The sequence below is a fragment of the Salmo salar genome, chromosome ssa16 (genome assembly GCF_905237065.1).
Source record: "Salmo salar chromosome ssa16, Ssal_v3.1, whole genome shotgun sequence".
NCBI lineage: Eukaryota > Metazoa > Chordata > Actinopteri > Salmoniformes > Salmonidae > Salmo > Salmo salar.
Window position 1 is genome coordinate 64,976,892 of NC_059457.1, and position 576,716 is coordinate 65,553,607.

General features: G+C 43.1%; 11 protein-coding genes and 1 pseudogene across 11 annotated transcripts in view; 7 read left to right on the forward strand and 5 right to left on the reverse strand.

Moving 5' to 3' along the window:
- The first annotated feature begins 59,334 nt into the window (after positions 1-59,334).
- On the forward strand, positions 59,335-189,841 carry LOC106574298 (low-density lipoprotein receptor-related protein 1B). The gene is made up of 85 exons (XM_045696700.1): positions 59,335-59,368; positions 59,495-59,657; positions 61,172-61,394; positions 62,762-62,948; positions 63,141-63,284; positions 63,749-63,985; positions 64,741-64,921; positions 66,014-66,233; positions 66,425-66,614; positions 67,609-67,731; positions 68,026-68,160; positions 68,598-68,723; positions 69,678-69,794; positions 71,555-71,635; positions 72,253-72,417; positions 72,729-72,914; positions 82,683-82,883; positions 83,650-83,895; positions 84,637-84,834; positions 85,052-85,256; positions 85,540-85,704; positions 85,907-86,151; positions 88,273-88,404; positions 88,810-89,037; positions 89,298-89,472; positions 89,644-89,738; positions 89,956-90,105; positions 94,040-94,180; positions 95,037-95,162; positions 95,370-95,501; positions 95,675-95,809; positions 104,805-104,934; positions 110,883-111,009; positions 111,814-111,974; positions 112,373-112,500; positions 113,077-113,181; positions 113,407-113,676; positions 118,397-118,586; positions 119,603-119,807; positions 120,304-120,496; positions 121,261-121,386; positions 121,633-121,761; positions 122,005-122,124; positions 122,402-122,515; positions 122,828-122,977; positions 123,146-123,271; positions 124,671-124,790; positions 125,833-125,961; positions 127,273-127,395; positions 127,519-127,659; positions 133,038-133,225; positions 134,017-134,200; positions 134,900-134,985; positions 135,217-135,345; positions 138,391-138,572; positions 139,062-139,261; positions 146,662-146,850; positions 147,122-147,270; positions 147,983-148,076; positions 148,707-148,823; positions 149,041-149,160; positions 151,316-151,435; positions 153,502-153,618; positions 154,056-154,298; positions 157,339-157,448; positions 158,231-158,363; positions 159,905-160,150; positions 160,590-160,730; positions 161,683-161,808; positions 162,226-162,345; positions 162,589-162,830; positions 173,467-173,690; positions 173,941-174,047; positions 174,295-174,411; positions 175,927-176,100; positions 176,736-176,861; positions 177,949-178,113; positions 179,713-179,874; positions 180,199-180,373; positions 180,836-180,940; positions 185,537-185,613; positions 186,299-186,389; positions 188,031-188,181; positions 188,420-188,515; positions 189,193-189,841. The coding sequence occupies exons 1-85, from the start codon at positions 59,335-59,337 to the stop codon at positions 189,334-189,336; spliced, it is 13,023 nt and encodes a 4,340-aa protein (XP_045552656.1). The 3' UTR covers positions 189,337-189,841.
- Positions 189,842-201,561: 11,720 nt separating this feature from the next.
- Positions 201,562-247,182, forward strand: si:ch211-246m6.5 (von Willebrand factor D and EGF domain-containing protein). Its single transcript, XM_014150096.2, has 35 exons — positions 201,562-201,955; positions 208,686-208,870; positions 209,477-209,705; positions 209,898-209,963; positions 210,086-210,321; positions 212,529-212,618; positions 212,875-213,016; positions 213,386-213,615; positions 214,248-214,321; positions 215,152-215,299; positions 217,192-217,332; positions 217,929-218,131; positions 218,405-218,864; positions 218,992-219,270; positions 219,524-219,779; positions 220,861-220,997; positions 222,172-222,336; positions 223,110-223,214; positions 224,306-224,420; positions 226,012-226,277; positions 227,045-227,264; positions 229,715-229,852; positions 231,764-232,045; positions 233,874-234,050; positions 237,106-238,080; positions 238,744-238,839; positions 239,269-239,364; positions 240,009-240,104; positions 242,273-242,368; positions 242,622-242,717; positions 243,355-243,450; positions 244,072-244,167; positions 244,587-244,682; positions 246,444-246,541; positions 246,759-247,182. The coding sequence occupies exons 1-35, from the start codon at positions 201,856-201,858 to the stop codon at positions 246,777-246,779; spliced, it is 6,306 nt and encodes a 2,101-aa protein (XP_014005571.2). The 5' UTR covers positions 201,562-201,855; the 3' UTR covers positions 246,780-247,182.
- A 5,208-nt stretch (positions 247,183-252,390) lies between these two features.
- LOC106574296 (basic helix-loop-helix transcription factor scleraxis) lies at positions 252,391-255,046 on the forward strand. Its single transcript, XM_014150095.2, has 2 exons — positions 252,391-253,191; positions 253,418-255,046. Exons 1-2 carry the CDS (start codon positions 252,691-252,693, stop codon positions 253,448-253,450), a joined length of 534 nt encoding a protein of 177 aa, XP_014005570.1. The 5' UTR covers positions 252,391-252,690; the 3' UTR covers positions 253,451-255,046.
- A 1,691-nt stretch (positions 255,047-256,737) lies between these two features.
- LOC106574295 (basic leucine zipper and W2 domain-containing protein 1-A) lies at positions 256,738-267,880 on the reverse strand. The gene is made up of 12 exons (XM_014150094.2): positions 267,689-267,880; positions 266,848-266,921; positions 266,565-266,741; positions 266,232-266,326; positions 266,017-266,082; positions 265,728-265,863; positions 265,316-265,425; positions 259,981-260,151; positions 258,677-258,823; positions 257,963-258,101; positions 257,630-257,752; positions 256,738-257,514 (listed from the first exon to the last, which is right to left on the reverse strand). Exons 2-12 carry the CDS (start codon positions 266,909-266,911, stop codon positions 257,483-257,485), a joined length of 1,260 nt encoding a protein of 419 aa, XP_014005569.1. The 5' UTR covers positions 266,912-266,921; positions 267,689-267,880; the 3' UTR covers positions 256,738-257,482.
- Positions 267,881-267,927: 47 nt separating this feature from the next.
- On the forward strand, positions 267,928-294,016 carry aox5 (aldehyde oxidase 5). Its single transcript, XM_045697585.1, has 33 exons — positions 267,928-268,102; positions 269,705-269,762; positions 271,738-271,834; positions 272,041-272,149; positions 272,273-272,399; positions 272,566-272,627; positions 272,764-272,865; positions 273,717-273,797; positions 273,898-274,042; positions 274,219-274,311; positions 274,401-274,552; positions 275,114-275,207; positions 275,355-275,467; positions 275,790-275,974; positions 287,211-287,373; positions 287,562-287,651; positions 287,745-287,914; positions 288,494-288,620; positions 288,859-289,078; positions 289,174-289,298; positions 289,539-289,672; positions 289,902-289,989; positions 290,088-290,174; positions 290,373-290,564; positions 290,682-290,912; positions 291,426-291,650; positions 291,864-291,938; positions 292,043-292,095; positions 292,265-292,379; positions 292,553-292,618; positions 292,754-292,942; positions 293,146-293,313; positions 293,531-294,016. The coding sequence occupies exons 1-33, from the start codon at positions 268,049-268,051 to the stop codon at positions 293,579-293,581; spliced, it is 4,041 nt and encodes a 1,346-aa protein (XP_045553541.1). The 5' UTR covers positions 267,928-268,048; the 3' UTR covers positions 293,582-294,016.
- Positions 294,017-294,348: 332 nt separating this feature from the next.
- On the reverse strand, positions 294,349-303,511 carry LOC106574360 (aldehyde oxidase 1-like; annotated as a pseudogene).
- Positions 303,512-318,253: 14,742 nt separating this feature from the next.
- LOC123727861 (uncharacterized) lies at positions 318,254-321,859 on the reverse strand. The gene has a single exon (XM_045697586.1). The coding sequence runs from the start codon at positions 321,669-321,671 to the stop codon at positions 318,288-318,290; it is 3,384 nt and encodes a 1,127-aa protein (XP_045553542.1). The 5' UTR covers positions 321,672-321,859; the 3' UTR covers positions 318,254-318,287.
- Positions 321,860-359,850: 37,991 nt separating this feature from the next.
- On the reverse strand, positions 359,851-361,510 carry LOC106574375 (ADP-ribosylation factor-like protein 4C). Its single transcript, XM_014150230.2, has one exon. The coding sequence runs from the start codon at positions 361,001-361,003 to the stop codon at positions 360,425-360,427; it is 579 nt and encodes a 192-aa protein (XP_014005705.1). The 5' UTR covers positions 361,004-361,510; the 3' UTR covers positions 359,851-360,424.
- An 8,796-nt stretch (positions 361,511-370,306) lies between these two features.
- Positions 370,307-404,135, reverse strand: LOC106574293 (SH3 domain-binding protein 4-A). Its single transcript, XM_014150090.2, has 5 exons — positions 403,993-404,135; positions 381,630-381,848; positions 379,090-381,497; positions 372,612-372,800; positions 370,307-372,310 (listed from the first exon to the last, which is right to left on the reverse strand). Exons 2-5 carry the CDS (start codon positions 381,751-381,753, stop codon positions 372,086-372,088), a joined length of 2,946 nt encoding a protein of 981 aa, XP_014005565.1. The 5' UTR covers positions 381,754-381,848; positions 403,993-404,135; the 3' UTR covers positions 370,307-372,085.
- Positions 404,136-427,150: 23,015 nt separating this feature from the next.
- On the forward strand, positions 427,151-429,045 carry s100b (S100 calcium binding protein, beta (neural)). The gene is made up of 3 exons (XM_014150089.2): positions 427,151-427,278; positions 427,871-428,026; positions 428,307-429,045. Exons 2-3 carry the CDS (start codon positions 427,889-427,891, stop codon positions 428,454-428,456), a joined length of 288 nt encoding a protein of 95 aa, XP_014005564.1. The 5' UTR covers positions 427,151-427,278; positions 427,871-427,888; the 3' UTR covers positions 428,457-429,045.
- Positions 429,046-462,301: 33,256 nt separating this feature from the next.
- Positions 462,302-500,225, forward strand: LOC106574290 (contactin-associated protein-like 5). Its single transcript, XM_014150087.2, has 23 exons — positions 462,302-462,751; positions 463,384-463,494; positions 464,041-464,234; positions 465,293-465,443; positions 470,441-470,644; positions 470,839-471,023; positions 471,219-471,362; positions 488,114-488,387; positions 488,548-488,691; positions 488,874-489,039; positions 489,951-490,057; positions 491,776-491,895; positions 492,277-492,477; positions 493,052-493,208; positions 493,382-493,509; positions 493,744-493,914; positions 494,200-494,418; positions 494,573-494,812; positions 495,497-495,757; positions 495,867-496,000; positions 496,126-496,429; positions 498,279-498,341; positions 498,566-500,225. Exons 1-23 carry the CDS (start codon positions 462,652-462,654, stop codon positions 498,820-498,822), a joined length of 4,035 nt encoding a protein of 1,344 aa, XP_014005562.2. The 5' UTR covers positions 462,302-462,651; the 3' UTR covers positions 498,823-500,225.
- A 58,117-nt stretch (positions 500,226-558,342) lies between these two features.
- ahr2d (aryl hydrocarbon receptor 2 delta) overlaps positions 558,343-576,716 on the forward strand; it is a 76,122-nt gene continuing 57,748 nt past the window's right edge. The window contains 2 exon segments of the mRNA NM_001123543.1: positions 558,343-558,755; positions 565,019-565,206. Of these exon segments, the coding sequence (NP_001117015.1) occupies positions 558,697-558,755; positions 565,019-565,206 (247 nt within the window). The 5' untranslated portion in view covers positions 558,343-558,696.

Below are 576,716 nucleotides of genomic sequence, written 5' to 3' on the forward strand. Positions count from 1 at the left end.
GTGAGTGGTAGAGGGTGGGAGAGAAGGAGTGAGAAGGATAAAAAGAGAGGGAGAGTCAGAGAGCTAGAGAGAGAGAGAGAGCGAGAGAGAGAGAGAGAGAAAGACAGCCTGCCTGGGGTACAGAGACAGAATGTGAAATTGAATGGCACCGGGCGGGCTAGCTGAACAGAACAGGATCACGGTGACTAGCCAAATGTGTCATCAGGAAGGGAAGATTGATCTCTCAAAGTGTAACTGCTAAATGAGCCGCAATTGGCTGCAAACTATTGGTAATAGATTCATTTACGTTCTTGACATTGGATGGAGGGCTCGAGGAATGAGGGGAGAAGAAGATCAATGTGACAAGTGATGAAACAGATGAATAGGGAAAGGATCGAAGGACAGTAAACATACCCTCTCTTCGCTAATGATAATTTTAAACAATAGAAATGATGAGGACATATGCATTGTAACCACTGTCTCTAGATTAATTCTCCTATGAATCCAATTACTCTGCTCAAGGTTTCTCTGCTCAAGACTGTTTTAGACAGTGGAGTTTTTGAATTTCTTTTTGAGGAAAGTCAATTTGTATGGAGATGAAAATGAAAATCCAGCTTAAAAGACTGTCATTACAGCTACTTGTTCCTGCGTTTGGGAAACCAGTCAAAGGTATAATTTACATACTAATGACACCACCATTGTAATTGTTTTTGTTGCTGAACTGGGCTGAGGAACGTTGCGCAGCATGATAAAACAGTTTTTGCAGTACATATTGTGCTCGTTTATCGCGCGTGCAATGACATGCTCATTGTTTGCAGTCACTTCTTTGTTGTTGTAATATCGCATACGGACGTAGCAGTTTCAGCATTAAGGATTCCAGCTTTAAGTGTTGCACCAATATCTGTATTCATGCTCCATTAAATTAATTAGCAGTTTTAACTTTTTAATCATGCAATCATTTCTCCTTATAGTATAATTGATCCAGCCAATGCGACGGCTGCCAAGCAACAAACAAGTTGCTTTCAAAATACTCTATATTACGCAATAATTTAAAGTGACTTCCTGTTTAGAGGATATTGAATTTAAAGTAACTTCATGATTACATTATGGTTTTTTGTATATAACGCTATATATCCATTTTCAAAAATGTTTTTAAATGAGCTTTTATTTTAATTAACTTTAAAGAACATATGAAAGAGATTGGTGTGTTTTTTCAATCATGGCACCAGCTAATTTAAATGTAAAATGTAAATGTTTTACATACTGATCTCGTATTACAAAAAAGGTGCTATCTAGAACCTTAACAGGTTCTTCAGCTGTCCCCATAGGAGAACCCTTTGAAGAACCCTTTTTTGTTTAATGTCAAACTTTTTGGGGTTCCATGTAGACCCCTTTCCACAGAGAGTTCTACATTGAACCCAAAATGGTTCTACCTGGAACCAAAAAAAGATTTTCCTATGAAAAAAGTTATGTGTCAATTGTGAAATGGAATGTTTGTACACTGTGTATTTGACTGTGATAAGGGGGTTGTCTCACCTAGCTATCTTAAGATGAATGCATTATTTATTTATTTTATTTTTAGTTAACCTTTATTTAACTAGGCAAGTCATTTAAGAACAAATTATTATTTACAATGACGGCCTACCCCGACCAAACCCAGAAGACGCTGTGCCAATTGTACGCCGCCCTATGGGACTCCCAATTACGGCCGGATGTGATGCAGCCTGGATTCAAAACAGGTACTGCAGTGATGCCTCTTGCACTGAGATGCAATGCCTTAGACCACTGTGCCACATTAACTGTAAGTCTCTCTGGATAAAATGTGAAATGTAAATGTTTTACATACATTTCTCAAAATACACTCTTAGAGAAAAGGTGCTATCTGGAACCTTAAAGGGTTTGTCGTGGAAATTCTACACAGGGACAAGTTAATCTTAAATGAATCATTGTTTACTATCAGCGCACTAGAGAGGTACCAACCAACTCGATGCACCAAGTACACATGTCGATCAGGAGCTCTACCCGGGGTAGTCCTGTTAGTTCTCTTATAATTTGTAAGCCGCTCTGGATAAGAGCGTCTGCTAAATGACGTAAATGTAAATATACAGACAAATTATATTTGCATGATTTAGCTTATTCATCATTCATAATTAATTCATCATTAAAGTTTGCTTCCTTCATGTGACCGACCAATACTGGGTCATGCATGTGACAGACCGATACCTCACAAGGCTTCTTCTCTAAGCTGAGACCTTGACACTAAGATATCCCTTTCTCAAAACAAGGTTCTGGGCATACTGCCAAATTGCAGATACTGATAGTGAGGATTCGTTCAATCAGTTACTTGCATGAACACAGAAATCGGTTATTAGAAAAGCACATGAATAGAACACAGAAATTGGTTATTAGAAAAGCACAAACTTAAACATTTCCATCACAGGTTCTTTAGCTGTCCCCATAGGAGGACCCTTTGAAGAACCCTTGATTCCAGGTAGAACTTTTTGGGGTTCCATGTAGAACCCTTTTGACAGAGGGTTCTACATTAAACCCAAAAGGGTTCTCCTATGCAAAATGCTGTATATTGTATCCATCCAGCTAACTTGACACTCATTTGAGAGGCATTGAAATCAACATGGGCTAGCATCCCTGTAGAACGCTTTCGGCACCTTGTAGTCCATGCCCCGACGAAATGTCTACAATGTTCTACATGGAACCCCAAAAAACATTTACATTTGACATTTTAGTTGTTTAGCAGATGCTCTTATCCAGAGTGGCTTACAGTTAATGCATTCATCTTAAGATAGCTAGTTGAGAAGCATCGCAGTGCTAGAGGCTGTGTCACAACCGGCCGTGATCGGGAGTCCCATAGGGCAACACACAATTGGCCCAGCGTCGTCAGGGTTATCGCACTCTAGCGACTCCTTGTGGCGGGCCGGACACCTGCAGGCTGACCTTGGTCATCAGTTGAACTGTGTTTCCTCCGACACATTGGTTCCGACACATTGGTGCGGCTGGCTTCCGGTTGTTAAGAAGCGCGGTTTGGCGGGTCATGTTTCGGAGGACGCATGACTCGACCTTCGCCTCTCCCGACACCGTTGGGGAGTTGCAGCGATAAGACAAGATCTAAATTGGGGAGAAAAAGGGGGTTAAATAAATAATAGATAGCTAGTTGAGACAACCTCATTATCACAGTCAAATATACAGTGTATGAACATTCTATTCCAGCTAAACAATTGATATAGATTTGAATACACACCTAAAATAAATGAATAAAAAATCTGAGAACAGCTATATTTTACACACACATGAAGGTACCAGCAAGCAATCATTTCTGGGGAAAAAACAGAAATGTGAAAAATGGGTGGTGTCACGTTGGTATAAAGGGATCGGGAGACAGGTGCAGGAATGCGTAATAGGGGTTTTTATTGACCCAAATTACAGCGTGCCATGTAAAGTCACGGGGACGAAGAACAAGCAAACACGTATACAAAACACAGGGTTGAAACCCCAAAAAAAGAGCAAGGAGTACCTTGAATAAATACAGGCGAGACCCGTAATATACACGCATACAATAATTCCACACGGGACGAAACCCATAATCATTTGCACAATACAAGTGGCACGAAAGCAAAAACAACACAGCACAGGTACTCACACGACCAACGGACATTGTAACAATAATCCAACAGGACAATGGTGAACAAAGGGCACACTTATACAATTACTAGGGGTGGGTCAGTGATTGTGTGTTTGTAGGGGGTCAGTGTGTGTGTGGTCTGGCTGAAGAAAAATGTGATTAATGTTTACGCTTTTAAAGGATTAAACATCCTATGACTCCCAGGGTTACGAATGATGATTCTAAACCTTCGGTCACACTTTGCCCATTGGTGTTTATCATTCCTTAGAAAACCACTGCATATACAAAAGTATAGTTTTGTGTTTAAGCGACTCTGGAAAAAGTATTTGTCCACTTTCTGATTTTCTCAATCCCAATTGAGATGTCCTGGCAAGACTTGGAATGAGCAGTTCATGCTTTAAAACAATTCAGCTTGGACCAAAATTCCTCCACATCAACATGAGAGACTGATCAAGCGTTTGGTTGGAGTCATTGAAGCAAAAGTTGGCACAACAAGTTATTGAGTGTGAGGGGGAAATTACTTTTTCACACATGGGCATTGGGTGTTGCAGAACTTTGTTTATGAAATGAATGAAATAAGTATGTAATTGTTGTGTTTTTTGTGCACTCAGGTTCCCTTTATCTAATATTAGGTTTTGGTTGAAGATATGAAAACATTCAGTATAAAAAATATGCAAAAGTAGAGAAAATTAGAAAGGGGCAAATATGTTTTCACAGCACTGTACTTCTCTACCTAGTAATTACATAGGCAGTATAACTTCAATAACAAACAGTACCTGTCAAAAGTTTGGACACACCTACACATTCAAGGGTTTTTCTTTATTTTTTATAGTTTTCTACATTGTAGAATAATAGTGAAGACATCAAAACTATGAAATAACGCATAGGGAGTCATGTAGTAACCTGTAACGGCAGTCGTTAGAGAAAGACCAAGGTGCAGCAGAGGATGTGTTCATCTTGAATGAATTTTAATACAAAAAGAGAACACTTGACAAAATAAACAAAATGACAGCCGACAGTTCTGTCAGGTACTAACAACGAAACAGAAAGCACTAAACAGAAACAATCACCCACAAAAACCCAAAGGAAAAACAGGCTACTTATGTGTGACTCCCAATCAGCAACAACAAACTACAGCTGTGCCTGATTGGAAGCCACACGGCCAAAATCTACGAAACAAACCAACCTACAAAAAAGAACTTAGAACGCCCACCCAATGTAACACCCTGGCCTAACCAAAATAAAGAACAAAAACCCCTCTCTATGGCCAGGGCGTTACAGTACCCCCCCAAAGGTGCGGATTCCGACCGCAAAACCTGACTCTGAAGGGGAGGGTCCGGGTGGGCCTTCTTACAGCGGCGGCTCAGGTGCGGGACGTGGCCTCCGCTCCACCCTCGGCGTCGCCCACTTAGGTGGCGCCCCTGGCCGCGCTGGAGGACTGGTGGGCAACCCTGACTGCGCCCGGCTGGTGGGCGATTCTGGTTGTGCCCGGCTGGCGGGCGACCCTGGCTGCGCCCGGCTGGCAGGCGAACCTGGCTGCGCCCGGCTGGCGGGCGATTCTGGTTGCGCCCGGTTGGCGGGCGACCCTGGCTGCGCCCGGCTGGCGGGCGTCCCTGGCTGCACCCGGCTGGCGGGCGACCCTGGCGGCTCCGGCGGCTCCGGGCTGGCGGGCGGCTCCGGCGGCACTGACCCAGGATTCACCAGGCTGGGGAGACATGAAGGAGGCCTGGCCCTGGGCGCAGGCACAGGACACACCGGGCTGGCGGGCGGCTCTGGCGGCTCCGGACAGGCGGGCGGCTCTGGCAGCTCCGGACAGGCGGGCGGCTCTGGCGGCTCCGGACAGGCGGGCGACTCTGGCGGCTACGGACAGGCGGGCGGCTCTGGCGGCTACGGACAGGCCTGGTCCGTGGAGGAGGCACAGGACTGACCAGGATGGGGAGACCCACTGGAGGCCTGGTCCGAGGAGGAGGCACAGGATAAACCGGGCTGTGGGGGAGCACTGGAGTTCATGTACGTAGGCTCTTTACCCACACTCCAGGCTGAATGCTCACTTTAGCCCGGAAGGGCGGAGCGCAGGCATTGGGCAAACTGGACCCTCCCAGCGCCCTGGAGACACAGTGCGCAGAGCCGGTGCAGGATAACCTGGACCGAAAAGGCGCACTGGAGACCAGACGCGCCAAGTTGGCACAATCCGTCCTGGCTCGATGCCTGCACTCGCATGGCACTTGCGGGGGGCTGGCCTATAGCGCACCGGGCTATGAACGCGCACTGGAGACACCGTGCGCTTAACCTCTCTAGGGTAGGTGGGACGAAATCATCCCACCTACGCAACAGCCAGTGTAATCCCGTGGCGCGATATTCAAATACCTTAGAAATGCTATTACTTCAATTTCTCAAACATATGACTATTTTACACCATTTTAAAGACAAGACTCTCGTTAATCTAACCACACTGTCCGATTTCAAAAAGGCTTTACAACGAAAGCAAAACATTAGATTATGTCAGCAGAGTACCCAGCCAGAAATAATCAGACACCCATTTTTCAAGCTAGCATATAATGTCACATAAACCCAAACCACAGCTAAATGCAGCTCTAACCTTTGATGATCTTCATCAGATGACAATCCTAGGACATTATGTTATACAATACATGCATGTTTTGTTCAATCAAGTTCATATTTATATCAAAAACCAGCTTTTTACATTAGCATGTGACGTTCAGTACTAGCATACCCCCCGCAAACTTCCGGTGAATTTACTAAATTACTCACGATAAACGTTCACAAAAAACATAACAATTATTTTAAGAATTATAGATACAGAACTCCTGTATGCACTCGCTATGTCCGATTTTAAAATAGCTTTTCGGTGAAAGCACATTTTGCAATATTCTGAGTAGATAGCCCGGCATCACAGGGCTAGCTATTTAGACACCCACCAAGTTTAGCCCTCACCAAAGTCAGATTTACTATAAGAAAAATGTTATTACCTTTGCTGTTCTTCGTCAGAATGCACTCCCAGGACTTCTACTTCAATAACAAATGTTGGTTTGGTTCAAAATAATCCATAGTTATGTTCAAATATCCTCTGTTTTGTTCGTGCGTTCAAGACACTATCCGAAAGGGTAAAGAAGGGTGACGCGCCCGACGTGTTTCGTGACAAAAAAATTCTAAATATTCCATTACCGTACTTCGAAGCATGTCAACCGCTGTTTAAAATCAATTTTTATGCCATTTTTCTCGTAAAAAAGCGATAATATTCCGACCGGGAAACCGTGTTTTAGTTCAAAGAGAGAGAAAATAAAAACATGGGGTCGCCTCGTGCACGCGCCTCAGTCTCATTGTCCTCTGATAGACCACTTACCAAAGGCGCTAATGTTTTTCAGCCAGGGGCTGCAAAGACATCATTCAGCTTTTTCCCGGGTTCTGAGAGCCTATGGGAGCCGTAGGAAGTGTCACGTTACAGCAAAGATCCTAAATTTTCAATAAAGAGAGTCAAGAAGCCCAAGGAATGGTCAGAGAGGGCACTTCCTGTACAGAATCTTCACAGGTTTTTGCCTGCCATATGAGTTCTGTTATACTCACAGACACCATTCAAACAGTTTTAGAAACTTTAGGGTGTTTTCTATCCAAAGCCAATAATTATATGCATATTCTAGTTTCTGGGCAGTAGTAATAACCAGATTAAATCGGGTACGTTTTTTATCCGGCCGTGTAAATACTGCCCCCTAGCCCTAACAGGTTAACCGCATAACACGGTGCCTGACCAGTACTGCGCTGCCTCCAGTAAGCACGGGGAGTTGGCTCAGGTCTACCGCCTGACTCCGCCAATCTCCCCGTGTGCCCCCCCCAAAAAAAAAATGGTGGGCTGCCTCCCGTGTCCATCGCTCTCCCTCGGCAGGTTGTTGCAGTGGTCAAATAATAGATCCCATGTCCAGTCAATCCTTGACTCCAACACCTCCAGCGACCAGGATGCCATGACCTCCCGAGCACGCTGCTTCATCCCCTCCTTGTGCTGCTCCTTCCTTCGCTGCTTGGTCCGTTTTTGGTGGGTGATTCTGTAACGGCCGTCGTTAGAGAAAGACCAAGGTGCAGCGGAGGATGTGTTCATCTTGAATGAATTTTAATACAAAAAGAGAACACTTGACAAAATAAACAAAATGACAGCCGACAGTTCTGTCAGGTACTAACAACGAAACAGAAAGCACTAAACAGAAACAATCACCCACAAAAACCCAAAGGAAAAACAGGCTACTTATGTGTGAATCCCAATCAGCAACAACAAACTACAGCTGTGCCTGATTGGAAGCCACACGGCCAAAATCTACGAAACAAACCAACCTACAAAAAAGAACATAGAACGCCCACCCAATGTAACACCCTGGCCTAACCAAAATAAAGAACAAAAACCCCTCTCTATGGCCAGGGCGTTACATAACAAAAAAAGTGTTAAACAAATCACAAAATATTTTATATTTGAGATTCTTTCAAAGTATCCACCCTTTGCCTTGATGACAGCTTTGCACACTCTTGGCATTCTCTCAACCATCTTCACCTGGAATGCTTTTCCAACAGTCTTGAAGGAGTTCCCACATATGCTGAGCACTTGTTGGCTGCTTTTCCTTCACTCTGCGGTCCAACTCATCCCAAACCATCTCAATTGGGTTGAGGTCAGTGCGCATGCATGTCCCACGCCAGTTTCCCTTTATAAACCACAATCAACTTGAAATTTGCCACATGTGAGCGAGCGTCTTGTCCCACCTTTTTAACGCCCATAAATAGTCAGTGAAACGCCCCTAATTAATATTCATCCACACTGACTGCATGACGACAATGATGGCAAATCCCGACAGAAAGGCTAAAAATAAGACATTTCACCCAGTGTAAAATGGAGGTTCTTGTAGGGGAGGTTGAAACAAGAAAAAATATATTGTTTGGTGGACACAGTGTGGGCATTACAAATGCCAAAAAGGCATTAGAGTGGCAACATGTGGCGGACGCTGTGAATGCTGCTCGCTCAAAAGGTCGGAACCTCTCAGAAATAAAAAAGACGTGGTCTGACATAAAAGCGGAGGCCAAAAGGCGCATAGCCTTACATAGACTAAGTGTTTGTGCCACTGGCGGGGGAAATGGAACACCGGAGCTCAACCCGCTTGATGAGCGACTTGCTAGTATTATAGGGGAATCTCTCCTGAGTGAAGTAGTGACGGAGGTGGAGGGGGACACAGACATGCAAGACGCACCGGATGATCCAGGTATGTAATAAGTATTTCCTTGTTTGAAAAGAGTTTAAATCAAATGCATTCAAGTTGTGTTTAAACATTTATTTACACAAACAATTGTGACATTTTCTATTGTTTTTAGTAGCTGTGTGTTCCAGCGGGGTCGGTGGTGCTGCACCTGAGCAGGAGCTGAGTGCACCCAGCCCCGGAGTCTCCACTGCACCTCGTGCATCACAAACCCTCCATGGCCGTGTCCTCACAGATGCAGTCCTGCAAACGCAGAGACACCATCAACGCTATTAAAGAGGTTGCCAAGGAGTTGAAGTGGGACAAGCACTGCTTGTTTGCTGCAGGTGCTTCTCTGTAAAGCTGGGCCCACTACAGCACAGAGATCCAAGAGAACAGCTCTTGGTAATTGAAACCAGCTCATAAGCCACTCATCATCATTGGCCAGTAAATCTTGCTGGTTTCTGAAAATTCGCTCTTTCCGAATTCTTCCATTCGCCAAATCTTCCAACAGTGCCAAAGCAGCCATTGTAATTGCATGCCTTTTTATACCCACCCATTTGATTGTCAAAGCTACCCAATTGCGTAACACCTTCAGGTGTGGTAATTACCCTGATTGTAACTGACAATGACAGGGCCATTATCACATTGACAGTTCTGCGCAACGAACATGTGATAACAATATATGAAACTGTGCACTCTTATCTGCCCGACTGAGGCATCGAAAACGGAATCAGTTTAAACGTAATTTGTCTTACTGTTCACCTTATTATTTATGAGTATACATTTCATAACATGCAAGTATCGTTTAATACTTACAGATCCAATTAAATATGATTCCCGATTAAACTGTACAACATATTTGAGGGATTCTATTGCAAAAACAGATATCTCCGTTTGTATTTGTTATCCTAAATCATGTTTTTTGTGTGTTTTTTTGTGTGCACTCCATGGAACTCTTTGATTTATTTTACACATTGGTATCAATTTCAAAGCGTTTCTCGAGTTTCATCCTTCTGCCATTGGAGTCGCAGTTTCTCATTTCTCCTGGTTATGTGCTGTGGCGTACAGCAGGTCAGCCACCAGGGGGAGACTCGTCGAGGCCTGGTGACAGACGGAGTATACATCACGAGGCGATGGCTCCATCTGCTGGACCTGCCAGGTCTCGACGGGCTCACCACCCAGGACTAATTGGGGCTGATTGGGGAGTTGGTGAGTAATCAAGGGCTGATTGCTCACCAGCTGTACAAGCCCCATAAAGCTGCCAGAAGGGCAGCACACAGGAGAGGACTGGGGGCAGTGAAGTGACTTCCATGTAGTTGGAGACGGTTACACGATCTACGACGAGTGAGTTGAGTTTGTGTGCCCGACAGGATACAGCAAGACCCGGAGCCCAGAAGACGGTATCCCGGAGAGGGTCTCATGGGGGAGACCTATCCTTTTCTTTTTGATTTATTATTTAATAAACACCCTTGATACCGAGCTAATCATACTCTGTCCATGTCTGATCTGTGTAAGCGTCTTGACCAAACCCCCTGGTCTGCCACAGTGCATACATATGGGTCAAAGTGTCCGTGGAGGGCCGCACATTCTCCCGTCAAGTTTGTTTTTATAAATCCCAATGTTTGCATAGAAAGTGGCGAAGGCCTTCTTTTGTGCCTACGCAATGTTTATAAATGAGACATCATCTGATGCAGCACTCCATCACTCTCCTAGGTCAAATAGCCCTTACACAGTCCGGAGGTGTGTTTTGGGTCATTGTCCTGTTGAAAAACAAATGATAGTCCCACTAAGGGCAAACCAGATGTGTCATGGTTCCACCTGTCATCAGAGGGCGGCAGAGACCGTCCTAGAGACATTAACGACACTCAGTTGTGTCCAATTTACTCATTATGATTTCCCTGTTAAAAGAGGTGTTTTCTGTTGTCCTTTGCAGAAGCTTGAATTATTTACCCTGTGCGTTCGTTTCCTGAGTGAGTTTGAGACTTAGTGTTTGTTGTTTTTTCAAGTGTGCTGTGATCCTGCGGCTACCGTTTCTCTGTAAAGTATTATGTTTATCCTTAACCACTGATTCCTCGTCTGGTCTCTTCTCTGCACCTGGGTCCAACATTACCACGTCACAAGATGAGATGGCTTATCGCTGCAGAATGCTGTGGTAGTCTTGCTGGTTACGTGTGCCTTGAATTCAAAATAAATCACAGACAGTGTCACCAAGAAAACACACCCACACCATCACACCTCCTCCTCCATACTTCACGTTGGGAACCACACTTGCAGAGATCATCCGTTCACCTACTCTGCATCTCACAAAACACGGTGGTTGGAACCAAAAATCTCAAATTTGGACTCACACCAAAGGACAGATTTCCACTGGTCTACTGTCCATTGCTTGGTTTCTTGGACCAAGCAAGACTCTTCTTATTGGTATCCTTTAGTAGTGGTTTCTTTGCAGCAATTCGACCATGAAGGCCTGATTCACACAGTCTCCTCTGAACAGTTGATGTTGAGATGTGTTTCTGTTACTTGAACTCTGTGAAGCATTTATTCAGCCTTCAATCTGAGGTGCAGTTAAAACTCTAAGGAACTTATCCTCTGCAGCAGAAGTAACTCTGGGTATTTCTTTCCTGATAAGAGCAAGTTTCATCATAGCACTTGATGGTTTTTGCGACTGCACTTGAAGAAACTTTCAAAGTTCTTGAAATCTTCCATATTGACTGACCTTTATGTCTTAAAGTAATGATGGACTGTCGTTTCTCTTTGCTTATTTGAGCTGTTCTTGCCATAATATGGACTTGGTCTTTTACCAAATAGGGCTGTTATCTGTATACCACCCTTACCTTGTGAGAACACAACTGATTAGCTCAAAAGCATTAAGAAGGAAAGAAATTCAACAAATGACCTTTTATAAGGCACACCTGCTAATTGAAATGCATTCCAGGTGACTACCTCGTGAAGCTGGTTGAGAGTGTCAAGAGTGTGCAAAGCTGTCATCAAGGCAAAGGTTGGCTACTTTGAAGAATCCGAAATATAAAATATGTTTTTATTTGTTGAACACTTTTTTTGTTACTACATGATTCCGAATGTGTTATTTCATAGTTTTGATGTCTTCACTATTATTCTACAATGTAGAAAATAGTAAAAATAAAGAAAAACCCTTGAATGAGTAGGTGTTCAAACTTTTGACTGGTACTGTAGGTGTTTTTATTTGGAAAAGTTCTCTCAAATAAACCTCAATGATTGATAACAACACCCTAGGATGTCACTGTGTTTGTTTTCCCTTGGATTAGTGCCTTACACGGTTTAAGGTTAATAAAGGTCTGGACATGATCACTGGCTGAAAGTAATACAAGCCATCCCAAGGTCAACAACAACAACAACCATTGTATTTGTCAAATGTGATGTCGGCAGAGAACCAAAGAGAATTGGATCAATCCAGTCTAAGAGTCCAGGTATATGTTAAATCAATTCTGCTCTGACTGCTGTTGTGCAGGGCAGTCATTGATACTTTGTCATACAAACAAACAGCAACCTTTTACCTACACAAAATTAGGCTGGAGAACAAGACAAGGGTTAGGAGGCTGTCAAAGATCATGTGGTCAGAGAGAGAGAGAGAGAGAGAGAGATTTGTTTAGATCAGTTTGTGATCCCATACTGAATAGCAACAATTAAGGTATCTATCTGAAACGCTGAACATCCCACAGCCAAAAACAAAACTCATAACCAACTCACTGGCACTCAGCACTCCTGTTTTAAAGGTGTTTCAGACCATGCAAGGTAAACAATATTAAGTGGCATGACTGTGAAATCCACTCAGAATTTTTTTAATGAGCCCAATAATTTATTCATGTGTTCTTAGTGGAGGAATTATTCGGAGGATCATGACTCTGACTGACTGTGTGTGTGAGTGTTTTTGCATGTTGGTAAATGCTTGATAGACTGCTGTTGTGGAGGTAAAAAAGACCTGACCTTCTACAGAATGGAAGGTTGCACTCCTAATGAAGGTTTTGTTCATTTAAAGTTTACATTGATTTGTCTCCTGTTAAGTTAGCCTACAGTGCTTTGCATCCTAAAATATTGAAATATTAAGGATTTATTGGAGTTCCTAATACTCAATGATATGAGTCATTTATCCAATAGCTACAGCGATGTACAATATGAAAATGACCTGAGAAAGTACTGGGAAAGTCAGAAAGCATTTTGTTCTCTAGACTATTATTTGTAGTGTTTCTATATTGGCTATGCTTTTTGAAACCAGGAGCCAAATGTTCCAAGACAGATGACTCAATACTTTTAAACCAGTTTATGCTAATGAGAATGGGTCTCTAAGCTATCAAACAACAACACTATTCAACATCTGACTTAGAGGTTGCAGGATGAGTTTTTACAAAGAAACGGTTTCACCCTGGGATGGTAAGACACAGCGAAGTGATGCAGCTCCTTTTGAACCACTTCTGCTGAGGTAGTCTCTCTTCTCTTGTTTTTTCCTACACAAATAATTCATTTGTTGTGAAAGCAGATGAATGTATAGTGACTTTTGCTTTTATGAGACGAGGTGTCCTGCCCACTATCTCAGCGGGGGGCAAGGAATGAAGCTCCTAATAAAACAATTATGAAGGTTCCAACAGAATATATCCTGCTGTTATGGTAATATGCTTTCCTCTGGTTCACCCTCAAATGTAGGTGATGCAATGCATCTTCATTTCTTGGAAAGTGAGATGTGAACTACAGTAGTAAAGTATGTAAGGAATAGATCTTTGGCTCAGTAGTAGCCTCTTATCAATATTAACTTGCACTCAGGTTCTCAGGGGCGGCAGGTAGCTTAGTGGTTAGCCAGCATTGAAACCCTGAGCTGTCAAGGTAAAAATCTGTAGTTCTTCCCCTGAATAAGGCAGTTAACCCATGGTTCCCCAGTAGGCTGTCATTGTAAATAAGAATTTGTTCTTAACTGACTTGCTTAGTTAAATTAAAACACTTCTCATGGTCTTGTTTCTATGTTTGTTAGTATAGCCAACATCAAGTGGATAGGCATGAAGTTATAGCTAACTCTGTGAAGACCCACAGCCATTCTTTTGAATGGAACTCCCAGTGCTTAATGTTGCCCTGAAGTCATAAGGGCTGAGCTCCTCTTGAAAATTGCACTCAATTGGGCCAAAGTGGGAAATGTACTTTCAGAGAGTAGAGGATTTTCTATTCCAAACACCAAACATACACCCCCCCCCACCCTCCTCCCTTGGGGGACAGCTGCAGCTTAATATAGTTTAATTCTGCCTGACTAATTTTTCATCACTAAATATTTATTAATCTCCCATGTGGACAGACTGTCATTTGGAGCTTTTAAACTGTGTGACACTGCTTGAGTCTTTGTTCTGTTATTTTTCTGATATTTACCAGTAGATATTATTGATGATAAAAAAGCAGGGTGTGTAATTTGAGAAAAAACATGAGATTATAAGAGGCCACTTTCATGGCAGAACAATGATCCCTGTGAAGTACTGTACTGTAATTGAGAATCCCGTAATACATTAGAATGAGCCACCTCCATTCAGTATAAACTGTAGTATACTATAAATATGTGATGCAGAAAATGCAGACAGAATCACGGAATCCAGACATTTTGAACAATACGTACAAAAAATGTTTAACTTAGTAGAAAATGTATTAATTGAGCTTATTAGAAAAGTAGTTATTAATTGCACTAGTTTATCATAATGAATGAAAATAATGCATCAGGGATTTGTATTTCCTGCAACTTTCTGAAGAAGTAAGAGCATGATGGAAATGCGCCTGTTTATGTTGTAGCCAGTTAGCTACAACACAAAGGCTTTCACAAAAACCGTCCCATTTAAATGTTTATTGCAAAGTAGGCCTACCTGGCAAAATGATATCATGATGATTTTTATCAATAGAGTGGGCAAACTCTGCCATCACATGTGCAATAGCCTACAAAACACTGCTAGGCAAACACAAAAGTCTCTGCACACTTTAATTAAAGTGGAAACCCTTTAGACCCTCCAAAAAAGTGGACTCCTGATGTGGTTTAACTATTGTTGTCGACTTAGAACATCAAGTTTTGTTTTGCTTAAAAAAAAAATATATATATATATATATATATATATACGAGAAAATGAAATGTGACAAAAAAAAATAAATGGAATTTGGCAAAAAATAAAACTGATTTTATACGGCCCTAACCATGAATTTAATTACATTTCTAAAGTGTTGTTCACCAAACCATAAAACATTCCCTTTCAGCTTGTTCTAATGTAAAAACTTGGCTTGCCCTTGCTCTAAGTTATTGTGAAGGTCTGAAATCTTTAGCGAAGCACGCCACTTCTCCTAGTGATCACAGACTGTGAGTCTGACAGGCAGAAGGAGGTGGTGAACTTGTCAACGTTCTCAGCAAAGCTTCATTTTTAGGAGCAGGGTGTAGAAGACTTAAACATGCCTGTAGGGTCTGTTTGTATGAGCCCATGCAGTTATTTCTAGCAAATCTATTTCAGAAACTAACCAAAGTAATATGTTTGTTCAACTCTGACAAATGATCATTATAATATCACAGACATAATTTGTTTGATTGTAGGAAAGACATTTCAACCACATAGTTTATTTACATATTTAATTATTTACAGTATAGTCTATTTACATAGTTTGATGATACTCAAGTTGAGGAGTAGGCTGTTACGTAAAATGTTTGATTACCAATGTAATTGTCAATGTACAATTCTGATGTGTATTGTTGTAGTGTTATACTGTGTTTGGGTATAGTTCAGGTGTTCTAAATTGTTGATCTCCAATGGGGGACAAGTACATTAGAGTGTCTAGTTTGAGAAACAGACGCCTCAGAAGTCCTCAACTGGCAGCTTCATTAAATAATACCAGCAAAACACTAGTCTCAACATCAACAGTGATGAGGCGACTCCGGGATGTGGGCCTTCTAGGCAGAGTTCCTCTGTCCAGTGTCTATGTTCTTTTGCCCATCTTAATCTTTTCTTTTTATTGGCCAGTCTGAGATATGGCTTTTTCTGCCTAGAAGGCCAGCATCCCGGAGTCGTCTCTTCACTGTTGACGTTGAGACTGGTGTTTTGCGGGTAGTATTTAATGAAGCTGCCAGTTGAGGACTTGTGAGGCATCTGTTTGTCAAACTAGACACTCTAATGTACTTGTCCTCTTGCTCAGTCATGCACAGTTGTCCTTCCTCTCCTCTTCCTATTCTGGTTAGCGCCAGCTTGCACTGTTCTGTGAAGGGAGTAGTACACATCGTTGTATGAGATCTTCAGTTTTCTGGCATTTTCTTGCATGGAATAGTCTTCATTTCTCAGAGCAAGAATAGACTGACGAGTTTCAGAAGAAAGTCTTTGTTTCTTGTTATTTTGAGCCTGGAATCGAACCCACAAATGCTGATGCTCCAGATACTCAACTAGTCTAAAGAAGGCCAGAGTTATTGCTTCTTTAATCACGACAACAGTTTTCAGCTGTGCTAACATAATTGCAAAAGGGTTTTTTAATGTATTTTTTATTTCACCTTTATCTGACCAGTTAGGCCAGTTGAGAACAAGTTCTCATTTACAACTGCGACCTGGCCAAGATAAAGCAGTGCGACACAAACAACAACACAGAGTTGCACACGGAATAAACAAACGTACAGTCAATAACACAATAGGAAAGAATCTATATACAGTGTGTGCAAATGAGGTAAGATTAGGGAGGTAAGGCAATAAATAGGCCGTAGTGGTGAAGTAATTACAGTTTATCAATTAAACACGGGAGTGATAGATGTGCAGAAGATTAATGTGCAAGTAGAGATACTGGGGTGCAAAGGAGCAAAACATTTTAATAAATAACAATATGGGGATGAGGTAGATGGACGGGCTATTTACAGATGGCCTATGTACAGGTGCAGTGATCTGTGAGCTGCTCTGACAGCTGATGCTTAAAGTTAGTGAGGGAGATATGAGTCTCCAGCTTTAGTGATATTTGCAATTCGTTCCAGAGTTTACTAATGATCAATTAGCCTTTTAAAATGATAAACTTGGATTTGCTAACACAACGTGCCATTGGAACACAGGAGTGATGGTTGCTGATAATGGGCCTCTGTATGCCTATGTAGATATTCCATAAAAAAATATGCTGTTTCCAGCTACAATAGTCATTTACAACATTTACAATGTCTACACTGTATTTCTGATAAATTTGATGTTATTTTAATGGACAAAAAATGTGCTTTTCTTTCAAAACAAGGACATTTCTAAGTGACCTCAAACTTTTGAACAGTAGTGTATGTACAAAATGTACAGAGCTCTCTGTTTAGGCTGCCTTCCGGTGTCATTATTATAATTAGATTCTAAAAGATAATATCAGATTTCACCCAAAACAACATGAATTCAATATTGACAATATAAATTGATCAAGTCATTAAAAAAACAAAATATCAAATTCTGAAAATACACACATTTTGAAGCTGCGCCAAAGCCCTTTGAGGGACTGTCAGTTTAGAAGCGGCTGTCACACCGAGGTATATTTATTTTTGGAGAGAAAAGGATCGAAGACGAAACAAAGTCTTAAACACATACACAAACAGCTTCTCTGGAGGCTTAGCTGAGCAGCAGAAAAGATGCTGTCAGAGGTTTAAGTGCCTGACAGCCAAGAAACGTCTTCAAAACAAGAATAGGCTGACGAGTTTCAGAAGAAAGTTATTTGTTTCTGGCCATTTTGAGCCTGTAATCGATCCCACAAATGCTGATGCTTCAGATACTCAACTAGTCTAAAGAAGGCCAGTTTTATTGCTTCTTTAATCAGAACAACAGTTTAAAGCTGTGTTAACATAATTGCAAAAGTGTTTTCTAATGATCAATTAGCTTTTTTAAATTATAAACTTGGATTAGCTAACACAATGTGCCATTGGAACACAGGAGTGATGGTTGCTGATAATGGGCCTCTGTACACTTATGTAGATATTCTATTAAAAATCAGCCGTTTCCAGCTACAATAGTCATTTACAACATTAACCATGTCTACACTGTATTTCTGATAAATTTGATGTTATTTTAATGGACAAAGTGACCCCAAACTTTTGAACAGTAGTGTATATATATTTTTTATTATTTGTCATTGTTGATTGGATATACAGTATCTGGTTGTTTTTACCCATGGAGTTGCAGGACTGATGTTAGGTTGACTTGTCTGGTTTGGCTAGCTAGCTGGCTTTAAAGAATCCACCTCAGCACCGGCTGCTTTTTTGATCAATGAGACCAGACTTCCTGATGGAAATCATCTGGCATTACCATCATCTGGCATTACCATCATCTGGCATTACCATCATCTGGCATCACCATCCTCAACCATGATCTAACTCAGTTTAGGAGCCTGAGATCGCTGATCTACTAAGGGAGTCCTGCTTTAGCTTACGACAATGCAGTCCAGTCCTTTGTTTTGTTATGTGTTATACAGTGCATTTGGATGGTATTCAGACCCCTTGACTTATTCCACATTTTGTTACGTTACAGCCTTATTCTAAAATTGATTAAATCGTTTTTTTCCCCCTCATCAATCTACACACAATACGCCATAATGACAAAACAAAACAGGTTTTTCAATTTTTTTTCTAAAAAATGTATTAATAAATAACTGAAATATAACATTTACATAAGTATTCAGATCGTTTACTGAGTACTTTGTTGAAGCACCTGTAGCAGCGATTATAGCCTCAGGTTTTATTGGGTATGACACCTGTATTTGGGGAGTTTCTCCCATTCTTCTCTGCAGATCCTCTCAAGCTCTGTCAGGTTGGATGGGGAGCGTCGCTGCACAGCTATTTTCAGGTCTCTCCAGAGGTGTTCGATCAGGTTCTGGCTGGGCCACTCAAGGACACTCAAGGACATTCAGAGACTTGCCCCGAAGCCACTCCTGCATTGTCTTGTCCTGTTAGAAGGTGAACCTTTGCCGCAGTCTGAGGTCCTGAGCGCTCTGGTTTTCATCAAGGATCTCTCTGTACTTTGCTCTGTTCATCTTTCCCCCGATCCTGACTAGTCTCCCAGTCGCTGAAAAACATCCCCACAGCATGATGCAGTTACCAGCATATTTCACCGTAGGGATGGTGCCAGGTTTCCTCCAGACGTGACGCTTCGTATTTAGGCCAAAGAGTTCAATCTTGGTTTCATCAGACCAAAGAATCTTGTTTCTCCTGGTCTGAGAGTCTTTAGGTGGCTTTTGGCAAACTCCAAGCGGGCTGTCATGTGCTTTTTACTGAGGAGTGGCTTCCGTCTGGCCATTCTACCATAAAGGCCTGATTGGTGGAGTGCTGCAGAGGGAATAGCTACACTGTTTGTATTCGGTCATGTTTCCGGTCACCTTGCCTTGATTAAAAGCAGTGGTTCACGATTTCAGTTTTGCGTGAATGCTGCCATCAATCCACGGTTTCTGGTTTGGGAATGTTTTAATAGACGCTGTGGGTACATCGCCAATGCACTTGCTAATAAACCCGCTCATCGAATCAGCGTATTCATCAATGTTGTTGTTCGCTTCAATGCGGAACATATCCCAGTCCACGTGATCGAAGCAATCTTGAAGCGTGGAATCCGATTGGTCGGACCAGCTTGCTTAACCCGTTCGCACGTGTTGGAGCTAAAAAAAAATGAGGACACATGCACCGTTGTGGTTACTCACTACTCATAGATATTCCCTCAGTGAAGTATGGCAGTTCCTTGCAGATTTCCTTACAAGATCCACAGCAAGCACAGCTATCAATGCAGACAGTACTCTTTAGCAGTAACCGATATCCAATGGGAACATGAACTCGTTAATCTTTCACAAGCAGTTCTCTCTCAGTTTCACACGATGCTAGGCTAACCTCAAGGCTGTCCAATACCTCCACGATGAGATGGTAGCTTCAGTCTTTACTAAGTCTTTCTTAACAAAATTATAACAACTCTCTTATAACATAAAATCGGTATTTCCCTTCAAAACTAGGTAGGTATGGGTTTTGTTCTATTTTTATCATCTTCTTTTATAATTTTTCTTCACCAATGGTCATAATGTAATGTCCATCCTTTTTTCAACGTCTCTCTCCCTCTCTTTTTTTCCCAGGACTCCAGTTAACCAGGTCAACTCCCATTGGCCACAGGTTAACAAGTGACCTTATTGGTCAAAACTTAAACTTAAAAGTAAACCAACCTAATCACTTATACATTAACAAAATATTTCTTCAAAAGAAATGCATTAACAACATTACAATTCGGGAGCAATTCAATCACCTTTTAAATATAATACCAATTAATTATAACAAATTAACCTCTTACATCTAGATGTTCTGCTAGCGGAACACCGCTCCAATATCCAATGATAGGGCGTTGCGCGAATTACAAACACCTCAGAAATCGAAAAGCGTCCATTTTTCAAACATATGACTATTGTACACCATTTTAAAGACAAGACTCTCCTTTATCTAACCACATTGTCCGATTTCAAAAAGGCTTTACAACGAAAGCAAAACATTAGATTATGTCAGGAGAGTGCCCAGCCAGAAATAATCACACACCCATTTTTCAAGCTAACATATAATGTCACAAAAACCAAAACCACAGCTAAATGCAGCACTAACCTTTGATGATCTTCATCAGATGACACTCCTAGGACATTATGTTATACAATACATGCATGTTTTGTTCAATCAAGTTCATATTTATATCAAAAACCAGCTTTTTACATTAGCATGTGACGTTCAGAACTAGCATACCCACCGAAAACTTCCGGTGAATTTACTAAATTACTCACGATAAACGTTCACAAAAAACATAACAATTATTTTAAGAATTATAGATACAGAACTCCTTTATGCAATCGCGGTGTCAGATTTTAAAATAGCTTTTCGGTGAAAGCACATTTTGCAATAATCTGAGTAGATAGCCCGGCCATCATGGCTAGCTATTTTGACACCCACCAAGTTTGGCACTCACCAAACTCAGATTTACTATAAGAAAAATTGGATTACCTTTGCTGTTCTTCGTCAGAATGCACTCCCAGGACTTCTAGTTTACACCCAATGTTGTTTTGATTCCAAATAATCCATAGTTATATCCAAATAGCGGCGTTTTGTTCTTGATTAAATCGGGTACGTTTTTTTATCCGGCCGTGAAAATACTGCCCCCTATCCTAAACAGGTTAACTCAATACTTGGTTCTAACAAGAATAAACTCAATACTTGGTTCTAACAAGGGTATTACATTAGAACAATGTGGACTGCAGGTTAAATAGGTTAAATATTTAGCAAAGATGGGATAGGTCTACATTTTGTAATTTTTTTTCTGTAAGCTGTTTAACAAACTATAATGGACTAACATTGGAATCGGAGTTGATTCCAAAGCAATACATAAGACCGTAAACACATAACTTGAAACAACAGCATATTTAGCCATGGAGCACGTCCTGATTGGCCAGTGAGGGGCCAAGCTTCAACACATTTACATTTACATTTAAGTCATTTAGCAGACGCTCTTATCCAGAGCGACTTACAAATTGGTGCATTCACCTTATAATATCCAGTGGAACAACCACTTTACAATAGTGCATCTAAATCTTTTAAGGGGGGGGTTAGAAGGATTACTTTATCCTATCCCAGGTATTCCTTGAAGAGGTGGGGTTTCAGGTGTCTCCGGAAGGTGGTGATTGACACCCATAACTTGTTAATTCATCAAAACCCAGCCCTTTCGCTCCACTGCCAGCAACTGTGCTGATAACTGTGCTTTTGAAAAGAGCAAAAATATTTCTGACACACCTGCTCAGCGCTTAGATTGACCATTGCATTAGGTTTGTTAAAATAGAGCCCTCATAATGGGCTTCCTGAGTGGCGCAGTGGTCTACGGCACTGCATCGCAGTGCTAGCTGTGCCACTAGAGATTCTGGGTTTGAGTCCAGGCTCTGTCACAGTCGGCTGCGACTGGGAGACCCATGGGGCAGAGCACATTTGGCCAAGCGTTGGTCAGGTTAGGGGAAGGTTTGGCCGGCAGGGATGTCTGTGTCCATTTGTACAATAGTGACTCCTGTGGCGTGCCAGGTGCAGTGCATGCTGACACGGTCACCAGCTGCATGGTGTTTCCTCTGACACATTGGTGTGGCTGGCTTCCGGGTTCAGTGGGCATTGTGTCAAGAAGCAGTGCGGCTTGGTTTGGGTTGTGGACGCATGGCACTCGACTTTTGCCTCTCCCGAGTCTGTACAGGAGTTGCAGTGATGAGACAAGTATGTAACTACCAATTGGATACCATGAAAATGTGGTAAAAAATAAAATAGAACCCTCATTGTACATCATGCCTGTTTTAAGTCTGGTTTTGGGGTGGGGCTCTGTTAGAGCATAGGTGGGTGGGGGGGGGGTTGATTTGGTAGGGCATCCGTGTGTGTTCCGTCTGTTATTTGTATAATCATAAAAAAATGCCACATTTATATAATGGTGGAATAGCTCTGTGGTAATGTAGCTCTGTGAAATATACAATTTAGATACATTTTTTGCGTCGCAATAAGAAAATAATTGTTCGCTGAGGCATTGGTTTAGGTTCAAAACCAATTCATAAGTATTGCTTTAGTGAACATAATAGATGTTTTGTAGCCTTGTTGGGCTATAATAAATGAACCCATTCTGATTCTAGATTTCTTTTAAAAAAGTTATGAAAAATACTTTGTACTGATATAAATATACAGTTGAAGTCATTAAAACTCGTTTTTCAACCACTCCACAAATTTCTTGTTAACAAACTATAGTTTTGGCAAGTCGGTTAGGAAATCTACTTTATGCATGACACAAGTAATTTTTCAAACAATTGTTTACAGACAGATTATTTCACTTATAATTCAATGTATCACAATTCCAGTGGGTCAGAAGTTTACATACACTAAGTTGACTGTGCCTTTAAACAGCTTGGAAAATCCCAGAAAATTATGTCATGGCTTTAGAAGCTTCTGCTAGGCTAATTGACATCATTTCAGTCAATTGGAGGTGCACTTGTGGATGTGCTTGACTCTTTGCTTGACATGGGAAAATCTAAAGAAATCAGCCAAATATTGTAGACCTCCACAAGTCTGGTTCATCCTTGGGAGCAATTTCCAAATGCCTGAAGGTACCACGTTCATCTGTAGAAACAATAGTACGCAAGTGTAAACACCATGGGACCACGCAGCCGTCATGCCGCTCAGGAAGGAGACGCATTCTGTCTCCTAGAGATTAACGTACTTTGGTGCAAAAAGTGCAAATCAATCCCAGAACAACAGCAAAGGACCTTGTGAAGATGCTGGAGGAAACAGGTACAAAAGTATCTATATCTACAGTAGAACAAGTCCTATATCGACATAACCTGAAAGGCCACTCAGCAAGGAAGAAGCCACTGCTCCAAAACCGCCATAAAAAAAAGCCAGACTATGGTTTGCAACTGCACATGGGGACAAAGATCGTACTTTTTGGAGAAATGTCCTCTGGTATGATGAAACAAAAATAGAACTGTTTGGCCATAATGACCATCGTTATGTTTGGAGGAAAAATGGGAAGGCTTGCAAGCCAAAGAACACCATCCCAACCATGAAGCACGGTGGTGGCAGCATCATGTTGTGGGGGTGCTTTGCTGCAGGAGGGACTGGTGCACTTCACAAAATAGATGGCATCATGAGGAAGGACAATTATGCGGATATATTGAAGCAACCTCAAGACAGTCAGGAAGTTAAAGCTTGGTCGCAAATGGGTCTTCCAAATGGACAATGACCCCAAGCATACTTCCAAAGTTGTAGCAAAATGGCTTAAGGACAAAGTCAAGGTATTGGAGTGGCCATCACAAAGCCCTGACCTCAATCCTATAGAACATTTGTAGGCAGAACTGAAAAAGAGTGTGCAAGCAAGGAGGCTTACAAACCTGACTCAGTTACATCAGCTCTGTCAGGAGGAATGGGCCAAAATTCACCCAACTTATTTTGGGAAGCTTGTGGAAGACTACCCCGAAACATTTGTCCCAAGTTAAACAATTTAAAGGCAATGCTACCAAATACTTATTGAGTGTATGTAAAATTCTGACCCACTAGGAAAGTGATGAAAGAAATAAAAGCTGAAATAAATCATTCTCTACTATTATTCTGAGTGGTGATCCTAACTGACCTAAGACAGGGTATTTTTACTAGGATTAAATGTCACGAATTGTGAAAAACTGAGCTTCTGTTAGGCGGAGCGCCAGGGGAACCCAAGAGCAGACTCAGATGAAGAAACAGGGATGAATGAACCAAAATATTTCTTGTTACACAGGGAGATATGGATTGCAGATCCGGGGAAGCTTGGATGAGTTGCAGAAAAAACTCATGTGGAGACGGAGGTTGGAGTTAGCTAGGGTAGAACAGGGTAAAGAGGTCCTGAGGGGAATCCAAGGCAGTAGTGGTGAGTAATCCAGAGCTAGGTAGTTGGGTGATGTGGAACGGGAGACAGGAGCCAGGGACAGAGCAGTAAACTGCATTGAGGATAAGCGGTGTCAGGCAGGGAAACAGGCACAGCAGAGTAACAGGATCTTGAATAATCATAAAAGGCTAGAATCATGAACTGACTGAGCAGAGATTCCGATCTGGCAGAGGGGAAGTGGCAGGACTGAGTATTTGTAGAGGTCTTGATTATGGAACGAGATGCAGCTGGTATGGATCTGCTCTGACTCCAGCACACCTGTCTCCAACCACACAGAGGGAGAGAGTGTACAGGGGGAGTGACTGCAGGTCAAGAAGACACCGGATTAACACCAGAGGGCGTAGCAGGAGCAGATGTGAAAATGCACCCCCCCCCTACGGACGCCACCTGGTGCACGACCCGGCTTGTCTGGGTGTGAGGTATGAAAATCCTGTAAGAGGGAGGGATCCAGAATGTGACGACGGGGCACACCAGCCTGCCGAGAGTTCAGACGTTTGGCGGTCTGGATGTAGGCTAGATTTTTGTGATCCATCCACACAATGAAGGGAAGGACCGAACCCCCTAACCAGTGACGCCACTCCTCAAGAGCCTGCTTAACAGCCAGGAGTTCCCTGTTAGCCTATGTCAAAATTTCTCTGCAGGTGAGAGCTTGCGGGACAAGAAGGCACAAGGATGGAGCTTCTGATCCGAGGGAGAACGTTGAGACAGGACTGCACCTACCCCGGTGTAGGAAGCATCCTTCTCGAGGACGAACTGGAGTTCTGGGTCTGGCTGGGTAAGGATTGGAGCAGAAGTGAAGTGGTGCTTGAGTTCCCGGAACACTGCCTCTGCCTCAGGGGACCAGTGGAATGGAGTGGAGGTGGTGGTGAGAGGAGCTGCCAAATGACTTGTCACGGATGAAGCGTCTATAAAAATTGGCAACCCCCAGGAAATGCTGTAACTGCTTCAGATTCGCGGGCACAGGCCCCTTTGACTGCCCTAACCTTGGCAGGGTCCATTCGTAGCTGTCCTTGAGCAATAATGTAACCCAAGAAGGACACAGAGGAAACATGAAACTCACATTTATCAGCCTTAACAAACAGCTTATTCTCCAACAGCCTTTGGAGAACGTGTTGCTTGTGAGCCTCCAGGACCTTCGAAAAAATAAGAGTCATCCACATAGACAAAAACAAAAACGCCCAATGACATCCCTCAGGACATCATTAACCAGGCTCTTAAAAACAGCAGGGGCGTTAGTGAGACCAAAAGGCATGACCAAATACTCGAAATGTCCAAGTGGTGTGTTGAACGCCGTTTTCCACTCGTCCCCTTCTCTGATGTGAACAAGGTGGTAGGCATTCCGGAGGTCAAGTTTAGTAAACACTGTAGCAGCATGGAGGGGGGCAAAAGCAGCACTGATGAGTGGCAAGGGATACTTGTTCCTGACAGTGATACTATTCAACCCACGGAAGTCTATGCATGGCCTCAGTGACCCATCCTTCTTCTTGACAAAGAAAAACCCAGCTCCCACCAGAGAGGAAGAAGGCCTGATATGTCCGACAGCCAGGGAGTCCTGGATGTATCCTTCCACTTCTTCGATAGCACAGTCATATGGCCGATGAGGCGGCAGAGATGGGGTGTGGTGCTTACTGAATACAGGAGCTAGACCGTGATATTCTGGAGGAACAGAAGACAGGTCTGGGGATTCTGGAATGGACTGGGGTGCAGACAAGGCAGGAGGAAGTGCAGAATGTAGACAATTGGAATAACAAAATGTACTCCAAGTAGTTACCCTTCCAGTGGACCAGTCAATCTGTGGGTTGTGTCGCTTTAACCATAGATGACCCAGAACTAGAGGTGAGTGAGAACAGTCGATTATGTGGAAGCTGATCTTTTCCTGGTGATTTCCAGAGAGACGCAGGATTACAGGAACAGTTCTCTCCAAAACACGGAAGAGTAGCTTTCCGTTGAGAGCGTTGGCATCCAGAGGTGAATCGAGTGAAACAGTGTCCAGACCCAACTGATTAACGACCCCTCGGTCCAGAAAGCTCTCGTCGGCGCCTGATTCAATGAGAGCAGGAAGAGGAAAAGCCTGGCTCTGCCACACAAGGTTGGCCTCAAGCAGGGGTCTGGGAGATGATGGGCAGGCGATTTGGCGCAACAGTATATCCCCCACTACTGCTGAGCCCCCTCTTTTGCTGGACACATGGGACAACTGGAGACCAGGTGACCAACCTGGCCACAATATAGACAGATCCTAGTACTGATATGCTGCTGCCTCTCCTGGAGATAGACGGGTCCGGCCGAGTTGCATGGGTTCAGGATTAGAACATGCCTGGAGATGTGCTGCAGTCGGAGAAGGAGAGCAAGGCACTGAAGCAGCCCTCCATCTCTTTCCTTCTTGGTCAAATAGACCTTACACATCCTGGAGGTGTGTTGGGTCATTGTCCTAAGGGCAAACCAGATGGGATGGCATATCGCTGCAGAATTCTGTGGTAGCCATGCTGGTTAAGTGTGCTTGAATTCTAAATAAATCACTGACAGTGTCCCCAGCAAAGCACCCCCACATCATCACACCTCCTCCTCCATGCTTCACGGTGGGAACCAAATATACAGAGATCATCCGTTCACCTACTCTACATGATTCCATAGGGTTGGCAGGTAGCCTAGTGGTTAGAGCATTGGGCCAGTAACCGAAAGGTTGCTGGATCGAATCCCTGAACTGACAAGGTAAAAATCTGTCGTTCTGCCCCTGAACAAGGCAGTTGTTCCACGGTAGGCTGTCATTGTAAATATGAATTTGTTCTTAACTGACTTGCCTAGTTAAATAAAGGTTACACACTAGAGGTTGTGATATACCGATTATTGGAGGGCCAACAAACCTGCCGATTTTTATATATATATTTGTAATAATGACAATTACAACAATGCTGAATGAACAATGAACACTTTTATTTTAACTTAATATAATACATCAATAAAATCTATTTAGTCTCATATAAATAATGAAACGTTCAATTTGGTTTAAATAATGCAAAAACAAAGTGTTGGAGAAGAAAGTAAAAGTGCAATATGTGCCATGTAAAAAAGCTAACTTTTAAGTTCCTTGCTCAAAACATGAGAACATATGAAAGCTTGTGGTTCCTTTTAACATGAGTTTTCAATATTCCCAGGTAAGAAGTTTTAGATTGTAGTTATTATAGGACTATTTCTCTCTATAATGTTTGTATTTCATATACCTTTGACTATTGGATGTTCTAATAGGTACTTTAATACTGCTCTATTAAATCATAGACTTAATTATAATATAATAACACACAGAAATACGAGCCTTAGGTCATTAATATGGTCAAATCCGGAAACTATCATTTCGAAAACAAAATGTTGATTCTTTCAGTGAAATACGGAACCGTTCCATATTTTATCTAATGGGTGGCATCCATAAGTATAAATATTGCTGTTACATTGCGCAACCTTCAATGTTATGTCATAATTACATACAATTCTGGCAAATTAGTTCGCAACGAGCCAGGCGGCCCAAACTGTGCCATATACCCTGACTCTGTGTGCAATGAACGCAAGAGAAGTGACACATTTTCCCTAGTTTAATATTGCCTGCTAACATGAATTTCTTTTAACTAAATATGCAGGTTTAAAAAAATATACTTCTGTGTATAGATTTTAAGAAAGGCATTGATGTTTATGGATAGGTACATTCGTCAAACGATTGTGCCTTTTTCGCAAATGCACTTTTGTTAAATCATTACCCGTTTGGCAAAGTTGGCTGTCTTTGTTAGGAAGAAATGGTCTTCACACAGTTCGCAACAAGCCAGGTGGCCCAAACTGCTGCATATACCCTGACTCTGTTGCACAGAACGCAAGAGAAGTGACACAATTTTCCTAGTTAAAAGAAATTCATGTTAGCAGGCAATATTAACTAAATATGCAGGTTTAAAAATATATACTTGTGTATTGATTTTAAGAAAGGTGTTGATGTTTATGGTTAGGTACACATTGGCGCAACGACAGTGCTTTTTTCGCGAATGCGCGTGTTAAATCACCCGTTTGGCCAAGTAGGCTGTGATTCAATAATAAATTAACAGGCACCGCATTGATTATATGCAACGCAGGACAAGCTAGATAAACTAGTAATATCATCAACCATGTGTAGTTAACTAGTGATTATGTTAAGATTTATTGTTTTTTATAAGATACGTTTAATGCTACCAATACACCTTTGTGTTTTTTGTCATGGGGAAGATTGCTTAACTTTACTGGTTCTCATAAGCCTACAGTGTCTTCCTGTTGATGACCAAATCAAGAATATTATTTTGAACCCATAATTTTTTCTTCTCATTTATAGGTACGAAAGCTGAGTTGGTGAGATGTCCGCCGAATCACATGCAGTGCATTGGCTCCAAAAGGTGCATCCACTTTAATAAACTTTGCGATGGAGCGAGAGATTGTGAGGACGGATATGATGAAGGAGTACACTGTCGAGGTGAGTGTGTAGTCGAATGAAACTATGGTGAATATAATAATTAACTACATTCGTCAGTCTGACTCCATTATTAGGTGAATAAATGCAACAGGCCCTGTACATCTCTGGAGGATCTAGCCTTACATAACCTCTCAGTATGACTATAATGAACATGTGTCTATTTTGCACAGATATGCAATTATTAAGAGACTTGAAACAAATAGCACATCCTGGTGACCAATGTTCTAGCATTCATTTATTGTGTCAAGTAGGGATGTCAAGGTGGAACCTAAGCATATACTATGTGTAGTGTAAGTTATATTTACCAATATACCTACTAATTACACTTGAAAACGAGGAATGTATTTACTCAATTCAACTAATGGGATGTATTAGTCACAAAATAATTAGCGCGCAAACAATTCCAGTGTACAAGAAATACATGATACATTACAAGTAGATGACTATCAGCTAAATAAGACTTAACGTGGTTACTTATCTATTCAGTTCAAAATAATCTCTAAGAGAAAATAGTATGTTTGACACACAAATGAGCTTATTAAGAAGTTCTCAAAGTATGAACGAATTCACTGACTTAAAAAAAATTAAAATCAAGCAGAAACTCACGCCCAACCTGAATTAACATTTCTTTGCACTTTGCTAGTTAAAACAATGTGCAGGAAAATACACCAAGATTCTTATCGAATCAACTAAATAAAATGATAAGAGCACCCCCGTGTCACTCCTCTTTTAACTATCTGCCGTCAGCATAACACAGTGTCCCTGTAACAATACATCCAGAGCAGTTACAGTACAATAGAAGATATCAAAATTCGTAGCTCTTTATGAACTCTTGAAACAATTCAAACATGACAATTTATACTGAACAAAACTATAAATGCAACATGTAAAGTGTCGGTCCCATGTTTCATGAGCTGAAATAAAAGATCCCAGAAATCTTATTTCTCTAAAATGTTATTTCTCTAATTTGTTTACATCCCTGTTAGTGAGCATTTCTCCTTTTCCAAGATAATCCATCCACCTGACAGGTGTGGCATATCAAGAAGCTGCTTAAACAGCATGATCATTACACAGGTGCACCTTGTGCTGGGGATAATAAAAGGCCACTCTAAAATGTGGAGTTTTGTCACGCAACACATTGCCACAGATGTCTCAAATTTTGAGGGAGCGCAGGAATATCCACCAGAGCGGTTTCCAGAGAATTTAATGTTAGTTTCGCCTCCAACGTCATTTTATAGAATTTACGTCCAACTGGCCTGACAACTGGAGACCATGTGTAACCATGCCAGCCCAGGACCTCCACATCCGTCTTCTTCACCTGCGGGATCATCTGAGACTGGACAGCTGATGAAACTGTGGGTTTGCACAACCAAAGAATTTCTGAACAAACTGTCAGAAACGGACTCAGGGAAGCTCATCTGCGTGCTCGTCATCTTCACCAGGGTCTTGACCTGACTAGTTCAGCATCGTAACCAACTTCGGTGGGCAAATCCTCACCTTCGATGGCCACTGGCATGCTGAAGAAGTGTGCACTTCACGGATGAATCCCGCTTTTAACTGTACCGTGTATGGCATTGTGTGATGTCAACGTTGTGAACAGAGTGTCCCATGGTGGCGGTAGGGTTATGGTATGGGAAGGCTACGGACAACGAACACAATTGCATTTCATCTATGGCAATTTGAATGCACAGAGATCCCGTGACGAGATCCTGAGGCCCATTGTCATGCCATTCACCCGCCGCCATCACCTCATGTTTTAGCATGATAATGCACAGCCCAATGTCGCAAGGATCTGTATACAATTCCTGGAAACCTGAAATTGTCCCAGTTCTTCTGGCCTGCATACTCACCAGACATGTTTGGGATGCTTTGGATCAATGTGTATGACAGCGTGTTCCAGTTCCCGCCAATATCCAGCAACTTCACACAGCCCTTGAAGAGGAGGGGGACAACATTCCACAGGCCTCAATCAACAGATCATCGACACCTTAATTTGCGAGGACGTGCTCATAGAAATGGCTGGAACCCATGGTTTCCATGTGTATGATACCATTCCATTTACTCCATTTCAGCCATTATTATGAGCCATCTTCCTCTCAGCAGCCTACTGTGGAGTCATCGTGCTGGGCCTCAGCGCCTGCAAGTCACTAGTCACGAGTATCACCTTCTCAAATGATTCCATACTCTGCATTGTAGAAAACAATCAGAGGAACCAGAGAAATATGTGGAGAGACTAGACCTTAAAAAATAACAGCATTGAGTCCATGTAAAGGTTACCACCCAAAGGCTTGTCAGGACATGATGGAGACTCTCAACAAGATGGTCGCCATCTGCTGGGCCTGCATGAACTTCTTGTCCATGGTCGTTAGAGACTTGGTGCTCTCCTCATAGAAGGTATCCTCCCACCAGGGTGCAACGTCAGTCTCCAGGAGTGCCCTGCCTAGAATGGTCAGCTATCCCATTGTGGAATCCTCCATCACCTCCATCAGAAAGTGTGTGACTTAGCTGGACAGGTCAGGCCCCGTCATCGAAGTTCGTTTCACAGTTGATGACACACCACTATTTGTGGAGACTTGGAAAGCATTCCAAATAGCAATACGTGCTGCTGTGCGTTTTGTTGCCGATCTTACTTTGCTACCTGACTACTTCATGGTTTTTACTTTTTCATTACCGTATATTTTTTGTTTTTCCCTCACTCAACTTTTTTCATTCAACTTTTTCACCCCGGAGATTTTTATCTGGACATGGTTCGTCAGGACTTCAAACAGCCGAAGCTAAGTAACATTAACATGATGCCTTCTAATTGCAGTCGTTGTACTTATAATATACAGGAGAACGATCGCCTTACGGCGAGGATAGCTATAATGCAAGCCCAGCTTCAGACGCAATTGTTAAGCAAGGGCAATTTCAGTGTAGGAAAGGATGAAACAGCGTCTGTGGCACCAGTAAGTACAGATAGTAACGTTAGTATAAACCCCCTCGCACGGTCCCCGCAGCCGGACAACTTTCTCATGGCTTCTGGAGGGAAACGCTGTAGGAATGCTCAACCGGTGTCGCTTATTCAGCCGACAGAAACTTTCAACCGGTACTCCCCATTAAGCGAGTCGGAGTCGGAGGCCGAAACTTCTCTGGTCTCTGCTCCTCCCGTTGTGGGGTCTGAGACGCCGAAGCCTCACACCATTAGCTCTGACAAATTGAAAACCCTAGTCATTGGCGACTCCATTACCCGCAGTATTAGACTAAAAACGAATCATCCAGCGATCATACACTGTTTACCAGGGGGCAGGGCTACCGTCGTTAAGGCTAATCTAAAGACGGTGCTGGCTAAAGCTAAAACTGGCGAGTGTAGAGAGTATAGAGATATTGTTATCCATGTCGGCACCAACGATGTTAGGATGAAACAGTCAGAGGTCACCAAGCGCAACATAGCTTCAGCGTGTAAATCAGCTAGAAAGATGTGTCGGCATCGATTCATTGTCTCTGGCCCCCTCCCAGTTAGGGGGAGTGATGAGCTCTACAGCAGTCTCAGAACTCAATCGCTGGTTGAAAACTGTTTTCTGCCCCTCCCAAAAGATAGAATTTGTAGATAATTGGCCCTCTTTCTGGGACTCACCCACAAACAGGACCAAGCCTGGCCTGTTGAGGAGTGACGGACTCCATCCTAGCTGGAGGGGTGCTCTCATCTTATCTACAAACATAGACAGAGCTCTAACTCCCCTAGCTCCACAATGAAATAGGGTGCAGGCCAGGCAGCAGGCTGTTAGCCAGCCTGCCAGCTTAGTGGAGTCTGCCACTATCACAGTCAGTGTAGTCAGCTCAGCTATCCCCATTGAGACCGTGTCTGTGCCTCGATCTAGGTTGGGCAAAATTAAAGATGGCGATGTTCGCTTTAGCAATCTCACTAGTATAAAGACCTCCTCCATCCCTGCCATTATTGAAAGAGATTGTGATACCTCACATCTCAAAATAGGGCTACTTAATATTAGATCCCTCACTTCAAAGGCAGTTATAGTCAATGAACTAATCACTGATCATAATCTTGATGTGATTGGCCTGACTGAAACATGGCTTAAGCCTGATGAATTTACTGTGTTAAATGAGGCCTCACCCCCTGGTTACACTAGTGACCATATCCCCCGCGCATCCCGCAAAGGCGGAGGTGTTGCTAACATTTATGATAAGAAATTTAAATTTACCCCCAAAAAAACAACAACGTTTTCGTCTTTTGAGCTTCTAGTCATGAAATCTATGCAGCCTACTCAATCACTTTTTATAGCTACTGTTTACAGGCCTCCTGGGCCGTATGCAGTGTTCCTCACTGAGTTCCCTGAATTCCTATCGGACCTTGTAGTCATCGCAGATAATATTCTAATTTTTGGTGACTTTAATATTCACATGGAAAAGTCCACAGACCCACTCCAAAAGGCTTTCGGAGCCATCATCAACTCAGTGGGTTTTGTCCAACATGTCTCTGGACCTACTCACTGCCACAGTCATACTCTGGACCTAGTTTTCCTCCTCCAGAAAACTTTACAGTTGGCACTGTGGATTCGGGCAGGTAGTGTTCTCCTGGTATCCGCCAAACCCAGATTTGTCCGTCTGACTGCCAGATGGTGAAGCATGATTCATCACTCTAGAGCAGTGGTTCCCAAGCTTTTTATAGTCCCATACCCCTTCAAACATTCAACCTCCAGCTGCATACCCCCTCTACCACCAGGGTCAGCACACTCTGTTTTTTGCTATCATTGTAAGCCTGCCACACACACACTATACGATAAATGTATTAAACATAAGAATGAGTGTGAGTTTTTGTCATGACCCAGCTCATGGGAAGTGACAAAGAGCTCTTATAGGACCACGGCACAAATAAAAATATAATAATAGTCAATAACTTGCTCTTTATTTAGCCATCTTACATAAAACTTTATTTGTTCATTTAAAATTGTGAATAACTCACCACAGGTTAATGAGAAGGGTGTGATTGAAAGGATGCACATAACTCTGCAATGTTGGGCTGTATTGGAGAGAGTCTCAGTCTTAAATAATTTCCCACACACAGTATGTGCCTGTATTTAGTTTTCATGCTAGGGGGCCAAGAATCCACTCTCACATCGGTACATGGTTGCAAAGGGCATCAGTGTCTTAACAGCACGATTTGCTACGGGAGTATACTCTGAGCGCAGCCCTATCCAGAAATCTGGCAGTGGCTTCTGATTGAATTACATTTTCACAGAACCACTTGTTGCAATTTCGATGAGGCTGTCTTGTTCAGATATCGGTAAGTGGACTGGAGGCAGGGCATGAAAGGGATAACGAATCCAGTTGTTTGTGTCATCCGTTTCGTGAAAGTATCTGCGTAATTGCGCACCCAACTCACTCAGGTGCTTCGCTATATCACATTTGACATCGTCCCTAAACTTGAGTTCATTTGCACACAAAAAATCATACAATGATGGAAAGACCTGTGTGTTGTCCAGAGAAGAGCTCCAACTTCTTAATCATAGCCTCAGTTTTGTCCCACACATTGAATATAGTTGCGGAGAGTCCCTGTAATCCTAGATTCCGATCATTCAGGTGGGAAAAAACATCACCCAGATAGGATGGTCTTGTGAGAAACCTCGTCATCGTGCAAGCGGTCAGACAAGTGAAAATTATGGTCAGTAAAGAAAACTTTAAGCTCATCTCTCAATAAAAATAAATGTGTCAATACTTTGCATTTTGATAACCAGTGCACTTCTGTATGTTGTAAAGGCATTACATGGTTGCTGCCCATATCATTGCATAGTGCAGAAAATACACAAGAGTTAAGGGGCCTTGCTTTCAGGCATTCCTTTGGCAGCAAGAGCCTCTCGATGGATGATGCAGTGTACCCAAGTGGCGTCGGGAGCAACTGCTTGCACGCGCGTTACCAATCCACTATGTCTCCCTGTCATGGCATTTGCGCCATCAGTACAGATACCAACACATCTTGACCACCAAAGTCCATTTAATGTCACAAAGCTGTCCAGTAATTAAAAAAATCCTCTCCTGTTGTCCTGGTTTCCAGTGGTTTGCAGAAGAGGATGTCTTCCTTAATTGACACCCCATAAACTTAATGGACATATACCAGGAGCTGTGCCACGTCTGTTGACTCCTCCAGCTGTCACTGGCTTGTATGCGAAGCAATAATTGTTTCAAAACATCTCCTGCCATGTCACTGATGCGTCGTGAAACAGTGTTTTTTGATGAAGGAATTGTCTGTATATTTTTTTTTTGCCTTTTCCCCCAGCATTGTCCCAGCTATATCCACAGCAGCAGGAAGAATTAAGTACTCCACAATAGTATGGGGCTTGCCTGTCCTAGCCACTCGGTAGCTCACCATATAAGACGCTTCGAGCCCCTTCTTATTGATGGTATCTGTTGCTTTTATACATGTCTTACTACTCAAAAGTCGTCTTAATCCTCGCTCAAAAAACTCCCGTGCCTTAATTTTTGTAATTGGCATGTTTTGTTTCTAAATGTCTGCGCAAGAGTGAAGGTTTCATCGAGTTGTGAGATAGTACTTTTGCACATATAACACACTGTGGCTAAGGAAAGGCACTACTTGCGTCTTATTTGTTCCTCTTCGATGGTCCAATGTCCCTGTCTGTTGTTCGGTGCTTTCCCGGGTAAGGGGGCAGTAGCTCTACGGCTGCATCAGATTCACAACTTTCAGTGTCCATGCTAGCTGGGCTAAAAACAAATGTAGAATTACTGATGCTTGCATTGGATGTGCTCGTGGAAGCAGAACAACTTGTGTCATCGACAGGTGCAGGTGCAGTACTGCTGATAGTAGCAGTACTACCAGTAGAGCTGGTATGTGTCTTTATGGACGCGGGCCTTACGTTATTTTAACCATTTATCTATTTTAGAGCAAATGGAATGAGCAGCAGCTACGTTTGGCTACATATGAACTGTTAGTGGAATTCCTGCAAGAGCGTAGCGGTTAATGTGATTAGATGTGAATTATTTGGCTTGGTGTAACGGCTGTCTTCAGGAAAGGACCAAAATGCAGCAGAGTTAGTATTCATCCTTCAATTTAATTGGAAAGAACACTATACAAAAACAAAAACAAGGAAACTGACAGCCAACAGTCCTGTCAGGTGCAACCACACTAAACAAGAAACAATTACCCACAAAACCCAAAGGAAAAACATGCTCCTTATGTGTGACTCCCAATCAACCACAACCCTCTACAGCTGTGCTTGATTGGAAGTCACACGGCCAAAATCAATGAAACAATAAAAAACACACACTCCCTTCTGCCACGTCCTGACCCAACTACACCCTCTACTGGTCAGGACGTGACACTTGGCTACCTGTATTGGACATTGTGTTGTTATTTCGCTATATGGTTTAATTTAATTATTGGCAATGAAACAAGGCTACTCAGGCAAGAAAAAAACCTCACCCAAATGTTGGAAAATATAAATGGACTGTTTGAAAATGTGATATTTTTTGGGGATGGGAATTACATTTTTATTTGGTGTACCCCTGACGGCATTGCATGTACCCCTGGGGGGAATATCTGTCCTAGAGGAACCACTCCTTTAGAGATCCAGAATTCCCTTTCATGTTGTATTTAATTGGCTGTGGTGTCTTACTTTAGACTGTAACCCAATAGCTGCAGTCCTGGAGGAATAAGCATTTAGGACACTAATGTTATGGTTGTACATAGTTTTTAATATATTTATTGTGATTGCTATGCCAAATGACAAGCATTGTGTTTTTCAATTGGCATGCATGATTATGGAGGAAAGCATGTTATTACATTGCTATTTCAATCTAGAAACGTAATAACCCATTGTAAACAACAGCTTCACAACCCAAATGTATATATGAAATTTGAAGATACTGTTTGTGCAAGACATTGCATTACCACCACAATAATAGTGGATATCACTGACTGTAGTCTTGTGGTATAATGGCAAACAAAACAATATCTCTTTGGTTTGCAAAAAAACACATAATAGTGTCGACTAAGTCAGGTTACGAAAGCTATAGTACCTCTCTTTGCAACCTGCTGTAACGGGTTGGTAGTCGTGGTGAAGGAATGAGGCACAGGAAGCAGCGAGCACAGGGTAGTGGCGTATTTAATTTACACTCACACATAAAACAAATACTCCCAAACACAGGGGAGAAAATACACACGGCGTAAAATAGCGCTGACACGAACATGAGCCGTCAGTATCGAAATAATCCCGCACAACACGGAAGCGGACCAGCTAACATAAATAGCCCCGCTAATTAACCAAACTAACACAGGTGCACAAAACCAAAAAGAAGGGAAAACCAAAAAAGGGAATCAGTGGTAGCTAATAGGCCGGTGACGACGACCGCCGAGCGCCACCCGAGCAGGAGGGGGCGCCACCATCGGTGGGAATCGTGACAGTACCCCCCTCCTGACGTGCGGCTCCCGCAGCGTGCCGACACCGGCCTCGAGGACGACCCGGAGGGCAAGGCGTAGGGCGATCCGGACGGAGGCGATGGAAATCCTTCAACATGGATGGGTCCAAGACGTCCTCCGCCGGCACCCAGCACCTCTCCTCCGGGCCGTACCCCTCCCAGTCCACGAGGTACTGCAGGCCCCTCACCCGGCGTCTCGAGTCCAGAATGGCGGTGGAGGGACCTCCGGCACCTCACCTTCCTGCAGGGGACCAGCTACCACCGGCCTGAGGAGAGACACATGAAACGAGGGGTTAATACGGTAATAGGAAGGGAGTTGTAACCGATAACACACCTCGTTTATCCTCCTCAGGACTTTAAAGGGCCCCACACCCTGCGGCCCCAGCTTCCGGCAGGGCAGGCGGAGGGGCAGGTTCCGGGTCAAGAGCCAGACCCTGTCTCCCGGTACGAACACGGGTGCCTCACTGCGGTGGCTGTCAGCACTCCTCTTCTGCCGTCCACTGGCCTCCTTCAGGGAGTCCTGGACGGCTCTCCAGGTCTCCTTGGAGTGCTGTACCCAGTCCTCCACCACAGGAGCCTCAGTCTGGCTCTGGTGCCATGGTGCCAGGACCGGCTGGTAACCCAAAACACACTGAAAGGGTGACATGTTAGTAGAGGAGTGGCGAAGTGAGTTCTGGGCTAACTCAGCCCAGGGAATGTACCTCGCCCACTCCCCTGGCCGGTCCTGGCAATACGACCTCAGAAACCTGCCCACCTCCTGGTTCACCCTCTCCGCCTGCCCATTGCTCTCGGGGTGATAACCGGAGGTCAAACTGACCGAGACCCCCAGCCGCTCCATAAACGCCTTCCAGACCCTGGATGTGAACTGGGAACCTCGATCAGAGACAATGTCCTCCGGCACCCCGTAGTGCCGGAAGACGTGGGTAAATAGGGCCTCCACAGTCTGCGGGGCGTAGGGAGACCGGGCAACGGGAAGAGACAGCAGGACTTAGAGAGCCGATCCACAACCACCAGAATCGCAGTGTTCCCCTGAGAGGGGGGAAGATCTGTCAAGAAATCTATAGACAGGTGCGACCATGGCCGTTGTGGAACGGGGAGGGGCTGTAACTTCCCTCTCGGTAAATGCCTAGGAGCCTTACTCTGAGCGCACTCCGAACAGGAAGAGACATAGGACCTCACGTCCTTAGCCAAGGTGGGCCACCAGTACTTCCCCCTGAGACTCCACACTGTCCTCGCCACACCAGGATGACCCGCAGTAGGTAGCGTGTGCGCCCATCGAATCAATCGTTCACGAACACCGAGCGGAACATACATGCGACCCAAGGGAACCTGCGCAGGCGCAGGTTCCAACACTAATGCCCGCTCGATGTCCGCGTCCACCTCCCATACCACCGGTGCCACCAGCCTAGACGCTGGAATGATGAGAGTTGGATCGATGGGCCGGTCCTCCGTGTCATAGAGACGGGACAGCGCGTCGGCTCTAGTGTTCAGGGAACCCGGTCTATTGGAGATAGTGAACCTAAACCGGGCGAAGAACATGGCCCACCTTGCCTGACGTGGATTCAGTCTCCTCGCTGCCCGGATGTACTCCAGGTTTCGGTGGTCGGTCCAGATGAGAAAGGGGTGTTTAGCCCCCTCAAGCCAGTGCCGCCACACCCTCAAAGCCTTTACCACCGCTAGCAACTCCCTGTCCCCCACATCATAGTTACGCTCCGCCGAACTGAGCTTCTTCGAAAAGAAAGCGCAGGGGCGGAGTTTCGATGGCGTACCCGAGCGCTGTGATAGCACGGCACCCACCCCAGCCTCGGATGCGTCTACCTCCACTATGAATGCTAGAGACGGGTCCGGGTGCACCAACACGGGTGCGTCGGTGAACAGCGTCTTCAACTTCTTGAAGGCTCCGTCCGCCTCCGTCGACCATCGCAAACGCACCGGCCCCCCCTTCAGCAGTGAGGCAATGGGAGCCGCTACCTGGCCAAAACCCTGGATAAACCTCCGGTAGTAATTGGCAAAGCTTAAGAACCGCTGCACTTCCTTCACCGTGGTAGGAGTCGGCCAATTACGCACGGCCTTAACGCGGTCACACTCCATCACCACCCCCGTGGTGGAAATGCGATAACCCAGAAAGGAAACGGCTCGTTTGGAAAACACACATTTCTCAGCCTTAACCTCTCTGGGCTAGGTGGGACGCTTGCGTCCCACCTACTCAACAGCCAGTGTAATCCCGTGGTGCGATATTCAAATACCTCAAAAATGCAAAAACTTCAATTTTTCAAACATATGACTATTTTACACCATTTTAAAGACAAGACTCTCGTTAATCTAACCTTTGATGATCTTCATCAGATGACAACCCTAGGACATTATGTTATACAATACATGCATGTTTTGTTCAATCAAGTTCATATTTATATCAAAAACCAGCTTTTTACATTAGCATGTGACTAGCATGTGACTAGCATTCCCACCGAACACTGCCGGTGAATTTACTAAATTACTCACGATAAACGTTCACAAAAAACATAACAATTATTTTAAGAATTATAGATACAGAACTCCTCTATGCACTCGCTATGTCCGATTTTAAAATAGCTTTTCGGTGAAAGCACATTTTGCAATATTCTCAGTAGATAGCCCGGCATCACAGGGCTAGCTATTTAGACACCCAGCAAGTTTAGCACTCACCAAAGTCAGATTTACTATAAGAAAAATGTTATTACCTTTGCTGTTCTTCATCAGAATGCACTCCCAGGACTTCTACTTCAATAACAAATGTTGGTTTGGTCCCAAATAATCCATTGTTATATCCAAATAGCGGCGTTTTGTTCGTGCGTTCAAGACACTATCCGAATGGTAAAGAAGGGTGACGAGCACGGTGCATTTCGTGACAAAAAAATTCTAAATATTCCATTACCGTACTTCGAAGCATGTCAACCGCTGTTTAAAATCAATTTTTATGCGAATTTTCTCGTAAAAAAGCGATAATATTCCGACCGGGAGTGGTGGTTTTCGTTCAAAGAGAGGCAAAATAAAAACATCTCGTGCCCTCGTGCACGAGCCCCAGTCTAATGGTCCTCTGATCGGCCACTATCCAAACGTGCTAATGTGTTTCAGCCTGGGGCTGCCTCGATATCATTCAGCTTTTTCCCGGGTTCTGAGAGCCTATGGGAGCCGTAGGAAGTGTCACGTTACAGCAAAGATCCTCAGTCTTCAATAAAAAGAGCCAAGATGAACAACAACTTGTCAGACAGGCCACTTCCTGTTCAGAATCTTCTCAAGTTTTTGCCTGCCATATGAGTTCTGTTATACTCACAGCCACCATTCAAACAGTTTTAGAAACTTTAGGGTGTTTTCTATCCAAAGCCAATAATTATATGCATATTCTAGTTACTGGGCAGGAGTAGTAACCAGATTAAATCGGGTACGTTTTTTATCCGGCCGTGTAAATACTGCCCCCTATCCCCAACAGGTTAACGTATAAGTCATGCTCCAGCAGTCTACCAAGCACCTTGCGCACCAGGGACACATGCGCGGAGCGGGTGGCGGAATATATCAGAATGTCATCGATATAGACAATCACGCCCTGCCCGTGCAGGTCCCTGAGAATCTCGTCAACAAAGGATTGAAAGACGGCTGGAGCATTTTTCAACCCATACGGCATGACGAGGTACTCATAATGGCCCGATGTGGTACTAAAGGCGGTTTTCCACTCGTCTCCCTTCTTGTTACGCACCAGGTTATACGCGCTCCTGAGATCCAGTTTTGTGAAGAACTTTGCTCCGTGAAATGATTCCACCGCCGTAGCGATGAGAGGTAGTGGGTAACTAAACCCCACCGTGATAGCGTTTAGACCTCTGTAATCAATGCACGGACGCAGACCTCCCTCCCTTTTCTTCACAAAAAAGAAACTCGAGGAGGTGGGTGAGATGGAGGGCCGAATGTACCCCTGTCCCAGGGATTCCGTGACATATGTCTCCATAGCCGCCGTCTCCTCCTGTGACAAGGGGTACACGTGACTCTTGGGAAGCGCAGCATTAACCTGGAGATCTATTGCACAATCCCCCTGTCGATGGGGTGGTAATTTAGTCGCCCTCTTTTTACAGAAGGCTATCACCAAATCGGTGTATTCAGGGGGAATGCGCACGGTGGACACCTGGTCTGGACTCTCCACCGACGTGGCACCTATGGAAACTCCTAGACACCTCCCTGAACACTCCTCTGACCACCCCTGGAGAACCCCCTGTTTCCACGAAATACGGGGATTGTGACCAGCCAGCCAGGGGACCCCCCAGCACCACCGGAAACGCAGGCGAATCAATAAGGAAAAAACGAATGCGTTCCTTATGATTCCCCTGCGTTACCATGTCCAGTGGCACCGTAGACTCCCTGTCTAGCCCTGACCCTAATGGTCGGCTATCTAGGGAGTGCACGGGGAAGGGGGAATCTATCGGCACCCGCGGAATGCCCAGCTTAATAGCAAGTCCACGATCCATAAAGTTCCCAGCTGCGCCTGAATCGACTAGCGCCCTATGCTGGGAAGAGGGAAAAAATGTAGAAAACAAAACAGGTAAGAACACGTGACCAACAGGGGGTTCTGGTTGAATCTGGTGCTGACTCACCTGGGGTGACCGAGAAGTGTTCTGCCTGCCCTCTCGACTCCCAGACTGGCTCCTCCAGCACCGGTCGGCCGTGTGTCCTCTCCGACCACAGCTGGTGCAGGAGGAGCCAGCTCCTCCGGTGCCCCTTGGCACGGCCCCCCCTACCTCCATAGGGGTAGGGGCGGGGGTGCACAGAGGTGGAACGGGCAGGACCCTCTCCGAACGCCCGCGGGCAGCCAGCAGATTGTCCAGACGAATGGACATGTCGATGAGCTCGTCCAGGGATAGAGCGGCGTCTCGACAGGCCAGCTCCCTGCGGACGTCAGCCCGGAGACTGCATCTGTAGTGGTCTATGAGGGCCCTGTCGTTCCACCCCGCCCCAGCAGCCAAGGACCTGAACTCCAACGCTCCTCGTCTCCTGCCTGAGGTGGAACAGTCGTTCACCCGCCGCTCTTCCTTCCGGAGGGTGGTCGAACACGGCCCGAAAGCGGCGGGTGGACTCTGGATAATGGTCCCTCGCCGAGTCTGGGCCATTCCAGACCGCATTAGCCCACTCCAGAGCTCGGCCCGTCAGGCAGGAAACGAGGGCACTCACGCTCTCCTCTCCAGAGGTCTGACGGTGGCCAGGTACAGCTCGAGCTGGAGCAGAAATCCCTGGCACCCAGCCGCCGCCCATCATACTCCCTCTGGGAGCACCAAACAAAGCGCGCCTGAGCCAGACGTAGTGGGAGGAGGAGGTGGCTGCATCGGAGGAGCCGGAGGTGGAGAGAGGAGACCACTTCTCTCCCATCGGTCCATCCTCTCCATCATCTGGTCCATCGCGGATCCTATGCGGTGGAGGACCGTAGTGTGGTGGAGGACGCGTTCCTCCATCGAGGGAAGAGGGGTGGCCGCTGCTCCTGCTGATTCCATGCCTTTTCGTGGTGCGGGATTCTGTAACGGGTTGGTAGTTGTGGTGAAGGAATGAGGCACAGGAAGCAGCGAGCACAGGGTAGTGGCATATTTAATTTACACTCACACATAAAACAAATACTCCCAAACACAGGGGAGAAAATACACACGGCGTAAAATAGCGCCGACACGAACATGAGCCATCAGTATCGAAATAATCCCGCACAACACGGAAGCGGACCAGCTAACATAAATAGCCCCGCTAATTAACCAAACTAACACAAAACCAAAAAGAAGGGAAAACCAAAAAAGGGAATCAGTGGTAGCTAATAGGCCGGTGACGACGACCGCCGAGCGCCACCCGAGCAGGAGGGGGCGCCACCGTCGGTGGGAATCGTGACACCTGCAGTGTACGAAAATGTCCGGTTCTTTTTACGGTAACTTACTGGCAGCCCGTTTGGGAATACCTGCTCTAGAGCATGCATTTCCACTGCTCCAAAGTCCAATGGTGGCAAGATTTACACTATCTCAGCCGACGCTTGGCATTGCACATGAGGATCTTAGGCTTGTGTGTGGCTGCTCATTCATGTCCATTTCATGAAGCTCCCGACTAACAGTTATTGTGCTGACATTGCTTCTAGAGGTAGTCTGGAACTCGGTAGTGAGTGTTGCAACCAAGGACAGACGATTTTTACAGTCTACCCGCACTCAGCAGTCCCGTTGTGTGAGCTTGTGTGGCCTACCACTTTGCGGCTGAGCCGTTATTGCTCCGAGGCGTTTCCACAATAACAGCACTTACAGGTGTCCGGGACAGCTCTAGGAGGGCAGAAATTTGATGAACTGACTTATTGGAAAACAGGCATCCATGTTGAAAGTCCCTGAGCTCTTCAGTAAGGCCATTCTGCTGCCAATGTTTGTCTATGGAGATTGCATGGCTGTGTGCTCGATTGTATACACCTGTCAGCAATGGGTGTGGCTGAAATAGCCAAATCCACTAATATGAAGGGGTGTCCACATACTTTTGTATACAGAGCATTTGGAAAGTATTCAGACGCCTTGACTTTTTCCACATTTTGTTATGTTGCAGGCTAATTCTAAAATTGATTGTATACATTTTTTGCCTCATCAATACTCCCTGAAGACAAAGCGAAAACATTTTTTTTTACCTTTTTGCACATTTATTCAAAATAAAAAACAGAAGTACCTTATTTACGTAAGTATTCAGACCCTTTGCTATGAGACTCGAAATTGAACTCAGGTGGATCCTGTTTCCATTGATCATCCTTGATGTTTTTACAACTTGATTGGAGAAAACCTGTGATAAATTCAATTTATTGCACATGATTTGGAAAGGCACCCACCTGTCTATATAATGTCCCACAGTTGACAGTGCATGTCAGAGCAGAAACCAAGCCATGAGGTCGAAGGAATTGTCCGTAGAGCTCTAAGACAGGATTATGTCGAAGCACAGATCTGGGGAAAGGTACCAAAAAATTTCTGCAGCATTGAAGGTCCCCAAGAACACAGTGGCCTCCATCATACTTAAATGACGGATGCCACTCATCAGTAAAAGGCACATGACAGCCCGCTTGGAGTTTGCCAAAAGGCACCTAAAGGACTGTCAGACCATGACAAACAAGATTCTCTGGTCTGATGAAACCAAGATTGAACTCTTTGTCCTGAATTCTAAGCGTTACGTCTGGAGGAAAACTGGCACCATACCCACGGAGAAGCTTGGTAAAGGCAGCATCGTGCTGTGGGGATGTTTTTCAACGGCAGGGATAGGGAGACTAGTCAGGATCGAGGGGACGAAGAATGGAGTAAAGTACAGAGAGATCCTTGAGGAAAAAGTGCTCAGGACCTCAGACTGGGGCGAAGGTTCACCTTCCAACAGGACAACGACCCTACGAACACAGCCAAGACAAAGCAGAAGTGGCTCGGGACAAGTCTCTGAATGTCCTTAAGTGGCCGATCGAACATCTTGAACCCGATCGAACATCTTTGGAGAGACCTGAAAATAGCTGTGCAGTGACGCTCCCCGTCAAACCTGACAGAGCTTAAGAGGATCTGCAGAGAAGAATGGGAGAAACTCCCCAAATACAGGTGTGCCAAGCTTGTAGCTTCATACCCAAGAATACTCGAGGCTGTAATCACTGCCAAAGGGGCTTCAACAAAGTACTGAGTAAAGGGTCTGAATACCTATGTAAATGTTATATTTAAGTTAACAAAAACAAAAAATGTACCTGTTTTTGCTTGGTTATTAATTTGAGATATTGTGTGTAGATTGATGAGGGGGAAAAAAACAATTTAATCTATTTTAGAATAAAGGTGTAACTTAACAAAATGTGGAAAAGTCAAGGGGTCTGAATACTTTGAATGCACTGTATATACAGTGCCTTGCAAAAGTATTCATCCCCCTTGGCATTTTTCCTATTTTGTTGCATTACAACCTGTAAATTAAATTGATTTTTATTTGCATTTCATGTAATGGACATACACAAAATAGTCCAAATTGATGAAGTGAAATGAAAAAAATGACTTGTTTGTAGCTTTTTGTCCATCAAGGAAAACGCTGTGTCTGGCGCAAACCCAACACCTCTCATCACCCAGAGAACATCATCCCCACAGTGAAGCATGGTGGTGGCAGCATCATGCTGTGGGGATGTTTCTAATCAGCAGGGACTGGGAAACTGGTCAGAATTGAAGGAATGATGGATGGCGCTAAATACAGGGAAATTATTGAGGGAAACCTGTTTCAGTCTTCCAGAGATTTGAGACTGGGACAGAGATTCCCCTTCCAGCAGGTCAATGACCCTAATTATACTGCTAAAGCAGCTCTTGAGTGATTTAAGGTAAACATTTAAATGTCTTGGAATAGCCTAGTCAAAGCCCCGACCTCAATCCAACTGAAAATCTGTCGTATGACTTAAAGATTACTGTACACCAGCATAACCCAACCAACTTGAAGGAGCTGGAGCAGTTTTGCCTTGAAGAATGGGCAAAAATCCCAGTGACTAGATGTGCCAAGCTTATAGAAACATACCCCAAGAGACTTTCAGCTGAAATTGCTTCAAAATGTGGCACTACGAAGTATTGACTTTGGGAGGGGGAATAGTTTTCTGTTTTTATTGTGTTATTTCTTGTTTGTTTCACAATAAAAATTATTTTGCATCTTCAAAGTGGTAGGCATGTTGTGTACATCAAATGATACAAACCCCCCAAAAATCTATTTTAATTCCAGGTTGTAAGGCAACAAAATAGGAAAAATGCCAAGGGGGGTGAAAACTTTCTCAAGCCACTGTAGTGTATTTTAAAATAATTCTGACTATTTTGAGGAAGTGTTTCTGGTTATGTTGTTGCTACGGTGGCTCAAGAGGGACAAAGAACATTTTTTATTTTGTCCACATTATTTTTTTATTCTTTATTTTGTATAGTTCATGTATGTTGACAATAAGTCTACATTATGAATCAATCATACTGTTTAAATATCTATATATAGCAGAAAAAAAATCTGAATTGAAGTCCGTCGTTACAATAAAGCCTTGTTCATACTGGCAGTTTAAGTGATTCAAATCCAATCCTGCAGTCTGAACTGCCAAAAGCACATGTAATTGGATATTTCAAGACATATTTCAAACCATCTTCATAGGTGGTTTGAAATCAGATACAAATCTGATTCCTATTCATGTAACTTGTCTGAACGGTCAAATCTGATTTATTTGCCCTCAAGTGGTTTTTATACTGTTATTTGGCATATCTTGTTGCTTTCAAGCTACTCTGTTGACAGTTTGTGGTAGCTAAATAGCTAGTTTATTGTTCACAAACACATTTATGAATGTGCTAGAAAGCTAAACAGCTACCTAGCTAGCTAGTTGACTGCTGTGGCTAGCCATAAAGGACTTGTTTTGAAAGTTGTATAATTGTATCCTTTAAGGCTTTACATGTGTTCTTACACTATGATGTTGAACATTCAAAGTAACTGGGAAACGTCCATGGCAGCCATTGTTGTCACCTTAGCTTGCTACATAACTTCTGAGTGATAGGAAGCACAAGCACCCCCACCAATCAGCCTACACCACTGTGCACACACCCATAGTAACTATGACAACTAGTGTAGTCAAGTCAGCAAATGACTGCTGTCTGAACACACACAAATCTGATGTGGTCACTTGTAACTTGCTGTTTGGACAGTCAGTATTCCAAAACTGATTTGAAAAACAAAATGGATTTGAGCGTTAAGGCCTGCGGTGTGAACAAGGCTAAAGAGTCCTCAATCAACCTTAGTGTAAAAGACTGTTCTACAAACCTGAACGGCGTCTTTGATCGTTTGAATGATTCATCATGTGCTATGACACTGCAATCACATTACCATATTCATGATACTGAGGACTATTTTTAGGACTAGGCTACTTCTTTCAAGGAAACGTCTTTAGCAAGATCTCACTCTGACTTTGTTAAGCAGAATGATGCAATAATTGCAGGAAGCTATGATAAATGTTTCATAAACAGCTATGGCTATTGTACAATGCCTACAAAGTATACAATGTTTTACAACTTCACCTTGAAGGCTGCCATATGTCTTACTTGTTCTGTGAAACACTTAAAACACAACAAAAAAACATTGCAGGTGTTGCAGAAAAGACATTTATAAAAAGCCTCACTGTGAACTCTTTCATCTCCCAGAGGAAATAATCAACTACAGTATTCTGATCTGCCCACTTCTCCCTGTTTTCTCACCCGATATCTCCTCTGATGAATACAAAGCAGTTGAATAAATACTGCATTCACAGAATAGATTTAAGAATTGGAACGTACAAAGACAGAATAAACTGCCATTTTATTAAAAGACCTAGAATAAACTGCCAATTTAAAGAGTCAGTGAGGCTACAGACAGAGCACTTAATGGATCATGTCGTGTAGAGAAGTGAGCCGAAGGAAAATAAGCACATCTATTTTGTTAAGGCGTGACAAATAGAAGAAAGATGACAAGTAGAGAAGTTTGTTTATTGCTTTATGCTGTATCGTTAGAGCATAAGACTTTATAGCAAATACATCCAGAGTGACCAATTATCTGCTATGATGTGAATAATGGTCCAATAAGCCAAATTGTAACTTCTGTAAAGGGATGGGGATGCATTGTCTTTAAGTTACTCCTTAAGTCTATGGGCCCTAAACAGTCTCTTAAAATAGTATACTGTACAAACACTGTGATTGGATACAAAAGTGCATTAGCTCCACTCAGCTCCCCATCTTGGGTTGTTTCTGTTGGCATGAGTGGCTTATTTATAGTCTGAGGATGACAATAGCAGATGGGACATTAGCAACTAATCGTAAGAGATCAGTGAGTGAGTTAACCCTCCTGTTGTGTTCGTTTCATGTTAATTAATTCTGTGTTCCCGGTCCAAAATGACCGCCTCATAAATCCATATATTATCACCTAATGTTGTGTTAGATCTTTTTATCAACTTAACTTCTTGTGAACATTACACATTTTGAACTTCTATTTTCTATTTATGGCCTGTAGGCCTCTTTGACCTGAGCTCATACAATTGGTTTTAGAGTAAAACATTTTTTGGAGTATAACAAATACTCAGATGAAACATATTGTGCTATTTATCACAGACTACTTTGTGTCAAAGTTTAACAAGGACATTTGTTTTGAAACCATTTCAAATTTTTAAATAGTGTGTTCCCGGTCAAAACTGACCGGTATGATTTAATTACTAAAGAAAGGACATAGGCCCAAAACTACACATGAAAACGTTACCATATTACAGAATTAATATCTGAACACCTTAAAGAACAGTAACAACAACAGTATTACTAACAATAACAAAAACATTAAAAAATTTCACAATCTGTCAATCAATGGTGGTTACATTTTGTGTGTTCTCATGCACATGTTGGACACCACGAGGTGGTTGTTGCATGTGCCTTACGTATATATGCACTGCATTTATCTCTTGGTGCACACAGATTGCACGGCTTCCTTTTGTCTCTTCTGTCTCTGGTGGTCGATGATCTTGCTTCTGGCCCTTGTATATCTCTCACCAATCCAGCAGAGGATGCTGTTCGAAGGAAGGTGTTGGCACCTTTGAATGAGGGGTGCCACCATGGCTTTCCTCAACTCTTCTAGGAATAGTCTCCTCTTGAAGAATTTCCCACGCTTCCAGCCTGGATCCACCTCCATCCACACCACGAACGCGTTGTAGGCCGATACGTCTAGGATGTTGAAGAACACCACCATGGGCCAACGTACGGTCATCCTGTGCCAGTAACCTGCAAAAGTGCAACAATCAGTAAATAAAATAATGAGTACATACAAGTGACACTTCATGTCTTGCATAGTAACGTGAAAAATTGCATCAAAAGCGTTGTTTTAATTTATCACATCTAAAACATATTTACATATTCAAATTGAAAGATTAGTGGAATCTGTGTGGGTAGCTGGACAGGTAGGATGACTGACAGTGAAGTTGAACAGGTGGTCACGGGTCAGGTGACAGAGGAATGGATGAGACTGAGGCAGGAATTCCTTTAACCATAAAGTAGTATATTTACTGGGTAGTCTGTGCTGCATAACAAAGGAAACAGAATAACAGGTATCCGATCAAATTCATAACATGTATCCAATCAAATTCATAATCACAAAGATCAAATCATAACAATCATTCATTATTAACATAATTAGGGAATTCAGCAATCCAGTTCATTAAGAAGTCAATAGGAATCATTGAGTCATTTAGGCTTGTATCTATTTATAATAATCGTGAGAAGAATAATACGAACAGTGATCGGTTATTCAATCTACAATCCCCATTTGTTTCATATCAGAATCGATCAGTTCAGCAAACAATGACATTTCATATTTCACCCTTTCAAGTGTCTTCATGTGTACATGTAATTTCATTACATATGAACCATATATCGATGGCATAATTGGCCTGTGATGATCCGTAGGGCCGTGATCATTGTCCATTCACATTACACAATAGGTCTGAAGCGTGCGCTCCAAGCCGCGCTCCGAGGTAATAACTATAAACAATAACTGATGGCCCGCTCTCCCGATTGCAACAGATAGTTCAGATGAAAGGTTCAGATGAAAGGTAACAGATTCGGTGGATTTACGTGGATTCATGGACGCACAGAACATCTGGATTAGACAGAGTTAAGGAAGAGAAAGCAGCAAGATTGAGCGATGGCGATTTCCTCCTTTTATGGAGTTGAGATCTGTCGGACATTTCCACCTGACCTAATTAAAGCGCCCCTGGCCCAGCTGAGCAAGTGGCCATGAAATAAGGGATTCTTCCACCAACTCCATGGGCTTTTCCTGTTGTAATCCAGGACAGCGTTGGGCTTCTTGTCCTCTTGTACTCACAGCGGCATCCCTGTGCAGAGTTATCATCAGGAGCACATTCTTCTTTTTCTCCGGGCAGAAGGACACAAGAGGGTGTGTATCGGTGAAGGCAAATTTAGAGGAAAAACGATCCCTGTCCTTGGTAGTGAGTAAGGCAGGAGGCAACTCAGGCTTGTTCCTTCTGACCGTCCCCACCATGGTCATTTTTTTGGGAGCAGCTCCTGACCAAGAGCATATGAGGTGGAGAAATTGTCACATGTTATGTTGTGCCCCTGGAGACCTGCAGTCATTTCCAGGACCACCCGCTTCCCCTGGTTCCTTTCGGGAACACCGTCAGCAGGTTTCCTAGTGTAAACCTGCATTTTCCAGGCATAACTTGTCCTGGCATCACATGCTGCCCATATCTTTATTCCATATTTAGACAGTTTGCTTGGCGTGTACTGTTTGAATGGGCAGCGTCCCCTAAAAGCGACCAGACACTCATCCACTGTGATGTCTGGACTTGGGTTATAGATAATTGGCAGGCACTCCACCCACTTGTGCCAAACCTCTCTGATCGCTGCCAGCTTGTCTTGTTGACGGCGGCCTGGTCTTGTATCACGGTTGTCGTAGCGAATCACCTGTGACAACACGTGAAATGTCTGGAGTGACATAGTGGCACGAAAAATTTGCCCAACCAGACTATGCATCCCATAAACTGGTGATAGATTAGTTTCTGGATCTGTACACAACAGCCAAAATCAAGAGGCCCACGTATGCTTGGACGTCTGTCCGGTCCACCTCCTTCCAGTTGTCTTTGTAAATGCGTCTCCCCTCCAAGATGGTCATGTTTATCACTTTCGATTGACTCAGTTCGAAGCAGGATTTTATGTCATCAACCCTGGATATGGTGTATCTCGTTGGCCCTGGGGTCGTCCTGATAACATTTTCAGCCGACAGCCGACCTCTCCTCTCAGGTGGGGATGAAGACCAGGACAAATTCCCATTCTTTGACCGGAATATAACAACAATCCCAAACATGGCCCTCTTCCTCATCACTGGATTGTTCTACATCGGTTGTCTCTTGGTCTGGATCATATTCTGTGTTGTCAACTTCTGACACTTCCTCCTCTAATGCATCTTCATTGTCAGTTTTCTGGCCTCTCTCCTCCTCACCAGTGTCATGATCAAAGATATGATCAAGAGCCTCACATGCAGTATATCGTTTGATCATTGTGCTGCCACAGAATGAACTGTGAGCAAGGCCTCAAAAAAGCTTTACATACCAGAGCTGCGAGAAAAGTTCTATATATTATTGAAACAATGTTGTGATTGTTTGTGAGAATGCCAACAGGTGTGGTTCCCGTGGGGGAAAGATTCTATTGGGGAAAGGTTCCCGTGGGGGTTGCCATAGAAACCAAGAAGGGGAGTGAGGTGTGTGTGTGTGTGTGTGTGTGTGTGTGTGTGTGTGTGTGTGTGTGTGTGTGTGTGTGTGTGTGTGTGTGTGTGTGTGTGTGTGTGTGTGTGTGTGTGTGTGTGTGTGTGTGTGTGTGTGTGCTCAAACACACATGCATGTGGGGGTCTGGGAGAGGAAGTGTCTCCATCTGATGAATGGGCATGTGCCTGAACTCAATTTTATACAATAATTGTAGTCTCACCCATTAATTTCTAATCGAATCGAGGTGATAGATCATGCTCACCCCACACCCTCCCTCAATTTGGTCCTAGAAAACAAAAATTCTACAGAGATATCACAACAAATAAACAAGCATAGATACAGGGGGAAAAAATATACAAACAACTCAATACAGATTCAAAATACAAAAACATAAATAAATAAATGATCAGTAAACAAACTTGCTTGGACTGGATAGCATTATATTGATGACTGTACCTATTATGTAATGACTACTGGTAACACCTACTGGGAAACCAGGAAGAGAAGCAGAAATACAAGAATGTGCCTCTAGGTGGCACAATGGGGTATCTGGATCATGTAAACAGAATGGCAATTTCTGAAAGTTGGCTGCCCAGTAATAGTATAAAAAGTTGAGTAGTGCCAGCCCTCCACTAAACATCACTGAAATAAAGATCTACTGACTCTGGGTACCTTTCCTCCCCAGATAAATGTGGTAACAGCCTGATTGGTTGACTTTAAAAAAACACTTTGGTCAAATCAATGGGATAGATTGAAATTGATAAAAGAATTTGAGTAAACTGTTCATTTTTACAGCATTAATCCTTCCTATAAGTGATAGTGGTAAGCTACCCCATCTCTTAAAAATGTGTTTTCATTTGTGCAAGAAGGGGAGCAAAGTTTGCAGAAAAAAGAGCATGTAATGAACGAGTTACATTTACTCCAAGGTATTTGAAACCAGAGTGGCTAAGCTGAAAGGGCAAGTCTGTCTGCTGGAGCTATAGTGCTTCTGGATTGATTGGGAAGCACTCACTTTTCTGGAGATTTAGTTTGTAACCGGAGAAGGAGCCAACGTTCTCCAGAATAGAAAGGATAGAAGGTAAACATGTTACAGGGTTATTTACATAGAGTAACAAATCATCTGCATATAATGATAACCTACGTTCAACTCCTTCCCGTGTTACACCTTGGAAAAAGGAGGATGCCCGTAAATCTACTGAAAGGGGCTCAGTGGCGATGGCAAATAATAAAGGGGACAGTGGGCAGCCTTGGCGTGTCCCACATTCCAGGGCAAAATAATCAGAACAGGTGTCATTGGTACAGACACTGGCCTGGGGATATGTATACAAGAGACAAATCCGTGAGCTAAATTTGTCTCCAAATCCCAATTTTTTAAGAACAGCAAATAGGTTCTCCCATTCAATTCTGTCGAATGCCTTCTCTGCGCCAAGGGAGATAACCACCTCAGGGGAGTTGGAGAATTGTTCAGAATAAATAATGTTAAACAGCGTCCAAATGTAAAAAAATTAATAACTGTCCATTATAAAGCCGGTTTGTTCCTGTGATATAAGTCCTGGTAAGACTACTTCCAGATGCCTCACTATCACCTTCACCAGCACTTTTACATCCACATTAAGGAGGCTTAGGGGCCTAAATGAAGGACAGGAACTGGGGTCTTTCTAAGGAGAAGCGCTATTGAAGCCTTTCTTAGGGTAGGTGGCAACGAGCCACGTTCAAGTGACTCATTATACATAGATAAAAATAAAGGGGCTAACTTGGTATTGAATTTTTTGAAGAACTCAGTTGGAAACCCATCAAGCCCCAGAGCCTTGCTGCTCTGCATTGACTTGATAGACTGAATAACTTCTTCAAGGCTGAGAGAGGAATCAAGGTCATTTGCAGTTTCAGCCTCAACTGTGGGAGTCTCCAGTTCACCCAAAAATGTAGTCTTATTAGCAGTATCTGATGGAAATTCAGATGTATACAGGGAGGAATAGAAAGACTTGAAGGTGTCATTGATCCCCGTAGGGTCAGAAATCAAGCTATGAGAGGAATCTTTAATTTGGGGAATCAGACGAGTAGCAGCTCTGCGTTTTAATTGGTGTGCGAGCAGACGACTTGCCCTGTCGCCATGTTCATTGTAGGTACCACGTGAATGCAATAGTAACCGTTCCGCGTCTGTAGTGGACAAGAGATTGAATTCAGATTGTAAGTTCAAGCGTTGCTTATATAGCTCTGGGGATGGCGTCAGGGCATATTGATGGTCTAGGTCAAGGATGACGTTAGAGTTCTTCTAGTTTAGCTTTCCGAGTTTTGTTTAAATGAGAAGAGTAATAAATAGTACTCCTCTAAGATAGGCCTTAAGTGATTCCCATAAGAGAGAATGAGAGGTTGAGCTTGTCTGATTTGAAAAAAGAAAATTATCAATAGAAGTGGAGATAACGTTACAGAAGTCTGCGTCAGACAGGAGAAGAGAATTGAATCTCCAACAGAGAAGAGTACGAGTTTGTCCTGATAGGATTATGTCGAGGACTTATTTCCCTCATTAAAATGAAAATCAATTTAAAATATTTTTGACATGCGTTTTTCTGGATTTTTTTGTTGTTATTCTGTCTCTCACTGTTCAAATAAACCTACCATTAAAATGATAGACTGATCATTTCTTTGTCAGTGGGCAAACATACAAAATCAGCAGGGGATCAAATACTTTTTTCCCTCACTGTACCACCAGTAGTGAAATACATTTGAAAAGGCATTCACAAAACGGTAAAGTAGATCAACAGATCAACCAAAACAAAGACCCCATAACAGTGAAACGATACTGTCCTGACTCAGGGAGTCTTCAATCAGTGCAACACGTACAATGTGTCCCACAGTATGCTACCCTGTTACAAAAAAGAAAAGGGGCCAAGTGTCTGTACGTCTACGAATGATCAATAGGGCGTAATAAAGTGGTGAAAAGTCATTCAAAATTCCTTCAGCCTAGACGAAGGAAAGCTCTGCTGAGTGGCAATGGTAGCTGTAATTTCCGAGACCAGAATCGTACGGAGGTTCTAAAGATCTGTGGGAAGTGTGACCGCATGAGGCTCTGTAACAGTTGGACTGGAGTTGGCGCCATTACCATTCACGTTTGTCACCGCGGTTGAAACGCTAGTTACAGGTCTTCTGCTCCTCAGATCGTGTGACATTTGAATCAAAAAGGTAACTTACAAACTCACCAGTCAAATATGATATGTTAAAAAGTGGAATGCAAAGTACAAATTTGGCAAAATGAACTAATCCATAGGAGCCACATCCATGAGCTTCTTCTCCATTCAAATGCTAAACCAGAGAGCCATAGTTGTGGTGTGTTGGCGTTCTATCCAATATATACAAAAATCTGGACTAGTTTAAATTTACAGATTATGTTCTGGAAAAAGTTAAGTTTAAGTGAAAATATAGTGAAAGGTCAAGTAACGCTAGGCATTATTTGCCTCTCTTATTCCTGATAATGTTGTTTGACTGTGAAACAGGCCATGAAACAAGACACCTGACAGTGTGTGAACCTCCCCTGCGCTCCGCTGCCATGGCACTGTGGTAAATTTACAGCCACATAACTCACACAGTGAATCCTCAAGGTGATTCCGCCACCGTCGTGCTCCACTAACCAGAGACCAGACACAGGACCAGACACAGGTGTTTGCTATGGGAATCAGTAAACAAGATATAGAGCTGTCGGGTCTGCCTGGGGTTGATGGGGCTGCTGAGGTCTGGGATGCTGGCCCGCTGAGGTGATCCATCTCACCACCAGGAGGGGGTCACTATGATCTACTGTACCTTTACAACAACACTGAGCAAAAGCTCCCCAGTCTCCACAAGCACCCATACAATTCCTCACAGCAGTGGAGCCCTTACCCACATCCATGTCCATCTATGTGGGGGACCATCACCATCTCTGTGGGGAGTACAGACGATGGGAATTGGGGGACAGCCATATTACTCAAATACCACCAGAACAGCAATATTGCTTTTCACAGAAGGAAAAGTTGTTATGAGTTCTGGTCGACTCCCTAGTGGTCCTGGTGAGGCATCATGGGAGAATGAAGAGGCTGTTTGTAATCAGTGGGAGATGGGATAGAGCTGACCTCGAAATGTTTCAGTACAGAAAGGAGTGTGTTTAAAAGCTAGACTTGCATCAAAGTGAATGCATGTAAGTTGAAGTGAAGTTCACTGACTAATTGATTTATTAATGCTGTGTGTGATGGCTCTAGCGATCTAGCCTGCTTGACATAAATAGATATAACTCTGCTTCACACTCACAAGGTTAGCCGCTGACAGGTTTATGAGGAAATAAACGCTTTTGAATGATATTTTGGCTATTGAAGTCATTGCAATTTGTGGCAGTGGCGCATGTTTTGCAAGAATATAAATCACTGACATTTTTCCACCAATCAATAAATACAAAATAGGTGTAGAGAGATGCTGACAGAACAGCAGGAAGCCTGTGTGTCCCAAATGGCACCCTATTCCCTATATAGTGCACTACTTTTGACCAGGGCTCTGGTCAAAATTAGTGTAGTACAGTATATAGGGAATAGGGTACAGGCCATTTGGGATGTAGCCTTGGACAGCTCTCTGACTGATGAATGTGATTAAGAGCTGTTATTGCTGTTGGAGGAAGTGATGAATTTCATACAATGGACCTTACATTTCTACTTAACTGTTTTCCTGTTGACAGTAACCTTGAGGTAGCGTCTAATTCGGAGAAATGTATCAACATAAGCAGCTTTTAAACAGCAATTAACTTTCTGAAATCGCTGTGAAATAAATCATCCACACCAAATGATAAACAGCTAATTTATTTTAAAAGGGTTTCTATGCCCACTTTTCACACCTCTTCCCCTTCTGCTGGCAGTAAGAAAGGAAATGTCATTTCAACTTAGAAACTTCAAGTCTGAAGCCCAGAGACATTAGTGATGTATTAACATGACATAACACCTGTCATTGCCATTTCCACAGCAATGTCAACCACCTATACACAACAAAAGGGTATATTTCCATGGGTTTTTTACTTTGTCTTCCAGAACTCCAGCCAAAGTGCCAAGAGTTGTTGTGTCAGTACGGCTGTGTCAAAATGAGAAACGTGACGTTCTGCTTCTGTGCTGATGGCTTCGAGGTGGAACAGGATGGTCGAGCCTGCAGAGGTAAGGACCGACAGCCAACAAGGCTATTCATCTAAATCAAAAGGAGGGGTGGTGGATATTGACAAACGGATGACAAAAAAAGAATGGTAGCTCTTTTAAGTTTGACCATACAGTAAGTCAAATTTGGATCATTCTGGAATAGCTGCTAAATGGACACACATATATTGTACACTTTATGTGTGAAGGTGACTCTTTTGAGGTGTCTTTTTGGGGGCGCATTAAACCAGGTTTATGTACCAGAAAGTATTCAGACTCCTTCCCTTTTTCCACATTTTGTTACGTTACAGCCTTATTATATCATCAATCTACACACAATACCACATAATGACAAAGCGAAAACAGGTTTTAGAAATTAAAAAAACGAAAATACCTTATTTACAAAAGTATTTAGACCCTTTGCTATGAGACTCGAAATTGAGCTCAGGTGCATCCTGTTCCATTGATCATCCTTGAGATGTTTCTACAACTAGATTTGAGTCCACCTGTGGTAAATTAAATTGATTGGACATGATTTGGAAAGGCACACACCTGTCAACACTGTCAACTGCACTGTCAACTGCAGTTGACAGTGCATGTCAGAGCAAAAACCAAGCCATGAGGTCAAAGGAATTGTCAGTAGAGCTCAGAGACAGGATTGTGTCGAGGCACAGATCTGGGGAAGGGTACAAAAACACTTCTACAGCATTGAAGGTCCCCAAGAACACAGTGGCATTCTTAAATGGAAAAGGTTTGGAACCACCAAGACTCTTCCTCTTCTATTTCTAAAATCCTGTTTTTGCTTTGTCATTATGGGGTATCGTGTGTAGATTGATGAGGGAAAAACAATGTAATCCCTTTTAGAATAAGGCTGTAAAGTAGCAAAATGTGGAAAAGGTCAAGGGGTCTGAATACTTTCCGAATGCACTGTATTTAGGTCCTTTTTTAACTGCACTTAGTTTCTAACAACTTCTTGTCCTCACTGTAGATCACGACGACTGCGCAGTATATGATACATGTAGCCAGACCTGTATGAACACCTTTGGATCATATAGATGTAGCTGTACAGATGGATACATCCTACAACCCAACAGAAGGTCCTGTAAAGCCAAGACCGGTAAGATGAATGATGTATCATGGATTTAGTATGCAGCATGTCTTTGATGGAGAGGTTTTTCCTCTAGAATGTGTTGTTTCATGAAGTAAACCAAGGGTTTCCATCTAATCAATATGAATTGAACTTTATATTGAAGACTCATCTGGTGAACATTTATAGCCGACCTGTAACACAACCTGAGCTATTTAATGTCTACATGTCTTTGCTGTTCTGTGTTACTTTGCCCCTTAGGGCAAACATAATGTGATGATTCAATCAGGTAACTTTACAATTGTTGCAGATAGTACAAGAGGGATGTTAAAGAGACACTTAAGGATTTTGGCAATGAAGCCATTTATCTTCTTCCCCAGAGTCAGATGAACTCGTGGATACCATTTTTATAGAGGTGTGCCAATGCTAACTGACTAGCATTACTTCCATTTCTCAAGTACTGTGTGAGCTAAACTTTCCTTAGAGTGGTAAATCACACTCTTCATGGATGAATAGAAGTCCAGGCCACGCACGCACCCCCCCCACACACACACACACACACACACACACACACACACACACACACACACACACACACACACACACACACACACACACACACACCTCCTTACATTTCACATACTTTCAGCACCCATATGTCTCCCAGGTCAGTAACAGTTGTAAAACACCCGGTGACAATCCTTTGTTTTCTTTCCTGCTGGATATACAGTAGTGGGCTACCCCTTAGAAAGAGATCTACAGTAGTGGGCTATCCCTTAGAAAGATATCAACAGTAGTGGGCTATCCCTCAGAAAGAGATCTACAGTAGTGGGCTATCCCTTAGAAAGAGATTGACAGTAGTTGTTTTTCCCTTTTGAAGTAGTCCGTAAATAATGGAACCTAAACAGTGACTGGACATTAGCAGCAATTGTGAAAGTGGCAGTAAATTCAAAATCCCAAACTAGCTGAATAGTGGACTACTAACATTTTAACATGCTGCTTGCACTGTAATGGTCAAAGCTATATAGACACCTGTAAAAGCTTGTCTATATCAATTTGTTATAGAGAATTAATCAGAGATTTGTGGAAACAAATGAATGTTTACCTGATGGGTCATTAGCAGCAAGCAACCTCATTCAGATGCTCTGTTTGAACGTTACTACTGTTGGATTGTGTCCTGTAAGTATCCTTTAAGAATTTATGGATGGATACTAATTTCAGTCTCTCTCTCTCTCTCTCTCTCTCTCTCTCTCTCTCTCTCTCTCTCTCTCTCTCTCTCTCTCTCTCTCGCTCTCTCTCCTCTCTCTTCTCTCTCCTCTATCTCGCTCTCTCTCTTCTCTCTCTCTTCTCTCTCTCTCCTCTCTCTCTCTCTCTCCTCTCTCTCTCTCTCTCTCTCTCTCTCTCTCTCTCTCTCTCTCTCTCTCCTCTCTCCTCTCTCTCTTCCCTCTCTCTCAGATCCTGGGGACAGACCACCTGTGTTGCTGATTGCGAGTACAGAACATATCACAGTCACACACCTCAATGGGTCTTCTATACCCAACCTAAAGCCATTGGATACTAATCAGACGATTCACACATTGGATTTCTATTACAAGGAGGAATCATTATGTTGGATCTCCTCTACGAACTCCAACGGTCAGCTTTGGTGTGCCACAATGACAAAGTTAAAAGGCTTTTCACAGATGCGAAGCGTAAGGATAGGAGAGAATCTAGAGAGTAAGTTTCGTTCCAAATGATGTAGAAATACTGATCATAAGGGTTTGGATGTTGCTGCCCTAACAAAAAAGTTTGCTCTTGTCACAATGTCTTTGTTATTATGGACTTTTTTTCATTTGGTTGTAGATGTGGAACATTTTGCCATAGACTGGCTCACAAGAAACATTTACTTTGTGGATAGAGTAAGTGAAAGAATATATGTCTGCAATGAACAAGACGACACATGTGTCACAGTAGTCGATCTCGATCTACAGAACCCTGGTGGAATTGCTCTAGACTCATTGATGGGGTAAGTTGAGAAATTGAGAAATGTATCTTGTGCAAGGTTTTTCAGTCTTTAAATATGCCTCAGCTTGTCATCAGCTGCTGTACTGGTACCAACACATATTTTTCGGTTTGATTTAAGGTTCATTGTAGTGGAACCATATGATATATTTTCATTTTCTAAAAGCAGCAACAGACACCACTATATTTAATTTCAAATTCTACAGATGTTTTACATATATATCTTTTTTTACTTTAAATCAAACTGACTCAGCTCACAACATTTGACAACTCAATTTTAGCAGACCTGTATTTGTATGTGACGCAGAGCTGTATCAGCTGTCAAAACTGAGTGCCACTGTCAGCTGAAAAAGAAACTATGAGTGTGTCCTAAATGGCACTCTGTTCTCTATATAGTGCACTACTTTTGACCAGAGCCCTATGGGCCTCAGTAAAAAAAATGTGCGCTGTATAGGGAATATGATGCTGTTTGAGACAGTCTATGTTAAGGCTTAGACTTCCAAACCTGTGGTATTCCTGACTTGGATTTAAGTGGCTCCTGCACCTTAGCAGTCAGTTGCTGTCAGGAGAATGTGTTATCTTCCCGTGCCACTCACATGCAACAGAGTTGCTTTGACATCATCAAAGTGACCGGGGTTAATATCCCAGGACCGATGTGTTCAATTATAGATGCGATATTGCTTCAGGGGAAAATGACTCCCTTCTACTCCCATGATATCTGTCAGATGACAAAGGGAATGTAGACAGGTACTATCTAAGGATTCCATGTATTTCCAATGGATTCCACTTGAGTTAACTTAAAATGTTATAGTGTTGTGCTAAAATGGATTTGGATTGTAGAAATGAATGAAAGGCGTGTAGCGATATTGTCTCAGTCTGATGTGATCTGATACATTTGTTTTGCATAGACCAATTACATTTTTCAAATTAGTAATTTTAGGGTTGATACATTTTTAATAGATTAATCATACTGGGTCTCATCAAAAACAAGTGAAGGGTGAAGGTAAACTCTACATGCAGTCATATTTCTGTTCTGAAGCTCAGTGTTGAAAAGAGCCTTGATGCTGAAATAAGTAATTGGCATGGTGCATTTGGTTGACTGCATTTAGAATAGCTTTCTGATTGGTGGCATTGATTTATTTAATTACAAAACACTACTTAACTGTTCGAATGAGCTTTCAAATATGGTTGAAGGAAAACCATCAATTTGTAGCACAACATTGCATGTGACAAATTTTGCATGTGACTGGCGTGTGAAATAGGAATCACAAGGAGGGACCGTTTCTATTGTGATTCCACAGTTGATTTCTCCACAACACCTTTTCCCTTCTGTTTATGGGACAGTGCACATTATTCAATGTTTCAGGTTCAACATGATAAGGTTAAAGTATCGGAGTTAGCAACAAAGCTAATTTCCATCCAATAGTCCAAACTGTAGGGCTACTGTACATTGATTCTCAATTGTGGTATGATTCTATAAAAACAGTTTAATACCCTGGGATTCAACTTGCTTTTCAGGAAAATGTTCTTTACGGATTTGGGGAGTACAGCCAAGTTGGAACAGTGCAATATGGACGGCACTAACAGGACCAGGATAGTGGAGAGCAGAATAGAGAAGCCCACAGCTGTTACTCTAGACCTGGTTAGAAAGCTGGTCTACTGGGCAGATGCTGCCCTGGACAATATCGAAGTGGTGGATTACAATGGGAACAACCGGCACACTGTTATCCATGAAAGCTCTGTAAGTACAGCGTGTGACAGTTGTTATCCTATGATCTTCCCATTTCCAATGTTCAATAATTCTTTGTTTCAGAGAGACCATATAATATTTTATCAAAGGGCATACCAGTTGGTCTCACTTTAGTGGTGCTTCGTGAGGATTCAATAAGATAGTCCAAATGAGCTAAGCTTTTGTTAAGTAGTGGAGTGGATATATCCCCTAGCCACAGCCTTTTCCAATGGATTAGAATGGAGTGGAAGAGCAGGCCCAGCTAGCACATTTGGTTCCCATTGGTTCTGGGAACGAAGCCATAAGTGAAAATGTTTCTTCTTCTGGGGACACACATTTTTAGGTTGCAGGAAGGTTCTGAGAATGTTTTCAAACTTATAGGTTATTTGAAGGTAATTAGGTTAACTGTTTTGAACTCGAAGCACAGATAGGACATGCAAACACATTTATTTTTTATTGTGGCACGGCATCGGTGACATTCAAACCGTTGATCTTCTGTGTTTCAATCCATGGAATTATTCCACTGTGCAACCAGGATCTAGCTACTGTAGCACACCATGCTTTTTTTTTAGCTCAATATTAGCTGTTGATTTTAGTCTATTCAAACAGACCCCATTTCTAAGAAAACAAGCACTCATTAAGATCAGGTGTGGCCAATTACACAGCTGAACACACTTAACAAGATAGAGGGCAGAGAGTTTTGTTGACGCTGAGAACGGAATGTATATGTTGAATAACATGCTCAGAACGTTCTTTGAACATTACTAATGTTTTCTTGGGGTTTTCATGGAAAGTTTTCTTAATGTTCTGAGAACATGACTTTAAATAGAACCATGAGGAAACCTGTAGAAAACATTATGCTGAAGTACTGAAATTCCCACAGAAAAGCATTGTTTCTTCACATTCTCTGAACAATTTGAGAACATTACTTGAAATAGAACCATGAGGAAACGTTATGCTGATGTACAGAAATTCCTACCTAAGAAACATATGTTCTCAGAATGTTATGTGCTAGCTGGGTATCCTGCACCATTCCAAGAATGTTGTTGGAATCAGTGGAGGCTGCTGAGGGGAGGACAGCTCATAATAATGTCAGGAATGGAATTCCACCTATTCCGCTCCAGCCATTACCACAAGCCTGTCCTCCTCAGTTAACGTGCCACCAACCTCCTGTTGTTGGAATATTGTATGTAAATCAACCATAGGACAACCACGCTCTCACCAAGCTCTAAGGAACATAGGATTCTCAGAACGTTATGTGCTAGCTGGGGGCAAAGGTGTTTACCTGAGATGAATGAGACATATACATGTAGGCTAGCGTTGCTCTATAGCACTGTGCTCCTCCTTCCTCTTGTCACACTGCTCTCTTTGTCTTCCAGTTGCTGCACCTCCATGGATTATCACTCTTTGAAGATTATTTGTTTGCAACTCGCACCGAGCCCTCTAAAGGAACAAAAGTGGACATTTTACAGATAAATCGGTTTAACGTAGCAGATGTTCAAACTATAACCACCGTGGAGAATTCCGTGGGAATACGTGTTTACCAAAAACTCACCCAACCATCAGGTAAAAAGCAAATATAGTGTTTCTTGCATGTGTAGAAGATAGCTGTGTGTGTGTTTGTGTGTGTGTGTGTGTGTGTGTGTGTGTGTGTGTGTGTGTGTGTGTGTGTGTGTGTGTGTGTGTGTGTGCGCATGCGTGAAGTGTGTGTGTGTGTCGTGTGTCTGGTATCTACCCTCGTCTCCTAACTCTCTGCAGTCAGGACTCATGCGTGTGATCCCGATCCCTCTGGAAGAAAAGGAGGATGCTCTCACATGTGTCTGCTCAGTGGAAGTTACAAATCCCGATCCTGTCGCTGTGGAACAGGCTTTGTACTGGGAAGTGACAGAAAATCCTGCAAGAGTAAGTTCATATTAGGACATATTATGTCATATGTTGACGGTCATAGTGTCAGTCAGGGGCAAAGTAACTTCTATAATTAGTGACAGCGCCCACGCGAACAAAATGCCTGCAACTTTGCTCTAGTGCGTTCCTCTGTCAGGTCTACTGAACATCACATTTAGTCAACCCAATGCTTACCGTTAACTTTGTCTCAAGCGTTGCTTTGGCACAGACTTTGGAGAAAGGGATTGATTGATTTGATAAGGTTTAATCAGCAGAACTAATTCTTGCTTTAATTTAGGTCATTGCAATTAGCTTATTATTCTTGTCTTAGGATACATTTTTTCAAATAGTTTAATTTCCTGTGTTGGTTGGAAGAAAAGCGAATAATGTCAATGAATTATACACTGGCAGTGATCAGGGTAATCTTCATAACACTTCCTATAAGCACCCTCTTCATAATGCATTATAACCTCCCTCTGCAGAGCCTATGAATGAGGTATTCCTGTTCTACGGACGAGGGAGGCCCGGTGTCATCCGAGGCCTGGACCTGAATAGCAAGTCGGAGGCTGAGCACATGGTACAGATTGACAATCTTGTAAACCCTCGGGCGATCGGCTTCCATGCAGAGACCAGCCACATATACTTTGCCGACACAACCAGCTTTCTGATTGGCCGACAAAGACTGGATGGGACCAATCGAAAAACGATCCTTAAAGATGGTCAGTGCATTCAGATGGTTCTGTTTGTTAGGTAACAACTTCAAGTAACCTTTAGATGAGATATTCCAGTCACTACAGTCCCTGGTTCGAATCCAGGCTGTATCACATCCGGCTGTGATTGGGAGTCCCATATGGCGGCGCACAATTGGCCCAGCATCGTCTGTGTTTGGCCTGGATAGGCCGTCATTGTAAATAAGAATTTGTTCTTATCTGACTTGCCTAGTTAAATTTAAAAAATAGATATATAATTTGGCCCATGCTTTGGTTGAGAGTTTCCATTTAGAAGGGGTGTAAACTTATCTAGTCTCGTTAGCATATTTTCTCATACAACTTCTCCAGAACATAATCGAGCATCTGATGCAATTACGCAAGATTTTAGTTCTGGGATTATGTGAGTATAGAAGTCCTACGTCTTCTTTACATCCCGACTGTAGCATGTACCTTTACACCTCTGTACACAAATTAATCATAGGTTATTCATACTTTAAAAGGTCTTAAAGTTGTGTCCCCAAATTAGGTCAGTCTCTAATACCCAAAAGCTTTCTGTGTAAGCAGCATTATTTTGGATGGCTATTGTGTTGTGTATGATTAATATATCTGCTACAGTAGATTCTAGAACAATGCTTTGGGGTTTCGATTCCATTAACGAGGATCTGGAGACAGTGATAGATTACGCTCCTGCAGGGATGATCAAGCAGAGGATAACAACAGCATACTCTATGCATTACATTTTTTTTACTCACATCCTGTCCTAGACCTTGATAACGTGGAGGGGATCTCAGTGGACTGGATAGGAAACAACTTGTACTGGACAAATGACGGATACAGGAAAACAATCAACATTGCCAGATTGGAGAAGGCTGCACAAACAAGGAGAACTCTGTTAGAAGGAGATATGTCTCACCCCAGAGCAATCGTGGTGGACCCTCTGCACAGGTGAGTGTGTCTTTTGCAGTTGACACCCTGATAAGGTCACCTTATGTAGTGACGTTTCAATAGATACTGGTTTGTACATAAGATGCTAGGACCCAATTTTTGGTACTGTTTTGAGTAAATCGACTCTCGATTCAATCCGTGATAGACCTGTGTTATAGCACGCTTGACATTTAAAGGTCATTTTCACTTGAGACGACATATGCAGCGTTTACCTGAATGCGGTCTCGGCAAATGCTGAAACGTTGACAAAGTGCGATTGGTTGAATTGCGGCCTAAATCTCCATCTGAGGAAAGGAGCTGAGTTTGGACACAGTTTCCGGTCAGTTAATTATAAGAATGAGCTTAAAGGTGAGATGGAGACTGAAATGCTGTGAATTGCTTCTCTGGGAAAAAATGTAAGTAGTGTGTTGCTTTCTGGTATGAGAGGCTTAACAGTCTCAGAGCAGACTAGCCTGCTGCTGCTTTTCGGGAACTTTAGAGTGATTTGATATTCACACATTTGGTGTCATGTCTTAAAAAATATATATATTCCCTGAGTATACCAAACATTAGGAACACCTTTTGCCCTTAGAACAGCCTCAATTCGTCGGGGCATGGACTATACAAGGTATTGTAAGTGTTCCGCAGGGATGCTGGCCCATGTTGACTCCAATGCTTCCCACAGTTGTGTCAAGTTAGCTGGATGTCCAGCTAACTTGGGTGGTTGACGATTCTTGATACACACGGGAAACTATTGAGCATGAAAAATCCAGCAGCATTGCAGTTCTTGACACAAGCCGGTACGCCTGACACCTTCTACCATACCCCGTTCAAAGGCACTTCAATCTTTTGTCTTGCCCATTCACCCAATAAATGGCACACATACACAATCCATGTTTCAACTGTCTCCCCTCCATCTACACTTATTGAAGCAGATCTAACAAGTGACATAGATAAGGGATCATAGCTTTCTCCTGGATTCACCAATTCAGTCTATGTCTTCGAAAGAGCAGGTGTTCTTAATGTTTTGTATACTCAGTATTATTTGGGCTAAATGATCTATCTCTCGATGCTAAACCATCATATTGATAATTCATTTTGTCTGGTTTTCAGCTGGATGTACTGGACAGACTGGGAGGAGGACGAGGTGAACGATAGTGTTGGCAAGATAGAGAAAGCCTGGATGGATGGATCCCACCGGCAGGACTTTGTCACTTCTGACATCCTGTGGCCTAACGGACTCACTTTAGACCATGGCTCCAGTAACATGTACTGGTGCGACGCTTATTATGACCACATAGAGAAAATCTCCCTCGACGGTACCCACAGAACGGTTAGTAAATGAGTGAGTGTTCTTTTCTACTGATTAAGACTATACAATCAACAAATATGCATAGTAACATTTTGAATATGTACATTTATTTTCAATATTTGTATGGTTGCAAATACATGACTTCATCAGAAAAAAGTCGCTTTTAACTGTGAATTATTGTCTAACATGTTCTTTGTTTCTTTTATCCAAAGGTGGTGTATAACGGAAAAGAATTAAACCATCCCTTTGGCATTTCCCTGCACCAGAATTCCATTTTCTGGACAGATTACATGAACGCCTCTATTTTCCAACTGGACTTGCAGTCAGGGCAGGTTGCTCTTATGAGAAGTGAGAAACCCCCTCTTTTTGGGCTATCTGTGTACGATGCTCAAAGGCAGCAAGGTAAATACACAATCACACTATCATTGTCAAGCACCAAAACGATTTAAATACAAGACTGGCTCACTTTTTGTAATATAAACATATAAGAGACTAGGGGATATAATCATTATGTACAGTACAGGATCACTGTTTCTCTCAACCCTCTGAAACCAGTTTTTTCTCCAGCCAGGGGTTTTGATATGCATAACAGTTAATAAATCAGGAGATTTTTCTCTTTTAGCATATTTTATATGCCACAACTCAGGCTCCCAACAGTAGGGGGTCAGGCATATTTTAGTATATCTGGTGCTACCCCTCTCTAACAACCAAACCTCTCATAGCCATGGAGGACGAGTCATGTACAAAGAGAGACCAATGATTGATTAAATGAGAATTGAAGCTGAGGCTGTCCTCAAATGTACACCAACTCTAATCCTTTAAGAGCTACGTATAGTAACCCCAGGCCATGTTTTCAGACTCAGCTGCACATTGAAGCACCTGTCTGTACTGTCTCTCACTAGCCCGAAAGGAACGCTGAACTCAGCTGGGTGCCACCCACCTCAGCCTTTACAGCGTCTTCATATGCCTTCTTTGACCTCAGCCTTCATCCCTTCTTTTTACCACCCTTCATATCCCCCTCTCCAAATACAGTTTCATCGACTTCAAGGGGGATGTCAAAGGATCTGTCAGACACATTGTTCCGTTTTCATCTGATGTCGTCGCTCAGACTTTTTATAGCAGCGGTGTATGGATGATTCTGTCTTTGGCTGAGCCATGTAAACAGTCACTCTGCCTGGCATGCGGATAGGAATATAGACATATGGCCGTTTTAATCTATGAACGTTTTTGAATAGAGTATTTGGTACAATAGCGTCATTGCAACTAGGATCATATATCTGTTAGTATTACAGGTTTGAGTTATGTTATTGTCTTCCTAATAGGTTGCATTGTAAAGGCTACAGCTGCCAAAAATGATCAAATTTAGCCTACTGTGGTTTATCTAATTGATCTTTAGGTGACAATGCGTGTGGGGTTAATAATGGTGGCTGCGGTAGCCTGTGTCTGGCCATTCCCGGTAGCAGAGTGTGTGCCTGCGCTGATAACCAGTACCTGGACAAGAATAACCTCACCTGCTCCTGTAAGCCCTGTCAAATACACTCTTATCTCAAACATACGAGGCCTGGTCAGCCTGACACTCCACATCAATGACCAAGGCAATCAATAGGAATAATGACAGCAGATATGATATGGTCATGTAGAACTCAATATCCCAGTATTGATTTTCAATGCCAGCATATAACATAAAATAAATGTTTCCACAGTTGTGGCTCTTTTGAGGAATATGTTCTGCAGAGTGTGAAGGTGGGCCAGCAAGTGGATGTATGTATGTGTGTGTGTGTGTGTGTGCTTGCAGCCACATTGGGAGATTCAGGGGACCATGGGGAGCCACAGAGATGTGGGAATGAAGAGTTCCAGTGTAGGAACCAGCGTTGTGTCCAGGCCTCCTGGAAATGTGATGGGGACCATGACTGTTTGGATGGAAGTGATGAGGAACCGTACATCTGCTGTAGGGGTCTTATTCTGCATGTTAGAACAATTAGATATCATTTTGCATTCATGGAGAATAGGACATGTCCCAGAGACATATTAACATTTAAAAAAATATATATATTAATTAAGTTGAAATTCACAAATTAACAACATACATCATCTATGCAAGACTGAAATTGCTAGGCTGACTTTTTTTTGTCATGCTTTCTAGCTATCTATCCAATGTCTATGATCAAATCAAATACATTTTTATTTGTCACATGCGCTAAATACAACAGGTGTAGACCTTACAGTGAAATGCTTACTTACAAGCCCTTAACCAACAATGCAGTTTTAAGAAAAATACCTAAAGAAAAATAAGAAATAAAAGTAACAAATAATGAACATTAATATGAATGCATGACAGCTTACATCAAAGACTAAATATCAAAGCAGTTTTGCCCATCATTACAGATAATCGTAGTTGCCCTGCGGATCAGTTCAAGTGTCTGAACAACCGCTGCATCCCCAAGAGGTGGCTCTGTGACGGGACCAACGACTGTGGGAACAACGAGGACGAGTCCAACTTCACCTGCTCTGGTATGCTGCTGTCTGCTCTACTTAGAGGCCCATCTAGCTCATATGGACCGGCTGCCAGATTCCATGTTGTAGAACAAACTTGGGTGATCTCCAAGTTTCTCTAACAAGATAGTCATTTGGGAGAGGTTCTGTCAGAGCAGAGGCCATTAGAGAATACACTGAGAGGAGAAGACAACTCTTACAAGACTTATACATACACTACTGCAAGATTTCCCGTGTTGGTGGGGGACGCGTATGTCATAGATTCCCAATGGCCTCTGTGCTACTGCACATCATGAATGTATCTATATACTGGGATAATTCATCATTTTCTCTATCCAGAAGACTTGATTAGGATATGCACACCTCCTCTGGGGGACATAGGGTGGTTTTGTTAGGGGATGTAGATGAGAAATGTTTTTGTTTCACTTCATCCTTATAAATGAGTTTCAGTTGCCAGATGTTGACACAATGCCAGATCCTGGACACGGATAGGATGATTCCATAAGAAAGAAAATGGTGATTTTATATGGACGATATCCTGGTTTCACGTTTTTACGTTCACTTTTTGATCTCTGTGAATAAATGGATTTTCTGTGAATAGATAGCGAGCCAATTCTCTAGGACGACCAGTCACGGAGAAACCAAATACAGATGCTTTAGCGCTAAAGAAAATATATCTAACACACATGGTCTGTTGGCTATCTATGTAGAATCAAATGTTCCAAAACACATAACATGAACAGTAAATGCAAAATATTAGACATTACTTTAAAAAGTCACATACTATAATGATATATATTCACTCACTGAAATAGCCTAGGCCTAGTCGATTCACTTTATTTAAGTACTTATTGAGACCATACTGGTAATGAAAAGCGCTAATGTAAATGATGCATAATAGAAAAACTGAACTTTTCTAACGAAGTTCAGTGTAATACAATTCTGTTTTATTATTACTATTAATGTTTTCAGCGGGATCATGCCGAGCGGACCAGTTCTCCTGTGAGAACGGGAGATGCATCCCAGAGTCCTGGCGCTGTGACAGGGATGACGACTGTGGGGACCACTCTGATGAGACCGCCTCTTGTGGTGAGCTTCTGGACAAGTTTCCAATTGGCTCATTCATCCCCCCCCTCCTCTCCCCTGTAACTATTCCCCAGGTCGTTGCTGTAAATGAGCATGTGTTCTCAGTCAACCTACCTGGTAAAATAAAGGGTCAAATAAAATAAAGTCACAGCTATGTCAAGATATTCGTACTGGTATACTACTTAGAACGAAGCAGTCCACTGGACAAGGAATTCTTAGTGATATGTTAGCATGATATGTTAGCATTTTCTTATGATATCAATATTAGCCTAACATTTCAGAAATCATTCACCATGTTTTTGAGACTTTTTCTGTCTTCGCATTATATCATTCCACTGTAAGCCTTGTCTTTTACCTACCCATCAAATTTAGCATCTAGGCTACCCTCTGGGCATGGTCTGACATACTCTGGAGCAGATAACTCAACACGGAGATGGAGACAAAGGCTTTTAATATTTCATGTGAAATAGCTGGGACTCTCCCTGTCATAATTATGTCTTCCTTCTCTGAAACAATGGCATGCTTGGGCTTTCAAAGATGTGTATCTGGGATTGGCAACTGGCTCAATTCCCCCCCCACCCCCCTTCCTGTTGGGAGTACACAAGATGCAATTTGTGCATCAGCAGTTTTCTCTTGTTATGTCAGTCACTGACAGTCACACAATTTTGCCATGTCAGCTAACATTTTTATATTGGTAAATTAGTCTAGCTTCAAATTACCGACCGGAGGGCCCCTCATGGATTTTGTTAGTCACTCTCACTCAGATTTCATATTCAAAACAGAAACAATTTTCTCTATCCTATGGCACAATGTGTAGATGTGCAGGAAATTAGCTGTAAAACTGCACATTTTTCTCTGGGATGATGGTGTTGATGAAGGCCGTGACCAGCCTTTCAAAGCGTTTCATGGCTACAAATGTGAGTGCTGCTGGGCGGTAGTCATTTAGGCAGGTTATCATGGCGTTCTTGGGCACAGGGGCTATGGTGGTCTGCTTGAAACATGTAGGTATTACAGACTGGGTCAGGGAGAGGTTGAAAATGTCAGTGAAGACACAAATGCAAATTCAAACAGGTTCAAAGACAGCCACTACACAAGCGCATAAACCCCAAATGACCTTTTCCCAGGTCAAGTATCCCACAGTGTAAATAGACCCTCTTCTGGCGAGGATACATATAACAGTACTGTATATCACTATCACCACAGTTGTTAAAGCCAAAGTAAAGTAATTATCTGATATCACCTTCTACACGTTTGTGATAATAGGGAAAAGTAGCAGGCAGTAGAACCGTCTGCAAAAACAATCAGCAAGAACAATTTGAACCTTAGCTGTGAAAGATACATTTCTGTTACCTCTGGTGCTACTTATAAACTGCTTCACTTCACAAGTACAAGCAGAGACAGACAGTGTTCACAGTAATTACAGTTTCTGCTTGGCTTCCTTAAATCTAATTCAAGCCTGCGCTGAAAAACACTTCGCTCACTCTCATTTTTGTAACTTCAGAATTCAAATGCAATGCCAACTCACATAACTGTGTCAATGTCTCCTGCATCCAATGTGTAAAAGTAAAATATGTTTACCCACACTGTTTCTGAGGTTTTCAGTTCATGCAGTGTGTAAATTACTGGCCTATGTGATTCTGGACAGTCGTAATTGATCAATTCCTGTCATCAGAAGTGCTTTGTTAGAAAAAAATCCCAAATTGAAGTCCAAACCTCTTGTATTACAACAATAACACTGTTTTTTCTTCTTTCTTTCTTGACAGATTTCCCCACATGTGAGCCCCTCACACAGTTCAGCTGTTCCAATGGAAGGTGCATTAGTGTGAAATGGCACTGTGACTCAGGTGAGTGCCATTTTTCTGTGAGCACTCTCTTTTTACAGTTCAATTTTCTATCTCAGTGTGAAAAACGGGCCGATTTGAAATGGCCTCATTACAACAACCAGAATTGATTGTAATCTGGTTGTAACAGCATCATTTCAACCAGTTTTCCCTACTGGGAAAATGCCATGGGACGGAACTGCACTCTCAGGAAGCAGCTTGCTGGATGAACACATTTCACTTTCTCTGAACCACGCTGTGACTCTCACACTCTTTCTCTTCCATCTGTTCCGTCCGTTCCCCTTCTGTTCCGTCTGTTCCCCCTCTGTTCCTTCCGTTCCCCCTCTCTTCTGTCTGTTCCTCCCCTCTCTTCTGTCTGTTCCTCCTCTCTTCTGTCTGTTCCTCCTCTCTTCCGTCTGTTCCTCCCCTCTCTTCCGTCTGTTCCTCCCCTCTCTTCCGTCTGTTCCTCCCCTCTCTTCCGTCTGTTCCTCCCCTCTTTTCCGTCTGTTCCTCCCCTCTCTTCCGTCCGTTCCCTCTCTCTTCCGTCCTTTCGCCCTCTCTTCTATCCTTCCTTTCCCCCTGTCTTCCATCCTTTTCCCATCTCCCCATCCTTTCCCCCTCTCCCTTTCCACCTCACCCAGATGATGACTGTGGTGATGGTAGTGACGAGGTGGGTTGTGTCCATGCCTGTTCCAGTGCCCAATTCCAGTGTGCCAGTGGGAAGTGTATCCCTGACCACTGGGCCTGTGACGGGGACGATGACTGTGGGGACAACAGTGATGAGGACACCACCTGCTCTGGGACAGGTGAGAGGAAAAACACACTAACTTCTCACTCTTCTATCTGCCTCACGGGACACACACCCTTTTGGATTGAAGTCTTAGATCTGTGAAGGTGTAATGGACTTGGGGAATATGCTCAATATAGTCTTTGAAACAGGGATGCTATTCATCACACTTCAGGGGATGCAGTTGGGTTTGAGATGTACAATAACTGTCTTTGTAAAAATAGACCTTACCCAAGAAAGAAGTACTTTATTTGCTGAAGTGCGGAGCCCTACCTGAACTCTGTATTTGTAAATGTATGTTTATCTCTGTGACCTCTGTCTCTCCTATAGCCTCTGTATCAGCTGATGACTGCAGCGGAGATGAGTTCCATTGCCGGGACGACGGTGGCACCTGTATCCCCGAGCGCTGGAGGTGTGACGGGGACAAGGACTGCGAGGACGGGAGTGACGAGGCAGACTGTGAAGGCACCAGCAGAATGTGCGACCCGCACGCAAAGTTCACCTGTCAAACCTCAGGTGCAGTACTGAGGCTACTGTGAAAACACTTTCGAAAAGCTGCACACTCTGTGGCTCTAATGCAGCGCATACTGTATAATTGAATAACCATGTTTAGCTGTAGAAAGCTACACTGCTTTCATCAAGGTTTCATCTGGACTATAGCTACTGTTACCTACACACCAAGCTCACCTGTACAATCTCAGGTACTCTAGCTACCGCTCCAGATGTTTTGTGTACTGTGTGTACTCTGCATACGGGACTGTACACTATGCCCCACAAAATGAACCAGAGCGGCCATGTTTTTAATGTCGACCTCTAAGTTATTACCATAGACATACATTTATTTGATTTATCTCTGGTTATTACCCTCAAATTGTCTTCATTTGTGTCCTTGGTGTACAGGCACACATTGGGAAGCTGATATAAGCCTATAGGGTTAGCATTCACACACAATGGTGAGAAAACGCCAGAGCGCCTTTCATGTCTTTTATGATACCTGCAGGGCATCTTGTAGACTTCTCCTATGCTTTATGATGTAGGCATGACAGTAAAATGGGAACACTTGGGGTATTTTATGTGACTCCTAAAACAGTTCCACATGGTTGTGGTAAATCAAGTTGGCCTAGGAGTTGCAGATTTAGCAAAGTAAGTTGAATGAGGTGTGTGTGTATATATATAAGGTAATATTATTGGGCCAATAGTTCAGTGGAGTTGATATGAATCATCTGCATTATATATCATTGGTCTTAAAGTGGAGAATTCACATGAGAAAAGCCTCTGGCTTAGTTCACTGATCTCACGGTGTTAAAAGGCTTAATACACATCATTCACTTACCATCATTCACTTACCATGCAAAATTCAATAAAATGTCATAAGGAGATCCACAAAAAGCAGGTCTTAAAGATAACACAGTTGATAAAGGCAAGGCTTTTGCGAGAGGTAGCACAGCCTATCCAGCCATGAAGCACAGTGCCAATGGAAGAGACGTGCCTTTTCCGCCGGTGAGTCTGGTATTTAGAAACATAAAAAGCGATTGGTTTCCCCCCCATTTTGTTTAATTTGATTAAAAACCAAGCATAGCCTACCCTCCCCGTAATCAAAGCTGGTTTAACAACATCTCATAGGTGCATATTTTTTTTATCCTGGCCATTAGCCAAGTAGCCTAGGAATAAAGTTGTTAAATGGTCTACTGAGAGTGCTTGGAAATATTTTGGAGGTTTTTGCCCTCATGCTTTTTCATTGTTCACAAATCACATACCTGTATACTTCATTTCGCGTTATCAGCGGACTATCTTTCACCATTTTCATAGAGCCCACCTCGTCCGATTACCAAAGACGCGCGTTCCTTCCAACTATTCAATCCTCCTATAATGCCATATCAACTGCAATTTCTTGGGGAGAATTTTCTTCGCATATAAGCGATGATACAATTGTCAGGAGCCTAGTATTTTGTATAGACGTGTGAATGTTATGCTCAAAGACATTTAGGCTTAAGTGTGCACACAGGGCCATGGAATGAGAGAAGCGATTTATGATATCGTGACCCAATCCAATTTAGAAATATTGTTGTCTTTTTTGTTTAATTTGATTAAAAACAAAACTATTTTCAAAGATTCACCGTCCATGGGTTTATGGTGAGAATGTACATGACTGAATACAATGCAATTTCTGGAGAAGTGCAAATATGATCTGTAAGATGGTCCCATATAAAACCTTACATTTGCGAGCAGTATAGCAGTGAGTGGACATCCCCCCTTTCTCTTTATATTGGATCTTTATCCAGCTCCTGTGAAAAGTTTGGATGTGCGTAAAACCGTCTAAATTGCCTGTATTATATGCCGACAATGTGTCTATAACTGTATTTAGACATAGCCTATTTAAAACAAGTTGTTTTGATTTTGATTAGAATTTGATAAGAATTATACGCAGTCTTTTCAGGCCTTAAGTAGCCTAGTGAATTTAATCTGGCGTATTGACTGTTTGGCATGTCCATGTCCAGACTACAATTTACAGTAGGGTGTCACGGCTGTTCGAAAGAGCGGACCAAAATGCAGCGTGTTCGTAGAAACTGAATGCAATACATTAATAACTTGAAAACACAAAAACAACAAACCGTGACGCAGAGGAAAACACACTACTCAAAAGATAATAACCCACAAACAGGAAGAGAAAAATCCCTACTTAAATATGATCTCTAATCAGAGGCAATGAGGATCAGCTGCCTCCAATTAGAGATCAACCCCAAACAATCCCAACATAGAAATAGAAAAACTAGAACAAACATAGAAATAGAAAACATAGAACAACCCAAAACACCCCCTGTCACGCCCTGGCCTACTCTACTATAGAAAATGACATCTTACTAGGGTCAGGACGTGACAGTACCCCCCCCCGCCCCCAAAAGTGCAGACTCCGAATGCAAAAAAAAAAAAAAAAAAACAACTACAAAACACAAAGGGAAGGTAGGGTGGGTGACTAATGTCTATGGTGGCGGCTCTGGTTCCGGGTGTAGTACCCCCAATGCCCGCTGATCCCCCCCCCGCTTCTGTATGTCCGGAGCAACCAGACCATGGATCATCGCCGGAGGCTTCGGACCGCCAACCGCCGCTGAAGGCTCTTGGCTGCAGACCACCGCTGAAGGCTCTTGGCTGCAGACCGCCGCTGAAGGCTCCGGGCTGCAGACCGCCACTGAAGGCTCCGGGCTGAGGAGCGTCGCTGGAGGCACCGGCTGAGGAGCGTCGCTGGAGGCTCCGGGCTGAGGAGCGTCGCTGGAGGCTCCTTACGAGGAGCAGGAATCGGTCTCACCGGACTGGGGAGATGCACTAAAGGCCGAGTGCTCACAGCAGGCACTGGCTGTACCGGGTTATGAATGCGCACTGGAGGGAGAGCGCGAGGAGCAGGAACAGGACACCCCGGATTGGGCAGGCGCATTGGAGGCCTGATGCGTGGGACTGGCATAGGAGGTGCCAGACTAGTAACACGCACCTCTGGGCGAGTGCGGGGAGCAGGAACAGGACACCCCTGACTGGGCAGGCGCACTGGAGGCCTGATGCGTGGGGTTGGCATAGGAGGCGCCAGACTGGTAATACGCACCTCAGGGCAAGTGCGAGGAGCAGGCACAGGACATACTGGGACATGGAGGCGCACTAGAGATCTCGAGCGTAGAGCTGGCACCACCCGTTCTGGCTGGATGCTCAACCTAGCTCGACCAATGCAGGGCACGGGCACAGATCGCACTGGCCTGTGAATGCTCACTGGCGATACAGTGCGCATCACTGCATAGCTCCGTGCTTGCCTCGTCACCCGCTCCCCACGGTAAGCACGGGGAGTTGGCTCAGGTCTCCAACCTGACTCTGCCAATCTCCCCGTGTGCCCCCCCCCAAAAAATGTTTTGGGGCTGCCTCTCGCACTTGCCTCGTGGCTTGTACAGCGCCTTATAGTAACGCCGCTCTGCCTTCGCTGCCTCAAGTTCCTCCTTCGATCGGCGATACTCCCCAGCCTGACTCCAGGGTCCTTCCCCATCCAAAATTTCCTCCCAAGTCCATCTCTCCTGCTGCTCCTTTCCATGCTGCTTGGTCCTTTGGTGGTGGGTTATTCTGTCACGGCTGTTTGAAGGAGCGGACCAAAATGCAGCGTGTTCGTAGTTCCACATATATATTACACGTGAAACTGAATGCAATACATAAATAACTTGAAAACACAAAAACAACAAACCGTGAAGCAGAGAGGAAAACACACTACTCAAAAGATAATGCCTCCAAACAATCCCAACATAGAAATAGAAAAACTAGAACATAAACATAGAAATAGAAAACATAGAACAACCCAATCCACCCCCTGTCACGCCCTGCCCTACTCTACTATAGAAAATGACATCTTACTAGGGTCAGGACGTGACATAGGGATAGCCCCTATATCTGAGTGAATGCTGTAGAAAATGTTTAACAATGCATTTCCATATTCAAGCAATGCAAATAGTACAGTGTGAAATGCAAAAATAGTCAACATATTTAGCAAATATGGAGCAGGCTATTTACCGAACTAGGCTATAACGTATTACCGCCAGCGCTAAGATTCACCATTGCGTTAGGTTTGTTAAAATAGATCCCTCAGCGTGGATTCTGAAACAGCTTCATTAGGATGCTAGCTTGGAATCGCAGTATTTTGTAAAACACTCCAAATCACTCCCAAATTAAAGCGAACAGAAAGAACATACCTCCAACAATAGATCAACATACTGTTGTTTGAATTGAAATAATTGGCAGCCTCAGCTCTGATCTGTATTCACTGTCTGTCCAGACTAAGCTGACTGACTGCCTTATGCTGAGGCTGACAAAGTATAGCCTTTGAAAATATATAGGAGACATCCCAAATGACACCTTATTCCCTATACAGTGCACTACTTTTAACCATATGGCAAAGGTCACAACTAGTGCACTTGTCAGGCGGTGGGTGTAGCTGGTGCATGAAGTCAGCCGCAGGAGAGCAGAGATGAGTGAACAACGCACTTTACTTAAGAAAATAGCACAAAGTAACAAAACCAATGCGCGATCAATAACGGTTGCCACAAAACATGGGTGAAAACAGCACCCGGAATAAAACAGCCGGTAACTGACCGACCCTAACAATAAACAGTCACACACAAAGACATGGGGGAAACAGAGGGTTAAATACATGACCAGTAATTGGGAAATGAAAAGCAGGTGTGTGGGAAACAAAGACAAAACCAATGGAAAATGAAAAGTGGATCGGCGATGGCTAGAAGACCGGTGACGTCGACCGCCGAGCGCCACCCGAACAAGGAGAGGAACCGATTTCGGCGGAAGTCGTGATAGTACCTCCCCTTGACGCGCGGCTCCAGCAGCGTGCCGACGCCGGCCCCGGGGACGACCCAGAGGGCGAGGCGCAGGGCGATCCGGACGGAGACGGTGGAACTCCCGCAGCATTGAAGGGTCCAACACGTCCTCCACTGGAACCCAGCATCTCTCCTCCGGACCGTACCCCTCCCACTCCACGAGGTACTGAAGGCCCCTTGCCCGACGCCTCAAGTCCAGTATAGATCGAACTGAATACGCCGGGGCCCCCTCGATGTCCAGAGGGGGCGGAGAAACCTCCCGCACCTCAGACTCCTGCAGTGGACCAACCACCACCGGCCTGAGGAGAGACACATGGAACGAGGGTTTAATACGGTAATCGGGGGAAGCTGTAACCTGTAACATACCTCGTTCAGTCTCCTCAGGTCTTTAAATGGCCCCACAAACCGCGGATCCAGCTTCCGGCAGGGCAGGCGGAGGGGCAGGTTTCGGGTCAAGAGCCCGACCTGGTCGAGAGCCAGGCCTCACTGCGCTGACGGTCTGCGCTGGATTTCTGGCACAGCACGGCCCGCTGAAGGTGAACATGAGCGGCGTCCCATGTCTCCTCCGCGCGCCTGAACCAGTCGTCCACCGCAGGAGCCTCGATCTGGCTCTGATGCCAAGGCGCCAGAACCGGCTGGTACCCCAGTACGCACTGGAAGGGGGAGTGGTTAGTGGAGAAGTGGCGGAGCGAGTTCTGGGCCATCTCTGCCCAGGGCACGAACGCCGCCCACTCCCCCGGGCCGGTCCTGGCAATAAGACCTCTGAAACCTACGCACATCCTGGTTCACTCTCTCCACCTGCCGTTACTCTCGGGGTGAAAACCCGAGGTAAGGCTGACCGAGACCCCCAGACATTCCATGAACGCCCTCCAGACCCTCGACGTGAACTGGGGACCCCGATCAGACACTATATCCTCAGGCACCCCGTAGTGCCGGAAGACGTGTGTAAACAAGGCCTCCACAGTCTGTAGAGCCGTAGGGAGACCGGGCAAAGGGAGGAGACGACAGGACTTAGAAAAACGATCCACAACGACCAGGATTGTGGTGTTATCCTGTGAGGGAGGAAGATCGGTCAGGAAATCTACCGACAGGTGCGACCACGGCCGTTGTGGAACGGGTAAGGGTTGTAACTTACCTCTGGGCAGGTGCCTAGGAGCCTTGCACTGGGCGCACACTGTGCAGGAGGAAACATAAACCCTCACGTCCTTAGCTAAAGTGGGCCACCAGTACTTCCCACTAAGACAGCGCACCGTCCGACCGATAACAGGATGACCAGAGGAGGGTGACGTGTGGGCCCAATAGATCAGCCGGTCGCGGACAGCAGACGGAACGTACAGACGCCCAGCTGGACACTGGAGGGGAGTGGGCTCTGTACGTAACGCCTGCTCAATGTCCGCGTCCAGCTCCCACACGACCGGCGCTACCAGGCAGGAGGCCGGGAGTATGGGAGTATGATCCATGAGCCGCTCCTCTGTGTCATACAGCCGGAAGAGTGTGTCTGCCTTCACATTTTGGGAACCTGGTCTGTAGGACAGGGTAAACACAAAACGGGTAAAAAACATGGCCCACCATGCCTGACGAGGATTCAGTCTCCTCGCTGCCCGGATGTACTCCAGGTTACGGTGGTCAGTCCAGATGAGAAAAGGGTGTTTAGCCCCCTCAAGCCAATGTCTCCACCCCTTCAAGGCTTTCACCACAGCCAACAACTCCCGGTCCCCCACATCATAGTTCCACTCCGCCAGGCTGAGCCTCTTTGAGAAGAAAGCACAGGGGCGGAGCTTCGGGAGCCACCACCTGGCCAAAACCCCGGATAAACCTCCAGTAGTAATTAGCAAACCCTAAAAACCGCTGCACCTCCTTTACCGTGGTGGGAGTCGGCCAATTACGCACGGCTGAAATGTGGTCACTCTCCATCTCCATCCCTGAGGTGGAAATGCGGTACCCTAGGAAGGAGACGGCCTGCTGGAAGAACAGGCATTTCTCAGCCTTGACGTACAGGTCATGCTCCAACAATCGTCCAAGCACCCTGCGCACCCGGGACACATGCTCGGCGCATGCAGCGGAGTATGTCAGAATGTCATCAATATACACCACTACACCCTTCCCATGCAGATCCCTGAAAATCTCGTCTACAAAGGCTTGGAAAACTGATGGAGCATTCATCAACCCGTACGACATGACGAGGTACTCATAATGCCCTGAGGTGGTGCTGAACGCCATCTTCCACTCGTCTCCCTCCCGGATACGCACCAGGTTGTACGCACTCCTGAGATCTAGTTTCGTGAAGAAGCACGCCCCGTGCATTGACTCAATCGCCATGGCGATGAGAGGTAGCGGGTAACTGTACCTCACCGTGATTTGATTTAGACCTCGATAGTCAATACACGGGCGCAGACCTCCCTCCTTCTTCTTCACAAAAAAGAAACTCGAGGAGGCGGGTGAAGTGGAGGACCGAATGTACCCCTGACGCAGGGATTCGGAGACATATGTCTCCATAGCCGCCGTCTCCACTTGTGACAGGGGATACACGTGACTCCTGGGAAGTGCGGCATCTACCAGGAGATTTATCGCACAATCCCCCTGTCGATGGGGTGTTAATTGAGTCGCCTTCTTCTTACAGAAGGCGAGAGCCAAATCGGCATATTCAGGGGGGATGCGCACGGTGGAGACCTGGTCTGGACTTTCCACCGTAGTAGCACCATGACAGACTAATCAGGGTAGGCCTAGCACCACGGGAAACGCAGGAGAATCAATAAGGAAGAGAGTGATTCTCTCCTTATGACCCTCCTGCATCACCATACCCAGGGGCGCGGTGACCTCCCTAATCAACCCGGACCCTAATGGTCGACTGTCTAGTGCGTGAACTGGGAAGGGCATATCCACTGGAACAATGGGGATCCCTAATCTATGGGAAAATTATCTGTCAATGAAATTCCCAGCTGCGCCTGAATCGACGAGCGCCTTATGCTGGGAATGCGGGGAAAACTCAGGAAAAGTAACGTTCAAAACATGTGGGCAACAGAGAGCTCTGGGTGAGCATGGTGCCTGTTCACCTGGGGTGACGCGAGAGTGCCCTGCCTGATGCCTCGACTCCCAGAGGAACTTCCCCAGCACCGACCGGCAGTGGGCCCTCTGCGGCCACAGATGGTGCATGAAACGGAACCTCCTCCGGTCTCCCTAAGCGCAGCACCTCCCAGCTCCATGGGCGTCGGAGCGGTGGTGCTGGGGGATGGAACCAACAGACCCTGATCTCGACGTCCACGGGTAGTCAGCAGGTTATCCAACCGAATGGACAGATCCACCAGCTGATCGAAAGTGAGGGTGGTGTCCCTGCAGGCCAACTCCCGACGGACGTCCTTGCGCAAACTGCAACGATAGTGGTCGATCAGGGCCCTGTCGTTCCATCCCACGCCAGCGGCAAGGGTCCGGAAGTCCAGAGCGAACTCCTGGGCGCTCCTCGTCCCCTAGCCTCAGATGTACGAGACGTTCACCCGCCGCTCTACCCTCAGGCGGATGGTCGAAGACTGCCCGGAAGCGGCGTGAGAAATCTTCGAAGTGGTCCAGCGCCGCATCTCCTTCTTCCCACACAGCGTTGGCCCACTCCAGGGCTCTCCCTGAGAGGCATGAGATGAGGGCGGACACCCTCTCTCGGTCCGAAGGCGCCGGGTGGACGGTTGCTAGGTAGAGCTCCAGTTGTAATAGGAAACCCTGACATTGTGCAGCCGTCCCATCATACTCCCTAGGGAGGGCCAGACGAATCCCAATGGGACCGGGTGAAAGAGAGGCGAGTAGTGTAGACCTTTGTTGCGCTGGCGGAGGCGATGGAGGACCTCCCTTTCTCTCCCAGCGATCCATAGTCTGTAGGACGCGATCCATGGTGGCCCCGAGATGATGGAGCATCGCCGCTTGCTCCTGGATGCGCTCCTCGACCCAAATAACAGGGGTACCTGCTCCTGCTGACTCCATGACGACTGGTGTGTGATTCTGTCAGGCGGTGGGTGTAGCTGGTGCATAAAGTTAGGCGCAGGGATAAGTGAACAACGCACTTTACTTAAGAAAATAGCACAAAGTAACAATACCAATGTGCGAACAGTAACGGTTGCCACAAAACACGGGTGGAAACAGCACCCGGAAAAAAACAGCCGGTAACGTACCGACCTTAACCATAAACAATCACACACAAAGACATGGGGGAAACAGAGGGTTAAATACATGACCAGTAATTGGGAAATGAAAACCAGGTGTGTGGGAAACAAAGACAAAACCAATGGAAAATGAAAAGTGGATCGGCGATGGTTAGAAGACTGGCGACGCCGAGCGCCGCCCGAACAAGGAGAGGAACCGATTTCGGCGGAAGTTGTGACAGCACTATATAGGGAATAGGGTGCCATTTGGGACAGATAGATAGCCTTTCATTAGGCCTCATTGCAAACCACCGGTTTATTCCAGGGTTTCCTCATCAATAACACAGATTAAAGCTGAGGTGGGCTACCTCTCACTCTATACACTACTTTCTTTTGATGCCTATAGGGCTTGTATTCCTCCGCTTTTCAGGATTCCTCTGAGACTGTGCTTTTTACCTCGCTGCTTCCAATAATTGCTTCCTGTTTCCTGCAATTGTTTCTAAAAGCTTCTATTTCCAGTCACTTTAGAAGCATTTCACCAACTACCTAGACTCAGCAGAATTGCTTCATTCGATGGCATTGACAGTTTAGGCTTAGGTATCACTATGGCCATTTTCTCACCAGTTTTTCTCTGATAATTTCCGTTCTCTACAAGAAAATGGACAATCAATTCTTATTTTTGTACTTACGGGTGAAATGTGGGTTTTGTAATCATTCACAATATCTCTTACAAGGACAAAATTATTCAATTTTAGCAATTTTGTCCCTTGCCTCATCACCATCTCTCTCCATTTCTCCCCTCACAGGCAAGTGTATCAGTAAGAGCTGGGTGTGTGACGGGGACCATGACTGTGAGGATCTGTCTGATGAGGAAGGCTGTGAGATGTCGCCCTGTAAGCCTCCCAGATACCCCTGTGCCAACGACACCTCCGTCTGCCTGCCTCCTGAGAGCATCTGCAACGGGAGATACGACTGCTCTGACCACTCTGACGAGGGACACTTCTGTGGTATGACCTTTGTTCAAATCACTTCTAACCAATTCTCCTGGTCCTATTTCTCTCACTTGAGTCAATTCTCTCGGTCCCCACTTCAATTAATTATTAAATATCGTTCCATTTTTTTCACTTAATTCTATATTTTCTCCGCTAGTCCGACCAGAAAATGTATGTTGACAGACAGTGTTGAGCTGTTGTAAATCAGCAGCAGTGCTTACTTTGGCATCGTCCATCTGTCCTCTTATTCCCCACTGAACTCAGGGAGAACCTTGGGGAAAACAAGCTGTTGAGACTGAAGAGCATATAACTCTTGCGGACCAAGATCCTTCGTTTTCTCTGGAAACACTCCAAAGATGGCAGGGAAGAGACAGAGGAGACATATTAATAGTGAAGGGGATTATGGTTTATGACAGAGACAAGCCTTTTGTTTGGACAACATGGGCTAGACGATCGTAGCAGTTGGGTCAGGCTTAGGCAATGTTGATGGGGGATAAGCCAGATGAATGCCTTATGTTCACATGATTGACCTGCCCAGGGATTACCACACGACACTTTGTCCATAGAAAAAAAGATGCGAAGACAGATATGTCAGGAAAGATGTGTTCACCTTCTTGTGGTGTATTGAGCCCCTGTGCCACTAGTCGACGAGGACGTGCAGTACATCGGTCTCCATTCAACACTACTCTCTGACTTTCCTTCCATACATCTGTCTGTGTTCTCTGAATCAATCTGCTCTCCTCTCATCTCCTTTCTTCGTCTGCTTCTTTCACCATCTCAGACGATTGCATTTTGGGTAACGGCGGCTGTAGCCACCAGTGTGCAGTGGCTCCTGGGAGGGGCGTGGCGTGCTCCTGCCCGCCGGGGCTCAGTCTTAGCCCAGACAACAGGTCGTGCCAGACCCTGGACTATTGCTCCAGGCACCTCAAGTGCAGCCAAGTGTGTGAGCAGTACAAAGCAACCGTCAAGTGTTCCTGCTACCCAGGCTGGAGGCTGGAACTAGATGGGGACAGCTGCCAGAGTACAGGTAACTGGTGTTAAGCTCTGTGTGACATGGCTGATAAGTCTTTCTGACACATACCTGCGCTCTGTGGAACTGCCCAAGGACAACCCATAGAAATGAGAATTCCGATTCTATTTCTGTGTTCCTGTGTGTCTCAGTCAGTAGAGCATGGCGCTTGCAACGCCAAGGGTCGTGGATTTGACCTGCTGGGAGCAACCATAAGTAAAATGTATGCACGCATGACTGTAAGTCACCTCGGATAAAACGTGTCTGCTAAATGACATATATTATTATATTCTATGGGACAGCCATCTCTTACCCTTGTGCCTTGAATCCAACAGATAAAAAGCAATGTGATAAATTGGTTATATTCCTAATTGTACATTCTATTCTAAAGCAGTTATTTGTGACGTTCCGTTTATATAGTAGTTAAATACCTTTGGAAGCAGTACCCAATGAATATTGGCCATTTATACGCCAGTAGCTTTTAGGCCTTTTTTCTCTTCATCAATTTCTCCCAGTTATTTAATGTAACATCTGGTAATTGTATTGAATAAGCTAGTTTTTTCCATCTAAAATGTTACACTTTCGATTGGAGATGAATCCTCCAAAGGTTTCTGTACTCATTTTATGACAAAACATGAATTGCTATTCTAGAAAACAAACATGACAGTTCTTTGTGTATGTGTGTGAGAGTCTGAATTAGTATGCAATATTTATTATAAAAAATGTATTTTTTGACTTATTTCTTGTTTCCTTCCTCAGATCCCTTTGAAGCATTCATCATCTTCTCCATCCGCCATGAGATCAGGAGGATAGATCTCCACAGACGAGACTACAGCCTTCTAGTTCCTGGTTTGAGGAACACGATCGCCTTAGACTTCCACTTCAATCAGAGTCGACTCTACTGGACCGATGTGGTTGAGGATAAGATATACAGAGGGAAGCTGCTAGAATCTGCTGGTAGGAACACATAGAATTTGGTTGGAAATGTGTTTTGGTTAAGCTGAGTTGTTGATGTTTAATTGAGGTTGTGGGGAAAGAGTTGTATTCGCTATATTTATTTCTCCTTTTTAGCTCCGCTGAAGACTTCCTAAACCAAAGCCTATTTTACCTGTGTTTCAGCACATTCTCTTGCCCTCTTATGTGTTGGTCCTTTACTGTCATTGGTTCCTTACAGGTGTGACAGGGATTGAAGTGGTGGTCCAACATGGATTGGCTACTCCGGAGGGTTTGGCTGTTGATTGGATAGCAGGGAACCTGTATTGGATCGACAGCAACTTAGATCAGATAGAGGTGGCCAAACTAAACGGGGAGCTCCGGACCACACTGATCGCCGGAGGGATGGAGCACCCACGAGCCATCGCTCTGGATCCTGAGCAAGGGTTAGTTATCTCTGAGTGAGTGAGTGAGTGAGTGAGTGAGTGAGTGAGTGAGTGAGTGAGTGAGTGAGTGAGTGAGTGAAGTGAGTGAGTGAGTGAGTGAGTGAGTGAGTGAGTGAGTGAGTGAGTGAGTGAGTGAGTGAGTGAGTGATATGCAAGTATATGCATTTCTTACATAATCTTGGTTTGATATAAATGACTGTAGGGTGAGGTTGACTTGATTCTGATTCATCCTTAATCCATTTCACATGGATGATCATTCTTATTTGATTATTTTGTGGTTTAGAATTATTTTCTGGACAGACTGGGATGCCACCTTCCCTCGGATCGAGGCTGCTTCTATGAGCGGTGGAGGACGCCATGTTGTCTTCAGAGACATGGAGATAGGAGCCTGGCCTAATGGTCTTACTCTGGACCTTATGGAGAAGAGGGTCGTGTGGACCGATGCCAGGTGGGTTACATGCCTGCACCTGTCTATATGGGGTCAATTCCCCAACAATTCTATTTCAATTCAGGAAGTTAACTGAAATTCCAATTTTGATGAGAATTTCAGTTGACTTCCTGAATTGCCTACATTGAGTTCGAATTCAACCCATCCCTGCTGGTGGAATCAAATTATTCTAATAGACAAACATCTATCTTCATCTCAACAGGTCTGATGCCATATTCTCTGCTCTGTACGATGGGACTGGTATGATAGAGATTCTGAAGGGACATGAGTACCTGTCACATCCCTTCGCTGTCTGTCTCTACGGGGGTAGTGTCTACTGGACTGACTGGAGGACCAACACTCTGGCCAGGGCTAACAAATGGACAGGGGCCAATGTGACAGTCATCCAGAAAACCAGCGCCCAGCCATTTGACCTTCAGATATACCACCCCAGCAGACAACCACAAGGTAGGCTACCGCACTGTCTCAAACGTTAAGATCACAAGGTTGAAAAGAGAGTGGCGTGTCTTGAATTAAAGACAACCTTCTCAGTCTTGAGCCGCAGTCCATCTGGAAAGGTTGAAGAGTTTTGTTTAGTTAGATCATAACGAATCATTTATTGTATGGTTGCATTTAAAGGTGCTACATCTGTGTCTCACAAAATACTTTTCGCTTTCTATATCCAAAGTTGTCTGAGAGATAAGAAATCTGCTCTAGCTTGTCAAAAGAAATGACATTGTCTGTCTTAATGCTGGAAACAAAACATCATAACAACTGTCACAGGTTGTACCTCCATCACATGGTTGCGTCATGCCACTGTTATGAACGTTCTTAAGCCACCCTCTAACGGCGGCACAATAGTGTTGCCCTAAAGTGGTGATAAGCCCAGTCATTCTGGACAGGGGCTGACTACTGTTTAGTCTAAATTACGCTATAGTGCCTGGAAATATGATGACGTTGCTAAAGTAGTCAAATATTTAGTAGGAAACAACTTTGCCAGCGTTATCATGTCGTCAAATTTACTTTAGACCGATGGCAATGTTGTCATTAGCTTGCAAAGTTTGTCAAAAATAGCTAGCAATGCTAATGTTAGCTAGCTAAAATCTGTTCGCCTCCCCTCAATCTTAGGTAGCTAGCTAACATTATACTGCATCTAAAGTCAACCTGGCTACTTCAAAATGATAACAACAGGTTTCCTACTAATTATGTGTCTCCTTTTGAATGTCATTATATTTCCAAGCCACTGTAATGCACTTTGGATGAAATCTTCATCAGCGCTCATTGACAATGCATTGAGTAGAATGCTCAGTCGGGCATCAGCCCAAAAATGAACGTTCAAAACAATACTGTGACGAAACATGCAACCCATGAATTGGTTCATCTGGCTTCATTTTCTCTGTCTGGACTTTTGGCAGTAGGGTTCACTTACAGGACTCTGCCTTTCACAAATCAAATATGTTTCCTTCCAGGAGTATCAGAATCTTGTATTAACCCTCCTGTTGTGTTCCGGTCAATTTGGACCGATTTACAGGTTTTTTCTCTGAAAATGTAGTTCATTTAATCTGATTGTCATTAGGTTTCATGACTTTGTCCACACAGGGCATCTGAATACACACAATACATTTTGATGATTTTCATAACATTTTGGGTGTTTTATTTAACTTTTGTACACCTGTGGTGTTCCCGGTCAAAAATGACCGGTCATTAGAAATGAATGGGTGAGACTACAATTAGTGTATAAAATTGAGTTCAGGCACATGCCCATTCATCAGATGGACACACTTCCTCTCCCAGACCCCCAAATGCATGTGTGTTTGAGCAAACACACACACACACACACACACACACACACACACACACACACACACACACACACACACACACACACACACACACACACACACACACACACACACACACACGTCACTCCCCTTCTTGGCTTCCATGGCAACCCCCACAGGAACCTTTCCCCAATAGAATCTTTCCCCCACGGGAAGCACACCTGTTGGCATTCTCACAAACAATCGCAACATTGTTTCAATAATATATAGAACTTTTCTCGCAGCTCTGGTATATAAAGCTTTTTTGAGGCCTTGCTCACAATTCATTTTGTGGCAGCACAATGACCAAACGATATACTGCATGTGAGGCTCTTGATCATATCTTTGATCATGACACTGGTGAGGAGGAGAGAGGCCAGGAAACGGACAGTGAAGATGCATTAGAGGAGAAAGTAGTCTGTGATAAATAGCACAATATGTTTCATCTGAGTATTTGTTACAGTCAAAATAATCCATTCATTATGTTTTCTTTACTCAAAAGCGAGTTGTATGAGCTTAGGTCAATGAGGCCTATAGGCCATAAATGGCAAATACAAGTTCAAAATGTGTAATGTTCACAAGAACCAAACACAACATTAGGTGATAATATATGTGTTATTATGGATTTATAATCAGCTATAATGGGGCGGTCATTGTGGTCCGGGAACACAGAATGAATTAACGTGAAACGAACACAACAGGAGGGTTAAAATAAACCAGACTAATTGATTATTGAACAACTTCCCCTCTCTCCCTCTCTCGGCAACAGCCTCAAATCCCTGCGAGGCGAATGGCGGTCGTGGACCCTGCTCCCATCTGTGCCTTATCAACTATAACCGCACCGCGTCCTGTGCCTGCCCTCGCCTCATGAAGATATCTGCAGACAACTTTTCCTGCTTCGGTGAGTGAACCTCACCCCTTCAGCCGCTTGTCAGTTGGTCTGTCCTTACAGCAGTCTCTCCGTCCATCCATCGCTCCATCTATCCAGCCATTCATTCATACATACAATCCTCCACATTCATCCATTATAGTGCATGTCCATCAAAAGTGAGTCATTTCAAAACACGGCAGGTTTCTACTGTTTTGAGAAGGTGAAAAAGGCATCTGACACAGACTCTGATTATGTTCACACTACAATGACATTGAAAGAACATTCAATTTCAAACCCGTAACCCTGAAAGAGACATCCTCAGGTGGTTTGAGTGTTGAATAGCGAGGCCACCAGTAACAGCCGCCTGATTCTGATCTTTGAAAGCAGGCTATACAAAGCAATGTCAATGTCCAGTTTTCTCTTGTCCTTCAACAGCACTGAAGAGATTCCTTCTGTATGTGAGGCGAACAGAGATCCGTGGCGTGGACATTGACAACCCTTACCTGAATCTCATCACAGCCCTGACGGTCCCAGATATAGATGATGTCACGGCAGTGGACTACGATGCATCAGAGGAACGGATCTACTGGACTGACGTCAAAACACAAACCATCAAACGGTCCTCCATCAACGGAACCGCAATAGAGACAATAATATCGGGAGGTAGAGAAAGATGTTCACCTCTGTGTTTTTGAAATGTATCGGTTTTCCGACACTTATGCAACGAAACAAAATGTTTGTTGTAAATGTATTATCAGACGGTTACACTGTCACGCATCCATTTGATGTCCTTTTCATAGCCACCCATTCTAATTTTCACCTGTCAGGTTGTTCAAGCGATAAACTCAGTACATTATTTCATTGAAGAGATTAACCTGACCATATTGATGTTGTCTTCTGCATATGATTTTTTGTTGTTGCAGGTATTGTTAATGTAAGAGGGCTGGCCCTGGACTGGCTCTCCAGGAACCTGTATTGGATTAGTTCAGAAAGCGACGAGACACAGATAAACGTGGCGAGGCTAGACGGGTCCCTGAAAACCTCTGTGGTTCATGGGATTGAGAAGCCTAAGTGTCTCACTGTACATCCGTCTAAAGGGTAAGATTCAATTTTTGGATGTACTTTTATACAGTTCAATAGCAGATATTGATTAGGTATAACAAGATATAGGCAAGTGAATGCTAGTTACATGATATGATAAATGGTGCACGTTTGTGTTGGTGTTCTGTATGGAAAATATTGTTTTCCTATTGAGTTTTTACCTCCCAGGAAAATGTATTGGACAGATGGCAACACAATCAACGTGGCCAACATGGATGGAAGCAATAGCAAGATCATTCACCAGAACCAGAGAGAGCCAGTTGGTAAATGTCACATGTACAATTCTGAGTATTTGTTCTACGTTCAAAACATCCACATTTAGTGGCCAGTACCAGTTATCTTCTGCAATTTTATGTTGCATGACAACAGTAGTACTACTACCTGGTAACAAACGATATTGCAATACTGAGTGAGATGATTGGTAGAACAGCAACCCCATAATATGTCAATCATAACTCTAATCAATGATGTCTCTTCTAGGCCTGTCGATAGACTACACATCAGATAAGCTGTATTGGCTCAGTGCAGGCAACGCCACCATCAACAGGTGTAGTCTGGACGGTAGTGGTCTGGAAGTGCTGGAGACCATGAAGAAAGAGCTGGTTAAAGCCACGGCTCTAGCTGTTATGGGTGAGTGGCGAGAGTTTAGAGCATGGGCCTACTACCCTGAGACTATTTGTGCATATTCTTTGTCTTAGAAAGTCCCTAATATAAATATGTTGTGCTCTTCCAGCTCATAAAAGCATTTGCTGCCCAAATTGTATTTTGTTTTAAATACTAGTCCATTGATTTGGAGTTGTTTTTGATCTGGAGTACATGAGTAAAAGGGGTTCTGACAGTGATGAACCTTTGCTGTCTTCTTGCATTATATTATTTGTTCTTTCCCCATTTCTGTTTATGTCTGTCCCTGAAACTATTCCAATTCATGTTTGAAATTCCATCCCATCTGATAAAATGCTTCATCCAGACAGAATACATTAGGGAAGTTTCTCTGGCTTCAGTGGGACTTGTTTAGCCTCTACAGTGATGGGCGACAGAGCTGCCTCACGTTACAGGAACAGAAAACAGTAACCAGGCTTTCTGACTCAGTGATGGACAACCTGGGCTTTCGATAAGTCCTGTTCACTGACTGTCTGTTCCAGGTTTACTTATACAGTGGGGGGGGAAAGTATTTGATCCCCTGCTGATTTTGTACGTTTGCCCACTTACAAAGAAATGATCAGTCTATAATTTTAATAGTAGGTTTATTTGAACAGTGAGAGACAGAATAACAACAACAAAAATCCAGAAAAACGCATGTCAAAAATGTTATAAAATGATTTGCATTTTAATGAGGGAAATAAGTATTTGACCCCTCTGCAAAACATGACTTAGTACTTGGTGGCAAAACCCTTGTTGGCAATCACAGAGGTCAGACGTTTCTTGTAGTTGGCCACCAGGTTGGCACACATCTCAGGAGGGATTTTGTCCCATTCCTCTTTGCAGATCTTCTCCAAGTCATTAAGGTTTCAAGGCTGACATTTGGCAACTCGAACCTTCAGCTCCCTCCACAGATTTTCTATGGGATTAAGGCCTCGAGACTGGCTAGGCCACTCCAGGACCTTAATGTGCTTCTTCTTGAGCCACTCCTTTGTTGCCTTGGCCGTGTGTTTTGGGTCATTGTCATGCTGGAATATCCATCCACGACCCATTTTCAATGCCCTGGCTGAGGGAAGGAGGTTCTCACCCAAGATTTGACGGTACATGGCCCCGTCCATCGTCCCTTTGATGCAGTGAAGTTGTCCTGTCCCCTTAGCAGAAAAACACCCCCAAAGCATAATGTTTCCACCTCCATGTTTGACGGTGGAGATGGTATTCTTGGGGTCATAGGCAGCATTCCTCCTCCTCCAAACACGGCGAGTTGAGTTGACGCCAAAGAGCTCCATTTTGGTCTCATCTGACCACAACACTTTCACCAGTTGTCCTCTGAGTCATTCAGATGTTCATTGGCAAACTTCAGACAGGCATGTATATGTATTCTTGAGCAGGGGGACCTTGTGGGCGCTGCAGGATTTCAGTCCTTCACGGCGTAGTGTGTTACCAATTGTTTTCTTGGTGACTATGGTCCCAGCTGCCTTGAGATCATTGACAAAATCCTCCCGTGTAGTTCTGGGCTGATTCCTCACCGTTCTCATGATCATTGCAACTCCACGAGGTGAGATCTTGCATGGAGCCCCAGGCTGAGGGATATTGACAGTTCTTTTGTGATTCTTCCATTTGCGAATAATCGCACCAACTGTTGTCACCTTCTCACCAAGCTGCTTGGCGATGGTCTTGTAGCCCATTCCAGCCTTGTTTAGGTCTACAATCTTGTCCCTGACATCCTTGGAGAGCTCTTTGGTCTTGGCCATGGTGGAGAGTTTGGAATCTGATTGATTGATTGCTTCTGTGGACAGGTGTCTTATTTACAGGTAACAAGCTGCGGTTAGGAGCACTCCCTTTAAGAATGTGCTCCTAATCTCAGCTCATTACCTGTATAAAAGACACCTGGGAGCCAGAAATCTTTCTGATTGAGAGGGGGTCAAATACTTATTTCCTTCATTAAAATGCAAATCAATTTATAAAATTTTTGACATGTGTTTTTCTGGATTTTTTTGTTGTTATTCTGTCTCTCACTGTTCAAATAAACCTACCATTAAAATTATAGACTGACCCTTTCTTTGTCAGTGGGCAAACGTACAAAATCAGCAGGGGATCAAATACTTTTTTCCCCCACTGTAGCTATAATGGTGATTGCATTAATACTGTACATCTATGTTTGTAACGGCTGTCGTAGGAGAGAGAGGACCAAGGTGCAGAGGAGGATGTGTTCATCATTAGAATTTTAGTAGACTGAACGAACACAATACAAAAACGAAACAAAAATCACCAGAAACAGTTCTGTCAGGAAAACACACTAACAGAATACAATCACCCACAAAACCCAAAGGAAAAACAGGCTACTTATGTGTGACTCCCAATCAGCAACAACGAACTACAGCTGTGCCTGATTGGGAGCCACACACGGCCAAACCAAAGAAACCAGCCAACATAGAAAAATGAACATAGAGCGCCCACCCAATGTAACACCCTGGCCTAACCAAAATAAAGAACAAAAAACCCCTCTCTATGGCCAGGGCGTTACAATGTTTTAATAGTACAGATCATTGAGAGGGAGTTTCTCTCCACGCTCTACAAGAAAGTTGATCATGATACTATTAACAGGATGGAATAATTATTTTTCATGTTGATTAGATGGTTGTGTTAATTTGTTTAATATCAGATCTGCATTAACCTACTTTTAGTGCTTATTCCCCATGAGTAACCCTACAGGGTTAGGGGAGACAGGGGAGATACCTCATTATTGATGGGCTTCTCGCTCTGGTTTTGCTATGATTCCTTAGTTTATAGTACCTCTCTTATCTGCTTGGGATATTGTAATAGCCTCTGGGATATTAAAGTCCTATCTACCTATCTACAGTATGGTCTGCCGTAATTCTGTTGGGAATACTGTTTGATTCTGATGTAATTCAGCTGCAGAGGGACTGTTTCTATAAATCCTATCTGTGTTTTAACCATAGAAAGACATGTTTTTTTTCTCTGTGGTTTTAACACGGCGTCTTTTTGTATGCTCTCCAATCCTCCCGTCATTCGAGGAGATTATGTCCTTTGTTGATAGCTGTCGTCCAGCAGGCCAAAAGCCAAGAATGGTATGACTTAAACCCACTGTACTGAACCCCATTCAAGTATACAGACAGGTTAGAAAAAGAAGAGAAAGTTAAGTTCCCTGTCTACAGGCACAGGATTGGTCTTGCTTCAGAGGTTTTCTGACTGCTGAGCCGCTGTCCTTTGTGCTGGGCTGACTGTACCTCAGCGTTACCTGTTTGGTGGAACTGGACTCATACCCATTTTTTTTTTCTTCAGTCAAGGGTGCAAGTACAGTACATGGGCTCATATTATAAGAAAAAAAATATGTCACATGGCCCAGTTCCTCTGTTTCCTCCCTGGACCTGTGCCCCTAAGATTTATGCGTAGGGGAATGAACTTAAGATCCTGTCTCTCCGTCTCGTATCACCCGATTCTCAGAGGACAAAACCTGAAAGTCCCCCTTTACACAGCTCCCTCCTTGTACCTTATTTTTCAAGCATCCCAGGAGTGAGCTCCGGCCTACTGTATTTATCAGCAAGGGAATACTGTACAGTGAGAGCCATACATACCTTACGGATAATACAGTATTAGACAGGTCCTATAATGTATTCGATTCAGTTACAATTGTTTGTTACAGTTCCTAGGAAAGCAATCATGCAATGTGTTATTTGGGTCCAGTGATATTTTTAGTGCTCTGTGAACATGCTTTATAGCCTACTATTCATGAGCAAATGGGCCGTTATCTTTTTATTCAAGGGTTACTCGCAGATACGGCAAATAACCACTATTGCTACTGTACAGTATTCAGTATTTTGAATATACAGTCTTTTGAATAGCTCTGATTTATCAATATACTTGTCAATTTAGTCATGAACAATCATTGATTTTCTGTCTTCAGGTGCCAAGTTGTGGTGGGCTGATGACAACTTGGCCCAGTTGGGGACCGTCAGTAAGAGAGGTGGGCTGGACATGGTGGTTTTACGCAACAAGACCACAGGGATTGTTCATATGAAGATGTATGACGAAGACAGTCAGACAGGTAATGTAATAAGTATGACTGCTACTCAATGCTTTTACTCCGATGATGTCCTACCTCCTTTTAAAGCTTTGTTGTAGCCTTTTGACTAGAAATTGCTATGTGTTTTGATCCTCTATTGAGAATGCACCAACATTGCTTTTTATTGGTTTATGTATGTTTCAGAAGAAATTGTCCTTTTTTAATCCAACTGGCCAAAAATAATGGTTCTTCACTGAGACACAGCTTTATTGAAATAAGGATTCCGTGTAGCAGTTTTGTGAGTCATTGGCAGTATCATCCATTTTATTGACAGGTCCAATAGAAGGATTGCTCTCGATCGCCGTCAGTATTAAAAATGGCAATTAAGGTGTCTTAAATGTAAATCTTTCAACTTCCTCCTCAAGCTTCCTCTAACCGATTAGCTACTTCATTTCTCTTTTTGACACAGACCACATGGGAGTATGGTCATGTCTCATTAGTCTTCTCTCTCTCCCCTTCTCCTCCCTCCCTCGCTCTCTCTCTTTCTATCTCTCTCACGTTCATCCTCCCTCCCTTTCTCTCTCACTCACTCACTCACTCACTCACTCTCACACACTGGAAGTGCTAATGCTGCCTTGGAAGTACTGTAATTTCATGAAAATAATTGGAATATAGTGCAATGCAGATGTACTCTGTCTAACTCTGCTTTTTCCCACCGTAATGCTCAGTTAAATAATACGCATGTTGTCCTACTGTGTCATTACTGTGTTGCTTCCTGAATGAATACACAAGCCATGACCATGCTTACGTGTTAAATTTACAGTGTAATGTCTAATGTATACTGTTTGTTTACAGTGTAACGTACAATGTAACCTAACCATGTTCCATTGCTGTGCAGGGAGGAATCTCTGTCAGGACAACAATGGTGGCTGCTCTCAGCTCTGCTTCCCAACATCAGAGAGCACACGGAGCTGTTCCTGTGCCATGGGCTACAACCTCCACTCTGATCGCATGTCATGTGAAGGTACTATACCGGCTTCTCATAGGAGTACATTGAACAGGGAACACAGCATATGAAAACCCTGATGTGAATCTGATTTGACATGTACTGCAGATCCTATAGTGGCATTGAAATATGGCGTTGTCTATGATATGAAGGTTCGGATTACATTTTACATGTACAGTAGATGCCATATAGTTGATTGGTTTGGCTTTGTGTTTGAACTTGAAGGCATAGGGTCTTTCCTGATGTACTCAGTTCATGAGGGCATCAGGGGGATATCCCTGGATCCAAGTGATAACAGTGAAGTCTTGATGCCGGTGACCGGCTCAATGATGGCTGTGGGTATTGACTTCCATGCTGGTGAGTGTATTGGCATTGTTTTTTTGTGATTATTTGGACTATTCTTCCTGATTCAGATTGCAAATTAATCATTCTCATTTCAATTTTTTTATTGTTATTTTTAATTATAGTTTGAGAAAAACAAATGAAGGGAAGGACATTAATCCTTTTCAATTAATTGATTTCCCTAATAGGAAATGACACGTTATATTGGACAGACATGGGCTTGAACAGAATATCCAGAGTCAAGCGAGATCAGACGTGGAGAGAGGACATTGTCACTAGTGGTATCGGCCGTGTGGAGGGGATTGCAGTGGACTGGATTGGAGGTAAGTAGCCGAGCTCTCAAAGTTAACCTTTACTTAAGGGAATACAATGTCAAGTGCAAAGTAGGACATACAAGTACAGTTGTGGTCAAAAACAGTGCCTTCGGAAAGTATTCAGACCCCTTGACTTTTTCCACATTTTTGTTAATTTACAGCCTTATTCTAAAATTGATTAAATTGTTTTTTTTCCACATCAATCTACACACAATACCCCATAATGACAAAGCCAAAACAGGTTTTAGACATTTTTGCTAATTTATTAAAAATAAACATCTGAAATATCACATCTACATAAGTATTTAGACCCTTTACTAGGTACTTTGTTGAACCATATTTGGCAGCGATTACAGCTTGGAGTCTTCGGTATGACGCTACAGGCTTGGCACACCTGTATTTGTGGAGTTTCTCACATTATTCTCTGCATATCTTCTCAAGCTCTGTCAGGTTGGATGGGGAGCATTAGAGCACAGCTATTTTCAGGTCTCTCCGGAGACGTTCGATCAGGTTCAAGTCCGTGCTCTGGCTGGGCCACTCAAGGACATTCAGAGACTTGTCCTGAAGCCATTCCTGTGTTGTCTTGGCTGTGTGCTTAGGGTCGTTTTCCTGTTGTAAGGTGAACCTTCGCCCCAGTCTAAGGTCGTGAATGCTATGGAGCAGGTTTTCATCAAGGATCTCTCTGTACTTTGCTCTGTTCGTCTTTGCCTCGATCCTGATGAGTGTCCCAGTCCCTGCCGCTGAAAAACATCCCCACATGATGCTGCCACCACCATGCTTCACCGTAGGGATGGTGCCAGGTTTTCTCCAGACGTGACGCTTGGCATTCATGCCAAAGAGTTCAATCATGGTTTCATCAGACCAGATAATCTTGTTTCTCATGGTCTAAGAGTCTTTAGGTGCCTGTTGGCAAACTCGAAGTGGGCTGTCATGTGCCTTTAACTGAGGACTGGCTTCCATCTGGTCACTCTACCATAAAGACCTGAGTGGTGTAGTGCTGCAGAGATGGTTGTCCTTCTGGAAGGTTCTCTCATCTCCACAGAGGAACTCTAGAGCTCTGTCAGAGTAACCAACGGGTTCTTGGTCACCTCCCTGACCAAGGTCCTTCTCCACCGATTGCTCAGTTTGGCAGCGTGGCCAGCTCTAGGAAGAGTCTTGGGGGTTCCAAACTTCTTCCATTTAAGAATGATGGAGGCCATCTGTGCTTCGACACAATCCTGTCTCGGTGTTCTACGGAAAATTCCTTCGACCTCATGGCTTGGTTTTTGCTCCAACATGCACTGTCAACTGTGGGACCTTATATAGACAGGTGTGTGCCTTTCCAAATCATGTCCAATCAATTTAATTTACCACAGTTGGACTCCAGTCAAGTTGTTGAAGCATCTCAAGGATGAACAATGGGAACAGGATGCACCTGAGTGTCACAGAAATCTTCGTCGTCAGACGATATAGCGAAATCATCGTCGGAGAACTTTTATTTATTTATTTTATTTCACCTTTATTTAACCAGGTAGGCAAGTTGAGAACAAGTTCTCATTTACAATTGCGACCTGGCCAAGATAAAGCAAAGCAGTTCGACAACATACAAAAACACAGAGTTACACATGGAGTAAAACAACATACAATCAATGATGCAATAAAAAAAATAAAAAATAAGACTATATACAATGTGAGCAAATGATGTGAGATAAGGGAGGTAAAGGCAAAAAAATGCCATGGTGGCAAAGTAAATAAAGTATAGCAAGAAAAACACTGGAATGGTAGATTTGTAGTTTGAAGAAAGTTCAGAGATAAAATATAAATAATATGGTGCAAAGGAGCAAAATAAATAAAATAAATAAATACAGTAGGGGAAGAGGTAGTAGTTTGGGCTAAATTATAGATGGGCTATGTACAGGTGCAGTGATCTGTGAGCTGCTCTGACAGCTGGTGCTTAAAGCTAGTGAGGGAGATAAGTGTTTCCAGTTTCAGAGATTTTTGTAGTTCGTTCCAGTCATTGGCAGCAGAGAACTGGAAGGAGAGACGACCAAAGGAGGAGTTGGCTTTAGGGGTGACCAGGGAGATATACCTGCTGGAGCGCGTGCTACAGGTGGGTGCTGCTATGGTGACCAGTGAGCGGAGATAAGGGGGGACTTTACCTAGCAGGGTCTTGTAGATGACCTGGAGCCAATGTGTTTGGCGACGATTATGAAGCGAAGGCCAGCCAACGAGAGCGTACAGGTCGCAGTGGTGGGTAGTATATGGGGCTTTGGTGACAAAACGGATGGCACTGTGATAGACTGCATCCAGCTTGTTGAGTAGGGTATTGGAAGCTATTTTGTAAATGACATCGCCGAAGTCGAGGATCGGTAGGATGGTCAGTTTTACGAGGGTATGTTTGGCAGCATGAGTGAAGGATGCTTTGTTGCGAAATAGGAAGCCAATTCGAGATTTCACTTTGGATTGGAGATGATTGATGTGAGTCTGGAAGGAGAGTTTACAGTCTAACCAGACACCTAGGTATTTGTAGTTGTCCACAAATTCTAAGTTAGAAACGTCCAGAGAAGTGATGCTGGACAGGCGGGCAGGTGCAGGCAGCGATCGGTTGAAGAGCATGCATTTAGTTTTACTTGTGTTTAGGAGCAGTTGGAGACCACGGAAGGAGAGTTGAATGGCATTGAAGCTCGTCTGGAGGGTTGTTAACACAGTGTCCAAAGAAGGGCCAGAAGTGTACAGAATGGTGTCGTCTGCGTGAGAGGTGGATCAGAGATTCACCAGCAGCAAGAGCGACGTCATTTATGTATACAGAGAAAAGAGTTGGCCCAAGAATTGAACCCTGTGGTACCCCCATAGAGACTGCCAGAGGTCCAGACAGTAGGCCCTCCGATTTGACACACTGAACTCTGTCAGAGAAGTAGTTGGTGAACCAGGCGACGCAATCGTTTGAGAAACCAAGGCTACTGAGTCTGCCGATGAGGATGTGGTGATTAACAGAGTCAAAAGCTTTGGCCAGGTCAATGAATACGGCAGCACAGTATTGTTTCTTATCGATGGCGGTTACGATGTCGTTTAGGACCTTGAGCGTGGCTGAGGTGCACCCATGACCAGCTCTGAAACCAGATTGCATAGCGGAGAGGGTGCGGTGGGATTCGAAATGGTCGGTAATCTGTTTGTTGACTTGGCTTTCGAAGACCTTAGAAAGGCAGGGTAGGATGGATATAGGTCTGTAGCAATTTGGGTCAAGAGTGTCACCTCCTTTGAAGAGGGGGGATGACAGCAGCTGCTTTCCAATCTATGGGAATCTCAGACGACACGAAAGAGAGGTTGAACAGGCTAGTAATAGGGGTTGCAATAATTTCGGCAGATAATTTTAGAAAGAAAGGGTCCAGATTGTCAAGCCCAGCTGATTTGTAGGGGTCTAGATTTTGCAGCTCTTTCAGAACATCAGCTGAATGGATTTGGGAGAAGGAGAAATGGGGGAGGCTTGGGCGAGTAGCTGTGGGGGGTGCAGTGCTGTTGAATGCAGTAGGGGTAGTTAGGTGGAAAGCATGGCCAGCCGTAGAAAAATGCTTATTGAAATTCTCAATTATAGTGGGCTTATCGGTGGTGACAGAGTTTCCTATCCTCAGTGCAGTGGGCAGTTGGGAGGAGGTGTTCTTATTCTCCATGGACTTTACAATGTCCCAGAACTTTTTAGAGTTGGAGTTGCACGAAGCAAATTTCTGTTTGAAAAAGCTAGCCTTAGTGTTTCTAACTGCCTGTGTGTATTGGTTTCTAACTTCCCTAAAAAGTTGCATATCGCGGGGGCAGTTCGATGCTAATGCAGAACGCCACAGGATATTTTTGTGTTGGTTAAGGGCAGTCAGGTCTGGGGAGAACCAAGGGCTATATCTGTTCCTGGTTCTAAATTTCTTGAAAGGGGCATGCTTATTTAAGATGGAGAGGAAGGCATTTAAAAAAAATAACCAGGCATCCTCTACTGACGGGATGAGGTCAATATCCTTCCAGGATACCAGGGCCAGGTCGAATAGAAAGGCTTGCTCGTTGAAATGTTTCAGGGAGCGTTTGACAGTGATGAGTGGAGGTTGTTTGACCGCTGACCCATTACGGGTGCAGGCAATGAGGCAGTGATCGCTGAGATCTTGGTTGAAAACAGCAGAGGTGTATTTAGAGGGCACGTTGGTTAGGATGATATCTATGAGGGTGCCAGTGTTTGCGGCTTTGGGGTTGTACCTGGTGGGTTCATTAATAATTTGTGTGAGCTTGAGGGCATCAAGCTTGGATTGTAGGATGGCTGGAGTGTTAAGCATGTCCCAGTTTAGGTCACCTAGTAGCACGAGCTCTGAAGATAGATGGGGGGCAATCAGTTCACATATGGTGTCCAGAGCACAACTAGGGGCCGAGGGGGGTCTATAGCAGGCGGCAACGGTGAGAGACTTGTTTTTGGAGAGGTGGATTTTTAAAAGTAGAAGTTCAAATTGTTTGGGTACAGACCTGGATAGCAGGACAGAACTCTGCAGGCTATCTCTGCAGTAGATTGCAACACCGCCCCCTTTGGTCGTTCTATCTTGTCTGAAAACGTTGTAGTTAGGGATGAAGATTTCAGAGTTTTTGGTGGACTTCCTAAGCCAAGATTCAGACACAGCTAGGACATCCGGGTTGGCAGAGTGTGCTAAAGCAGTGAATAAAACAAACTTAGGGAGGAGGCTTCTAATGTTAACATGCATGAAACCAAGGTTATTACGGTTACAGAAGTCATCAAAAGAGAGCGCCTGGGGAGTAGGAGTGGAGCCAGGCACTGCAGGGCCTGGATTCACCTCTACATCCCCAGAGGAGCAGAGAAGAATAAGTATGAGGGTACGGCTAAAAGCTATAAGAATTGGTCGTCTGTGACGTCCAGAATAGAGAGAAAAAGGAGCAGGTTTCTGGGGGCGATAAAATAGCTTCAAGGTATAATGTACAGACAAAGGTATGGTGGGATGTGAGTACAGAGGAGGTAAACCTAGGCATTTAGTGATTATGAGAGAGATATTGTCTCTAGAAACATCATTGAAACCAGAAGATGTCATAGCATGTGTGGGTGGAGGAACTGAGAGGTTGGATAAGGTATAATGAGCAGGGCTAGAGGCTCTACAGTGAAATAAGCCAATAAACACTAACCAGAACAGCAATGGAGAAGGCATATTGACATTAAGGAGAGGCATGCTTAGCCGAGTGATCAAAGGGTCCAGTGAGATTCAGACAGCTAGCCGGGCCATAGGTAGCAAGCTGGTGGAAGATGGGAGGGAGGTCTGTTTTTAGCCACCTCGTGCGTTTCCGTCTGTGGGTTAGTGGGGTTCCGTGTGGAAGGGGGGACCAGTCCAAGTTGGCAAAATAGTTAGTTATAGTGGCCCAAGAAAAGTGTCCGATAGACCTATTCAGATCGCAGCCGAAAAGACAGCTAACGATTAGCGGGCCGCAGATGGGCGATCAGGTTACGTCGCGACGGAGGGGCCAGTTGGATAACTCCCTCGGGCAGATAACGTCGGTGGTCCAGTCGTGAAGACCCAATGGGGCTCCGCATCGGCAGTAAAACGGGTCAGGATAGGTGAGTTGTAGCCCAGGAGACACTTCAGCTGGCTAGCTCAGGAATAGCCCAGGAGTGGCTGACGGAACACTTCAGCTGGCTAGCTGGCTAGCTCCGTAATAATGTGTGTTAATTCCGTGATCGACGTTGCCAATAGTCACTCAGGTAGCAGCTAGTTAGCTGCAAGATCCAGGTGTAAATGTCCAGAGCCTGCGGTAGAAATCGGGGAAAGGAGAGAGAATAGGTCCGGTATGCTCTGGTCTGAGTCGCGCTGTACAAAAACTGGCGATAGCTTTTCGAGCTAATGGATAGCTGAGGACAGCTAACCGTGGCTAGCTGAACTTCAACGTTAGCCAGTGAAAATGGCTAAACACTTGCTAGCTTCTGTTGTGGAATTCAGATGAGGTAAATAATACTTTCTTTTTTAAATTGGTGAGGCGGGTTGCAGGAGAGTGCTTTGAGGTTGAGTATTTATAATTTAAAAAAAAATATATATATATAAAGATAAGTGAAGAAAAAAAAAATGTAAATATATATATACACGGGACACGACAAGAGGAGGGTAGAGGACGTCTGAACTGCTACGCCATCTTGGAAAAAAAAAAGGAACGTGGACCAATACGCAGAGGAGTTAGTGCTCATCATCTTAATTTATTAAATGAATGTGAACACGGAGAAAAAACAAGAAAACGAATAAAGACTAGTGACAGTTTTACCGGCAGAATAAACGCAGTGCAAAATACAACTACCCACAACCTACCAAACAAACACACACCTACTTATAGGACTCCCAATCAGAGGCAACTAGAAACACCTGCCTCCAATTGAGAGTCCAGCACCCAAAACTACACATAGAAAAACAAACCTAGAACCTATACCAAAACTAACACACCCCACTACACCACACACAAAACCCCACAATACAAAACAAATATACCTCTGCCACGTCCTGACCAAATATAATACCTAAATATTGGTCAGGACGTGACGTTACCCCCCCCAAAGGTGCATACACCGAATGCACCAACATAAAGAAAACCCAATACAAAAATAAACCCCCTAAACTAAAGGGAGGGAAGGGAGGGTGGCTGCCGTCAACGACGGCCCTGTGCTACACCCCCCCTCCCCAACCCACCTATATTGGAGGTGGCTTCGGTTCTGGCCTACTGCCCTCCAGACCGTAGACAGACTTGTTTGGCTTTGGACAGTAGGCAGACTCCTTCGGTTCCAGGTCGTAGGCCGACTCCTTCGGTCCCGGGCTGTAGGCAGACTCATTACATTCACAGTTAATTAATTATATTTTGGGAACGTAGCCAGACTCACCCGGTTCTGGGTCACAGGCAGATTCCCTCAGTCCCGGGTCGCAGGCCGACCCCCTTGGTCCCGGGTCGCAGGCAGACCCCTTCGGTTCTGGGTCACAAATAGACCCCTTCGGTCCTGGGTCACAAACAGACCCCTTCGCTTCCGGGTCACAGGCAGACTCCGGACAGGCGGGCCACTGTGGCAGCTCCGGGCAGGCGGGCCACTCTGGGAGCTCCGGGCAGGCGGGCCACTCTGGCAGCTCCGGGCAGGCGGGCCACTCTGGCAGCTCCGGGCAGGTGGGCCACTCTGGCAGCTCCGGGCAGGCGGGCCACTCTGGCAGCACCGGGCAGACGGGCCGCTCTGGCAGCTCCGGGCAGACGGGCCACTCTGGCCGCTCCGGGCAGACGGGCCACTCTGGCAGCTCCGGGCAGACGGGCCACTCTGGCAGCTCCGGCTAGACGGGCCACTCTGGCAGCTCCTGACTGGCGGGCGGCTCTGGCGACTCCTGACTGGCGGGCGGCTCTGGCGACTCCAGACTGGCGGGCGGCTCTGGCGACTCCAGACTGGCGGGCGGCTCTGGCGACTCCAGACTGGCGGGCGGCTCTGGCGACTCCTGACTGGCGGGCGGCTCTGGCGACTCCAGACTGGCGGGCGGCTCTGGCGACTCCAGACTGGCGGGCGGCTCTGGCGGTACCAGACTGGCGAGGCTGGGCTGACGCACTAGATGCCTGATGCGTGGGGCTGGTACAGGATCTGCCAGTTTGGGCACACGCACCTTAGGGCTAGTGCGGGGAGCAGGAACAGGCCGAACAGGACTAGGCTGACTATTGGGAAGCTTGGTCCGGGTTGCTGGTACTGGTCGTGCTAGACTGGGAGTACTCACTTCCGGGATACTCCGAGAGGCAGGAACCGGAAAGACTGGGCCATGGAGGCGCATAGGTGGCCGTGATCGCACCGCCTGCACAACCCGTCCTGGCTGGATGGAACTAGTAGCCCTGCACAAGCGGGGTGCTGGTACAGGGCGGACTGGGCTGTGCGTGCGTATGAGCGAGATAGTGCGAAACACGGTGCTCTCCACCTTCTTCGCCCCTTCCTGCACTCACGGGTAGCTGGCTTATGGCTCTTCCTACGCCCAGCCAAACTACCCGTGTGCCCCCCCCAAAAAAATTATTGGGGGTGCCTCTTCGGCTTCCTAGCCAGACGTGTCCCAACGTAGCATTCCTGTTCCACCCCAGCCTTCTTCCACGGGCCATCTCCGACCAGTATCTCCGACCAGTATCTCTTCCCAAGTCCAAATATAATACCTAAATATTGGTCAGGACGTGACATTACCCCCCCCAAAGGTGCATACACCGAATGCACCAACATAAAGAAAACCCAATACAAAAATAAACCCCCTAAACTAAAGGGAGGGAAGGGAGGGTGGCTGCCGTCAACGACGGCCCTGTGCTACACCCCCCCTCCCCAGGACGTGACACTGGGCTCAATTTTGAGTCTCATAGCAAAGGGTCTGAATACTTACGTAAATAAGTTATTATTATATATTTTTTTGAATTAGCCAAAAATGTCTAAAAACCTGTTTTCACTTTGTCACTATAGTGGATTGTTTGTAGATTACTCTGGATTTTTTATTTATTTAGTCCATTTTAGAATAAAGCTGTAACGTAACAAAATGTGGAAAAAGTCATGGGATCTGAATACTTTCCGAAGGCACTGTTTATTGGCACCCTTGCACGAGTCACTATTTCTTTTAAAATAAGCTTAACATTTATTTATTTTTTACATTGTTCACACGTATTTGTTTGATTTACAACCGCACAGGACCAAGAAAGAAATGTGTAAATTATTCAGAATTCAAATTAATTTGGTTGGAGGCAGGTGATTCTCGTTTACAGTGTAACATCTTACCTGTGGTAAGTTGCAGGTGGATACACAGTAAAAATAGCAGTTCAACCATAAAAAAAGACAACAGAGCATTCTGCTCCATTGTAAAGTGCAAGGGTGCCAATATATTTGACTGCAACTGTAGGACATACAGAGAGACAAGAGCCATAGGACATACTTCTCAAGTAAGACATACATAAAATGTAATGAATTGACTGACTTGTAATGCAATGGTTGAACACTGTACAAAGTCATGTTTGTGTTGTTTACTAGGTAATATCTATTGGACGGACCATGGCTTCAACATCATAGAGGTTGCTCGACTCAGTGGCTTGTACCGAGCCGTGGTGATAGCTGAAGGACTTGACCAGCCCAAAGCCATTGCTGTGCACCCGGTGAAAGGGTGTGTACAGTCTTTCATTTCAGTCAACACTTTAAAGTCCACCCGCTTGGTATGTAATGAACACGTCCTAGCTACATAATGTATTCCCTAGAAGTGATCACCAAATAACCAATGTTTTAATTGATTTTGATAGCCAGTAATAATGAACGTCATAAAACGATCTTTGCAAGATTATATAGTATAATTATATAATTACAATGCCTTTAGAAAGTATTTACACCCCTTGATTTTTTTCCACATTGTGTCAGCATCCAAGGGACTGCCGTGGCTCTCTCGGGGGTAAACTGTTTTGTCCTCTGGCATACTGGCCTTTTCAATGAAGTTTTTTGTTGTTGGTTATTTTAATTACATTTTTAAATGCGATAGAATTTATATGCATTCACAATTGAAGACTGCACGATCAATTTGGGGTTTTATGTGTCTGTCTAAAGTATTTATATCTCAACTTTGTGCAAAGTGTTTTCTCTTGGATATATTTACATCTCAAGCTGACTCATGGATAGTCTTAAACTCTTAACATGTTTAGAGTGCTTACAATGTAAACATATTGGCTTCGCCTTCCTACAGCAGAGCCATTTGAAAGCCACTGATATCAATAGATTTTAGAACACATTTTATAAGATAATAGCCTACTCTTGTGCCCCAAACAAAACCGAGGGTGCTATGATTGTATTTAAGAGGAATCTTAATATGAAGGTGGGGGTCTCTGGGGGAGACAATGATAGACAGAATTGTTATACCTCTGTTACTATTAGTGGCACTACATTATGTTTGTCCTCCATTTACGCACCAAATGCTTTTGATAAATCCTTTTTTGAAGACCTGAAGCTTACAGTCTCAGTGACCATCCTTGGGGGAGATTTTAACTTGACTCTAGATCCTACTATTAATACCACCAGTGCTGATGTCTTGGAACTCTGGGCACCTTCAAATTATATTAAGACCTTTTTAGATGCCTGGCCCCTAAGAAATCCTTGTGCTGAGATGATCTTATTTTCTCCCCATCATCAGTCTTTCTCACCAATTGATTATGTCTTCACCTCATCTGTTTTTCTGAAATGTACATCCCATGCAGAGGTTTTAACTATGCTGTTATCTGACCATTCTCCATTATCGATTTATTTAGAGATTTCTCCAGTATTCACAGGTTTTAAGAGATGGCGTTTCAATGTTTTTCTTTTGCAGGATAGGAAATTCTTAAAGTACATTTTTAAATTGATTTAATTGTAATTTTTGGTCAACAATCTACACAAAATACTCTAATGTCAAAGTGGATTTTTTTTTTTTTTTACGTTTATAACAATCAGGAATAATAAAACACTAATATACAGTTGTGGCCAAAAGTTTTGAGAATGACACAAATATTATTTTCTACAAGGTTTGCTGCTTCAGTGTCTTTAGATATTTTTCTCAAATGTTACTATAGAATACTGAAGTATAATTACAAGCATTTCATAACTGTCAAAGGCTTTTATTGACAATTACATGAAGTTGATGCAAAGAGTCAATATTTGCAGTGTTGACCCATCTTTTTCAAGACCTCTGCAATCCGCCCTGACATGCTGTCAATTAACTTCTGGGCCACATCCTGACTGATGGCAGCCCATTCTTGCATAATCAATGCTTGGAGTTTGTCAGAATTTGTGGGTTTTTGTTTGTCCACCCGCCTCTTGAGGATTGACCACAAGTTCTCAATGGGATTAAGGTCTGGTGAGTTTCCTATCGATGTTTTGTTCCCTGAGCCACTTAGTTATCACTTTTGCCTTATGGCATGGTGCTCCATCATGCTGGAAAAGGCGTTGTTCGTCACCAAACTGTTCCTGGATGGTTGGGAGAAGTTGCTCTCGGAGGATGTGTTGGTACCATTCTTTATTCATGGTTGTGTTCTTAGGCAAAATTGTGAGTGAGCCCACTCCCTTGGCTGAGAAGCTACCCCACACATGAATGGTCTCAGGATGCTTTACTGTTGGCATAACACAGGACTGATGGTAGCGCTCACCTTGTCTTCTCCGGACAAGCTTTTTTCCGGTTGCCCCAAACAATCGGAAAGGGGATTCATCAGAGAAAATGACTTTACCCCAGTCCTCAGCAGTCCAATCCCTGTACCTTTTGCAGAATATCAGTCTGTCCCTGATGTTTTTCCTGGAGAGAAGTGGCTTCTTTGCTGCCCTTCTTGACACCAGGCCATCCTCCAAAAGTCTTCCCATCACTGTGTGTGCAGATGCACTCACACCTGGCTGCTGCCATTCCTGAGCAAGCTCTGTACTGGTGGTGCCCCGATCCCACAGCTGAATCAACTTTAGGAGACGGTCCTGGCGCTTGATGGACTTTCTTGGGCGCCCTGAAGCCTTCTTCACAACAATTGAACCGCTCTCCTTGAAGTTCTTGATGATCCGATAAATGGTTGATTTAGGTGCGATCTTACTGGCAGCAATATCCTTGCCTGTGAAGCCGTTTTTGTGCAAAGCAATGATGACGGCACGTGTTTCCTTGCAGGTAACCATGGTTGACAGAGGAAGAACAATGATTCCAAGCACCACCCTCCTTTTGAAGCTTCCAGTCTGTTATTCGAACTCAATCAGCATGACAGAGTGATCTCCAGCCTTGTCCTCATCAACACTCACACCTGTGTTAATGCGAGAATCACTGACATGATGCCAACTGGTCCTTTTGTGGCAGGGCTGAAATTCAGTGGAAATGTTTTTGGGGGATTCATTTAATTTGCATGGCAAAGAGGGACTTTGCAATTAATTGCAATTCATCTGATCACTCTTCATAACATTCTGGAGTATATTGTGAAAATAAATATGTCTGTCATTCTCAAAACTTTTGGCCATGACTGTACCATGCTGTTGATCTGTCCTCAGTTGTCTCATATCACAAACTCTGTAACTGTTTGAAAATCGGCATTGGCCTTTTGGTGAAATCGCTGAGCAGTTTCTTTCCTCTCCGGCAACTGTGTTAGGAAGGACACCTGTATCTTTGTAGTGACTGTATTGATGTCACGTCCTGACCATAGATAACTCTTATTTTCTATGGTAGAGTAGGTCAGGGCGTGACTGGGGGGTTTTCTAGTTATTATTTTCTATGTGGTTTCTAGTTTAGTTTTTCTATGTTTGGGTGGCTATCGTTGTCTCTAATTGGGGATCATACTTAAGTAGCATTTTTTCCACCTGTGGGTTATGGGATATTGTTTTGAGTTAGTGCACGTAGCATCTCTGTAGTCACGGTTCGTTTATTAATTTATTGTTTGTTTTGTATTTTGCTAAGTTTCACTTTATAATAAAGATGTGGAACACTACTCACGCTGCGCCTTGGTCCGTCTATACACACGAACGTGACAGAATATCCCAACAACAAAGGACCAAGCAGCGTGTTCACCAGGTGAAGGAGTCCTGGACTTGGGAGGAGATCTTGGACGGTAAGGGATCCTGGACGTGAGAGGAGATTCGGGCCGGAAAGGATCGCCTTCCATGGGAGCAGATGGAGGCAGCGAGGGAGGAACAATGACGACACCAGGGTTCGCGACCACAAGGGAAGCCCGAGAGGCAGCCCCCCCCCCAAAAAATGGGCACACGGGGTGGTTGGCGGAGCCTGGGTTTGAACCAGAGCCAACTCCCCGTACTCACCGTGGGGAGCGTGTGACCGGTCAGGCACCATGTTTTGCGATGATGCACACGGTGTCTCCAGTGCGCATCCACAGCCCGGTGCGTTCTGTGCCAGCTCCCCGCACTTGCCGTGCGAAAGTGGGCATCTGTCCAGAACGGGTGGTGCCAGCTCAGCGCGCCTGGTCTCTAGTGCACCACCTCGGTCCAGTACATCCTGCACCGGCTCTGCGCTGTATCTCCAGTGCGCCTCCACAGCCCAGTGCATCCTGTGCCAGCCCCCCGCACTTGCCGTGCGAAGGTTGTTATCTGTCCAGGACACATTGTGCCAGCTCTACGCTCCAGACCTCCAGTGCGTCTCCACAGCCCGGTACACCCTGTGCCAGCATTTATTCCACCTGTGGGTTAGGGGATATTGTTTTGAGTTAGTGCACGTAGCATCTCTGCAGTCACGGTTCGTTTATTCATTTATTGTTTGTTTTGTATTTTGCTAAGTTTCACTTTATAATAAAGATGTGGAACGCTACTCACTCTGCGCCTTGGTCCGTCTATACACACGAGCGTGACAATTGATACACCATCCAAAGCCTAATTAATAACTCACTTCAGCGTATCCTCTTTATATTTTTACACATCTCGGTGCAGCAGGTAGGCTATTGGTTAGAGTGTTGGCCAGTAACCAAAAGGTTGCTGTATTGAATCCCCAAGTTGACAAGGTAAACATCTGTCGTTCTGACCCTGAACAAGGCAGTTAACCCACTGTTCCCCGGTAGGCCGCCATTGTAAATAAAAATGTATCCTTAACTGACTTTCCTAGTTAAATAAAGGTTAAATAAAAATTAATTCAACAAATTCCCTTCTTTGCGAGGCATTGAAATTCCTCCCTGGTCTTTGTGGTTGAAACTTGTGCTTGAAATTCACTGCTCAATTGAGGGACCTTACAGCTAATTGTACGTGTGAGGTACAGAGATGGGGTAGTCATTAAAAAATCATGTTAACCACTATTATTGAACACAGAATCACTTCATGCAACTTATTATGTGATTTGTTAAGAACCTTTTTCCCTCGTGGACTTATTTAGGCTTGCCATAACAAAGGGGTTGAATTCTTATTGACTCAAGATATTTCAGCTTTACATTTTTCAATAATGTCAACAACAAAATATTCTACTTTGACATTATGGGGTATGGTTGTGTAGATCACCGACACAAAATATACATTTTATCCATTTTAAATTCAGGCTGTAACACAACAAAATGTACATACGACATCAAGCAATTACTAGCCAATAAAATCTAAACTCTCCACCCTTCATCCAAAGCAAACTATAAAGTATAAATACAGTATTTCCCCACTCTCTGCATTCATAACTGATTACACTGTCTCACATGTTCAGCTTCTCAATCATTAATAGCAGGAAAAGAAAGGACGGGTCCATTTTCCCACATCAGCTTAGACTGCAGGGCACTTTCCTATTGATTCCTCCCCTGATGAGAGATGCTAATGAACCAGGATAAGCAGCTGAGGAGAATAGAGATGAGTCTACTGACACTGTGTGTGTCTACTGTCACAGCTTGTGCCTCACCTGCGCCGGGCTAATTAATGTTGTCTCCCTCTAACCCCTATTATTCATAACATTGTATGCATGCATTACCCTGAGGTCTCATGTAGAGAGAGAGAACTTTATGTGGCAATCACGCTGATTGCTTAAATTAAAGCCAATATAGAAATATGTCAACAACTGGCCCCCTATGGATATTAGATTTTGTGTGAGGGGATTTGAACCAGAGCATACTGTCATGTTATTTTTAATTATTTATAATTGGTGCGTTCACAGTTAGTAAGTCATAACCATTGGAACGTTGATCAGCTGCTTGCCTCAATATTAGTATTCTGAAAGGGAGTTGAAAATGTCTACTCCACTGTCCATCCATACCAGCATGGAGTTCAGCCTCCTTGAATTATGCATTGATACTGTTATGGACCTGTGATTTATTGCAAGCTCTGATGCTTGTCGTACTGCACTCTGTTTTTCTGGCTTGTGCTGTGTACATGTTTGCTACTGACGTGCTGCTTATTGTATTGATGTAATTTTTGTCATGTGCCTGTTTGTCTAATACTGGTGTGTTGATGCTGCTGACTTGGTCCAGTTCTATCTTGAAAAAGAGATCTTTATATCGCATCTAAATAAAAAAGAAATGGTCTACCGATTATGAACAATACTCATTAGATCAACCCAAAGCATTTCCTGTCGATGTATGAGGTGACTGTAAAGTATGAACATTGTTTGGGGGTGGTGGTGGCTGTGGACTCTTCTTACCCTTCTGTTGTCCTCTTGGCCAGGTTTCTGTTCTGGACAGAATGGGGCCAAAGCCCCTGCATCTGTCGGGCCCGGCTGGACGGATCAGACCAAGTAATTCTGGTCAACTCTGGAATAGCATGGCCCAATGGGATCTCCATAGACTATGAGGTATATTTAAGCAATAAGGCCTGAGGAGGTGTTGTATATGGCCAATAAACCATGGCTAAGGGCTGTTCTTATGCACGACACAATGCAGAGTACCTGGATACAGCTCTTAGTCGTGGTACTGTATATTGGCCATATATCTTACAAGCCCCCAATGTGCCTTATTACTATTATAAACTGCCTACCAGCGTAAATAGAACAGTAAACAGTATTGTTTTTGTCATCCCTGTGGTATACGGTCTGATATACCTGTCAGCCAATCAGCATTCAGGGCTCGAACCACCCAGTTTATATAATTGATTAATTAATGCCGACGCTTTTATCCCAAACAACTTATATACGGTCATCTCCAAAGTTATTGGCACCCTTGTTAAAGATGAGCAAGAAAGACTGTAGAAAATAAATAATACAAATGCCGAGCTATATTATATGCAAAAAAAATATTATTATATTATTTCAAAGTAATACAATTGCTCAGAGAAAGAGATTTTGTTGAACAACTAAAAAAATCGAAAAAAGATTGCCGTCAAAGTTATTGACAATCAGTGGGTGCAGGCATTGTAGTATTTGTGAGCCGAGCGGGAATCGAATCCATGACGTTGATGTTGCTGGCTCCACACTCTTACCCACTGAGTCAAACAGGAGGACCAGGTGTTTTTGGCCCCCAGAGTGCACACACAGCACTTTAGCCTCCCTCTGATCCTCCTGGCTGAAGTGGCATTACACTCTGCTTTGTGTTATCTTTTTATAATGATACTCTCCCACCATCATATACCTGAAGTTTATTTTCTCAACATTGTATTCTAGGAAAATAAATTATATTGGTGCGACGCCCGCGCCGACAAGATAGAGCGGATCAGCCTTGAGAGCGGAGAGGACCGGGAGATAGTACTGTCATCCTCAGCCAGCAACGCAGCGGATCTGTTTTCAATGGCTGTCTATGGGCCTTACATATACTGGGCTGACAGGTAATTTATTATTCTGTAAATGTTACAGTATAGTACAGTCTCTCCAAACAGGCTCCAAAGAAGCCTTCGCCAGCTGCTCTACCCATGTTGAGTTAACCACCTGCACCACAAGGTCACTTGAAATACCAATCTAATTGACAGATAAAAAGGCCAAAAAATTAGAAAAGACACTTTCTCTCTATTTAAATTGTGCGTACCTACTTCAATGTCATCCACAAGGGTAGCTAGGTCCCGTCACCTTCTGTCAGACCAGCTGTCTAGCATATTTTAGCTTCTGTCTAGTGTATTTTAATGAGTTCTTCTGTTTTAATTAGTCAAGGGCCATTGATTATCCCCGTGTCAAACTTCCTGTTACCTGGTGTCAAACTCCCTCCTCTTCCTGTTGTGTGTGTGTATAGGGCTCATGACAATGGCTCCATTCGCCGAGGCGTCAAGAGTTATGCAATGGAGGGAGCCATGACTCTGAGGAGCGGCCTGGGGGTCAACCTGAACAATGTCAAAGTCTTTAACCGAGGACGGGAGAAAGGTTGAGGTTTCAACTTCGTTATCACATCTGTATTATTTAATGTTCTTACCAGGCTGTCAGTGCCTGCGGTTGTTAAGTGTTCTAGAATCGACCTGAGATGAAATGGCCAATCAGCGGTTGAAACAATAACAACGTCCTTCCCACCACTGTTTCAGTAAAAAGCGGGGGAATGTAATCACTTTCAAATTCATAAACAGAGCTACGTATGCAAGGATATCCATGATATCAAAATTAGAGTTTAACCATGTTTTGTTTACATTTATTTTGTTTACAAACATTTGAGTAAAAAAAGCTTGTATTTGGGGTTCTGTTAAACTAAGCTCATGAGGTATTTATTTTTAAGTTATATTTTTCAAGAATCAAGGTACAAATAATTAAATAATAATTCCAAAAATGGATGCAGCAACTGCTGATTGCCCCTTTAATGTGAAGGTGTTGCAACCTCTTGTAATACAGAAACCTAATATCTGAATATTGACTAACATTGATACTGCAATATCACTGCAACTTCATAATGGAATCTTATTCCTTATGACCTTGTGTTGACCTTTGACCCTGCTGTTGACTTCCCTACAGGAACCAACCCGTGTGGCCAGAACAACGGAGGCTGCCATCAGCTGTGTTTCCACCAGGGCAGTGGGAGGAGGACGTGTTCCTGTGCTCACGGCTACCTAGCTAAAGGTAATCAGTGATCCTTTGTGTTTTTATGTTCATTTATTCATCTCTTTTATAGCCTCTTGCTTGCTTTTTATTCTTTAATTTATATTTGTTTTACTGTTAAGTGTGTAGCGATTTTAAATGCACTTTAAATTTTGATCTTATTTTTGTATTTTTTCACATCAAATGTTTATATCAATTAATCACAGTTTCAAGGGTTCAATTACATAATCATTGTCATTTGATTAGACGGTCTCAGCTGTCACCAGTACGATGGCTACCTTCTCTACTCTGAGAGGTCGATCCTGAGGAGCATCCACCTATCAGATGACAGCGACCTCAACTCTCCCATCAGGCCCTATGAGAACCCTGCCTACTTCAAGAATGTGATAGCGCTGGCCTTTCATCACCGACAACAGAACTCTGGAGGCACCAACCGGATTTTCTATAGTGACGTTCACTTTGGGAATATACAGGTTGTCAATGACGACTGGACTGGACGGAGAGTGATCGTTGAGAGTAAGTGTGGTAATTGTTTGTCTGCTCATTTATCCATTACTAAATGAATTACTAACAGTTTGAAAAGCTGAAAACATTTGGTTAATCTACAGATGTAGGATCTTAATATGAGCCAGTTTAGAACAGGAGGAAAATTATCCCGTAACAACAAGAAATGTGAATAATAATGTGGATTATAATTAATGGACATTTTTGTAGGGGTTGATATCCATTTTTTGTTAGGGCAAATCAAGTCTGACATTTCAAAGTGGAAATGACAAACTGTAGAAGCCTTTTTAAACCTCAAATACACTGCTGTGCAGGAAAATTCTGAGCAACAAAAGAGTGATTATGATCCTACATCTGTAGAAAAGAGTAACGGGGAAGTGGAAATCCCTGTAGAATGTACTTGCATTCTTTTCTCACCTCCTTTCACATTGAATGCGTTCATTATTTTATTTCTGCCCCATAGCTTCCTCCTTGCCTTTAGGAAGATGAGACAGAAGACTGATGAGCAAGTAAAGCTGCTGTTTCAAGTAGTGAACATTTCTTTCCCCCAATTTCAAAGGTCTTCAACTCTCCATTGACAAGAGCTCAAACTGTTACTTGGAGTGTGAAACCAGAGGGATCCCACATAATCTGAATGCCTTTCATGTACCACTGATGTCAACATTTAGAGACCGACTCAAGCCTCGTTTGTACATCTGACAGAAACTCAGATCTTTTGCCATTTCTATTGCTTTCATTTTGTTGCAGAAAGAAGTGGCAAAACTATCAAAGACGGCATTGTACAGCAAGATGAGATGTCAGTTGCAATGACTTTAGAAGTGATACATTAAATGTTATCTAGTTCTATGGGAGTTGTATATGATGAAAGGAATGCTATATAGAGAAGCTGTAGGTGTATTAATATTGTATAAGCCATTTAGCAGACACTTTTATCCAAAGACTTACATTCATACATGCATACATTTCACGTACGGGTAATCCCGGGAATTTAATCCACTATCCTGGTGTTGCAAGGGCCGTGCTCTACCAACTGTGCTAGAGAGGACCAGCATTTGGTGTAGGTGTATAAAAGGGTTGGCCTGAGACTTGCTGTGAGCAGGTGAGGAGTGGGGTTGATAGTTGATATTGGCATTTCCTCTCTCATACAGGGGGGGCTAATCCATCTTCGTTTGCAGCCAACTATAATAGGTGATGGATGGCAAACAGGAAGTGATGTGATGACCCCTTCTGTCCCCACTGTAAATCACTCCGCAAAAACGTCAAACACTACAGACACGTTAAATCAGTTCCACCATAACATATTACCTGGTCTATTCACACTGTCAGGGACAGCTGACTACTACTGGAATTTCCTCTCACTTTCTTTCGGCCTTCTAATTCAAATTCTTTCTAACAATCATCAAAATATATGTATTTAATTTCTGTTTCTTTCTGATGTACAAACATAAAAAATAGAGGAAAATAGCATATTAATAGACAGCAACTAAAACCACAGGAAAATGGTCTTATTATTCTATAACATTTTTGAGCCCAGACCGATAAATACTGTGATTAATTACACTACATGACCAAAAGTATGATGACACCTGCTCGTCGAACATCTCATTCCAAAATCATGAGCATTAATATGGAGTTGGTCCCCCCTTTTTGCTATAACAGCCTCAACTCTTCTGGGAAGGCTTTCCACTAGATGTTGGAACATTGATGCCGGGACTTGCTTACATTTAGCCACAAGAGCATTAGAAAGGTCAGGCACTGATGTTGGGCGATTAGTGCTGGCTCGCAGTCGGCGTTCCAATTCATCCCAAAGGTTTTCGAAGTTGAGGTCAGGGCTCTTCCCCAAACTGTTGCCACAAAGTTGGAAGCACAGAATCATTTAAAATGTAATTGCATGCTGTAGCATTACGATTTTCCTTCACTAGAACTAAGGGGCATAGCCCAAATCATGAAAAACAGCCCCGGACCATTATTCATCCTCCACCAAACTTTACAGTTGGCATTCGGGCAGGTAGCGTTCTCCTAAAATAATATTTTTGTCATCCGTATAGACCTATCCCATGTGCAAACAAGTGTGTGATTTTACGCTATTTGCAGAATTTATTCTGAATACATTTGGGCAGATGAAGAGAATAGGATTTTTCTGTTTGTTTAAAGATTTCATAGTGGTGTTGCCTGTTTGTATACTGGCTGTATTCTCAATTCTTTGTATTACTTTTCCTTTTTTTACTGGTCGTGAATGTGGATTTTTATGTCCTAGTTTGTGCTATTGTTCCGTCTGAATGTGAAACAGTGAGCAGCTGTGACACGGCACCACAGTCTTCTATTGTTAATCTCTTAGCACAGTGGGACATTTTTACACCTGCCTAGGCTCATTAGGTTCCATTCAAATGAGTTTGGCATTGATTTATCTTTTAGGAAGAAACTCTACAGTTCGGGACAGCAAAATATGAAATAATGGGATATATTCACAGGGATATCTAGGTGTATCCCGATTAAGGTTATCCACATTCAGACCCAACCAGTTTGAAATCAAAGTATTCAGAGTGTTGATCACTACCCAGTACAGCAGACCACTGGATTCTTTCACGCCTAAATGCGTTATGTGGAAACCTTCATGACACCACCACATAAGACAACATTTACAAGGTGTGCAAGATATCTCAATATATACACACTACCATTCAAAAGTTTGGAGTCACTTAAAAATGTCCTTGTTTTCCATGAAAACATACAGTTGAAGTCGGAAGTTTACATACACCTTAGCCAAATACATTTAAACTCAGTTTCACAATTACTGACATTTAATCCTCGTAAAAATTCCCTGTCTTAGGTCAGTTAGGATCACCACTTTATTTTCAGAATGTGAAATGTCAGAATAATAGTAGAGAGAATTATTTATTTCAGCTTTTATTTCTTTCATCACATTCCCAGTGGGTCAGAAGTTTACATACACTCAAATAGTATGTTGTAGCACTGCCTTTAAATGGTTTAACTTGGGTAAAACGTTTCAGGTAGCCTTCCACAAGCTTCCCACAATAAGTTGGGTGAATTTTGGCCCATTCCTCCTGGCAGAGCTGGTGTAACTGAGTCAGGTTTGTAGGCCTCCTTGATCTCACACGCTTTTTCAGTTCTGCCCACACATTTTCTATGGGATTGAGGTCAGGGCTTTCCGATGGCCACTCCAAAACCTTGACTTTGTTGTCCTTAAGTCCTTGGGAAAGTCCCGTGTGGCTCGCTTGGTAGAGCATGGCACTTGCAATGCCAGGGTTGTGGGTTCAATTCCCCTGGGGGACCAGTATGAATAATGTATGCTCGCATTACTGTAAGTCGCTCTGGCTAAGAGCGTCTGTAAAATGTGAAATGTGAAGCCATTTTGCCACAATTTTGGAAGTATGCTTGAGGTCTTTGTCCATTTGGAAGACCCATTTGCAACCGAGCTTTAACTTCCTGACTGATGTCTTGAGATGTTGCTTCAATATATCCACATAATTGTCCTTCCTCATGATGCCATCTATTTTGTGAAGTGCACCAGTCCCTCCTGCAGCAAAGCACCCCCACAACATGATGCTGCTACCCCCGGCCTCACGGTTGGGATGGTGTTCTTCGGCTTGCAAGCCTCCCCCTTTTTCCTCCAAACATAACGATGGTCATTATGGCCAAACAGTTCTATTTTTGTTTCATCAGACCAGAGGACATTTTTCCAAAAAGTACAATCTTTGTTCCCATGTGCAGTTGCAAACTGTAGTCTGGCTTTTTTATGGCGGTTTTGGAGCGGTGGCTTCTTCCTTGCTGAGCGGCCTTTCAGGTTATGTCGATATAGGACTCGTTTTACTGTAGATATAGATACTTTTGTACCTGTTTCCTCCAGCATCTTCACAAGGTCCTTTGCTGTTGTTATGGGATTGATTTGCACTTTTCGCACTACAGTACGTTCATCTCTAGGACACAGAACTCGACTCCTTCCTGAGCAGTATGACGGCTGCTTGGTCCCAAGGTGTTTATACTTGCGTACTATTGTTTGTACAGATGAATGTGGTACCTTCAGGCATTTTTAAATTGCTCTGACCCACTGGAATTGTGATACAGTGAATTACAAGTGAAATAATCTGTCCGTAAACAATTCTTGGTTAAAATTACTTGTGTCATGCACAAAGTAGATGTCCTAACTAACTTGCCAAAACTATAGTTAGTTAACAAGAAATTTGTGGAGTGGTTGAAAAACGAGTTTTAATGACTCCAACCTAAGTGTATGTAAACTTCCGACTTCAACTGTATATATTTTTTTTCTTTTTCTTTTTTTCTTTACCATGAAAGAAAAGACAAATCCGCACGCTGTGTTTGACAGTACCACGTCTGTTTGTTGAGCTCTTCTAACTCAACCGAAGGTCAGATTAGGGTTATTCAGTGTTTGTCAATGTTATATTCAGTGTTATAAACTGGGTGGTTTGAGCCCTGAATGCTGATTGGCTGAACGCTGTGGTATATCAGACCGTACACCACGGGTATGACATAAAATAACTTTGAACTGTTTAATTATGTTGGTAATCAGTGTATAATAGCAATAAGGCACCTCGGGGGATTTTGCTATGTGGCCAATATATCACGGCTAACCACGGCTTACTCCGTGTTGCATCGTGCCTAAGAACAGCACTAAGCCATGATATATTGGCAATATATCACACCCCACCGTGCCGTATTGCTTAATTATATCAGTGTTATTGTTGCTGTGTAGATGTGGGGTCAGTAGAGGGCCTGGCGTACCATGGAGCCTGGGATTCGCTTTATTGGACCAGCTCCACCACAGCCACCGTCAGCAGGCACAGCCTGGACCAGAGCCTCCCCGGGGCCTTCACCAGAGAGGCTGTGGTCACACTGGCAGAGGAAGACCACCCACATAACCTGGCTCTGGAGGAGTGTCAGAAGTAGGTGTTAAACCTTCACTGCTCCTAATGTCTTACACAGGCCCTTAGTGGCCAACAGTAGATGCTCACTTGGGTATATGGGTTGTGTTATGTACTCAGTTAGCAAATCTATTGAAAACTTCTGCTATCAGGGGAATGAGGTTTAAAACTGCTCTGGGGGACTGTCAGAAGTGGTCTATCATCATTCGTTACTGGTCCTAATGTCTTACAGTGGATGGTTCTTTTATGTTTTCTTTGCCTCCCTTTTGTCCCCTATTTTCCTTCACAAGAACATGAGGCAGTCTTAAAAATGTCACTAAATTATTTTGCTTTAGAATGTGAGGATAGAAACATGTTCATATCTTTAGAAAATAGAGAGAGAAAAAGTAGATTTGCATTTCCCTGGAAAATGGAAATAATCATTCAGTGTAGATGTTGATGGATGTTTACAATACAATATATTTGTAATGAACACGAGGGGAGACAGAGCTGGTTTCAATTGCAGGGCAAGCAGATGTTTATTGCAATGGACCACAGGAGGAGGCAGGTAGCTGGGTCCAGGGGCAGGCAGAAGGTCATACACAGAGGGTCCAAAAGGGCAACAGTACAGGCAGGGAGAAGGCTAGTAACGTAGTCAGGCAATAGGTAGATAACAGGAAATCCGATAGGCTAAAGTACAGGCAGGGAATAGGCGAAAGGGATTGTTAGTGAGGCAGGCAAAAACTATCATACACGGGAGGAGTAAATCACGGGGAAACCCAGCGCTCTGAAAGACGTGTGTCACAAAACAAACAATACCTCACAGTGATGGGGTGCAAAGAACTGAACTAAATCGTGTGTGGTAATGACATACAGGTGTGTGAACAGATGATTAGAATTCAGGTGATTGGGATCTGGAGAGTGAGCTGCGTTCAGGGGATCTACATGTTTGAGGGTGTGAGTTGGAAGCCGACGTTACAATATTGAATGGAGGTGCATCCCATTCGTTTGCTTCTGTGAAAGTCTCAATAGTGTTTTTGTTTTCACTGCTGATGCAGCCTGATGTTCTGGACTAACTGGAATGAACTGCATCCCAGCATTATGAGATCCACCCTGTCAGGAAACAATATCCAGAGTGTCATCACCACAGACATCCTCACACCTAATGGACTCACCATCGACCACACCGCTGAGAAACTCTTCTTCTCCGATGGCAGTCTGGGAAAGATTGAACGATGTGAATATGATGGCTCACACAGATATGTAAGGAGAAATATATATATATATATATATATATATATATATATACTGTATGTTATTCTGAATAGAATGATTAAATCACATCTTGTACACTCTTAGAAAAAAAGGTGCCATCTTGAACCTAAAAGGCTTCTTCAGCTGTCCCAATAGGAAAACCCCTTGAAGATCCCTTTACAGTTGCTTGTAGAACCCTTTTTGTTCCAGGTAGAACCCTTTTGGGTTCCATGAATAACCATTTGTACTGACAGTTCTACCTGGAACCAAAAAGGGTTCTCCTATGGGGACAGCTGAAGAACCCTTTTGGAAACCTTTTTTCTAAGAGTGTACCATCAGATTTTGAAATTATTCCAGCTGTCTCATACCTCTTCTCATGCTTGAGTATGTGACATCCAAGGTTCTGTTGATGTATTTCAGCCTAAATTAATATGACTAAACGAATGACTAAAACATGAGCATAAAACCAATTTAACACCATTTTCTTCATACGTTCATTCTGTAGGTGATTATGAAGTCAGGTCCAGGAACCTTCTTTGGCCTGGCTATCTATGGGAACTTCCTGTTCTGGTCTGATTGGGTACGGAGGGCGGTGGTACGCTCCAATAAGTACACAGGTGGCGACATTAAGGTCCTCAGAGCCGACATCCCCCACCAGCCAATGGGAATTGTTGCAGTTTCCAACAATACCAACAATTGTAAGTGTATTCTATACAGTACATCAAAGCAAAACTCACTTGTCAACATGGAGTCTTCTATACATTGTCTAAAATATACACACAAAATGTGGTATTTTGTGAGTAGACTATTTTGCAATTGTGTGTGATAAAATGTAACTGTAGCCTGTGATGGTTTGCATGTGGTTACAACCCTGTGTAGCTGAGTTAGACCATTTGGCATGAACATTATGCAATACTTCCTATAGACCCAGCTACCCTCCCTGATTAATTACCACTCAATGTAAATCTGTTGTTGAATAAACAACTCCAAAAATCCCAACCTCCAGTCCCACAGGTTACCCCATGTTGCCTGGCCTGTGCTTCAGTGGAGCCCAAGCTTGGCACAGTGCTTCAGCTGAATCTGTACCATTCGAGCAGAGAAATATTCTCTCACTCTCTCTCTCTCGAATGAGCAGACGTGTGGGTACTAAGGGGGCAGCATGATGGCATGGTTTATAGCTTACCGCTCCATTCCACTGTCCAAGCCAAACAGAGTTCAAAGATTGTCCCCAACAGAGAAGTCTACCTTTCTACCACATCACTGCCCTTGAAATGTTTTCAGTGCTTGATTTCGAAAAATGTGGAAGCTGAAACTCTTAATGGGAGGCACTGCAAGTAGGAAGTAAAGCATGCCATTTGGATTATAAAAACGGAACAATATATTGTCCTGTTTTATTTGGAGGTTGATGTGTGTTTTCTGTAAGATGATGTACTACAGTACCCATAATGATCTGTTTTCCCAGGTGAACTGTCCCCTTGCACAGTGCTGAACGGTGGATGTCATGACCTTTGTCTTCTGACCCCTCACGGCACAGTCAATTGTAGCTGCAGAGGAGAGAGACTAATACTGGAAGATAACAGATGTGTATGTAAGTCTAACACCTTGTCTTTTTTCCCTCTAATTCATTGGTAAACAGCATCCGGCTCGAAGGACCATGTGAATGTCTTGCTAATAGACAATAGGCATCTGATAGTGTTACTGTCAGATGAAGCAATGTGTGGGGCATTGAAGAAGTATGTTTGTTGGAGACTGTCTGGGAGGGATATAGCAGAAAGCAGACCCTTCTGTTTGGACGAAGAATCCCATAAAAATGGATTTTCTCTTCTTTTTACAGCTGAGAACTCCTCCTGCAACATCCACACTGAGTTTGAGTGTGGGAACGGGGAGTGTATTGACTATCAGCTGACATGTGACGGAATAGCACACTGCAAAGACAAGTCTGATGAGAAAATGAAATACTGTGGTAAGTACGCACCCAATATGCGTTACTGTACTAGTTCACCAGTCCTCAGATGAAAATCCCTACCAAGCCCCCGCGGGGCTCTTGTCCAGTAGAATGAGTTCAGACTTGCTGACTTCCTGAAATCAATGAAGGAGAAGAGAAACAGTATTCAAGTGAATGTCATGTAATTCCTTTGGTCGAATCTCTTCCTGAAGTGTCTTTGTATCTCTTTCGTTTTTCTTTACCCCTCTTCCTCTCTTACAGATAACAGAAACTGTAGACGGGGCTTCAAGAGCTGCTATAACCAGCGCTGTGTGGACAATAGGCGGGTTTGTGATGGGGTGAACGACTGTGGAGATGATTCCGACGAGGTTTATTGTAACAGTGAGTAATAAGAATCTGATGAATTTACATGCCCAGTCCGACAGACAACATAATCTGTACTATATTATTACTGTATAAACAAATAAATAGTTTTAGGGTGAACTCCTGTCTCTCCTATTAGATTTCAGAGAGGAATATTTCTCCAAGCAAGGATAATATGATCTATTCTTATCTATCTCTTCACCTGACAACAAACCAAAGAGAGATTTCAAATACAACATATTTCTACCCCTCGTTTCTTAATCTTTTTCTTTTCGGACCTGTATTTTGTCTCCAGATTCCACATGCTCTCCCTCAGACTGGCCTTGTCTGAACGGGTTTTGTATTCCGGCCTCGGCCCGCTGCAATCAGATCATCGACTGTCCCGACGCCTCAGATGAGAAGAACTGCAGTAAGATAAGCCTCTGTTAAAGCGCCATACCGTACCTTTGTTAAGGTGCCACTATGTATCTTTCTAAGGTGCTACGACATTGCCTTTCCCATGTAGCTTTTCCACGTAGCTGGTCTGTAGGCTAGCCTGGTCATGTGTGTTTTTAATGTTAGATAAAAGAGAAGAAGGAAGGTCCGCACCTCGGAATTTGAAGTTATTTTTCATTGTTATATCAGGACACAGCACTATTGTAGTTAAAACAATGTATAGCCAGGAATATCAATCCCTAACCTTAGCCTTTGGATATGCCGGTCGAATGCCCACTTTCTCTAGGCAACACAGGCTGCTTGGATTACTACATGCTGGGGGTGAAGGAGACAGTGTTCGTCAGCTGCAACTCTACCTCCCTCTGTGTCCACCCATCCTGGATATGTGATGGAGCCAACGACTGTGGGGATTATGCAGATGAAACCAACTGCCGGAGTATGTTTTTTTCCTTGCTTTTTTCTCTTCCGTGACACTAGTACTGTCGGCTATTGTTGATGTGGCCGTGTACCAGACAGACACCAGGCCTATTGGAATGCGTTTTTAAGATATTTTGAAAATGTGTTTTATGTTCTGAATGTATCTTGGCTTCTGGTTTCTCCCCAGCTCCTTCCCTCAGAAAGAGATGTGAGGACGGCCATTTTGCTTGCCCCAGTGGAAACTGCATCCACACTGTCTGGCTGTGTGACGGAGTGAAAGACTGTGAAGACGGAGCAGATGAATTCCAGTGTGGTATGATATCAGACACATTTATTTATCTAATAAATATTTACATGACATTTATTTCGGCAAGCACATTGCACTGATTTTGTGGCCACTGTCACTGATTTGAGAGAGAGTCTAAATTATTCAAATAACTCTGTTCAAAGTAACGGTTGGATCATTATGTTGTCGGGTACATCCTGCATGAAACGCTGACAAAGCTCAAGGTGGCCAAATATAATGGAGAATTTCTAGGTTGAACGATTTCTCCTTTTGCCCTGTATCCCCTGTTGTGTCTGGTCAATACATTCAGTCAATACGGCCAGATAAGAAGATAAGATAACCCAGTGTTTGGTGGTTTGTTCATGTGGGTCATTGAAGGAAGCAATGAAGGGCTGTCTCCTGCTGAGCCCAATGCTTCCATCCCTGATTTGATCCCTATGTGGAAATCTCCCACAATCACTGTTCAAAGCCTCTCCTGAGGAATAATGACGGGAGGAGATGTTTCACTCCTGCTGTTGGTTCTTCAGGGCAGAGCAGTAGACTATGCTGTTGTAACCCAAACAGAATAGCAATAGCAAATATCCTATTTATATTTGTTGTGGATTTGCTCATCGTCTGTGTATTTGAACGAGTCCCAGCCAGTAGTGGTTGGATGCACACACCGTGTTGTTTGTGCCCACTGTTTGTGTGGCTAGTTCACACTGACCTTGTTCATGTAGCCACACACAGTTATTGTTAATGGTTGCTCTCTGGCTGCCCAAGGAAGCAGCTCCACAGTGTCATCATAAAATTGATGTGAAATGCTAACAAATAAACAGACAATTCTTTCTCTCTTTCTTTATGTCTCTCCCTCTCTCATCTCATCTCTCTCCCTCTTTCATCTCCCTCCCTCCCTCCTCTCTCTCTCTCTCTTTCTCGCTCTCGCTCTCTCTCTCTCTCTCTCTCTCTCTCTCTGCTTGCTAAGGCTGAATAATTTTTACCTCACTTGGCACTCCTTCACTCCTTTGTACATGGTTTGAATGTAAGACAAGCATTACTTTGAAAGTGCTTACGACTGAGGGAATGTTTTTTTTGTATCTAATTTCACAGATGACATTGATATAGCGATATAATTTCCCACCTGCGTTAGAAAAGAGACTCCCTTCAAAATTGTTTACCTTCACCTCGTATGTCATATTATTTTCTTCACCTTTTCTGTACAAAGACCTACCTACCTTTATTGTATGTGACTTGACTGCAATCTCGTATTCCTCTGTAACAGTTGAAACCTGGGCCCATTTGGACTTTGCACACATACCGACTTTGTCCACTACCGTACTAAATCATTCATTTATCACTGCTCTCTGCATGGTTAATTGTGAAGATGTTTACATGCTTCCTGTCCCAATGAAATACCATATAATGTGTTATATTTCATTTTGTCTAGACTTGTCCTGCCTGTGGAACCAGTTTGCCTGCTCTAAGAACAAGTGCATAGCCAAGCAGTGGCTTTGTGACGGAGAGGACGACTGTGGGGATGGACTGGATGAGAGCGCAGAGATCTGTGGTATAAAAACACGCCTGAATTTATTTACACTATGTTGACTCAAATATGTGTAGAAAATGTAGAGAACAGCCATAAATCAACATCAAAGGGACAGGGAAAGGGGCCTCCCGAGTGGCACAGCGGTCTAAGGTACCGCATCACAGTGCTTGAGGCATCACTACAGATCTGGGTTCGATCCCGGGCTGTGTCGCTGCTTGCTGCACCTGGGAGACCCATAAGGCGGTGCACATTTGGCCCAGCATCGTCCGGGTTAGGGGAGGGTTTGGCCGGCTGGGATGTCCTTCTTCCATCACGCTCTAGCGACTCCTTGTGGCTTTACAGTGTTTCCTCCGACACATTGGTGCGGCTGGCTTCCGGGTTAAGCGAGCAGTGTGTCAAGAAGCAGTGTGGCTTGGCAAGGTCATGTTTCGGTGGACACATGTCTCTCGACCTTCGCCTCTACCGAGTCCGTACGGGAGTTGCAGCGATGGGACAAGACTGTAACTACCAATTGGATATCATGAAATTGGGGAGAAAAAGGGGTAAAAAGTACAACAAGGGACAGGGAAAGGGACAGGGAAAGATTCATTAAATATATTTGACATTTTACGAGATACATCCTTGGTGGAGATAAATGGATGAGCAATTTGCTTCAGAGATGTGGATTTCATGTTTTTCAGTAATATTTGCACAGAAGTCTTGTAAATATCTGTATTTCTATTACTGTAATTGTGCAGATTCTGTAGCCTGATTGCCAGTCAAATCAAATCAAATGTATTTATATAGCCCTTCTTACATCAGCTGATATCTCAAAGTGCTGTACAGAAACCCAGCCTAAAACCCCTAACAGCATGCAATGCAGGTGTAGAAGCACGGTGGCTAGGAAAAACTCCCTAGAAAGTCTGTTTCTGCTGTCTTGAAATCATTATCATAGCAAACATGTTTGGCATGACAATTCCTTAAGCAGTTGGCAAGAGAGCTGAAACAGACTGGCACTCAGGCTAAAGATTCTTCAGTTCGGTAAAATAACGTTTTGACCACGAATCCTATTGTACATATCCAGGTACGGCTACCTGTGGCCCAGGGTTGTTTAGTTGCCCAGAGTCGTACGGCTGCATCCCCAAACCCTGGCTTTGTGATGGGGAGAGGGACTGTCCAGATGGGAGTGATGAGCTCTCTGCTGCTGGCTGTGGTAATAATATTGTTCTGAAGTTCTCCAACAAAATCACAGTCATAGTGTAGTCACTCCCTTTTCTAAAGCACATATTATAATGATGATAATAATAAGGACATGTGTCTAACAGTGTAGTCCAAGTCCCTTTTGTAAAACACAAATGTCTCAGTACATGTTTGTCATAGTGTATTGTCCTCTGAAGGCATCCAAACTGAAAACACACTGTCCTCTGAAGGCCTCTGGACAAAAAGTACACAGTCATAGTGTAGTCACTCAGTCAATTTTTTAAAGCACAAATATCTCTGTGTCTGACAGTGTATTCCGAGACCCTTTTTCTAAAGCTCAAATGTCTCGATACATATTTGTCATAGTGTATTGTCCTCTGAAGGCTTCCGAACCAAAAGCACACAGTGATATTTTAGTCACTCAGAATCCCTTTTGTAATGAACAAATGTCTCAATACATGTCTGTCATAGGGTATTGCCTTCTGAAGGCCTCCAGACAGAAACCAAACAGCAGACAATCATAGCGTAGTCAGACTCAGTCTCAAAAATGTCTCATTACATTTCTGTCATTGTGTATTCAGAATCCCTATTGCAAAGCAAAAATGACTCAATAGTTTCTGTTATAACAAAAAAATTGAAAAATAATCGGCACTCCATCTTCTACAGTGCTGTAAAACCATATTTCATCTTGACACACACTCTACATTACCAAAAGTATGTGGACACCTGCTCGTCGAACATCTCATTCCAAAATTATGGGAATTAATATGGAGTTGGTCCCCCCTTTGCTGCTATAACAGCCTCCACTCTTCTGGGAAGGCTTTCCACTAGATGTTGGAACATTGCTGCCGGGACTTGCTTCCATTCAGCCACAAGAGCATTATTGAGGACGGCACTGATGTTGGGCGATTAGGACGCAGTCGGCGTTCCAATTCATCCTAAAGCACTTACAGTTGACCGGGGCAGCACTAGCAGGTCAGAAATTTGAGGAACTGACTTGTTTGAAAGGTGGCATCCTATGACAGTGCCACATTGAAAGTCACTGAGCTCTTCAGTAAAGCCATTCTTCTGCGAATGTTTGTCTATGGAGAGTGCATGGCGGTGTGCTCGATTTTTATAAAACATGTCAGCAACGGGTGTGGGTGAAACAGCCAAATCCACTCATTTGAAGGGGTGTCCACCTACTTTTGTATATATAGTGTACCTTGTTAATAATGTCCACATTCCTATAGAAGTTCAGATCCTTTTTGAGAGAGGTGTATGATATGAAAAGATCTCAGGTATTTCTTTAACAAATTGTCCCTCCACATATTTCTTATCACAGCCCCCAACAACACGTGCATGGAGGGAATGTTCCAGTGTCGTAATCAGATCTGCATCCCACAGCGGTTTGCTTGTGACCGTGATGATGACTGTGGAGACGGCTCCGATGAGACCCTGGAGTGTGGTAAGAACCCCTCTCTCTCTCTCTCTCTCTCTCTCTCTCTCTCTCTCTCTCTCTCTGTGTCTTGTATTTCCTCTTGTTGTGTTCTGACTGCACATCTCGCCTCTTGCCTCCTGTGTCCTACAGAGTATGGGTCCTGCAGTCTGGGGGAGTTCCGCTGCACAGATGGCCGCTGTTTACCCAGAGTACAGTGGGAGTGTGACGGCCATCCCGACTGTCTCGACCAATCAGACGAGCTGCCACACAACCCCAAGTGTTCCGCTGCAGGCAAGCCTTTCATCTGATACAACACAAGTGTGTATGTGTGAGTGAGAACAGACGAGGTACAGACCGCCTCAGTCTCACCATGTCCCGGCTGGTTTTAACCTATTACAAACACATTTTGTGCTCATAGACCTGCTGGGAACAGGGCTGATACAAATTGAGTTGCTAGCAGGGCCGTGCTCAGACCTTTCAGGGGATCAGGTGCTCAAAATGAACCCACCGGCTCCCGGTTTACTGATTGTGATTTATCTTCAATGCTCTTTACAATATAATATTCATAATCTTCTGACTCATGATATATGGGCTGGCTGGCTAGTAGCTTGTGTGGATATTTTTAGTACATGGTGGTTAGATCAGGCAGGTCGCCTGTGATACAAGTCATTATTCGACGTCCATCCATGTCTGAGGACTTCCGGAGATGCCGTGGAAACCGGCCACTAGGGGCAACAGTGAGCGCTGTTACCTTCAAGTAGGCATAGTGGACGTGGATGGCAGATGGGCGTAAGCATCCGCCTCTGGTTCCAAAGAGCCCAAAGGATGCATGTTCAAATCCACCGATATGTTGTTTTTTATATTTTTGTTTTACGAATTCGGAGTTGATGCCTAAACTTAACCTTGGAATGATACGGAGACGTAATCAAACTCTTCGAAATGTGTTGTTTGGAACAACTTAGAAATTTGACGTTTGAGAAACATGGATGAACGTCTTGACTACCTCTGTTGCTGCTGCCATGACACTCGTGGGCAACTCCTGACTGAAGAAGGGATGGAGTTGGGTCGGAGGGGCGTAGATGCAGCCGTTCCTCTCTGTCTTTCTGCCTCTCTCTGCTGCACGTAGGCTAACAGCCAACCAGGCCGAATATTGATGATGATGTAAATCAAGTGTTATCAAGTGTTAATCAAATGTTATGCTGCTGTAGTAGTACTGTTGATATTTAAACTAGGTACTATAGCTTGCGCCTTGTGGTGGAATTATTGTAATCAAAAGGAGAGACTTTTAGATTTCTTCAAAACAATCAAACTTTATTATTTAATTACTAAAGTAATGGAGTTGGTCGGTAATCACCCCTGGAGGTGATTACTGAGAACTCAACCAGCGGGTTTGAGCCACGGCATTTTATAGCAAAGTCCATTCTCCTTCAGTCTCCATGACAAACAACAGATGTATGGAATGGGTCACAAGGTTAAGATTTGTATGAAAGATACGTATAATTCACAGCAGACAGTATCTGCTGTAAAATCTGTCCTTATCGTGTAGAGACCAGGGTCTGGCCCCCCAACTCCATACTGGAGCCATCTCCCCCTGGTACCCCAGTACAGAAACATTAACCTCTTACATCTAGATGTGCCGCTAGCGGAACGCCTTGCCAATATCCAATGATAGAGCGTGGCGCGAATTACAAACACCTCAGAAATCCAAAAACTTCAATTTTTCAAACATATGACTATTTTACACCATTTTAAAGACAAGACTCCTTTATCTAACCACATTGTCCGATTTCAAAAAGGCTTTACAACGAAAGCAAAACATTAGATTATGTCAGGAGAATACCCAGCCAGAAATAATCACACACCCATTTTTCAAGCTAGCATATAATGTCACAAAAACCAAAACCACAGCTAAATGCAGCACTAACCTTTGATGATCTTCATCAGATGACACTCCTAGGACATTATGTTATACAATACATACATGTTTTGTTCAATCAAGTTCATATTTATATCAAAACCAGCTTTTTACATTAGCATGTGACGTTCAGAACTAGCATACCCACCGAAAACTTCCGGTGAATTTACTAAATTACTCACGATAAACGTTCACAAAAAACATAACAATTATTTTAAGAATTATAGATACAGAACTCCTTTATGCAATCGCGGTGTCCGATTTTAAAATATATTTTCGGTGAAAGCACATTTTGCAATATTCTGAGTAGATAGCCTGGCCATCATGGCTAGCTATTTTGACTCCCACCAAGTTTGGCCCTCACCAAACTCAGATTTACTATAAGAAAAATTGGATTACCTTTGCTGTTCTTCGTCAGAATGCACTCCCAGGACTTCTACTTCAACACCCAATGTTGTTTTGGTTCCAAATAATCCATAGTTATATCCAAATAGCTGCGTTTTGTTCTTGCGTTCAAGACACTATCCGACGGGTGATGCGCCGGCACGTATCGTGACAAAAAAATTCAAAATATTCCATTACCGTACTTCGAAGCATGTCAAACGCTGTTTAAAATCAATTTTTATGCGATTTTTCTCGTAAAATAGCGATAATATTCCGACCGGGAGACGTTGTTTTCGTTCAAACACTGAAAATAGAAAATGGAGTCTTCACATGCACGCGCGCACCTGTGTCATTGTTCTCAGAACGACCACTTTCCAAAAGCCCTACTGTTTTTCGCCCAGGGACTGCAGAGTCATCATTCCCCGTTCTGGCGCCTTCTGAGAGCCTATGGGAGCCTTAGAAAACGTCACGTTACAGCAGAGATCCTCTATTTTCGATAAAGAGGTTATAGAAGGCCAAGAAATGGTCAGAGAGGGCACTTCCTGTATGGAATCTTCTCAGGTTTTGGCCTGCCATATGAGTTCTGTTATACTCACAGACACCATTCAAACAGTTTTAGAAACTTTAGGGTGTTTTCTATCCAAATCAAATAATTATATGCATATTCTAGTTTCTGGGCAGGAGTAATAACCAGATTAAATCGGGTACGTTTTTTATCCGGCCGTGAAAATACTGCCCCCTATCCTAAACAGGTTAACTCATGCTCTGGAATGCGGTATCACCCAAAGACATCATAAATCTTCCAGAGGCCCATACTCAGTAGAACACACACAGATGAGCGTTCTCACAACCCCTTATTCTGTTGCAAAAAACAACCATTTGATGCAATAACAATATTATAACATAATCTTGTAATTTCTCCACCAAGGCCTCCCGAGTGGCGCAGCAGTCTAAGGCGTCACTACAGGCCCAGGTTCGATCCCAGCCTGTGTCACAGCTGGCCGTGCCTGGGAGACCCATGAGGCGGCGCACAATTGGCCCAGCGTCGTCTGGGTTAGGGGAGGGTTTGACCTGCCTGGATGCCCTTGTCCCATCGCGGGCAAGCAAATCCTTGGGGCGCCTGCAAGCTGACTTCGGTCACCAATTGTATTGTGTTTCCTCCGACACATTGGTGTGGCTGGCTTGGCAGGGTCGTATATCGGAGGACACATGGCTCTCAACCTTCACCTATCCCGAGTTCATACGGGAGTTGGGACAAGACTGTAACTACCAATTGGACACCACAAAATTAGGGAGAAAAAGGGGTAAAAGTATACAATAATAATAATAATAATTGGTAGCTTGCTACACACAGTCGACCGGTGACTGCTTCTCAAGCCATTGTTGTGTCTTTGGCATCATTAAAGTGAAGACTGTTATTTTATAAAATCAATTCTCTGTAATTATTATTACGTGATTAAACTAATCATGTACATTTAATTAACTAGGAAGTCTGGGAACCAAGGAAAACCTTCAGAATACAAAGTTATAATTTTCCTCATAACTCTTCAGATAATTTAATATCTGATCAATTAGTCTTCTAATTTATTAGTTATTTTTTACCTCATGTTAGTCTCATTACAAATGTCGTAAATTGTTAGTTATCTGCACGAACCCAGCCTTTACTATGAATCATCCATACGTCAATTGTCTTAATCATTTATTTGCTAACTAACTAAATAATCACAGAAATGCATAAACAAACATCACAGTAGACATGGTTACAAGGAAATGATAGGGGAGGTTCCCTAGTGGGCTTGGCGGACAAAGGGAAGTGGGTGTGGACTGAGAAGGGCGGGAAAGACAAAAAGAGTCACTACACAGTTGATAATTATATTAATTGAAATGCTAATCCTTTGCACATGAATGCTCACTCATTTTCGGAATGATTGCAATCAATATGTTGTGTCGTCGTGATCTCTTTTGGAATCGTCCGTCTTTCTGTTGGAAAGTTCATCCGAGCGTCTCTCTGCTTCCCTGATGTCTTTCATGGTTAGAATCGATACTTCAGAGTACCATTCAGAAATGCTCTTGTAGAATAGATGTTTCGGCGGTTGTAGGTCTTCGCATCCCAGGTTGACATAATTTCTAGCTGGAGACTAGTAATTAGTATCTAAGATTTGCTCTTATTCTGTCGGGATTGATAGTCTCAGAGTTTAACCATTTCCACCCATGTAGCCAATGCTCCACGTGGTATGGTTAGGAATTCAACAACCATTTTTGTGGTCTCTACTCAAACCTTTGCCCCCTCAGCTGACCGAGGTATGCATGGTCTCAAGAGGATTTCTTCAGGAGGGGTTTTTATTTGTAACAGTAGAAAAGGGCTGTTCCATGACACCAGATCATGTCTGTGCTCATGGGGGCGGGCCAATTATTTAGTTAATCTTTAAAGGGAATACAATTCTCTTTCATTAAAGGTTTAACACCACCTTACATCATTTCACAAATAGTTTCATCTTTACTCATTCATGTTATACAATAATTAGATGCAAACCTCAACGGAGGCACCTGTATAAACAGAGTTATGGTAATGTTCCTGTATTGTCTTTCATGAGGTCACAAACATGAAACAAAACGGACCGGGTCGTAGCTGGCTTCTCCACCGACCGTTTACACATTCTCCAAAACATGGATATTGTTCAGTTCTCAAGTTCTGTGATGAAGAAGTTCCTTGATTCTACTATGGAACTCTCTATCTATACTGCATGGCCAGGAGGAGAGAGTCTCCTCCAGGAATTTACGACCTGAGATAACAGAACCTGGGTGTAGGAGAGAGAGAGAGAGGGGGATGCCACGATCTATACCCAGAAAGGGCCACATCATGACGCCATACGTGTTTGGATACTGGGCGCGAACTCCGTACAGGGCCGACAAACAGGCGCGACTGACAAACAGGCACGGCCGACAAACAGGCGCGGCCGACAAACAGGCGCAACCAACCAACTGACGGGGTGGGGGTGGCGAATTTGATGACATCACAACAAATTTCACGCAGTTCAGAACAACAATGTCAAAAACTGTGTACAAAAATATATACAAATACCACCACACAAAAGGGCAGTTGTTGAGAGGGAGGGCAATGGGGCAGGTGCTCTGACACAGGTAGACCCCTATGTGTATATGTTCCTGGTTGATAGAAATATGTTTATTTGACTGTTTAATTATGTTGGCCGGTTCCCCAGACCCAGCTTAAGCCTAGAACTGGACAACAAAATATATATTTTTTTTTTTATCTAGGACTAGGCTTAATCTGGTTCTGGGAATCCAGGAGTCTTGCATTCCTGGCTTTCACAGAAAGTTAAAATCTAACACTTGCCACTTTGTTCTGTAGAAAGCTTGTGCAACGGCTCTTTCTTCATGTGTGTCAACGGCCGCTGTGTCTCGCTAGCCAGCCTGTGTAACAGGAGGGACGACTGTGGGGACGCGTCAGACGAGAGGAACTGTCACGTCAACGAGTGTCTGAACCGCCGAGTCAGTGGATGCACACAGGACTGTGAAGACCTGCCTGTAGGGTACAAGGTAGGAAGGTACCCCTGCTTGCTTTCTTAGAATTACACACACACACACACACACACACACACACACACACACACACACACACACACACACACACACACACACACACACACACACACACACACACACACACACACACACACACACACACACACACACACGGTATAGCCCTAAGTATGGTAAGCCCACAAAGCTCTTACAACATAAAACTAACACTCAGCCGCTAACTGTTTATTGATGTTTTGCAAATGTCTCTATAGTGATAGGATTTCTGTGTGATAGCACCAGGGTTATTACACTCCATATATTATCATGTTTAACAATAAAACAAACCGAACCTAAATCAACGTACTATGTGGACTTGATATTTCTCCGAATGGAAAAGGTTCTGTTTTCCAGAACATTTTGCTCCCGGCTTACAATATGTGTTTGTTTGTACTATTCATACTTAATAACCATGACCCTGGTACATACAGTACAGTATGTATGTTGGGATCTGCCTGGTTGCTGTAAGCCATAGGTTGTCAGAGAAAAATGTATTTAAATCCATATTCTCTGTAAGATGTTCATATCATCAAAGAGTGGTTCGCCAACAAAACAAACCATGGATTTTGCGCTCAGAACCTATTAAATCCCTTTGTGTCATAGTATCCCTGTATAGTCCATAGTCACTAAAACCCAATGGCGACAGTACCCCATTACTTTTCTATTGATTGATTCAGTGCCTCAGTGCCCACACATGGATTCTGTCAGAAAAATAATGTCTCTCAATTTCTCCCTTACGTCTGATCCAGTGCAAGTGTTGGCCGGGATTTCGCTTGAAGAACGATGGCCAAACGTGTGTTGACATTGACGAATGTTCATCCAACTTCCCCTGTAGCCAGCTCTGCATCAACACATACGGATCTTACAAGTGTCTGTGTGCAGACGGTTACGAGGCGCCAGCTAAGAACTCACATAGCTGCAGGTCTCTCTCAGGTATACCTCTTTCTCTACCTCCATCATTTTCTCTTCTGTTATTTTTCCTGTTCTCTCTCTCTCTCTCTCTCTTCTTAGTCATCTGTCCTTGTATCTGTGCCTCTGCTGCTTGAGGTACCCCTTTCTCCATTTTATCTTTTTTCGTCCTTTCCTTCTCTCTCTTCCTTCTTACCCATCTGCCCATGTGTCTGCTCCTCTGTCAGCCATCTTCCTCTTGATTTTTTTTTAAATCAGGGACTTCCGGAAATCACAGGGGAATTACCTTGAATCGGAACGAGGGTTCTGATTAGTTAAAAGAGAACACCAGAAAATGTCTAAAGTAGAACTACTTGTTCTATCTCCATGGGAATGTACCTGTAGTGAGCCCAGTCAAATAATAGCCTGTGACAGTGATATATACTAGGGCTTGGAGCTAGGGAGGAACTCAGTGGTTGTATTAGACAGACACCTCCAGAGCCTCTGACTGTAACGTCACTGCCCCCGCGGTGGGATAATGAGACGACGCATTAAAAGTAATGACTTACGAGTAATGATGAGCTATCTCTGAGAGCATACTGCTACAGTCACCTCTGCATAATCATTTGTGACTCTTTAGGACCATCACTATCAAATGATTTTTTCAGACTTTATTGTTAGTCATTGTAGCCACTGTGTATTATAATTGCTGTATTTTCTTTTATCTTCTTATATTTTCTTCAGCTGAAGAGCCCTTCCTGATTCTGGCCGACCATCATGACATCAGGAAAATAAGCACTGATGGATCCAATTATACTCCTCTAAAGCAGGTAAGACACACAAAGAGAAGTGTTCCTTTTTTTGAACCAGCTCAATATTTAAGGATGGAGAAAGTTTCTTATGCACAGAATCATTTCATTGATCATCTCACTTGAGTACATTGAGTATATCCTTATACGGCCTGTGTGTCTCTCCCCAACCAACTATGCAAAGCAATTGCTCAATATGTTGTTTTTTTTGTAACAACAATACAACATGTCCCTGATGATTTTGTCCCACAGGGCCTCAGTAACATTATAGCAGTGGACTTTGACTACAGGAAGGAGTTTATTTACTGGATTGACTCGAGCTCTCCTGCTCTAACCCAACGGAGGATAAACAGAATGCGACTGAATGGGAGTGACCTGAAGGTACGGTAGAGCAGCAGCTTATACAGCAGGGCTGAGGTAAATTCCAATTGAAGTTAGTCAATTCAGGAAGTGAACAGAGATTCCAATTCAGTCATTGAAAAGGGGCATCTATTTCCAATGACTTCTCAAAAAACGGAAGAGGAAAAGCTGTTTATTTCAAAAGTTGTTGCGTTTTGTAATTTATTCGAATCACTTCCTGAATTGACCCCAACCGTGTTCTACATTGGCCTGAGGAAGGTGTGTAGCGAGAGAGTGTTCTAGTGGTGTTAGTGGTTAATGTATGGGCCCTGATGGAAGGATGCACTTTATCCATTTTCTCTCTCTCTCTCTCTCACGCACTCTCGCTCTTTCTCTCTCTCTCTCTCTCTCTCTCTCTCTCTTTTTTTTTTTTTTCTCCCCCCCACCGGGCAAGATTATACTGCTGGAGATGAGATGTTGAGGAGGTTTATATAAATCTATAATTGAACACCATGACTGTAGCGGTTTAAATGTGACTAAAGGTGACAGTCTTCCCTGGCTGAAGGTTGAGCCGAGACACATAAAACAATGGCATTTATTCTATATGAGGGTTTATGGCCACGTAGTGCCTAATGCATTCCATTATGTCATAAAATGTACAATATAGAATGTGAGTGTGTGGATAATTCCTTAGACACACAGCTTCTCCGTAAATCTTTGTTTTCATTATACCTTGGAAATACTTCATTGTTTTGGACCTAAACCACCTGCTAATAATGCACAGCGTTGTGTAGTTGATGGCTTACATGAGTATTAGATTATGGTGTTTGGCACAGAACAATGGCTGTTGGTTTAGGTTCAGCTGTATTTTATGAAATGTTTTGTTTTTGTCGTACAGTTCAAATAAAGTGTTACTGAACCCTGTTATGATCATGTTATGCACCATAGATACAGTACAGTACTGAATGTGCTTCCTTTTTTCTTTGGGGGGGTGGGGGGTCAATTTTCCACTCCTAAAATCAGTGACATTGGCACACAGAGGAAGATGACTCAGTATGTCAAGGATACAGTGTCATTGTGCTTGTATATGCTTGTGTTTTCTTCCTTGAACATGGCTGGTCTCCTATCATGGCTCCCCATTTAGCTTTCCAAAGGCCAGAGTCAGAGTCTGGGTGAAGTTAGAGTGCCAACAGAACCTGAGTACCTAAGGGGGCTCCCCTTGGCTCGTTGTCATTAATACACGGATAATGACTCATTATAGCTTTACTGTACCCACGATCCCTCCCGTCTGATTCGTACTTTAGCTCACTGCTGCCAAAACACTTCGGAGTAGAGACCGTTTCTGTAGTTATTAGACCAATGTAATCACTATAAAGGGCGATATTAGAACTGTTGCAGTGCAGACCCATAGAAGGCTGTTCTGAATCGTAAGGGCTTTTTCACAATGTATCTTCTTAATTTGGGGTTAAAAATCACACCAGGGCTCGCTTACCCGCCATTCACACAATCAATTGTTAACCCTGGGCTAGCTGAACCCAACCGTCTGGAGTAGAATGCAAGGGCTCCACAAAACCGATTACGGTGATATTCTGATTCATCTGGAGTTGCTTTAAAGGCCCTGTGCAGTCGCAAACATGATTTTCCTGTGTCGATAGCCATGAAGTTCTCTGAAAGGCTGGTCATGGCTCACATCAACAGCGTCCACCCGGATACCCTAGACCCACTCCAATTCGCATACTGCCCCAACAGATCCACAGATGACGCAATCTTAAATCGCACTCCACACTGCCCTTTCCCACCTGGACAAAAGGAACACCTATGTGAGAGTGCTGTTCATTGACTACAGCTCAGTGTTCAACACCATTGTGTCCACAATGCTTATCACTAAGCTAAGGACTCTGGGACTAAACACCTCCCTCTGCTAGATCCTGGACTTCCTGACGGGCCACCCCCAGGTGGTAAGGTTAGGCAACAACACATCTGCTATGCTGAACATTAACACTGGGGCCCCTCAGGGGTGTGTGCTTAGTCTCCTCCTGTACTCCCTGTTCATCCACGACTGCGTGGCCAAATGCAACTCCAACACCATCATTGTTTGCTGACAACACAACAGTAGTAGGCCTGATCACCGACAACGATGAGACAGCCTATAGGGAGGAGGTCAGAGACCTGGCAGTGTGGTGCCAGGACAACAAACTCAATGTGAGCAAGACAAAGGAGCTGATCGTGGACTACAGGAAAAGGCGGGCCGAACAGGCCCCCATTAACATCGACGGGGCTGTAGTGGAGCGGGTCAAGAGTTTCAAGTTCCTTGGTGTCCACATCACCAACAAACTATAATAGTCCAAACGCACCATGACAGTTGTGAAGAGGGCACGACAATGCCTATCCCCCCTCAGGAGACTGAAAAGATTCGGCATGGGTCCCCAGATCCTCAAAATGTTCTACAGCTGCACCAACAAGAGCATCCTGACCGGTTGCATCACCGCCTGGTATGGTAACTGCTCGGCATCTGACCGTAAGGTGCTACAGAGGGTAGTGCGTACGGCCCAGTACATCAGTCGGGCCAAGCTTCCTGCCATCCAGGACCTATATACTAGGCAGTGTCAGAGGAAGGCCCAAAGAGAATTGTCAAAGACTCCAGTAACCCAAGTCAAAGACTGTTTTCTCTGCTACCCCACAGCAAGCGGTACCGGAGCGCCAAGTCTAGGATCAAAAGGCTCCTTAACAGCTTCTACTCCTGTCAGAGCTGTTTAAAAAGACTGCCAGACATTTCAGTCTGTTTTGGTTGGATGAAGATTTGGCCTGCCCGGTGACATCACCAGGCAGTAAATTGGTTAATAGACCAATAAATATATTTCCTAACTATCTGCCAATAACAGCTACTTTTCAATTTTCCCCTCCCCACTCAGACAGCTCCCAGACGGCCCTAGCGAAATTATTGCTTGAGAAATTGCTCTTTGCTAAGTTTTGTTTTTGACAAATTTTATTGAAAACAATCGCATTAAGGTACTTAATTGTTACCCAGAAATGATTTGACATTGAGATAAAAATGTCCCTACCTGCTTCCTCTCCTCTGACCCACAGGTAATCCACAGGATGTCTGCCCCCAGTGCTCTAGCCGTGGACTGGATAGGAAAGAACCTATACTGGTGTGACATAGTGAAGAAGAGTCTGGAGGTGTCCAAGGCTAACGGCCTCTATCCTGTGGTATTGGTCAGCACTGGTCTGGACAACCCTACTGACCTGGCTCTGGATGCAGACACTGGGCATGTACAACACTCCATCTTCTCCATCTGTCTCTACATCATGCTAGATTCTATATCTGTCACAGTTATAATGAATGAATCCAGAATGAGATTTAGCAATGTCTGTTGAGAGAAACCACTCACAGTACCACAGACTGTCAAAATAAATACTAGCTAATCAGTATGTTACTGTGTAAGTGTAAAACTATGCTATTTTGTTTCTGAGGCAGCCAACTTTCTGCTCAGGCTTTGAAGTCTAGTACTCATTTTGATGTTGAATTTGATATCTCACATAAGCTACTCCATAATGGAAAGTAAACACAGTTACATTTACATGATTTTTGTCATTTGGCAGACACTCTTATCCAGAGCAACTTACAGTTAGTGCATTAACCTTAAGATAGCAAAGTGAGACAGCCACAATTCACAGTTCCCATAGCCCAATTGACCAACAGAGTGGAGAAGTGTAGCCTAAGGTATCTAGCTGAAAACGGTGTCATTCCTCTGTAGTTATGTGTTCTGGATCGACAGTGGAGAGTATCCCCATATTGGGAGGATAGGTTTGGACGGCAGCAGCCGGACGGTGATCAGCGATACAGACATTTTCAGCCCTGCAGCTCTCACCATCGACTACACAGCAAAAAGACTTTACTGGGCTGACTCGCATCATATTCTCTTCTCAAACATGGACGGTTCAGAAAGGCGCAAAGGTAAGTGACAGTGAATTGAGGATTGCCCTTGGTCTCTCTCGCTCTCTTGCTCTCTTGCTCTCTTGCTCTCTGTCTGTCTGTCTGTCTGTCTGTCTGTCTGTCTGTCTGTCTGTCTGTCTGTCTGTCTGTCTGTCTGTATTTATTTTATTTTTTATTTAACCTTTATTTTACTAGGCAAGTCAGTTAAGAACAAATTCTTATTTACAATGACGGCCTACCAAAAGGCAAAAGGCCTCCTGCGGGGACAGGGACTGGGATTTTTTAAAATAAAAAAAATAAAGAAAATATATAAATATAGGGCAAACACACATCATGGCAAGAGAGACAACACACTACATAAAGAGAGACATAAGACAACAACATAGCAAGGCAGCAACACATGACAACACAGCATGGTACCAACACAACATGACAACAACATGGTAGCAACACAACATGGTAGCAGCACAATACATGGTACAAACATTATTGGGCACAGACAACAGCACAAAGGGCAAGAAGGCAGAGACAACAATACATCACGCAAAGCAGCCACAACTATCAGTAAGAGTGTCCATGATTGAGTCTTTGAATGAAGAGATTGAGATAAAACTGTCCAGTTTGAGTGTTTGTTGCAGCTTGTTCCAGTCGCTAGCTGCAGCAAACTGAAAAAACGAGTGACCCAGGGATGTGTGTGCTTTCGGGACCTTTAACAGAATGTGACTGGCAGAACAGGTGTTGTATGTGGAGGATGAGGGCTGCAGTAGATATCTCAGATAGGGGGGAGTGAGGCCTAGGAGGGTTTTACAAATTAGCATCAACCAGTGGGTCTTGCGACAGGTATACAAAGATGACCAGTTTACAGAGTAGTATAGAGTGCAGTGATGTGTCCTATAAGTTGCATTGGTGGCAAATCTGATGGCCGAATGGTAAAGAACATCTAGCCGCTCGAGAGCACCCTTACCTGCCGATCTATAAATGATGTCTCCGTAATCTAGCATGGGAAGGATGGTCATCTGAATCAGGGTTAGTTTGGCAGCTGGGGTGAAAGGAGCTATTTCGATAGAGGAAACCAAGACTAGATTTAACTTTAGCCTGCAGCTTTGATATGTGCTGAGAGAAGGACAGTGTACCATCAAGACATACTCCCAAGTACTTGTATGAGGTGACTACCTCAAGCTCTAAACCCTCAGAGGTAATAATCACACCTGTGGGGAGAGGGGCATTCTTCTTACGAAACCACATGACCTTTGTTTTGGAGGTGTTCAGAACAGGGTTAAGGGTAGAGAAAGCTTTTTGGACACTAAGAAAGCTTTGTTGTAGAGCATTTAAAACAAAATCCGGGGAGGGGCCAGCTGAGTATAAGACTGTATCATCTGCTTATAAATGGATGAGAGAGCTTCCTACTGCCTGAGCTATGTTGTTGATGTATATTGAAGAGCGTGGGGCCTAGGATTGAGCCTTGGTGACAGGCAGTGGCTGAGACAACAGATTTTCTGACTTTATAAACTGCACTCTTTGAGAGAGGTAGTTGGCAAACCAGGCCAAAGACCCCTCAGAGACATCAATACTCCTTAGCCAGCACACAAGAATGGAATGGTCTACCGTATTGGCTCGGCTGCGCATGCCTCTCCCTAATGTCAATATGCCTTGTCCATTGCTGTTTTAGTTAGTGATTATTGTCTTATTGTCTTATTTCCTCTCCCATTCCCCAGGCGCTCTCATTTGTTGACTTCTGTAACCATAAAAGCCTTGGTTTCATGCATGTTAACATTAGAAGCCTCCTCCCTAAGTGTGTTTTATTCACTGCTTTAGCACACTCTGCCAACCCAGATGTCCTAGTCGTGTCTGAATCCTGGATTAGGAAGGCCACCAAAAACCCTGAAATTTCCATCCTTAACTAAAACATTTTCCGACAAGATAGAACTCCCGAAGGGGCGGAGTTGCAATCTACTGCAGAGATAGCCTGCAGAGTTCTGTCTTACTATCCAGGTCTGTTCCCAAACAATTTGAGCTTCTACTTTTAAAAATCCACCTTTCCAGAAACAAGTCTCTCACCGTTGCCACTTGATATAAACCACCTTCTGCCCCCAGCTGTGCCCTGGATACCATATGTGAATTGATTGCCCCCCATCTATCTTCAGAGCTTGTGCTGTTAGGTGACCTAAACTGGAACATGCTTAACACCCGGCCATCCTACAATCTAAGCTTGATGCCCTCAGTCTTACACAAATTATCAATGAACCTACCAGGTACAACCCCAAATCCATAAACACAGGCACTCTCATAGATATCATCCTAACCAACCTGCCCTCCAAATACACCTCTGCTGTCTTCAACCAGGATCTCAGCGATCACGGCCTCATTGCTTGCGTTTGTAATGGGTCTGCGGTCAAACGACCACCTCTCATCACTGTCAGAATAAGAATAAGAGCACCTCCTCCCAGCTGCCCACTCTACTGAGGCTAGGAAACACTGTCACCACCGATAAATCCATGATAATTGAGAATTTCAATAAGCATTTTTCTACGGCTGGCCATGCTTTCCACCTGGCCACCCCTACCCTGGTCAACAGCCCTGCACCCCCCACAGCAACTTGCCCAAGCCTTCCCCATTTCTCCTTCACCCAATTCCAGATAGCTGATGTTCTGAAAGAGCTGCAAAATCTGGACCCCTACAAATCAGCAGGACTAGACAATCTGTACCCTCTCTTTCTAAAATGATCAGCCAGAATTGTTGCAACCCCTATTACTAGCCTGCTCAACCTCTCTTTTGTATCTTCTGAGATCCCCAAAGATTGGAAAGCTGCCGTGGTCATCCCCCTTTTCGAAGACCCAAACTGCTACAGACCTATATCTATCCTACCCTGCCTTTCTAAGGTCTTTCGAAAGCCAAGTTAACAAACAGATCACCGACCATTTAGAATCCCACTGTACCTTCTCCGCTATGCAATCTGGTTTCCGAGCTGGTCGTGGGTGCACCTCAGCCACGCTCAAGGTCCTAAACGATATCATAACCTCCATTGATAAGAGACAATACTGTGCAGCTGTATTTATAGACCTGGCCAAGGCTTTCAGCTCTGTCAATCACCACATTCTTATCGGCAGACTCGACAGCCTTGGTTTCTCAAATGACTGCCTCAACTGGTTCACCAACTACTTCTCAGACAGAGTTTAGTGTGTCAAATCATAGGGCCTGTTGTCCGAACCTCTGGCAGTCTCTATGGGGGCGCCACAGGGTTCAATTCTCGGGCCGACTCTCTTCTCTGTATACATCAAGGATGTCGCTCTTGCTGCTGGTGATTCTCTGATCCACCTCTATGCAGACGATACCATTCTGTATACTTCTGGCCCTTCTTTGGACACTGTGTTAACTAATCTCCAGACGAGCTTCAATGCAATACAACTCTCTTTCCGTGGCCTCCAACTGCTCTTAAATGCAAGTAAAACTAAATGCATGCTCTTCAAACGATTGCTACCAGCACCTGCCCGCCCGTCCAGCATCACTACTCTGGATGGTTCTGAATTAGAATATGTGGACATCTACAAATACCTAGGTGTCTGGTTAGACTGTAAACTCTCTGTCCAGACTCACATTAAGCATCTCAAATCCAAAATGAAATCTAGAATCGGCTTCCTATTTCGCAACAAAGCATCCTTCACTCATGCTGCCAAACATACCCTAGTAAAACTGACTATCCTACCGATCCTTGACTTCTGCGATGTAATTTACAAAATAGCCTCCAACACTCTACTCAGCAAATTGGATGCAGTCTATCACAGTGCTATCTTTTTTGTCACCAAAGCCCCATATACTACCCACCACTGCAACCTGTATGCTCTCGTTGGCTGGCCCAAACACACTGGCTCCAGGTCATCTATAAGTCTTTGCTAGGTAAAGCCCCGCCTTATCTCAGCTCACTGGTCACCATAGCAGCACCCACCCGTAGCAAGCGCTCCAGCAGGTATACTTCACTGGTCACCCCCAAAGCCAATTACTCCTTTGGCTGCCTTTGCTTCCAGTTCTCTGCTGCCAATGACTGGAACGGATTGCAAAAATCACTGAAGCTGGAGACTCATATCTCCCTCACTAGCTTTAAGCACCAGCTGTCAGAGCAGCTCACAGATCACTGCACCTGTACATAGCCCATCTGTAAATATCCCATCCAACTATCTCATCCCCATACAGTTATTTATTTTATTTTTGCTCCTTTGATCCCCAGTATCTCTACTTGCACATTCATCTTCTGCACATCTATCACTCCGGTGTTTAATTGCTAAATTGTAATTATTTCGCCACTATGGCCTATTTATTCCCTTACCTCCCTTATCTTACCTCATTTGCACACACTGTATATATACTTTTTTCTATTGTGTTATTGACTGTATGTTTTGTTTATTCCATCTGTAACTCTGTGTTGTTGTTTGTGTTGCACTGCTTTGCTTTATCTTGGCCAGGTCGCATTTGTAAATGAGAACTTGTTCTCAACTAGCCTACCTGGTTAAATAAAGGTGAAATAAAAATGTAAAAATGTAAAAATGAAAAGCTTTAGCCAAGTCAATAAAAATAGCAGCACAACATTGCGTAGAATCAAGGGCAATGGTGACTTCATTGAGGACCTTTAAGGTAGCAGTGACACATCCATAACCTGAGCAGAAACCAGATTGCATACCAGAGAGAATACTATAGACATCAAGAAAGCCAGTCAGTTGATTATTGACAAGTTTTTCCAACACTTTTGATAAACAGGGAAAATAGAAATAGGCCTGTAACAGTTAGGATCAGCTTGATCTCCCCCTTTAAATGAAGGACGAACCGTGACTGCCTTCCAAGCAATGGGAACCTCCCCAGAAAGGATGATATGGGCAGCAACCTTAAAGAAGAAAGGGTCTAAACCATCTGACCCAGATGTTTTTTGGGGGTCAAGTTTTAGGAGCTCCATTAGCACCTCGGACTCAGTGACCGCCTGCAGGGAGAAACTTTGTTGCGGGGCAGGGGACAAAGAGGGAGAAGCATCGGTTAGTCGCATTAGAAGAGGTGGGAGATGAGGAAATGTCGGACGAGCAAGGAGGCATGGCTGAGTCAAATAAAAATCCTGACTTAATGAAGTGGTGGTTAATAAAGAGCTCAGCCATGTGCTTTTTGTCAGTAACAACCACATCATCAACTTTAACCTGTTAGGGACAGATGTTCCGCTAGCGTCACAAAAACCAAAACCACAGCTAAATGCAGCACTAACCTTTGATGATCTTCATCAGATGACACTCCTAGGACATTATGTTATACAATACATGCATGTGTTGTTCAATCAAGTTCATATTTATATCAAAAACCAGCTTTTTACATTAGCATGTGATGCTCAGAACTAGCATACCCACCGCAAACGTCCGGTGAATTTACTAAATTACTCACGATAACGTTCACAAAATACATAACCATTATTTTAAGAATTATAGATACAGAACTCCTTTATGCAATCGCGGTGTCCGATTTTAAAATAGCTTTTCGGTGAAAGCACATTTTGCAATATTCTGAGTACATAGCCCGGCCATCACGGCTAGCTATTTTGACACCCACCAAGTTTGGCCCTCACCAAACTCAGATTTACTATAAGAAAAATTGGATTACCTTTGCTGTTCTTCGTCAGAATGCACTCCCAGGACTTCTACTTCAACAACAAATGTTGTTTTGGTTCGAAATAATCCATAGATATATTGAAATAGCTTCGTTTTGTTCATGCGTTCAGGTAACTATCCGAAGGGTGACGTGCCGGCGCATTTCGTGACAAACATTTTCAAAATATTCCATTACCGTACTTCGAAGCATGTCAAACGCTCTTTAAAATACATTTATATGCGATTTTTCTCGTAAAATAGCGATAATATTCCAACCGGGCGACGTTGTATTCGTTCAAACACTGAAAGTAAAACATGGAGTCGTCTCGTGCACGCGCCCTCCAGTGTCATTGTTCCCAGAAGGACCACTCACAAAAACCCCTGCTGTTTTTCGCCCAGAGACTGGAGAGCTCTCATTCCACTTTCTGGCGCCTTCTGAGAGCCATTGAAAGCCTTAGAAAATGTCACGTTACAGCAGAGACGCTGTATTTTTGATAGAGATGCCCTAGAAGGAGAACAAATTGTCAGACAGGGCACTTCCTGTATAGAATCTTCTCAGGTTTTGGCCTGCCATATGAGTTCTGTTAAACTCACAGACACCATTCAAACAGTTTTAGAAACTTTAGAGTGTTTTCTATCCAAATCTACTAATCTATATGCATATTCTAGTTTCTGGGCAGGAGTAGTAACCAGATTAAATCGGGTACGTTTTTTATCCGGCCGTGAAAATACTGCCCCCTATCCCTAACAGACATGGGCAGCTGTGAGGAGGAGGGTTTATTCTCCAGTTCTTTAACCGTTTTCCAGAACTTCTTGGGGTTAGACCCACAGAGAGAGAACTGCTCCTTAAAGTAACTAACTTTGGCCTTCCGGATAGCCTGAGTGCACTTATTTCTCATTTGCCTGAACGAGAGCCAGTCAGCCTGAGTATGCGTGTGCCGAGCATTTCGCCAAATGCAGTTCTTGAGGTGGAGTAACTCTTCAAGACCACGGTCGAACCAGGGGCTGAACTTGATTTTAATTCCAGTTTTCTTTATGGGGGCGTGTTTGTTAACAATACCACTGAAAATATCAAAAAAGGTCCAAGCTGATTCTATACCATTTTACATTGTATCTATCTCTCTCTCTCAACTCTCAACATGTGATGGCTCAATTGGCTTTGTAAATAATGGTTTGTGCAGATTTCAGGTCAGTTTGTCATTGATTGTACTTTTTCAGACTTTAGATAAAAGCCTTGACTTTACTGTGAAAACATTTGTTTGTGATTGATTCAACGCCAAAGAAGCTGAGTGTGAGCCAAGGCATTATTATGCCTGTTCCATGCACTTCAAAACAAGGTGTTAATTGAAATGAGTCTCTGTCCATCTCTGGCATTCAACCTGTGAGAAATTAGAAAATGTTTTTCTCACCTTTTTTATTCATTTGGTCTAACACAATTTTCCCCCAAGTACTATTTGGTTCACAAACAAAACATTATGTTATTAAACGAGGCTTGAAGTGAAGTCATACATTCTCAACGTATTTTTATTGTTAATTTAATTTCAGTTTTTTGTCTTAAACAGCCAGTTTGTGATTAGCTGTAATACTTATTATCTACTAAGCCATTCTGGCAGACAGACAGTCCATTTAGTCATGTCTTTACTCCCATTTACCTGCAATAAAACACCCCCGAGCCTGGCAGCTTGTCACAGCAATTACTCAGGACGAGCTGTGTACACGCCTGCATGTGTGTGCGTTCACGCCTACGTGTGTGTGAGATCTGGCTGTGTTCCAGACTCTGATTAATCAGTGTGTATTCCATTCCAGTGCCTAGTCAAGACATCCGGGAGGTGACAGGGCTGACTCTGTTTGAGGATGTCATCTATTGGACGGATGAGAAGTCCAAGTCACTGAACCGGGCCCACAAGACCTCCGGGGCTCAGGGAACAGAGCTGCTCAGATACTGGAGAGCCATCCACAACATCAAGGTGTACCACCCTCTCCGCCAACCCGACGGTAATTATCTATGACTCTGTGTGTGTGTGTGTGTGTGTGTGTGTGTGTGTGTGTGTGTGTGTGTGTGTGTGTGTGTGTGTGTGTGTGTGTGTGTGTGTGTGTGTGTGTCTGCATGACTTCGAGAGAGAAAGAGAGAGAGAGAGAGGTGTTTCTTTTTAATTGTAATGAGGAAATGTGCCCTCAGACTAATGATGCTGACAGCAGAGTGGAGGGGAAAGGGCTCTAGCTGAGGATGTTGGTTTTAGCCTCCATCTTCCTCTCTCCGCCGCAGTGCCCAAACACCAGTGTCAGGTGACCAACGGAGGCTGCAGCCACCTGTGTCTGCTCTCCCCCGGGGGAGGTTACAGGTGTGCCTGCCCCACCCACTTTTACCTGGCTGCAGACAACAAGACCTGCATGTCCAACTGCACAGCCAGCCAGGTCAGTGGCACTTTTCTCCTACTGCTTACAAAAATATTTGACATAGTCATTTAGCAGACGCTGTTATCCAGAGTGACTTACAGTTAGTGAATTCATGTTAAGGTAGCTAGGTGGGACAACTACATTTCACATTCATAGTAAGTAAATCTTTCCTTAGTAATAATTGGAGGAGTGCTCATATTTGACCTGCTACACACTTGCTTATCCCAACTCCCCCTGAGACACCCATAGGGAGTGGGGTCACGGCCAGGGTCACCATTATCCACCGCCCCTGGATCAATTGGGTTAAGTGCCTTGCTCAAGGGCACAGCGGCAGACTTTTCACCTTGTTGGCTTCGGAATTCAAACCAACGACCTTTTGTTTACTTGCCCATTGCTCTAACCTCGAAGGCTACTGTATCTGCCACCCAATAAAGCAGCTAGCAGCTAAGTCCATGCTAGTTGGAGGGGAGTGGGGGGGGTGCTGTGGGATAATTCAACATACATTTTTAAGAGGTACTTTTTAATATATTTTTGGAAGATGGGCAGGGACGAGCAGGAGCTCTGATATTAGTATTTGTAGTTTCAAGTAAGGTACTTCAGTGTCCCAAAATCTTCCTGAATGACGATGATGACGATGACAATGATGACGACGATGATGATGATGATGATGACGATGTTGAAGATGATGGTGATGATATCTGAAGCTTTCTGCTGTTGTTGTGTCCTACAGTTCCGCTGTGGGACAGATGAGTGCATCCCCTTCTGGTGGAAGTGTGACACGGTGGATGACTGTGGGGACGGGTCGGACGAGCCTCCAGACTGCCGTGAGTCACCATCAACACACACACACATACACTTGACAAGGTCCCATTAGGGCTTGTAACATTTTCTGTACACACCAATTCACAATTACTCAATCAATTCACAGCCCCCTAGTGGAGCAGGACTCTAACTGCACAGTACAGAACAGAAAATGTTACAAAGATTCTTTATCCATAAAATGAAGTGGGCAGAGAACAAACCCCTTTTCACATTATTTAAGATAGAATTTAAATATTCTTTTGAAATTATCAGTAAATGTAAAAACAAAAAGCAATATGCACCATAAAAGTATTTAACAAATAGAAAATTAATCTTGATATGTAATACCCCTGTCTGTTAGCTTTATGTACTCTTGTTTGTATATTTATGTTTTTTGTATTTGTTGTGTTTATAATAAAAAAATTATAATAAAAATAAAATGATAGTATTTTTTTATAAATAAATAAGAAAATGTTACAACCCTTTTTCCTGGTCTTGTTTACTAGCTGTGTTTCTATAAAGTCGCTGCAATGTGTGTGTGTGTGTGTGTGTGTGTGTGTGTGTGTGTGTGTGTGTGTGTGTGTGTGTGTGTGTGTGTGTGTGTGTGTGTGTGTGTGTGTGTGTGTGTGTGTGTTTCTGTTCTTTCCTCACAGCTGAGTTTAAATGCCAGCCAGGGAGGTTCCAGTGTGGGACTGGCCTCTGTGCTCTGCCTCCGTTTATCTGTGATGGGGAGAACGACTGTGGGGACAATTCTGATGAAGCCAACTGTGGTAAAGACCTTTTATCATATTATACACATTTCTTCACATTTCTGGTCATTATTGTAAAAGACAATGCATACTCATTAATTACCTGGTTAAATAAAGGAAATAAATATGACACTATCCATCCTATTCTGAATCCGCCCAAATGTTTCCCACAAGTAACAAAAACTACATTGTAGACTACCTTGGCTAAGGCTAACACCTTTGTTCATACTATCTACAGAATCCTACATCTGTCTATCTGGACAGTTCAAATGCAGGAAGCGTCAGAAGTGCATCCCACTGAACCTGCGCTGTAACGGACAGGACGACTGTGGAGACGGAGAGGACGAGACAGACTGCCGTAAGAGTCAAATAATCTGTAGATGGATCTCTATAGATACGGTCTTAAAGAACAGGCTGACTATGTGATGAAAGTTTGCCAGCTCTGTACTTTTTATCGGGGGATTTCAATTTCACTTGGCCATGAAAAATGAGCTTGCGCAAGACATAGATAATGAAGTATTGAAAAGACTTTAGTTGTTAGCACTCTGTTCATTTCTTTTGCGGGAGAGACAACCCTTTTGATGAATGACAAAAGAAAAGAAAGGAACAGTCGAGAGATACTCAGACCCTGAACAGACAGACGCTGTGACTTCCCCTCTGATTTTTAAGTCTTGGTCAATGATTCACCCTGTTAACAATTCTTTTTGGATTATAGAAAGCCCCCAGCCTTCTATGCTCATACTACCATACCTGGTTAATTCTGCTCAGAGACACAAGGTCCATTATTAATAAAAGCCACATATCCTTGTTATAACAAGAAAAGTATGTTTCTTTTTAGTTGACCTAGTTTGACTTCGCTGTGGAGTTTGATTGGAGTTTCATCCCCTGCTTGTTATCCCTCTAGCTTGACATTTTAAAGTTCTGAACTTCTGGATGCTTCTTTCGCTTGTCTGAAATGTACAGTACCAGGTAAAGGTTGAGACAATTCATTGTGTGTGAGAGAGACAGAAAGAGGGTCTTAATAAGTACCTGTAATCACACCTGTCTGCTTGTCATCATGAATCAAAGTGACAGCTCTAGATACACTGGAGCAAGGTCTTAAGACACACACGCATACACACCATCCATGAACACCTTATTATATCACAGTGGTGGGTTAACGACTCATCTCACAGCTCCAGCCCTAGAAGCAGTCTAATCTCCCTCCCTGCACCCCCTGAGCCCCTGTCTCTGGCTGCAGTCACATCCAGCCCCAGCCTGGCTCAGTGGTTGAGCTGTGTTGCCCTGAGGCCACTGGGAACAGAGTGGGAACAGAGAGGAAGACACTGGTAATTGCACCAGCAGGGGGTTGAGCCATGCTGGCAGGCTGGAGGGAGGGAGGGGAAGGATGGGGAGGCTGGAGGAATGTACAGCACCAGGTAAAGTGTGTCTCTGTAGGCTCTATTTTAACAAACCTAACACAAGTGTAAATCTAAGCGCTGGCGGTAGAGCTGTAGGTTGGGTGGTGTGTCAGAAATATTTGTTGCTATTTTCACAACCAGATTTATGGGCGCAGTAGCTGGCGGTGGCGCGGAAGGGCTGGGTTTTGATTAATAAACAAGTTGAAGGTGTATCGAGGCTTGACCTCTCACTGGCCAATCAGAACATGCTCCATGGCTAAATATGTGGTTGCTTCAAGTTGTCAAGAGCTTGGGATTATAAGGTTCTATCTGCAAAAATATGATTCTGCAATGATTGGCATTAGAATTCCGAACCCGGCGTAAGTTCTTAAGGACACACCTAAAATATTTCCACCCCTCCCACCTTAGCGCAAACCAGCTGACATTAGACAGGTAAACAGACAAACCTGGCGTTAGGGCAGGAAAATGCCAGTGCGGCAGTTTTTATATGACGAAATTATGTTAACTAACGTGCGTTTGACACTTGCGCCTCCTTACCGCCAGCCGAAAATAGAGCACCGTGTGTGTTTGCGTGCGCGCGTATGAGCGGCCGAGAGATACAGAGAGGGTATTCCAGGAGCTGAGTCTCACCCAGGGTGCAGATTAGGGCAGACAGAAGGTGGTTTAGCCTGCGTCTGAGGGGATGTCTTTCTGAGACAGAGGGAGGTTTAACCAGGGCTAATCATGCTGGGAGGGCTGAGGGTTTAGAAATGCAGCTGGAGCTCTAACCACCTCCATCCCCCTCCTGCTGGGAAAGAGGAAGCTGTGCTCTGGGTGTCAAGGTACTGTGGCATAAGGAGGGTGTAGAGGAAAAATGAATTTTACTTTCTCTATTGCTCCACACCCTAGTTTTGTATGCCATATATAAAATGATTTGTGTGAATTTGATGTAACTACAGTAAATGTGTATTGCTATTGTTTTGGTAATGTCTTCATCATTTTGGTACCTTCAGTTGCATTAGCCGACAAGTTTGGCAATTTTATAACTGGCCATCATTGTATAGCACTTGACGACGTCTCTTTTCGTCTTTATCCTCCCTGTTTATCTCCTGTGCCCTCGGTCGCCATCCCCAGCTGAGAGTACCTGTTCTGCCAACCAGTTCCAGTGTAAGACCTCCATGCACTGTATCTCAGCCCTGTGGGTGTGTGACGAGGACCCGGACTGCACCGATGGATCGGACGAGGCCAACTGTGGCGAGTTCTACTATTCTATTCCGATTCTATGCTATTGTACCTTCAGAAAGTATTCACACACCAACTTTGACTTTTTCCACGTTTTGTTGCGTTACAGCCTGAATTTAAAATGGTTTAAATTCAGATTTTGTGTAAATGGCCTACACACAATACCCCATAATGTCAAAGTGGAATTATGAAAAGCTTTAGTCATTAAGTATTTAACCCCTTTGTTATGGCAAGTCTAAATAAGTTCAGGAGTAAAGATTTGCTTAACATGCCACATAAGGTGCATGGACTCACTCTCTGTGCAATAATAGTGTTTAACATGATTTTTGAATAACTACCTCATCTCTGTACCCCACGAACACAATTATCTGTAAGGTTCCACAGTGAATTTCAAACACAGATTCAACCACAAAGACCAGGGAGGTTTTCCAATAGCTCACAAAGAAGGACACCTATGGGCAAAATAAATAAAACAAGCGGACATTGAATATAGTTATTAATTACACTTTGGATGTATCAATACAACCAGTCATTACATAGATATAGGCATCCTTCCTAACTCAGTTGATGGAGAGGAATGAAAGGACTCAGGGATTTCACCATGATGCCAATGGTAACTTTAAAACAGTTACAGAATGTAATGGCTGTGATAGGAGCAAACTGAGGATGGATTAACAGCATTAATCTAAATGACGGAGTGAAAAGACGGAAAATATTCCAAAACATTCATCCTCTTTGCAATAAGGCAGTTAAGTTATACTGCATAAAATGTGGCAAATAAATTAACTTCCTGTGCTGAATACAAAGCGTTGTGTTTTGGGCAAATGTCACGGCTGGCTACGACAGAACCTGGGCTTGAACCCAGAATCTCTGGGCTCAAACCCAGAATCTCAATGCAGTGCCTTAGACCACTGCGCCACCCGGAAGGCCTACTGTAGCAGTTTCTGATCTCTATGGAATGGCCGACTCTAAAAGGACATTTGTATCTCGACTTTGTGTCTCATTGTACTATATGCAAGCTTTGAGCAGCTAAACGCAAATGTGTCGACTTAAATTGAATGTGATAGATCACGTTATGCAGACATCAGCTGACATTTTTTACTGGTGACCACCTCATTAATGCTGACTGGTCTTTGATATGCTCATAAAGCACTTGTTAATATGGCCAGCTCCAGAGATTAGCTGGAGGAGGTTAAGTCATTTTACTGGCTCTTCCTCTCATCAAATGGACTGCTAGGGCTTGACCTTGGCATTTCCACTGCTGCCTGTGCATTTAATGGTGACATTTCGGGGGATCGAGGGGATGACAGTTAGGTCTCTCTATGATTTGAGTCGTTCTCTCTGGTTTTCAGTCAGTGTTTAAAACAAATTATTTTCTCTATGGGTCATATTTAAAGGTTTCTTCTCTTACCGATGATAACCTGACAGATATTAAGCATGAGAGGAGACGTACACACTTACAGAACATATTGTATACACCCACTGGCTTTGACTTACCTTAATCGACGAGAAGCAACAACATAGAGTTCTGGAATTCCCAGCATCATATTTTTCTTTCTTAATTCTAGAATGTGATAGAAATCTTTCAGGCATGGAAGGAATGGATTTAGTATTCAACTGCCGCAGTGTGCTCAGGTCAAGTTTGAATTCTGTTAATGTCATACTAAGTCTGGGAATTAGCTCTCAAACATGGTACTGTGTAATTGTCAATTAAAAATGTATTATGTATTTATCTATTCTCCCCATAGTTGGATTAAAAATCTGACAGGGAGATGAGAGGAAATCACATTGCTGATTTTAGTGTTGGGACAGGTTGTTATTTTAGAACGAAGATGGGAAAGTTACTGTTCTTCTAGTCTTTCTTCTTGACAGTAGCAGGCGTTTTATATACAGTATGTAAAGTATTATCTTACTCTTTATTGGTCATTGTCTTGTCTTCCTTAGAGAAAACTCAAGGGACTGACGATCACCATCACACACACCTGGCAATATGCAAAACATCAACCAGGATACCGTTTCAGACACTTTGCTTGTTTTACACCTTTGTGGACTAACTGTCTTGTTGTTTCTGTGGCTAGATGAGAAGACATGCGGTCCTCATGAGTTCCGGTGCCAGAACAACAACTGTGTCCCGGAACACTGGAGGTGTGATGGACAGAGTGACTGTGGAGACAACACAGATGAACAGAACTGCAGTAAGTCCCTCGTTTTCGGTCTCTTGATTACGCTGGAAGGAATGAACTTGGAATGAACTTTTGTGTAATACTATATGACTTGCGTACTCCCTGACACTGTAACTAGAGCATTGTGTTTTGCGCAATCATGTGACGTAGCAAAGTGCTATCCTGTATTTGAAGCCTTCTCCAGAAATGACAATTGCACCAAAATTGAAAGTGATTGTCTGAGTATGATGCTGGATCATCTGACACAAAAAGAAAAGGGGAACGTTCAATGAAAACGCTTTAAAGGTTAAAATCCAGGTCATGTTACATGATTGCGCAAAATACGGCGACCTAATATAACTACCAACAAGTACTTCTGCTTGGTATGATGAGGAATGCCCTGGGGAAACATGCCTCACTGTCATGCGCCTAAAATCACTGTCATTCCTTATTCTCTTACACCTCAACAGAGCCAGCCACCTGCCCCTCCAGGGACTTTGTGTGTGCCAGCGGAGAGTGCATCTCTGCTCGTTTCCATTGTGACGGTGACAGGGACTGTGCTGATAACTCTGATGAAAAGGGCTGTGAGACGCGCTCGTGCCCTGCGGACCAGTACCAGTGTCTCAATCACCTCTGCATCTCCAACAAGTGGCTCTGTGACGGCCAGGAGGACTGTAAGATGGGGGAGGACGAGAGGAACTGCCAAGGACCTGGTATGAGCTCACAGACACGCTTGCACGGACGGACACACACTCACACACGTACGCACGCACACACACACTTGATTAATTACTGGATAGCTGTTGGATAGCTGTTGGATAGCTGTTGGATATCTGTTGGATAGCTGTTGGATATCTGTTGGATAGCTGTTGGATATATGTTGGATAGCTGTTGGATATATGTTGGATAGCTGTTGGATATATGTTGGATAGCTGTTGGATATATGTTGGATAGCTGTTGGATATATGTTGGATAGCTGTTGGATATCTGTTGGATATCTGTTGGATATCTGTTGGATAGCTGTTGGATATCTGTTGGATAGCTGTTGCTGGCTGCGGCTGTAGGTGGGGACTTGCTTTCACTGTCTTACCCAAAGCCTACAACCATGTTAATACTGCCCTCCGTTGGAAAGCATGCTTGGGTGTGTCACACACCTTGTGATAGAGGGACTGTGTGTTCATTTGTGTTCGGCAACAGTTGCCATTTTATGATGTCACCAGTAAGCATAGATACAGTTGGCTTACTGTCTTGCATTGACAGCTAGAAAATAACCCTTAATACCTTCAGAAACAAACAGAGGTATTCCCACACGTGGACGAATTCTCTGTTGACAGCAATTACAGATTTCACTCCACTGTAGTATATCCTGACATTCACATTTATTCTGAGATTCGTAATCCCTTTGTGCTTCATTGCATGAATTGAGTGTATGCCAAACTTTAAGTCTTGTGGAGAAATAAATGCAAAGCCAGAGTAGCTTCAAGGCACTTCAAATCTCGAGCAGATGGTTCGACATCAGCAAGCTGGTCTTCTCTCCTGCCTGCTAACCGAAGGTGTGAAATTAAAATGAGCTTTGTCTCTCTCACTGAGATGCCTCTGCATCTGTCTGTCTGTCTGTCTGTCTGTCTGTCTGTCTGTCTGTCTGTCAAGTCTGTCTGTCTGTCTGTCTGTCAATTCAATTTATTGGCATGACGTAACAATATACTATACATATTGCCAAAGCTTACTTTGGAGATTTACAATGTTAACATCATTTAAATAATAATAATCGATATTGTCAACGGAATAACAGTAACAACAATATTCAAGGGTCAAAATAAGCATACATTGAACAATAACAATAAGCATACAGGACATGTGCAGGTTGGCTGGTCTGTCAGACACTGTCCCTCATCTTATGGCAGGCAGCAATGTAGTGTGCTGCCAACCCATAGCTCTCTGCGTCCTCCCCCAACAGGACGGGTAGCCTATCCTCATCACAGAGGTCTTTGAAACCTTGAATAAGGATTTCAAATTTGGGAAACTGACTCTCTAAATTGTTTATATTTTTTACATTTTGTCAGGAAATGCAGCTCTGTCTCAGGTTCTGCTGTGGTGCAGTGGTTGCACAGCCTTTCCCCTACAGGGAGCCAGGTTTTCCTGTGTCTACTCTTCTCAATGCCAAGACTGTGCTCACTGAGCCTGTACTTTGTCAAGGTTTTTCTAAGGTTTTGATCAGTAACCATGGTCAAATAGTTTGTCACGGTATACTGTCGATTTATGGCCAGATAGCACTGCATTTTGCTTTGTGCTTGTGTTTCCCTATAAGAAATGTAGTTTTGTTTTGATTATGTTGTAATTTGGTTTATTCTGATTGATTTGGATGTTGTGGTCCTGAGGCTTCAGTGTATTAGTAGAACAGGTTTGTGAACTCAGCCCCAGGACCAGCTCGATGAGGGGACTTTCTCAGCTCTGGTATTGCATGGCTTGGTAATGATATGAGAGGGGGTCGCTGTATTTTAGATGTTTTCAAAACATTATTATTAGTTGATATTGGCCTAATTCTGCCCTACATTATTATTTTGTAGTTTTGGAGGAGAATCTTACAGAACTCTCCATGCAGGGTTTCAATTGGGTTTTTGTCCCATTGGGTGAAATCTTGTTTTGCAAATGGGCACCACACCTCACTGCCATAAAGTGCAATTGGTTCAATGACACATTCAATTCGTTTTAGCCTAATTTTAATAGGTATTTTAATTTGTTTTTTAATGGCGTGGAATGCCCTGCATGCTTTCTCTCTCAGTTCATTCACTGCCTGATTAAGGTATCCAGTTGAGCTTATTTTTAAACCTAAGTAATTGTTGTGTGTGCAGTACTCTATATACTTTGGTCTACTGGAATTCCCTGAGATCTGGGAATTGGTCTGTCTCTCTCTGACACCTCCCTCCCTCCCTCCCTCCCTGTCTGTCTGTCTGTCAATTCAATTGCTTTATTGGCATGATTTAACAATGTACACATTGCCAAAGCGTACTTTGGAAATGGAATGATTCATTAACAACATCATCATAAATCATCAAGATTGTCACAAAGAGGAAAATCACTAAGAACTATAATCAAGGGTGTGGTGGATGGGGTTGTATTAGAAATATAAATCACTAAGAAAATAACACGAAGGCAGGTGCAGGTTTGTTGGTCTGTCTCTCTCTCTCTCTCTCTCTCTCTCTCTCTCTCTCTCTCTCTCTCTCTCATAATAACTTCTTTTTCTATATTTTAGCTGAGTACTTTCTTTATATATTTATATGGAAAGTACCTGTGGACAGCTGTGGCTGCACTTGCACTGCAAATTCCTCCAATTGGAAGGGCCACACTGTGACATGCATGAAAAAGCTTTTCCCCCTCTCTCCCAGTGAGTCCAGATGGGAGTGAGACTGAATTGCTTTGATTGGTCCAAAGTGCTCCAAAACACGCTAGGAATAGCACTCAGAATGGACCCTCTGAAGCAGCTCTGTTTCTCTATCTGCAGCCATTGTTTTGCACTTGTATACCAGGTGGTGTCGTGGCCAGTTGAGAAGTATTTTCAGCACCGGTTTAATGGGGATTGTCTATGTCAGCTTCTTTTGTCTAGTGTGGTCCTGCGTGGTTCAGTTGGTAAGAGCGTGGCGCTAGCAACATCAAGATTGTGGGATCAATAACTACACATAATACGAATGTATGCACTGTACTGTAATGTACTGTAAGTCATTTTGAATAAAAGTGCTATGTTATCTGTTTCAGCGGTCCTTCCGTCCTGCGCCCTGAGTGAGTATGAGTGTGTCGGGGGAGGCTGTGTGTCGGCCCGCCTGAGGTGTGATGGCCAGAGAGACTGCTCAGATGGATCTGATGAGGTGAGTGCTCTCTGATGAAGCCCTGATTGTAGTCGCTGAGCCTCATCATCTGTGCGATAATGCAGGATACCTTTCATGTCTGTTTGCCTTTTAATGTATGCCATTTGTTCTTAAGGTCATCAACATCGGAAAATGTGTCCTAATTATCTTGCACCATATTTTCATGGAAAATCCCCCCCGAAATGGTGTTGAATGATTGCTACCACTACTCATCTTTGTGTAAAATGTAAAGCCTGCTTTTGTCAATCAACATCCTTATCTCTCAAATACCTGGATACAGGTAGTTTGGCCGTGTTTGCCTGTTTCCTCCAAACATCAGGGTCCCTTTAGGATCTCAGTGTAATTAAAACCATGCTCTTGGTTCAGAGTCAGTAGTTCACGTCCATGCAGTGGCAGCCTACCTCTTTTAATAAGCTCTTTCTCCGCAGCCAACAGAGTCCCCTGGAGAGAGCAACGTCATCCTAGACTCATGCATTATATATTAAAGCAATTTCACCAAAGGCCAAGTTGCATGTTGATTAATTCAACCTATAACTCACAGTTTGTAACACATCATTCTGTCATGTTGTGTAAAAATAAAATGCGCATTTGATCTGAAAATGACAATGGTCATTGTCATTCTTCGTCTTCGCCTTCTTCTTGTAAGCATACATCATAATGTAATGTTAAGGCTTGGACAAGCCTTTTTGAGACCTGGCAGTGGAATGGCTTGGTGGCGGACAGGGGTGTATTTGTATGTTGTTTTTGAGGTGTGTGTGTGTGTGTGTGCGTTGTGCCGACAGGTAGACTGTGTGAGGGAGTGCAGGGAGGATGAGTTCCTGTGCCTGAACCGAGCTCACTGCATCCCCAGCCGCTGGCACTGTGATGCCCTGCCTGACTGTGTGGATCACAGTGATGAGCATAACTGTGTCCAGGGTAAGCCTAGAACACACACCCACGCATACACCACACACACACACACACACACACAATGTTCTTTACAACATGTGTGATGTATTATTCACTCAGTCAGTATTATGTTAATACTGTGTGTCCATTGAGGTCTCCCATCAGTCAGAGTGCTCTCTGTAATTGTGAGGAAAGGTTGATGGGTACAGTGTTGGAAAAATTACCCAATTGTCATACTTGAGTAAAAGTAGATACCTTAATAGAAAATGACTCAAGTTAAAGTGAGTCACCCAGTAAAATATTAATTAAGTAAAAGTCTAAAAGTATTTGCTTTTAAATATACTTAACTATCAAAATGAATGTAATTGCTAAAATATACTTAAGTATCAAAAGTAAAAGTATAATTCATTTCAAATACTTTATATTAAGCAAACGAGAGAGTGCTGATTTCTTGCTTTTTTTTAATTTACGGATAGCCAGGGGCACACTCCAACACTCAGACATTTACAAGCAAAGCACATGTGTTTAGTGAATCTGCCAGTTCAGAGGCAGTAGGAAGAGATGCACTTATCTCTTGATAAGTGCATGAACTTTCCATTTTCCTGTTCTGCTAAGCATTCAAAATGAGTAATTTGGGGTGTCAAAGACAATGTATGGAGTAAAAAGTACATTACTTTCTTTAAGAATGTAGTGAAGTAAATGTACATGTTATCTAAAATATAAAAAGTAAAGTAGAGATACCCCCAAAACTACTTAAGTAGTACTTTTAAGTATTTTTACTTAAGTACTTTACACCACTGGATGGGTGAGGCAAGTAGAAAGTGGGTTGCAGTATTAATCAATATAATGAGAAACAGCTGTTACCTCATCTTCTCAGAAAAGCATTCAAGCTCAACATATTGCAGAGGTGTGGACTCAAGTCACATAACTCTGACTCAAGTCTGACTCCAGTCACAAAATTTCATGACTTGAGACTCGACTTGATAGAAAAGAAAATAACTTGAGACTTGACTTTGACTTGGAGCCTCAAGATTCGGGACTCTGACTAGAGACTGATGACTTTTAAATTATCTGGCCAGGTTTGTCAGTCATTTTGAGTCACAGAGTCTCAGTGGATTACTTTCCACGCAGCCAGACACAGTAGTCGCAGCATCGCACTTGCAAAATAAACAGATTGGCTAGTGGAACACACACACTGTCCAGTGATTGGACCAGCAAACGGTCAATCAACACAGGTTGGATGAGCTAGTGAAAAGATTGCTAATTTGCTGTACAGCAATAGGATCGGGTGCAGCGCAATGTGAAATTGTAGGGGGAGAAGATTGCCATAAATAAATATGCAACTCCAAAAAATTGTTTGATAATAGAGAATATTAACTGTTTATTTGGCAAGCACACCATCAATGGGGCATCAAGCAACAATTACAAGAATAGGCCTACTGGTCTTTTGGTATGACAATCATATTTATGGGACACATCTTTAATTTTGGTGAAAAACAACATTTTGGTGAAAAATCATATTTAGGTGAAAAAACATTTTGTTTCCTACTATATTGTTTCTCTTGCAGCAGCCCACTCTTGCCGTGCGGATGAATTTATCTGTACCAACACACTGTGTAAGCTTTACATCTGGGTGTGTGATGGAGAGGATGACTGTGGCGATAACTCTGATGAAGACTCTGACATGTGTGCTAAACTGCCGTGTCCACCGAGCAGACCCTACCGCTGCAGGAACGACAGGGTGTGTCTGCGCTTGGAGCAGGTATGCAACGGAGTCGACGACTGTGGGGACATCTCCGATGAAGAGGACTGTGGTGAGTCCAATCACGTCTGTTAACTTTTGAACTGAATCATTCAGATGATCACAAAGAACCCAGAATCACAGAGCTCCTCTGTTTTGTCTACATGTTTTATTTCACCTTTATTTTAGCAGGGAGTCCCATTAAGACCAACATCTATTATACAAGGGAGTCCTGTACATACACAATTTACAAATATAACATCTTACAAACATACAAGATTCCAAATCTGCTCAAGAGGCACCATTACATCTAGTTATACGTATAGCTGACGAATAGCTATTGTGTGTGCACGCACGGGCGCACGCACACGTCCATCATTGTTGGTGTAAAAAAATTCAAGCTGGAGATAGCAATAGCCTAGCTATGGTGTTGAAACATGTCTGTTCTGTCTTTGGCCTCATGGCTGTTACCTTCTCCTTCTCCCCCTGGCTTGTCCTGTATCCTGGATCAGAAGACGTGATGCAGACCCCAAGGCCCTGTGGTAAGGCGGAGTTCACCTGCAGTAACCATCGCTGCATCCCGCAGCAGCTGCAGTGTGACCTGTTCGATGACTGTGGAGACGGGGGCTCGGATGAACAGGACTGTAAAGGTGGTACGTGGCTTCTAAAGTCTCCCGCTCTTCCTTTGTCTCTCTATCTCTCTTTCTTTCAAAAATATCCCTCCCTCGATATCGATCTCGCTCTCTGTATCTGTCTCCGTCTCTCCACCTCTCTGTATATAGATGTCTCTCTCTCTCTATGCCTGTCTGTCTCTGCTCATTTCAGTTCAGGTTCAGTTAATTGCAGTACTCCCAAGAAAGATTGTATAAGGAAGGAACAGAGGAAGGAAGGCAGGATAAGTCTTACAAAATCTTCCAAATAAATGCTCTCTCCTGTATCGAACATTCTGAAATAAAAACACAGCTGAAATAAAACATAAAGTAATGCGTTCTAGCCCCTGATTTTGGGCACTGTCAGCATTTGGGGCGGCAGGCAGTCTAGTGGTTAGCGCGTTGGGCCAGTAACCGAAAGGTTGCTGGAACGATATCCCAGAGCTGACAAGGTAAAAAAATATGTTGTTCTGAACAAGGCTGTTCCCCTGTAGGCTGTCATTGTAAATAAGAATTTGTTCTTAACTAACTTGCCTGGTTAAATAAAAAAATGATCTGTTCACTCAGGGTATGTTTATTCCCAGCACGTGGAGTACTCTACTTACAAAAGCTGAATGAGAGAGAAAAGGACTGTGCTAATGGGTGTTTTTAATATTCAAATCACCATGTTACACTTTCAGTTTATTAATCAATGCACACTCTTAGAGAAAAATATATGACAGGGTTCTTCGGCTGTCCCCATAGTAGAACCCTTTGAAGAACCTTATTGGTTCCAGGCCGAACCCTTTTGGGTTCCATGTAGAAACCAAAAACGGTTTTACCTGGAACCAATAAGGGTTCTTCTACGGGGATAGCCGAAGAGAGCTTTTTGGGACCCTTTTTTCTAAGAGTGCACAAACAGCATCCAACCTACACCATATATGATGTGTTATTGTGATGTCCGTGTTTTATACAGCGGTTTCCAAGGAAGGAGTATGTGGAGAGAGAGTGGGTCTATGTGGAGATGACGCATTCTGCAATAATACACTCTGTCAGTGTAAGGCTGGCTTTCAGAGGAGCCAGATGACGAGGCAATGTGAAGGTACAGTACAGTGATGATGTCGCCTTTGATCTTCTCTGTCTCGGGGTTTTCTTTTGCATTCACTTGCTGCTAAGAGTTTGAAATGTTAAGTTGCCTTTCAAATAGAGAGCAGACAGCAAGAAGGCCACACTTTACAGTACGTTCAAGTCTGTCCTTATCACTGCAGAAAAGCTCTGATAGCTCCTGTTCACTGGACAATGGCAATGCGTAGCGTAGCTACTCTGCCTTTGCTTTCTTTTTGATAAATGTGTTGGACAAGTTGTAGATATGAACTATCAAAGATAACCTCTTAGGAGTAGTACAAATGCTATCTCTGTATATTGAAGGACAGAGCTCAGACAGAATTGTGGCGAAACCTCTTTTAATTATTTGTGGCTTGATGGGAATTATAGCCTTCCTTCTTTATCTTTTTCTCAGAGATCAATGAATGCCTTCAGTTTGGCATGTGCTCTCACTACTGTACCAATACTAAAGGATCCTTCAAATGCACATGTGACCGTAACTTTAAAGAAATCGATGGTGAATGTATAACCAAAGGTAAGAGCTTACCATTACTATTTGGATGACATATACAGTACATAATCAGATGCATGACAATTTGATATTCACACGTTACATCAAAATTCTACTTAACTATGCTTGATCAATTATGCATCACAATTATTCTGATTGCTACGATCTGTTTTGATTAAAATATGCTAATTGTGTAGTCTGGAATGTACACTATTTATATTATTTCCTTTGTGTTTTTTCTTCTACCTTAATGAACTCAACGGGCAGGACCAGAGGATCAAGTGCTCTACGTTGCTAATGACACTGAAATCCGAAGTTTTGTCTATCCATTTAAGCAGAGCCACGGACAGAAACTGCATCCTCGCATCGAGGACAATGCTAAAATCATTGGGATGGACGCTCTTTTTCACCGACACAAGTTTGTCTGGGCCACACAGTTTAACCCTGGTGGAATGTTTTACAAAGACATCGTAGACAGAAGTCTCACTAAATCAAATAGCGGAATCATAGTAAGTAAAGGGTTTGAGTGGGCTGGAGGTGGAGGGTTATTACTTATTATAAACTAGGTAGTTCAAGCCTTGAATGCTGATTGGCTGAAAGCCGTGGTATATTAGACCATATACATTCTAAATATGCTCCCAACAATTCAAATAGCGGAATCATAGTAAGTAAAGGATTTGAGTGGGCTAGAGGTGGAGGGTTATTACTTAATGTAATCATTGTTATTACTGTATCTGAATGTTTTTGTATTTGTATCTGTTAATTCACACTCTAAATATGCTCCCAACAATTAAGTTGTACCTGTTAAATTGTTGGGAGCATAATTTAGTATGTGACTTTATTTTTTTATACAGTTTACCCTCAGTCAGCACCTCTATAAACATTTTTGGGTTTGCATTAACATAATCATCTATTACATATTAACAGTGTTGGGATTAGTTACTTGGAAAATGTAATATATTACTTTGTGGAAAGTAATGCATTATATTACTCGTTATAGTACTTTGTGATACTTTCATGAAAAAAATCCTTAACTCGCAGTTTGTTTGACAGTCGAAGGGAGCAAGGCGAGCCGTTCACGTTCTATCAAAGATAGGCTACTTACTAACTCAGATTTGATCACTAATTTCTCATTTTGCATGCATGTCCTAGACAATTACAGTTTCAAGATACAATACATACTAATATGTATATACCAATACGTACAGGGGGAAAAGAAACAAACAAGATATAAAATTACATTTTTTTTAAAACATACAAATAAAAAAGAACCAAACGGATTAAAGACATGTATCAGTGTTTAGAAATTCAGTCAGTCTATTCAAATGTTATTCTCAAAGGCTCCCAACCCAGAGCCACATAGGAAAACAGATTGTTTAAAAAGACAGAAAAGGACAGTGCTTGTTTAAAAAGACAGAGAAGGACAGTGCTATCTCCCATCCGCAAGACCAAACATTGTTGTTAAATTAGCTCTTGCAAGTGGGACATAGCATGTGACCAATTGACCAGAGTTTCGGGCTTGGCCCTGCACAGTCTGGCAGTGGCTCTTTCCAGCTGTGCAATGTCCAAGTACATAAGCAACCAAAATCTGCAAAAGGCAATACCCAGTTCAAACCAATTCCTTAGAATAGTTTTTTTGCCTGCTGTTATTGCAGCCATAACAATCCGCCTCACTTGATAAGATAACGAAATGCTAGGGCTACAAACAAGCAAGAGGAGGGATGGGCCTTGCAGGTATGTTCCTGCCTTGAATAACATTTCTAATATTAACAACATGAACCCAAAGAGTCTTCACTGGTACACAGCTCCAAAACATATGCATATAATTGCCCTCCTCAGATTGGGTACATTTATTACATCAATTATTTCAATAAAGAGTGGTAGCCTGGTTTATGGTCCTGTAGGTTTTCAACACTGTACGGAGTCTGAGATAATAATAATAAAAAAAGATATGAAATAAATAGGAAGAACCAGGGAGAGAATATTACTTTTTCAGATCTTGAACAAAACCCTTGCAGGTTGAAGATATCCTTCAAAACATGATTACCTTGCTTAGACCAAGGAGGGAAGTTAACGGGCATAGAGCCTGATAAAATAAAATTGTTATTGCAAGTAGGAGATAACTCGTGAAAATTACAAGGTTCCCAGATTACTGTTAGTTTGGTACCAAACAGTCAATGTATTTTTTTGCAATCGATACCATAAAAGATGAGGCGGTATTTTGCTTTATCCCAGAATAAGGATCCCAGAATATTAATGACCATGATTTTGGAATTAGACATTCGACGAGCAGCTGTCCACATACTTTTGGTCAAGTAGTGTATTCCTATGTCCTTAAAGAATGAATGAATTAATACTGGGGTGTATATTCATTTGAATAACCAAAACTCTCACATAAAGAGTAACACGAAATGGAGACCATCTACTTTGAGCTTTATTTTCTCTAATGTGGCACTAAAATTCTCATTAACCATGACTTTCAAATTGGATCGAATTGAAATGCCCAGTTATGTAAATCCCTAAAGTGATAGGTAAAGAGGGTAATGTGACTTGTTTGGCTGTGGGGTTTAGAGGCATATAGCTAGAGAAGGAGCCAAATTCTTTAAAGAGGTCAAGTACGGGTGATATACTGTGCATTCAGAAAGAATTCAGACCCCTTGATTTTTTCCACATTTTGTTACGTAACAGCATTCTTCTAAAATTGATTAAATCGTTTTTATTCCTCATCAATCTACACACAATACCCCATAATGACAAATCAAAAACAGGTTTTTATAAATTTTTGCAAATATATAAAATAATCTAAACTGAAATATCACATATACATAAGTATTCAGGCCCTTTACTCAGTACTTTGTTGAAGCACCTTTGGCAGCGATTACAGTATCAAGTCTTCTTGGGTATGACACTACAAGCATAGCACATCTGTATTTTGGCAGTTTCTCCCATTCTTCTCTCCAGATCCTCTCAAGCTCTGTCAGCTATTTTCATGTCTCTCCAGAGATGTTCGATCGGGCTCTGGCTGGGCCACTCAAGAACATTCAGAGACTTTCCCGAAGCCACTCCTGTGTATTCTTGGCTGTGTGCTTAGGGTTGTTGTCCTGTTGGAAGGTGAACCTTTGCCCAAGTCTGAGGTCCTGAGCACTCTGGAGCAGGTTTTCATCAAGGATCTCTCTGTACTTTGCTCCGTTCATCTTTTGCTCGATCCTGACTAGTCTCTCAGTGCTTGATGCTGAAAAACATCCCCACAGCATCATGCTGCCACCACCATGCTTCACCGTAGGGATGGTGCCAGGTTTCCTCCAGATGTGACACTTGGCATTCAGGCCAAAGAGTTCAATCTTGGTTTATCTTGTTTATCATGTTTATCATGGTCTGGGAGTCTTAAGGTGCCTTTTGGTAAACTCCAAGCGGGCTGTCATGTGCCTTTTACTGAGGATTGGCTTCCATCTAGCTACTCTACCATAAAGGCCTGATTGGTTGAGTGCTGCAGAGATGGTTGTTATTCTGGAAGATTCTCCCATCACAGCAGAGGAACTCCGGAGCTCTATCAGAGTGACCATCGCGTTCTTGGTCACCTCCCTGACCACGGCCCTTCTACCCCGATTACTCAGTTTGGCCTGGAGGCCAGCTCTAGGAAGAGTCTTGGTGGTTCCAAACTTCTTCCATTTAAGAATGATGGAGGCCACTGTGTTCTTGGGGACCTTTTATTTTTGTACCCTTCACCAGATCTGTGACTCGAAACAATCCTGTCTGGGAGCTCTACAGACAGTTCCTTTGACCTCGTGGCTTGGTTTTTGCTCTGACATGCACTGTCAACTGTGGGACCTAATACAGTTGAAGTCGGAAGTTTACATACACTTAGGTTGGAGTCATTAAAACTCGTTTTTCAACCACTCCACAAATTTCTTGTTAACAAACTATTGTTTTGGCAAGTCGGTTAGAACATCTACTTTGTGCATGACACAAGTAATTTTTACAACAATTGTTTACAGACAGATTATTTCACTTATAATTCACTATTATCACAATTCCAGTGGGTCAGAAGTTTACATACACGAAGTTGACTGTGCCTTTAAACAGCTTGGAAAAGTCCCGAAAATGATGTCATGGCTTTCGAAGCTTCTGATAGGCTAATTGACATCATTTGAGTCAATTGGAGGTGTACCTGTGGATGTATTTCAAGGCCCACCTTCAAACTCGGTGCCTCTTTGCTTGACATTATGGAAAAATCTAAAGAAATCAGCCAAGACCTCAGAAAAAAAAATGGTAAACCTCCACAAGTCTGGTTCATTCTTGGGAGCAATTTCCAAATGCCTGAAGGTACCACGTTCATCTGTACAAACAATAGTACGCAAGTAAAAACGCTGTGGGACCACACAGCCGTCATACCGCTCAGGAAGGAGACACGTTCTGTCTCCTAGAAATGAACGTACTTTGGTGCGAAAAGTGCAAATCAATCCCAGAACCACAGCAAAGGACCTTGTGAAGATGCTGGAGGAAACAGGTACAAAAGTATCTATATCCACAGTAAAACGAGTCCTATATCGACATAACCTGAAAGGCCTCTCAGCAAGGAAGAAGCCGCTGCTCCAAAACCACCATAAAAGCCAGACTACGGTTTGCAACTGAACATGGGGACAAAGATCGTACTTTTTGAAGAAATGTCCTCTGGTCTGATGAAACAAAAATAGAACTGTTTGGCCATCGTTATGACCATCATTATGTTTGGAGGAAAAAGGGGGAGGCTTGCAAGTCGAAGAACACCATCCCAAATGTGAAGCACGAGGGTGGCAGCATCATGTTGTGGGTGTGCTTGGTGCAGGAGGGACTGGTGCTCTTCACAAAATAGATGGCATCATGAGGTAGGAACATTATGTGGATATATTGAAGCAACATCTCAAGACAGTCAGGAAGTTAAGGCTTGGTCGAAAATGGGTCTTCCAAATGGACAATGACCCAAAGCATACTTCCAAAGTTATGGCAAAATGGCTTAAGGACAACAAAGTCAAGGTATTAGAGTGGCCATCACAAAGCCCTGACCTCAATCCTATAGGAAATGTGTGGGCAGAACTGAAAAAGCGTGTGCGCGCAAGGAGGCCTTCAAACCTGACTCAGTTACACCAGCTCTGTCAGGAGGAATAGGCCAAAATTCACCCAACTTATTGTGGGATGCTTGTGGAAGGCTACCCAAAATGTTTGACCCAAGTTAAACAATTTAAAGGCAATGCTACCAAATACTTATTGAGTGTATGGAAACCTCTGACCCACTGGCAACGTGGAGAAAGAAATAAAAACTGAAATAAATCATTCTCTCTTTTATTCTGACATTTCACATTCTGAAAATAAAGTGGTGATCCTAACTGACCTAAGACAGGGAATTTTTATTAGGATTAAATGTCAGGAATTGTGACATTTTTAAACAGATTTGGCTAAGGTGTATGTAAACTTCCGACTTCAACTGTATATACGGGTGTGTGCCTTTCCAAATTATGCCCAATCAATAGAATTTACCACAGGTTAACTCCAAGTTGTAGAAACATCTCAAGGATGATCAATGCAAACAGGATGCACCTGAGCTGTTAGGGTCTGTGTGTAGCTTGTGTAGAGGAGTCAGGAGCAGGACAGCAGATATGAGTAAGTAAACGTAATTTACTCAAAAATAGGCAAATACAATACAAATAAGCAAGCCCACATAACGGACCGAATAACATACAAACAATCACTCACAAAAAACCATGGGGGAACAGAGGGTTAAATCATGAGCAAGTAATTGGGGAAGTGAAACCAGGTGTGTAAAACAAAGACAAAACAAATGGAAAATGACAAGTGGATCAGCGATGGCTAGAAGGCCGGTGACGTCGACCGCCGAACGCCGCCCGAACAAGGAGAGGGACCGACTTCGGCGGAAGTCGTGACATGAGCTAAATTTCGAGTCTCATACCAAAGAGTCTGAATACTTATGTAAATAAGGTATTTCTGTTTTTTATTTTTCATAAATTTGTACACATTTCTAAAAACCTGTTCACTTTTTCATTATGGGTTATTGTGTGTAGATTGATAAGAAAAAAATGTTGTAATACATTTTAGAATAAGGCTGTAACGTAACAAAATGTGGAAAAAGTTAAGGGGTCTGAATACTTTCTGAATGCACTGTAGAATTAAAGACATCGGACAAATAGAATAAGATGTCATCAGCATGCAGGGAGATATGGTAGACTGTTTCTTTGATCGTAATAGGCTAAATGTTCATGTTTGCATAATGGGCTAGCAGTTCTAATTAAAGCGGAAATAGGCCAGGACTCAGAGGACAACCCTGTCATGTCTTTGTAGGACAATCTCTGGGGCAGCGGAATGGCCAGTCTGGACACGGGCAGTGGGGCCTGTATATAGGGTGCTGACAAACGCAACAATTTTTCTGTTCATATAAGAAATCAATCAAGTGAACTAAATCCATTAGGCACTAATCTATGGACTTCACATGACTGGGCAGGGGCACAGCCATGGGTGGGGCTGGGAGGGCATAGGCCCACCCACTGGGGAGCCAGGCCCAGCCAATCAGAATTCATTTTTCCCCACAAAAGGGCTTAATTACAGACAGAATTACTCCGCAGTTTCATCAGCTGTCCGAGTGGCTGTTCTCAGACGATCCAGTATGTGAAGCAAAGGAGAAATGCTCACTAACAGGGATGTAAACAGATTTGTGAACAAAATTTGAGAGAAATATGCTTTTTGTGCATCTGGAAAATGTATGGGTTCTTTCATGTCAACTCATGAAACATGGCACTAACATTTTACATGTTGTGTTTATATTTTTGTTCAATATAATTAATGATGACCCGAAGCCAAAATGTTCCAACACAGCCCATTCCACATGGTCAAACACCTTCTCTGCATCTAATGAGAGGACAGCGTAAGCCTGTGGTTGAGAGGTGGAGTCTATAATATGGAATAGGTAGGATACGTTGTCTGAGGCCAACCGACCCTTTATGAATCGTGATTGGTCTGAATGAACCAATGATGATGTGCAAGTCTCTAGTCTTTTTGACAAGACCTTCGCAAGGAGTTTAAAATCGCATTTCAAAAAGGGCCTGTAGCTTCAACAATCAAGTGGGTTTTTAATAGCAAGGAAATAATAGCTGGGTTTTTTTTTGTCCCTATGGAATGTCCCAATCTCCAGCGAGTGGTTGATTGCGTCTAGCAATACAGATCTGACTAAATCGCACACAGCCAACAATAATTCAGGAGCGATACCATCCAACCCTGGAGACGTGGATTTTGACATTGAATCTAAGGCTGTTTTCAGTTCTGCCAAGGAGATGTGGGCATCTACTGACATCTACTAAACTGACTTGATTAAGAATTCCCTACCACCATTTCTTAAAACTTGTGAATCCTGGAGACATCTCAAAATAAATCGATAATGGAGAATGGTCAGATAACAGCATAGTTAAAACCTCTGCATGGGATGTACATTTCAGAAAAACAGGGGAGGTGAAGACATAATCAATTGGTGAGAAAGACTGATGATGGGGAGAAAATAAGATCATCTCAGCACAAGGATTTCTTAGGGGCCAGGCATCTAAAAAGGTCTTAATATAATTTGAAGGTGCCCAGAGTTCCAAGACATCAGCACTGGTGGTATTAATAGTAGGATCTAGAGTCAAGTTAAAATCTCCCCCAAGGATGGTCACTGAGACTGTAAGCTTCAGGTCTTCAAAAAAGGATTTATCAAAAGCATTTGGTGCATAAATGGCGGACTAACATAATGTAGTGCCATTAATAGTAACAGAGGTATAACAATACTGTTATGTCTCCCCCAGAGAACCCCACCTTCATATTAAGATTCCTCTTAATTACAATCGTAGCACCTTCGGGTTATGTTTGGGGCACAAGAGTAGGCTATTATCTTATCAATAGACTTCAGAACATATTGTATATCAGTGGCTTTCAAATGGCTCTACTGTAGGTAGCCGAAATCAATATTTTTTACATTGTAAGTACTCTAAACAAGTTAAGACGAATCAAATCAAAATGTATTTGTCACATGCGCCGAATACAACAGGTGTAAACCTTACAGGGAAATGCTTACTTACAAGCCCTTATCCAACAATGCAGTTTAAAGAAAAATAAGTGTTGAGTAAAAAAAATCTAAATAAGAAATAGTTAAAGAGCAGCAGTAAAATAACAGTAGCAAGGCTATATACAGGGGGTACCGGTACAGAGTCAATGTGCGGGGGGGAAAGGTTAGTCTATCCATGAGTTAGCTTGAGATGTAAATATATCCAAGAGCCTGTGATTTGAAAACACTTTGCACAAAGTTGAGATAGAAATACTGTTTGGACAGACATAAAATAAAAACATGAAATAAAACCCCAAATTGATCGTGCAGACTACAATTGTGAATGCATACAATTCTATAGTATTAAACCTTAATTCAATTAACCAACAGAAAAAAATGTATAGAAAAGGCAAGTATGCCAGGGGACAAAAGGGTTTACCCCCGATAGAGCGACGGACCGTAGACCTGAGTTGGCAATCCCTTGGATGCTGACACAATATGTGGACGCCATGCAAACCTTCCCTGTGCTAGTCTACAAGTGTTGCGCTATTATACAGGCTGCTTAATTATCCATATATACTTTAAGCCAAACATCTGTAAAGATTTCCTATCTTTTTATTCAAAATCTTTCTCGAGCCACCAGTTCTGGTTATAGACCACACATAGGCTACACGGACCCATAGAGATGCATTATTGGTGAACGTGCAATCATTGGAAAACAAACTGGACGATCTACGATTAAGACTGTCCTAACAACGGGACATTAACTGTAATATCTTGTATTTCACTGAGACGTGGCTGAACAACGACATGGATAATATAGAGCTGGCTAGCTTCTCCGTACATTGGCATGAAAATAGCAGCTACGTCTGGTAAGACAAGGGGCGGGTGTGTGTGTCTATTTGTCAATAACTGCTGGTGCGCGATGTCAAATATTAAAGAAGTCACGAGGTATTGCTCGACTGTGGTAAAATGCCTAATGTTAAGTTGTGTACCACATTATCTACCAAGAGAGTTCTCATCTATATTATTCGTAGCCTTCTATTTACTAACACAAACCGATGATGGCACTAAGACCGCACTCATTGAGCTGTATAAGGCCATAAGCAAACAAGAAAATGATCCTTCATAAGCTGCGATCCTAGTGGCCGGGGACTTTCATGCAGGCAAAGTTAAATATATTGTCATAGATTCCAGTCACCCAAGTCATAGACTGTTCTCCCTGCTACCACACTGCAATTGGTACCGGAGCGCAAAGTCTAGGACCAAAAAGCTCCTTAACAGTTTCTACCACCAAGCCAAGACTGCTGAACAATTAATCAAATGGCCACCCAGACTATTTATATTGACACCCACCCCCCACACACCCACCTTTGTTTTTACACTGCTGCTACTCTGTGTTTATTATCTATGCATAGTCACTTTACCCCTACCTACATGTACAAATTACCTCGACTAACCTGTACCCCCGCACATTGACAACCTTGAATATATTACATTCGTTTTGATGGTATCAATTCCAAGTTCCACACTGTAATACGACAGCCATGAGTGTAGCAAAGCGAGACGATTTCCTCAGTGGGTCTCTATACTCCTTAACTTCTCTGCCTGTGAGACCAGAACAGAACAGGATCTAACAGCCACTCAATATCTCTGACATTAATTGGTTTGATTTGAGCCCTGGGAAAGGGAGTGAAGGGGACAGAAAGCCCCCAAAGACCACACTGTGTGACTTCAAAGAGCACTGTAGCACTGATTTGACACTTGAACTGAAATTACACTATATATACAAAAGTATGTGGACACCCCTTCAAATGAGTGGATTTTGCTATTTCAGCCACACCCATTGCTGACCGGTGCATAAAATCGAGCACACAGCCATGCAATCGCCATAGACAAATATTGGCAGTAGAATGGCCTTACTGAAGAGCTCAGTGACTTTCAACGTGGCACGGTCATAGGATGCCGTCTTTCTAACAAGTCAGTTCATCAAATTTCTTCCCTCCGAGAGCTGCCCCAGTCAACTGTAAATGCTGTTATTGTGAAGTGGAAACATCTAGGGGCAACAACGGCTCAGTCGCAAAGTCGTAGGCCACACAAGCTCACAGAATGGGACCGGCGACTGCTGAAGCACGTAGTGGGTAAAAATGATCTGTCCTTGGTTGCAACACTCACTACCGAGTTCCAAACTGCCTCTGGAACCAACGTCAGCACAATAACTGTTCGCCTCACCATGCGCAATGCCAAGCGTCAGCTGGAGTGGTGTAAAGATCGCCTCCTTTGGACTCTGGAGCAGTGGAAACGTATTCTCTGTGGTGATGAATCACGCTTCACCATCTGGCAGTCCGACAGATGAATCTGGGTTTGGCGGACGCCAGGAGGATGCTACCTGCCCAAATGCACAGTGCCAACTGTAAAGTATGGTGAAGGAGGAATAATGGTCTGGGACTGTTTTTCATGGTTCAGGCTAGGACCCTTAGTTCCAGTGAAGGGAAATCTTAACGCTACAGCATACATTCCAGACGATTCCGTACTTCCAACTTTGCGGCAACAGAATGGGGAAGGCCTTTTCCTGTTTCAGCATGACAATGCCCTCGTGCACAAAGCAAGGTCCATAAATAAATGTTTTGTTGAGATCGGTGTAGAAGAACTTGACTAGCCTGCACAGAGCCCTGACCTCAACCCCATCAAACACCTTTGGGATGAATTGGAACGCTGGCTGTGAGCCAGGCCTAATTGTACAACATCAGTGCCCCACCTCACTAATGCTCTTGTGGCTGAAAGGTACGCAAGTCCCCGCAACAATGTTCCAACATCTAGTGGAAAGCCTTTCACAGAAGAGTGGAGGCTGTTATAGCAGCAAAGAGGGGACCAACTCTATATTAATGCCCATGATTTTAGAATGAGATGTTTGACAAGCACATGGCCACATACTTTTGGTTATGTAGTGTATTTTGACAGAGAGAGAGAGAGAGAAAGGGAGAGAGAATGTGTGTGCCTACATGCTCTAAGTTTGTAAATCAATTTCCAGGTAAGGATGAAAGTCATGTCAGTAAATGTGTAAACACATTCTTCTTCTCCAGTGCCCTGACTTCAGAAGGCCCAGGGATATATCTGCAGATTGGGTGACTGGCAACATTTACTGGACAGACCACTCCAGGATGCATTGGTTCAGCTACTACAACGCCCACTGGAGGAGGCTCAGATATTCCATCAACGTGGGCCAGCTGGGAGGGCCAAACTGCTCTCGTCTCATCACAGACATCGCCGGGGAGCCTTACTCTATCACTGTTAACCCAGCTCAAGGGTAAGATTAATCCTTACATTAATTACATTTTAGTCATTTAGCAGATGTTCCTAGCAATTGACAATTAGTTCAATCAACTAAAGTTGCTAGGTAAAACAACCACATATCAGATTGCCAATTTTTTGACTATATTTTCTCTTTGGGCAGATACACAACAAATTATGCCTGGCCAAATTATGCCTCTGCCCTGCCCTTATTACCTGCTATAATTATCTATTCTTCCTTTACTTACTTCCTGTACTTCCTATAGGATGATGTACTGGACAGTGGTAGGAGACCACTCCCACATCGAGGAGGCTGCCATGGATGGGTCTATGAGGAGAATCTTAGTGGAGAAGAACCTTAGGAGACCCAGTGGTAGGTGCTCTCGAACTTCTGGTCATGTGACATAACAATACCTTCAGGAAGCACCCATAAGCAGGAAGTATGGAGCTGTGTACTTGTATGTTTATTTTCTACATATCATATCTATTCTAATCAATATCCTGTTTCTTTTAGTGTAGAGGGATACATTTTGATAGAATGCAGCACTTGTCAGAAGGAAAGTTTGCTGCACTTTACAACAGCTCATATAGAGCGACTAGTATGTTTTAAATCTTCACAGGACTTGCCATTGATTATTTCAACCAGCGTTTGTACTGGGCTGATACAGAGTTGTCTGTGATTGGGAGCGTTCGATTTGATGGATCGGACTCTGTGGTGGTGGTGAGCAGTACACATGGTGAGCAAAGCACAGACTAACACAGAAGACATGCATGTCCTTAACCCTTTACACTCGTTGAAATTGGCCTATGTGGATAGGGCTAAATGTAAATGTTTCCTACAGAAGAAATATGGAAATCATATGCATAACCATGGTAACAATTAAAAGGGAACAGTTTGGAGATTATGGGAAAATGATTAGACTAAAAGTGATGACACAACAGTTCACCTAACACAAGACTGAATCCAAACATTACACTTTTGAATTTATGTGCATTTTACATTTTTGTTGATAACTAAATCTGAAAATGCTCTGGATATATTCAGTAACATGATAAGAATATTCTTGGGGTAGGTGCAACATGAGACAAAAAAGGACGGGTTTGAGTGAGAGGTCTTACTGGTGTTTCCAAGTGGTCACACACCTCTCCAAAGTGTGCACAGATCCTAAGTAATTTCAATGAAGTCAAATAACATCTTCAACTATAAGGTGCTTTTTTTTTTAGCTCTGCTAGCTGTGCCGTTGAGGAATTAGAGCAAGCACACTTGTAGTTGTTTTGTTTGGAACACAGCCCTGCATCCCCGCCTTTACACAATTACTGTTGTTGTTTACGCAATCCAAAAATGGTCCATTTTATAAATCGTAATCTGGCTCAGGTGGGCGTGGCTGGTTGAAAGCTTGTTCTATTGCCAACATGACTAGCTAAATGATAAAATGCGATCTTAGAGTGTTAGGCTTTCTCCAAGGCAATTCAGAGAAGCAGGTCATAATTTTGGTGCGCATAGAATGGAGTCATGAGTGCATTGAGATGCGTGTGCCGCTGCAAATTCACTTCACATTACAACAAACATAGGCTCATTCTATTCAGGACAACCCGGGAATAAAGCCATGTCATCTTGTAACTCTACATCAAACATAGTGATCCTAAATGTTGACACTGTATATTACATGAGTTTCATGATGTGTGAAGTGCTCATTTGGACTCGCGGGTGTTTGGCATCAAAGCAGTATATATTTTTTTGAATCCTCAACATCTCGTCTTTCAAAATACATTGAGTCATCTTAATTTACTGCGTTTCCCTCGCTCAGACAGCCAAGAATGTGCTAAAGTTAGCGGGAGGGATGGGGGTGAAATATCGCGTGTGGTGCTCAAGTTCAGAGTGGCTGTCAGTCAACCCCCATACAGAGCTCTGACGCCATGTACTGTATAGCATGTTACTGTTACTGTACAGCCACTTCTTTCCAATGTAGGTGCTTATCAGCGTCCAAATCTGCCATTTTCAACCCTTATACAGGTACGAGAGGAAAGGCCTACGTTGCAGGTTGAATCTTCTTTAATTGTCCATTCCCTCAAGTTGTTGTCATTCTTATCAAATGCGCTCGACTCATCGCTTCAAGGGTGGAGGGTAGAGCGATAGAACATTTTGCTAAATATTATTTTATATTATTTGGAATTCAGATGAATTATTGATGGGCCCATTTTCTCACTTACTAGTCTAGTGTTACAGTTGTTACCACTTGTTCTGTCCCAAGGTCTTTCCCAGCCTGTAAGGATTGATATCTTTGAGGACTATATCTATGGGATCGGGATGAGGAATGATGTCTTCCGGGTCCATAAGTATGGAAAACAGCCAATGGAACGGCTCCATCTGGGAGTAGAGAGACCCTCCATTATCTTGGTCCTCCATCGATTCAAACAGCAAGACGGTAGACTTTATCAATCGCTTTCTCTTTCCCTATTTTCTCTCTTTCTGTCTCTCTCACTGTCTGTCTGTCTGTCTGTCTGTCTGTCTGTCTGTCTGTCTGTCTCTTTGTCTCTCAATATCTCTGGCTCCCTCTCCCTTTCCTCTCCTATTCCCTCTCTCCAATGACTGCTGGCAGTTGTTTGTTTACTGTCGTCTGGTCCTGTGGGTGTTCTGTGAGAGTTGAATGACAATGTGGTCATCTGTTTGGTGGGACTGTACTGCATGCCTCTGTATGCCACTTCTAAAGGCCAGTTGAAGCCCTCCCTCATGCATCATTATCCCTAGCTCCAGCCCAGAGGATCACACTGTTATTCTCTCTCAGTTAAACACAATAAAAAGGATCTCATGTTTGACTTTGAAAAGTTTGAGCCTTTCATATGACAGAATATGAATTTGTCTTAGTGTGTGTCATCTATATATTCATTATTTGTGTCTGTGTTACATAGTGTAAAAGGCACATACAGCACAGAATATGCTAACTGCAACCAACCAGGTCCACTCAAACAACACAGTGGTACAGTGCACAGTCGTCTACGTACTACACTTTACAAACTTGCATATCCTGCTTTCTAACCTTTATCCCATTGGCCGTGTCAGTGTCCAATCCGTGCCTAAGGATGGACTGTGATTTCCTGTGTCTGCTCAACCCTGCCGGAGCCAGCTGTTTCTGTCCTGAGGGGACCACGCTAATAAACAGGACTTGCAGGGACACCAACACATCAGGTACAGTAAGACACCAATGTGCTCGGTATAGTACGTCTACCTGTCAACCAGCTAGCTATTCAATGAGAAGGGACACTAACATCTCAGTACCATAGGCTGCAGGGACACTAACATCCCAGTACAGTAGGCTGCAGGGACACTAACCTCTCAATACAGTAGGCTGCAGGGACACTAACCTCTCAATACAGTAGGCTGCAGGGACACTAACCTCTCAATACAGTAGGCTGCAGGGACACTAACCTCTCAATACAGTAGGCTGCAGGGACACTAACATCTCAATACAGTACGCTGCAGGGACACTAACATCTCAATACAGTACGCTGCAGGGACACTAACATCCCAATACAGTAGGCTGCAGGGACACTAACCTCTCAATACAGTAGGCTGCAGGGACACTAACATCTCAATACAGTACGCTGCAGGGACACTAACATCCCAGTACAGTAGACTGCAGGGACACTAACCTCTCAGTACAGTAGGCTGCAGGGACACTAACCTCTCAGTACAGTAGGCTGCAGGGACACTAACCTCTCAGTACAGTAGGCTGCAGGGACACTAACCTCTCAGTACAGTAGGCTGCAGGGACACTAACCTCTCAATGCAGTAGGCTGCAGGGACACTAACCTCTCAGTACAGTAAGCTGCAGGGACACTAACCTCTCAATACAGTAGGCTGCAGGGACACTAACATCTCAATACAGTAGGCTGCAGGGACACTAACCTCTCAGTACAGTAGACTGCAGGGACACTAACCTCTCAGTACAGTAGACTGCAGGGACACTAACATCTCAATACAGTAGGCTGCAGGGACACTAACATCTCAGTGCAGTAGACCTGGTCACCCTGCAATACTTTAATTTGATCCAACTGAGACTGGATCTTTCATATATATCTTTCCTATGCTGAGTAAATTGGAGGGAAAGTGAAGGTACCATGCAAGCAGTCCTGCATAGAACAGTCAGTACAGCCCATTTGAGTTCCAGCCTTTTAGAAAGGTGGATTAATCTACTCGTTAGATATTAATGGGAGCAGGTCAAGGTTGCCATGGTTTTAATCTTAACACATGGGCCTACATCATTTGCTTTCAGGAGAAATGTGTCGCCCCGTCTGCGAGAACGGAGGGCGATGCATCACCAACGAGAAGGGGGAGCTGCGATGTTACTGCTGGCCAAATTTCTCCGGGGAGCGCTGTGAAGTCGACCACTGTAAAGACTACTGTCAGAACGGGGGCACATGCTCAGGCTCTTCCATAGGTAAGCCTCTTCTGCTGTGTGTGTGTGTGTGCGTGTGCTGTGTGTGTGTGTGTGTGTGTGTGTGTGTGTGTGTGTGTGTGTGTGTGTGTGTGTGTGTGTGTGCATGCTCCCTGCTCTTCCACTGGGACCTCCAGGACAGGAGAGGGCGCTCATCCATCCGTGACTATGGGAAATGAGTGTTGGGACCTGGTTGGGACCAAGGCCCCTGTCCTGTCAGCCAATGAGATCCTTCCCACAGATGCCAGTTTTGCTGTGACAACTTCTGGCTTCATGATTGATAATCTGCTTCTAAATAACTATCGTTCTGCGTCACGTGTCAAACGTATTCCATGGAGGGCAGAGTGTCTGCAGGTTCACTCCTCTGCTGTACTAGATGGATCAATTAAGGTCACTGATTAGTTAGGAACTCCCCACACCTGGTTGTCTAGATCTTAATTGGACACCAATCTAATGGAAATAACTCAAACCAGCAGACACCCCATGGAATGAGTTTGAATCTCCTGCTTTATGTAGTTGTTGATTGGACATTAGTGAGCATTTATGCGAGTGCCTCCCAGTGTCAGGGAGCCATAGGAAAGTGCAGTTAAAATCCCTTAGTTTGACTACCCCTGAGAGATGTAAGCTATAGATGTATCTGAAAATGCAGTATGTATGGCCCCACTTTGGTATTGCATTAGCGAAGACGTCAGTACCACCATGAATATGCATGGCGCGCTTCATGTGTGGCATTGCTATCTATTTTTTAACAGTTGTTAAAACACATTAAAGTCCCCAAAGTCCAGGTTCCCTTACAGTAAATGCAGAGCAAGGTTTATTTTATTTATTTCAGAATAAATAATTGAGAGTGGAGATATAAATAAATGGCATGGATCGAGCTTCTCTCTTTTCTTTCTCTTCCGAGGAAGATACATTTTTGGGAGGAGTTTGAAGCGAGGAAATGAGGTGGTCAAATATGAATGCTTGAAATAACAGTTAAATGTTAGTGTTGGCATGGCGACATCAATAACAACTTACCTCTTAGCTGACAGATGGAGCATCAGGAGAAAGAACTTCAGACACACACAGTAAGTTTCTATTCATCCCAGTCAGGAGCGGGCAGTCGATGTTGTATTTCAGATGTAAGCTCTCCAAGCGGTCATAGGACCAATGTGAAACCAGTTGAAATCCTTCCAGTGCAAATAGACATGGCTGTTTAGAAAACATTGGACCTTGGGGGTCTCTTTGTGGACGTCACCTTGGATGGGAATTGGTTTTGAATCTCTAATATGAAATGTGAGAGAAATCACATCTGCCTTGTGTTTGCTTGCTTTTCCATTATGACGTTGGACATTGGACGTGCTTGTTATTATATTTATATGAGCTACACAATTTGGAGCCAATTTCAATAGAATGTCAAATAAATCAAACTACACCCCCCCCCTCTCTCTCTCTTCCTCCCTCCTCCCCATTCTCTCTCTTTCCCTCTCTCTCCCCTCTCTTGTTTCCCTCTCCCTCCCTCCCGTTTCTCTCTCCCTCCCTCTCTCTTTCTCTCCCTGCCTCCATCCATCTATGTCTCTCTCTCTCTCTCTCTCTCTCTCTCTCTCTCTCGATATCTTTCAGGGAGGCCAACATGTCGTTGTGCTGTGGGGTTCACAGGGCCGGTCTGTGAGAGGAAGGTGTGTGATAACTACTGTCTGAATGGGGGCACCTGTGATGTCAGCAGGGGGAACCAGCCAGTGTGTCGCTGTATGGCCGAGTACACTGGGGAGCGTTGTCTCTACCGTGAGTCAGATACACACACACGCGCACACTAAGATTGGCAATCAATCAATATTTCGTGTTGCATTCGGTCTCCGCAATGAGAAGAGAGGGGTTTGTGGTTTCCACATTTACCACAACACTAAAAATGAGTTGGAATATTTTGTTAATCTCCTCATATCTGGCGGTTTAAAATAAGTTTGATAGGAAAATCACTTCAAAAGCTGCTTGCTTGCAACGGCTCAGTATCAAGGGCTGAACAAATAGATTCTGCAATGACTGACAGCGGAAGACCAGGAATGTAACACATTAAATAAATAAGCTTGTTTTTCTCCACCTTGGTTCCAGATATCTGCCATCACTACTGTACCAATTCGAAGGCTTGTACTCTGTCAAGCAAGAGCCACGTGGAGTGTGTGTGTTCAACCAGATATGAGGGAGTGAAGTGTGAAGTGGACAGATGTCTCCAGTGTCGAGGGGCACAGTGTATTGTCAACCCGGAGACAGACAACGTGTCCTGCAAGTAAGTATCATCTGAGTAGAATAGGTCACACTTGATTTGGATAGTCCAGATAGTCATACAATCTGTCGATAAGCAACTGCTTGCTAAGGTTAGGGTTAGAGCAGGGGTTAGGGAAAGGGTTAGTTTAGGGTTAGAACAGGGGTTAGAGTAAGACTTAGTTTAGGGTTTGATAGTTAGTTGAAATGTTACTGATAGTCTAGCGATATCTAAATAAAGTGATACCGGATATAGAATTACTAGAATGGAACCTTTGACTGATACCCATCACAGAACATACCCTTGAAAGGAATATCCGTTCTAGTAATTATATTTCTGTGGATGCTACCACATGTCAGCATTCTCCTGTCTCCATGGTTCAGGGCTTGCGTCATTAGAAAAATTCACAAGGTTTTATAAATGCATTATACATGTGCTTGTAATGCTTTATGAAGTCATTGCCATATTCCTTTCCTGTCCTTACAGCTGCAGTAACGGCAGAGTGGCAGCCACCTGTCAACTGTGTGATGGATACTGTTACAACGGAGGAACCTGTCACCACGACCCTGAGACCAGCCTGCCATTCTGTCAGTAAGTCAGCACAATTGTTTGTATTTCTATTGATTATATTTCTTTCAATTGAGTAGGTTGTCATCGTCAGTTGTCATCATCAACTAGTGGCAAAAGATCAGAATTGGGCTGCCTGTGTAAACGCAGCCATTGTGTTTGTCTTCATTCTGCTTTCAGTTGTATCACACACACAGCACTGATACAGTACAATTAGTGGTATTGGAAGTGGTTTTGCTGTGAGAGACAGAGCAGGTACTGTAGTAGAGACTGGATTAGACCCAGGATACTAAAATGGGAACACGCTGAGATGGCTTAATTACACGTTTTTCCAAGAGAAATGGGTTTCAGTTTTCCTTTCTCTCTTGCAAATTATATGATATTTTAACGGCCGTTGTATGAAAGGGACAAAGGCGCAGCGGGTTGAGTGCTCATTTTAACTTTACAACACAAAACGCACAGTAATGCAGGCTACACACAGCAATGCACAAACAACTTCCCACAAAGGGACAGGTGAATCAGGGCTACCTAAGTATAACTCTCAATCAGCAACAACGATGTACAGCTGTTCCTGATTGAGAGCCATACCAGGCCAACACCAAGAAATACACAACATAGAAAACCATAGAAATGCAAAACAAGAACATTACCCAAGAACCCCGGAACACATAAATCAAACACCCCTCTTACATAAATACATATACCATTAAACCCCGAACCACATAAAACAAATACCCCCTGCCACGTCCTGACCAAACTACAATAAACAATAACCTTTATACTGGTCAGGACATGACAGATATCCTATGTTAAAGTATACAGAGGCTTTTGGTTGTTTTTGTTTCCATCACTCACAAGAGGCTTTTCAAAGTTGATCAATCCTTAGTTGCATCATCAATTTTTTGGACTTTTGGAATTAATCATATTGTCATGTCCTGACCATAGAGAGCTCTTATTTTCTGTGGTAGAGTAGGTCAGGGCGTGACTGGGGGGTTCTAGTTTCTTTTTTCTATGTTGGGGTTTTTGTATGATTCCCAATTAGAGGCAGCTGGTCATCGTTGTCTCTAATTGGGGATCATATTTAAGTAGTTGTTTTTCCCACCTGTGTTTGTGGGATCTTATTTTGAGTTAGTGCATGTTGCACCACTGTCGTCACGGTTTGTTGTTTGGTCTACAGTTTATTGTATGTTTTGCATATTAATAAAGCTGTGGAACGATACTCACGCTGCGCCTTGGTCCTTCTCTACAAACGAACGTGACACATTCAGTATTATCCAGTCTGTATAGCCAAATTAATAATATATACCCATTGATTCTTGAATAATATAATGTATAAATGCCTCATGAGCTTAGTTCAACTGTCCTACCCCATCAGAACCCAAAATATAATCTTATTTTACTCCAGTGTTTGTAAACAATGTAAATGTAAACAAACACTGTATATCCTTAAAACATTGTTAAACTATAATTGTGATATCATGGACGGTCAGCCCTTCCATCCATAGCTCTGTTTATCAATTTGAGAGTGGTTACATTTCTCCAGGCCCATCCCTCAGCCTATTACCAAAACAGAGGTGGGTTGCGTGCTTTGTTATTGTTTCAGTTAAGGATTCTAGCTTTAAACAGTATGCCTACATACTGTTAGATACCACTGCCTCCAATACTACAGCTTTGAATGAGCGGTTTCCCTTTTGGGAAAATGTGTTTTTGTGTTTTTGTTAGTTTTTTTACCTTGTTTAGTTAGTTTTTTTGCTTTTATCTTTGTCATCCAATTTCTTGTTGTATTGGGTTGGTGGTGGAGAAAGACACTACCGGTCAAAAGTTTTAGAACACCTACTCATTCAAGGGTTTTTCTTTATTTGGACTATTTTCTACATTGTAGAATAATAGTGAAGACATCAAAACTCTGAAATAAAATATATGGAATCATGTAGTAACCAAAAAAAGTGTTTGAGGTTCTTCAAATAGCCACCCTTTGCATTGATGACAGCTTTGCACACTCTTGGCATTCTCTCAACCAGCTTCATGAGGACTGCTTTTCCAACAATCTTGAAGGAGTTCCCATATATGCTGAGCACTGCTTTTCCTTCACTCTGCGGTCCGACTCATACCAAACCATTTCAATTGGGTTGAGGTTGGGTGATTGTGGAGGCCAGGTCACTCCATCACTGTCCTTCGTGGTAAAATAGCCCTTACACAGCCTGAGGTCTGTTGGCTCATTGTCCTGTTGAAAAACAAATTATATTCCCATTAAGCCCTTCAAGATGGGATGGTGAATCGCTGCAGAATGCTGTGGTAGCCATGCTGGTTAAGTGTGCCTTGAATTCTAAATAAATCATAGACAGTGTCACCAGCAAAGCATCCCCACACCATCACACCTCCTCATCCATTCTTTACGGTGGGAAATGCACATGCGGAGATCATCTGTTTACCTACACCGCGTCTCACAAAGACATGGCTGTTGGAACCAAAAATGTCAAATTTGGACTCCAGACAAAAGGACAAATTTCCACCTGTGTAATGTCGATTGCTCGTGTTTCTTGGCCCAAGAAAGTCTCTTCTTCTTATTGGTGTCCTTTAGTAGTGGTTTCTTTGCAGCAATTAGACCATGAAAGCCTGGTTCACTGAACAGTTGATGTTGAGATGTTTCTGTTACTTGAACTCTGTGAAGCATTTATTTGGGCTGCAATTTCTGAGACTGGTAATTCTATTGAACTTATCCTCTGCAGCAGAGGTAACTCTGGGTCTTCCTTTCCTGTGGTGGTCCTCAAAAGAGCCAGTTTCATCATAGCACATTAAGAAGGAAAGAAATTCCACAAATATATATATATACACATATTTTGATTTGTTTTGATTTGTTTAACACTTTTTTGGGTACTACATGATTCCATATGTGTTATTTGATAGTTTTGATGTATTCACTATTATTCTACAATGTAGAAATGAGTAAAAATAAGGAAAAACCCTTGAATGAGTCGGTGTTCCAAAACGTTTGACCGGTAGGGTCTGTGTCATTCTATAGATCTCAAACAACAATCTGTGGGCTATTCCTGCAGTTGAACTTATTTTGCTCCCACTTGGCGTAACATTGGATGGATTGCTTGCCATAATGCTTAGCTTTCTCACCTGAACACGCACACATCCTATGGAAACACTAAGATGGAATAGGGCCTAGCTCCATCTGTTCGATTTCATACTCCGTATCCTCCAATGGCCCGAGCTGGTGGACTGTGAGAATGTATTGTGCTCTATCTTCTTTTATCTATGCGTCCAAAATGGCACCCTATTCCATATGTGGGCCCTGGTCAAAAGGAGTGCATTATATAAAGAATAGGGTGCCATTTCAGACGCAGACTTTGTCTCTGTGTTCCTCAATATATGATTCGTTCATGTGGCGATCATTTCTCTATGCTGCAGCTGCACGCCTGGGTTCTTGAACCAGCGCTGTGACCAGCGGGCCAATCCGTGTGATAACTACTGTCAGAATAAAGGGATTTGCACGTTAACTGCCTTAAACAAACCCCAGTGCAAGTAGGTCTGACTTTTACCCCTCCTCTCTTCCCTGACTCCCTTCCTCCTCTCCTCATCTCCTTCCCTCCTCCTCTCCTGCCATTTCCGAGACCAGCCCTCACTGTCTCACTTTCCAGCAGCATCCACTCTGTACATCACTCCCCAACTCAGACTCTCACCAGTACCTCTGTCTCTGTCTGTCTAACATTATTGTACAATAGAACCCTTTACAACACATGTTCCTCGTCCCCTCATTCACAGCACAAACGCACCTTACGTTTCTCTCTTTGACCTAGCCTCTCAATACATGTAGTGAAAACAGGATAATAACCCAGTCTCTAAGTGATCGAGAACAACTTTCTGCAGCTAAGCATATTCCCAAGCAACAAATGGTGTGATTTATATAGGTCAGCTACAAGCTGTCATTCCCTTCAGGACTATGATTCATGTGGTACCTGCAGTGAGCCACAGTCCCTCTAATGAAAGTTTGATTAAATGCTGCTTACAGTCTATTTAATATTAGCTAATATCATTTCATCATCATGCAGTCCCCCTTGTCAGATTACATATAGCGTAATTGCATGTCTTCCTATCCTCTGGGCAAGGGAGGGGAAAGAGAAAAGTAGTAATGGATCACTGTCTCTGGATTACATCCAAACCTTGATGGGTCCCATATGGCACCCTATTCCCTACATAGTGCACCACTTTTGACCAGATTCCTATGGTCCCTGGTCAAAGTAGTGCAAAATAAAGGAAAAAGAGTCCCGTTTGGGATGAAGACTTCGTGTGAGATTATGCTTATTTTCTTTAACTCGATGAGGGAATGAATTATGCATGCATATTCCCTGAGACTTTACCAAATGAGGAGATTAAATTAAGAGAGGTGTGTGTGTGTGTGTCACAGGAGACTGCCGAGGGGAGGACGGCTCATAATAAGGGCCGGAACGGCGCACCTGGAAACCATGTGTTTGATGTATTTGGTACAGTCATTACCACGAGCCCGTCCTCCCTAATTAAGACGGGTATAGTGTGTGTACACTATAGCCTTCTTGTTAAAGAGACTTGGTTTGACCAACAGACAGCTATTCATACTCATTGTGACTTTTCTAGGTGTCCAGCTGATTGGTCAGGTACACAGTGTGAGAGACCTGCCCCCAAGAACAGTCTGTCTGGCAACATCAGCGGGGGTGAGTAGTAAGTTGTAAAGAGACGCTCTCGCTCGCTCGCTCTCTCACAAACACACAGAAACATACAGATGTAAGATATTAATTTGATCACTATTCTGTTGCTTAGAATGTGTAAACTTGTAGTGTATTTGAGTTTAAAAAGGCTTCTAAAGTTTGATGTCCATTACGAAAAATGCATCAACCCCTACAAAAATGTCCATTAATTATAATCCAGGTGACAATTCATATTTCCTGTTGCTGCAGGATTATTTAAACTAAGATCCTACATCTGTACAGACACGCACACATTCACACACACAAACATAGACACACAATCCTACAAGAAAAATACTGCCTATTTTCAGTTCTAAAAGTGCTATTGTCTGGATTTGGAGACCTTTTCAGACTCTTTGAACCACCCTACCCTCCCAGAGATTGGTATTTGATCTTGGTCTGCAGTCTGAAGTTTCAGTGTCTCTTAAGGCTTAACTGTGCAGACTGAGCCTTTACCTCCATAGACTGACTTTAACTTTAGCAGAGTCATAGAAATGCAGTCCCCATATGTAGAACCTTGTTGGAAAGTTATTTTTCCAACCCCTGAAGCTTTTTGGATGTTAGCATATTGTATTGTTTCACTACAGAGAGGAGGGAAGAATGTCACGTATTGAACATGTTTAAGTCTAATAGTTTGATCTGTGTGTTACAGGAAGCATGGCCATCATTGTCCCACTGGTTCTACTGGTGATTCTCATCACTACCATGGCCTTGGGGGTTTTCATATGCAAGAGGAAGCAAAGGTATGTCTTTACTTCTAAGTAGACAGATTCCAAAAGATACTCAGTCACTTCATACTACATACAGTGCCTTCGGAAAGTATTCAGACCCCTTGACTTTTTCCACGTTTTGTTAGGTTACAGCCTTAAATTGATGAAGTCGTTTTTTTCCCCTCATCAATCTACACACAATACCCCATAATGATGAAGTAAAAACAGGTTTTTAAAAGTGTTTGCAAATTCATAAAAAAAAAATATAAAAAAATATCACATTTACTTAAGTATTCAGACCCTTTACTCAGTACTTTGTTGAAGCACCTTTGGCAGCGATTACAGCCTCGAGTCTTCTTGGGTATGACGCTACAAGCTTGGAACACTTGTATTTTTGGGAGTGTTGCTGCACAGCTATTTTCAGGTCTCTCCAGAGTTGTTCGATCACGTTATAGTCCGGACTCTGGCTAGGCCACACAAGGACATTCAGAGACTTGTCCCGAAGCCTCTCCTGTGTTGTCTTGGCTGTGTGCTTAGGGTCGTTGTCCTGTTGGAAGGTGAACCTTCACCCCAGTCTGAGGTCCTGAGCACTCTGGAGCAGGTTTTCATCAAGGATCTCTCTGTACTTTGCTCCGTTCATCTTTGCCTCGATCCTGACTAGTCTCCCAGTCCCTGCCGCTGGGATGGTGCCAGGTTTCCTCCAGATGTGACACTTGTCATTCAGGCCAAAGAGTTCAATCTTGGTTTCATCAGACCAGAGAATCTTGTTTCTCATGGTCTGAGAGTCTTTAGGTGCCTTTTGACAAACTCCAAGTGGGCTGTCATGTGCCTTTTTACTGAGGAGTGGCTCCCGTCTGGCCACTCTACCATAAAGGCCTGATTGGTGGAGTGCTGCAGAGATGGTTGACCTTCTGAAGGTTCTCCTATCTCCACAGAGGAACTCTAGAGCTCTGTCAGAGTGACCATCGGATTCTTGGCCACCTCCCAGACCAAGGCCCTTCTCCCCCTATTGCTCAGTTTGGCCGGGCGGCCAGCTCTAGGAAGAGTCTTGGTGGTTCCAAACTTCTTCCATTTAAGAATGATGGAGGCCACTGTGTTCTTGGAGACCTTCAATGCTGCAGAAATGATTTGTTACCCTTCCCCAGATCTGTGCCTCGACACAATCCTGTCTCTGAGCTCTACGGACAATTCCTTGGATCTCACGACTTGGTTTTTGCTCTGACATGCACTGTCAACTGTGGGACCTTATATAGATGGGTGTGTGCCTTTCCAAATCATGTCCAATCAATTTAATTCACCACAGGTGGACTCCAATCAAGTTGTTGAAACATCTCAAGGATGATCAATGGAAACAGGATGCACCTGCCCTCAATCTCGTGTCTCATAGCAAAGGGTCAGAATACTTAGGTAAATAAGGTATTTCTGTTTTTTTACCAACTTGTTTTCGCTTTGTCATTATGGGGTATTGTGTGTAGATTGCTGAGGAATTGTATTTATTTAATCCATTGTAGAATAAGACTAACGTAACAAAATGTAGAAAAAGTCAAGGGGTCTGAATACTTTCCGAAAGCACTGTACATGTTCTGTTGTGTGATTATTGGTCATGCGTATCGTCGTAAGCAGTCATGAAGGTTTATAATGCTCTCCTAACCTCATCAATGTTATCATTTACAGGGGGAAAATAGTCCAGCGGCAGCCCATGGTGAATGGTGGGATAAACGTAGAGATCGGTAACCCCTCGTACAACATGTATGAGGTGGACCACGACAGTCACTCTGATGCTGGGAATCACCTTCAGCCAAGCTTCACCCTGGACCCACACAAGGTTTGGAAACGCTTACTCCTGTATCCTCCCTTTTCACTGAGTTACTAACAAGGGCTACGCAATACCCACACTAGCGTACTACATAGAACGCATGCATTGATTCAGTGTTATGCCAGTGTGGATACTGGCATGTAGCCAATAGACAAAGATGTATTTTATTCTATTCTGGAAGATAAAACTGTAATGGTTGTGTTGTTGGGTTGGTGTGTGATGTTAATGTGGTCATTATGTGTTGTAGGGTTGGTGTGTTGGTGTGAGGTCTAGTCACCTGCACACTCTGTCAGTTCACCCTGACAGAGTACATCATCTCCCTAAGGAGATCCTTCCTGGACAGGTAAACTCCTTGTGAATTTACTGTCCTCTCTGGGAGAGATGCTGTATAAAAGCCTACTGTATATTGATACAAAGCCAAGGCCATTGGGTTCCAATCCAAGATCTCATGTTGTATTCATGAAAGCTACGGTAAAGGCTTCCTCCAGAATGTGTGTAATATGTGTTATAATTAAGCAATATGGCCCGATGGGGTGTGGTACTGTATGTAGACCGAATACCACAAACCCCTGAGATGCCTTATTGCTGTTATAAACTGATTACCTGTTATACATGTTTTGTCATACCCATGGTATATGGTCTGATATACCACTGCTGTCAGCCAATCAGCATTCAGGGCTCCAACCACCCAGTTTTATAATTGAAAGAAACCATCTGCTGGTGTTCCACATGGCTAGAGCTTGTCTACAGTCACCTGGTGGGATGTCAGCGACAGTGTCCTTGTCTTGCTTGTTAAGCAACAATAGGCTCTGGACGTGCTGCAAAATACTTTAATCACATTAACACTGTCAATTGTTGTTTATACCCAAATAGGCTGGGCATCTGAAAGATACGAGATACTTTAATAACTAATGAATCTAATTTATATCATGCTGGCTTATGAAATGGTTATTAGTTCATCCTGGCCATGTTTAGTGTAAAAGTAATACTCTCCTTGGGTTTTTTTGCTTTTTCTTCCAGGCCATGAACTACCCCAACCCAGTATATGCTAAGTTATACCTTGATCAGGGACAGAACTGTCGGAAGCCCGTCATCAATATTGAAGAGAGAAGAGAGCCACTCCCAAAGAAACTGGAGGCAACTATACGAGAGACAGTTGCATAGCCTTTTACAGTACGCTATTGGTATAATATTTTATATGAGCTGTATAAATGTACAAAATGAAAAGAAAGGATTTTTATATGTCCATATCACACTAGAATGTTCTGTTTTCATGTTATGTCTGAGGCATCATCAGGCAACACTGCGATGTGTATCTTTTGCATTGCACTGAAAAACAGCACCTGAAAACGACCTTCTCTTCAACACTTTCCTTCAACTAAAGTAGAACCCTGCTATGATGCTTTGAGCTCGCAACTGTTACCAGCTGATCACTAATCAATCGCTAATCAATGTGTTGCAAGGATAGGACAAAAAAAAAGTGTACTATGGTGTCACAGCCTACATTCATGTATACAGTATTTACTTTCTCAAATGACGATAAAAGATGTAACAGAAGTTTTATAATTTTATATATGATTTATATATGTCCAGTTTGGCTTGTATTTTCTGACAAGATATTGCGTGTAGTACTTTTATACAAAACTGTACAGTGCATCGCTATGTAATAAATGGGGGGTTTCTTGACCTTTCAAGTACACTACTGCTCATATATATATATATTGTGTTTCTGTTTTTTATATAAAAATGTATTGTTGTATGCCTCTGGTTCCCCAATTTGATTGCAAACAGGACCTTTTGCTCAGACTTAAAAACATTGCAACTGAGTAAACATGTCTGGGCCCAGTTTCCCGAAAGCATCTTAAGGCTAAGTTCATCATTAGAACAATAGCATCCGGGCCCAGGACTGTTCCCTTACCTGTTGATTGTCTTTGGGGGTGGTAATTGTTGGGTCAGTAGGGGGCACTATATATCCCCTAAGTTGTTTTGCGTCACTGCATTCTTGCAAATGTCCTATCTTTCTCTGTTAAGCCACAGCACCAAAACCAGGGATCTGTTGTGCATTATCACATTTTGGGATATGTTTCCATGACCAGATATCTTCAAAAGCAACGGAGAAAAGTACATGACTTAAACGATATGATCACAGATGAGATTGTGTGGCACTACTATATTCAATGTACTGTATCCTTGCGATCAGAAGGATTTTCAGGCTCTACATGCACATTGATTGTGTTTTCCTTTGGGGATTGAGTCTCACAGCTCCTCTGTCTTCTACTAGGCACAGTTTAATTCCTCTAGCTGCTCCTTATCTGAAAGCACACCTGCCCGCACACACTGCAGAGGGTTGGTTGTGTTGTCAGCCTCCCTGTGATTTTCCCCACCCTCTCTAACCAAGGGCCACGCAGAGTATCCAGATTGAAAATGTGAGAGAAACTCATGGCTAGCAGACACCTTATTATATAATGTACATTGAAAGTAGCTTATTTGCTGGGAGCCCTGTATTGCTGTATGGAATGCTACTCTTGAATGATCTTTTCATTGGTTGGTGACTCTCACGGGAGTCAACACTACTTGAAAACTTTCAATCATAGATAGAAAGGAAGGGACGAGCCTATCTAACTAAGAAGAAATCCATCAACATGGATTAATCTCTCAATCCACCCATGCCACTTTGTAAATCACTCAAAACAACAACACATGCACAATTGGCATCCAATGTGTTGAAAAATGCTGTTATTGACATTCCATTCTTCAGTCCCATGTTTTCTCACAGTAAAAAGCTGTGTGACATCTGGTATTGTTCAAGGTCTAACGTTAGGCCTGGGAACTCCTATGTCGTTCTCAGGGAGCGAGAGGACATCAATTGGCTTCTAGATAATGCCTTCTCCCCTGCAAAGTTAGCTTTAACTACCATGAGTAGGCTACTACTTTAAGTACCACAGTCGAGAGGAACAAAGTTTTCAAAGTCACAGAGAGGGAAGTTAAGTATGATGATACATGACTTCTCATTGACCGGGTCTATCCCCAATTAGGCTTGTTAACAGTATTTTCTTCTTCTTTAGGCAGCTATGTTTAGGTGCAACCAAAAAGGATTTGGACAATGCGATGAAACATGGTATTACTAGTGCTTGACAACAATAATGTATGGCTTCAAAAGATATCAGCATTGAAGGACACATTGATTTTGCCTTCTGATGAGAGATAGAGAGAAGGGTGAGGGAGAGACAGAGGTATTGTTCGAAGACAGGAAAATGATTGCCATTAAATGGTAAATTACATTTCAACGTTTCTTATAAAGTATCTCTTTAATGAAAAACCTTACCTTCCTACTTTTAGTCAGTCTGAAATTAATAAGCTATTATCACACAAACATGGACCTAAAAGTTTGAATTAAAAGGCTAGGAACACCTGGGTTTTGTCATGGGCCCTATATTTAGACTAAAGACATCTCTTTTCTAAACCACCCACAACACACCTTATACTTAGTGCTATTCTCCTCAGCCAAGCAGGAAGCCTACAATCACTATTTTCCCGTTAAGTGATAATACTTGTTTTGAGAATACGTCTCTCCAGTCTATAACTTCATTTTGATCACAAATGTGGATTAAAAAAGACAGAGCCAGAACCTCCTCTGGAATATATTCTCGGGAACCCAGAACCTGGCCAGCTAAAATTAAAGTTGCAGTCTTTCAAAGATTATCTTGATAATAACCTTAATAACACCAAAAAAAGAAGGGAAAAAAAGATCTCCGATATCTGCCTTAGTCGAACATCCTATTCACCTCAGATCATATGGGGTGGATATGCTGCTCTGCTTTCCGATCCTGTTTCAGAAGACCGTCTCCAGGAATGTGCTCTAGTGTATTATGGAAACATCCGCCCTTGCTGTGTTAATTGGCTGCTGGTATGCAGACTGTAAAATCTTAACCCAGAAGTAAAATCTTGTGCAATTTGGTCAGCTGCGCAGAATCTGGCCACTGGAGATTATGCACATGGTGAGTAAAATACAGTTACAGTACGTCATGTTTTTTACAATAATATTTTAGTTCCCTGTGATAATGTAGTAATTGGAGTGTAAATTGACAAGGCTTGTAAATATTGTATAGGTTACAGTTAGTGAAGATACACTATTAGACAGTACCAAGTTGTAGAAAGCCCAAACGTGTTACAACTTCCCCAGTCTCCCCTACTTAGGCTACGTAACAGGAAAGGTAACTGTCTAAACAAACACTCAAGAACGGACCTCACAAGTGAACTAATGAGGAGGGTACGTTCATTTCTTTGAACAGAACAGGAGCTGACACTTTGAAAGGAAGTAGGCACAGGGTGGGCACTGTGTAAAACCTGCCACAACCTTCTTGTTCTGTTGCTCATTCTAGTGAGAAGTAGCTTTGGCATGAGGTAGGAAGACCCACACAGTAGGCTACAGGAGGAAATCTGCAGGACATCAGACACCTTCTTTGCTATGAACAATTTATGAAGTTTCTTCTCATGGAAATCCAAAGCAATATATTCGGAGATGTATGGATTTCCGACAGACAAGGGTCAAATTTCACTTTAGCTAGAATCCGTGGTTAAGCACTAGAGCAGGGTTCCCCAATAGGCAGCCGATTGGTGATATTATTTTGCCCCAGAACTGTTCTAAGCAAAATATACAGTTGAAGTCAGAAGTTTACATACACCTTAGCCAAATACATTTAAACTCAGTTTTTCACAATTCCTGACATTTAATCCTAGTACAAATTCCCTGTCCTAGGTCAGTTAGGATCACCACTTTATTTTAAGAATGTGAAATGTCAGAATAATAGTAGGGAGAATGATTTATTTCAGCTTTTATTTATTTCATCACATTCCCAGTGGTCAGAAGTTTACATACACTCAATTAGTATTTGGTAGCATTGCCTTTAAATTGTTTAACTTGGGTCAAACGTTTCGTGTAGCCTTCCACAAGCTTCCCACAATAAGTTGGGTGAATTTTGGCCCGTTCCTCCTGACAGAGCTGGTGTAACTGAGTCAGGTTTGTAGGCCTCCTTGCTCGCACACGCTTTTTCAGTTCTGCCCACAAAGGTTCTATAGGATTGAGGTCAGGGCTTTGTGATGGCCACTCCAATACCTTGACTTTGTTGTCCTTAAGCCGTTTTGCCACAACTTTGGAAGTATGCTTGGGGTCATTGTCCATTTGGAATACCCATTTGCGACCAAGTTTTAACTTCCTGACTGATGTCTTGAGATGTTGCTTCAATATATCCACATAATTTTCATTCTTCATGATGCCATCTATTTTGTGAAGTGCACCAGACCCTCCTGCAGAAAAGCACTGCCACAACATGATGCTGCCACCCCCGTGCTTCACGGTTGGGATGGTGTTCTTAGGCTTGCAAGCCTCCCCCTTTTTCCTCCAAACATAACAATGGTCATCATGGCCAAACAGTTCTATATTTGTTTCATCAGACCAGAGGACATTTCTCCAAAAAGTACGATATTTGTCCCCATGTGCAGTTGCAAACTGTAGTCTGTCTTTTTTATGGTGGTTTTGGAGCAGTGGCTTCTTCCTTGCTGAGCGGCCTTTCAAGTTGTGTCGATATAGGACTCGTTTTACTGTGGATATAGATACTTTTGTACCGGTTTCCTCCAGCATCTTCACAAGGTCCTTTGCTGTTGTTCTTGGATTGATTTGCACTTTTCGCACCAAAGTACATTTATCTCTAGGAGACAGAACTCGTCTCCTTCCTGAGCAGTATGATGGCTGCGTGGTCCCATGGTGTTTTTACTTGCGTACTATTTTTTGTACAGATGAACGTGGTACCTTCAGGCATTTGGAAATTGCCCCCAAGGATGAACCAGACTTGTGGAAGTTGCCAATATCTTTTCTGAGGTCTTGGCTGATTTCTTTTGATTTTCCCATGATGTCAAGCAAAGAGGCACTGAGTTTGAAGGTAGGCCTTGAAATACATCCACAGGTACACCTCCAATTGACTCAAATGATGTCAATTAGCCTATCAGAAGCTTCGAAAGCCATGACATCATTTTCTGGAATTGTCCAAGCTGTTTAAAGGCACAGTCAACTTAGTGTATGTAAACTTCTGACCCACTGGAATTGTGATACAGTGAATTATAAATGAAATAATCTGTCTGTAAACAATTGTTGGAAAAATTACTTGTGTCATGCACGAAGTAGATGTCCTAAACAACTTGCCAGAATTATAGTTTGTTAACAAGAAATTTGTGGAGTGGTTGAGAAACGAGTGTTTAATGACTCCAACCTAAGTGTATGTAAACTTCTGACTTCAACTGTATACTACATATATATATATATATTTTGTTGTTGTTGTAATATACAGTACCAGTCAAAAGTTTGGACACACCTACTCATTCAAGGGTTTTTAATCATTTAACTTTTTTCAACATTGTAGTTTCATATAGTTTCGTTGTTGGACATAAACGACTGTAAAATCACCAGGAAATCAGTTTAGAGTGATTTTTATTCGGGAAATCTGTTCCCAAGTATTCCTACGCATAATTAGAGATGCATGGGTAATCGTATCCCAATGTTATCAAGGTTAGAAATTATTATATTTTTCTGAAAAACTGCTGTACAATGAGTGTACCAAACATTAGGAGCAGGGCATGGACTCTACAAGGTGTCGAAAGCGTTCTACCGGGATGCTGGCCCATGTTGACTCCAATGCTTCCCACAGTTGTGTCAAGTTGGCTGGATGTCCTTTGGGTGGTAGACTATTCTTGATACACACGGGAAACTGTTGAGCAAGAAAACCCAGCAGACACAAACCAGTGGGCATATACTACCATATCCCGTTCAAAGGTACTTAAATCTTTTGTCTTGCCCATTCACCTTCTGAATGGCATACATACAACATCGATGTTTTAATTATCTCAAGACTTAAAAATCCTTCTTTAACCTGTCTCTTCCCCTTCATGTACACAGAATGAAGTGGATTTAACAAGTGATATCCATAAGGGATCATAGCTTTCACCTGAATCGGAATCCACGCTTCAAGATTGTTTTGATCACACGGACTGGGATATGTTCCGAGTAGCCTCTGAGAATAACATTGACGAATATACTGATACGGTGTGTATAGGAGATATAGTATCCAGTGTGACTATTAAAACTTACCCTAACCAGATACTGTGGATAGATGGCAGCATTCACGCAAAACTAAAAGCACGAACCATCACATTTAACCATGGCAAGGTGACTGAGAATATGACCAAATACAAACAGTGTTGTTGTCCCCTCCATAAGGCAATCAAACAGGCAAAAGTGGGCACATAGAGACAAAGTGGAGTCGCAATTCAACAGCTCAGACACGAGACGTATGTGGCAGGCTCTACAGACAATCACGGACTACAAAGGGAAAACCAGCCACGTGGATAGATGGCAGCAAAAACGTTGTCTGGAAGCAACGACGTCTTACTTCCGGACAAGTTAAACACCTTATTCGCCCACTTTGAGGATAACACAGTGCCACCGACGTGGCCCACTACCAAGGATTGTGGGCTCTCCTTCTCCGTGGCCGACGTGAGAAAGACACTGTACCTCGCAAGGCTGCCGACCCAGACGGCATCCCTAGCCGCATCCTCAGAGCATGCACAGACCAGCTGGCTGGTCAATTTCTCCCTATCCCAGTCTGCTGTCTCCACATGCTTCAAGATGTCCATCATTGTTCCTGTACCCAAGAAGCAAAGGTAACTGAACTAAATGACTATCACCCCGTAGCACTCACTTCTGTCATCATGTGCTTTGAGAGACTAGTCAAGGATCATATCATCTCTACCTTACCTGACACTCTAGACCCACTTCAATTTGCTTACTGCCCCATTTGATCCACAGATGATGCAATCACCATTGCACTGCACACTGCCCTATCCCATCTGGACAAGAGGAATACCTATGTAAGAATGCTGTTCATTGACTATAGCTCAGCATTCAACACCATAGTATCCCTCCAAGCTCATCAATAACTCGAGGCCCTGGGTCTGTACCCCGCCCTGTTCAATTGGGTCCTGGACTTCCTGACGGGCCACCCCCAGGTGGTGAAGGTAGGAAACAACACCTCCACGTTGCTGATCCTCAACACTGGGGCAACCCACAAGGATGCGTGCTCAGCCCCCTCCTGTACTCCGGGTTCACCCATGACTACGTGGCCACACACGCCTCCAACTCAATCATCAAGTTTGCAGACAACACAACAGTAGTAGACCTGATTACCAACAATGACAAGACAGCCTACAGGGAGGAGGTGAGGGCCCTGAAGAAGGTGGAAAGCTTCAAGTTCTGAAATGGTCCACCCACACAGACAGTGTGGTGAAGAAGGCGCGACAGCACCTCTTTAACCTCAGGCGGCTGAAGAAATTTGGCTTGGCACCTAAAACCCTCACAAACTTTTACAGATGCACAATTGACAGCATCCTGTCGGGCTGTATCACCGCCTGATATGGGAACTGCACCGCTCGCAACCGTAGGGCTCTCCAGAGGGTGGTGCGGTCTACCCAACTACCTGGACAGGACAGCCTACAGCACACGATGTCACAGGAAGGTCAAAAAGATCATCAAGGACAACAACTAACCGAACAACTGCCTGTTCACCCCTATATCATTCAGAAGGCAAGGTCAGTACAGGTGCATCAACGCTGGGACCGAGAGACTGAAAAACAGCTTATATCTCAAGGCCATCAGACTGGTAAATAACCATCACTAGCACATTAGAGGCTGCTGCCCTATACACATAGACTTGAAATCACTGGCCACTTTAATAATAGAACACTAGTCACTTTTAATAATGTTTACATATTTTGCATTACTCATCTCATATGTATATACAGTCGTTGCCAAAAGTTTTGAGAATGACATAAATATACATTTTCACGAAGTTTGTTGCTTCAGTGTCTTTAGATATTTTTGTCAGATGTTACTATGGAATGCTGAAGTATAATTACAAGCATTTCATAAGTGTCAAAGGCTTTCAATGACAATTACATGAAGTTGATGCAAAGAGTCAATATTTGCAGTGTTGACCCTTCTTTTTCAAGACTTCTGCAATCCGCTCTGGCATGCTGTCAATTAACTTCTGGGTCACATCCTGACTGATGGCAGCCCAATCTTGCATAATCAATGCTTGGAGTTTGTCAGAATTTGTGGGTTTTTGTTTGTTCACCCGCCTCTTGAGGTTTGACCACAAGTTCTCAATGGGATTAAGGTCTGGGGAGTTTCCTGAACATGGACCCAAAATATTGATGTTTTGCTCCCCGAGCCACTTACTTATCACTTTTGCATAATGGCTAGGTGCTCCATCATGCTGAAAAAGGCATTGTTTGTCACCAAACTGTTCCTGCATGGTTGGGAGAAGTTGCTTTCGGAGGATGTGTTGCTACCATTCTTTATTCGTGGCTGTGTTCTTAGGCAAAATTGTGAGTGAGCCCACTCCCTTGGCTGAGAAGCAACCTCACACATGAATGGTCTCAGGATGCTTTACTGTTGGCATGACACAGGACTGATGGTAGCGCTCACCTTGTCTTCTCTGGACAAGCTTTTTTCCGGATGCCCAAAACAATCAGAAAGGGGATTCATCAGAGAAAATGACTTTACCCCAGTCCTCAGCAGTCCAATCCCTGTACCTTTTGCAGAATATCAGTCTGTCCCTGATGTTTTTCCTGGAGAGAAGTGGCTTCTTTGCTTCCCTTCTTGACACCAGGCCATCCTCCAAAAGTCTTCACCTCACTGTGCGTGCAGATGCACTCACACCTGCCTGCTGCCATTCCTGAGAATGTTCTGCACTGGTGGTGCCCCGATCCCGCAGCTGAATCAACTTTAGGAGACGGTCCTGGCGCTTGCTGGACTTTCTTGGGCGCCCTGAAGCCTTCTTCACAACAATTGATCCGCTCTCCTTGAAGTTCTTGATGATCTGATAAATGGTTGATTTAGGTGCAATCTTACTGGCAGCAATATCCTTGCCTGTGAAGCCCTTTTTGTGTAAAGCAATGATGACGGCACGTGTTTCCTTGCAGGTAACCATGGTTGAAGGGGGAAGAACAATGATTCCAATGCACCACCCTCCTTTTGAAGCTTCCAGTCTGTTATTCGAACTCAATCAGCATGACAGAGTGATCTCCAGTCTTGTCCTCGTCAACACTCACACCTGTGTTAACGAGAGAATCACTGACATGATGTCAGCTGGTCCTTTTGTGGCAGGGCTGAAATGCAGTGGAAATGTTTTTGGGGGATTCAGTTAATTTGCATGGCAAAGAGGGACTTTGCAATTAATTGCAATTCATCTGATCACTCTTCATAACATTCTGGAGTATATGCAAATTGCCATCATACAAACTGAGGCAGCAGACTTTGTGAAAATTTATATTTGTGTCATTCTCAAAACTTTAGGCCAAGACTGTACTGTATTCTATGATATCAAATCAAATCAAATTTGATTTGTCGCATACTCATGGTTAGCAGATATTAATGTGAGTGTAGCGAAATGCTTGTGTTCTACTATATCTTAGACTATGCTGCTCTGACACTGCTCACCCAAATATTGATATATTCTTAATTCCATTCCTTTACTTTAGAGTTGTATGTATTGTGTGTTGTGTTGTGAAATTTTTTGATATTACTTGTTATATATTACTCCACTGTTGGAGCTAGAAACACAAGCATTTTGCTACACCCACAATAACATCTGCTAAACACGTGTATGTGACAAATACACTTTATTGTATTTTATTTGAATTCACCTGATCAGTCTATGTCATGGAAAGAACAGTATTTACTACTATATATACTACTAGTATAAGACTCTATACTCTATGCTCTAGACTCTATACTCTATACTAGTCTATATAAGACTCTATACTAGTATAAGACCAGTGGTGTAAAGTGCTTAAGTAAAAATACTTTAAAGTACTACTTAAGTCGTTTTTTGGGGGTATCTGTACTTTACTTTACTATTAATATGTTTGACTACCTTTACTTTTACTCCACTACATTCCGAAAGAAAATAATGTACTTTTTACTCCATACATTTTCCCTGACACCCAAAAGTACTTGTTACATTTCGAATGCTTAGCAAGACAGGAAAATGGTCCAATTCACACACTTATCAAGAGACCATCCCTGGTTATCCCTACTACCTCTTATCTGGCGGACTCCCTAAACACAAATGCTTAGTTTGTAAATTATGAGTGTTGGAGTATGCCCCTGGCTATCCGTAAATAAAAAAAAACAAGAAAATCGGCCCGTCTGGTTTGCTTAATATAAGTGAAATGATTTATACTTTTACTTTTGATACTTATATTTTCGCAATTATATTTACTTTTGATACTTAAGTATATTTAAGACCAAATACTTTTAGACTTTTACTCAAGTAGTATTTTACTGGTTGATTTTCTATTAAAGGTATCTTAACTTTTACTCAAGTATGACAATTGGGTACTTTTTCCACCACTGTATAAGACCATGTTGAACACTGCTTCAATTAACCCATTATTCAGAACATAAGTTTGTAATCCATTTATTCCATCCTCACTGGCTGACTCAAGTCCACATCAGCAGCAGTGAGTATTACAGTATTACCAGACTTGTGAAGTCCACATACAGCAAAAGTAGTAAAGATTAGCAGCAATCCCAGTAAAGCCTGCTCCAGGACAGTAAACTTTCTATTAGGCTTCATCTCGTCTTTGACCCAATGACCTGCTCACATCAGCGTCAAATACACAACGTCTGACTCAAGGCTTGTGTCTCAAATGGCCTCTTATTTCCTATATAGTGCACTACTTTTGACCAGAGCCCTATGTGCCCTGGTCAAAAGTAGTGCACTATGTAGGGAATAGGGTGCCAGAGCTGTCAAATCCAGGCCTGGGTGAGGCAGACAGGAGGATGGCTCCTGGGTCGCATTTCTTAACAAACAAACAAAAAAATCCACAATTTCGTGATATCCAATTGGTATTTACAATCTTGTCCCATCGTTGCAACTCCCATATGGACTCAGGAGAGGCGAAGCTCGAGAGCCATTCGTCCTCCGAAACACGACCCCGCCAAGCTGCACTGCTTCTTGACACACTGCTCGCTTAGCCTGTATGCCACACAAACACCGTACAGCTGGCGACCAAAGTCACAAGGAGTCGCTCAAGCGCGATGGGACAAGGACATCCTGGCCGGCAAAAAACTGTGCGCCGCGGACGGATGCGACACAGCCTGGGATCGAACCGGGTATGTAGTGACACCTCTAGCACTGCAATACAATGCCTTAAACAGCTGCGCCAACAAACCAATTTTCAACAAAAAAAGAAATTCTTATTCAGGTAGTCCAACCATAATTTCGCCCTGTTTCCATCCAGGCCTGGGTCATCCAGAGGCAGGAGGGGAAGTTGGCACCTGCCTTCCAGCATGTCACCCTTAAGACAGGGCATGTAGCATCTGGCTAAGGGAGACCGCCTGGACACAATTTCAGACTCATGGTAGTCTGTCTGTGGAATCGGATTTGAGGCAGACGGAAGAAGAGGGAGGCACCTGCCCTTCAGTATGTCTCCAACCCCTTTCCCTCCACACTGTATTTGTTCTACGTTTATTGGACAGAGACCGTGTGGGACAGCTGAACCCATCCTGGCACCGGCATACATGTGTGCTTCGTTGGCTGCCCAGTGACTGCTAGACCACCCCAGGCCACTGTCTCCAACCATTAATCCAGGGCATCTGTCTGGGGGAGGCTGGGAGAATCCAGAGCCACTGCAGGGCCGTAGCAGGGCCATGCCATTCAGCAGAGCCCCAGCTCTACTTCCAGAGCAGGCTAGAATGAGGGCAAGCCAAGTCTAATAGATGGCATCTGGACAAAGCAATGACTATAAATTGGGACAGAGCCACATTCTGTGGCTCAGCATTGACAGTGCGATGACCCTATCTCTCTCTCCAGGCGGCAAAAGGCTTATTCTGCTCACATACATTTAGGGGATTACAGTGTTATTGGCTGGTCAGTCAGGGTGAGAATAAACAACATAGCTGTAGCATTCTAAATCAGATGGAAAAAGGAGCATGTGGGAATAGTTCCCAAAACTCATGTTAGTTCCCAGAACGAATGTCTAAGCTTTAGCTCAGTGGGCTAAATCAGTTTTGAGATCACACCAACAAGCTGGATTCAATTTACATTATTTGAATGATCATTGAGCTAATATCATAAATTGGTAAATTATCATTTTGTATATTATAGTATAACCGTAATAACTTTTCTAATCACAAAAAAAGTGTAGATATCCCACAAAAATATTTGAGGCTTTTGTCCCAGTTGGTCAAGGAGGAGTTGAATTTTCCAAAGACTATTGTTACAGTATGGATTTTTCAAGAGGATCCACCTACACCCCAAGGGTTAGTATGGGGACTTGAAGGCGGGATGTGCTGTCCTCCCTCCTCCTTGTAAGACTGAGCAACTTGTTGTGTCTTGATTGGAAAAGTTGGTTGAAAAGAAAAGAACGCTCTAAAACTACCCACGGATTCAACCTTTAATACAATCTGAGGAACCACGGTTCTGAACCGATGCTCTGAAACAACTAAACGATAACTATTTCGTCACTCAAGAACATTTGGAAAACTTTCGAGGATTCTCAAATGGGATCTAACATCTGTGAAAATTTGTGGCATATTTTCCTTCAGTGAAATTGTGAACCGCTACTATGGATTGCGCAGTTTGCAGCATCTCACATGCGTCAGTCCCGGGATATCTGCGCATTGTGTTTCTCTGTTTGATGCAGTTGAGAGCGCTTGCCCAGTTAGGTAAGTCGAATAAATCATAACGTTTTAAAAAAAAGTACAGTAAGACGTGAAATGCCTCGACTATTGCCCTTGATAAAAATGGAAGATTACACAATTTAGTTTAGCGCACAATTGTTGACTGATGAGAGCTTTGCAGTTTGATTATTTATTATGATCCAGGGAATAATACAAAGTGTATTTTCAGTGTTCTTTCACTTCTCCATATACTTTTTCATAACAAAAATTCATAGATAAGACTTGAGAGGATCAGAACATTTTCTCAAACTTCTCCATTGTCAGACAGCTGCATCAGATTTAAGGCAGTGTGGTATGGCGGCATGGACCATATGGTAAGAAAGCAGCAGTTTATTGGACACATCCTCAGACAATATAGCAGGGCTGAAAATCATTATAGCCTTACATACAGTTACAGTCTGGGTTGCTTTTGGGGGAGGTGGAACAAATGTCTCCCTTGGTACCTAAACCAGCCTTTTGTTGTTCAACTTCTAAATTAAATACTGTTAAGCAATCATAGTATAGTATGGTATAGCTCTGTATAGGTCTATGGCTATTGTTATGCTTTGACACCTTACATAATAATGCACTGGACTCTCTATTATTCTAAGTGTTCTAGAAATACAACCAGCTGGAGAAATTGGCACTGTGTTGCTAAGGTCTTTTTCTCAACACCTTACATTAGGCATATAATGTAAGTTGTATATAATGCATAATACTGTAGGCCTAAGTGTTTTAGAAATGCAAGTTGCTGGAGAACTTGGCACTGTAGCCAGTTGCTGAGTAGGACACAATTAGAGGTTGTGTGGTTGTGTCATTTGGTGTCTAGTTCTAAAGCCTTGCATACCTGTCACTCACCACCAGCCAACAAGTAGATAAGTAGATATGCATAAGGAGTTTTGTCGGGGTCAGCTTTACAGGATTGTAACTATGTTACCAGTAATACAACATTAAAACAATGTCAATACAGTATTATAAATATAGCCTATGTGGGACAGTACAGAACAGACAGTACATACATGTATGCCACTGTTAGATTGTGAATCAAGTAATGAATGGCATTTTAAACTTAGACAATTGTAGACTCGGAGTTGGACGTTTTCTCCCCAACAATGTAAGCCCCAAGGCATTTTTTACTCAAAAACTTCTAGTAAATTGAACCCAAAGTAAATGAAAAATCATTATTGTTTAAATTGTTTGTGTGGTACTGATATTTTTTTAAGTTATGACAACAAATGTACTTTTTTTCCTAGCATGCGCTATTGCAGGTAGATTTTTGTTAATTATATTTCATATCTGTGTTTTTGCATGTACATTAAGTGCTTGATGAAATAATCTTATGCTACACATGCTATTTAGTTCGATTTTTATTTGCACCCGTTACTAAAATGGTTGTTTCAGTTTAAATGGCTTATAGGTAGTCTCCTCACACTGTTCCTAACCCTGTCAGTCATTATGAATGCAGTTTGTGGGTGAATAAATATTTTTAACTGTTGGATATCTTAACTCTGGCTGGATTCCAGTAGGAATTACACATCACTTTGCAAGCCAGCATAATGTGACTTGCAGGTAGAGTTGGAAAACCCTGGTAAATTTCAGAGGTTTTCCAGAACTTTCGGTTGGGAGATTCCTGGAAATCCTTCATCCAGGATTATTTGAAAATCTGGGAATTTTGGAAAAGTTGCTGGAATGTTGCAACCTACTTGCAGGCCTGATGTGGCCAATAAACCATGAGTTTCAGGCCACTGTATTAGGGTAAAAAATAAGGCCAAATGAGATTTATACTGAATAGAGTTTCATTATAATGATAACATTTGCCTAGGAACTCACTTGGTGAAGGCCACAGGACTGAAAATGAATGAATTCAGCAACTATGTCTCTGTCACTAATAAATACAGTCATGGGTGGTAACTCTACAATTCACTCAAAAAGGCAAGGCACACTGGGAAATTATATTAGAGAAGTGGCTTTGTGGGGGCAATACTCAAAATGTTCAAGCTGATACAACTCAAAGGGCACCCTACAGGGTCACAGTGACTATCTGTTTTCAATGGCATGTATTCATAGATACCAAGGGAAGCCAGGTTTCCCAAAATATTTGACAAATAAAACATATTTATATTTAGTCTCTGTGTTTTCATAATTTTCTATCAATTCGCATGTGGCTGAATCTCACCAGAGAAATCATCAGAGTGAGGGAAATAGCGCCCCTAAGTCTCAGTATGTGTTACCCATGTATCTGATGCTTTCTGGAACAAAAGAGTATGACATGTTGCCACCATAGCATTTGATTGATTGATCCCATTTGAGAATCCTCCCTTGATAAAATATAAAATAATAATTGGCCAATCAGCGTTGAGCTGACCTCAACTGTGGTTTGTCCTGCTGCAGCAAAATGCCCCCAAGGGAGGCCAGTTTGGATTTGGTTTCACACTAATTTGGACTTGTGGTTTTGACTTAATTCTCTGTACAGGCCAATTATTATGACGGAATTCTGATCTAACCATAAATTCATATATTGTGCCACTGGCCTGAGACAACTGAAGTTCAATATATAGCCTAGATGTAGCCTAGTAGTCTCACGTTAACTAGCTAGCTAACTTAGCTGGTTCATTGTTGCCCATGCGAGGTAGTTAGGGTAGCAAGCATTTTAGCTAGGTAGCCTCTGAAAACAAAAACTAAAAGCATACAGAGCCATAGACCGTTTTCCCAACATGAAAGAGAGGAGGATGGCATTAGCTTTCAACTAGTCTACAAGTAGGGTAAGTCCCAAAAATGTGTTTTACTTGCACACACACACACACAGAGAACCATGGACAGCATTGATTGGACTAAATCATTTTTCGTATCTTTAAGTTTATTTTCAGTGTATTAAACTAAGCATATATAGCCTTGTTGATTTGATGATGTTTAAATTGAAGTGGTGCTGGAATAGCTGAGGCAGTGTCTTTGTTGTCTTTGAGCTGATTTGCGGTAACTCTGTGGTTCTAAATCAGTAGTTGTTCAGTAAACTTTCGAAAACATGAACTTGCTTGACCATGCTGTAGGTCACGTAACTGTTTGTTACATGCAATATTTGCTTTGTGGACTTCACCGGACAGATTGTTGCTCTCCGGTTTTGTATGTTTAGTTAAACTTATTCCGCCACTGACTGACTGTTGTCTTTTTGTTGTCATGTCTTTATTGTATATCACAGTGGCGTATGAACTAATAGGTTATAGAGCAAACAACGCAAATATCACAACATAGGTTGTAAAATTGATTTTTTTGCTGGCTTGGCTTCCCCAGTGGTTTTACCCACGCACCACTACTGTCAATTTGAGTAATGACTACAACATCACTTTAGGTGACCGTACTCATATATATTAAAGGGATACTTCGGGATTTTGGCAATAAGGCCCTTTATATACTTCCTCAGAGTTAGATGAACTTGTGAATACCATTAAATTGTCTCTGTGTCAAGTATGAAGGAAATTAGATGTAGTTTCGCAAGCCAAAGCTAACTAGCGTGAGTGCAATGGCTGGAAGTCTATGTGCATAGACTTCCAGTAATTATGCTAACACTAGTTAGCGATTGCACTACCGCTAGTCAGCAACTTCCTTCAAACTGCCTGTACGCAGAGACATAAAAAAAATGTTATCCACGAGTTCATCTGACTCTGGGGAAGTAAATATAGGGCTTTGCCAAAATTCTGAAGTATAGTTTTAAGTGCAACAGGTTTCCTCAAAGGTTTTGAGTAATGACAGCACATTGGGTTATACAGTGCAGGGGACTAGTAGTTATGCCATTAGGGAAAGTAAGCACTAGTTCCTTGGTGTTTCTCCTCTCCCACATCCAATTTGCTCCTTCAGCAGAGTTGTCACAACAAATAAATCAAAGAATGGGCCCTGACCCTTCAGTTCACCACAGCACGGCGTGTGTGTTGGTGAGTGCGCACATGTGTGCGTGTGCCTTTATGTGTGTGTGCATTTGTGCATGTGTGTGTGTAGCTAGAGAGTCTCAGTTAAACCACTAAACAACTGCCCTGAGAATGGACTCTGATGGCCATCTCCTCATGAGACAACAAAGCATTCTTTCACTAGCAGCACCATGGTTGGGGTCATAGGTCAGATCATGATGGGGAGCCTGTTGTTGTGTCACCTACTCTGTGTCTAAAATGGCACCCTATTCTCTATATAATGCACGTGTCTGTAGGGCTCTGGTCAAAAGTATTGCACTATGTAGGGAAAAGCGTACCATTTTGGATGAAGTCTTAGCTTATGTGTTATGGCTTTTCAACCTCTGCCATATCGTAGATTCAGAGCTATTTATCTAATAGAACTCAAAGGGTTTTCTTTAATGGAAGCTTCTCTATTGTCAAACATGTAAAGTGTGGTGTACCGCAGGGCAGCTCTCTAGGCCCTCTACTCTTTTCTATTTTTGCCAATGACCTGCCACTGGTATTAAACAAAGCATGTGTGTCCATGTATGATGATGATTCAACCATATATGCATCAGCAACCACAGCTAATGAAGTCACTGAAACCCTTAACAAAGAGATGCAGTCTGTTTTGGAATGGGTGGCCAGTAATAAACTGGTCCTGAACATCTCTAAAACTATGAGCATTGTATTTGGTACAAATCATTCCTTAAGTTCTAGACCTCAGCTTAATCTGGTAATGAATATTGTGGCTGTTGAACGAGTTGAGGAGACTAAATTCGTTGGCATTATCTTAGATTGTAAAGTGTCATGGTCAAAACATATAGATTTAATGGTTGTAAAGATGGGGAGAGGTCTGTCCGTAATAAATAGATGCTCTGCTTTTTTGACACCACACTCCAAAAAGCAAGTTCTGCAGGCACTAGTTTTGTCTAATCTTGATTATTGTCCAGTCATGTGGTCCAGTGCTTCAAGGAAAGACCTAGTTAAGCTGCAACTGGCACAGAAGAGAGCGGCACGTTTTCCTCTTCATTGTAATCAGAGGGCTGATATAAATACTATGCATGCCAGTCTCTCTTAGCTAAGAGTTGAGGAGAGACTGACTGCAACACTTCTTTTTATAAGAAACATTAATGTGTTGGAAATCCCAAATTGTTTGCATAGTCAACTTACACACATCTCTGACACACACACTTACCCTACCAGACATGCCACCAGGGGTCTTTTCACAGTCCCCAAATCCAGAACAAATTCAAGAAAGCGTACAGTATTATATAGAGCCCTTATTGCATGGAACTTCCTTCCATCTCATATTGCTAAAATAAACAGCAAACCTGGTTTAAAAAAAACCCAGATAAAGCAACACCTCACGGCACAACGCCTCTCCCCTATTTGACCTAGATAGTTTGTGTGTATGCATTGATATGTAGGCTACAGTACATGTGCCTTTTTAAAAATGTTTGATGTTCTGTACTATGTCATGTTTCATGTTTTGTGTGGACCCCAGGAAGAGTAGCTGCTGCTTTTGCAATATCTAATGGGGTCCTAATAAGATACCAAATACCAAATTCCATCCAACCAAGTAACTCCATACAGCAGGGGTGTCTAACTCATTTTGCCCCAGCAGCCACATTCAGTCTTCAACAAGGTCCGGAGGGCCGCACTGAAAATGTGTATTATATTTCCTTGCCGTCCAAATGTGTTGTATTTGCAAATCCTCTATCTCTCTGCATACACACACCTTGTCTGGAAGCTTTGCACCTTGTCTATGTCTGGGAACTAATTCTCTCCAAGCACTAAGGTCAAAGGTTTTCCAAACAGCCATGTTTTCCAGAGGAGAGGAAAGGAGAGGCTGTTGCTGTTGGGTAAACCAAGTCAAATTGGCCTTTAACAGAGTTTACAGCGCGGTAGGGAGGTAACCTCATAAATATTCTCTAGGGAACTCTCACCCCAGGACAAACCTTCATCATTAGCCCAGGGGGGCAGACTGTTGCTGCATCCAAATGATGCGAAATATGTAACGTCATTTGGGGGTACTGTAAGAAATGTACTACATGCCATGTTTTGTAATTGATAATTCAACATAGATTTCATAATATAGTCACCAGGGTAGGATTTCCAAAGTATGCTCTTCATTAGGTAGAAATGCAGTAAGGCCTTCCTATTCCTCTGTCATAGCTCTGACTGATATCCTGCAGTCCCAGTCGTTTTGACCCATTTTCAATTTACAGACAGGGAAGTGTGATATTGGTGCAGGTTCTTTGACACTTGAATAGACATGGGATGTGAGAGGTCTGACTTTAAAGTCATTTTCTCTCCATTTTTAGCCTTCAGCTGCGAGCTATGTTCAGACCCTGTCATGGATCGCTGGCTTTATTGTCTAACCCTCCAGGGGTGAGTTTAGAAAGGAGGGGAATTAGGTAAATGAATGTGTGTTATTTTTACCTGTTTGAATATACCCTCCTCATCTCTCCCTCTGAACGTTACAGTAAATTAACTCTAGTTCCACCCTTTAAGGAACGGACTGAAGTTATAGAGCCACTGGAATGACATATTTTGCTACCTTTTTTTGGTACCATGCCCTGCTCACTGCTCCCTCCCTCCCTCCAACCCTCCCTCCCTTCCTCACTCCCTCCCTCCAACCCTCCCTCCCTTCCTCCATCCCTCCCTCCCTTCCTCCCTCCACAGTCCAGGTTGACATCACAGTAACTACCCAGAAAGACTCCTATATTCCAAATACGTTCATCTTAAAAATACAATGTATCCTGTGAATGTAACGTGTTTTCTTACTAACTTTGTCCTTCTGCCTCCCCCAGCTCCAGAGTGCTACCCAGGAGGTTACCGCATGTTGAGAAACCCGTATCGCAGCGTGGACTTTGACTCCAGTGACCTGCAGAACACTGCTATACAGGACCTGATCTGTGATCACTCCCTCTCCCCAGGATGGTACCGCTTCAGCATTAACAACAAGCCTGCAGAGATGCCCACCAGCTGTGTGGAAGTAAGCTAAAGCTGTTAAACCATGCCGTCTTCCCCCTAGTGTGTAAAGCTGTTCCACAAGGCTCCATTTTAGGGCCTGTTTTATTTACCATTTACATAAATGATACAGGCAAAACTATGATTAACTCTTCACAGTGCAAGGGATTTTTATTAATTACATTGTCCACTATAGGAGATACTGTACTTAATCAAGTGGTTTTCATGATCGAACATGTTGTGCATCCAATATTTAAAGTGTGGTGTGTTATGAGAATTATAAGGATTATTCTTTATAAACATCCAAACTGTAGTTACCAATGCAAGGCATGAATTACATGGTTCATTTCCATGTAAATGAGTCCATACAACTGGTCTCATTCAATACAGCTGTGTTTGGTTTTTGCTTTCTGCGTTTGCTTTTTGTTGACAGTGAAAAGTTGAGTATAAACTGTATAATGAGTAGCTACAGAACAGGTGGAAGCTTTTTCACAAAGCGTCTCAGAATAGGAGTGCTGATCTAGGATCAGGTCCCCCCTCATATCCATTACAATTTAAAAGGCAAAACTGATCCTCGATCAGCACTTACTCTGAGATGCTTTGTAAATACGGGTCATTGTCTTCTCTCCAGATGAACAGATGTGGCACCCAGGCGCCTGTGTGGCTGTCTCTCACTGATAGCTCATTGCCCCGCCCAGGGGAGGTCCGCCAGCTCTCGGCCTGTGCCACCTGGCAGTTCTTCCATGGGAGCACCAAGGACTGCTGCCTCTTCCGCATCCCCATCTCAGTACGCAACTGTGGGGAGTTTCTCCTGTACTACCTGCAGCCCACACAGGGGTGTATGGGATATTGTGCCATAGGTGAATTAGAATTACAGAATCACTGTCAGTTTGGTGTGATGGGATGTATGGGTGACTGCTTCACTGGAATTTGGAATTTGTTATTAGCCTTAAGATATGTCTGTTGCTCTATTTTTTCGCTCTGGTATAAAGCCTTCAAGTACATAGTGGAATTGAGGAAATTTAAAAAAAGTGTATTTTTCTTGTTTTTAGTCATATCAGAATTTGGACCTAAATTATGCCCCACGGGTGAGGTGGAAGTCAATGGGCAATGCAAAGGTAAACAACCACAACAAGCTCAAAGAAATATTATTCACATTTATTGTGATTCTTTATTTAATCATGTCTGGTTGGTCCTTGATATCAGCTTTTTGTTCACCCCTCGTCTTTCCCTTGCTCAGCAAGTCTCCCTGCATTATCCTACAAGCCTGTGATCATCCCAGAGCTGGTGGGCAGCAGTGTCCACCTGCGATGCATCTTCAGTGGGGTGAAGACCTCGGGACTCCCCTTGGGCTATCTGGTGGTCTGGGCCCGACACCTGGCATCCAATATGAAGGTTGAGATCAGGAAAGATTCTATCATGGAGACCTTCTCATTGGTGGAGATGGACGGAGTCCACTTCAGACTGGGGGAGACGGTAATAATGCCTGCCAGACGTGTTTATGTGGATGTGTGTGTGTACGTGCGTGTGTGTGAGCTTATGTGCGTGCGTTTGTGTGATGGGGGATTGGGGGTTGACCCTTTTTGGTAGCTTAACCAATGGATGGATCCTGTTGACCTCTTGACCTTTCTGACAGGGGTTCAACATGTAGAAAAAAATAATAGAAGAAGGTGTGTCAGATTGTCAGGGAAGAGAAAGGTGGTCAGGAAGGGTAGAGGAATACATCAGACTCAGTTTAGGGTTGGTCTTTCTTGCTTTTAATTGCTGCGAGGACTCTTTCACATGATTCCCATCAAATGCTTTCTTTGCAATTGGTATGTGGCATTGAGGCTCTTCTTCTAACACAGATATTAGATATCTTCAACCTGTCCCTGTCACAGGCTGTAGTCCCCACTTGCTTCAAGGAGACCATCATAGTCCCAGGCCCAAGAAAAACAAGATGACATGCCAAATGACTATCGCCCTGTCACACTCACCCCTGTAATCGTAAAGTGCTTCGAAAGACTGGTCATGGCCCACGTCAAGGCCAGCATGCCAGGCACACTGGACCCACTCCAATTTGCCTACCGCTCCAACAGATCCACGGAAGATGCCATTTCCATCGCTATTCACACGGCCCTAAGGCATCTGGACTAGAGGAACACCTAAAGTATGTGAGAATGCTGTTCAGTGACTACAGTTCAGCGTTCACCACTATTGTTCCCTCCAAGTTCGTGACCAAGCTCAGAGCCCTTGGTCTGGACACTACCCTCTGCAAATGGATCCTGGACTTCCTGAAGGGCAGACCACAGGCTGTAAGGATTGGCAACAACACCTCCACCACACTGACTCTTAACACAGGGGCCCCCCAAGGGTGTGTCCTCAGCCCTCTGCTGTCATGGGTGAACTCCCGATTCACCCATGACTGCATGGCTTTGCATGATCCCAATTCCATCATTAAGTTTGCTGATGACACCCTGGTTGTATGCCTGAAAACCAACAACGACGAGTCAGCCTCTAGGTAGGAGGTAAGTGATCTGGCATTGTGGTGCCGGGAAACAACCTCTCCCTCAACGTCAGCAAAACAAAGGAGTTGATTGTTTACTTCAGGAAGCAGAGGGAACATGCCCTATCCACATCAACGAGACTGCAGTAGAGAGAGAGTCAGCATTTTTAAGTACCTCAGTGTCCACACCACAGATGAATTCACATGGACCAACAACATCACCGCTGTTGTCAAGAGGGTGCAACAGCGCCTCTACTTCCTAAGGCGGCTTAAGAAATTTGGCCCGTGCAGGAGTGTTGTGACACACAGGAGGAAGACATTGAATAGGACCACCGCAAGCACACACCTTTGCCTTACACCAGTGCCAACTCCAAAGGGTTCAGACTCCTGACCTCCAACTGTTATCCTACACACACATCACAAATGCTGCTACCAGACTGTTATTTACTATTGTTAATACTGCACAATTTAAACAGTTGTCCCCAAATCCACCCCTCCCCAATACACGTGTAAATATTGGACTATAAATTGTGCCTTCCTGTATTATACTTATGCTTAAATGTTTATTCTATTCTACTCAGCCATTTACTTTATGTTCGTATTCTTATATTTTCTTATTTCTTATTGTTGTTGCATTGTCGAGAAGGAACCTGCAAGTAAGCATTTCGTTGGACAGTGTATACCATGTGTATCCTGTATACGTACGACTAATACAACTTGAAACATCAGATAGCAATTACTGTATTAGTGCTTTGTCTGCTAAATTACCATATATCCCTGCCATTTGAAGCCATGTGTGGATGGATACTACGTGCGATGCTAGTTGTGTGTATCCATGACAAGCTGTGCAGTACAAGGCAGGCCTGGCCTCACTCATCAGGCTCTGTTCCACACATGCTGATGCCACAGCTGGGCTAGATCAGGGGTGACTACTTTACTGAGGATTGAGTTAAACACACAAAGGCTCCAGCCCTAGCACTTTGCTCATGTAGCCTACAAGCCATATGACTCAGTGAAATGTTTGGATGAATTACACATACAAGCCAACACAAATTAGAAAGACCATTTTTATGACCCTAAGCCTTATGCGTTTTTGAGGGGAAAATATTTGAAATGCTGTTTCATTTGTCACTGACTTGCCTGGTGAACACTTGATAGTAGCTACTTGTGTCATTATTAACGTAGGATAATTTTACAGTTCTCCTGCAGTGTTTCCACGTTCCTGGGTAACTCCAGCCGGACACAATCTCTGGCCAAAGAGAGTGAGAGCTTCTACGCTGGAATTAAGGTAAACCATCATGACTGATACAATTTACTAAAACCCTCATCGTTCTGAATGTGTTTGAAGCTGGGATGGTTGTTGGTTGACCTCTAAGTTGTGTATAATCCGTTGTTGAGCATTAAACTCCTCCTGAACTGCATCGCGTGCTGTAAATTAAATGAACATTGAGCCCAGACTGTCCAGGAACCTGTGTCTGTACTCTCTCTCTCTCTCTCTCTCGCTCTCTCTCTCTCTCGCTCTCTCGCTCTCTCTCTGCCTGCAGTTTGTTCCAGATGTGCTGCACATTGCGGAGGACGGTAAAGAGCATGCTGTAACCATTCACAGTACAGTGCCTATCCCCTGTTACGGGACAGAGCTTGGCCGACCATGTGGAGTCACTCTCACTCTGAGTGTCCGTGACTCAGGTGAGAATTAGAATAGCCTAATTTCCATGACCATGCCATATCTGTTTATTCTTCTTTCTTTATTTTTGCCCTATGGGACTCCCAATCACGGCCTGGAATCAAACCAGGGTCTGTAGCGAAGCCTCTAGCACTGAGATGCAGTGCCTTAGACCACTCGGGAGCCCCACTGTGTGAGCCAGTGCTTACTGTACTAGTGCCAGAGAGGTGTAAAAACCAAAAGACGTGATTACTTCCTGTTTGTTTACACCCATCCAATCCTTTCTCAGATCTAGGGGCTAGGGGTTGATTTCATATTCAGGCTATCTGTCTTGCAGCTCTGTGGGGGTATTTATTAACCAGACACTGTTATGTGTCCTGTTGCCCTCCCAGACAGCCTGGATCCCAGCGTGGAGGCCCCCAACATGGCCCTGTCTACCTGCCAGGTGGAGCTGCAACCTACTGCAGCCTGCAGCCGGAGCCAGGGGTGTGCCTGGGCCAGCCTCACCCTCACCGCCGTCACAGACTTCACCCGCGACGGCAACCGCCCCAGCCTACTCAGCGCCACGCCGCGCTCTGACGCACCACGCCTCTGGAGGGGATACAGCCCCACACCCCTCAAGGTCCGACCGGGAGACCCATAGAAATATAATTAGAACACATTACAACACTACAATGGAATTAGAACTTTTAAATATTCAAATTCACTTTTCTTCGCAAACCCCACCTCCGGATGGGCTATAGCCCCACCCCACTCAAGGTTCGAGAGAGAGAGAGAGAGAGAGAGATAATGTAGCTGTAAGCCTCAGAACAGCTGCTCATAACACTAACAGAACTGCAGTAAATGTCTGCATGACATAGCACCACAGTGTTTACATGGTTAAAGAGAAGACTGTTATGAACCAACGACAAATCACTCACACTGCTTTTCTACGTGCGCTTCCATTCTTTCCTTTAAACTAAGTCTGAACATTACTCATGTAGCAAAACCGTTGTGTCCTCCTAAACTTCTGACTTCCCCTTTGTTGTGTCATCACTCAGTCATGCAGTCAGGCTAGCCACATCTGTGTTTAGTGTTTAAGCCAGTGAGTCATGAAAGCATTTCGGCCTGTTTTTCAGACGCACGCACGCACAGACACACGCACGCACGCACGCACGCACACACACGCACATGAAAGCCCTGTGCTGTTGCCGACACTTTAATCAACACGACCAGAGTGGGTCACGCTAATCTTTGTTCCTCATACCTCTACAGGTCACAGTTCAAGATGTTCCCACTGCAAGCTGCTACTCTCTGACTGATCCACACATCATTACATTGGATGGCAGGTAGATAACTGGGGCATGGTGGTTAGCATGCTGTGTCCTTTGTTGCTCAGTTGGTAGAGCATGTCTCTTGTTAGATTCCCAGGACCACCCATATGTAAATCCCTTTGGATTTACGATTTATGTCACTTTGGATAAAAGCATCTTCCCCCCCCCCAATAGACCTCCTTGTACATTGAAATACAGTGTGTTTCAAAAATATTCTCATTTAATCTGCATTTTCCCCCACATTACTTGTTTTGGCCGATTTTAATGATCAAGAAGAGCTATTTAAATCACCACTTCACCTCCTGCTAACTGATTAAGTTCTTTACTGTAATTATTATTATTAACTATCCTCTCACAGGTCACTAGACGAGAGTTTGGTCAAAGCTGGTACTTGAAAACATTGCAAAAACACCCACTAATCAGAGATAAATATGTTAAAAATGTTTTTCAGACCGAACAGGTCCGAAGGGGACCAGTGCATAACCTTCTAAATGGATAGAACATTTTAAATCCTAATTATTTTAAAATAATTGCTTCACCTTCATCGTGCTTATGCAATCTCTAGATCCCATAATCAAAATACCCTTTTTGTTGATTAGATGGCAGTTTTTTATATGATAATTATTGGAAACTAGGTCTTACCATTTATTTGAACTTGCCAGTAAAATAACTTTAATGTAACTTATTTGATGCACATGTTCAATTCTAAGAAATTGTCACAAACATTTTCACAAGCAAGATGCACAATACATAAATGTTGTTTTGGTATTTTAAGTAAGAACATTACAGATATGATATCAGTCGAATTCATCATCAAAGTTTTAAGACATGTTTCTCCCCGCCAGACGCTATGAGAACCAGCAGACGGGTACCTTCATCCTCTACAAGAGCCTCCACCGAGCGTTCGAGGTCCAGGCTCGTCAGTGGGACTGTGGCAGCCGCCATTACGCTGTGTCCTGTAACTGTGGAGTGGCGGCCAGGGAGGGAAATGAGGTTGATTGATTCAATTGTTATTTTTATTTTAGCCTTTATTTTACCAAGTTCGTCTCATTGAGATTAAAAATCTATTTTACAAGAGAGACCTGGCCAAAACAGCAGCACAAAAAGTTTAATACAAAGACGCATTTACAACATAAAACACAAAGAACTACAGTTTAACACGTCAATTTACACATTGATCAGGCAAGATGCTTTGAGGAAATCACTTATTGATTGATTGAATGATTCATAGATTGATTTAATTTATTATTAGTCACGGTGCGTGACTAAGCTGTAAATGTGGACTCAATAGTAAACTTTGTGACAAAAGCACCAAATTTGGCACAGAGGTAGATGTATGTACCCTGAAAATATATAGATATTCTCATTTTCATCGATGGGGCTGCAGTGGAGCAGGTTGAGAGCTTCAAGTTCCTTGGTGTCCACATCAACAACAAACTAACATGGTCCAAGCACACCATGACAGCTGTGAAGCGGGCAGGACAAAACCTATTCCCCCTCAGGAGAATGAAAAAATTTGGCATGGGTCCTCAGATCCTCAAAAGGTTCTACAGCTGCACCGTCGAGAGCATCCTGACTGGTTGCATCACTGCCTGGTATGACAACTGCTCAGCCTCCGACCGCAAGGCACTACAGAGGGTAGTGTGAACGGCCCAGTACATCACTGAGGTCAAGCTTCCTGCCATCCAGGACCTCTATACCAGGCGGTGTCAGAGGAAGGCCCTAAAAATTGTCAAAGACTCTAGTCACCCTAGTTATTGACTGTTCTCTCTGCTACCACATGGCAAGCAGTACCGGAGTGCCAAGTCTAGGTCCAAGGGGCTTCTAAACAGCTTCTACCCCCAAGTCATAAGACTCCTGAACATCTAGTCAAATGGCTACCCAGACTATTTGCATTGCCCCACCCCCCACCCCCCCCCCCCCCTCCCCTCTCCACACCACTGCCAATCTCTGTTGTCATCTATGCATAGTCACTTTAATTAACTCTACCTACATGTACATACTACCTCAACTAACCAGTGCCCCCGCACATTGACACCTGTATATATTGTTATTTTTTTTACTGATGCTCTTTAATTACTTCTTACTTTTATCTCTTATTCTTATCCGTATTTTTTTGAAACTGCACTGTTGGTTAGGGGTTCGTAAATAAGCATTTCACTGTAAGGTCTACTACACCTGTTGTATTCAGTGCATGTGACTAATAAAATTTGATTTGATTTGCTATGGAGCCACCCCAGATTTGGACCCTGGGAGGGCGTGGCAGCCAGTATAAATAAAACATGAATGAGCTTTCATTCAATATCGCGATACCAATTTGAGATTCTCATCTTCGATATGCAAATTGAACTGAGTTGATAGCCCGTAGCATTCCAGACATAGAGCTAAAAGTCTTATGGGCACCGGCGCCCATATCGCCTATATCACCCATTTTGGTGGCTCAATCGCCAATTTGTCAGCCTCTGAGTACCACAGAAACACTTTGAATGAATAACATATAAATGTTCATAACAAGTGGCTATGGATAACATTGATCAAAATATCTCTTCAAACATTCAATAACGTATATTTTGAAATATCACATTTTGACTGTAAATGTATGACTTTTTTTTATATATGCTTATTTTGGGAAATTTAAACTGTTTACTTGTGTTTTCAAAGGTTAATAAAACAAAAAGTGGTACTTGCTGACAGACAGTGTCTCTTTGCAATCATTACCAATTTGGGGTAAAAAAAAATGACCAAAATTGGCGCTTTTAAGCTAAAAATATGTTGCCACTTTTATGGTTAAAGAAATGCATATATATATATATACAGCTTGTAAATACAGTAGAAAACTATAATACAATACAGTCAATTATTTATTTTATTTTGTCTTCCTTAAGGTGGTTATGCTGGACATGTGTAACGGTCAGCTTCAGGAGACCAGGCCCCAGCTCTCTCTGAAGAACCTGGAAGGATATAACAGTGGCTCCAGTCAGTATCGGATCAAGATCCATGAATCTCACCAGGGGAAGAAAATTACAGTAGGTATTGGTTCATTTAAAGTGATTACTTTTACCAAGTAGGTTTACCCATTCAATTGTTGGGAGCATATATCGCTTGTGCGACTTGCTTTCTTTTTGTACAGTTTTTTCTCAGGTAGTCAGCACCTCTACAAGCATTTTTGTGTATGCGTCAGCTCATGCTTTTTACTAAAGTCATTAACACCACTTTTATGGGCTGTTTCCTCCCTCACTGTCTAGACAGGTTTGGGGATGTGTGAGTTTGTGAGCCCACTGAGCCCAATATTGAATGAAACGACTTTTACAAGTCATATAAAAACACCTTTCTGCTCGGGGCAATCTGCAACACTGTACGATTGAAGTAATGTAATGTCCAACACTAGTTCTCCAGATATAAAGATTTGGAGTTTGATGTTGTTGTTTTGATGAGTCCCGCTATGTACTACACTGATCCACACAAGAAAACAATGAGTGAACTCTTTCTATGATATGCAGTTTGCATTAAGATCTGTTAGAATTGGCTTCTGGGTGTAATAAAGGTTAACTCTTACTTTTATAATATATAATAATAAATGCCATTGAGCAGACGTTTTTATCCCTTTTTATTCCTTTTGTAGTTGATCTTTCCATCTGGGGCCTTTGTAAGGGCGGACATCAGTGATTGGGGGATGAGCCTGTCAATCAGAGCTCCCAGTGTGGACTACAGCAGTACCACGGGACTCTGTGGGACGTTCGACCGGAACGGTCACAATGACTTCCATGGACCTGATGGGAACACCTTTGGGAGCACTGAACAAGAACGCTTTGTGGAGGAATGGAGGTAACTATTAATGATTCTATATAGATCTGAGAGGGGTCCCCTGAGCTTGTAACTGTTCAGTGTACATTCCCCCACCCCTTTCCTTTTGGTCATTTAGTTTGTAAGTGAATTGTTGTTCCGTAATAACCTTGGGTTACCTTTTCTATTTTAGCTGGCATGAGAAAAGAAAGCCTTTATCAAATCCTGTGTTATCCCCAAGGCTTACTCTAATTCAGAGTCTGATGAGATAGCTCGTTGTCTGATCCTTATCACTCTGTTTCTTCTTTGTGTCAGGCTAGCCGCAGGGGAGAGCTTATTTGACACCATGCCCCCTGTAATGGAGGTGGAGGAACTACGGCCTTTCTGTCGGTGTCAGGAGGGCTACAGCATGTCTCTGCATTTCACCACGGGCCACACCGGCGATAGCCACTATAACTTTAACCCCTCGTCACCCCAGCACCAGGCCCAGTGCCAGTCTCACGACAACGTGGATTACACCTCTGTCTTCCCCTGGGTGGACACTACGTCTGAGTATATTAGGAGCTCTGAGCCAGAACAAAGTGACCACCAGGGAGTGTCCATCCTGAACGGCCCAGCTCTGCCTATGGAGATACACAAACAGCCGAGTTCCCAGATGGTGGACTATGGTGGGTTTGTGGACCACGGTGATAAGAGTGAGAGAGAGATTGACAGGGAGCTCAGAAGAGACTTCCTGGTTGCCGTAGACGACAACAGGCCCAAGACAAAGAGACAGGTGTCCATCCTTTGGATTTTTTCTTCAATTTTTGTTTTTCTTGTTGTATAGTGTCCTTGAATTTATTTGAATGGCCCTTTATTGTTATTATTGTCATCATTGCTATTATTACTGTTGTCATTATTAGGCGCTGTATGAGTTCCAGCCCATCTTCACCTCTCAGTCCCTGAGTCAAGAGGACCTGGAGAGCTTAGCATATTTCTTCCCTGAGGACCACCACCTGTCTGCAGAGCGACCAGTGGCCCAGCCTGTGTGGCCCACCCCGAGTGGGCTTACCTCGGTCAAGGCCCTGGAGGTGTGCCAGCTAGCCCTGGGGAACTCCACGGTGGGAACAGTGTGTAGAGGGCTGCTGGGCCGGAGGCTGGATGAGGCAGTGGACCTGTGCATCCTGGACCTTCAGCTCAAGGTATTTCTGTTTATGTCTGCGTCTGAAATTTCGCCCTATTCCTTATATAGTTCACTACTTTTGATCAGAGCTCATAGGGCTAGGAAATATGGTGTCATTTCAGACACTACCGTTGTTGATTTTGTAACTTTTTAGTATAGGTCTTGTCTGCCCTTTTGTTAAGCCAATTGTACAGTATGCTCATGGATTTCAGTTTACATTGACTGCAATGTGAGTGCAGTTAAACTTGAACTTCTTGAACTTGATGTTGTAGGATGACCTGGCCTGGGAGGAGGCTCTGGTGCACTACCTGGAGAACGAGTGTGAGAGGAGGCTATTGGAGAACCGGACCCAGAGGGTCCTGGAGCTGGGGGAGTCCAGGGCTGGGATGGAGGGAGTTGAGGGGATCATTGGGACGGTACTCACCGCACTGCGCTGCCCCAACTTCTGCAACGGGAATGGCCAGTGCACTGAGTGGGGTTGTCAATGCTATCCTGGCCACAGCTTCTACGACTGCAGTCTGGCTATCAGTGAGTATTCACTTGCAAGCTGCTCAGAGATTGGGCATAATTTGGCGTCAAAAGATCTTATCTTAAAATTGGATTTCATCAGTTTATTGGTCATTTTGTTGTTAAGTCTGCAACATTAGTCTACTGCACTCTCAAGTTATTTTTAATACTGGATACAGTAAGTAATCCTAATCCACATCCACAAAGGTCCATATAATTATAATCTAAAAGACAGAACTGGCCCTAGATCAGTACTCCTATTCTGGTATGTTTTGTGAACACAGACCCTGATTGAGAGATGGGGATAGTAGGATGCTGTTTATCACCAGGTAGAGGTCCGGGCATCCATACGTGACCTCTCTCTGTGTGTTGTGTGATTTATAGTAGCTGATCTGGGATCAGGGTCCTAGGGGAATATGGCAGGGCGCGCCAATAAATCCAGCTAATAGCTCAACTGATCACAGGCGAGCATCAAATCTCCCCCAAGGGCCATAGCACAGATCAAGGAGGGGACATTGAAGGGGAATTGTCTCCTCTTTTGTGTTGATTGTTTGTTGTTATGCTGTGGGGATAGCATCTTACCTTATTCAAGCAAATGCCACCGACTTCAAGAGTTTAATATCACTTATGATTTTCTGTAGAAAGTAGAATCAAACTAGAATCAAAGGAGGCAGACATACTAGTACAGTACTTTATGCAGACAGAGTCAAAGTGACTCTTTCCAAATGTTAAACTCATTCTGGCAGGTATTATAAAACAGTATGCCGCTTCATGACAATGTACATGAACATGACCTCCCAATTCTATGACTTTGTGTCTGGCTGGTGATGTATTTATTGCGACCGTCTCTGTGAATTTACTAACTGTGTTGTAGTCAAGGAGAACGTGCCATTTTGTCACATCATATGTAATGTATACATGAGTGCCCTTGAATTGGTGAATCTTCCATTTTGGTTTGTCAGCGAGTGGGCTTGTATTGCACTAGACTTGCATATTGAGTCTTTCTATTTGGAGCTTCCTCACTTAAACATATTCCACTCCGTCTTTCCTGAACTCTGATGATCTATCTCTCTTCTCTCATCCCTTTCTCCTCTATCCTCAGGTCAGCCCGTGGAGTTGACAGACCTGGAGAACGGTGGTCTGTGTGACATCAGAGCGTTCAACTGTCGCAGCATCCGGGTCTTCGGCCTCGGCTTCATCGACTCTCCCAACCTGGGCTGCCACCTCACACGACTGATGGTGAGAGAAATAACTCAGACAATCATCACGGTCATACAAGGACATACCCCAAAGTGTTGCTGTATTAAACAGAGTGGGGAACACAGAAAAAGCAATTCAGCAAAACTATGGGGCTCTAGATTCCCTTTTCCTATCATAGGAGGGGGGCTCATTGCTGTAGGCCTTATAATCATCCCTCAGACAGACTGGTAAACTGCTAGTTTACAACAGGACTCCAATGTCAGCTATGTGAATAGGCAGAAGGTGGTGGGAGAATGGGTCTGTCTAACCAACCCAGTATCACAGATTATTGTGAAATAGACATAAATTGCTTATTGGACTGTATATTTGTTTGTGAGCAGTTTACGATTTTGTATAGAGTGCATTTCAATCACAGGTAAAGACAGTAGGTTACTTACGACAGAAATGATAGGAGGGAGGTTGGTCAGGGAGGATGGGTTGGCATATAACATGAACATCTTGCAACCAAAAGGTTGTGTGTTCAAATCTGATCACAGATAACTTACCATTTTCGCTAGTTAGCTACTTTGCAACTACTTACTACTTTTTAGCTACTTTGCCACTACTTAGCATGTTAGCTAACCCTTCCCCTAACCTTAACCCTTGATCCTAACTCCTAAATGTAACCTGTTAACTACTTAGCTAGCATGCTAACTAACCTTAACCCCTAAACCCTTAACCCCTAGCCTAGCTAACATTAGCCACCTAGCTAGACTACCTAACATTAGCCACAAAAAATGGAATTTGTGTAATGTACACCAATGCGTTATGAAGAAAGAAAATCATGTAATACACACAAAATGCGGTGTGATGAAAATTGTGCAATACTCTTTTTTTTTGTGTGTGTAAAAACTTTTCCGTGTGCCTGTCACGAATTTCGAATAAGTCATTTGTGTCTATTTCACAATAATCTATCTATCTATCTATCTATCTATCTATCTATCTATCTATCTATCTATCTATCTATCTATCTATCTATCTATCTATCTATCTATCTATCTATCTATCTATCTATCTATCTATCTATCTATCTATCTATCTATCTATCTATCTATCTATCTATCTATCTATCTATCTATCTATCTATCTATCTATCTATCTATCTATCTATCTATCTATCTATCTATCTATCTATCTATCTATCTATCTATCTATCTATCTATCTATCCTCTAGTACCTGAATGGTGAGCGGGTTCCGAGAGAGAAGCAGAGAACCAGAGCTACCTTCCTGAGCTCCAAGGCTTTAGACTGTTCCGTCCCCTCGCTGAACAGCATGATGACTATCAACACTGTAGACTTTATGGTGGATGACAAACCCTATGCTCGCTGGGAAGTCAAGGTAAAATTATGTACGGTATTTCCCGTCTGGTAAAGTTATATCAATAAAGTGAATTAATTTCATCATTCATTTTACTAAAGCACATGGAAAGTCACCTCATTCCTGTGCAAGAAACTGTGATTATGGCTCACTTTTTCAAAGTCAACTTGAAGTCTTCCGCTTTGCCCTATTCATGACCTTCTCCTTGCCTGGTATATAGCCTATATATCATGTTCCAGCATGTCCCTGAGTGGTTTGGGATCGCTGTTTGTTTACTGCCGTATTAGAAGACATTAGCATAAATCTCAATGTAGGAGACAGAGCCGTGGGGCCTCTCTCCTCACCCCCAAGGTTAGCCCAAAGTCAGGTCTGTCTGCTGAAGTGGATTATGTGAGCCTGGGTAAGTGGGCTTAGAAGATGAGCCCAATATTACCTACCTTAGCCCTGGCTCTGCCATTAATCTACAAGGTTTAGGGGAGTTTGAGTCACCCGTCCCTTAGGAGTGTGAGGTATATTTGTATTGGGTGCTGTGAAAATGTCTAAGTGTGCATAAGCATGAATTTCAAATCCTATATCAAATTGTTTTTTGTTGTTGTTTTTTTTTACAGTATGTGACCTTCAAACTTCTGAAATCATATTAAATGATTTACTTAGCTAAACCACCAAACCATTTGACCTTTCAAACCAAGCTCAAGACACGGAAGCCCTCATATTTGAAATGAATGTCTTGAACTGGTTAGCACTAGAGTGTGTTGAGTATTGGTTGGTTACAGTGTTGTTCCTTCCTATCTCAGGTGACCAATGACGGCTCTCAGTACAGTGAGCCTAAGTTACTAACAATCTACGATGGTGTGTGCCAGGTGTGTGAACCAACCCACTCCGGACTCTGTAAGTTAAAGGTAACTACTATACACCACACAAACCCGCACACACATGCGTGCACGACCACACACACATACGCACACGCACACACACACACACACACACACACACATTCATATTTCCCCTAAAAGACACCATGTATCTCCTCAAAAACCATGCAGTATTAGGAAAACTCTTCACCACTGAGAAAGACTTACGATATTCATATAACGAGAAGTGAAAACCAGGCTGTCTCGTAATGTCTGCAGGGTAGTTGTTGTTGAACATGTTGTGCATCATGTTTAGTGAAGTGTTGTTGTACATCTTTACTCTTGGGTTGACTGTACAGTGGAAACCAAGCTCTGGAATACCGGTTGTCTCTAGGATGACTAAAACAGACACGACATCACTTTCAGAGCTCCCTAAGTCCAAGGATGTTTGTTCTACACCACAGATGTTATGAATGTTCTCCCCACACACCATACAGTACGCACGCACGCACGCACGCACACACACACACACACACACACACACACACACACACACACACACACACACACACACACACACACACACACACACACACACACACACACACACACACACACATTGGAACGCAAGCACACACACACACACACACACACAGGGGACTACTGTAGCTGCTCCTGCCAATTATGTTTTAATCAAATTGAGTTACATTCGGAAGAGATGGATTTGTTAGTGTTTGTTTTCTGTTCATTTCCTGCTCTGATTTTCTTCTATGGTCTCCAGAGAGAGGCTCAGACATGTCCTAGTGCTAAAAATTGAGAAGATCATATTGCATGACAATTTATTTAAAAAAATGTTGCTTCATAAATTTGTACAAGTTCATCTCTGTCACACACTCTTCCTTGAACCTTTTGATTCCTATTTATCATCTCAGTAAATGTAGTAACAGTGAATGTCTTTCTTTCTCTCTCTCTCTCTCTCTCTCTCTCTCTCTCTCTCTCTCTCTCTCTCTCTCTCTCCCTCTTTCACCTTTCTCTCTCACACATGTCTCTGTCTCGCTCTCGCTCTTTCACCTTTCTCTCTCTCTCTTTCTCTCTCTCACCTTTCTCTCTCTCTCTCTCTTTCTCTCTGTCTCTGTCAGGAGAGGACATGTAATATAGATGGAATGTGTTTCGCTAAAGGAGACTCCAATCCTGCCAGCCCCTGCCTCCTCTGTAATCCAAACACATCCAAATTCACATGGTCCGTAAATGAAGGTAAATCAAATCCGTTAATTGGAAATGACTGCTGAATATTGTGGAACACAATATGCTTGAAAAGTCTCAAACTACACACTGATACAACAGACTGCAAACAGCTATGGTGATCGTGATCGGCATGTAGGTTTGAAAAAGGATCAACATGTTGTCAATCGGAGAATATCAATTGCATATCCTTGATTCCTTGCGTCCTCTCTCCTCCTTTTCAAAAACCAGTCGATGAAAAGGTCAGATTTCCCTCCCCTCTGATCTTCTCATCCAATGGGTTTTGAGAAGGAGGCGAGGGGAGAGGACGCGAAGGATCAAAGAAATGCAATTCAGATTCTCGGCAAAGACTCAAGTGGTAGGTGACCGCCTTGAGGAATGAGAGAAGGAAACGATAGATAGCGGTGCTCTTGCCACGGTCATTCATTTTCACTTGGAGGGAGGCTGTCACGCTGGTATAGAGAGGAGAGACAATCTCTTTCTCCCTTTTCTCTCCTTCCTTCTCTCTCTCCCTTTTCTCCCCCCTCTTTCTACACCTCCTCAGGTATATTTACAGTCTGCCTGCCGGCTTGCAGCACACCCACCCACCCAGGGCTACAGATGCTTCCTATATCTTTGCGCTGCATGGTTCACTTCATTAACACCGTCTAATAGGAATTAATAGTGGACAGTCAGACAAGATTGATCATGATTGGCACAGGGTACATTTGATGGAGTGGAGAACTTTGGACTTTTATGACTTTTATGAGTCAGATGATGTGATTCTCTTTTAGTTGAGTTATAGGTCAGGAAGTTTCACTTATGGGCTTTGAACAGATTTCCCTTTGAAGGTTATATTGTTGTATTATACTTGCAAACACACCCATGCACAGGCACAAACACACACACCCACGCACAAGAACACACACACAAATGAGAAAATAGTCTCTTAGTAGGCCTTGAACAGGCCCTGTCTTTATCTCTTCTCAGGGGCTATGTGTTTCTGAAGCAGCCTGTCCCTGTGTTACTGTCTATGTCATTAGGTCTCAGCTCTGAGGAAGATGCCTGGTCCCATTAGCTGTGTCATCAGTCTCTGTCCCAGTGTTAGATCAAAGGAGAGCAGGCCATCTGCAGGGGCTCTGTTTCTATACCTGTCAGGACCTGTCTAACTGCACTCTGCAACAGAGGAGCCTGTCTTCACATGTCTCTGTGTCCCTGTAGAGAGACTGTACCCCTCCTTCTCCCTCCCACCCTTCACCCTCTTCCTCTCCCTCCCGCCATCCCAACCCTCTCTCTCCCTCTAACTCCCTCCCTTTCCCCTCCCTCCCTCCCTCCCTCCCTCCCTCCCTCCCACCCCTGACACTAACATGTTGTGACAGCCTTTTGGGGCTTCACAGTGTGAGTGATGCTGTCTGTAGTAGACTACAGTACACCAGTTCCCCCTCAATTTCCCTGTGTGCTCGGAACTACCCTCTCAAACAGCTGGAGTACAATAATGAATACCGTCTGTCAACCACAGTGGATAAAAAGAGAATAATTTTTACTGGTTTATCTTTTGTCTCTACCTCTATCTTTCTCTCTGTCTCTCTCTCTCTCTCTCTCTCCCTCTCCCCCCTACACCCAGTCAACCAGCCCCCCAACCTGCACCAGCCTCAGGGGGGCCTCAGCACCTTCGCGGGGGAGAACTTTGTGTTCCAGTTCACGGCGGCGGACCCCGAGGGCTCGGCGCTCCTCTTCCTCCTGGAACAGGGCCCTCCCGACGCCAGCCTCTCCCCCGCCGGCCTCCTCATCTGGAAAGTCCATCCAGTGGAGACACAGGGGAAGTCTCGGCAGAGCTTCGAGTTCACGCTGTCCGATGAGTGCAATGCCCAGAGCAGCTACACCGTTGAGGTGAGAGAAGGGGGGGGGGGGGGGGTTGAGGGAGGGAGTGGCTTGTAAACAGTTTATTCCTCCCTCATTCCCTCCCTCCCTTGGTGGGTGGTGCACCAAAGTTTAGCCCCCAAAGCCTGAAAACAGACCTCAGTCAACATATGAATTCATCCCGGATGTGTTTCTCTCCACACCATAGCTCCACACATGCTTATCCTCTGTTGACGTGATGTCTGTCTGCTTAGAGCTGGAGAGGACACTGGTTGCCATGGGGTGCGTGTGACAACAAGTTGACAACCCAGGGTTTTGTCATTCCCAGGCTCATGCCCATAGTTGGTCATGTGGTAATCTGAACAGTTCACCCCAAAGCTGTGAGGCAACTAAAGTATCTGCAGCTTACCCTGCGAGCCCAGGTCTGGCTTGGCACGGACAGCAATAAAGAAGACATTGATATGATGCTGATAATCACCCTCAACTCCCATGGTGTAAAACAGTAATACAAGGATCTCTTTCCGTGATTATAAGAGAGCTGGAAGCAGATCGTGGTTTTCTGTCTGAGGGTATTGTTGAGTCAGAGTGGGAAATCATCTCTTTATTAGCAGTGAGAAGAGTTGAGGATCGAGGGAAAGTGAAAATAGCCATACGCTGTGATTTAAGCAGACCGTATGAAGCTATTCTGTTCCTATAACAGGCTGAGTATGATGACATTTAATTGGCTATGTTGAAAGCTATGTATGTAACAGCTGTTTGTCTGTCCTTCTGTCTATCCGTCTGTCTTTTCTCTTCAGGTGGCTGTGAGACCTTGTGGGTGCTTGAACGGCGGGACGTGCGTGACCAACGTGGCCTTCCCGGCGGGCAGCGGCGAGTACCTGTGTGCGTGTCCCCGGGGGGTAGGAGGGGTCCTGTGTCAGGAGGACATCGACCCGTGTCTGTCGGCTCCTTGCGGTGCCGGGGTGTGTGCCGGTACTGCTGATGGCTTCCTCTGTGAATGCCCTGCAGGCCTGAGAGGTAAGGGCTACAGGAACACACGCGCACGCGCACATACTCAACGACAGGGAAACCCAGAGCTGTGTATTGACACTGTCAGAGATCTGATACATTTCCCCCTCCCCGTTCACCACTAGCGGCAACGAAGAGCCCAGAGTCTTAGTGGTGTATGCACTGTGTTCATAACCCCTGCTGAAAACGCGGATCTGTGCTGCCGTGGGTTAACAAACAGTGGCGGGCTAGTTCCAAACATCCTGATCACTCCCTCTAGGCTGCGTGTGTAACTAGTAAGTGTCGAAAGGTCAGGGGTGAGGTGAGGTGGGGGTCGGGATTAGCTAAGAGCTGGAAACGGTGACGTGCGTTGAGGTCTGACGGCGTGTAGGCACTTTCTATTGAGCCCCCCTGGTCCCCGTCACTCACTCACACATGCACACACACTCATAAAGCGGATTTTTGCTACGGTGTTTATCGGTATGACACGAGCACAAAGATAACCATCAAACAACCACAACCAACCATCAAACAACATCAGGTAGGCGGCTTAACCTTTAGACACACGTTCACAGGCCCTAATAAGTTGTGCCCCTCTCAACTACTGCTCTGCACAAACAGGCGACTTTCAGCACCACGGAGAGCAACCCAAATGCCAGCGAAAAGGCCTACTTGTGACAGCGCTATAAACGCAACATGCCTAGTAGTCAGCACTACCGATTGAGAGATATTCTGTCCTCACACAATAGACATGCAATGTAATAATAGTAGACGGCACTACTGTAAATAAATACTTGCACTTGTAAACGAAGTCCATCCGCTTGTACTTCTGGGTAAAGACATCAGTGATGGAACTGTAACGCTCGTCCCTGTTGGCCGTCGGTTTTAAAAGTCGGTCTCGGTGCGATGGGGATGATGGCAATGGTCTTAAGACATTGGTTGCACCCGTGGGAGATCTGGCTTTGTATCCCGCAGGATACAATAGCTCTCATGTGAACATTGATATTGTCCATTATGTTATAGCCCCCTCTCTCCTCTGATCGACTGTTTACTATGAGTTTTCGCATTCTGCCAGGCCCAGTTCATTGCATCTCTGTTTGAATCGCTCCTAGAAACTATCAAAGTTTTGTCGCTGCCCTTCCGATGCTGTCATTGTGATTGTGATACTGGTAAAGCAGAAACCCATATACATCACTTTGTTCTGCAGAACACGGAAGAAACAATTTTGCATAGAAAATTCCATCATAGGCTATGAGTAAAAAGCGAACGATTGGGCAGTCTCTAAATGGGTGGCTAACTGTTTAATCGTTCCACATAGTTGGCCCTGGGCCTGTTTGATGAGCTGGCGCTCTCATCGTTGGCAGGAAATGCCGACTCCTACCTAGGTAGCATGACGTAGCATTATTTAAGTAGGTCTTTCAAAATCTCTCGGTTCTCTTTTTGTGCATCCTGAACATCTCCGTTGTTCATTCATTGCCAAATGTTTTAAGAACTATCTGGCTTTGGACATGAGACACAGATCCCTCATGCTTGTTGAGTGCTATGTGCAAGCTGTTCAAGTCGCAGTAACCGGCTCTTGTCTACACGCGGTCGCCGGTGAAGAAGCAGGCAGGGGAAGTAGTAGAGTCGGCTGTTAGCAGCGCAGCCACAGAGTCAGTCTTTCCGTTGATACGGCTCATATTGGAATTGTGTTATTTTCTGTGTTGGTCGTCCATCCCTTATCACCCGCTGTTTCGCTAGAAAATGTAACTTTGAAAACTGTTTCAGATGCAATATGTTAGCCATCCTGATCAGGTTACTTTATCTAGCTGTAAAACGAACGTAACTGGCAGATGACGTGTAACGTCCACAGCCGGGAGCTGGCTGTCCTCCTGCCTATCCCATAACTTTTTTTCACGGCATTATGCATGGGTATTTATTATTTGAGTGCAGTGAAGATGAATGGGACATATTGACACTTGAAAGGCAGCGAAGCTCTCTGCCTGCCTTTTGGCGTCCGTTAGCTGGCAGTATAAGGTAGAAACATGCATGCACAAGTCATGTCAGTGTCTTGCTTTGAGTTTGGAGTTTGGCCTACTTGTGTCTTTTGTAGCAGATCACCGCAAGTTTGGAAAGTGCTAGTTCAGAAATCGATTTTATCATGCAGAAAAAAATGAAGATGACAAAATTATTATTGATAAAATGTATATTTATTTATTTTTCATTGTAGTTCTTTTTTCATTCATTGTGCCTACCCTGACCGCACATCACTGGCTGAAAATACATGAACTCTCTGTTGTTGTATTGGGCTTCCTTGGCTCTATGTCTCTGAGCTTGGCTCAGACCTTGGCTTTTTGTCTCTTTGTCTGTGAGCTTGGCTCAGACCTTGGCTTTCTGTCTTTGTGGGTGTAAGGGCTACCTGTTGTAGTAATGGACTTTGGATGTCTGGCTTTGTGTCGTCTGTTGTAATAATGTCTGTCTGTCTCTGGGACTCTGTGTAGGCGCTACCTGTCAGGAAGATGTGAATGAGTGTGAGAGGACACCCTGCTTGCCTGGAGTCCAGTGCTTCAACAGCTTCGGCTCCTACAGGTGTGGAGGCTGTCCCCACGGCATGCTGAGAGATGGGACCACCTGCACAAGTAGGCATGGTCAATCAATCAAATGTATTTATCAACACTTTTTACATCAACAGGTAGGCATGGTCAATCAAATCACTAGTGCTACTGCACTACTGTATCAATTAGCCAATTCACTTCCATAGAAACAGACTGTGGGCCTTGTTTATCAATGTAGAAAAGGGATTGATTTGATATGAATATAAGAAATGTTACAAAGACGTTCCAGAGGTACTTGCAACTTTCTCCCACCTGTAATATGGAAGTGGATGGAAACGTAAAGCTGCATGCACCTGTAACTGTGGGAAGACCAGACAGTCACTATTATCTTTGACAAGACAAACAGAAACAATGTGACCTTCCAGCTCAGCATTCCACAATTCCCATATCTGGATATCATTACTCACACAATAATGGGAATAATTGCCACTGCACTTTGAACCGCTCACATGATAACCAACAGGGATGCATGTCCAATGGAAACTAGAGGGCAGGTGATGGCTCGCCCCTTCTCTCCCCCCTCCCCCTTCCCCTCCATAAATCATTTTTTGTGTGTTTTAATTTCTTCGTTTTTGGTGGGGGGGGGGTGTATCGGGGTTGAGCTGAGTTAATTGGTGAAGCACTTCTCTGAGGAAGAGCAGAGCAGAGTGTATCCTGACACCTGGCCCCAGGCTCAGAGTGCTGCCGCAGCACCTCAGGTGTGACAGCTAACTGACAAAGGCCATTAGTGTGGGAACCTGGAAGGGTGCAGAGGAGGAAGCAGTGAGTAGGGCTGGGAGGAAGGTGCATGGCTGAATACAGTGATGAGGTAAGGGGCCTGGCTAGCAGCAGAGAGATGGAAGAGGAGCATGACCTGGTGGAATGCAGAGTGATCTATCGCCTGGACCACAGAGCTGAGGCGAGGCAAGGTAATGTACGGTGAGGTGTGGGGCCTGGGTGAGCAGGGAGCACAGAGCATGGCCTGGTTGAATACAGAGTGATCAACAGTACTGCCTGAGCCTAAAGCTGAGATGAGGAGAAGTGAGGGGGGAGAGCATGGAAGGAGCATGGCCTAGTTGAATACAGAGTGATCTACCACCTGGCCGCAGGGCGAGGGGAACAGGGCGAGGGGAACAGGGCGAGGGGAACAGGGCTAAGGGGAGCAGTGGCGAGGGGAACAGGGCTAGGGGGAGCAGGGGCGAAGCTGGGGAACCATCCATAAGACACACATACAAATGCACCTAGAGGGAAATCCAATTTTCATTCAGCAGACGTTTGTTTCTGTAGTCCAGGGTAAACCACTTGAACTCTGCAGGAGTGCAGGCACGCACGTACACACACGCACTTGCACACGCGCACACAAACACACACACACACTTAGTCACCATTTAGCTACTGAAAAGCCATGCCATGTTTCCACCAACATCCCTCTTTTCTTTTCCAAGCATCTTAGCCTTTCTCTCTACCTGATCTTTTTCTCCCTCTGAGCGATGAGTTTCGACTGAGTGGTCCTCTGCTTTGTTTATTATAGTGCCATGCTGCCTCGGCAGGAGTTACACTGCCAGGTTTATTTCACTTGCCATTGCTCCACTCTGCCGTCATCAATCACACAGTCTCTCTCTCTCTCTCCTCCTGCTCTGCTTTTCTTTCTCTTTTTAAAACATTTTTTTTTACACAAATCTGCTGCTCGCAGATCTATTGTGGAGCTGTGATTTCTGGCGGTGTAGGTGTGGGATGAAAAACTGTGGACCAACATTCTTGAATAGAGTGTGAAAAGTTTCTATGAAATGTTTAATAAAAACAGTATTGGTTGTGTGACAGCATAAGACAAATGTTTGGCTCTGAACCTGAAGTGTCCTCTATCTATCTCTCTCCCAGCATCATAAAAGCACTGAGGTGTTACGAAGCCCACCTCTTACTCTCTCCATGTGTCCACATCTGTCTCTAACACAACAGCAGCTGTACGGTCAAACCCCATTGTCCCCAGCATTGGACCCACCACTGTCCCTACCACCACCACCACCACCACTACCACCACCACCACCACCTCTAAGCTCTCACCCAACAACAGACCAGACCAAGACAATCCACCCAGGATGGACACTGGCAGACCTGGAATCCCACCGACCAATCAGCCTGGACTCCCACAAACCAACATGCCTGGACTTCCAGAGACCAACAGGGCGCCTGTCAAGGCCCCAGCTGTACATACGCCGTCTAAGAATGGACAAAGAACTGGCAAGTACCCTGAGTATACCAAACATTAGGAACACCTTCTTAATATTGAGTTGCACTCCCCCCCTCCCCTTTTGCCCACAGAACAGCCTCAATTCGTCGGGACATGGACTCTACAAGGTGTCGAAAGCGTTTCACAGGGATGCTGGCCCATGTCGACTCCAATGCTTCCGACATTTGTCAAGTTGGCTGGAAGTTTTTTTTGGGTGGTGGACCATTCGTGATACAAACGGGAAACTGTTGAGCGTGAAAAATCCAGCAGCATTGCAGTTCTTGACACAAACCGGTGCGCCTGGCACCTACTACCATACCCCGTATTTCCCAAAAGCCCCTGGCTGATACTCTTCAGATCGCCTACAAAAGGCTGTTTAACACCAGGGTTCGTATAATAGTCCATCAGGGGTGTCACATTACTCCGTGACTGAGTACCTCATTGGCATTGGCAGCTATAGCCAGCCCAGTTAGCGGCCTTGCAAAATTGCCTGTCGTCATCATCACACTAAAGGGCTGGAGATGGGATTGAAAGGCACACAGCGAAATATGTCATCTCCTGTCGACCCTGTCGTTCCGATAAAACCACCCGTTGTCTGAGTGGATTCTGCTGCCCTAGTCGAAAATGAGACAAAATTCACAGGCGATAAGCCTTAATACGTGGAGTCATAACGCTGATAAATCACTTCTTAATAAAAGACAGATGGTCCATTCTTTTTCCTATTTTGTCACCGTGAAGATGGAACGCTTTATTAGACTGAGAGGGAGAAGAAACGCTGTGTCGCACGCGAGTAGGAAAAAGAGAAGGGTTGTCGGTGTCACGTTTCAAAGCTTCTAACTGCACTGCAATGACAGTCATACGTTCTCAGTCTGCTCTCTCCCATAGATCCGTCACAGAATAGAGATATGCTGAGAAATGTGCAATACCAACATAATACAGCATAGTCTAGCCATAATACACTTTTGATGATGTGGTGGTTTGATGTTGTGCCTGTGCAAGGTGCGAAACAAAGGACAAGGACAAAGTTATGGGTCAAACTTGACAGAATCCATCTAAAAGTGCCAATGATACCAGCAGTTTTAGTTCTAAAGTACATAGCTTTGTTTAAGACTAATAGGGCGATTGGCATTTTCATCACTCTTCTTTGTGGGTGTGGGTGAGAGGGGAGCCCAGGAGGGGAGTGAAGGCCTATGGGTAGAGGGAAGCTGATGCAGCTGGATTGGGGGTGAGGGCAGGTCTGGAGGTGAAGACGGGACACAGTCGGGGTCTCACACACACACATCTCTCTCTCTCGCTCACTCCAAGGGGTTTCTGACCTTGATGGCGTATCAATCAATTACTCTGAGACGTTCATCCTGAAGCACCGTAATGAGCCTCCTGCCATCAAAACACAAAGTCCCAGCTAAGAGTTTCTCCACAGCCCTAATTTAGTTATAAAGTACCTTTATATAATTGGTCTTCCCAGACTTTGCATTTTAATCAAAGACATTTGAGCAATTAGCAACTGTAGCAGCTTTGGATTTAACTGCGAGTTCTGCCACATAAAATCTGTCAGGCGGTGTTGAATATATCACCCTGGTAGGCAACTGTACGTCGGTGGTTTTTGTGAGCTGTTCACATCTATGGGGCTGTACTTATTTGAATTATGACTAATCATGAAATATGCAAACGAAGACAGCATGGTGTGGCCGATGCAGAGGCATTGACAGCTGATTACAGCATCCCACTGAGCATAAACAAAGGGTGAACATCACTGTTCATGTGAAGTCTAGGGGGAAGGGAATGAATTGATAAATATGTACATGTCCTGGGGCTGATAACAGTGATTATGTGTTCCAGGCTTAGGGCTATCATCCCATGCAGGGAACAACAACGTGACAGGTACGTGTGCCAGCCGACCGTGCTTCCTGGGGGTCCAGTGCATCGACCGACGTCCACCCTACACGGGCTATGTCTGCGGGCGCTGCCCACCGCCCCTCAATGGCAATGGACGCACCTGCACCAAAACTGCTCGAGGTAAGACTTCGGCTTGAAGTGTTACACCACCTCCCTGGCCATAGTTACTAGCCTGGTCCCAGATCTGTTTGTGCTGTATAGCCAACACCTGTTGTTGCCCTTATGCCAAGGACCATAGGAATTGGCAAGACAAAAACAGATTGTCACGTCCTGACCAGTATAGGGGTTATTTGTGATTGTAGTTTGGTCAGGACGTGGCAGAGGGTATTTGTTTTATGTGGTTCGGGGTGGTGGTTTGTTTAGAAGGGTGTTTGATTTATTATTTCTGGGTTTTGGGTTATGTCCTATGTTTTTGTATTTCTATGTTCTTTCTATGTTAGGTAATTGGGTGCTGGACTCTCAATTGGAGGCAGGTGTTTGTAGTTGCCTTTGATTGAGAGTCCTATAATTAGGGATGTGTTTTGTTTGTTAATTGTGGGTAGTTGTTTTTGCATTGCGTTGGTGTAGCCTGCAAAATTGTTTCCTGTCGTCGTTTCCTTGTTTATTGTTTTTTTGGTGTTCACATTTAATAAATTATAATGTTGAGCACGCAACCCGCTGCGCCTTGCCTTCACGAAGACAGTCGTTACACAGATCTAGCACCAGGCTATCTAAATACGTTAGTACTTAAAAAGTACATGCACCACACATTGGCTTTTTAGTATTTATTCTACTGTCACTGTTGGAAAACTATTTGAAAACAATCTGATGTAATGTGAAGTGCCTCTGTGCAGTTACATCCCTATTAAACCTGGTCTCAGGGCAATTCGTAAGATTTGGTATGTAAACATGGTTCCTCCATTTAGTGTTGTATATTTAATTATATTAGGTTACATTATGAATGGAAGAGTGGTTGTACAATATCGGACGTATAGCGTCAAACGTCTTACCGGGTCGTACAATAGCATACGAATTGGATGAGTTATCATACATCTTGAAGGACGTATAGTATTATACGTCTTTGTCTGAGACCAGGTTGCTTGTTGCATCCTTACAACCAAGGAGAATTACTTAATTTGTATTAACCCATCCCGCCCTTCAGAGGACACAAAAATATGTTTTTGTTTTTACAGCTTTTTTGTTACATGTACATACATTTTACATATCACACTTTACATATACATATTTACGTTGTTGGTTAGGAGAACAAACGACAAAGGTCAGGGTAATTTATGTAAAAGGTGAACTGAAACAGGTTAGGAGAACTAAGGTTAGGAATAGGGTTAGGGGAAGGGTTAGCTAAAATGCTACAGTTGTCCCCGACACGACTCAAACACACAACCTTTGGATTGCTACCAGATGGTCGCGAAATATGCCCACCCGTCCTTCCCCGCCAACATCCCTACTTTAGTTTCTGTCTAAGGTAACTAGACCAGGGATCATCAACTAGATTAGGCTGCAGGACCATTTTTTTTCTTGAGCGGATGGTCGGGGGGGCCAGAACGTAGACTGCAAATTGACCACAAGAAGTCCAAACAGATATTTAATTTCAAGCCTTGCTTATATTTGTCTCTCTATTATGCGTGGGAATACTTGGGAACATATTTCTTCAATTAAAATCACTTGAAGCTGATTTCCTGGTGTTTTTTTACAGTCTATTATGTCCAGCAATAAAATAATATATATATAAATTAAATTCAACTTTATTATTTTTTTCTCAGAAAACTTACTGGCAAAATTCGGGCTGCCATTTGGGGAACCCTGAACTAGACCATTAGGACATATCATACGTCTTGAAGGTCCATAAAAACACATATAGTATGCTTCATATGGTTCTGAGGCCAAGCTGCCCTATTAATAAGCTCAACATGCTAATCATCATCACGTTTTTTTGTAGATCAATGAAATGTGGAAAGCTTTGCACTCCATCTTCTCCTCTCAGCTTAGTTCTGTTTTATATCCTCCGTATTTGTCCCTTCCTTCTTTGGACTCTCTGTCCCTGTGTGTCTACTGTCCACGTCAACAGCAGGCACTTCCAGATGATAAACTAATGGCAGTGGAATATGCTTTTCTCATGCTTTCATCTTTAATGAGGATGTGAAAAAAGAAAACATATTTATTTAGAGTGAGAGTTAAAGTATTTCCCATCATTAGTCAGTCAAACTATTGAATGGATAGGACCAATGCCAGGTTGTTTGGAAGAGCACAGACTAGTTTACAGTGTTTCAATATTTTTGGGCAGTGTTCATGTGTTTTGTTTCTTTACCCAGCCAGTGTGATGACATTTTTCTTAATTGTACTAAATAAATCATTTTAGTGCATCTCATAATTTGTGCAGCCACCTTTCTAAATCACATAATTGTTTAATACCCAACCCTGTTGTCGTGACTTTCTACACAGTCAGTTCCCTTTCTGTGTGTGTGTGTGTGTTGTTTATAATTCCCTCACTGTGTATGTATCAGATTCCTCTATGAAGTGATTTGGGCATCTTTTGTGAGGTTTCAATACAGGTGATGTTTCCAGTCAGTCTCAGTAGGGGAAAATAAATCAATGAAGTGTTGGGTGGCGTCTCTCAATATGTCATTAAAACTGGTCTCGGGTAACACTTTTTTATTTCATTTCAATTCGAATTTAAATAACTTTATTGTTCCCATGAGTCATCCAATGGTCTTGATTCTGTTCCAACCATGTTCTGTGTCAACATCAGTGTTTATAGCAGATGTTAATTAGATTAGAACAGACATTTACCACGTCTTTGTTTTGTCTTGCACTGTGTCTGATGATGCAATGACATTTTATACTGCTGTAATACGTTTATTTGGAGAGTCCAGCTTGTCTACATTCCAGTTCAATCCTTCCTAACCCTCAACCACAACCCTAACCCTACAACCTTAGAAAAAAGGTGCTATCTAGAATCGAAAAGGTTCTTCAGCTTTCCCCATAGGAGAACCCATTGAAGGACCCTTTTTGGTTCCAGGTAGAACCCTTTTGGTTCCATTCTACCTGGAACTGTAAGGGGTTCTCCTATGGGGACAGGTGAAGAACCCTTTAGGAATCCTTTTTTCTAAGACTATAACCTTATAGGTATAGAGTTTTTTTTTTTGTGTCACATCATTATCTCCCCATCTCCCCTCAGGTAACCCTCACCTGACCCAGCAGCAGTTGACAATAGCCAAGAGCAGCAAACCCTACCAACAAAGCAACAGTAAAGTGTCCCAACTCCACCTTCCCGCTTTGCCCACCAGGCACGCAGTCAAACATCTCTCCTCCCTCTCCTCACCAGTCTCCAGGGGAGCCTATCAGAGCCCCCCGCACCTTCCCCTCTCGCCTGCCCGAGGGCCAATCACTGGGTGGAGAGAGGCGGCCACGCCCCTATTTCCTAGACACACCCCTATGTCACCTGAAGGTTCTAACAGCCTCACCATGGGCAGTCATCATGCCATCAGTGCCCTCACTAGGACTCGTGCCAAAACAGGTGCCAATGCCAGCGCTACCTCACTCAAGGTGACAACCAGAGAGTCTGTAGCTGTCGTGCGGAGTGCCACCTCTTCCAAGGTTACTCCTCCATACTCCATCTACCCCAAGGTTACTCCACCCCAATCCAAGGTGACTCCACCCCATTCCTCAACCAACACAGAGTCCAAGCAGACAACCCAAGAGAAGCTCATAAATGTGGTAGTGGTGCCCACCATGACCAAGCCCTGGACCCTCCCTAAAGCTGTGGCCCCGCTGTCCGCAGCCCTCTCCTCCGTTACCTACTCCCTCTCTGAGTCCGAGTTCTCCGCCGACGGAGCACTGACGGGGCCTGGCTCAAACCCCTCTGACCTACCTGACAACGCACAGGAACCCCTGCTCTCCCTCACCCTCACCACCCCTGCCCGGAAGCACCACCACACACACCCCCTTACTCCCCCCCTCCACAGGGCCACGTCTCCCCACCTCCACCGTGGGACCAGGATCAGTAATACTGTGGCAGTGGAGCGGGAGCGGCCTCTGACATGCGCTGACATGCCCTGTTTCCCAGGGGTCCCCTGTGAACCCACCAGGGACGGGGGCTTCCACTGTGGAAGGTGTCCCCTGGGATACACCGGAGAAAGACAAACATGCAAAGGTATTTTTATTTATTTATTTAAAAACAAAAGATTACACAACAATGTGATTATAAGACAAAAAGGAACATGAGAGGTGCAAAAAATGAAGAGGCTTGTGAAGTAGGCCTAAAGTCGATCCCTCTTCTTGAGGAAGAGCTACTGCTGAAGAGCTACTGCTTTGAGAAACACTATCTAGTATCACTGTATCACTGCTTGAGAAAGAGCTACTGCTTTGACAAACACTATCTATTATCACTCTATCACTGCTTGAGAAAGAGCTACTGCTTTGAGAAACGCTATCTATTATCACTGTAGCACTGCTTGAGAAAGAGCTACTGCTTTGAGAAACACAATCTATTATCACTGGTCCATTATAGAGGACATTGCTATTTACCGGCTGTATTGAATACCACCTGTGCATCAATCCTTTTCAATGACTGAAAGTGATGCCTTTCTCTAGCCTCTCCAAAAGGCATCCTAATGATGGTCGTTTTTCAAGATGGCTAGCTGAGTGCTCCCTGTACCAGAGCAGCGTGGGTTGGGTTCAGTTGACAGATGTTTCTGTACAGATGCTGTAAGTGAGGTTGGAGTTGGAATAGATGGAAGCAGCTTGTAATTGGCCTATGGTGCTGCCTCTGTGTGTTTGTGTGTGTGTGTGTCGCCTGCCTGCCTGTTATTTATAGCTGTGTGCAGGCATGCGTGTGGCAGGAACATGGAGTGTGCCGCTCCCAACACATGCCGCTGTAAACCAGGCTACGCCGGGACCAACTGTCAAACAGGTAAAACGCTCTCTTTCTCTCTCTCTCTCTCCCTTCTCCCCCCCTCTTCTCCCCTCTCACTCTTCTCTTTCTCTCTCTCTCTCTCGCTCTCTCTCTCTCCCTTCTCCCTCCCTCTTCTCCTCTCTCACTCTTTCTCTCTCTCTCTCTCTCGCTCTCTCTCTCTCCCTTCTCCCTACCTCTTCTCCTCTCTCACTCTTTCTCTCTCTCTTGTTCTCTCTCTCCCTCCCTTCTCCCTTCTCTCTCTCTCTCGCTCTCTCTCTCTCTCTCTCTCTCTCTCTCTCTCTACCTTCACCCTCCCTCTTCTCCCCTCTCACTCTCTCTCTCTCTTAGCCTCTCAAAATACCACATCATCCTGATATTGTTGTTTTTGATTCCCATGCATTGCTCAATCTTTTGTATCGTTTGATGTCTTTACATTCTTCTCCTCAGCGATCTGTAAACCTGAGTGTAGGAATGGAGGCCAGTGCGTCGCCCCGGGGGTGTGTGAGTGCCCGAAAGGCAACCACGGGGAGACGTGTGAGATAGGTAATTATGCGTCTGCATCCTAAATGGCACATTTGCCCATAGGGATCTGGTCAAAAGTAGTGCGTTATGTATGGAATAGGGTGCCACATCGGACGCGGCCTATCTGTTCTCGTTAGGGCCTATCAGAACTGTCTCTGTGTGCTGTGTCAGACTACAGGCAGGAGCTTGTTGTCACACCGAGAAAGCAAGCTCATCAGTAAAAGACAGAAAGGCACTGCTGAGAGAAGGCCGGTCCATGTCCGGTACTGTACAGTTGGGTGTGTGTGTGTGTGCGTGCAAGTGAGTGCAGACCTAATGAAGCAGTTGTGGGCATTTGATTAGCCCTCCCTCTTTGAGCTGGTCTGAGACATTACTGACAGAGGCCTGAAACACTACTGCCACCTACAGCTCAGAGTCAGAGTCCACCCCACCAATGCAATGGAGATGAGGTTAAACCAAGCTGTAGTGAGACACTGGTTCCTAGTCCTGGCTGACTGATGTAGAAATGTGAGGGCAAAGCCTGGCTGCTTATCATCATGAATATTTTCCCATTAACAGTTTATTTGAAGGGTACCTACAGAAGAACTTCATAACACATTCATAACCTATGGCGTAACACATTCATAACCCCATGCATAACACATTCATATCATCACCACCCACAGCTCTGTGCAGTCTGCCCTGTGAGCACGGAGGAACATGCGTGGGACCCGGCACCTGCTCCTGTCCCTACGGCTTTGTGGGCCCCAGATGTGAGACCAGTGAGTTCAACACACATCATCACAAATCATTCATCGTGCAAATTGAATATGCCATCGCTCACACATTGTTCAAATTATGTAGGACCCAACCACATGACTGCTTCTCCACTTACAGAGGGTAGTGTGTACAGGTCAGTACATCACTGGGGCCAAGTTCCTACCATCCAGGACCTAAATTCAGCAAAAAAAGAAACGTCCTCTCACTGTCAACTGCGTTTATTTTCAGCAAACTTAACATGTGTAAATATTTGTATGACCATAACAAGACTCAACAACTGAGACATAAACTGAACAAGTTCCACAGACATGTGACTAACAGAAATGGAATAATGTGTCCCTGAACAAAAGGGGGGTCAAAATCAAAAGTAACAGTCAGTATCTGGTGTGGCCACCAGCTGCATTAAGTACTGCAGTGCATCTCCTCCTCATGGACTGCACCAGATTTACCATTTCTTGCTGTGAGATGTACCCCACTCTTCCACCAAGGCACCTGCAAGTTCCCAGACATTTCTGGGGGGGGGGGAATGGCCTTAGCACTCACCCTCCAATCCAAAAGGGCCCAGACGTGCTCAATGGGATTGAGATCCGGGCTCTTCGCTGACCATGGCAGAACACTGACATCCCTATCTTGCAGGAAATCACGCACAGAACGAGCAGTATGGCTGGTGGCATTATCATGCTGGAGGGTCATGTCACGATGAGCCTGCAGGAAGGGTACCACATGAGGGAGGAGGATGTCTTCCCTGTAACGCACAGCGTTGAGATTGCCTGCAATGACAACAAGCTCAGTCCGATGATGCTGTGACACACTGCCCCAGACCATGACGTACCCTCCACCTCCAAATCAATCCCGCTCCAGAGTACAGGCCTCAGTGTAACGGTCATTCCTTCGACGATAAATGCGAATCCGACCATCACCTTAATTGCCTACCGTCTGTAAGCTGTTAGTGTCTTCACGACCCTTCCACAGGTGCATGTTCATTAATTGTTTATGGTTCATTGAACAAGCATGGGAAACAGTTTTTAAACCCTTTACAATGAAGATCTGTTTAGTTATTTGGATTTTTACGAATTATCTTTGAAAGACAGGTCCTGAAAAAGGGACGTTTCTTTTTTTGCTGAGTTTATATACTAGTCGGTATCAGAAGAAGGCCCAAAAAATGCACGGCAAGCGGTACCAGAGCGCCCAAGTCGAGGTCCAAAAGGCTCCTTAACAGCTTTTACCTTAACTTCTTTGGGCTCAAATCCCGTTAAATCATGTTAGACAATACATGCATTTTTTGTTCTATCAAGTTTATATTTATATCCAAAAACCCAATTTTTACATTGGCGCGTGACGTTCAGAAAATGTTTTCTCCCCATAACTTCCGGTGAATAGGCACATTTAATTTATTTAATTTCATTGAAATGGCCACCCAGACTATTTAAATTGACAGCCCCCCCCCCCTTTGTTTTTACACTGCTGCTACTCGCTGTTTATTATCTATGCATAGTCACTTTACCCCCACCTACATGTACAAATTACCTCAACTAACCTGTACCCCCTGTACATAGCCTCATTATTGTTATTTTATTGTGTTTTGGGTTTTTTAAACGTTTTTTTTTTTTTACTTTTTGGTTAAAGGGCTTGTAAGTAAGCATTTCACAGTAAGATCTACACCTGTTGTGTTCGGCGCATGTGACAAAAAAACATTTGATATGATTTGATACCTTTAATTAGGCTTTGATTCCAAGAGTGGATCTTTGTCAGGTTACTCACGCTGAAATTGGATTGGACTGAATGGCAAACCAATGGTGTTCATGCCAATGCTGTGTCTCTCCTCACCACAGAATTAAGTAGAACTGCATCGCTAGAGTTAGAAAGGTTTAGGACATAAGCCACTCTAGTAATATTGTGACCTTGGAATTATATGATTTTATCTGCCAAAATATGATTCTGAGATAAATAGCTTTAAAGTTCCCGAACCCTCATTGGTTTGAATGTTTTTTTTATCTTGTATTCTTTTTAACTTAACATCAATTGGGGTATACTATATGTAGGTAGAGAACATTTTACAGAACAATGCTATCTATGTCAATAACTCAGTTTTGACAAAAATCCAGATAGAACCTTACGATATAATTATATCTCTGTGTTGCTCACTCTATCCCATCTATCTGTTCCGTAGTGGTGTGTAACCGCCACTGTCACAACGGAGGAGAGTGTGTGTCTCCTGATGAGTGTTCCTGTCTGCCTGGCTGGACCGGACCCTCCTGTGAGACAGGTACTGCTCTGGTCCTGGACAGGGTTTTTTAGTTTATTAGGATCCCCATTAGCTTTTGCTCATGCAGCAGCTACTCTTCCTGGTGTGTCCTGTCCTTCCTGTCCTTCCGCTTGCTCTTTGGGGTTCGATGTCTGTTTGCTGTAAAGCGCTGTGCGACAGCTGTAGACGTATGAAGGGCTTTATGAACACGTGATTGATTGGCCAGTTGAATTGTTGGTTGATTGATTGATTGGTTGAAGTGTCTGTCCTCTAGCTGTGTGCTCCCCTATGTGTCTGAACGGAGGGACTTGTCTTCGTCCGAACACATGTGGCTGTCCCCAGGGCTTCTACGGCGCCCAGTGTCAAAACGGTAAAATACACTCTTCATTTAATTGTTGCACTTAGGAGACACTTTTATCCAACGTGCTTTACAGTAAAGTGGCTGCATACATTTTTAGTATGTGGTCTCTGCGGGAATTGAATCCACAACCTTGGCATTTCTAGCATCACACTCTTACCAGCTGAGCCGCACACACACACAATTCAGTCCGCCCATGTCCTTGTCCACATACTGTCCTGACAACACACAGAGTCATGGGTCCGCTGTGGGAGTTTTAACTTGTGTATTTACTTGTTGGATGAAAGGAAAACTAATCCAATAGATTGACAGGGGTTTAGGTTTGAATTGAAGGAGCCATCAAGGGCTCTGGCAGAGTTCCACTTGTCCAATTATCGAGGGATTTCTCTAAGTAACTGTTTACTGGGGACTCTTTTTGTCCCTCATATATCGTGAAGCCTCAAGGGAGTGATGTCTCCACCTTTTTTGAAATGGTGCATCTCTCTCTCTCTCTCTCTCTCTTTCTCTCTCTCTCTTTATCTCTCTCTCTCTATCTCTCTCTCTCGCTCTCTTTCTCTCTCCCTCTCTCACCACCCATTGCTCCCCACCTCTCTTTATCTCTCTCCTTCTCCATCTCTCCTCTCTCTCTCAACCTCTTGCTGTTTCCCAGCTGTCTGCAGCCCTGCCTGTAAGAATGGGGGCGTATGCATGAGAAACAGCGTCTGCTCCTGCGCCGAGGGATACACCGGATGGCGCTGTGAAAAAAGTGAGTAAAGCCACGCCACCACCTCCTCCACGGCCCGCCCCTTCCACCTCCTCCTCATCCTCCCTCTCCTTTCTTCCTCCTCTACCCCTTCTCCCCTCCTCCCCCTCCTCCTCATCATCATCATCATCATCTATTACCCACCACCATATGTGTGTCAGCCTGACAAAGTGCCCTCAACACAGTGGAGCCAGTTATTCCAGAGCCTTGTTAATGTACAGCATATTGGCGGGTAAATTGAGCCATATGGATGAGGGAAGCATTTGATCGATGCACCCAGTAAGAGGCTCCGCCCGAGGGAGCAGGAACCAACATTTCAGAGCTTCATGTGGAGACTGGGAATAGTCAGATTGATGCTATGGAGTGCTATTGACTAAGAATAGTGCTGCATGCAGGGGGTTTTAATTTAGCTATACATTACCAACTTGCTACTAATGGGTTATTAGTGCCGTGACAGCTTCAGCAGTGTGCTCATTGTAGAACTGTCTGTCCTCTCCACGGTATTGATTACGCCTATCAGGTACAGTAAATGCATGGGTCAGTTGAAAAATTCTCTGCCATGCGAGATACTGTGGATAATTATTCTGGTGAATATGTGAATATGTCCCTCCCTCCCCCATGCAGGTGTATGTGAGCCCATGTGTATGAACGGCGGGCGGTGCGTGGGTCCAGATGTGTGTGACTGTCCATCTGGATGGAGAGGAAAGCGGTGCGATAAACGTAAGTGGGCTCACGTAGGAGTTCCACAGTTGCACCGCTACCTGTTAACAGATGCTTCCACGCTAGCTGTGGAGGCATGTGCACACGGAAACAATTAATCATGGTGTTTGGGATGTGTAGTGGTTCACCGATGGCAGGCTGTGTCATGCCCTCACAAACAAGCATTTAATGGCAGCAGGTAGTCGCATAGAATGTAAACAGCTTGTAAGCCGCTTTATACAAGCTTGTTTACAGCACAATATGAACACAATTACAACATACCAAAGGATTTTCTGGTAACACTCTATTTATATAAATGGTACCTACACAATACATTTAGAACATTCATAAGCCATACATAACTCATTCATAAGCCATACATAACTCATTCATAAGCAGTGGTTTGTGAATTGATTGGTGTTGTGTTTGTCTCTCCCCAGCCACTTGTCTACAGAAGTGTCTGAATGGAGGAGAGTGTGTTGGCCATAACACTTGCCACTGTCCTCCAGGCTGGCAGGGCATGCTATGCCAAGTCCGTAAGTACGCCTATATACGCGAGCCTGCTCGTACACACACACACACACACACACTTACTTCCTCTCCGAAGAGAGTGGTGTGTTTAGGTTAACTATCTGAAATCATCTGTTAATTGCCTCCCACCAACATAGGTCTCCTGTGGAGAGTGGAACTGTCTCTGTGATAAGTGTTCTGTCTCCTTCCCTGTTATGTGTGTCTAGCGTAGGCCAGGTCTCTACTTAAATGACATTGTTAGGTATAGACCAGAGGCAGCTGGTAGAGGAGGCTGGTGGGAGGAGCTATAGGAGGACGGGCTCATTGTAATGTCTGGAAGTCAAACCTGTGGTTTGCATATGTTTAATGTGTTCGATACCGTTCCATTGATCCCATTCCAGCCATTACAATGAGCCCGTCCTCCTATAGCTCCTCCCACCAGCCTCCTCTGGTGTTGACTCCTGAGACCAGTTCTACACAGTCCTGGGCTGGTTTATGATACCAATGAGAAACTGATTTAGACAGTGGTTATTCCCCCAAAGTTACCGCTGATAAAAATCTTTATTGACGTTTATTTTATTAATGCATTTATTTTCTAAGGGGGAAGATCAGCTTTAATAATGCAGATTGATTGTGGCTTTCGTCAATGTAATTGTCTGCATTATTTCCAATCCCCCACATATTTTTGGGGAAAATATGAGAAACATGTATGTATGTATGTATGTATGTATGTATGTATGTATGTATGTATGTATGTATGTATGTATGTATGTATGTATGTATGTATGTATGTATGTATGTATGTATGTATGTATATTTTTTTTCAAATATATTTTCCTTTATTATTTTCCCCTAACCCTACCAATAACACTTAGGCTTCTACTTCCAGCTTTTACATACTATATACATTTTATGGACACAGTATATTTTGCAATAGTTGTCTTTTATTGACGTTTATTGCCAGTTTCATATGTCTCTAAAACGTCCCTCGTCAGCCCACTCTCACCACCCCCATGCTTAATTAAGAAGCTCTCCGTTAACAACTTTTATCACCTGGTCCACGTTAACCACGTTAACAATCAGCTGTGTGTTTGTTACACACACAAACACTAACAGCTACGTCTCATCAGAGTGTCACTAATAGTTCCTGCTTAAGCTCGTTCAGCATCCCAGCATTAACCAGCCAATACGTGACTTTGAAGAAAGACTCGGGAGTCATGAGAGAAGTACTTAACTCCCTTTGAAGTGAAGTCACCGTCCGTAAAGATGATTAATCATTTCTGTTTACTCTGCCTCAGCCCTATTTATTTATTTATATCAAACCACTAATAGCTGTAAGTAAATCTCCCAAATATACGGCGCAATAAAATCTATAAACTCAGAACAAGAAGCAGAGAGAATTCAGTCCACACAGGGCTATTCAAGTGTATAGTAAAGTAATTTCTGTCATAAATTCAAAGGCAGACTCCGTCACAGTGTACGCATTTAGCTATGCATGGTAATGATTCAGCGGTTTGATGGGATGATTATGGTAACTGTGTTGTCATGGCTCCATTTTGGCCCTTCTCTGGGACTTACCCAGAATCCTCAGGGTGGTAATATGAGTAGAGAGAGAGAGATTAGTGTCAGCTCTGTCGTTATGACGGTGTCGTTATTAGGATGCGAGGCTGATTTAGGACTTGTCCCTCACCTACTGCCTCTCTCTCTCACTTTCTCTCTTCTCTGCATTGTGATTTTCATTTCAAATTTGTCATTCCCACATTGTGATTTCTCTATAATTTCTACAGCACTCTGTGAACAGAAGTGTCTTTATGGGAGCCGCTGTATCCGCCCTAATGTATGTGCCTGCAGGAAAGGGTATTCAGGGGTCCTGTGCTCCCATAAGGTAAGTATATACATCACCCCAACATTTACTGTGACTGGAATCAAGAGAGGAATTGGGAATATAATTTGAAAGCTGAGCACCAAGCTTACGCCTGAAAGTCAGAAATCTCTTATTGATGGGGGCTTTTCCAGCTTTTTGCATTTGCTGGTCCATTTCAAAGACTGTGTGGATGCACGGGGGGAATGAGTGTGGCCAAAATATGTGTGGTGTTTTTCAGCTCCCAATTCCACGAGGCTAATGGAGGACTTGGAGCTATGTACTGAAGAAGCTGGGCTGAAACAAGACAATGAAACTCCTAATGGAACTACCACGCTGAATATTAGGATGCCCAATGCCCATGGTAATTTGTAATATATGGCACAATTCCAAAGATTATGATCTGTACATGACCAATATATGTATAATATTTGTATAATTTTTTTTTTCTTAGAACCAATAATACTGTATTTTATCAATTAAAGTCTGACTTTAAAAAAAAAATTCAATACCATCAAACTAAAAAGTCACTTGGAATTGTTATTTATTTGGTTGTCTGATGTTTTATAATTTCATACTGTTGTATATATAGGTTATAGGTTTTGTATTACTCACAAATAAAACCCAGGCAATGTATGATATTAAAGTCCATTTGTTATATACAATACATAGTCTTGATCCTCATTCTGCATACAATCATTTCTTAAAATGTGAGAAGAAATGTGGTTTGTGTAATGTCTATATTATTTAAACAGAGAGTCACCATTGAGATCAGGGTCTCTTTCGCAAAGGAGCCCTGCACATACAATTCATAGACCAAATCAAATGAAAATCAGAAAACAAACTAAAATACAGCACAACAAACAATCAAGAAAACAGCCACATTACTCAGCAAATAGTTCCCCAATCAATATTTACATTTTCCCAAGCGGCATCGGAGCATCCAATTGCAGTCTATTTTGCAGTTGGTTCCAGTAATGAGGTGCATTAAAACTAAAACCTAATTAAAACGAAAACCTAATTTGGTGGAGCCCCGAGGAATCTCAAGAGTTAACCAACCATGTGACCGGGTTTGGTATCTCATGTTTTTTTAATATATATATACATCAACAACAAAGTTAGGTAAGTTGGAAGCTTGTGTAGTAGGGATTTGTGAACAAATAGGGAGTAATGAATTGATCTATGGGACTTTAATGAGGACCAGCCGACCTTTTGATACAGGATGCAGCGGTGAGTATTAAAACTGTCACCAGTGATAAAAACAAATGGTGCAATGATAGACAACATCCAAAGGTTTAAGAGTAGTTGCTTCTGCAATGTGATAAACGGTGTCACCATAATCAAGAACTTGCAAGAAGGTTGACTGTACAACCTGCTTCCTGCTATTTAGGGAGAGGCAAGATCTATTTCTTAAAAAGGAGCCCACTTTAAATCTTAGCTTTTTAACGAGCTCGTCCGTATGTTTTTTTAAGCAATAACACTTTGTCAATCCAAATGTCCAAGTATTTGTAGGTGGGAACCCGATCAACGGGAGAACCGTCCAATTAATAAATATGTAGTCCATCTGAAACATTCTTGTGAGAACTAGAGAACAACATATATTTAGTCTTGCCCACAGTACAAGTTTTAAGCCAACCAGGGCTTTCTGTAAGGTAACAAGGTCAGATTACAGCTCTAACATACAAAAGGTGTGATGGGTCCGCACTTTGCAGTCTTCTTGTACCTACACACTGAAGAAGGCTGCAAAGCCATAATGTCTGTGTAGGCTATCCCTGATTCAGTGAAAATAATTAAAGAAATTAAGTAAGCTTTATGCAGCATCTTTTTGAGTGCGTACCATCATATCTTTTGTTTGTCTGAATTCACGGGTTTTACATACCAGCCAAGCTTCTGAGAGAGCGTGATGGTCCCCTTTTGCTTTGTGCAGCTCTAACAAAGCCTGGTCAACAGTTGGGGCAATGACGTATAAACTCAGCAAAAAAAGAAACGTCCCTTTTTCAGGACCCTGTCTTTCAAAGATAATTCGTAAAAATCCAAATAACTTCACAGATCTTCATTGTAAAGGGTTTAAACACTGTTTCCCATGCTTGTTCAATGAATCATAAACAATTAATGAACATGCACCTGTGGAACAGTCGTGAAGACACTAACAGCTTACAGACGGTAGGCAATAAAGGTCACAGTTATCAAAACTTAGGACACTAAAGAGGCCTTTCTACTGACTCTGAAAAACACCAAAAGAAAGATGCCCAGGGTCCCTGCTCATCTGCGTGAACGTGCCTTAGGCATGCTGCAAGGAGGCATGAGGACTGCAGATGTGGCCAGGGCAATAAATTGCTATGTCCGTACTGTGAGACGCCTAAGACAGCGCAACAGGGAGACAGGATGGACAGCTGATTGTCCTCACAGTGGCAGACCACGTGTAACAACACCTGCACAGGATCGGTACATCCGAACATCACACCTGCGGGACAGGTACAGGATGGCAACAACAACTGCACGAGTTACACCAGGAACGCACAATCCCTCCATCAGTGCTCAGACTGTCCGCAATAGGCTGAGAGAGGCTGGGGTGAGGGCTAGGGCCATTCCCCCCAGAAATGTCCGGGAACTTGCAGGTGCCTTGCTGGAAGAGTGAGATAACATCTCACAGCAAGAACTGGCAAATCTGGTGCAGTCCATGAGGAGGAGATGCACTGCAGTACTTAATGCAGCTGGTGGCCACACCTTTTGTTCAGGGACACATGTCTGTGGAAGTGGTTCAGTTTTCATTGTTGAATCTCCTGTTCAGACAAATATTTACACATGTTAAGTTTGCTGAAAATAAATGTAGTTGACAGTGAGAGGACGTTTATTTTTTTGCTGAATTTATAACAGTGTTGTTTACATACAGATGAATATTACAAGTTTTAACAGATATACCATTGTTATTTATATAAATAGTAAAGAGAACAGGTCCCAGTACCGATCCCTGTGGTACACCTTTTGTAATATCCATGAACAATTTATGATGAAATACGTGCATACCAAACCGTTTATAAATGAGGCCCCTGGTAATTATGCAGTGAAGGAGTTAGGGGGACAGGGGTTAGAGGGATGCCTACCTAGCCCAGGGGCCACAGACGTTCACTGTGTGAGTCCCTGGAGGTGGAGGATGAGGAGGAAATGGGGATTAACAGATAAAACCATCACCAAACTGCGTCACCTCTGAGCCAATTATGACAGGCTATTCTGCTCTAGCAGCCTTTTGTCTTTGGTTTTCAAATCTCATTAAAATCAGTCTTAGTTGCCCTGTTTGAGCTCAGTAGGATTAGTCTTTTTGCAAGTCAGTTGGTGTTTGTGTAGCTTTGTTCTAATCCCCCATACTCTGCATACTGGCAGATAATTCTAGTTCAACCCAAGCAAGCAGCCTCTGCTTTTGAAATAGTGTTCAGAATAATTCTGTGGCAATCTCACTAACTCCTGGATGGTAAATATCACGGGAAAGCCTGAGATCCACCCTCAGTGATTGTCTCTCACGGTTAAAACTTTGAGAAGCGAAACAAACTTTGTTAGGGAAATTACTGTTGTATTCTCTGCTGTTTATTCCTCACAAGATGCTAAAAGATATTAGTTTATGGTAATGTGTTTATTTTGGAACAACGGAATTGCTCACATTAAATAGAAACGCTGTTCATTTTGTCACGGCACTGACAATGTATCTTCCTTTCCAACAAATTCAGTTAGAACCTTAATTTACCTTTCTGTGTCTGTCTGAATGTCTCTGTCAGATCCGTCTCACTTTACCCCTACCTATATATACATAGCTACCTCAATTACCTCTTACCCCTGCACATCGACTCTGTACTGGTACTGCCTGTAAATAGCCATGTTATTTTTACTCGTTATTGTTATTTGTTATTCACTGTGTTGCTATTCCTTGTGTCACTATTTAAAAAAATATATGTTTTAACTCTGCATTGTTGGAAAATGACCCGTAAATTAGCATTTCACTGTTAGTCTAAACATTTTGTTTACAACGCATGTGACAAATACAAATTTATTTTATTTTATTCTCTCTCTCCCTCTCTTTTCAACCTGTCCTTTGTTAGTCCCCAGGCTCATTGTCTGATCTATCTAAACCCTCCATAGTTAACAATAAAGTGTACCTGTACACATCTATGGGTGGTAATCAAAGTGATTTGGGAAGTGCAAAGTTTCCCAATGTTGCATAATGGTCCAGAAGCAAAGGGGAGAAGCAGCTGCTAATGTTACCCTACTACATGAAAGAAGAAGCCGAGCTACACCTAACTACACCACTCTTTTAGCACCGACAGACAAGCATGTAGACCTGCACCTTGTTCCTTGAATCTCTCAGCCCCCTGCTCTCCCTCTCCCTCTCTTTCTCCTCTTTCCTCCTCTCTCGCTCTCCTCTCTCTCCCACCGATCGTTCCCTCTCCTCTCGCTCTTCTCCCTCTGTCAGAAGTGTTAGTGACAGAGCTGCTACGTCAAAACATGTCACGCACTTGTCACTAGTAAGTCTCCAATGTGCTGTCTCACACACACACAGCCCACACATGGCTGACACAGCTCCGTTCCTGTGGATGTATGCCCGTGCCCACCTACACAAAGAAAGGCTGTCAAAAGTACTTCTGTCAAAATGGCTCATAGTAATTCCACACCAGTGCTATATTGCCATCTAGTGATGACATGCAGTCTATTGCTATATAACCCGTAGTGTAGACCTGAAATACTCAAACAACAACTTGACAAAGAACATACAAATCAACTCCCCTAATGTTTTATATTTTCATTTCCACAGTATATTGTTGCATTGATTAGCTCAGTTGGCCCTTTGAAATCATTCAAACCTACTGATATGTAATTGCTGTGGTTATAATTCTCTTCACACAACTTACATTGCTCTCAGGAACACTAAAACTATTGTTGGTATCAAGACGAAAATCTTGGTATGATGATCTTAAAGTTTACTGAAGTAACACTATATAAGTGACTTGTACATTCACAGATATTTATATCAAGGCTAAAGATGGCACAAGTTATGGAGAGACTGCCATGGGGTGGAGGAACAGCTGGAGGGTGACTGATACACCTGGACTACTCACTCACGGTCCTGGTCGGAGAGCACTGAAGCTGGTGTCATGACTCTAAGACCAAGGAGGAATTCCTTCACTGGGGGTTTGAACTGAGTTTGAATTTGAGTTCTGAGAGTTGTTGACATGCTGTAACGAAGTAGCACTTCTCCCGAAACACTTCACCAAATAATACTGACAGGATTTCTAGGAACACACATCCTAATGTGAACTATGCAGCATGTTCTAAATATCAGTCATTTGACTGACACAGTGGCCTAGCGTAAACCGGGGGAATGTTTTCACTATGTCAAGATTTGCATTGTCATCTTTTCGTGACCTTTGGTGACCTTTGCACACACCGCGTGCAATAGAAGTTTGTGCGAATGTGTGTATGTTGTTGAGGCTTCAGGTAGTTAGACCGGCATTTGAATCAGCGGGAGAAGATGAACGACCTCCAGGAAGCAGGAGATAAGAAAATTAAGGTTCGTGATGGAGGGAGTAGAGAGTCACAGCACGACCATGTGTTTACGTGGGCTGAGAGTGGGAGAAGGTTAATGTAGTGCATCTGCAGTCACACTGTCACACCCCGACCCCTCAATGCTTGCAGATCTGAAGGGGCTGGATAAGTATAAGCAGTGTAATGGTCAAGCTTCCACCTTACAGATCTGCAAACATCGAAGGGGTTAGGGGTCAAGGTGCCAAGGGGCAGGGGTTAGGAGCAAAGTGGGAGTGTGCTGGCTCACAGTGGGGGGTTATATATATATATAAACCTCAAGCACCCAAAGAACCACGACCGGTGGCTTCTCATCTCCAGCCTCCACCTGTCTTTCCTTTTCCAGAGGCCACATGCATGGTGACCGGGCCCAGAAAGGATCCGTTATTCAAGAAATGGCATGATGCTCTGCCAAGGGGATGGCGTGAGCCCAGTTAGCGCAGGATCCCCGCACCCCCAGTCACCGGATCACACGGCGGCAGCTGGTCCCAGGTGCTATTTTCACTCTGCATTTATAAAGCAGTCGCCATGAAACAGACACAGGAGCAGAGCCAGTCCCAGACCCCAACTCATTCCCCCGCCTTAGACACCCAGCCAGGTCCACCATGAAGTCCACAGGGAGCGAACAGGGTGCCGCGCCGGACGGTTTCCCCTCCGACCTGGACGAACTGGATAGCGGAAGCGAGGAGAGCTCCGACAACAAGTCGACGGGCGGCGGCTGTAGCCCCCAGGGAGGGGGCCGGGAGAGGGCCAGGCAGAGGGAGAGGGGGTGCAGCAGGCGTCTGCAGGGCGTTAGCAAACAGAGGCAGGCAGCCAACGCGCGGGAGCGGGACCGGACCCACAGCGTGAACACGGCCTTCACCGCGCTGCGCACCCTCATTCCCACAGAACCAGCCGACAGGAAACTGTCCAAGATCGAGACGCTACGCCTGGCGTCCAGCTACATCTCCCACCTTGCCAACGTGCTGCTGCTGGGGGACGAGTGTTTGGACCGACAGCCCTGTCTTGGGTACCACAGCGTCCTGCAGAGCAGCACCAACATCAACAGCAGCAGCCCCGCGCTCAGGCCCATATGCACTTTCTGTCTCAGTAACCAGAGGAAAACGGTGAGTCCTCAAAATAAATCAGTATATTTTGGTTGACAGGCTGTGGGCTATCATAGAAGGCTGCATGTAATCTCTATAAAATAAAATGGATGGGATTTGGCTACATTTAGATAATGGGTCAGTACTTTATTTAAGATTGGAGCAATTCCATAACAGCCATCCCAATCAATAGTATTTCAATGGTTTTATTTCAATGTAAACTACTACAATTTCTCTACCCTGACAGCTCAGAGATGGAGGAAAGCCCACAGCCATCTGACATGGTCACGCACTACTGTCAATACAAGGATGCAACAAGGATGCATACCAAGTCACATGGATGTTTACATGTACCTACGAGTGGAAGAAAAAAAACTATATAACTTTGTACATATTTTTGCAAAATCTTAGGACAAAAAAACCCCCACCGAAATGCACTTTCCGTTCACTACATGTGCGTTCTTTCCACCGTGTTTTGGTAAAATTGTAACTCGAGCGCAATGTGTAAGGTTCCACCTGACAGTGGGCTATTTCGGTATCAGAAATAGTAAGCCCTAGCGTCGCGCTCCTAAAAAACAGTCTGGCCTCCCCCATGCAGCCAGTCACATGGTTGTAACCCAATCCTAGGCCATGCAGCGGTTCGTCAGTGGAGTAGTGGACTGTCAGTGGAGTAGTGGACTGGTTGGCTTGTCTCCTGACTGACTCATCTTTTGCCAACTGAGGAGAGGGTGCCGTGCTTGACAATTATGAATTCTAACTGCCATTCAAACTCAATTCAATAGTCCCAAATACACTTTGGTAGCAGTAATATTTAAATTTATTTTAACCAGGAGAGTACACTTAGTAAATGAATATAAGCCAATTCTTTCGAGGGAGTCTTAATTTAAATGGGGGAGGCAAAACAACAATATACAAAATATAAAATGTGCTTGAATCCAAATATGAAGTGCTATATGTCGGCCCCGCCCACTAGTACAGCAGAAGCAACCAGACTTGGTGTTTACAAACTTTACCACAACATCAAGTCATATTCCATGTCAAATGTAACATGGTGTAGATCAAAAGAAAATGTAACATACATATGTAAACACTGCTTTTGGGAGTTCAATGTTATACTGTATGTTGAGAAATGTTTACTTGCATGTATTGCACAAGCCTTTTCACAATTCACAAACACACAATAGTTCTGCATGTGTTTGTGCAGTATTGGTTGCACCTTTGAAGGCCCAATGCAGCTGTTTTTATATCAATCAAATAATTTCTAGTTATCAAAATACCTTACTGTAATATATTTCCATTCAAATTGAAAAAAAAAATGGCTTTTTAGCACAAAACTTTCTCAAGTTTGCTAGGACTGTCTGGGAGTGGTCTGAGTGGGAAGGGTAAACTGATAACTAGCCGTTATTGGCAGAGGGGTTTGGAACTCTTTATTGTCATGGTCTATTAAGCAATTTACCACATGGTGATGTCACCATGGAAAGCCAAAACTCACAACCATGGAAACCTGCTGATCAGAAGGGCCTGTGTAGATTGTATTTTCAACCAGCAACTATCAGGAAATAACACTAATCAAATGTTTTCACACTTTGACAGTGTTAGTTTCATCAGCCGTTGAACAATATAATTTAAAAGACAGGAACAGAATTGACTGCATTGATTTGGGTATATAATAAATTACTTCAAAATCATGCAAAATAAAAATACGATCTTATTTGGATGAATTATCCAAAACAAATAACGATATTGCACACTGACTGCAATACACTTTTACCTCAATGAAGACCTCTGAATATATTAACCTAATAGAATTATAGGTCTACCTCCAAGTCTATTGTAATGTGTAACATTGTTGTAAACATACTTGAATTTCTCCTAACTTATGTAAGACAATTGTCCTCTTCACATTGCAAACAATGAGAAGCTGTTGTACAATAAGTAAAAAATATATTTGACTTGTAAACAATCATTAAACTACTTTCAAAATAAATATTGGACTAATGAGTTGAATGTGCATGTAAAATACCTTCTTAGGCCAAGTTTACACAGGGAGTCCAATTCTGAACTTTTCCCACTAACTTGACCAATCAGCTCTTTAGTCAATAATTCTGATCTGAGTCTCTGATCCACCTCTACGCAGACGACACCATTCTGTATACTTCTAGCCCTTCTTTGGACACTGTGTTAACTACCCTCCAGACGAGCTTCAATGCCATACAACTCTCCTTCCGTAGCCTCCAACTGCTCTTAAATACAAGTAAAACTAAATGCATGCTCTTCAACCGATCGCTGCCTGCACCTGCCCGCCCGTCCAGTATCACCACTCTGGACGGTTCTGACTTAGAATATGTGGACAACTACAAATACCTAGGTGTCTGGCTGGACTGTAAACTCTCCTTCCAGACTCAGATCAAACATCTCCAATCCAAAGTTAAATCTAGAATTGGCTTCCTATTTCGCAACAAAGCATCCTTCACTCATGCTGCCAAACATACCCTTGTAAAACTGACCATCCTACCGATCCTCGACTTCGGCGATGTCATTTACAAAATAGCCTCCAACACCCTACTCAACACATTGGATGCAGTCTATCACAGTGCCATCCGTTTTGTCACCAAAGCACCATATACTACCCACCACTGCGACCTATACGCTCTCGTTGGCTGGCCCTCGGTTCATACTCGTCGCCAAACCCACTGGTTCCAGGTCATCTACAAGACCCTGCTAGGTAAAGTCCTGCCTTATCTCAGCTCGCTGGTCACCATAGCAGCACCCACTTAGCATGCGCTCCAGCAGGTGTATTTCACTGGTCAACCCCTCTCCTTCCAGTTCTCTGCTGCCAATGACTGGAACGAACTACAAAAATCTCTGAAACTGAAAATACTTATCTCCCTCACCAACTTTAAGCACCAGCTGTCAGAGCAGCTCACAGATCACTGCACCTGTACATAGCCAATCTATAAATAGCCCAAACAATTACCTCATCCCCAACTGTATTCAGTTATTTTGCTCCCTTGCACCCAAGTATTTCTACTTTGCACATTCACCTACTGCAAATCTACAATTCCAGTGTTTTTAATTGCTATATTGTATTTACTTTGCCACCGTGGCCTTTTTATTGCCTTTACCACCCTTATCTCACCTCATTTGCTCACATTGTACATAGACTTGTTTTTGTACTGTATGTTTGTTTTACTCCATGTGTAACTGTGTTGTTGTATGTGTCGAACTGCTTTGCTTTATCTTGGCCAGGTCGCAGTTGTAAATGAGAACTTGTTCTCAACTTGCCTACCTGGTTAAACAAAGGTAAAATAAAATAAAAAATTGGGCAAAAGATCAGAATTGTGCTGCCTGTGTAAACAGAGCCTTAGAAAATCACTCAAGACCAATTCCTGTAAATTGTGTAGTATATTAAATCAGGTTTACCCAGTAATAACATTAAGCTGTGTGTGCATTTGGGACCTCAGGTGGAGTTGTATTAGTACAGCAGGCACCTAAGTTTAGTAATTGATTGTAATGCTACACACCAAACATACAAGAAATGTATACCATAAATAAATCAGAACAATATGAATTTTAGTCATCTTTATTTCTTAAAAAAATTATTGGTTTAATCAGATTAAAGAAATTAACCAATATTACTTAGCTGGCATTGCATCTTCCAGAGAGGATGTCAGTCAGGTCAAGAGGTGGTTCTACCAAGATGAGTCACTGCCACAACGTTCATCCGATCACCAATTCAACTGTTCATTACAGGTTTGTCCAAAAGGCCAAAGGTCAGGAAGGAGCTAACATGAGGATAGGGCTACCGGTAAATCCTTTGGCGAGAAGGCAATGACTTGTCATTTTAGGGTGCCTTTAAGTCACATAGCAAGAAGGCGCACTACTGCAATATTAACAGATAGAGCAGTATCAGGGTTATCAGACTGGATGCAGCAACATCAATAGAGTATCTTAATCAAGTGGAATGTTCCATTTCCAAAACACAGAAGGCATAATAGTAATACTAATAAAGGGGGTTCATTTCTGCTTCTTTCCAAACAAATCAACACTTCATTTGTTAATCTTATGATTGAGGTTTTAATTCACAATACGTGTGAACTATTAAGGGTAAGTTTAAAACAAAACGTAATAAGGAGTGTACTGTTCACATCACAGCCCTTGAGTTAAAATGTAAATGTTGAAGTTGGAGAGGGGTGAAAGAAAACAGAAGGTAAAATAAGAAAACAGGACTGGGAGAGACTAGCACTTCAGTAACAAAAACATTCTACTGCTCCTACTGTGCCGTTTAAAATGCACGTGGAGGGTCGAGTTCTCAGTTCTCTTCTTCGTCCTCGGACTCAGACTCTGGAAGACACAAAAGAGTCGACTCAAATCAGAACATTAGAATTTACAGGAACATGAATATTAAGATAATTTTCAAAAAGGTGACCATTTACTATTAAACGCCGTTTCTTTTTACCTTCCTCTGCATTTTTCAGCCACTCAACAAATTTCTTCATCTGCTCGAGGAAAACACTCTTTCCTTTAGCAACGTGGGCCTCTGCGTACCACTTAAGAATGGCCTCTTCACTCAAAACATCCGCTGTGTTGGGAGAGGGGGCAATAACAAGGAATATAAGAATGTTAGGCCAAAGGTAATGAGAGCACACCATAAAGGGCACACCATGGTACCTAATGAACGTACCTAAATGACATGTCACATGACAGCCATTGTTCCCCCCCACACACAGGCTGGATCCAAAATGGCACCCAATTCCCTTTATAGTGCAATACTTTCAACCAGGGCTCACACCTTTGTAGAGGAGCACCACAATCTTCTGGAAGGCCTTCATGAAGTGAATGTTGTCATAGCAGTACTCCTGGATTTTCACCAGCAGGATGATCTCAGAGGCTCCCTGGGAGGTGAATGCTTTCAGGAGAGGACTGTATTGCTGTGGAGAAGAGAGAAAGACAGGGGGTTAGGGTAATGGAGGGTTAGAGACTAGATGATCTCAGAGGCTCCTTGGAAAGGTGAACACCTCCAGGAGAGGACTATTGCTGTGGTGGAGAGAGGACCAATTAGTTTCCATTCATCCAATCTTTATTTACTAATATGCAAGTCAATTAAGAACAGGTTCTTAGTTGCAATGACAAGATGTCAGGGGCAAGCACAGGAGCAATATAAGCACCTACATTTACATTTGAGTCATTTAGCAGATGCTCTTATCCAGAGCAACTTACAGGAGCAATTAGGGTTAAGTGCCTTGCTTAAGGGGACATTGACAGTATTTTCACCAAGTCGGGGAGCACAAGGTGGTTGACTGGACTAAAACCAGCCAACTAAAACCTAATCACGCTCCAATCTGGCCCATATTACTACCGCCCCACCCTCCTCTTCCAATACTATACAGTTCCAGAAAACACTGATCTGAAGTTAATTTAGCAGCAACTAATTTAACCTTCATCTAGGTTTGTCTCATTGAGAAACCGGTTCAAGACCGCAGAAATCTAGTTACAAAGCATTTACCTTCAAGTGTTTGATAGATTGTTCGCAGACCAGCTCTTCCTTCTTGTTCCATTCCACACAGCTCATGACACTGGACCACACGATTCCGATCATCAGTTGTTCAGAGATGCTGGTCTTCTTCATCTCCTCCCTGACGTAGGCAATTATCTAAACACAGCAGGGAGCATGTCAATGAACAATGCCCAGCTATCAAGCATATATACACTGAACAAAAATATAAATTCAACATGTAAAGTGTTGGTCCCATGTTTCATGAGCCAGAAAAAACAAAAAAACAGATATTCTCCATACGCACCAAAAAACATATTTTAATTAGTTGACTTCCCTGTTAGTGAGCATTTCTCCTTTGCCTATGTAATCCATCTACCTGACAGGTGTGGCATATCAAGAAGCTGATTAAACAGCATGCTCATTACACAGGTGCACCGTGTGCTGAGGACAAAAGGCCACTAAAATGTTCAGTTATATCATACGTACACAGTTGTCTCAAGTTGAGGGAGCGTGCAATTCGCATGCAGACTAGAGGAATGTCCACCAGAGCTGTCGCCAGAGAATTGAAAGTCAATTTAGAGAATTTTGCAGTACTTCCAGCCTCACTACCGTAGACCATGTGTAACCACGTGAGCCTAGAACCTCCACAACCAGCTTCTTCGCCTACGGGATCGGTAGAGACCAGCCACCCGGAACGCTGATGAAACTGAGGAGTTTCTCTGTCTATAATAAAGTAATTTTGTGGAGAAAAACTCATTCTGATTGGCTGGGTCTGGCTCCCCAGTGGGTGTGCCTGGCTCCCGAGTGGGTGGGCTGATGCTCTCCTAGGGCCACCCATGGCTGCGCCCCTAGTCATGTGAAATCCATAGATAAGCCTAAAATGAATTTCAATTGACTTATTTCCTTATATGAACTGTACAGTGCAAAACTAGTTACTAGACCATTTACTCAGTACTTTGTTGAAGCACCTTTGGTAGCGATTACAGCCTCTAGTCTTCTTGGGCATTATGCTACAATCGTTGCATGCTAGGAATACGGGAACAAATACTAAATTGTTGACTACTTAAATACACAAGTGAATTTGTTTCAATACTTTGTCCTTTAAAAAAAGTGGGGACTATGTACAAAAAGTGCTGTAATTTCTCAAATGGTTCACCCGATCTATGACAACACCCTCAAATGAAAGCGGACAGTCTGCACTTGAATCTGTCATTGTAATTCAAATACCAAGTGCTGCATGCAGTAGAGTCAAAACAACACAAATGTGTCACTGTCCCAATACTTTTAGCCCACGGTATAAGAATAAGTCTCACATCTTTGAAGTTGTCCCCACGGGCCATCATCTCTTGGAGCTCTTTCTGCAGCTCCTTACGGGACCCGATGGCCTCCTGGTTCCTGGCAAAGTCTGACAGCTCCTTCAGTCCCGCATCAGTGAAGTACTTTGAAAAATGCTCACAGCTCCGCTTGTTGGCAGGAAAGAGCTCCTGTGACAGATATCGATACAAGTAATTAGTTCCCATTCAATATTTATTTTGTTTTAAATCTAAAGGCCTATATAAAAACTTAAGCTGGTTTAACAGACAATCTCCATGGAAGGTTTTTAGACTACGACTAGACTTGAAGGGATAGTTCACACAAATTACAAAAGCATACTTGATTCCTTACCCTGTAAGCAGTCTACGGATAAGGTATGACAGAAATCCATGCTTTGGTTTAGTATCCCTCGCACCATTTCAACACGCTAACGTTTCAGCATTAAAAAGTCATGGGGCCAATTAGCATTCTTCACACATCATGTCCAAATCATCCAAAAGTATCTAAAGTTGATTGTGAAGCTCAAAGTCACTTATAGATGGTTTGAAAATGGTGTGAAATGTTTAATATCGGTCCCACGACTAATGGGATGTGCCACAAATGCTAAAATGTTATCGTATGGAAACAGTGCCAGGGATACCAAAGCATAGACTGCATACAGCAGGTGTCAAACTCATTCCATGGAGGGCCTAGTGCCTGCTGGTTTTTACTTCAATTAAGACCTAGACAAGCAGGTGAGGGGAGTGCCTTACTAAATAGTGACCTTAACTCAATCAAGTACAACGAAACGGTGAACGGCCGAGTGTCTGCAGGTGTCCGTGGAATTAGTATGACACATGGCTTACAGGGTAATCAAATACAATTTTATTTGTCACATGCACCAAATACAACAGGAAATAGACCTTACAGTGACATGCTTACTTTCAAGCCTTTAAACAACGCCGTTAATAAAATAAATAAAAGTAATAATTAAAGAGCAGCAGTAAAATAACAATAGTGAGGTTATATACAGGGGGTACCGGTACAGAGTCAATGTGCGGGGGCACCGGTTAGTCGAGGTAATATGTACATGTAGGTAGAGTTAAAGTGACTATGCATAGATAATAAGTAGCAGCAGCGTGGGGGGGGGGGCAAGGCAAATAGTCTGGGTAGCCATTTGATTAGATGTTCATGAGTCTATTGGTTTGGGGGGGTAGAAGCTGTTTAGAAGCCTGGGCCGTACCCTCCGTAGTGCTATGCGGTCGGAGGCCGAGCAGTTGCCATACCAGGCAGTGACGCAACCAGTCAGGATGCTCTCGATGGTGCAGCTGTAGAACCTGAGGATCTGAGGACCCATGTCAAATCTTTTCAGTCTCCTGAGGGGGAATAGATTTTGTCGTGGCCTCTTCACAACTGTCTTGGTGTGCTTGGACCATGTTAGAATGCTGGTGATGTGGATGCCAAGGAACTTGAAGCGCTCAACCTGCTCCACTACAGCCCCGTCAATGAGGGCGTGCCCAGTCCTCCTTTTCCTATAGTCCACAATCATCTCCTTTGTCTTGATCACGTTGAAGGAGAGGTTGTTGTCCTTGCGCCACACGGTCAGGTCTCTGACCTCCCTATAGGCCGTCTCGTCGTTGTCAGTGATCAGACCTCCCACTGTTGTGTCATCGGAAAACTTAATGGTGTCGGGCCTGGCCATGCAGCCACGACTGAACAGGGAGTACAGGAGCATGCACCCCTGAGGGGCCCCAGTGTTGAGGATGTGTTGTTGTGTACCCTTACCACTTGGGGGCGGCCCATCAGGAAGTCCAGGATCCAGTTGCAGAGGGAGGTGTTTAGTCCCAGGGTCCTTAGCTTAGTGATGAGCCTTGAGAGCACTATGGTGTTGAACACTGAGCTGTAGTCAATGAATAGCATTCTCATAGGCGTTCCTTTTGTCCATGTGTGAAAGGGCAGTGTGGAGCGCAATAGAGATTGCATCATCTGTGGAGCTGTTGGGGCGGTATGCAAATTGGAGTGGGTCTAGGGTTTCTGGGATAATGGTGTTGACGTGAGCCATGGACAGCTTTTCAAAGCACTTCATGGCTACTAATGTGAGTGCTATGGGTCAGAAGTCATTTAGGCAGGTTACCTTAGTGTTCTTGGGCACAGGGACTATGGTGGTCTGCTTAACTTCTCTAGGGTAGGGGGCAGTATTTTGACGTCCGGATGAAAGGCGTGCCTGTAGTAAACTGCCTGCTACTCAGGCTCAGAAGGTAGGATATGCATATTATTAGTAGATTTGGATAGAACACTGAAGTTTCTAAAACTGTATAAATGATGTCTGAGTATAACAGAACTCATATGGCAGGCAAAAACCTGAGATTAATCCAACCAGGAAGTGTGGAAATCTGAGGTTTGTAGTTTTTCCAAGTGATTGCCTATACAGTATACAGTGACTTAGGGTTAATTTTGCACTTCCTAAGGCTTCCACTAGATGTCAACAGTCTTTAGAACACTGTTTCATACTTCTACTGTGAATAGGGAGAGAACAAAAGCTCCTGGAAGTAGACTGAGAAAATGACATGAGCTCAGAGGCGAGCGCTCCCGTGAGAGTTAGCTGTGCTCCTTTTCTTTTTTGAAGACATTGGAATTGTCCGGTTGGAATATTACTTAAGATTTATGATAAAAACATTCTAAAGATTGATGCTATACATCGTTTGACATGTTTCTACGAATGTAAAATAACTTTTTGGGGACTTTGTCGTGACATTTTGCACACGCTTCCTGCATTTGGAGTAGTGGACTAAATGCGAACAAAAAGGAGGTATTTGGACATAAATGATGGACTTTATCGAACAAAACAAACATTTATTCTGGAACTGGGATTCCTGGGAGTGCATTCTGATGAAGATCAAAGGTAAGTGAATATTTATAATGTAATTTTTGTCATTTCTGTTGACTCAAATGGCGGGTATCTGTATGGCTTGTTTTGATATCTGAGCGCTGTACTCAGATTGCAAGATTTGCTTTCGCCGTAAAGCTTTTTTGAAATCTGACACAGCGGTTGCATTAAGGAGAAATGTATCTATAATTCTTTAACTGTTGAATATTTTAATCAACGTTTATGATGAGTATTTCTGTAAATTGATGTGCTCATTCACCGGAAGTTTTGGGAGGCAAAACATTTCACGCCAATGTAAAATTGGTTTTTTGGATATAAATATGAACTTTATCGAGCAAAACATACATGTATTGTGTAACATGAAGTCCTATGAGTGCCATCTGATGAAGATCAAAGGTTAGTGATTAATTTTAGCTGTATTTCTGGTTTTTGTGACGCCTCTCCTTGCTTGGAAAATGGCTGTGTGGTTTTTCATGTTTAGGTGCTGTCCTAACATAATCTAATGTTGTGCTTTCTCCGTAAAGCCTTTTTGAAATCGGACAATGTGGTTGCATTAACGAGAAGTGCATCTTTAAAGTGGGATTTAATAGTTGTATATGTTTGAGAAATTTGAATTATGAGATTTTTATTGTTTTGAATTTGCCGCCCTGCTATTTCACTGGCTGTTGAATAGTGTGTCACATACCCCAGAGAGGTTAAAACATGTTTGTATTACAGACTCGGACAGGTTGAAAATGTCAGTAAAGACACTGCCAGTTGGTCAGCGCATGCTCGGAGAACACGTCCTGGTAATCCGTTTGGCCCTGCGGCCTTGTGAATGTTGACCTGTTTAAAGGTCTTACTCACATCGGCTGCGGAGAGAGTGATCACAGTCATCCGGAACAGATGATGCTGTCATGCATGTTGCAGTGTCACTTTCCTCAAAGCGAGCATAGAAGTTATTTAGCTCGTCTGGTAGGCTTGTGTGACTGGGCAGCTCTCGGCTGTGCGTCCCTTGTAGTCTAATAGTTTGCGAGCCCTGCCACATCCGACCAGCGTCGGTGCCGGTGTAGTACGATTCGATCTTAGTCCTGTATTGACGCTTTGCCTGTTTGATGGTTCGTTGGAGGGCATAGCGGGATTTCTTATAAGCTTCAAGGTTAGTCCCGCTCCTTGAATGAGGCAGCTCTACCCTTTTGCTTAGTGATGATGTTGCCTGTAATCCATGGCTTCTGGTTGGAGTATGTACGTAGTCACTGTGGGGACGATGTCGTCGATGCACTTATTGATGAAGCCAGTGACCGATATGGTGCACTCATTAATGCCATCGGAAGAATCACGGAAAATATTCCAGTCTGTGCTAGCAAAACAGTCCTGAAGTTTAGCATCTGCTTCATCTGACCACTTAAAAAAATATATATATTGACCGGGTCACTGGTGCTTCCTGCTTAAATTTTAGCTTGTAAGCAGGAATCAGAAGGATAGAATTCCCTCTCTCTGGTTGCACATTTAACATGCTGATAGAAATGAAGTAAACTGATTTAAGTTTCCCTGCATTAAAGTCCCCGGCAGAAGGAGCACCGCCTCTGGATGAGCGTTTACCTGTTTGCTTATGGCAGTATACAGCTCATTGAGTGCTGTCTTAGTGACAGCATCGGTCTGTGGTGGTATGCAGGCTACGAAAAATACATATGAAAACTCTAGGTAGATAGTGTTGTTTACAGCTTATCATGAGATACTCTACCTCAGGCAAGCAAAACCTTGAGACTTCCTTAGATATCGTGCACCAGCTGTTTACAAATATACATAGACCGCTACCCCTTGTCTTAAGAGAATGTTGTTCTACCCTGCCGATCACGTGTATAACCCGCCAGCTGTATTAATCATGTCGTCATTTAGCCATGACTCTGTGAAACATAAGATATTACAGTTTAATGTCCCGTTGGTAGAATATACATGCTTTTAGTTCATCCCATTTATTTTCCAGCGATTGTACATTGGCTAATAGTACGGATGGCAAAGGCAGATTAGCCACTCCTCGCCTGATCCTCACAAGGCATCCCGATCTCCTTACGCGAAATCTGTCTCCTCCTCCTGTGAATGACGGGGATGAGGGCCTGTTCGGGTGTCTGGAGTAAATCCCTCTCGTCCGACTCATTAAAGATGAATTCTTAGTCCAATTAAAGGTGAGTAAACGCTGTGCTGATGTCCAGAAGCTCCTTTCGGTCATAAGAGACAGTAGCAGCAACAACATTATGTACAAAATAAGTTACAAACAATGCGAAAAATCAAACAAAATAGCAGTTGGTTAAAAGCCAATAAAACATCAGCCATCCTCTCCAGTGCCATTAAATGTTGTAAGGAAATGTATATCATTTTGGAGAACTATCCCTTTATTCTGTGTTGAGGAAACCTCCTCTTACTCTTCTATATGTATTGGTATCCTTGGAGAGGGACAAAAAATATAAAGTAAGGAATTGTAGCTTTACCATCAGCCTGTTGTCCATGCTGACTTTGCGGAGAGCGACAGCAACAGCATTGATGTCCCTTTCATAGATCCAGGACTTGAACAGTTTGACAGCAAAGGCTGCAGATACTCCTGCAAACAGTGATAAAGCAACAGTCAAAGCAGCAGGTACCCTGCAATGAACAGCACTCAAATCACTATTTTGTATGAACTAAAAACATGTTCATTTCAGACACATTGGGTTCATACAAAATACATGTATTGCCTGAATACTGTGTCCATTTCAGAGATCATTTAACAAAAAGGTGAGTTTCCAGTGAAGAGAGCCATGTTCATTTGGGGCAACCGTAACCAAACATTTGGAAAAAATGAAAACAAGCAGCTCTCATTGGACAGGTCCAGGTAAAGATAGTGGTGGGCTGGCAGACACTCACCCTCTTTGACCACGTTCTCGTTGAAGAGACTTCCAATGACGGCGGCTGATATGTTTCCATTGGCCAACAGTATGCCAGTGAGCATAGCCAGCTTGTTGCGTTCTGATTCAGTGAACCCTTTTAAAAACAGCAGCAACTGCGGAGTAGATAAAACAATGAGCCTGCAGGGTAAATGTTTTAGTTCTTTGTTGTGAAAATAAAATATCCCATTCAAACAGTTTATGCAGGGTCCATTGTGTGTAACATTCAGTGCCAACTGCCAAGCAGGAGTTCAAACGAACTGTCTCACCTTCTTGATCTCCTCCTCAAACCCTTTCTCCAGGTACTTGTAACGCCGGATCAGCTTGTTAAAAACCTACAAGTCCAAAACAAAGTAAGATGTGACATTGTGGTAAATGTGTTATTATACAGCATTGATTAGCTGGGTAGAGCTTCTTGACAGATGCATCTCTGTAGTTGGATATAGATACTTTGCAGTAATAAACTTTTTCCACATCCTCTTACCTGAGCATATGCTTGCATTGTCTCAAGGTCCTCTTGTGCCGTGAAGAGGCAGAACTCGGTGCGGGTCAGGTCGTCAGATATACTTCCTCCTGGGGCTGCAGACAGGTGAAGGGGGAGAAAGAGAGTGTCAGTGCGCTGATCTGGACAACAGGAGCTTACCAAATGGAATGGAAACTGACTTCCAACACTAAACTTCCTCTAAAACTTTCCTTGAATCCTTGTTCCTTCTCAAAACGCTTTGTAGAATAAGGTCAGATGGGTGGGACTTTGGAAAGAGGCAAGGGATCCCTGAAAGCTACTGACTTTCAACACTACTTAAAGATCTGTACTCACCAAGCATTCCGCCAGCCACCAGGATATCAAAGAGTGTCTCTGCATACCGGCGGTAGTCAAGCTTGGCGCCAGAGGCATCAAGGAATTTTGCAACAGCTTCCAAATCAGATCCAGTTTGATTCAAGCCTTGTACGATACTTTCTTGAAACTGAGTAGGGTCAAATCTCTCCTTTTCATCTGTTGAAAAACATGTCATAATTTCACCGCCGGTACCATTTTGACATAGCTAGATGAACCAAACAAGTAGTGGCAAATTGGTCGACAATGAAGATAACCAACTTACCTCTTTTCCTCGTTTTGAAACGCTGGCCGGTTAGCGTTGGCTTTTGCTGCTTTTGATTATTCATAAAAGACACTCTGGATGAGAAAAGTTGAACATTAACGTCTGATTGCGCACCGTCAAGATAATTAGTCAACATTAGCAGGCTATGTATAGCTAGTTGGAAACGTGCTCTGCCCAACAGGATTTCTGTAACGTTAGGCCCATGCGAGAGCTATGCTATGTCTTGTTCTGGCTATATTGTAGCTAGCTAATTAGCAAGCCACATCTGGTAATTTGGACATTTTTCAAAGTTGACATTAACCTGGCTTTGTCATGATGAATATAAAATACAATCAAAATGTACTTAGGTGAAGTTAGTTAACTAGCTAGCCTGCTTAGTTACCATCCAAGATGGTAGGCTTTAGTATGAGCACCGGGACCTTCCGGCCATGAGCCCGTTCAGACAGGCCTTGCTTGTTCGTGTGGCACCTGCGAAACTCCCATAGTAGCTAACTTTAGCTAACAAGCCACAATTTCCTGTAATGCTAACAAAACTTGGAACAAAGGACGTCGATATTCACGTCTGATTATCAAATATCATGGGAAACTAAGTGTCTCTACAGTGGGTAGATAAATAAAGCCTGTGTTTCAACGTGCCATATCTACAAAGTCAGTTCTTCCGATATGATAGCCAACGTTATGTTAGCCATTTAGTTTGTTAGGTAGCGAAGTTGTGCTTGCTAACTAACAATGCAGGAAAAAGATATCTAGCTACAATACTTTGCTAGCTAGCCAATGTTGGTTTAAACAGACGTGTAGATTACATTGTCAACCGAATGTGCAAAATATGCAGGTCACCTACCGAAATGTATGCAGATAAAAAACGGTTAGAGAAAGAACAAATTCAAAACACCCGAATTCAGTCCTATCGACCTAACAAAAATACCCTTTCCAGAACCAACTAATGACCAGTTTTCGCAAGTACGCATGCGTATTTAAATATGGCTCTATGGTGTCACTATCTGGTCAGGAGAGCTGACTTTGTGTGGGGGGGATATATGTAATGTTTCTTTGTCATGATATAACTTTGTTTGATAATGTGTGTAAATGATTGTCAAGCTCAAACCATGTGACGTTGGCCAATGCCAAAGGTATTTAAACTGCCACAAATGATAATTCAGAGACAGAGTTTCAGATTGCTGCTTTTGAGTAAATATCAAGGATGTCTTCTCCCAACAGTTGCAGTGAATTGATTTTCTATGTAAATGGTCAAAAGGTAAGAAATTATATTTTTCTAATATGTGACTACGGCTGTGTTCACACAGGTAGACCAATTTTGATCTTTTGCTCTATTATTGGTCTTTTGACCAACCAAATTGGCTCCCGAGTAGTGCAGTGGTCTAAGGCACTGCATCTTGCTTGAGGCGTCAGTACAGACACCCTGGTTGGAATCCAGGCTGTATCACAACCGGCCGTGATTGGGAGTCCCATAGGGTGGCGTGCAATTGGCCCAGCGTCGTCCGGGTTTGGCTGGTGTAGGCCGTCATTGTAAATACGAATTTGTTCTTACCTATTTAAATTCTTATAATTTTTTACCAGATCTTTTGCCAGTAATGGAGCAAAAGATCCAGACTATGCTTAGTCATATTGGATCAACACTTTATTTAGTCTCTATTAGATGTTGGTTTGACCATTTATTACAAAAACTACAAAAATCTCTGAAACTGGAAACACTTATCTCCCTCACTAGCTTTAAGCACCAGCTGTCAGAGCAGCTCACAGATCACTGCACCTGTACATAGCCCATCTATAATTTAGCCCAAACAACTACCTCTTCCCCTTACTGTATTTATTTATTTCTTTATTTTGCTCCTTTGCACCCCATTATTTATATTTCTACTTTGCACTTTCTTCCACTACAAATCTACCATTCAAGTGTTTTACTTGCTATATTGTATTTACTTTGCCACCATGGCCTATTTATTGCCTTTACCTCCCTTCTCACCTCATTTGCTCACATTGTATATAGACTTATTTTTCTACTGTATTATTGACTATGTTTGTTTTACTCCATGTGTAACTCTGTGTTGTTGTATGTGTCAAACTGCTTTCCTTTATCTTGGCCAGGTCGCAATTGTAAATGAACTTGTTCTCAACTTGCCTACCTGGTTAAATAAAGGTGAAATAAAAAAATATATAAAAAATAATACTGTACTGGTCTTTTGGAATAACATTAGGCCACATTTTCAAACTGCAGAGGACAGTATATTTTCCTTTTGCTGAGCAGCTCAATTGACATTAGTTCCAAATGAAATTGAATAATAATTGTAATTTACGCAATGCAGTTGTCTGGTAAATGTCTATTGTGTTTGTGATACTTTATATTATTTCTATGGTTAGTATGAGGAAATCATATCACTTCAACCCATGTAAGAAAATATTAAACAAAAGGCAGCTTTCTAAAATGTATAATGTTGTATAATCTACAGTTTTTCTGCATCTGAAATATTTTCTTATACAGTATTCAATATATTGATACAGATTCCCCCAGTCCTCCCACCTCAAAATGTTGACTTTTATGTAAAGCACATGATTGTCAGCAGACTGATACACCAATGTCCTGATTATAGTCACAGATAATACTATAGATTAGATGCAGAGAGTATGAAATTCTCAAGCCACCCGTGATATAATTTTGACTCTCCAGAGTGTTTCCTGTCTCCTGATGTAAATATGCCTTGTTACTGTTTTTTTCACAGACAGAGGCTTTGTTGTCTTAGAATAGATTGTGATCTCTGTCTGTCTGTGTGTGTTTGTTTGTGTTTGTGTGTGTGTGTGTGTGTGTGTGTGTGTGTGTGCACTTGTGCACACATTTCAGATCTTAGAGAGGAATGCCGATCCAGAGGAGGTGCTCCTCAAATTCCTCAGAAGGAAAGGTACTTTTCCTCAACAAAATTATACCTTTTTTATTAAAATAACAGCACATAATGTCTATGTTCATCAAATCAAATTTTATTGGTCACATACACATATTTAGCAGATGTTGTAACGAAATGCCAACAGTGCAGTTTTGGACAGGCAATGACGTAGTGGCATTGACTAAATACAGTAAAATAGAATACAGTATATACTGTACATATGAGATGAGTAAAGCAGTATGTAAACATTATTAAAGTGACTAGTGTTCCATTATTAAAGTGGCCAGTGATTCCATATATATATATATATATATATATATATATATATATATACTGCTCAAAAAAATAAAGGGAACACATAAACAACACATCCTAGATCTGAATGAAAGAAATAATCTTATTAAATACTTTTTTCTTTACATAGTTGAATGTGCTGACAACAAAATCACACAAAAATAATCAATGGAAATCCAATTTATCAACCCATGGAGGTCTGGATTTGGAGTCACACTCAAAATTAAAGTGGAAAACCACACTACAGGCTGATCCAACTTTGATGTAATGTCCTTAAAACAAGTCAAAATGAGGCTCAGTAGTGTGTGTGGCCTCCACGTGCCTGTATGACCTCCCTACAACACCTGGGCATGCTCCTGATGAGGTGGCGGATGGTCTCCTGAGGGATCTCCTTCCAGACCTGGACTAAAGCATCCGCCAACTCCTGGACAGTCTGTGGTGCAACGTGGCGTTGGTGGATGGAGCGAGACATGATGTCCCAGATGTGCTCAATTGGATTCAGGTCTGGGGAACGGGCGGGCCAGTCCATAGCATCAATGCCTTCCTCTTGCAGGAACTGCTGACACACACCAGCCACATGAGGTCTAGCATTGTCTTGCATTAGGAGGAACCCAGGGTCTCACAAGGGGTCTGAGGATCTCATCTCGGTACCTAATGGCAGTCAGGCTACCTCTGGCGAGCACATGGAGGGCTGTGCGGCCCCCCAAAGAAATGCCACCCCACACCATGACTGACCCACCGCCAAACCGGTCATGCTGGAGGATGTTGCAGGCAGCAGAACATTCTCCACGGTGTCTCCAGACTCTGTCACGTCTGTCACGTGCTCAGTGTGAACCTGCTTTCATCTGTGAAGAGCACAGGGCGCCAGTGGCGAATTTGCCAATCTTGGTGTTCTCTGGCAAATGCCAAACGTTCTGCACAGTGTTGGGCTGTAAGCTCAACCCCCACCTGTGGACGTCGGGCCCTCATACCACCCTCATGGAGTCTGTTTCTGACCGTTTGAGCAGACACATGCACATTTGTGGCCTGCTGGAGGTCATTTTACAGGGCTCTGGCAGTGCTCCTCCTGCTCCTCCTTGCACAAAGGCGGAGGTAGCGGTCCTGCTGCTGGGTTGTTGCCCTCCTACGGCCTCCTCCACATCTCCTGATGTACTGGCCTGTCTCCTGGTAGCGCCTCCATGCTCTGGACACTACGCTGACAGACACAGCAAACCTTCTTGCCACAGCTCGCATTGATGTGCCATCCTGGATGAGCTGCACTACCTGAGCCACTTGTGTGGGTTGTAGACTCCGTCTCATGCTACCACTAGAGTGAAAGCACCGCCAGCATTCAAAAGTGACCAAAACATCAGCCAGGAAGCATAGGAACTGAGAAGTGGTCTGTGGTCTCCACCTGCACAACCACTCCTTTATTGGGGGTGTCTTGCTTATTGCCTATAATTTCCACCTGTTGTCTATTCCATTTGCACAACAGCATGTGAAATGTATTGTCAATCAGTGTTGCTTCCTAAGTGGACAGTTTGATTTCACAGAAGTGTGATTGACTTGGAGTTACATTGTGTTGTTCAAGTGTTCCCTTTATTTTTTTGAGCAGTATATATATAGGGCAGCAGCCTCTAAGGTGCAGGGTTGAGTAGCAGTGAAAGTCATTTCAAAATGCTTAGCCAAAATCATCTACATGTGTCTCTTCTCTATATAGTGCTTCTAACTGGGACTAAGTATGGTTGTGGAGGGGGTGGATGTGGTGCCTGCACGGTCATGGTGTCCAGATATGACCAACTCCACAACAGAGTTCTGTATCCTTTCTTTCTAATAGTGCCCTCACAACCATATGTGGGAAGCAAACCATTTCATTTAATATTTTACTAAATAACACCGCCACAAAATATCATGACTGAGAAACATAGTTTTGCAGTAAAATGACTGGAATCTTCTTCAGTTTCCATCACACTATTCTATTTGACACGGCACTGCTTGTTATATCCTTGACCACTGATCCTAGCCACTACACTGTTAACGCCTGTCTGCAGCCCATCTGCACACTGCATGGGGCTGCTGTGGTAACAGTGGAGGGTATTGGCAGCACCAAGACCAAACTGCATCCGGTTCAGGTAGGTCCTACTATAGGGTTATATAGGGTTTTGTGATCCTAAATCCTACAAGTGGAGCTCACCATTCATTGTGGCTGGATGATATTTTTTGTAAGGAAAGCTGATATGTCTATGTTCTTGCAGGAGCGTATAGCCAAGGCCCATGGCTCTCAGTGTGGTTTCTGTACTCCAGGCATGGTGATGTCCATGTACACTTTACTGAGGAACAAACCACATCCCACCATGGAAGACATCAGAGAGGCTCTAGGAGGTAATTCATTTATATTTTATAGATAAAAATATAAAACATACGCTATTTATTATTATTATTTTTATCATCTTTAGTAGTCCAAAGGTCTCTACAAAAACATTGGCTGTAGGTTCATCGCTAGCTATTTTCAAACGTTATTGACAGTTTTTTGACCACATTCTCAAAGGAAACCTCTGCCGCTGTACTGGCTACAGGCCGATCATTGATGGATTCAAAACTTTCTGTGATGTGAGTAATGCCTTTAACCTATTTCCACAAGCTAGTTGCTTGATTCAAAGTACATTTCTCTTAACCAAAATGCACGTTTTCTCTTTTGATTGCTTTGAAACATGTTCTGTAAAATGCATGTGTTACATATCACTAGGCATCAGAAAATGGAGAGGGATGTTGCCAGAATGGCCAGAATGGAGAATCAGGGGGAAAGTGCTGTATAGAGAATGGAACTAAGCAACACAAGGATAGTGATGTGAGTTAAATACTTTACATTTTCACCTAATGAATTCCAACCTTATACATGCGCAAGATGCGTTAGGGAATGGTATAGTCCCTTTAACCCAATGAGTCCCACCGTAACGCCGGCGTGTTTTGGACTTTTAATACCTTTAAACATTGTGTTTTTGAGCTACAGACTTCTGGGGTGAACCATTGGCTTTTATATTTCTTCTGCATCCATTAGTCTGTGTGATTAATGGGGATGAGCTAGAGTGGTGTTTGTGAGACAAGGGCGGATCCCGAAGGGGCGTGGGGCTGGGTCTTTTACAAAAATGTCTTTAGAGTTCGACTGGTTTCAGCTATAAACTATTAAAAGCTGTCAATGAAAAGCTGAGACTCACAGATATGCACGTTTTGTGTCTGTTGTGGCATAGTGTCTATAATACGCTCACATAGTTGCTGTCACAAACTCCACACAGTTGTCATTGACTAGTTGGATATTCATTTCCCAGTAAGCGAACCATTTCTGTACTAACAGCATTCATATAAATACGTTTTTGCTTTGGCAGGCCTTATTTTACGTAATAAAAGTCATGAATTCTACTGTTTATATCTAATTGTTTTGTGTAGTACTCTACTTGTAGCCCTGGTTGTCATGAAAATAAAATGGTAAAACATTTCATTGTCAGGCTAAATATAAGTGCTGGATATGCAGATAAATTAAAGTCCAAAGAATACCGTAACACTACTTCATGTAAATGTAATCACAGCATATAACTACGGTGGCCCAAGGGGCAAAGTAGCTTTTTCAATTGAGGGGTAGTTGAAATGATGACACCAGGAAAGAATGATTGTGTCCTAAATAAATATTTGATACCTTGTCAGATCTCGGAGGAGCTGTTCCATATGGACAAAGTTCTACCGCTTGACCCATCCCAGGACCTAATTTTCCCTCCAGAACTCATGGTACGTTAGATTCAGTCTTCACAGTAAAAAGACTTGTCTATTGTCAACTCAAACAGAACTAACTTGCAGAGAACTTTGATTTCACTCTTCTCTATACCAGATTATGGGAAAGAAACGTGCCTGTGGCAGTCTGTGTTTCCAAGGCGATAGGCTGAAGTTGATATCTCCAGTAGATCTGACCAATCTGCTTGAGTTGAAAACAGAATATTCTGAAGCCCCTGTGGTGGTTGGCAACACAACTATAGGTACTAACCTTTTGCTTTGCCATCTTGCTTTTGTGTTTCAGAACTTTTCACTCTACCCGAAATATTTTGTCCTATTAAAAATAGACCCATACATTGTACACGGTACAAAAAAAATGTTAATCCTGACGACTACTAAGCAACATTGTATCTATTATGTGTGTATTTACTTTGAGCAGGACCAAATATGCAAGTGAAAGGAGTCCATCATCCTCTCATCATCTACGCTGGGAGAGTTTCAGATTTACATACTGTGACGTGGGGGAAGGATGGTAGGTTTAGAAGTGTATTTATTGTCCGTTCATTGAAAGAACTTTTCAGCTTTTCGTCATCTACTTGCTGTGTGTTCATGTCCATGCAGGTGTGAGTATGGGGGCAGTCTGCACCCTGTCCAGCCTGAAGGAGGAGATGGAGAGGGCTGTGAGGGAGATGGAGGCAGAGAGAACCAGGGGGTACCAGGCCCTGCTACAGACCCTACGGTGTCTAGCAGGGAAACAGATCCGCAACATGGCTGTAAGCCCTATAACTGTTACCTACAGATACAGATGTCCTATCATAATTTGACCAGTTTCTCATAGCAGGAAAGTAATCCTGCAGCAACAGTACACTTTAATTATTATGTGGATTATAATTAATGGACATTTTTGTATCGGCTGATACATTTTTAGTTAGGATAAATCAAGTCTGACTTTTTAAATTGCCAACTTTAGAAGCCTTTTTAAACCTTGAATACACTAGAATTTGCATTTCCTCCTGCACAGGAAAATTCTCTGTGACAACACAATTATCAAATTAAGATAGCACACCTGTATGTACCCAACAAACTTAACTGTGTTGGCTCAGATATTTTCTCCTCACGTTGTCCTTTTCAGTATGGTTCCAGAAACTATGGTCAATGCGTAACCAGGCAAGCACAGACAGTACAGCTTGGCTTGGCTATGTAGTGTGAAAAGGGTGTCGCTGGACCACTGTCGTGCAATAGGCGTATGACATTAGACCACTGCATTACTCTTGCCTGAAAGCCTTATTGATGTGCTTTATTTGATCTGTTTTTTTGATGTCCCATGTCTACAGACCATTGGAGGCAATATCCTCAGTGCCAACCCAAAGTATGATCTCAATAGTGTTCTAGCTGCCTTGGACTGCACGCTGCAGGTCATGTCTAAAGGTACTGTTGGCCAAAGCATTGATTCTCCTTGATTTGATCCTTTTCTTTCAGTTCGTGATCATTCAATATCACATGATCTAAATGGGAAGGACATGGTTGATTGAGTGATGCCTAGATTCGTAGTATGAAACTGTCTTTTTGTTGTAGAAAATGGGACACGGGCGATTACTCTGAATGAAGAACTCTTCACTGGCTTTGGCAAGACAGCGCTTAGACCAGATGAAGTCCTCCTGTCCATTGACATCCCCTACTCCAAACCAGTGAGGAATAACTGCTTTACTCTCTCATACAAATACCACTCTGGATATTGATGATGACCTTAGTTTAACTCATAACTCCGACCTCTTTCTGTTGTGAATGTGATGTCAGCACAAAAGCATGATGCTTTATATAAAGCTTTGGGTACTGAAGATTTGGTTAATTGGTAAGTAAACATGAATAATCTGTTCTGAGGTTTTGAGGTTGGAGAAATGGTCTGACTGTATTGAGGATGACTGTTGATTATTGACTGTATTATGTCTGTTGACTGTATTATGTTTGTTGATTGTAGTACAGTATTTACTTTTACTTTGATCTCTGCAGTGGGAGTTTGTGTCCGCCTTCCGTCAGGCCCAGAGGAGGGAGTTTGCCTTCTCCATAGTCAACGCTGGGATGAAGGTGGTCTTCAGGGAGGGCACTAACATCGTGGAGTCTCTCAACATCTACTACGGAGGAGTGGGAGCCACACTGGTCAAGGTTGGACGCACATGCCAGAAGCTTGTTGGACGGTATGTAGACTGACAACAACATACAGACATTGCAGACCTGGGTTCAAATATTTGATTATTTAAATACTTATTTTCTGTGTATTTGAGTATTTTCAAATAATGTGGCCCAAATTATCTGCAATTTCCTTTAAATAGCCTACTATTTGAAAGGTTTTTCAAATACTTATTTAAAGTACAATTTTCCAAATACCTGGGTTAAATGCATGGGGCGAGTGTATTTCAGTCAGTGTATTTGAGTATTTTCAAATACACGGCAATAGTTTCAACCTGGAATTCGGGGTAGACGTAACATAGTAAATCCTGGATACTCCAATTAGCAGAGGTGGGACCAAGTCATTGTTTTACAAGTCACAAGTAAGTCTCAAGTCTTAGCACTCAAGTCCCAAGTCAAGACAGACAAGTCCGAGTCAAGTCTCAAGTCAAGAACGTCAAGTATCAAGTCAATTCTCAAGTCCTAAACTTTGAGTTTCGAGTCCTAAACAAGTCATGTAATACCATTTCATTCAAGAGTAATAGTTAGTATATTACATTTACGCAAATCATTAATGCTTTTAAAAATATATTTATTACTTTCCAAATAAACGTTATATTTCCATGGAAATACATGCAAAGCCATGAGAAAGACCCCCCCAATAATGATCGACTATCGAGGATGGCTATGGGGTGCAATCGGGCGATGTAGACTTGTACACAATCGCCCAACCTTAACATACACACACACACACACACACACTCACTCTCTCTGTGTGGTTACAGTAGGCTAACGTATGTCAATGGTTTTAGGAACAGCAGTAACATCAGGCAGGATTTAGGCTACCAGCTGCCTAGCCAGTTATAGCTCAATCTTGGGTGCAATGATCACTGACTGACTGTGTGGAGGCTCATTGATTTAACGTTACGTTAGCCTACATGATACACTAGTAAAGTAATAAAATATATAGCTGTCGGCTATATTAGCCATGACTTACCGTTCTTTGTGCAGCTTCAAATGTCGAACAAAGTTAGAAATTGTTGCGTCTCCATCTGTAATTTTCTTCCCGCATGTTTTGCAAGTTGCAATCCGTTTTTTTGTTGATACAGCGTCGTCTTTATATCCGAAAATAATAATTTTGGGTATCATCTTTCCAAGGGCTCCATCTGAATTCTCCCGCTGATGTTCCTTTGCACTGCCACGCACAACTTTTTCTCAGCTGGCACAATTTGATTGGCTGCTGTCCGATTCAACCTGTAATCCGTTAAATGAAGAGTTGATGCGCTGCACACTTTTTTTTAATAGCATCATATCATTTTTAATATTTGGGCTTGGGGAGGGTATCAAGTCAGGTCGAGTCATAAGGCTGAAGTCCAAGTCAAGTCACGAGTCATTGGTGTTAAAGTCAAAGTCGAGTTGCAAGTCATCATATTTGTGACTCGAGTCTGACTCGAGTCCAAGTCATGTGACTCGAGTCCACCCCTCTGCCAATTAGTATGATATGTTATGTTTCGTATGGTATTTATTACATTTTAGAATTCCATAATCCATTTTGTATGATATTTTACAATTTGTATGATATTTAATGAATTTTAATTCGAACTGTTAGGTTCTAATTTTTCAGAGTAAATAACTCACGCACACTAGAAAAGCTTAACCAAGTTTAAGTCTTCCCAAAGGGTCGACACAACTGTATTCAGACAAAGACATGTTTCCACCACTACAAGTGTGTGTATATATATATATATATATATATATATATATATATATATCTATATCACTTAGTCTTATATATATATATATATATATATATATATATATATACTCCACTTTAGGCACCCCTCCTTCTCTCCAATCCTTACATCTTATGGTTCGACAGGAAGACTAAGTGATAGAGTAGTAAACCGTTCTGTCTCCCTTAAGGTGACCTGACCTGACCTCAACCCCCTTGATGTCTAATCCAATGCTCTCCAACCATATCACCTATCGCACTCACGTGACTCCCTCCCTTCCACCCAGCACATCCCACAGCCACTCTGTCTTTCTACAGAGAACCATTAATTTCTAACATAAAAACCAGTCTCTTTCACTCCTTTATATACCATGCTTCTGATCTATCATGTCTTTAGCATATCAATGTTCAAAGTTTACCCCGAATCCAACAGTCCCTCCTCTTGAACAATAGCCTCCTAATGTTCAATTTATATGAATTTGGAAATTACTTAGAAATGGATAAACGATGATAATAAAACATGAATTTAAAAAACAAACAAATGATTATAAATGAACACACAATGATAAAAAAAATGAACAAATATTATAAATGAACAAACAATGATAACGAAACATTCGCGGTGAGGTTTACAAACTCAGAGACTTATGGCCTCCGTTCTATGATCACGCAATACACAATTGTATTTACATCTCTCATCACACAACAAAATGCCATTCCAGCTCAATCGGTCTTGTTCTAAAATGGATTAAATATGTTTTTCTTCATAAAACTACACACAATACCCCATAATGGCAAAGCGAAAACAGTTTTTTATAAATGTTTGCAAAAAACAGAAATACCTTATTTACATAAGTATTCAGACCCTTTGCTATGAGACTCGAGATAGAGCTCAGGTGCATCCTGTTTCCATTGATCATCCTTAAGATGTTTCTACAACTTGATTTGAATCTACCTGTGGTAAATTCAATTGATTGGAAATGATTTGGAAAGGCACACACCTGTCTATATAAGGTCCCACAGTTGACAGTGCATGTCAGAGCAAAAACCAAGCCATGAGGTCGAAGGAATTGTCCGTAGAGCTCTAAGACAGGATTATGTCGAGGTACAGATCTGGGGAAGGGTACCAAAAAAAATGTCTACAGCATTGAAGTTCCCCAAGAACACAGTGTCCTCCATCATTCTTAAATGGAAAAAGTTTGGAACCACCAAGAATCTTCCTAGAGCTGGCCGCCCGGACAAACTGAGCAATCGGGGGAGAATGGCCTTGGTCAGGGAGGTGATGAAGAACCCGATGGTCACTCTGACAGAGCTCCAGAGTTCCACTGTGGAGATGGGAGAACCAAGCATCACAGCTGGAGGAAACCAGGCACTATCCCTACAGTCACGGATCCCTTTGGAACTTTCATTACGCACACCTGTCCCCTATTTCCCACTGATTAGTACTTGTATAAGTGTGCCCTTTGGTTTCTATTGGGCTGTCGATTATTGTTACAATGTCTGTTGGTGCGTGTGAGTACCTGTACTGTGTGTTTTGTGCTTTCGTGCCCTTGTGGATTTCGCAGATGATTACGGGTCTCGTCCCGTAATGTGTTATTTATTCAAGGTACTCCTCGTGCTTTTGTTTGGGTTTCAACCCTGTGTTTTTGTTACGTGTTTGTTTGGTCTTCGTCCCCGTGCATTTACACGGCACGCCGTAATTTGGTTTTAATAAAAAAAACGATTACGCATTCCTGCGTCATTCTCCCGACTCTCTTCATACCAGCATGACATCTACGGTGAAACATGGTGGTGGCAGCATCATGCTGTGGGGATGTTTTTCAGTGGCAGGGATTGGGAGACGAGTCAGGATCGAGGGAAAGAGGAACGGAGCAAAGTACAGAGATATCCTTGATGAAAACCTGCTCCAGAGCGATCAGGACAAGTTCACCTTACAACAGGACAACAACCCTAAGCACACAGCCAAGACAATGCAGGAGTGGCTTCGGGACAAGTCTCTGAATGTCCTTGAGTGGCTCAGTCACAGCCTGGACTTGAAACCGATCGAAGATCTCTGGAGAGACCTCAAAATAACTGTGCAGCGATGCTCCCCATCCAACCTGACAGAGCTTAAGAGGATCTGCAGAGAAGAATGGGAGAAACTCCCCAAATACAGGTGTGCCAAGCTTGTAGCATCATACGCAAGAAGATTTGAGGCTGTAATCGCTGCCAAAGGTGGTTCAACAAAGTACTAAGTAAAGTGTCTGAATACCTATAGTACCAGTCAAGTTTGGACACACCTACTCATTCAAGGTTTTTTATTTAATTTGACTTTTCTACATTGTAGAATAATAGTGAATACATTAAAACGAAAATGAAATAGCACATATAGAATCATGTAGTAACCATAAAAGTGTTAAACAAGTCTAAATATACTGCTCAAAAAGATAAAGGGAACACTTAAACAACACAATGTAACTCCAAGTCAATCACACTTCTGTGAAATCAAACTGTCCACTTAGGAAGCAACACTGATTGACAATAAATTTCACATGCTGTTGTGCAAATGGAATAGACAACAGGTGGAAATTATAGGCAATAAGCAAGACACCCCCAATAAAGAAGTGGTTCAGCAGGTAGTGACCACAGACCACTTCTCAGTTCCTATGCTTCCTGGCTGATGTTTTGGTCACTTTTGAATGCTGGCAGTGCTTTCACTCTAGTGGTAGCATGAGACGGAGTCTATAACCCACACAAGTGGCTCAGGTAGTGCATCTCATCCAGGATGGCACATCAATGCGAGCTGTGGCAAGAAGGTTTTCTGTGTCTGTCAGCGTAGTGTCCAGAGCATGGAGGTGCTACCAGGAGACAGGCCAGTACATCAGGAGACGTGGAGGAGGCCGTAGGAGGGCAACAACCCAGCAGCAGGACCGCTACCTCCGCCTTTGTGCAAGGAGGAGCAGGAGGAGCACTGCCAGAGCCCTGCAAAATGACCTCCAGCAGGCCACAAATGTGCATGTGTCTGCTCAAACGGTCAGAAACAGACTCCATGAGGGTGGTATGAGGGCCCGACGTCCACAGGTGGGGGTTGTGCTTACAGCCCAACACCGTGCAGGACGTTTCGCATTTGTCAGAGAACACCAAGATTGGCAAATTCGCCACTGGCGCCCTGTGCTCTTCACAGATGAAAGCAGGTTCACACTGAGCACGTGACAGACGTGACAGAGTCTGGAGACGCCGTGGAGAACGTTCTGCTGCCTGCAACATCCTCCAGCATGACCGGTTTGGCGGTGGGTCAGTCATGGTGTGGGATGGCATTTCTTTGGGGGGCTGCACAGCACTCCATGTGCTCGCCAGAGGTAGCCTGACTGCCATTTGGTACCGAGATGAGATCCTCAGACCCCTTGTGAGACCATATGCTGGTGCAGTTGGCCATGGGTTCCTCCTAATGCAAGACAATGCTAGACCTCATGTGGCTGGAGTGTGTCAGCAGTTCCTGCAAGAGGAAGGCATTGATGCTATGGACTGGCCCGCCCGTTCCCCAGACCTGAATCCAACTGAGCACATCTGGGACATCATGTCTCGCTCCATCCACCAACGCCACGTTGCACCACAGACTGTCCAGGAGTTGGCGGATGCTTTAGTCCAGGTCTGGGAGGAGATCACTCAGGAGACCATCCGCCACCTCATCAGGAGCATGCCCAGGCATTGTAGGGAGGTCATACAGGCACGTGGAGGCCACACACACTACTGAGCCTCATTTTGACTTGTTTTAAGGACATTACATCAAAGTTGGATCAGCCTGTAGTGTGGTTTTCCACTTTAATTTTGAGTGTGACTCCAAATCCATACCTCCATGGGTTGATAAATTGGATTTCCATTGATTCTTTTTGTGTGATTTTGTTGTCAGCACATTCAACTATGTAAAGAAAAAAGTATTTAATAAGATTATTTCTTTCATTCAGATCTAGGATGTGTTGTTTAAGTGTTCCCTTTATTTTTTTGAGCAGTGTATATTTGAGATTCTTCTAAGTAGCCACCCTTTGCGTTGATGACAGCTTTGCACACCCTTGGCATTCTCTCAACCGGCTTCATGAGGTAGTCACCTGGAATGCATTTCAATTAACAGGTGTTGCTTGTTAAAAGTTCATTTGTGGAATTTCTTTCCTTCTTAATACGTTTGAGCCAATCAGTTGTCACACCAGCCTTCGCTTTGGCTCCCCCTCTTGTCCAGCTCAGGCGTTCGGCGTCGCCGGCCTTCCAACTGCTACCGAACCTACTACTGCGAAACACCCTTCACTCATCAACCCCGGACTTGTCTCGACATCATTACACACACCTGGTTCCAATCCCCACTCTATCACTGTATATATACTCCCTCTGCCATTTGTCTTTGTTTTTTGTTTTCCTGAGAGGAATCTCTCTTACATTTTCCTGAGTACTTTATATTTTGCACATCCCGACATCCCGACCTCTCTGCTGTAGGAGCGAAGCTCCGCCACCACAACTCGTGCCTGGAGTGCCTTGGGACTGCGTTGGACGAGGTGCTCCGGGCTATACACCAACTGCAGGCTACACCAGCAACTTCCCAGCTCCCCGCGTCATTCCAGCCACCCCACCACCATCTACGTCAAATCTACAAAATTCTACAAATGTTGTTTGTTTCTTCAACTGCAGTCGCAAAAATCATCAAGCGATATGATGAAACTGGCTCTCATGATGACCGCCACAGCAAAGGAAGACCCAGAGTTACCTCTGCTGCAGAGGATAAGTTCATTAGAGCTAACTGCACCTCAGAAATTGCAGCCCAAATAAATGCTTCACAGAGTTCAAGTAACAGACACATCTCAACATCAACTGTTCAGATGAGACTGCATGAATCAGGCTTTCATGGTCGAATTGCTGCAAAGAAACCACTACTAAAGGACATCAATAATAAGAAGAGACTTGCTTTAGCCAAGAAACAAGAGAAATGGATATTAAACGGGTGAAAATCTGTCCTTTTGTCTGATGAGTCCAACTTTTAGATTTTTGGTTCCAACCGCTGTGTCTTTGTGAGACGCAGAGTAGGTGAACGAATAGTCTCCGCATGTGTGGTACCCACCGTGAAGCATGGAGGAGGAGGTGTGATGGTGCTTTGCCGGTGACACTGTTGGTAATTGATTTAGAGTTAAAGGCACACTTAACCAGCATGGCTACTACAGCATTCTGCAGCGATACATCATCCCATCTGGTTTGTGCTTAGTGGGACTATCATTTGTTTTTCAACCGGACAATGACCTATAACACACCTCCAGTCTGTGAAAGGGCTATTTGACCAAAAAATCATTTAATGAGTAGGTGTGTCCAAATTTGACTGGTACTGTATGTATATGTGATATTTCAGTTTTTTTATTTTTAATAAATTAGGAAAAACTAATAACCTGTTTTGGCTTTGTCATTATGGGGTATTGTGTGTAGATTGATGTGGGTAAAAAAACTAACAATTTAATCCATTTTAGAGTAAGGCTGTACCGTAACAAAATGTGGAATAAGTTAAGAGTACTTTCCGAATGCACTGTATATAGTTATAAACATACTAAAATGTGCTCTAGTCAGTTTCCAACAGTCCCTCATCTGGATCAATGATCACTCACATGTTCTACGCCACCTCGAAAACATATTGACTTGAACAGGGAAGAGCGAGAATCCATGTTTAATAATTTCACAGCACCCTTGTTGAGAATGAGATTGGGGCAAGGACCACAAAGCCCGTACTATCAATGTCCCAATTATGGTTCGCCCAAGCTACAATCTAGTAGGTTTTCTGCTAACCTCCCTAGACTCACTGGATTCTTAATTAGTTTCAGAAACCACCTGCAGAATGAGCAGTGCACCCTCCCCTCACTTTGTGCTCTCCTCAGAGTTTAGGGGCAGCGCTCTGTCTCTCCTTCTCGCCTTTCCGAATCATAAGTAGAACTATTGGTAAATTATCCAAAACAAATTTAGAATGACAGTCCGTAGTGCTTCATGTTGCGACTATCACTCGGCACTCATTCTTCTGGCATTTCTTCATTTGCTTCTTCAGATAGCTTTACAGTTCATCCTCCCAATGGCACACATGTAACTCATGCATGTCAAAGTGAATGGCCCTTGATAATGTCCCGATTTCAATATCTGGGGAATAATCAGATTTTCCCAAACAGACGAGCTGCCAACACCATCCTTTACGGTCCATTCTGTCTTGTCCATTTTCCGACTAGTACACCAGCAGAATGAGAGAAGTTTAGACGTGATCTCTCTCCATGCTCACTCCACATGGACGGTCTCTGGATGCTGTATTCCTGAGAGAAAAGGCCATAGTGAACGCCATTGTTGCCATTACTTCAGCCAGTTAGAGGGGAAGGGGCTCACACTGTTCTCGGTCTAATTATCCCTTCCATGCATCTAGATACCATCTGTGGTCACCTTCACCATAACCTTGAGAGAGGACAGACCAGAACAAAAGGGCATTTATGATTCAGGAAATCCAGACACATTGAATAGTTTGTGTCACGGGTGTCGTAGGGTGTAGACCAAAACGCAGCGGGAAAATGTATACTCATCTTCTTTTTATTGAGTGAAGAAGGAAAAACACATACAACGTATACAAAACAAACGAACTAGACAGTCTCGTCAGGCATAACGCAAAACAAGAAACAATCTCCCACAATTCCCAAAACAAACACATTCCTATTAATAGGACCTTCAATCAGAGGCAATGATAGACAGCTGTCTCCAACTGAAGGCCCCAACACCAATTAGCTAAACATAGAATACAAACGACTAGACTGAACATAGAAATAAACTAACATAGAACAATAACCAAAACCCTGGACTAATAAATCAAATACCCCTCTACATACACAACCACCCCGAACCATATAAACCAAATACCCCCTGCCACGTCCTGACCAAACTATAAGAACAAATAACCCCTTTACTGGTCAGGATGTGACAGTATGACAAATTATTGTGTTCCTAATATTCTTAATACAAATTTCTAAGACAAATGTCAAAGAGAATAACAACACTGTTGAAACCATTTTTCAAATTGGCTTATACTCCTTTATCATCAATCAATCAATCCAATTTATTTATACAGCCCTTCTTACATCAGCTGATGTCACAAAGTGCTGTACAGAAACCCAGCCTAAAACGCCAAACAGCAAGCAATGCAGGTGTAGAAGCTCGGTGGCTAGGAAAAACTCCCTAGGCTATGAGGGGTGGCCAGTCCTCTTCTGGCTGTGCCGGGTGGAGATTATAACAGAACATGGCCAAGATGTTCAAATGTTCATAGATGACCAGCAGGGTCAAATAATAATAATCACAGTGGTTGTAGAGGGTGCAACAGGTCAGCACCTCAGGAGTAAATGTCAGTTTATATACTATTACCAATCTCTGTTGGATATTCATTACTTGCTGCACAGTCATTGTCTACTATTTTAAGATGAATATGCACTAAATGGAGACAGATCTACTTTTTAACAATTTTAAAGGTAATTGTAGGTTTGGTAACCCCAATGCTGGTGTTTTTTTTTACCTCTACAATTACAATTGTTTATTTTACTCTACAAACACTTCCTCACAATATTACTCCATTATAATTACAGTTGTTTATTTTACTCTACAAACACTTTCTCACAATATTACTCCATGATAATTACAGTTGTTTATTTTACTCTACAAACACTTCCTCACAATATTACTCCATTATAATCACAGTTGTTTCTTTATAATACAGGAGTTGAGATATTCATTCTTCACAAACTCCTCCTTCACACTAGTGTTCTATTCATACAACATATTCAGTAATAGTGATCTCTCCTTTCCTACAGTGGGGGAAAAAAGTATTTGATCCCCTGCTGGTTTTGTAAATTTGCCCACTGACAAAGAAATGATCAGTCTATAATTTTAATGGTAGGTTTATTTGAACAGTGAGAGACAGAATAACAACAACAAAAATCCAGAAAAACGCATGTCAAAAATGTTATAAAATGATTTGCATTTTGATGAGGGAAATAAGTATTTGACCCCTCTGCAAAACATGACTTAGTACTTGGTGGCAAAACCCTTGTTGGCAATCACAGAGGTCAGACGTTTCTTGTAGTTGGCCACCAGGTTGGCACACATCTCAGGAGGGATTTTGTCCCACTCCTCTTTGCAGATCTTCTCCAAGTCATTAAGGTTTCGAGGCTGACGTTTGGCAACTCGAATCTTCAGCTCCCTCCACAGATTTTCTATGGGATTAAGGTCTGGAGAATGGCTAGGCCACTCCAGGACCTTAAATGTGCTTCTTCTTGAGCCACTCCTTTGTTGCCTTGGCCGTGTGTTTTGGGTCATTGTCATGCTGGAATACCCATCCACAACCCATTTTCAATGCCCTGGCTGAGGGAAGGAGATTCTCATCCAAGATTTGACGGTACATGGCCCCGTCCATCATCCCTTTGATGCGGTGAAGCATAATGTTTCCACCTCCATGTTTGACGGTGGGGATGGTGTTCTTGGGGTCATAGGCAGCATTCCTCATCCTCCAAACACGGCGAGTTGATGCCAAAGAGCTCCATTTTGGTCTGATCTGACCACAACACTTTCACCGAGTTGTCCTCTGAATCATTCAGATGTTCATTGGCAAACTTCAGACGGGCATGTATATGTGCTTTCTTGAGCAGGGGGACCTTGCGGGCGCTGCACGATTTCAGTCCTTCACGGTGTAGTGTGTTACCAATTGTTTTGGTGACTATGGTCCCTGCTGCCTTGAGATCATTGACAAGATCCTCCCGTGTAGTTCTGGGCTGATTCCTCACCGTTCTCATGATCATTGCAACTCCACAAGGTGAGATCTTGCATGGAGCCCCAGGCCGAGGGAGATTGACAGTTCTTTTGTGTTTCTTCCATTTGCGAATAATCGCACCAAATGTTGTCACCTTCTCACCAAGCTGCTTGGCGACGGTCTTGTAGCCCATTCCAGCCTTGTGTAGGTCTACAATCTTGTCCCTGACATCTTTGGAGAGCTCTTTGGTCTTGGCCATGGTGGAGAGTTTGGAATCTGATTGATTGATTGCTTCTGTGGACAGATGTCTTTTCTACAGGTAACAAACTGAGATTAGGAGCACTCTCTTTAAGAGTGTGCTCCTAATCTCAGCTCGTTACCTGTATAAAAGACACCTGGGAGCCAGAAAGTCTTTCTGATTGAGAGGGGATCAAATACTTATTTCCCTCATTAAAATGCAAATCAATTTATAATATTTTTGAAATGCATTTTTCTGGATTTTTTGTTGTTGTTGTTATTCTGTCTCTCACTGTTCAAATAAACCTACCATTAAAATTATAGACTGATCATTTCTTTGTCAGTGGGCAAACGTACAAAATCAGCAGGGGATCAAATACTTTTTTCTCTCACTGTATCTTCACACACACATCACATCAAACAGAATGAAATTAACCAAACTGAACTGAACTGGTGAACTTAACTGGTGATCTGGTGATCTGGTGAACTTGTGATTTGCAATTGAAGTGTTGGTTGATTGCCTCAGGTCCTGGGGGGAGGAGCTTCTGGCTGATGCCTGCTGTCTTTTGGAGGAGGAGGTGGAGCTATCTGACTCTGCCCACGGAGGGAAGGTGGAGTATCGCAAGACCCTTACCACCAGCTTCTTCTTCAAATTCTACATGCAGGTCCTCCAGGAGCTCAGAGAGAAGGTACATATACAGGACAGGCACAATCCTTAATTATATTTCAGCGAAACATCAAATCTGCCACTTGTTTTGCTGAATCTGAGGGATGTGACAATATTTGTGAGTAGCAATATTACATTGGCTCTCTAAAAGTTGTTTTACAATAATTTTTATTATGCTTCATGTTTCTTGATTTCTACCCAATTTTGCAGGATGTGAACGTGTGTCTTCTACCCCTTGAGTACCTCAGTGCTCTCAAGCCTTTCAAAAATGAAGTGCCCCAGGGACATCACTCTTTCCAGGTTTGCTATCAACAATGGCTTATATGTAAACAGTTACAACTTACTCCAATGGATGATGGTTGTATCCCCATAGTGTCTCTCTTTCCTCTGCAGCTTGTGTCCAATGCCCAATCCTCCCAGGACCCTGTGGGCCATCCCATGATGCACCAAGCAGCCTTCCATCAGGCTACAGGAGAGGCCCAGTATTACGATGACATACCACCTGTCCAGGGGGAACTCTTTATCTTCATGGTGACCAGCACCAGAGCTCACGCCAAGATCATGTGAGTTTATGGTACTGTGTCACTGTTTTTGGATTGGCCATACAAACTTCTACAGTTGGATCTGTATGATAAGATAATCACCTAAATCCAGACTCGTCTTTTAGAAATTGCATGTAGGTTTTCTTATTATTATAATATTTTTCTCCCCAATTTCGTGATATCCAATTGGTAGTTACAGTCTTGTCCCATCGCTGAATCTCCCGTACGGACTCAGGAGAGGCGAAGGTCGAGAGCCATGCGTCCTCCGAAACACGCTTAACCCGGAAGCCAGCCGCACCAATGTGTCGGAGAAAACACCGTACAACTGGCAACCGTGTCAGCGTGCATGAGCCCGGCCCGCCACAGGAGTTGCTAGAGCGCGATGGGGCAAGGACATCCCGTCCGTCCAAACTCTCCCCTAACCCGGACGACGCTGCGACAATTGTGTGCCACCTCATGGATTGCCCGGTCGTGGCCAGCTGCGACACAGCCTGGGATCGAATCCGGGTCTGTAGTGATGCCTCAAGCACAGTGCTGTGCCACTCAGGAGGCCGCATGTAGGTTTTCTGATCATGTGTCTTTATTCCACTTCAAAACCAGCAACATTGACCCATCTGAAGCACTTGGCATGACTGGGGTAGTCAAGTTCCTATCAGCTGGTGACGTCCCTGGTCAGAACCGACGGATGTTGTTCAATAACCCAGAGGAACTCTTTGCTGAGGAGGAGGTAGGCTACCGTACTGTACCCTCTCACTACCATTCCCAGTCTGTAGCACCGTACCATAGACAGAAAGTATGACCATGGCAATGACTGAGGATGATAATTGAGGAGAATGGAGAACGTCTGTTCTAATGGCATTTCTAATTATGAGAGGTCTATTATACTGTATATTGGCTTACCATGGTGGTTTTTGATTGATTGATTGATTGATTGATTGGGTTGTTGATTGGTTGTTCCTGTGCAGGTGTCTTGTGTGGGGCAGATCATTGGGGCTGTGGTAGCAGAGAGCAAAGAGCAGGCCAGGAGAGCAGCTCAAAGGGTAAAGGTCACCTACCAGGATCTACTTCCTGTCTTCTTCACAATAGAAGAGGCCATCCAGCATCAGTCCTTCTTTGACCTAAAGAGGAAGCTGGAGAGAGGAGACATGGACAAAGCCTTTGAGACAGTGGATCAGATTCTGGAGGGTAAAACGCAATGGTTTACGTCTGTGCATCTTCTTCTTCTAATGCGAGTTCATGTCTTCAAATGTCTTGATGATATGTGATTGTGTTGTGAGCAGATGAGATCTACATGGGAGGTCAGGAGCATTTCTACATGGAGACTCAGGGCCTTATTGCAGTGCCCAAAGGAGAGAATGGAGAACTGGAACTGTTTGTGGCCAGCCAGCATTCAGCATACACTCAGGTTAGACACACATAAACTATCTATGTTTTAGTTTTCTCCTCTGTTATGTAGCTAGCTACATTGGATATTGGCATCTTGTTAACCCTTTCCCGCCAATCGGAATCTTTGATTTTTGACACACGACTACCATCAGTGCCCCAATGCTGGTTGATTGATATGATCAAAAAAAAAGTATTCCAATCGAAATGTTATACCAACATGTTATTTGAATGTCCTTTTGTTTTGTCCCTGCAACCCCAGGAAGTGGTAGGAATCACTCTGGGCATCGACTCCAACAAGATCACATGTCACGTGAGGAGGTTGGGGGGAGCGTTCGGTGGCAAAGTCATGAAGATTGCCTCCCTCTCTGCTATCACTGCCATAGCTGCAGTCAAGTAAGAGCTTTCAACAGAGTGTTGATAACACACGTTAGTGGAATATAATACATTTAATAATACCTTGAATACATATAGTACATTGAATACATACAGTATAATACCTTGAATACATATAATACATGTAATAATACCTTGAATACATGTAATACCTTGAATACATATAATACCTTGAATACATATAATACCTTGAATACTTAGAGTAAATATGCCTATGTTTTCATTGTAGGACAGGGCGAGCAGTACGCTGTGTTCTGGAACGTGGAGATGACATGCTGATCACCAGTGGCAGACACCCCTTCCTAGGAAAATACAAGGTATTGTAGAGTAGCCCTCTCAGATGAGCATCATCAACAACAACTGTATCATCAGTGGAATTTTACCTTAGCATTTCTAACGACCTGTTTTCTCTCAGGTGGGATACAACAACGATGGAACCATCATGGCAGCAGACATCACCTACTACAGTAACGGGGGGTGTACCCTGAATGAATCATCAGTCGTAAGTTTGTTAAGAACTTTGAATTCAATACTGCGTATGACTCAATGGTTATCTGCGATTGTCCAAAATATTGCCTGATATCAGTTGAAAGGTCCTAGAAAACAAGGACTGATGATTCTCACCACGTTTCAAAACGGACAGCAGAAACACCCTAGCTTAAGACACATTTTCATTTCCCTGTAATGTGCTGTGATTCAGATCATGGAGAAAGCCCTGCTTCACATGGACAATGGCTACAGGATCCCTAACCTGCGTGGGCGTGGCTTGGTGTGTAAGACCTACCTGCCCTCCTACACAGCGTTCCGAGGCTTCGGAGGACCCCAGGGACTCATGGTGATGGAGAGCGTGCTGCACGAGGTGGCTGTCAAATGTGGCCTCCCTCCACAGAAGGTTAGTGAGAGGTTACTGGAGGGTTCAGGGTCATGTTCAGTTAGTTAATTACCCACCTTTCATCTATCCATCCAATCTTCCTACTGAAGATGAATGTGGCCTGGTGTGTCTCTGCAGGTGAGGGAGATCAACATGTACCGGGAGGAGGAGTGCTATACCCACCACAAGCAGCTCTTCTCCCCCCGCAACATGCTCCGTTGCTGGGACGAGTGTCTAGACAAGGCTGGGTACCACGATCGCCTCCAGGCCATCCAGCAGTTCAACACCTCCAACCGCTGGAAGAAGAGGGGAATCTCTGCTGTGCCTATGAAGTTCGGCGTCGGCTTCTCCAGAGGCTTCTACAACCAGGTGTGGATGAACTCCCTTTAAACATATGTCAAATTTAGAATGCCCCATGTTCATTTTTCCACTGTGCTAGGAAGATGCTCTGACAAAGGACATTGTTGACTGAAAGCTTAGCTCATTAAACACTGTAACTTGTGTCTGGTTCAGGTGTGCAGATACTTATTTTCATAGCTGTAAGCACTTGTAAGTTACTGTGGAGAAATAACTTTTTAAATGTAACCTTTATTTAAACTAGGCAAGTCAGTTAAGAACCAATTCTTATTTACAATGACGGCCTACACCGGCCAAACCCGGACGATGCTGGGCCAATTGTGCGCTGCCCTATGGGACTCCTAAATACGGCCGTTTGGGATACAGTCTGGATTCGAACCAGGGTGTCTGTTGTGACGCATCTAGCACTGAGATGCAGTGCCTTAGACTGCTGCTCCACTCGGGAGCCCACAGTATAAACTGTGTTCATCCCCATAAAGATATAATATAACAGTTGTTCCTAATCTTGTTCCTCCTCTGCTCAAGGGTGCAGCTCTGGTGAACATCTACAAGGATGGCTCGGTGTTGGTGGCACACGGGGGCACAGAGATGGGTCAGGGAATCAACACAAAAGCCCTCCAGATTGCCAGTCGTGTCCTGAAGGTGCCCATGTCCTCAATCCACATCAAAGAGACCTGTACGGGCAACATTCCCAATGCTGCACCCTCAGCAGCCTCCTTTGGCACGGACGCAGTGGGCATGGCAGTCAAGGTATTTCAACGAAGCCTGGTCTCCGATCTGTTTGTGTTGTCACGCCAACTGCCTTGGACAATGACCATAGGAGTTGGCAAGACTGCACAAACAGATCTGGGACCAGGCTAGCTCCAATGTTCTGTTATCACAGGCTTCTCATAGGCTTATAAAGACATATGGTATAGATGTGTTTATTGTACTCTTACCAAATGTTACTGTGTATGATTTTAGGATGCTTGTGAGAAACTGATGGGGCGCTTGAAGCCAGTCATGGAAAATCATCCCAAATATACATGGCAACAATGGGTAATCAACAAACATCCACCAGACTATAATAAACTCAATATAATGATGTTTTTGTGTCTATCTCAATAATGGTATAGCATACAATAACTTGTTCTTTCCCACAGATTTTTGAGGCTTATTGCCAGAAGGTCAGCTTATCTGCAACTGGCTTCTTCTTGTACGTACTCTATCAATACTGTAGACTGTAGTGTGTAATGAAGCAATGCAACGTATCACTGACTGTTGTAAGACCGTGATCACTGCAATGGCACGATTTACGGCGCTCATATTAGGAACGTCTCAGTCACAAGTAGGCTATCCTAATACGGGCACCGTATGGGTTCCAGGGGACCTCACACGGGTGTGGACTGGGAGAACAGCGAGGGTCCAGCCTACTATTACTTCACCTTTGGGGCCTGCTGCTCAGAAGTGGAGATCGACTGTCTCACTGGAGATCACAAAGTACAGTAGTATTACCCTTGGTCTAAATCAGTGAAATGTTCATTAACACTACTTCATACTGTATCTGCAGGCATCCCCTAGAACTTGCAATAAGCATGTATGAGCCTTTGTTTTATATGTTATGTCTTAAGGGCGTCATTGGCTTTATACAATTAGCTGTGTGTTTGTTGCAGAATCTCAGAACAGATATTGTGATGGATGTCGGGAGGAGCCTCAACCCAGCTCTAGATATAGGACAGGTACAGTACTGTCTACCACTCACAGGTCTAGTGGCTATATATTTCTACAGTATTATGGATCAATATAGGACATCTTCAGTAGCATACATTCCAATATGCCTTGAGACAAAGTTAACATGGTGCTATATATTCCAGATCGAGGGAGGTTTCGTCCAGGGCATAGGTCTGTACACCATAGAGGAGCTGCAGTTCTCTCCTGAGGGGGTTCTGATGACCAGGGGTCCGTCCCAGTACAAGATTCCTGCCCTCTGTGACGTCCCTCCTCAGCTTAATGTCCACCTGCTAGCCAACGCACAGAACCCACATGCCATCTACAGGTCCAAGGCAAGACAAACGACATGACACATCCATAAAGTCATCAATTAGGCCTAAATACAGAGCATTTTTTGGACTGAACAATTTGCACCATGCCAAATTGTCAAAGTTCAAGTTTATTTGTCGTATAAAACACAATAAAATGCTTTCACTCAAGGTTCCTGAGGACTCACTTCCTAAGTGGTAATTGATGGTCGGCCATGTTGTTACAGGGTATAGGCGAGCCTCCAGTGTTCTTGGCCAGCACCATCTTCTTTGCCATAAAGGAGGCAGTTGCTGCAGCCCGTAGAGAGAGGGGGTTAGGGGACAGCTTCCCTCTAAGCTCCCCTGCTACTTCTGAGAGGATACGCATGGCCTGTGAGGACCAGTTCACTGAGATGGTAATATTTCTTCATATCAAAGGACTGTTTTTCCAGAGGACACAGATCAAGCTTAGTTCTAGACTAAAAAGTTGTTTGATGAAAATGCTTCATTGAACGTAGTTTTTAGTTCAGGACTAGGCCACTAACTGGCCCATGTCTACTGTTTTGGTCTCACCAATACCCTTTCTCCAACAACATTCGTTTTAACGGCATTATATATATTTTTTCTCTCAAGGCTCCATCTCCAAAGAAAGGAACATTCAAACCATGGAGTATCAACATATGAGCCAACTGAAGATGGCTTGGCAGCCTCGTCAGACCTGGGCTTGGCAGCCTCGTCAGACCTGGGCTTGGCTCCAACCATTAATCATTCACCTGATCATAGTGTATTGTTCGGTCTTGGTGGGTTGCTTGCAGATTGTGTGCTTTTCTGGATGACTTGGAAATGTGTCTAGAATATGTGCTTGACGCTGTTGCTTGAAATGTCACTTTTGTCCTAGGACCTAGGGTAAGATAAATACACCATCTGGTGTTTGGTCGTGTATGTTTTGGGCTGTTTGTTAAAACTTTAACATCCTGCATCTGTGACCTACAGCCAAGTGCAGTCAACATACAGAACCCAGATTAACCTAAAATTAGAACTGAACTTTGAGCGTTGGTTTAATTCTGTGCCCTAAAGCATTCTGATGTCTAACTGACTAATAAAGGATACATTTTTGAAGCATGTATTTTCGTATATTCAATTTGAGAAACATGCAATTTATTGAAAGTGAAATAAGGCATACATGACATTGGACGGATTCACAGGATGGACATACAATTGGACAACCCTACCTTTTACATCCAATTTAATTTGAGACAAACTTGTTTTTTTAAGCAAAGTATAGGATGACAGCAAAAGCGTAGGCTTATTCTGTAATTTGATATTTAAAGTACCGCAATGATAGTGTTATTGATCCTTATTCAGCTAAATATAGAATTTCTATGTTAGTAACATTCTATGATTAGGTATTATTCCTTATGGCAGTGATCAATACCTCATTGATTCACAAATCATAATGCTATTTTAATTCCGGGAATATTCAAAGCCCATGGTTGGAATGATTCTGATTTGCTGGCTGGAATCTGGAAAAGAACAATAGTTGACATTATTCCTGATCAGTAAGTTGGATTTCAAACAGTCATGGCTCCCATGTGAATAAGGTACAGTACATTGAACTGGTGACTTGCCGGTTCCATTTCACTCCCTACCACTAACTCCTTTATGGAAGCAGTATGAAAACTCCATATTCAAATTGGCAAACATTGATGGGTTAGGGTCAAGCATTATGGGTTGGGGTAGGGAGCGAATTGAGACTGGCTGGTGGTATCGCCTTACCTTCTGAGTAAAGGGGGTGTTACAGGCCAGACAGGTCCTCTCTGGGGTAGCAGGGCTGTCCAGGGTAAAGGGCCCCACCATACCAGCCTCTACCCGGGCTGCTGCCACCGCGTCTTTAATGGCGAAGAACACAGAGCTACCCAGGAACAGCACTGGCTCTCCGATGCCCTGTAGAGAAGAAGATTTACTTTATCCTCAATTGAACTCGACAGAACATTCTTTACAGACCACTGTAGACGCCAAAGGTCTTGGTTAGACTCGGTTAAAGGCTATAACTAGTTTAACTATAGTTTTTCCTGGTCACACACACACACACCCTTCTCTCACCTTAGATGAGTAGATAGCATGTGGGTTGTCAGAGCCTGAAAGCAGGTAGACGTTGAACTGCAGTTGTATGTCACAGACAGCAGGGATCTTGTACTGGGAAGGGCCACGTGTGTACAACACTCCCGAGGGAGAGAACTTCAGCTCCTCCATGGTGTACAGTCCCAAACCCTGGATGAAGGTGCCCTTAATCTGACCAATGTCTACAGAGGGGTTGATGCTCCTTCCAATATCCATAAATGTCTGTCCTCACCATCTAGACATGGGCAGAAAACAATGTCAAATTGTGCATATTTAAATGTATGAAATGGTGATTATGTCCTAATTTGTCCACCGAGTGACCGCAAAGGCTGAGCATGTTGTACGCATTGTCCAGGTGAAGGAGAATCTTCTTTATTACCTGGAGAAAAGGAGGGGGCAAAGAGCTCAGACACTGCCTATGACAAGCATAGAGATAGTGTCGGGTATTAGGCTTCAAGGATGACTTGGGACTTGGGATTAAGAATTGAATGGTGAAAGGCAGAGGAAGAGTGACTCACCAACAAAGACTCATCTGCAGCGTTTCCAGAGTTGGCATAATAATGTTGGCATAATAATAGTCCTTCATAAAGCCCACCCGGAGACATTAACACATTATCAGTCAAATCTACAGTACCACTTATAGATCCCTCAAATGCACTGACAGTCAGTCACATCACAAAGCCTTAAGAGGGGGAGCACCTTGTGTTTGCCCAGGATAGGGTGGCGGGCCCCAGTGATCAGTATTTCCTCTCCTCTCTCCCGAACACAACGCACGGCCCGACCAGTCCTGTGTAGAGAGATCAGAACAGGCTGGGATTCAAACAAACACATCAATGATGTTTTGAATTCATAGAGTACCATTGCATTTGGGTTAAATATGTAATATATCATTGGATCAAGTCAGTTATTTTAAAATTATTTTACTTACTTTCATGCAGCCACAGAAGTGACGCAGGCTATGATAGACATTTGCCACTTTCCCTCCAAATGCTCCACCAACTCTCTTCACATGACAGGACACTTTGTTGGAGGGAATCCCAAAAGTCTCTGCGATGGATGTTTACAGAAAAGACAGAGATAGGAAACATTTAATTTGGCAATTAGGAGTAATGACTTACACTTCAACAGTGACTATTTGATATTTTCTTATCCTCAGGGATGGAGACTGAGGGAATAGAGTTGACCGTACCTGGTTATAGGTTGGGTGTTGACAGGAGAGATAAACTTTGAGCTCCCTCTCCTCTCCAGAAGGCACAACAACCATGCTCTGTGTTTCCATGTAGAAATGCTCCTGACCACCAAGCCGGATCTCCCCTGAGATTAAAGACCACAACAAGACTACAACATGTCTCATTACATTGACTTAACCCGTACAAACATCACTCAAGATAGGAACCAGGTTGACACACCTAGTATGCATACGAAACTAAGACATACTGTTCCTTCATAAATGTGGTCAAACTTATCAAAAGCCTTATCCACATTGCCTCGCTCGATCATCCTCTGGGGCAGAAAGAAGGACTGTTTCTCAATAGCCTTCTCAACAGTTAACACTGGGCCTGGCAGATCCTCATTGCCGATATTCACTACAACCGCCCCTCTCTTAGCCTGCTTCCTGGTGTCAGCCACCACTGCACACACCATGTGACCCACGCATGACACCTGAGGAACAGAGACGTACATAAACCTGGCAATAACATTTGAGAACATAGTATTAACTAACAGGCATGCATCTCTGTGAGAATGGCCTTCAAACAAGACCAAACGTATGTGGACACCTGCTCGTCGAACATCTCATTCCAAAATCATGGGCATTAATATGGAGTTGGTCTGCCCCTTTACTCATATAACAGCCGCCACTCTTCTGGGAAGGCTTTCCACTAGATGTTGGAACATTGCTGCGGAGACTTGCTTCCATTCAGCCACAAGAGCATTAGTGAGGTCGGGCACTGATGTTTGGCGTTTAGGTCTGGCTCGCAGTCGGCGTTCCAATTTATCCCAAAGGTTTTCAATGAGGTCAAGGCTCTGTGCAGGCCAGTCAAGTTCTTCCACACAGATCTCGACAAACCATTTATGTGTAGACCTTGCTTTGTGCACAGGGGCATTGTCATGCTGAAACAGGAAAGGGACAACCCAAACTGTTGCCACAAAGTTGGAAGCACAGAATCTTTACAGTTAGCATTCTCCTGGAATCCACCAAAGCCAGATTAGTCCGTTGGACTGCCAGATTGTGCACTTCAAAGAATGCGTTTCCACTGCTCCAGAGTCCAATGGCGACAAGCTTTACACCACTCCAGCCGACGCTTGGCATTGAGCACGGTGATCTTAGGCTTGTGTGCGGCTGCTCGGCCATGGAAACTCATTTCATGAAGCTCCCGGCAACGTTGCTTCCAGAGGCAGTTTGGAACTCGGTAGTGAGTGTTGCAACCAAGGACAGATTATTTTTACGCGATATGCGCTTTAGCACTAGGCGGTCCCGTTCTGTGAGCTTGTGTAGCCTAACACTTCACAGCTGAGCCATTGTTGCTCCTAAACATTTCCACATCACAATAATAGCACTTACAATTGACTGGGGCAGCTCTAGCAAGGCAGAAATTTGAAGAACCGACTTGTTGGAAAGGTGGCATCCTATGAAGGTGCCACATTGAAAGTCACTAAGCTCTTCAGTAAGGCCATTCTACTGCCTATGTTTGTCTATGGAGATTACATGGCTGTATGCTCAATTTTACACACCTATCAGAAATGGGTGTGGCTGAAATAGCAGAATCCACCAATTTGAAGGGGTGCCCACATACTTTTGTATATACACAGTATAGTGTACACAGTGAGGTGAATAAACAGCATGGCTACTCAGTTCCGGTGTGACAACACACTGGACAAGACTGATGATATCATACACTGTATGAAAACAACAACACATATGATACGACATGTGCGATTTCTGGTTGTCTCTTCGATGAAGCACTACAATGCCTCATTCTAAGCCAGAATGTCTTCGTCTATGCCTGTAAACGTCCTGAACTTCTTCCCTGGGATGCCTTTAGAAGTGATGACATCCACCACACCTGGAACCTGAAGAGCTTCACTGATATCTATGTCTCTGTTAGGAGGGGTAAAATACAGTGTGTAGACTAATCAATACTTCCTCTCATCTCATACAGGTTAGGATTATACATGGCGTTTATATAGCCATTACTCATTTACAGTGAATGACGTTCAGATAAGGATCTATGGTACTGTATACCCATTTAACAATGCGGATAACAACCTATCGAGGCCCACATGACCCACCATGCTGGTTAACAATAGCCAGTCTCTCTACACTGATGTGTCTATGAAGCCCACTTCCTGTCCAATGAATAGTGAATGTGTGAGTAAGGTCTATACTTTGTATTCAATACGACCCATTATTGCTGTTGGCTGTGGATAGATGGTTCTATTGGTTTTTTATCATTCAATATTTATTAGGGATGTTGATTCAGTGCAGCCAAATGAACATCTTAAGATTCCTCATTAAAATGAGAGGTAGAATTGGTGATTATCTGAATGATTGGGACTCACTGTATGGTCTACAGCAGGGGCGTACAACAGGCCAAAACTGGCCTGCGAGTGATTTATTTTTTAAGGAATATAAAAAATGATTTTAATGTAGGAAATCTGCTCCCAAGTAATCCCACAAGTAAAAAGAGACACAATCCGTGTCTCAATGTAATCGAGGTATGAAATTACTATGCTATTTTCAAATACATTTTGAAATGTAGTTTTGTGCCAACAAAAAAAGGGGCCAAATATCGATCCAAAAAACAAAAATATTTCCTGAGATTTCTTACTGTATATCTTCTAAATGTTATTGAAATAAATTCATTAGGCCTTAATCTATGGATTTCACATGACTGAGAATACAGATATGCATTTGTTGGTCACAGATACCTTAAACAAATGGTAGGGACGTGGATCAGAAAATGAGTCAGTATCTGGTGTGACCACCATTTTCCCCATGCAGCGCAACACATATCCTTCACAGAGTTGATCAGGCTGTTGATTGTGGCCTGTGGAATGTTGTCCCACTCCTCTTCAATGGCTGTGTGAAGTTTCTGGATATTGGCAGGAACTCGAACATGCGGTCGTGCACATCGATCCAGAGCATCCATAACAAGCTCAATGGGTGACATGTCTGGTGAGTATGCAGGCCAAGGAAGGACATTTTCAGCTTCCAGGAATTGTGTACAGATCCTAGTGACATGGGGCAGTGCATTATAATGCTGAAACATGAGGTGATGGCGGCAGATGAATGGCAAAACAATGGGTCTCATTGTTGGGTCTCACGGTACCTCTCTGCATTCAAATTGCCATCAATAAAATGCAGTTGTGTTCGTTGTCCGTAGCTTATGTCTGCCGATACCATAACCCCACCTCCACAATGGGGCACTCTGTTCACAACGTTGACATCAGCAAACCGCTCACCCACACAACGCCATACACATGGTCTGTGGTTGTGAGGCAAGTTGGACATACTAAATTCTCTAAAATTACGTTTGAGGCAGCTTATGGTAGAGAAATGAACATTCAATTATCTGGCAACAGCTCTGCTGGACATTCCTGCAGTCAGCATGCCAATTGCACGCTCCCTCAAAACTTGAGACATCTGTGGCATTGTGTTGTGTGACAAAACTGCACATTTTAGAGTGGCCTTTTATTGTCCCAGAACAAGTTGCACCTGCGTAATGATCATGCTGTTTAATCAGCTTCTTGATATGCCACACCTGTCAGGTGGATGGATTATCTTGGCAAAGGAGAAATACTCCTTAACAGGGAGTAACCACATTTCTGCCCAAAATTTGAGAGAAATACGTTTTTTTTGCATATGGAACCTTTCTGGGCTCTTTTGTTTCAGCTCATGAAACCAACACTTTACATGTTGTGTTTACATTTTTGTCCAGTATACATTACTTTGTCCAGCTCCTTTTATTATTTCAGATGTGTGTTAAAAAACAACCTCCACGTAGGCCAGAAATGGGCCTACACATTTTGCCATGGGGCGGAGAGAAAAATATGCAGTTTTACAGCAAATCTTCTGCATTCTAGCACATTTTTCCATAGGTTGGAGGCAAATGTTTGCAGTTTTTAACATGATAACTGATGATCAATGGACCCCACACAGGTCTGTAATTCGACCATGCTTACTACAAGTTTAGATAGCTGGCCGCTACACTAACTTACCAACCTAAAAATAAAAATGAGCTGACATGGACTAATTGTGTGACTGCTTATGCACAACCCAATTTCTAAATTGCACCTTGTGTATTCTATTGTTGTAACTCTAAACAGTAAGTTTAGACCTCAAATGAGTTCCAAATGTTTTTATTTTTTAATAAAGGGGGACCAGGACGACAATATTCCGTTCCCCCAGCCGAATTAGAGTTGATGATAATGCACAGACCGCCATAACCTACAGAACTTGACAAAGCATGCAGTATTAAGCCATAGAACGCCTTGATTGGCCAGTGAGTGGCCAAGCCCTCGTCACACCTACAACTTCTTTATTCATCGCGCCACCACTAGCTATTGCGCTCACAATTCCGACTGTGAAAATAGCACAAATATTTCTGACACCCTCCGACCTATAGCGCTACCGCCAGTGCTTAGATCTACCATTGCTTTAGGTTTGTTAAAATAGAGCCCAGTATGTTACCAACTAAAACAGTTGTTTGTGAGGAAACCTATCCATGAATCCTTTACAACGTTCCCCAGGACTTACAGGATGTTAGCGGTGGTCTGGTGCTGGTGACCAGGACTAGGTGGAGCTCTCCGTCCGTCTTGGGGATGTCATCACAGAAAACAGCCTCTCCAGTAGCCTGGCCGATGGCTGAACGGTGCATGATAGGCTGACCTACTGGGTCATCACCACTGTGGCCTTTCACCACAGCATGACAACACACACACACACACACACGTCTTTATGACAGCCTGAAATGTAACCAGGTTTGTTTCCAGACCAATCAATCCAACTTTATTGTCCTCAAAGGAAATGTTGGTTTGTAGGCAGGGGTAATCTTTCGTGAACAGACTACGTGAACTGACCAAATGACATGAGATTTTAATCCTGGGTTAACTGAGATTATGGAGTAACATGATCAAACCATGACTGCTAATAAGAATGGGTTCTTAAAAGAGAAGTTTGCATTTTTACAACCAAATCAACATTTTCGATGTAAATGGCATGTTATAGAAGGGACCAGACACTTTTTGTGTTGCGAATTTCCTTTTTTTTTTTTACAATTTATGGTATGACTCGACGTTTCCCTTATCCAGCTGTTCCATTCTCCGTAAAGCCTGCTGCTAGAACGGACGGCGAGGTATCGCTCGAGTCGCAACAAAATGTAATATTATGTTTTGCGGATAAAGTTGACAATGATGTTTTGAATTCACGTGTACAACATGTAAAGACCTGCATCACTATTGTCACAAAATCCTTCGTTGTGTTGCAGGGAAGACCAAAATGCAGCGGAGTTGTGGATACTCATATTTTAATTAACAAAAAAAAGAGTAACGCATCCACTTGACAAAACAATAAATGATACCCACAACACTAAACAGTTTTGCAGGCTCACCAACACAGTGCAAAAACAACTACCCACAAAACCAAGTGACAAACATACTCCTACATATATGACTCCCAATCAGGAACAACGATCCCCAGCTGTTCCTGATCAGGAGTCACAAGACCAACACAGAACAATCACACACACGCAAGACTGCCACGTCCTGACCCCAAAACTACTACAACAGCTCCATCTGCTGGTCAGGACGTGACAACTATGCTAAGAGCTTTTACGTTTCTAAAAGGACGATTTGGGTGTTTTTGGAGAATTTGTTCATGTTTTGTCAGAGCACACATACTGCACAATGAGGAATAGAATCACTGGTTGGGGTAGGTGAAATAGCAAACATTTGTCTTCCACCGACTAAAATAAAATAAACAGACCTGGAACTCTTGTAGGCTGGGCTGTAGCTGTTTAGGTAGTGGACGTAATTCCACAGCTGATCTCTTCTGATAGGTCCTTCTTGATCACATTCTGTACATTGCAAAAAACATATCTATATTTATAAATCTATATTTAGAGAAACAGCAAATCCAAGTTCCAAATTTCAAGTTTGCCAAGTAGGCTACCGATTGGGCTAAGAGTGACCCAGTCCATAACATATCCCAGAGCTTGTGCAGCATCTGCAGATTGAACTTGAAGAGGAGGCTGAGAGTTAGGGACCTGCGGAACTCCACCTGTCCACCGGGGTGGGACGGAGACAGGGGTCTCTCATCTAAGAGCTGGGTGTAGGCTTCACTCAGTGTCTGCTCATCCCACTTCCTGGAGGTGTGTGTGTGTGTGTGTGTGTGTGTGTGTGTGTGTGTGTGTGTGTGTGTGTGTGTGTGTGTGTGTGTGTGTGTGTGTGTGTGTGTGTGTGTGTTTAGACGTGGGGGGTATAAAACAAGCAAGGATGTAAAACACAGATAATGTAACACAACAAGGACATCACTGAAACATATGAATTACAAACAAGTTGAGCTAGCTCGCCTCAAAAGAAAATAGCCTATTAACCAAATCCTAGCTGCGTGAAAAATTCCCTCTGTACCTTCCGATGACTGCAGCACATTACTTTGGTGGCTCTGACAGTGCATGGCCCTACACCGCCGTAGTAGATACTAAGCTCCTTGACCACGCTGGAACCCTCTGTGAACATGACCCTTATCCCGGTGGTCACTGTGGCCAGGGCGTTCTCCTAACGATGGGCCTGGCGGAATGCTCGCATGAACTCTCCCTGCAAAGACACATTAGATTGGAAAAACGTTATTGTTCGCGCAGTCAAAAAACACTTATAAAATCAGTGCTTCACCCTAGGCTACCCATAAAGTATGGATTTCTATAAGCTACTGATTGTGTTGGCTATAGGTTACACAACATCTGTCCATTTTTCTGTAGGATAACTATTAATAAGTATATAACTCATAATTACTCAAATAAATAGTACACTATGATTAATTTCAATATAATACTTCATTTAATTTTAGTGCCTCACTTCTCATCTATATTTTTTTCAGCAAGGAAAGGATACACCTCTCTCTGAGGTAAGACAGTAACATAATCTCTGGGTCTGCATTGTTTTCGGTCGCCTGTTAGAAAGAAAGAAAGAAAGAGAGAAATCGTGTAAGGCAAGAGCATTCGTTTTTCGGTCATTCTTAGAGAGCATGCCTGAGGCCTACATCCAGTATCTTTGGTACAAACACAGACGACGGGAAGTAATCATTGGTCAACAATAACATTAGCAGCCATGCAGACAGTTTTGTAGAGGAACAGTAGGCATTAGGCTAAAGTTAGGCAATGTGCTACAACTTAAACCAACGTATAGCTAACGCACAATACAATAATACAGTAAATGATTTACCTTTTTACCGTTGACATAGAAACACAAGCAGCCGGTTTCTTTATTCTCACTCATTTTCCTCTCATTTGCGTATTAAAGTCCAGTGTTGACTGTTTCTGCAACTACTCAATAATCATTTAAAAAAAAATGGATTGAAGCAAACTCAGTATACAAACAAGAAGTATACAAACAGACAATGATAACATATGCTAGGGGGTACAACAAATGACAGATTATACAAAGACCTTAAAAGATGCACACATATTGATTGTTATACAGCTTTCTTATTAGAAGAATCTAGAATGGTCTTAATGTCCTGCTTGAATTCTTTATAGAAAACACAGAATAGTGTTTTTTTTATTAGTGAATTTACATTTATGAATATGACATTTTGCCATTAGCACAATTAGATTTATGAGGTTAAATTGTTTTTCTATATCTTTATTATGGTACTACTCAATAATCATCCAGTGACCTCACACGCTTCCTTGACGAAAGCAAATTCAGCTGTGTTCCTGCCGTTTTGTAGAACTTTTCACCTAGTGGTTGATATACAACAGTCCCCTAAACCAGTTGATAATTACTGATTTTAAATCGACACGATAGTCAGAGGAGAGAGTACATTTGGGGTGCATAGCCTACTGTAACTTGACTCGACCTCCCAATGTTAATGTTGTGTAACAACTGCACTCTTAATTCAATCAACACTAACCGATACGCTGCCGATACAGGATTAATACATTTCGATGAATGACAACATCTTGGTATCGTATCGTGCCCTAAATGGAAAAATAACCTATTAAATGTTATTTTCTTTGCATAACTTTGACCAAAGAGAATGAAACTATGCACTTCTAACCAGAGGGTGGCACTACAACCTAACCTACCTACATCCTCTCAACAAAATCATTGCTAATCACTTGTTAGGCTACCACATTGATTGATATAGAAAGCTTACATTTATAATGTACAACAATTGCCCTTTGAGCAATTTTCTTTCTGAGACCGTGCCAAATCATAATGTGATGAGCAGTAAAATAAGTAGACTAAATCATTTCCAATATCATGATGTTGTTTGTGGAGGGTTGTTTTTTATTTCATAGATACATGGTTAAGTTTAAATGTATTCTGCCCATGTGCACTAAATTCCACACTCCCAGAGGAAGACAGCCTTTTTGGGTGTAGACAGGTCACCTTGTTCTCTCTCTCTCTGTGTGTCTCTCTCTCTCTCTCTCTCTCTCTGTGTCTTTTCAGCAGCACATTGTCTCCCAGTCAGACAGGCTGACCTAGACTGTGCTTCCGTCTGTGGGCTGTTGTTTTGTTGCCAGGTCCCTCTCTTCTCTGCTGCTCTGTAGGACAGGTCTGTCCCAGGGGACTGAGAATGAGGAATGCACTGAGAGCACTTTCACAAGAATATTGTGTCTAATAATTCTGTATGACAAGACACAGAAATTAGTATTAATGAATGATTCTATTCATTCATTAAAGTGACCCCATCGAGTTCATGACTTCGTGTACCAGGTGTTGCTGTAGATAAGCCCCAAAGCATACATACAATTAGCATGTCAGCTGAAAATGAGCTTCTTCTAGGTTATTTGTGTGAATAGGGAGAGAGAATAATGTTATGGTAAGCAGGTACCACATCAATGTTCTATTCCTTTTTTCCCTAAGGGGTTCACATTGATATTATTCCTTTAATCTGATACTGGGTGTACCCTACCTAAAACAACATCAGTGTACATACAGTACAGTCTAGCTTCTGTTTTTGGTTACTCAGCTCGGAGATCTGAGCGATTTCAGCCATTCTGCTGTGTCTAATGTGATGTCTTACATGCTGTTTCAACAGTAAACTTTGAAGATAGGATCAGGACTGCAGAACACAGTTACATAATGCTCAGACGACTAGAGCACAGTCAGACGGATTTACGTTCTCAGCTTGTTTCTAATTCAGTCGGACTTCACCAAGAGGTTGAGTGAAGAACACGACTTGATAAACCTCTTTCCTTAATTTCTTTCCCTCACTTAAGAAGCAAACCCTCTCAGGAATCCAGACTGGGGAATTTAACCCAGGGGTGTTACTACTCTGCCAAACTCTAGAATTGAAATGAAGGGGAAACATGATTTAAATGAATGACTTACATCAAAATAACCCTTAAAGCAATGTTAAGTGGTGAAGGACAGGGCAGACACTTTTGGGTGCTGAGTGAGTAGTGGTGGTGGGCTTCATGTTTATGGATGAGCCCCAGACTGCTGGCCCCCTGCTGGGGAATGATCATGGGCAGTGTGCCTCCTGGAGCGCTCATCACAGTGCTGCTAATGCATGGTGCTGTAAGGCTGTGGAAGGCTTCTCTCCTCTGGGATGACTGGGATTAGCCTAGCACACATAGGCATACTGAGATTAGTACCCGGCTGCTCATGTTGTGTCTCGCCCACTGTGTCCATTGTGTCTCTCTCAAACACAGTTCAAACATCTACTTTTCTAACTTAAAAACGATATATACGGTTTCTCTCAGTCTGGCAGTGTTGTTCAAGTGTATGGCATAGCATAACAAGGTCCCTGTATTGTAGGCATGCCCCTATGGGTCAGTGTCACGGGAACGTTACAGTCTATCACCCTGGCATAGTTGTTTCCTCCTTCCATTAGCCCATCACTCCTTCCAAATCCCATCTGCTTCCAGCTCCACCACATATTTATGTATGTACGGTCTTAGCTTCTCTCCCGGGGTGAAACAGCTGCAAATCCAACAAGACACAGATCTGGGCTGCGTTCAGTACTCAAACACGTAGTGAAACGTTCAAATAAAATGAAACAGTGCTGTACTGAATGACCAGTTGAAAAACAGGGAGGTGTTGGGTTGGGGGTTCAAAATGCACTGCTGCCCTTTAAATACATCACTCATTGTTTCAAGCCACACCCACCTCACCCACCAAATGGAGCAAATGTACCTCAAAGTCTGTTCAAGAAAGTACAAGAGTGTTTTGGGGAAACGTGTCATTCGGTACAAATCGTTACGCAATGTAGCAAACATTCAATCAAACTGAAGGCACCTCAGATCTGCATTACTTACTAATTAAAGCTCTTGCATGTGGCTAGCTAGAGAGCATTCCCTTCCCCGCCCTCACTCAAATCTAACTTATAAATCTTCAGCTGAGGCGAAGGCTGTTAGAATGAACTTTTATTTTCAAAGTGTGCAAACAGTGGCGCAAAACAGATACCTCAGTCGTGGCATTTACAATCAGAGTCTTTGAGCAGTGCTCTACTACTCACTCGCTCTTGCTCTTTCTCTCAAACTGTCCCTCGTATTCTCAGTTATGAAGTCTAGGATTCAAGGCTGAAAACAGAAAGTCTACCCTGAGTTATTGAGTCAGAAAGGGAATGAAGATATTGTAAAGTGAGAGAAAGTAGCAAGAGGCAAAACTGTCACTGCCAGGGACCATTTGTAATTAATTTAGCTCAGAGGAGAACAGTTTAATGGCAGCAGCCAGCCAGTGTATGAGCATGTTAAATAAGAACTGAATTGCCCTGAGGATGTGCACTGTACACTGTGTAATCTCACATGCAGGCAAGAGACCGCTTACACAGTCTGAGAGAGAGAGAGAGAGAAAGAGAGAGAGAGAGAAAGAGAAAGAGAGAGAACGAGAACAAACAAACTACCAGTGCTTTGAGACCCCGATCAGACAAGAAAGAGAGAGAGTGGTAAATATTTCTCAATCACAGGCTTTTTTCTAGATTTATTCAAAGAGCTCAGAGTTTATGATGTAAAAATAAGAGGAAGCTTGCATGGGCATATTGGCATGGATATTTCTTTGAAGATTTAATATACTATGAAAAGATCAAAACTACAAAGAAACTCAATAAACTTGGCAGTCCAGAGTATCTGGTAGAACCCAGCTGCTATAGGTGTACATACAGTGTCAGTTCCATGTGAGACAACTTTTGACATACAGTACGCATACAAAATTCCTTCACAATGACAATCTGTTCCTGGGAACATATTTGGAACATGCAAAGTCGTCAACAGTTTTTGCTGATACTTTTTGTGTGCCGAAGGAGTGCCTATCATACTGCTACCTACTGTAGTTCTACTCAGAACCCTTTACAGAGCTACGGCTCTTGTTCTACCTGCCCAGCCCAAGCCTTTGGTCTTGAGAAGTAACATCTCACCTTGGGAAAGCCTGGAAGCTACATGATCAGAGGGTGAAGTGAATAACAGGGGGGACCAGTAGCAAAGCCCGTTAGACCTATAGGATCAGAGTGATCTCGTAATCTAGTCCAGACGTTGCCCCGAGGCTTTCCCAGTTCTCAGGTCCTTCTCATGGGCCGTCCTATGAGTGTTGCTGTTTGATGTGAGGCTGCAGGTGTTTGCACAGCCTGGTCCTGTGAGCTGTGGGTAGGGCTGGCCTGCAGGGTCTGAGTGGCTCCAGCTGCAGTAGGTACAGTAGCTATCCAGGGTCGTTGTTCATTAGGGCACGTCGTAGCAAAACGCTTTGTTTCTTATTGGACAAATTCACGTAGTCCCTCCCGGTTTCAGTCGGTTTTGATGCCTAATGAATACACTCCAGCTCTCCTCATCTCAGAGTTACAGCCCAAACTTTCTGTTTACATGTATTAAAGGGGCTTTAGATGGAGGCTTTAAGGCTCAGCCGCATCAGAAGTGGTCAAGACAGGGCAACACTGAAAGCTACTTGGCGGGGGTTGGTTGGTTTTGATAAACACTTCTTTGATTGTGGAACACCAACCACCATCCCCATTCTGCATTGTGCAGTGCTCTATCCAGAGAGGTAAGGCTTAATGATAATAGTTAATGGGGGTACGGGGTACTGTCTCGTCTCACACTACAAGAGTCAGTAACTACTTCATCTCTCTCTCACAGCCTCTCTCCAACTCCTCTGGGATTCGTGTTGAGTGTGAGTGCACCCAGATCTAGACTACCCTCTGAATTACTGTCCTCTGCTGTACAATTTCATCTGGGGAAATTCAGCGGTATGGAGGCTTCAGGCTTGTAGGATGTAAATTACATGCCTTCACCCCTCCACAGCAACATGCTATCCTTAATAAGCCGCAGAGAGTGAAGCTTTTGCGAAAATATAGGCATCACGATGACAGACGATAACACGTTCAAGTCTTTCATTTACATTCATAAAGCTCTGCCCTGATGTATGACGCTAGTCGACTACATTCAAGATACTGTACTTTGCTTTGTTTACTTCACATAGCTCTGTTATCTCTCTGTTTGTTTTTTAGTTTTTTTACAAAAGATACACAATTGTGCCTTTCAGACAGAAATGGGAATTGGCCAAAGAAAACTTTAGGGTATTGTGTTGTTGTGATTGCATGCCAGACATGGAATTTTACACATAACTTAAAATCTTATCTGGGAATGAAAATCCACAAACAATAATGGCTAGAGTGATATTACAAGTGCCTAAGATACCATCTGTTAAATTACAACCACCGTGAAATATAGGAAGCATTAAATCTATATAGATTTGAAAGGGTTATTAAAAATAGAAGCTCCTGTGTGCTCACTTGTTTCATGTCACGCAGTGGAATGATCAGCATTAGGATGAAGGGGACCAACAGAAAAGACAGACAGAACATTGAGGATCAAAAGCTTATAGGCCTACCCAAAGACCACATTGCACCCATATGCAAATATATACACTCTGGATCTGCAGTCAATCAGTTATTATTGGATCCCACCTCTCTGCATATGGTGATCTTATGGCGGTTGCTTTGGTTACACTCCCTTCCCGGTTCCCTTACCTCAGCCCTCAGAGCTGGTTGGTGTAATAGTATCATTCCCACTGTGTTGGCGTGAAGGAGAAGCATATCCCAGACTCCTCTCTGCCTACGTAAAGGCATTTGGTGGCGGCAAACAGGGGTGTGTGTGTGCGTGTAGTCTAACACAGGGGGTTCATTCATTTTCTGAAGGGATGCCAGTCTCTCTCATTATCCTGCAGCACCCTGCCTGCCGAATACCTGTAACTGAATTTACCTTTGGGCAGCAAAGCCCAGCAGCTGTTGTCTATCTGACGCTGTAGATCCCCCGTTTACATTTACTTACTGCTCAGCGTGTCCCTGCAGAGAGGTGGGTGTGTTGCACCCTCAGGGATCCTTCTACTGCTGTGTGTGTGTGTGTGTGTGTGTGTGTGTGTGTGTGTGTGTGTGTGTGTGTGTGTGTGTGTGTGTGTGTGTGTGTGTGTGTGTGTGTGTGTGTGTGTGTATTCTCTTCCAATCTACTTGTCTTCGATTTCAATGATGTAAAAGGATCACGAGCCTCCCTCCCAGCTTCCACATTTCTCATGTTTCTATGTCGTCTTACGTACGGCTGCCCTTTTTTGAACGACTATTACATTCCATCCCTGCAAATCGGATTTCCGCTCAGCATACATCTGCATGAAAAGCTCCTCATTATTCATCCCTGGCCTTCCTTTAGTGTCACATCAGAAATAATTGACAAAGACAGGGAGCGAGAGAGGGAGAGAAACAGGCTACCACCTACGCAGCAGTGGTAATAAACACATCTTAAGCTCTTCCTGTTGAAGGATTTCTTTTCTCCCTTTCATATGAGAGAGGAGGATAGAGATGCATCTACAGCATAGCCTACAGTCAGGTCCATAAATATTTGGACATGGACCAAGTTATTATTATTTTAGCTGTCTACCACAGCATATTCGAGAACAACATATTGAAATTAAATCATGAACATGAGCTGAAAGTGCAGACTTTAATTTGAGGGTATTTGCATACAAATTGGGTGAACGGTGTAGGAATTATAGCACTTTTTATATGTGCCCCCCCCTTTTTAAGGGAACAAAAGTAATTGGACAATTGGCTGCTCAGCTGTTCCATGGCCAGGTGTGTGTTATCCCCTCGTTAGTTAATTTACAAGTAAGCAGATTAAAGATCTAGAGTTGATTTCAAGTGTGGCATTTGCATCTGGAATCTGTTGCTGTTAACCCTCAATATGACATCCAAAGAGCTGTCACTGCCAGTGAAGCAAGCCATCGTTAGGCTGAAAAATCTAAACAAACTCATCAGAGAGATAGCAAAAACATTAGGTGTGGCCAAATCAACTTTTTGGTACATTCTTAAAAAGAAAGAACGCGCTGGTGAGCTCAGGAACACCAAAAGGCCCGGAAGACCACATAAAACAACTGCGGTGGATGTCAGAATAATTATTTCCCTGCTGAAGAAAAACCCCTTCACAACAGTTGTCCAGATCAAGAACACCCTCCAGGAGGTGGGCATATCTGTGTCAAAGACAACAATTATTATTTATTTCACCTTTATTTAACCAGGTAAGCTAGTTGAGAACAAGTTCTCATTTACAACTGCAACCTGGCCAAGATAAAGCAAAGCAAGAGAAGACTTCACAAGAGTAAATACAGAGGGTTTACCACAAGATGTAAACCATTGGTAAGCCTCAAAAACAGGAAGTTCAGATTAGAGTTTGCCAAAAAACATCCAAAAAAGCTTGTACAGTTCTGGAACAACATCCTATGGACAGATGAGACAAAGATCAACTTGTACCAGAATGATGAGAAGAGAAGAGTATGAGGAAGAGGAAGAGGAAGAGGAAGAGATGAGAAGAGAAGAGTCCTCTGTGAAACATGGTGGAGGTAGGGTTATGGCGTGGTCATGTATGGCTGCCAATGGAACTGGTTCCCTTGGATTTATTGATGCTGTGACTGCTGACAAAAGCAGCAGGATGAATTCTGAAGTGTTAACCTGTTGGGGGTAGGGGGCAGTATTGACACGGCCGGATAAAAAACGTACCAGATTTAATCTGGTTACTACTCCTGCCCAGTAACTAGAATATGCATATAATTATTGGCTTTGGATAGAAAACACCCTAAAGTTTCTAAAACTGTTTGAATGGTGTCTGTGAGTATAACAGAACTCATATGGCAGGCAAAAACCTGAGAGGATTCTATATGGGAAGTGGCCTGTCTGACAAGTTGTTGTTCATCTGGGCTCTTTTTATTGAAGACTGAGGATCTTTGCTCTAACGTGACACTTCCTACGGCTCCCATAGGCTCTCAGAGCCCGGGAAAAAGCTGAACGATATCGAGGCAGCCTCTGGCTGAAACACATTATCGCTTTTGGCAAGTGGCCGATCAGAGTACTATGGGCTTAGGCGCGTGCCCGAGTCGACCCCATGCTTTATTTTCTTTCGTCTGTTTACCTAAATGCAGATTCCCGGTCGGAATATTATCGCTTTTTTACGAGAAAAATGGCATAAAAATTGATTTTAAACAGCGGTTGACATGCTTCGAAGTACGGTAATGGAATATTTAGAAATTTTTTGTCACGAAATGCGCCATGCTCGTAACCCTTATTTACCCTTTCGGATAGTGTCTTGAACGCACGAACAAAACGCCGCTATTTGGATATAACTATGGATTATTTGGGACCAAACCAACATTTGTTATTGAAGTAGAAGTCCTGGGAGTGCATTCTGACGAAGAACACCAAAGGTAATAACATTTTTCTTATAGTAAATCTGACTTTGGTGAGTGCTAAACTTGCTGGGTGTCTAAATAGCTAGCCCTGTGATGCCGGGCTATCTACTGAGAATATTGCAAAATGTGCTTTCACCGAAAAGCAATTTTAAAATTGGACATATCGAGTGCATAGGTGTGTCATCTGATGAAGATCATCAAAGGTTAGTGCTGCATTTAGCTGTCTTCTGGGTTTTTGTGACATTATATGCTAGCTTGAAAAATGGGTGTTTGATTATTTCTGGCTGGGTACTCTGCTGACATAATCTAATGTTTTGCTTTCGTTGTAAAGCCTTTTTGAAATCGGACAGTGTGGTTAGATTAACGAGAGTCTTGTCTTTAAAATGGTGTAAAATAGTCATATGTTTGAGAAATTGAAGTAATAGCATTTCTAAGGTATTTGAATAACGCGCCACAGGATTCCACTGGCTGTTTCGTAGGTGGGACGATTTCGTCCCGCCGGCCCTAGAGAAGTTAAGAGCTATATTATCTGCTCAGATTCAGCCAAATGTTTCAAAACTCATTGAATGGCGCTTCACAGTGAAGGTGGACAATGACCCGAAGCATTCTGCGAAAGTAACCCAATACTTTTTTAAGGCAAATAAGTGGAATATTCTGCAATGGCCAAGTCAATCACCTGACCTGAATCCAATTGAGCATTTCATTTCACATTTCACTTGCTGAAGGCAAAATGCCCCAAGAACATGCAGGAACTGAAGACAGCTGCAGTAAAGGCCTGGCAGAGCATCACCAGGGAAGAAACCCAGCATCTGGTGATGTCTATGGGTTCCATACATCAGGCAGTCAAGGATTTCCAACCAAGTATTAAAACTCACAATTTTATGATTATGTTAGTTTGTCCAATTACTTTTGAGCCCCTAAAATTGGGGGGCTGTGTATAATAATGGTTGTAATTCCTACAGGGTTCATACAATAATTTTGATAAAACCCTTAAATTAAAGATGAAAGTCTACACTTAAAGCACATCTTGATTGTTTCCTTTCAAATCCATTGTGGTGGCACACAGAGACAAAATGATGCAAATTGTGTCACTGTCCAAGTACTTATGGACCTGACTGTATATTACATTGAGTGTACAAAACATTAGGAACACATGCTCTTTCTATGACAGACTGACCAGGTGAATCCAGGTGAAAGCTATGATCCATTATTGAGGTCACATGTTAAATCCACTTCAATCAGCGTAGATGGAGGGGAGGAGACAGGTTAAAGAAGCCTTCAGACAATTGATGGATTGTGTATGTGTGCCATTCAGAAGGTGAATAGGCAAGACAAAGTGCCTTTGAACAGGGTATGGTAGTAGGTGCCAAGTGCACCGGTTTGAGTGTGTCAAGAACTGCAACGCTACTGGGTTTTTCATGCTCAACAGTTTCCCGTGTGTTTCATGACTTGTCCACCACCCAAAGGACATCCAGTCAACTTGACACAACTGTGGGAAGCAATGCTTTTGATACTTTGTGAAGTCCATGCCCCCACAAATTCAGGTTGTTCTGAGGGAAAAAGGGGGTGCAACTCTTGATTGAGGAACGAACTGCTCTAATTATGTAAAAAAATATATTCAAAAAGATTGACTTAAGCTCAACAATCATCCCTGCTGTTGACAGGGAGCCAAGGGGGTAGCTCTGCTCTGCGCTCACATCTCACATTCCTGCCAAATGACTAGTTAATACTGGGACCACTGAGACTGAGAGGGGGCATTGTACTGACGCCTTCCTGCTCTCATTGCAAAGTCTGATCCACCTGCCTCTAAACATGATATCTGTAAGAAGAGAAAAAGAGAGCATAATTCCGAGTCACTTGCCCCCGTGTTCTGTCACGAAGGTAGATGTCACACCAGCCTTCGCTTTGGCTCCCCCGCCTGTTCAGCTCAGGCGTTCGGCGTCGCCGGCCTTATAGCTGCTGCCGCACCTGCTGCTGGCAAACGCCCTTCACTCATTAACCCCGGACTTGTCTCGTCATCATTAAACACACACCTGGTTCCAATCCCCACTCTATATATACACTCCCTCTGTCATTTGTCTTTGTCGGTCATTGTAAATGTTGCTGTAATGAACACGAGGGAGACAGAGAGCTGGTTTCTAGCACAGAGCGCAGCAGGTGTTTCATGAAAGGGACTATGGGAGGAGGCAGGTTGCTGGGTCCAGGGGCAGGCAGAAGGTCATACACGGTAGGTCCAAAAATGGCAACAGTACAGGCAGGGAATATGCAAAGGGCGTCATGAGTGAGGCAGGCAAAAACTATCATACACGGGAGGAGAGAAGGATGGGAAAAAACAGAGCTCCGAAAAAGTGTGTCTCAAAACAAACAATACCTCACAGTGATGGGGTGCAAGGAACTGAACTAAATAGTGTGGGATGATGACATGCAGGTGTGTGAACAGGTGATAAGAATTCCGGTGATTGGGATCTGGAGAGTGAGCTGGAAAGTGGGCTGCGTTCCGGGGATCTAAGTGTTTGGGAGTGTGAGTTGGACGCAGATGTTACAGTACCACCTCCTCCACGGGCGGCTCTTGACGGCCTAGGAAGCTGAGCAGGGGGCCTCCCCCGGGGGCTTGGAGCTGGGCGGTCAGGACGGTTACGGTGGAAAGCCAGGATCATGGCTGGGATGTCCTGAGCGGGAACCCAGGACCGTTCATTGGGTCCGTACCCCTCCCAATCCACCAGGAAGTGGATGCGACCACTAAGGGTTTTGAGTCAAGGAGGGCTTGGATGGAATAAGCCGGTGCATCGCCAACGTCAAGCCTGTACCTCACAGGCTTGAGGAGGGATACATGGAGATGGTCTCCCATGGGAACACGGAGGGTTGGTACCCGAGGACACACTGAAAAGGAGTGAGATTTAGTGAGGAATGCACCAGGGAGTTCTGTGCGTATTCAGCCCAGGCTGGATAGCGACTCCACTCGTGTGGTTGGTGGGTGCAGTGTTGGCGAAGGTACTTCAGTTAGTGCTAAATACGGCTGCTAGAATCCTGACTAGAACCCCAAAATTTGATCATATTACTCCAGTGCTAGCCTCCCTACACTAGCTTCTTGTTAACCTGTTATGGCTAGGGGGCAGTATTTTCACGGCTGGATAAAAAACGTACCCGATTTAATCTGATTATTACTCCTGCCCAGAAACTAGAATATGCATATAATTATTAGCTTTTGATAGAAAATACTCCAAAGTTTCTAAAACTGTTTGAATGGTGTCTGTGAGTATAACAGAACTCATTTGGCAGGCCAAAACCTGAGAAGATTCTGTACAGGAAGTACCCTGTCTGACCATTTCTTGGCCTTCTTTGTCATCTCTATCCATTACAAAGGATCTCTGCTGTTACGTGACACTTCCTACGGCTCCAATGGGCTCTCAGAGCCCAGGAAAAAGCTGAATGACGTAATTCAAAGCCCTGGCTGAAACACATTATCGCGTTTGTCAAGTGGCCGATCAGGGGACAGTGGGCTTAGGCGCGTGCACTGGCCGCCCCCGTCTTTCTGTTTTTCCCTCTATTTAACGAAACGCAGATTCCCGGTCGGAATATTATCGCTTTTTTACGAGAAAAATAGCATAAAAATTGATTTTAAACAGCGGTTGCCATGCTTCGAAGTACGGTAATGAAATATTTAGAAATCTTTTGTCACGAAATGCGCCATGCGCGCGACCCTTATTTACCATTCGGATAGTGTCTAGAACGCACGAACAAAACGCCGCTGTTGGACATAACTATGGATTATTTTGGACCAAACCAACATTTGTTATTCAAGTAGAAGTCCTGGGAGTGCATTCTGACGAAGAACATCAAAGGTAATCAAACTTTTCTAATAGTAAATCTGACTTTGATGAGTGCTAAACTTGCTGGGTGTCTAAATAGCTAGCCCTGTGATGCCGGGCTATCTACTGAGAATATTGTAAAATGTGCTTTCACCGAAAAGCTATTTTAAAATCGGACATATCGAGTGCATAGAGGAGTTCTGTATCTATAATTCTTAAAATAATTGTTATGGTTTTTGTGAACGTTTATCGTGAGTAATTTAGTAAATTCACCGGAGGTTTGCAGGGGGTATGCTAGTTCTGAACGTCACATGCTGTCACGTAGAGTAGGCCAGAAGGCTAAACTGGAAAACCTAACCTCTATAAAAAATAAAAAGATGGCGGAGCCGCAAAAGTTCTTCTGTGCAACGGTGTTTATTTACATAGTGATTCCGGAACAAAACAACAGTACTGCCATCAAACGTATACCTTATGGGACAGCTTAAAAACAAAGCTGCCCCACCCACAGCTCAATCCACAATGCCTCTCCTTGAACTGAATGAGAGGCTCCTTTTGTAGGGGTAGCCCCTCCCCTCAGAACAATTAACACTAATTAATTAAGCAATTACCTATTCAACATACAGTTTCCATTTATCTAAACATACCAAAATATATACATTGCAACACGTTTATGAAACAACATCACAATATAACATTTACAAAATTACATCACTACTGACAGTGTCTTCCAATATGCCCGTTTACATTAATGAGCCATTCCGGACAGGCACTACAAAGTAAGCCCAATTCCCTTAGCTCGGGTCCTTATCCAGCATACCTGGAAGCTACAGAGATGGAGAGAGAGAGGAACAGAACAAACAACCGCGCTCATCCATAACATCGATAAGTATACTAAATATTGCTTATATTAAATATGAACACCTGTCTTTATTTCTTTATACCCTAAATGGTTACTGAAGTAAGTGTGAAATGTATGTACTAAGATAGAGACGTTAACTTGTGTGTCGACCCACATTGTTAACTTATCTGATAACGGAGCAGGGAGGAGTGATGAATGTGTGCGTGCGTTAACCTCTATGGGACCGGCGGGACGAATTCGTCCCACCTACGTAACATCCACTGCCAGCCTGTGGCGCGATTTTCAAAATCTTCAAAATCCTATTACTTCAATTTCTCAAACATATGACTATTTTACAGCCATTTAAAGATAAGACTCTCGTTAATCTAACCACACTGTCCGATTTCAAAAAGGCTTTACAACGAAAGCAAAACATTAGATTATGTCAGCAGAGTACCAAGCCAGAAATAATCAGACACCCATTTTTCAAGCCAGCATATAATGTCACCAAAACCCAGAAGACAGCTAAATGCAGCACTCACCTTTGATGATCTTCATCAGATGACAACCCTAGGACATTATGTTATACAATACATGCATGTTTTGTTCAATCAAGTTCATATTTATATCAAAAACCAGCTTTTTACATTAGCATGTGACGTTCAGAACTAGCATACCCCCGCAAACTTACGGGGAATTCGCTAACATTTTACTAAATTACTCACGATAAACGTTCACAAAAAGCATAACAATTATTTTAAGAATTATAGATACAGACCTCCTCTATGCACTCGATATGTCCGATTTTAAAATAGCTTTTTGGTGAAAGCACATTTTGCAATATTCTAAGTATATAGCCCAGGCATCACGGGCTCGCTATTTAGACACCCGGCAAGTTTAGCACTCACCATAATCATATTTACTATTATAAAAATGTCATTACCTTTTGTTGTCTTCGTCAGAATGCACACCCAGGACGTCTACTTCAATAACAAATGTTGGTTTGGTCCAAAATAATCCATCGTTATATCCGAATAGCGGCGTTTTGTTCGTATGCGTTCCAGACACTATCCGAAATAGTAAAGAAGTGTCGCGCGCTTGGCGCAATTCCTGACAATAAAATTCAAAGTATTCAATTGCCGTACGTCGAAGCATGTCAACCGCTGTTTAAAATCAATTTTTACGTCATTTTTCTCGTAGAAAAGCGGTAAAATTCCGACAGGGAATCTCCTTTTCGGCAAACAGAGGAAAAAAATCCCAAAGGCGGGGGCGGTCGGGGTCACGCGCATAAGCTAGTGTCTCTTGATGGGCCACTTGAGAAAGGCGATAATGTGTTTCAGCCTGGGGCTGGAATGACGACATTCTCTTTTTTCCCGGGCTATGAGAGCCTATGGACGACGTGGGAAGTGTCACGTTAGAGCAGAGATCCTTAGTAAATGATAGAGATGGCAAAGAAGTTCCAGAAATGGTCAGACAGGCCACTTCCTGTAAAGGAATCTCTCAGGTTTTGACCTGCCATTTGAGTTCTGTTATACTCACAGACACCATTCAAACAGTTTTAGAAAATTTAGGGTGTTTTCTATCCATATGTAATAAGTATATGCATATTCTAGTTACTGAGTAGGAGTGGTAACCAGATTAAATCGGGTATGTTTTTTATCCAGCCGTGTCAATGCTGCCCCCTAGCCCTAACAGGTTAAAGTACCAAATGCTGCCCGCGGCCAGTGACGGACTTCTACGTCACATTACCTTCCTCCTCTCCTGAAGCGACCAGGTTCGGGAGTCTGGATAGGTAGTCTGCCGTGACATTTTCTTTTCCTGCCTTATGACGGACACAGAACCTGAAAGGCTGGAGCTCCAGATACCACCTGGTCACACGAGAATTCCAGTCCTTCATGGTCTGGATCCAGGTCAGTGCTCTGTGGTCTGTGTGCAGGTCAAATTCCCTCCCAAGAAGGTAGTAACGGAGGCTATCTAGGGCCCACTTTATAGCCAGGCACTCCTTCTCAATTGTCGAATACCTGGTTTCCCTCGGCAACAGCTTCCGACTCAGGTACAGTACAGGAAGCTCTTCTCCTGGCTCCCCTTGGGCCAGTACAGCTCCAATTCCCACAGCCGAAGCGTCCACCTGCACGAGAAACCTCTTCTGAAAATCAGGGGTCTGGAGAACAGGGAATGAGCACAGTCGTTTTTTCAGTATCCTGAAGGCTTCCTCACACTCCTCAGTCCACTTCACAGGGTTGCTGGCCACCTTTGAAGTGAGGTTGGTTAGAGGGACAGCGATGGTCGAAAACTGCGGAATGAATCTCCGGTACCATCCTGCCAGACCTAGGAAGGACTTCACCTGTGTCTTGGTTCTGGGTTGAGGGCTGTTCCTGATGGACTCCACTTTGTCCACCTGAGGTCGAACTTCACCCTTACCCAGCTGGTAACCCAGATACTTAGTCTCCTGTTTTGCCCACTCACACTTCAGGAGGTTAAGCGTGAGGCCTGCATCATGGATCTTCCCCAGGACTCTGCTAAGATGCTGTATGTGCTCCTCCCAGGAGTGGCTGTAGATCACCACGTCATCCAAGTAAGCAGCACAGTAATCGTCACAGTCCTGGAGGACCTTGTCCATAAGCCTCTGGAAAGTTGCAGGGGCCCCATGAAGGCCAAACGGCATGACCTTAAACTGGAACAGGCCCATCGGTGTCCGGAAGGCAGTGTAGGCCTTGGATTGTTCGTCCAGGGGCACCTGCCAGTACCCTTTGCAGAGATCCAATGTGGTGATGTAATGAGCTCTACCGATTCTCTCCAGTAAGTCGTCAATGCGGGGCATGGGGTAGGCATCAAACTGGGAGATGGCATTCACCTTACGGAAGTCCATGCAGACACGCAAAGAGCCATCCTTCTTTGGGACAATGACAATAGGGCTGCTCCATTCACTTGATGATGGCTCGACAACATCCATCTCTATCATGGTGTGGACCTCTTCTTTGAGGGCTACCACCAGCCTCTCAGGCACACGGTAAGGATGCTGGCGGACAGGGTTCTGGCCAGGCTTCAAACGAATGACGTGTTCCAGGACTTTGGTTCTTCCTGGCCTCTGACTGAAGAGGGCCGGATACTTGCCAAACAGCTGCTTCAGCTCATCTTGCTTGTCTTCTTCTAGGTGAGCCAGTATGACCTCTGCTCGTCCTTTCCATGCCTCTGTGACCCCATCTGACTCGTCCTCTTCTTCTACTCTGCGGACCAGAAAGGACTTTACCTTGGAGAGTTCCCCTTTCTCCTCCCAGGCCTTGAGGAGGTTCACATGGTAGGTTTGCTTCTCCTTACCCTTGTCCGGGTGCAGCACCTCGTAGGTCACCGGGCCCATCTTCCTCCCGATTAGGTACGGCCCTTGCCACTGCGCAAGGAGCTTGCTGGTAGACGAGAGAAGGAGGAGCAGGACTTTCTGTCCTGGCTCAAACACTCTGTGGCGAGCGTGCTGGTCATACCCTCGCTTCTGGGCCTTCTGGGCTTGCTGAAGGTTTGCCCTAGCTTCCTCTCGGTACCGCTCCAGCCTGTCTCGCATCTGGAGAACGTACTGGACAATCCCCTGTCCTGAGGTAGCTACTGGGGAACCTTCCCAGCACTTCTTCAGCAGGTCCAGTGGTCCCTGCACTGGCCATCCATAGAGGAGTTCGAATGGTGAGAAACCTGTCAATGCCTGAGGCACCTCCCTGTAAGCAAAAAGCAGAAAGGGTAACCACTTATCCCAGTCTTTACCAGTGTCAGCCACAAACTTCCTCAGCATATTCTTGAGCGTTTGATTGAATCTCTCTACAAGCCCATCCGTTTGGGGATGGTAGGGAGTGGTCCTCAAGCCTTTAATGCCCAGCTGTCGGTGGAGTTGAACCATCAGTCGTGAAGTGAAGTTTGTGCCTTGGTCCGTCAGGATTTCATCTGGGATTCCTACATGAGAAAAGAGCTGAACAAGAGCACTGATTATTTTTGGAGTGGTTATGGAACGGAGTGGGAAGGCTTCTGGGAACCGGGTGGCATAGTCACAGATCACCAATATATACTGGTAACCTGCACTACTCTTCTCCAAGGGTCCAACAATGTCCATTGCAATTCTCTTGAATGGGGTAGAGATAACTGGCAGTGAACATAGAGGAGCCCGGTCAGACCTACGGACAGCACTGGTTTTCTGGCACGTGGGGCATGTTTTGCAGTATGTTTGTACATCAGTATACATGGAGGGCCAAAAGAAACGGGAGCCTAGCCTAAGATAGGTCTTATGTTGCCCTAGATGGCCTGCCCATGGAACTGTATGTGCAAGGTTGAGAACAAGTGGTCTACATGTAGATGGCACCACTAACTTCCTGCTATCTGCTTCTGACCCAAGGTAGAGTATGTGGTTGTCTACTGTGTATATTCCCCCACATGAAGATTGGCTGTCCCCAGCTAAGGCCTTATCAAATAAACCTTTCAAGGTTGCATCAGCCTTCTGCAGTGTAGCAAAATTTTGTGGAACTTCCCATTGCACTTCTAACCCAGACACATCAGCAACAGGTACAGGGGTTCCCACATACTTCTCAAGACGCCGCTGGCGGCGTGACTTTCTGGGCCCTTTGGTTCCCCCCTCACACAGACTATCACACAAGTCAGGCAGAGGTTGTAAACCAGCTTTGGCCTGTGCACGAGTGACAACTGAACATGACACCTGAACATCAGACTGGCAAACTGACTGCTCATATAGCTGACCCCCCACACTTCCCAACAGATCAGAGAGTACAGGCACATCCCTCCCCAAAATCATCTCAAAAGGTAGCTTCTCCATTACCCCAACTTTGAGGAGGTATTTCTGACCCTGAATCTCCACTGTGAGTTCAGCTGTGGGCTGCTGTGACTGGTCACCATGGACACATTGGATCAGTGTCTGGTGACCGTAATCAATGTCATTAACAGGTACATTACATTTTCTGATCAACGACAGGGAACTGCCGTTGTCAATCATAGCAGTAAGACTTTTACCATTCACTTTTACAGGTACCAAGACTGACCCTTCCCCAGTCTGTCTATTCTGAACACCATCCCCCTCTCTGGGCACATAACAGTAACCTGAGAGCTTGGATTTACGTAGCGGACACATTGAAGCCTTGTGCCCCTGCTGTCGGCAGTAAAAACAGGTCAGACCCCTCCCATCAGAGCGAACTGCATAATCCCTTACCTCCCTCCTCCCAGACACATAACCCCCAGAGTTACCTCCACCATCTCGGGTATCTCTGATGTCCCTTGTGTCTCGGAGACTCCTTGGAGCGGGTGCTGCAGGTCGTGGTGGGGCCCCCCTTTACGTGCATTATGGTACTGCAGCGCAAGCTTGGCCGCCATAAGCCCGTCCTTGGGCTCGTGCTCTCGAACCCAGGTTCGAATGTCGTGTGGTAGAACTTGTAGAAGTTGCTCGAGGATGATGACCTCACCGATCTCGTCCTGTGTCTTCTCCTCTGGTTGAACCCATCGTCGGTAGAGACCCTTGAGGCGGTGGTACGTCTCTGTCGGTGACTCACCCGATGGCGTCGATGCAGCTCTAAAGCGTTGACGGTAGGTCTCCGAGGAGATGTCGAACTTCATCAGCAGCGCTTCCTTCAAGCCCTTGTAGACGTTGGACAGCCCCTCATCCATTGCTGTGTAAGCCTCTAAGGCCTTGCCAGTGAGCAATGGGACAAGCCTGCAGGCCCACTCTACCTCCGGCCACTGCCACGTCTTGGCCATTCGCTCAAACCTCAGCAAGTAGTTTTCAATGTCCTCCCCCTGCTGGTATGAGGGCATCTTTGGCTCCTTCCTCAGGAATGCTGGAAGATGAACGTTAACACTGCTGGACTGGTCTCCTGGTGCTGGGGCTGGCCTCATTACTGCTTGGGGATCCTGCTGTGGAGTTGAAGTCCCTGCTGCGTCGAGCCTTTGTCGCCCTGGTGTTGGCAGACCCAATCTTGGGCTCTCACTGACGAGTTCCGCTTGGTGAGGAGCTGTGAGGATAGATTGGCGTAGGGCCCCGAAACTCCTGCTTGAGGTCTTCGTCCCTCTTCTCAAGGCAGGTGAAAAGTTGCTGGAAAAGGGCTACCATGGTTGGGTGTGGTTCTGGTCCCCCAACTGCTCCTTCAGTCAGCTGGTCTCTTATTGCTGTATCTGCTGGTTCAACCGGTAGTTCAAACAGTTCTGGTTGTGTTTGGCTCCTTGGTCGGGCTCCTAGTTTCTCATAATTAACCTCTTCACCAGAAGATTCCATGGTATTCCACCCAGTTTCAACTTCAATTACCTTTTATGACAGTTGATGCTGCTGCTGAGAACGCAATCCTGTACGCATTCCTTTACCTCTCTTGTTGGAATTCACTGATTTGCGGTGCGCCATCCCACTGCTGCCACCATATGTCACGTAGAGTAGGCCAGAAGGCTAAACTGGAAAACCTAACCTCTATAAAAAATAAAAAGATGGCGGAGCCGCAAAAGTTCTTCTGTGCAACGGTGTTTATTTACATAGTGATTCCGGAACAAAACAACAGTACTGCCATCAAACGTATACCTTATGGGACAGCTTAAAAACAAAGCTGCCCCACCCACAGCTCAATCCACAATGCCTCTCCTTGAACTGAAAGAGAGGCTCCTTTTGTAGGGGTAGCCCCTCCCCTCAGAACAATTAACACTAATTAATTAAGCAATTACCTATTCAACATACAGTTTCCATTTATCTAAACATACCAAAATATATACATTGCAACACGTTTATGAAACAACATCACAATATAACATTTACAAAATTACATCACTACTGACAGTGTCTTCCAATATGCCCGTTTACATTAATGAGCCATTCCGGACAGGCACTACAAAGCAAGCCCAATTCCCTTAGCTCGGGTCCTTATCCAGCATACCTGGAAGCTACAGAGATGGAGAGAGAGAGGAACAGAACAAACAACCGCGCTCATCCATAACATCGATAAGTATACTAAATATTGCTTATATTAAATATGAACACCTGTCTTTATTTCTTTATACCCTAAATGGTTACTGAAGTAAGTGTGAAATGTATGTACTAAGATAGAGACGTTAACTTGTGTGTCGACCCACATTGTTAACTTATCTGATAACGGAGCAGGGAGGAGTGATGAATGTGTGCGTGCGTTAAAGTACCAAATGCTGCCCGCGGCCAGTGACGGACTTCTACGTCACACATGCTAATGTAAAAAAGCTGGTTTTTGATATAAATATGAACTTGATTGAACAAAATATGCATGCATTGTATAACATAATGTCCTAGGGTTGTCATCTGATGAAGATCATCAAAGGTTAGTGCTGCATTTAGCTGTGGTTTTGTTTTTTGTGACATTATATGCTAGCTTGAAAAATGGGTAGTCTGATTATTTCTGGCTGGGTACTCTGCTGACATAATCTAATGTTTTGCTTTCGCTGTAAAGCCTTTTTGAAATCGGACAGTGTGGTTAGATTAACGAGAGTCTTGTCTTTAAAATGCTGTAAAATAGTCATATGTTTGAAAAATGGAAGTTTTCGGATTTTAGAGGAATTTGTATTTCGCGCCACGCCCATCATTGGATATTGGAGCAGGTGTTCCGCTAGTGGAACATCTAGATGTAAGAGGTTAAGGCAAGGGCTGATTTCAAGGTTTTACTGCTAACCTACAAAGCATTACATGGGCTTGCTCCTACCTATCTTTCCGATTTGGTCCTGCCGTACATACCTACACGTACGCTACGGTCACAAGACGCGGGCCTCCTAATTGTCCCTAGAATTTGTAAGCAAACAGCTGGAGGCAGGGCTTTCTCCTATAGAGCTCCATTTTTATGGAATAGTCTGCCTACCCATGTGAGAGACGCAGACTCAGTCTCAACTTTTAAGTCTTTACTGAAGACACATCTCTTCAGTAGGTCCTATGATTAAGTGTAGTCTGGCCTAGGGGTGTGAAGGTGAACGGAAGGCTGGAGCAACGAACCGCCCTTGCTGTCTCTGCCTGGCCGGTTCCCCTCTCTCCACTGGGATTCTCTGCCTCTACCCCTATTACAGGGGCTGAGTCACTGGCTTACTGGTGTTCTTCCATGCCGTCCCTGGGAGGGGTGCGTCACTTGAGTGGGTTGAGTCACTGACGTGGTCTTCCTGTCTGGGTTGGCGCCCCCCCTTGGGTTGTGCCGTGGCGGAGATGGGCTATAGTCGGCCTTGTCTCGAGATGGTAAGTTGGTGGTTGGAGATATCCCTCCAGTGGTGTGGGGGCTGTGCTTTGGCAAAGTGGGTGGGGTTATATCCTACCTGTTTGGCCCTGTCCGGGGGTTTCATCGGATGGGGCCACAGTTTCTCCTGACCCCTCCTGTCTCAGTCTCCAGTATTTATGCTGTAGTAGTTTATGTGTCGGGGGGCTAGTGTCAGTCTGTCACATCTGGAGTATTTCTCTTGTCTTTTCCGGAGTCATGTGTGAATTTAAATATGCTCTCTCTAATTCTCTCTTTCTCTCTTTCTTTCTTTCTCTCTCTCGGAGTACCTGAACCCTAGGACCATGCCTCAGGACTACCTGGCTTGATGACTCCTTGCTGTCCCCAGTCCACCTGGCTGTGCTGCTGCTCCAGTTCCAACTGTTCTGCCTGCGGCTATGGAACCCTGACCTGTTCACCGGATGTGCTACCTGTCCCAGACCTGCTTGCTGTTTGGGGTTTTAGGCTGGGTTTCTGTACAGCACTTTGAGATATCAGTTGATGTAAGAAGGGCTACAAAAATACATTTGATTTGATTTGATTCCCTAGTTCCTGATTCAGACGTTCCGTCTGCCCTTTGGTTTGGGGATGGTATCCGGAGGATAGGCTGATGGAGACCCCCAGTCGGTCGCAGAAGGCGCTCCGCACCCTGGAGACGAACTGGGGTCCCTGATCCGAAACAATGTCTTCCGGGATCCCATACAGACGAAACACCTGTTGGAACATGCACTTGGCCATTTCCATGGCGTTAGGTAGATGCGGAAGGGGGATGAGTCGGCACATCTTGGAGAACCAGTCCACTACAACTAAAATAGTCATGAAGCCCGGACTCTTGGGCTTGGGAAATCCATGGCGATGTGAGACCATGGTCTATGTGGTGTAGGTAAAGGCTCGAGCTTACCGGTAGGTTGTTGGCGAGGGCTCTTTGCCCATGCACAGATGGGACAGGAGAGAACATAATCTCGGATGTCTGCTGTTAGAGATGACCACCAGAACTTGCGTGTCTGTAGCTCTGTGGTCCGGGTGATTCTGGGATGGCCAGAATGCAGCGAGGTATGGCACCACTGCATTAGTTGGGGTCTGACGGATGCCGGAATGTAGGTCTTGCCTGCAGGGGTGTTGGGAGGTGCTGGGTCGTGGCGTAAGGCATCTTGGACGGCTGATTGGATTTCCCACTGTATGGGTCCCACGACACAAGATGGACTCGGGAGCTGGGTTAGAGGATGGGGAGTGAAATAGATGGGATAAGGAATCAACCTTCACATTTTAATTGCCGGGCAGATAGGTGATGGTATAGTTGAAGCGGGTGAAGAAGAGTGCCCAGCGAGCATGTCTGGGGTTGAGCCTCTTAGCACTTCTTAACCTCTTGGGGCTAGGTGGGAGGCTAGCGTGCCACCCGTGGTGCACTCCATCAACAGCAGGTGCATTTCAAGAGCGGCAAATTTGAATCCAAATAAATGTCAAAATTCAATTTTTTCAAAAATACAACTATGTTACACCATTTGAAAGATAAACATCTCCTTAATCTAACCACGTTTTACGATTTCAAAAAGGTTTTACGGCGAAAGCATAAATTTAGAGTATGTTAGGACAGTACATTTACAAGAGTTGTGTGTAATGTTTTGTCAAGTCAAAGACAGGGTCACCAAAACCATAAAACCAGCTAAAATGATGCACTAACCTTTTACAATCTCCATCAGATGACACTCCTAGGACATTATGTTAGACAATGCATGCATTTTTAGTTCTATCAAGTTCATATTTATATACAAAAACAGCGTTTTACTATGGCATTGATGTTGAGGAAATCGTTTCCCTCCAATAACCGGCAGTCAAGTCAGCGTCAGAAATTAAATAATTAAAATTAGAAAACATTGGTAAAATATTATATTGTCATTTAAAGAATTATAGATTTACATCTCTTGAACGCAATCAACTTGCCAGATTTAAAAATAACCTTACTGGGAAATCACACTTTGCAATAATCTGAGCACTGCGCCCAGAAAAATACGCGTTGCGATACAGACTAGACGTCATGTTGGGGAGATCTAAAATCGAAAATACTATGTAAATAATCCATTACCTTTGATTCTCTTCATCAGATGTCACTTCCAGGTATCACAGGTCCATAACGAATGTAGTTTTGTTCAAAAAAGCTCATCATTTATGTCCAAAAATCTCCGTCTCGTTAGCACATGATGTAAGCCAGCCGGACTTCTCGTCATGAACGAGGGGAAAAAATATATTTCCGTTCGTTCAAACATGTCAAACGTTGTATAGCATAAATCATTAGGGCCTTTTTTAACCAGAACATGAATAATATGTCAGCAGAGTACCCAGACAGAAATAATCAGACACCCATTTTTCAAGCTAGCATATAATGTCACAAAAAACCAAACCACAGCTAAATGTAGCACTAACCTTTGATGATCTTCATCAGATGACAACCCTAGGACATTATGTTATACAATACATGCATGTTTTGTTCAATCAAGTTCATATTTATATCAAAAACCAGCTTTTTATATTAGCATGTGACTAGCATGTGACTAGCATTCCCACCGAACACTGCCGGTGAATTTACTAAATTACTCACGATAAACGTTCACAAAAAGCATAACAATTATTTTAAGAATTATAGATACAGAACTCCTCTATGCACTCGACATGTCCGATTTTAAAATAGCTTTTCGGTGAAAGCACATTTTGCAATATTCTCAGTAGATAGCCCGGCATCACAGGGCTAGCTATTTAGACACCCAGCAGGTTTAGCACTCATCAAAGTCAGATTTACTATAAGAAAAATGTTATTACCTTTGTTGTCTTCGTCAGAATGCACTCCCAGGACTTCTACTTCAATAACAAATGTTGGTTTGGTCCAAAATAATCCATCGTTATATCCAAACAGCGGCGTTTTGTTCGTGCGTTCTAGACACTATCCTAAAGGCTAAATAAGGGTGACGAGCATGGCGCAATTCGTGACAAAAGAATTCTAAATATTCCATTACCGTACTTTGAAGCATGTCAACCGCTGTTTAAAATCAATTTTTATGCCATTTTTCTCATAAAAAAGTGATAATATTCCGACCGGGAATCTGCGTTTAGATAAACAGACAAAGGAAAAGAAAGCATTCGGTCGAAGCGGGCACGCGCCTAAGCCCATAGTACTCTGAGTTGCCACTTGCCAAAAGCGATAAAGTGTTTCAGCCAGAGCCTGCCTCGATATCGTTCAACTTTTTCCCGGGCTCTGAGACCCCATGGAAGACGTAGGAAGTGTCATGTTATTGCACAGATCCTGAGTCTTCAATAAAAAGAGCCAAGATGAAACACTACTTCTCAGACAGGCCACTTCCTGCTTGAAATCTTCTCAGGTTTTGACCTGCCATAGGAGTTCTGTTATACTCACAGACACCATTCAAACAGTTTTAGAAACTTTAGGGTGTTTCCTATCCAAAGCCAATAATTATATGCATATTCTAGTTACTGGGCAGGAGTAGTAACCAGATTAAATCGGGTACGTTTTTTATCCAGCCGTGTCAATACTGCCCCCTAGCCCTAACAGGTTAAGCACGGCTATGACTTTGCCTTCGTCCATGTTGACCCCTCCTGGTGTCAGCACGAACCCTAGGAAGGTGACTGTAGTAATGTGAAAGGTGCTCTTCTCAGCCTTTACATAAAGACGGTGGTCCTGTAATCGTTGGAGGACCTGTTGCACATGCTGTACGTGTTCTGCAAGGGAGTAAGAGTAGATCAAGATATCGTCAATGTACACGATGATGAACTGGTTGATCATGTCCTGAAAAACTTAATTCATGAAGGACTGGAAGACTGCGGGAGCATTGGTGAGACCGTAGGGCATAACCAGGTATTCGTAGTGACCCCTAGCGGTGATGAACGCCGTCTTCCACTCATCCCCACTTCGGATACGGACCAGGTTGTAAGCACTACGTAGGTCCAGTTTGGAGTAGATGTTAGCTTGTCCAACTTGTTCTAGTGCGGCCCGGAATCAGAGGAAGAGGGAAGCGATTCTTTATGGTAAGGTTATTGAGGGGTCGGTAATCTATGCAGGGATGGAGGTTACCATCATTTTTCTTCACAAAAAAGAAACTGGATGCAGCCTTAGACGTGGATGGATGGATGAATCCCATGTTGAGGGCCTCTTCTATATAAATGTCCATAGCCCCATTCTCTGGGATGGACAAATGGGTAGATCCGACCCTTAGTGGGGGATGCCCCAGGAAGGAGGTCGATTGCGCAGTCCTCCGGGCAATGAGGGGGCAGAATGGATGCCTTTTTCTTGCTGAAGACACTCAGAAACTGGGCATACACAGGTGGGATGTGGGTTGGAACGGCAGACGCCGATCCTTCTATAGAGGTGGCTCGACAGGGTAGACTGAAGCAGTTCTTAAAACAGGCGGGAGATCATGACAGCAGTTACCCTTGTCGCCAGGAGATGGCAGGGTCGTGAAGGCTTAGCCAGGGGTGACCGAGAATGAGGGGATCTTTAGGTGAACACCATTAACTGAATGACCTCAGAGTGAAGGAGGCCAATCTGAAGGGTGATACTTTCGGTCATGCGAGTCACAAGACGAGTGCCGAGAGGTTGTCCGTCCAGCGCATTAATCCTAAGGGGAGGATTAACAGGGATTAGTTTGACTCTTAACTGTTGTACCAATTGTTCGTCAATGAAACTTCCTGCGGCCCCCGAGTCCACTAGTCCCTCCACAAATTGAGTGACCCCATTAGCAGAAAGAAGAGCCGGGATACCAAACTGCCTTTTGGTAATATTTAAAAACATAGAGGTGCTTACCCGGGCAGAAGTGGAGGGGTTGTGGTCACCCCCTTATTGGGGGCGAATCGGACAGCTAGTGAGTAGGTGGTTACTCTCTCCACAAGAGGCACAGGTTTTCACGTAACCTCCGTTGTCTCTCAGCTGGCATGAGAGGGGCGTGGCCGAGTTGCATGGGTTTGGGGCTATTGGACCGTGATGGACAAGAGAAGGGTGTGGAAGACTCGCAGGCAATGGGTGACTGTATAGGTCTGCGGTCCACCCGTAGGTTGCCAATGGATATGGACAACCGGATGTTTTGGTTTAGGCCCGTTAAATCTCCTCTGCAGGCCAGTTCGGTCTCTAACTCCCAATTAAGACCCCTCCGGTAGACTGTAAGGAGAGCTGGCTCACTCCATCCACTGCCGGCAGCCATGGTGTGATATCGGTGAAGCAGGAATGGACCGGTGAAGAAGGTCGCAGAGTTCATCAATCCGTTCCTCCTGTCGGGCTAGATGTAGCTGCAGCTCCGCTGAATCCATCTGTCGTTTTTGGTGAGGTATTCTGTAATGAACACGAGGGAGACAGAGAGATCGTTTCAAGCGCAGAGCGCAGCAGGTTTTTAATGAAGGGGACCATAGGAGGAGGCAGGTTGCTGGGTCCAGGGGCAGGCAAAAGGTCATACACTGTAGGTCCAAAAATGGCAACAGTACAGGCAGGGAATAGGCAAAAGGCTTGTGAGAGCGGCAGGCAAAAACTATCATACACGGGAGGAGAGAAGGACAGGAAAAAAACAGAGCTCCGAAAAAGTGTGTCTCAAAACAAACAATACCTCACAGTGATGGGGTGCAAGGAACTGAGCTAAATAGTGTGGGATGATGCAGGTGTGTGAACAGGTGATTAGAATTCCGATGATTAGGATCTGGAGAGTGAGCTGGAAAGTGGGCTGCGTTCCGGGGATCTAAGTGTTTGGGAGTGTGAGTTGGACGCAGACGTTACAGTTGCTTGTTTTCCTGAGAGGAATCTCTCTTAGTATTTCCTGAGTACTTTATTATTTTTCACTTTGGGTTTCGGCCCGCTTTTATATACACTACTCAAAAAAATAAAGGGAACACTAAAATAACACATCTAGATCTGAATGAATGAAATAATCTTGTTAAATACTTTTTTCTTTACATAGTTGAATGTGCTGACAACAAAATCACACAAAAATAATCAATGGAAATCCAATTTATCAACCCATGGAGGTCTGGATTTGGAGTCACACTCAAAATGGAAAAGTGGAAAACCACACTACAGGCTGATCCAACTTTGATGTAATGTCCTTAAAACAAGTCAAAATGAGCCTCAGTAGTGTGTGTGTGGTCTCCACGTGCCTGTATGACCTCCCTACAACGCCTGGGCATGCTCCTGATGAGGTGGCGGATGGTCTCCTGAGGGATCTCCTCCCAGACCTGGACTAAAGCATCCGCCAACTCCTGGACAGTCTGTGGTGCAATGTGGCGTTGGTGGATTGAGCGAGACATGATGTCCCAGATGTGCTCAATTGGATTCAGGTCTGGGGAACAGGCGGGCCAGTCCATAGCATCAATGTCTTCCTCTTGCAGGAACTGCTGACACACTCCAGCCACATGAGGTCTAGCATTGTCTTGCATTAGGAGGAACCCAGGGCCAACCGCACCAGCATATGGTCTCACAAGGGGTCTGAGGATCTCATTTCGGTACCTAATGGCAGTCAGGCTACCTCTGGCGAGCACATGGAGGGCTGTGCAGCCCCCCAAAGAAATGCCACCCCACACCATGACTGACCCACCGCCAAACCGGTCATGCTGGAGGATGTTGCAGGCAGCAGAACATTCTCCACAGCGTCTCCAGACTCTGTCACGTCTGTCACATGTGCTGTGTGAACCTGTTTTCATCTGTGAAGAGCACAGGGCGCCAGTGGCGAATTTGCCAATCTTGGAGTTCTCTGGCAAATGCCAAACGTCCTGCACGGTGTTGGGCTGTAAGCACAACCCCCACCTGTGGATGTTGGGCCCTCATACCACCCTCATGGAGTCTGTTTCTGACCGTTTGAGCAGACACATGCACATTTGTGGCCTGCTGGAGGTCATTTTTCAGGGCTCTGGCAGTGCTCCTCCAGTCCTCCTTGCACAAAGGCAGAGGTAGCGGTCCTGCTGCTGGGTTGTTGCCCTCCTACGGCCTCCTCCACGTCTCCTGATGTACTGGCCTGTCTCCTGGTAGCGCCTCCATGCTCTGGACACTACGCTGACAGACACAGCAAACCTTCTTGCCACAGCTCGCATTGGTGTGCCATCCTGGATGAGCTGCACTACCTGAGCCACTTGTGTGGGTTGTAGACTCCGTCTCATGCTACCACTAGAGTGAAAGCACCGCCAGCATTCAAAAGTGACCAAAACATCAGCCAGGAAGCATAGGAACTGAGAAGTGGTCTGTGGTTACCACCTGCAGAACCACTCCTTTATTGGGGGTGTCTTGCTAATTGCCTATAATTTCCACCTGTTGTCTATTCCATTTGCACAACAGCATGTGAAATTTATTGTCAATCAGTGTTGCTTCCTAAGTGGACAGTTTGATTTCACAGAAGTTACATTTACATTTAAGTCATTTAGCAGACGCTCTTATCCAGAGCGACTTACAAAATGGTGCATTCACCTTATGATATCCAGTGGAACCACTTTACAATAGTGCATCTAAATCTTTTAAGGGGGGGGTTAGAAGGATTACTTTATCCTATCCTAGGTATTCCTTAAAGAGGTGGGGTTTCAGGTGTCTCCGGAAGGTGGTGATTGACTCCGCTGTCCTGGCGTCGTGAGGGAGCTTGTTCCACCATTGGGGTGCCAGAGCAGCGAACAGTTTTGACTGGGCTGAGCGGGAACTGTGCTTCCTCAGAGGTAGGGGGGCCAGCAGGCCAGTGGTGGATGAACGCAGTGCCCTTGTTTGGGTGTAGGGCCTGATCAGAGCCTGAAGGTATGGAGGTGCCGTTCCCTTCACAGCTCCGTAGGCAATCACCATGGTCTTGTAGCGGATGCGAGCTTCAACTGGAAGCCAGTGGAGAGAGCGGAGGAGCGGGGTGACGTGAGAGAACTTGGGAAGGTTGAACACCAGACGGGCTGCGGCGTTCTGGATGAGTTGTAGGGGTTTAATGGAACAGGCAGGGAGCCCAGCCAACAGCGAGTTGCAGTAATCCAGACGGGAGATGACAAGTGCCTGGATTAGGACCTGCGCCGCTTCCTGTGTGAGGCAGGGTCGTACTCTGCGAATGTTGTAGAGCATGAACCTACAGGATCGGGTCACCGCCTTGATGTTAGTGGAGAACGACAGGGTGTTGTCCAGGATCACGCCAATGTTCTTAGCACTCTGGGAGGAGGACACAAGGGAGTTGTCAACCGTGATGGCGAGATCATGGAACGGGCAGTCCTTCCCCGGGAGGAAGAGCAGCTCCGTCTTGCCGAGGTTCAGCTTGAGCTGGTGATCCGTCATCCACACTGATATGTCTGACAGACATGCAGAGATGCGATTCGCCGCCTGGTTATCAGAAGTGTGATTGACTTGGAGTTACATTGTGTTGTTTAAGTGTTCCCTTTATTTTTTTGAGCAGTATATATATTGCTTTAATAAACTCAGTAGTTCTAAACCTGTGACTGCCTCTTGCATACTCCTGTCTACACTTGTGACAGTAAAGAGCTTTTGCAAGTGCAGCTGCATTATGGTGGGCATGGTACTAGGTCTAGGATATGAACTTTCATGTCCGGGGACGTTCTGAGAGCAAGCTTTCCTCTGTCCCATTCCATTTACACTACACTCACCCAACAGCTGACCTAGACCTAGAGGAATGAACTACTCTATTATTATGTAAAAAAAAATATTAAAGAGATTGACTTAAACTCAACAATCAACCCATGATTACCATTCCTTAGTATATGCAGTACCAAAACAGCTCAAAACACTGTATTGTCTAAACTAGGAAGAGTTGAACGCTTAAACACCTGAGGGATAACTACCTCAAGGGTCAGATCATTGCAATATTGCAATATGTCTGCGGTGGATGAAGTGAAATAACCAGTGGGGTACACACCAAAGCAGGATCAATGAATGAGCCAGCAAACTAAATATTCTGAAATAACTTCATTTTTTAGAAAGATAAGCTTGAAATGGGCATGGTCTAATTGACTCAACAACCCCCAAGAAAAACATATCTACATTTAGCTTTCTTAATGAACCAGAAAATCTATAGTTGTTCCTGATTATTCCTCATTGATCCTGCTTTGTAGTATACCCCTTTGATGAAGCGCAAAGCCCAGTAAACCACTGTAGGATTCTGAGTATCTCTTTTACCCATGCAGTGAATTCCTCTGGAGGTTACAGAACAGCCAGTGCTTTCACCAGGCTCCACCTGGATTGTGTATGTGTGTGTGGTGGGATTGGTCTATCCTACTGTTGACAGGGAGCCAAGGGGGTAGCTCTGCTTTGCCCTCACATCTCACATTCCTGCCAAATGACTAGTTAATACTGGGAGCACTGAGACTGAGAGGGGGCATTGTACTGACGCCTTCCTGCTCTCATTGCAAAGTCTGATCCACCTGCCTCTAAACATGATATCTGTAAGAAGAGAAAAAGAGAGCTTAATTCTGAGTAACTTGCCCTGTGTTCTGTCATGAAGGTAGAGGGCTTTTGCAAGTTCAGCTGCATTATGATGGCATGGATCTAGGATATGAACTTTCATGTCCGGGGACGTTCTGAGAGAAAGCTTTCCTCTGGCCCATTCCATTTACAATACACTCACCCAACAGCTGACCTAGACAGATATTGGATACCATTTGGACCATATATCCTGTACACAAAAGCAATTATGATACACTACTACTGTCTTCTGTAACTCATCAAGCATAAAACAAACTAGGAGGTTGAGTTTGAGTTTTTCTGGATGATTTCAGCTGAGCTCAAAGAAAAATCAACCCAATCCCAAACAATCATCTGATCATATCATATACACTCAAGACATGACAGGACTGTTGGGGGGGAAGGTGAAAGAGTTGGCAACGGATCTCTCTCTCTCCCTTTCTCTCTCGCACCTTATTTAACTCATCCTGGCCTTTACAGAATGGGGCCTGAAATGACTTAGTAATGCCTGTGTTGTGAGTAAGATTGATGGGATCTTGTGAAGGAGAGTTATGAGACTCTCCTCTCTCCTTAGGACTCTTACTGCATTCACTCCCATATGCAGCAAGATTGATGGGTGAATGTGTGACAGTGAATCAAAGATCAGAAACTGCTATGCATATCATATCATGTACAGTATGCACAAAATGAGTGTCTTGAGGCAGCCTGGCATCAGTTTGAGTCAGATTCATGAATGTAGCCTTATGCTATTAGACCTTGGTGCTGCTGATACTGTATAAATGTAGTGGCTACATGGGAAAATGATAACCTGAACTGACAATAACCAGGGAATACCTAGATGTCAGAGAATAAAATAAAATCAAATGTATTTATACAGCCCTTCTTATATCAGCTGATATATAAAAGTGCTGTACAGAAACCCAGCCTAAAACCCCAAACAGCAAGCAATGCAGGTGTAGAAGCACGGTGGCTAGGAAAAACTCCCTAGAAAGGCCGAAACCTAGGAAGAAACCTAGAGAGGAACCAGGCTATGAGGGGTGGCCAGTCATCTTCTGGCTGTGCCGGGTGGAGATTATAACAGAACATGGCCAAGATGTTCAAATCTTCATAAATGATCAGCATGGTGAAATAATAATAATCACAGTGAACAGGTCAGGGTTCCATAGCCGCAGGCAGAACAGTTGAAACTGGAGCAGCAGCACGGCCAGGTGGACTGGGGACAACAAGTAGTCACCATGCCAGGTAGTCCTCCGAGAGAGAGAAAGAAAGAAAGAAAGAGAGAATTAGAGAGAGCATACTTAAATTCACACAGGATACTGGATAAGACAGGAGAAATACTCCAGATATAACAGACTGACCCTAGCCCCCCGACACATAAACTACTGCAGCAAAAATACTAAAGGCTGAGACAGGAGGGGTCAGGAGACACTGTGGCCCGATCCGATGATACCACCAGACAGGGCAAAACAGGCAGGATATAACCCCACCCACTTTGCCAAAGCACAGCCCCCACACCACTAGAGGGATATCTTCAACCACTAACTTACCATCCTGAAACAAGGCCGAGTATAGCCCACAAAGATCTCCACCACGGCACAACCCAAGGGGGGGTGGGGCGCCAATCCAATAACAGCTGAAAAGGAGGACTGAGCCCCAAATGGCACCCTATTCCCGGCACCCTATTCCCTATATAGTGCACCACTTTTGTCCAGAGCCCAATGGGGCATGGTCGCACTATATAGGGAATAGGGTGCCATTTGGTACTCAAACAAGGTTTCTCTGGTTTCTGTTTTCTGTAAACGGCAGATCCTGCAGAACTAAAACCTCTAACCTGCACCAATCACATAGTGCTAAAGGGGCCATACTACAAAAAAATGGAGGTAACCAATGTGTGGTATCAGCACGTTTCAACCAGATGACATTTGCCTAGACGACATGTCAAACTCCAGTCCTCAAGGGCTGTGTGTCTGTGGGTTTTCCCTCCTCCATTGTATTTGACTGATCATTTAAGGTCATTGACTAATTAGGAACTCCCCTCACCTGGTTGTGTAGGTCTTAATTAGACCCAAATTGAAAGTACAGTGGCTTGCGAAAGTATTCACCCCCCTTGGCATTTTTCCTATTTTGTTGCCTTACAACCTGGAATTAAATTGGATTTTTGGGGGGGTTTGTATCATTTGATTTACACAACATGCCTACCATTTTGAATATGCAAAATAATTTTTCTTGTGAAACCAACAAGAAATAAGACAAAAAAACTGAAAACTTGAGTGTGCATAACTATCAATACTTTGTAGAGCCACCTTTTGCAGCAATTACAGCTGCAAGTCTCTTGGGATATGTCTCTATAAGCTTGGCACATCTAGTCACTGGGATTTTTGCCCATTCTTCAAGGAAAAACTGTTTCAGCTCCTTCAAGTTGGATGGGTTCTGCTGGTGTACAGCAATTTTTAAGTCATACCACAGATTCTCAATTGGATGAACGTCTGGGCTTTGACTAGGCCATTCCAAGACATTTAAATGTTTCCCCTTAAACCACTCGAGTGCTGCTTTAGCAGTATGCTTAGGGTCATTGTCCTGCTGGAAGGTAAACCTCCGTCCCAGTCTCAAATCTCCGGAAGACTGAAACAGGTTTCCCTCAAGAATTTCCCTGTATTTAGCGCCATCCATCATTCCTTCGATTCTGACCAGTTTCCCAGTCCCTGCCAATGAAAAACATCCCCACAGCATGATGCTGCCACCACCATGCTTCACTGAGGGGATGGTGTTCTCAGGGTGATGAGAGGTGTTGGGTTTGCGCCAGACATAGCGTTTTCCTTGATGGCCAAAAAGCTCAATTTTAGTCTCATCTGACCAGAGTACGTTCTTCCATATGTGTGGGGAGTCTCCCACATGCCTTTTGGCAAACACCAAACGTGTTTGCTTATTTTTTTCTTTAATCAATGGCTTTTTTCTGGCCACTCTTCCGTAAAGCCCAGCTCTGTGGAGTGTACGGCTTAAAGTGGTCCTATGGACAGATATTCCAATCTCCGCTGTGGAGCTTTGCAGCTCCTTCAGGGTTATCTTTGGTCTCTTTGTTGCCAAGGAGCTCTCCAAACAGGTCAGGGACAAAGTTGTGGAGAAGTACAGATCAGGGTTGGGTTCTAAAAAAATATCAGAAACTTTGAACATCCCACGGAGCACAATTAAATCACCATTAATGCCCTCCTTTCGTGGTCCGTGGGTTTTGGTGGGCGGCCCTCTCTTGGCAGGTTTGTTGTGGTGCCATATTCTTTACATTTTTTACTAATGGATTTAATGGTGCTCCGTGGGATGTTCAAAGTTTCAGATATTTTTTTATAACCCAACCCTGATCTGTACTTCTCCACAACTTTGTCTCTGACCTGTTTGGAGAGCTCCTTGGTCTTCACTGTGCCGATTGCTTGGTGGTGCCCCTTGCTTAGTGGTGTTGCAGACTCTGGGGCCTGTCAGAACATGTGTATATATATACTGAGATCATGTGACACTTGGATTGCATACCGGTGGACTTTATTTAACTAATTTTGTGACTTCTGAAGGTAATTGGTTGCACCAGATCTTATTTAGAGGCTTCATAGCAAAGAATACATATACACACACCACTTTTCCGTTTTAAATTTGTTTGCATTTTTGAAACAAAGAATTTTTTTAATTTCACTTCACCTATTTGGACAATTTTGTGAATGTCCATTACATGAAATCCAAATAAAAATCTATTTATATTACAGGTTGCAATACAACAAAATAAGAAAAATACCAAGGGGGATGAATACTTTTGCAAGGCACTGCAAATAATAAAAACCAGCATACACACAGCCTTCCTGGAATTGAGTTTGGCACCCCTGCGGCTTAGACGATAAATCTGACAATAGAACTCATGCTAAGATACTTGTTGGGTCTGTAAAGCATGTGCAATTGTACATCTGATACATCACAAGACAAAACTGTCACAACAGAGCAGAGTACACATTGACTTGGAGATCACATGGACTTCATCACTGATTCTTCAGTCACCTTTTAGCTTGTTTTTCTCGCTCTCCCGTCTCGCATGTCTTTAATCGCTGCCTCTGAAAAGAGGATTTGCAGCCTTCACCACTAACTACCACCTAACTGAAGGCTCTGTGAAGGATCATCTCCGTCTCCATTCCCATCTCTGTCTCTGCTACGCCAATAATTCAAATTATAATGAGACATTTTTATAGCTCCGGATAACATGCAAATGAGGCCCTGTCTCTCTCTCTCTCTCTCTTTCTGGCTGTATCTCTCTGTACCTCTCTCTGGCTGTCTCATGCTCTCTCTCTCTGTCTCTCTCTCTCGCTCTCTATCACTGTCTCTCTCTCCCTCTGGCTCTCTCCCTCTCTCTCTCTCTCTCTCTCTCGCTCTCTCTCTCACTCTCTCTCTGTCTGTCTGTCTGTCTGTCTGTCTGTCTGTCTCTCTCTCTCTGACGCAAACGATGCTACTCCATCTCCCCGGCAAACTAAACTCCTCACAACTGCTGCTTCTTAGAGAGGATCAACAGAGAAACGATAAATACACCAGCAGCGGGTTACCCTGTGTCTGAACTCTGATTCATCTTGCTTTCAACAGAATTATAGATGAGAATATTAATCAGAGTGATTACCACCAGAGCCTACTGTGATGTTCAACAGACCCTGGTTCGATCCCGGGCTGTATCATAACCGGCCGTGATCGGGAGTCCCATAGGGTGGCACACAATTGGCCCAGCGTCGTCCGGGTTAGGGGAGGGTTTGGCCGTGGTAGGCCGTCATTGTAAAATTAGAATTTGTTCTTAACTGACTTGCCTAGTTAAATAAAGGTTAAATAAAAAATAAAATAAATAAACATGAGTGTGACCTCTTTAGTGAATTGTTTGTTTCTGCACGTGGATCACTGTTATGCCATAGTATGCTCTGAAGTGCATGGGCAAGATCTGGCTTCATCAGAAAGCCGTGAGACTCTTTGTCTTTCCTCACTTCAACAGTCTTTCCTCACTTGTCTTGCATATGTAACCTACCGTGGCTGTCAAAGCAGACAGTAGCTCCACATAAAAGTGGTCTTTCTTCTCTTTGTGTTAACCCACGCTCCAGAGAGAGACAGCCAGGGTTTGGATTCAGTCTGACTGAGCCTCCATAGACAGATGCCATTAAGTCTTTCTCCCCCCCTCTCCCTCTCCTCTCTATAATCTGTTGAGCTGTTGTGGGGAATTCTACAGAGAACTGGCCATAGATCATATTATTCTCTCAGACTTTAGTTGTTACAACTTGTTTACTATGTTAAAACTCGTAAAAGTGTTTCGGAATATAATTATAGCATGCTTCTGTCCCCCTTCGAAACAGTCTGCTTCATCAAATGGCTGTCTTATGTCATGTAATTATTTATGAAGGAGGAATTCTCTGTTGTTGTTCATCCAGCAATGCTCACCTCTATGACCCTCTACAATCCTCTATGAACACTCTATAAACCTGTATAACCATTTATGTCTCCCTATGATCTCTTGGTTCTTGACAATGGATATGCTGTCCTTAAAGACCCTGTCTGTTGATATGTCACATCCTTAGGGTTTGTCAAAAGGCAGTTACTCAAAATGGACTTAGCTTACATAACACTGCAGTTGATTTCTATCCTGTCTAAATGGCAAACGGGATTTCAGGCTTTACTTTCCTCATCTCTCAATGGTGTATCTGTCTGAAACCCTCTGGCAAACATGTGAAAATGTTAAGTTCAACTCCTTGACCGGTAATGGAACTTACATAACATGGAAAAATACATAATAAAACATATTGAAAGGAATTTACATTATTTTATGCAAAGTCTCAAAAGAACAAGGGTCAGAATAGTTATGAGCATTAGGGCCCTTAATTAGTATATAGTCTATATTGGGCTATAACAAGTTAACCAAGTGAAAGGGTCTTTGACCAAGTCCAAGTGTCCCCTCTGGCTCTTTTCCTTACACTTTGATCAGCAAATGATTAATGGCTAGTGTGAAGATTAAGACTTATGGTTTGAGAGATAAAAGAGGAGAGGAATGAGGGGATGAGTGTAGTGCTCTGTTTGAACAGAGGAATAACGGAATGATCAGGTCCCGAGATGGACAACACATGTGTAGTCCAAGTGACTATAAAGCTAGCACATGTTCACATAAAAAGAAAAGATGTCCTGACTTAACATGTACAACCTGCGTGTCAAAACAGCCATCATGTTCTCCAAGTGACTATGAAGCTTGCACATGGTCGCTGAATGATGTCCTGACAAAACGTGTGCAATCTGCTCGTTACAACTATACCATTATGGTGTCTTCCTAATCGCTGAACCACATGGAATGGAGAGGCTTAAGCACATTCCCATCCCCATCATCATTGTTTGTGGAGAATAAAGCAGCCTCCAGCTCGGTGGAAAAAAAAGCACAGTCTCTCTTCTCTTTTTGGAACGAGCTTGGGCTGATGACGCTGGAGATGAAAGTCAATGGGTTAATCTACTGAAGAAAAAAAACACAGAGAGATTTAAATATCCCCACATTCACTCATGACCACCGACATAATCCATAAAAAGAGGGGGCTGAAAAAGCAAGAATATTCAATATTTTAGACCTGGATGGATAAACAAAAGAGAGTACAGTATATAAATGTGGATAAGTAGGTCTGTATTTTACAGTAGGTTGGGAATGAATGAGTGAAAGAGAGAAACAGCAAAACGGCAAGGGTTTTACATGTGAGTGGGTGGGAAATGATGCAGGGAAAACTAGGGCAACAAAATAACACATTCAATTGGAATTCTCTTTTTCTGTAGCTCCCCTGTCTGTCTCTGCTTGAGTCAGAGAGAAATAAGTGAGTAAATGTTTTAACATTAGTTTTATGACTCTCACTGGAGCTACCTGAGGAGGCAGTTTAATAAATTGCCGCTTTTTACCAGCCATGTAGTTGAATATATAGAGAAACATAAAGTATATAGAATTATACTCCTATGGAGTCACTAGAAATACTTACCACTTCAAGTAGACCTTACAGAGAAATCAAGCTATTTAAATCTACTAGGAAATTCAGTTAAAGATGGAGAAGTAGAAGAAGAGAAAAGGGGCATCGAGGGCAGAAACTAGTACTCAACTCCAACTTCTAACAGGCTCCTTATAGCAGAATAACATCACTCTCTCTGCAGACATACCTCTAGGGCCTTTCACTCCTCACTCCTGAAGTGAGTGCATCTCCTCTACATGCCCCCGTAGATACATGTGTTCACTGACATCCCCTTGCTTTGCCCTGCTGTAAGAGCAGGGCAAGGCAAGCCTACCAAGGGGAAATGGCATGGCCGGGATGGAGGATGGAGATGAGAGTTAAAAGCCTCTGTGAGAGGCACTGAGGAGAGTATGGATGACAGGTGAAAGGATGTGAGAGGAGACAGGAGCAGAGTGTGTGCACTTCAGGATGAGTTTGTGGGAGAGAGAGGAGAGAGAGAGCAAGAGAGAGAGCGAAAAGGGTGGGGGGTGGCTGTCAGAAATGTGCACTAGAGGGCTGCCTTCACACCACACTCACTCAGGTAGGAGTGTAGCAAAGTTGTGTGATGGAATGTGAGGGAAGAGATATCTCCTGAATATTTCAGGAAGTGAGAATGAATGACTGAATCCAATCCTGAGCTGGGCTGTGTCCCAAATGGCACCCTATTCCCTATATAGTCCTCTTCTTCTGACCAGAGCCCTATGGGTCCTGGTCAAAAATAGTGCACTAAATATTTGGGACTCAACCATGGTATCCTACAGTAGTTTATCCTAGAGGAACCACTCCTTTAGTGATCCAGAATTCCCTTTCATGTTGTATTTAATTGGCTGTGGTGTCTTACTTTAGACTGTAACCCAATAGCTGCAGTCCAGGAGGAATAAGCATTTAGTACACTAATGTTATGGTAGTACATCGTTTTAAATAGATTTATTGTGATTGCTATGCCAAATGACAAGCATTGTGTTTTTCAATTGGCATGCATGATTATGGAGGAAAACGTGTTATTACATTGCTATTTCAATCTAGAAACTTAATAACCCATTGTAAACAACAGCTTCACAACCCACATGTATATATGAAATTTGAAGATGACAATAGGGGTTTTACATGCTGTTTGTGCAAGACCTTGCATTACCACCACAGTAATAGTGGATATTACTGTGACTGTAATCTTGTAGTATAATGACAAACAAAACAGTATCTCTTTGGTTTGCAAAAGAACACATAATAGTGTTGACTAAGTCAGGTTAAGAAAGCTATATTTCCTCCCTTTGCAACCTGCACTGTACTAAAATGTCCTGTTCTTTTTACAGTAACTTACTGGCAGCCAGTTGCCTGTAAGTTACCGTAAAAAAGGTACTGTATGTTACCATTCCATATTTTATGCTATCCATACTGTTTCTGTAATTGATTTACGGTACCAATAACTCTATTGTAGTCGCTTTACGGTAACAAATACTCTAATGGTAATCTTTGGTACCGTTGTTTTACTTTAAGTGCCAGAAAGTTACTGTAAAATCAGAGCAACAACACACAGTACATTACTGTAAAATGTACTGTATTATACTGTAAAAACGTAAATTCTACTTTAATTGTAATGAATTAATGAATGAATGGATGAATTAATTAAATTCATTGAGGGGAGGTCATGCTTGTTTTTTACATTCTTTTACTGTAATTACTTGGATAGGTGCAAGCAGGTTGGCTGCTAGCTAATGTGTTTTCATATTACAGCATACAAATATATATTAGGGCTGTCAAATGATAAAAACATGTAATCAAGTTAATTGCAGGATTTGCTGTGATTAATCGCGATTAATTGCAAATTCAGAATTTGCTCAAAATGAGCTGTAATTTAAGATTTTTTTATACAAAAAACATTAGAAGAATATTGATGTCTTGATTTTGTCTGAAATAACAGTTGGCAACATTTTGTAAATTGAGGAAGCATACTTTCTTTAACCTCAACCTTGTTTTTACATGGCATTGTAGATTTATTATGTTTTCAGTGTATTTTCAACGATTTCAGACAATGCGATTCATTAAAAGTTACACTAAAATGACACAACCTCCCAAGGGATGATGCCAACAGGCTGAACAAAATCATCAAGAAGGCTGGATCTATCATCAGGAAGCTCAGGCAAAGCTTCAATACAGTACTAAGATTGGATGTGGCAGGGCTTGCAAACTATTACAGACTACAAAGGGAAGCACAACCGAGAGCTGCCCAGTGACACGAGCCTACCAGACGAGCTAAATAACTTGTATGCTCGCTTCGAGGCAAGTAACACTGAAACATGCATGAGAGCATCAGCTGTTCCGGATGACTGTGTGATCACGCTCTCTCCGCTGTGGAGCTTTGCAGCTCCTTCAGGGTTATCTTTGGTCTCTTTGTTGCCAATGAGCTCTCCAAACAGGTCAGAGACAAAGTTGTGGAGAAGTACAGATCAGGGTTGGGTTCTAAAAAAATATCAGAAACTTTGAACATCCCACGTCGATGTGAGTAAGACCTTTAAACAGGTCAACATTCACAAGGCCGCAGGGCCAGACGGATTACCAGGACGTCTACTCCGAGCATGCGCTGACCAACTGGAAAGTGTCTTCACAGACATGATCAACCTCTTCCTGTCTGAGTCTGTAATACCAACATGTTTCAAGCAGACCACCATAGTCCCTGTGCCCAAGAACACTAGGGTAACATCAAATCAAATCAAATGTATTTATATAGCGCTTCTTACATCAGCTGATATCTCAAAGTGCTGTACAGAAACCCAGCCTAAAACCCCAAACAGCAAGCAATGCAGGTGTAGAAGCATGGTGGCTAGGAAAAACTCCCTATAAAGGCCAAAACCTAGGAAGAAACCTAGAGAGGAACCAGGCTATGAGGGGTGGCCAGTCCTCTTCTGGCTGTGCCGGGTGGAGATTATAACAGAACATGGCCAAGATGTTCAAATGTTCATAAATGACCAGCATGGTCAAATAATAATAATCACAGTAGTTGTCGAGGGTGCAACAGGTCAGCACCTCAGGAGTAAATGTCAGTTGGCTTTTCATAGCCGATCATTGAGAGTATCTCTACCGCTCCTGCTGTCTCTAGAGAGTTGAAAACAGCAGGTCTGGGACAGGTAGCACGTCCGGTGAACAGGTCAGTGTTCCATAGCAGAACAGTTGAAACTGGAGCAGCAGCACGGCCAGGTGGACTGGGGACAGCAAGGAGTCATGCCAGGTAGTCCTGAGGCATGGTCCTAGGGCTCAGGTCCCCCGAGAGAGAGAAAGAGTGGAGAGAGGGGAACCGGCTAGGCAGAGACAGCAAGGGCGGTTCGTTGCTCCAGTGCCTTTCCGTTCACCTTCACACTCCTGGGCCAGACTACACTCAATCATAGGACCTACTGAAGAGATGAGTCTTCAATAAAGACTTAACTTCATTGGGATAGGGGGCAGCATTGGGAAGTTTGGATGAAAAGCGTGCCCAGAGTACACTGCCTGTTTCTCAGGCCCAGAAGCAAGAATATGCATATAATTAGTAGATTTGGATAGAAAACACTCTAAAGTTTCCAAAACTTTTAAAATAATGTCTGTGAATATAACAAAACTCATATGGCAGGCAAAACCCTGAGAGAAATCCAACCAGAAAGTGGGAAATCTGAGGTTTGTAGTTTTTTTAAGTGATTGCCTATCCAATATCCTGTGTCTATGGGGTCAGATTGGACTTCCTAAGGCTTCCACTAGATGTCAACAGTCTTTAGAAAGTTGTTTCAGGCTTCTATTGTGAAAGGGGAGCGAATGAGACCACTCACAGTAAGTGGCTCAGCTGAAAGCCTTTAGTTGTTTATCGCGCGCAGCCGTAAGGGTGAGCTCCATTCCCTTTCCTTTCTAATGACAACGGAATTGTCCGGTTGGAATATTATTGAAGATTTATGATAAAAACATCCTAAAGATTGATTATATACATCGTTTGACATGTTTCTATGAACTGTAATGGAACTTTTTTGACTTTTCGTCTGGACCTTGTGCTCGCGCTTTGTGCATTTGGATTACTGGACTAAACGTGCGGACAAAAAGGAGGTATTTGGACATAAAGATTAACTTTATCAGAGAAAACAAACATTTATTGTCTAACATGGAGAACTGGGAGTGCCATCAGATGAAGATCATCAAAGGTAAGTGATTCATTTTAACGCTATTAGTGACTTTTGTGACACCTCTTGGTTGGAAAATGGCTGTATGGTTTTCTGTGGCTAGGCGCTGACCTAACATAATTGCATGGTGTGCTTTCGCCATACCTTTTTGAAATCGGACACAGCGGCTGGATTAACAAGAAGTTTAGCTTTAATCGTATGTATAACACTTGTATCTTTCATCAATGTTTATGATGAGTATTTCTGTAATTTGATGTGGCTCTCTGCATTTTCATCGGATGTTTTATTTGAGACAATGCATTTCTGAACATAAAGCGCCAATTTCAAATTAGGTTTTTGGACATAAAGATTAACTTTATTGAACAAAACACACATTTATTGTCTAACATGGAGTCCTGGGAGTGCCATCCGGTGAAGATCATCAAAGGTTAGTGATTCATTTTAACGCTATTTCTGACTTTTCTGACACCTCTCCTTTGGAAAATGGCTGTATCGTTTTCTGTGGCTAGGCGCTGACCTAACATAATCGCATGGTGTGCTTTCACCGTAAAGCCTTTTTGAAATCGGACACTGTGGCTGGATTAACAAGAAGTTTAGCTTTAAAATGGTGTATAATACTTGTATGTTTGAGGAATTTTAATTCTGAGATTAATGTTGTTTGAATTTAGCGCCCTGCAATTTCACTGGCTGTTGGTGAGGTGGGACACGAGTGTCCTGAACGATCCCAGAGAGGTTTTAAAGGTTGAGACCGAGTCTGTGTCTCTCACATGGGCAGGCAGACCATTCCATAAAAATGGAGCTCTATAGGAGAAAGCCCTGCCTCCAGCTGTTTGCTTAGAAATTCTAGGGACAATTAGGAGGCCTGCGTCTTGTGACCATAGCGTACGTGTAGGTATTTACAGCAGGACCAAATTGTAAAGATAGGTAGGAGCAAGCCCATGTAATGCTTTGTAGGTTAGCAGTAAAACCTTGAAATCAGCCCTTGCCTTAACAGGAAGCCAGTGTAGGGAGGCTAGCACTGGAGTAATATGATCATATGATTGTATATGATTGGTTCTAGTCAGGATTCTAGCAGCTGTATTTAGCACTAACTGAAGATTATTTAGTGCTGTATCCGGGTAGCTGGAAAGTAGAGCATTGCAGTAGTCTAACCTAGAAGTAACAAAAGCATGGATACATTTTTCTGCATCAATTTTGGACAGAAAATTTCAGATCTTTGCAATGTTACGCAGATGGAAAAAAGCTGTCCTTGAAACAATCTTGATATGTTCGTCAAAAGAGAGATCAGGGTCCAGAGTAACGCCGAGGTCCTTCAGTTTTATTTGAGACAACTGTACAACCTTCAAGATTAATTGTCAGATTCAACAGAAGATCTCTTTGTTTCTTGGGACCTAGAACAAGCATCTCTGTTTTGTCCGAGTTTAAAAGTAGAAAGTTTGCAGCCATCCACTTCTTTATGTCAGAAACACAGGCTTCCAGCGAGGGCAATTTTGGGGCTTCACCATGTTTCATTGAAATGTACAGCTGTGTGTCATTCGCATAGCAGTGAAAGTTAACATGATGTTTTCGAATGACATCCCCAAGAGGTAAAATATATAGTGAAAACAATAGTGGTACTAAAACGGAACCTTGAGGGACACCAAAATTTACAGTTGATTTGTCAGAGGACAAACCATTCACAGAGACAAACTGATATCTTTCCGACAGGTAAGATCTAAACCAGGCCAGAACTTGTCTGTGTAGACCAATTTGGGTTTCCAATCTCTCCAAAAGAATGTGGTGATCGATGGTATCAAAAGCAGCACTAAGGTCTAGGAGCACGAGGACAGATGCAGAGCCTCGGTCTGACGCCATTAAAAGGTCATTTACCACCTTCACAAGTGCAGTCTCAGTGCTATGATGGGGTCTAAACCCAGACTGAAGCATTTCGTATACATTGTTTGTCTTCAGGAAGGCAGTGAGTTGCTGCGCAACAGCTTTTTCAAAAAATGTTGAGAGGAATGGGAGATTCGATATAGGCCGATAATTTTTTTGATTTTCTGGGTCAAGGTTTGGCTTTTTCAAGAGAGGCTTTATTACTGCCACTTTTAGTGAGTTTGGTACACATCCGGTGGATAGAGAGCCATTTATTATGTTCAACATAGGAGAGCCAAGCACAGGAAGCAGCTCTTTCAGTAGTTTAGTTGGAATAGGGTCCAGTATGCAGCTTGAAGGTTTAGAGGCCATGATTATTTTCATCATCGTGTCAAGAGATATAGTACTAAAACACTTGAGTGTCTCCCTTGATCCTAGGTCCTGGCAGAGTTGTGCAGACTCAGGATAACTCAGGATAATTTGCTTTCTAATGATCATGATCTTTTCCTCAAAGAAGTTCATGAATTTATTACTGCTGAAGTGAAAGCCATCCTCTCTTTGGGAATGCTTCTTTTTAGTTAGCTTTGCGACAGTATCAAAAATAAATTTGGGATTGTTCTTATTTTCCTCAATTAGGTTGGAAAAATAGGATGATCGAGCAGCAGTGAGGGCTCTTCGATACTGCACGATACTGTCTTTCCAAGCTAGTCGGAAGACTTCCAGTTTGGTGTGGCGCCATTTCCGTTCCAATTTTCTGGAAGCTTGCTTCAGAGCTCAGGTATTTTCTGTATACCAGGGAGCTAGTTTCTTATGACAATTGTTTTTAGTTTTTAGGGGTGCAACTGCATCTAGGGTATTGTGCAAGGTTAAATTGAGTTCCTCAGTTAGGTGGTTAACCGATCTTTGTCCTCTGACGTCCTTGGGTAGGCAGAGGGAGTCTGGAAGGGCATCAAGGAATCTTTGGGTTGTCTGAGAATTTACAGCACAACTTTTGATGCTCCTTGGTTGGGGTCTGAGCAGATTATTTGTTGTGATTGCAAACGTAATAAAATGGTGGTCCGATAGTCCAGGATTATGAGGAAACATATTAAGATCCACAACATTTATTCCAAGGGACAAAACTAGGTCCAGAGTATGACTGTGGCAGTGAGTAGGTCCGGAGACATGTTGGACAAAACTGAGTCGATGATGGCTCCAAAAGCTTTTTGGAGTGGGTCTGTGGACTTTTCCATGTGAATGTTAAAGTCACCAAAAATGTGAATATTATCTGCTATGACTACAAGGTCCGATAGGAATTCAGGGAACTCAGTGAGGAACGCTGTATATGGCCCAGGAGGCCTGTAAACAGTAGCTATAAAAAAGTGATTGAGTATGCTGCATAGATTTCATGACTAGAAGCGCAAAAGACAAAAACATAGTTTTTTTTTGTAAATTGAAATTTGCTATCGTAAATGTTAGCAACACCTCCGCCTTTCCGGGATGCGCGGGGGATATGGTCACTAGTGTAACCAGGAGGTGAGGCCTCATTTAACACAGTAAATTCATCAGGCTTAAGCCATGTTTCAGTCAGGCCAATCACATCAAGATTATGATCAGTGATTAGTTCATTGACTATAACTATCTTGCAAGTGAGGGATCTAACATTAAGTAGGCCTATTTTGAGATGTGAGGTATCACGATCTCTTTCAATAATGGCAGGAATGGAAGAGGTCTTTATTCTAGTGAGATTGCTAAGGCGAACACCGCCATGTTTAGATTTGCCCAACCTAGGTCGAGGCACAGACACGGTCTCAATGGGGATAGCTGAGCTGACTACACTGACTGTGCTAGTGGCAGACTCCACTAAGCTGGCAGGCTGGCTAACAGCCTGCTGCCTGGCCTGCACCCAACATGCCTAAATGACTACTGACCCGTAGCACTCATGTCTGTAGCCATGAAATGCTTTGAAAGGCTGGTCATGGCTCACATCAACACCATTATCCCAGAAACCCAAGACCCACTCCAATTTGCATACCGCACCAACAGATCCACACATGATGAAATCTCTATTGCACTCCACACTGCCCTTTCCCACCTGGAAAAAAGGAACACCTATATGAGAATGCTATTCATTGACTACAGCTCAGTGTTCAACACCATAGTGCCCTCAACACACATCACTAAGCTAAGGACCCTGGGACAAAACACCTCCCTCTGCAACTGGATTCTAGACTTCCTGACGGGCCGCCCCCAAGTGGTGAGGGTAGGTAAAAACACATCTGCCACTCTGATCCTCAACACGGGGGCCCCTCAGGGGTGCATGCTCAGTCCCCTCCTTTACTCCCTGTTCACTCATGGCTGCACGGCCAGGCACGACTCCAACACCATCATTAAGTTTGCTGATGACACAACACTGACAATTATGAGACAGCCTATAGGGAGGAGGTCAGAGACCTGACCGTGTGGTGCAAGGACAACAACCTCTCCCTCTACATGATCAAGACTAAGGAGATGATTGTGGACTACAGGAAAATTCTCATCGACGGGCCTGTAATGGAGCAGGTTGAGAGCTTCAACTTCCTTGGCGTCCACATCAACAACAAACTAACATGGTCCAAGCACACCAAGACAGTCGTGAAGAGGGCACGACAAAACCTATTCCCCCTCAGGAGACTGAAAAGATTTGGCATGGGTCCTCAGATCCTCAAAAGGTTCTACAGCGTTACCATCGAGAGCATCCTGACTTGTTGCATCACTGCCTGGTATGGCAACTGTTCGGGGGCCAATCTTCCTGCCATCCAGGACCTCTATACCTGGCTGTGTCAGAGGAAGGCCCAAAAAATTGTCAGCCACCCTAGTCATAGACTGTTCTCTCTGCTACCGCATGGCAAGCGGTACCGGAGCGCCAAGTCTAGGTCCAAGAGATTTCTAAACAGCTTCTACCCCCAAGCCATAAGAATACTAAACATCTAATCAAATGGCTACCCAGACTATTTGTATTGTCCTTTACGCTGCTACTACTCTCTATTATTATCTATGCATAAGTCATTTTAATAACTCTACCCACATGTATATATTATCTCGACTAACCGGTGCCCCCGCACATTGACTCTGTACCGGTACCCACTGTATATAGTGTCGCTATTGTTATTTACTGCTGCTCTTTAATTATTTGTTATTTTGATTTAGATTTTTCTTAAAACTTTAAGGGCTTGTAAGTAAGCATTTCACTGTAAGCTCTACACCTGTTGTATTCGGCGCACGTAAGAAATACAATTTGATTTAATTTGATTCGAGTATGAGTCTTTTTAACATGAACACTTCGTTTCTATATTCATTGATGATGTGCTGCTTTTAGTGTCTGTGTGTCCTTGGGTTTTAATTGTTTGTTCATTGTTGATGTCCTGTATGTATTGGCTGGTGCAATCAAATTTCCCCTCTGGGGGATTAATAAAGTACTATCTTATCTTATACAGTGGGGGGGAAAAGTATTTGATCCCCTGCTGATTTTGTACGTTTGCCCACTTACAAAGAAATGATCAGTCTATAATTTTAATGGTAGGTTTATTTGAACAGTGAGAGACAGAATAACAACAAAAAAATCCAGAAGAATTAATGTAAAAAATGTTATAAAATGATTTGCATTTTAATGATGGAAATAAGTATTTGACCCCTCTGCAAAACATGACAGTACTTGGTGGAAAAACCCTTGTTGGCAATCACAGAGTCATTAAGGTTTCGAGGCTGACGTTTGGCAACTCGAACCTTCAGCTCCCTCCACAGATTTTCTATGGGATTAAGGTCTGGAGACTGGCTAGGCCACTCCAGGACCTTAATGTGCTTCTTCTTGAGCCACTCCTTTGTAGCCTTGGCCGTGTGTTTTGGGTCATTGGCATGCTGGAATACCCATCCACGACCCATTTTCAATGCCCTGGCTGAGGGAAGGAGGTTCTCACCCAAGATTTGACGGTACATGGCCCCGTCCATCGTCCCTGAGATGCGGTGAAGTTGTCCTGTCCCCTTAGCAGAAAAACACCCCCAAAGCATAATGTTTCCACCTCCATGTTTGACGGTGGAGATGGTGTTCTTGGGGTCATAGGCAGCATTCCTCCTCCTCCAAACACGGCGAGTTGAGTTGATGTCAAAGAGCTCCATTTTGGTCTCATCTGACCACAACACTTTCACCAGTTGTCCTCTGAGTCATTCTGATGTTCATTGGCAAACTTCAGACGGGCATGTATATGTATTCTTGAGCAGGGGGACCTTGCGGGCGCTGCAGGATTTCAGTCCTTCACGGCGTAGTGTGTTACCAATTGTTTTCTTGGTGACTATGGTCCCAGCTGCCTTGAGATCATTGACAACATCCTCCCATGTAGTTCTGGGCTGATTCCTCACCGTTCTCATGATCATTGCAACTCCACGAGGTGAGATCTTGCATGGAGCCCCAGGCCGAGGGATATTGACAGTTCTTTTGTGTTTCTTCCATTTGCGAATAATCGCACCAAATGTTGTCACCTTCTCACCAAGCTGCTTGGCGATGGTCTTGTAGCCCATTCCAGCCTTGTGTAGGTCTACAATCTTGTCCCTGACATCCTTGGAGAGCTCTTTGGTCTTGGCCATGGTGGAGAGTTTGGAATCTGATTGATTGATTGCTTCTGTGGACCGGTGTCTTTTTTACAGGTAACACGCTGCGGTTAGGAGCACTCCCTTTAAGAGTGTGCTCCTAATCTCAGCTCGTTACCTGTATAAAAGACACCTGGGAGCCAGAAATCTTTCTGATTGAGAGGGGGTCAAATACTTACTTCCCTCATTAAAATGCAAATCAATTTATAACATTTTTGACATGCATTTTTCTGGATATTTTTGTTGTTATTCTGTCTCTCACTGTTCAAATAAACCTACCATTAAAATTATAGACTGATCCTTTCTTTGTCAGTAGGCAAATGTACAAAATCAGCAGGGGATCAAATACTTTTCCCCCCACTGTATACACTGACTGTACAAAACATTAGGAGCACCTTCCTAATACTGAGTTGCACCCTTTTTGCCCTCACAACAGCCTCAATTCTTCGGGGCATGGACTTTACATGGTGTCGAAAGCGTTCCACAGGGATGCTGGCCCATGTTAACTCCAGTGCTTAAAAAAAAGAAGAAATCTGCGCACTGTTCTTGTTAGTATCACTGCTCTTTATTAAGCTTTACGTATCGGCCTCAAGGCCTCAAGCGCACACACATTCGTTCTGACTGTCTGCTCAGACTAACAGCCTCACCTGTTGTTCTTGTCAATCAGACACGCAGTGTCAACCAATGAACCAAAGATGCGTGAGGGTGGGCCGAGCCAACTCACTCACAGTCACACACTTAGCAGCTGAGGAGATAGATGAAGGACAGCGGTGAAAACAACAGTTGGAAAATGAGTCAGAAGCACAGTAGCATTTGGATGCATTTTAATAATGTAGATAATGTTTAACACAGTGTAGAATTTGCCAAAACAAAATCTCATATAAGGCTGGTTCTACGCACAACCTACCGGCATATGCGAACTGTGCACCCAACTGTGAAGCTAGCTGTAGCGGAGCTTCGAGAAACTAGCGGGCCTGCTGTGGATAGTGGTGAAGCCAGCACCTCCACAAGTGGAGATGTATCCACTCAGTCAAGTAGGCCTACTCCGCAACCCACAACAATGCAGTCTTCTATGGACCAGTTTATGCCAAAGTCTATGTCTGTAGCAAAACAAGGCCAAATTGATATTGCATTGGCTAAAATGATTGCCACCAATTTCCAGCCATTTTTGATCGTGGAGGACAGGGGTTTTAGAAATCATAGCAATAATCATAGCAATAGTCTAAATCCAATGTATACAATTCCAAGCGGGAAAAATCTTTCAAAATCCCTTATTCCACAACTTTACGAGAGCACACAGGCTTCAGTGCGGGAAAGAGTCAAAAAAGCTATTGCAGTTTTCCTTACCACTGACTGCTGGACATCAAGGGTAACCACTTCTTACATGTCGGTTACATGTCACTTCATTGAAGATTTTTCGATGTCTAGCTGTCTTCTGGACTGCTTTGAGTTCAGTGACAGACACACCTCAGAGAACTTGGCAGAGGAACTGTTGAGAGTGGTCAGAGAATGGCAAGTAGATGGAAAAGTGGTCTGTTGTGTTAGCGACAATGCAGCTAGCATAACCAAAGTCATGAACATTTTTAAATGGACCCATCATCCATGTCTTGCCCACACAATCAACCTGATTGTAAGATATGCTCTGAAGGAGATGAAGCCACTGTGGACAAAGTGAAAGCAGCTGAGGAATACTACCACAGGAGCACAGGTGGTGCTGAAAAATTAAAGTCTACACAATGCCAGATGGGGATGCCTGAGCTGAGGACTAAACAAGACTGCACTACAAGGTAGAATTCAACATTTTATATGTTGAAGCGGTTTCTTGAGTCAAAGGATGCCATCATCTCTACCCTGGCCATTGTCAGTGCAGCTGTTGATGCTCTGACCCAAGAGGAATGGGAGGTGGTGGAGGAGGTGTGCAGGGTACTGGAACCGTTTGACCAGGTCACTGTGGAGATCAGTGGGGAGAGGTACAGTAAGCAGTTATTACTACATCATTATTTAATCCAGTATTATATACGTATAAGAGCAGTAGATGAGGATGTAGTATCAGTGGACAAAACATGAACCTGAACTAATAAGATACTGTTCTCTCTTTTCAGCTATGTGACAGCCTCAAAAGCAGTAGATGAGAATGTAGTATCGGTGGACAAAACATGAACCTGAACTGTTCTCTCTTTTCAGCTATGTGACAGCCTTAAAAATGATATTCCTGTGTAAGGGTCTGCAGTGAATCACAGCCAGCCTCCAGAGAGAAGCAAATGTACCCACAGGACATGTGACAGAGTTGATTGACACCCTATGTTCATCAATGGACAGAAAGTTCCACAGAATGGAATATAATCACGTGCTATCAGAAACCGCTGCACTTGACTCCAGGTTTAAGAAGTTAGCCTTCAGTGATGCCAGAGCGATTGATGAGGCTCTTCAAAAAATAACCTCAGCAGCAGGGAGGGACAGCCCCAGCAGTCAGCTGGCTCAGGCACGAGGGCAACAGGAAGAAGAGGGAGCAGATGGAGCAGAAGCACCAGCAGTAGTGCCACAAACGTCTGGATGCTGTTTGACGAGAGAGCAACTGGGGATGCAGCACGAAGGAATCTCACAGCAGATGCCATAATGGAGGTCCGATCCTATTTGGAGGAGCCCCTCCTCCAAAGATCTGCAGATCCTCTGAGCTGGTGGAAGAACAAGGCCTCTGTCTACCCACAGCTTACTGAAGTCATGACAGGGAGACTCTGCATAGTGGCCTTATCCGTTCCCTCTGAGAGGGTCTTCTCGAAAACGGGACAAATAATTACTGAGAGAAGAAACCACATCAGCCCCTCGAAAGTGAGGCAGGTTGCATTTCTGAATGCAAATCTCTCATTAAAGCAAAAATATGGTCAGCATTGCTGTGTGCTGCTGTTTATAATATGGCAATAAAGAAGAGAGAGAAAAGAGGGACCAGTTTAATGTTTTAAGTGGGATGCTGCAGTTTTGCACATTGTTATTTATTTTTCTTTGATATGGTGCAATATTCTATTATTATGTTGTTCAAATTGTATTAGTTTTGAATTGTTACATTTATATGCTCTTTGTTTATATACATAAAAAAAGTTATACTTTAAATGCACATGTGTAATGGCATCCATATTTTTTTTTACATTTATTTCAATTTGCTGTTAAACTACTACTGTTCTTTACCATTTTTTTGTATAATTCACCAGATAAAAAAAACCAGAGTCCATTGCAATTTACGGCAATTTACTGTTAATAATTAATACTTTACTGTTCGGTTTATTCAGTGGCGAACCATGACTATTGGAGCTAGGCCCTGAGTTGCGGAAAAAGATCTGACATCATGCATATAGATGGATGACTCGTATGCTTGTGTATTTCAGAGCATGACTTGAGACCTTTCTTTTGCAGACCTACATAGGAGAAGCAATTCTTTGATGACAGAATCAAACGGTCCTAAGCCACGTCTCGGCTGAGGCTCACAGAAGCAGCACACGTACACAATGATTGCAAATATTGATAGCAGGAACCAGTTTAGACGAAAATACGGTTGCGTCATTTCAAAGAAACATTTGCCAAAACAAACAGTCACTCAAAGAGTGGCGTAATAAATTCAACCACATTACTACTCATATTGTTTCAAGACCATGGACAGTATATGCTGTCAGAGAGAAAAATGTAGCGCTGTATTCGATGTTCTATCTCCAGCATGCAACAATAAAAAAAATGCACCACAACATAAAACGTCATGTACCCAGTACTTCCAATTGCAACGTCATTACCTTTGTTTTTACCACACAACCAGTGATCTAAATTTGAAATAATATTTTACACATTGTATTCACAATGGTATGAATGAGAAGCAACAAAAAGCAAGCTGTAGATGAAAACAAAAAGTCCACTCACCATTATGATTATCATTTAAAAACGAAGTTCATTCTCCTGTCCTTTATGAAATGGGCAATGGCAGGTTCATATAGCTTGTCTTTTGATTTTAAAAAAAGAAAGAAGTTATTTTTCGATTGAGATCAAAGCCAGGGCTGACAGTCAGGCCTGGAATATGTCTTGATCCTTTTTAGTACAGAAAATGTTACTTCTGCTGATGCAGTGGACACTGGAATGGTCAAAACTAGACAGGTAAACAGATACAATTGGTGCATACTATCAATTAGTCTCTTCTGCTGGAGAAAGTGGAGCAGATCAGCCGAGCTCTTACACTCGAAGTCAGACATTGAATACATAACGGTGAGTTCTGTTTTAAGCCACGGCAAATCAAAAAGAGGGCCATAGCTTTCCTCGAGACTTGAGAACGCAGCGTTTGGAAAGTTGGGCGTTTCCCTATATATTGGGAACTTTTGTGAGTCAAGGAGGGCAAGGAACATGAGCCTTTCATGGTCATTGAACCTGTTTCTTAGCTGAGTGACAATGTTGTCGATGATCGCACTGTGTAGCTGTTGGTACTGCCAGCGAACGTCTCCTTGCATGTGTGTCCTGCTCCCCTTGGAACTCCGGTCTCACTCACGGTGTCCTCGTAGATGGAATCGAATTTTCCTTTTTCCCTCTCTGTGGTGTTGCAGAAGTCGTCCACCCTGGACAAGCAGAACTGCATGTCAAACTCTCTGTTCTGCAATATTCCAAACAGCACGTCGGAGTATGCAAATATGGAGTAGAATGCGGATAGCAGGAAGCACAACTCAAAGCTTGTCAGGTTGCGTCATGTATCCATCTGCGCTGTGAACCGTGTCTTCATCAGAATCATCGTGATGGTCCACTATATATTCAAAGAGTTCAATTAGTTACGCCTTTTTTTCATACACAGTGCAAACTAAGCGTGAGGAGAAGTTCCATCATATTGGCGCCATTCTGGGTAGTCTTCGCTGGTATATTTCATCCAGTAGTTTTGTTCGTTTGACAGATCTTGAGAAAAACGCTGCTAACCCGACCAAGATAAGAAAAAAAATCTTGCATTCTTTTAGTTTACCAGCACCTTGTGACATCACCAGATTAAGAGTGTGTGCATAGCAATGAATGAACAGAGCTTGCGGGATAGTTTCTTTCACCTTGGCTTGTACTCCGTTTATACCAGAGGTCATGACTGTGGCCCCATCGTAACACTGTGCCACAACTTTGGCCATGCATTCACACTCCTCTAAAAAGCTGATAATTCGGGCAGCAACTGCTTCTGCCTGTTTATCCTTAGTTACATCCTCAAGTTTGAGAAACCTTTCCTTCACACCACCATCGGTAGTGTAACGCAACACATAATACATTTGGGCTACATTGCTGATGTCTGTCGTCTCGTCAACCATAATGGTTACAAAGGGAGTTTTCTTCAATTCTTCCTTCATGACATCTGTCATTACATTCGTAACCGCGTGTATCAGGTCATTTTGGATTTTGCTGGAAGTGCCTGTGAACACGGTAACCATAGCCAAATGGCAGTTTAACGTCCTGTCATACTCAGTCAAGAAATCCAGTATTTCCAAGTAGTTTCCCTAATTAGCTGATTCTTTACCCTCATCATGTCCTCTGAATGCTAATTCCTGCTTGCCCAAAAACACAACCATATGAATAAGGCACTTTAGAATCTCCCTGTTGTGCCTGACTTCATCATTGTGAGCTAGTGTCTCATTGCGCCGCTGCTCGTTAAGAAGGTCTACTCTTGTTTCCCCAAATGTTTTTAAACTCACTGTGCTGACGAAGTGCTGACTTTGTCAAACAGGCTAATTCTTTGAAACCAGTTGTCCAGGTTGAGCTATTATCGGTGCTGAAGAGTAGTCAATTCCAACAGTAAAGCTTTTTTGTCAGCTGACAGCCGGTTATCCACGGATATCGCTCATAATTATTAACTTGAAAATGCCTTTCAAAACTCTTTTCTCGTTGCACCAAATCAGGCAGCACAGGAGTTGGTCTCCCGGTCTGTACAAGATTCAACTTTTCATTAAAAGTTAGTCCTGAAAAGGGCGATGCTAAACATTTAGCCACCACATCGTCCTTGATTACTCTCTCTGCAGTTGCCATCGCCATCGTTGCATACACTCACTGCAAAAAGCTAGCCAGCTAGCTAGGCTCAAGCGTGACAAAACAAGATAAGGCTCGCTGTTGTCTCTGAATTAGTGACGTATACTTAGGCCCTCTAGAGGGTCTTGAGGCATCATACAGTTGTCCCACCTATTACAAGACAATGTGTGATTGGTTGATTCTACTGTCATTCCGAAATTCTGCTCTAATTGAAATCAATGTCAATGACATTGGCTGGTGTCTTCCATTCAAAGCCTGAGGGCCTAGCCAATGAGCGTTGTGCCCAGCTAGATTATTTCTACCAAGAGACTACCAAAGAAAAATTCTGATTGGATATTTTTTCTCTTGGATATTAACCCTTCCTTTTCCAACACAGACTGAAGAAATTCAATAGGAAGGTCAGTACAATTAAGACAAAAAAAGATTAAATCAATGAAAACAAAATTACAAATTATAATATTTAAAATATATACAGATTTGTATCTATCCTTAGGCCTTCTCTGAGGCCGTTGAGGGCCCTGACGGTTCCCCACTGGGTTGATTGTATAATACTGAAAATAATAAATACAAAAATCATGGTGTGATGTATTTTTGTGTCCTTTAAAATGCCCCTGTCTTTGAAAGGTAAAGTGTGTGGTTGGTTAGCATGAACTGGTCTGGGACATCCCATCATACCATCATCCCGAGTGGCTCAGCGGTCTAAGGCTCTGCATCTCAGTGTTAGAGGCATCACTACAGACACCCTGGTTCGAATCCAGGCTGTATCACAACCGGCCGTAATTGGGAGTGCCATAGGGCTGCGCGCAATTGGCCCAGCGTCGTCTGGGTTTTGCTGGTGTAGGCTGTCATTGTAAATAAGAATTTGTTCTTAACTGACTTGCCTAGTTAAATAAAAACTGAAACTCTCCGTAAATCAATTCGCGACGATTGTACATCCGCTAAGAAAACTCTGCAAAAACTTAAAAACAACATCAATGGAGAAGTCAACATACTAGTGTAAGTAAAAATGAATGCAAATACGTTAGAAATGGTGCTACTAATGCACATGACGGCACAAACACGTCTTGTAAATATGTTTTTGTTTGGTTAACATTTGGAAATTGTAGAAATAAAACATTTTCCTCCTTCAGAAGTTACAGCTAGGCAGGCTAACTTTAGTTAGCAAATTAATTTGCTAGCTATCATACAGTAGACTAATAATTATATATTTAATATAAGTAGACATGCACTCATAATTGACCGTAGCGCATATATGAAAAGACAATCATTATATGAAAACACAATCATCGCAGGATGAACGAGTGATGAATTTCCGGCCAAGGGTGGTCCATTTAAAAATCATTCATTCATTCCTTCCGCCCTTGTCCCTTTCCATGCAACTGTATACTTGTCAGACGTCATGAAACGAAGTGTCCACTTAATTTGAGGGGATCAGGTGTGTCTTTTAAGTGTTTGGACTTCAACCATAATGTCTCATAGGTTGCACCTCCATCACGTCGTTACCATTGTTATCAACGTTCTACAGATACCGCAGCATATTGATGTCAGACTGATTTAATGCTCAGTCTTTCCGAACGGGGGCTAATGACTGTTTCGTTAAAATTACACTACAGGGGCCTGGAAATGCGATGATATTGCTAAAGAAGGCAAATAATTAGAAAACAACTTTGCCATCATTATGATGTCGTGATGTTTACTTGAGAGAGATGGAAATGTTGCGGTGAGATAGCAAAGTTTGTCAGAAATAGGTAACAACGCTAACGTTAGCTAGCACACAATGTTTGCGCTCTCCCTTCAATCTTAGCTAGCTCGCTAAAGTTATACTGCATCTAAAGTCAATCTGGCGGCATAACAATAATGACAAAAGCTTGTCCTACTAATTATTTGCCTCCTTTCGGAATGTCATCGTGTTTCCAAGCCACAATAATGCACTTTAGACTAAATCTTCCATGGCACTTACTGACACTGCATTGAGTAGAATGCTCAGCTGGGCATCAGTCATAAAACAAACATTCAAAACAATATTGTGACGAAACGTGCAAAATATGAATAGCCTTCTTTATTTGAAAGACACATTAAACCCAATATAGGCTATTATATTCTACTATAAAACAGCACTGTTTGCCAAGTTATCAAAGGAGTAGGGGAAATATTAGAACGAAATGGACGGTCTCTCAAAATGTGTTAGTAACATAAACAGAGCATGCAAAGTGGAAAAATTATAAGCACATTGATATTGACTAATGACATTCATTCCAATCTGGAAATAATGTGGGCTACTCCAGTATGTCAAAAAGTGCTGTGTAGGGCATTCACTCTCCAGGGGACAAGAAAATACTGTGAAGCAGCAACAAACAGGTACCAGCCTGTCAAGGACATTTCTGATAGCAAGAGGCAAGTTTTTATTTTCCTCCCTATGTGTGATTGAATGTAACAGCACAGCTAAAAGTGACTAACTTCACCAATAACCCCAAAGCTATACAGTGTATCATTAAAAAAAACACTGCAAGTGTAACAGTCTGCATAACAAGAATCACCTGACATGCCTACTACAGCAAAAGTCATGGTACAGTAGCAGGCAGCTCAGAAGATAGGGTCAACTTTACAGTAATGAGTCTTTATCTCTTTTTCTTTTGTTTCAATGATTTCCTTCGTTTCACAATCATTTCATACAGTTGATCCATGCCTTCATGGAGCCCTTCACCTATGATGGCACATGCAGGCTGGACATGGTACGTGGTAGAAGGGCTGAGCTCATGCAGTGCCAGTTGCTTCTCAATCTCATGGACAGGTAGAGACTTGGGCAAGTCCTGCTTATTGGCTATCACCAGTAGTGGAGTCCCTTGGTTTTCTGCGAATTTGGCAACTTTATGCAGTTCTGTTTTCGCTTCCTCTAGTCTGTCCACGTCCACTGAGTCCACTACGTAAATAATGCCATCCGTGCACCGACTGTACGATTTCCATAACGGTCTTAGCTTCTCCTGTCCCCCGACGTCCCAAAAATGACAACTGATCCCTTTGGCGGTACCGTTACTTAGTTTTATCCTCTCGGTGTTAAATCCGATTGTGGGAACAGTGTTCACAAATTCGTTGAATTTCAGGCGGTACAGGACAGTCGTTTTACCGGCGGAATCTAAACCCAGCAAGACAATATGCAGGGACTGAAAAGCAGCTATGTTAGAAAAACTGTTACCCATTTTACGCACTGGTGAATGAGAAGTCAAATAAGAGGCACCTGCTTTATGCTAAACATACATATGGGCTATATCTTTCTTAGATCTCTATGAAAAAAAAATCATTGTTGTTCCATTTCTGCTATTGCATTCTGCAAGCACGCATTTCTCAAGGTAGATAACCTGTATGGATTGGAGAAGAGCGCACGGTCACAATTAAATACTATCCGAAATTGTTATTGTCATCAGTCCCCTTGGTCTAAAAAAGCTTCGATGGATGCAGGCACCTCTGGCACGTTGGCTCTCGACGCATACAGCTGCAGCAACAAATGCTATTCAATAATGGGATGCTGCCTAACAATCCACCACGAGTTGTTGTATTAACATCTCATCTTGAAGTTAATTAATATGCAAATGCAGACCTTCTCTGAAGAGGCCAAGTAGCCGAAATTCAGAACATTTCTGTTATCAGCGAAAATAAGAACATCCTGACGCGAAGCGCTGTGGAGAGACTGTGTTTCACAAGGTTGCCACAGTGGTTACCATTCAGCGTTGCGCACACATATCAGTCTACTACACTAGGAGACTCCGCCTTCGCGTAGCAGACAAATCAGGAATGTTATAGACTTCAGCATGGAGGGGCGAAACTTCACATTACCCGTGCCACATGTGCATAGAGGCAAGCAACCTGCACCAAGGGAAACGAAACCTCAAGGTTGCAAAACTTTGTACAGTGTTATATTTATTTATTCATTAATGTATTTATTAAAATACATTCCTGGCACCTTTGTAGGCTATGACATACAGATACAAATAAAGATAAAAATGAAGAATATGTAGGCCTATGACATGAATACTGCACCATAATTGAGGAGGTAGAGTTTAGACACACATTTTTGGCAGGTGTTTTTCTTTTTTTTGTTGCCAGGTAAGCCTATTGCCTTTTGTTTATGACCCATGGCAAGTTCTATTGAATGACCCATGGCACGTAGGCCTACATTTACAGCACATTACAAAAAAAATGCATGTGTTGAAAATATTCACCACTAGATGTCAGGACAACTCCTCAGTAGGCTTCCAGTTCCATCCTTCAGCTTAATAGCAAACTAAGTGGCAGGGCTGCCGTTTTATTGTTTTTCAAATTAAGGAGTGGACCTTTAATGTACAGCCTTCCTCAGGGGTTATTAACTAAGCACCTAATTCATATTTTCTCCATTTATCACAGTTCAGCCAGGGCTGCATTTTATTTTCAAATCAGCCTTTCCTAATCATAGATGAGACAATTTAGGGTAGGACTATTAGTGTATGCCTATGCTTTGTAACTAAAGAGTTTGTGCATAAATACACACACTGCAACATATAGACTTTTTGGCTAATAGGCTATATATTTTGTTTCTTCAGACAAAAACTTTTATCCCGAGAGAGAGAGAGAGAGAGAGAGATATGCTCCCTCCATTAGGATGCAGTCAAGGGTGGCCTTTCTAGCTATCTAACTGCGCAACCTGACTCAACAGGGCCGTGTTCCCCACTAATTGCTTTCTATCCTTGAATGGCTCATTGATGCAGCATGTGGTGGGAGCTGGGATCAATAAAATTAAGAAAGCTGAGACTCTTCACAAATCAACACATTGCAAATAATGTTGCCCTATCCAGCTCCCTATAGGAAGACAATAGGAGTCTCGCTCGCTCTCTCTCTCTCTCTCTCTCTCTCTCTCTCTCTCTCTCTCTCTCTCTCTCTCTCTCTCTCTCTCTCTCTATCTATCTCTAGCTCTCTAGCTCTCTCTCTCCATGTGAAATGTCACTTCTTCTTAATTGGTGTTTAACCAGTCCTACTTCCTGACACCTGAGACACCCTTCCAGCCAGGCCGGCTCATGCATTTTACAGTAGCTCTGTAAAGGGCTTAATGTAAAGGGCTTCAGTGGCAAAAGGAGGCATCAGCAACATTGATTTCCTTCCAGTTCTCTCAGTTTGCGTCTCAACTGGCAGTCTTTTCCCTATGTAGTGCACAACTTTTTACCAGAGCCCCATTGGATGTGGTCAAAAGTAGTGCACTATGTAGGGAATAGGGTGCCATTTGGGACACAGATGTTACTGTAGTTTTAATGGGGCAAATAATGACACAGGCCAAGTGTGCTTGGCGTTCTTGGAGGCTTGTAGCGTTTCTGCCAATACCGCAATCATCACTTTGTAGCCCAAATCTTATCTTACTATGTAATGTAGTTGTCATTTTTGGTTTAACTTTCAAGATTCCAGAACTTTCTTTTAATTCATGTTGTACATTGTTAGTTTTAAAAGAACATTTGGTGCCAAACAAAGTGATTTTAGTAGCCTACAGTTTCTGTATATTACACCTGAAAGCCTGATTAACAGCTAAATGAGGATACACTTAATTTTCTAACTTCTGCTCTATCTAGTTCTACGTTCAGCGAGGTTTGACATTTCTCCTTCTCTGAAATCGACCCCACACACTCAGATGTCCCTTGACTTTGTCTTCCACTCCATTTCCAGTGTACCTGGTACTGCCTCTGCTATGGTCCAGGGGACACAGCCTGCCTGCAGAGGAGAGGGTACACTACAGGGGGAGGAAGAAACAGTGCTGAAACACGGCTGCTTTTTTCAGTAGGGAAACCGGAGCAAAATGGAGACCACACACGCACACGCACAGACCCATTCGCAAACATACAGTTGTGGCCAAAAGTTTTGAGAATGACACAAATATTAATTTTCACAAAGTTTGCAGCTTCAATGTCTTTAGATATTTTTGTCAGATGTTACTATGGAATGCTGAAGTATAATTACAAGCATTTCATGAGTGTCAACGGCTTTTATTGACAATTACATGAAGTTGATGCAAAGAGTCATTATTTGCAGTGTTGACCCTTCTTGTTCAAGACCTCTGCAATCCGCCCTGGCATGCTGTCAATTAACTTCTGGGCCACATCCTGACTGATGGCAGCCCATTCTTGCATAATCAATGCTTGGAGTTTGTCAGAATTTGTGGGTTTTTGTTTGTCCACCCGCCTCTTGAGGATTGACCACAAGTTCTCAATGGGATTAAGGTCTGGGGAGTTTCCTTGCCATGGACCCAAAATATCGATGTTTTGTTCCCCGAGCCACTTAGTTATCACTTTTGCCTTATGGCAAGGTGCTCCATCATGCTGGAAAAGGCATTGTTTGTCACCAAACTGTTCCTGGGTGGTTGGGAGAAGTTGCTCTCGGAGGATGTGTTGGTACCATTCTTTATTCATGGCTGTGTTCTTAGGCAAAATTGTGAGTGAGCCCACTCCCTTGGCTGAGAAGCACCCTGAATGGTCTCAGGGTGCTTTACTGTTGGCATGACACAGGACTGATGGTAGCACTCACCTTGTCTTCTCCAGACAAGCTTTTTTTCCGGATGCCCCAAACAATCGGAAAGGGGATTCATCAGAGAAAATGACTTTACCCCAGTCCTCAGCAGTCCAATCCCTGTACCTTTTGCAGAATATCAGTCTGTCCCTGATGCTTTTCCTGGAGAGAAGTGGCTTCTTTGCTGCCCTTCTTGACACCAGGCCATCCTCCAAAAGTCTTCACCTCAATGTGCGTGCAGATGCACTCACACCTGCCTGCTGCCATTCCTGAGCAAGCTCTGTACTGGTGGTGCCCCGATGCCGCAGCTAAATCAACTTTAGGAGACGGCCCTGGCGCTTGCTGGACTTTCTTGGGCACCCTGAAGCCTTCTTCACAACAATTGAACCGCTCTCCTTGAAGTTCTTGATGATCTGATAAATGGTTGATTTAGGTGCAATCTTACTGGCAGCAATATCCTTGCCTGTGAAGCCCTTTTTGTGCAAAGCAATGATGACGGCACGTGTTTCCTTGCAGGTAACCATGGTTGACAGAGGAAGAACAATGATTCCAAGCACCACCCTCCTTTTGAAGCTTCCAGTTTGTTATTCGAACTCAATCAGCATGACAGAGTGATCTCCAGCCTTGTCCTCGTCAACACTCACACCTGTGTTAACGAGAGAATCACTGACATGATGTCAGCTGGTCCTTTGTGGCAGGGCTGAAATGCAGTGGAAATGTTTTTTGGGGATTCAGTTCATTTGCATGGCAAAGAGGGACTTTGTAATTAATTGCAATTCATCTGATCACTCTTCATAACATTCTGGAGTAAATGCAAATTGCCATCATACAAACTGAGGCAGCAGACTTTGTGAAAATGAATATTTGTGTCGTTCTCAAAACTTTTGGGCCCGACTGTACATACACACACGCACACACGCATCTACAGAAACACATACACACATGCAAGATGTTGTGAAGCAGGATTTGCATATCGTCTTTAACCAAAAATGTACTTAACAGGATTTTTTTTATTCTATTCTATTAAATTAGATTTGTTTATAGATTAAATCAAACGTGGCAGCCTCTCACATACTCACCATTTCTTAGAGGAGCTTGAAATGGTGTGTGGATTAGAATAATATACATATTGAAATGGAAAGCAGACCACTCAACACATCTGAACACATGGGACCCATTCTGTTGCTAGGCACTGGCCATTTCAAGAGCCTTGAAGTATTCCTGAGACGAAAGGAAACGTGTCAAGGTATTGACACAACAAGGATGCATTCAATGGAGAATAGCAACACCCAGTAGACTTAGTTCAGAGCTCGGACTTAAGAAACGATAAAGGTTAAAACCGTAGAGTTACAATGCAATACAATACAATACAATACAATTTCATTCTGTGGCTAAAACACAGAACAGCCTATTTCGAATGACTGAATGGCAGAAATCTACTGTAGGCTAAATGAAACTCCAGTCATGTGTTAAGAAACAATTACTGCAGCACTCCTGGTATAATAATCACTTTCTCATTTGGAGAGGTTAGAAGAGGGGATTGTCTAATAACCTTCTATTGATTATAAAAAAATGCAAAAAATGTAACCATTATTTAACAAGGCAAGTCAGTTAAGAACAAACTCTTATTTACAATGACGGCCCACCCCAGCCAAACCCGGACGACACTGGGCCAATTGTGCGCCGCCCTATGGGACTCCCAATCCCGGGCGGATGTGATGCAGCCTGGATTGGAGAGATAGAGAGAGAGAGACAGACAGAGAGAGAAAGAGAGAGGAAGACTAAGAGGGAGAGAGAGTGCCAGTCTCCCTTCGCTGCTGAACCAGTGAGACCTTTACTTTAAGATTGTCCCCTTTGTGCCATGGGTGTACTGGCCATTCCCTCCTGTCCTCTTACTCTCGTGTGCTGACACCTGACAGTATGATATACAGAAATCTACAAGACTCCATGGGACATTAGTGAGAAAGTGAACAGGAAAAGTAAAAACAAGGCCATTTGCTATACTGCTTAGGACAGCATTTTTATATGACCAGGCCTAGAGAGTAAGACTACTGTAACTAGTCTACACTGGTTTCATCTGAAACTAGGTTAGCAGGCTTTTGTTTTCTGGTAAGGTTATTTATTTTGCACAGATAAAATATTGTTGAATATTTACATTTCATTTTACATTTAAGTCATTTAGCTGACGCTCTTATCCAGAGCGACTTACAAATTGGTGCATTCACCTTATGATATCCAGTGGAACAACCACTTTACAATAGTGCATCTAAATCTTTTAAGGGGGGGGGTTAGAAGGATTACTTTATCCTATCCTAGGTATTCCTTAAAGAGGTGGGGTTTCAGGTGTCTCCGGAAGGTGGTGATTGACTCCGCTGTCCTGGCGTCGTGAGGGAGCTTGTTCTACCATTGGGGTGCCAGAGCAGCGAACAGTTTTGACTGGGCTGAGCGGGAACTGTGCTTCCTCAGAGGTAGGGGGGCCAGCAGGCCAGAGGTGGATGAACGCAGTGCCCTTGTTTGGGTGTAGGGCCTGATCAGAGCCTGAAGGTATGGAGGTGCCGTTCCCTTCACAGCTCCGTAGGCAATCACCATGGTCTTGTAGCGGATGCGAGCTTCAACTGGAAGCCAGTGGAGAGAGCGGAGGAGCGGGGTGACGTGAGAGAACTTGGGAAGGTTGAACACCAGACGGGCTGCGGTGTTCTGGATGAGTTGTAGGGGTTTAATGGCACAGGCAGGGAGCCCAGCCAACAGCGAGTTGCAGTAATCCAGACGGGAGATGACAAGTGCCTGGATTAGGACCTGCGCCGCTTCCTGTGTGAGGCAGGGTCGTACTCTGCGAATGTTGTAGAGCATGAACCTACAGGATCGGGTCACCGCCTTGATGTTAGTGGAGAACGACAGGGTGTTGTCCAGGATCACGCCAAGGTTCTTAGCACTCTGGGAGGAGGACACAAGGGAGTTGTCAACCGTGATGGCGAGATCATGGAACGGGCAGTCCTTCCCCGGGAGGAAGAGCAGCTCCGTCTTGCCGAGGTTCAGCTTGAGGTGGTGATCCGTCATCCACACTGATATGTCTGACAGACATGCAGAGATGCGATTCGCCGCCTGGTTATCAGAAGGGGGAAAGGAGAAGATTAATTGTGTGTCGTCTGCATATATTAATAATAATAATATATAATAATAATAGAATATTGTAGTAACATTTAATTGAAATCAACAGGATGTAAGATGATTACTGTGTGTAGTGTTGTAGAGTGCGTAGACCCTCCCCCTCTCTCTCCCTCAGTGTCAGGCTGTTGGCAGTAGAAGCTCAAGTGCTTTCCCCCTCTTCTCAGACAGAGGCAAGCTCACTCCCTTGGCAAGTGTTTATATGGAGAGGTTACCATGGAGACAGCAAATCATCAATGCAGCACATTCAGCCAATATGTTCTCCCTCCCTATAAAGTCACATATACACACACACACACACACACACACACACACACACACACACACACACACACACACACACACACACACACACAAGGAGTCAGGGACAGAGGTGATTATTCATGATCCCAGGGAGACAGGATATGAAATCTAACAACATTTAGTAAATGGGACAAGCATCGCCCTCAGCTCACAACATTTTCCATCGTTAGACTAATGATCACATCATCATTACCTCAAAAGGGCGTCCTACATTACAAAACCCACTAGCCTAGGCACCTCTTTAGACAACAACAGTTCATTTACAGTTTGAGAAATTAAAGAACACATGAGGTGAAACATGGGCCTGGGAAACTAAACCCCTTCCCTGTCCCAAGCTGATGAATTGATGCTTATCTGAGAAAGTGATGATTGTAGGCCTGCTTTGCATTTGTACTTTGCATTTGCGTGAGGATTTCTTTCACAGCCATCCTCAATGTCCCAATACACTGTGTATGGTCTGGGCTGGCCTTAGTGTCTCATGGGCATTCATTGGTTTATGCATGATTCACAAGCAGAGGGTCGAACCCCAGACAATGGCGTGACCCTCTCTCTGATCACGCACGATGAAGGCCATTGAGCTGTAACCAGGCGACGGGCAGGAAGGAATGTTCATCGCCATGGTGACTCATATGGAAGCAGGAAGAAGGGAACTGAAGGTGCCCCTCCTTCACCATGGGGAGTCCGTCTCCGTTAGGGAGGAATAATTATCATAGATTTAGTTTAATTAATTAACCCCATTATTATTATAAAAAGGTGCGACAGGACAGAGTTACACAATAATAGACGTGATCTATACGTTTAGGAATGCAATGGTGTCTGGCCACTCTTCTCCTCTTTTTTGCTCCCCCTCTGTCTCTTTCATCCTCCTCTCTTTTGATAGAGGGGGTGGCACATTTAGATCAGAGCTATGGAAATTACATTGATTCAACTGCTGCAGTGCCCTTTGCTAGGCTCTAATGAGAGCTCTACCTTCAATATTGGGTACAGAGAAAGTTTCATATATTTAAACATCCTTCTACTTAACTATGTGTAATACCTTGGCTTGGGTAGCCACTCTCATATCACTTGAACTCAGATAAACCAAGGCCTCCCATGAACTCAAACAACTAGTGACGCAGGGCCTAATCCAAGCACTAGTCATATCCCGTCTGGACTACTGCAACTATCTGTTGGCTGGGCTCCCCGCATGTGCCATCAAACCCCTGCAACTTATCCAGAATGCCACAGCTCATCTGGTTTTCAACCCTTCCCAAGTTTTCCCATGTCACCACTCCACTGGCTTCCAGTCGAAGCTGTATCCACTACAAGACCATGGTGCTTGCCTACTGAGCAGCAAGGGGAACTGCCCTTCCTTCAGGCTCTGGTCAAACCTTATATCCCAACGTGGCTTTCCAACCCCTCAGCCCAGTCAAAGTTCTTCTATGTCCTGGCACCCCAATGGTGGAAGCAGCTTCTCCCTGGTGCTAGGACCCCAGAGTCCCCGTCCATCTTCCGAAAATGTCTGAAACCCTACACTTAAAAATAAAAAGTTGCTATCTAGAACCTAAAAGGATTCTTCGGCTGTTTCCATTGGGGAACACTTTGAAGAACCCTTTTGGTTCCAAATAGAACCGTTTATGGTTCCATGTATAACCCTTTCCACAGAGGCTTCTACATGAAACCCCAAATAGTTCTACCTGGAATTAAACAGGGGTCTCTAATGGGGACAGGCCAAGAACCCTTATTGAACCCCTTTTTCTAAGAGTATCTTAAATAAGACATCTGTTCCCCCCCCCCCCCCCCCAAAAAAAAAAATTTGCACTCATCTTACTGTCTCTGCTCATAACTTCTTTATTGAGGAAGAATTTACTTACTTCGACTGTGATATGTGGTCGTTTCACCTTGCTATCTTAAGATGAATGCACCAACTGTAAGTCGCTCTGGATAAGAGCGTCTGCTAAATTACTAAAATGTCAAATGTAACTAACAGACAGTTGCTGCAACCCAATCTCACTTTTTGACTGCATAATTTGACATTTGACTGCAGCCTCGCAATTAGACCTTAGCGCAAGTTGGACGAATGTCAAGACTGGAAATTAGTTTGTGAGATCCTGTTGCATACAGTATTTAATCCATCCATATATTACTGTGATTTGTTGTTCATTATAATATCTTTGTGTTTTCATTAATTCCAGAATTGTTTTAGCTTAATTCATTAATCAGTTACCTCATTAAAAGTACCTTTTTTATGGAAATGCAAAAAAAAATTGATTCCTTTTGCAAGTCTACAATTAATTGTGTTATTTATCTACAGTATGAGATTGATCTCATGAATCAGCCTGATGCAAATGCTTAGGAATGCCTTAAATTAGCAAACAAGCCAACTGGCCACTAGCCCAAGAGTCTAATACCTCCTCCCCAGAAAACATTGTAGCCTAGGCTACTCTTTCACTGTGCTCCTTTGTGTAGGGCCATACTGAGACAAATTATGTTTAATAATGTCTGTGAATGTAGAATCACGGAACACAAATTCCGACCATGAAAGCTGCACACTGCCTGACAGAGGCACTTTAGAATTGTCAGCCATTTTATTGAGTTAATACGAACCAACAGGTGTAAAGACAACAACTGATAGAGGCATCGATGTGCAGAACTTGTCAATCTGTACCGTCACAGACCAGTGTGACCATTTAACTACGCAAATAATACTATTAACATTTCATCTGCATTCACAAAACATACAAAATCTTGCACTGAAAACACAGTACCGTTACATGAAGAGGAAGAATGTATAAAGATTAAAAGCTCCAGAGTTTGAGCTTTTGATTGATAAGGGTGTCATTGAAAATGCAAAACACAGCAACCAATATAAATATATTTATGAGCAAATCAAGGACAAAAAGGCTTGATTAGTTCACAAGCTTCAAAATGGCGTACCAAACCATTTAAACCATCACATCTAATTGAATTCCTCAAAAGAATTGTTCATTCCGTTAGTGCCGGATAAAACAAATGAAATAAAGAGACCATGTCGTGAGGTAATTCTGCATTTACATTTTCTGAAAACAAAGAGAAAAGATCCTTGTTGGATACATTAAGTAATTATTATTCAGATTTTTGTGGCACGCATTTTGTCCTAAAATGAACATAGAGGAAACTAACCAAAGGGGGTTTATTCTGAAATGATGATACTTTTGTGTAGAACAACTGATCTAGGCTAGCACCTAACTGTTTTGGCAAGCAAAAAGTACAAAGCAGAGCAGTCAAAAATAGATTTTAAGCACAGAAACACTTAAGGGGGATAGAAATACAAATCAGAAGTGATTGCGTATAATATAATGCACTTCATAAATCAAGTTTCTGTACATTTTTGATTTGAAATATATATCTCTATATATTTAGTGAAAAAAAAGCCATAAAAACGAGTGCTATGCCACTTTCTGTAGAAAAAATGTGTAGCAAAAGACAATACAGATTAAAAACCACCCTTTAGAAATTGATTGAAAGATCAACCATTATGAAATCACATCAATATTGTGGCTTAATAATAATCTACTGTAAATTCCAATGAGAGTCTTGAGTGTTTACCCCGCCAGAGAAATGGACCTACAGTAACATGTGCTCTGTGTGAAGTGGTGGTTACTAGTTACAAACCATTGTAGTCCTGTGCAAGAGGATGGGAGCAGGGTCAAGAGTTGAAAGTTCCTGGTATAACAGCGATGGTCAAGGTGTGATTGGTGATTGGTCATCCTGAGGGCTGGAGGAGACCAGTAGTAGTCCTGCTGGATCTATAGTGCCAAGCTCCAGAGACTCAGTGTGCATCCTAAATGGCACACTATTCGCTATATATCGCACTACTTTTGACCAGGTTCTTGCAAAAACTAGTGCACTACTATGTAGGGAATAGGGTGCCATTTCTGACGCAGCTTCAAAGTTAAACTTCAAGTTAAATCAAACGTTCACCTAGTCTCCCACTGACATCAATGCATGACAAAGTGAACATTTCACATCAGTGGAAGTTAGGAATCACCCCTCAGAAGGCCTCCTGAGACACAACTTCCTACATAGTGCACTACTTCTGACCAGGCTCCAGACAGAATGTGTGGCCTACTATGCCTGCATTTACACAAGCAGCCCAATTCTGATCTTTTGTTCAGTAATTGGTCTTTTGACCAATCAGATCAGCTCTGAAAAAGATCTGATGTGACTGGCCAAATGACCAATTAGTGGAAAAAAGATCAGAATTGGGCTGCCTGTGTAAACGCAGCCTATTTAGAGAATAGGATGCCATTTCAGATGTAGATGGTCTCAGATCAAATGGCATAGTCCCCCTGTCCTATAGGGCTGAAGGCAGAGCTGCGTAACGTATCTAGGCTGTTGACCAGAATAAGCGTTCCGGTGAGGTGCTTCCAGCGCTTGGTTATGGGATTCTTCATTCGGTCCAGGCCCAGGTGCAGCTCCTGGATCACGTCCCGGTAGCTGTCCCCGATTTGGGCCGCCCAGGTCAGCAGGAAGTCATAGGCTGGCTTCCACATTGACTGTCAACATAGGATCAATCAATCAATCGACTGTTATAGAACAACCAATCAATCAATCAATCAATCAATCAATCCAATGTACTTATAAAACCCTTCAAGATCAACAGAGGGGACAGAGAATCATTCCAAACGCTTCTAAGGTCAAGTCTGACTGGCTGATATAAAAGAACATTGGCCACAAGAAACAGATAGCAGGGTTAGCATTTTCTGACGTCCATTTTATTACAGGTCTGAGGCAGCCAATACCAGTCAAACCCAGTAAACGTTAGAGTATCTAGAAGTAATGGGCTGATAATCTCACCTCATTGTCCACCAGGCCGTTCTTGTCCCTGTGCGGAGCATCGTATTGCTCCATCTGCTGCTTGTTCACCCGGGCCAGCTTCTCCGCCAGCTCCCTCCAGCGCGGGGCCACCTCCACGGCTGTGGTCAGCAGGACAAAGTCCATGATCAGCCTGGCCACCAGACCTTGGCAGTCCATCTTCAACAGGGCCTAGAAGAATGGCCACACAAAGGCAACTTGGTTTACTAATTCAAGCTTTTTATTCCTCCTGGAGCATAGGTCGTCGACGGAAGACAACATTTAGCTACGACACAACAGTTCAACAACACACCCCAAGGATCAGCAATGACACACCATTGTGTCACATAGTGTTCACCATTAAAGGGGTGTGAAGACATGACTCTCTAGACATAGTGAAAGGAGTGGGGAGGAACAGCATTAGGGGGCCAGGGTATTGTCTTGATACAATACATTTGCGTCTCTAACTACGGCTACACTATCCCTCCCCATTCTCTACAAAGCCTGCTGTGAAGTCTGAGGGTGAATTATAGCATGATTCAGAAGAGCCTCTCTAGGTCTTACCACACAAACACACATACGTGTTGAATGAGAATAAAACCAGGAGGCCAGGGAAAATACACTAGTAATCCCCTCCTCTCTCTACCAGAAACACCACAGACGAACAGGGGATGAAAGAAAGAGAGACTATAAATCAAGTCTTTCAGGATCCCACGAGGAGGTGGGCTGCCATACAGCATGTCTACACTGTGTAGGCTACAACCCAGGAGGGCTATATAATATCAAAGGAAAATGGAAAGTGCAACCCAATAAAAACAATATGTTTTATGTACAGGAACTCATGTTTTGAAGTCTGAGCCAACCAGTTAAGCCTGCCAATAAGAGACTGCATATTTTTCACCACTATATCTTACAAAACAGTTAATACATAAACTTTTTTTTCCACTTCAAAGTCTCTTTGGAGAGTTTGCCTGCAACTTGACAGGATCTGCTGAGGTAGGCATACAATCTATATTTTGCACAGTACTGTATCTAAATAGAAGAGCCAGCATGTGTTTGCTTTGCAGAAAGAGAATGAGGCATGTGGAGCTCATACCACTCAAAACCATATGTTGGTCTGTCAAACTGGGAGCTGAGTGACTGCTGCATCCCAAATGGCACCCTATTCCCTATATCGGTGTTTCTCAACTCCAGTCCTCCAGAACCCCCAACAGCATATATTTATGTTGTAGCCCCAGACTCATTTAGGGCTTGAATCAGGTGTGCTTGTCCAGGGTTATAATAAAAACGAGTTATGTTGGGGTACTCGGGGACTTGAGTTGGGAAACACTGCTCTATATAGTCCCCTATGGGCCGTGGTCAAAAGTAGGGCACTAAATAGGGAATAGGGTGCTACCGGGACACACACTGTCTTCAAAGCATTTCAGTGCTACTCCAGTCACCTCGGGCCACCTGGCCTGACTCTGAACAGCACTGTTTTAATGAGCTGGCCTCTGTCCTGCGCTGACTGCTGTATCAGGACTCACATTTCTGTCAAAGTTACTAAAATAGGACTGCGGCGTAACGTCCACCATCACCACCATCTGTCTGGCTACTGAGCCGGCTTCTGCAGCCATCTGCCAACAATGCCAACTGAGTCAACTGTGAGTGACACAATGGAGTGGCTCAGTTCAGTCACAGACCTAATGCTGTGTCATTCACAACATCTGGCACCGGTCTGGCAGGGCCACGGAGTCAACATGGTAGCGTAGTTACTAGGGTGAGTCCCAAATGGCACCCTATACCATATATCAAGGGTATTCAACTCTTACCCTACGAGGTTCATAGTCTACTGGTTTTCTGCTCTACCTGATAATTGTACACACCTGGTATCCCAGATCTAAATCAGTTCCTTATTAGAGGGTAACCATTTTTTTTAAATGGTGTGGAACTGGCTTCGAGGTCCAGAGTTAAGTTTGAAGGCCCTATATAGTGCACTACTTTTGACCAGACCCCTATGGAGTGCCATTTGGAGTGTAATTCTAGTGACCATGTCACAGTTATGTAATATAGCCTTCAACCAGCAGGAAGATTAGTTGAATCACTGTCTCTTAAAACCTCTTAACTCAACATCTATCTTCTTAATCCTTCAATCACTTCCTGTCATGGAAACCTCAAACCAAATGACATGTCATTTTCCCATACAGTGCTGAGGAGTTGGGTCTTGGCAGCAGATAAACAACGCTTAAATGTTGCTTAAGTTATATCCCATAACATGAGTAAACCAAAAACTTTGTGATAATGTACTATGGTTCATGCAGAACTCTTTTATGAAACCAATAGGTAATAATGTCATATTCCATTATCTTTATCTTCAGAGAGGTACTGTATAAAAAGGAATCCAGCTCTGTTGAATGACCTGCACAGTTCAGTGAGTGATCTCATTTATTTTTTAAACATTCCAGAATGCAATGGATCCTTATAAAACCTTCCAATTCCAAAAGGCCTTATGCCATTCACGTTTACTTCTCGTTTCAACTCTTAATCTAAACCGATGATAAAACTACGTAACTCGCTGAAATTGTCTGAAGTGTATCCTGTGTGTGTGTGTGCGTGCATGCGCACACGCACACTCAGACAGTTTCCCATCCAATCAGAGAACGGCACCTGAATGCCAGTGGTAGGCAGGCTGATGAAAATGAGGAAGCTTTAGGGACATCCTTCAAAATTGTGTGTGTGTGGAGGCTTACTCCTTCTCTGACTTGATCCACATGTCCACTGGGGGAAAGCCCTGACAGACATGATTGACAGCTCAAATTTACCATGTGCCTCAGAGCTCTCAGAGGCAGTTATCTCTCTAAGCTTCATTCCAAATGAGCCTGTCTGGCTCTTCTCCCTGCATTTAAAAGGCAGGGAAAGGAGCACACACACACACGCACACGCACACGCACACACACACGCACACACACACAGTGTCCCTGAGACTAACAGCAGGGGAGGGGAGAGAGGAGAGAGGAGAGGGGAGAACACAGTAACAAGGACTCAACCTCCTCATTAAAGTCAACCAGGGACTTTATATGTGAGGAAAATGTTTCTACATCAGCAGTCTATAAACTTCTCTGTAGTTTGAAATAGGGAAAGTAGTCCCAACGGTGACTTTCAGTCATTATATTTAATGGTGCGTACACCATACATAGGATGATGGCAGTAGTGACTAAAATCATTGCCGTATCTATTTGTCAAAAGTGTCTGTGCAAAGTTACAGTGTCTTAATACACACACAATTTATTCAATGTATTTATTGTTTAATTTTGTATTTATTTATTTATTACATTTTTCATATTTAAAGATTGATTACATTTCATATTTAAAGATGATTTTTAATTAAAATAGTCCAAAATAAATTAAAATAGCTTCTTAGCAAAGACCAGTTTATCAAGCAAGAATTTTGCTTGGACTGAGATACCTGGGTCTCAATACGACACCCTGTGTAAATAAAGTTTAGAGAGAAAAAAGAAAGACTCTGGAGGTGTCTTACTACTCTGTGGAATCTGCAGGTGTCTCTCTCTGTCTTTCTGGTTGGCCGTTGGGATCAATTTCAGTGATGAGCAGTGGGATGGCATTTCAATTGTCTGCTACCTGAGCAACACCATCCATCACATTGAGAATTCTTAGCGGTGTCAGTTTGCGTTGGTCGCCCAACCACCCCCCTGGCCTGCTATCTCGCCTGACCAATGACTCCATTCCTCTCCTCACATTTCAACTGACAACACCTGTCAGACCATGCTAGCGACTCAGAAAAAAAGGGAAGGCAGGCTGTTAAAGCCCATAGAGCACAGCGTTGTGTAGGCTAGACAGAGCTATGAATATGTTGGTCGCACTTGTGAATGAACGTTTTGTGAGAAATTTGAATCATAGGCCACTTAGCGTGAAGTGCTAATCTCGGTTATCTTTTATTAAGCAACTTTTATATAATAATCAGCTACACTATATATACCAAACTATGTGGACACCCCTTCAAATTTGTGGATTCGGCTATTTCAGCCACACCGTTGCTGACAGGTGTATAAAATCGAGCACACAGCCATGCAATCTCCATACACAAACATTGTCAGTAGAATGGCCCGTACTGAAGAGCTCAGTGACTTTCAACGTGGCCCCGTCATAGGATGTCACCTTTCCAATAAGTCAGTTTGAATTTGACTGGCCTGCACAGAGCCCTGACCTCCTTCCCATCGAACACCTTTGGGATGAATTGGAACGCTGGCTGTGAGCCAGGCCTAATCGCACAACATCAGTGATGCTCTTCTGGCTGAATGGAAGCAAGTCCCCGCAACAATGTTCCAACATCTAGTGGAAAGCCTTCCCAGAAGAGTGGAGGCTGTTATAGCAGCAAAGGGGGGACCAACTCCATATTAATGCCCATGATTTTGGAATGAGATGTTTGACGAGCAGGTGTCCACATGCTTTTGGTCATGTAGTGTATTTTTTGTTGTTGTGTTAATTCAGACAAGCATATGACCTAACCATGGTTCTGTTCTGTCTAACAATGCCTACTAACTGAGCTTTAAAGCTTCTTAGTTTAGTTTTTGCACAAACTTTTTGATTAACAGTTTTAGTCCAGAGAATTAATTACTACTGTGTGAGATTAAGGTCACCAAAAGGGCAAATTACTCAATTTGAGGAAAGGCTACAGAACCACAGAATGACCACAGAACAACAGAAAGACCACAGAACTCTCACTAGACTCTCACCATAGACTCTCACTATAATGACATAATGTGCTGCAATATTGTCAAACCTTTATACAACCATCTCCCCCACACAAACCTATATACAGATCCCATATGTTAATTTGAGCCAGTTTCACACCGCAGATAAATAATCTTGTAGCAACAGGAAATGTGAATTGTTATGTGGAATATAATTAATGGAAAAATTGTATAGCGGTTGCATTTCTTCTTGCTGTGCGGGAAAATTCCTGCAACAACAGGATGATCAAAGTAAGACGCAGCATATGTAGACTACAGCACAGCAATATCAATGGTCCTCAAAAACCTGCTCTAATGTACAGTATTTCATGGATCAATATGGACCAACAGTTGTGTCACTGATGTTATATCTGGTGTTTCTTGGCCTGATCAGGATAGTCAACAACACTCTGTTTCTACTGTGGTTAGAAGGCTATCAGGACTGGCTGGAATGAAAAGATAAGACATGGATCTATTTCAGGGACCGCCTCCAGGACACCATTAGCAGAGTTGCCAACAACCAGATGCCTCCAGGTTTCAGGGATACAACTCATTCAACCATTCAACTTCCTCTTCCACTGAAAACCGGATGTGGGAACTCCACTCAGGTGTTTTCTTTTATGCCTGCTATGTTAGGTTACTCCCAGGCTAGGGGGCACAGTAAACAGATCTGTGTGTCCACCATAAATAATGTGTGTGTGTGTGTGTGTGTGTGTGTGTGTGTGTGTGTGTGTGTGTGTGTGTGTGTGTGTGTGTGTGTGTGTGTGTGTGTGTGTGTGTGTGTGAGGAGGGGTAGTATGAGGGCTTTGGGCATGGATCATTGTTATCTGAGACCAATCCATCCTCATCCCTTTGTCTACTGTATGTACAGTAGCTAGCAGTGGCAATATTTGCACAAACCTAAAGCCTAACATCAGCTTATCAAGCCTGTTGGCAGAAAAAAAAATGGTTGCTTGTTTGAATTCTAGCCTGCCTTTGATCAAAAGACCATTGAAAGGCATAAACAACTTATATTTCATACCAAAATAAACTGATATATGCTAGCTCCGACTGATAAGAGGTTTACATAAGCAAGCATTGTGAAAAAGACACCTCACTTTCCCAGACAGATCCAATTTCTCCACAGATCCAAATTCAAACAACTGTTGCCTGTTTGTGACTGTTGCAATGCGGGGTATAGTTACATTACCAAGCACTTCTGTCTAAAACTTGAAAAGGGTGACTGGAGAGGAAGTGGGAGGCATGTTGAGTCAACACTTTTTGTCACAACAGCAACCCTGCCTGCTTTGAGGAGAATCTCTCAGGATATTGTCGTCTCGGTTTGTGTCTCAGTCTCGGAGTTGCACTGAATGAGGTGATGTAGCTGTGTTTTTGTGCATTGTAAGTCACAACACACGTATTCTCCCAACAAGTAGACCTACTCCTAAGGCGATAAGGAAAACTTCTTACCACATGTGACTGAATAACCTGAGTACAGTAACATATCAGCCCCCCCCATCTTACAGTACATCACAGCCCATTGCCTCTGACGGAATGGAAAAACCATGTCAACATCTGCTGCTGCTGATGGAAAATAGGAAATAAACACAGGAGCACTACACATTTCCAGAGAAAGTGGAATTTCCTATTTCTTTAGCTTTTTGTTAAGGTTTCTGTATTGAACCATGCATGACGAGCGGTTTCCAAACACACATACACACACACATCAGAGAGCGAGAGAGACAGAGAGACAAACAGACACACAAACGTACTGTCATGAGTTCCTTCTGGAAGGTCTTTCTCTCCTTGATGTCCATGTTAGTGCAGTCTTCCTTGAGCTTCTCCAGAACCGATGCAACCTTCTCAGGCTCGTTGTCCAGTTCAGTCCGACAGAAACAAGACAAAGGTAAGTTCCCATATCCCAGTGCATCTGCAAAGGCCTTCCAGTTCCCTATATTTTCCATGAGTACCGTCCTCACAGAGGCGTAGATGTATGTGAGAAATTTGCAAGGCTTCAGAATCTGCTCCACTAGCATGGTCGTCGTGAGGTCCGGACCACAGAAATAAATAGGCTTGACTTTCCCCAAAACCAGAACGTTTTTCGCGTGAACAAGACCGGTCTTTCCCTGATAATATCCAATATACCACTCTTTGGTCCACAGTTGTCCTCGTAGTTTGATTTTCTCCTCGCTCAGCAAGGCGATCACATCTCCCTTCTTGTATTCCAACAGGTATGTGCTCTTGTTTTGCCTGATCACAGATTTGAGCAACTTGCCAAACTTCAGGTTAGTGATGCAGCGCTCCTGAAACTGTGGATATTTGGCAGTGATGGCCAGAGGTGACAGAAGAATCTTACCCACCACCTCTTTCTTCTTCAGGAACCTCCTGTGGCCGGTGTTCCGCACTCCACTCTTCGGAGGCGGTTGCGGTGTTTGGACACAGAACTGAGCCAGGATACAGTCCAGGCCGTCTTTGACCTGGACCTGCAAGGTGAAGTCTGATATGTCCTCAGGGTTGTTGGATGTGATCATGTAAATGAGTCGGCTAACCTTCCCCAGTTTGACCTGGAAGGCCCGAATAATCCTGGCTTGCTCATTAGCCTTAATCATATAGTTAGACATGTTGGAGTATAGGCCAACCTTAAGGTCCTGGGGCCGTTCCAGGACAAACTGATGCTTCCCCCACAGCGTGAGCGCCACTGGAGGGGCAGAGTGGGCCTGCTTCCCCACCTCACTCACCAGTAGAGTATTAGGTGCACAGTCATGCCCAAATAGGGCCACGACCGTCTTGAACGTAGGATGGATGTGCTTGGGCCCATAGACACCCAGGGTGACTTTCTTCAACACATTGTCCCATACAGTTGTATTAAGGTTGACGTGCTGGGCCTGCACCACTACCACCACGTACATACACGGCTCCAAGTTATCCAACTGGACTTGTATTGTGTCCTTGTATAGGTAAGCATGTGGGATGATTATATAGGGTCCCTCCTTGCAGTCACTCTGGACGCAGAGCACCTCAGCTACCTGACCACTGTCTTTCTTCACCGTCACGGACACGGTCATCTCCAGAGTGATGAAGGACTTAGTCTCCATGTTGGACAGTTTGATTTCCACCACTGGGCTGACTGTGGAGCAGTGGTCATTGTTCAGCTCCAGTGGAGGGTCCAGTAGGGCCTTCATGGAGATCTGCTGGGTCTCTCCAGGAACCACGTGTCCCTCAGGGACATGGACGCTGATCTGGGTGTCTGGGAGCTGAACAGCCCCTCCACGACTGTCTAGTTTACAGACAATGTTGGTCTCCACCGGCTGAGTCTGTCCCCAACCAGGGCTCTGCCCCAGAGAGTCCAGGTCATGGCAAGATCTGGCCAGCTTCCGATGGTTTAGCCACGCAGTCCTGAAGTCCTCCCTGCTCTGAAACTGCTCTGGCGAGGGAGCCTTGAGGCCGGTAAAGAACCCGGAAGAAGGCAAGGGGGGGTTGGATTGCGTCTGTAGGATGGACAACTCAGATAAACTGTACGATCGCTTGCTCCTGAAGAATGGGTTATCCCTTCTCAGTGTCTGTAAAACCTGTAAGTCCTGGTTGGGGCTGGTGGCTGTCATCATGTCAAATATGTTGCAGCTACTGAAGCCATTGATCATGGTGGTGCTGGAGGTAGAGTTAGGTGCCGAAGGGGAGACTGGGGAGGCCAGGGAGTCAAAGACGGACAGGTCCGTGGACCTTCCCCTCTCATTACAGTTCTGGTCCAGAGAACCATGTAGATGAGCACTGTTGATGAAGGGGTTGGTGGAGGAGGTATGGAGGGAGAAGGGGTTGCTGTTAAAATAAGGCGAATAAGGAGTGGTATTAACGGACACCCCTGTCCACTCCCCTAGGAGATCCAGCTCCTTAGCCCCTTCCTCTGTACACTCCCCTAGATTGTCTATCATGCCACTATCGCTGAGCGATGAGTTCCTACAGTTGATGGGCTGGACGTATGCTGAGGGGATGTAGCCCATCTCTGTGTTGTTGTGGGCATACCACCACTCTCCACCCGACGTGTCCATCACATAAAGCCGGTCACCTTTGGAAAACTTTAACGTGGTAAAGCTAGATGGGCAGTAATCCTTGATGGCGACTACTTCACGAGCAGTTACAAAGGAAGCTGAATTGTCCAGTCGTAAGGCACTAGAAGAAGGCACTGCATGAAAAGAAAAGAAAGATCAGAAATTCACATAAACATCCTCAATTCATCCTCAATTTGCATTCAAATCAATATATCTTTAAATGGCTGAATAACTGTCTGGTACATTAGTCAGTATTGAATCCTCACCTTTGACATCTGTGAGGCTAGCCTCAGAGAGCCCTTCATTGAGATCAATGAGCGTGCCCTCCGATTTGCAGCGAGGGAGAACATGGTTAGTGTTGGTCACTCTGATGATCCGGTGGGCCGCCATTTTGGTGCGAATTGCCCGAGTTGCAGTCGCACTACTACTCTTCCATTTCTCCAATTATGATACTCAGTCTTTGGCAGCTCTCCATTGTATCTACACTAAAGGAAACAAAAATGGGAACATCTTCATTAGCTGTGATTGAGCCATTCCTGTAAGAGCCATAAATGATTAAATCATCACAATTTACAACATGGTTTGATTCAGTAGGAAGTGGAGACAGTCTTGGCTAGGGACAAAAATGAATAGATTCCAGCAGATGCCAAATAATATCCTGTGAAGAGAATAAACATTTTGAGCAGTGCACCCTGCCATGGGACAGTTTAACATCTTATGACACTCATATCCCACTGGGCACACACTGGTTGAGTCGTCAACATTATTTCAAAGGCCATTCAATGAAATTACATTGAACTAATGTGGAATAGATGTTGAATTGACGTCTGTGGCCAGTCAGTCTTCTGCTATTTGCACCTTTCCAATTACTTTACAGTCATAGGTGTCCTCAATATGCTTGCATTTGCTGTTGTGTGTTCTGTATCTCAGTGCGCAGTTAACCTGTTTGGGCTAGGGGGCAGTATTGAGAATTTTGGAAAAAAGATGTGCCCATTTTTAACTGCCTCCTACACCAACTCAGAAGCTAGAATATGCATATTATTGTTCAGGTTTGGATAGAAAACACCCTAAAGTTTCTAAAACTGTTTGAATGGTGTCTGTGAGTATAACAGAACTCCTATGGCAGGCAAAAACCTGACAAGGTTTCATGCAGGAAGTGGCCTGTTTGACAAGGAGTCGTGCGTCTTGCATCTGTTTATTGAAGAGTAAGGATCTTAGCTGTAACGTGACAATTCCCAGGGCTCCAATAGGCTCTCAGGACCCGGGAAAATCATGAAGGTTGACGAGGCAGCCTCAGGCTGAAACAGATTATCACCTTATCCAAGTGTCCCATTAGGTGACAATGGAATGAGGCGCGTCGCGATTAGCCCCGTGAAGTATTTTAATTCGGCTGTTTAGTTTATTGCAGATTCCCGGTCGGAATATTATCGCTTTTCTACGAGATAAATGGCATAAAAATTGGTTTTAAACAGCGGTTGACATGCTTCGAAGTACGGTAATGGAATATTTAGACATTTTTTGTCACGCCATGCGCCATGCGCACGACCGTGGATTACCATTCGTATAGTGTCTAGAACGCACGAACAAAACGACGCTATTTGGATATAACTATGGATTATTTGGGACCAAACCTACATTTGTTATTGAAGTAGAAGTCCTGGGCGTGCATTCTGACGAAGAACAGGAAAGGTAAGAACATTTTTCTTATAGGAAATGTTATTATGGTGAAGGCTAATCTTGCCGGGTGTCTAAATAGCTAGCCGTGATGGCTGGGCTATGTACTTAGAATATTGCAAAATGTGCTTCATCCGAAAAGCTATTTTAAAATCGGACATATCGAGTGCATAGAGGAGTAATGTATCTATAATTCTTAAAATAATTGTTATGCTTTTTGTGAACGTTTATCGTGAGTAATTTAGCAAACTGTTAGTAAATTCCCCGGAATTTGCGGGGTATGCTTTTTCTGAACGTCACATGCTAATGTAAAAAGCTGTTTTTTTATATAAATATGAACTTGATTGAACAGACATGCATGTATTGTATAACATAATGTCCTAGGTGTGTCATCTGATGAAGATCATAAAAGGTTAGTGCTGCATTTAGCTGTGGTTTGGGTTTTGGTGACATTATATGCTAGCTTGAAAAATGGGTGTCTGATTATTTCTGGCTGGGCACTCTCCTGACATCATCTAATGTTTTGCTTTCGTTGTAAAGCCTTTTTGAAATCGGACAGTGTGGTTAGATAAACGAGAGTCTTGTCTTTAAATAGCTGTAAAATAGTCATATGTTTGAGAAATTGAAGTAATAGTATTTCAAACGATTCAAAAATCGCGCCACTGGATTAGACTGGCTGTTACGTAGGTGGGACGAATTCGTCCCGCCTAGCCCATAGAGGTTAAAGATGATAATTGCATATTTTCCATCTCATTCTGTTGCTCAGGGAGGGACACTGAATCACATGGGGGATAGATATACAGGAAATCATGGGACATTCCCTTCTTAAACCCTCTCAGATGTACAATGTTCAGTAAAAATGTAAGCGCAGACTAGATAGGTCAGATTGGTTTCTTCCTTGACATAGCTATTGTCTTGACAATAATTTGGACATGACTTAGTGTAATTTGACTTTATATCACATGTAACATTTCAAATGTATGCAATGTGTATAGAGCAAGCAAATATCGCACAGCTGAGTACCATGTCACACAGCTTCCCCTATTTACAACAAACTAGCTCAAAGACCACTCTCATAATCCATAATTCAAAACACACTGTCAGTTGAGCTCAGGAGGAGAGTACTTTTATATGAGTGAGACCATATTCTTGATTCCAGCATTTTCTCTCGCACAGGAAGCAGGAGGGGTTAGCGAGCTACACTACACCTCAATGCAGTGACCCATACAGCCCTGGCCTAAAAGCTAAAAGGTTTTGTTCAGAGACACTAAAGTCCCCAGAGATGTCAGGGAGAGATTTCACGCCCACTCTCAGTCCTTGATGAAAATATGTGGCTCAATGTATCCTGTTTGTTTCTCCTTCCCCTTGCCAGGGAGCTAGCTAGGCTCGGGGGACAGTGACAGTCCATGGATGTGAGGATCAATAAAGCTCGACTGGCAAAAAGACTGTCATCCCCTTTGATGCAACACCCGGGTCAGATTGCTAGTCGATGTTCTGCACCAAGATAAATAGCAGACGCTGGCGGTGAGATCCTTTCTGAGATGAATCCACAGATAGCACAGCAAGACATCATGAATTGGAACCAGAAGCCACTTCTCACTTGTCACTGAGTCTCTGAAGATGCTTTCCATAGTTCACGGGAAAGTTTTACATCTTTATTTCAATCTTATTCCAATGTTCGTAAGATCGAGATCTCTCTAGATGCTTTCAATCTTCAATTCAGTTCATGTCTGTGCAGCATTATCCAAACTTTTCCCATCAAGCTAATTACGTTGTCAAAAGTAAGGCTGTTAATCACGATACAAAATGTAATAAAATATCAGAATTATTTATGAGACACACCGAGTTTTCGTGTCAATACGTTCTGAAAGGCCTGAAAGGCCTCATTTCCGTCAATACATTCTGAAAGTCCTCATCTAATCTAGCCGACAAAGTGGAAGGGGGTATATTGTTTCAGCAAACTGTTCCTTAAACACACTCGCGAGGGAGCAGAGACTGTAACACAATTAAATCCACAGCAATTTTCTCTAATCCCCGATCGACTTGCTACTTTAATTACCTTTTCCAAGTATGTTCTCAAAGATTCTCTTTCCCCCATTTTTATAGCAATATCATTAAGCATATGCCTACAGCTTTGGCTCCTAGAAACATCTGTGGTCGTTATAGGAATGAGATGCCTGTCAAAAAGACACTGCAGTCTATGTAAAAACAACCAGGCCTTCTCAATAACAGTTACAGTACACACAATTTCAAACGATGTGTAACAACTGTTTATAACTCATCTAGAAACTAACATTAACAGTTTCTAAACTATTTATAACCTCTTTTAGCATTTTCTAAGTATACCTTCACCTTAATGTAAAGTGTTACCTGATTTTCTTACACTATGTTGACTGATTCATGCCAATGTCATTATTCTGTCCTGCTTCACTGACAAGCTAATTACTTTGTCAAAAGTAAGGCTGTTAATCACTATACAAAAAGTTATAAAATATCAGAATTATTTATGAGACTCTTAGACGATGTGAATGATGAGTCTGAAGGTTCCTTTAATTTGAGACCACAGAAAGCTAATTGTTGAAGTAAATCAGAATTGGGTTTAGTTCCTAACCCGAAGGATGAGAGTATACTGCAGTTAAACAGTAAGGACTTATACTTCATTCACCATAGACCTTAGTCAGCATAGACCTACTGTTCTAATGTTAAAACCAACAGTACTATGTTATTGATATCCACCCCGAGACTTTGGTGTAGAGAAGTTCGCTGCACAAGAAGACATGGGTATGGTAGTCAACCGCTAAATCATTTGCATTCATTAGCATTAGTTCATTAATTAATTGGTGTTGAAGCATCCATGATCTCCCTGGAAACAACCAATAAAAGAACTATAGGAGTCTGATATTGAAGTCATGCCTTAGGCGAGGGAAGGATAAATGAGCTCTTAAAGAAAGCAGCCTTCCAGGAAGCTCAAACACTGATTATTACATTTATTTCCAACACAGTGACACAACATCATAATTAACTAAAGTTGTTTCTCAGCTAATGGAACTATCTGACACTAATGGGCTTCAGACTGTTTCACTTGGTGTGTGCGTGTGTGTGTATGAGAGAGAGAGAGTGAGCAAGAATGAGAGAGAGAGTGAGCAAGAATGAGAGAGAGAGAGAGAGAGAGAGAGCAAGAGAGAGAGAATGAGCAAGAGAGAGAGAGAATGAGCATAAGAGAGAGAGAGAGCAAGAGAGAGAATGAGCAAGAGAGCGAGCAAGAGAGAGAGAGAATGAGCAAGAGAGCGAGAGAGTGAGCAAGAAAGAGTGAGCAAGAGAGCGAGAGCAAGAGAGCGAGAATGAGCAAGAGAGAGCAAGAGAGCGAATAAGCAAGAGAGCGAGAGCAAGAGAGCGAGAGAATGAGCAAGAGTGAGTGAGAGAGAATGAGCACGAGAGCGATTGCAAGAGAGCGAGCAAGAGAGAGAGAATGAGCAAGAGCGAGAGAATGAGCAAGAGAGCGAGAACAAGAGAGTGAATGAGCGAGAGCAAGAGAGCAAGAGAATGAGCAAGAAAGAGAGGGAGAGAATGAGCAAGAGAGCAAGAGAGGGAGAGAATGAGCAAGAGAGCAAGCGAGAGAGAGAGAATGAGCAAGAGAGTGAGCGCAAGAGAGCGAGCAAGAGAGAGAGAATGAGCAAGAAAGCGAGCAAGAGAGAGAGAGAGAGAGCAAGAGAACGAGCAAGAGAGTGAGAGAACGAGCAAGAGAGCGAGAGCAAGAGAGAGAGAATGAGCAAGAGTAAGAGAGCGAGAATGAGCAAGAGCAAGAAAGTGAGCGAGAGAGTGAGCAAGAGAGAGAATGAGAGAATGAGCAAGAGCGAGAGAGAGAGAGAGAGAGAGAATGAGCAAGAGCAAGAAAGTGAGAGAATGAGGAAGAGAGCGAGAGAATGAGCAAGAAAGAGAGAGAGAGAATGAGCAAGAGAGCGAGAGCAAGAGAGCGAGCAAGAGAGAGCGAGAGAATGAGAAAGAGAGCGATAGCAAGAGAGCTAGCAAGAGAGAGAGAATGAACAAATGAGCGTGAGCATGAGCGCGAGCAAGAGAGAGAGAATGAGCAAGAGAGCGAGAGCAAGAGAGAGAGAATGAGCAAAAGAGCCAGAGCAAGAGAGTGAGCAAGAGAGCGAGAGCAAGAAAGCCAGAGCAAGAGAGCGAGAGAGCAAGCAAGAGAGCGAGAGAACAACCAAGAGAGCGAGCAAGAGAGCAAGCAAGAGAGCGAGAGAACGAGCAAGCGTGAGAGCAAGAGAGAGCGAGAGAAAGAGCAAAAGAGCGAGAGAATGAGCAAGAGAGAGAGCAAGCGTGAGCGAGAGAATGAGCAAGAGAGAGCGAGCAAGAGAGTGAGAGAACAAGCAAGAGAGAGAGCAAGAGAGCGAGAGAACGAGCAAGAGAGAGCAAGAGAGAGTGAAAGAACGAGCAAGAGAGCGAGAGAGCGAGAGAGAGCGAGAGAACAACCAAGAGAGCGAGCAAGAGAGCAAGCAAGAGAGCGAGAGAATGAGCAAGCGTGAGAGCAAGAGAGAGCGAGAGAAAGAGCAAAAAGAGCAAGAGAATGAGCAAGAGAGAGAGCAAGCGTGAGCGAGAGAATGAGCAAGAGAGCAAGCAAGAGAGAGAGAATGAGCAAGAGAGCGAGAACGAGCAAGAGAGAGAGCAAGAGAGAGAGAATGAGCAAGAGAGCGAGCAAGAGAACGAGCAAGAGAGAGAGAGCGAGAGAACGAACGAGAGAACAAGCAAGAGAGAGCAAGAGAGCGAGAATGAGCAAGAAAGAGAGAGAGAGAATGAGAGCAAGAGATCGAGCAAGAGAGAGAGTGAATGAGCAAAAGATCGAGAGCAAGAGAGAGAGAATGACCAAGAGAGCAAGGGCGAGAGAACGAGCAAGAGAGCGAGAGAATGAGCAAGAGAATGAGAGAGAGAGAGAGAGAGAAAGAGATCGAGCAAGAGAGAGAGTGAATGAGCAAAAGAGCGAGAGCAAGAGCAAGAAAGTGAGAGAATGAGGAAGAGAGCGAGAGTGAGAGAGAGAATGAGCAAGAGAGCAAGAGTGAGAGAATGAGTAAGAAAGAGAGAGAGAATGAGCAAGAGAGCGAGAGCATGAGAGAGAGCAAGAGAGAACAAGCAAGAGACAGAGCAAGAGATCGAGAGAACGAGCAAGAGAGAGCAAGAGAGAGTGAGCAAGAGAGAGTGAGAGAATGAGCAAGAGAGAGCGAGAGAATGAGCGAGAGAACAAGCAAGAGAGCGAGCAAGAGAGCGAGAGAACGAGCAAGCGTGAGAGCAAGAGAGAGCGAGAAAAGAGCAATAGAGCGAGAGAAAGAGCAAAAGAGCGAGAGAAAGAGCAAAAGAGCGAGAGAATGAGCAAGAGGGAGAGCAAGAGTGAGTGAGAGAACGAGCAAGAGAGAGAGCAAGAGTGAGCAAGAGAATGAGTGAGAGAATGAGCGAGAGAGTGAGAGAGAGCAAGAGAGAGAGCGAGAGTGCGCAAGAGAGCGAGAGAGAATGAGCAAGAGTGCGAGCAAGAGAGAGAGAATGAGCAAGAGAGCGAGAGCAAGAGAGCGAACAAGAGAGAGAGAGAATAAGCAAGAGAGAGAGCAAGAGTGAGCGAGAGAATGAGCAAGAGAGAGAGAGAGAATGAGCAAGAGAACGAGCAAGAGAGAGAGAGAGAGAGAATGAGCAAGAGAGCGGGAGAGAATGAGCAAGAGAGAGAGAATGAGCAAGAGAGCGAGAGAACGAGCAAGAGAGCGAGAGAACGAGCAAGAGAGAGCAAGAGAGCGAGAGAGAGAGAGCAAGAGAGCGAGAGAATGAGCAAGAGCAAGAGAGTGAGAGAATGAGCAAGAAAGAGAGAGAATGAGCAAGAGAGTGCGAGCAAGAGAGCGAGCAAGAGAGCGAGAATGAGCAAGAGAGCAAGAGCAAGAAAGCGAGAGAATGAGCAAGAGAGCGAGAGTGAGAGAGCGAGCGAGAGAGAGAGAGAATGAGCAGGAGAGCGAGAGCAAGAGAGCGAGCAAGAGGGAAAGAGAATGAGCAAGAGAGCGAGTGCAAGAGCAAGAGAGAGAGAGAATGAGCAAGTGAGCGTGAGCATGAGAGCGAGCAAGAGAGAGAGAGAATGAGCAAGAGAGCGATAGCAAGAGAGCGAACAAGAGAGAGAGAGAATGAGCAAGAGAGTGAGAGCAAGAGAGCAAGAAAAAGCATTCAAGAGAACGAGCAAGAAAGCGAGAGAACAAGCAAGAGAGCAAGAGAACGAGCAAGAGAGCAAGCCAGAACGATCAAGAGACAGCAAGAGAATGAGCAAGAGAACGAGCAAGAGAAAGTGAGAGAGCGAGCAAGAGAGCGAGCAAGAGAGAGAGCAAGAGAGAGAGCAAGAGAGAACAAGCAAGAGACAGAGCAAGAGATCGAGAGAACGAGCAAGAGAGAGCGAGAGAATGAGCAAGAGAGAGCGAGAGAATGAGCGAGAGAAAAAGCAAGAGAGCGAGCAAGAGTGCGAGAGAGCGAGCAAGAGTGCGAGAGAACGAGCAAGCATGAGATCAAGAGAGAACGAGAGAAAGAGCAAAAGAGTGAGAGAAAGAGCAAAAGAGCGTGAGAAAGAGCAAAAGAGCGAGAGAATGAGCAAGAGGGAGAGCAAGAGTGAGCAAGAGTGAGCAAGAGTGAGCAAGAGAATGAGCGAGAGAATGAGCGAGAGAGTGAGAGAGAGAATAAGCAAGAGAGAGAATGAGCAAGCGAGAGAGAGAGAATGAGCAAGAGTGCGAGAGCGAGCAAGAGAGAGAGCGAGAGCGAGCAAGAGAGCGAGCAAGAGACGAGAGAATGAGCAAGAGAGCGAGAGCGAGCAAGAGAGAGCAGAGAGAGCGAGCAAGAGAGAGAGAGAATGAGCAAGAGAGCAAGAGAGAGAGAATGAGCAAGAGAGCGAGAATGAGCAAGAGAGCAAGAGAGCGAGAAAAAGAGAGCGAGAGAGCAAGCATGAGAGCGAGAGAATGAGCAAGAGAGCGAGAGAACGAGCAAGAGAACGAGCAAGCGAACGAGAGAACGAGCAAGAGAGAACGAGCAAGAGAGAATGAGCAAGAGAGAGCGAGCAAGAGAGTGAGAGAACAAGCAAGAGAGAGCAAGAGAGCGAGAGAGCGAGAGAGAGCGAGAGAACAACCAAGAGAGCGAGCAAGAGAGCAAGCAAGAGAGCGAGAGAACGAGCAAGCGTGAGAGCAAGAGAGAGCGAGAGAAAGAGCAAAAGAGCGAGAGAATGAGCAAGAGAGAGAGCAAGCGTGAGCGAGAGAATGAGCAAGAGAGAGCGAGCAAGAGAGTGAGAGAACAAGCAAGAGAGAGAGCAAGAGAGCGAGAGAACGAGCAAGAGAGAGCAAGAGAGAGTGAAAGAACGAGCAAGAGAGCGAGAGAGAGAGAGCGAGAGAGAGCGAGAGAACAACCAAGAGAGCGAGCAAGAGAGCAAGCAAGAGAGCGAGAGAATGAGCAAGCGTGAGAGCAAGAGAGAGCGAGAGAAAGAGCAAAAGAGCGAGAGAATGAGCAAGAGAGCGAGAATGAGCAAGAGAGCAAGAGAGCGAGAAAAAGAGAGCGAGAGAGCAAGCATGAGAGCGAGAGAATGAGCAAGAGAGCGAGAGAACGAGCAAGAGAACGAGCAAGCGAACGAGAGAACGAGCAAGAGAGAACGAGCAAGAGAGAATGAGCAAGAGAGAGCGAGCAAGAGAGTGAGAGAACAAGCAAGAGAGAGCAAGAGAGCGAGAGAGCGAGAGAGAGCGAGAGAACAACCAAGAGAGCGAGCAAGAGAGCAAGCAAGAGAGCGAGAGAACGAGCAAGCGTGAGAGCAAGAGAGAGCGAGAGAAAGAGCAAAAGAGCGAGAGAATGAGCAAGAGAGAGAGCAAGCGTGAGCGAGAGAATGAGCAAGAGAGAGCGAGCAAGAGAGTGAGAGAACAAGCAAGAGAGAGAGCAAGAGAGCGAGAGAACGAGCAAGAGAGAGCAAGAGAGAGTGAAAGAACGAGCAAGAGAGCGAGAGAGAGAGAGCGAGAGAGAGCGAGAGAACAACCAAGAGAGCGAGCAAGAGAGCAAGCAAGAGAGCGAGAGAATGAGCAAGTGTGAGAGCAAGAGAGAGCGAGAGAAAGAGCAAAAGAGCGAGAGAATGAGCAAGAGAGAGAGCAAGCGTGAGCGAGAGAATGAGCAAGAGAGCAAGCAAGAGAGAGAGAATGAGCAAGAGAGCGAGAACGAGCAAGAGAGAGAGAATGAGCAAGAGAGCGAGCAAGAGAACGAGCAAGAGAGAGAGAGCGAGAGAACGAACGAGAGAACAAGCAAGAGAGAGCAAGAGAGCGAGAATGAGCAAGAAAGAGAGAGAGAGAATGAGAGCAAGAGATCGAGCAAGAGAGAGAGTGAATGAGCAAAAGATCGAGAGCAAGAGAGAGAGAATGACCAAGAGAGCAAGGGCGAGAGAACGAGCAAGAGAGCGAGAGAATGAGCAAGAGAATGAGAGAGAGAGAGAGAGAGAAAGAGATCGAGCAAGAGAGAGAGTGAATGAGCAAAAGAGCGAGAGCAAGAGCAAGAAAGCGAGAGAATGAGGAAGAGAGCGAGAGTGAGAGAGAGAATGAGCAAGAGAGTGAGAGAGAGAGAAGAGCATGCACGAGAGAGAGAGAGAATGAGCAAGAAAGCCAGAGAATGAGGAAGAGAGCAAGAGTGAGAGAATGAGGAAGAAAGAGAGAGAGAGAATGAGCAAGAGAGCGAGAGCATGAGAGAGAGCAAGAGAGAACAAGCAAGAGACAGAGCAAGAGATCGAGAGAACGAGCAAGAGAGAGCAAGAGAGAGAGCAAGAGAGAGTGAGAGAATGAGCAAGAGAGAGCGAGAGAATGAGCGAGAGAACAAGCAAGAGAGCGAGCAAGAGAGCGAGAGAACAAGCAAGCGTGAGAGCAAGAGAGAGCGAGAAAAGAGCAATAGAGCGAGAGAAAGAGCAAAAGAGCGAGAGAAAGAGCAAAAGAGCGAGAGAATGAGCAAGAGGGAGAGCAAGAGTGAGTGAGAGAACGAGCAAGAGAGAGAGCAAGCGTGAGCAAGAGTGAGCAAGAGAATGAGTGAGAGAATGAGCGAGAGAGTGAGAGAGAGCAAGAGAGAGAGCGAGAGTGCGCAAGAGAGCGAGAGAGAATGAGCAAGAGTGCGAGCAAGAGAGAGAGAATGAGCAAGAGAGCGAGAGCAAGAGAGCGAACAAGAGAGAGAGAGAATGAGCAAGAGAGAGAGCAAGAGTGAGCGAGAGAATGAGCGAGAGAACGAGCAAGAGAGAGAGAGAATGAGCAAGAGAACGAGCAAGAGAGAGAGAGAGAGAGAATGAGCAAGAGAGCGAGAGAGAATGAGCAAGAGACAGAGAATGAGCAAGAGAGCGAGCAAGAGAAAAAGCAAGAGAAAGAGCAAGAGAGCAAGAGAACGAGCAAGAGAGCGAGAGAATGAGCAAGAGAGAGCAAGAGAGCGAGAGAGAGAGAGCAAGAGAGCGAGAGAATGAGCAAGAGCAAGAGAGTGAGAGAATGAGCAAGAAAGAGAGAGAATGAGCAAGAGAGTGCGAGCAAGAGAGCGAGCAAGAGAGCGAGAATGAGCAAGAGAGCAAGAGCAAGAAAGCGAGAGAATGAGCAAGAGAGCGAGAGTGGGAGAGCGAGCGAGAGAGAGAGAGAATGAGCAGGAGAGCGAGAGCAAGAGAGCGAGCAAGAGGGAAAGAGAATGAGCAAGAGAGCGAGTGCAAGAGCAAGAGAGAGAGAGAATGAGCAAGTGAGCGTGAGCATGAGAGCGAGCAAGAGAGAGAGAGAATGAGCAAGAGAGCGATAGCAAGAGAGCGAACAAGAGAGAGAGAGAATGAGCAAGAGAGTGAGAGCGAGAGCAAGAAAAAGCATTCAAGAGAACGAGCAAGAAAGCGAGAGAACAAGCAAGAGAGCAAGAGAACGAGCAAGAGAGCAAGCCAGAACGATCAAGAGACAGCAAGAGAACGAGCAAGAGAACGAGCAAGAGAAAGTGAGAGAGCGAGCAAGAGAGCGAGCAAGAGAGAGAGCAAGAGAGAACAAGCAAGAGACAGAGCAAGAGATCGAGAGAACGAGCAAGAGAGAGCAAGAGAGAGCGAGAGAATGTGCAAGAGAGAGCGAGAGAATGAGCAAGAGAGAGCGAGAGAATGAGCGAGAGAAAAAGCAAGAGAGCGAGCAAGAGAGCGAGCAAGAGTGCGAGAGAGCGAGCAAGAGTGCGAGAGAACGAGCAAGCATGAGATCAAGAGAGAGCGAGAGAAAGAGCAAAAGAGTGAGAGAAAGAGCAAAAGAGCGTGAGAAAGAGCAAAAGAGCGAGAGAATGAGCAAGAGGGACAGCAAGAGTGAGCAAGAGTGAGCAAGAGTGAGCAAGAGTGAGCAAGAGAATGAGCGAGAGAATGAGCGAGAGAGTGAGAGAGAGAATAAGCAAGAGAGAGAATGAGCAAGAGTGCGAGAGCAAGAGAGAGAGCGAGAGCGAGCAAGAGAGCGAGCAAGAGAGAGAGAATGAGCAAGAGAGCGAGAGCGAGCAAGAGAGAGAGCGAGAGCGAGCAAGAGAGAGAGAATGAGCAAGAGAGCAAGAGAGAGAGAATGAGCAAGAGAGCGAGAATGAGCAAGAGAGCAAGAGAGCGAGAAAAAGAGAGCGAGAGAGCAAGCATGAGAGCGAGAGAATGAGCAAGAGAGCGAGAGAACGAGCAAGAGAACGAGCAAGAGAGAACGAGCAAGAGAGAATGAGCAAGAGAGAGCGAGCAAGAGAGTGAGAGAACAAGCAAGAGAGAGCAAGAGAGCGAGAGAGAGAGAGAGAACAACCAAGAGAGCGAGCAAGAGAGCAAGCAAGAGAGCGAGAGAACGAGCAAGCGTGAGAGCAAGAGAGAGCGAGAGAAAGAGCAAAAGAGCGAGAGAATGAGAGCAAGAGATCGAGCAAGAGAGAGAGTGAATGAGCAAAAGATCGAGAGCAAGAGAGCGAGCAAGAGAGAGAGAATGACCAAGAGAGCAAGGGCGAGAGAACGAGCAAGAGAGCGAGAGAATGAGCAAGAGAATGAGAGAGAGAGAGAGAGAAAGAGATCGAGCAAGAGAGAGAGTGAATGAGCAAAAGAGCGAGAGCAAGAAAGCGAGAGAATGAGGAAGAGAGCGAGAGTGAGAGAGAGAATGAGCAAGAGAGTGAGAGAGAGAGAAAGAGCGTGCACGAGAGAGAGAGAGAATGAGAAAGAAAGCCAGAGAATGAGGAAGAGAGCAAGAGTGAGAGAATGAGCAAGAAAGAGAGAGCGAGAATGAGCAAGAGAGCGAGAGCATGGGAGAGAGCAAGAGAGAACAAGCAAGAGACAGAGCAAGAGATCGAGAGAACGAGCAAGAGAGAGTGACAGAATGAGCAAGAGAGAGTGAGAGAATGAGCAAGAGAGAGCGAGAGAATGAGCGAGAGAACAAGCAAGAGAGCGAGAGAACGAGCAAGCGTGAGAGCAAGAGAGAGCGAGAAAAGAGCAATAGAGCGAGAGAAAGAGCAAAAGAGCGAGAGAAAGAGCAAAAGAGCGAGAGAATGAGCAAGAGGGAGAGCAAGAGTGAGCGAGAGAACGAGCAAGAGAGAGAGCAAGCGTGAGCAAGAGTGAGCAAGAGTGAGCAAGAGAATGAGTGAGAGAATGAGCGAGAGAGTGAGAGAGAGCAAGAGAGAGAGCGAGAGTGAGCAAGAGAGCGAGAGAGAATGAGCAAGAGTGCAACCTTCCGGTTACTAGTCCAACGCTCTAACCACCTGCCTTACATTGCACTCCACGAGGAGCCTGCATGGCAGGCTGACTACCTGTTACGCGAGGGCAGCAAGAAGCCAAGGTAAGTTGCTAGCTAGCATTAAATGTATCTTATAAAAAACAATCAATCTTAACATAATCACACGTTAACTACACATGGTTGATGATATTACTAGTTTAACTAGCGTGTCCTGCGTTACATATAATCAATGCGGTGCCTGTTAATTTCTCATCGAATCACAGCCTACTTCGACAAACAAGTGATGATTTAACAAGCGCATTTGCAAAAAAAACACTGTCATTGCACCAATGTACCTAACCATAAACATCAATGCCTTTCTTTAAAATCAATACACAAGTATATATTTTTAAACCTGCATATTTAGTTAATATTGCCTGCTAACATGAATTTCTTATAACTATGGAAATTGTGTCAATTCTCTTGCATTCCGTGCAAGCAGTCAGGGTATATGCAGCAGTTTGGGCCGCCTGGCTCATTGCGAACTGTGTGAAGTCCATTTATTCCTAACAAAGGCCGTAATTAATTTGCCAGAATTGTACATAATTATGACATAACATTGAAGGTTGTGCAATGTAACAGCAATATTTAGACTTAGGGATGCCACCCGTTAGATAAAATACGGAACAGTTGTCTATTTCACTGAAAGAATAAACGTTTTGTTTTCGAAATGATAGTTTCCGGATTCGACCATATTAATGACCAAAGGCTCGTATTTCTGTGTGTTATTATGTTATAATTAAGTCTATGATTTGATATTTGATAGAGCAGTCTGACTGAGCGATGGTAGGCAGCAGCAGCAGGCTAGTAAGCATTCATTCAAACAGCACTTTCGTGCGAGCAAGGAACTTAAACGTTAGCTTTTTTACATGACACATATTTCACTTTTACTTTCTTCTCCAACACTTTGTTTTTGCATTGTTTAATCCAAATTGAATATGTTTCATTATTTATTTGAGGCTAAATTGATATTATTGTTGTATTATATTAAGTTAAAATAAGTGTTCATTCAGTATTGTTGTAATTGTCATTATTACAAATAAATAAAATAAAAAAATTGGCCGAATAATCGGTATCTGTCACGTCCTGACCATAGAAAGCTTTAATTTTTCTATGGTAGAGTAGGTCAGGGCGTGACAGAGGGTTTTGTCTAGTTTATTTATGTCTATGTTGGTTCTAGTTTATTTTTTCTATGTTGGGGTTTTTGTCTAGTTTATGTATTTCTATGTGGGGTTCTAGTTGTTGTATTTCTATGTTTTTTTGGGGGGGTGATCTCCAATTAGAGGCAGCTGGTCATCGTTGTCTCTAATTGGGGATCATATTTAACCTGTTGGGGATAGGGGGCAGTATTTGCACGGCTGGATAAAAAAACGTACCCGATTTAATCTGGTTACTACACCTGCCCAGTAACTAGAATATGCATATAATTATTGGCTTTGGATAGAAAACACCCTAAAGTTTCTAAAACTGTTTGAATGGTGTCTGTGAGTATAACAGAACTCCTATGGCAGGCCAAAACCCGAGAAGATTTCAAGCAGGAAGTGGCCTGTCTGAGAAGTAGTGTTTCATCTTGGCTCTTTTTATTGAAGACTCAGGATCTGTGCAATAACGTGACACTTTCTACGTCTTCCATAGGGTCTCAGAGCCCGGGAACACGTTGAACGATATCGAGGCAGGCTCTGGCTGAAACACTTTATCGCTTTTGGCAAGTGGCCACTCAGAGTACTATGGGCTTAGGCGCGTGCCCGCTTCGACCGAATGGTTTCTTTTCCTTTGTCTGTTTATCTAAACGCAGATTCCCGGTCGGAATATTATCGCTTTTTTATGAGAAAAATGGCATAAAAATTGATTTTAAACAGCGGTTGACATGCTTCGAAATACGGTAATGGAATATTTAGAATTCTTTTGTCACGAATTGCGCCATGCTCGTCACCCTTATTTAGCCTTTAGGATAGTGTCTAGAACGCACGAACAAAACGCCGCTGTTTGGATATAACGATGGATTATTTTGGACCAAACCAACATTTGTTATTGAAGTAGAAGTCCTGGGAGTGCATTCTGACGAAGACAACAAAGGTAAGAAAAATGTTCTTATAGTAAATCTGACTTTGATGAGTGCTAAACCTGCTGGGTGTCTAAATAGCTAGCCCTGTGATGCTGGGCTATCTACTGAGAATATTGCAAAATGTGCTTTCACCGAAAAGCTATTTTAAAATCGGACATATCGAGTGCATAGAGGAGTTCTGTATCTATAATTCTTAAAATAATTGTTATGCTTTTTGTGAACGTTTATCGTGAGTAATTTAGTAAATTCACCGGCAGTGTTCGGCGGGAATGCTAGTCACATGCTAGTCACATGCTAATGTAAAAAGCTGGTTTTTGATATAAATATGAACTTGATTGAACAAAACATGCATGTATTGTATAACATAATGTCCTAGGGTTGTCATCTGATGAAGATCATCAAAGGTTAGTGCTACATTTAGCTGTGATTTGGGTTTATGTGACATTATATGCTAGCTTGAAAAATGGGTGTCTGATTATTTCTGGCTGGGTAGTCTGCTGACATAATCTAATGTTTTGCTTTCGTTGTAAAGCCTTTTTGAAATCGGACAGTGTGGTTAGATTAACGAGAGTCTTATCTTTAAAATGGTGTAAAATAGTCATATTTTTGAAAAATTGAAGTAATAGCATATCTAAGGATTTGAATAACGCGCCACAGGATTCAACTGGCTGTTACGCAAGCGTCCCACCTAGCCCATAGAGGTTAAGTGGTTGTTTTTCCCACCTGCGTTTGTGGGAGATTATTCTGAGTAAGTGTATGTTGCACCTCTTCGTCACGGTTTGTTGTTTTGTTCATTAATTTATTTGTATGTCTTGCATAGTTTCACAGTTATAATAAAATGTGGAACGATACACACGCTGCGCTTTGGTCCCATTCTTCAGACAGCCGTGACAGAATCTCCCACCAACAAAGGACAAAGCAGCGTGGTCAGGACAAATAGACATTGGAAGAAATCTTGGACGGGAAAGGACCCTGGAGGCAGGCCGGGGAGTATCGCCATCCGAAGGAGGAGATTAAAGTAGCGAGAGCAGAGCGGTGACGATACGAGGAACTAGCACGGCAACGACGGAAGCACGAGAGGCAGCCCCAATAAAACATTTTAGGGGGTCACACGGGTTGGTCGGCGAAGCCGAGGGGTGAGTCTGAGAGCGTAGAGGAATATTGGGAGAGACTGAGCGAGGAGTACTGTGAGATAGTGGATGGGGGTGATGAGAGAGAGCTGTTGGTTTGGCGTAGTATGTACGGCATTGTCCCTGAGTAGCATGTTAGCCGTCAGATGCCACCTGAGTCAGCTCCCCGTACTCATCCCAAGAGGTGTGTTAAAGTTCCGGTACAAATGAGGCCGGCTATACGCACCATGTCTCCAGTGCGCATTCACAGCCCAGTACATCCTGTGCCAACTCTCCGTACTCACCGTGGGGAGTGTGTGACCTGTCAGGCACCATGTTTTGCGGTGATACGCACGGTGTCTCCAGTGCGCATTCACAGCCCAGTGCGCCCTGTGCCAGCGCCCCACACTTGCCGGGCTAAAGGTAGCATCCAGCCAGGACGGATTGTACCTCCAGTGCGCCTCCACAACCCAGTACTCCCTGTTACTGTTCCTTGCACTCGCCCTGAAGTGCGTCACCAGTCTGGGGCCACCTGTCCCGGCTCCATGCGCTAGGCCTTCAATGAGTCTCTCCAGTCCAGTGTGTCCTGTTCCTGCTCCCCGCACTTGCCCTGAGGTGCGTGTTACCAGTCTGGCGCCACTTGTGCCAGCCCCACGCATCAGGCCTCCAGTGCGCCTGCCCAGTCCGGGGTGTCCTGTTCCTGCTCTCCGCACTCGCCCTGAGGTGCGTGTTACCAGTCTGGCGGCACCTGTGCCAGCACCACTCATCAGGCCTCCAGTGCGCATTCCCAATCCAGGGTTTCTGGCGACAGTTCCCAGTCCAGGGCTTCCGGCGACAGTTCCCAGTCCAGGGCTTCCGGCGACAGTTCCCAGTCCAGAGCTTCCGGCGACAGTTCCCAGTCCAGAGCTTCCGGCGACAGTTCCCAGTCCAGAGCTTCAGTCCGGAACCTCCTGAGACGGCCTACAGTCCGGAACCTCCTGAGACAGCCCACAGTCCAGAACCTCCTGAGACGGCCCAGAGTCCGGAACCTCCTGAGACGGCCCACAGTCTGGAACCTCCTGAGACGGCCCACAGTCCGGAACCTCCTGAGACGGCCCACAGTCCGGAACCTCCTGAGACGGCCCACAGTCCGGAACCTCCTGAGACGGCCCACAGTCCGGAGCCTCCAGAGACGGCCCACAGTCCGGAGCCTCCTGAGACGGCCCACAGTCCGGAGCCTCCTGAGACGGCCCCAGTCCGGAGTCTCCAGCGACGTCCCGCAGTCCAGAGTCTCCAGCGACGTCCCGCAGTCCGGAGTCTCCAGCGACGTCCCCCAGTCCGGAGTCTCCAGCGACGTCCCCCAGTCCGGAGTCTCCAGCGGCGGTCTGCAGTCCGGAGTCTCCAGCGGCGGTCTGCAGTCCAGAGCCTCTGGCGATGATCCACGGTCCGGTGACACGAAAGCGGAGGGATCAGCTAGCGGAGCGGGGGCTATGCCCCGAACCGGAGCCGCCGCCTATGCTGGCGGATAAGCAGGATGTAAAGGTTCTTCGTCCTGCACCAGAGCCGCCACCGACATTAGACACCCACCCTAACCCTCCCTGTTTTTTGGGGTTGTGCGTTCGGAGTCTGCACCCTTGGGGGGGGGGGGTACTGTCACGTCCTGACCATAGAAAGCTTTTATTTTTCTATGGTAGAGTAGGTCAGGGCGTGACAGAGAGTTTTGTCTAGTTTATTTATGTCTATGTGGGGTTCTAGTTGTTGTTTTTCTATGTTTTATGGGGGCGGATGATCTCCAATTAGAGGCAGCTGGTCATCATTGTCTCTAATTGGGGATCATATTTAAGTGGTTGTTTTTCCCACCTGGGTTTGTGGGAGATTATTTTGAGTAAGTGTATGTTGCACCTCTTCGTCACGGTTTGTTGTTTTGTTCATTAGTTTATTTGTATGTCATGCATTGTTTCACAGTTATAATAAAATGTGGAACGATAGTATCGCCTTTATTTGGTCCTCCAATAATCGGTATCGGCGTAGAAAAATCAGAATCGGTCGACCTCTACTAGATAAATATAAATAAATTATTCCCTAACTCTGCATTTAATGTCTCTCCTCATAATAGAGGTGCTAGGTGTTTTATCAAAACGATTATTAAGCGAGGTATGTTGTGTTGAGCCCAACCATTAATTATGAAATGGAAAGTTGGAAAATGATGACATGTTATTTTTCAGCCTTAGCTTAACTAGCTCTACACCCCTTGAGGGAAAAAGGCTTCCAGCATTACCAAAACCACCAGATGAACAAAACCGATTTCAGAGGCACCTTTTTTCCGATATTTTGAGATGTGTATGGTTGCCAGCCCAATATTCTCCTCCTATCGGGTATGTGACTTCTAAAATTGATGTGAACCGCAATGTGTGTGTGTGTGTGTGTGTGTGTGCTTGCGTGTATGTGTGTGCTTGCATGTATGTGTATGCTTTGTGTGTGTGGAAATGTTCCACACTGTGATTGATCACACGCTCTCATTGCCCTTGTTCCTCCATATTTGAAGTCAGTCCTCTGGCGCAGCCAGGCCTCGTCAATATGATGCCTGCCACTGAAGAGGAGCAGGGTTAAAGAGAGGTTGACTGGTGAGTGACCCAGCCAGCATGACAGAGGCGGAAACCTCATCATTATACTATACTGCACCAGACAAACTAGCAGAGAAGATAGACAAGCTTCCAAGGAAACTCCAATGAGACAATAATAGGTCATAGGAATGAATGAATAGAGGTTATTGTGCTATAGCTTGGTAAATAATAATTAATGATGGGGGAAAAATCTATGGAGTTACATATCGGGATATTATTTATATCGTATGGTATTGTTTGGACAATATGGCAATATTATTTTTGCGCTAGTTGGCTGTACCTGTCCTGCACCAAAACATATTTCATTCATAGCTTGTTCTCCATCTTCTTTTTAAACAGGAAGACCATTTGTTTTCAGCACTTTTATTGCCATGACAGATCAAAACTTGTTTTCTCATGGCTCTCTCGTCCCTCTGCAACAGACATATGTTTGGAACATCGAATCGCAATAAAATCATAGTATCAATTCACAATACATATAGAATCGCAATACATATCTTATCGGCACCAAAGTATTCTGTTAATATCATATTGTGAGGTCCCAAGCCTCTCCCAGCTCTAATAATGCAAATATATATTGGTCCTGTTTCACACATGTACAAGTGTGTAAAATACACATGTGACATTTTATTTTTGCATATCTCAACTCCCCCGGAGAGTGGGGTCACAGCCAGGGTCAGCCATTATCAACAGCCCCTGAAACAATTAGGATTAAGTGCATTGCTCAAGGGAACACCAACAGATTTTTCACCTTGAGCATTCAAACCAGCTACCTTTCGGTTACCAGCCAAACGCTCTAACTGCTAGGCTACCTGCAGCCTTTAATGGGGAGGCTGGATTGAGGGTATTGAGGACTATGACACTGTTTGCTCTTTACAGCACTGAGAAGGCAGGAGAAAAAGTGAAGAGGAGAAGAACTCCCTAGGATATTTTGTCATACCATGTCCCTGAGAGTAGCAAAAAGAGACCTGACCAAGGCCCCTTTCACCCTCTCATATAGGAATAACCCCAGTTTATGTATTTTGTTCTGTAAAGTTCTGTCCAGACCAGGGTCATTCTGAGGGAGCTGTTTTAGCTCAATAGAGTTTATATCCTGCTCAAGTGCTCTGACAGTTTCTGTTTACATACATACCGTACGTAAGGGTAAATCAACGAGGGGCTATGAGTTCTATGGAAAATAATAACCGACGTGGAAGGTGTTTTCCACGACGCGCTAGGAAGTTGCATTTTTTTCCATAGAACGCTAAAAATGTGTTCATTTGTGGGTACAAATGTATTCAACATCCACTGAAATAGCTAGCAAGTTTACTAGATAGCTATAGTAGTTGTTTTGGTAACCAAACAAATAGACTTGCTAGAAAAACGATATTAAGCTTTTTCTGTCTTATTACTTCTGAAACCAAAACCCTCTTATTCCTATTTCTCCCCCTATTAATTAAGAAGAAGAGAAGAAAACAGGAAGGAAGAGATGCAGTGAAGAAGAGAAGAGGAGAGGAGGACAAGACGAGATGAGAGCAAGACAAGAGGAAATGCTTCTCTGATGGGAAACAGACCAACAACATGCAGGTCTCCGGTCTCCTACAGTAGAGTACCTCTCAGCTCACATTCCTGCTGTAACTTAGAATCCCCCAACCCTCTGGCTTAAATCATCTCAGCCAGGAAATGAAACGGTGTCTGATGTCACACAGCAAGACGGCAGAGCTGAGCTGCGTACTGTAGCATTCAACAGCATTTAATAAAGTCATGAGAGTCAAGAAAGGCGTAGTTACTATGTTATTATGATCATTGCTTTTTGCACCCATCACAAGTTTATCAACATGGATTTTGGATCGCTTTGAAATAACGGGGTGCAAGATATTTCATTTCATGTAATAATAACTATGCTTGGGAAGGACCGGCATATGACAGTCTGATACATTCATTTGAGTCAAAGGCCCACAATGTTGAGTGACAACAGTAAAGGGTAAGCGTGACGGGCATGTAAATGTGAGTGAGCGCTGCATGTTCTCCAACACCTCCTGAGCCTTTGGTTGGATCCCTAATGGCGCCCTATTCCCTATGAAGTGCACCGTCAAAGGTAGTGCACTATATAGGGAATAGGGTGCTATTTGGGATGCATCCCCTGTGAATAAGGTCATCTGATAAGCCTAAAATCCTCTCACTATCCAGCCAGGCAGCTACCCACGTTCCCGTCTCAGTCCCAAGCCCTGATCCACTTCTAATGCAGTCTGGGAGAAAGGCAATAAGGGCCTCCCAAGACCAACAACAATGCTGTTCTGCTGCCACACACAAAACACACACACAATAACACAAACACACACACACAAACACACACACACAATGAGTATGTAATTAACAAAATAATACTGAAGACAAATGGCCTGGCTTCAAAACCATTTTCTGTCAAATAAAAAACGGTATTACAAAACCAATTAGAGTAGCCCTTTCCTGCAGTCAAATGACTAGTGGCCTCATGGGTGAAATGTTATATATTTTTCATAATTTCATAATGAATAAAAAATATAACAAATAACAGCCGTAAATCTGGCATTTTTATGTCAAATGGTTTTGTTATATTTCAGTCTTCTGTGATGTATATAGAGTGTAATATTAGGATGCAAACTCAAAATTAAATACCTTTCAACTGTATATCTGACATGATAAAGGTGTCTTCTTTTTTAAGTCCATAACCATGTGTGTGAGGTGTATACTTCTGTTTCAAAGTAGATTTGTTTGACTACCGAGAATCACTCTGTGTGGCCCTGATTTAGCCCACTGCAGTATTAACGAATGTTATAAGATGTAATATCTCATCATTCATTACTTTCTATTTCTCCTTGAATTGAATGAGAGTAATTTAGGAGCATATCCCTTCATTATCACAACAAACATGATATAGGTTCTGCTAATAAAGAATGGAGGAAGAGGAGAATATGTAACAAGAGAAGGATGAGTATGATGATGGTGATGATGGTTTCTATAGTTCTATATTTGTATACTATGTTATAGTAGTAATATTATAAAGGTGATGTTAATTGCGATGATTCTGCTGATGAAAAATGAATGATTTGACAACACTCCAAACATTACAGGGAACCCCACATTGTTTCACAGCATGAGCTCTTGTGGTAGGAGGCTACACATTGTCAACGGTGAGGTATGAGGTGTCAGTTATGACTATTTGCGATATTCAAACAACAGTTTCATAACATACTATTCAGCAGTATGGTAAATACTTCTAAATTAATTGCACATGAATACAACCATTTACACATTATGTAATGGATACGACAAGTAAGGCAATACTTCAGAAAGTATTGGAAACCCAATGCGTTGACTTGTGTGCTTCATCAATTAATGGGTTATCATAAATAGGCCTACTGTATCTTGGCATCTCTCTCGTTTAACGAAATGTAAAATAGTTGAGAAGCTTGACATACCTTACAAGGGCTTGTGAACACCTAATCAAAATGTTGAACACCTAATCAAAATGTTGACCACGTCCCAAAACGTAACTGAAACTTCGGAACGGGCTTCGGACGTTGCTCTTTTACAGCTCCCTTACATGAGTGCTCGTTCTGTAAAGTGCTCTGCTCAAACTGGGGCTTGGCGATTGCCGACGTTATCAAGGGGGAGGAGACTGGAAACTGAGGCTACACGAATGAATCAACATTTAATCGTATAGTCTCTGAATCTGTAATGATGCTGATTAGAGCTATAAATAAATTACAATATTATGCTCAATGTCATCATTAATCCTAATATCGTTATTGCTGTATAATTATTTTTGTGTAACAACTTGATAATAACTCATTGTTCCTACTTGGCTACGAGAGAAGAGAGAGTAAGAGAGAGAGACAGGGAGAAAGACTAATATAATTTTCTCTCTGGAATCTTGTGTGGTTAGGTGGTTGATAATCCTTATTGATTTCAGTTTTGTATACCATTTAGCCAGTAGTTCTGAAAGTAGTGCTCACAAGCAAAAAACTGTCCCCGAAAATAGCCTATTACGTCACATACAGTGCCTTCCGAAAGTAATCATACACCTTGGCTTATTCCACATGGTGTTGTGTTGCAGCCTGAATTTAAAATGGATTAAATCACAATACCAAAAAATGTCAAAGAGAAAACGTTTTTATTTACATAATTATTCACACCCCTGAGTCAATACAGGTATGTGACGATCGTTGTAGAGAGGAGACCAAAGTGCAGTGTGGTGAGTGCTCATGATTAATATTTATTCTAACTCAGAACACTAAATCAAAACAACAAACAAATAAAAACGAACGTCACATTCTGCAGGCTTTACTGAGATGTACAAAAACAAGATCCCACAACTGAAGGAGGGAAAAAGGGCTGCCTAAGTATGATTCCCAATCAGAGACAACGATAGACTCTGATTAGGAACCATACTCGGCTAAACACAAAGAAATAGAAAACATAGAATGCCCACCCCATGTCACACCCTGACCTAACCAAACAGAGAAAAACGGCTCTCTCAGGTCAGGGCGTGACAATGGAAGAACCACCTTTGGCAGCGATTAAGTCTATAAGAGCTTTGAACACCTGGATTGTACAATATTTCCACATTACTATTTTAAAGAAATCAAGCTCTGTCAAGTTGGTTGTTGATCACTGCTAGACAGCCATTTTCAAGTCTTGGCATAGATTTTCAAGCCGATTTAAGTCAAAACTGTAACTAGGCCACTCAGAAACATTCAATGCTGTCTTAGTAAGCAACTCCAGTGGATGTTGGGCCTTGAGTTTTGTCTTGCTTGTCCTGCTGAAAGGTGAATTTGTCTCCCAGTGTCTGTTGGAAAGCAGACTAAATAAGGTTTTCCTCTAGGATTTTGCCTGTTCTTAGCTCTATTCCATTTATTTTTATCCCTAGTCCTTGCCGATGATAAACATAAACATAACATGATGCAGCCACCACCACGCTTGAAAATATAAAGCGTGGTACTCAGTCATGTGTTGTGTTGGATTTGCCCCAAACTTAACACTTTGTATTCAGGGCAAAAAGTTTATTTCTTTGCCACAAATTTTGCAGTATTACTTAAGTCCCTTGTTGCAAACAGGATGCATGTTTTGGAATATTTTTTTATTCCGTACAAGCTTCCTTCTTTTCACTCTCTAATTTAGTTTAGTATTGTGGAGTAACTACAATGTTGTTGATCCATCCTCAGTTTTCTCCTATCACAGCCATTAAACGTCGTAACAGTTTTAAAGTCACCATTGGCCTCATGGTGAAATTCCTGAGTAGTTTCCTTCCTCTCCGGCAACTGAGTTAGTAAGTACGCCTGTATCTTTGTAGTGACTGGGTGTATTGATACACCATCCAATGTGTAATTAATAACTTCAGCATGCTCAAAGGGATATTCAACGTCTTTTTTCGATTTTTTTTACCCATCTACCAATAGGTGCCCTTCTTTATGTGGCATTGGAAAACATCCCTGGTATTTGTGGTTAAATCTGTGTTTGAAATTCACTGCTCAACTGAGAGACCTAACAGATAATTGTATGAGTGGCGTACAGAGATGAGGTAGTCATTCAAAAATCATGTTAAACACTTATCATTGCACACAGTGAGTCCATGCAACTTATTATGTGACTTGTTAAGCATATTTTGTACTCCTGAACTTATTTAGACGTGCCATATCAAAGTGGTTGAAGACTTATTGACTAAAGAGATTTCAGCATTTCATTTTCAATACATTTGTTTAAAAAAAATAATCTTCATAACTTCACATTGACATTATGGAGTATTTTGTGTATGCCAGTGACACAAAATCTCAGTTTAATCCATTTTCAATTCAGGCTGTAACACAACACAATGTGGAAAAAGTCAAGGGGTGTGAATACTTTCTGAAGGCACTGTATGTGCAGATATTTCCATCATGTTATTGCTGTCTCTCTCACTCTGCTGTGGGTGCATCATGTGCATCTTGCTAGCTGTCACTCATATGGCGAGGGGCTGAAGCTCATTGATTAAACTCAAATTGCTACTGGCTGGCCCACTTGAGGGAACATGTAGTGAAAATGGCGCAGCACAGTTTCTAGAATAACATTGCTTTCAAACTAGGGATTTCATGGCTAATTGAGGTAAAACAGTAATTCTGCTAATAGATTATGAATGTATGAACCACACATCGAAACATCCAGCCCAAAGCTGGAGGTTTAAAAAATACTTAGTACTCGCCAAAGTCCTGGAGTGTGTCTGTAAGTACAGCCTACCATAACTGGCTGTGAGGTTTAGACCTTCCTCCAGCTAACAGAAGTTACGCCCAAGTCACCTAACTTCAGCTTCCTGGAATGTGAGCAGCGCTGACTCAGACTCTACTTGGTTGTACATTCATTACCTTATCTGGCACTTTGTTAGAGGGTGTCAGGTTTTTGGTTGTTGTCTTCTGGAAAGAGTTGTGTACAGCGTTGGGTAGGCTACTCACTGGGAAACAAATACACAAATAGCAGACAACAGAGCTTAGATATCAGGATAAATTAAGCCAAACAACTTTATAAAAAGCAGAGGAGAGCAGGACCAAGTGATGTGTTTATTATTTGGATCCCCTTAGCTGTTACAGTCCCAATACTACTCCTATCCACCTGTGTGTGTCCTGGAACCACAGTGAGGCTTTACTGTTTATATTCATCAAGTCTCCTCAGGTTCCTGTGCTATTGGGGGTTTTCTTGGCTCCAGTGCTACAATCCCCTTATCAACTGGACTGCTGGTACTATTGTGGGCCGTAGCCTATTCTGCCAGGCCCCATTGCCTGAAGTCGGCGTAGCCTGCCCCGGGATGTTTTCCTGTGGGCTTGGGAAGAAGCCTTGGACCTCTCCACCATTCCCGCGGAGTACCAGGATCTCCGGGAGGTTTTCAGCAAGGCCCAGGTCCTCCGCATCGACCCTAGGACTGTGGGATTGACCTGCTCCCGGGCACTACACCACCCCGGGGATGGCTGTATTCACTGTCGGGTCCGGAGACCAAGGCTTTGAGGACATACATCGAGGACTCCCTGGCTATAGGGGGTATCCGTCCTTCTGCCTCCCCTGCCGGCGCAGGGTTCTTCTTTGTGGAGAAGAAGGACAAAACTCTGCGCCCATGCATCATCTACCGGGGCCTCAATGACATCACGGTTAAGAACCGCTACCTGCTACCACTCATCACCTTGGCTTTCGAGCCGCTCCAGGGGGCCACTATCTTCTCTAAGTTAGACCTGCGGAACGCCTACCACCTGGTACGGATACAGGAAGGTGATGAGTGGAAGACAGCCTTCAACACTGCTAGCGGACACTATGCATACCTGGTGATGCCATTCAGTTTGACCAATGCTCCTGCTGTGTTCCAGGCCCTGGTTAGCGACGTTCTCCGGGATATGTTGAACCAGACATCCTCGTCTTTTTCAGCGCGGGTCAAGAACACGTTCTCCATGTCCGACAAGTCCTCCATTGTCTCCTGGAGAACCAGCTGTTTGTCAAAGCCAAACAATGTGAGTTCCATCGCTCCACCATCTCCTTACTTGGATACATCATCGCTGATGGGAATGTGCAGATGGATCCAGGAAAGGTGAGAGCGGTGGTGGATTGGCCAAAACCCACATCCAGAGTGCAGCTGCAATGTTTCTTAGAATTTGCCAGGGGGGGTGAGGCAGCTGCCCGCTCTCAGGTCCTGGAATGGGCTCATTCCTCCAGGCTTGCCTGCCACCCTAGCTCCCGTCGGACTCTGGCCTTTGTGCGACAATGCTTTTGGTGGCCCACCATGGTTCCCGGACGTCTCCGCATTTGTCGCCGCCTGCACTGTCTGGGCTCAGAACAAGACTCTTCAGCAAGCTACGGCTGGCCTCCTTCAACCTCGTCCTGTCCCTCACTGTCCCTGGTCACATATATCCCTGGACTTCGTCACTGGTCTCCCTCTGTTTGATGGCAACACCACTATCCTCATGGTGGTGGACCGATTTTCCAAAGCTGGTAATTTCATTCCCCTTCCAAAGCTACCTTCAGTCAAGGAGACCAGCTTATGGTGCAGCATGTCTTCCGGATCCATGGACTTCTGGTGGACATGGTTTCATACCTTGGTCCTCAGTTCTCGTCCCAGTTCTGGAAGGCATTCTGCACACATTGGGTCATCGGCCAGCCTGTCCTCCGGGTTTGATCCCCAATCTAATGGCCAGTTGGAGCGTGCCAATCAGGACTTGGAGACCACTCTTTGGTGCCTCGTCTCGGCCAACCCCACCACCAGGAGCCAGCAACTCGCATGGGTGGAGTACGCCAGGTACACCCTTCCCTGCTCGGGGCTCTCACCCTTCGAGTGTTCCATGTGTCATCAGCCCCCGCTCTTCCCGGAGCAAGATCTGATCATGTCAACATCTTACTTTCAAAGTCTTAGCTAGCAGTCATCGTCATGAATCAAGTCAACATACTACTGGAAAATCCTTTTTAATCCTTGTCATATGAAGATAAATAACGAAAAGAAATTATAGATAAAACGTGTCGCTGCTCATCGGGCCATTGGACATAAAGATTACACAACAAGTTGGAAATCGCAAATTCAACAGTGAGTGGTTTGGAAGGAATCAGTGGCTAACTGCAAGCACTGCAAAGCAACCACTAGCCTGCTATTCAATGGTAGCTGTGTGTTTTTTCCAAGTTCCCACCATAAATCCAGAGAATGTCAGACTTTGACAAAGTTTGATGACAAAACGTGCCCATAAAGGACCGCCGCACCACCTTCATCAGGTAAGTCCAAAAATGTCTTGTATGCTGCTGCATAAATGATGTAATATGCAAGGGAAATATGTATACTAGGTGTATGTTGTGTAGTAAGCTGTTAGTAGCCCATGTGCCTCACCCTAGTAATTTGGTCTATTTTCACCAACGCGGTATTGTAAACACATCGTTCATGGCCGGTGTGTGCTTGTTTGCCAACTTTTTTGTACAGCTTTGACAGTGCTACTGATAGTAGTGGTGGCGCTTGGCTTGCACGTGGAAATTCAGCACACACAACATTCTATAATAGAATTGTGTAATTTACGTGTCAAATTAAAAGCTTATTTAACTCATCAAATAGTGTTATATGATGTATCTTTTTGACACGCAAATACCCAAACGGCATTCAATGTGCGTCACCCTAATCATTTGGTCTATTTTCACCTCTTAATTTCGCCTACTGTTCTAACTTGGGGGTGCACATGTAGCCTATAACCTGTTTTAGAGAAATATAATCATTGAATATTGTAAGAGCTTCCATTGTCTGTTTATATGCCCCATTTATTTATCCTACGGTTCTGACTTGTTGTACAGGGAGCACACTGTAAAAACAGCCCATGTTCTGAATTCTGTCGCTGTACACTTCAAAAGTGCTGAACAAATAGTTATATTGACTACGTCCGTCTTTGCTCGCTCATTAATGTCTTAATTGAAATTACGGATTGCCTCTTATCCGCTTGTCGTTCCCTTATGCCATAGTTTGTACATCTCAATTGTCAGAAGAAACCACATTTGTTTAAGCAAACATAGCCAAATCAGCTATGTTTTTTCAAAAGGCAGTAAATTATGCTGAATGAACTGTTTCGCTGCCAGACAAGGCTCCGCTGAAAGCCAGGTGTAGCACTGGTAAGGTGTTGGGACTGCTGTTGGGGCCCTAACAGTTTGTGGGCACCGTTTGTAACAGTTATAGTGCAATTCATGTATTGTTTAGTGTTGTGTTGAGTAGTGGCTTTGCTGGCATGCATCCCACATGTATGATTTTGTTTTGCCCCACCAAGATTTACATGCTAGAATCGCCACTGTCATGACGCTAGTCATCTTTTGATGGTCATATGCACATGCTGTAGGTTTGAAAGCAAAACAGCAATAGCACTTGTACAATCTAATAAAAATGCCTACTCATAGGATTCTACTGTTACTGGACTAGATGAACACCAATCTATCATATGAGTCTATTGTAACACACACTGAGTGGGATGGCAGCTCTCTGGGCTGGCTGTGGAGTGAGCCAAGAGAAAATCTCCTTTGAAGTCCAATCCATGCTCTTCTGGTTCCCATGGTACGAGATAGATACCCAAACACTAACTGACCAACACGATGGAACAGCAGTGTTGGTCTGCTCAACTAATCTTCCCCGACACTGTATACTTTTGTACAAGTGCTATTGCTGTTTTGCTATCAAACATACAGCATGTGGATATGATAATCAAAAGATGACTAGCATCATGAGAACATTTGATATAACAACTGCCATGAGTTGAGTACATGTATTTACAGCGTATACTGCCCTGATAGACTACACTGCTTCCAACATCTGTCTGTCTCCTACATTGTCATGAGAACATGTTGTTGAGGGGAATCATAAATGCATAATAAAAAAATCCCCAGCAAAATCCGTCAGTTTAAGCTGGAAATATCTGGTGTTTTGCATGGGCTGCATCTCAATACACTTGGTCTGCATTTGTGAGGCAGGTTGGAAGTACTGCCAAATTCTCTAAAACGACGTTAGAGGCGGTTTATGGCAGAGAAAGGAACATTCAGTTCTCTGGCAACAGCTCTGGTGGACATTCCTGCAGTCAGCATACCAATTGCATGCTCATTCAAAACTTGAGACATCTGGGGCATTGTGTAGTGTGAAAAAACAGCACATTTTAGAGTGCCATTTTATTGTCCCCAGCACAATCCCTAGCACAAGGTGCACCTGTGTAATGATCATGTTGTTTAATCATATTCTTGTTATGCCACACCTGTCAGGTTGATGGATTATCTTGGCAAATTGGAAATGCTCACTAATAGGGATGCAAACAAATGTGTGTACAACATTTGAGAGAAATAAGCTTTTTGTGCATATGGAACATTTCTGAGATCTTTTATTTCAGCTCATGTTGCGTTTATATTTTTGTTCAGTATAATATGACCACTCTGTGAAAAGATGAGACTCTCACGAAAACGATGGTCCATTTTCCTCTACGACCCCTACAAGCCCCATGGGACTCATCTGAAGATAACCCATACAAATGAATGGAAGTTCTGAGTTAGTTTTGTGCCAACAAAAATAAGGAGTTAAAAATGTTTTTTAAAAAACGTAAATATTTCCTGAGCTTTCTTATATCTTCTAGATATAGGACGGACACTTCAAAACCTTACTCGTTATGATAAATGTTCAGACACAAGTTCAGTTCAGGATGTGACAACACATTCACATTAATGTAACCTAATGCACATTTACTGTAAAAATACATCCCCCTCTTACTGTACATGTTTACATACTGCAGAGACTCTATGCATTCAATGATGGAGGTAATTTGACATTCATTACAACACAGTAATACCTGGAAGAACTAATCATGAGCAGCAAACAGACGCAACCTGTGCATTCAGTTTAAATTGACGACACCGCTGTTAGTGCTCTGTTGTAGGTGAGATCAGTCCACGACATGGAATAGCTGTCTGAGCCTTACACTAGGGAAAGGGGGATACCTAGTCAGTTGCACAAGTGAATGCATTCAATCAATGTGTCTTTCGCATTTAACCCAACCCCTCTGAATCAGAGAGGTGCAGGGGGTTGCCTTAATCAATGTCTCGGGTACACTAACAGCATAACAAACAAGGTAACATCTTGGAATATATACATTTATGGGAGACATCAAACATCACACAATAGAGTAGAGTCATCAAATAAACATGGAGCAGTGAAAAAATCGTTACTAAATGAGCGGTGAGTGCTGAGTGCTGAGTCCTATTCCTTATGTAGGGCACTACTTTTGACCAAGACTCATAGAGCTCTGGTCAAAATAAGTTTACTAGATAGGTTATTGGGTGCCATTTGGGACTCAAGCATCATATCAATCAATCAATCGGTATGCCTTTGCCTCATTAGATAGGGAAGGCAGGCAGCTAGGCCTTCAAACGGATTAGTCATACAGTCAATCGTATGATATTTAGGAACATTTGTCACCATGTCAATTAGGGTTCACTCCATGGCATTCATCATACTTAGGACAACAACAAAACACAGCTTATTTGCTCAAGTGGACAAGATGGGGCATGTGCATCGACTCATTTAATCAGTGGACTTGCCCTCTGGCATGGACACACACACACACACACACACACACACACACACACACACACACACACACACACACACACACACACACACACACACACACACACACACACACGTCGCACACACACACATACACAAACACACGCATGCACAAATTAAAAGATGAAGTGTAATGAGATAGGGCTTCCACTTTTGGATTAAACCCACATCAATCAATTTAGACTGAGTGTAAACTTTCAATGAGTGAGCTGCAGTAAGTGTCTGCCTAGAGCCGGGGGGGGCGGCAGGTAGCCTAGTGGTTAGAGCATTGGGCCAGTAACTGAAAGGTTGCTAGATTGAATCCCCAAGCTGACAAGGTAAAAATCTGTCGTTCTGCCCCTGAACAAGGCAATTAACCCACTGTTCCTAGGCCATCATTGTAATTAAGAATTTGTTCTTAACTGACTTGCCTAGTTAAATAAAAAAAGAGCCACAATTATGTCTCTCATTCCAAATGCTACCGCTTTTACAGCAGAGAGGACTGCTATGATTTGATGAGCTGTGCTGACTCATTAGACAGTACATAAAATCCATATTTTATTGCTGGGAGAAAAGTCAGCTCTTCTTTTTAATCTACCGACAGAATAAAGTTCTTGTTAATATCATCACGCATAATAATATTGCAGTGTTCATATCAGATAAAATGTTCAGTGGCAGGACTGATCGGAAGATAATCTGATCTGTTGAAGGGAAGTCAGTTCAGTAGGTACATTTCCTAATCTGTATCTGAGCAATGCCCCACTAATCGAATCCCTAATCCACAGATAACCATCTGCCTTTGTTGCGTTATTATTTTAGAGAGCAAAGGATAAAGTGCTAGGAAGTGCTACAAGCCAACCCTACTAACGACACACAACATTGTCACAACATTGCAAATAGTTGGTGCGAAGGTCATGACCATTACAGTGTGCAACGTCATTAGAAGATACTTTAGCTGGAAATCATAAGGCCCAGATTCAGTAATACTCTGATTACCCAGAGGTCACAGGGTTTGGCACCCTCTATCTCCATGGCAACACACCTGGCCAATTTAATGATTCTGGGATTACGCCCTCTTTACCCTTTCCCTGGATATCCTGCAGGTACCTTGGAGATGATAAACGTATAAATTATGATATTTATAGTGTCACTGGAGATGTACAATCTGTTTTACATGGTAAATAACCGAATAAAGATACAGAGGAAGGTATATCTAGCTAAATAGATTCACGTTCAGCACTTCATCATGTGAAAATAAAACTGGGTGTTGAAAAATACATTCATGTGTGCAGAACTTTATGATCTAAATCGATTACCGAATGATAGTAAAGTTTGTCCCCATACATCTGCACTTAACACATAATTTAGCCTTAAATCTAAAGGGCAGGTTGATTGATGTCCTCTAATTCCCACTGATGAAATAAACACCCAGCCTAGTCACTGTCCATGTGCTGGAGCTGCATGCTCTCCCATGGCACTGACTCTCTAGTGGCAGCGGTGAGTAATGTGTTATCTTAGTGAGAGGTCAGCTGGACAGATACTCCTTTGTGTATGTGTCTGTGTGTTTGTGTGTCTGTGTGTCTGTGTGTCTGTGTGTCTGTGTGTTTGTGTGTCTGTGTGCGTGCGCACCTCCCCATCCCCAGAGTGTGTGTGTCTGTGTGTGCATCTGTGTGTGTGTGTGTGTGTGTGTGTGTGTGTGTGTGTGTGTGTGTGTGTGTGTGTGTGTGTGTGTGTGTGTGTGTGTGTGTGTGTGTGTGTGTGTGTGTGTGTGTGCGCACCTCCCCATCTCCAGAGTGTGTGTGTCTGTGTGTGCATGTGTGTGTGTGTGTGTGTGTGTGTGTGTGTGTGTGTGTGTGTGTGTGTGTGTGTGTGTACAGTACACCTACCCATCCCAAGAGGATATTTAAATCTTATGTGTCTGGAGATTTGCCTCTGGCCGATGCCCTTTAAGATTTATCATCCCTAATTAATGAAGTTGGCAGGATACAGAGGTGTAGGTTTTTATAATCAAGGCAAATGTTTTCAAATTGCTCTCCGGTCTGAACTCATCTAAATGGACAGAATTTATCCCATAGCTAGACTCTGCAGTGAATCAATAAATCAATCAAATGTATTTCTAAAGCCCTTTTTACATTAGGAGTTGTTACAAAGTGCATATACAGAAGCCCAGCCTAAAACCCCAAAGAGCAAGTAATCCAGATGTAGAATCACGGTGGCTAGGAAAAACTCCCTAGAAAGGCAAACAAACATTCATAGATGAACAGGATCAAATAATAATCACAGTGGTTATAGAGGGTGCAACAGGTCAACCCTTTTAGGAGTAAATGTCAGTTGGCTTTTCAAAGCCGAGCATTTAGAGGTTGAGACAGCATGTGCGGTACAGACAGAGACAGAGAGAGAGAGAGAAGCAGCAGGTTTTCGGACAAATACACTACCGTTCAAAAGTTTGGGGGTCACTTAGAAATGTCCTTGTTTTCCATGAAAACATACATGAAATGAGTTGCAAAATTAATAGGAAATATATAAACCCTTTCTTTCTAAAATTATCTGCCGAAATTGTTGCAACCCCTATTACTAGCCTGTTCAACCTCTCTTTCGTGTCGTCTGAGATTCCAAAAGATTGGAAAGCAGCTGCTGTCATCCCCCTCTTCAAAGGAGGGGACACTCTTGACCCAAACTGCTACAGACCTATATCTATCCTACCCTGCCTTTCTAAGGTCTTCGAAAGCCAAGTCAACAAACAGATTACCGACGATTTCGAATCCCACCGCACCTTCTCCGCTATGCAATCTGGTTTCAGAGCTGGTCATGGGTGTACCTCAGCCACGCTCAAGGTCCTAAAGGATATCGTAACCGCCATCGATAAGAAACAATACTGTGCAGCCGTATTCATTGACCTGGCCAAGGATTTCGACTCTGTCAATCACCACATTCTCATCAGCAGACTCAACAGCCTTGGTTTCTCAAATGATTGCCTCGCCTGGTTCACCAACTACTTCTCTGATAGAGTTCAATGTGTCAAATCGGATGGCCTGTTGTCCGGGCCTCTGGTAGTCTCTATGGGGGTGCCACAGGGTTCAATTCTTGGGCCAACTCTTTTCTCTGCATACATCAATGATGTCGCTCTTGCTGCTGGTGAGTCTCTGATCCACCTCTACGCAGACGACACCATTCTGTATACTTCTGGCCCTTCTTTGGACACTGTGTAAACAACCCTCCAGACGAGCTTCAATGCCATACAACTCTCCTTCCGTGGCCTCCAACTGCTCTTAAATACAAGTAAAACTAAATGCATGCTCTTCAACCGATCGCTGCCTGCACCTGCCCGCCACTACTGCCCGCCTGCCCGCCACATCACTACTGGACGGTTCTGACTTCGTTGACTTCGTTCGACGCTCTCGTTGGCTGGCCCTCACTTAATACTCGTCGCCAAACCCACTGGCTCCAGGTCATCTACAAGACCCTGCTAGGTAAAGTCCCCCCTTATCTCCGTTCACTGGTCACCATAGCAGCACCCAGCTGTAGCACACGCTCCAGCAGGTATATCTCTCTGGTCACCCACAAAGCCATTCCTCCTTTGGCCGTCTCTCCTTACAGTTCTCTGCTGCCAATGACTGGAATGAATTACAAAAATCTCTGAAACTGGAAACACTTATCTCCCTCACTAGCTTTAAGCACCAGCTGTCAGAGCAGCTCACAGATCACTGCACCTGTACATAGCCCATCTATAATTTAGCCCATACAGCTACCTCTTCCCCTACTGTATTTATTTATTCATTTATTTATTTTGCTCCTTTGCATCCCATTATTTCTATTTCTACTTTGCACTTTCTTCCACTGCAAATCTACCATTCCAGTGTTTTACTTGCTATATTGTATTTACTTTGCCACCATGGCCTTTTTTGCCTTTACCTCCCTTATGTCACCTCATTTGCTCACATTGTATATAGACTTATTTTTGTACTGTATTATTGACTGTATGTTTGTTTTACTCCAAGTGTAACTCTGTGTTGTTGTATGTGTCGAACTGTTCTCAACTTGCCTACCTGGTTAAATAAAGGTGAAATAAATAAAAAATAAAATAAAGGTTATAAATAATTTAATTGAAATAATAATTGTGACCTTCAAACTTTGCTTTCGTCAAAGAATCCTCCATTTGCAGAAAATACAGCATTGCAGACTGTTGGCATTCTAGTTGTCAATTTGTGGAGCTAATCTGAAGAGATTTCACCCCATGCTTCCTGAAGCACCTCCCACAAATTGGATTGGCTTGATGGGCACTTATTACATACCATACGGTCAAGCTGCTCCCACAACAGCTCAATAGGGTTGAAATCCGGTGACTGTGCTGGCCACTCCATTATAGACAGAATATTAGCTGACTGCTTCTTCCCTAAATAGTTCTTACATAGTTTGGAGCTGTGCGTGGGGTCATTGTCCTGTTGTAGGAGGAAATTGGCTCCAATTAAGCACCATCCACAGGGTATGGCATGGCGTGGGAGTGATAGCCTTCCTTCTTCAAGATCCCTTTTACCCTGTACAAATCTCCCATTTTACCACCACCAAAGCACCCCCAGACCATCACATTGCCTCCACCATGCTTCACAGATGGCGTCAAGCACTCCTCCAGCATCTTTTCATTTTTCTGCGTCTCATGAATGTTCTTCTTTGTGATCCGAACACTACAAACTTAGATTAGTATTTTTTAAAACTTCCTCTGTCCAGTGTCATTGTTCTTTTGCCCATCATAATTCTCAGAACAAGAATAGACTGACGAGTTTCAGAAGAAAGTTCTTTGTTTCTGGCCAACCCACAAAAGCTTATGCTCCAGATACTCAACTAGTCTAAAGAAGGCCAGTTTTATTGCTTCTTTAACCAGAACAACAGTTTTCAGCTGTGCTAACATAATTGCAAAAGGGTTTTCTAATGATCAATTAGCCTTTTGAAATGATAAACTTGGATTAGCTAACACAACGTGCCATTGGAACACAGGAGTGATGGTTGCTGAGAAAGGGCCTCTGTACGCCTATGAAAATATTCCATATAAAAATCTGCCGTTTCCAGCTACAATAGTCATTTAGGATATTAACAGTGTCTACATTGTATTTCTGATCTATTTGATGTTATTTTAATGTACAAAAAATGTGCTTTTCTTTCAAAAGCAAGGACATGTCACACGATTGCTAGGAGTGGTGGTAGGAGTCAGGCGCAGAGAGCAGAGGTACGGAGCTTTGTGTTTATTTCAATCAAAAACACAACACGAACAACGCCAACACAAACGGCGTGGAAAAAATGCCAAGTGCCCAAAACAGGTGCACAGCCAGCCTACAATATACCAGTCGTAAATCGCCAGCACATCCAATGACAAAAACACAACCTGACGCTAAAATAATCCCGCACAACACTGGGCGGGCTAACCAGGCTTAAATAACCAAAATCAAAAGACAAATGAGGAACAGGTGCAAACAATAAGACAAACCAAACGAAAAGGAAAAAAGGATCAGCGGCGGCTAGTAGGTAGGTGACGACGACCGCCGAGCGCCGCCCGAGCAGGCAGGAGAGCCACCTTCGGTGGGATTCGTGACAGGACATTTCTAAGTTACCCCAAACTTTTGAACGGTAGTGTGTATGAACAGACATTTGAACAAACAACATGTGAAAAAAAAATATATAAAATATAATTCACATGAGTCAGACGTGGTTTTCAGACATTTGTGAAGTCTCACATGGATTTGTCACATGACTCAGACATGTGGTTCAATAACATTTCACTGCTTTTGTAACCAGTGGGATTAGAACCCAGGTCTCAGACTACTGACTGTTCAATTAAAAAAAGGGCTGTCAAACGTTTACATTTTTTTTTGTTAATTAAAGGTTTTGCTGTGATTGATCACGATTAACTGCAAATTCAGAAATTGCTCAAATAGAGCTGTAATTTAAGATTTTGTTATATAAAAAGGATTGTAAGAAAATGTATGTCTTGATTTTGTCCAAAGTAATGGTTAGCAAGATAAGGTAAATAAAGCACACTTCTTTTACCTCAATATCAATTTGTATTTTGGATGTTTTCAGTGTATTTCAAACGCTTTCAGACTATGCAATTAATAGTGTAATAAATAAATGTGCACAGAAATTAAAAGAAGTTAACTCGAGTTAACTCTGACAGCACTATTTCAAAATCATGTTGTTGTGGAAAGTTATATGTTTACATTCATTCCAGTGGCAAACACAGTCACACATTTTCCAATACAAAATAATCCCTTTTAGGCCTGTTTATTAAATGTAAATAAAAAAACAAAACAATGGACAGCTAAAAATAACAGATGTTAAAAATAGCTGGGAAAAATGGAAGGCTAGCTATCATCTATCACTAAGCAATCTAGCAGTTAGCAATTACATATGTCATAAAAAGTAACCTTCTAAAATACATATCATTATCATGGTTCAAATTTAGAGAAAATGATTCATTTCAGCTTTTATTTATTTCATCACATTCCCAGTGGGTCAGAAGTTTACATACACTCAATTAGTATTTGGTAGCACTGCCTTTAAATTGTTTAACTCGGGTCAAATGTTTTGGGTAGCTTTCCACAAGCTTCCCACAATAAGTTGGGTAAATTTTAGCCCATTCCTCCAGACAGAGCTGGTGTAACTGAGTCAGGTTTGTAGGCCTCCTTGCTCGCACACACTTTTCCAGTTCTGCCCACAAATTTTCTATAGGATTGAGGTCAGGACTCTGTGATGGCCACTCCAATACCTTGACTTTGTTGTCCTTAAGCCATTTTGCCACAACTTTGGAAGTATGCTTGGGGTCATTGTCCATTTGGAAGACCCATTTTCGACCAAGCTTTTATTTCCTGACTGATGTCTTGAGATGTTGCAATATATACAATAATGTTTCAATATATCCACATAATTTTCCTTCCTCGTGATGGCATCTATTTTGTGAAGTGCACCAGTCCCTCCTGCAGCAAAGCACCACCACAACATGATGCTTCCACCTCCGTGCTTCACGGTTGGGATGATGTTCTTCAGCTTGCAAGCCTCCCCCTTTTTCCTCCAAACATAACGATGGTCATTATGGCCAAACAGTTCTATTTTTGTTTCATCAGACCAGAGGACATTTCTCCAAAAAGTACGATCTTTGTCCCCATGTGCAGTTGCAAACCGTAGTCTGGCTTTTTTATGGCGGTTTTGGAGCAGTGGCTTCTTCCTTGCTGAGCAGCCTTTCAGGTTATGTCGATATAGGACTCGTTTTACTGTGGATATAGATACTTTTGTACCTGTTTCCTCCAGCATCTTCACAAGGTCCTTTGCTGTTGTTCTGGGATTCATTTGCACTTTTTGCACCAAAGTACGTTCACCTCTAGGAGACAGAACGCATCTCCTTCCTGAGCGGTATGACAGCTGCATGGTCCCTTGGTGTGTATACTTGCGTACTATTGTTTGTACAGATGAATGTGGTACCTTCAGGCATTTGGAAATTGCTCCAAGGATGAACCAGACTTGTGGAGGGCTACCATTTTTTTCTGAGGTCTTAGCTGATTTCTTTTGATTTTCCCATGATGTCAAGCAAAGAGGCACTGAGTTTGAAGGTAGGCCTTGAAATACATCCATTCAATTGACTCAAATTATGTCAATTAGCCTATCAGAAGCTTCTAAAGCCATGACATAATTTTCTGGAATTTTCAAGCTGTTTAAAGGCACAGTCAACTTTGTGCATGTAAACTTCTGACCCACTGGAATTGTGATACAGTGAAATAATCTGTCTGTAAACAAATGTTGGAAATATTACTTGTGTCATGCACAAAGTAGATGTCCTAACCGACTTGCAGAAACTATAGTTTGTTAACAAGAAATGTGTGGAGTGGTTGAAAAATGAGTTTTAATGACTCCAACCTAAGTGTATGTAAACTTTCGACTGCAACTGTACATACACTCAAATAAAAGTGAGGAAGCTAGCTACTTGGCTTCAATTATGTCAATGGGAAAATCTCACTTGTTTTTGAATCGGTCAAAACAATAAAATTATACATCAAAATGACCAGAAAAGTGAACACAGTAAATTTAAACATGTTATCTCTTGATATGAAAATGTAAAAATGATCACAAACCGGAAAACAGGATAAATATAGAAATAGAGAGCAAGCTTCTCTGTTCTTTTCACTGGGCTTCTCCAACGGTCACGGAACATTGTCGAAGAAGAGGTGTGCGCCTGCAGCAGAAGCACTCCGAATGCCTTTCCTAGTGGTAGCACTATGTACTGTAAACATGTATGTACAGTGCATTCAGAAAGTATTCAGACCCCTTTACTTTTTTCACATTTTGTTATGTTACAGCCTTATTCTAACATTTATAAAAATGGTTTGTTTTCTCATCAATCTACACACAATACCCCATAATGACAACACCAAAACATATGAAATGTATTAAATTTAAGCCATTTCACTTTTGAAAATGCATTTTTCACATGTCTTTTTTGTAAGGGTGGTGCTCTCTCTCTCTGCGTGCTACGATACTGGACCAGGCCATTAAACTAACATTAAAGCAAGGAGTTGCTTCATAAAGCCAGATAAATCTGTCCTCTAGCAGAGCTCGAGGACTTTACAGACTTATTATAGGGACTAAAGTGATGCCAAGTGAGAACTACCACACCCTTTAAAAAGGCTACATGGCCATTTTCTCCCGTCCAATTGCTCAGCTCTAAAACACATGTGTGTGTGTGTATATATATATATATATATATATATATATATATATATATATATATATATATATATATATATATATATGTGTGTGTGTGTGTGTGTGTGTGTCCAACATGATTGGAGTGTAGTAGAGAGAGGCCAGTAATTAATTGGACTGTATAATAGGCTACAGAGTTGCTGTAGGGGTACCACCACCATACGTTACTATGAAATATGTTCCCTCATATGGTTCAGTAGGGAAAGCAGTACTAGCAGCAAATGAGCTCTGTATATCTGCACAGAATGGCATAACATTCCTCCCAGATAAGCTTTGACTAAGCATCATTTTAAAGCTAAATTGATGCTGAATTGATAGCAATTTATCAGGCGTCATTGTAAGTACAATAAAAATGTTAACTAACGTGCCTAGTTAAATAAATAAAAAAACGATAATATGGCAATTCTTGGCATACCTGTTGTGTAACAAAGCAATTCTACCTTTAGCTTTTGGCTTACAGCACTGCAGCTGTATTTTAATTCATTCAAAACAATTTCAAAGAGGCTTCTGGCTGTTGGTAATAGTGCAACTAATCGAAGTGTTCTATGCTTTATCAGTAGCACCCTTAAACACCCTACCTCTTTAAGCCAATTCCTATTGCCATAATGAGATGCCCAGTTCTATTACAAATCCTTTCTGAAAGCTGCGTACCTAGATCTGAAGAAGAAAGTAGGCCTACAAGGCTATGCTCATGAAGGCTGTTCACATTGCTACCTGAGGCTGCCATCGTTTTAATCACAGTATAATAATGAGACCTTATCTTCTCCTAATCAGCCTCCGCCTCTGAGTGTAAGACCATGAATAAAATCATTTATCACAGTAGATATTCTTCTGGTGTTATGCAAAGAATTTAGAACAAGCCAGGACTTGTTTCAAAGTCTCAGCTGCCCCGTGTAGTTCTGGTAATTCTCTTCGCTAAGCCTAGAGCTACGTGGCCGGATGTCATGTGACCTTAGTTTCTTGCACAGTAGGAATTGGCTTAAAGATCTAACTGTAAATTGTTTTGTTTGTTTGTCTCTTCTGCTGGAGTCTCTTCCAGCAGAGACCGGCAACCCACATATGGTGTTAGGCCTGGCGGACTTTAACTGTCTGTCTCACTGAGGCAGTTGGCAGAGTTAGTAGAGAGTCTGAATGACAGGATTAGCCAACACACACACACACACACACACACACACACACACACACACACACACACACACACACACACACACACACTACTCATCCCCAGCCCTGCTAAACACTGACCCATAATCTAACTAGGTGTGTAGATGTTGCTATTCCTGTCCCTGGTCACTTCTAGAAGTCTCCTGACTGAGCCACTTCATTTGCAAGTGTATACAAACAGAGGAGCACTACTGTTACCAAGTCTGAATTACAACTGAGCTGAGCTTTAATCTGCATGTTCTCCAAACAACAATTAAACTCCCTCTAAATTGGCCCATTGTTGCTTTCTTTGCTATATGGAAATATTCATAGTTAAGGACTAGTTAATATTACAGTATGTGTTTCTGGCATCAAAAAATTGGTCCATGCAGGTAGAGTACTATCAGTCTAAAGTACACAGGAAATAGAGCTGTAGTACACAGGAAATACACTTACAATGTTGGCCAACAGGGATGTCTGTCCATCTGGGTGTTTTCTTTGTGTGGGGATGAAGATTAAGCAGATTGTGGGTGGGGATTGTATCCCCTGACCCCTGTCCTACTTTCAGTGAGAGTTGCATTGGACTACACACACATAGGATTAGGAATGGTGGATATAGGCTCTCTCATGATTACTCCGTGATGTACTGAGAGGCACTCAGGAAAAGGGCCAATTACCAGTTAGTAGCTAATCCAGAGTGTGGGTGTCATCAGCCAGTCTTCAGACAACTGCCAAGGTGGATAGAGTGTCAGTATGGCACGGTATTTGTCTAATACAGTCACAGTGATGATGACTACCAATCAATGGGTCAGTGGCAGTGCAAGGGGTCCTATGTGGCTTAGTCGGTAGAGCATGGTGCTTGCAACGCCAAGGGTTAAGGGGTTTAATTCCCGCTGGGTCTACCATATGTTAAAATGTATGTGAGCATGACAGTGATAAAAGAGTCTGCTAAATGGCATATTATTATATATCAAGTGTGAAGACTCCAAGTTGGCCCACAGTTATCTCATCTTGTGACATAGAGAAGATGGTGGGTGTGTTTCTCTGCCCAGGCGTTGCTGACGCATGCTAGATCTTACAACGCCTGGATAAGGTATTTTACGTATCAACTAATCACATCACATTTTATCGCAATCTGGTGCCCGATTACTCAGTTGTTGATGTGGCACGTGACCATTGACTGATGCATGCAACATCTGAGTTGGCGGAAAGGGACTGGTCACGTTGATAGGTAAAATGCCTATCCAGGCATTGTAAGATCTGGCATGCAACAGCAACACATGTGCAGAGGAACGCGCTCTATGGCATGCATCTTGATCTGATTGGCTGTCACAAGCCTACTGAGATGGGTTGTGTAAAGAGCCTACTACCAGCCAATGGGTGTTCTGTACGTGGGTATGCCAAGCATTCAAGAGCTGAATTCACAACTTCTTTACCAAATAAAGTGTTTAGTTACTTCCCTCTAGTGGTGAATAACATAACATTATTATCATTGTGAAATCTAACTCTCATCTAACTCCTATCATATAACGAATGGACCAATTCCAGATATCTATTTACTTCAGAGGGAAATGTTCTGGGAGTTGCTGCTAGCAAATTCCCTCACCATATAGAGTTAATTACTTTGCAGAATAGATTGTCCATAACCTTCCTCAACCTTTTCGCATCTCAATTCCATTGAAATGCAGTACTTATCTGTGAAAACGCTGGGGATGGGACTTGATGATAACCTGTCGAACACATCAAATATGTTAATAGGTGCAATGTAATTAGTAGAGGTTGATGAGGAGGGGTGTCCCTGAACACAGATTGGATCCGGAGGAAAATGAAGTGTCTTTGTGTGTTGAACGAAACATTACATTTCATTCTCGTAAAAGCAGTGTTCCCTGCAGGATGTGACTTTCTCTCCTCACCCGTATCATAACCAGTGCGTTTTTTAAAAATCGGATAGTCTTTTTAATCTGATGGGTTGTACACGATGACTGAAACTGATCACTTTTTTGTGTGTGTCTTGAAACTTGAAACTTGTCCTCTATGTACAGCATGGGTGCCACCTTGTGGCAACGAATCCAACATTACATTTCTGTAGCGCTTCTAAATGGTAAGCTAAGGGGATCAGTGGAATAACTTGTTAACCTAAAGCCCCACTCTAGTGCATGACTTACAAGCAATATATATATCCCAGTTGAAGTAGAACTCTACCAATTGGAGAAGGGAAGAGAATGGAAGAGAAGGAGAGAAGAGAGAAAAGCGGAGATAAGGGGAAAGAATAAGAAAGAAGGAGAGAGAAGGGGAGAGACGAGAACATATTGTATGTCCTCAGATTACCAAACCTGTGTTGTTTTCTTAGTTCTACTCCTGGTTACTCCCCCAGTCAGTGTCCAGACCACTAGAGCTCCCTGCACTCTGCCAGGGATGAGTCAGCCACTTGGCAAACCTTTTCAACTCAGCGAGAGGCTCTGACCTGTAACCATGGTTACAGCAAACACAGGGAGACCGCTTTATCTCACTCTACAAAAGGTGACATCCCTCTTTTGGAGAGTTACAGCGAGAAAATGTTTTTATAAACTTTTTAAGGGGGATATTTAACTTGTAAGACGCCAAAAAAAAAGCATTTTACCAAAAAGAGGTGGGGTGAGCACTTTCTTACTGCTTCAATTAAGGACTCTTGCTTTAAGCCATAAGTATAACAAATCTGTCTACCAACATCTCCAAGCCATATAATCCAGTTTTGGGGTTAGGTTAACACCAGTATCAATAGCAATATTAGACGTTGATGGATAGCTAGCCGATGTGGACAAGGAATGACAGTCACACTCACATCCTGGTACTACAACTCCTGCCCTGAGATGACTAGTCAATGGGAGCACGTGATTGGTTGCTTGACTAGTCTTCACAGAGTCCTGTCTGTTGTGTCTTCACTACTATCCCAGCATCCCCCACCACCGTGACTCATCATATGCATCTCTTAAAGATGGGAAGTCACAAGTCCACCAGACCCATCAGACCCAATATGAACACAATACTCTATTCTCTTCATCTTGAACTGTATGAATCCTTTTACTTGATACGTGATACACTGAAATAATGATGCATTCATCATTACACCGATTTGTTTGTTCTCAAAGGATCATGAGGGGAGAGAGAGAGAGAGAGAGAGAGAGAGAGAGAGAGAGAGAGAGAGAGAGAGAGAGAGAGAGAGAGAGAGATTTTATATTTTTTATTTATTCTCAGCTCGGAGTCACGTCGTCAACTCTATCACCTACCCGCCCATCAGTCCTGTCAGGTCATTGGATAGAGTGCATATGATATGGTCAGATGATTGTTCGGTATTGGGTGGATTTTTCTCTGAGCTCAGCTGAAATCATCTAGAAAAACTCAACCTTAACCAATAACATTTTCCAGAGCGTAGTTTGTTGTTTGTTTTATGCTAAATTAATGAGTTAGAGAGAGAAGAGGTATGAAATTGATAGATCATGGATTTGACTGGATCAGTTTATATAATCATCTGACTACAATGACTACAGACAGTCTTTCAAAGCAAGCAACGCTGATTTCTTCACACAAGAACAACTGTTTTCAGTGGACAATGGTCAACTGTTGTCAGAAGTATGTGAAATAAGAAGACAAAGAAACATTTATCATGAAGTAAAAAGCACTTTCTCCCAAATGCTTCCTGAGAAGAATGCAAAACAGATGCTGGCCAGAAAGTTGAGGGAGTTCATGGGAGGGTGAAGTCAGTAGAACAGGAATTCAATGTATTCTGGAACTTGATCAAAAAAAATGTCAACCTCTTTTTAATGAAATGGTAAGGGATTATGTTGTTACTGTAGGTTAAGCTTTTTGTAGCTTATGCATACCTACACTTTAGACACCTCAAATTTGGAAGTCTTAGCTCAATAGTAAATCAACTAAATCTGAGTCCTCTCTATTTCTGCTCTAGTTAACTGTAACACTTATCATTCCTACAGTTCAGGCATCTATTCGTAATGGTGAAACATGACAGCATATTTCACTTTTTTAACATGAGTTTGACATGGATGGCTGTGCCTACTTAGTAGTCCGGGGGTGTATAGGGCACACGTCTGGCCAACTCCACAAGTGAAAAGAAATGTGTTCATTAACATGCACAACCATTCATTTCCTCTGAAACAGGCCATTGTCTCAGACAAAACGTTGGTGGGGATTGTGGCAACCAGAAGGTCCAAAGTCTAAGAGATCAATACAAATGGTCATGCATAGAAAATCCTCTTTACAATTACAGGTAAAGTGGTTTAACGGTGGAGGTTAGGAAGACGTATAGGGGGAGAGGGTAAAAGGCCTCTTTGTTTGTTTTGCCTAATTCGTTTGACAATACTTTCAAGGCCTGTGCAATCATATGAACATTAGAAAGCCTATTATAATATAGTGCAATCTAGTGATATCCCTTTCTTACACATCAGTTGTAAACCTGGAAGCTCAAATCCACAAATTCAGCTCAAAGTCAGAATGTCATACAAAACAATGGTATTCAAACAATACTGTAAATTGACCATTATAACATGGTAAAAGACTGGCATAGCCATCAATGGTGAATTCTGTGTTAGAATACAGTGGAGTGAGAGGGTGAAAAAGAGCCTATTGGTCAGTGTGCTGGACTGGCAGGGTGGTTGACCAGAGGCACTAGGCCCTCCCCACACCAACTATAAAAGCCTATAGTCTTTGTCCCTCCACAGCCACTACTCACTCTCATCTGCAAATAACCTTTGTTCCAGTCCGAGACACACTGGTGAGTCAAGACGTTCTGCTGTATCTGCTGTTTCTTATTGAGTTGATCTTAAACTGGAGGCACTCGTTCATAGACTTTGATTTGGGGATTTGTATATTTATAGTGTAATGACAGGCTTAAAATGTTATTTTAAATTGTATGAGTATCTTGATTACTCCCCGCTAATCACTGTGCTGTCCTTTTTTTTTTTCTTGTTGAGAGAGAGGCCTGAGAGGTAGAATGTCATCATCTGATGTATTGAAGTTACATGACTGCTTACAGGTGTAGGATCTTAATGTTTTATTCACCCTGTTGCAGGTTCCTGCAATGAAGGGAACGTCAAACTTGTAGTATATTTGAGGTTTAAAAATACTTCAGAAGTTTGTTATTTCCACTTTGAAATTTCAGACTTGATTTTCCCTGATGAGAAATGTATCAACCCCTACAAAAATGTCCATTAGTTATGATTCACATAATAATTCATATTTCCTGTTGCTGCAGGACTATTTTCCTGCTGTAGCAAACTCAAATGAATTAAGATCCTTCATCTGTACATGTTGTTTATGTCACATACTAGGCCTAGAGATGAAATGTTTTTTGCTCTACTTTGTAGATCGCATTACAAACCACAATGACTGATCTGGAGAGTTCACTGGCCACCATCATGGAGGTGTTCCATAAGTACGCAGAGAAAGAAGGAGACAAGCACAAACTGAAGAAAAGTGAACTGAAAGACTTGATCAATGAGGAGCTACCAGCCCTTACAGGGGTGAGTATATCACTGCCATATTTTCACTACAATATTTCATACGTCATTGTTTAAATTGAACATGCAGTTTGGATCTAGGCTATGTTTACAGCGTAATGCGCATTTATCAATAAATCATAAATAATTCTACAGACTTTGTTGCACTAAGCTCATGAGGCATTTATACATTATTATTCTAGAATCAATGGGTGAAATGACCATAAACCAGACGTAAATATTGCAGAATGCACCTTTAGTCAATCAAATATGACCTTATCTATCTACTGTTTTTTGCCCTCAGCAAGTGAAGGACCAGGCCACTATGGACAGTTTGATGGAGAGTCTGGACACGGACGGAGACTCGGAATTGGACTTCCAAGAGTTCATGACATTTATCACCATGGTAACTGTCTGTTGCCATGATTTCTGCGAGCACCATGAGGACGAGTAGCTAGGCACCAGTTAAACAAGAGAGAGAGAGAAAGCGAGTAAATTATGAAGTAGGAACTTTAGTTTCATAAAAAAAAACGTAAATGTCAATGAAAACTTTGTATTTTTCCTGTTGGTCCCATTTAGTTTCAATAGGTTTCTTATACCCTGTTTGCCTACAAAGGGTTAACGCACTTTGTTTCATTGCCTGTGTTTTGTCAGAGTTGACAAAACCAAATTGGTTTAGTATTGAAACTTCATAGAATAGCTTTTGCCAACAAAGCATAGAGCACTTTCCTTGTTATACTGTAAACCTAAGAACCAAGGTAATAGATTCATGCATTTCTGCAGCTCTAAATTGGTTAAATTGCTATCACTAACAATGCATGTATAATCAGCTACCCCACATATTGGACATGGTTTGGCAAGTAAAACAAGTATCCTCCAGTATGATTTTGACCCCAAAAGATGTTGTTGAATTCCAGCCAATATCTTGAGTTGAATTCTGTTTTTATGAAAGTGGTTTTCAAATGTAACTGTGCTTTGTGAGATGCTATTAAAAGTATAACATAGATAATCAATAAAGATGATAAAATGAATACAAGAACATACTTTTCACCAGTTACACCATGTATTTTTTACTTGAGATTCATACAATTCATATTTCTGTCTCCTGTAGAAAAGTTGTGATATGTACCCCTAAGTGGCAGTGTTGCTCCATGACAAAAGCATTGGCACCTGGATGTAGGGACTATGTAAGATATACTGCTCAAAAAAATAAAGGGAACACTTAAACAACACAATGTAACTCCAAGTCAATCACACTTCTGTGAAATCAAACTGTCCACTTAGGAAGCAACACTGTTTGACAATAAATTTCACATGCTGTTGTGCAAATGGAATAGACAACAGGTGGAAATTATAGACAATTAGCAAGACACCCCCAATAAAGGAGTGGTTCAGCAGGTGGGGACCACAGACCACTTCTCAGTTCCTATGCTTCCTGGCTGATGTTTTGGTCACTTTTGAATGCTGGCGGTGCTTTCACTCTAGTGGTAGCATGAGACGGAGTCTACAACCCACACAAGTGGCTCAGGTAGTGCAGCTCATCCAGGATGGCACATCAATGCGAGCTGTGGCAAGAAGATTTGCTGTGTCTCTCAGCGTAGTGTCCAGAGCATGGAGGCGCTACCAGGAGACAGGCCAGTACATCAGGAGACGTGGAGGAGGCCGTAGGAGGGCAACAACCCAGCAGCAGGACCGCTACCTCCGCATTTGTGCAAGGAGGAGCAGGAGGAGCACTGCCAGAGCCCTGCAAAATGACCTCCAGCAGGCCACAAATGTGCATGTGTCTGCTCAAACGGTCAGAAACAGACTCCATGAGGGTGGTATGAGGGCCTGACGTCCACAGGTGGGGGTTGTGCTTACAGCCCAACACCGTGCAGGTCGTTTGGCATTTGCCAGAGAACACCAAGATTGGCAAATTCGCCACTGGCGCCCTGTGCCCTTCACAGATGAAAGCAGGTTCACACTGAGCACATGTGACAGACGTGACAGTCTGGAAACACCGTGGAGAACGTTCTGCTGCCTGCAACATCCTCCAGCATGACCGGTTTGGCGGTGGGTCAGTCATGGTGTGGGGTGGCATTTCTTTGGGGGGCCGCACAGCCCTCCATGTGCTCGCCAGAGGTAGCCTGACTGCCATTAGGTACGGACATGAGATCCTCAGATCCCTTGTGAGACCATATGCTGGTGCGGTTGGCCCTGGGTTCCTCCTAATGCAAGACAATGCTAGACCTCATGTGGCTGGAGTGTGTCAGCAGTTCCTGCAAGAGGAAGGCATTGATGCTATGGACTGGCCCGCCCGTTCCCCAGACCTGAATCCAATTGGGACATCATGGGACATCATCTGGGACATCATGTCTCGCTCCATCCACCAACGCCACATTGCACCACAGACTGTCCAGGAGTTGGCGGATGCTTTAGTCCAGGTCTCGGAGGAGATCCCTCAGGAGACCATCCGCCACCTCATCAGGAGCATGCCCAGGTGTTGTAGGGAGGTCATATTTAATATTTAATAAGATTATTTCATTCATTCAGATCTAGGATGTGTTATTTTAGCGTTCCCTTTATTTTTTTGAGCAGTGTATATTGAATCAGTGACACAGAGAATGTATAAATCTTCCTGATGCATCTTCAGTAAACATATCTATACTATCATGACTATGTGCCATACGTGCTACCTCTTGATGTCTGTTGCCAATTCTGTGTTTTAACTGTATTGGGAATGAAGAGACAGTGAAAGCAATACACGGAGTGGTCTACTGAGCCAATGGCAACCCTCTCCTAGGAGACCATGTTCTCAGAAAGTATATACACCACGGCTGACACAAGATGAGATTTTTCTCTCTGAAAAAAAAAACACTAAATCAATTGGAATGGACACGTAAAGGGTCAATAGTTTTGTGACGCGATGGGTTAAACAGGGACAACATTGATCAGTTAACTGTAGTAGAAGCACAATGACTGTAGATAGATGATATACAAATACACAAACATGTAGCCACTGAGAATGGATTCTTCTATCACTCAGAATCAATGGTACTGTCAGCTGCGTCATGCACCCCAAACATCTGAGGGTGGGGCAGGAACCACAAAGTACGTGAGGATGGCTGGGGGAGGGAGGGGCTTGTTCGCAGGGGTGCTAGGCTCCCCGTCCGTAAGTTAGAGAATTTCGCATTTTTCAAACACCTGAAACAGCATTCTCCAGCAATCTAGAGCCATAATCATTACGCTTGGTTCTATGTCAAAAAGTGCATGTTTATTTTTATGCGCTTCTAAGCATACCTCTTGAGCTGTCCGTGTCCCTCTAAATGGTGGTTCATTTTTAAAAGAAACAAACTATGCATCTCTGCTAAAAGCTGAGTAAAAGATTGAAAGGAATGTGAGTCTTATTCAGTACATTTAGTTATTGCTTGCTTTTCTAAAGTCTACCAACATCGTCATGCTAAGAGAGTGAAACGAGCTAGCTACTCTAACTTTCTATGGACATGACACCGCTGGGTACAGTATACTTATTGTGGATATAAAATGTAAAAAGTATTTATGCATGAGGGACATAAAAGCCTCATTTAAACACCATTCAACACAGGCTGCTGCATCTGGTGCTGAACATAGTGTAATGGTATAGAGAGCTGCCTCAGCCCCAGTGTGAGACCAGGAAATAAAGTGGATGGGCAGTGCTCCAAAACTCTGAGGGAACATTGTGAGTTGGCAAATAGATTGTTTTTACTCCTCAATAGAGACAGACATTAATGGCATTTGGGAAAAGTTGAATTGGACTATCAATCTCTGACGCACTTACTTGATGGATTTCTGGTCATTTTGACACGACTAGGCAAGATGTATGTGTTGAGTATGAGAATAGACAGCAGAATGTTATTATGCACACGGTGCATCTGTTAAAACATGCATGCACTTGTTGAGTGAGTGCATGATAACAAAATTCATCCTTCTTATTGGTTGTAGCCATCTTAATTGGCAGGGCCTCATTGGATGATGGCCTGTGGTATATTTTATTTAATTTATTTTATTTCACCTTTATTTAACCAGGTAGGCAAGTTGAGAACAAGTTCTCATTTACAATTGCGACCTGGCCAAGATAAAGCAAAGCAGTTCGACACATACAACAACACAGAGTTACACATGGAGTAAAACAAACATACAGTCAATAATACAGTAGAAAAATAAGTCTATATACAATGTGAGCAAATGAGGTGAGATAAGGGAGGTAAAGGCAAAAAAGGCCATGGTGGCAAAGTAAATACAATATAGTAAACACTGGAATGGTATATTTGTAGTGGAAGAAAGTGCAAAGTAGAAATAGAAATAATGGGGTGCAAAGGAGCAAAATAAATAAATGAATAAATACAGTAGGGGAAGAGGTAGTTGTTTGGGCTAAATTATAGTTGGGCTATGTACAGGTGCAGTGATCTGTGCTTAAAGCTAGTGAGGTGTAACGGTCGTCTGTGGAAGAAGGTGTAGACCAAAGCGCAGCGTGGTACGTGTTCATGATGTTTAATATAACTTGAACACAGAAACAAAACAACAAAGTGGAACAAAACGCAACAGTTCTGTCAGGTGAAAAAGGATACCTAAGTATGGTTCCCAATCAGAGACAACGATAGACAGCTGTCCCTGATTGAGAACCATACCCGGCCAGAACAAAGAAATACCAAAACATAGAAAAAAGGACATAGAATGCCCACGCTAGTCACACCCTGGCCTAACCAAAATAGAGAACAAAAACCCTCTCTGTGGCCAGGGCGTGACATGAGGGAGATAAGTGTTTCCAGTTTCAGAGATTTGTGTAGTTCGTTCCAGTCATTGGCAGCAGAGAACTAGAAGGAGAGACGGCCAAAGGAGGAATTGGCTTTGGGGGTGACCAGAGAGATATACCTTCTGGAGCGCATGCTACAGGTGGGTGCTGCTATGGTGACCAGTGAGCTGAGATAAGGGGGGACTTTACCTAGCAGGGTCTTGTAGATGACCTGGAGCCAGTGTGTTTGGCGACGAGTATGAAGCGAGGGCCAGCCAACAAGAGCGTACAGGTCGCGGTGGTGGGTAGTATATCCCTGCTAACCTTTGAGCGGGCGCAGATGGAGAGATCTACGGATGTAGTGCTGTCGTCTCCTCTGTCCAAGGCTTAATAAACTGCCTATTCGAGATGCTCACCGAGCTGCACGACACTCAAAGAGCAAAATAACTTTCAAACCAGGAATGCAACAGTATGTGTGTGCCTACATTGTTCAGATCTGCGTGTGGTGGTCACACCAAAAAAAAACATCTGCTTGGCTATGGTGTCTAATGAGTCAGTCCAATTTGGAACATATTGTTCAATATAAATGGCAATATTAAGAATTATAAAGCCACCCATCAGCCCCTTTAACACATCCCAAGCAGCTGCAGGTAACAGGTGGGATTGAATATTGTAGAGTAGAAGTGTTGTGGAAATGGATTGCTGAGACACCAACAGATGGTCCAACAATAACGCCAGCTGTTTCATTACTTGAGTGGACTGTAATAGACCTTATTCACATGGAATATTCCCACTGGAATCAGATCATATATATATTGACTTTGTCTCCATACAGAGCTTATTACATGATAGATCTCGTATCCATCCACTTAGACATTAGCTGGAACGTAGAGATGGGACCTCCTTTTAATCTCTCCATAATTCTTTGCAATCTAGATTACATTATGCTACTCTTGATAAACAAAGGGATTAGTAACTACAGGTGTTTTTGCACTGGACAGGATCATTATACGCCTTCAATTCCTGTTCTATTCAAAGATGACAAAGCATACATTTGCAGATCATTTTTGGGGTTTATTTACGATATATGAACTGCTGGTGCATTGTGTGTGTGTGTGTGTGTGTGTGTGTGTGTGTGTGTGTGTGTGTGTGTGTGTGTGTGTGTGTGTGTGTGTGTGTGTGTGTGTGTGTGTGTGTGTGTGTGTGTGTGTGTGTGTGTTGAGCGATACTGTTCCTGATCCAACAATGCGCCTAGCCGGACAATATATTGAGTTTCACTGCAATTCATTCTGGGAGTTGATCTAGGAGAGCTGTGATGGGGACTCTGTGGGGTAAATTGTACGCCACTTAAATTCCCATCAACCCATCTGTTCTGTTTATTACCCCCTGTTGAAGTTTGGACATTGGACGTGATGTTTCAACGCTGAAATACTCTGGAAAAACCATCTCTGTAGAAGCTACTTGTGAATATGACAATATGACATACTGTGGGATCAGTTGATGCAGTGACAATATTTCCTGTGTTAATAGGTTGTTAATGGGCTATCAGCATGTCGCAGTATCAGTCTTCTCTCATTACCTGTGTCCCAAATAGCACCCTATTCCCTATTTAGTGCACTGATTTTGACCAGGGCCCATAGGGTAGTGCACAAAAGAAGTACAATATGTCGGGAATAGAGTACCATTTGGGACATATTCATTGTGTCTCAGCAAAACCTTGTCGTGGCATGCCAGTGCATCTCCCCTGTTGGGACCAGCAAGGTCTAAAGTGGAAATGGGGAGCATTGTCACTCTGGTGGGTCGATTGCTTGTTCCTTTTCCCACAATCACCAACTGAGGAACCATCTGTTTCATGGAACTATGTTGGTTACCACAATGGGACTCAATGACAATTACTGACATAGACTGACATAGACTGACTGACTGACTGACTGTGGGACTTTAATTAATGACAGTCAGGCACCAATGGTGACTTTCCTTTCATGACGTACAGTATATGTAAAAAAAAAAAAATGAATCTCTCCAATGCGAGAAATGGTAACAGCGATCCTAAGGAACCAAGGGCATAAAAAAAATCCTTGGCATCTCCATTGGGCGATGGTATTGTCAGCCACGGGTGGTTTTTGGCTGACTGTCACAGATTGGCATTTATTGTGATGAATCTTGACCTGGAGGCAGCTCTGCAGAGTTGTCACTAGCTAGCACAGCCACAAAGTAATACAATTAAGAACAAAAAGCATTTTTATGATATAGCCAATTTTGACTTTGCAGCTGGCCCATCTAGTGTAAATCGCTCAGGTCTGCCTCCAGGGAAGATTAGTGACAATAAACGTCAAGCTGCCTGTGGGTCCGGCCGTGGAGGATTGAGAAAATGTCAGTGACAACTTGTTACTTTTTTACTCTGGACAAGTCCCCCACTTTATCATCACCACAAAGGTAAAGATTTGTGTTCAGTGAGTGTTGCAGGTAAGCCGACTGATTCATTGAATTAATGATTGACTGAGAGATTAAGAAAACATCGCCCCTGGGCAAGCGTTACAGTATGTTCCACTCTGTCCACCCCTGAGACAACATCAATATTATCAAGTTTCAAATATATTAAGATCTGTTCTACAGGGAGAAGAATACAAATCTAAATCTATTAAATCAAGTGAACATGAACTCGGTTCCCCGTGGGCAAAACTGGTTGGAATGACATCAGTTCAACCAGGCTGCTATTAGCTTTTAATCCACAAAAAGTGAAGCTTTTGCGAAAAGATAAGAACCATGGTTAATAACACCTAATCAATTCCATTCAATGTACAGAGCAATTGCGTCAACATCGATACGCATTTGAAATTAATCAACAGGTTTCTGGTTTTAATGACGTTGAATAGTTTTGCACACTGGTTTGGAGGAATATACTTCCCTTTCAGTGACAATTGCTATCTGTTTTTTAGTAAGGGAGAAAATGAAGTTTCATTCCAAATCGCTATATATCCATTTTCAGAAATGTTGGTAAATTAACTTTTATTGTTTAAAAGGATCCGACCCTTTGTTACTTACAACCTCATGCTAATCACATTACTCAACTGTCCGGCAGGGTGGGTGGTGTTAAAGAAATTATGAAAGAGATTGGCGTGTTTTTTCACTATGCAATCATGGCATGGGGTTGTTCAATGACAGACTTGATGGTTTAATTTCAGTACTTGCTAGTTTTTACACAGTCAAATGTAACAAATAAATACATGTTTTATAAAGAAATGTACAAATTATACATTTGTGGAATATAGAAAGAAACTCAATTCAATACAGTAATATGAGATCTGTATGTAAACATTTAGCAGATGCTGTTATCCAGAGTGACTTTTATCCAGTGCATTCATTTTACGATAGCTAGGTGAGACAGAGAACATTCCATTCCAGCTAAATAATTAGATATATAGCATTTTACAAAAAATAATTCTGAAATGTATGAATAAAAAAATATGAGAACAGTAATATTTTGCACACACATGAAGGTACCCGCAACCATTTCTGATGAAAAAGCACAAATGTGAAACATTTTTGGATATAGTGTTTAGGAAATAAACTCCGTAAATATACTATACTATAAATCCTGCTGGTCCAGTGATTTATTACCTGTATCATCTATCAGCCATGCAGATAGATCTCCAGTGATCTGTAGTGGCCTTGTAAACAGTGCAGCAGATGCAGATGTGGGCCAGAGGACAGTGACAGCCCCAGGTATGAAAGCCACATGGACATTTAAATCCATAATCCTCTAAATCTCTCTATAGGGAGTGACTTCCACAGCAGGGTGGGACTCAAGGATGATCTCTCTTCTTCTATTTCCAAGGATAATAAAAAATTACTAAGTCTGGCTGAGGTACAAGGATAAGCGTACGATAAACATACATCAGGCCGATCTGCACCAGATAAGACTACTACTGGGGTGAAAAGGTGTTTTTTTTTGTCCAGGGATATGCTTAATCTGGGTCTGGTAAACTCCTAACCAACATTGTTTTCCTGGTGTTTCTGGTACCATTGGAGCTGTTTTGAGAATGATTATAGCCCCTGACAGGAGAGCTATATTTATGTCATTATATTAATACCATAAAATCATGCATGTGGGTCAGGGTTGTCATCTGGGGACTATGAAGACTAATCATCAAGTTATTGCTGCATTTACTGTAAAGCACTTTTTTTGTGACGATAAACCTTTGCTTAGAGGAGTCATCATGGTTTCATTATGTTGGCATGGACAGATGACCCTTGGCTTCTGGAATAATCTACCTTTAACAATATTTTTGTAATGGCATTTTGATGACAGCTGCAGCAACATCGATCATTGTTCTAGTTGTGGATCATTAGGATAATATCACTATCATAATGCCATTACAGGCATACAGATCTACAGATCATAGACTGGTTTTGTACAGGCAAGAGGACTATATTCTACTTGTTAAACTCAGATTGTATGTCATCCTTGAACAAGTACCGATCTATAATCTGAGATCTTGAATTTGAAGTGCACACTGCAAAGCTTCCGTAGTCTGTGTTTAGCCCCACAAACATGTTCCTGTGAAGTTGCAGAGCAGGTGGAATGTTGAGAGTTATGGGGATAGCTTGGCTTCTCTGTGACATTCGTTAATGTAACTGTCGTCCCCCGGGTTTACATCCAATCTGCAGGTACCAGCCTGAGGCAATGAAGTCCATTTAGACTAAAAGTAGGCTAAAGTTATCTGGACTGAATTTTCAAATTAATAAAACATTAATGACAATATGATTTATCCAAGGTTGGATGTTCAGACTTTAATCAGATAGCAGGTCTTACGAAGGGTCATATTACATATTATTAATAGATTGTCTATTGAATGGCATGTGTAATGATGATATCGGGGATATGACCTGCCATTATATGATATCCATACATGGAATCAGGCTATTTGACCTCTATTATAAAGGTTTCTCTACATTTAAAATTAATTGAACACTTAGGCAGTGAATGTCTTTGCCACAAGTCCATCAACAGGTTCCTTGCACATCTCCAAGATTTGGAGAAACTGTTAGAGGGCCTGGTTGTTGGTTGTACCTTCTCATGTATAACCGATCCATTGGCACATCATGCCTGGCTGTGTTTAAACGAAGGCAACCAAACTGATTGATCAACCGTCCAAATGAAATAATACTGTCTGCTGCTGCTGCTGCTGGGCAGGGTAGTGGGCAGTTGGGCACTGGAGCTGTCTCATGCCCAGAGCAGATGATCACTCATGGCCAGATCATTTCCCCCCTCGCCTCAACGGACAGCTTTTTAGGAACCCAGCCATATTTCACATTACAGCAATGAAACAGTGAAATAGAAATTATAATCTGACATAGACATGTAGACATGCACGGGAAGCACACGAACACACAGACCTGAAGCTAATACCCACACACAGATTTGTTTGAGTACACAGTCTTGGTGTCTCTGGAACGCTGTATCCTGCCCTCCCCTGGGCATCCTCTTCCATCATGCTCTCTCAGTCCTTGGATAAACAGACATCCCGCCAGGACTGCCTGAAATTGATTGTGCGTTTGCTGAGATTAAAGTGCTGTCTGGGAACACGACGTGGGGAGGCTATTGAAAAATGGTAATTAAATTAATGGAAGCATGAACATGCACTGTAACAGAAAACTGTCATTTAAGGTATAATCAACAGTAAAAAAATGCTTAAATGTTTTACTACGGCATACTGTAAATTGTGTTGCATTGTGGGGAAATTGCTGTATTTCGAATGGTACTGTAATTCTACCCCACAGAATACAGTACCGTATCTGTAGAAGGCCAAAAACCTTTTGACCACTAGTGGGTGCATGGTATTGTTGTTTCTGTTTGATTAACATATTTTAAGGTATGCCTTGTAAAAGGCTATATTTGTTGCACCCGTGAGGTAGAATGCAGTAACCAATTTAACTCATATGTGGTTATAGTGCCCCATCAATTTAATATGTATACCGGACAGAGTGGAGTGGCAGCAAGTCATTAAATGGTTGAGATTGTAATGTGTATGCTGGGAGTGGGGAAGCAAGTACAAGGAGCGCAAATGTAATAATAAATAGAACATAGTACAAAATGAGAAACACAAAAAGTATACAGTCATGAAAGAGAAACAGAGTCGATAACGCCTCAGGAAAGAACCAAAGGGAGTGACAGATATAGGGGAGGTAATCAGGAAGGTGATGGAGTTCAGGTGAGTGTCATGAGGTGCAGGGGCGCGTACCGATGGTGGTAGGTGTGTGTAATGATGAGACAGCTGGCGACAATGAGTGCCAGAGAGGGGGAGCGGGAGTAAACGTGACAGTACCCCCTCCCTGACTTGCAGCTCCAGCCGCCGGACGACGCCAACCAGAGTGACGGTCCCGTGGACCAGGAGCGGGCCGGTCGATTCTGCTGAGGCACGGGAACCTGTAGAGCCAGCTGAGTCGCGGGAACCTGTAGAGCCAGCTGAGTTGCGGGAACCTGACGAGCCGGCTGAGGCATGGGAGCCTGACGAGCCGGCTGAGGCATGAGAGCCTGACGAACTGGGTGAGACATGGGGAACATGCCAAGTCAACCGAGGCTTGGAAGCCTGACGAGCCAGCTGAGGCATCCCCGGTTGCGTTGGCAGCGGTACTTGGACCCGACGTCACCAGTAAAAAAAAGAATAATCCCTGTTGCTTCCCCTTGGTGAGGCGTTATTCTCTAATGTGAAGTCGGGAAGCAAGTACAGGGAGTGCAATGTAATAATAAATAGACCATAGTACAAAACGATAAACACGAAATCGTAAAGACATGAAACAGAAACAGTGTCAAAAATGCCTCAGGAAAGAACCAAGGGGAGTGACAGATATAGGGGAGGTAATCAGGAAGGTGATGGAGTCCAGGTGAGTGTCATGAGGCGCAGGTGCGCGTAAAGATGGTGGCAAGTGTCGCGTAATGATGAGACAACTGGCGACGTTGAGCGCCGGAGAGGGGGAGCGGGACTAAACGTGACAAGCATTTTGCCATGTCCTTTTGGTCAGTTTTTCCCTGTAGCTGCTGCCAGTTTGGAAACCTTTTTTAAGGCCTCTAGAAGTGCAAGTTATATAAAACACCAAATATGCTGCAATATGCTGCAATGTGTAAACACTATATCTAGCAGCCAACCTGCATGCACCAATCCCTTGTAATTACAGTAAAATACTATGAAATACAAATTCCTCCCCTAAATCAATTTCATTCATTCATCCATTCATTTATTCATTAATTCATTCCAATTACGGTAGCATTTACTTTTTTACAGTATAATACAGTCAATTTTCCAGTATTGCAGTGTGTGTCATTACACAGTACTTGCTTTGGTACCGTATTTATATTACAGAAGGTGTACTGTAATGAAATACAGACTTTTACTTGCCACCGAGCTGCTTGTAAGTGCAAATCAAATCAAGTTTTATTAGTCACATGCACCGAATACAACAGTGAAATGCTTACTTACAAGCCCCTAACAACAATGCAGTTAAAAAAAATACAAATAAAATACAAATAAGAATAAGAAATGAAAGTAACAAGTGCTTAAAGAGCAGCAGTAAAATAACAATAGCAAGGCTATATACAGGAAGGTACCGGTAAAGGGTCAGAGTGCGGGGGCACCGGTTAGTCGAGATAATTGAGGTAATATGTACATGTTGTTAGAGTTATTACAGTGACTATGTATATTGTCGTGTCTTTGGCATCATTACAGTGAAGACTTATTTTATCAAATCAATTCTCTGTAATTATTATTACGTGATTAAACTAATCATGTAAATGTAATTAACTAGAAAGTCGGGACACCAAGGAAAATCTTCAGATTACAAAGTTATGATTTTCCTAATATAAGTCCAGATATTTTAATATCTGATCAATTAGTCCTCTAATTAATGAATTATTCTTTTCCTCACGTTAGTCTCATTCCAAACGTCGTAAATTGGTGGTTACCTGCACGAACTCAGCCTTTATTATGAATCATCTATACATCAATTGTCTTAATCATTTATTTACTAACTAACTAAATAATCACAGAAATGCATAAACAAACAAACAGTAGATATGGTTACAAGGAAATGATAGGGGAGGTTCCCTAGTGGGCTAAGCCGATATGACGGCTTGGTGGACAAAGTGAAGTGGGTGTGGACTGAGAAGGGCGGGAAAGACAAAAATGAGTCACTACACCGTTGATAATTATAATAATTGAAATGCTAATCCTTTGCACATGAACGCTCACTCATTCGGGAATAATTGCAATCAATATATATTTACGCTCAGTGTGTCATTGTGATCTCTGTTGGAATCGTCCGTCTTTCTGTTGGAAAGTTCATCCAAGCGTTTCTCTGCTTCCCTGGAGTCTTTCGTGGTTAGAATGGATACTTCAGAGTACCATTCAGAAATGTTCTTATAGAATAGATGTTTTGGCGGTTGTCGATCTTCGCATGTCAGGTTGACATAATTTCTAACTGCAGACTAGTAATTAGTATCGAAGATTTGCTCTTATTCTGTCGGGATCGATAGTCTCAGAGTTGAACCATTTCCCGCCATGTAGCCAATGTAACCATTACAACCTTAGCTTAAACTGAGGTTTTCATTGTCTCTATTCAAACCCTGGCCCCCTCCGAGGTATGCATGGTCTCAAGAGGATTTTTTCAGGTGGGATTTTTATTTGTAACAGTAGAAAAGGGCTGTCCCATGAGCCAGATCACGTCGGTGCTCATGAAGGTGGGCCAAAGACTTAGTTAAACTTTAAAGGGAATACAATTCTCTCACATTAACAGTTTAAAATCACATTACATAATTTCACAAATAGTTTCATCTTTACTCATTCATTTTATACAATAATTAGACGCAAACCTCATAACGGAGGCTCCTGTATAAACAGAGTTATGGTAATGTGGCTGTATTGTCTTTCATGAGGTCACAAACATGAAACCGGGTCGTAGCTGGCTTTTCCACCGACCGTTTACACATTCTCCAAAACATGGATATTGTTCAGTTCTCAAGTTCTGTGATGTAGAAGAAGTTCCTTTGTTCTCTATATATGTCTCTTTCTGCATGGCCAGGAGGAGAGAGTCTCCTCCAGGAATTTACAACCTGAGATAACAGAACCTGGGTGTTGGAGGGAGAGAGGGGGGGAAGCCACTCACTATACCCAAAGAGGGCACGTCATGACAATAGATAATAACAGAGAGTAGCAGCAGGGTTCCGGGTTGGGGGTGCAATGCAAATTGTCTAGGTAGCCATTTGATTAGCTGTTCAGGAGACTTATGGCTTGGGGGTAGAAGCTGTTTAGAAGCCTCTTGGACCTAGACTTGGCACTCCGGTACCGCCTGCCGTGTGGTAGCAGAGAGAACAGTCTATTGGCAATTTTTAGGGCCTTTCTCTGACACAGCCTGGTATAGAGGTCCTGGATGGCAGGAATTTTGGCCCCAGTGATGTACTGGCACTACCTTCTGTAGTGCCTTGTTGTCAGATGGCGGGCAATTGCCATACCAGACAGTGATGCAACCAGTCAGGATTCTCTCGATGGTGCAGCTGTAAAACATTTTGAGGATCTGAGGATCCATGCTAAATCTTTTCAGTCTCCTTAGGGGGAATAGGTTTTGTCGTACCCTCTTAGCGACTGTCTTGGTGTGCTTGGACCATGTTAGTTTGTTGGTGATGTGGACACCAAGGATCTTGAAGCTCTCAACCTGCTCCACTACTGCCCCGTCGATGAGAATGGGGGTGTGCTCGGTCCTCTTTTTCTTGTAGTCCACAATCATCTCCTTTGTCTTGATCACGTTGACGGAGAGGTTGTTGTCCTGGCACCACACGGCCAGGTCTCTGACCTCCTCCCTGTAGGCTGTCTTGTCATTGTTAGTGATTAGACCTACCACTTGTGTCATCGGCAAACTTAATGATGGTGTTGAAGTCGTGCCTGGCCATGCAGTCATGAGTGAACAGGGAGTACAGGAGGAGACTGAGCATGCACCACTGAGGGACCCCTGTGTTGAGGATCAGCGTGGCGGATGTGTTTTTACCTACCCTTACAACCTGGGGGCGGCCCGTCAGGAAGTCCAGGATCCAGTTGCGGAGGGAGGTGTTTAGTCCCAGGGTCCTTAGCTTATTGATGAGCTTTGAGGGCACTATTGTGTTGAATGCTCAGTTGTAGTCAATGAATGGGCATTCTCAAATAGGTGTTCCTTTTGAACAGGTGGGAAAGGGCAGTGTGGAGTGCAATAGAGATTGCATCATCTGTGGATCTGTAAGGGAGGTATGCAAATTGGAGTGGATCTAGGGTTTCTGGAATAAGTGTGTTGATGTGAGCCATGACCAGCCTTTCAAAGCTACAGACGTGAGTGCTACAGGTCGGTAGTCATTTAGGCAGGTTACCTTAGTGTACTTGGGCACAGGGACTATGGTGGTCTGCTTAAAACATGTTGGTATTACAGACTCGGACAGGGAGAGGTTGAACTTGTCAGTGAAGACACTTGCCAGTTGGTCAGCGTATGCTCGCAGTACACATCCTGGTAATCCGTCTGGCCCTGCGGCCTTGTGAATGTTGGCCTATTTAAAGGTCTTACTCACATCGGCAGCAGAGAGCGTGATCACACAGTCATTCCGGAACAGCTGGTGCTCTCATGCTTGTTTCAGTGTTATTTGCCTAGAAGCGAGCATAGAAGTAGTTTAGCTAGTCTGGTAGGCTCATGCCACTGGGAAGCTCTCGGCTGTGCTTCCCTTTGTAGTCTGTAATGGTTTGCAAGCCCTGCCACATCCGACGAGCATCAGAGCTGATGTAGTACGATTCGATCTTAGTCCTGTATTGATGCTTTGCCTGTTTTTTAAATTGATTTCTTTAACCTTCATTAAACCAGGAAAAGCCCATTGAGACCCAGCGTCTCTTTTTCAAGGGAGACCTGGCCAAGAAGGCAGCAACAATCAATACATTACATAATTAAAACATACAAAAATACAATACAACAACATGATCCAGCCTAAAAAAAAGCCTTTACAGTCCTCTGTAACAGAGTTTCCCATCAATGTTTTAAATTCATTCAGTGGCACTAACATATCTAGATGAAGCATGGATTGTAGATTATTCCATGCGTCTGGTGCACAAGAAACGAAGGCAGTCTTGCCTAATACTGTGAATGTTCTGGGGACTTTAAGTAGCAACCACCTAGCAAACTGGGTTTGGTAACTGCTAGTGGAGAAGGAGACCAGACTACAGAGGTAAAGAGGGAGTTTACCCAAAAGTGGTTTGTAGATGAACACATACAAATGTATCTTTCTGCGCATATAAAGTGAGGTCCAACCTACAATTTGGCGCAATGTGCAATGGTGGGTGAGTGACTTGGCATTTCTAATAAAGTGAAAGGATGCATGATAAACAGAGACCTGTCTCTGTAAGACAGAGGATGTTGCATGCATATACAACAAATCACCAAAAAAATAAATTACAGAGAGAAAAGTGGCCTGAACAAGCTTCTTTCTAGCCATAAGCAAGCCTTATTACGAAAATAAAAACCCAATTTCAATTTAAGCTTTGTCACAAGATTATCCACATGAACTTTAAAGGACAACTTGTCATCCAACCAAATACCTAGGTATTTGTAGGATGACACTTTTTCAATGGATAAGCCACCAGATGTGACAATCCTAATGTTCTCTGGCAGAGTTCTAGCTCTGGTAAAGGTCATGAATTTAGTTTTTTGTACATTCAAGACCAGTTTGAGACCATAAAGGGAGGCCTGCATGACTGAAAAGCAGTCTGGAGCTCTTCAACAGCCTGAACCAGAGAAGGAGCACATGAATACATAACTGTATCATCTGCATATAGATGTTACTTCGCTGGTTGCATTCCATTTCCCAAATCATTAATACAAAATGAGAACAACACAGGAGCTAAAATGGAACCCTGGGGCACACCTCTAATAATCTCAAGAAAGCTAGACTTGTGATTGTCAGAATATACACATTTTATTCTGTCAGAAAGATAGTTCCTAAACCAATTTACTGCCCCTTCACTGAGACCAATGTTTCTGAGTCTAGCTAGCAACAATTCATGATGAACCGAATCAAAGGCCTTTGATAAATCCACAAACAGAGCAGCACAATGTTGCTTTTTATCAAGTGCATTAATGATGTAGTTTGCCACTGCCATAGCTGCAGTTCTGGTGCTGTGCCAAGATCTAAAGCCAGACTGAACCCTGCTCAGTATGATAAGCTTTGAGGGCACTATTCGATTCAATAAAGAAGTTTTTTAACTGTGAGTTCTGTGAATCGGTAGAGATTGCATGGGATCTACCTGCCCAGGGTTTGGTGGCACATTACCAGAGATCAACAATAAAAGCATAACAATATATCTCAGTTGTCCAATGCGTGAGGACTTGTTGGAGTCAGCACCATTGTCAATAAAACGAGTCTTTCGACACAGAAAAAAAGTAATTTAATAGTTTGAGATTTTGGAAGTATGCCATCAAGTGTATGTCCAGTTGTGTTTGAGAGTGGTACAAATGTAATTGCAGAGAGACACAAAGTTCCTGGTGGTATTGACATGATGGTCAAAACCACCAGTGTTCGCAAATTGTAGGGCATAAGGTGAAGATAATTCACTCACCCATTGCTCATTCAGCCTATTTAATCCAGGATGACATTGCGTAAAGAGTAGGCACAGTAACACAACAGACGTTGTGCAGAACAAGGTAGATTTTCCCACCGGCCACGGTGCATCAGGTTTTCCAATCCAATAACTGCTTCTCCGCTCCAAGCCTTCAGTGCGCACCTGCGCTCACGTAGCAGGCCTTGCGCACAGACAGACGAGCTCCAACTCCAGAAAGGTGTAGAAAAAAAATAAAGGCCATCTTAATCTGAAATCTTTGAAAAAGTACATTTCGTAAAATAAAGAGTGAGATCGAAAAAAAATAGTTGTTATATACAGCATCCACCCTCACATAAAAAGTATTTGCTTCTGTAAACAGGATCAGGGTCATTAAAACATAAAAACTCTTAAAACTCTGATCTCAAGGATCACACATACAAACGGACAGCCTGATTGGCTGCCATCTTGGATTTGAGAGATCCCTCTGCCAGGCGGAGGGGTTTATCATCTTCATCTGAGAGGAGGGGTTTTGATGGTTCGTCGGAGGGCATAGCATGATTTCTTATAAGCTTCTGGATTAGAGTCCCACTCTTTGAAAGCGGCAGCTCTAGCCTTTAGCTCAGTGCAGATGTTGCCCATAATCCATAGCTTCTGGTTGGGGTATGTAGGTACGGTCACTGTGGGGACAACATTATCGATGCACTTATTGATGGAGCCAATGACTGATGTGGTGTACTCCGCAATGCCATTGAAGGAATCCTGGAACATATTCCAGTCTGTGCTAGCAAAACAGTCCTGTAGCTTAGCATCTGCTTTATCTGACCACTTTTTTATTGATCGAGTCACTGGTGCTTCCTGCTTTAATTTTTGCTTGTAAGCAGGAATATGTATAGAATTATGGTCAGTTTTGCCAAATGGAGGGCAAAGGAGAGCTCTGTGTGTAGAGTAAAGGTGGTCCAGAGTTTTTTCCCCTCTGGTTGCTCATTTAACATGCTGATAGAAATTTGGTTAGACCGATTTAAGTTTCCCTGCATTAAAGTCACTAGGAGCGCCGCATCTGGATGAGCGTTTTCCTGTTTGCTTATGGCGGAATACAGCTCATTGAGTGCGGTCTTAGTGCCAGCATCAGTCTGTGGTGGTATGTAGACAGCTACGAAAAATACAGATGAAAACTCTCTAAGTAGATAGTGTTGTCTACAGCTTATCATGAGATACTTTACCTCAGACGAGTAAAACCTCGAAACTTCCTTAGATAATGTGCACCATCTGTTATTTACAAAAATACATAGTCCGCCGCCCCTTGTCTTGCCAGACACCTCTGTTCTATTCAGCTGACACGGCGTATAACCAGTCAGCTGTATGTTGATAATGTCGTCGTTCAGCCACGACTCTGTGAAGCATAACATATTAGAGTTTTGAATGTCCCGTTGGTAGTTTAATCTTCCGCGTAGGTCATCGATTTTATTTGCCAATGAATGCACGTTTTCTAGCAGAATGGAAGGCAGGGGGGTTTATTCGATCGCCTACGATTTCTCAGAAGGAAGCCCGCCCTCTGGCCCCTTTTTTTCCGCCTTCTCTTCATGCAAATTATGGGGATCTGGGCCTGTTCCCGGGAAAGCAGTATGTCATTCACGTCATGCTTGTTGGACTCGTTAAAGGAAAAAAAGGACTCTGCCAGTTCGTGGTAAGTAATCGCAGTTGTGATGTCCAGAAGTTATTTTAAGTCAAAAGAGACGGTAGCAGCAACATTATGTACAAAATAAGTACAAAAATAAGTTGCAAAGAAACAAGCAAAAAAACACAATTGGATAGGAACACGTAAAACTTCAGCCTTCTTCTCCGGCGCCATCTTGTGAAATTCAAATTCATGTCAATCCCTTTACATTGTGGGTTCAGCTTTTGTCACTAGAGAACATTAGAAATAAATGCTCTGGACTAAAGCGATTCTTAGTCAGAGAAATCACGTGGTCTGGCTCTACTGAGACTATGACGTCTAATATATTAGCAAGTGTCGACTCTAATTCACTCAGCAAAGTCATGTTATATCAGTAACAAAATAGATGTAGATTGGAAATGGAGATGTGGAGCTATGTGTTGATAAACTATTTCTGACAGACTCCCATTAAATAATTTTTATGGACAGACAAATAAATAGGCCAATAGGCAATGGTTTCATGTATCGACATGTTGAACCATACAATCACCTCTATAGACGGTCATTGCTATAAGAATAACAATCATCTTTTTCGGGGAGTCTTTCTTTAGTCACCTGTAATGTTGGACATGGGCTTGCAGTAAATGCTTCATATAGGTCTATTCTGCTCTCCTTGAGATCTGTGGAAGGAGAGAGGGAATGAGATGTAGCGGAAGGATTTATTTCTCTGGTCATCATTTATAGCTTATGAAGCATGGGCAGGATCCAGGGCCCTGAGGCAAGGGCAGAACACAGCTGATATGAGGAAGAAGGTGGGGAATTCAAGCTGACAGTAGAGGCCGTGGGAGAATGAAGGAGTGGAGGATGGAGGCTCTCCTCTTGTTCAGCGGCTGTGATTACTGACTTCCACAGGGCCACTGATATTTTGAAAGAGAAAGCAAAGTACTTTAAGCATATGTTTTCATTTCAGTCTCCTCCATCTCCTCTAACTGAAGCTAATTGTATAGATTTTTTTCTATTAATAACGTAAAATTAACAGCCACACAGAAAGACTAATGTGAAGGTGAAATTACAGAGGAGGAACTTCTTGATGTAGTTAAAGCCTTTAAGTCCAGGAAAACTCCTGGGCTGGATGGCATACCAGTTGAGGTATACCAAACCTGTTTTGATATACTCAGGGGACCGTTGTTAGCATGTTTTAACCACTCCTGTGTAAATGGTAGATTATCAGACACACAACAAGGTCTGATTTCATTATTAATGAAACAGGATACAAGTGGGAAATATAAAGATCCAGTCAATTTAAAAAATTGGAAGCCCCTTACACTTCAGTGTTGTGATGCAAAAATTCTAGCAAAATCTATAGAATTAAAATTTAGAGAATTAAAAAGGTATTGTCGGACATTATTCATTCTAATCTGACAAGTTTTTTACATGGATGATACATTGGAGATAATATAAGGCAAGTACTGGAAACAATAGAACTATGAAAAATCTAGGAAACCAGGCCTGCTATTCATAGCGGACTTTGAAAAGGCTTTTGATAAAGTATGACTGGAGTTTATTTATAAATGCCTGGAACATTTCTATTTTTGAGAATCTCTTATAAAATGGGTTAAAATAATGTATAGTAACCCTAGATGTAAAATAGTCAATAATGGCTACTTCTCAGAAAGTTTTAAACTGTCAAGAGGAGTGAAACAAGGTTGTCCAAAATCGGCATGTTTATTTATTATGGCCATCAAAATGTTAGCTATTAAAATCAGATCAAACAATAATATCAAGGGATCAGAAATACAGGGCTTAAAAACAAAGGTGTCATTGTACGCTGATGATGAATGTTTTCTTTTAAATCCACAATTTGGATCCCTCAACAGCCCGAAAGAGGAGCTAGATAATTGTCTAACCTCTCTGGATTACAACCTAATTATGATAAGTGTACTATATTACATACTGGATCACTAAAAAATACTACTTTTACTTACCATGTAGTAAAATGGTCTGACGGGGATGTGGATGTACTCGGTATACATATCCCGAAAGAAAGAAATGATCTCACTCCAAAAAATGTTAATAAAAATGGCACAAAAATAGATAATATCATGGAAAGGAAATTCCTGTCTATTTGTGGAAAAATCACAAATAGACAGGAATGGCGAGCCAGACAAAATTAAACGGGCCTATTTATATAATGACTATGAATTTGGAGAGCAGAAATGATTAAATATTAAAGCATTAGACTTTTTACTAAACGCTTCAGTCATACAAAAGTTATACTTAAATCCGAATTGGTTTTCTAGCAAATTAGTAAAAATGTCTCACCCTATGTTCAAGAAAGGCCTGTTTCCCTATTTTCAGATTACAACCTCTCCCTTTCAGTTATTTGAAAAGGAAATCATCTCCCAAATATTGCTATTTTTAAAACATGCCATAGAAAGTTGGTTGCAATTTCAATTTAATCCACCAGAAAAGACAGAACAAATAATACAGCAAAAATTGTCAAATATACTAATTTAGGAAAAAAAAAAAAAAAAAAAATATATATATATATATATATATATATATAATATAAATATAAATATAAATATAATATATATATATTTTATGTTTAAAAAAGGTATAATCTTCGTAAATGATATCATAAATACGATAGGTGGAGTTTTGACATACATTCAGCTAACTAAAACATATGGAAATGTCTGCTCTACCCAAAATTACAACCAACTAATTGCAGCATTACCGCAAAATGGAAGTGGAAAGTGGAAGGGGAAAAAAGTCCCTGCATTAAATACCATAATTGTTTAAAGATAATTGTGATAAATAAAAAAGTATATCAGTTTCATTTAAGGACCAAAAAATTGACAGCCGTGCCATATAGATTGCAAAATAGTTGGGAAGCATGGTTTATGAACTGATACGCAAAACGTATAATTGTTCTATTCAAATTTTTATACAGAACACAATACTAATGTTTTAACTTAGGAAGAGTTCCGAAATCAATATCTGGTGGAATAACCCTGATTTTCAATCACAGCTTTCATGCATCTTGGAATGCTGTCCACCAGTCTTTCACATTGATGTTGGGTGAATTTATGCCACTCCTGGCACAAAAATTCATGCAGCTTGGCTTTGTTTGATGGCTTGTGACCATCCATCTTCCTCTTTATCACATTCCAGAGGTTTTCAATGGGGTTCAGGTCTGGAGATTGGGCTGGCCATGATAGGGTCTTGATCTGGTGGTCCTCCATCTACACCTTGATTGGCCTGGCTGTGTGGCATGGAGCATTGTCCTGCTGGAAAAACCAATCCTCAGAGTTGGGGAGTATTGTCAGAGCAGAAGGAAGCATGTTTTCTTCCAAGACAACCTTGTACGTGGCTTGATCCATGCGTCGTTCACAAAGACAAATCTGCCCGATTCCAGCCTTGCTGAAGCACCTCCAGATCATCACCGATCCTCCACCAAATTTCACAGTGGGTGCGAGACACTGTGGCTTGTAGGCCTCTCCAGGTCTCGCACCCACTGTGAAATTTGACCAGTTGTCATGTTCTGCAAATGAATGCTCTAAATTACAATATTTTTATTTGGAATTTGGGAGAAATGTTGTCAGAAGTTTATTGAATGAAACAAAAATGTTCATTTTACCCAAACACATTCCTATATATAGTAAAACCAGAGAAACTGATACTTTTGCAGTGGTCTCTTAATTTTTTCCAGAGTTCTATATGGGGGATAAAACATTCCCAGCTCTGCAGATTTTGCTGCAAAGAGGCAGAATCATTAGATCATTGTTTTGGTACTGTCCATATGTAGCTTGTTTTTGGTCACAGGTCCAAGAATGGCTGAAGAATTGCAATACTTACTTGGAGCTAACCCTGCAGATAGCACTACTGGGCAATCTGAAAAGTCATAGTCAATCAATCAATAATATAATAATACTTTTATCAAAAATGTTTATTTTGAATTTACAATCTGTAGAAACAATGAGAATAGAAAGGTTCAGAACTTTTGTGAAACATCACAGCACAGTCAAAAAAATATACGGCAACTAGAATCCAATATGGATGGTGTTAAGAGATAGATGGCAGGGGTTGAATGGAGCTGAAGGTTGGGACTAATAACAAAGTAACTAATGTAAAAAAAAGACTGTGCCCGTAAAACATATATAGGTTAAAAACCTTTTTGAAAGAGCACAGTTTGAAAGATATGGCAAATAGAAATCAAACCGGATGGACATCATACATATATGGGAGCGGTTAAGGAAGGACACGAGTTAAAAACAAACAAAATACAACTATTGTAAAATAGACTGTGTCCATAAAATGTATATAGTATGTATAAACTGGAAATACAGGCCTAAGCGTTGTTGTTCACTAGTTTGCTCCATTTGGGGGAGGGGTGGTAGGGTTGGAAAGTAATAAATGAAATATATATATATATATATGTATATGTGTATATATGTATATATGTATATGTGTGTGTATATATGTATATGTGTGTGTATATGTATATGTGTATATATGTATATATATGTATGTATTTATATGTGTATCCATGTATTTATATATATTTGCCCAAACATATATGGGGGATTGGAAGTGATGCAGACAATTACATTGATGGAAGCTACAATCTATCTGCAATATTAAAGCTGATCTACCCCTACATTAAAAAAATTAAGATACAAAAAAATGTATAATGTAAAAACGAGAGAAAAAAAATGCCTATTGTCAGGCTCCCAGTAGTCTTGGAACCCTGAATCAACCAGTAAGTCACAAGTGACTTGGCTCCCACAAATATTCATCTGTAACCTAACTGTACTAGCCTACAGTTGACACTACACTGATAAACCTTTCAAATATCCTGTATATTTCAAAGTTAAAGACTACAGAACTGCTGGTTTAGTTCGGAGATGTCTACTTCAGAGTGGCTAGATGCACATTACTGCTGGAGTAATTATACGTTCTAGTAAGGGGGGTCACCACCCAAGATAGTTTCTGAACCTTGACTGAAAGGGAATGACACGATAGGTGAATTCATTAATCTTTCCTTCCCCCTGCACCCTCCTTCCACTCTTCTGTCTTGCCTTCAGCTTTCCTGATACCGAAATGTCAACAGTGTTGGAGGGTCGAAGGGAGGGGACACTGAGGGTGAGATCACAAACATGGCAATTCATCACTCCTCCAAACTGATAGATACCTATCACGTTTCAGGTAAGACCCATATGCAGACAGTGTCGATGTAACAAAAGTGTATTACTATTATAGGGACAGGCAAAATGACATGTCAAGGGCAAGCAGGGGTCAGTAATCCAGATAGGGTGCAAAAGGTCCAGAACGGCAGGCAGTCTCAGGGTCAAAGCATGCAGGGGTCAATAATCCAGTGCAGTTTGGCAAGGTACAGAACAGCAGGCAGGCTCAGGGTCAGGGCAGGCAGAATGGTCAAAATGGGGATAAACTAAAAAACAGGAACTATAACAGGGGGAAGGGGAAAACCGCTGGTAGGTTTCACGAAACAAAATGAACAGACAGACAGACAGAGAACACAGGTATAAATACACCGGGGATAATGGGGAAGATTGGCGACACCTGGAGGGGGGTGGAGACAAGCACAAAGACAGGTGAAACCGATCAGGGTGTGACAGATACCTCCCCCCCCCGGACACTGTCTGTCTGAGTGGAGGGAGACGGAGGCAGATATCTGTGCAGGGTCTAAGTACTCTCTGCCTTTCTTAATTAAGGAATTCCAGACCTTTGCCCTGGTTGAAAAAGCTGGTTGTATAGACCCCTTTCTGTGTTTGCAAACAGAGCCACACGAGGGCGATGCGCGCAAGTTGGTGACAGAACACGGGGGAGTTCTTATAGGACGGCAGCAAAAAAAGCCTCTATTTACATGTTGCTTATGAGTGCATTTCACACAACTTTTGGATTATAATTGGATATTAAGGCTCATATGAATGTCCTGCTTAATATAATGTTTGTGTTGTCATCAAAAATCAACTGCATTACACTTAATGGCTATTTGGCTAACTTTTGCTATAATAAATGTTGTTCCAGTAAATGTTGTCAGCCTATGTCAATGAATGTTAGCGTTCTAGCTAACAACTGCTGATCCAAAATTGTTATTTTGGAAAGACCACAACAAAATATAATCTTAGCGACTGTTCAAGTAATAATCCAAACATTATGGTAAGCATATGAGAACCCCCAAAAGTTATTTTGTAATCAAAACATACGGGAGCAAATGGCGATGGCTTTCGTACTGCAACCAAAAGTCGCTCTCATCTGAGCATGAATTCAGTGTGTTGTGTACTGAAAAGGGACCTGTAGGTCATTGTACCCCTTCTATGGGTTTTATTTTTCAAAATAGCCTGGAGATTGTGGAGACCCCCAGAGAGTGTAGGACAATGTGACAATCAGGAAGCGAGGTGCTTAGTTTGTCTTTTATCCCAAACCATTGTTTAAATGACAGTCAGAGACACATTGACATGTTGATAAATGAGCACATCTAAAAAGCAAATGAGGTGCAGGACACATATCTAAATGAAGGTCAATTGTTAAGGCAGCATAAGGCGTAAGCAATAATTGCTTCTGTGCACCAATGTTTAACATGAATATTAAGGTGGGACCTTATCTTAACTAACTTCAAGCATAGTCGTCCCTGGTTATATATAAGATGAAACTCTATGCAAATAGGGAATGTAACGTTTTGATGAAAATAAACAAACTGATTGATAGGCATTAACCTTAACAATGTTTCCTTCCAATACTTTTTGCAAACGATTGCAACTCTCAGTTCAGTCTTTTCTTTGAGTGAAAGGGTCAGCCAAAAATGTTTGCAAGAATAATGTATTTGGCTTTAATATTTTGCACAAGATGGCAGTTTCCAAAAACATTGAATTGCTGTTGGTGCTATTTAGTAGAGGCACGTATAAACATTCTTACTGTATATACTGTGCACATTTTTCATTTAAGAAGCCTGATCTGCTGGAGCATACTGAGACACAATGTCTGTCCTCAGAAAGGGATTTAGGGGCCAGGGTCACAATCCTACTGTCGCCATGTCCTCTCCACTGGTCTCCCACAACATCTGAAACTTTTTTGTATCATCCTCAGAGATTTGGTTCTAAATGCACTATGTACCCTCTGGGACAAAATGCATTCTTCAAACAGAACTAATGAAGATGCATTACGGAACAGACCATCTTACTGGAAAATGTATTCATTCTTGGAGAGTCAAGTGGCAATGCTATCCTCCCATTTCTTGCAAGTGATTATTGACCATTGTTTCAGTAAATTCTTAAATAGGGCGTCGTGATACATGATCGAAAATTATTAAATGGTTAATCCAGCTCTCAATTTTCATGTGCATAACAGTACAACAATAGTAAATAATGAATTTTGGGGCCGTAGAGGTTTCCTTTTCAGACATCCGACATCTTTTCAGATTCTAGCTATACAAGTCCCTCTGTCTCTTAGGCAGGTATGTTTTGATTTGTTAGATGACACAGGTGAAGGGTTTGAAATGAGGAATGTGTTGGTCCTCAGACACGGGTGAATAAAGCAGAGAGAATTTGTTGGGTCAGTGGAGCAGGGAAATGATGTCTGATGGCTCACCTCTCTTAACCCTTGTGATGGATTGGATCTCTTACAGCACTAAACTGGTTTTGAACAAGTGAGTTAAGTTATATTTTTATACAAGCTCAGTAACAGTGTTAGTAATCACTCAGTAATCACCTCATTAGTGTGACTGTGTTGATTTGACTATGTTGCGAGGCATTCAAAGACAGTCCAGAGACAGAAACATCAGTTTATTCGCCTAATTCGAATATTTTTCAGCATCATGTCCTTTTAGCCTGAATTTTTGTCCAACATTTATCCAGCGCCGCCACAATGTACAGTCTGACTGTGGCCTCTTTGTAAGGTTGTCTACTTATTCAGCTCTGATGGCGTCTCGGCTTCATTTATCATACTGATTGATTGAATGTGACTGTGAAACCACAGACAGTATTTGCTCCCCATAGTTAACCTGACCACCTCAGATTCTAATTGTGCCATGGCCTTACCAGAGTAATATCAAGAGAACATTGAGATCTAAAATTAGGCATTCACAGGATGCCTGAGCTCAGCACAAATTTTGTCCCGGCATTCTTGTGTTTCATATTCCATTACTGGCGTACTGAATTTGAACAACATTTAAACCTAAAATGGAGTTTAAAAACTTCATGTATGTCATTTTGAGAGTTATTTGTATTTTTTACAGAGGGTTTAAAGATATGTTTTTTGTGTATGAACAAAAACGTGATCATGGCATGTCTTACAATGCATAATAACTTCATCGCAATGCATTACAGTACATGCAGGCTATAAGTAGTGTTACTACATGTTCATAATACACGATTTATGATAACCTACCCCTTAATCCTTTAGCTGAATTGTTCAGATGCATCAAAGATCCCAGCCATGAAACCAGCTATAAGCTGACGAAACATGACCATATAGATAAGATGTAGAATGGCTTTCCGCTTCAGCCCAGCTCACATTTCTCCAAGGTATTACTGAGCAATCTTCTCTCTCAATTGCCTCAATCTTGAGCAATCAGGCACCAGAAGGGTACAAGTCTATCTGATGATGGCCAGCTACATTTCTAATGGCAAAGAAAATGAACAGAGAGAGAAAGAGGATATGTTCCAAATGGTACCCTATTCCCTATATAGTGCACTACTTTTGATCATAGCCCTATTGGCCCTGGTCCAATGTTTTTTTCTGAACCATATACATAGTATGGATCACGGAGGGTATCACACTAATCTCTACAGTGAAGCAAAAGTATCATGGATGGACATGTCACTTTATGACAGGTCTTCTGTCATGTTTACAACTGTAATGGAGGTGGTTTGTCGATCTACTCTAGCATTATGGGTAGCCTTGACTGAGTAGACTGAGACCTTGTAGACTTCTGTTAGCTCCCTGAGGGTTTAGCTCCCTGACGGTTCCCCTTCGATCATACAACAACCACATTATTGTAAAATAAGATGTTACTGCATTGACTTGCACTACATTCTTAGAAAAAAAGGGTTCCAAAAGGGTTCTTCCGCTGTCCCCATACTAGAATCCTATTGTGTTCCATGTAGAACCCTCTGTGGAAAAGGTTTTACCTGGAACCAAAACTATGTATGAGAACTATGTCCCCATAGGGTTCTCCTATGTCTTATGGCTTGGGGGTAGAAGCTGTTAAAAAGCCTCTTGGACGTAGACTTGGTACGATACCGTACGCACTACCCTCTGTAGTGCCTTGTGGTCAGAGGCCAAGCAGTTGCCATACCAGGCAGTGAATCAAACAGTCAGGATGCTCTCGATGGTGCAGCTGTAGAACCTTTTAAGGATCTGATGACCGATGCCAAATCTTTTCAGTCTCCTGAGCGGGAATAGGTTTTGTCATGACCTCTTCACGACTGTCTTGGTGTGCTTGGACCATGTTAGTTTGTTGGTGATGTGGACACCAAGGAGCTTGAAGCTCTCAACCTACTCCACTACAGCCCCGTCGATGAGAATGGGGGTAAGGAGAATTAGGTTAAGGTTAGGAAGGGTTAGAAAGAGTTAGCTAAAATTCTACAGTTGTCCCAGACACAACTCGAACACGCAACCTTTGGATTGCTAGACGGTTGCAGCATACGCATTCCCATCCTCCCCGACCAACCTTCCTACTTTGGTTTCTGTCTAAAGTAACCAGACCATTAGTACATATCATACATGTTGGAGGTGCACACAAATACATATAATATCCTTCATAAGGATCTGAGGCCAGCCTGAAGCAGGAACAAGCAGTAATAGACTGTATGTAAGGACAGCAAAAGTCACGGATAGGCAGGAGAGGACATTTTCAATTTTTCCTCCTTTGTGTGCTTCTTGTGACCTGGCCAATATTTGGAGAGAACCACACTGCTGTGAGATTGTCCTTTCCCAATTATAAGCCATCCTGTGAAAGTGAACCTCACAAAAACACAATCTCTACAAGACTTTAAAAAATAATAATAATTGGTTGCTGAGGACAGACTGCCTCAAAGCAACTAAACGCAATGCCACTGTGACCTTTATATAAAATACTACTTATTTTCCCGGTATATTCACACCTGATCTGATTCACAGCCAATTTTCCACAACCAGTGAGATATGTCAAGACAGAGCAGGGTAAAGTATGAATTTAACATATTGAATGCATTTAAAGTGGCTTGCGAAAGTATTCACCCCCTTGGTATTTTTGTTGCCTTACAACCTGGAATAAAAATAGATTTTTGGGGGGTTTGTATTATTTGATTTACACAACAGTATGCTTATGGTCATTGTCCTGCTGGAAGGTGAACCTCCATCCCAGTCTCAAATCTCTGGAAGACTGAAACCGGTTTCCCTCAAGAATTTCCCTGTATTTAGCGCCATCCATTATTCCTTAAATTCTGACCAGTTTCCAAGTCCCTGCCGATGAAAAACATCCCCACAGCATGATGCTGCCACCACCATGCTTCACTGTGTGGATGGTATTCTCGGGGTGATGGGAGGTGTTGGGTTTGCGCCAGACCTAGCATTTTTCTTGATGGACAAAAAGCTCAATTGTAGTCTCATCTGACCAGAGTTCCTTCTTCCACATGTGTGGGGAGTCTCCCACATGCCTTTTGACAAACACCAAACATGTTTGCATATTTTTTTCTGGCCACTCTTCCGTAAAGCCCAGCTGTGTGTATTATACGGCTTAAAGTGGTCCTATGGACAGATACTCCAACCCCGCTGTGGAGCTTTGCAGCTCCTTCAGGGTTATCTTTGGTCTCTTTGTTGCCTCTCTGATTAATGCCCTCTTTGCCTGGTCCGTGAGTTTTGGTGGGCGGCCCTGTCTTGGCAGGTTTGTTGTGGTGCCATATTCTTTCCATTCTTTTATGATGGATTTAATGGTGTTCCGTGGGATGTTCAAAGTTTCTGATATTTTTTTTTAAACCAACCCTGATCTGTACTTCTCAACAACTTTGTCCCTGACCTGTTTGGAGAGCTCCTTGGTCTTCATAGAGCCGCTTGCTTGGTGGTGCCCCTTGCTTAGTGATGTTGCAGACTCTGGGGCCTTCCAGAACAGGTGTATATATACTGAGACCATGTGACACTTAGATTGCACATAGGTGGACTTTATTTAACTAACTAACTTCAGAAGGTAATTGGTTGCACCAGATCTTATTTAGGGGCTTCATAGCAAAGGGAGTGAATTTATATGCACGCACCAACTTTTCTATTTTATTTATTTTTTCAATTTTTTTTAAACAAGTTATTTATTTCATTTCACTTCACCAGTTTGGACTATTTTGTGTATGTCTATTACATGGTTGTCTATTACAGGTTGTAATGCAACAAAATAGGAAAAACGCCAAGGGGGTGAATACTTTTGCAAGGCACTGTATTGAATGCTCATTCACCAGCCTCAGATGAAGGATCTTAATTTGATCACCCTGTTGCAGGAGAACCTTCCTGCAATGCAGGACTTCAAACTTGTAGTGTATTTGACATTTAAAAAGGCTTCTGATGTTTGTAATTTCCATTTTGAAATTTCAGACTTGATTTTCCCTTAAGAAAAATGTACCATCCCCTACAAAAATATCCATGAACTATAATCCACATAATAATTCACATTTCTTTGTAACAGGTTGCTTTTTAGAATAGTTTGTTTTAATATTTATGTTTTTGCATGCACATTGATTGATTAATTTATATTATACTACACAATCTGTAATTGGTTGGACTGATCTCACTCGTTATCGATATGATTTTGTCAGTTTAGACGGTTTAGGTAGTCCCATTTCTTAATCTTCTCTACCTTGGCAGTCATTCTAACTGTGATTAAAAGTTCAAATTGTTTGTATTTCCTAACTCTAGTGATGGGAACCCAAGGCTTTCTGAAGGCTTCGGCGCTTTCACCAAATTGTGGCGAAAAACGGTTCATTACTCTGAGCTTTATTATCTCTTCACAATGCACATTAGTGTCATCTGCTGATCAGCAATAAATATCAGCGTGTGATTTTCCGATTTTTTTTTTTCTCCACTGTTTCCATTAGAACTTTGTGGTGCAACAGTAAGTCGTCGGCAGTAGTAGCCTATAATCAGTTGGTATACCAGGTTTACATCACACTTCCCTTTCTTGCTTTTAAGTTTACTATTTTACAAAAACGGAATCTATGGCATTATTTAGGAAGCTTATATTATACTAAATGAAACAAATTATTTGAACAACAGTGCAGAAAGTGTGGTTTCAAATAAAAATATTTTCTAAATAGTGTGCCTTCAACAGGATTTGACCTCATACCCTCACGCCCCTGAATGGTTTCCTACTCCACCTTCTAAGCTACCAGTCAGGTGAACCTTTTTGTCCAAATTCCTAACTATATTTATAAGTACAGTGTCCAGTAGTGGTCGTTGTTTGAAAGCAGAATTGAAAAAAGCACCGGAACCTCAGCGAAATCAGTGGGATCTTGCATTTTTTGACACACAGTCTGAAAAGCACGTGATCAAATGAAGCTTCGGACGATGGTGATTATGTACTTCTAATAAAAAGATACACGCATCGGCACACTGCTTCTAAGTTAGCTGCTTAGCGATTTCGACACATGCCTCAGAGCTTCGGTATCAAACGTAACATCACTACCTAACTCTGGCTGGATTCCAATAGGAATTATATAACACTTTGCAAACCAGCAAAATATGACTTGCCAATGTGGCCAGCAAACCTGTCACAGGGGTTGTGAAATGGAGACCAAGACGCAGCGTGGATAGTGCTCATTTTCAATACTTTAATGAAGACACTTGACAAAATAACAAAACGACCAACACAGTCCCGTCAGGTACACGTAGACTAAACGGAAAACAACTACCCACAACCCCAAAGGAAAAACAGGCTGCCTAAGTATGGCTTCCAATCAGAGACAACGAAAGACACCTGCCTCTGATTGGAAACCATACCCGGCCGAACATGAAAACCAACACATAGAAATAGATAACTAGAACAAACCCACAGAGAAACAGAAAACCCAAAATACATACAAAACAAACCACCCTGCCACGTCCTGACCATCTACTAGGGCAAATGACCTCTTTCACTGGTCAGGACTTGACAAAACCAGAAGCTTCAGACCACTGTGTTATGGTACAACTAGGCTGAAGAAGTATGGTAATAAATAATTACATTTTTATAATAAAATATAATAAAATATTATAATATTATAATAAAATATTAACTTAGGTGCTTACTTGGGAAAGGCTATAGAACTCAAAGCTATCGAATCCAACAACCATGTCTCTGTCACTAGCAAACACAGTCATGGGTTGTACTGGTACCAAAATAAAAATCACTGCAAAAGCACCCTGGGAAATAAATATGCAAATAAGGCTCTACATCGTACAGTGTTAAACCAACACCCCAAAACAAGTTACTTTAACTCCATAGATATTAACGCTGAGAAAGTGTAACAGCATCAGCTCTAATAAAGTATTAATTTATGTCTGAATTTGCAAAACCCATGATGTTAGTGGCCCAACAATCTTGGGGTGTTCGTTTATCAACACTTTAAAAAGTGTGAGTTTAACCCTATTTTGGTGGGTTCATATATAATTACTAAGAAAGTGTTAAATGTGCTGTGTAGGAGTGCTTAGTCATACTGACTATATGACAGTATAAGTCCATGTATATTACTAATTCTACACTGCATGCAGAATACAATTAATCCTGGACTTCTCTGACACCCTGACCTCAGGGGATTAAATCTGCCATTGGTATTTGAAAATCTTAAAACCTGTCTCATAGGGAAGAAGACCATCTTCTGTTTATGTGTCCGCATTGTATATTTTCTGTACATTTAATCATCTACTCTACAGTCATTAGAGACAGTGAATTTCTAGATGTTTATAGAGGTTTTATAGATGTTACATTATTGTTGCTGTCCCAAAAAGTATTTAATTTTTCAGTTCTGTGTACATTTAATTGGAATTTGGGAGACAATAAGACCAAGTATCTACTGTTGTGTAACAGACCAGGTAAAGTCATTAAAAAGTTATTAACACTCTAGTAAGTCTAATAAGAACGGCACAGGATATGTACAGATCTCAAATACAGCACAACCACATGCCATTATCAGAAGTATGTTCAGTAATCAAATTCCTAACAACATCGTTGGCATGGCAATAACTGTCATATTTCACATATAATCTATCTTCACCATGATTTAATTGGATTCAGTTATCTTTGTATTAAACCTGAAACTAGTCCTTCAAAAGTGCCTCTAAATTACATGAAAACACAACAAATGAACAACAAAACTTTGATTATTAGGATGGATGGCGTATTTGTCCTGTCCAACCTGAGTTGGTGAAAATAGAATAGTTGTTCTAAATCTTCCATCTGGCCTTCCAGGGTTATGGCTGCATGCATACCCACAGAAAACAGATGTTGACTAGCCTTGCCAGTGCCTTGCCAGGCAACCCAACTGAGCACTGCATTATGTTATCTATGGAACAATGCTCTTATATGATCCAGGATGTACTTACGTGTGTTTGTGCGTTTAAAAATAAGACAACAACACAGCATGGCAGCAACACATGATAACACAGCATGGTAGCAACACAACCTGACAATAACACAGTAGCAACACAACATCGCAGCATCACAACAAGGTAGCAGCACAAAACATAGTACAAACATTATTAATCACAGAAATGTTTTTAATTAGATATTTAATGAGGGAAGAAACCAAAAGTATAAATGTACAGAGAGAGCAGCAAGATCTGAAATAGTATCGCAAATAAGTGATTAATAAACAAAATGACATGATTTATGAATGGTTTTTAGACCATCCCATTTCAAATGGATACTGTTATAGGATGGATAACATAACTTTCAGTCCAATTGACCTTGCTGGATTAATGGTGCAGAGATGGTATGAGATAGATTAGGATTAGGTGGAGTATATGATGACTAACACGTTACAATGCAATAATCTGTGACAGGCAATCACAATCAAATGCTAAGCAGCGACTAATTAAATATAGGCCTGATGGGTTTATTATGGCATCTGAACTGAACAATCTATATGCGTCAAAATTGTTGGTCTCATTTTTGATGCTATAGCGTGAAAGCACAGCGGGATATGCAAGCCCTGGCATCGCTTGGACGCGCGCGGAGCTGTCTGTGGTGCTGAATCTCTTTCTCTCTCTCGCTCTCTTTCTATCTATTTGACGCTTACTCTCTCTCTCTCTCTCACACACACACACACGCGCTTGCAAATGAAGCAGGTGAGATGCTCACTGCGTGCTGAAAATTCTGATTGATTTCCCATTGGAGTCGCGACGATGCTAGTGCGTCGGAACGCACCAGAAGTAACCAGCAATCCTTGATGAAGAACGTAAAGCTATTGTCCTTATAAATAGCGACTTTTGTTGCTTTTGAAACAACGTCGTTAAGATGATATTTGTGAGAAGGTCTCTACGATTTAATCACATGGCTTTTACAAAAATATATCGAGGATAGAGCTGGAAAGCCACAGGAACATTCTGAGCGGCGGCGCGCACACGTTTGGACCTATTTTCTGGAGACCACCGGCAGATGCTGTAACGCAAATTGGATAAAATGCATGCTCTGTTGGCGAAAATGAGCTCGAGAAGCGCCTCGTGGTTCTATGCATTCAGTGTCGTTGTTTTGAGTATGTGTGGATCCACACATGCAGCAAGTAAGTCAATTGCAAGTATGTTTACAGTAGACTAGCCTATTCGATATCGGTGTTTAAGGTTGCCAAATATATCTGTCACACTCTGACACTCATCCAACTCAACTTTTGGTATGATATTTGAGAGGTATATATCATTTTCCCATAATGACTCTGGTGAGCTACTGTTTTAACACATTAGGACACTTGTTATGTTAGGCTAAGAAAATGTATTTGGTGTGCTATGAATTAATATTCAATTGTCTTGTATTCAATTGCATGGTGTCTATGTTGACTTCAAATTGACAGGTGTTAAATACTTATTAGGCTACTCAATGTAGGTAGCTGTTTTGGAGAAGTCATAGGGCGGCGCACAATTGGCCCAGCATCGTCCTGGTTAGGGTTTGGACTGTGTAGGCCGTCATTGTAAATAAGAATGTGTTCTTAAAACTTCTTCGGGATCGGCGTCCCGTCATTGTAAATAAGAATTTGTTCTTAACTGACTTGCCTAGTTAAATAAAGGTTCAATAAAAGTCAGATGAAGTAGGCTACCGTATCAGGTGGTTTGCTGGGACACTCCCTCTTCCCATCACCTGGTGGCAGTGTTTCACACTATTGTTCACGCACGGCATAAAATAACCATGATCCTCTTTCAGAAAGTTGTAATGGACCATTGCTATCAGTTTTGCCTGAGTCATCCTTCAAAAGCTCTTCCACATCCTCCAACAGTCATCTGCCTCACTCTGCAAAGCTGAACAGAAGAGAGGGTAAGTATTGCCACGTTCACTGTAAGCAAAATATTGTCATATCTAGTGAGGGATTTGGCTGTATTGGCCTGCATTATTAGAATCAGAAGATTAGATTCAGATTCAGAGATTCAGAGTGTTTAATAGTCACATGTACAGGGTTGCAGGTGTGATTGCAGGGTAAAGTGAAAATCTTAGGCTCCAAGCTCCAATATACAGGACTAAGTGAAATAAAAGAATGAAAATGGTCATAAAAAACAACAACAATAGCACTATATACATCATAACTCTAGCAGTGATGAATAAATAAATGTTCATTGGGGTGGAGGCAGAGTAAAGACTGTTGAGAGGGTGAGGGGGGATGACCATAGGGGGAGCAGCATGACCACTGAGTGGGTGTAAGGACCAAGGGAAATAAAAACAATAACAATTATGCTAAAATGAAATACATCAATAATATACATATTAACAACAACAACAGTGATGAATGTTGTTGTTAATTGTCACAGAGACACACACACACAAACACGGAGAGACACACACCCATTGTACCCTTTCCTGCTCCAGGAGAGGGTGGCTGGGCCCCGGAGCGGTCAGACAGACAGCCGTGGCTCCAGCTGGACCTCAGGGAGAAGATGGAGATCACGGCCATCGCTACACAGGGCCGTTCAGGGAGCTCTGACTGGGTGAGCAGCTTTATGCTGCTGTTCAGTGACTCTGGCCTGGCTTGGAAGCAGTACGGACAGAGCGAAGACACTGGGGTGAGGCTCTGCCTGTCTGGCAGGTTGATGTTTATTGTCATGAGTCTTGCCCTGGAGGCAGAACTAAGCATCTTTTCCCTCTCGAGGGGCCAGCTGCAAAGTCAAAATTGTCTATATCGTATAAATTCATGAAAACTACAATGTCACCATGTCACTGGATTTAGGTTAAAAGTTGGGGTGAAAAAAATACGAAATTCTCTTATGTTAATTACTAATTGTCATGTCCCTTCAAAAAGCATAATAAGAAAAATAATATGTGTGTAAGTCATAAGTAGGGATTAATTTCAGATCTTAAGGGGAATCCTTCCGTGGCAGATATTATAAGACATTTTAAAGCTGTAAATGAGAGATTTTGGTTAAGTACAGCAGAGAAAAGTAGAATGCGAAAATGAAATGTTTTGCTGTAATTAATGGAAGAAAATAGAAAGAAAATAAGAAAGAAAGAAAATGTCACACTTCTCAAAATACCAAATGTAAACTTTTGTTTACCTCATCAACCCCCAGCTATTTTCTGCTCTCTGTACTTGAACGCTCTCACCCCAGAAGCTTCGGGTGGCCGCTTGAGAGTTACTCAGAGCATAAAACACAGTCTTTTGGCCTCTAGGGTACAAGCTTCCTTTTTGCTTGACCTGAATTACCTTATTTTTTGGGGTTTGAACTTTTGAATTGATTTCTGTGGCCACTGGGCCCACCAGAGACAGAGGTCGCATTGCTTCTTCTCATGCTGAAAGGCAAAACAAATGGGCTCAGACGGGCTTAGGCCTCCACAGAAGAATCAATACAAGTCATGAAAGAGCTTTATCTTCCCCTTAAATCTCATGTGCTTCCTCTTTTTTCTGAAAAGTTGTGAGGAAGAAATAGAAAAACTGCATCTTGACACAAAAGCAAAGCTCTCATTTGCCTTCGTTAGTATCATTGACTGTCTACTATTCCTGGCTTCTTTCACATTATCTTTGAATGAATGATTACTTTTCATGATCTGTTACCAATTGAAAAAAACTTTGATTTGAATGTGTTTGACCAATCTAGTAAATACTGTATCTATTCTCCCTTCCCAGCAGACATACACAGGGAACACTAACTCAGAGGGTGTGGTCCAACACAAGCTGGTCCATTCCATCACAGCAAGGTTCCTACGCTTCGTCCCAGTGGACTGGAGCACTACAGGATGGATCGGCCTCAGAGTGGAGGTCTATGGCTGTGTATACAGTGAGTGGATCATCACATCAGGTGTCTCTAGTCAGGATATTGTTTGTGTTAGTGATGCGCGGATCAGCTGTTTGTTCACCCACAACCGTCCGTGATAAAGTGAAAATCGGAGGCTGGCAAATTTTTTGACAGACCTTTTTAGATAGGTCTATGTTTTTGCTTATGATTTCCGAAATGTTTGTATGTTATTTGTTACTCAACTTGTCTATAATTAGGTACAGCTGAAGTTGGAGGTTTACATAAACTCAGGTTGGAGTCATTAAAACTTGTTTTTCGACCACTCCACACATTTCTTGTTAACAAACTATAGTTTTGGCAAGTCGGTTAGGACATCTACTTTGTGCATGACACAAGTCATTTTTCCAACAATTGTTTACAGACAGATTATTTCACTTATAATTCACTGTATCACAATTCCAGTGGGTCAGAAGTTTACATACACTAAGTTGATTGTACCTTTAAGCAGCTTGGAAAATTCCAGAAAATGATGTCATGGCTTTAGAAGCTTCTAATAGGCTAATTGACATCCTTTGAGTCAATTGGACGTGTACCTGTGGATGTATTTCAAGGCCTACCTTCAAACTCAGTGCCTCTTTGCTTGACATCATGGGGAAATCCAAAGAAATCAGCCAAGACCTCAGAAAATAAAATTGTAGACCTCCACAAGTCTGGTTCATCCTTGGGAACAATTTCCAAATGCCTGAAGGTACCACGTTCATCTGTACAAACAGTATAAACACCATGGGACCATGCAGCCATCATACCCCTCAGGAAGGAGACGCTTTCTGTCTCCTGGAGATGAACGTACTTTGGTGCGAAAAGTGCAAATCAATCCCAGAGCAACAGCAAAGGACCTTGTGAAGATGCTGGAGGAAACAGGTACAAAAGTATCTATATCCACAGTAAAATGAGTCCTATATCGAAGTAACCTGAAAGGCCGCTCAGTAAGGAAGAAGCCAGTGCTCCAAAACCGCCATAAAAAAGCCAGACTACGGTTTGCAACTGCACATGGGGACAAAGATCGTATTTTTTGGAGAAATGTCCTCTGGTCTGATGAAACAAAAATAGAACTGTTTGGCCATAATGACAATCGTTATGTTTGGAGGAAAAAGGGGGAGGCTTGCAAGCTGAAGAACACCATCCCAACCGTGAAGTATGGGAGTGGCAGCATCATGTTTATGGGGGTGCTTTGCTGCAGGAGGGACTGGTGCACTTCACAAAATAGATGGCATCATGAGGTAGGAACATTATGTGGACATATTGAAGCAACATCTCAAGACATCAGTCAGGAAGTTAAAGCTTGGTCACAAATGGGTCTTCCAAATGGACAATGACCCCAAGCATACTTTCAAAGTTGTGGCAAAATGGCTTAAGGACAACAAAGTCAAGGTATTGGAGTGGCCATCACAAAGCCCTGACCTCAACCCTATAGAACATTTGTGGGCAGAACTGAAAAAGCATGTGCGAGCAAGGAGGCCTACAAACCTGACTCAGTTACACCAGCTCTGTCAGGAGGAATGGACCAAAATTCACCCAACTTATTGTGGGAAGCTTGTGTAAGGCTACCCGAAAAGTTTGACCCAAGTTAAACAATTTAAAGGCAATGCTACCAAATACTAATTAAGGGTATATAAACTTCTGACCCACTGGGAATGTGATGAAAGAAATAAAAGATGACATGAATCATTTTCTCTACAATCATTCAGACATTTCACATTCTTAAAATAAAGTGGTTATCCTAACTGACCTAAAACAGCGAATTCTTTGTGGGATTAAATGTCAGGAATTGTGAAAAACTGAGTTTGAATGTATTTGGCTAAGGTGTATGTAAACTTCTGACTTCAACTGTACATGCAGCTTCTCTTCTGTCATTATTTGTTGCCCTGGAAGAGTAAATAAACCCTTGCTCACCAGAATAATGTCATAAATTGATAGAATTAATGCTTCAATCTAGTTTACATCACTAAAACTTGTTTTCGCTTTCCTCTTTAATCTCTGCTTCTCTCGTGCAGCATAGACATTTAGGGACCGGGGAGAAAATGCAATAATAAAAAATTAAAACTGGAAAGATTCAGTTTTAATGAAAATGGTGTGGATTTGGCTCGTTACAGTTAAGCCCTAAAGCTTAGGTTTAGTCTATGCACTAACTCCAGATAAAATAATGAAAGAAAAACCTTAATGTAGCCCATAGATAAGAATTGCACAATAATTATACATTTATGGATTTTTAATGCATTATTTCTCTTTATTTAACCTGCCCGCCACACAATGTTAAATTTTTGTGCTTCGTAACGACCAAACTAGTGGCAACTGAGCTGCCACCAACTTGAAGGAGACGAAACCTTAACTTTGCTGGAGTATTGAAATTCATCATCCTGAGATGTTTTGAAACATGAATTTATTTAAGTGTTGTCCAACATCTTCCCAGGGTCTGGGAGCACTAACAGAAAAGGTTGAACACTATGTTGGTGTTTTGAATCCTGTTTAGTGCAGAATTAGATACCTTCTCTTTTGGTGCTGTTTCCTACCTCTAAAGCTTCTAAACACCATTATAATGTTTTGAATCCTTTCGAGTGCAGAATGTGATCCCTATTTCTGAAGTCTCTTAATGTTTCACGTTTTTTTAAATATTTGCCATTTTATACCATTTTGGCAGACATTGTCAGGCATAGTGTTCAAATCACCAGCAGTAGCTATAAGTTGACCTGAAAAAATTGAGGATTCTGCTCTTGCCTCTTTTGTTGACAACCAGGTTCTTATTCTTTGGGATTATGGCGGTCCGCAATGAAATGTTATAGGTGCCTACCGCCACCCACTGTATCGGCTGTGTATCAGCCAACTAGTTGGTATTATAAATTCATTACACTTTGTGAAAAAACTGCCTTACCAACTAACCCTACACCCAGGTTAAAACCTCACCACTTCTTGGCCCAATCGGATTATTTTGGTAAAATGAAATGCTAAATCGGATTATTTTGGTAAAATGAAATGAACAAATCATTGAATTGACTTGGGGTATTTTGACAATTTATTGAGACTGCTACGAAATGACAGAGGGGATACAGCTATGTAGGAGAAACATATTGAAGGGAGCATGGAATTTAACCCCGGTCTTCAGTGGGGAGAGGGTTGACGTGTCTAAGCCAGCTGCGTTAGGCCTACAGCTATACCACGGGCACTGCACAACTTGCATTCATTTTTATTAAGTATGGTATATAGTGCATTCAGAAAGTATTCAGACCCCTTTCCACATTTTGTTACGTTACAGCCTTATTCTAAAATGGAATAAATCGATTTTTTCCTCATCAATCTACAGACAATACCCCATAATGACGAAGCAAAAACACATTTTTAGATTTTTTTTCAAATGTTTAACAATGAAAAAATGAAATATCACATTTACAGAAGTATTCAGACCCTTTACTCAGTACTTTGTTGAAGTACCTTTGGAAGCAATTACAGCCTCGCGTCTTCTTGGGTATGACGCTACAAGATTGGCAGACCTGTATTTGGGGAGTTTCTCCGATTCTTCTCTGCAGATCCTCTCAAGGTCTGTCAGGTTGGATGGTTGTCCTTCTGGAAGGTTCTCCCATCTCCACAGAAAAACTCTGGAGCTCTTTCAGAGTGACCATTCGGGTTCTTGGTCACCTCCCTGACCAAAGTCCTTCTCCCCGATTGCTCAGTTTGGCCAGGCGGCCAGCTCTAGGAAGAGTCTCGGTGGTTCCAAACTTCTTCCATTTAAGAATTATGGAGGCCAATGTGTTCTTGGGGACCTTCATTGCTGGATACATTTTTGGTACCTTTCCCCAGATCTCTGCCTCGACCCAATCCTGTCTCGGAGTGCTACAGACAATTCCTTCAACCTCATGGCTTGGTTTTTTCTCTGACATGCACTGTCAACTGTGGGACCTTATATAGACAGGTGTGTGCCTTTGCAAATCATGTCCAATCAATTCAATTTACAACAGGTAGACTCCAATCAAGTTGTAGAAAAGTCTCAAGGATGATCAATGGAAACAGGATGCACCTGAGCTAAATTTTGAGTCCCATAGCAAAGGGTCTGAATACTTACTGAATGTAAATAAGGTATTTCTGTTTTTTATTTGTAATACATTTGCAAACATTTCTAAAAATCTGTTTTCGCTTTGTCATTATGGGGTATCGTGTGTAGATTAATGAGGATTATTTATTTTTTTGTCCAGTTTAGAATAAGGCTGTCACGTAACAGATGGGATCTGTTGGGAGGGATCTGAATACTTTCCGAATACATTTTATCTTGGTTGTATTTTTGAGTCAATTTCAATTCACCCCAGAATAGTTTCTTGCTGTGTGGTTGGGCAGGTAAAATTCAAATGAAATGTACTATGTTATTGCCCCTCCCCCTGTTTCTAATCTGTTCAAATAAAGCGTTGGAAAAATAAAGGTGGAATTCCACACAAAAGAATTACCCATAGGCATCATCAATCAATAAACCATTGATTGTAGGAAAAACACAGTTTTTGTGTTTTGTTGCTGCCTTTTACATGCACTGAAACCCCCAAAATTATTTTCACAACACTGTCTTAAAAACATCAATATTCAAGTTGAAGAACCACTTTGGGTGTTTCAGACTATTTTGTTTCTGTTTTAGAACACATTCTGTGTATTAAAACGCTCACATTGGGTTTACATTCAAACACCCCCCAAACACCAGATCTCAGATTAGGTGCATTACTTTTCATGGTTATTTCTACAGTGCACCTGCCCTTCATCCATACAATATTTGTGTGTGTGTGTGTGTGTGTGTGTGTGTGTGTGTGTGTGTGTGTGTGTGTGTGTGTGTGTGTGTGTGTGTGTGTGTGTGTGTGTGTGTGTGTGTGTGTGTGTGTGTGTGTCTGATTATACACTAATGTATTATAAAGCGTTAGCACAAATCTTAACATTATGCTAATATTCAGTATGTGGGTAATCTGACTGTGCTTTCTTCATGTTTATCTTCATCCACTATTGGTTCACAGAGTCAGATGTGGCAGACTTCAACGGCAGGAGTGCTCTGTTGTACCGGTTTAACCAGAAGTCCCAGAGAACGGTGAAGGATGTGATCTCCCTCAGGTTTAAGAGCTACGGTGCAGATGGGGTGCTGGTGCACGGGGAGGGACACAGAGGAGACTACCTGACATTGGAGCTGCACCACGGGACCCTGGCTCTGCACCTCAACCTGGGTAAGCATCAGGCCAATGGTCTCACAGAACTACCATAAGGGTATGGTGCTATCATTATGACCAAATCAAATATACAGTATGAGATGCTGATTCTGAAAACTCCTCATTCAACCTACTGTATCTGTGTTGTACTCCTCTTCTTCCCTCCTCCTTCTCCCCCTCCCCCTCTTCCTCCTCCTCCTCCCTCTCTCCAGATGACGCTAAGCTCTACCCCAGCAGTGGGAATGTGTCAGTGGGCCTGGGCAGTCTCCTGGATGACCAGCTCTGGCACTATGTCCTAGTTAAACGCTCCAACAAGCAGGTCAACCTCACCGTGGACGGGCACACACGTCACCTCAGCACCACAGGTGTGGAAGACTCACTGGAAGTGGACTATGAGGTGCGTCATCACTCATTAATGTACTGTATTTCATTAGAGCCACTGCAAATTATGCGGTATAATTAATTATGCGCCATAAATCATTAATTCATTCATCCATACATTACTGAATGATATATATTTAAATGTTTTTTTTTTGTGGTGTAATCAATCAGTAATATTTTGTTATGAATCCATTCTCTTTGTGTCTCAAAGCTCAGCTTTGGAGGAATTCCTATACCCGGTAAACCAGGAAGCTTCCTTAGGAAGAACTTCCATGGCTGCATAGAGAACCTCTACTATAATGGAGTCAGCATTATCAACCTGGCCAAGCGACGCAAGCTCCAGATCCACAGTGTGGTAGGGATCTATACTATACATAAAGCATACTGAATGTACACTGGTCTAGCATACTGTATGTACCCCATGAAAAAAAACCTACAGGGCCCCTAACATAGAAATCAGAATGTTTCAGATTAAAATAACGTACTGAACAATATGTGTTATTAAATGTACTAACTGTGAGCTTCTGCTGCTCTATACTACAATTGTGCATATTCTAGTTTCTACCTTCATCCTTTGCCTATATTTTAACAGTATTGCAAACATTTTTGGTTCCTAATGTTAACAAAACTGTCTGCGTCATGAGATTTTTATGATGCTTTATTATAAATAACTACACAATTGGTGACTTATTTTTTAATATATGGTATTGTAGTCAGTTGTAATGAAGAAATTACCAATGATCCATGTTTAAGATTAAATAATGTATTACCAATTCTTATAAACAAGGCTAACCCTCTTCTGCCCTATGCATAATTCCTAAATATATGCCTAAATAACATATCCAAAATAAAAAATGTTCCTGAACTATGTGGACTGCAGGCATAAATGTGGTACCTACAGAGAGCAAGCATCTGTGAAACTGTAACTTTAGTGTCAAGACATTATGTGGGCATTCCTGAGTAAGTTCCACAGGAGATAAACCATAGTGGAAAATACTCTGAAATAGTATTTTGCCCATCCCTTGGCAGGCTTGGGTAGAACAGGTTAAGGCATTTGTCCTTGTGTTTGTTCCCTGTAAACAAAACTCAAGAGGTTACACTGCACCAAGAGCCCAGCGTCAAGCCTTCTTGTTTATAATGTCTTTAAAATTACATTTTCTAGCTAACTGGTTTTCATTTGAAAGGTTGGCAAGGCTGTTCAACCTGCCTTGGCACATTGCAGATCTTAGATTGTTCTTTATAAGTTTCAGCTTACTGAAGGCAGGTTCACCTCCAGCAACTGTTACAGGCATCGTACAGAAGATTCGCAGCGCAATGCGTATCTCTCAAAAAAATGCTCTGTAGCTGCATCTTGTGGATGGCATGTAGGAGCTCTAAAGGAGAAAGACCATCTGAGAAAATGGCACCATATATCATCTTTAGACGTCGCACTTCATTTTCAAATCCATCTGTGAGATCTTTGGAGTACTTGTTTCTCAATTTGTGGCAAGATACACAAATTTGGTTTTGGTGAAAACTCCTCACGTATAGCTGCAATCGCGTGGAACTGCAAGCACTGTGTTGTGAAATCCAGTGTCTGACTTCTGTTCAGTTTGCTATGTCATCTTCAGTCTCATCAGGGAAACACTTTCTTTTTTCTGGTGGCTCCTCTGTTCACTGTGAAACTGAGTAGTTCCACCCATTTCATTCGCCACTGTGGAGGCTTCTGCCAGTAGAGCGTCACCATTGATTACGCAGAGCCTGTATTTCTTCCTGTAGTGCCTTAATGTGAGTTGCTTCAGTGTCCAGAGAAATATTTCCTGACTGAAAAATTAGGCTTCTATTCTCAATACACTGCAAAATCTTTACCCAGAAAGTGAGCAGGAAGATTGCCTTGAAAGACATTAAGTAGCTTTTCAGACCTTTTGCCTCAGATTTGGCTTTGTTTGTCAGGCTGCAGCTAGCATGTCTAGGGCCTTGATGATACATGGTAAATGAGTTGCCACTGGTCGGACCACAGCAATACGCACACTCCATCGCGTCTCTGAGAATGGCCCATCACTCTGGGCTGGCACTGAACAGATTGTAAAGAGGATTCACACAGACAAAAAAGGTTAATACCTCTGGGCACGACTGAGCTGCATGTACACCCACAAGAATAAGAGTATGGGAGGCACAAGGTGAGTTTTTGGCCAGTGGATTATTTTGCAGTATGTGTGCCTGAACTCCCTTCACTTTCCCTGACATATTTGCACCATTATCATAGCCTTGACCACAGCAATCTGCTATGTCAATACCATGCCCTTCCAATGCACTCACAATCATTTCAGAAATGTCACTGCCTGTTGTTTTAGCAAAGTCTTTAAATTCAAGAAAACTTTCAATTATTTCCCATTCACCTGTTCCCTGAACTTTATCTTTGTGTACATATCTCACCAATAATACATTTTGCTCAGTGTGGGAAATGTCTGGAGTTGCATCACATAAAACCGAATAATAGATTGCATCTTCTCTTTCATAAAGTATTGTTTTCAAAACCCTTTGACCACATATTCCTATGAAGTTGTTGTGGCTCTCAGATCTGAGGTAATGAGACTGTCGTGCTCCTTTCTTTTTGTCCCTGACTTCCTGTAAGTGCTCACGTAATAGCGGGTCATAATTTGACAACAGTTCAAGGAAGCCTAGGTAATGTCCATTATGCACATCATCAAGACTGAGTGAATTCCCTGAAAATGGTAGATTCCTAGATGCTATGTACAGTGTCACATCCAAAATCCTTTCTACAAGTGCTCTGTTTTTATAAATTGCAGACTGGATTTGTTTCTGCAGCTGACTGTCTAACTGTTGTTACCGTAACTGTTGTTACGGTATGCGGCATATTTTTCCATTTCCAGTAACAGTTTTTGTGAGACACACCATCCTCATGCTCTGGTAGTTTGTCATACATTCTCCGCCATTTCACTGATGATATCTTATAGCCATCCTTACTATTTGTCACGTCCTGACAATAGAAAGCTTTTATTTTTCTATTGTAGAGTAGGTCAGGGTGTGACAGAGGGTTTTGTCTAGTTTATTTATGTCTATGTTGGTTCTAGTTTCTTTTTTCTATGTTGGGGGTTTTGTCTAGTTTATGTATTTCTATGTGGGGGTTCTAGTTTTTGTATTTCTATGTTGTTTTTTGGGATGATCTCCAATTAGAGGGAGCTGGTCATCATTGTCTCTAATTGGGGATCATATTTAAGTTGTTGTTTTTCCCACTAGGTTTTGTGGGAGATTATTTTGAGTATGTGTATGTTGCACCTCTTTGTCACGGTTTGTTGTTTTGTTTATTAGTTTATTTGTATGTCTTGCATAGTTTCACAGTTTTAATAAAATGTGGAATGATACACACACTCTGCCTTGGTCTCCTTCGTACGACAAACGTGACAGAATCTCCCACCACCAAAGGACCAAGCAGCGTGGTCAGGAGAACTGGACATGGGAGGACATCCTGGATGGCAAGGGATCCTGGACGTGGGAGGAGTTCCAGGCCGGATGGGATCGCCTCCCATGGGAACAGGTGGAGGCAGCGAGAGAGGAACAGCGACGATATGAGGGACTCACGGGTAGATTGACAGAGTCAGGGTGGAGACCTGAGCCAACTCCCCGTGCTTACCGTGGGGATCAGGTGAACAGCCAGGCACCATGTTATGCTGTGATGCGCACTATATCTCCAGTGTGCATTCATAGTCCGGTGCGCGCTGTGCCTGCGCCCGGCATTTGCCGTGCTAGAGTGGGCATTCAGCCAGGACGGATTGTGCCGGCTCAGCGCTCCTGGTCTCCAGTGCGCCTCCTCGGTCCAGGATATCCTGCGCCAGCTCTACGCACAGTGTCGCCAGTACGCCTTCACAGCCCAGTTCGTCCTGTGCCATCGCCCCGCACTTGCCGGGTTAAACTGAACATCCAGCCAGGATGGGTTGTGTCAGCCATACGCTCCAGATCTCCAGTGCGCCTCCACGGCCCAGGATATCCTTTGCCAGCTCCACGCACTGTGTCGCCAGTGTGCCTTCACAGCCCAGTTCGTCCTGTGCCAGCGCCCAGCACTTGTCGCGCTTAAGTAAGCATCCAGCCAGGACGGGTTGTGCTAGCCTTACGCTCCAGATCTCCAGTGTGACTCCATGGCCCAGTATATCCTGTGCCTGCTCTGATCACCCGGCCTCCAGTGCGTCTCCCCAGTCCGGTGAGACCTGTTCCGAGACCATGCAAGAAGCCTCCAGTGATGATCCATGGCATGAAGCATCCAGTGATGATCCATGGCCCGAAGCCTCCAGTGATGATCCATGGCCCAGAGCCTGTAGGGATGATCCATGGCACGACGCCTCCAGTGATAATCCATGGCCCGGAGCCTCTAGGGATGATTCATGGCCCGGACCCTGTGGGGATGATCCATGGCACGAATCCTCCAGTGATATTCCATGGCCTGGAGCCTCCAGTTATGATCAATTGCAAAAAGCTTGCAGTGAGGATCCATGGAGCAGGGCCCGCAGTGATGATCCATGGCACGGAGCCTGCAGTGACAGCCCCCAGTCCGGAGCCTCCAGAGACGGCCCCCAGTCCGGAGCCTCCAGCGACGGCCCCCAGTCCGGAGCCTCCGGCGATGATCCACGGTCCAGTGACATGAAAGCGGAGGGATCAGCTGGTGGAGCGGGGGCTACGCCCCTAACCGGAGCCGCCTCCTATGCTGGCGGATAAGCAGGATGTGAGGGTTCTTCGTCCCGCACCAGAACCGCCTCCGACATTAGACACCCACCCTAACCCTCCCTGTTTTTTTTTTTGGGGTTGTGCGTTCAGAGTCCGCACCTTTGGGGGGGGGGGTACTGTCACGTCCTGACCATAGAAAGCTTTTATTTTTCTATTGTAGAGTAGGTCAGGGCGTGACAGAGGGTTTTGTCTAGTTTATTTATGTCTTTGTTGGTTCTAGTTTCTTTTTTCTATTTTGGGGGTTTTGTCTAGTCTAGTTTATGTATTTCTATGTGGGGTTCTAGTTTTTGTATTTCTATGTTTTTTGGGGGGATGTCTCCAATTAGAGGCAGCTGGTCATTGTTGTCTCTAATTGGGTATCATATTTAAGTTGTTTTTCCCATTAGGTTTTGTGGGAGATTATTGAGTAAGTGTATGTTGCACCTCTTCATCACGGTTTGTTTTGTTTATGAGTTTATTTGTATGTCTTGCATAGTTTCACTGTTATAATAAAATGTGGAACGATACACACGCTGCACTTTTGTCTCCTTCGTACGACAAACGTGACACTATTCAGAGAACTGTGTGAAGGTTTACTTTGCTCATGAGAAAAAAGAACACATGGTATGCAATATAATGTTTGTACACTCTTACTATAAATAAGCCAGTCTCTCTGCACCTTTTCTCTTCTGTTTGCTGACTTACTGTAAATAGTTGGGGAATGGCTTGCCTTCTGAGTCTGGGTGCATGATTTTATACAGTTCTGTCTCTTCACCACACCAGTTGGCTTGTCTGTGAACAATAGCTTCTCTTTCAAAACCTCATCTTCCTCACTTCGAATCTGTCCATTCTCTTCCTTTCCCTTATTACTTGCTTGTTCAATCTCTTCTGTCACTCCTTCACTGGCACTGCTGCTACTCTTTAACTCCTCTTCATCCTCCCTGCTCCCCTCTGCATCAGCGTCTGTCTGACAGCTTTCTGCTGACCTGGGGCTCTCTAGGCACTAGGAAGTGAGTAAACAAAGGGAATTTTAGGTTTAATGTTCACTCCTACAAAGGTTACCATACTAAATGAAAACATTTTAATAGTATACAGTTGAAGTTGGAAGTTTACATACACTTAGGTTGGAGTCATTAAAACTCGTTTTTCAACCACTCCGCAAATTTCTTGTTAACAAACTATAGGTTTGGTAAGTCGGTTAGGATATCTACTGTGTGCATGACACAAGTAATTTTTCCAACAATTGTTTACAGACAGATTATTTCACTTATAATTCACTGTATCACAATTCCAGTGGGTCAGAAGTTTACATACACTAAGTAGACTGTGCCTTTAAGCAGCTTGGAAAATTCCAGAAAATTATGTCATGGCTTTAGAAGCTTCTGATAGGCTAATTGACATGAAAGTATCTATATCCACAGTAAATCCTATATCGAAGTCACCTGAAAGACCACTCAGCAAGGAAGAAGCCACTGCTCCAAAACCGCGATAGAAAGTCAGACTACGGTTTGCAACTGAACATGGGGACAAAGATCGTACTTTTTGGAGAAATGTCCTCTGGTCTGATGAAACAAAAATAGAACTGTTTGGCCATTATGACCATCGTTATGTTTGGAGGAAAAAGGGGGAGGCTTGCAAGCCGAAGGACACCATCCCAACTGTGAAGAACGGGGGTGGCAGCATCATGTTGTGGGGGTGCTTTGCTGCAGGATGGTCTGGTGCACTTCACAAAATAGATGGCATCATGAGGTAGGAACATTATGTGGACATATTGAAGCAACATCTCAAGACATCAGTCAGGAATTTAAAGCTTGGTCGCAAATGAGTCTTCCAAATGGACAATGACCCCAAGCATACTTCCAAAGTTCTTGCAAAATGGCTTAAGGACAACAAAGTCAAGGTATTGGAGTGGCCATCACAAAGCCCTGACCTCAATCCTATAGAACATTTGTGGGCAGAACTGAAAACGTGTATGCGAGCAAGGAGGCCTACAAACCTACCCGAAACGTATGACCCAAGTTAAACAATTTAAAGGCAACGCTACCAAATACTAATTGAGGGAATGTAAACTTGTGACCCACTGGGAATGTGATGAAAGAAATAAAAGTTGAAATAAATAATTCTGCTATTATTCTGACATTTCACATTCTTAAAATAAAGTGGTGATCCTAACTGACGTAAGACAGGGAATTCTTTACGGGATTAAATGTCAGGAATTGTAAAAAACTGAGTTTAAATGTATTTGGCTAAGGTGTATGTAAACTTCTGACTTCAACTGTACATATCAAATAGAATACGTATTTAAGTATATCTAAGTCATCATGTGCCTAACTTTACAATACAAAATGTGTCTAGTTATGCTGCTGCTGCTATAAAACAACTGCCTCACCTCCAAGGTCTACTGTTTCAACTTCATGTGGTAGACACATGTTGGGATCTTTGCCTACGGCAGTAGTAGTACTAGAATCTACAGTATGGATAGGTAGACTACATGTTAGGTTTTAATTTTTGTCTTGCTAGCTAACAAATATCATACAAATGTTGTGGAATACAGTTATAATAATATCTAAATAATAGCTAATTAGCTAGCCATAGCTGGTAGTGGTAGCTCATCATCATCATGTTAATAATTACTGCTCTGACCGAGCCGAATGAGTCAACGGTGGGCAGTTAGTTACGTGTAGCTAGCAAGCTATCAAGATAGCTATATTGACTAGCTAGGCTACTCACTTCGGCAGGCCGTCTACACTGACTTACCACTCAAATCCTTCTCCTCTTTTTCTTCTGTGAAAAAACGTAGTGAGTATTTTTTTCCCTGAATTTTGCTTTATCCGTCTCTGTTTCCTTTCTTTCCTTTTCTGATTTCGTTTTTGAGGGGGACATAGTGGTTATCTCTCATGACTGCTTAGGCTACATGCTTGATCAACTGTCAGATCAGAGGTATTGTTTTTTTCTCCTCATGGAGAATGGCCAAACCATGTGCATTATGGGGGGGTACAAACGAGATGGTTGGGTAGAGATGCCTGATCTGATTATGGCTGTACGTTTTAATTTTCATCACAGATTTTTTTGTCTAACATTTTTTAAATGATTAACAAATTATTTTCTAAACATTTAGGGGCCCCTACCAGGCTAGGGCCCCATGAATCATTCATGTTTTCCCCCCCTTAACGACGCCCTTTTATGTACATACTACACTCCAACTGAATAAACTTCAATAAGAATGACCATTAATTAAAGTCATTCTATACATTATGCCTAAATGACCCAGTATGGATGAATGTGGGGTGTTTTGCATTAAAAACCAGGTGGTTCGAGCCCTGAATGCTGATAGTTTGAAAGCTGTGATATATCAGACGGTATACCATTGGTATGACCAAAATATATTTTTTTACTGGTCAAATTACGTTGGTAACCAATTCATAATGGCGATAAGGCACCGCGGGGGTTTGTGATATATAGGCAATATACCACGCTTAAGGGCTGTAATCAAATAAAATAAATTTTTATTTGTCACATACATATGGTTAGGAGATGTTAATGCGAGTGTAGCGAAATGCTTGTGCTTCTAGTTCCGACCATGCAGTAATATCTAACAAGAAATCTAACAATTTCACAAAAAACAAAGGAATGAATAAGAATATGTACATATAAATATATGGATGAGCGATAGCCAAATGGCATAGGCAAGATGCAGTAGATTGTATAGAGTATTGTATATACATATGAGGTGAGTAATGTAGGGTATTTAAACATTATATAAAGTGGCATTGTTTAAAGTGACTAGTGATACATTTATTACATCCAATTTTTAATTATTAAAGTGGCTAGAGATGAGTCAGTATGTTGGCAGGAGCCACTCAATGTTAGTGATGGCTGATTAACAGTCTGATGGCCTTGTGATAGAAGCTGTTTTTCAGTCTCTCGGTCCCAGCTTTGATGCACCTGTACTGACCTGGTCTTCTGGATGATAGCAGGGTGAACAGGCAGTGGCTCGGGTGGTAGTTGTCCTTGATGATCTTTTTGGCCTTCCTGTGACATCGGGTGGTGTAGGTGTCTTGGAGGGCAGGTAGTTTGCCCCCGGTGATGCGTTGTGCAGACCTCACTACCCTCTGGAGAGCCTTACGGTTGTGGGCGGAGCAGTTGCCGTACCAGGCGGTGATACAGCCCGACAGGATGCTCTCGATTGTGCTTCTGTAAAAGTTTGTGAGTGTTTTTGATGACAAGTCAAATTTCTTCAGCCTCCTGAGGAGGAAGAGGTGCTGTTGCGTCTTCTTCACCACGCTGTCTGTGTGGGTGGACCATTTCAGTTTGTCCGTGATGTGTACGCCGAGGAACTTAAAACTTTCCACCTTCTCCACTACTGTCCCGTCAATGTGGATGGGGGTGCTCCCTCTGCTGTTTCCTGAAGTCCACGATCATCTCCTTTGTTTTGTTGACGTTGAGTGTGAGGTTATTTTCCTGACACCAGACTCCGAGGGCCCTCACTTCCTCCTTGTAGTCCGTCTCGTCGTTGTTGGTAATCAAGCCTACCACTGTTGTGTCGTCTGCAAACTTGATGATTGAGTTGGAGCCGTGCATGGCCACGCAGTCATGGGTGAACAGGGAGTACAGAAGAGGGCTGAGAACACACCCTTGTGGGGCCCCAGTGTTGAGGATCAGTGGGGTGGAGATGTTGTTTCCTACCCTCACCACCTGGGGGGCTCCCGTGAGAAAGTCCAGGACCCAGTTGCAAAGGGCGGGGTCGAGGCCCAGGGTCTCGAGCTTAATGACGAGTTTGGAGGGTACCATGGTGTTAAATGCTGAGCTGTAGTCGATGAACAGCATTCTTACATAGGTATTCCTCTTGTCCAGATGGGTTAGGGCAGTGTGCAGTGTATCAAGGCACCCCGCTTTGTGTCGTGCATAAAAACAGCCCTTAGCTGCGGTATGTTGGCCATATACCACACCTCCTTGGGCCTTTTTGCTTTAAGTATAAATTTGTTTTGTGTCATGAAGGTTCACACCTCTCAAAATACATTTTAAAAACTACAATGCTGGAAGATGATGCATATATAAAATTAAATGGTGGTTAGGAAGAGGCAAAGTAGGTGCAGTTTTCTCAGTCTATTACAGAACGCCTCTGCTCTCTCTATTTTAATATAATATTGTACAGCTGTCTCTAGAACCCTTTGGTGACCAATTACAGGCAGGCGCTGAGCCATGGACACCCACTCCCTCCCAGCTTACGGTGAGCTCTGTCTGTGGAGGTAATGTGTATGTCCCAAATGGCACCCTATTCCCTATATAGTGGTATACACAAGTAGTGCACTATATAGGGAATAGGGTGTCATTTGAGACACATCCAATGTGAATATATGGTAGATAGACATGGTGAGGAGGAGGCATTAATGAGAAATGAAAGGAAGCCACTGTTGTCATTATTTTCAGCCCAACTGGGCATCTGTGCAGAAGGCGTACCTGGCACATTGCATAGTTCCCATGGCAAATGTTCAGGTATTAGATCAAACAGAAAGTGCTAAAATGTTCTGTTTGATCTAATACAATACTTGCCCATTGTTGGCCCTCTTTGTCATTACCATCCATGTGAACTGTGGAAGCCAATGAAAGAGACAGTAAAGGTATTTGAGATGCTGCTTGGCAGAGAGTCTGTAATATGTTCTGGGACAGTTTCAGATTTGTATTTGTATTTATTATGGTTCCCCATTAGCTGCTGCCAAGGCAAGTAGTGATGAAGTCAATCTCTCCTCTACTTTGAGCTAGGAGAGATTGGCATGCATATTATTAATGTTTGCTCTCTATGCACATCCAAGGGCCAGCCATGCTGCCCTGTTCTGAGCCAATTGCAATTTTCCTAAGTTCCTCTTTGTGGCACCTGACCCCATGACTGAACAGTAGTCCAGGTGCAACAAAACTAGAGCCTGTTGGACCTGCCATGTTGATAGTGCTGTTAAGAAGGTAGAACAGCACTTTATTATGGGCAGACATCTCCCCATCTTAGCTAATTGTTGTATCAATATGTTTTGACCATGACAGTTTACAATCCAGGGTTACTCCAAGTAGTTTAGTCACCTCAACTTGCTCAATTTCCACATTATTTATTACAAGATTTAGTTGAGGTTTAGGGTTTAGTAAAAGATTTGTCCCTAATACAATGCTTATAGTTTTTGAAATATTTAGGACACACTTATTCCTTGCCACCCATTCTGAAACTAACTGCAGCTCTTTTTTAAGTGTTGCAGTCATTTCAGTTGCTGTAGTAGCTGACGTATATACTGTTGAGTCATCCGTATAGACACACTGGCTTTACTCAAAGCTGTTAGTAAAGATTGGAAAGAGTAAGGGGCCTAGACAGCTGCTCTGGGGAATTCCTGATTCTACCTGGATTGTGTTGAAGAGGCTTCCATTAAAGCCAAGTCAACAAACAGATTACCGACCATTTCGAATCCCACCGCACCTTCTCCGCTATGCAATCTGGTTTGAGAGCTGGTCATGGGTGCACCTCAGCCACGGTCAAGGTCCTAAACGATATCGTAACCAACATCGATAAGAAACAATACTGCTGCCGTATTCATTGACCTGGCCAAGCCTTTCGACTCTGTCAATCACCACATCCTCATCGGCAGACTCAATAGCCTTGGCTTCTCAAATGATTGTCTCGCCTGGTTCACCAACTACTTCTCTGATAGAGTTCAATGTGTCAAATCGGAGGGCCTGTTGTCCGGGCCTCTGGTAGTCTCTATGGGGGTGCAACAGGGTTCAATTCTTGGGCCGACTCTTTTCTCTGTATACATCAATGATGTCGCTCTTCCTGCTGGTGATTCTCTGATCCACCTCTACGCAGACGACACCATTCTGTATACTTCTGGCCCTTCTTTGGACACTGTGTTAACAACCCTCCAGACGAGCTTCAATGCCATACAACTCTCCTTCCGTGGCCTCCAACTGCTCTTAAAAACTAGTAAAACTAAATGCATGCTCTTCAACCGATTGCTGCCTGCACCTGCCCACCCGTCCAGCATCACTACTCTGGACGGTTCTTACTTAGAATATGTGGACAACTACAAATACCTAGGTGTCTGGTTAGACTGTATGCTCTCCTTCCAGACTCGCATCAAACATCTCCAATCCAAAGTTAAATCTAGAATTGGCTTCCTATTTCACAACAAAGCATCCTTCACTCATGCTGCCAAACATACCCTCGTAAAACTGACCATCCTACCGATCCTCGACTTCGGCGATGTCATTTACAAAATAGCCTCCGATACCCTACTCTATAAACTGGATATAGTCTATCACAGTGTCATCCATTTTGTCACCAAAGCCCCATATGCTACCCACCACTGCGACCTGTACGCACTCGTTGGCTGGCCCTCGCTTCATACTCGTCGCCAAACCCACTGGCTCCAGGTCATCTACAAGACCCTGCTAGGTAAAGTCCCCCCTTATCTCAGCTCACTGGTCACCATAGCAGCACCCACTTGTAGCACGCGCTCGAGCAGGTATATCTCTCTGGTCACCCCCAAAGCCAATTCCTCCTTTGGCCGTCTCTCCTTCCAGCTCTCTGCTGCCAATGACTGGAACGAACTACAAAAATCTCTGAAACTGGAAACACTTATCTCCCTCACTAGCTTTAAGCACCAGCTGTCAGAGCAGCTCACAGATCACTGCACCTGTACATAACCCATCTATAATTTAGCCCAAACAACTACCTCTTCCCCTACCGTATTTATTTATTTTATTTATTTTGCTCCTTTGCACCCCATTATTTCTATTTCTACTTTGCACTTTATTCCACTACAAATCTACAATTCCAGTGTTTTACTTGCTATATTGTATTTACTTTGCCACCATGGCCTTTTTTGCCTTTACCTCCCTTATCTCACCTCATTTGCTCACATTGTATATAGACATATTTTTCTACTTTATTATTGACTGTATGTTTGTTTTACTCCATGTGTAACTCTGTGTTGTTGTATGTGTCGAACTGCTTTGCTTTATCTTGGCCAGGTCGCAATTGTAAATGAGAACTTTTTCTCAACTTGCCTACCTGGTTAAATAAAGGTAAAATAAAATAAATAAAGAACACCATCTGTGTTCTGTTAGACAGGTAACTCTTTATCCACAATATAGCGTGGGATGTAAAGCCATAACACATATGTTTTTCCAGCAGCAGACTATGATTGATAATGTCAAAAGCTGCACTGAAGTCTTACATAACAGCCCCCACAATCTTTTTATCATCAATTTCTCTCAGCAAATCATCAAGTCATTTGTGTAAGTGCTGTGCTAGTTGAATGTCCTTCCCTATAAGCATGCTGAAAGTCTATTGTCAATTTGTTCACTGTAAAATAGCATTGTATCTGGTCAAAAACATTTCTCCTAAAACTTTATTAAGGGTTGGTAACAGGCTATTTGAGCCAGTAAAGGGGGCTTTACTATTCTTGGGTAGTGGAATTACTTTGGCTTCCCTCCAGGCCTGAGGGCACAAACTTTTTAGTTGGCTTAAATTGAAGATATGGCAAATAGGAGTGGCAATATTGTCCACTATTATCCTCAGTAATTTTCCATCCATGTTGTCAGACGCCGGTGGCTTGTCATTGTTGATAGACAACAATACTTTTTTCACCTCTTCCACACTCACTTTACGGAATTCCAAATTACAAATCTTGTCTTTCATAATTTGGTCAGATATCCTTGAATGTGTAGTGTCCGTGTTTGTTGCTGGCATGTCATGCCTAAGAAGAAGAGCCTTATGATTAACGAGATGTTTTGTGATCATAACAACATACAGGAACTCAAGTCCTTTTGTTTACCTGACCTAGAATTCCTTACAATCAAATGCCGACCGCATTATCTACCAAGAGAATTCTCTTCGATCATAATCACAGTCGTGTATATCCCCCCCAAGCAGACACATCGACAGCCCTGAAAGAACTTCCTTTGACTCTATGTAAACTGGAAACCACATATCCTGAGGCTGCATTTATTGTAGCTGGGGATTTAACAAGGCTATTCTGAAAACAAGGCTCCCTAAATTTTATCAGCATATCGAATGTGTGACCCGGGCTGGCAAAACCCTGGATCGTTGTTATTCTAACTTCCGCAACGCATACAAAGCCCTCCCCCGCCCTCCTTTTGGAAAATCTGACCACGACTCCATTTTGTTGCTCCCAGCCTATAGACAGAAACTAAAACAGGAAGCGCCCGTGCTCAGGTCTGTTCGACGCTGGTCCGACCAATCGGATTCTACGCTGCAAGATTGCTTCGATCATGTGGACTGGGATATGTTCCGCATAGCGTCAGACAATAACATTGATGAATACGCTGATTCGGTGAGCGAGTTTATTAGCAAGTGCATCGGTGATGTTGTACCTACAGTGTCTATTAAAATCTTCCCCAACCAGAATCCGTGGATTGATGGCAGCATTCACGCAAAACTGAAAGCGCGAACCACTGCTTTTACTCAGGGCAAGGTGACCGGAAACATGACCGGATACAAACAGTGTAGCTATTCCCTCCGCAAGGCAATCAAACAAGCTAAGCATCAGTATAGAGACAAAGTAGAGTCACAATTCAACGGCTCAGAAACGAGAGGTATGTCGCAGGGTCTACAGTCAATCACAGACTACAAAAGGAAAACCAGCCCCGTCTCGGACCACGATGTCTTGCTCCCAGACAAACTAAACAACTTCTTTGCTCGCTTTGAGGACAATACAGTGCCATCGACACGGCCCGCTACCAAAACCTGCGGGCTCTCCTTCACTGCAGCTAACGTGAGTAAAACATTTATACGTTAACCCTCGCAAGGCTGCCGGCCCAGACGGCATCCCCAGCCACGTCCTCAGAGCATGGGCAGACCAGCTGGCTGGTTTGTTTACGGACATATTCAATCAACCCTTATCCCAGTCTGCTGTTCCCACATGCTTCAAGAGGGCCACCATTGTTCCTGTTCCCAAGAAAGCTAAGGTAACTGAGCTAAATGACTGTCACCCCGTAGCACTCACTTCCGTCATCATGAAGTGCTTTGAGAGACTAGTCATGGACCATGTCACCCCCACCCTACCTGACACCCTAGACCCACTCCAATTTGCTTACCGACCCAATAGGTCCACAGACGACGCAATCGCAATCACACTGCACACTGCCCTAACCCATCTGGACAAGAGGAATACCTATGTAAGAATGCTGTTCATTGACTACAGGTCAGCATTTAACACCATTGTACCCTCCAAACTTATTAAGCTCGAGACCCTGGGTCTCGACCCCGCCCTGTGCAACTGGGTCCTGGACTTCCTGACGGGCCGCCCCCACAGGTGGTGAGGGTAGGAAACAACATCTCCACCCCACTGATCTTCAACACTGCGGCCCCACAAGGGTGCGTTCTCAACCCTCTCCTGTACTCCCTGTTCACCCATGACTGCGTGGCCATGCACGCCTCTAACTCAATCATCAAGTTTTCAGACGACACTACAGTGGTAGGCTTGATTACCAAAGACGACGAGACGGCCTACAGGGAGGAGGTGAGGGCCCTCGGAATGTGGTGTCAGGAAAATAACCTCACACTCAATGTCAATAAAACAAAGGAGATGATCATGGACTTCAGGAAACAGCAGAGGGAGCAGCCCCCTATCCACATCGACGGGACAGTAGTGGAGAAGGTGGAAAGTTTTAAGTTCCTCGGCGTACACATCACGGACAAACTGAAATGGTCCACCCACACAGACAGCGTGGTGAAGAAGGCGCAGCAGCACCTCTTCAACCTCAGGAGGCTGAAGAAATTTGGCTTGTCACCAAAAACACTCACAAACTTTTACAGATGCACAATTGAGAGCATCCTGTCAGGCTGTATCACCGCCTGGTACTTTAACTGCTCCGCCCACAACCGTAAGGCTCGTCGGGGGCAAACTACCTGCCCTCCAGGACACCTACACCACCCGATGTCACAGGAAGGCCAAAAAGATCATCAAGGACAACAACTACCCGAGCCACTGCCTGTTCACCCTGCTATCATCCAGAAGGCGAGGTCAGTACAGGTGCATCAAAGCGGGGACAGAGAGACTGAAATACAGCTTCTATCTCAAGGCCATCAGACTGTTAAACAGCCATCACTAACATTGAGTGGCTCCTGCCAACATACTGACTCATCTCTAGCCACTTTAATAATTAAAAATTGATGTAATAAATGTATCACTAGCCACTTTAAACAAAGCCACTTTATGTAATGTTTAAATACCCTACATTACTCATCTCATATGTATATACAATACTCTATACAATCTACTGCATCTTGCCTATGCCGTTCGGCCATCGCTCATTCATATATTTTTATGTATGTATTCGTATTCATTCCTTTACACTTGTGTGTATAAGGTAGTTGTTGTGAAATTGTTAGATTACTTCTTAGATATTACTGCATGGTCAGAACTAGAAGCACAAGCATTTCGCTACACTCGCATTAACATCTGCTAACCATGTGTATGTGACAAATAACTTTTGATCTGATTTTATTTTATTTTATTTGCTAATCTTGCCCATGAAAAAAACATTAAAGTAGTTGGCAATACCAGTCGGTTTTGTAATGAATGAGCCATCTGATTCAATGAATAATGGAGTTCAGTTTGCATTTTTTCCCAAAATTTCATTGAAGGTGCTCTAAAGCTTTTTACTGTATTTTTTTTATATAATTTATCTTTGTTTCATAGTGTGGTTTCTTCTTCTTTTTATTCAGTTTAGTCACATGATTTCTCAATTTGTAGTACGTTTGCCAATCGATTGTGCAGCCAGACTTATTTGCCATTCCTTTTGCCTCATTCCTCTCAACCATACAATTTTTCAATGTATTAATTCACTGGGATTTAACAGTTGTTACAGTCATTTTGTTAATGGGTGTATGCTTATTAGTAACTGGGATAAGTTATAAATGTGTCAAGTGCAGATAGACAGCCAGCACCTGAGTTCTGTTCTCCTCTGTGGCAGGCAGCGGGATCGATGATGTATTCACAGCTAAACTGAGCATGTGTATCGGACAAATACTGAAATCTGTATTCACTCTCACTGCTCCTTCATTCTCACTGGGACACGAAAGCTGAATTAGTGATAACATTTGACATTTCCATGGCCTTTCCACTCAGATGACCATGAATAACATTGTATCTGCTAGTGTGTGTGTGAGACGTACAGTATGTCAGCGACGCATGCACATTCATTCTGTATATGTCACAGGAAAGGACCCATGACTTAAAGGACTCCAGAACAGACACACAAAAGGAATGACTACCCATACTGTATACAATTTCCATCTCTTTGAACAGTTGCTAATCAGCACATCTCAATAAAAGACAGTAGTAGGCTACCACTGAATGGGTATAGTATTGACCCCTACTTATCCTTTCCTCTGTTCCCCAGGGCAACGTGACCTTCTCATGCTCTGAGCCCCAGCCCCAGATGGTGTCCACCACCTTCCTGTCCTCCAGCAGTAGCTACCTATCTCTACCCCTGCAGCCTCTTGGGGTGTGGGGGCTGGACGTACACTTCCACTTCAGGACCTGGAACCAGGAAGGACTTCTGTTCTCCACCGGCCTGGCACATGGATCACAGCACCTGGTGTTGCAAATCAGAAGAGGTCAACTGCACCTTATGGTCCATGGAGCTGCTGAGCAGAAAACAAACATTTCCATAGGTTAGCAGCTAGCTAGCTAGAAAAAGCCACCTAATGGCATGTCACATTGACTTTGCGCTCGCTAATGTTTGCTAAGTTTGCAGGTAACAATGAATTAGCAGCATACTGCAGTATATGTAGCCTAACCAATGCTGTGTTTTTCTGTGTTCTGTTTTACTAGAAGTCAGTGTAACTGATGGACTGTGGCATTCTGTTAGTCTGAGCTACAGAGATCTCATGGTTTCCCTGGTCTTGGACAATGAGCCAACATCTACCATGGACGTACAAAGTAATCCAGACTCAGGCAATAGTGTATTTTTTGGAGGTAAGATGGCAGTCTTTTAACTATTGCTTATTATTGGTGGAAAATTGGTCATGACTGTGTCTTAAATTATGCTTAAATTTTTTAAGTGTGTGTTTTAATTAGATCAGTGCTTCATCAAAATGTGTTTGATGACTATTTCTGGAATGATTTAGCAATGCAAATATTGTCATGATTTCTAACAGGTTGTCCCCAATACAGTGGTGACTGTAAGAACCCTACTGTGGCCTTCCAGGGGTGCATGCGTCAGATCTTCCTAAACAACCAACTTATGGATCTACCCCGTGTGCAGCAAGGGCTTTTGGGTAATTACAGCAAGCTTCAGTTCGACATCTGTGGGATCCGCAACAGGTATGCTCACAAAATCTCAACAATTCATGTTTTTATATCTTGTATTTAGGCTACAGTATGTCATTTGTGACACTGTTCTATGCAATATACGGGAAAGTATATCTGTTTCTGTCTCTTCAATCTATCAGTATGACATGTGTATGACCTGAGATCAAATGGAAGGACTCCCATTACAACAGAGCATTTTCCTGGTGTGGGTCCTAAATGGCACCATAGTGCACTGACCAAAAGTAGTGTACTATATAGGGAATAGGGAGCCATTTTAGATGCATCCCCTTGGACTGAATGCCTGTACTGTCACACTGCCAAAGCCAGAAACATCCTCTGAATAATTTGTTCCCATCCCTCTGTGGCAGGTGTGTGTGTGTGTGTGTGTGTGTGTGTGTGTGTGTGTGTGTGTGTGTGTGTGTGTGTGTGTGTGTGTGTGTGTGTGTGTGTGTGTGTGTGTGTGTGTGTGTGTGTGTGTGTGTGTGTGTGTGTGTGTGTGTGTGGGTGGGTGTGTGGGTGCGTGCGTGTATCTCTCCCATCCCTCCCTGCCAGTATTGATTTGCCTGTGTGCCAGCTCTGACTATTAGGCTGAGTGAGAAATATGTTGTGGCTGTGCCAGAGCAGGCAGCAGTGATTAGGTTGACGCGCTCCAGGAGTCACACTGTTTCCTCCCTAAGCCTGCTCTATGGAGGAATGGAGAGATGGAGGGGTGGAGTGATGGAGGGAACAGGCAGAGGAGACAGCACAGACAGTGGCTATATCGAGGGTTATAGACAGTGGATATGCAAGGACACAACACTATGATAGAGGAACTGCCTTGTATATCTCTTTTATCTTCTATTAATTGCTTTTCATGCTACTGTATGCAGCTCTGCAGTCATGAGTTATGTTCGGAGTTTGAACATGTCTCTCTCTTTCCATAGATGTCTGCCTAATTTTTGTGAGCATGACGGACGATGCACCCAATCATGGGATCATTTCTACTGTGACTGCTCAGGGACAGGCTACACTGGAGAAACCTGTCACAACTGTAAGTCAAACTGTTACAACTGCGGCCCAAATGTAATGCCCATGATAAATCTGGGCTGACTTTGGATATCCCTATGGGGCTAGTTAGAGACCATCGGTAAAATACACAAGATACATGAGACAATGTGTTAAAATTTCCAATAGCTCCAAATTTCAATGCTTAAAAACCTCAAACTAACAATACATTTTAGAAATTCCAATACAAATATTGAAAGAATTTACTAAGAACTAAAAGGTGTGTAATATGAAAATATTGTCTCATTTACATTGTGTAATTCATTGATGGTCTCTAACTACCCACAGGGATAGGCTATCCAAAGTCAAACCAATTTTGCCATGGTCGCACACCAGCTGGCTAAAGCTAATTGGCTAAATTATTTGGTTAACTCTTCCACTGGCGAAGACACACAAGAGACACCCACATCAAACTACACCCCAAAACCAACTCACGTTTGAATTCAGTCATGCCGCTAGCATTTCTTCATGAACCAATTCTAAAACGAGGCCAAATCAGGAAGTGCAGTCACCCTTTAAACTGGCTCCTTCATGATAGTGAAAATCTTCACCTGTGAAAATATACAGTACAACTGCACTCAGCGGACAGTTTATTAGGTACATCACCCTGTTCGAGAAAATGGTTCGCTCCTACAGACAGTGAGTTACGTTGCCGTGGCTTGCTATATAAAGCAGGCAGACAGGCATCGAGGCATTCAGTTACTGTTGGATTGAACTTTAGAATGGGCAAAAGCGATTTTGAGCATGGTATGAGCGTCGGTGACAGGTGTGCCGGTTCCAGTATCTCAGAAATGGCCGGCCTCCTGGGCTTGTCACACAAAACAATGTCTAGGGTTTACCGAGAATGGTGGGATAAATAAAAAACATCCAGTCAGCGGCAGTCCTGTGGGCATAAACAGCTCATTGATGAGAGGTCGAAGGAAAATGGCAAGAGTCATGGAAGCTAACAGGCGGGCCACAAACAGGCAAATAACGCCACAGTACAACAGTGGTGTGCAGAATGGCATCTCGGAACGCACAACTCGTCGGTCCTTGTCACAGATGGGCTATATGCAGCAGAAGACCACTCGAAGTTCCACTCTTATCAGCTAAAAACAAAAAGAAGAGGCTCCAGTGTTCACGCGATCACCAACACTGGACAATTGAGGGGTGGAAAAACATTGCCTGGTACGACGAATCCCAGTTCCTGTTGCGTCATGCTGATGGCAGAGTCTGAATTTGGTACAAGCAGCATGAGTCCATGGCCCATCCTGCCTGGTGTCCACCCGGTACAGGCTGGTGGTGTATTGGTGTGGAAAATGTTATCCTGGCACACGTTAGGTCCCTTGATACTAATTGAGCAACGTTTCTATGAACAAAGAATTCAGGCTATTCTGGAGGCAAAAGGGGTCCGACCCAGGTGTACCGGTAGTGAGTGTATGTTATGTTTAATATACTGTATAGAGTGACTAAAGTTACATTAGTGTTTCCACTATTTCCCGTCACTGAACTCTCATTGATATTCCCATAAGGGTGTCATAAATTGTGAAGTGGAGGGAACTTTACTGACTGCTGAATTATAAAAGCTGCCGTGGCTTTCTGCTTCACGCCAATACCGTTCACACATTTTGCATGTGACAAGAAAATGTAATTGAGCTAGTGCTCTTGGCATACTGCAACACTCGTATGGGCTATTGATATAAGTACTGATCTTGCTTCCTACAGCTATTTATGAAGCGTCGTGTGAGACACACAGACAAATGGGGAGTACGTCTGGCTACTTTTACATTGATCCAGATGGGAGTGGTCCTCTAAAGGCAGCACTGGTCTACTGCAACATGACTGGTGAGCTCATGGCTTGGCATAGTCTGGTTAAACCAGACTGAATTGTAGTGAAACAATGGTGAGCACAGCGTTTGGTAACCAGGCTAGGCCAGGAAAGCTACTGGTGCAGTTTTGGATATTCTCAATTAGATAATATGAGGCTAATGCGATTAAGTGTGTCCACCACTTTACACATCTTTGTTTATCTCTAGTGTACTTTCCATACAGTTGACTAACCTGAATTAAATTAATAATTAGAAATGTGAAGGACACCTATCTTGGGAAAAAAATTACATTCTAGTCGTCTTTCTTATGCTAATATGATCATCTGGATTATCCACTGTGCTGTTAACCAGATTATCCTGTATATAAAGTAAAATGCCTACTCTGTCTTCCCTATAGAGAACAAGGTATGGACAGTGGTGGGCCACAACAACAGTGGGTCTGTGAATGTGACTGGAGCCACAACAAAGAAGCCGTATGTGATGCGGTTCAACTACACTGTCTCCCTGGAGCACCTCCGCACTCTGATTGGACGGTCTAAGCACTGTCAACAGGAAGTAGTCTACAGCTGCAGGAAGTCCCGTCTCTTCAATACTTGGGGTGAGTCTTATTGGAAGCCTGATAAGTGCAAACAGTATACAGAGAGCTCAAGTTTAATTCAAATTACATAATGGATTTCTGCCAAAAAAGTTGTGCAAAAATATTCAGAGTGAATTCTAAGTATTGCTGAAACCCTCTGCTCCCTTTGATTCCAACTCCCACTGTGAAAAAAGACTCACTGACTTCTTCAGCTGTCTCGCCTGGGGATTTTTTGTTTCTCATATGAAATATTGATGCAGACGGTCTTGTTTTAGATACAGGCAAGACAATATGTCAAGACAAGGTTTTTGGGTTTTTTTTCACCAACTTCAGTGGAATTGCCTACAAAATCAATTAGTCTCCCTTGACAGATGTTTGCCTCCCACAATGTGCGTAGGGTCGGGTTTACAAGACAAAAAATCAATCATGTGTTTTCTATGATGGCAGAAGATAAACCTCTGTGTGTAGTAGGTGAACATGTCCTATGTGCCAAGCAGACCACATTGGCCAGACAAAGAGTACAGTTGATGATGTAATAAATATTTGTTATTTTCGTAGAGATTGCATGATGGAAATAAATGTGCGTTGGTTGTAGATGGGAGGCCCCTGTCATGGTGGCTGGACAGGAGTGGAGAGAAACAGACCTACTGGGGAGGCTCTGTACCTGGGGTCCAACAGTGCTCCTGCAGCCTGGAGGAAAACTGCATCGACATGAACTACTTCTGCAACTGTGATGCAGACACTCACTTGTGGTACAGTGAATGCCAATGCATTTATATGTTTTATGACCTGCATTAACAACATTTACGTGTTTTACCAATCAGTCTTTCCTTCTATAAATGTATAATTTCTTAGAGCTTTGAGTACATCTTTAAATTGAGTAAACTGAGGTCATGTCTACAATGATCTAGACTTTTTCCAACAGGGTAAACGACACAGGATTGCTGTCCTACAAAGATCACCTGCCACTGACTGAGATTGTAATAGGAGACACCAACAGGACAGGCTCAGCAGCTGTATACAGAGTTGGTTCACTTCACTGCAACGGTGACAGTAAGTTTAGTTCAGTTCATATAATTATCCCAAAAGCGAGAATGCCAATATTAATTCTAGTTTTTGTTCATACAGACTATGCCAACAAAAATTGTGTAACTGTTATTTTAAACACCAGGGAAGAGTGGAGCAAGTTCTGTATTCTTGTAACAGTAGGGTGGAGTGGGGTAAATTGTCCCAGTTTTTACATTTTCAGTTACTTTATTTTCTAACTGTACTTTCCTGTATTTGCAGGGTTCCTGTGGAATGCAGCCTCTTTCTATCCTGGGTCACCATCCCTCCACTTCCCTAAGTTCCAGGCTGAGCTCAGTGCGGACATCTCTCTGTACTTCAAGACCACAGCTTCCTCTGGTGTTCTCCTGGAGAACATGGGGACCACTGACTTCATCACCCTGAAGTTGACCAGTGAGCTTCTCTCTCCCTGAATCCCAAATCAACCAAACCCTAATCCCTCCCTAGGCACTTGTGTAAATGATAGATGATCACCTCAAGTTGAAACCTTTTCTGTTTCTAGATGAAAGATGACTTGGTATTTGATTAGATAGTTCTGATAACATTATGGGAAACTGTGGTTGAGTGGGGAGAATACGTTGGCCCAGGAGCCAAAGACTACAAGCCTAAGACAAATCCATCTTAAACAAAAGTGGGCCACGTTTTGAACTTGAATTTCTGTCTGTCTCTCCCCCTCAGCTCCCTCAGCTGTAACATTCATCTTTGACGTTGGGAACGGCCCGGTGGACTTGGCGGTGACGTCCCCTGTCCCCCTGAATGATAAGCAGTGGCACTACGTTAGGGCTGAACGCAACTTGAAGGTGGCCTCCCTGCAAGTGGACCAGCTGCCCCTACACACTCTGGAGGCCCCCTCTGAAGGGCACTACCGCCTGCAGCTCAAAAGCCTACTGTTCATAGGTAGGCACTAGACCCAGGTCAAACCATAACAACACTTTCTTTGCATATTAGCTACTGTTAAGTTTCACATTGGAAGTAGTATTCTTCTATTTCTAGAGCAGTTTAGACATACAGTTTATACTTCCTGTGTTTCCTACTTCCTACTTCCTGCCAGGAGGATCCACCTTCAAAGAGAGCAGTTTCCTGGGCTGCATCCGTGCGTTGACCCTGAACGGCGTGACCCTTGACCTGGAGGAGCAGGCCAAGTTGACACCGGGAGTGACCCCAGGCTGCCCGGGCCACTGCAACGGCTCTGCTAGTGTCTGTCATAACAGAGGGCGGTGTATGGAGAAAAACAGTGGATATGTCTGTGACTGTACACACTCTGCCTACAATGGACCACACTGCAAGAAAGGTGAGTAACCCCAACAAACAGCAATAAGCTAAAAGGATTGAGAGAAGCTGAGTTAATGGCTGTCTTTGGGGTTAGGAAAATGTAGCTACAATATTTTAAAGTATGAAATTAGATTTAGAATAGTATTATAAAAAAAAAAAAGAGAAATGTATTTGATCAAAGGAGTGATCAAAGCATGTATTAAAAATATCAGATATACTTTCTTTTCAATCCCCATTGGCTCATTCATTTCCATAAATCTGAACTAATATCATGGGCTAGGACATATTTTCTGTTGGATTGAATTACATTCAAAAGCTGTGTTCATGCTGGCCTGGCGGACACACAACAGGACTCCTGCTGAGACTACACCACCCATTATGGATGAATCCTGTATTAATCCACTGGCATCAAAGCAGGTTTTATCACTTCAGATATAACCTATTCACAGCATTTTGAATGAGGTTTCTGGACAGGGTCGTGCTTTAGGGGTAGGGGCACTTGGTACCTCAGAGAATTTGTGACTTCTGTTTGATCCATTGATGATCTAGCCATGTTTCTTTGAGTTTTACTCTTTCAAGCATCCCTTTTGTTCTTACTCGGTTCTTGCAAATGCTGTCTGAATCAGTGTCTGAGATCAACAGCACTACTGAATAGGAGCCTTCTACACTAATAACGACATCCATGTTTGTATCCCTGTAACAGAAGTGTCAATGTCCTTTGGGAGTGGCTCCTCGGTGACCCTTACCTTCCAGATGCCTTTTCCAGTCATGCACAACAGAGACAGAGGTAGCCAGTCATCTAGCAGTCAGCCAATCCATAGCCAGTCCTCAGCCATCTATGCCCACAACGGCGAGTCCAGAGAAAACGTTGCCTTCAGCTATCTGACAACTCACACCCCTGCCATGTTACTCTGTGTCAGCACCTATCATCAACAGTACTTGGCTATCATCCTCGCTAACAATGGTAGCTATCTTTTGCTATCTCCATCCATTATTCTCTCTGTCTTCATCTCTTAACAACATTGTAAGATTAGAAGCCTTTTCTGACTTTCAGACTTCCTTAACTTTTGTAGGGAGTCTGCAGATCTGGTACCGTCTGAACAGAGAGAAGAGAGCAGAGATCTTTACTCCCAAAGTCTCCAGCCTAGCTGATGGGCAGCTCCACCGTGTCCAAGTACACCGGGAAGGCAAAGACCTTTATGTCCAGGTCAGTGATCTCTATCTGAATCTATTTCAACCTAGCAAAGCATTATGCTTACAGCATAGACAGTCATCCCACCTTGATGGCATGTTCAAGTGTATTTGGAAATGTTTGCTTTTTTCTTAAACCAGATTGACAAAGACATCGACCAAAAATACAACCTTTCTTCTGACATGAAGATGAACACACTACGATCTCTGACTTTAGGTAAAGTCACAGGTACATCAGCAGGACATGCTGGTTTGGATGAAGAAGTGCTTAGGGCAGGATCCAAGGGTTTCATTGGCTGCCTGTCGTCTGTCCAGTTCAATCATTTGACACCACTGAAGACAGCCATTCTGAGTCGTGGAAGCTCATTGGTCCATGTTCTTGGCAATCTAGTTGAATCGAACTGTGGAGCCTTGGCTGATAGTACAACTTCACAATCAGCATCTGGTGAGTTTAATAGCATTGATGTGAATCATGTTCGGCTTCACAATATGGATTTTATTTATGTCATTTTATTAGCATTCAGTGCATTCGGAAAGTATTGAGTTTTTCCACATTTTGTTACATTACAGCTTTATTCGAAGACGGATGAAATCGTTTTTTCCCCCCTCATCAATCTACACACAATACCCCATAATGGCAAAGCAAAAACAGGTTTTTAGAAATGTATACAATATTCAGACCCTTTACTCAGTACTTTGTTGAATCACCTTTGGCAGCAATCACAGCCTTGGGTCTTCTTGGGAATGATGCTACAAGCTTGGCACACCTGTATTTGGGAGTTTCTCCCATTCTTCTCTGCAGATCCTCTCAAGCTCTGTTAGGTTGGATGGGGAGTGTCACTGCACAGCTATTTTCAGGTCTCTCCAGAGATGTTCGATCGGGTTCAACTCTGACTGGGCCACTCAAGGACATTCAGAGACTTGTACCAAAGCCACTCCTGTGTTGTCTTGGCTGTGTGCTTAGGGTCGTTGTCCTGTTGGAAGGTGAACCTTCACCCCAGTCTGAGGTCCTGAGCACTCTGGACAGGTTCTCATCAAGGATCTCTCTGTACTTTCCTCCGTTAATTAAAACCCTCGATCCTAGTCTACCTAACCCTGCCGCTTAAAAATATCCCCACAGCATGATATTGCCACCACCATGCTTCACTGTAGGGATGGTGCCAGGTTTCCTCCAGACGTGACGCTTGGCATTCAGGCCAAAGAGTTCAATCTTGGTTTCATCAGACCAGAGAATCTTGTTTCTCAGTGTCCGAGAGTCCTTTAGGTGCCTTTTTTCCAAGCAGGCTGTCATGTGCCTTTTACTGAGGAGTGGCTTCCATCTGGCCACACTACCATAAAGGCCTGATTGGTGGAGTTCTGCGGAGATGGTTGTCCTTCTGGAAGGTTATCCCATTTCCACAGAGGAACTCTGGAAATTTGTCAGAGTGACCATCGGGTTCTTGGTCACCTCCCTGGCCTAGGCCCTTCTCCCCGGATTGCTCAGTTTGGCTGGGTGGCCAGCTCTAGGAAGAGTCTTGGTGGTTCCAAACATATTCCATTTAAGAATGATGGAGGCCACTGTTTTCTTGGGGGCAGAAGTTTGCTGGCACCCATCTTCAGATCTGTGCCTCGACACAATCCTGTCTCTGAGCTCTACGGACAATTCCTGGTTTTTTTTCTGGCATGCACTGTCAAATGTGGGACCTTATATAGACAGATGTGTACCTATCCAAATCATGTCCAGTCAACTGAATTTACCACAGGTGGACTCCAATCAAGTTTTAGAAACATCTCAAGGTTGATCAATGGAGACAGGATTTACCTGAGCTCAATTTCGAGTCTGATAGCAAATGGTCTGAATACTTATGTAAATAAGGTATCTCTGTTTTTTATTTGTAATAAATGTGCAAAAAATTCTAAACCTGTTTTTGCTTTGTCATTATGGGGTATTGTGTGTAGATTGATGAGGGAAAACATGTATTTAATATATTTTAGAATAAGGCTGTAACGTAAAACAAAATGTGGAAAAAGGGAAGATGTCTGAGTACTTTCCGAATGCACTGTAAATCCAAATTATACAAAGGGTTGTAACAGCTGCAAATATCACAGAGTGGGTCTTTAATGACTCATTAACTTGACCTATCTCTTTTAGGTTTTGACATGAGCAGGCATAATAACCAAATTAAATGACTCATTGATTGAAATGCCTTTATAAATTCCACGTAGCCTTTCATCGTCCACCGAATATAATTGAAGGTCATGTCTGACATCTCCTTTGTTTGCTTGCTTCCTTTCTTCTGGAATAAATCCTTCAGAGGGTGTCAATAGGGGCGTAGATCGACTGAGGAAGACAAGAAGTGATTCAGCAGTAATTGGAGGTTAGCCAGAAGAACATCCCCAGTTATCTGTGTTTCTTCACATTATAAATTATGTTGCAAATTATTTAATTTCTGTCAGTGTACAGTCATTCTCCCTGAAACAGATACTTTTTACATTTGGCGTAGTAGACAGGATTGGCATATTCATGTTTACCAAGTAACCCCCAGAATGATTAACTTTAAAGTAAAAACAATGTTCTCTGTCTCTGGCTCTCTCTTCCCAGCTCTCATCACAGCTGTGTTCCTCATCACCCTCTGTGCCGTGGCCGTGACGTCATGTTTCCTGTATCGCCACTGCAGCCACACCCACACCCACCCCCAGGAGAAGGCCTCCATCTCACAGAAGAAGGATCCCAGACACAGCCCGGAACACAGCTACCCTGCAGGCCTGGAGAACAGCTATCCTGTAGACTTGGTCTTGGATCTAGACTTGGACCTGCACAGCTCCGTGAGTCACAGCAGAAAGGAGTACTACATCTGATGACACCATAGCCTTCTTTGCCCAATTCCCTGCCTCCTGTTCCGCACACTGTTCTGCCTGGCCTCAAATACAGACAGTCCCCTCTGGGTAGAGAAGCCATTCATCACAAAACCCAGTATTAGTCACTGACTGTTCCTGGGCTTTCTAGGAGCAGTGATCATTGGTGATCCATTCCCTGTGTGGCTACAAGAATGACCCAATGGAGAATGGTCATGCCGCAGTTTTATATCTCAAAGGCTGTTTATTGGAGCATGGGAGCTGTACCACTTTTGATGAGCAATGACAATTGGAGAACATTTATTATTTATCTACTTCATATTACATTGCTCTAAAGTCAGGAGACAAAAAGCCTCAACGAATCGGATCCACCCCAGTGACTTTATAAGCCCGCTTTATATAGCCTTCCATTCTGAATGTACAATTAAAGGGATTTATTCATTTGGGGTTGGTTGGGCACCGGTACTCTAACTCACTTACTTGTATTCACTTGTGGATTCTGAATGTGATAATGACTAATTAATGATGTTCGACCATCTGCCAAGGCAAGGTCTGAGCAAGCAATGCACCTGTTCTTGCTCCCTGGCTAAACCACTGATCAAATCTCACTGAAAAGCATTGTGACTATGTGCCAAGGTCTTTGTGGCTGGCCCTTTTGTTCTCTGAACACATCAGTTTTTCTGTTCCCAGTATGTTTGTTGCGCCCTCACTGCCAATAACCGTTTTATTCTTTCTGCATCCACCATCACCAACATCCTGCGACATGTTATGCTTTTACGAATCACCAAAGAGTGGTACAGTAAACGGATACTAGATGTCTGAAAGTCAAAAATGTAGTACAGTACAACGTGGTGTGATTGTGCTAGTAACTTTTGAAATTAATTATCTCTAGACCTGAAAAAGATAATCAGAGGGAATCTAGGGTATAAAGGTAGGTTCATTCTCAGGAGAGCTCTTGTCCTGGTTGTTGTTGTGAGTTTTGTTGAACGGAGAAGTACAGTATTGTACAAATTTGCTACGGTCTCCTCCACAATCCATGTTACTTGCTCTTACATTGGTGAAACGGCAAGGCTTTATATTTTGCACAATTAGCAAACCAACAGAACAAGTAAATTGTACAACAAATCTGTTTAGCAAGCTTGCTATACAAAGGAAACATGTATTCAGGGGATGATCTTCTGTCATGAAAGACGCACGATAAAGGATTGTTATTGCCTGGTTATATTATTTCAAGTGCATTAGGTAATTTATCTACAGTATTTTATTGTAAAAGATGTACAAACACCACTGACACAATTATTGAATATGATTCATTTAAATATTGTATTTATTTTGAATTTGTTTTATAGAATTCTTCAGGTATATTGTAACCAAATGTATATTTAATAAAGACATTTTTACAGCTTCATGCGAATAAGAGAATATGTTGTGATTTGATATGAAATGTGTTATTCTTATCTCACTTTCCAAAATCTGTTTTGCCTCTTCCATCTGAGCTTGGGTCAGTACATAGTACACACTTTTATCTGTCATATTGCCTTAAAAACATTTATTATCAACGTCTGACATTGTGATTTATCCACAATATAATTGACCCCACACTATCACAAACCAGAAAAAGCAAACTCCTAAAAAGTGCGGGAAGAGCATATTTATGAGTAATGCTCTTATGCGGCCATTCGTTTCTTTTTTTTGTTGTTGCCTTCAAGGCAAGCTTTAGTTTTAGGAGACTAGGGAAAAGCGGGGTGGTTGGATGATTTAAATGACTGGTGTTATCATATATCACTGGGGAAGAAGCGGTTCTAGAAGCCCAGAGTGATGAAGTAGACCATTACCCTCTCCTCTGCCCTCAGCTAGTTAATAATACAATTACAAGCTGTGGGCTGATCTTAAAATCAAAACTGTGCTGTTATACTCTGGTCCACATTCACTGCTGTTGTTCTCCTCTCTTTCCTCCTATCAAAATAAAATGGCATGCAGTGGGAGAAGAAGGCTAGTTCAATACTCAAAAGGTGATACTAAGCATTTGCACATAAGCAAAGTTTGCACCTCCTACTAGTTCAACTTATTATCAAGCAAAAGGAAAGCATTCAAATAAATCTTGTCTGGATGTTGAGAAACAACAAAGCCAGCAACATTAGCCTCAGGTTGGTTACAGAAGGAGAAAATAATAGAATAGTTGACTGAGTACTGCTGGGACATGCCGGTAATGAGACTATATGTCTTCCTCTAGCTGTTGTGACAGCTACAGAGATAGACATGGTGAAGATGACGATGCCATATTACCTGAGAGCTTTGTCTTCCCTAGTTCTCCACCTGTCTGATTAGGTACTATCTAAAGAAATGATCATGACTGCAAAAATGGATTCATTTGTTTATTACATACATTTATTACAGTCAGGAACTTATTGTGTTTTTCACAGTAAAGGTTATGAATTCGTAGTTTGTTAGTAGGCCATTTTCAGTCCGTTGCTAGACTGAGTGAAAGAGGAGAACAGCATGGCGTTTAGTCTTTGACTGTAATGATGCAGCAACCAGCATCCATTATGCATCGCGCCATCTCTGTCCTGCTCTCCTCCGCTCCCTCATTACACCAGGTTAACCTTTCCCATAAGCTTCCAATCTATCCATCTACCTATCCACAGACTGATGAGGGTAAGGGCAAATGTGACTACTTCAATTCTACTTCCATTTGCAAACTAACGGAATACATTGGCCTCTTTGAGTGGTATTACGGAATGAGGAAATGTCTAACGTGGAATGTAATGGGTATAAAAAACTGACAAAAAAAAGGAGAGAAAAAAAATGGGCATTGATGAATGTGCCGACCTTGTAGACAGGATATGAAACCTAAAAATAACCGGGAAACAAATAAGACATGTCTAAAGCGTTTAAGTCAAGGTGCGGGCAGCAGACAGTCGGGTCAGAGGAATAAACAACTTGGCCAACAAAATTACCAGCTGTCACTCACAGCCTGTAGCGAAACATGGACCCTCAGATCTTTCTCCAGGGACACTCGTGAAAAATATCCCTAAGATTCAGCTACTGTAGCTGTGCCACTTAACACTCCTTTCACACCAGAGCCACATGACATCAATTTCCTAGCGAGCGGCTAATTTCTTTGAGACTTGTCAAATAAAAACGACAATAACAGTGATCAGTGGGACCTTTCAGGCTCCTGGGTGAGGGTTTGAGATTTCTTCCTAGGACCGAAGGGCTAACTCTAAACCTTGTGATGGAATGTCAGAATTATCTGTGTCATCTCTGGTCCTGAAATAGCTCATGGAGAACAGAGATTGATAAGGAAGTACTTTGAGCTTCAATGGGTGTAGCTGTTTGAACCAAAGACTATTTGCTAAAGGGAAACACAAGAAAACCTTTATTTGTAAGGTAGGCTAGGAAGTTGAGCCTCTGTGTGGGAGGATAATAATATTCTGCTCTGTCTCTCACCGCTTCCATGCAGTAAATTGCTTGTCATGGCATATTTGCACTTCCAGCCAGCCACAACATTAGGAGAGGCAAGTGTATCTCAACCTAGTGCGTGGCTGTGCATGGGTGTGAAGAGATTATGAATAATTATAATTATACACTATACAGCTATCTTAATTATAGCTGTATGGTGTTTTTGACAACATCTAACTAAATCGAGCAAAAATAATGACTTCATAATAAGACTCTTTTGAAGGTAGTAATCAAGAGAAATTGACTGTGAAGAGGCACATCGCGTACAGTATGTTGATTACCAGTCTCGAAATTGCTCAGGTACAAAGAGGACTAGATATTTTTCTAACGCTTAACTACCCCATCACAGCCTCTTCTCTGTGCCATCATCAGTAATCAGAACATCTTGTCATTTTTTCAGCTTGATAACGGACACTCTTCAAAGTAGGTCATACTTACTGCATAATCAATTCTGGTGAAGACCGTAGCAAGCCACTCTCCCCTGGAGGGAGCGAGCCTCCTCAGTATTTTCTCAGCTGTGACGTTTACCCTCAAGACCTCGATGCTCTGGCAGCCTAGCGGTGGTCAGGCTCTCATCAAGCACGGGTCAAACGAAATGACGGGCTGAGTGTTGCAGTCGAATGTCCACAAAGGCAAGAAACAACAAGGGGAACTCCGCAACACACCCATCAACACACATGTATGTACACACACACACACACACACAACGCAACGCAACACAACGCAACACAACCCACAACACTGTCCCATCCCAGCCTGAACTGCATAGTTAGCCAATCAATACGTTGATGTGATTATGCCGCCTTTTTTTCTGCCTGTCAAATACGGAACTGGATTTCAATTCTAGTACGTAGGCTACTTATTATGTAGGTGATTGACTTAGTTTAAAATGACAATTGAAATGATTAAAACACACTTGTGATTGAACCTGCCAAGTGGGCATTTTCATCTTTGTTAAGTATGTAGGCCTATTCCACGGGTAAATGTTTGTCTTTGTAATTCATGTAATTGCCAATACAACTGAGCACCATCTGGCCCTCCTTAGAAACGGTTTGTTTAGCATCGGCAGACATGACAACCAACATTAGTTTCAGTTTCACTGAAGAAGGGGGGTGATTAAAAAGTCATTATGTTTACAGATCACCTACCCTGACTGCTAGAACAATACTCAACTAGCAGTCACAGAAGGTAACCATGTGTAATAACACTTAGTTGTTCTATCTAGTTTAGAGGGAGAGATTCCGCTTAGTTCTACAAGTCTGTCAGGAACTCTTTTATGTCTTAACACTGCCTAGCTGTCCAGACTAGGACTGGTTTCATTTTTTACATTTAAGTCAGTGAGTAGATGCTCTTATCCAGATCAACTAGTGCCTTGCTCAAGGACAATGTTGACAATTTTTTCACCTAGTTGGCTCTGGGATTCAAACCAGACAACTTTTGGTTACTGCCCCAACTCTATTAACTGCTAGGCTACAGTCCACCCAATAGGTCTCAGTCTTCCTGTGTGTGTCTCTCTCCCTCCCCTCCATAACCCTAGCCCTCACTCTATCCCAGGACTCTATCCGTGTGACACTATCACTCTACACTATAGTAGGTCCCAGGCTTCCTGTGTGTGCCTCCACTCCTCCCTATCGCCTAGCCCTATCCCAGCCAGCTCTATTGTGTGATACAATCACTCAGCAGCTGTGGCCCATTTGTAAAAGGGAGGGGCCTGCATGCTTAACTCTTGGCTACGTAAGAGACCATGTCTACCAGGGGAATTAGCAGATCAGCTCACAGAGCAACAGATGTGGCCCACACCCATTCAAGGGAGAGAGAAAAAAAAAACACATTGCGCATGGGTCTCCAACTTAACACTACTGTCAACTTAACAGCAAAACAGTTGCACAAAATCCTCAAGGAAAGGGAGTTAAAGGAAAACTTATTGCTTGACTTGGAATTGGTGAGTTCTGCATTTCTTGACTGTTATCATTTCTATTAAGGAGTTTGTATTGTCGTTCTATGATAGACTTTGTAGACAAGTTGCACTGTGAGAAGGACAGAGAGACAAAGTGAAGAGAGCTTCAAGCCGATGTCCTTAACATCTGGATTAATTCTGTCATATCAGTGATTTTCAGATTGAGGAATAATCCTGATAATGCATGTAGTCATTGGTGTCACTTGTGTCACTTGTGTGGTTTTGAATAGTGAAATGCCCACTTTGTATGAGAAAATCTCCACTCTGTTAACTGTTATAAAATACTTAATCACCTGAAACAATGTACATGTAAAAGGGGAGACAGCTATGTTTCATTTAAGAAATAATATATTTCTCTGCATTCTGTAAATCCAGTATTGACTGACATCATCATGAAGGCATCAACCACAGCGGGTCCGGCGTTACCAATGACATCGCCAGAAACATTCGAACAAGGAATCATTGAGGTTGTCACCCGTCTGGTCACACAGAATTTCACAGAACACTTCACACAACCCTTCAGAGCTGGTAAGTGTACCACATTCTTCTACACATGATACAACCATAGACCTACTAGGTAGTACTCTCCAGTGGTATTTAGGGAAGTGCTGGACGAAACAAGAGAGGACAAACTTGGCTTGGACCAGCTGTGAGGACAAAGCTAATCCAAAGGCTTGTATCCTTTTGGACAAAACCTAAAACAAATCTTTATGTAGATAAAAGGATCCCGCGCAATCCTACTACTATCCTCCTAAGTATTGTTTTATGCACGTTCTATACAAACCCTTTAGGAAATACAAGTATATTAATTAAATGCCACACTGTTCTGTGTGCATCCCAAATGGCACGCTATTCCCTATATAGTGCACTACTGTTGACCAGAGCCCTATGGGCCCTGGTCAAAAGTAGTGCATTGCAAAGGGAATCAGGTACCATTTGGGATGCACACAGAATCTACGCCAATATTGTTAGAGGTTCAGAGCCCAGAGCAGGTGACTGAGGAGGTTGGAGGTTGCCCAAGAGATGGTCCTCTGGTGATATGGGGAAAGGAACACCCCCAAAAGAGAAGACAGACCATGCATATGAATGATATGGCTACTGTGATCAATCTCACTGGGAATATTTCATCACATGATAAAGAATGCTACCAAATACCCCGTGGAAGTATTTTGTATTAATCAACTGCATACAGGTTATTGAATTATAGTTTGAGTGTATGAGAGGTAGAGAAGTAAGATAATGGAAACAGGAAAAGGAGAAGAGAGCTCTAGACAACAGGAAATGCCTTCCTCGGGAAGAAAATATGGCTTTGAAACAGTGAAGAAGGTACGAGAGAGAGAGAGAGAGAGAGAGAGAGTCTCCAGAGAGGGTTAGAAGGGGGTATCACCCTATGGACCTGCAGATTATAGGGAGTGTCTGTTTATCAGCCAGCCGCAAACCCAGAGAGGAGTCTGGGTAAGAACACCTCTAGCACCACAGGTACTGCTCTAGTGATAAGGACATCCTGACTGGTAGCAGCTCAATTTCACACTCTATCTCTCTCTCTCTCACACACACACACACACACACACACACACACACACACACACACACACACACACACACACACACACACACACACACACACACACACACACACACACACACACACACACACACACACACACACACACACACACACACACACACACAAAAGAGCACCCTCACATACTCTGAAAATAAAATGAGCATCTGAAAACTGTGTGGATAAATACAGATGTAGGATCTTAATTTGACCACTTCCTTGCAGTGCAGGAAATGTAAAACATTTAGTGTTTATTATACTTAACTTATAGTATTAAGTATATAGGCCAATTCTCTTCGGAATTGGCCAATATGGATAGGGCTACATTTCTGTGTTTTTTACAGAAGGTTTAAAAGACTTCTGAAGCTTGTAATTTCGACTGAAATGTCATACATGATTTTCCATTACGAAAAATGTATCAACCCTGACAAAAATGTCCATTAATTATGATATTTAAATGACAGGAGGCCGTCTGCGCTCTTTAAAGGTTACTACTAAATCGTGTTGGTTCCAGGTTCGTAGGAATCCAAATAAGAATACTGGAGGAGATGGAGATCCAGAACTGAGGCTTGAATGCAAAATAAAGATGCTAATTTGAACATCATTGTGCCCAAAATATCTAAACAGAAGTTTCGGCCTCAGGCTATACTCAGTATAAATGGTCGGCACACACACCTGTTTTTATTTCAAGGATAATTACATGTCACATGATCAAGCAAGAAAATACATCAGAAAATCTATAATCAGTACCTTGTACAATAGAATGCATGATCTACATTATATACAAAAGCGAACAGAGAAATATCATAAATTATTGCTACTATGATTTTTTTAAGCACCATGATGTTCAAATAAACAGCTTTCTGTGTGGCATGTAGACTAGCGGGTTGGGCCAGTATTTGAAAGGTTTCTGGTTTGAATCCCAAAGCTGACTAGGTGAACAATCTAATAATGTGCCCTTGAGCAAAGCACTTAGCCATAATTGTTCCTCTAAGTCGCTCTGGTTAAGAGCATCCACTAAATTACATGAAATCTTTATTTTGCATTCAAGGCTTAGTTTTGGAATTATTCCTTTTTTCAGACAGTGTGCGGGTCTCTATCTCCTCCATTATAATTTCATGCAGGATCCTATTCCTGTTGTAGCAAACTGCCTCAAATTAAGATCCTACATGTGTATTGGCGCAGAACTTGCATGATATATATAAACAGTGGCAAGAAAAAGTATGTGAACCCTTTAGAGTTACCTGGATTTCTGCATAAATTGGTCATCAAATTTGATCTGATCTTCGTCTAAGTCACAACAATAGACAAACATAGTGTGTGTGAGGGAGTGCGTAACTGGCGGCAGGGAAGTCAGGTGCAGGAGAGCAAAACTGGGTAATCAACGGAGCAGTTTTAATCATAAAACCCACCGGGAACCAGAACAACAAACAAATGGGTACAAAACCTGTCGCACACCAGAGAAAATGTGCACATGCACTTACAATAAACAATTCCGCACAAAGACATGGGGGGAACAGAGGGTTAAATACACAACATGTAATGAGGGAAATTGAGACCAGGTGTGTGAGAAGACAAGACAAAACAAATGGAAAATGAAAAGTGATGATGGCTAGAAGACCGGCGATGCCGACCGCCGCCCAAACAAGGAAAGGAACCGACTTCGGTGGAAGTCGTGACAGTGTGCTTAAAATAATAACACACAAATTAATGTATTTTTCTTGTCTATATTGAATACCCAATTTAAACATTCACAGTGTAGGTTGGAAAAAGTATGTGAACCCCTAGGCTAATGACTTTTCCAAAAACTAATTGGAGTCAGGAGTCTGCTAACCTGGAGTCCAATCAATGAGACGCGATTGGAGATGTTGGTTAGAGCTGCCTTGCCCTATAAAAAACACTCACAAAATGTGAGTTTCCTATTTACAAGAAGTATTGCCTGATGTGAACCATGCCTCGAACAAAAGAGATCTCAGATGACCTAAGATTAAGAATTGTTGACTTGCATAAAGCCAGAAAGGGTTACAAAAGTATCCCTAAAAGCTTTGATGTTCATCAGTCCACAGTAAGACAAATTGTCTATAAATGAAGAAAGTTCAGCACTGTTGCTGTGGCCGTCCTGCAAAGATGACTGCAAGAGCAGACACAATTCTCAATGAGGTCAAGAAGAATCCTAGAGTGTCAGCTAAAGACTTACAGAAATCTCTGGGACATGCTAACATCTCTGACGAGTCTACAATACGTAAAACACTAAACAAGAATGGTGTTCATGGGAGGACACCACAGAAGAAGACACTGCTGTCCAAAAAAAACATTGCTGCATGTCTGAAGTTTGCTAAAGTGCACTTGGATATTCCACTGCGCTACTGGCAAAATATTCTGTGGACAGATGAAACTAAAATTGAGTTGTTTGGAAGGAACACACAACACCATGTGTGGAGAAAAAAAGGCACAGCACACCAACATCAAAACCTCATCCCAACTGTAAATTATGGTGGAGGGAGCATCATGGTTTGGGGCTGCTTTGCTGCCTCAGGGCTTGGACAGCTTGCTATCATCGAGGGAAAAATGAATTCCCAAGTTTATCAAGACATTTTGCAGGAGAATGTCTGCCAATTAAAGCTCAACAGAATTTGAGGGATGCAACAGGACAACGACCCGAAACACAGAAGTAAATCAACAACAGAATGGCTTCAGAAGAAGAAAATACGCCTTCTGAAGTGGCCCAGTCAGAGTCCTGACCTCAACCCGATTGAGATGCTGTGGCATGACCTCAAGAGAGCGATTCACACCAGACATCCCAAGAATATTGCTGAACTGAAACAGTTTTGTAAAGAGGAAAGAGGAATGGTCCAAAATTCCTCCAGACCGTTATGCAAGTCTGATCCGCAACTACAGAAAACATTTGGTTGAGATTATTGCTGCCAAAGGAGGGTCAACCAGTTATTAAATCCAAGGGTTCACATACTTTTCCCACCCTGCGCTGTGAATGTTTAAACGGTGTGTTCAATAAAGACATAAACACGTATAATTGTTTGTGTGTTATTAGTTTAAGCAGACTGTGTTTGTCTATTGTTGTGGCCTAGATGAAGATCAGATCAAATTTGATGACCAATTTATGCAGAAATCCAGGTAATTCCAAAGGGTTCACATACTTTTTATTGCCACTGTATATGATAAATATATTTGTTCATCTGTTCAAGTTACTGGCCCAATCCTCTTAACCACTAGGCTATCTTCCACCCTACCAATTGAAATGTGGTCTAAAATTGTTCCAATGATTTCCCAAGAGAGTAACAGTCTCCCAATTAAACCAGTGTTTCCCAACTCTGGTCCTTGAGTCCCCCGAACAGCACAGATGTTTGGTGTAGCCCCTGACTCAACTTGTCAAGGGCTTGATGATTAGATGACAAGTAGAATCAGGTGTGCTTGTCCAGGGGCCATAACAAAAATATGTATTGGTGGGGGTACTGAAGGACCAGAGTTAATTGTGCTCTCATTGTTTTATAAAGGGTAGGAAAAATATTGTGAGACAGTTTTGAAAAGAAACAAATGTGTCTTTCCGTTTCTCTCTGGTGAAATCTTTGGAACAATTTTAGACCACATTTGAACTGAATTTGAACAAATAACAGACAAAGCTTCGTCATTGATAAACACAGTGTTATGAAGAGATTATCTTACAACAAGGAGAGAGTCACTTTCTCTCACTGACATACATCATGTAGGCTATCTACATGAAAACATTCCTCTGAGAATCTTCTCCACTCATATTCCCCTCGGTTTGTTTGATAAAGAACAGCTATCACAGTGCCATCCAAAACAGCATGTCACACCAGCCAAAGTGACCGAATTAAACCCTTAGCTCTCTCCCCTCTTCAGTGACGGGATCCGTGTATGTCTGCATCGAAGTGACTCTGTACTGTAGTTGTTGTTGACGAGCCAACACGACAGGCTCAACATGATGCTGTCTGAGAGGAAGGCAATGCTACCTGAATACCAAAGGGACGCAGCATGCCTTGGACTGTCATAACAGCCTTGGGAGACAGTGAAGAAGCAAAGAGATCATTCTAGAATGTACTCACTGGTTAGAGTAGAATTGTAATGCAGTAATTTTGTCTTTTTTGTGAGGGAGAGTTCATTGAGGTGAGACAATCAGATGTTGATTAGCAGGTGTGTGACTATCCGCTATATCCTTTATGCATCTGTTTCCTGTTGACTTAGATGCTACAAATGTGTCTAAAACTAAGTTATGTTGTTCCCAAGAGAGCAGTACTGAACGTCAGCTATTAAAACATAGCTTGATCAATGTAAACTAATGGACTGAAGACAAATACAACTTTTTGCTACCAATTGTGTTCTAACTAACTGAAGTAAAAAGAAACAAGCACAACAGGTTTAAAATAATATATAAAATACATGGTAAATTCCACATCCACTACCACCATGGTATGTGGATCCTAACTTGCCTTCCTGTCAAACATCTCACTATTTTATGTTACCATTCTGTGTTAATTAACCCTTTACACTCATGGGAGTTGGCCTATATGGATAGGTCTAATTTTCAATGTTTCTTACAGAAGAAAGCATATGCATAAGCATGGTAGCAATTTAAAGGGAACAGTTTGGAGATTATCAAATCAAATTGTATTTGTCACATGTGCCGAATACAGTGAAATGCTTACTTACAAGCAGGTTAACCAACAATGCAGTTTTAAGAAAATACCCCCCAAAAAAGTAAGAGATAAGAATAACAAATAATTAAAGAGCAGAAGTAAATAACAATAGCGGTTATATCCAGGGGGTACCGGTACAGAGTCCATGTGTGGGGACACCGGTGTCGAGGTAATTGAGGTAATATGTGCATGTAGATAGAGTTATTAAAAGTGACTATGCGTTGATAATAACAGAGAGTGTGTGTGTGTGTGTGGGGGGGGGGTAGCCATTTGATTAGCTGTTCAGGAGTCTTATGGCTTGGGGGTAGAAGCTATTTAGGAGCCTCTTGGACCCAGACTTGGTGCTCCGGTACGCCTTGCCACGGGGTAGCAGAGAGAAGAGTCTATGACTAGGGTGGCTGGAGTCTATGACAATTTTTAGGGCCTTCCTCTGACACCGCCTTGTATAGAGGTCCTGGATGGCAGGAAGCTTGGCCCCGGTGATGTACTAGGCCGTTATTAGAAATTATTAGACCAAAAATGAGGACACAACAGTTCACCTGACAAGAGTGAATCCAAACATGACACTGTTGATTTTATGTGCATTTTACATTTACTGTACTTTTCACTGCATTTGTTGATAATGAAATCTGAAAATACTCTGGATACATTCAGTAACATGATAAGAATATTCCTGGAAAATGTGGAGTAGGTGCAACATAAGACAAAAAAAATGACATGGGTTTGAGTGAGAGGACTAAATGGTGTCTCCAAGTGGCCTAGAGCAAGCACATGTTTGTTTTGTTTGGAACTCAGCCCTGTATCCTCCACCATCACACAATTACTTTTGTTGTTTACACAATCCAAGAAAGGCCCATTATAAATCGCAAACTGGGTCAGGTGGGAATCATTTGAAAGCTTGTTCTATTGCCAAGTTATAAAATACGATCGTGCAGTGTTACGCTTTCACAGGGCAAGTCACAGAAATCGCCATTTTGGTGGGCATAGAAAGGAGTCATGAGTGCATTCAGGTGCGCGTTCCACTGCAAATTTTCGTCACAATAGAAAAATATAGGCTCATCAGTCAAAACCCATACAGCACTGTGAAGCTCTGAGCTCCAACGTCATGTATAGAATGTTATTGTACAGACACTGTGTTCCAATTTCGGTGCTTATCAGTGCCCAAATCTGCCGTTTTCAATTGTATACATGTACAAATGTAAAGGGCTACTCAAACATCTCAGTATGATCATTCAGTCTCGTTAGTGTCTTTCCTGCCTGAAGTCTTGCTCCAGCTCAATGACTCACTGAGGTTTAAACCTGAGGAGTCAAGTCTGGGTCCACTGCCTCAAATTAGACCTGTTTCCTATCTCGCCCTATTCCCCCCTCTCTCTCTCTCCACCTTCTCTCTAGCCTCGTTTATACCTGGTATACATGCATCCTTTGTCCTGATTTTATCCACATTCTGACTATGCCCACATTGTAGCCATTGAGTCTACAGATGGCAGTAAGATGTGTATCTTATCCATGTACACTGTGTCTGCATTGTGACCAGATATCCTGGCCCTTGACAGTTATTCTTTCCATATTTATTCATTTTAAGACACATATTGATGCAATAAGTCAATGGCGTCACCTGTCAATGATTCTAGATGGCGGGATGATGATGAATGAAATGGTTTCACTATCCAGATCAGTCTACACTGGTAAGATATCCAGACATAATGCGTGTCTGACTACCTCCGGAGGTGGTCACGAAGATCTGATCGCCATCAGATCCCAATGCATCGTTTAATCATCTACACCTGTCTAAAAATGTAGGCATAATCAGAACGTGGACAATATCAGGACAACGGACGCAAGATAGAACCAGGTATAAACGGGGTTTCTCTCTCTCTCCACTTCTCTTTCTCTCTTCACACCTCTCACAAGTTAATGAGAGGAAATAAAGCATCTGTCAGGCATGTCAAACGGCCTGGGCCCAGTAGACCAGGCAGGGAACTCAAGGTCACCTCATTGGCTCAGAGCAGCACCATAGTCAGGTCTTGGAAGAGTTCCTGCGACACGGCCTTCGCCTCAAACTGCTGCTTTGACAGCTGGGAAATCAGAGTAGAAATACATTTATAAACCTAGAGGAGAAGGAGGAGATAGAACGAGCTGCTGCCATCTTAATCAGGACATGGATTGCTGTAAGTGTCGTAGCCTTGATAAAGGAACAGCCACACACCTATAGGTAGCTCCTTCACAAAAGTTATAGGTGTTATGTTGATCCAAATTCAATAGCCAGATCCAAATGTTATGGTACATCATCCATTCACTGGAAAAAACCATTGTGATGCTTTAAATGCTTTAACGTTTGAACAACCTTCTCTCATGACAAGGGCAGATACTACTGATGCTGCTGCCTTTGCGACAGTCAACCTTGGGGGAGTCACTATAGGGACAGTCACCGTAGCAGAAGGGCAGATACTACTGATGTTGCTGCCCTTGGGGCAGTCATTATAGGGACAGTCAACCTTGGGGGAGTCACTATAGGGACAGTCATCATGGCAGAAGGGCAGATACTACTGATGTTGCTGCCCTTGGGGCAGTCATTATAGGGACAGTCACCATAGCAGAAGGGAAGATACTACTGACGTTGCTGCCCTTGGAGAAGTCACTATAGGGACAGTCACCATAGCAGAAGGGCAGATAGTATTGAGTAACTATAGCATAAGTGATACATATATAGTACAAATACATAGGCCACACAGTATACTACAGCCTAGCCCACTAACTGCGCTGGGCTCTGACTGTACCATTGCATCATGGATGATGTCATTGAGGAGGAAAGGATGGGGCTGTGTGTTGAGACCAGTTCTACACTAATCCTCCTCCAGAACATCTGGCCGTTCATATAGGGGACTGGAGAACATTTGCATAAGTAGAACATTTGATTTAGAATTGTTAAATATGCTGTAGGAAATTGTTTAGGGAAAGGGTCTAAGATAGTGTCGTTGACCTTAATAGAGATGTACTCCCAAATGGCAACCATTATTGTTTCAGCAAATCTCTCTCGCTCTTTCCCTTTCTCTGACACCCACATGAATGCATAGATGTCCTTATTTTACTCAGCTGAACATTTTCTTAGCTGAACAACCCCCTCAGATGCCTTCTAGCCCATATCCCCCCGAGCAATAATATATTTCTCCAACCTCTTAAAGCCATAACAATAAGTGAATGGCCCCTGCAGCACCAGGAAGCCCATACTTACAGTACATTACACCGCTCTCCTTCATATGAGGCTCTCTGTCTGTACCTCATTAACTACAGAGCGCTGGGCCAGCGCCCCAAATGATCTCACTACAAAGCCATCTCATCTCACCCTCCTCTCCAAGGACTGCTGCTTCAAAACAAAATAAATGTAAATTACCGTCATTTTGGCCTCTGCCTGGCCTATCAACCACTCTATACCCCTGGGCAGCCGAGGGGAGGTCAGAGAGAGGGGAAACATCAGAGGGATATATGGGGGAATGTTACAGTCAGCCATCATCCCTTTATCAAAAGACCAACCGACTGCCTGGAGTTAACTTGGGAATCTGGGACGCCCTCATGAAAAGAACCCAGCTAATATCAAAGCAAAGCTCGTACTCTACCTTTCCATTGCAGTGATACTAGAGAATATACTCCCTTATATGTCATATTTGCATCAGCATTGTCTTGAAAATATTCAATATAACAATCTGATGCGAACTGGGCCAAGGTTTGAATCGAGAACAACAAGCGCTACAACTGTTTGTACTGTACTAAAATTGAACTACAATTGCCACGTACAACTCCCCACTGTATTTAGTCTTCCCACTGTTTTGATCTTACTTTGAATAAGGTCATGGAAAGTGAAGTAGGAGACAATCTTGTTACTATCAATGAACAGGAAACTATTACCCCAAACATAAATAACGCAACATGAGGGCTGAAACCAAAATATCGTGTTAGGTTCCAGGTTGTATGTTGTATGTTAATTCTAAATAATCCCAGAGCAGCAACAATGCTTGTTTCTAAAGCACTATCATCATGTAGCCTTCCATTAAGCTGTGGGGCAGAGGAGATAGGAGATATGATGCCCCTCCCTGGTCTCGTGGATATACCAGCAGAGTTCAAAGCTGTGCATGCAGCATTCAGGCAATCCTTTTGGGAAGTTATTCTGTTCTCATGCACATTTAGTCCGCATACAAATATTTGTATCAGTCAGTCAGTGGGGCTGTGGAGTCTATTTTGTGCCATGCCACCAACTACCGTGGCATGGCACCAACTAACAAATGTTTTGGATACAGAAACAGTAGAAGAAGCATGCATACAGCATACTGTGGTTATGTCCCAAATGGCCCCCTATTACCTATTTAGTGCCCTACTTGAGACCAGAGCTCTATGGGCCCTGGTCAAAAGTAGGGCACTATATAGGGAATAGCGAGCCATTGGGATGCTGTAACTCAGCAGCAAGGGGAACCAGCAGAGTCCCACACTTAGAGGAAGCGAGAGACACTTCCCTATTTGTTCTCCTGATTAATCTTCTTAGCCCTAAGCCGTAGTGTACTGTAACTTGAAGTGGCACTTGTTCAGTCTCTGAGCAAGAATTGTACTGTGTTGCGTTTTTAACTAATGTACCTATCTTCTGCAGATATGAGTCAAATAACCCTTCTTTAAATAAGTACCACCTTCTAACCAACATTGGAGAAGGCGTGTTTGATGAGGGGCGTGGTTTATATAGCTAGAAAGCTACTCAACTGGTGCCAAAATTTGACTGTAGGGTGTCAACAAATATAATTAAAAGTTTACACTATTCATCTATTGCAAATATACTTATGTCTCCCCTTTCATCGGGGTCTGGTGTTAGCTACTTACTGGCTAGCTTGGTCTCCAGCCAGCATTGAACAAAAGGAGGGGAAGGGTCGTTCAAAACTCTGACGCAGTTGTCATGTCAACACATCCATCAGTGCTGCTGTGAACTGCATCACAATAGACAAACTGCAGATGTATAAAAAACTAATTGACATCGTTGATGCAATTTCAATGTTTGAGTCGCAGCGCAAGAGATCTGATGTTAGACAGGGAGATTGCCGACCCTGGCGTTAGGGCCGGAAAATGCCAGTGCGCCAGTTTTTACATGACGAAATTGCAAACTAACGTGGGCTTGACACATGCGCCTCCTTACCGCCAGCCAAAAATAGAACCCGTAGAGTTATGGTATTTTAGCGGGGGTGTTGTTTTTACGTTGTAGGTTGTAAGCCTTATTTGAGTTTTTCCCAGGATGCCTTTCAATTGAATGTGAGAGATACCCCCCATGACTGTGTTTGTTAGTGACAGAGATTGGTTGTTGCATTCAATAACTTTAAGTTCTGAAACCGTCACCAAGTGACTGTCTACAGTAAGTGGATGTGTTTAAATTCGAAGTAAACCCTTTATGACTTTATATTATACATGTCGTAAGGCCTTTAGTTATGACCTAGTTGTCCTCAACATTGTGGTCTGAAAATATCGGATCATGGGCCACATCCGACCTGCAAATCACAATAAGCTGGTTTGTGAAGTGATTAATAGTGATGTTACGTTTGATACCGGGGCTCCGAGGCATGCGTTGAAATCTCTAAACAGCTAACTTCGAAGAAGAGTGCCGATACGTGTAGCACTTTATCAGAAGTACGTCATCAATTACGTCCGAAGCTTCATTTCATTTACATTTTAGTCATTTAGCAGACGCTCTTATCCAGAGCGACTTACAGTAGTCAATACATACATTTCATTTCATGCATTTTGTTTTTGTACTGGCCCCCCGTGGGAATCAAACCCACAACCCTGGCGTTGCACACACCATGCTGGCGTTGCAAACACCATGCTCTACCAACTGAGCCACAGGGAAGACCATGCGGAAGACACATTTCAGTTGAAGGTATTCAGTTGTACAACTGACTAGGTATCCCCTTTCCAGCATTGGGGAACATCCGGCGCCTCGTTGTGCATGTTGCATCTATTTCTATGGGCACAAGCACTGTTCATGACACAAACTGTTCACACCCCTCTTGTTGGTGGAGAGAATTTTTCAGGGTTAAAGCTTATTTCCTGCAACTCTGCACATTTTGTCATGGGGTGAAAAGAACATTTTGCAGTTTTAAAGCTCATTTTCTTGCAATTGATTGACAGGGGATTGACCTCTAACTTTCATCGCGTGCTTTTTCAAACCGTGTGTTGCAAAAATGCGAGATCCCACTTATTTCGTTGTGGTTTTGGTGCTTTATCCGATTCCAAGCTGCTTTCAAACACTGACCTCTACTGGACACCATACTTACAAATATAGTTAGGATTTTGTACATGTAGTTTCACTTGACTGGTATCTTAGCAGGTAGAGTAGGGAACTATGGGATGTTCAGGAACTTGAGGGTATGGGGTCAAATCCCGTTGAAGGAACACTATTTAGAATATAGTTTTATGTGAAACCACACTTTCTGTACAGTTGTTCAAATAATTCATTTCATTCAGTGTAACATAAGCTTCTGTCTTAAGCATCCTATATAATGCCATAGATTCAGTTTTTCAAAAATAGTATACTTAAAGGCAAAAAAGGGAAGCATGATGTAACCTGGTATTCCAACTGATTATAGGCTACTACTGCCAACGACTTGTCTTGCACATATTCAAGGCCCCCAGTACCAAAGCAACCCCAAAGCATTATCAAACCTCCCCCATGTTTTTTTTTTCATTGGTCCACAGAACATTTTCACCGGATTTAGGCTTGTTCAGGTGGGTTATGCAAAGTGCAATGGGGCTTTCTTTTGTCTCTTCAACAGTACAGTATTTTGTGTTTGTAGCTAATGTATCTTTTTACTATGTGCTTGCTTTCGCAGGAGTTCTGACAACAACTTCTGCAGATATGACTGAAACAACCTCAGCCGCTTTTTTAGGTAAGTACATTACTGTCTTCAGAAATCACACATTGATACAGACAGAAGGTGGAGAGAGAGAAATGCCAACACGTTGTCTACACCAAAGTGTGAAGATACCTAAAGCGGCGGACAAATATATTGCCAACATTGCACTTTTCATTTATATTTCCCTATTTCTTTAGAACTCTGTCCCTGATGGGGCTTGTTGATTCACCTCTGTGTCCAGTCTGCCAAAAAATACTTTCCTGACACTCACCTCCATGCATACTGGTTTTGTCCCATCATTCAGAATTACTGGGGGAAAAAAGTTCTGAGCATTCCCTCAGTCATCCTCCATATTACCATTCCTGCATCCCCATCGCTCTGCATACTAAATTACTTTGATGATGACATCCCCTGTGTGTCCTCTATGTCCAAGGACAAACAACACTTCCTATTGACTTCATTAACAATCGCCCAGAAAGTGCTATTGCTAAACTGGAAAAGCAGATCCAATGTTTCAACCATACACTGGCTTAATTTATTGTCTGACCTGGCCTCCCTAGATAGATCCACCTTCAAACAAAATAACAAACTGAAGGACTGTAACACAATCTGGGAACCGTTCCTATCCTACATGTTTTATTTATTTATTTTATTTCACCTTTATTTAACCAGGTAGGCAAGTTGAGAACAAGTTCTCATTTACATTTGCAACCTGGCCAAGATAAAGCAAAGCAGTTTGACACATACAACAACACAGAGTTACACATGGAGTAAAACAAACCTACAGTCAATAATATAGTAGAAAAATAAGTCTATATACAAAGTGAGCAAATGAGGTGAGATAATGGAGGTAAAGGCAAAAAAGGCCATGGTGGCAAAGTAAATACAATATAGCAAGTAAAACACTGGAATGGTAGATTTGTAGTGGAATAAAGTGCAAAGTAGAAATAGAAATAATGGGGTGCAAAGGAGCAAAAATAAATAAATACAGTAGGGGAAGAGGTAGTTGTTTGGGCAAAATTATAGATGGGCTATGTACAGGTGCAGTAATCTGTGAGCTGCTCTGACAGCTGGTGCTTAACGCTAGTGAGGGAGATAAGTGTTTCCAGTTTCAGAGATTTTTGTAGTTCGTTCCAGTCATTGGCAGCAGAGAACTGGAAGGAGAGGCGGCCGAAGGAGGAATTGGCTTTGGGGGTGACCAGAGAGATATACCTGCCGAAGCGCGTGCTACAGGTGGGTGCTGCTATGGTGACCAGTGAGCTGAGATAAGGGGGAACTTTACCTGGCAGGGTCTTGTAGATGACCTGGAGTCAGTGGGTTTGGCGACGAGTATGAAGCGAGGGCCAGCCAGCGAGAGCGTACAGGTCGCAGTGGTGGGTAGTATATGGGGCTTTGGTGACAAAACGGATGGCACTGTGATAGACTGCATCCAATTTATTGAGTAGGGTATTGGAGGCTATTTTGTAAATGACGTCACCGAAGTCGAGGATCGGTAGGATGGTCAGTTTTACGAGGGTATGTTTGGCAGCATGAGTGAAAGATGCTTTGTTGCGAAATAGGAAGCCAATTCTAGATTTAACTTTGGATTGGAGATGTTTGATGTGAGTCTGGAAGGAGAGCTTACAGTCTAACCAGACACCTAGGTATTTGTAGTTATCCACATATTCTAAGTCAGAACCGTCTAGAGTGGTGATACTGGACGGGCGGGCAGGTGCAGGCAGTGATCGGTTGAAGAGCATGCATTTAGTTTTCTAGTATTTAAGAGCAGTTGGAGGCCACGGAAGGAGAGTTGTATGGCATTGAAGCTGGTCTGGAGGGTAGTTAACACAGTGTCCAAAGAAGGGCCAGAACTATACAGAATGGTGTCGTCTGCATTGAGGTGGATCAGAGACTCACCAGCAGCAAGAGCAACATGAGAAGTATGTATACAGAGAAAATAGTCGGCCCAAGAATTGAACCCTGTGGCACCCCCATAAAGACTGCCAGAGACCCGGACAACAGGCCATCCGATTTGACACATTGAACTCTATCAGAGAAGTAGTTGGGGAACCAGGCGAGGCAATCATTTGAGAAACCAAGGCTATTGAGTCTGCCGATGAGGATGTGGTGATTGACAGAGTCGAAAGCCTTGGCCAGGTCAATGAATACGGCTGCACAGTATTGTTTCTTATCGATGGCGGTTAAGATATCGTTTAGGACCTTGAGCGTGGCTGAGGGGCACCCATGACCAGCTCTGAAACCAGATTGCATAGCAATGCAGGTGCGGTGGGATTCGAAATGGTCGGTAATCTGTTTGTTGGACCATTTCGTATTGCCCCCAGGCCACTCCAGACAACATCAAAATGGCACCTCCTACCAGGGACCAAAACTCTATGGGTGTTAGTTTGTGAACACTATTTCGGTGGATCACATCATTTCTAAGAAAGTGTTAAAACCCTATGCTAACCAGCAGCTTATCCACTAGTCTTGCTTGGTCTTGTCCGGTCCTGTCCTGTCCAGTGTGTCCGTCTCTTGTTTTGTCCTGTTTTGACATGTCCCTATTTTCTACTTGCCTCTTTTTATTCTTACCCCACTTTTCAGTTTTTTCTTACATTTTGGTTGTAGTTTACCTTCTTCACTATAATAAACAGTTGTATGTGTAACCGATGTGAAATGGCTAGTTAGTTAGCGGTGGTGCGCGCTAATAGCGTTTCAATCAGTGACGTCACTCGCTCTGAGACTTGAAGTAGGGTTTCCCCTTGCATTGCAAGGGCCGCGGCTTTTGTGGCGCGATGGGTAACGATGCTTCGTGGGGTGTCAGTTGTTGATGTGTGCAAGGGTCCCTGGTTCGAGCCCGGGTTGGGGCGAAGAGAGGGACGGAACCTACACTGTTACATTGATGCTGTTGACCCGGATCATTGGTTGCTGCGGAAAAAGGAGGAGGTCAAAGGGGGGGTGAGTGTAACCGATGTGAAATGGCTAGTTAGTTAGCGGTGGTGCGCGCTAATAGCGTTTCAATCAGTGACGTCACTCGCTCTGAGACTTGAAGTTGGGTTTCCCCTTGCGTTGCAAGGGCTGCGGCTTTTGTGGTGCGATGGGTAACGATGCTTCGTGGGGTGTCAGTTGTTGATGTGTGCAAGGGTCCCTGGTTCGAGCCCAGGTTGGGGCGAAGAGAGGGACGGAACCTACACTGTTACATATGTACATAGTAGAGATCGACCGATTATGATTTTTCAACGCCGATACCGATTATTGGAGGACCAAGGCAAAGCCGATACCGATTAATCGGACAATGTTTTTTTATTTATTTGTAATAATGACAATTTCAACAATACTGAACAAACACTTATTTTAACTTAATATAATACATCAATAAAATCAATTTAGCCTCAAATAAATAATGACACGTTCAATTTGGTTTAAATAATGCAAAAACAAAGTGTTGGAGAAGAAAGTAAAAGTGCAATATGTGCCATGTAAGAAAGCTAACGTTTAAGTTCCTTGCTCAGAACATGAGAACATATGAAAGCTAGTGGTTCCTTTTAACATGAGTCTTCAATATTCCAAGGTAAGAAGTTTTAGGTTGTAGTTATTATAGGAATTATAGGACTATTTCTCTCTATACCATTTGTATTTCATATACCTTTGACTATTGGATGTTCTTATAGGCACTTTAGTATTGCCAGTGTAACAGTATAGCTTCCGTCCCTCTCCTCGCCCCTACCTCGAACCAGGAACACATTGACAACAGCCACCTTCGAAGCATCGTTACCCATCGCTCCACAAACGCCGCGGCCCTTGCAGTGCAAGGGGAACAACTACTCCAAGTCTCAGAGCGAGTGATGTTTGAAACGCTATTAGCGCGCACCCCGCTAACTAGCTAGCCATTTCACATCGGTTACACCAGCCTAATCTCGGGAGTTGATAGGCTTGAAGTCATAAACAGCTCAATGCTTGAAGCACAGCGAAGAGCTGCTGGCAAATGCACAAAAGTGATGTTTGAATGAATGCTTACGAGCCTGCTGCTGCCCACCATCGCTCAGTCAGACTGCTCTATCAAATATCAAATCATAGACTTAATTATAACATAATAACACACAGAAATACGAGCCTTTGGTCATTAATATGGTCGAATCCGGAAACTATCATTTCGAAAACAAAACGTTTATTCTTTCAGTGAAATACGGAACTGTTCCGTATTTTAGCTAACGGATGGCATCCCTAAGTCTAAATATTGCTGTTACATTGTACAACCTTCAATGTTATGTCATAATTATGTAAAATTCTGGCAAATTAATTACGGTCTTTGTTAGGAATAAATGGACTTCACACAGTTTGCAACGAGCCAGGCGGCCCAAACTACCCTGACTGCTTGCACGGAACGCAAGAGAAGTGACACAATTTCCCTAGTTATAAGAAATTCATGTTAGCAGGCAGTATTAAGTAAATATGCAGGTTTAAAAATATATATTTGTGTATTGATTTTATAGAAAGGCATTGATGTTGGTGCAACGACAGTGCTTTTTTCGCGAATGCGCTTGTTAAATCATCACCCGTTTGGCGAAGTAGGCTGTGTTTCGATGAGAAATTAACAGGCACCGCATCGATTATATGCAACACAGGACACGCTAGATAAACTAGTAATATCATCAACCATGTGTAGTTAACTAGGGATTATGTTAAGATTGATTGTTTTTTATAAGATAAGTTTAATGCTAGCTAGCAACTTACCTTGGCTTCTTGCTGCCCTCGCGTAAAAGGTAGTCAGCCTGCCACGCAGGCTCCCCGTGGAGTGCAATGTAAGGCAGGTGGTTAGACCGTTGGACTAGTAACTGGAAGATGGCAAAAATGAATCCCCGAGCTGACAAGGTAAAAATCTGTCCTAGGCCGTCATTGAAAATAAGAATGTGTTCTTAACTGAATTGCTTAGGTAAATAAAGGTGTAATTTTTTTTTGCCACAATCGGTGTCCAAAAATTCCGATTACCGATTGTTATGAAAACTTGAAATCGGCCCGAATTAATCAGCCATTCCGATTAATCGGTCGACCTCTAGTACATAGCAAATTTGAGATCAGAATTTTAACACCCACAGTGTTCAATCTAACACTTTCTCAGAAATTATATGTGACACACCGAAATAGTGTTCACAAACTAAAACCCCTAGAGTGTTGGTCCCTAACACCATGGGTGTTGCAAATTCAGACTTAAATTAACACTTTATTACAGTTGATGCTATTGCACTTTTTTGTGTTAGGTAATAACACATGTAAGGAGGAGTAGAAATATATTTGCTATTTTCACAACCACAATTATGGGCGCAATTACTGGCGGTGGCGGGAAAGGCCTGGGTTTATATGAATAAACAAGTTGTGGGTGTGTCAAGACCTGGTCCCTGAATAGCCAATCAGAATGTGCTCCATGGCAAAATATGTGGTTGCTTCAAGTTTACGGTCTTGTCATCAACTCCAATTCGAATGCTAATCCGTTATAGCCTAGTTCGTTAAATATGTCGAACGTGTTTGCAGTCCACATTGTTCAAGTTGCATTGCTTCAGTATGGAAATACATGGTTAAACATAGGCTATAGCATTTGCACTGTTATATGGGCTAGGCCTACTGTAAATTGCAGTCTGCCAAATATAGTCAATAAGCAAGATTAAATTCACTAGGCTATTGACAAGGCCTAAAAAGACAGTTTCTAATTCTAATAGAATTCTAATATAAATTAAACAACAACTTGTTTTAAATAGGAACGGGTCTGAAGCATGATGTCTTAAATCGCTTCTCTCGTTCTATGGCACTGTGTACACACGTAGGCCTTAATGTCTTTACGCATAACATTCACACCTCTATTCACACCTCTCCTGACACCTCTCACCTCTCCTGTCAGTTGCCTATGTGCAAGGCAGATTCTCATTATACACTGTTAGAAAAAAGGGTCCCAAAGGGTTCTTCGGCTGTCCCCATAGGAGAACCCTTTTTGCCTTTCCAGGTAGAACCCAAAAGAGCCCTACCTGGAACCAAAAAGGGATCTTCAAAGGGTTCTCCCATGGGGGCAACCTTTTTTTGTAAGAATGTTGGAGGATGGAATAGTTTGGAGGAGAGTGCGTGTCTTTGGTAATGGACAAGGGCCGCTCTTGGAAAATGGGGATGGATAGCCTACTGAACAAGCGAAATTAAGTATGCAGGTATGTGAATTGTGAATAATGAAAAAGCATGATGGCAAAAACATCCAAAATATTTCAAAGCACTCTCAGTAGACCACTGAAAACCTCTTTATTCATAGGCTAGTTGACTAATGGCCAGGATAAAAATAGGCACCTATGCGATGTTGCTAAACCAGTCTTGATTAAGGGGAGGGTAGGCTATGTTTGGTTTTTCATCAAATGAAACGATTAATCATATTATGTTTCTAAATATGAGATTAACCGGCACAAAATGCACATCTCTCTTCCATGAGCACTGTGTGTCATGGCTAGATTAAGATTGTCTTAAAACTTCCCATTAGCGCTGAATGAAATTGTCACTTCTGCTTGTGTTTTTAAAGGTCATGAATGGTCAAAATCATGTTTTGCATGAAATGTTATGATATTTAGATGAGACATTGATAAAGTTTGATCGTAAAGTTACTGGTCCCCTCCGCATGTCAAACACTTGGATTCAGGAAGCGGCATTATTAAAGGGATTGGGTGGCATCATCCTAATTCTCATTTTAATACCCACAAAAAAAAGAAAGAAAGGAAATTAAAACAAATGGTATGAAAAAAATATTGGCACCCAGGAGCTAATACTTCGGTAATACAGCCTTTGGCAAAGATACACTACCTGACCAAAAGTATGTGGACACCTGCTGTCGAATATCCAAAATCATGGGCATTAATATGGAGTTGGTCCCCCCTTTGCTGCTATAACAGCCTCCACTCTTCTGGGAAGGCTTTCCACTAGATGTTGGAACATTGCTGCAGGGACTTGCTTCCATTCAGCTACAAGAGCATTAGTGAGGTCGGGCACTGATATGGGGTGATTAGGCCTGGCTTTCAGTCGGCGTCCAATTCATCCCAAAGGTGTTCGATGGAGATGAGGTCAGGGATCTTTGCAGGCCAGTCAAGTTCTTCCACACCGAGCTCGACAAACCATTTCTTTATGGACCTCGCTTTTGCACTGGAGCATTGTCATACTGAAACAGGAAAGGGCCTTCCCCAAACTATTGCCACAAAGTTGGAAGCACAGAATCATCTCTAGAAGGTCATTGTATGCTGTAGCGTTAAGATTTCCCTTCACTGGAACAAAGGGGCCTAGCCCGAACCATGAAAAACAATTATTCCTCCCCCACCAAACTTTACAGTTCGTACTAGGAAATTGGGGCAGGTAGCGTTCTCCTGGCATCTGCCAACCCCAGATTCGTCCGTCAGATGGTGAAGTGTGATTCATAACTCCAGAGAACATGTTTCCAATGCTCCAGAGTTCAATGGCGGCGAGCTTTACACCACTACAGCCAACGCTTGGCATTGCGCATGGTGATCTTAGGTTTGTGTGTGGCTGCTCGGCCATGGAAACCCATTTCATGAAGCTCCAGATGAACAGTTCTTGTACTTATGTTGCTTCCAGAGGCAGTTTGAACTCAGTAGTGAGTGTTGCAACCGAGGACAGACTCGGAGGTCCTGTTCTGTGAGCTTGTGTGGCCTACCACTTCTCAGCTGAGCTGTTGTAGCTCCTAGACGTTTCCACTTCACAATAACAGCACTTACAGTTGGCAGCTCAAGCAGGGCAGAAATTTGACGAACTGACTTGTTGGAAAGGTGGCATCCTATGACGGTGCCACAAGTCTCTGAGCTCTTCAGTTAGGCCATTCTACTGCCAATGTTTGTCTAAAGAGATTGCATGGCTGTGTGCTCTCTTTTATACACCTGTCAGCAACGGGTGTGGCTGAAACAGCCAAATCCACTATTTGAAGTGTGTCCACATACTTTTTTGTATGTTTAGTGTATTTGTACTGTACACTTTGAAGTAGACAACATGTTGGCATTTCTCTCTCCCCCTTCTGTCTGTATCTATGCGTGATTTCTGAAGACAGTAATATTTACCTATTTTTTATAGGCTAAGATCTTTTCACTCATATGGACCAACTCCATATTAATGCCCATGATTTTGGAATGAGATGTTTGACAAGCAGGCGTCCACATACTTTTGGTCATGTAGTGTATGTATAAATATAAAAAGGGAGAGATATACAATTAGGCTACAGATGTTGTAAGAACACGCAGGGGGATATGGACATGACAAGGCTGGGTGTGAGCAGACAGAGAGCGAGCACGAGCAATCTCTCCCTGAAGTCTCTCACTGCGTGTGTGTGTGTGCGTGTGTGTGTGTGGGGGGGGGGAGCAGACAGAGATCAGCCTTTCCCTGAAGTATACATGCCTCAGTCTCAATTACCATCCTGTCTCTGACCTCAGACAGTGAGAGTTAATAAGGCCTGTGAACTATCCTCTCCCTGCTCAAACATGTATTCTCTCAGTACTGACACACACACTACTAACACCTCTTACCCTCTTACACCCCGGGTAGCTAGTCTTCTGAAGGCAGCAACCTCCCACTCTCAGCTCAAACTCGGTCATGTCATCCACTACACTTGTGCCCCTGTACAGGGAGGGTGGTTATCGGCGCATGTATCTTGATAATGACTTGGTGTGCGCAACATTCACTATATAGTGTGCTACTTTTTGACCAGAGCACCAGGGGCCATGGTCAAAAGTAGTACACTATGAAGGGAATAGGGTGCCATTTGGGACGCAGCCTCGGAAGGGGTTGCACATTTTACGAAATTGATTAATGAATCGTTAATGATAGACTTACTCCTCTGATGAAGCAGGTAATTAAGCGTTAATGAGATACTGAAGAACCACACACTGAAGCGTCCCAGCACACTTCTTTTTTTTTTTTTACTTGGCACTTTTGAAATGTGTGACATTTTTCCCTACACACCTGCAAGTTGTTCTGGGACGTGTGTGTGTGTGTGTGTGTGTGTGTGTGTGTGTGTGTGTGTGTGTGTGTGTGTGTGTGTGTGTGTGTGTGTGTGTGTGTGTGTGTGATGCACTGTAAGATAGGTTGAGCTGACACACATTGAGCTGATTGGAGTGTGTGTCCCCACCGGCTAGATTAAAGTCAAGGTGGATTGGACAGCTGTTCCATTGCAATAACTTATACTTAGCATCTCCTTCATCACTCTTTATTTAGTCTCCCTTCCTCTTTTGACAGGTAGAAAGGCACCTTCTACCTGTCACTGTTTTAGTGAGAGAATAACATTCAGTCAACAGGCCCTGCGCTAGACTAGCGTCTCTGTCCAGGGGGTGTACTTGTACATCAAACTGCCTCCACGCTTCAGACACAGGAGAATCAGGAGATAGGCTACTTAAAGTCAACAGTATAGCTGCATTGGGGGGTTCTTGGGGGTGGGGAATGGAATTAATTGTATATATTTTTTTTTAATCTTCCGGTGGGGGGGGCGCGACTGTGGGAGGGGTCTCGAATGGTTGAGGGACAGCTATTGGGGAACTGTGGGGGGATCTTGGAGGGTTCGGGCTTCACAAGATTGTGATCATGAAAAAGGAAACTATGACATATATGTTATATCACTATCATGCACACGCACCCTCACACATAAGGATGGCTCTGTTGCGGAAAGACGATACATGTTTGATAGTGTCTTGATGCTGTATTGTTTGTCCTTCATGTTCTAATACTTTAATGTTACCCCTTCCTTGTGTTTTTTGTAATAAATAACTATAAAAAAAAATAAAAAAACACAATATAGCTGCACTCAAACCCATATCATATACTGTAAACACAACTCTGTCAGTACTGTATAGTCTAAACCAGAGTCAAACTACAGAGATAAGCAATGCAAGCAAGCATCAAACAAGCTAGTGTAATGAAGCTATGGTGAAATCTGAAGGGAAATGTAATGATAAATCAGTAAGTACTGTACATGTCTGTGTGTTGACTACGAGGCCCTGTCACTCTAATGTCATTATCGTGTTGTCTGTTCTGGTGTCATTGCAGTGGGAGCCGCCAACGTAGATGATGGATCCTTTGAAGCCATTATTTTCGGAGGTGAGAAATATATCAATCACAATGTATTTATAAAGCCGTTTTTATATGAGCAGTTGTCACGAGGCGCTTTACATTAACCCGGCCTAACCCCTAAGCTTTAGAGATGGTTATCCAGATGTGGAAGCATTATTGTTCTCTCTATAGTCTGAGAATGGAACCAATGCCATGAGTATTACGTAAATGGAAAGTCCTCCGCTCATTGTTTCTGGTTTCACCTACCTAATTGTTATAGTTTCCCTCGCCATGCTGAGGAAACAACGTTCTGCCATCTATTGTTACTCTATCAAAGAAATGTCATGAACTTTACTTACAATTGAAGTCAATTAGCAGGTGCTCTTATCCAGAGAAACTTACAGGAAGTGCCTCGCTCAAGGGCACATCGACAGATTTTTCACCTAGTCAGCTCAGGGATTCGAACCAGTGACCTTTCGATTACTGGCCCAACCATCTTAAACGCTAGGCTACCTGCCGACCAACCTACCTAAAATCAATTAACTAAAATATAAAAATAGAATGTTGCTTTGATGTTCTAGTTCACGATTACGACTATGATAACGTGTCTTATAAAAAAACATATTACACTTTAAAAGAGTATTCTATATTTTCAGAGACCATTCTCCTCTCTCAGTCAGTCTAATTTCTACTCGTCTCTCTCCCTTCCCAGGAGGAATTTTTGCGCTGCTCCTGGCGCTGCTCCTGGCGTTGCTGGTACTGCGCTACATTGTCAAGCATAAGGGCACTTACCACACCAATGAGGCCGAGTGTGGTGATTCTGTCGACAAGTATGGCAGGGACTCTCAAAGCGAGCAGGTTCAACTAGAGATTTTGGACAAGGACGAATAGAAAGAAGAATACTTCATTTGAAACAGGACTTTTTCCGTTTCTAAACCAGGGCCAATATTTTCTATGGAATTGGAAATGCCTATGATGGTCATCTAATTTCAAGACAACATTTATATGGGGCCTACAACCATCTCAGCTCTGCAGATATTGTTACGAAGAGACAAAATAATTACATCACTTATTTTTGTATTGCCCATATAGTATATACACTATATACGCAAAAGTATGTGGACACCCCTTCAAATTAGTGGATTGGCTATTTCAGCCACATTACAGCCTTATTCTACAGCTTTATTTCCCTCATCAGTCTACATAAAATCTCATAATGACAAAGTAAAAACAGGTTTTTATCAATTTTTGCAAATGTATAAAAAAAAAATTCTGAAATATCACATTTACATAAGTATTCAGATCCTTTACTCAGTACTTTGTTGAAGCACCTTTGGCAGTGATTACAACCTTGAGTCTTGGGTATGACGCTACAAGCTAGGCACACCTGTATTTGGGGAGTTTATCCCATTCTTCTCTACAAATCCTCTCAAGCTCTGTCAGGTTGGATGGGGAGAGTTGCTGCACAGCTATTTTCAGGTCTCGGGTTCAAGTCCGGGCTTTGGCTGGGCCACTCAAGGACGTTTAGAGGCTTGTCCCAAAGCCACTCCTGCATTGTTTTGGCTGTGTGCTTAGGGTCGTTGTCCTGTTGGAAGGTGAACCTTCACCCCAGTCTAAGGTCCTGAGTGCTTCATCAATGATCTCTCTGTACTTTGCTCAGTTCAACTTTCCCACGATCCTGACTAGTCTCCCAGACCCTGCCACTGAAAGATATCCCCACAACATGATGCTGCCACCATCATGCTTCACCGTAGGGATGGTGTCAGGTTTAATCCAGACGTGACGCTTGGCATTCAGGCCAAAGAGTTCAATCTTGGTTTCATCAGACGAGAGAATCTTGTTTCTCATGGTCTGAGAGTCCTTTAGGGGCTTTTATTGGGCAAACTCCAAGCGAGCTGTCATGTGCCTTTTACTGAGGAGGGGCTTCCGTCTGGCCACTCTACCATAAAAGCCTGATTGGTGGAGTGCTGCAGAGATGATTGTCCTTCTGGAAGGTTCTCCCATCTCCACAGAGCAACTCTGGGGCACTGTCAGAGTGACCATCGGGTACTTGTTTACCTCCCTGACCAAAGCCCTTCTCCCCCTTTTGCTCAGTTTGACCGGGCGACTAGCTCTAGGAAGAGTCTTGGTGGTTCCAAACTTGTTCCATTTAAGAATGATGGAGGCCACTGTGTTCTTGGGGACCTTCAATGCTGCAGAAATGTTTTGGTACCCTTTCCCAGATCTGTGCCTCGACACAATCCTGTCTCAGAACTCTATGGACAATTCCTTCGACCTCATGGCTTGGTTTTTGCTCTGAAAAGCACTGTCATCTATAGACAGGTGTGTGCCTTTCCAAATCATGTCCAATCAATTGAATTTATCACAGATGGACTCCAATCAAGTTGTAGAAACATATCAAGGATGATCAGTGGAAACAGGATGGACCAGAGCTCAATTTCGAGTCTCATAACAAAGGGTCTGAATACTTATGTAACATTAGAGTGTCTAGTTTGAGAAACAGACGTCTCACAAGTCCTCAACTGGTAGCTTCATTAAATAGTACCAGCAAAACACCAGCCTCAACCTCAACAGTGAAGAGGCGACTCCGGGATGCTGGCTTTCTAGGCCAAGTTGCAAAGAAAAAGCCATATCTCAGACTGGCCAATAAAAGTAAAAGATTAAGATGGGCAAAAGAACACAGACACTGGACAGAGGAACTCTGTCTAGAAGGCCAGCATCCCAGAGTCGCCTCATCACTGTTTATGTTGCTCAGTTGTGCACCAGGGCCTCCCACTCCTCTTTCTATTCTGGTTAGAGACAGTTTGCACTGTTCTGTGAAGGGAGTAGTACACAGTGCTGTACGAGATCTTTAGTTTCTTGGCAATTTCTCGCATGGAATAGCCATCATTTCTCAGAACAAGAATAGACTGACGAGTTTCAGAAGAAAGTAATTTTTTCCGGCCATTTTGAGCCTGTAGTCAAAGCCACAAATGCTGATGCTCCAGATATTCAACTAGTCTAAAGAAGGCCAGTTGTATTGCTTCTTTATCAGAACGACAGTTTTCAGCTGTGCGAACATAATTACAAAAAAGTTTTCTAATGATCAATTAGCCTTTTGAAATGAGAAACTTGGATTAGCTAACACAACGTGCCATTGGAACACAGGAGTGATGGTTGCTGATAATGGGCCTCTGTACGCCTATGTAGATATTCCATAAAAAATATGCCGTTTCCAGCTACAATAGTCATTTACAACATTAACAATATCTGCACTGTATTTCTGATCAGTTTGATGTTATTTTAATGGACAAAAAAAAATGCTTTTCTTTCAAAAACAAGGAAATTCTAAGTGACCCCAAACTTTTGAACGGTAGTGTATGCTCAAAGTATTAACATCCCAAAATACTGTATCGGTGACTAAATGTGGTCAAGTTTATGTTGAAGATAATTCATGTCTGTTGTTTTATCACATGAAAATGCCATTCGATTAGGTGTGGGTATGTATCAAGCTACACATTTGATACATTTGCACAGTCATTAATTAAATCAGCCAAACTCTTTTTTCCCAATTAAGAGTTTACTTGTATACCCAGTCGAAAAATCTGATTATTCAACACAACATCTGAGTTCAGGAAACCAAGATATAGGGGCAAATGTTGTCACTTCAATAGTGTGTGTTAACGAGATTTAGAAGCTTATGGAGGATTTTGTGTTTTCTATTTTCATCAAGCTAGAATAGAGCAATGCAGTGCCCGAGGCTGCTGAAGGGCAGTTCTGAATCCTTGAGTAGCGCCAGGCAGCACTATGTGGGTTTAATGCAATTCGAACAACCCCAGAAACGTTCCTGCAGAACTGAGCCAGCACACTTTGCAAAAAAAACATTGTGCCTCTGGGAAATCGTTTTACTCTAATTGCGCATTATTCTTGGTTGGGATACAAGACAATACAAGCCAATCTCAAGATCATACATCACCTGATCTACGAGCTGGCAAAGAGCACTTACTTTTGGCCATTTGATTGCAAGTTGAAAGTATTTCTTTCCATTTGTCTTCCTAATCAAAGTATGGGACAATTGCTAACCTTTCTCCAAACAGATTTTTCCTTCAATTCTCTAATCAAGTCCAACTTCAAAGCCAGTGACTCAGCGTGTGTTTGAGTGCAGTAGCTTGAGTGCTCTGTCTGATTGAGGTAAAGACAATGAAGCCATTGAGACATCTATCCAACTGCCGTCCTCACCGACAACATATCAAATCCTATTGATCAGAGAGGAAAACACTTACAAAATATGTGCCCCAAATGGCACCCAATTTCTTCTTTAGTGCACTAGGCTACTTTTGACCAGGGCCCTATGGGGGAATAGGGTGCTAAATAGGGAATAGGGTGCCACTTGGGACCCGGCCGTGACTTCACCAGGGCCACTGACACCTCTCGAGGAGATTAACAACTTTTCTAAAAGAGTTATTCCAGGGTCACTGAAGCCATAGCTTGGCCTAGACAGCTATATAGAAGCACCAAGTGCTTGAAAGGCAATAATCAGGAAGTCAGCCTTGCAACCAGCCGCACTTCCCGTTCAATGTATTTTTATGATTAGAAATCAAATAACAGTTCAAAAGACACCCATCGTGTTCTCTTACAATTGTATCCCAGCTTTCCTCCTGGCCTTGGTGTGCAGAGAACATTCTTTTTTATTGTGACAATAAGCCATACTTTGATATGGCCCTGAAGGCATCAACATAAATTCCTCTCATCCCGACTGCTCTGTGAAGCTTGAACAATGGCAAAGCCGAAAGCTGGTGACTTTTCCATCTCTTCTCCTACTGTCGACAAAATGGCATAAAATACAAATACATGCTAGCATTCTCCATGGATGAATGTGGCATGCGACTGTACTCACCTAAAGACATCAACGATGAAAACACTTTGAATTTCTTTTGAACAATGTAGCTACCTCACTCTCTTTGAGTTGTAGCTAATTCCAGTAAAAGAGGATACAGTACATTAATTAATGAATGACTTGACTTGGAAGCCCATGGTACCGTAGTCTGAGTTGTGTAGATTATCTCCCTTGTTAGACAATAGGCTAAGTCTTGGGTGCGTCCCAAACAGCACCCATAGAGCTCTAGTCAAAAGTTGTGCACTACAGAATGTACAGGAAATAGGCTGCCATTTGGGACGGAGACCTGGATGTGTTCAGACAAATGGAAGAAGAATGGGAACAGGAAATTCATTGAATCATCTTGTCATTGAATCATCTTCTTAGAATATCCCCATGGCTTACAATATGCACGCTCCCAAATGCAACCCTATTCCCTGGTCCCTGGTCAAAAGTAGTGCATTGCGTAGGGATTAGGGTGCCATTTGGGATGCACTTTTAAGGTTCTGGGGCTCTTGAGAAAGGAGAGTTTTGCATAATACAGCAGCAATAAAACAGAAAATGCTAAATTCCAGCTCATCCAAGTGTTGCTCTATTGTATTCTTCAGCGAATATCCTATAAGCTATAATGAAGATATGTGACTTAGCCCCTGACATGGCAAGCTTCCTAGGAGAAAGGACTTCCATTCCAGACTCAATTACTATTGCAATACGTTTCCGCTATGGATATTGAATATTGCAAGATAAGCAGGTCTCGCAAAATTGCTAGCACAAAGTCTGCGCCGGGGTTTATGCTAAGGCTTTTTACGCTTCTGTTCAAAGGTGCATTGGGAAGGTTATGAAGTACATTTTTGGGGGGGGGCAGGGTTACAGGAATAAATAATACAGTACCTGCCTGTGAAGATGGATGCTTCATTGTTACAGCCAGGAATAGTTCCTGCACTCAGCACTTCTCCAAAGAAGTGAATGTCAAACTTGTGAATGTCAAACTTGCAGGGGATCCCCAACAGAGCAGCGTTAGAGAACTGTTCAACCAACTCAGTGTTAAAGATGAAATCCGCATAAGGTGAAACAGCGCCATTGTTAGCCCTCAGTGCATTTGTCATGATTTTTGTTCTGTTGATGAAACAGAGTAGAGGAGCATCCAGTATCGTGGTAAAACAATATTCCAGTACATACTCTGTGTTCTATCGCACGTGCAATGATGTGCAACGATGTCAGCGGGGGAAAAAAACTGTGTTCGTAGTTTGAAGTAACTTCTTTGTTGTTGTAATATCGCAAACGGACATGGCCGTTTCACCAAGTACGAATTCCAGCTTTAAAACAGTGTTCAACCAATGAAGTGTTAAAACAGTTTTTAGAAGAATTCACAAGCTTGTAATTGCAAAACTAGGCAGAAATGAAGAAGAAAAGTGATTCAGAAAAGAGGGAACAAATGGTGTTATTCTTTGAACCGCTTTTAATTAAGTCTGTTCCTTTCTGTTTACTTTGATGAATCATTGTTTCCCTATTAGGCTCACTGTACCAAAGAGAGCTGCATCTCCATAAAACTAAAGGAGACATCATCCCCATTAACAACTGTTACTAATTGATATACCTATAGTTTGGTTTTGAAAGATTCATACAACACAAGAACAGTACACTGCCCTCTGATCCCAGAGGGCAGTGTCTCCAAGAATACTGTCTCCAAGGAGGCTGCCTGCCTGCCTGTATACCTGCCTTCTTGCCTTGATGCCTGTGTGGCTGGCTTCCTGTACAGATAGCCTAGCAGGAGGGAGCCTGCCTCTGCCTGCCTGCCTCTCAGCCTGCCTCTCTGCCTGCCTCTCTGCTTGGTGCACTCAGCAGTAAGAGGTGATATAGGCCTAATCATTATTACTCTATAATAACTGATAAATAATCCTCATATGAACGGTCACTAGGGGAAATTGGCTTTTGTTATTTCATGTCTAACCGCATTGCACCTACAGAAACCCAATTAGCAAAACAAGTCAGCCAGCACTGAATCATCGGCAGGTAGTCTGCTAGGCTATATTGTCATGAACAAACTACTGGAATTCTGTTTGTGTATATATGAATGGGTTACTTTGGGTCCTAGAGTATGTTAACTTTTTTAATGTACTGTAGTTCCATCCATTAAAAAAATTATAATAATAATTACTGATTTTTGAGTACAGGCATACCATTGAAATGTCTCTGTACTTTCTTCTCTCTCTCAGTGTGAGAAGCCAGTTCCGAGTTTCAGTTCTCTTTCCAGACTTAGTTGTTGTGACAAACATTTGACCAGATAATTCAGTTCCCTGGGTGTAATTACTCAGTTGACTGCAGGCACATTTAGATTTAATTAAAAGTGAGAGTCCAATATCACTTGTCATTGCACCTGACACCCTGGCGTTAACTTTGCAGCTTTGCATTCATTAGAGCAGGCAGTCATTTTGTCACATCTCCTTTGGAATTGCCTAAAGTTGTATCTTATTTACAGCATAATCCTACCAGATATAATATAGTGCACATCCTTAGGCATGAAAGTAACAAAACTGAGGTGGGTATGTGTGTGTGTGTGTCTGTGTGTGTGTGTGTGTGTTGGCAGAGGCCTTCCAGGTTCCCCTTCAGTCATATCACGGTAGGAGCATGGCTGTGTCTTTGCACTGCCAATTATCACTCCGGAAATTCACTAAACAGACTAAGTACATCACACACACACACACAAATCCGCTTTAAAGCTTTGTCTCTAATTAGATGAAACAGGAAAAATAGATCTCACAAAACATCTTGCTCACCTTACATGGTGAGGCATCTTCAGCATCTATTCGACACTCTCTTAGAAGGCCAGATACATTTCCACTGTCATTTCTGATGTGGACTGACTCAATGTTACCGGATTGTCAAAATTAAATTGAATTCTTTAGAACAGATAGCTACAACTCTTCAGGGAAATATCCAGAGACAATATAGTCTATACAACAGCAACGAATACAAATGAATAAAGATAGTGCTAAAGTAACTATTCCTAATATTGAGTACATCCCGGTGCTTAATGGTAAACACAGCACCTTGATGTGTGATCTGCTTTTTTATTAACACTATTTTCCTGTGGACAAAGAGAGTTATGCCACTAACTGGACCAATAGCCTTGTTTGGTATGCACGTCCACCGGAGGCCCCAAACATAACAATTCATCGGTTCTAGTTCTCCTTTGTGTCAGATCCCACATTTCAACTCAATTAAACCCCATTTTATTACAGAGCTGCATCTGCGGCATGAGTGTGACTAATTGAAAAGTGAACGGAAAGGAAAAGCAATTTTCTCACCTAGAAATGACTCATCACACAATGCATTTTCTTTTTCTCAAATCGAACAAATGGTTCAAGCCTCTGCTCGAATTTAGGAACAGTGAGCCTCATTATCCAGTTGGAAAGGTGGTTGAATGATGCCAATTTATCCATCATTACATATAACAGAGCTTTCTCTCTTTGTGCTCATTCGCCATTAGATGAGAAAAGAAGAATTGCATCATTTCACACAGACAGGGAAAATACAGTTAATTGTTCAAGTGTTCTTGTTAAAGCCTCTTAATCCTAGGATTTAAGAGTGATTAACATTTGTTCCATAATATTTAACAATGGACTAAAAGCTGTCATGTTAATCACAAGACATCATTATAAGCTAGGAGAATTTATTTTATAATGGTTAGCACCAATCAGTGCTAAAAGACTTGCACTCTCCTGGATAAGCTCTTGAAACGTAAGTCCATTCATAAAAGTAAATCTGTTTTTACTTTGCCTTTGACTCATTCCATTGGACCACCTCCACTACAGTATTAGCAAGGAGTTTTATAACTAACCCAAGACAGACAAGAGCCTGTCGTTTCCAACCTGAGCAAATTAATCATAGCGTGCAGATAGGCAAGAAGGTGGGCAGAGCCAAGCACGAGCTACTGAGATCTTATTGGCTCATTATTTGTATATTTCAGGTGCGCGTGTGCACTCTAAACAACGCGCTTTTTAGAAACTTTGGCAAAACGCAGTCCACTCTGTTTGTTACAGATTTTAGTTTGGAAACAGAAACCTGTATGGAGATCAAATGTTTCATCGATGAGAACATTTGCAGAATGTCGGCCAAAGTCCATCTCGCTTGATATTCTCCCATTGCCGGCCACTGGGCTTCCATACTAGTGAGTGGAAATGCCAACCGGATGCTTCACGTTTATGCATCCAGTTTAAATATGGCTCATCGTTCTGTCTGTGGTATTAGATTTTCTGTGATAGTGAGACACTTCCCTCTTGTGGTGAAAATGATACTGTAATTGTATGGAAGTAAAACGTTCTGACTGCGCCACCCAGTGGTAAATTCTAAGTATTGCAATGAGAATACTGGAACACTTGTGATCAACATTCATTCAAAACAACCACTCCTTATGAAATGATCATGTTTTCAACAGAGACGTGACAGTTGGTGATATAGTGGGGGAATTACTAGTGCGAAGCATCCTTTTCAGTCAACCTTAAAGTTCAATTTTCATTTTGATATGCTGTGCAGAGGTTAGGTTTAGAGTTGAGGTTAGGGAATGTGTTAAGGTTAGGGTTCGAGGGGTTAACATAGACTCTGGCCATGGGAACTTATTTGTACATTTGAACTGTATGTTGTCCTGTTATGACCCGTATGACTGTGTTTAATATCACTCCCTGACCACATTTTATAAAGTGCCTGGGGAAGTGAGGGCCTCCACCGTGGGAGATTTATGATATGGATTTATTTTATTATCAAGTAATAAAAGTGGTCCGAACATCTGTTTTATTACTTTTATAAAACAGGGGTGCCAATACTGATGGAGAATTACGAGGCGATAGACTGATTTACTGGACATCAGGACTTACAGCTGACTTGTAAGTCCCGACGTACTTCAAAATTCCAAGTATGGCAGTACCAAGTACCTCAAGTAAGGAATGCATGATGGATACCATGCCAAACAAGCAAAAGCAATAGGCTGTTGTAGGCTCAGAAAAAAAGTGTTGGCAGCAACATACAAAGGACGCTTTATGTTGCTCTTTACCATCGAGCAAAACCCAGCAGGCCAGTCTAGCCCAATTGGAATCTTACCCTGAATTCAAAGGTATACTCTGCCAATAACAGAGTGGGCTAGACTGGCAGAGATGGAGTGTTTGTTTCTAGAAATAAGTGTGTTTTGGATGGGCACATTCTGCTAGTATTGATAAACAGGTCTGTTGGCAGGCGGCTGATGTGGGCAGGGGTTTGAGTTAGCTCAGGCCCAGACGCTCAGACCGTTCTGCTGGAGGGACGCCAGTGAAATTCTCTGGCCTGCTAGAGGCAAACGATTATGTGAAGAAGAAGAGGGGTCCGGGCCGCCAAGAGCATAATTTCCCGTTAGAATGGGAATTAGAGGACCACACACTTAGTTCAATCCCATCAGTCACTAGGAAAACGGATCGATGAAGGAAGGATGGACGAAGTGGGGTGCACATGCAGATGTGCTGAGTCACAGGCCATTGTGACATCCCTTCCTCTATCTCAAAACAACAAAGATCCATCTATGTGTTCCAAGCCAGGCCAAAGGATGATTTCAGAGAAGAGGACAGAGGGGGTAACATCCGTGGAATGGAAGAGTGGGGACAGGGTGGAGGATTGGATGTGTTGGGATGAGGTAAAAAAATTCCCTCACTCTGTCTGGACCTACTGTAATAAGATGGTTATTGTTAACACATTACACACACACACCAATGGAGGCTCCTCAGACGAGGAAGGGGAGGACCATCCTTCTCTGTGAATTTCATAAAAATACAAATAGTGAAACAATAATAAAATGCAATCCTTTTTAGATAAAACTATAGCAAATATATTCAAACGTCACCAAATACCTAATTAAAACACACTGTTTTGCAATGGTCTACAGTAATCTCAACAGCACCCTCTAGGGTAGCACCATGGTATAGCCGGAGGACATCTATTTTCCATCCTCCTCTGGCTACATTGACTTCAATACAAAACCTAGGAGGCTCATGCTCCTCACCCCCTTTCATAGAACTTCTGAAGGACGTCCTCCAACCAATCAAAGCTTTTGCAGTATGAACTAACATGTTGTCCCCTCAATCAAAGGATCAGAGAACTAACCTAGTAGTACACATGTGTGATTTAGAAGCTTGGCGACATTGTTGGATAGAATAGTGATACAGTAGATGAGCCTTTTTAGGTTACTATTCAATTCAAATTAATTTCTTCAAAACTACATCAGATGTAGGAGGTAGATTAATCCTTGCTTGGACTAACAAATTCTTAGCTCTTCTGTCTAACTGTGTTGTGTTATTGTTTTTTGTCTTCCCTGTTAAATCCTGTCCCACCCTCAGTGGAAGAGTTGAGCTCTCCAACCTCATCCATCTGTGATGAGCATGTCCTGCACTGAAACCTAGCCACTGAACACCTCTACCCCTGTCCTGCACTGAAGCCTCTGAACACCTCAAACCCTGACATGCACTGAAGTCAAGCCTCTCGAACACCTCAACTCATGTCTTATAACCTCATTCAGTCACTGCTGTGATCCCTTCACAACACTGTGTAAGTATCAGCATTCAACATCAACTTTCATTCCCATTCCCCATACTATTTTACAAAATAATAGATTTAGTAAATCTTAGGGTTAAAATAATTTGTCTTTGATGATTTTTTAAACACGCTTTGTGGACTCCGTGCAGTCTGTGACTATACTGTGGGTCTCCCATCCTCCTACATTTTCAAGGTGTCAGCCTCCGCTGACACCCAGAATCATATTAAACTTCTATACAACCAGAGCCTCCCAGCCTCTGAGGCAGAATAATTCAGATGTGTTAAATAGTAAATAAAAAGGAGGATTAAAAACTAGCTAATTAAAACATAAACAATGAGTTTACTCACCTCTCTCTGTCTGCCCCAATCCCTGCAATCCCCTCTCCACAGGAGCAAAGAACAGCTTTATGAATACCTCCACACACACACACACACACACACACACACACACACACACACACACACACACACACACACACACACACACACACACACACACACACACACACACACACACACACACACACACACACACACACACACACACACACACACACACACACACACACACACACACACACACCGCCTAGTCTTGAGTAAACTGAAACACTGTATGCCAGCTTTACGAATGCCACCAGAAAAAAAAGTAGCTAAGTAGCTTACTATGCAGAAAGCCATTTAGTGCTCATTGTTATTTCTGGATACTGTGAGAAAAAATGCCAGAGGCAATTTAGGCCATTGCCTTTGAGTGGCTGTGTGGTCACTTGTTTTTACGATGAGTCTGAAGCAGTGAAATAGTACATAATGATGTCTGGTTTGAGTAACACACACAAAACACACACACACACACACACACACACACACACACACACACACACACACACACACACACACACACACACACACCAGTAAGAGCCAAGTCCTGAGTGAAGTGAAGTGGAACACTACTACTGGACTCCTGATCAGAGGACCGGACCTCACCTGGGTTTGAAAACTCACCAAGTCTGCCAATGCCTGTTCCTGTTCAAACAACTTCTCTCTCATTTTCCACCCAGATCATCTTGTCCCAATTTTACGCATTACTTGTGATTTCACTTTGAGGTTGGTCCCATACTGGCAGTTGTTATTTCTGGGCAAAATCAAACAATAGCCTGATCTTCACTTTGTAACGCAATAGGGACAGGGTTTTTTTTTACTTTTTGTGTGGTGCTAGTGAAGTTCTCCACCTAATTTATTGCCTTCAGCAAGCTTATAAAACTTAAAGCATTTTGACTAATTTAACACTAAGAGGATACAGGTCTAAAATGAAACATAGAGACCTTTGACTTCTTAAGATGACCCGGAAGATGACTTACTTGACTACTAGGAATCTTTGGCTCCTATAAGGAGCATAGCAGACCATTGATAAATGTCCTTCATCTCACTCCGTTTTGAGTGAGATGTTCTTCCAGGTCACACCAGTTGAGGCCACTCTGTCATTTCTACCTGGATGTCTCTCTGTGGGAGAATCTCAATAGCATACTTCTCGAGTCCTCTCTCATCTCTCCTCACCTCCTTCTCAAAACCCATTGGAGGAGAAGGTCATAGGGGAGGGACCTCTGGCTTTCTCATCCATTGGTTTGTGAGAAAGAGGTGAGGAGAGAGGAGAGAGGATGCGAGGGGTATGCAATTGAGATTCTCTCCAAGCCTTTCTGGGTCGAGGTACATGAGGTACAGAAGACAGTTAAAAAATGTCACTCAAACATTTCATAGCTCTACATGCTTTCAGAAAGAATAAAAATCACTGTCTCTAAGCAAGTTTATGAAATGTGTTTCATATTAGGGTTATATGAGTGTTTACAGCAGGCTTAGTGCCAAATTAGATTTACAGAACTATCCATAATCGAAAGCTGTTAAAAAGTGAGCTAAGTGCATAATTGAGCAAACACTGTAAAGCTGAGAATGCATCAAAGGAACATTCATCCACACCTGGATTACCACCAGAGAAACTGGCTGAGAAGTGTTTCTCTCTCTCTCTCTGATTGGTTAACTGACAGAGGTTATAAGGGCACCTCTGGCCACCTAGAGAGACAGAGGCACGATTCAATAAACGTCTTCCTCAATTTGTCAAATAGTCGGCAGTAGGCTACATGCCAAGTTCAACTGGGCTAAACCAAATAGCTAGCTACACTCTTAGAAAAAAAGTGTTCCAAAAGGGTTATTCGGCTGTCCCAATAGGAGAACCCTTTTTGGTTCCAGGTAGAACCTTTTTGGTTTCAAATAGAACTCGTTTCGTTTAGTACCCTGTCAGGTAAGGGTTCTACCTGGAACCAAAAGGGTTCTACCTGGAACCAAAAATGGTTCTTCAAATGGTTCTCCTATGGAGACATCCGAAGAGCACCTTTTTTCTAAGTGTATAGTAGCTTGTTAAATAAAAGGCCAAACATTTCATGAAACGTTGTTACATACAGCATTTCATATATCTTCTACATTTTACCAATATTTTGGGATAGGGGTTTTTCTTGCTTTTACCTGTTTGAGGTTGGCTCGCTGCCGATTTCAAATTTGAATTCAGTGTCATCACACGACATCCGGTAATGACCGTCTGTGGCTTTACCTTGAAGACCGTCTCCTAGAAGTTGGACTGATGTGCCCAGTGGGTAGTTAACTCAACTTGCTAGCTGTGTTGATGGACGTATACAGAAAGTCAACAAAAAACTGTAAAGTAAGTTAAGGACAGATAAACATTAAACACACAAAGAAATTATTGAAAACACTGTACATAAAAGTTTATGCTTTTGGCTCAGTATATGGAGGGCCAAAACGTATTTCCTCTCTAACATGATCGATTTTATGAAATGACCATCAGCCCTTTTACAGTTTTTTTTCAATTGTTTAAGCACAATTTTGAAAACAGGGCCCGGTTTGTCAAAACACTACACACAATTAGCAGAACCCTACACCAAAGTAGCACAACACTTCAGATCATTTGCAAAATGGAACACTTGTCAAAACTACACACATATTCTGTTACCATACGAAACACACACATTTCATGACTTCAATCTTTTTGAACCAGTTACACACTGCTGTTGCTAACCTAAAACACTTTTAGCAAGTCTAATTGTCAGTGATTAGAGTACTGTAAATGAAGTACACAGAGAAAGTGCAACTATACAAACACTACACAAGACCAATGCTGCAGACTGAGGAAAATATCATTTATTTCTCTCCATATACCCAAATCAGTCAACATGTCAACATGGAGAATCACAACAAAACATGTCCCAGTTTTCATGCTACTACAGTAGTGTGCATAACACTGTTAGCTCAGCAAACAGACAAAGGTAAAATACTGTATCCAGTACAGGTTACAATTACAGTAAACAACAAACATAAAAAAATAATCTGAAAAAAAACTGACAATATTGTACAGAAAATACTACAGTAAACATAGTATACATTATCTCTTCACCTAGCTGGATCTGGCCAGAGAATTTCATCAACATCACAAGCAATATCCTCATTAGCAAGACAACGCGGGAAGAACCGTCTTGAATGTCGAATCCATCCTTGCAGAGCTGCGGCGTCGACTTGGTCACAGGCATCCTCCATGGCCTGAATGAGGGGTACCTGAGCCTGGGGCTGGAGATCGTAAACCTTCCACCGCCATGCAGAGAAAAACTCTTCAAAAGGGTTTAGAAACGGAGAGTATGGTGGAAGGTATAGTACTGTCAACTGTGGATGGTGTTGAAACCAGTTCTGGACCAAAGCAGAGCGGTGGAATGACACATTGTCCCAGATGACAGTGTATTGCATCTGGTGCATTTCATTACCTGCTGTGACGATGTGGTGCAATCGGTCCAAAAATGCGAGAATGTGAGGTGTGTTGTAAGGGCCCATTTTGGCATGACGGAGGAGAACCCCATGCTGTGAAATGGCAGCGCAAAGGGTGATGTTACCCCCACGTTGCCCTGGGACATTGATTATAGCCCTGTGGCCAGCCTCTCCTTCTTGCTTTTGTGAGGTTGAACCCTGCCTCATCAATATATATGAATTCATGCAGGATTTCCTCAGCATTCATCTGCAAAACTCCCTGACATACAGTGAAAGACAAGATTGTGTAGTTCAGGATAGGTCTAGTATACAGTCAATGTAAAAAAGTAATGTGTGCAGTATGCAACATCACAGTGCTAAAGTGAACAATACAAACCTCCACATACTCATGCCGCAGCCGTTTGACCCTCTCTGAATTCCACTCAAAAGGCACTCGATAATGTTGTTTCATTTGAACCTGATGTCTTTTCAGGATGCGTGCCAGTGTTGACTGAGAGACCTGATGGACATTATGGAAAATGGCATGGTCACCGATAATATTGGCTTGTAGTTCTCTGAGCCTGATAGCATTATTGGCCAAAACCATGTTTATTATCTCTCTCTCTTGTTCTTGCGTCAATATGGGCCCCCTTCCTCCTTGTCGTTCCCGACCCTCAATCCTATGTAGAGAATAATACATGTAACTTACTGTACAATGTCACAGGAAGGTGTATCACAAGTGCTGATATGGTGCATACAATAAGCGGCTGATTACTGTAACTGTAGACAGATCTTCTTTTACCTGTTTTCCTGTCGAAAAGTCCTTATGACAGATGCCACTGTATATCTGCAGTCCAGCCTCCCTCAGCGTCAATCCGTGGTTCACAACATGGTCCACTAGTGTTGCACAAATGTAATTTGATAAGTTTGGCTCTCTTCTTCTTTGTGCACGTTCTCCTCCTGCTTCAGGTCTTCCTCGACCTCTGGCTCGGCCTCTGCCTCTTCCTCTACCTCCTTCTACTCCTCCTCTCACCCTCACTCTTCTTCTGACTCCTTCCATTTTGGTTGAAGGCAGGTGAACCAACCTGCTGCATTTGTATAGTGCTTAAACCTGATTGGTGTGTCTACAATTTAGCAATCATGTGTTTGTGCACCTGATGGCTGTGTTTAACAGATTGGCTCATAGGTGTGGTAATTTGACAGTCAGTGCTTTGAATTGCAAGGAAGTGACATCATGATAGACTTCTGTGTCTGATGTATACAAGTGTGTTTAGTGTTTTGCAAATCACTGTGTGTAATGTTTTGTAAATAGTGTGAAGCTGACAATGTGCTTACAGTTATGCAAATCTAGCCTTGTGTTTTCCTCCTTGAGTGTAAGGTTTTGCTAATTGTGGGAAAAGTAAAATTTTAGTGTGTAAGCAATCATAAAAAACTGTAAGAGAGAGGGTTTTTGTTTAACTGCTGTGCGTCTAATCTAGTAGTTCCCTCTTCCTCCTCTTTCAGCCCAAATAGTTTCAATATGCTCATTATTGGCTAAGTCTATTGCAACCATTATTCAGTCTATATGCCTCATTAATCTAATGTATCCAACCCTTTGAACATTTGAATAAATTGTTGAATATCCAGTTAAATCACGAGACATATTTCCCATATATTAAGAGTAGTGATAGAATGTGGGATATCCAAAATCCAATTGAAAATTGACCTCAGAATTTGTTTTGTAATTTAGGCCCACACCGTGCCTCTCTACACATACCCAGCTGGCTTTCATCCCTCTAAGATAAAATAGGGAAAAGACTCCCAAGAAAAGGACGGCCTAACCATAATTCACCCTCTGCATGTGCCTTGAACAATGTGATGGTTGATTAACATTTGACTTTTACAAGTCTGTGTGTTGAACAGCGGTCCTATGCGTGTGAGTTTTGAAAAAAAATTGACATGAGCAAGTGTTCAGTGATGCAGAGGGAAGGGCCAATGGAAAAGGAAACTGTCGTGTTTCCAGGAAAAATATTTCCCAGTCAGCGACCATAATCCCATCCATTGAAATGCATGGATGAAGCCAATAGGCATGGAGAGAGAGCGAGAGAGTGCAGGCCTTTAGCGGGGAATTTGCACTTTAACTAACAAGTTTTATCAGATCAATTTAAGCAACTAAAGTAATAATGACATCCACTGATTAATTATGAGATTGTAACTTTACATAATGTTGCTGTCTGAGAACATCGTAACAAAAATGTTGCCAATTGTAATTTTGTACATTTATTAAAAGCATCAATTCCCCTAAATGTACTCGGAACATTTCATAACTAAGACCAAGATGTAAAATGTACTCAAAATAGCTTCTGAAGTTTATTGGAAAAATATGCTCATTTTTAATTTCCTGAAAAGTTTTTGTATTGGAGATAAGACATTTTCATCAGACAGTGACGTAATGAAAACCAAGGTTAAACACCCAAAGGAAACAAAATGTGACATTCTAAAAAAAACGAGGCTATATTTCCACAAACTGTAGGTATAATGTATTTACTGTAAAATGTTTTCAACAAGGATGCTGTTATTGTATGCAATAGGAAGTGTCAGCTCCTTGCTTGTCCCGTTGTGTTTTTTGACAGGTACTCAAATGGTATAGTGTAGCAGCTGGCTATGGCATAGTAGACTGGCTATGGCATAGTACCACATGCTTGCTACTGTAACACAACCTCAGTTATCAAATCCATCCCCTATCAAACCAATAATGACAAAATACATCAACAAATATGACAGACAGCCTCGTATACAACAACATTAGCATTAACAGGGATCTTTTATCACTCTCTGGCCTGCTTGAAGTGAGTGTTAACTGCTAGTTCTAAAGTGTTTGATTTCTCATTCACTACAAGGGGATGCATGAGTTCATGGGAAGCCGTCATGTTTATCGTTGGGAGTGTAGCCTGGGCCTCGCTAGGCCCATACCTCATGTCAGCGCTGGGGAACCAGGGAGAAACCAACCGACCGACCGGGGCCCTAATCAACTACAGATGAGTGGAGGGACAGAGCCCGGCCAAGAGCAGAGGAGGCCCCACTCTTCAATAACACTAGAAATAACAGACTGGGGCTGGGACGCTGTGGATGGCGGGTCCCAATGGGCCAGAGAGGCCTGGCCCACTCTCAGTTTTTCAGCTCCAGCGTCACAGTCTTCTCCTGAAGTCACCACCTGAGAATGCTGGGACGTGGGGCCCCACAGCCCCTTGCGTGCGAACACAGTTTTTCCAAAGGAAGGGGCTCACTCTACCCACATAGAGTCAGGTAGCCCGAGCCGAGACAGCCTCAACACCAGACTCTACTGTTGACTCAATGCAGTGGCCTCTCCTCTCGTGTCCAGGCTACAGTAGGCCACAATGCAGTGAGGCACTGCAGCACACTCATATATGAAAAGGCAAAGCCGCAGAGGTTAGGAACTTTGACTTTGTGCTGGTCACAAATAATACAACCACATGTTTGTGTTCTCAGTATAGAGTAGAATACTACTACCCAAACTCCAAAAGAGACATAATTATTCTGAGAATTTTCTCAAAACAGGTCATATTGACATTGGTCCCACAAAATCAAAACATATCAAAATCAAAACATCCCACAAAATCAAAACATTAATGACTTACTGTACAAAAAGGGTCTTGATCTGAGTTCTTGTAGATATGTTACTAAACACACTTAAACACCACACATGTCCGTTAAAACGCATAAGGCAAACCCACATAATAGATCCTAAAGTATTCGGAGGGAAAGTGTGGAGTGTAGAAAGCACCCAAACACAAGTGTTCCCCTTTGGAGTGTTCCCATCTGTTGGTTGGGCTGAGGGGGAGAGAATTCCTTCACACATATTTATTTGTGCTGGCTTTTCCAACTTCTGATTAGCCATACTGATTACTGGGCTTATGTGAATGAATGGAAAACAAGGCGTTGTTTCTACTGTAGCTACCAGCGTTATAAACAGTAGGCCTACTCTTCAATGGCACTGTTGCTGCATGCTAATAGAACAAACATCGTAAGTGACATTTGCAGATATTGTTAGACATTTTTTCTTTCTGTAAATATATTTGATGTAGTTGCTGTTGATCCTTAGGGGCCTCCTTAATTGCATTCTTCGTTAGAAACATTTACAGGATTCTATAAGGTGGTGTCCATGCCTTTTGTTGCACCACAGCATACAGTATCTGTGCCTATGCTACTTGTCCAGAGTGAGTGGTGGTTATCAGTTTGGAAAATCCAAAGGTTGGGGGATCTAGGCCAGACCCAGGTGTCATAAACCCGATGCCCTAGGACCCAAGGTGAGCTGTTTGTCTCCCTCCAAGATCACTGTAGTGCCCCACCTGCTGGATGCCACAGTTATCAGACAGTCAAGTAGAGGAAAGTAGATGTCTGAAGACTGCTGTCATGGATTATATATTACTCTGTTATTTATGTCCGGGAGATAACTGTTTTCAATTTTCTTTCCCGAAACTCCGATCTTGAAAACACTTCCAGTCAGATAAACATGAGAGAAGAACATTCCTCATAAATCCCATTATCCTATCTCTCCAAGTTGTGCCAGCCAGGTAGACGTGATATTCAATGTAATGAATCATTACACAGCGGAGCTTGGCAGTAGGATCAAGTGGAGTTTATTATGGGAGTTCATTATTTTGGGAACTGGGAAAAGAAGATAGGCCTATCCCACTGGGCACACACTGGCTGAATCAACGTGGAATAGACGTTGAATTGACGTCTGTGCCCAGTGGGATGTTGTTGCCCTTAAATTCTGATAGTGAAGAAAACTATCCATCTTTTCTTCATAATTCATGTGAGTCCATCAGAACTTTTATGGAGTTTAGTGAAGGAAGAAAGGGGACTTTCAAATCAAATGTTTTTGGTCACGTACACATATTTTGCAGATGTTATCACGGGTGTAGTGAAATGCTTACGTTCCTAGCTCCAACAGTGCAGTAATACCTAACAAACAAAACAATACACACAAATCCCAAAATTAAAAAGAAAGGAATTAACAAATATAGAAATATTAGAACGAGCAATGACAGAGTCCGGAATATAAATATATAGTATAGAATGTGGTGTATAGACAGTATGGACAGTATATGAATAGAAAAGGTGTGTACAGTCGTGGCCAAAAGTTTTGAGAATGACACAAATATACATTTTCACAAAGTCTGCTGCCTCAGTGTCTTTAGATATTTTTGTCAGATGTTACTATGGAATACTGAAGTATAATTACAAGCATTTCATAAGTGTCAATGGCTTTTATTGACAATTACATGAAGTTGATGCAAAGAGTCAATATTTGCAGTGTTGACCCTTCTTTTTCAAGATCTCTGATATCCGCCCTGGCATGCTGTCAATTAACTTCTGGGCCACATCCTGACTGATGGCAGCCCATTCTTGCATAATCAATGCTTGGAGTTTGTCAGAATTTGTGGGGTTTTGTTTGTCCACCTGCCTCTTGAGGATTGACCACAAGTTCTCAATGGGATTAAGGTCTGGGGAGTTTCCTGGCCATGGACCCAAAATATCGATGTTTTGCTCCCCGAGCCACTTAGTTATCCTGTTGGGGTTAGGGGGCAGTATTTGCACGGCCGGATAAAAAACGTACCCGATTTAATCTGGTTACTACTCCTGCCCAGTAACTAGAATATGCATATAATTGTTTGATTTGGATAGAAAACACCCTAAAGTTTCTAAAACTGTTTGAATGGTGTCTGTGAGTATAACAGAACTCATATGGCAGGCAAAAACCTGAGAAGATTCTGTACAGGAAGTGCCCTCTCTGACCATTCCTTGTACTTCTTGACTCTCTTTATTGAAAACTTAGGATCTTTGCTGTAACGTGACACTTCCTACGGCTCCCATAGGCTCTCAGAACCCGGGAAAAAGCTGAATGATGTCTTTGCAGCCCCTGGCTGAAAAACATTAGCGCCTTTGGTAAGTGGTCTATCAGAGTACAATGAGACTGAGGCGCGTGCACGAGGCGACCCCGTGTTTTTATTTTCTCTGTCTTTGAACTAAACCACGGTTATTCGGAATATTATCGCTTTTTTACGAGAAAAATGGCATAAAAATTGATTTAAACAGCGGTTGACATGCTTCGAAGTACGGTAATGGAATATTTAGATTTTTTTTGTCACGAAACGCGTCAGGCGCGTCTTTACACTTCGGATAGTGTCTTGAACGCACGAACAAAACAGGGGATATTTGAACATAACTATGGATTATTTTGAACCAAAACAACATTTGTTATTGAAGTAGAAGCCCTGGGAGTGCATTCTGACGAAGAACAGCAAAGGTAATAACATTTTTCTTATAGTAAATCTGACTTTGGTGAGGGCTAAACTTGGTGGGTGTCTAAATAGCTAGCCCTGTGATGCCGGGCTATCTACTCAGAATATTGCAAAATGTGCTTTCACCGAAAAGCTATTTTAAAATCGTACAAAGCGAGTGCATAGAGGAGTTCTGTATCTATAATTCTTAAAATAATTGTTATGTTTTTTGTGAACGTTTATCGTGAGTAATTTAGTAAATTCACCGGAAGTTTGCGGTGGGTATGCTAGTTCTGAACGTCACATGCTAATGTAAAAAGCTGGTTTTTGATATAAATATGAACTTGATTGAACAAAACATGCATGTATTGTATAACATAATGTCCTAGGATTGTCATCTGATGAAGATCATCAAAGGTTAGTGCTGCATTTAGCTGTGGTTTGGGTTTATGTGACATTATATGCTAGCTTGAAAAATGGGTGTCTGATTATTTCTGGCTGGGTACTCTGCTGACATAATCTAATGTTTTGCTTTCATTGTAAAGTCTTTTTGAAATCGGACAGTGTGGTTAGATTAACGAGAGTCTTGTCTTTAAAATGGTGTAAAATAGTCATATGTTTGAGAAATTGAAGTAATAGCATTTCTAAGGTATTTGAATAACGCGCCACAGGATTCCACTGGCTGTTACGTAGGTGGGACGATTTCGTCCCACCGACCCTAGAGAGGTTATCACCTTTGCCTTATGGCAAGGTGCTCCATCATGCTGGAAAAGGCATTGTTCATCACCAAACTGTTCCTGGATGGTTGGGAGAAGTTGCTCTCGGAGGATGTGTTGGTACCATTCTTTATTCATGGCTGTGTTCTTAGGCAAAATTGTGAGTGAGCCCACTACCTTGGCTGAGAAGCAACCCCACACATGAATGGTCTCAGGATGCTTTACTGTTGGCATGACACAGGACTGATGGTAGCACTCACCTTGTGTTCTCCGGAAAATGACTTTACCCCAGTTCTCAGCAGTCCAATCCCTGTACCTTTTGCAGAATATCTGTCACGACTTCCGCCGAAGTTGGTTCCTCTCCTTGTTCGGGCGGCTTCGGCGGTCGGCGTCGCCGGTCTTCTAGCCATCATCGATCCACTTTTCATTTTCCATTTGTTTTGTCTTATCTTCCCACACACCTGGTTTCAATACCATCATTACATGTTGTGTATTTAACCCTCTGTTTCCCCCATGTCCTTGTCCGGAATTGTTTATTGTAAGTGCTTGTGCACGTTATGTCTGGTGTGCAACGGGTTTTGTACCCATTGATATATTGTTCTGTTTTCCGGTGGTTTTTATTATTAAACTGCGCCATTGTAAACACAGTGTTTGCTCTCCTGCGCCTGACTTCTCTGCCGCCAGTACGCACCCCTTACAATATCAGTCTGTCCCTGATGTTTTTCCTGGAGAGAAGTGGCTTCTTTGCTGCCCTTCTTGACACCAGGCCATCCTCCAAAAGTCTTCGCCTCACTGTGCGTGCAGATGGACTCACACCTGCCTGCTGCCATTCCTGAGCAAGCTCTCTACTGGTGGTGCCCCGATCCCACAGCTGAATCAACTTTGGGAGACAGTCCTGGCGCTTGCTGGACTTTCTTGGGTGCCCTGAAGCCTTCTTCACAACAATTGAACCGCTCTCCTTGAAGTTCTTGATGGTTTATTTAGGTGCAATCTTACTGGAAGCAATATCCTTGCCTGTGAAGCCCTTTTTGTGCAAAGCAATGATGACGGCACGTGTTTCCTTGCAGGCAACCATGGTTGACAGTGGAAGAACAATGATTCCAAGCACCACCCTCCTTTGTAAGCTCCCAGTCTGTTATTCGAACTCAATCAGCATGAGAGAGTGATCTCCAGCCTTGTCCTCATCAACACTCACACCTGTGTTAACAAGAGAATCACTGACATGATGTCAGCTGGTTCTTTTGTGGCAGGGCTGAAATGCAGTGGAAATGTTTTTTTGGGATTCAGTTCATTTGCATGGCAAAGAGGGACTTTGCAATTAATTGCAATTCATCTGATCACTCTTCATAACATTCTGGAGTATATGAAAATTGGCATGATCCAAACTGAGGCAGCAGACTTTGTTAAAATTAATATTTGTGTCATTCTCAAAACTTTTGGCCACGACTGTACAGCAGTAGTTATATAGGATGAGCCTCAACTAGAATACAGTATATACTGTACATATTGGGTAAAAAAGTATTATTATTGTTATTAAAGTGACCAGTTGTTTAATGACTATGTAAAGTACATTGGGCAGCAGTCTCTAAGGTTCAGGGTAGAGTACCGGGTGGTAGCCGGCTAGTAACTGTGACTAAAGTTCAGGGCAGGGTACTGGGTGGAGGCCAGCTAGTGGTGACTGTTTAAAAGTCTGATGGCCTGGAGATAAGGTGAGTCTACTGCCCAATTTGCACTTCATCAGGTACCCCAAAAATTTGCGTTAATGTTTTTCAATCTGAAAAGCATGATTACACACATGCATTATGTTATGATGCATAGTATCACTAGGAATTCCGTGGTTGCCAAAGCACCGCAATGGCAGCTTTGGATGATTACTCCTGTACATTTACTAGTTATTCACTGTTTTAAGTGTTTTTTTATGTCAACAAGTGATCGATTTAGGAAGCTGATTAAGAGTACGTTACTTTGATCTAGACAATCTGAGAATATATCAGTCTGATTCAAATTCGCTCAACAATAACAACCTGCACCTAAGTGACTATAACATGCGTGGGAGTCTATGGGGTGGCCCATGGAAGAGCCTGAAAGTGCTGCAGCCTTATTTCAGTGACCAATGGGGCTTTGTCAGACCTAAGCCTCCCAATCCCCCTTCCCAACTCAAAGCACATGTAGAGCTGGCCTCATTCGGTGCGCAGCTCCACTCATCATTAACATGTTTATTTTCTCACACTTGGAGAAAATTGAGCATTAGGAGTGGTGTGACCCAGTGGGAGAAGGCTAGCCTGGGTGTCAGCAGTCAGACCTGTTAGCTACACTCAAACCCAAACTATAAGGTGCCCAAACTTCAGTGGTGTAAAGTGCTTAAGTAAAAATACTTTAAAGGTACTACTTAAGTCGTTTTTGGGGGTATCTGTACTTTACTTGACTATTTTTAATCTTTGACAACTTTTACTTTTACTTCACTACACTCCTAAAGAAAATAATGTACTTTTTACTCCATGCATTTCCCTGACACCCAAAAGTACTCGTTACATTTTGACAGGAAAATGGTCCAATTCACACACTTATCAAGAGAACATCCCTGGTCATCCCTACTGCCTCTGATCTGGCAGATTCATTAGCACAATTTTTTCGGTAAATTAGTTTGAGTGTGCCCCTGGCTATCTGTCAATAAAAAATTGAAACCGTGCCGTCTGGTTTGCTTAATAAGGAATATGAAATAATTTGTACTTTTACTTTTGATACTTAAGTACATTTTAGAAATTCCATTTACTTTTGATACTTAAGTATATTTAAAACCAAATACTTTTAGACTTTTACTCAAATAGTATTTTACTGGGTGACTTTCACTTTTACTTGAGAGTCATTTTCTATTAAGGTACTGTATCTTTACTTTTACTCAAGTATGACAATCAAGTACTTTTCCACCAGTGCAAAACGTACCCCTGCCCTTATACCTGTGGGGTACAGATGGGAGTTTACAGTTTAGTTGGCCCACCATTTCCCAGTAGGTTGGGCAGCAGAGATATCCCTTAGATCACAAACCAACTCCTATCTCCTACCTCCTTGGCACTTGAAGAGTTCTGAGATGACTGGATCCGTGCCCACTTCTACCATCAGGAGACCCAGTGTGTGCACCCATAATCTGCTCACAGGAGAGAAACGTACTTTAGAGCCCTTCCATCTACACTGTACGAGGACAAATAACACACCCTAGCCTGACTATTCAAAACATGTCAGCTAGGTAGGCACTTAGGAGTACTCTACCTCACACACTGTTTAAATAAATGCTGGTCTTCAGTTTCTGTTGAAAGTATAGAGGCAAGGCTAAAGTGAAGGCTGACTTCAGTGTTTGATACAAACAAATCTTTTCCTGAGTAGGAATGAAGACTACAGTCCTAAAGCCCACTCAGTACTCTGCATGACAGTGAGCATAACTCACTACCCTCGCCTCCTTTAAAAAGTTCACAGCTAATAATCCCTCATCATAAAAACAAGATGAGAAATGGTACCAATTTGTCTTCCAAAAGGCCAACCTAACGCCCACAAGGGTTAAGTCCCTTCCAATAAACCCAGTTGTGATTCATTGGGCTGGAGAGAGAGAGAGTTAGAGCTGCCATGGAAAAAGCCATGACCAGACGGTAAGGTAAAGTTTATACAATGACCCAACCGACCAACTCTTCCCCACCCTCCACCCTGTTTTGCACACACACACTATGTCGACTACGCCAACATCTGTCCGCAATCACAGGTCTCTCAAAAGTAAATCAAATTCAGGATGACTATATGACTGAAAGTGTGTGTGTGTGTGCCTGTTTGTGCTTCTGCCTGTGTGTGTGTGTGTGTGTGTGTGTGTGTGTGTGTGTGTGTGTGTGTGTGTGTGTGTGTGTGTGTGTGTGTGTGTGTGTGTGTGTGTGTGTGTGTGTGTGTGTGTGTGTGTGTGTGTGTGTGTGTGTGTGTGCGTGTGCGCATGTGCATATGCGTGTGCGTGTGTTGGTCCAGGGTCCAGACCTGGACTGAGTTTGAAGAATGAGTCTCTCTCAGGTTTGATACTTTAAGGTGGAGATAGTGTGTCCTTCATTTTCATCATGTTTCATACATCTGTACAAGACTGTATAAGCTATTCGTTGAGAGGAACATTGCAAGGTCCACCACCGGGCTGAGTGCAGAGAGAGTGCAATACTTTATGATTTATAGCACCAGAATGACGACAGATATCCTCTAAGCATATACTCATAATATATTCAATATTATGTACAATGATACATTACTGTACCCATAAATATAACGATGAGAGCGCAGAGAGATGAAAGAACTTCACTGGGGAGAAGACTTGTATTTCCTTGTAGACTCTTTATTTTCTTCTTCCACAGATCAAGTGCTTGACTAGATATGGCTACTTGGATCTGAGTAAAGGGTAAGGGTCACTTCTGGATTTAACAATGGATTTAATCCCTTCCTTTCTCTGTGAACCAGACAACCCCGGACTTCCCCTCTCTGCTTCAAAGAGAGGTAAACACAAACAACTTGTAGCAAATGAAACGATGCCAAATCGCAACCTTCGGCAGCCATTTTGATTGGAGGTAAGCTCCTGTAACTGTTCCCAGACCTATGTGATAGTATCAGATTTAGCTAGGTTGTTGTTGTTTTTCCACTAGTGCTGCACCCTTATAAGTACAGCACAAATTGATGGCTGGACAGGGCGGCCATCCAACAGCTTGAGTTTTGAACTTCGAGCCAGTTCAGTCTTTTCACTGTTTTTGTAAAATGAAGGGTGAGAGCAGAGAAAGACATTATGCTCAATTCAAAACAGCGTCATCCACATCAACTCATCAGACTCCAACACTGTCAGAAGGCATCCGTATCAGGAAAACAGCAATGCTGTGAACATGAATAACCATGGTCAGTGATTTTCAGATATACATATAAATGGATTGTGTAGAATGGTCATAGCGCCAAATTCCTCTGCCTCTGTTCTTGTAAATTGCCGACCTATCCTACAAGGGTTCTGGTATTCACCTCTAGGGGCAGAATTCCTTGCTCTAATAAGAATGTAATATCAGTCAATAACTGCAGGGTGAGCAGAGGGGTCCAGGGGGGTAGCTATTACTTCAGGTTAGAGACCAGGCAGCGAAGGTACATTTTCCACCCACTTCATGCCTCAAATCTATTACACATGAGTATTGTATTGGATACCCTCCCTCAGCTCATTTGTTTACATTTCCCATTATGCAACCTAAACTGTCCCTGGTTATGAAACGAACAAACAAGTATATCTTAGTCCCTTCATGCCAACAAATACTTTGCGAAGGCAGATGAGATATAAATGGCATTTTCTTTTGTTTTTTCCTTAAAAGCACATCAGAAATGAGGGCGCTATATCATGGATGCAGGTACAGAAAGATGTCATAATTGAGAAGAATGCAAAATGACACAGCGCTCATTTGACTTTATGAAGCTGGTTATAGAACTAAATGCTACCCAGTAAAAGTTCAATGGGTAACATTTAAAACGGTTTTCAACAGATTTACTAGTGTATTAAAATCACCTCTGCGTGACTTGTTAAACACTATGGTAACAGTCTTTTGATTTGCCATCTAGAACTGGGAACGAACCACAGTTCCACCCTGTCCCTGCCAAACAATATAAACTTCTCTGAATTGTATAACTCGAAATGTGTAATTCTCTAATTAGCTCATGTTAAGAGTGCAGTTTTGTTAATGTTGCATGTTTATTTCTTGACATGTCAGATAGATCATTTGTATCGTACTAGAGCTATTTTAACAGCATTTTATAAATCATATTTCGGATTGAAGTAGAATTTCAGATCTAAACTCCACCATGACAAGAATGGCACCGTGCTTCAAATGAATGTCAAAACAGAGAGGGTTTTTATAAACTCCATTTGTTCTCGCTACAAACAGTCGTTTCTTCATTTTAATTCATACAATTTACACTCCCTCTGCAATCTACATAATTACAGTGCTACCAAGACAACTTCACTAACTAAGGTCTGTGTGTCAGTTTCCTGTATGTTATCCGGAACAGATTTTCTTTATTTCAAGTCAAACTTTAATTTAACTGGATGTATTTTTTACCGTAAAAGTCATTTAATGGTGCCAGATGGTGGTATATCATAAATAGCTGCTTACTTGTTACTGGTTTGTTTATAAGCACCAACCACAGTGGCTCTATGGTAACGAAATAGGTTTTCCCATGTGTTAATTTGTTCTTCGCTATGGCAGAGACTTTCCCTCCAGTGGCTATGACGGTGATTTCAAATACTGGCTTGGATAGGACACTTTAATAGGCAGCTATGCCAAATTATTTATGGTGAGTGTTGTTAATAGGGGGAAAACAAACGCAAAAAAACTGGCACAAAATAACCAACTGTGTTTGTATCACTGTATTGTTCAACATACATTTGTCACAACTTTTATTCAATTAAGCTTTAGTACTACAGTAATGTTGACTGATTTCATGTGTTAAAAGTTTCCATTATAGTGTAAACTATCAGCTGACAATTGGGCAAATACTTTGTCAATATGTGGATCCACACATAAACAGTGGTTATGAAATCTGTAGGAACGCTATGTCATTGCCAGCAGCTGAATATATGAAGCCAAAATCCATTGTGATTGACTGATTAATCAACAAGACCAAGAACAGAGAGAACTTTTTTCAACCCCAATCCTCTATTCAGTGTTTACTGACAGGGTGTAGGAGTAAACGGTGACAGATTGAACAATAATGAAGATTGAACTCCTACTTTTTCAAAGAAGTTAACTTGCGACCATGGCCTGTTGTTGTATGGGGACCTACTTTGTGGAGTGTTGAGTAAGTTGATTTTACAGATTGCATATCACTCCTCTTTGTTTTTAGAATACGGAGGAGGCGGCGTGGTTTATCCAAGTCAAAGCTGTCAGCTATTCTGTGGTGTGCTTTAATGTCCTATCTGTGAGTGTTTGTTTTTACTGACACTGTTTCAATATGTGTGCTGCAGATAGTTCATGCTCCGTGGTCAATGTGGTCGGGTCAGAGGTTGTGTTTGTTTTTCCACTCCCTGTCAGACAGCAACACCTGGGCGACCCAACCAAACCAATCATAGTCTGGGGTGTCAACACCACTGCAGCCTGAGTACAGAACATATCAACGTGTTAGCAAACATTGGCCTCCCTGGCCCAGTCCACATGATTGGTAGTAACAAAGTCATGATACAGTGAGGCTCTATTTTATTCTATCCAATTCTATTAGTTTCTATTCTATGTGATTAGAATCCTGTCCATTGTTTCTCCTTGAAGTTGTTGAATCTTTACCAGTAAGTCCCTATTGGCAGTGTTAATCATTCACTTCAGTTTCCCTCAGAATTGAATTATCCAATATTATCATGTGCTGGAAATACTGTCCTACTACTAGGATCCATTGGACAAGCTAAGCCATCACAGAGAAAGAGGAGACGGAATAAAACAAAGCCTTTTACAGTAACTGTCCATAGTTTGCAAGTGTATTTAATGGATTGTGGTTTGGGGAGTTTCAAAAGCCCATGGACATAATAGCATATCTTTGTTGAAATCAACAAAAAACTCTTCGAGACAACCCTAGGCAACCATTAACACATTCATCATTGAACCAGAAGCAATAAGTCATCTTTATGGGAAGAGTGTCTGAAAAGTTCCCAGCATCATTGAACCATGCACAACCACATGGTAACAGAGTTATGGTAGAGCCCTGAATACCTGGCTATCTATTATATACTACTGCATGGGAGAAAGTGGCTTTGGAAATGTTTGGTTACCAAAGTTCATGCACTAACATAAAATTATCTGAAACTGTGTATATTAAAAATGTTTTAATCTAGCATTCAAGTATAAGGTTAGAGGCCCAGGACAATAGCCAGCATTTCATTTGAAATTGGTTATTGCACATAGCTCTGAGGGCGTTCTCCATGATATCAAAGGTTGCAAACGATTATGTACAGCTTGTCCTCATTGTATATATCCTAAACAACTCCACCTTTAAAGGGGCAATCTGCACTTTCGAAACCAATTTTTTAAATGTAAATTAATGATACTGTATTGATTCTTGAATAATGTAACTTATAACTAACTACCTATTGAGCTTAGTTCAACTGTCGTACTCCATCCGAACCAAAATATAAGCTTGTTTTACTCTTTTGTTTATAAACAATGTAATTAGAAACGATCACTGTATAACCTCAAAACATGGTTACAACTATAATTTTGATATCATGGATGCTCAGTCCTTGCACCCATAGCTCTGTGCCTCTGTCTATGAATTTCAGAGTGAATACATTTCTCCAGCCCCATCCGTCAGACGTTTACCAAAACAGTGGCGGGGTCAACCTCTTCATTATTGTTAGAAATGCAGATTGCCCCTTTAAAGGTATATCTCTCAATTCAATTCAATTCAAGGGGCTTTATTGGTAACTTTATGGGTAACATAACATATGTTACCCATCCCAATAAAGCCCCTTGAATTGAATTGAATCAAGTGAAGTAGATAATAAATAATAGAGAAATAAACAATAAAAATGAACAGTAGACATTACACTCACAGAAGTCTCTCTCGCTCTCTGTGCTATATTTCCTGAAAGCGCTTTGCACCAATAGCGAGCAGCCCCACTGTACCTGGTGTGCGAGCTTCAGTGAACCAGCGCTCTGGATTGGTTCGCGTAGCAGAAAACGCGGCCATTACGGTCGCCCAGCTGGAGGAATGTACAGTATGTTAATGCATTAGGAATGACAGCATAAAAAAAAATGAAAAAAGGAAGGAGTCAAATGTGTTCGGTTCACGCACGACATCTCTAGCTGCTGTGCAGTTTGAAAAGTTTGTCTAAACTTTTACATCAAAAAGCAATTTGGGATTTATCGGTCCGGTATACCAAGAGGAATAGTTTCTGCGCATATTTGGAGCTTCGACGTATGAGACGTTCTGTACATCGGCGGACTCCTTGTGGATATTTACATGATACAGAGCTTTATCTAGTCCCGTTTCTTCGAAAACTATCTGCAAGAATAAGAGGGAAACGTATTGGATAGTATTATTCTATAGACTTTCTTAGTGAGACATTATGTTGGGGAGTACGGCGCAGTACGCAGCTAAGAAACGGAAGAAGCCTGTTCAGAAAATGTAAGCAACTCTGAATATAATTTTCAAGTAAAAAGATACGGCTACTTTGTGTAAAGGAATGGTTACATTATCTTACAGGTCAACCAATGCTACTATTACAGGTTATAACGACACAAAACAATAAACTAAACGTTTCATTTTAAGGTTATTCTACTATTATGTGTATAGTAGACGTTGTGTAGCCTATCGTATGGCACTTATTTTCACTATAGGCTATGGGTTCTGAGCTTCACTAAATCAAGTTACGCAAATAAGACCGATGTCACTACCTTTTGTCATAATTTTATGGGTGAATGCATGACTGCATTTTTACGATACACACATTGATTGACGTGTTATGTATCAATCTATAATTGATCATTGTCTATGAATAATATGCATATTATGATACTGGTTCTGTGTATAAATTGTGCGTAATGTTGGTATAGCTATGGGTATCTGCAGTGATTCTGCAGATGCAACGATGCCCAACTGATTTAGCCTACTGTCTCGTTCCAAACCATTTTCATTAGATTTGTTATCTAAAAAAAAAGTTTAAAAAAAAAGTAAAATGGAAAAAAAAAAATCTATACAATCTCTATTTAAGTTCTCAGTATTTTCCACAGCAGCCTGCTATAAATGCTTCCTGAAGTCTTTAGGGTTACCTTAAGATTACGTTTTGGTGTGTAGTTATGATCTGGCATGGAAATGGTAGTCTTGCATAGTCACAATCAGGTTGAAAATTGACTGCGCTCTCACGCAATGCTTACATGGAGGAGGGAGAGCAGGGAAAACTGGGTCGCAATGTTGTAATTTAATAGTCTTGCGGTTTTTTTCCAATCATGAGGAACAAACTTTTTTGCATTTCAAAACTTTTTCCTCTGCAAATTACCATATTTCCGTGTCACACAAAGTTATACAGTTGTATTCTCTGGCCAAAAAAAATTACTTGAACAAATCGTTTTTTTAAATGTTTCAATATATTGCACTAATCAGAACATTTTGGTCCCAAGATTCCAGCAAAAAAATCTTATTTTCGTTCATCTGACTTTCATTTATCTGCATGTCCAGCCCTTATATTTGCATAAAGAGTTGCATTCATGAGATGTCAATAAAAAAAACAAGGTCCGTCTAAGCATAAACTTGATAAAAAATAAATGTATATGAATGCTGTAAGTACATCAGTTGTTTGCTCACTGGGAAATGAATATCCAACTTGTCAGTGACAACTGTGTTGAGTTTGACGTTTGTGTCAGCAACTCATTGAGCATATTACAGTGTTATTGACACATGTCCTGGGATTTCCAATGATCTTCTATATAGAAGAACCCCTTACCTTCTAATGACTCTTATGTAGCTTGTGAGCAACATAGATCAAAAAACATGTGCGTGATTGTGAGAGTCTTAGCGTTTCATAGAAAACATTTAATAGTTTGTATCTCAAACCATTCGGACTCTACAGACATTTTTGTATAAAAAACCCGCCCCGGGCCCCTTTGGGTTCCACCCTTGTCTCACAAATACTGCTCTAGCTCAGCCACCGATAATCAAACAGACTAATGGTTGGTATTTACGGATGCAGAAGAAATAGACGATTCCAATGGTACAAGAAGACTGTAGCTCAGACGTACAATGTTTTAAAGGAGTTAGAGGCCTGAAACGCACCAGCGATACGGTGGGACTCATTGAGTTAATAAGTATGAGTAATTACTTTATTATTACCTAGTTATAACCTTATGACCCTATTCAGCAAGTATTTTCCTCAATTTTGAAAAAGTATTTTCTTTCTCCAATCTCCAAACTATCTACCAGCTCTATATGTAAACATTATCTTTTCATTTCTCTCTCCCTCTATCAGATTTCCAGAAGGTTGGAACAATGGCACAGGGTAACCTGTGGGCCTTTAAAAAAAGAGAAGATTGGTGATATTACATTACCTACAGCAGGAGACAGTGTCTACAGTTCTAGTGTCCAATAGAGTGAGCTTTTTCTACCTCCACAATGATATCATTGTGTGGCTGCTGTGTGCAGACCAGGCTTAGTCTGCCTCTCAAATGGCACTCTATTCCGTATACAGCATAGTGCACTACTTTTGACCAGGGCTCATAGGGCTCTCTGGTAAAATGTAGTGCACTGTATATGGAATAGGATGCCATTTGGGATGTATCGCTAGTGTTTTAGTAGACATTCCTCTGAGTATGATACTCAGTCAGCCACTCTCACTAGGTCACCGCTGGGAAATATCCCTTTCAGAACAGAAAATGCATGACTCTTTGTGATTTCTCTGTGAATCAAATGAGAGGGATCCAAAAATTCAACAAACATTTCACTTTTTATCTAAGAGACTCACAGACAGACAGACAGACAGACAGACAGGCAGGCAGGCAGGCAGGCAGGCAGGCAGGCAGGCAGGCAGGCAGGCAGGCAGGCAGGCAGGCAGGCAGGCAGGCAGGCAGGCAGACAGACAGACAGACAGACAGACAGACAGACAGACAGACAGACAGACAGACAGACAGACAGACAGACAGACAGACAGACCCTGGCTCTCCAGTCCACACCAGACCCTCGGCCACCCCTCCACGCCTGGCCTGCCACTTGTCAGTGATGTCACATGGCTACATTAACTGTAACGGACCTCACCAGAAGCTCATTACGGGAACACTTGAGCCAGAAGTGACTAGGCTATTTTTGGCAGCAAGTATGTCAATGGATTAATATGACTTTGATGGTGATGACCATGGAGGGGCATGCATTCACATCCCCACATTTTAAAGCTTTACTATAAGGGACCCCTATTCCCCATCCCCAGCTGTGGCTACCACCTTCACCATTACTTCACAGACAGTGTCCTGACTGTTTGGAAAGAATGTTAGACAGTATTTACCTTGTCTTTTTTTCTTCTTTACCAAACAGTTTGGAAATAATGCTAGACAGTTTTGATGTACTTGTTATTTTAGACATAGAACCTAATCTTATTCAGGGGTTGTTGCTACACTGACTCAGACAAAGTACCTTTGTTTGGGAGTCTGGGAAAGCAGTCTTGCATTAAGATGGTAAAACTCTGCCAAGATAGATAACACTACACATCCATTGTTTTAAGAATTGGACCTACAGTATGAGTCATGGTGAGAGAGCCAGCGAGGTGGGCAAGGTGAACGCTGCAGGTTGAGCCATCTGAGTTTAATCCCAGTCTTGTTTTGTTGTGGTGGACCAGAGACAGATAGAGTTCTACTGGAGGTTATCAGGGTGGGAATGACCTTACCAGAGCCGGGCTCAAATAGTATTTGTGCACTTTCAAATACTTTAGCTGCCCTTGGTTGAGCTTTCCTGGTGCAAAATAACCAATAGAATAGGCCCAAAAGGCAAAACCCTGCCCGTCTGGCACTCCGTGATGGCTATGTCAAATGTTGAACGTATTTGATGGAAAACAAATACTTTTTGAATCTAGGCCTGGGCCTCGCTATTTCCAAACGTGCGCAGGCCTCTCATGTCATGTGTCGGTTACAACACTCAAAATCAGATTACGTAGATCTGGTTCCTCTATCACTCCTCCTCTGTTCAGCCATCAGGTTGACCTTTGGAAGACTGTTATCTATTTTGGTTCAGATCTAGGCCATCTGGTTTGAACTGTTTATGGAAAGGTTGACCATTTTAATTATGTAAGCCAAAATGCTTCAAGAAGCTAGCACTTATCTTATTATGAATACATAAGTATATAAACATCACTGTGTGGTCCTTGCAGTGATTAAGAATACACTACTGTAACATTGAACTACGTGCACCCGTATCAAAACATGCTAATGTCACTTGGAATTTGTCATTAACTTGTGATATCACCTGTGCTACAACAATGAAGGTACCTCCATCTGTGTGAGGAATCCAAGATGGTGGACGGACAGAGATGGTCTGAATGAAGAGCCTATTGTCCCCAAGGCCAGTCACTGGTGTCGTCACTTTCCCTTGTTTTCTGGGAATGTGTAATTTGGTTCCAAACCTCTGGCTTGAGTTACTGTTGAAATCCCTTCGGGTAAGCCCTTGGTGGTGAAAATACAGTGTTGGGTTACAACAGACCTCCATTTGACAACAATGGCTTGGTTTCTCAAGACAAGGTTCTCCCAAACATTGAACCATGAAATTCTGAAGTGGGAGAGCTTGTTGGTTTTAAGGATTGGTAAGAGTAGACAATGACACACTATGTTAACAACATTATAAGGTTTAGGATTTGAAATGTCATCTATGTCTATGACAAATCATTTCTAATACATTTTTCAGTTTTTCTTATATGTCTATGAAAGTTCATTTCCAATAAATCTTTTCACATAGTTTTTCTTGGAATAGATGATTATGATGTACAGTATACTTGACACACAAAGCTAATATTGCCTTGCTTATCAAATGCCTAAAACAACTCTGACCAGCCTAATATAAGCTCTTGGACTTAAGGCCTTTTGTAGTTAGTTGAACATTGTAATGGATTAATTATGCTATTTGACAGTTTTTAAAGAGAGTTAAGTACGTTTCTAGGAATATGCCAGAGAGAGTGCAGCAGCTGTGACCCAAAGGTGCTCGGTGAGACTTACGCGAAGACAAATACCTGGAACACAGAGGCATGTATTTATGAGGAATCAGGATGACATCATACTGCCCCAATGACCTGGTTCTTTACTTGAGGTTGAGAATTCCCTATAGTTTACTACTTTTGATGCTATAGGCCCGGGGTGTCAAACAAATGTTCCTCGCGGGCCGCATTCGATCTTCACTGAGGTCCGGAGGGCCGCAGTTAAAATTGAGCTCGCCGTCAAAATTTGCAAAAAACATGTCCTCTACCTATCGCTTTCGGAATGTTCGATGATTATTGACTGTCAAGCTTTCGTTTCGATGACTGTTTTCTAGCTGGACAGAGTGAAGAGACTATACTGTATATACTGAGCAAAAATGTAAACGCAAAATATAAAGTGTTGGTCCCATGTTTCATGAGCTGAAATAAAAGATCCCAGAAATTGCCCATACGCACAAAAAGTTTTTTTCTCTCAAATTCTATGCACAAATTTGTTTATATCCCTGTTGGTGAGGATTTCTCCTTTGCCAAGATAATCCATCCACCTGACAAGTGTGGCATATCAAGAAGCTGATTAAACAGCATGATCATTACACAGGTGCACCTTGTGCTGGGGACAATAAAAGGCCACTTAAATGTGCAATTTTGTCGCACAACACAATGCCACAGATGTCTCAAGTTTTGAGGGAGCGTGCAATTGGCATGCTGACTACAGGATTGTCTACCTGAGCTGAATTTAATGTTAATTTCTCTACCATAAGTCGCCTCCAACGGTGATTTTTTTTTGGGGGGGTCAATATGTCCAACCGGCCTTACAACCGCAGACTACGTGTAACCACGCCAACCCCGGACCTCCACATCCCGCTTCTTCACCTGCGGGATCGTCCGAGACCAGACACCCGGAAAGCTGATGAAACTGAGGAGTATTTATGTCTGTAATAAAGCCCTTTTGTGGGAGAAAAAACTAATCCTGATTGGCTGCGCTCCTGCCCAGTCATGTGAAATCCATAGTTTAGGGCCTAATTCATTTATTTAAATTGGCTGATTTCCTTAAATGAACTGAAACTCAGTAAAATCATCGAAGTTGTTGCATGTTGCGTTTATATTTTTGTTCAGTAAATATATTTATTTACTCAAACCGCCCGCTGGCCTTGAATTTGACACGTGCTATAGGGAATAGGGTGCCATTTTGTACATTTGGAAACTTGAGACATCTCTGTAAAAGACAATTGTTCTTGGAGGTTTTTGGGTCTGGATCACATTTCATTTCCTGAAGTGGCCCTATGTATGTTTTTCAACAGCCTTAGAGTCTTCTTTAGTGCCAGAATTCACTTCAACAGAAACCCAACAGTGGGCAGGGGAATACCCTAACCCGAATAGCACACGGCTAAAATCATAGAGTAGATCCAACTTCATTAAGGACTAAATTGTTCAGGGATTTTCACATAACAATAAAATGAAATCGGATTCCATGTAAGATATGCACTACTATTCCATTCTCTACCAAAATATTTCTTACAAGGTGGTTTCATCATCACCAGAGAAACCAGGCTGTTTAGCAGAGACTAGGGCTGCTTGTCACACTTTCTTCTCTTGTGTGTAATTCTCAGCACCAGTATATCTTAGAAGTCTCTTTTCATCAATAATAGAAAGACCATAAAAAAACCCTGCATTAATTTCAAACCCCCATCATCGAACCGTAACTTATTTTTCTCTCTTTTTTCAGTCCTAAACCCCCTCCTACAGATGGCATCAAATCGAACCCGTCAAAGCGCCACAGGGATCGGCTGAACGGAGAGTTGGACAAGTTGACCGGGCTGTTGCCGTTCTCAGAGGATGTACGTGCGAGGCTGGACAAGCTGTCTGTGCTTCGGCTCAGTGTGGGATACCTCAAGGTCAAGAGCTTCTTCAGTGGTGAGTGGCACATACTCTGACTCATAGACGAACCAACACTTTAGCTGCCTCATAGGCCTCATTGTAGCTAACTCTTACGACAGAGGTGAAGACTGTTAGATTGAGATCTGTAGTTTTTGGTTTGAGGTTTCTTTTTCTCCCATCGTTTCGCCTCGCTTCTCAACTCTGGCTGCTAGTCTCTCTCTCTCTCTCTCTCTCTCTCTCTCTCTCTCTCTCTATTTCTCTCAGGAAACAGTTTATATCTGTGTTGCCGTGTTAATTGCACTTTGAGTCTCTGAGGCCGAGTGTTGAGTAGAGGACAGACAGAAATATGGTACCTCGGAGTGTCACATGGCCAGACGCTAGCTTCCTTTTCCTGTCGAGTGGCAACACATGTTCTGAATATCATCACACACACACCCCCGTCCCCCCACCGCCCGGGCCCCTCTTAACTTTCCGGCCCCTCTTAACTCCCAAAACAGTTAGAGGATGTTCTTGTGGTCGGAGATGTTAGCTAGCAGTGCACATACACGCACGCACACACGCACCCACGCACACACATACACACCAGAAGGATTGACTGTCCTTGCTAGTTTCTGCCACACATAACTTTTCCTCAAATAGTTCCTGCCCTGTCCAAAATAGCATCAATTAGAAGCAGACTACAGCCTCGTTGCAAGCCAGGCCATGACGAGAGCTAACAGACACTCCGACAATTTTTTTTTTTGTTGGTCTGGGCATCCACCGACAGACATAGCAGTTAGTTATAAACACTCTGCATCAACAACAAAGGCAAATCAGACAAATCAGACCTTTGCATATTGTATGTTTTGGACATAACTTCCTTGGCAACCAAAGGTGTTAATTGTTACGAATGGAGACATGCGTTTATTGCGTTACTAAGTAAACGTTGCCAGGGCGATGGCCATACACAGTGCGAGTAGTCAAGATCTGCAAGCCCCAAAGCGGTTAGGAGATCCCGTTTTGTTTCCATCCTCTTTTACACCACAACAACACACACAGCAGCAACAGCAGAGCCTCTCTCCCTCACCCTCTCTCTCTCTCTTTCTCCCCCTCACTCTCTATCCCCCTCTCTCTTTCTCTTATGGAGCAACAGAGAGGGTCAGAAGGACAGAGAAGGTCAGAAGAACAGAACAGAGAGGGTCAGAAGGACAGAGAGGGTGTGTGGAGGGAGTTGGAAATCAGGCGTTGAACTCTGACTCCACCCACACTCTACTTCCTGTGCAACCCCTCACCCTCCTTTCCTTCTTCTGTTCCCTCCCTTCCTCCTTCCTCATCGGCCTGTGTGAAGTTCAAGTTCACAAACTCCCCCCCCCCCCCCCAAACAAACGCAACAGGATCCTAGTAGAGTGGTGTACTGTGCTGGCACGGCATGGTCCGAAAATGAATTGTCTTATACATTATATATTAGCATTTTTACATTATTAGTTGCTATTAAAGATACTAGAACTTTCGTTCAACTCTATTTAAAGTGGGCTTTGTATATTTTATACACACATTTTCTCAGTGATGGAATTTTGGTCAACCTCAAACATGCCGTGGTGGTCAACTCCCCTTGTCCGCTTTTAATTTCATGACCACAAAACGCTTTGGTTATTCCTGAGCTATGTAGATGTATGGAGAGTTCAGAATAGGTTGAAGTGGCTGGATGTTTGGCTCAGGAGAAAGAGACCTTTGTACTCTGAGATCCAAGCTGGACCTGCTCTTTTATATTTTTATTGAACCTTGATTTAACTAGGCAAGTCAGTTAAGAACAAATTGTTATTTATTTACCCCGGCCAAACCCGGACGACGCTGGGCTAATTGTGCGCCGCCCTATGGGACTCCCAGTCACGGCCGGATGTGATGCAGCCTGGATTGTCCCTGCTCTGTCTTGCCCCTCAATCATAGACCACTAAAGGCTGATGGGAAGGAGGCCGGCCTAGAGCCGTAAGGCGTCGCGGTTGATGAGAAAAGCCCTAGGGTTGTGTCCCACGACTCCCATGGCGCTCTACATAAGCAGCACATTGCTGCTTCCCCAATGATCGTCAACTTACTGGCCCACCAAACCCCAATTTGCTCTCTCTCCCTGTCTGCTGAAAGTACTGTATGAAAGTAATCTATCTGTTGTCTATCTGGGCCGCCCCCCCAGGTGATGGGGGTAGGAAACAACATCTCCACCCCGCTGATCCTCAACACTGGGGCCCCACAAGGGTGCGTACTCAGCCCTCTCCTGTACTCCCTGTTTACCCATGACTGCATGGCCATGCACGCCTCCAACTCAATCATCAAGTTTGCAGACGACACTACAGTGGTTGGCTTGATTACCAACAACGACGAGACGGCCTACAGGGAGGAGGTGAGGGCCCTCGGAGTCTGGTGTCAGGAAAATAACCTCACACTCAATGTCAACAAAACAAAGGAGATGATCGTGGACTTCAGGAAACAGCAGAGGGTGCACCCCGCTATCCACATCGACTGGACAGTAGTGGAGAAGGTGGAAAGTTTTAAGTTCCTCAGCATACACATCACGGACAAACTGAAATGGTCCACCCACACAGACAGCGTGGTGAAAAAGGCGCAACAGCACCTCTTTAACCTCAGGAGGCTGAAGAAATTTGGCTTGTCACCAAAAACACTCACAAACTTTTACAGATGCACAATCGAGAGCATCCTGTCGGGCTGTATCACCACCTGGTACGGCAGCTGCTCCGCCCATAAACGTAAGGCTCTCCAGAGGGTAGTGAGGTCTGCACAACGCATCACCGGGTGCAAACTACCTGGCCTCCAGGACACCTACACCACCCGATGTCACAGGAAGGCCAAAATGATCATCAAGGGCAACAACCACCCGAGCGACTGCCTGTTCACCCAGCTATCATCCAGAAGGCGAGGTCAGTACAGGTGCATCAAAGCTGGGACCGAGGACTGAAATACAGCTTCTATCTCAAGGCCATCAGACTGTTAAACAGCCATCACTAACATTGAGTGGCTGCTGCCAACATACAGACTAGATCTCTAGCCACTTTAATAATTAATAATTGGATGTAATAAATGTATCACTAGTCACTTAAACAATGCCCCTTTATATAATGTTTACATACCCTACATTACTCATCTCATATGTATATACTGTACTCTATACCATCAACTGCATCTTGCCTAAGCCGTTCGGCCATCGCTCATCCATATATTTATATGTACATATTCTTAATCATTCCTTTACACTTGTGTGTATAAGGTAGTTGTTGTGAAGTTGTTAGATTACTTGTTAGATATTACTGCACGGTCGGAACTAGAAGCACAAGCATTTCGCTACACTCGCATTAACATCTGCTAACCATGTGTAGGTGAGCAATATAATTTCATTTGATTTGATTTGGTCTCACCATGGTGGTTATCTTTAGTGTGTGATCCCAGTTCAGAGTAGAAGTGTCAACCAACCATTTCCACACTTGATATCGCTCAGATATCTTCTGATTGAGAATGAATCAGAATATGCATGACTTCACAAAACAGCTTGTAGTTGCAACATTATTCCCATATCAACAATATCCACACATGGGGAATAACAGTGAATGTTAATAGATTTGTGTGGCTGAGCTCACCATGCGTTCCCTACTGCAATATGAACAGTGGTCTTTCAAGGCCTTCTTCGTACCATGTGGTTCCTATCTCTGTGTTTGACTTGGCTGACACTGTGAAGTAAGGGAGTGTCAGTGAGTGTCAGTGATAGTGTGGGAATGGAGGTTTGACACTGTACGACTCTGAACTGGGGTCAGTAAAGTCGAAAGATCACCACCGTGAATCCATGTGACTTTATGGTGAGACAACAGACAGACTCTGTAGCAGTGGGGCCCATGCAGAGTGCAGAAACCCGGGGGAGATAAATACTGCTTGTGTGTGTGTGTGTGTGTGTGTGTGTGTGTGTGTGTGTGTGTGTGTGTGTGTGTGTGTGTGTGTGTGTGTGTGTGTGTGTGTGTGTGTGTGTGTGTGTGTGTGTGTGTGTGTGTGTGTGTGTCCGTGTCCGTGTGTGTACTGTCAGCAGACAGGGAGAAGGCATACTGGGATCTAGTGGGCCAGTAATGCTGATCATGTTGGATCACTGGATCTATGGTTCCTGACAGTGGTCTGCGTTGTTGACGAACAACACTTCATCCAGAAAATAAATCGGAGACGGTCATGATTGTCGACCATAAAACATACTGAAGCACCGCTTTACCTTTATCCGTCACACACAACACACACATCCATCTTTCCACCTCCTCCCCGTGCGTTGTCTCCCTGCCTAGCTCTGGCCTTTGTCTCTGTGAAGCCTGTTTATCGTCTCTGGGATCTGAGGCTGCCTGCCTGCTGGGCGTGGAAAGGTGGAGGGGCACGTTTGGGGAGGGAAGCTCTGGAGCATTGCTGGCTGGCTGCACAACCACAACACGAGGGACTGCTGTCGGAGTCAGCTGTGTTTGCCTAGTGATGGATCAGACATATATATTATTGGTAGGCCTAACCCCTGTCACATTCCAGCTCTACATATTAGAGCAGTGTTTAAAAAAAAAAGATGAATAGGCCGTGTCCCATTATAACTGAAATATACCTGTCGTGTTCTTCATGTTCCTGTGGACCTGCAAGGTGAGCAGGTTTCTGTAGTTCTAGCATAGTACTACTAACATGTCAGATTCAACTCTTCATTATAAGTTGTATTTTAGTTGAATTTGTGTTGGCGCTGGGCTAGAACAAAAGCCTGCACACCTTGTGGGTTCCTAGGAAACAGGATTGAAGAGCACTCCTCCATTATGTAAAGTCCTATGAAATAAAGCTGGGGCCATGCCTCCCAACTTTATCTCCGTTAGTGATGCCATTACCCCCCCCCAACAGAGAGAGGCTGTAAAACAGGCTAAACAAGCTACTGAGAGTCACCTTTGAACCCTCCATGCAAACCAATCTCACATTCTCCTGGGGTCATGGTAAGGTTGTACTGAGGTTGTGCTGAGGTTGTACTGAGGTTGTAATAAGGTTGTAATAAGGTTGGACTATGGCAACTATGATTCATTTCACTTCCCTTGTGACATACATTTGGTCGTATTTGTTATTATTCTGAACTGAAACCTTCATTGAATACAGTTACTGTTGTTTGTTACGAAGTGTTGACAGAGTGACATGGAGCAGCTTGGCACTCAGGGATGGTGTTGAGTGTTGTGGGTGTTACTGTTGGTGAGACAGATACAACACAGGGTTGGACTCAACGTTAGTGCATGTGTAGGTCAAACAAAAAGTAGAGGGACAGGGCTGCCATTTTGCTGAGAAACAAACGCTCCCGCTGAGACTAAACACACACTACACGCTAAATCCTAAAACCAAACAGAACAATATTGACCAATGTTGGGATAATGCAGCTTTTCCTAATCAGTGCAGAGAGAAATCAGGGCACAGATTCAGTATTTACACAGTTGTGATGTCACAGGCCCAGGTTGGAGAAGTATGTGTTTACATGTTCATACACTCAAATGGCTGTAATGCGTGTCATCTCAACATTGACCTTGTATCCCTTTGTTGATGTTGAAGTCATCCAGTCATAAATAGCTGCCTGAAGGATGGATGCAATTTGTAAAGTGCATGATCACACACCAGATCGATTTGCATTGTTATTGCCATTCATCTAGTCGGTCTATGTGACGCCATTGTAACTGCAGTGAGTAAGCGGTGTTAGTGAATGGTATGGTGTCTGGACATGTTCAGCTGGGTAGTGTTAGACACATTGAGGGCTACGCGCACACACACACACACACACACACACACACACACACACACACACACACACACACACACACACACACACACACACACACACACACACACACACACACACACACACACACACACACACACACACAAATACAACCACTGCTCCAGGACATAACATGATGAAATGGAGTGAGGAGAAGTTACAGAGACAGGGAGGAATGTTCCCTGTCACCATTAGCAGTGACCTCTAACCCCTTGACCTTCCAGAACAACCTCACAGGCTCTGGCAGGCTCAAGGTTTTGACATGTTGTTGTTGACTACCTAGACACCAGGGTTTCCCAAACTCGGTCCTGGGGCCTCCGCTTTGGGTGCACGTTTCGTTTTTTTTGCCCTAGCACTACACAGATGATTCAAATAACCAACTCATCATCAAGCTTTGAATATTTGAAATCAGCTGTGTAGTGCTAGGACAAAAAAAACTAAACGTGCACCCAAAGGGGAGGCCCCAGGACCGAGTTTGGAAAACCTAGACCAAGGACAGGTACAGTCATTACAAAGCTTTAGTTCAAATACCTGTTTGAGAGGGATAACAGTCACTGTTAGTCTAACTCTATGACAGAATGAGGCCCCAGCCTTAGGACTGACGGTGTGTACTGAGTTTTACCTTAGATGACTAGTGCTCTCTCTGTTTCTCCCTCCGACCGCTCTCTTTTCTTCCACTCACCCCCTCGACCCGCTCTTTACTGAGCAAAGTATGAAAGCAGACCAATACCTGAAGCATTATAATGGGATTTCTATAACCGATTCAGGCAACGGTAAGACACACCATCCTTTTTCAGATGGGTAAATATCCTAGGACATATGACAACGATGAAGCTGTTGTGTGAATCACACTAACGTAGTGGTTTATGAGCCACTCTGTAAAAGTTTAAATCTGATGTTGAAGAACTAGACTAGTCACATGAATTATTTCACTATGACACGTCGTTATAGTGTTGTAGGAATGTCCCCGTGGGCACCGCAATAAGAATAACAACAATGTGGATTATTTAACCACAGTGATATTACCAACCACCACCCATTTAACACAACGATGTCAAGACCGGCTTGTGATTTACAGCCCAGTACACACTGAGTAAACCAAAAAAGACATATCGCCATGAATGCCAAACTTTAATGACATGCTCTTTTTCTTTCTTTTTCCTACTACAGGCGTTTTCTTCTCTCCGTTTTCCTCTCTCCGTTTTCTCGGGGCACGGTGGGACTTTAGCGGGTGCTTGGGCATGTTCCTACTTGAGCAGCTAGCCGCTTGCTGCTGTGTTTTGACTGGGGTTGTGCTGAAGAGGGTAAGCCAATAGTCATGGCCCTGTGCTAGCTGAGATGGCTAGGATGGAGTCCTGCATTGGGTGGGTTGGGTCGACCCGGGAAGATCCGGAAAAATCTAGCTTTGTACAGGAGTGTAGTTCAGTGGCTCTGAAATTTACTCCAGTGTTGCTTCATGCCCATCTTGATCATCTCGCTGGCTTGCTTAGATTGGGCACAGGGTGAACAGGCCATTTTTCAAAAATGTTAAGTTCCAACTTATTGAGCAGCACCCTCTCTGTAATGGCTATCAAACACAAGGCCAAACAGTTGGTACATGTACAATATCTGTGTCTGGTTAGCGTGAGCTCCTCTACCTTCCAGATGGTGTCAAGTTCCTGTGTTTTGAGTTATGATCAAGTTCTATTGCAGGCGAAGTGCCAAGACTGAGGAATCTGCCACATGCATACTAAGCCATATCACAAACCCAGCAGATTCCTCCAGGTATACCGACCGCTAGCTAGCTCTGAAATACTAGCCCTGTGCTGTATTTGACTAAAATGTCACTGGGGTCTCTACCCGTAGTTGGGATTGAGTTTGACAAGAGATTTCTATCTTAAAATTCCCCAAATAAAGAGTTATGCATTGTAAGGCATTGATTGCTACAATGTCTACATTTTTGAGTAAATGGTGGTCAGAGATGAGTAAGGGAAGGGTTACTGTTAGGGTTAAGGTGTGCATTGAACCAATAACAGCGGTTGAGAGGTTTGTAGAACCAATCACAGGATGACCACAGGGGTCATAATGTCAGACAGAGGTCAGCAGCAGTCGAGTAAAGCTGTCTCAATCAGGCCAGGTTAAAGGTCACCATGCAGGACAGGTTGAGACTGGCCCTAATGACCTACAGCTTTCAATCTCTTTCAATCAATGTTCCTCATAGAGCTCAAGCCCTTTGTGTGTGCGTGTGCGTGTGTGTTTGTGTGTGAGAGAGTGGAATTTCCTTTTTTTCCACATAAGAAATTACTGTAAGAACTTTACAAAGACCATATCTGCGTCCCAAAATAGCACCCTATTCCCCACCAGCATTGATCAAAAGTAGTGCACTATGTAGGGAATGGGGTGCTATTTTGGGACACCGCCCATTACGTTAGAATGAACGACTCCAGCCAAAACAAATATTGATGTTCTGCCTCTCGCTGAAACAAACTGCCTCTTTTTGTCCTACCAACAATGGAGAAGCCGTCGCACTTTCTCTCTATGGAAGAACACAATGGTTGGAAAACAAATAGGACCAGGAAAATCAATGCTTGGGGAAGACAATGTCAAAAGTTGCTATTGTAATTTGAAAAGTAAGTCAAGAAACATGTGGTTTTCGTAATAGTTCCCCATACTAGTTGAAAAGGAGTCGTCAGTTGAGAGTGAAAGTCGAAAGGGGTTCTCGTGGAGCGAGGGACTTGTAGGTCTACTCCTGTTTCTTTCTGTAGACCTACTCATGTTTCTTTCTGTAGACCTACTCCTATTTCTTTCTGTAGACCTACTCCTGTTTCTTTCTGTAGACCTACTCCTGTTTCTTTCTGTAGACCTACTCCTGTTTCTTTCTGTAGACCTACTCCAGTTTCTTTCTGTAGACCTACTCCTGTTTCTTTCTGTAGACCTACTCCTGTTTCTTTCTGTAGACCTACTCCTGTTTCTTTCTGTAGACCTACTCCAGTTTCATTCTGTAGACCTACTCCTGTTTCTTTCTGTAGACCTACTCCAGTTTCTTTTTGTAGGCATACTCCAGTTTCTTTCTGTAGACCTACTCCTGTTTCTTTCTGTAGACCTACTCCTGTTTCTTTCTGTCACGTCCTGACCATAGAAAGCTTTTATTTTCTATGGTAGAGTAGGTCAGGGCGTGACTGGGGGGTTGTTCTAGTTTATATTTTCTATGTGGGGTTCTAGGTTCATTTTTCTATATTGGTGATTTGTATGATTCCCAATTAGAGGCAGCTGGTTATCGTTGTCTCTAATTGGGGATCATACTTAAGTAGCATTTTTTCCACCTGTGGATTATGGGATATTGTTTATGTTTAGTTGCCTGTTAGCACTGCATTGTCGTCACGGTTCGTTTATTCTTTATTGTTTTGTATTTGGCTAAGTTTCACTTTCTAATAAATTATGTGGAACTCTACATTCGCTGCGCCTTGGTCCGACATTCATTACAACGACAAACGTGACACTTTCTGTAGACCTACTCCTGTTTCTTTCTGTAGGCCTACTCCTGTTTCTTTCTGTAGTCCTACTCCTGTTTCTTTCTGTAGGCCTACTCCTGTTTCTTTCTGTAGGCCTACTCCTGTTTCTTTCTGTAGACCTACTCCTTATCATTTCTGTAGGCCTACTTCTTATTCTTTCTGTAGGCCTACTTCTTTTTCTTTCTGTAGGCCTACTCCTGTTTCTTTCTGTAGGCCTGCTACTTTTTTTATGTAGATGTCACGTCCTGGCCAGTATAGGGTTAATTGGTATTGTAGTTTGGTCAGGACGTGGCAGAGGGTATTCGTTTTATGTGGTTCGGGGTGGTGTGTTTTGTTGAAGGGGCATTTGGTTTAAGTATTCCGGGGTTTTTGGGCACTGTTTGGTTTTCAGGTATTCTATGTTTAGTCTAGTATGTCTGTTTCTATGTTTGGTTAATTGGGGTTGGGACTCTCAGTTGAAGGCAGGTGTTGTCTATCTGCCTTTGATTGAGAGTCCCATATATTAGGGTGTGTTTGTGTTTGTTATTTGTGGGTGATTGTTCTGTGTTTCGCCTTGTGCCTTACCAGACTGTTTTTGTTGATCGTTCGTGTTTTGTTATTTTTGTACGTTCATTTTGAAAGTAAATAAACAGCAAGATGAGCATACACATACCTGCTGCGTTTTGGTCCTCTTTAACCGACGACATGCGTGATAGTAGACCTACTCCAGTTTCTTTCTGTAAGCCTACTCCTGTTTCTTTCTGTAGGCCTGCTCCTGTTTCTTTCTGTAGACCTACTCCTATTTCTTTCTGTAGACCTACTCCTGTTTCTTTCTGTAGACCTACTCCTGTTTCTTTCTGTAGACCTACTCCTGTTTCTTTCTGTAGACCTACTCCTGTTTCTTTCTGTAGGCCTACTCCTGTTTCTTTCTGTAGGCCTACTCCTGTTTCTTTCTGTAGGCCTACTCCAGTTTCTTTCTGTAGACCTACTCCTTATCATTTCTGTAGGCCTGCTCCTGTTTCTTTCTGTACACCTACTGCAGTTTCTTTCTGTAGGCCTGCTCCTGTTTCTTTCTGTAGACCTACTCCAGTTTCTTTCTGTAGACCTACTCCAGTTTCTTTCTGTAGACCTACTCCAGTTTCTTTCTGTAGACCTACTCCAGTTTCTTTTTGTAGACCTACTCCAGTTTCTTTTTGTAGACCTACTCCAGTTTCTTTTTTTCTGTAGACCTACTCCTGTTTCTTTCTTTCTGTAGACCTACTCCTGTTTCTTTCTGTAGGTCCTACTCCTTTTTTCTGTAGGTCCTACTCCTGTTTCTTTCTGTAGGTCCTACTCCTCTTTTTGTTGTCCTATTCCTGTTTTTCCCTGAGTAACAACAGAAGCAGCTGCATGATAAGAACAAGGAAAGAGCAGCAGGCAGTAGGGCACTTTAGCCTCCTATTACTTTGTTCTCTTTAGCAGTCCTACACCAACCTGAAAGGTATCGGCTGGTCCATTACGTCCAGTTGAGTTGTTTTGATGCTTTTCCTTATTATTGAGAGATCAGATTGAGATTGATGGGAACAGAGGGAATTAGGGGTTGTGGGGTTTTATAAGGGGGGGGGTTGGTAAATCATCACTTCTCATTTCTGATGCATGAGTTCAACTTTTGGCGAGACGAGAGGAAACGGAGAGAAACTTCATCTCTCTGAAGGACAACTGTTATGTTTTCGCCCTTTTTTTTATAAACCTCCAGTGTTATTCAGCTGTCACTGAGTCACACACTTTGAAACTAACAACCCCACAACAGAAGAGATAGTCTAGGAGGGGGAAAAGAACGATTCCTTTATTTTCATTGAATACACAGAGGATGTATAGTAGAGTTCTCCTTTTGCAATGTGTCATGAGAACGGTGCGAGTTAACAAAGGAAAGACCACGAGGGACACCCCCCCGGGGAATACATTATTTTTTTGTTTTTGTACTGGCCCCCCTGTGGGTATCGAACCCACAACCCTAGCGTTGCACACACCATGCTGGTGTTGCAAACACCATGCTCTACCAACTGAGCCACAGGGCTAACATGTGTTTGTTCATTCGTGCATATGTGGGCTTCTGAGTGGCACAGGGGTTTAAGGCACTGCATCTCAGTGCAAGAGGCGTCAATACAGTCCTTGGTTTGAATCCAGGCTGTATCACATCTGGCCATGATTGGGAGTCCCATAGGGTGGTGCACAATTGGCCCGGGTTTGGCTGGGGTAGGCTGTCATTGTGAATAAGAATTTGTTCTTAACTGACTTGC

Bases quoted from the DNA above. Each gene is read 5' to 3' on its own strand.
- s100b (XM_014150089.2), top strand. From the start codon at position 427,889: ATGACTGATCTGGAGAGTTCACTGGCCACCATCATGGAGGTGTTCCAT. The intron at 428,027-428,306 runs GTGAGTATATCA...TTTTGCCCTCAG, and splicing joins AGCTACCAGCCCTTACAGGG to CAAGTGAAGGACCAGGCCAC.
- LOC106574293 (XM_014150090.2), bottom strand. From the start codon at position 381,753: ATGGCGGCCCACCGGATCATCAGAGTGACCAACACTAACCATGTTCTC. The intron at 381,498-381,629 runs GTGAGGATTCAA...CTTTTCATGCAG, and splicing joins TAGCCTCACAGATGTCAAAG to TGCCTTCTTCTAGTGCCTTA. The intron at 372,801-379,089 runs GTACGTTTGTGT...CCATTCTTCTAG, and splicing joins TCCAGAAGGAACTCATGACA to GCCCTGTTGAAGATGGACTG.
- LOC106574290 (XM_014150087.2), top strand. From the start codon at position 462,652: ATGCATGCTCTGTTGGCGAAAATGAGCTCGAGAAGCGCCTCGTGGTTC. The intron at 490,058-491,775 runs GTAAGTCAAACT...TGCTTCCTACAG, and splicing joins TGGAGAAACCTGTCACAACT to CTATTTATGAAGCGTCGTGT. The intron at 493,510-493,743 runs GTAAGTTTAGTT...CTGTATTTGCAG, and splicing joins ACTTCACTGCAACGGTGACA to GGTTCCTGTGGAATGCAGCC.
- LOC106574295 (XM_014150094.2), bottom strand. From the start codon at position 266,911: ATGAATAATCAAAAGCAGCAAAAGCCAACGCTAACCGGCCAGCGTTTC. The intron at 266,083-266,231 runs GTAAGAGGATGT...TTGGACTTGTAG, and splicing joins CAATGCAAGCATATGCTCAG to GTTTTTAACAAGCTGATCCG. The intron at 257,515-257,629 runs GTAAAAAGAAAC...TGTGTCTTCCAG, and splicing joins GCTGAAAAATGCAGAGGAAG to AGTCTGAGTCCGAGGACGAA.
- si:ch211-246m6.5 (XM_014150096.2), top strand. From the start codon at position 201,856: ATGGATTGCGCAGTTTGCAGCATCTCACATGCGTCAGTCCCGGGATAT. The intron at 208,871-209,476 runs GTAAGCTAAAGC...TCTTCTCTCCAG, and splicing joins TGCCCACCAGCTGTGTGGAA to ATGAACAGATGTGGCACCCA. The intron at 227,265-229,714 runs GTAAGGGCTACA...GACTCTGTGTAG, and splicing joins ATGCCCTGCAGGCCTGAGAG to GCGCTACCTGTCAGGAAGAT.
- LOC106574298 (XM_045696700.1), top strand. From the start codon at position 59,335: ATGCGAAGCGTAAGGATAGGAGAGAATCTAGAGA. The intron at 90,106-94,039 runs GTGAGTGGCGAG...TTCTGTCTTCAG, and splicing joins CACGGCTCTAGCTGTTATGG to GTGCCAAGTTGTGGTGGGCT. The intron at 160,731-161,682 runs GTACGTGGCTTC...TGTTTTATACAG, and splicing joins TGAACAGGACTGTAAAGGTG to CGGTTTCCAAGGAAGGAGTA.
- LOC123727861 (XM_045697586.1), bottom strand. From the start codon at position 321,671: ATGTGTCCGCTACGTAAATCCAAGCTCTCAGGTTACTGTTATGTGCCC.
- LOC106574296 (XM_014150095.2), top strand. From the start codon at position 252,691: ATGAAGTCCACAGGGAGCGAACAGGGTGCCGCGCCGGACGGTTTCCCC. The intron at 253,192-253,417 runs GTGAGTCCTCAA...CTACCCTGACAG, and splicing joins TCAGTAACCAGAGGAAAACG to CTCAGAGATGGAGGAAAGCC.
- LOC106574375 (XM_014150230.2), bottom strand. From the start codon at position 361,003: ATGGGTAACAGTTTTTCTAACATAGCTGCTTTTCAGTCCCTGCATATT.
- aox5 (XM_045697585.1), top strand. From the start codon at position 268,049: ATGTCTTCTCCCAACAGTTGCAGTGAATTGATTTTCTATGTAAATGGT. The intron at 290,565-290,681 runs GTTAGTGAGAGG...GTGTCTCTGCAG, and splicing joins GTGGCCTCCCTCCACAGAAG to GTGAGGGAGATCAACATGTA. The intron at 291,651-291,863 runs GTATTTCAACGA...GTATGATTTTAG, and splicing joins CAGTGGGCATGGCAGTCAAG to GATGCTTGTGAGAAACTGAT.